The sequence below is a fragment of the Polistes dominula genome, unplaced genomic scaffold (assembly GCF_049000335.1).
Source record: "Polistes dominula isolate Pdom_NZ unplaced genomic scaffold, Pdom_raw_medaka contig_73, whole genome shotgun sequence".
Taxonomy (NCBI): domain Eukaryota; kingdom Metazoa; phylum Arthropoda; class Insecta; order Hymenoptera; family Vespidae; genus Polistes; species Polistes dominula.
This window is the reverse complement of record NW_028300951.1, coordinates 3705781-4177029: the sequence shown is the minus strand read 5'-3', so window position 1 is coordinate 4177029 and position 471249 is coordinate 3705781. Positions and strand designations below refer to the sequence as shown.

General features: G+C 33.8%; 7 protein-coding genes and 2 long non-coding RNA genes across 14 annotated transcripts; 3 read left to right on the top strand and 6 right to left on the bottom strand.

The window, feature by feature from the left end:
• Positions 1-97637: 97637 nt before the first annotated feature.
• Positions 97638-115934, bottom strand: side (motor axon guidance molcule sidestep). Of its 4 annotated transcripts, none has more exons than XM_015316058.2 (13): positions 113987-115934; positions 106507-106720; positions 106255-106387; positions 102648-102854; positions 102181-102291; positions 101876-102091; positions 100543-100839; positions 100333-100463; positions 100090-100249; positions 99699-100001; positions 98913-99368; positions 98605-98814; positions 97638-98324 (listed from the first exon to the last, which is right to left on the bottom strand). In XM_015316058.2, exons 3-13 carry the CDS (start codon positions 106310-106312, stop codon positions 98281-98283), a joined length of 2193 nt encoding a protein of 730 aa, XP_015171544.2. In that variant the 5' UTR covers positions 106313-106387; positions 106507-106720; positions 113987-115934; the 3' UTR covers positions 97638-98280. The 4 variants fall into 4 exon arrangements, with proteins under 4 accessions (XP_015171544.2, XP_089028011.1, XP_015171543.2 ...); XM_089171885.1 differs by having other exon boundaries at positions 102648-102859; positions 113987-115933; XM_015316057.2 differs by lacking the exon at positions 106507-106720 and having other exon boundaries at positions 102648-102859.
• A 13898-nt stretch (positions 115935-129832) lies between these two features.
• On the top strand, positions 129833-132674 carry Npc2b (Niemann-Pick type C-2b). The gene is made up of 3 exons (XM_015316055.2): positions 129833-130043; positions 131666-131973; positions 132315-132674. The coding sequence occupies exons 1-3, from the start codon at positions 129965-129967 to the stop codon at positions 132396-132398; spliced, it is 471 nt and encodes a 156-aa protein (XP_015171541.1). The 5' UTR covers positions 129833-129964; the 3' UTR covers positions 132399-132674.
• A 3498-nt stretch (positions 132675-136172) lies between these two features.
• Positions 136173-441091, top strand: LOC107063900 (kin of IRRE-like protein 1). 2 transcript variants are annotated; one of them, XM_015316052.2, is made up of 14 exons: positions 136173-138799; positions 248933-249062; positions 353125-353336; positions 379755-379865; positions 388059-388149; positions 388244-388356; positions 390466-390632; positions 396965-397109; positions 401064-401194; positions 415372-415531; positions 419426-419725; positions 423414-423734; positions 436002-436232; positions 436473-441091. In XM_015316052.2, exons 1-14 carry the CDS (start codon positions 138724-138726, stop codon positions 436838-436840), a joined length of 2556 nt encoding a protein of 851 aa, XP_015171538.1. In that variant the 5' UTR covers positions 136173-138723; the 3' UTR covers positions 436841-441091. The 2 variants fall into 2 exon arrangements, with proteins under 2 accessions (XP_015171538.1, XP_015171537.1); XM_015316051.2 differs by having other exon boundaries at positions 136177-138799; positions 436470-441091.
• Positions 151088-154457, top strand: LOC149032646 (uncharacterized). Its single transcript, XR_016176466.1, has 2 exons — positions 151088-151392; positions 154051-154457. It is a non-coding gene; the product is annotated as an uncharacterized LOC149032646 (long non-coding RNA).
• Positions 197469-201289, bottom strand: LOC107063902 (glucose dehydrogenase [FAD, quinone]). Its single transcript, XM_015316054.2, has 9 exons — positions 201131-201289; positions 200224-200437; positions 200010-200138; positions 199722-199918; positions 199497-199591; positions 198955-199219; positions 198154-198622; positions 197721-198091; positions 197469-197650 (listed from the first exon to the last, which is right to left on the bottom strand). Exons 1-9 carry the CDS (start codon positions 201131-201133, stop codon positions 197567-197569), a joined length of 1827 nt encoding a protein of 608 aa, XP_015171540.2. The 5' UTR covers positions 201134-201289; the 3' UTR covers positions 197469-197566.
• On the bottom strand, positions 201572-247038 carry LOC107063901 (glucose dehydrogenase [FAD, quinone]). 2 transcript variants are annotated; one of them, XM_089172262.1, is made up of 9 exons: positions 246905-247038; positions 212421-212629; positions 205345-205473; positions 204875-205071; positions 203903-204262; positions 203364-203829; positions 202864-203234; positions 202667-202761; positions 201572-202587 (listed from the first exon to the last, which is right to left on the bottom strand). In XM_089172262.1, the coding sequence occupies exons 2-9, from the start codon at positions 212626-212628 to the stop codon at positions 202506-202508; spliced, it is 1908 nt and encodes a 635-aa protein (XP_089028388.1). In that variant the 5' UTR covers position 212629; positions 246905-247038; the 3' UTR covers positions 201572-202505. The 2 variants fall into 2 exon arrangements, with proteins under 2 accessions (XP_089028388.1, XP_015171539.1); XM_015316053.2 differs by lacking the exon at positions 246905-247038 and adding an exon at positions 214036-214556.
• Positions 258116-259900, bottom strand: LOC149032645 (uncharacterized). The gene is made up of 2 exons (XM_089172264.1): positions 258736-259900; positions 258116-258378 (listed from the first exon to the last, which is right to left on the bottom strand). The coding sequence occupies exon 1, from the start codon at positions 259045-259047 to the stop codon at positions 258742-258744; it is 306 nt and encodes a 101-aa protein (XP_089028390.1). The 5' UTR covers positions 259048-259900; the 3' UTR covers positions 258116-258378; positions 258736-258741.
• Positions 430967-435993, bottom strand: LOC149032644 (uncharacterized). Its single transcript, XR_016176499.1, has 3 exons — positions 433469-435993; positions 432545-432739; positions 430967-432032 (listed from the first exon to the last, which is right to left on the bottom strand). It is a non-coding gene; the product is annotated as an uncharacterized LOC149032644 (long non-coding RNA).
• A 1474-nt stretch (positions 441092-442565) lies between the features above and the next one.
• Positions 442566-444375, bottom strand: LOC149032643 (uncharacterized). Its single transcript, XM_089172350.1, has 3 exons — positions 444181-444375; positions 442847-442999; positions 442566-442754 (listed from the first exon to the last, which is right to left on the bottom strand). The coding sequence occupies exons 1-3, from the start codon at positions 444373-444375 to the stop codon at positions 442566-442568; spliced, it is 537 nt and encodes a 178-aa protein (XP_089028476.1).
• Positions 444376-471249: the final 26874 nt, after the last annotated feature.

The window sequence follows — 471249 nt, the reverse complement described above, 5'->3', positions numbered from 1 at the left end:
ATCATACATAAGCTTATACCCGCTATCGCACCGAAACTTTTCTGTAACCCTTTCTACCCTTTTAACCCTTTGCACCAGTTTATCTATCCATCTATTTATTTTTCTTTGAAAAGCACACATGAACACCTATTTATTCTATATCAACAAATTTACTGGACTCGTTATACTATGACTCACCTGTTGTCGAATCTACTTCACTAAGTTTAATAAGGATACCTATCTACCTGTCTGCCCGGATTGTCCCGGTAGTCCTACCTGTTTCCTATCTATCTATCTAGCAAAGTACGACTTCCTCTAGTTTCGTTGTCCTCCTCCTCTTCCTTTAAGTTTATTCCTCGATCTCCTGAGTACGCGTCCTTCCGATCGTATCTACCAAGAAATATTCCGTCTACTTCGTAATTGCTAGGAAACTTAATCATAGATACGAGTTATACTGTAACTGAGTATCGAGTCAAGATTCTACTGCATGATGTTATGATCTCTTATTTCGGATTTCTATAATAGATTGTCGAAGGGTTTAAGTTTAATACTTAAGTTTAATATTTCAAATTAGATATCGTCATTCTAATTTACAAGTTACATTGTTCGAAACAAACACAAATGCGAAATTATATGTCAAAGGATATTACCTGAATTAGTAAAATGAACGTTATTTAATGTTTCAGGATCAAGTAGGACAAGTTACTGAAACTAATTACCGTGCGTCAGAGAAAGATTTTAAAGATTTTCAAAACGCACACAATTTCACATACACTTATACAGATTTAAACATAGTTTTCAAGGACAATAGAATAAAGTATGATGATTGGATAACTTTCATAACAAAAAAATCTATTGTCCTTTTTATTATATGCTTGTTTTATTTTGTATTTTTATGCGTGATTACGTTTTTTTCGATAAACTTTACTTTTAAGTGTCAACTATTACATTTCCTGTGGGAATGAGTGGATTGAAAAAAATGAAGAAAATCTTTTCCTTACTCGAAGATGACTCACTCGCACGTCTACTCTATGCAGTTATTTTCCTAAAACCTCTCGTTTCACTTATAACTATTTTTTTTTCTTTGCATATGTATATCTACTTATTTATGGTTTACATGGAATATGGATATTGATGTAAATATTTGCGTACACGTAAAAGTGTATTTGATGGCTTTATCGACATCCTTATTTATAAAACTTATTCGTAATGTACTATTTTTTTAAAATAAGGAAAACACGTATCGTAGATTTATCTGGGATATTTGCTTCATTTACTTGCAACGTGAAAAATTACTTTATTTATGAACAATAGAAGATTTCCATCGTAGAAAAGTTTCTTGATGATATTTACTATTTTCTTGTTTTCGTCCACGTCGTTTTACATTGAAATTCTCGAATCAAACTTCGAAATGGGCTACCATGGAAAAAGTTTTTCTTTTTAAAAGTAAAAGTTTATCCTCGCGGACGGACGTATGTTCGCGGCATTAACTTATACGACAACGTTGAGATCATTATGAATTGTATTAAATCCAACGAAAGAGTTTTAGTCACGAAGTAAAATATTTACGATGTTACTGTATCGTTCATTTAAGTTTTTCACCTTCCTTATCAAATTCAATTTGATAGATAATAAGCATGATGTTGTAAGATCGTAAGTTTTTCTTTGTTATTGAAGTTCGTATCTTTCCAGAATTATGAGGTAGTTTCGAACGAATAAAGAGGAACTTGAAATCGTTTTTAATAGAAAAAGAAATAAAGTAAGAACGAGAGAGAGAGAGAGAGAGAGAGAGAGAGAGGAGGAGGAGAAAGAAAAGTAGCATAGATTTTTCGAAGCATCGAGAATAAGTTCGAATAAGAACTGATTTTTCTAGGATGTTTTGAACATATACATATACCGAGAACAAGAATCTTCGAGCGATTATCATAATATACCAATTTGGGTGCTTTTTTTTGTATGCTTCATAGCTTTCAGAGAAAAATTCCTTCACAACCGATCACAAAGTAAAACATTGTAGAAGAACTTTTTCTTTGGTTCACCATTTCTAACAATAATAACTCCAAAAGTAACTCGACCGGTAACAATAAGTTATCTTTAAACGAAACGAATAGAATCGCGAGATCCATCCTTATGAGTTTTCTTACTGCAATAAGGGAAACTTCATGATTGGCAATCGAATGAGAATCGACGAGCGCGAAGACAAGGAAGAAATAAACTTCTTCGATGAGTTTCTCTGATTTTACGATATTATCTATTTGAAAGAGAGAGAAAGAGAGACGATCGAAGAAATCGAATCTTAAGTTGAATTTTCGATAAATCATCATAATGTACTTATTTCACTTTTTTCCGAAGGTTGTACATGAATCTTGTAAAATGAAATTGTTTCATTTTACCTCCTTTCTATCCACGTTTCTATTATCTCTTACACACAAATATGGAACTGGTAGTTTTCTTGTGTAAGAGTAATCATTATCATTATTACATTATAATTACTATTACTATTATTATTACTGTTACTTTTATTATAATTATTGTAATGTTTGTTATTATTATTATTATTATTATTATTATTATTATTATTATTAATATTATTATTATTATTTTATTATTTGTATATTTCTCATGAGTGTTTTTCATCTCTAATTTGAAGTGGTATTATTACGTCAAAATCAAAAATCCCTTTTACGTGTTGATTTACTTATTGTGGCTACTCTACTGTCATTAAGTTTAATCAGGACCAAATGACTTAATTTTTTGAGGAACTAAATTGATTTTTAGTTTCGCGTAAAATAACACCTGTGTTACAATTTAAAGCAGTAATTGATGATATTTGGGAAATGTGTATAACCAGGATAATCTATAGTATTACTCTCATATTCAAGGAAGAGAGAAGGGTTAAGATGATCCTCGAAGGAGTGACAGCCTTAAGACATCTATATGAAAGTTTATCTGTGAATCAACTTATTGAATTCTTGCACCTCCTTTCGTTTCAATCTCAAAAAGTTTTGGATCTAACTCAAACCGTTCTGGACGAATTAGATAAGAACACTTTTATTCTCATTCAGTATCATATGATAAGGGTGCTTTTTCATGGCGACAATTGAGTGCATTGCTAAGAGCGAGTATGTGAAATGTTGAATCCGCTGGTAGGATAATAGTGGTCGAACAGAATAAGTGGATTGCTTTTAGTCGTGAGTAATCTACGAGCTACATTACGATTAAATTAAATACATGATTGCAATTCGAATATATAGCAACAGGTTAGACTTATTAAGTTTCACAAATTTAGGATTTATTGGAAGGTTGTTGGGGTAAGGAAAAGTTTAGTGAATAAAAGTTTAATTATAATAAAAATATATTTACAAATTTTTAACAAGTATCAAAATCAGAGACGAGATCTTTGTACACCGAGAATATTGAACAATAAATTTAGAAGAAATTTACGAAGACGTGGTCTTACGCTTTGAAAAACATGTAGTACAAATTTGAATTTAAAACTTACTTCGAACTAATGTCCTCCAACTAGAACTAAAGTTTTGAGCGTTCAGGTTTCTTTTTTATTGATTCGATGAAAACCCTTACTACAGAAATTTGATGGTGGGACATAGTCACGTAAACCCACTTTGATTATTTTATACATTTGAAACTTATCTGTATCTCAGAAGTTCGAAATGTGCACATGGAGATAAAGACTGCTCAAATATTTACATCTAGATACGAATGCTCAAAGTGTATACATCAAGGAGTGGGAAGCTGTAATCTATACATCGAGATATAAAAGGTTCATTTCCCGGGTGGCCAGGACGGTGCAGGTTACTTTTTTTGTTTATAGTTTTAGGACATTCGTTGAGGTAAAAGAAATATCGATGCGATACATCTGGTGGAAAGTTCGTCAGAATGAAAAAGAAAAATATTTAATATATCGAAATTCTTAATAGTTTAATTACGTTACCGATGCAGATTTCATTTATATATCGTTCCACTAGTAATGCCAGTTTCGATTGTTTTCTTGAACTACTGAGATAAGTTTCACTTATATCTTATTTAACTACTTCATGATTTCTCATTTTTTTCTTATTTAACTACTTCATTATGTTTCATTTGTTTTTTATTTAATTACTGAATTATGTTTCGCTTGTAATTTATTTAACTACTGTAACAGGTTTTGTAACATACACACTCGTAACCGTGATATTTAATTGAACAAAAGAAGAACAGGCCGTCTTATACTTTAACAAACACACGCATATATCCAAGTATTCATCGTTCTGCATTATCTCGTATATCTACTTACACAGACACCGAATCGAACGAATTCGTTAATTTGCATATCGTTATAAAGATCGTTATAAAAAAGTGACGTTTGTAGACGAGGAAGATAAAACTTTTGAGAAAGTAGTACGCAATGGCGAAACTATTGCGTTCCGGTTAGCGGGGAGAATCGAAGCGGCGTATAATCGCGAAAGAAATTCAAAGGGTTTAATTTCAGTTGGTAGCAATGTTAAAGAAAGAGAAAGACAGAACGAAAAAGAAAGGGATAGATAGAGGGAATCGAATAATTTGCTAATCAGAGATTTAATTGGTACCATGGCAAGCACGAGTATCGCATACGAGTATCTTGTACGAGCTCGAGGACGCATACAATGCATAGAACAAGTCAGAGAGTGTAGTCGCGTACTCATGGCCGTTCTATCAAGTAAAAGGACGGGACCGTAATATGTTCGCGTAATATGTAACGCGACAGCGTTACAATTTTGTTGTTTGTAGCGTTCCAAAGTGATTGAACGTGATTCAATTATTGAAAAGCATCGTTAAAAGTAGTCTTTGGAGACTATTGCCAATATAATACCGATAGTGCAGGATATTGTCAATTATTGAATACTATGCTACGTTGAAATAATTAGATTTAATTGAAAAATAATTATCAAATAGGTTATTTTCCACGAGATTCGCGAATGATCACACCTGAATTTAATTTCCCAGTTCTCACAAGATAGATTCAATTGGGTGTACCGTAGGATAATGTTAATTTACTAGGCACTTACTTGAAAACAAAAAAGGAGTCAAAATTATATCCATTTTTTCTAGTTAGAGAAATAAATATATTCATAGAAGGAAGAGAAGTAAAGAAGAGAAAGAATGAGAACTTAGCGAAATGTTAAAGTATATAATTAAATCTATTCTACGAATTCTCCTCGTTTTTTATCTTTTGCTAAAGATTTTAATTTCGAAACAAGATTTCTTTTATTCACTTGCTTTCTCCCTGGATTTCACCTTTTATTCATATATACATATTATCTCATATTATATTTCATTATTTATAATGAATTCAATAAAGGTATCTGTACTCGAGAAGAATACGACAACTATGTCGTATTCTATCGACCGGAGTACCAGCAAGTAAAAAGCATTCCTATCGTTTAAATCGAATCATCAGCTGGATACTAACGAAGAAAGTAGATCATGTAAAAATGTAATCATTACGATAGCTAACTTGATTTTTTTGAAAAATGGAGTTAGGCCACTTTTAAAATAAACGGCTCATATATTAGCAAGTCAAGTAGCTATAGGTTTGATATTTCTATCGTGGACATGACGAGTGATAATAGCATAGATTTAATCTAGTATAGCTTACCTATACTTTGATTTCCTGAGTAAAATATTATATTATATTTTTCTTTGTTATTAAATACCGATTTTATGTTTGTTTATTATAACAACGTAGATGACATACGTCTATTAGCATGATATACAAGTTAATTTATTTTATTTATTTCAAATTTCTTTCTTCGTACAAACGTACGTATACAGAAAACTACACCTAGCATATAGAAATAATATTACATTGTAATAAAATGTAGACGGTAATATATTTCCTGTTTACGAGATGCTTATTTTGATAGAAATATTATTCCATTGGAAAAAGCAAAAATTATTCGTGACATTTTCAGACTCTTGTTCGATTCAGGTTCATATACATATGTTCATACATGCGTATACTTGTATTCCTATATACATGTACGTAGAAACATACGTACAGCACAGTTATCATTCTCGTAACAATATATAACCAATGAAAACGTAAATAGCATAGGTCTTGGTACGTTGTACTACCAGTTATACCTAAGGCATTTCTCATTGTCGTGGCCTCATACTCGAGCCATCGCATCGACTTGCCTTAGCGTTCTCATAGCTTCTTCATTCCCCTTCATTCCCTTACATTCCCTTTCCTTCCTTCCTTCCTTCTCCTTCAACGACGTCTTTCTCTTTCTCTTTAACCCCCTTTCCTTATATCTCACTTATTCTCTTTCTCTCTTGTAACTTATATGTAGAACTATCCTACTCTCTAGTACTCCTATTTCCTAGTATACGTACAAATCAATTTTCAAACTGTTCTCATGAATCAAACTTATCGGTCCTATTGCCATTCTCTTCTATTCCCTTGCAACCTTCCAACGCCATAAGCTAGAAGTATTTATCAAATGCGAGTATCATTTTTCTTTTGCTAATCATTTGCGAATTGTTTATCGTAACAATGGAGATGGGTCATATCTTGGGAATTAAAATGATTAGAGATTGATAAGATTTTAGAGAAAACTGAAATTGCAAGCAAGAATGAACAGATTAAATTTCGTTCAATTTTTTTTGGATCTTATTTCAATATTTTATTGTTAAAACAGTAATTTGATATTCGATTGCGTATTTGTCGACATATTAAAAAAAATTATCTTTCATATTTCGTTCTTTAAAATGATTAGACGTTTGCATACAATTTTTTAAATTATCAATAATCTGTGTTATTTTTTAAATATTTCATTTTAGCTTCTATTTTATTATGATAATACAACACATATCGATCTAAAATCGTTGTCATTTAGTAAGAAACGTTTGCGTTATATTTATTACCTTATCATTTCTTTTTCAGTCGGATTTCGTCATTGAAATTTAACGATCGCAATGCTCGTAGGAAAGAAGATTATTGTTTCCAATCTCGTGCGGTTGCGAAAGCCAAAAGTACGTACGTAAGTATTTTATTTTTAGATTTTTACAACCCGATCTCGATTTAAGGAAAAGCCGTTGGTTCCCAACGCTTCGCGATGATCATCGTAACATTTTAATGCGATTCTTTCTTCTCTAGCTCTATTTTCTGTGTTCTCCCTTAAAAAGTGGTTTGACTTCGAACTGAAATGTCAATGTGACGATGAAAGTGTATTATCAGGAACGCCGACAATAAATTAGACAGTATCGTTTTAATCGGTTGGTGCATTTGAAAAAGTAGGACACTGCGGTCAATGCTCCGCAATCGTTTTTGTTTCTTTCTTTCTATCTTTCATTTCTTCTATCCTGAATTTTTCTATCTTTTTTTCGTTCGAAATTCTAACGTCCAGACCTTCAATTACACAGTTGCAACGTTTATCCATGACACCTAGAACGACTCGAGTATACACGTTCGTCACTCAGAGACAGCACTGTGTCGTAAAAAAGTTCCGCAACTTGCGCAGTAAATTTTTCCTGCCATGTCCAGCTGGACTTATTAATCTAAAACATTGTATCCTTTAGCTTATTTAGTTTCTTCTCTCTTTCCTATATATCTTCCTTGTTCGCAATAACTCATCGATTTTGATTAATCAAAGCTGTTGCTATAATGGCTTTCTATTTTCGTTGATAATTATCATCTTTCATGCTTCCATACAGCAACAAATCTTCACTATACATAATACTTTCGAAGAGCTTATCAAAAATCGATAAATTTATGAAAGTTGAAAAAGTGTATTTTAAAGTTGGATTAAGGTAACCTACTTTGTTTTTGTACTATGCCTACATAATTTCTTGTCGTATAAATAATTCATTTTTTTAATAAATATTATGGGAAAAATATAGACAATTTGTAAATAAATTATTGAAATATAAACCTAGAAGTATTTATAAATAATATTACATTTACTTTATACTAACTTAGGTTAAATTTAATTTTGATCTCATTTAGTTGAAAACTATTCATCAAAATGATGCCGTAATGGAAAAAGGATTGTGAGAAACACGTTAGTATTGTGAAAATGATTCTGTACTCCCTGCAGATATAGTACATGCTTTTCGAGAGTGCAAATTGCTTAGCAAATGAGTAATCCTGCGGATAAAGGAAGTTTGAAAAGAGGAAAGGAAAATAGAGTTCCCTTCTCGTAAACATTCAGTCGACTTAGGTTTAATCAGGACGGATTTACCAAATGAGGTTGCGCCAAATCTTTTTCATTTCATTTTTTCTTTTTTCTACTTATTTTTCATTTTTTATTGTAATTTTTTGTTTTGTTTCTTTCATCCAAGAAGAAGAATGTTACATTCGTTTTTTGTTGTTGAAAATAGAGAAAGCGACAGAAATACTGTATCGCCTCGATTACTATCGGTAAAAACAAGTTTCTTGAACGAAGAAAACTTTCGAGAAAATCCAAGTTTCACAATTGCAACTTTCTCGCCGTCTCGCGTCCTTTCCAATGCCTACCCTCCATCTATCGGCTTTAATTAATAATTGCCAATGGAGCTACTTTACTAAAGTTCTTTATCGAACTTTCGAATAGTTTCGCCGATTTTCTATCTTTTACGTACTTTTAAATAAGTAACAGTCGTATATTCCCGTACAATCGTTGCCACGATCGGTTCGACTAAGTTCATGGGCAAGAATTAACTACGTTACGCCTCGATAGACCAATACTCCTTTTTCTTTTAACGACATATCAAATTTATTAATAAATTATTTTACAAGACAATAATTTTCGTTCAATTAATATTTCTATAGTAAATGTGTTCTTCGATATTAGTAAATTTATTAATGTAAAGTATTTTAAAGAAATCTTATTATTTCATTGTTTCTTTGACATGTTGAAAAACGAATGTTTATGCGGGATTTTTTTCCAATTTTATTATCTAAAATTTTGTACTGAAATATGTATAAAATAGGAAAAACATAAATTTAAGCCTCTCTCTCTTTCTCCGCCTCTTACGGTGTTAAAATTTTACAAAACGATTATTGATAGAAACTTAATGATGTTTGTAATGTTAAAAAATTTTTATATAATAAAAAAGGTAAAAACAATTTCTTCGAAGTAATCGTTTTCTCTTACGTGACGTTGTAATCTCTGCACTTTTGCGTTAAGTTGTAAGAAGAAGGATGTTGCAGAGGTCGACGAAAAACGTATAAGGAAGGAAAAAGAAAATAGGAGGATACTAAAGTGGAAAAGCGTAGAAAGTCATAAATCGTACACCTTGTTGCACGAACGTTGAGATAGGGTGTTCTTTTCGATACGAGGACCTTTCATCCTCCAGATTCTGAGAACTCAATCAGCGTTTCAACGCTTCGCGACATAAGTTATTATGCTTCTTGTTATCAATATTTTTTTTTATAAATTATTTTTACAAATATTAATGTGCAAGTTTTACTTTTACATACGATCACGTGATATTTCTTCCTATTTCCATTTAATTTCTACACGAGAAAATAATTTCAATTAACTGAATTTAATTTATTTTATCAATTTATTTTGGTTTTTGTAGATTATTGCGAAAATTAATTTACCGTACGAAAAAAAATTCGATTGTATGAGAAATAACATTTTTTTTCAAAATTTGTAAATTATTTTCATTAACACAACAGCATAGTAAATATCAAAGTGAGTTCAGTTCTCCATGATAATTTAAATTTTGAACAATTTTACAGAAGAGAAACCATATTGTTCAATATACAATTCGAATGATTTGAGTGTATTAAATAAATTAAATCTGTTATTCTGGTGTGAAGTAAATACGAGTGGTATTTCTGGTTATTTAATTAAATATCATTAGGTTTTTGCAAGGGAAATTGTAAAAATAATAATTTATTTTACTTCTTCCTCGTTAAATTCCTTCAATTCTAAAAATATATAAAAATGCATTAGAAATATGATAAAACGAGCTTGATGCGCCTTCAAATTTATTCTTTTACTTTGAAGGCCAAATTATTGGTGTTTAAAAAAGTTAGACACTCTTTGTCAGATATATATCCAGTATTTGTTTTTTAAAATATTATATAACATTTTTGTACAATAATAAAGTAAATATCTCGTACTTTATACATACTTTAAGTACAAATTTGTAATATAAATTACAAATAAGGATTTTTTTATAACAAATTATTATTAATGAAAAAAATTCATCGTAAAAGTGTAAACACTTTTGACATTTTCAAGAAGAAAGAAGCATATTTTTGACTTAACTTATAAGGTCTCTCTTTTTGTAAGTTTAAAATTTTTTAAATTTTAATTCTAGCTTCCTTATTGCTGGTCGATCCGAAACGTGACATTAAGGAGTGAAGTATCAAGCATAGTACAGGTAAACGTTGAGGGAAATCAATTAAAGTCAGGAGAATACAAACGTCTTTTGTCTAAGTTCACACAACTTATTCAATTATGGCTTTGAATGCGTTAAGCAACTTTTCTTTCTATACATCCTTATAGAATAGTACACTTTTTAAACAATAAATTCTTGTTTGTAAGTAAACAACAAATCGATATGTTAAAGATAAAATTTCGAAAAATTTCACCATAAAAATGTTTTCTAATTACTTTTCAGATTATTCGATAATAGAGAGAAAGAAAGAAAGAGAGAGAAGGAAAGAGAGGGAGAAAAAGATAGAACAGAAAAAAGAAAAGAAGGTAACTAACTGGTTTACTCGTTGAAGAAGAAAGGGGTAAAGTTGTGTTTTTGTCGCTCTTAATTAATAGTCTCTCGACCTTATCGAAGAGAGTAGGGGAAGCATTGTGCATGGCACACGTTCTATTCAATAAAGTCCCTTTGTATCCACATACATACATAGACACAAATATACATACATACAAACTTTTCCACCTTTTTTATAGGAAACTGTGTGTCGTACTGGATAAGCCATAGGTTATGAGCTTCCATAAGTTATTGCATTAGCCGAAGAAATAGCTTAATGAAAAGTAAGGGGGAAAAGAGAAGAATAGAGATGTGACTAGAGAAAATGAATTTAAAAAAGAATAGAAAGATTTATCTAATATTAAAATGAGAACACCCATTACCCAATAGCGGGACGTTATTGCATCAACATCGCGTTATTGTCGTCACTCGAATTTTAATTATCATTGATTTTTTAACTCATCTTTCCCTAACCTTTTCTCCTAATTACCACCCGTAGTGGTGGTGGCAATGGAGGTGGCGGCGGTGTTGGTGTTGACTAGTGACGACTGATGGGAATCCGGTGGTCTACTCTGACGAGTGCTTGCTTCGCTTGCTTTCTCCAATGCAACGAAGCGATAGCTATAAATCGATAACCATTCCAATAACGATCGACAACGTTCGGGTACGGTCGCACGACACGCATCGGCCTCAGTTTAAATGACAAGGGGGATTAATCGTTCCTCTCGCTTCCCCTACTACTACCTAGTTCTCCTTCCCAATACCTTTTTCCGATCATACCATTTTGAATTTCGTTTATTTTTTTCCCACTCTCTTTCTCTTTTTCTCTCTCTTGTTCCCCTACCACCTTCATGTATCCATCTACCTGTCCAATCATCCATCGTCCATCCATTTATTCGTCTATCCGCGTATCTATCCGTTTGATCGGCCGTCCATCCATTCATCCATTCGTTCGCGCATCCATTCGACCTATCTGCATCACTACTCGTTTATCCATCTTCTTGAGCGACATTCCGCTCCTACTATGATTTGTTGACCAACATCAAGACCCGAGTTCTTTACGACGTTAGAGAAATGAACAGGACGATCAGTTAAATGTACGAATGCAGTTGTTCGAGTCACGCAACAATTGTACCGATGTCATTTTCTCAAACGTATCGTTTACGTACTATTCGACATTAAAATCGTCTTCAGAAGATGTAATAAACACAAATTGATTTTCACGAAAATATCGGTTAAAAACTTTGACCGATTCTTGGCTCCAGTTCATGTCGTAGGATAACGATACGCTTTTATCGTTTTTTTTAATCGCGATCATGGTCACATCAATTTCTCTACATTAGTTGTGTGATAACAGTACTTCTCTTCTTTTTTTTTATTTTCTTTGTTTCTTTCTTGTTTTCTTTCTTTTTTTCCTTCCTTCCTTCCTTCTTTCGTTCATTCGATTTCTACGATTTACCACAATTCCCTACAATTCGAAATTCAGGTCACGCCGCTCGCGTTACAGGAGTTCCTAAGATATTTTCTCGATGTTGGAACGCGTGAATTTACCAATAAACCGGAATACCATTTCATATTTGTTTTAGGATTCTTAGCTTAACATTAAATATTGACTTTGTCTTCGACAATATACATTCTTATTTATATTATTTTTATTAACGAAGGTTTTAATTCGCACGATAAGGAAGATATTTCAAGTTAGAGTTCATTTATCTGCCATGTAATTAATTTGAGTTAGCGAAGGAATGTCTAATTAATCAGGTATCATAAAATTTCGTCTTTCGATGGATGATTTGTTTCAGATTTCAAATTCTTTGTCGAGAACGTCATGGCTTTACAAAATAATCTATCGAAAAATTTATAATTTTAATCCATCTTGCAAAAACGAATTAAAAATAAAATAGTAATTTTTTATAAAAATTGTTAAATAATTTTGTTGTACTTGATGTAAACTATTACTCGGTTTAATAAAGTCTTGTCAAAGTGAAATTCTATTTTTAAATAAAAAATATTTCAACTATTTTTCTCAGTATACATATAATACATGTATATAATGTATGTACGGATTTAAAAACATCTACTAGTAAAAATAAAGGAGGAGAGAGGGAGGGAGATTGAGAAAAAGATAATTTCGTGAAAAGTAAAATACGTGAAACTAACTATTCAGGAAGAAGAATTTTCTAAGAAGTACCATAAATCATAATACTTTTATCATGAACCCTCGCGACTATATTTGCACATTTAAATACTTTTCAATAAGATTTCTACATGAGTTTAAGTTTTTAAAGAAACAAGAAAGAAATAAAATAAAAAGTACAACAAGCTCTTCGCTCTCTTAGCATTCTTCACAGAATATATCTTCTTATCGATCAGTTATTGAAATAGTTTATTCTTTTTCAAGAACGTGTTTTATAAGTTGGCTTATAACTTGATAAAAGTGTTATAGTATAGTAAGAGTTGGTAATAACGCTGTATATTGCCCATAAATGAAGAATTGAAATACTGTAAAATATACAATTGTAGTAGTCATGGTGAGTTTTATTTATCTTTCTTATAGACTTAATTAAACAATATAAAGCTATCAGCAAGTTAGCGATTTGGTGGCTTCTCAGCTCGCAAGGCAAGGTGTTTCACGGTCGCGCAAGTGCCTCTTGAGAGCTCTCGATCCGAAGATGTGGCAGCAGGAGGAGAGGAGAAATTCCTGAGGGAACCGCGAACCTCCAGCAGGAAGTGTTGTGGTGTACCACCAGTCCGATCCTCCGAATATAGTTCACCGAGTAACGAGCTACTCTCAGCCTCCTGCGGGGGACAGTTCGGAGGTTCTTGCGGTTCTATCGCAAATGAAACTCTTGAAACAGTCCTATATTGCCTATGACTTTATTTTATTTTCTAATAGTTTTCGAGGTTTTAGCTTTCGATACATTGAATTACTTTTTTTCAAGGAAACATCTAGTATTTACGATTTGAGTCAATTGATTATATTTCACGTGTTAAGCTTAAGTTATTTTCTAACTTTCATTTAACTTTTTAATTAATTGCAATTATTTTCAAAAGAAGCTCAAAAAGCCTAATGTCAAATGCGTCTCGTTCCATGGGATGAGATTTAAATTATCTTTAAACTATAGACTTTACTTTATTTATATTAGCTCGGTTTGAACAAACTAGTATGCAAGCATTAATAATACATGAGTTTTGCAAGCGTCGACACTACATAGGTGTGTCACGGAAATAGCGAGTTAAATTTAGTCTACGTGACAATAAATTGAAGAATAAAGAAAAACTTACTCTTTATCCTTTGACTTTTTCTTTCTCGAGGCGGTAAAATGTTGCACCTATTAATCTTAGTTGATTTTATTTGCGAGAAACTTCAGTCATTTTCTCGATTCTATTATCTTGCGTGTTAGCGTAGTTTTTTGTACGTAAAACGATCAAATAATTTGTGACATGCAATAAGCAAACAAGCGATCAAAATATTGAAGCAAAATTTGTTAAATTTATTTTTTATGTATTGACAAATGTTATGACGACCCTTCTGATCGTCGTTGATAATTTTTTCAATGTGTCTCGTTTGTATTTTATTTTATGAGAATGTTTCTATATATACATATATGTAGAAGGAAACAAAGAAAAAAGACACATCTTTGCGAAGCACGTAGGATGGAATTGAATTGCAAATTACATTCGGGTTATGTTGGTGCTTTGTATAAAATGCATACCAGGCATGCTCACCTATTTTCTACTTTCTGTCACATGGGTGGTGCATTCCTTAAACCTTCGATGAAACGGGGTTATATGGTCCTCGAAAGAATCGATTTTCTGTTTTCGTTCGTTCGCTGTCAGGATAATCGGAATTGTCCCAAGAGTTGTCGAAAAGCCGGACAGTGTTATTCTCTTCTCTTGTTGCTTTTGAATGATTTATCATTGAACACATACACACGCAAACATGCAGTGACTATAGACATCGAGATTTGTCCACATTGTTTTTAATCAAAAGATTAATCCGGCGCTATTAAAAAAGTGAATCTTTTATAAGACGAACTTTCTGAGAAAAAGTGTTAAAATTATTTGGCTGTTTTATATACACTCGGAAAATACCGAGTAACTTTTAAGTATGGCCGTATCTCGAGCTTGCACGATATACCTACCTTCGTTATCCGGAACTACGAGATAGAACACGAATACTGACTCTCACCTTGTCTCTATATATGTACATATATAATATATATATATATATATATATATATATATCGAGCTTGTAGTAAAGTGACGGAGTATCAAGATGCATGTGTACATTGCTGATGCGTAGCAAAGAGCATGGTAAACTGACGTTATACCGAACTAATCTCTGATATGGCTTCGTGTATCATTCACGTCATGAAGCACCCTACCAAACCGGCCCATCACCCAGAATTTGTATTTAAAACGTGGACCAGACAGATCTCTTTTTATTTCTGTATGAATCAAAGATTCCTTAAGCTAATTATTTATATTTTATTTATTTAAAGTTTCTTAATTAATAGACTATTTCTGGTAAATCGCTTGTTAATCAGTTTATTTCCTACCTGTTATTATGGACCAAGATTATTTTTGCAATTGTTTAAGGATGAGAATATTTAAAAAAAATTATACAGCTGTTTATAAAATAAATGTTTAACGATGTATACCAAATGAAAGAGAATTTCTTCGCTTCATAAAAATAAATGATGGTATTTGCAAAATATTTACTAGATAGAAACATGTAAAATTAAATTTTACAGCAGTTAAAATAAATTATCCTCTTAGAAACGGATAGTGTCCGTTTGACCGATTTTCATGTACAAGAATTATTCGTTGATCTCGTGAAATATTTATAAAATTATTTCTCCAACAATAATATTAAAACTAAATTTTTAATATTACGTGATGTAAAAAAAATGGAGTTAAAAATGAAATAATATCAATAGGAGGAGTAAGGGAAGTATCAAGAGGAAAAAGAAATGTTTGAAATTACCAGTTCATGAGAGCGAAAAGTTTTCTCGTGCGAAGAGAATCTTTGATTTTTGTATTAATAAAGAACATTCTTTGATTATTACATTGTAATTATTAGAAGTTTATTAATTTTATAAATAATTTTATTATATAGATTTCCTTTTATGTTTCAATATATTTGTCTCTTTTATAATCTCCTTTTTGGCTTAGAGAGTTTCGATGAGTACAAAGAGCACGTATAACATTAACGCAAGCTGGCTCGAGCTGACGTAGTTAATCGAAGATAGACAAACGAAGAGAAAGCGAGAAAGCGTAGGTAAACCGTAGAGTAAACTTATCAAGATCTAACTTTGAATCCGTATTCGGTTCGTCGCACGGCCGAGTTCGAGTTCCAACTCCGACTCAAGATCAGGGCTAGAATGCGATGTGATTTAGGAGTAGTATTCTCTTTGTTTCTCTTTCTCTCTCTCTTTCTCATTCTTACTCTCTCTCCATTATCAAACCGCAAAGGCGACGTCTGCGTTCATAACGTTCGTGCTAAATTTCTTACCAACTATGAAAAGAGAATCCTTATTCGAGAGATAATAACTGAAGAAACATTTTCGTCACGCTGCTAACAATCGCAAAAATAAAAATTTAGATATAGGGTAGTATTGTTTTAAAGAAACAAATTCTCTTTAAACGGGGGTGTTTGCGTGTTTGCAATGTGAAATCGTGAAAACGAGGAGAAGGAAGCTTTTTTTTTGCGAATCACTTCGCAATCGAGTTGTTCTATTTCCGGAAACAGTGCTCCTTTACTTCCACCTTTTTCCTTTCCTCTCTTTCTTTTTCTCTTGTTCTTTAACGAGGTGTTAATTTTCTTCGCACGAGGGCCATTTCTGTTGTCGTTTTTAAGGATTCGAAAAGAGTTCTCGATTGTGTTTCGCTTGGTATGCTGGTTGCTTCGTTTCTCATCGTGTACAACATAGATCTCGATTGTAAGAAAGAAATTACAGGATAAAGGAAAAAAACTAAGAAAGAAACAAAGAGAGAAAGAGAGAGAGAGAGAGAGAGAGAGAAAGAAAGTGAGAAAGTGAGAAATAGTGTGAAGGAGTACAAGCAAACTCTTTCGATGTTTACGTTCCGAAGCTTATGATCGATGATCTTTTGTATATTATACCGAGAAACGGGGCTTTCTAGCAAAAGGGCGCTCTTTGATTTGGTTCTTCTGTTACCGACTTGCTGCGACGATAAGCATGACTAATTGATTTTGGATTACACGGCAAATATTGGTCTAATTCGACTGAGTGTACATTACTTTCAACTAACATTTTATTCCGAAATTCAATGACGTGTTGCTGACTTGATAATTAAAAAGTTTGAACATTGATCTTTTAGTATATTCGAGTAATTAATTCACTTTTTTCCAAATTATTATTAAAATTCTGTATTGTAGGGAAATAAATTGTTTTGTATCTGGCTAAGGATAAAAAATAATTGATTAAAACTCCCCTACAGTATTCTATATTATTTTGTTGTTGTTAATTTGTTTCTATAATAAATATTATTGTTTAGTACCAAATCTTTTGTAGACGATAAACTTTATATTTGTTATTTTTTATAACATTCAATTTCTGTGAAACAGATCCTGCGATAAGCCTATGAAATAAAATATCATGAAATACGATAGGCAACAGATATAAGATGTTGTTTACCTAAATATTAAGAAATTCCAAAGGGCCATAAATTCCCAAACTATCTCAATGATCAAAGAAACATATGGTGCGATGAAAACCCTTTATACAGTGTCGGGCCCTTTGAAGGTTTCTGATTCATATCTAAGTACGTACGATACCATAAAAAGAAATAACATTCCGATATTCTAGATCACGTTTCTTAATGCATTGTTTCCCTTTTCCAAAAATATAAGATTTTCCTTCGGGAGATCCTGGTAAGTGGACTCTCCTACTATTGGCCAATAAGTCCCATTTAGGTTCTTCCCTCTTCAAAGGGGTGTAACTAACTTATGTATAAAAACCCGTGAAATAATGTAAGAAGCGTTCTGTCCTTTAAGTACTTTTGCCTGTAATACACATTGTCTGTTATACATCATACATTTATACGGTCCACATTGAACAATTGTAACATAGTCGCCAAGACTCAAGTTAATAAATTATTGTTGACTAAAGAAGTGCCTTTAGTATACTACAAAACCACTCACATTGTATTAATTTACCGTCGTGAGACTTTCCGTACAAACTCGCGTATAATTGCAACTTAAAAGCTGTATGTTAGTTTTGAAACGGATTCGCGTCAGCATAACGCGTAGTGCGCGCGAACAATTATCATAAATATATATTTATATATTATTTAATTATTGTCTGTATTATAAAATGTAAAAAATATAAAGTTTATTCTAAATCGATTACCGTATAAGTAAGTGTGTATAAACTTTTCTCAGGTTTAGTGTTAATAAAATTCGTAGAATCTAAACTGATGTTATAAAATTAGATACGATCGAATGTCAATGAGAGGAATAAAATGTAGCATCGATATAATCGTAAGCAATACAAGCAAAGGGAAAAGTATGGGTAGTTTTATGTACGTGATGTAGATGGTAACAAATCTCACAAAAGAGGAGAAACGTGCGGCTGCCTTTATCTTCGACCATGCATTACGCAGTTTTAATGCTACGTAATTCTCTCCGGGCGCATAATTTCCCCGGCAGTGATTTAGAAGCGAACTTACTTCCGTTCTCACTCCTTCGACCAATAGTTTTTCTCTCCCTTTCTCTCTTTTTCTTTTTCTGTTTCTTTCTCTCTCTCTCTCTCTCTCTCTCTCTCTCTCTATTTCTCCAAGTTCTTTAATCCGCGAGTCCACACGCGTATTTTTTCCTATAAAAAGGGCACCGAATAAAAAGAACGTTACTGTCGGTTTTACCAAATTTAAACTCTAATTTTGTATTATTTGCTCCTTTTATATATCAGTTTTTACAACCGAGAAAGAAAAGGAATTTCTTTTGCAAATTGAATTGAGTTTATTTCTATTGACAAACAGGGATACGTGAATCGTGGTAAGATGATTTGAAAAGAAACGAAAGATCGATAGTATTTATTAATCTTTATTGCGTTATTGGAATTATTTTTTATTATCTTAAAAGGAGTGTATAGAAAGTGTGACACAAAACTCAAAATAAATATACTCGAAAGAGAATTGCATAACCTTTGTAGATGACTATTCGTAGCTAGTTCGTCGTACAACGTGAAACGGTTCGTTTTAGTGAATTCGTCCTTGTCGATATAGTAATTTTAGATTCTTCTTCATCTCCAAGTACAATTACTGAATATGGATGAAGTATAACGTATATTCGTTGGTAGACAATAATACGAAAGAAAAAGGGAAAAGGATGAAAGAAATAAAAAATGGAAAAGAGAGAAAGAGAACTTAAGATATTCGCTATCGAAGAATTTTATCTATACTTTTACAACCAGAGAGACAATTATTCTCGTGACGTATTTTCTTTCTTCTTAGACTTTCTACCTTTTCCTTTTTTAACATTTTATTTTCTTTATTTACTTTCTTTCTTTCTTTCTTTCTTTCTCTCTTTCTTTCTGTTTTTCCTTGTCTTCTTCGAGCTTTTCTTTGAGAAATACCTCGTGAACTATTCCTGAATCCTTCTTAATGTTTGACTGTGCAATTAAAAATGCTGAAAGGTTTCATCTTCACTCCGTCGTTGAGGGAAATCGTGCAACCTATTAAAATAGTCTTATTTCGTATTTATTCGTTTGGTAAACAATACTTATTATATATTTTCTTCGTTATTATTTTTCAAATCGATGTCTTAAATTTATTCAAATGGAATGAGATCTTTCTTTTATAATTTTGTCAGTGATCGAATATCGTATACGCGTCGACAATTTAAATAAATAGAAAACGTGAGGTAAGAGAATTTCTTGGAATTTGAGAATGTTAATAATTGTGATTTGTAATTAAAGGTAATTCGAAGATTAAGGGGATTGCAGTTGACTCTTGGATGTTTCTGTAACATTGTATTATACTAATGTCAAACGAGGGTACACAGTGGTGGAACATTCGCCGTGTCGAGAAAAAGCAAGAAGCCGGAAACTGTAATTGTAGCACGGACGGATTGTTTCGGTTGTTCGTAGCCGCAAGATACAATTACGGTAGAACTTACTCAAATTCAATTCGAATACCCGCCGGGGCGGTTCTTCCTCTTGTTCTCGCAGTGTAAAGTCTTAGTCACGTAGTAGCTCGATACCATATATCTATAGAACATAAGCTAAGACCCATGTGCGTATTTCTTAGTGCTAGTACCAAAATAGAATTTCGTTGAAGTCTTGGTTAACGATATACTGAATTTCCAATAACTTAATTTATTTAAACGAATTTATTCTAAATTTGACGTAAATAAGATAATATCGATAAGATTAGAAATCCCAAATTATTGACAAAGATTATATTAAATAAATGAGTATTTAAAAGAAAGGCCTATGTTGAATATTACAAACTTGTAATGAAATTAAACACATGCTCTTCGTCCACATATCCATTCAAATATCGTTTAGTATCGATTAGTATTATTTCGAAATATATTCTATAGCTTCTCATAAGTTTTAGTAATTTCTAATATAATTATTATTAAGAGGATAAAAACTTTAAGAGTTGGTTTTATACTTTTACCTTTGAAATTGAATTTCGATGAAGTTCGTTCGAAGCATCATTTCAATTCGCAAGAAAGGGGAAAGGAAGGTAGAAAAGGACTCGTGTACGACGAGGGCGTCCATGTCGAAACGTGAGAGAACCATCGTCGATACGTGTCGTCGTGTACCTATCGAGCGCTCCGAACCTACCAGTAAATCGCATTAGGTGCTTATAGACCGCGGCTGTAATCGACAGCTGCCGACGATGACGCAAAGCCTGTCTTTAACGCTTTCAAATTTATATCGTTCCATTTATACTTATTTTATACTTCTATTTCATCAGTATTTTCGATACTCGCTTGATCCTTCTATCAACTTTTTCAAATTTTACTTTTTTCTTATAGTATAACTATAAGTACATGAACAAGCATGTCATTTATTTTATTTTTATACTTAATTGAATTATATTTTTAAGATATCGAATTAGACAATTTTTGTTATTACAATAAATGAATTCTAATTACTTACTATAATTTACTCAGCGAATTTATAAATAAAAAAAAATATGATCTTTAATTTTAAATAAAAAAATATTATTTTTGCTTTGAAAATATTTTATTCCTTGTTCTATTAGGTCTATCAACTCTAAAAACCTTGGACATCCCGGTTAGACTTTTATGACAAGTTTCGTGGTTGAGATATTTCGCAAGAAACCTCGCATCGATATTGCAACGATTTCATTTTGACAGAAGACACATCGATTTCGGCGCTGTCAGCCGTTTACCCTCGTACACTTTATTTTCCATATATTTGGAATACCGATGTCGAAGATAGACACGTGACAAAAAAAAAAATAAAAGACGTATCGCGAGTAGTAGGCATGTAAAGTGTTTTGTGTTTCTTTTCGTTTTTTAACAACTGTTACAGTTAGATGGATGAGTTAGGTTGTTAAATTGTCACATTCGGAGTTTTCCTGGCACTAACGACAAAATTCTTCGGGGTAGTGCTGTTAATTAAGAGTATTTTGCTCTAATTAGTGTCGGCCGTCGGTGGGCGTTTTAGGTCGTTCTAACCGAGCCACCATCCTTGGTTTAACAGACCGCTCGGTTAATAAAGACATAGTCGTTATAAGCTACTACACGAGCGACGAAAGATTAGACTCGAACCACCGACAAACACGGTGCACAGGTGTGCCGTGCTACCACTTTACCACCACTCTCTTCTCGTTATGATCCTGATATTTAACGGCTAACCAACAATGATGTTTAACGACTCGTTCGTTAAAACGTTTCGTTTATGAGAATACGCGTGCTACCTAACTAAGACCATATCCTACGCCTTTCTACTTATCACGCGACACTTTATTTCCTGACAAAGTTGCATATAATATCGTTTCGAGTGGCTTTCATTAAACTGAAGTCAGGTTTTAATTAAGTCGACTAAAAACTAAGTGAAATGGTTTGCATTCGACTTTAGACACATTTTTCAACGCGTGAATTTCGTAACACGACTGATACCACTACACATCAGAGATAAACCCAAGAAAACTATGTATCCGAGAGAATCCACCGTAAATACGGCTGGTGAAACAATTAGCACTTTACATTATGTCTATGCATTTAGGAAATATTACAATACGTCTATCTGCGTATTTACTAAGTCTAAAATTTTTATAGATTTTCGTTTTCAAATTAAAAAGTAGGAAATTAAATTTAAATATTTTATTTTTATTTCAAGAAATCCACCAATAACGAATACGATTTTTTATAATTCGTCGACAGGTTGTTTTTTCTTTTTAGGAGTTGCGATATTTTATCATAAACAAAAAGGTAGAAATGTAAGCGATAATAATTTTCATTTTCGACTTCTTTTGTAAAGTGATATTTAAAAGATTCATCGTTTCGATAACGTACGAATAATTTTATATTTTAAATATCCCGGTAGAAAACGATTTAACGATGTAACTACGAGATAACGTTCAATACGTAATTTTAAGTGAAAAAACATTGTATACGCGTATCAGCAAGTAAAACATTTCAACGATGTATCAAAGAGAAATGTATTTCAGAAACGTTGTAATCGTTTTAATTGACGATACTGGATAAGCTTTTCGAAAGTTCACATATCAGCCATACGTTTACATTAATTCTTTTTATTTTTTTCTATTCCTTTTTTATCTTCTCTCTTTTTTTTTTTTGTAAGCTTGTAATTCAATTACTTTTGAAAGAACGTATCTAAATCAAATAAAAGAAAAGAAATATACAAATATGTATATATACATGTATACATATATCTGGTATTTCTTTCATGTTTACATCCTGGAATTTATAAACGTACGATAAAGCGACATAGATGGAATGAATTTCGCGTGCATTTTCATAATGGATAGTTGAATTGAAGATACGTAACTTGCTAAAGTAGTAACACGCGAACTAATGAGACTTATGTTTGAGAGGAAAGAAAGAATTACGATTAAATATTACATAATTTTTGTTTTTTTATCATTAACCCTTTGAGTTTGCAAAAAAAGAAGAAAGGAAATGAAGAAGAAAACCATCACTAACAATAACAGCAGTAACAAAAACAATATAAAAGGGATAGATTATAAGATTTATAAGAAGGAGAACGAGAAGGTAGAGAAGGCTAGAGAGAATTGAGTTGGGATTGAGAGTTAAAGCGATGATCGCGTGCCGCAAGTTGGTGAAAAGCAAGGAGTAAAAGCATGAATAGGAAGAGATAGTACATCGATTCTGTTGGTGCGGTGTTAGATAGAGAGAGGAGATAGTAATGATATTTGTAGTCCGATGCTCGCAGATTTGAATAATGGTCCCGCATAATGGATGTCGAGTACATATTGCCTTTGGTCGCGCGAACCTCGTCGTTCAGATAGAATAAAACGAATAAGGGTGGTTGGTCTGTTCGTAAGAGGTGCCGATGATTCGATTTAATCAGATCAATAATTTCGACGATCTACATAGTTCACTGCTTACGATTGGTCAAACTCGATCGATCTTCTAACCTTAATCAATTTCAATGAAGATTATATATTCACATATAAATGTTACGTTCAATGTAGAGAATCTGAGTATTGTATAGAATGCCTAAGCAATCTCTAGAATGTCCAGAGAGTGTTGCTCAATCTAGAACATATGTTGCAGTTGGCAATGTTTAGAACATGGGGCAGAGGTAAGAAACGTTTTTAAGCTTTCTTAAATGAAAAAAACCATGGAAATTAAAAAATTTATGTATAACGTTAGTAACATGGGTCGGTCAATCTTTAAAATATGCTTCAGTGAGGTGTGTTAAGAACATGGAGGAGTAGGAGGAGGGTGAAGTGATGTTAGGAGAAAGAACAGCTGAACTCTTAACAGAAACCGTACATCACGCTGATATTTATAATAACAGTTTAATAGAATATATTTGTAATTATTAATAATTAATTTTTTCTAATATCTCTTTCTGCTCTTACAACAAGGAAGTTTAGAAGATTATGTTCTTATAGTTAAGCAGTTGAGAAAGCGCGTGCACATGTGCATGCACAGTACGGAAAGTGAAGATCATTTCATAACCGTACGAACACAAACATTTCGTGATTTGTTTCACTTACAACAGCTTAAGATCATTTCAACCCCCCTTCCCCTCCCCTTTATACTTTAAACGCAGCTGATTGAAGCATATTTGGTAGTTTGATTGAAACTGACATTGTGTAAACATTTTGTAATTTCCACGATTTATTTCACTTATTATTCACAATTCGTTTTATTATTTCGCACATATTTCTTTCTCTCTCTCTTTAATGATTCATGACTGATGCAATTAAAGAGGTAATTATCCTTTCATTAATCGTATTATATTCTTGTAACCTAACGTTCGTGTATTTTAAGCGAATCGAATGCATAGGGAAAACCGAAGGTTTGTCTACTTGAACCCTTTACGATTTAATGACGGAACATCCGATGCATCGGCGAATTAACGTCGTCATCATTTTTACGGGGTCGTAGTCTATGCCTCATAAAATTTATCTTCCACGTCGAATGACGTATTTTCCCTTTCCTACTTTCCACGTTCTTTTCCTATCTTTTTCTATCTTTCGTTCCGTTCGTCTCACTGCCTCGATCGTTTACACCGAAATATCGTCTGTTCTTAGCCTTTTTGGGAAATCCAAGAATTCTTGTACGTTTTCCATCGTTACGGTGTGAACACTTTTATTAACTGTCTCAATGAGAATCCACGACTTACTTTCGACGTCCTACTCTTTCTTCTTTTTATTTTTTTTGTGTCTTCTTCTTCTTCATCTTCTTCTACCCTTTGACCTTCCTTGATTACAGAAAACAGCGAGGTGAAATCTTCGAAAATTGCTTCGATTCTCTTCTTTTTCTTCTTCGTGCGAATCTGCGCATCCTCCTAGTGTACGATCTCATCGAATCAACCTTTTTTTTGCTTTTTCTTTTACTTCTCCTTCTTTTATTCTATCTCTCTATCTCTCTCTCTCTCTCCCCCTTTTTCCGACTTTCGTTTGATCGAGTAGAGAAAAAGAGAGACGGATGCGATAGAGGATGAGAGTAAATGAGAATGGGACACGGACGAACTTTCGACACGCCAGTCACGTCGATCGGCGTTCGGTTTCGATGCTCGTTACCCGAGGAAAACTTCATCGCACTGCAGACTCTATAAAATTCAATATCGATAATCCGACTGACAAAGACAGATCGAGAATATATCAGTGTCGAATAGTTTCGAGTTCCGCCGTACTTTGAACGAGCTTCTATCCACGATTCGTTTCACTCAACATCCTCTGTTTATGCTTTCTATGCGTGCAAACTCATGCACACTCACACGCACGTGCGCGTGAGTATATATTTTGTTCTTTTCCTTCTTTTTTTTCATAAATTCACTTTCTCTTATTATTGGCAATTAAGCATCTATTGAGAATAATTTCAGTTTAAAAATAAGAAGCTTCCTCACATATTTTGTTTTCACCATTATTATTGGATAATTTCAATGAATACGTAACAGAATGTATAGTTTTTATTCTAATTTATGAATTAGTTACGGCCCTAATATTATCTTCTAATATTACCTTTTTACAATCTACCGTTTTCTAAATATTAAATAGGGGTATGAAAAAGCATTCTTCGAGAAAGCGGTTATCGAAGATAAAGTATTAAAGTATCAACGAGCCAAGTTTCTTTATCATGGAAGTACAGGCTCAAAAGAATACTCGCATGACGATAAACAAAAAATAAGAAACTAGAAAAAGAAAAGAAAAATGAAAAAGAGATTAAAAGGCATCAGCGGATATAGTTTCTTGGTGAGCGAATAAATCGTCTGGGCACATGGTTATCTATGGGGGATGGAAACAAAAAATAGAAGAAAGAAAAAATAAAAAAAAATGAGGGGAAAAAATAGGAAGTCGCGAGCTCATGAGGCAGTACATGAGCGATTTACTCGATTAGTTCGGGCTCGGCTTTTCCTACAAGCTGGATGTATTTTCTCACCCTGTTTCGCCGTCGTACCGCTTCTCTTTTCCTCTCTAGTACTCTCTTGCAGCTCGTTGACCCGTTCGCCTTCAACTATATCCCTTTGGTCCTTTTACGCCCCATTAGACTTACGAGCATCGATTCTCCACCCTACCCCTTTCATCCTAGGCTTGCGAACGAACGAACGAACGAACGAACGAACGAACGAACGAACGAACGAACGAACGAACGAACGAACGAACGAACGAACGCGCATGCCGTTTCTCTGATATTTTCGAGGTTATCCATCGTGCGATCATAAATCTCAACGGATGATAGCATGCGTTACCTGCTCGTTAAGGTAAAGTTTCACGGCTATTCGTTTATAAATTTGATGAAGGAAATAACATGATCCTCTTCCCCAATCTCTCAGTTACGTCATCCTACCGTAGAAAAGTAATAGCAACGGAGAGAAAAGAGATTGGAGATAAGCGCATCAGTTGAATGACAAAAGGGTGGCGCTTCTTTGAAGCAAGCTGGACCTTCCAGTAATCCGAGTCTTACTCGAAGAGTTCCGCTTAATTCCGTTCCGTTTCATTCAGAGATCCTTTTAATCCGATCTTTAGGATAGCGTTCCGAAGCTTATTCAGTTTTTGGAACACCTTTTTGTGTGAATCAACGGAACTAATGTTCGTTCATTCATCTGTTGCGTTAACTAATACGCCTTTGTTGTTTATATCTACAATAGTTTAAGGACCTAAGTAATAATTAATAATTAAAAGAAGTGATGCCTTTAGTCGCATTATTCAAGTAAATATTGATAAAAGGCTTAACAGGCTAACTAGCAGCGGATGCTCTTCTATTCATACATAATTAAGCGTAATCTAACAGGCTCAAAATCGTTTGAAGATCAAGGATGAAAGAGGATTGGTTTCAACGGGAATGCAATGTATTATGCTGTATATTAACTAACGAGGAACAATGTTCGAAGGATAAAATAGAAATGGACGTAAACGTCGTTGAACATTCTACGTAGGAGAATTTATTGCATGAGATTAGGTAATTTGTGATGTGCAAGTGGCATGCACGAGGGCACGACCACAGTGCAGACATTGATCAAGCTTGGTTACCTACGTGAACTATGTCACCCGCATTGGTTCATTTCCTTACGGATTTCGCTTTCGCTCTCGCTCTCACTCTCTCTCAAATATTACCATTGTTTGAATTTTTCGCATGGTTTTTCATTTGTAAATAAGATGCGGTTTGTTTTTTTATCAACTAACGTGATGCATTTTATCTGCATACATATAATGGTGTGATCGATATTTAAACAAAAATATTTGTTTTTTAGTAATATTCTATCTTCCGAATAAGAAAATTTATTAATAACAAAGTGAATCATTCCGTAGAAAGCTATTTAACGCCCAACTCTGATAGTTCAACAAGATAAAGTCCAATGAACCGAGATTAGATTTAGCTAGGGTCGGTATAGATAGTATATTCGGCGCCCTTGTTAAAGCCATCGCTTAAGAGAGACCGTTGATGCCTTTATGGGTTTTGAGTATGGGGAAATATGACGACAGACTTTTACTATCCAGTCACCCCCTTTTTCTTTACTTCTCCTCCTTCTTTGTCTCCTCGCAAACTCCCTTTTCGATATTGTTCCCGTAACGGTTTTTTTTTCAGGTCAGGGATTTTGGTAAGCAGATAATCCAATTTCGTGGCACGAAGTATTCTTGTTGACGTTCAATCGAAATACCATTAAACGAAGGACCAAATAAAGTAGAATCTCAGTAAATTTAACGTCACGTTCTTTTGGAATTTGACCTTATACGATGGACTTGGTCCAAAAATTCTACTGGCTTATCTATTGACTCTTGATATCGCCAATCGTAAAAAATGCACTAACAAGATTTTACACAAAAATGCGTGTTATCATGAAATGAAAATAGAAAATGGTAAAGTTATAAGATTAGAACTACGCATGATTTTCTCTTCTTCTCTTCTCTCTATCTCTCTCTGTTTCTCATTGTGATAATTAATGCAATTCTACATGTCCAGCCAGTTTTATTCCTCTTCTTCAGTTTGCTCTTTACATACACTTAAGAGAACTTCTATCGCAAATATTTTTCCTCGCAGACTCATCGTTTCTTTTCTTCCATTTACTTTCATAATTGAACACAATAAAAAGAACTTCAAATTAAAGATAATAGAGATTTTAATTCAATTATAGCAAAGTCTACGTTTATGTTTGATTTGTTCGATCGATATGTACATATATCTATCGTGAAACGTATAGAATATTAAATTTCAATTTGAAATTATAGCAAATAGATATTCGTAGATAGTGATTGGGAATAAAACATAGTTTCTTTTTTATTTATTTTTCGAGTAATTAAACTCGAGTTATAATATATACACACAATTCTGTTATATATTATATATTTCGTTTGTATTATATATAAATACTATATATAATACAAACGAAAGTAATAATTAATTTCTACTGTCCAATACGAGAAAATGTATGACTGTCGTGTGAGAGAAGTGGGATATCAAGATTTTGTAAGTTCATAGTCATTTAATTTAAAAACTCTCGACTCGACAAGATTTCGCTGCTTAAAGTGCAACGCCGCACAAAATTCGTGCATAATATGGCTCATAACGTTATTCGGTGCAGCGTTGGATGTCGTACAAGGAAAGAGCAACAAATTCAACAGTAACTTGAAACTACATTAAATTTTTGTAAAAAAGTATATAATGATAACAAAACGGAGAATTAGTGGATAGATTTCAAAAACATTCACTTCAACAATTATTTTTCTTTTCTTTCTTTTTGTATATAAGCAATTCTAATAATTTCTAAATAGTTGTCTGGTTCTATCCGCGAAAGTTTATCAATCGTTTTAACATTCCTTGGATAAAATATTATTGACGGGTTAGTCAATGTAGCACAAGAAAATGAAATTCTTTTCCGCACAGTCGATTGATTCGTTGACGAAGTCATGCCGTAATTAAAATGTTTCGTTGCGCCACTACGATTGTTGCTGCTTCAAAAGTCGATCGATCGGAACACGTCGGAAAGTTTCGCGGAAATGTCGACGACTTTGATTGGGGACTTTGACTATGCACTTTAAATAAAATTTTTGTTTTGAAACGGCGAATGACGGACGTTTTAAATATCAATATAAAAATTGATTTTATTATTTTTTTTTTAAGTTTAGCAAACTGTTTGGAACTTTTTAGTAATTATGAGAAACTTTTGATTAGATATCGAAGATAACAGTGGTACTTTATTGTAACAACGATGAGAATTTATTTATATAAAAACTTTTAATATGGAAAATGTAAATTTCTTTTTGTAGTTTTATTTTATGGTCATAACTAAAATTTATATATTTTTATTTATAAATTTTCGATATCATAGGTTTATTTATTTTTTAAAATTTCAACTTGCTTTGAAATGATTTAATTAATAAAAATAACTTTATAATTTATTGGATTACTAATCGTTCATTTTCTCCTGGATATGTTTTACCCGGTGACAGAATTTCGACGTAGGATTTCTCCTTGTATTTAGCAAAATTTGAAAGAGGATTTCAACAGACTGAACTATTTTATATACAGCGAAATGAATTTTGGGGAAAAAATGTAATTAAACAGGGTTATCTCGTTTATTTGAAAGAGCATTATATCAATTGCAGCATATGCATGGAACCGACGAAATTTTAAAAGGATTCAAACTAAATTTGAAATTCACATCCCTATTAATATAAATGGGATATATATATATATATATGTGGGACGAACGCCTCCATGCCAAACTTGATAAGCATTCGTGGAAGGGAACTGGTCGGTGGGCCCTGGATAGCTCAATTGGTTAAAGAGCAGTCGCCCGGAAAGCGAAAGATCCGTGGTTCGAGTCCCCCGGTCCAGTCAGTCCAGCGGTCCAGTTTTTTTTCACGAATCTTACATATATATATAAACCGATAAAGGTTTCCCAATCAAAAAGGCAAAAAAATATTCATACTAACCCACAATGAAATGCGAAGGAAAAATAAAGAAGCAAAATTATCCAGTCTAATTTTATAAAATAAACAATTATTATTATCTAGGTGTAACAATCATACTTGTTTAAGGTGCTATAATTAACAATAATAATTGATAAATAAAAATAAAAGAATATACAATTTATAATTTTTAAAAAAATAGAAAAAAGCAAAGATTATCTTCATAAAGAAAGCACATTTCTTATTGTATTTATTATCATAGGGTTTTCTAAAAGCTTAAAGTATTTTCTTCTTGAACCACAAAATAAGATGACGTCTAACTCCGTGAACGCAACTACTCTATAAAACTTTGCATGATATGGGCGACCACGTATTTTCCATATCTTTCATATGCGGTAATGTTCTAACAATGTGCTTTACTTTTTCTTTGTTACTTCTCCAACAAAAAAGGTAACGCGAGCGACTACGAATAGCTTGTTTTTTAATTTTATTTCTATCATCTTTTACGGAAAGTTAGAAAAGGAAAAATAAGATTCGAGAGTTTTTATAGTTTACGAGAATATAATTAAAAATAATAGAATTGCCATTAATCGTGATTATGCATTATTGAAATTTTTCAAAAAATTTGTTCATTCTCGTCGTTTATATATTTATTTAAATGTAATTATATTTATATTATATATAAATTTAATACGCGTGCGTATCGATGATTTCAAATAAAAATTAATAAATCTTTTCACACAAACATTTAATGAATTGATTGAACACGTTATATCTGTACGTTATCGAGTAAATCTAGAAATTAAATCCAATAACAGAATTTTTCCTTAAAAAAAAAAAAAAAAAAAAAAAAAACTTAGTTTAGCCGTTGGTGCAGAAACATAGTCATCAAAGTTTAAAACGTGCTTTCGTTTCTATCAGCGATTGGTAGAGGAGGTAAGAGAGGAACGATTTTTGGATTCCATGGTAGGAAAAGTGTTCGAAGAGGGTAACTTTGGGAAAGCTGAAGCGAGGTTGAGACGAGAAATCGAAAAAAAAGAAAAAAGTCTAAAGGAGAACGGAGAAAGAAGAAGGGAGAGAGGGAGAGAGAGAGTAAAGGAAACGTGGCATGGAAATGTGAACGTAGAGAGGGGAAGAGCATGGACCAACGGAAGAATCTCCGACTCGACTCTCGAATAATAAATATGTATGCCGCCGCAGAGCATTAGCGAGAAGTAACTCTTCCTCTTAAGAAATGCAAAAACTTACGGACTCGCGAACGCCCATCTAACCGGAAAAATATTGCTCCGCTGACGGGTTCTTCTTTCTGCTTTTCTCTCTTTTTAAAATTCTTTCTTTCTCTTTCTCCTCTCTCTCTCTCTCTCTCTCTCTCTCTCTTTCTATCGCTGCTTCATCTTTTTTCTTCTTCGAGAAAGAAGCAGACGTCGAAAGCCTTCCGAGAACGTTTGGAGTTTAATTCTTCGAAAAGGTCTCGCGTTCGACGTAAAATTCGATGGAAAGTTTGGGAAAAAAGGGGTATTGAACTTTTCCATGAAATTCAAGCCTTTTCTTGGTTGTTAAGAACGTAGCAAATTCCTAAACTTAATTTATACCTTTATTCCTTATTTTTCCTATAACGTTAAGGTTGGTAGGTAGATACTCTTAATGTTTGCTCGGTTATTCTCACAAAAGCGATCCTTCCAATAGAAATGAAAGAAAGGGTGTATTACCTCTTGTAAGCCGATTTATTCGAGTATCAAGTTTCTGTGAAAGAAATATTGGTATTATCTATGTGTAATTAACAGAATGAGATTCTTTTAAGCGTCTTATTGAAAAGAACTTTCATTGTTTCAGCAAGAAAATGTTTCCTTGTAAGAACAATATGAAAATTTAAGACAATGAAAAAACATAAACATATATTTGTTGCTATTCGATTTTATCGTTGCAATTAATTTTGAAATAGATAATTAAAGAATTGGTTTGGTTTCTTCGAAAATAAATGATTCATACAAAATACTTGAGAAAATATTTGGTTCATATGAGAAGAGATATTTCGATGAGTGTTGAAAGTTCGATAGGGATACGCGAGACATTTTTATAACATCCCATTAGAGCATTCCGCAGATTAGGGACATTAACGCTTTAAGAGTATAAGCCGTCTTAAGGAAAGTTTATATCATAACCGTGGTGAGAGTAGTGGTACGATAAGAGCAACGTTGAATAACCTCTCACGTAAGAGTAGCAATATATAAAGCGTTTATGAAACGTAAAGTCTAGTTTTCACGTGTGTTCAGTTATTTAGAAAATTACTGTTAAATGTTCTTAAATTTTATTATAGTCGTATCGTAGAGATGTCAGATGTTTCATAACTATTCTAATCATTTATTTATGTGAAAAGAATTGTAACAAATGTTCTTCATATCAATTATCTGTAAAAAGAATTTATATTAGTATATAATTATACTGCGATAAACTTTTTAGGATGAATGAATAATCAGAAAATTATATTTTGTTATTTGATATTTTTGTTGATGATTAAATTAATGATTTTAATAAAAGAAAGACGATATAGAATGGAATCACTGGTTTGATTTCGTATAGGAATACGTTTAGATTTGATATTGCGTGAAGTTTAATTAAAAAGTCACTTAGATTTTCGTAGAGAAAAGTTCAAGATATCGTACTACTCGCTGTTCATTCACGTTAGCAAGGAGAAGAAAAGAGATGGCCAATTCGTGGTGAGCTCTGCAGCACGTTTGTTCGTCCGTGCTAAGAACACGAGATTAGGAATCCGAGCTAGTTTTACGATCACTCGTAGATAAATCTTAGTGAAAGGGAACCAACCGGGAAGGAAGGAACTTCGACTTTGCTCATTTCTCCTCGATATCTTCCATTCTTCTCTGCCTTTTCGAATGTTTGTTTTCTTACATCTTACAGGCTAAGGATCCGAATTAGGTTCGCGTTAAACGTGTTCGCGAACAATTTGGATAAATGAAACGATCCTCCTCCTTGTCGTAACTTTGTCCGCTTTAACTAGGATAGTAAGTATAAGTTATAAAATAAATTTCCTCTTGTTTCCGCAAATGATCGAATTACGGCCTTGTTTTGAACGAAACTGAGAACTAAATATTGAAAGTGAAATTGTCAAGGTAATTTGAAAGGTATCTTTCTTTCAATCAGTGATGATATTCATGACTATCGGATAGTTTTGAAATAATATTTTTCAGATACACTATTATAATTATAAAAAAAGATATGTTGAAATAAAAATCAAAACAATACTATCACGGAACGCAAAATTAAAACAAGGAATCTTGTATAATCCTTGGTACTTAAAATAATATTTCATACCTGTTCTGACGCATATGTGTTCTTTTTTTTGCATTATTCCAGTTTTTACATTATCCGTATGAATAGTCCAATGAGTAGAATTTAATTTGCAGAAAGTTAGCTCGTGGTAATGCGCTGCCTCTATAAACTTTTACCCAGCTGTTGAATCTTTTCTCAGAAATCTTTTCCCTTAAAATTACCGGAACTTCGTTCATGAATATAATACCTACATTTCTTCAAATTTCATTCATTCTATTTTGTTTGTTTATTATTATCACTATTATTATTATTATTATTATTATTATTATTATTATTATTATTATTATTATTTCCTTATCTCAAGAATGATAATTGCTTTAAGTTTTCTTAACGTATATTTACATTTATGTTATCATAGATTTCAAAGAAAAAAAAATAAGAAAGTAAAAAAGTAAAAAACAAAAAGCTAGACAAGAGATAAACGCATTCGTGATAAGAATCGTTAAACGGAGAAAAAGAAAAACCGATCGATACTACGGATTCGCACGAAGTCGCTCTAGGGTAGGTAAAAGAATCAGTAAAGGTTGACCTTTGGTTGTTCGGTTGAACATAACCCATAATGCGCTTCACCGAAGCGTTATATGAGTGATGTTCTCTTTCGATTTTTCCCTAAGGCATACATATTTCACATCCTTTACAATACCATAGAATATAATTAAATATTTACGAAAAGGAAGAGAGGAGAATTCTCTTCCTCTTTCTTTCATTTATTAATTTTTTTTTAAATTCTAAAAAAAATATGATGAGAAAGGAGAAAATGTAAATAGGGCTGGGAATTAGAAGTGAGGAAAAGGAGAGGGGAAGGTATAGAAAGAGAAAGAGAAAGAGAAAGAAATAGATGCTGAGAGAGAAAGTAGAAATGTCGATGGTGACGAAAAGTTTGAGAAACAGACGCAGCCTGTTCGTGAGCTTGAGGCACATAGTGCAATCTCATGTCAGAGCGCCGCATTCATAAATTGATTAGAACTTGGGTGGAACCAAGACTAGCACGATCCAATTAGTCTTCAACCGATGCTCAAGGCTATCGGGCTTAAATACGGAGAGAAAGAGAGGAAGAGAGTTACGCAAAATCCGTTCAGATCGAGAATATTGGCTCGAAAGTTTTGCTTCTTCTGCGAGTATAAACGGCTGGGAATTAGAAAGAGAAGAAGTGTGGGTGAAAGGAAAAATAGAAGAAAATGAGAGAACATATCATTGCTAATTCATTTCGCTAGTTATCGTAGAAGCAAAAATCTTGGAGGCAAACGGAATATACGAACACCACCCACTTATACTAGTCTTTCATACATTTTTCATCGTTCTATTCGCTTGAAGTTTTCACCGAGTATATCTTTGATAGATATAAAATCAATAATGTCGGTTATTTTAACGATTATTATTTCATCAAATTGGAAGAAACATATATATTATGTAATGTACATATATTATTATAAATCAAATTGGTATTATAGACACATACATATGCAAACGTTTCTTCATTGATAGTTTATTCGTCTCGATATCTTTTGGCAAATTAAAATACTTACATATTCATATACTTTTAGAAGTATATATCTATGTGCATAACTTTGTCAAAGTTGAAAGTTTTCGATAGAGGTACAGCTATATACATACCTACGAGTTCGGAAATGAGACAATGCTATTAGTTTAAGGAAAACTATTTAAGACAAAGTTAGAAGCGTCGAAATAGAAGAGAATCGAGGACTTCTAGTGTAGGCCAAAGCCGAAATTGAATCGTGATATTGAACCAGAGAATGCTCGAACGATGAAGAGGAAGAACGTCTCGGAAGGAACTTGTAGGTATTCTCGTTTCCTCGAGAAGTCCGTCGGGAAATCTAGGATTTTCCGTTGTACGGGGCGTAACCCTCGTTCTTCCTATCTCCGTCATTCTCCTTGCTACTGTTGCCGCTCGTGTATCCATCTGTAGAATCAAGGCTAGTTTACTGACCGTGGTCCATTCCTATCCCCTTCTATTTCTTGTTACTATGTACCTTAGCTCGATACGCTTCCTGCTCTCTAATTACATGTTATACGAGTGTCCAACAGATTCTGATCAACACAAGGGAGAGACAGAGAGAAAGAGAATATCATGAGTTCCCTTGACGTCGATAATACGATCATAATTTTACTTAACGATCATTCACGACGTACCATCGGTCCTAGTTATGCCGATGCTTTTAATGCATTACTACGAATAACACATACTCCTACTCTTTCTGTACGAGCATACCCACTATGAACCCTTATCTTTAAATTCAATTGAATTACCTTCCACGACAATTATATTACATACGATGGAAATTCCATCCTGTAGAGATTTGAACGAAAATCCCGGTTTGGCAAACTCTTCGTTATAATTGTATAGCTTCCGTAGGTTAAATAATAAATACAATTTATAATTGGCTACGTGTGTTCTCGTAGTTATTTGATTTTTTTTTAGCTTAGTTACTGTATTATAATGATATTAAATTAGAAATTTTTAACAAGTACGGATGTTTTTTTAAAAAACTTTTCATTGCTATTGTAGCTTTCGGTATTTATATATGTATAATAAATAGAATTTATAAATGAGCTAATATACTTTCATATTTATTTGTATTCCTTGAACTTAAGTTCATTCCTCTAACGATTCTTTCTTTATGTTTTGGATCTGTCTGTTATACGCGAGGGAAACGAATGTCCAATGTACGCTTGGAAGATTCTCTGAGCAGGAAACACGAAGCAGACCCATTTCACCGGTTCAATCTCGCTAAGTAACAGGATTTAACTGAGGCGGAACATAACGTTCATCTTTTACTTCGATTTGCGCTTTCTTCTTCGTATCGGAGGAGAAGCTCCTGCCGGTTCATTCGTTCGTTCGTTCTTTGATCTCTCCTTGCTTCTCGACTACTTTTCCATATGTCTTTCAAATGCATTCCTATTCGTTAAAACACGATAAACCATTAAATTCGATTTTTTCCTAATTTAAAAATATTATTCTTTTAATCATAATAAAGAACATTACAAATTGGACTTAATTTAAAAAAAGCTGAAAGGATATTAAGTTTATCATTGTTGTATATTCTTCATCCACTTTTGTTATATATATTCCATTAAAGTTTATTTTAACTAAAAAAAGTGGATGACAAATTTATTATTTTTAATAGAAATGCGAAATATATATAATTTATTTTATTAGATATTTTTATGTATAGATATATTTATAAAGTTTCTTTTTAGATACATTTTATAGAGAAACATATATAGGGAGTACAAATAAATTCCATATCGGTAAAGAGAATACGTTAATGCGTGTAAATAGAAATACACGACACGATAACGAATACTAACGACTATGGGAAGGCATAAAACAAAGCCTGAAAGCGTTCGTTATAGTTAAAGTGATATTTATAATGTAATAAAACTATGAGCTGCGACGTTTCGCTCGTCAGTGGATCTACCATCAGCATCGAATGGACGATTTTTCGAGGATCAAAGGAGAAATTAATGCGAATAAAGAATCCATTTAGCGAACGCTATGCGTGTATGTATGTATGCATGTTTGCATGTATGTACCTATGTCTGATGTATATTTGTCGCGCATGTGTGCGTTACGCTTCTTCCCCCTCTTATTGGATTTCGCATTTACCATACTGGAACGATCGTTCCACCCAGTGAATAAAGCCGCAGTAGAAGAGACGATTAATTACGACTATCAATTAAAGGTCCGCCGCGGGACTTCCGCGAATGAACCACCAGTAGGAAGAAAAGCTCCGTGGGTAATTTCCCCCATGGGCATGCAATCAGCCTTTCGCGAACAAACTATAATCCGATCGTTTCCTTGATTACACGACACTCCTGCATCGTCCTACTTCGTTTCGCGTCTTTTCGTTGCATTTACAAGTACCTCTCTCTTTCTTTCTATCTTTTTCGAATATCTTTTTCTCTATTTCCCTCTTTTTCTTACTTTCATTTTATTCATCCTCTTTTCCATGAGCATGCAGCCGTATACTAAACCAATTACAAAATAAGCAATAAGGATGTCTTACAATTAGTCAAATTCGTAGGACCAAATTAGATAATTGAACGAGTATCGATTCGATAATTGTTTTAAACAATTGAAGAAATTTTGTAGAGTGAAAGATATTAAAAGCTCGTTCTTTTTCTTGATTAATCTTATATATAATAATGTATTATACTTCAAGTTAATTTAAATGTTTTAAGATACGCTTTGTAAGAGTTTTTTCCTTTGTCACGGGAAAAATAAAAAATTAATAAAATATTTTTATTCTATATTGACTATAAATAATATATAGAATAAATATGGACGTTATTTAGATTGAAATCGAGAACCTTTCCTTATTGTACATTTTGAAGAGTTTTTTAAAAATTTCTAAAGTATTTATGTGAGTATAAATTTTAGGATATAGCTGCGACGTATTGAAAATCCTGCTCTTCCATGACTTTTCCCCGAGTGGTCACTTAGGTAAACCGGATTTAAACTTTCTTCTTGCTTGAGCTAGAACTACCGATAGGACTTTTGGATATTACAACGGAAGTCGGTGTACTTGCATGGCCCCGAGCTCCAAATACCATAATGAACTTTAGCGTAGTTTTAAAGACTATTACGAACTACTACTTATAGGAAGATACGCCGCTGATAAGATTTTAACTTTCTCTACATCTTCCTTACCTCTCCTCCTCCTGCATATTTTTATCTTTCTCTTTTCATTTGTTTTCTTGTAACATAAAATATACGAACGTAAAATCATTTTGAAATATTTTACCCGTTTAAATATTTTTTTTATATTTTTTTTCTTTTATTAATATAATTAATGTCCTCGTTTATTTTCAAAGGCAAAGATTTTCTACAAAGTACGAACAAGGTAAACTAATATCTTCTATATTTAATATTTTTGTATTCCCATTTTTCTCTGTCTCTCTCTTTCTCTCTTTCCCTTCGAACAATTTTGTTTAATCGCTAAGCTGATTATAGGAATATTAATTATAATATTTATCTGCAGTAACGTTAATTCAAAATATTTTTCCAGCGAATAGATCTTTAATAAAGGAACGTGTTCATCGAGGGAACGGAAACGGCGCCACTTGCTTTTCTCTTAGTGAGAAAACTTTTTCACTTTGTCTCTACTGCTCGATAGAAAGCAGAATATTAACGTCTTGCTGTTTCGCGTAATATTCCTCGGTTCTATTCCAATCTTTTATTTCTTCTCACCCTTCCCCTTGTTTCTACTTGCTCTTTTTCCCCTCTTCGTTTTCATCGTTCTGTCCTTTACTTTTTTTTTCTTACTTTGAGAGAAAAAGAGAAAGAGAAACAAAGAGAATACCTTTTCTTTCAAGAACTTTGTTCGCTTCATTTAAAAGAGGCACATCCTATCGTCTCCTCTTGTCTTCGAATTGAAATCGATGATTTCTTCTGAATTTTGCGAACCGCGGAGACGATAATGCTCTTCTTTGTCTGACAAAGTTCATCCTCGAGAATTCTTCATTTAAACTCCGTCCACGACTCATCTATTCTTTTACTCTTCGCTTTCTATACATAAAGTAATTTCTACTGAAGTTGATTTCTTCTTGAGAAAGATCATTTTTCTCACCGAAAGATATTATTTTTTTTTTTTTTCATTTTATGATATGTACAACAAAAATTTGTATGATAAATTTTTCATCATAAGACTTACGTTTAAATATTGAAATTTATAAATTTATACAGATTTCCTTTTTGTAATTACAATAATTTCATTAAAATATCAAGTAATAGTAATGCGAGTCGGAGAAGGCCATGTTTCGATCGCAACTCATTTAATTTTTATTTCACATTGTTTATTTTATTTTGAGAAATTATTTTAAAAAAAGATCCATTTTTTAAGATTATTAAATAACTTTACATAGATATGCGATAGTTAATCCATACTTTATATTGTACTAACTATCAGAGGGATTTAACTAAAGCCACGAGAAAAGAGTTCGCGCTTGTTTCGATTGAACGATAAAATCGTCTGGTTTAATCTTGCGGAATGTGTAGCGGTTGGGTATGTAGGGGTAGGTGGTATGTGGGTAAGTGTAAGAGGAAGGAAGAAAAAGAATCGTTTCGAACTCTATCTTTGAATCGTGTTTGCACTTTTTTTTATCTTTTTCTTCGTCATAGATGAGAATGTAGAAAACCGAAATCGATGAGAAGGCATGAGAAAAGGTATATAAGAGTACATGCGAAAGATACAGTAGTAGTGGGTGTGAAAAGTAAGTCGATGTACGAAGTTGATCGAGCCTCGAAAAATTCTCGAAATAGTTTCATTTTGTGTTTCGAAATAATCGAGATTGGTACTCCTATCTAGGAATATTATAATATATTGCTTTATAAATACATATTGGATTAGGATAAAATTTATTTCGTACATTGAAGGCAAAAAGGAAAATGGTGTTCTTTATATTTATATTTTGTAACCAGTCTTTTCCAAACGGTTTCAAACTATTTCGTGATAGATGTTTAGTCCTCGTGTTCTTACCTTTTTGTAATCAAATTTCAAAACGTATCAAATTTATTCTTTATTTTTATTCATTTTCGAGACGCATTAATTTTTGATTAAATAAACAAATAGAATAAGTTTCTTGTTTTATTACTCTATGTCATCTATCAAACGTACGCAAGTATTGCTTCTTCAATAAATATTACAAAAGTTATGCGAATCCTAAATCATTTATCTGGAAAATACGAAGAAATTTTTTTCCCAACCTAATTTTATATATATATATATATATATATATGACAAGAGTAGGAAGGATAGAAACGCATGCCAATTCACTGCGTTAGAGAAACAGCTCTCGATTTTGGTTCCACAACGAAACTCGTTTCGTTGAGCTTTGAACGTTCTGCTTGGGGCTTTATCATCCAACCGGAAATAATTCCTATGCTAATCAGTCTTTGTTCGTGTATGAAGCAACGACTGCTTGGAGGAAAAGCTATGTAACTTCTCCTTGCTAAAGCTTAGACGGCACGAAAACGGCGCAGAAGGACGACGCCAAAAAAGAGATGTTACTTTTACGATTTATACGATCTAAGTCATTAATTCTAAAACGTTTACTAATTTTGCGATTAATTTTTTCTTCTATACATTATAGATAGGATTTATTCATATCTATTTTCAAATAATTATTATATTTTTGTGTTTGTTCATTTTCTTTCTTTCTATTTCTTTCATTTATTTTTTTTTTTCTATAAAAATCACTGATAAGTTTCGATACGGCAAACATTTCTTTTCTTATTTATTTAGTTTGCCATCATTGTTTAGTTTTCCTAAAGAAAACTTGTATAGTTGAACGCATCGATTATATTATAATAAGAAAAGGGAATTCCAAGAGAAGAGAGGAATTTCGTCAAAGAAAGTGGTGTAAACCGCGATAACATTAGAAAATCAAAATGAACAAAAGTAGTCAGTATGTTTGTGCTTCTCTTTTATAGATATTTTCAAATTTCCTCTTTCTCTGTTTTTCCTTTAAGGAATAAGATGATGCAGTGCGACGTTGGTAGCCGAAGCAGTAATGATGAAGAACTTGTGACGAGATCGAGATTCGCTTTCTCGAAAATACGTGACTCGCTCATTGATCGAGATCGGAATTCGCGACTAGAATATGAGAAAGCTTGGAGTTAGCGAGTCGCAGGTACTTGCTAATATATCAAACTTACGTTCTGACATGATGAGATATATACATATCTTGAGTAAGTTTTAAACTTTTATTTGAATCCTATTCGACGTTTCCAATGTGACCGAAGAAATGGTAAATCTTCAATTAACCTTTTGTTCAACGAATAATCTTTTATTTTCGTTAAATTTATCAGTCAAAAAAACTTACTTAAATATTAGTCAATGAATAAATATTCTCGTTTTATAAATCTTTTAATCATTAATAAATTAAACCTAAGACACAGTCGGCCGAATAGAAATTTTCGGTCCAACGAATTTAGTAAAAGGCCTCACCTCAGATTCAACGAACAAACACAGCGAGAATGCACGGTGATAGGATCGGTGGGATCGCGTTTAGAAAGGCTCGAAAATCCTGTTGCAGTTCTCCTAACTCGCTAGGAGTAACCTGCAAATTTAGATTATACTCTCGAAGACTTCCTCTGTGTTTCGAGGTCCCTTTCCTTCCATTCCTTTCTCTCTCTCTCTCTCTCTCTCTCTCTCTCTTTCGATATCATGTACTACCGGTCACCGAGTTCAGAGAACCGTTACAAACGCACCAAGCGAGAATAATCGAATCCATAAAGTCACCACCGTAACCTGCTTTATGGTTTGCCTTGATTTCCACCCTTCGATCTCCCTTCACCCCTCACACACCCTTACTCACCTTTGTTTTAATCATAGCGACGACAAGACAAAGACTTTTGATACCATAGAGAACTTGCTTTCCTTTCATGAACCCCCTTTCTACCATCTTTTCTGCTTTTTACCAATAAGGATGAACTTGATAAAGTCTTTTATTTATTATTTTGTTGTTTTGTTACTTCTTGTTTTAACTCCTCTATCTCGTTCTGTTTCATTATATTTTTTTATTATAGATTTACTTTTCTTTTAAGAAAACTACTTTCTACGATTGATAGAGGCGATTGTTTCGCGTTAATAAAAAGAACACAGATAAAAAGGAGAAAAAAAAAGAAAAAAACGACAGATATCGAGATCGTTAATAATATTAACTGGCAGGTTTCACGTTATCTCATAACGGAATAGTTTACTTTTTCAAACGTTTTACAAACTTGATATCCGAGTAAATCTCATGGATTTCCTCGTCACACATTCTTCTTTCTACTGTAGTTGAATCGAATTTATGTAGATATATCATACCTGAGAAAAAACAATTTGGGATTCTCGTGAACGATGTTTTTAAGAAATTTATAACAATCTCGTAAAAATCTATATCTCGATGGAAAATTTAGCTTGTCTCTACGTTTCTATAAAAGTAACGTAAAAATATTATTTCTAATTAATTTATTCTAGCAAAGAAGCTTTTCAAAAATATGAACCACCTGCTACGTGAGACGAAGATTTTTTCTTTGATAGTAGCGATAGAAAATACGTGAGTAAAGTTTAGCTTACGTTCGTCACCCTCTTCGATCTCGCAGCTTGTGCTTTACTTGTCATAAAATTTCTCACCAAGCAGAGGCTTCACTCTCGCCATTTCTTTGCACACCCGCATAGTCCTATGACCACAACCCCAACCACAATTCTCTTTTCTTTTCTCTTCGACATCACCTTCATTTCCGTCTCTTTTTCTCTCTCTCTTTCTTTCTATTTTGCATCGCACACATATACGCATAAAGCCACAGTTTGAAAATACTCGGCAAGTAGAAAAGAACGTCGTGATATTAAAGACCTGCCATAAATTATAAGACTTTGTATTTAAAATCTCTGTCTTTTTCTCTCTCTCCCGTTCCTACTTTTTTCTTTATATTTCTCTTATGTAGCTTCTGGCTTTTTCCTTACCTCTTTTCTTTCATTCAGAAATCAACTCTTTTCCTCGATTTCTATGAAGAATAACGTTGACCTAGCTCGACGCCTTAGTTGGATAAGAACGTGTTTATTATTGGTCTTGCACCGTCGAAAGCTGAAAATATTATGAGAAAAAGAAAACACACATGAAAAGATGTATATTTTTTAAGTGAAATTTTTTTTGGAAGGGTAGTGAAAATTTTCAAACGAGACGAAAACTAAAAGGTTTAGTGTTTAGTATACTCATGAGTTTCCTCGGATACTGATACGAGTAGAACATTTCCACGCTGATTCATTTCTCTGATAGTCGGTTTAGTTGAAACCGTCGACAGATTTAATTCTTGGAATCGTTGCATTAGTTCAATTTCCTGACGCGCTATTTCTAATTCCTTTTTCATTAAATCTCCTTCTCTACGGGCCATCTCCATTTCACGATGCATCCATTCATTTCTTTTTCATTTCTCTTTGGGGCATGTTTAATCGTCGAATTCTGCCCATCTTCGGTGATGCCTGATGCATTCTCTATTATTGGCTCAACGCATATTAGTTTTGAGATCGATTCATCCTTTGTGTCTGTAATAGACCGACTCATCTCTCGTAATTTCTTTTTCAATTTTGTCGCTGTAAACTCACTGTATTTATTTCAATTCATATCGACACATTTACTCTTCCAGCACTCACGAATAACACTTACGCACATGGATAATTTGCGGGTATCAAACAATATCCCGGCCGAAATCCTACTTTTGTGGGATCTAATTGTTTTATTTTAAATAAATGAACGTTCTTAAAAGGATTATTGAAGCTAATTTCTAAAGTCTATTAGCCGCAAAGTAGGTTGTCTTCTTGCTCATTTATAAAAGAATGAGAGTTAACATGTTAGTGTATATGTATGTGTATAAATTAATTATTTCATTGCGTTGTATGAGTATATAAGTGCATGAGAATATATTGTAGCATGAGAGAGATAAGAAACACGTGTATCTTGTTTTCCTAGGTCCTTTTTGTTGCCTATATATACGCATCATTCCATATATGAGAATGCGAATGCTTTTCGAACAAACGTATGAGTTTAAAAGCAAAATACTCGAACAGCAGGCCGCTTAATCGCAATGGTTCGTATTTCAAATCTAACTGAAAAAAGGATAAATATCTGCTTGACATTTTGGTACAAATATATCGATTTCGCGACAGGATATCGTGCATGCACACTCCAAAGTATCGAATTCTCTCTGATTCGAGTTGCTGCGAACCAAAAGGTTACCTTTCAAGATAGATATGCTGTCCATTATCATGCAAGCAAAGTTTGAAAAATATTTTAACTTGAAAAAGATAGAGAAAGAAAGCAAATACGTTTTAAAACAATATTTATTATATTCTTATTCCTTCCATTCTCTTTCGCATTATTTTTTTCTATTAACTAAGAATAATATATTTGTTCTTGTTGTTATTGAATAATAGATAAGTACTCGGATCAGTTTACAATTTAAAACTCACTCGATAACCCGTTTCGGATTATTCAAAGAGCATACAATACAGTGTGTCTTTTGCTAAATTATTGAAAAATGCGAATATTATTGTTATAAACATTTATCTATTTCATTGTATATTTTAATTATATATAATAATTGTTCAATATTAAAGATGTACCAAAATAATTTCATTATAATGTAATTTGCAATGAATAAGATATTGTTATCATAAAATAAATGGAATCATATTGTTTCAAAAGCTTGACTAAAATTATTAAACGTCACATAGGATCTTTTAATCTATGGCTCAAGTTGATTGTCTGTACTTGTATGTAGATTTAGATCTATAATGTTGGTACACACAAATAATGAGCGAATAACAGATCTTATGTTAGCTCGAATGGATAAAAGCTTTCTTCAGTCTGAAGAGTCGACATAATTTAACATTTCTCGTTTGCATCGGTACCGTTTCGTACCTTTGGGTTTTGTACAAAGATGTTACGAGAAACTTGAGAACAAAAGCAGCAAGTATGTAACAAACACGCAGTCGACACACACTAAAACGAACTCGCGGTAAATTTCTATCCACGAATCGAGCTACACAAATCCTCGGGAGGTACGAACTCGTACTTATACATTATGTAAGTCGACGGTATTATTTGTAAAACAAATAAGAAGCAAAAAGAATCCCTATCATGATCGTAAAAATCAAAAGATATTTTTGTTTATATTTTTAATCAAATTAAATACACCGAATGTTAATCAATGATTTCACATTTATTAAATTAATTCCATGCGACGGGTATCGGTGCATTTTCGTTTAATATATAGATAAATAAATAAAATAGGTAATATTTAAACAATAGGGTAAATTTCGTTGTTTGATATTGCGGAATTACAAATAATGTTGTGTTTCAAGTGTCGCCTTTCAATATCACCAATTTGTTAAAATAAATTCTATTCAGATTCTCAAAAATATTTGCCAGATTCACCGTGAAAGTTTGAAAACAATCAATTTATCCGATTTCATCGCAACTCGTCAAACAAAATACGAGATGAAACAATTTAATCGAACAAATGGACCAAACAAAATTTGTTGTGAATATTTAAGCAAAAGAAAAGAATGTTATATATAACGATTCGTTTAAATTAGAAATCACAAGTAAATATTATGTTGAAATTGTATCTGGTATTTTATCTTGTATCTCGTAGGATATTTTCGATATTTTACATAATTCGATGTTATCTCATCATTTCGTAACTTTGATATTTTCTCATTTTGGGTTCCTTCATTCGAGAAGAGGTATGCGAAATAAGGCGATTAACGATAAAAGGAGAGAATTGAGTTTTAGTTTAAAATTCACAAATGAGATTAAACGCGCATTCTCCAGGGATATGCATTCGAGATTATAGTGGATATGTAATGCAAAAGACCGACAATATATATATATATATATATATATATATATATATATATCCTGTTCTAGGATTTTCCAGTCAAAAGTCGTAGATTATCTTAAAAGGTTAGAAGTAAGAAATAACTTTCGATGTAAACGTAGATACTTTAGAGTTTTGTTACACAATATCGTTATTTATTGTTACAGTTTTGTGCATTATTATTATTGAAAATTGGAAAAACATTTCAACAAATAAAAATTGCGTCTGTATTTAATTATTATTTCATCAAGGAGAATAATTATTTGATCAATGAAAAGTTATTTGAATAAATGATTTTCGTCGGGTAAAATTTTGAAGATTATTTAAATAGCGAATTTGTACGAAAGGAGGAGGTGTGGGAAAGGGGGGGGGGTCGAGTTCCCATATAATTACATACATTCTATAGAATCTCGTTAACGGGAAGAGGAATGGAAACCGAACGAAGCGGAAGGTTGCTCGTTATGACCGCTTAAAGAGTGCACAATCCACTCACGTGAGACTCATTAATGATTGAGGAGGTACTAGAACGAAGTAATTCATTTTCCTCTGGCTGTGATAGGACGAGCAAGTCCTTTTATCCGTCGAGTGAAATTTAGTGTGTATTTCGAACGAAGGGCGCTTCGAACGAACCCTCTTCTCGAAGTACCTATGATAATGCTAAGAGTGAGATGGGATCTTGTATTAGTTTAGCATAAAGTCATTTCCCCTTCTCTGTGCAACTATTTTATGCATGCAAAATATGCAAATTATTTTTGGGGTCTATGAAGTCGAAAATTGTTTCTATTATTAGTACCTTTTTATAAGGTTTTATAATTAAATATACGTTAATGATATGCATGTACAAATGCGAATATAAGAAAACATTTCCATGTGGACTTTATGGAACGATGTAGAAACTTTTTGTGATTTTTTTTCCCCTAGGTTACTTTAGACCAATAAAAAATAGTAATCGAACTTAACACGTTATTTATTGGTACCCAGTTTATAGCTTTTACATCGCCAGCATTTATTGACAGGTATTCTAGAAAAAGGTTTTTCATTGAGTTCAATAATGTTCGTTTCTTTAACATTTTATTATTTTGCATATTATTTTCATAATAAATAAATATATACCAATTTTATTAATTTTACTTTCCAAACATTGTTATTGATAATCAATAACAATTTGTAAAAATATTTAAGTTTTTATTTGATTTTATGTAATATATTGCTGATAAGAAATGTGTTAATCTGCAGTTTGCGTGAGAGTGAAATTGAATGTCAGAGTAAAAAAAGGATAGAATCAAAAGATAAAGATGTTGGATGAAAAACAGAAAGAACAGGGTGTGGTAAGATCTGGTAAAAGAAAAATCGTCAAGAATAAGTCGAAAGAAATTATCGACTAAACAGAAAATGTTCTGAAATGTTTATATGTGAGCAGATTCCTTCAACATGGAGTTCTCTGGCGATTCGTTCGTTGCAATTTTTCTGTAGTTGCTTAAAAGTTTAAAAGATTAAGCTTCAAAGGAAATCTTAATAGGTATATGACGTAGAATATGAGAAAAGAACGAAGAGAGGATGAAATGGGATCAGCTTCGTGATATTTCATCTTTCATAATCAAGCCATTCTTTCGTTAAACCAAACAGTCTCGTGAAGCTTCCTCTAGCACAATATCATAAACGAGAACGATCGATGTGTTATACCTTCAAGAGTAAAGGATGGAACGAAAGGATTTGCTTATTTGATGTTATAGTCGTGAATGACTGGAAGCGTGCAAATGTCGATAAACGTGATTTCTAGCTACGATTGTACGGTATAATGGCTCTCTCTCTCTCTCATTTTCTCTTCCCCTCCTTCTCTCAGCAATCGATAGTACGATCTACAACAACGATCATTCGATAACGATATCTCTGGCCGGTAAATGTAAAGGCAACGTTCACCATAATAATAGATTAATTTCAAGTACTGTTAATCGATATAGCTATCGATTTCGAATACTCTCAAACGATTAGGCCAAGTTCACATTGGGCGCTTTAAACCTTATTAAAAATCATTAAAATTAAATAAATACATTATAAAAATCTTACAGTTATATTATTATAACTATATATATATATATATTATTAGAAATTATTTATAAATGCATTAGAAAAATTGAATTCAATTTTTATGCATTACAGCATTGCATCAACATAATTCATGATGAATAAAAAAATTCCTTAAGTCGTAAAAACTACGCTAATTGCTTCATTATACATGCTATCTTCATTTTTAGCAAATGGTTCCCTACATTCGCTCATTTGTCGGAAGCGACTAATATTCTGAGGAGAGAATTCCAATGGGATTGACCGCACTTCCGTAAAGTGTGCGTTGTCCCATAAGAGATTAAGGGAATGAAGATTTTTCTTCCACGGTGCTCTTCGCTCGATTTTGCTTTAACTTTTCTCATCAGGATGAACAACTTTTCAAGCTTCTCTTCAAAATTTTTACCTTAGCATATTTTCCCTTCGCTATTTTTATGCAACGTCTTTGAAAGTACCTAAATGGAATAAATGCTATTTTTTCAAAGAAAAATTTATTTTACTCTTACTTTATTTTTCAATTATTTTGGTATAATTAAAGTAAAATGAATGCTTATTTAAACAAAATTGTTATTACTGGAAAGGATATAAGCCCGTTTTTCATTCCTTATTAAGAAGAAAAAATCCTTACTTAAAAGCGAGTAAAATCTTTAAAAGAACATTTATTTTGACACCTCGTCGCATGATACATTTTCTACTTATTGTGATGTTTGTCTCTTTTTCTCTTCTTACTAAATATCGTGGCCGTTACAAAACCGCCTACCGCTCCGTTGTCTGACCGACCGTGTTTCATTTGTTTCAGATCACTCCCTATTCTAAAGAAGTTTTCACTTTAAAAAGAAAAGAAAATAAGTGAGTGAACTTAAACCTACATTCGTGTAATCCTCTCATATCTCATAGTTTGTCTTACTAAAATTGTATAAAATTGTTTTAGCCTTACTCCAACTTACCCTTATCTATCTATGGCAAAAATTATCTTCGAAATGTGTGAGCTTTACAAATAGAACATGTTTTAAAGATATGACGAATGGACTGAACATTCGTTCAGTTAGCTCGTAAAGACTATTATGAATGCATTAGTATTGGTAAACGCAAGTGGTATTCGAAGCAAACGTAAGACTGTACCATCGGTGCCAAAGTAATATACGTTTCCTCGGTCGGCATCTTTGCTTAACCGCGTCTAATCCACTCTAACTTAACCAAACTACCGGCTAAAGTCTATTTGGTCTATTTTCTTGGAAGCCGTTTCTGTTCGCAGTCAACCTAATCTCTTCGAAACTTCACCTCCCCCATCCGTCCTGCCAATTCACTCACACCAACTATTCCTTGCCCATTTACTTGCTTTTCATTTGCTCCAATTAGATGTCACGTGAGAACTATGATCAACCAGTAAAGCAACGTTTGTAACTATTTGATATTTCGTGACACGAGTAGGATATCCTTTTGTCCATTTATTATTGTATGGCGTTAGGAACTGGAAAATTCATTGCCACAAATACTAAATTTGGCTAATGTTCCCGTTACTGCGTAATATCTACTTGCCACCTTCATACCTCATTTCGTTAAAATCTATTCAAATATTATCTTTCTACTTACGTCTTGGTATACTCAATGATCTTTTCCTACTAGGTTTACCTTTTAGTATTTTACAGGTGGCTCGATCCTTATCCATACGAGCCACAAGAACCTGCCCAACTTAATCGACACGCTTTTATGATGTTAATAATATCCGGACTACTCTATAGTCGATGTCATTATGTCATTATCATATGAACGGCGCGATTTTCGCATGTCAGTAGCTGCGACTGTTTTTCCACTGACTACTGACCAAAACAGTACCAGGAAATTTGATACCATTCTTGGAGTTTAAAAAATAATAATGGCAAATAAAATAAACATATCAATTTTTTTATTTATGTTAAGTGTAATTTTTTAAGCTATTTTAATTTACTTAATTTATTTTGTGCATTTTTTCAATAATAATCGGCAATTTAAATATAAAGGAAAAAATACAAAATTTATAATGTAACACAAAATATGACAACTTTAACAGGATATTTTAATAATTTTAACCTAATAATAAAAGAGCAATCAAATAATAAAGCAATTGACTAAACGATATTGAAATAATTGCCAATATTTAGTTGCTATGTTACGTAGCACAATAAATTCCATGTTAAATTAATCGGTAAAACAGCAATAAAAGTGTTGTAATAAAAAAATACAGAGGGCGTATATTTACGCCTTTCGTATATATTGATAGATTTGCGAAAGCGTATATAAACGCCTTTAGCAGTCAAGGGGTTAAATTTTTTCTCGTCTCCTTTTTTTCTTTTGATTATTCGTTATGTAAAATCGTTACATTTTAATTAATTTTAAATAAAAATAACAAAGCACACTTTGAACCATGTTCGCGTATACCTTGTCAATATAGCGTACGTGTATTTTAAGTTTGTTCTTGTTGATTTGATCTGACGTTACTTTAGCAAGTAGAGTAGTCCTTGAGAGAAAATTCAATCGACATCTTGTTATGTTCTATTACCGAGTATTGCCTCTACAACCTCGAACGAGACTGTTTGAGCTTAAAGCGTAGAACTACTGACTTCGGCTTCACAGTTACGGGGTTGGTATGTTATATAGCAAGGTACTGTGGATGGACACGCCTGCGAGTGAGATGTAATTAAACATGTAGTCGGTGCTTAATTTAATCGAAGCAACCTACCCTCGACAAATGCCCCTTACTTGATCCGCTCGACTGACTACAATTTTGCGGCCACCGGCTCGCTTGCTCGTTCGCTCGCTCCTTTTGCATCTCTTCCTCTTTCTCTCTCTTTCTCTCTTTCTCGTCTTTGCATCTCTCTACTTCAAGGAAATATCTAAGCTTTTAATTAAATAACTAAAAGAGATATACTCGCTTTCTCGAAGAAAAAGAGGATAAAGAAAAAGAAATGTTAAAAAGAAATGGAAAAAAGTAGGTTCGTTTATGGTATCTCAACGAGAAATCGATTTGCACGACCCGAGGGAACAATTCCGTTTTCTAATCTTGCGGAAGGACGAGTAGTATCGGCATTTATTGTTAAAAGACGATACTTCTCGGCTTTGCTTTTATTTCCCCGTGGTACGGGATTCGTCAAACTGCTGAAAAAGATTCCTTCGTCTTCATTTTAAATGTTTTCTTTTATATCTATTTTTTTCTATAAAAAAAATATATTTTCAATAGAAATGCATTGAATTTATTTATTTAAAACAGATAAAATTGATTCGCTTTTAAAGAAAAAACTTGTCACCGATTACGTTGACATTGAAGGGCCATGTTATTTTGTTTATGAGAGAAAAAAAGGGTAATACGAAAGTTGCTTTGTAAGTGAAGAAGGATGGTTAAGGTTGCTCATAGCGCGTAGTTTCAAGAAAATAAGGCAACATCCACTCCGCTTTTTTGCATGTTATGAAGCACCCAGGAGATATATGTTGAGGACGAAAAGAGGGAAGAGAAAAAAGGGGGAACGAGTCATGATCGTTGGTGGATTAAGAGGGAAATTTTCCAGACTAAGAAGGAAGGAAGGAAGGAAGGAAGAAAGAAAAGAACAGAAGAGTTCGAGGCGCGCCTTCGTTTGCCATTTATCAAAAGTACCGTTGAGTTCTCCCTTTCTCTCTTTCTCTTTTTTCCTCATCCCCCTCCTATCTCCGTTTCTCGTAGTCGTCGTATCTGCCGTCCGTGCGAAAAAGTTTTCTCTGCCCTTCCGGGACGGCCTCCATCGTTTTCTTCGAGGACGAATACCCTGAAAGAAACGGATTACAAGGATAGGGCAAAGTCTCGAATCTCTCTTTCTCTTCCTCCTTTTCTTTCTCTCGATCAAATATAAAATCCTCTCTTTTTCTTTCCTTTAGCCTCCACCTGTCGCCTAGCCCAGCGCCCCCACCACCGGCACAACCACCACTTTCGACGTTCTTGTCGTCATCTTAAAGTTTCTCTGACTGTCGCTCGAAAAGTGCCGGATAAGAAGAAAAGCTTTGGAATTATGGTAATCCCATAGCTTGTCAAAGAGAACCGGAGACGAGCGCGAAGGATTCAAACGTCGCACGGTCTTGTACTTAAGTTTCTAGTCGGAGTCTGCTTTCCCGATACTTTTTCAAATTATTCCGGTTACATCAAAGTTCTATTCGTTCAAGCAGAGTTTTAAAGAGAACACCAGTAAAAAGAAGAAGGAAAAAGAGAAGAAGAAGAATAAAAAAATATATTTAAAAAAAAGAAAAAGATAATAACTATGAGGGGAAGGAGAAAAAGTAATCGCTTCGCTACCGATCAGCCTACTAACAACTAACACGACTTCTATAAAATATTTTCAACTTTCTATCCGTGACTTATTCAAAACTATTCGACGATCGTCCAGACGGATCTTTCAAGAAGATATAAACAGATAAAACGAAAAGGGGGAGTCATGCTTCGACAGTTTCGCGTGATAAAGAAGAGAAAATGAAGAGACGAGACAAGCCAAGACGAGACGAGACAAGATGAGATGAGACGAGACGAGATACGACCATAATACCAGTGTTCTATAGTGGGACGAAATCAATGCAAGCTCATTCGCGACGCAGTGCGAATCGAGCGAACTAGGTACTCTCTCCTTGCTAAAGTTTGGTGTCGGGAGATAGGTATAGCTAGCTATCTGTACTCCGACTTTGCTTCTCACCCTCCTTAACCGTTCACGGTTCTTGCGCTTCGAGGCCCTCTCACTCTACTAACTTGACTCGTACCCACGGCCGGTATAATTAATAAATGGAAATGGCCGGTCTCGAGGTAGAAACCGGTACGTGATACTGCTTACATAACCACTACCACCCATTGCCCCACTCATTTTCTATCATCCATGCTCCAGCGAGTGATCATTTCCAAAAGGATCGTCGGTTCACTAGGCACTCAACAAACATTGACAGACTCGATGCTTTTGTCCAGCGGAGAAAAAAGAAGAGAAAAGAAAAATTAAACCATAAGAGAAAGAGTGAGAAAGAGAAAGACTACGATATACGAAATAGGAACGGAGAAAATGAGAAAAACGTTTTGGCAGACTTCCCAAGTATCGCGAGTACGCGGCATAGCGATCTTTTTGTCGTCTTGGTTTAGATGTTCCTTCTATGGGAATCGAACGAACCGTACTTTTATTCTTTGTTATTTCTTCTCTATTTTTTTCTTTCATGTTTTTTTTTTCTTTTTTCTTCCTTTATTCCTCCACGAGAAAACTCATCGCTATCTTAAAACCATAGATATTTTAACGTTCAAATTTAGGCGCTCGTTCTCGTGGAAGTAGCACCAAATGAAGCGAATTTCTACGTGACAACGTTGAGCATTTTAAATTAAAAAATCTACTATCAAAGCTTAAAAACTTCTTTCTAAATATAAATTGAATTTTGACTCTTACTCTAAGGACCAACTTTGAAGTTGAGATATATATGAATTATATAAGAATTCTTATTTCGAATGTAAGTGCATTTATCGTATCTGTATGTCCTTGATATCTTCAACGTAAAAATATCCAAAATATAAAAAGTTGTTCACTCTAATAAAATGTCTCGTTAAGAAATGTACCTCTCTTATAATTGTTCCTTTTTCGATGTTTATAAAACTATATTTTAAATACACGTTAAGCTAGGAAAAGGCGACTGACTCTTTACTCCTCACCGATCATTCTCATTTGAACGAAACTCCTCATTTTCTTTAACTTTTCAAGAGATTTTATCGACTTTCTCGTGATGCTGCGCAGCAAAGCTTGAGCTAGAATATCGTGTTCGTTCGATGTCTTTCTCGATTCCTTTCTCAACGTTTGTTAAAGTCTCTACGAGAAAATTTACCATGTTCTCTATTTTAAGTATTTCGTTTTTTGTTTTTTTTTACTTTAACTTTTTAAAATTTCATATCAGCAAATTGACTTGATTTGAGATGCATTTTTTTTTTTAACTTTGCAAATATTATAACGATAATTCGGTGGAAAATTCATATATATGTATTTATAATAGTTCTTATAAAATTGGATGTTAGGGGTGAATTTCAGCGTATATCGAAAATGATACACGTGGTAGAGAACGTGGTAACGTAAATTATGTGGTGATCGAAAAACAGGTGATAGGCAATAGACAATTTTTTCTAGATAAATGGGTTCCCGAAGGTTTACAGTTGCATCTAGGCTAAAGGATTTGGATTTTCATCAAACTTATACTATTTTATATTATTATATTATATAGCATTATTAGAAGCACATTATTTTCTAATTAGATTATTATGTTGAATATATAAAAATAATGTTATAAATATTGAATTACAATTCAAATAAAATTTGTAAATTATCTTAAAGATCTAAATAATTATTAAACAAATTTAATAAAATAATTTTTATAAAATAAATTTTACAAATATTAAATATTACGAAATAAAAATTTAAATAATATCGCATGCGAAACGTCGCATAAAATTTTGATCAAAGATAATTATTCCACATAAAACTGAAAAGCTGACGAAATATTTCATCGAAGGAACCCCGAGAAAAGTACGAACCGTACGGTTTTCCAAGATGCATAAGGTACATCTGCGCAAGCTTTTCCAAGAATTCCCGAGAAACAGAATCTATATCTATCCACAGTGGAGAACATGATTTGCATTCTCGTAGTTGGGCGTCGTAGAGAGGAACGATCGGAGAAGAAAACTCGACACCGCTGAGTCACATTTTTTTTTCTTAACTTTTTATTCCTTCTTCTCTGATTTCTCTTCTCTTTCGCAACTTTCATCCATGTTTTGTAACTTACTAAGTGAAGAGGAGATATGGTCGAGCAAAAGAGAAAAGGTGCTGACTTAGTAGAAAACGCCTTATTTACAATGCGTGTCGGAACAACGTGACTACGCAAAAGAGCGAGTAAATACGTTGAAAAGTAATGCGACATTATAAAGTACATTCTGACGATGAATGATTTGTATCCGTCTAAAGATTTCAGAATAAGAGAAAATGCGTTTGCTCATTCGGTCGTTGTTTTGCTCCTTCGTAAGCTAATAAATATTGTCACCTGTTATAGTGGAACTCGTCGAAATATCCTGTAAGGAAAATTTTCCTTACCATAGTTTCATATACAGCAATGCACAGCTTTCGGTAAAACATACAGCGAAAAGCGACGCACGCTCATAAATTTAAAATATTTTAAAAAGAATATTTCGTACTTTCGTTTTATACATACAAACATTTTTTGCAATTAAACGATATCCAACGAAAAGAGAAAGAAAATTATATATTTTGAAGGAATACGCATTTGAATTAATCTATTTCGATATCTCGTATCAAATTAAATTCGATCTAAAGATATATAAAATATTATGAATAATTAACGAATGTATGAATATTGTATATTTATACTCAAATCATAGAAATCTCTTACAGAACTAATTTTAATAGTTATTTAAATTAGTTAGAAATAATGACAATTATTTCAAATTTTTGGTAATAACTTTGAAAAAGTTTATTAAAGTAAAATATCTGAAAAATTTAATATCTTAGCTAATTAATTTTACTTAAATAGTGATTGAAATTCTTCTTTTAATAATTAACAATTTTTACCACATTTCGTTTTATCACACTATACACACATATTTCAGTAGTGTTAGAAATCGGTAGAATGAACAGAAGGATAAACTGGATGTACTGGATAAGTAAGTATACTAGATCACTAGACGAAAAGAAGAAAGTAAATAGTCGGATGTTATCGAACATTATCGGACGATTGCAACGTTGAAAGCTTTTAGTTATTTCGACGATTACTGATACGGATTTGAAAAATCTATAGTTAAAGTCAAACGGTTTTTTCTGTCTTTGAAAATATTTCAAGTCTTGATAAGCTGTTTTATTTTCTTTATATATATTTCTCGTATTTTATTTTCCCTCCTTTTTTTACTTTTAGGCGAGTAATTGGAACATTACATAACAACTACCTCTCTCGTACCATTGGTAAAACTTGTAATAGGAAAGTACACACACATATCCATACACACTTACATACAAAGAGATACAGTAAGAGAGTAACGCGTAAATACGACGTATTTTCGTCAATAAAAGAAGATGAAACACAAATAAGAGAAGAAAAAAATCAGAGGAGTAAAAGGAGTAATAGAAAAAGTATAAGAAGAAGAAGAAGAAGAGAAAAAGAAAAATAAAGGAGGGAAAAGAAGAAGTGTAAAATCTCTCGTTACTCCGACTCCAATAAACGGTTCTCGAATGGATGTCTCGTTAAGAGAGAAAAGTCGTTACGTTTCGGCCGCTAAGAAGAGTAATTGCGACTGCGATTGTGCCATGAACATTATTTATGTCTTGACGATAAATCCGAGTAACATGGTACGTATCTTCTTCAAAGATACGTCCTTACGATACGAACTAGGAGAACACTGAAAACATTTCTTTTCACTTTAATACAACGCAAAGAGTTATACTTTCCAAATTTTTCGATAATTAGAAGTTTTATAAAGATTAATTTTTAAGTCAATTTTTTAGAAAAGTCTTAATCAAATATTTTTCACTGATAATAACTTTATTTAATAATAAATAATATTTTTATAATTTTACCTAAATACAATGAAATTAATTAATTATAATTTTAAAATTGTCATTGTACAAAGACACACCAAATAAGGTCTATAAAATTTATTATCAGGTTATTCTCATTTTAGATAGTTATATTTATTGTAATTATTTTCTATTTATAGAAGTAATAATTAAAATAAATTGTAAGATATTAATAATAAAATTAGAATTTTATAGAAAACAATTTTTTTTTATTGAAAAATTTAGAAATGATTTAGATTTTATGAGTGTTTTTGACGTGACGCGATGTAATAATTTGCAATTTTATAAAAAGTAAAAGTATTCTTTTGTGAAAAGCCCAACGAATTTGTTACCGTGACAAAATTGTCGCTTTACTGCTTTCCCATGCGTGATAATATCAAGAATTCAAGAGCAAGAGTAGGACGACGGCTGATATATGACGTGGGGTCTTACAATTTTGTAAGTGGTAATATAAACTCGTAGGAGTGTACCATCGATAAAATCGGACAGGTTCATAATAGAAATGGACTTAAGGGAGCATCTTGTCGTGAAACTCAAAGCATACGTTATTTTAAGGAATGAAATATAAACACATGCGTATTTTGATATTTCACAGGATATATTGGATGTCTTATTTTTAACAACATGACTAAAAATCTACGATCTTATTAATTGTAAAAGAAATATTTTTTAAAGGAATTTGAAATTTTTTTTGGAATTATACTCAATGTTTTAAATCTTAAAAAAGTTGTAGAAAATATCAATTCGAATTCAATAAACACGTTGAATTATATACGCAGAAAAATGTATAATACATTGTTTATGAGATCTTTAATAAGTGTAATAATTACTCCCATAAAAATATAAATAAATAAATTTTATTCCGGCAATGTCATGTTAAGCATAAATTTGCAATCCTACGATATTATTCAACAGTATAAATGATGTAGAAACTGAATGAAACAACACAGATAGAACTGCTAATAGCATTGATATAAAATGATAATATTCTTTTTTGTGTCTAATTATGTATTTAACCAATATTTTCATAATTATTGCAATTCTATTAAAAGCATCTTATCGTTCAAAATTCGGTTCCCAAACACATGTATACAAATTGAAATTATGAAACTTCAAATCGTGTATTAAAATATGCACCCGATTGTATATAATTATTCGATTTTGATAGATTGACCGTATGGTTTTATTTGAACAAATTTTACTTCATCTGTTTATTAGATATGTCGTTGTCTAACGTATCATATCTTATCAATGATGAACAAACGGATGCGTTAGATATGGGTTTTCTATGTTCTATAGGATTCTATCTGCGATTCCATTAATTGGAGCATACGCGCGTGCAATCACCTCGCGAGATCGAGATTTATTCGTCGAAACTCGATAATGGAGCGGAATTACAAGCCCTGGCTAGCTGTCACCTCGATTAATATGTACATCTAGACAGCGTAAACGGATTAAAGCTCATTGTTTGATACGATATCCTCCATGTTTACATGTTCTGACGTTCTCTGGAAAATTTGTAAAATAATTTATTATCAAAATTTTGTGATTATTAATTAAATTGCATAGAATTAAAATTTCATTTACAAGAAACAGTAAATAATTACTCATTGAATTTGGGAAGAACAAACTCATTTAACGGCATAACAAACCTGTTTATTGTATGAAATTGAGTTACCAGAAAAAATTAAGGTTAAAATAAACTTTTGTTCACATAAAATAAGTCAAATTGAAACACGACTTTCTCAAAAATAAAACCTTAAATAAAATGTAATATTTTCACTTTTTTGTGATTTATTTTTTTCATGTTACATCATCCCCTTTTCTGTTATATAATCTATTCAAATATGCTATAGATTAATCGGTACTGATAAGACATGTACCCGATGCAGCATTAACGGTCACCACTTTGAACATCTTCTGTAATGTAAGAAACTTTATTTTCTACTACATTTGACCTCGCATGACCTTGAATAATAGCTCGTTGAATTCGTCTCAACATTTGCCATCACATTCCAGTAAAAAAAAAAAATAATATTTATTTAAAAAAATGCAGATGACCTTGAAATCTCCTCTATGCCTCCACCCACGTGAAAAACGTTCAAGCCAAAAAATGCCCTTCATCATGCCGTGTAAGTTGCGTATATACAATTTTTCATATTGTTATAAACAACGACAATATTCTAACTGGAAGGAGATATTGCCCCACCCTGTATATGTACATTCAAGCAAAGAAATGTCATTCTAGTTTGGCTAATAGCACATTTTTAAATAACTCTACTTTATTTATAATTTATAAGCCAACAAAAATATACAAAAGCTTTCATTCAACTGATTATTAAGAAAATCCGTTTTCATTATATCATTTCATCGCATTGGGCTGCAATTATTAAAAATTTAACTCATACGCTTCGTGCATTTAATTACGACTTCGTTAATAGTTACTTGAAAGTCTTCTATTCAAATACGAGTGTCGCACAAACGCCGTGAGAGGTAGTTCATTATATTCATAGAAGAGAGTAGTTTCAAAAGGAAGCAAATTTACTTGAAATGTGCAAAAATAAAAAGATAATTAAAATAATCAAATAATTATTGAAAAAAAGAAAAAACAGTATGCAAGCAGGTTAGAGGAAGGACACATTTTCACGTGCTATCTCGAAATTTGAAGCTTCCGTTAGATAGGCAGAAAAAAGGAGAATGTCATTGAGCTCGTACGCGAGAAGTCTCTCGATAAGGGCATTCTGCCAAAGGTGATATCGATCTTCGAACGATCGGTCTCGTCAGGGGAAGGGACGAAGGTTGTAGGGTTGTACGGGGGTAGTAACGACGAATAGATTAGTGCCGAATTCCGGCGTGCAGCAATTTGTCAAGCCGCGGGACATTTTATCGCGTATGCACGCGCACACAAACGTAACGCTCGAACAAATTCGTTTCATGTATGTATACGTGTGCGTCTACCACACATACACACGCACACACACGTGCGCACGCGAGCGCTAACGTACACGTGCTTACCTACATTTCGACATACGATACCTACAACGCGTACGACCTTAGAAACTCGCGTTCCGCAAACGGCCAAATGCTCGAGTCGAGTCTATCTACCGTGCTTTGCTGTTATTGAATTTGAAATTTATGACTTTAATAGAGACTAACTTTAGGCGATCATAATTCAGAGCACGTTGCGTGTCCAGCAGGCGTAACTGGCAAGGAATTCTCCTCTTTCACCCTCCTAAACCGCCCACCTTATTCATCCCTATCTTACGATTTCTTCTTCTTTTTCTTTTTCTTCTTCTACTTCTACTTCTTCTTCTTCGTATTTCTTTTCTTTTTTTCATCTTTGATCGCTTACAATTCTCTCTTGTGCAATCGAGTCTGGTTGAAAAGTGGAATTCGACTGAGGATAAAAAAAATTCAGATGATTTAAGACTTTCCAGTCTATAAGAAACAGAAAGAAAAAATATATTATCAAATGTTCGCAAATATGTAATCATACAACTATACTTCGACCTTTCCATTCGAGACGTCAAATTTTGTTGAGAACAAATGTCATTCTCTTTTTTTCTTTTTCTATTTCTCTCTCTCTCTCTCTCTCTCTCTTTTAGCAACAAACAGCATAACGATCGAACAGAAGCAAGATAGAAAGAAAAGGAGTAGGAGGGAGGAAAAGGGGTGCTATTGAATGAAAAAAAAAGTAAAAAAAGGAAGATAACGGATAGACTCGAATGTGTACCGTTCTTCTAACGATTTCCCGTCAATCTTTCTTCCGTGAGCGTAAAATCGAACTCGCGCCATCATTCCGCGTCAAAAGTGGAACGTAAAATTGGAGAACGCGCTAGATAACGTGAGCCAATGGTAAAAGAAAGATAGAAAGAAAGGAAGAAAAAGAAAAAATGCCCAGTTGAGCGCAACCTATGATGAGTAATACACTCGTAAAACTTGGAAGCGTCCCGTCATACTTTTGAAAAGTGAGTCGTCATTCGTTTCTTTTCTTTTATTCTCTCTCTTTCTCTCTCACTTTTTCTTTGTTAAAAAACAGAGAAAGAAAGAAAAAATAGTAGTATCATCTCGGTCATCGTTAATGTCGTCGTTCTGTCGGTGATATCAGCGAGCATTGTAGCCAACAGTGGCACGCTTGTGGTGAAACAACGGCACAAGCGAAATTCGATTATCGTCTCGGGTATAATTTCGGGTACGCGCTGGTTACGTTCATTACTTCCGTCCTTGTGCCGTCGTTCCATTCGACGCGACGTAGCAATTTTGACGGGATCGCCATAGTCTGGTTGACTGTAACCACTCGGCACCCGTCCAGCCGATGTTACCTTCCATCAACGTATGGACGAGTTAGTTTGACGGATAATGGAATCGATTTATCGGTTATCGATGTAAAGTAAGAAGAAAATATGATATACATGAAAAAGAAGTGTTCTTAGTGAGTATTTTCCGTGTGTAAGTATATATTACATGTGTGCGTTTGAGATATGTTCAAATTTTTTGTCAAATATATTTACCTCGAATGAAATAGACGGGAAAATCTCTGATTTTTAGAACGATATACACGTTTTTATTGAATATTCTTTATGGAAGAAATAGGAAATAGAAAGAAAGAAAGGAAGATGGAACGAGAGAGAAAGAATGAAAAGAAAAAAAGATAATAAAAAAAAAAGAAAAATAAATTGAAGCGACAAATAGAAAGGACGCGATCTACGCTAGGGAATCGGAATGCAAGTCCGTCGCCTGGGTGAATCAATTCGATTACTTTTTCGATTTCGATCGATTTCCGTTGTTATTATCGTTCTTCCCTCTTTATGCATCTTCGCACTTTCTCTTTAACCTTCTATCTTACTTGCTATTATCCACTGGTCTAGCAAAATCGAAAATCCCGAAAGTCAATTGGTTGCTAGGTACCAGGTATATTCCCCTATGACAAGATCAAGGTTTTACTTTTTTTGCAACTTTTTTCTATCATTCCGCTTAGAATTTCGCGATTCGTTTAAGGTTCCAAGTTTCTTTTCCTGTTGCACGTTATTTCACAAAGCGTCCGAACGATTCAGAGCTTCGATTTGGATTTTTTAATAAAACGAATTCGTGGAAAAAACGAAAAAACAAGAAAGAAACACAAAAATGAATAAAAATATTAGAGATGAGATGGAGTTGGGTAGGGTGGGAGTGAAGTAGTGAGGGTAAAATTTTGTTCGTTACGCGACATAAAGTCGATTTACGGGAGAGAAGCCGTGAGTTCGTGCGAGTACGATCGAATAAATTTATCGGGCGGATTCGTGTCGCATGAAATTTCGAATACGACGCTATCCGGCCGATTGGATTTTCACGCAACGCGTCGGGTTAATGGCGTTACTCGGTCGTCCGCCTCGGTCGTTTTATCACGTGTGCTGAACGCGCGCATTCGCCTGGGTTGCCTTTCCCTTGCCCCTTCCCCTTGATCCCCCCTGATCCTTTCAAACCCCTTCTCCTGTTTTTCTTTGCCGTCTCGCGAACAAAAAACGAAAAAAAAGGAAATATAGAAGAGACCTATAGTCGGTGGTACACTCCATCGTCGAGTGGGAAAGTATTGATTTGAATTTTTCGAGTTGGACATATATACCTAACTATTTACCTATGTTGGATACACACACTTGACGTATGTATATAGATATGCATGCAAATATACATATATATATATATACATATATATTATACATGCATGCATATACATAATACGATAGGAACAAAGAGGGGAAGAAGAATATTATTTACGTGTCGATGCATTCGATGAATAGTACGGACACTCCAGGTATTCTCATGCTACGTCATTTCTAATACGTTTCAATTAAAACGGTGAATTTAATTTAACTGAAGAAGATCAAATATATTTGCGTCTGTTATAGTTTATGTTTTCTCATTGACGCTTTCGTATGTTCGAGGATGTGTACCGAACGTTTGCCATAGCGCATCAATTTTGACGAATGTATAATAATATATAATATAATAATGAACGTAGAACGAAAATAGAAAATATTAATTTTGAAAAATACGAAGGTAGAAAGAAACAGGAATGAAATTAAAAATCAAGAGCACAGAATAAAAAAATAAAATAATTAAGCATGAATAAAACTTTGATTTGATGGTTCTTCCTTTGATAAGTGACAAAGATGATAGAGGATATTTCGAGGAAGAACAAAGGCTAGGAAATCCTAGCAAGAGAGACAGAGAGAGAGAAAGGATGACGTTATTACGTAGCGCTGTGCCTGAATTACATCTACTAATTAATTTACGAAGGTAAGCCTGCTCGAGCACGGAGCAGTCGTTACCAAGCTGGACGATGGATCAGAACCATGTGGATATTGTGTCAACATCTGCGGTCGATGTTCCTCCCTTGTACCAAAAGTCTACATTTTGTATAACAGGATGCGGTAAAACGAACGGGAATAGAGATTTCCTATTAATTGTCTTCTCATCGATTTGAAACAAAATGTGAAATTGTATTAATTCAGAAGGAAATGTTGCGTGTTATTTATTTAATTCGATGCAATTTGTCTCGTTCGACGTTAATACAAATTTATTTGAAATTTCGTATTTCTGTTTTCGAGTAAGTTCTTTTCAAGGTAATATTTTCGTTGCTCATTTAATAAATATGAAATATTTATAAATGTAAAAAAAATTTACGTAAAAATCTTGGAAATTTTTCTCAATGGTGCACTGATTATTGTAACAAGAGGTTCGTAATTTGTATTTTAAAAAGTCGTAAATTATTTCATACTAGTTTATATGTAAGCTTGTTATGTATTAAAATAGAAAATGTCTGAACGAATAGCATATAGGTTTATTTAGGAGCTTCAATTCTTGAAATTCAGGATGATGCATTTTCATCTGAATTAAGATATTAAGATATTTAATGAGTTTAAGGTATGAGGAAAGGGATTAAGAGAAGAACTTACGAGTAATCCACGAACTGTAAAAGATGTAATTATGAAAATACCTCTAAATAAACGATAAAGCCTTTTACATCGTAAGATATTACTCTAATGCAAGCAAAAAATTTCGTATAACCAGATACGGTTTTTCTTCTCTCTATTACGAATGATGTTATAGACTATGTTCTCTTAATAATGTTTAACGAATTCCAAACTAACCAACAGTGCACAGAATACTCCGATTTATTAATATAATCGTAATTAACTCGTAAAACAAAGGAAAGTAAGTAATAAAAAAAAGAACGCTCAGATTACGGAAAAATCTTTTGCAAGTAAAAGGTTAAGCTTATTTATACATTTCAAAGGGGTTAGTTTTTATTTCAGACTTTTGCTCATGAACATTCACATGGTAAAATTTACATTTTACACTTACTAAATTTACATTTACATTTGCATATTATACGCTACGATGTTTGTTGAAAAGATCATTTTTTATTCAACTTTTGAGCACCGAGTTATGGTTGCACCTCCCATTTTCCTTCTTTCTAAGAACAATCGATTTATTCTAATACTTGATGAACTTACTTGATCGATGACAATCGCATTTGCGGTATAAAAACCATTGTCATAACTTCTCTTTTGTAAAAGCGCAGCAGACTATAGTAAATGATAAATTTTAATGCTTATATCGATGTGATATGATTAATAAATGTTACGTCAGTTGAGTTCGTTCGTTTATTCGTTTGTTGCTTTTTTGAGGCAGACTTCGTGTTTTATTTCTAGTTCACCTATGTTTCATCTCGAACAACATTTCGAATATGTCTTGTCAAACGTTATTCGTTTAAAAAACTAATCCAAAATGGTATTGTGAATAAATTTCATTCTTTCATTTCATCAATAAAACATTACTCTATTTCGTATGCTGTTTTGGGCATATTAATGTTGCTGTTTTGGTATCGATATCAAAATCGGTATATAATAGTTCTTTCTACTTTTAACAAGAATATTTATACTTATCGATGATATTTGAAAACATTTCACGAATTTTAATTATTAATGCAAAATAGCAAATACGTGATAACGATGATACGTTATCGATCGGGTTTGTTCGGTTTGATCGTCGTCGTTATCGACATCTGACGCGTTTAAAATCTAGAATTATATACATCGCTAGCATTATCCTATTAAAGCAATCTGTTTGATAGACCTACGCACGTGTACAGTTGGAAAATACAATAGTTAGTAAACCCAATGATTTTGCAAAATATTCAACGCTACAGGGTCTAGTTGGTTACGACGAAGGATCGCTTGTCAGTCAATGATCTCGTTATCGAATCACTGTTATCTCTAATGACTCTCGAGCTTAGCTTTTGGATTCGAGTTTTGGTATAAAGTTTTTTTTAATGATTTCACTGCACGATCAAAGAGAAATATCGAAAAACACATCTACGAGTGAGATTGAAATATAAATTGGAATTTTCGAAAAAGAAAAAAATGAAAGAAAGAAATTATTCGTAAAGGCTCGGAAAAATATAAGGTGTTTCCGTCGCCGAAGCATTGGAAAGAGCTAAACAAACAAGGGAAAACGAGGTAAAGATTTATAAGAATGTAGGACGAATTACTGAAATAAGAATCTATTGCGAGCGAGGATGGAAAATAAAATGTGATACAAGAAAAAATATTCACAGTTGTAGTAGTAGGTACCTTTTACTTGAAGTAGTACCTTTAGTTGGGAAAAGATTTGTGGACATGGATTTTATCGAAAGGAGGTAGGAACAGGGAGGGGGGAGGGTCGAGATAGATTACACGCAGAATGTAAGTCGGTCGAACGTTTTTCTCGAAGCAAGTTCTATTTTTTCTTCTTCTTTCTCTTTTTTTCTACTTCTTCGCAGGCGTTTCGCTGACGTCGTTGACATTTTCGTTAGGATGATATTTTTCTCTCGTAAACCAATCCATCGCGTCGTCTGGGCTTCGGAAACAAATTAGGGGAAAAGCTTGAAATTCATTTCATACTCGATGAATAATTTAACGCTGCTATGAATAAATTAACTTTCGGAGGGAAATGCATCGTTCGTTGCCCCTCGCTTTCGTTCGTTCGCTCATTGGAATCCTTATAACCGATTTATTTTTTGGTTTGTCTCGCGAATGTAGAAAACGAGGTTCGTAGAACGTAATCGTTAAAAGCTCGTGTTCGTATATAGGTATATCGTCGTCCAAGAGAAAATCTAATATCGCGTACGAAACGAGTGGCAATGTCGTTCGAACATTCAAAAGATATCCCGTGTCCCGTTCGTTCGTTCGTCTGATTGAAAACGATTTTCAGTAAAAGCCGAAATACTACAGTCTAACAAATTACGTCTCTTGATGTGATTGTTTCTATTTTCAAAAGAACATAAAAACACGTTTCGACTTTGTCGAACATCAGAGTCCAAAATGAATATCCAAGTAGTTCGAAATTGAACAGTCGATGCTACTTATGGTATCCTTTTCTTCGAAGTGACATTGGTCGAATTCCATAGGTGTAATATTGTTTCAAAAGGTTGTACCATTTGTTATCTCAAATAAACTTTTCCTTCATATATAGAAAGTTCTCATGAACATGAAAACCGACCCTTTGTAATTTTCGACCCCTCTGCAATACTAGTTCGTAAAAGGATTCTTGCCTTGTTTACGAATTCCGCTTGTCTTCCTTTGCATGTCTCTTGTCAATACCACATTTAATTTCGAATTTCCGATTATATTTTAATTAAAACATTACATCGAAAACAAATCATATCGTTTTATATGAATATTTAAATTAACATTTTTTGATAGTAGGAATACGTATCTTTTTTATTTATTTTTTAGTTAAATTAAAATTTAGAAAATGTTGTTATCCATTGTATTTGTGTAAGTTTAAATTAATTTAAGTTTTATTCATCTTTTACTAATCTCTTAATGTTTATTCTAGAAAAAATGAGAAAATAAGAAATAAAAGAATAAAAGTCGAAGGAAAGAAGAGAATTCATCGTCGGAAGATAAGTAAACGAAAGTGGTTTTCTTTTTCTCACGCAAATTCTACGTGTTTGTTGAATAAACTCGTCACTTTTCTATTTGAATTCTAAATTCAGGTAGACACAGTCCGCCTCTTTTTATTCAACCATTGATTGCTTCCACTATCAGTGTTCACAATGCCATAGTTAAAAAATCGATATTGAAAATTTCATTGTTGAATTTTCGACCACGTTATGGTGAATTTCTTTTTAGATAGTCCAATTTTTTTGGAAGAAAAACCAAGGATTGAGGAATAATTTAGTTACTCATGTCAGTCAAACCAATGAGATTGGAAATTAAAGTTTCAGATCTTTTCTACCACCTACAGGTTCGCGGTTTACATGTAACGAAGGAAACTCATTTTTCATTTTCATCAATATAGAAAAACGATATATTTTTACAAAAATTCAGAATATCCTGCACTTGCTTTTTACTCTTCTTGGCAAACTCTTTTTCATCTTTCTCCTCCCCCTTCTCCTCAGTCGACTTCTATCCGCATATCTATTATTTTTCCTTTCATTAAGAATTCAACTTATCAAACTTGTCTTGGGTTTATTCTCGAAGGATAGAATATTCTTTAGATGGTTGCGTGGTTTTTTAATATAAAGATTCTTTCCTTTCTTCTTTATTTAGAAATAAAGAAGCGAGAGTGCTCTATAAACCTTTCTCTCCATTAGTTATTGTCGCACTAAGGTATCCCAATATATATTTTCCTCTATCTAGTAAAATGATATTTTAGAACTACATTTAAATAATTTGGTCAAATTCTCTTTAGTCAAATATTTATAGAAAAAAAAGTGTTATGTTGTATATATAAACATCTGCATATATTGATGATTCATAAATTATTCTAAATTATTATAATTAACAACGAGGTAATACAGGTATTTTCATGTTTAATTAATCTACGATTTCGTTCATTATCAATAATATTATTCTTACTTGACTAACAACAAGCCTAAGAACTGCCTAAAACTTACTTACTTTGATTTGGGATATTTAGTTTCTTTTCTGACATTTTTATTTAAGATTAGTGTGATTTCCAGAGTCTCCTATCACGTATAGTCCTTTTCTTGTAAAATATTGTTATTATTATAGAATGAAATCACACTACAAACAGAATGATTCAAAGAGGCACGCGCGATTCGTAAAAAAGAAGTTTTTTCATGGAAGCATTCTTTCGTAAATGTGTTTACGAGAGTCGATTCAAGTGGGATAAGCTATTCTTACATCAGGCACGATGTTCTTGAAAATAACACAAAAGAGAGAAACTGTATTATTATTTTCACGTTATCTTTTTATTTGTTTTTCCTGAGATAACGAAATTTCAAACTTGAGTAAATATTTATCTTGTGAGATTAGAATATTAATTTAATCTTTTTTAAATATATTCCAAAAACACTTTGATGATTCAATTTATCCAATTTTTAAATAAAAATCAACATCAAATTTAAAACTTTAAGATGATGTGCATCAAACGACAAATTACATAGCATTTTAAATGACAAAATGTTAACATTTTAAAACCATAAAAAGGCAGAACAATAAATAAAATCTTAATCGTTGTTTCGATTGTATGAAATCTAAATTTTAGAACTTTTTTGCTCATCTAATAGTCAAGATATCACATGAGCTTTTCGTTTATTCTCGTTACGTATTAAAAATATAAGAACTATAATTTAAAATAACTTAAAAAAAAGGTATTTCAATATTTTCTTTTAAAAGTGAAAAGTATTATAAGTTAAACTCATCTTTGCAAAACCCAATGACGCAAGTATATACGTTAAATCGTTTTTATTTCCTCTGCGGGCAATAGTGTCTCATAACGCCTTGCCGTGCTTAACTTTAAATCTCGCGCACACAGAACCTTGGCTAAAGTCGTGAAAAGTGTATAGCCGTGCCGGATGAAAGATTACACGCCACTCTGCACCGTGCCGAGGGAAAAAGAATACGTTATGGAAAAGGTCGAGAAATTAAGTTCAACGATAATAATCTTCTTCTTAAGTCGAGCTTTTACGTGCTGTTTAATTTATCTTTTTAAATGTATTGATTCGAAAATTATGCACTGATAATTTAGCATACGTTTAAGAGTCGATTATTATTAGAACAATTTAACGTTTCGAATATAGAAAATATATACGAGTAAATATCACATCTTTGAAAGTTTGCGACGAGAAGAATATAATGTTTACGTGCTCAGAAAATATCATATTGATATCTTTCTCGCATACATGCACGCAAACACATGTATGTTCGTTATCAACAGTCGAAAACTCTGGTCGGGAAAGGTCGATTAGCCATTCTACCGAGCACGCTGCGAAATGGAATATTCTAGTCGGTCGAATAGAGGAAGTATAAACGAGGTTTGACGTAGTTTATCGTTCAACTGTTCACGAATTGTTAAACAGTGGAAGATGAGGAAAGATAGAGTAGATTTCGGTAAGTCTTTGTAATAGTTGACGTCTCTCCTACGTTTCATACTTCCCAAGAGTCCGCATTCTCCATTTGATAGAGTAGCAACAGCTTATCGATTCAATTTCTAGGGATCAACGCGTGGAAGCATTGATCCAAGGCACATGCTGCTGATCACGACTGGATTAAGGATGCTTTAAGTCTCGAGTACGCGTTTACTTACGATAGTTCGAATCGTGCTTGTTACTAATAATATATGATAGTTTGAATGTACATATATATATAAAACGATAATAATTTTGGAGAGAACAATTTTCCTTCCTATTTCTATAAAATAATTTTCGAATGCCTATTTTAAAATAAAAGAATTTTAAGATTTATCTTGATTTCGGAGAAAAAATCTAACGGTACGCGTTATGCTTACCAAAACAGTTCTTTTGATATTCGTGTTAAGAGAATTTGTAATAACGATCAATCAATTCGGTGACGACCGACAACATAGTCATCTGGACCGTTTGTAATCTACTGGCAGCCTGTAATTTGTCGATTGTCCTTCTCGGAGAATCGTGCCGTTCGTACTGATTTTTCGCACTTTTCGTTTTACATTGGCGCGCCTAGCACAACGTCCGAAAGTCGTTGCTCGTACGTTCGAAGTGTGTTTTATTTTTTTGTTTTCTTCTTTTTTTCTACTCTTTCTCTCTCTCTCTCTCTCTCTCTCTCTCTCTCTCTATCTCTCTTTTTTTACTTTTTCCTGGAAAACTCCGGACGATCCCCTGGCGTACAATAAATCACGAAATAGTTCGATTTTTTTGGCGAGACGTGAATTTCATCGACGCGGAAGCCCAACGCTCTTTCCCTATTTCTCTCTCTCTCTCTCTCTCTCTCTCTCTCCTCCTCCTCTCTTTGTGATATTTTACGATTGTGGTTGTAGTAACCTTAACAAGTGAACTGAATGCTACCATAAAATCTCGAAAAATACCGCGATTGCTTTACGTATGAACTCCTAGAAGGTCTCACGTTTGTTTTATCAATAAAAGATACTCTTGGACCACTCATTGTCAAAATTTTTGGTATGTTTGTGACAGGTGAATTATCGAAATCAGTTTGCCCTTCTAAAAGGACGCTCGGTCTTCATAGTAAGAGAACGAGTACTTTATTCGTTTCTTTTCTAAATGGAACGTCGCGTGAGCTCGCTCACGAGCGGGTGGGTATATAACTGCGACAAGAAAGCTTTCTCGTGGATAGATTCGCAGAAGGGAAAAACGTTTTCTCGTCGCCTTACGTGACGGGCAGGGAACGACAAAAAAGTCGATGCACAGGAGGATATTCGTGCCAAGTGTCTACAAGGAGACCGTACGGTAGATGCTTCCAAACGTGAAAGCGCATCGAAATACATTATCCCTCTCCTTTTCCCTATCCCCTTTTCACCGAATTTTTTCACACCTTTTGCCACTTTCAACAAAGCATAAACCAAGTTGTGCCGTGTAGGAAAAAAGAAATGCTTGTTTTATTCTTTCATCGAGAAGGAATCATATAAACAATGTTTATCAAAATTTCTAATCTTATTTGTTAAGGCGTCAAAAATCATTTATATTCATTAGTTCGAAGAAAAACATATAATCGTGATCGTGTCAGTTTGATTATATCGAAAGAGTGAAGTTTGTTGAAGTAAAAGTTACGGGAAGATGTGTCAGATTACATTAAGATGAGAACTTATTGTTAGTAACATATATAAAGCAGTGACGTTTCTTCATAATCTTTTGAGTGTATTGTACAACGAATAACAGGACGGATTAGCAAAGTGTTGATCACCTTTCAATAACGGATATACGAGGTAGAGTATTAGAAATCCAATAAGATGAAAACACTATTTTCTTTCTACTACGATGGAAGGTACTAATTCAGTAGATTAATTTGTCTTGATAATTGTCGAAAGAAGATATCTAATTATTTGGGTATCCAGATGTTTACTTAGTTGAAATAGGAATGAAATTTTGTCGAGTAGAAGCAAGAAAGATTTCATTGGTAGGACGCATAGATATTAGTTAAAAGGTCGAAGAAGAAAGCGCACATGTATGTATGCATACCCGGTTGTATGCTGCAATTATGTAAATAACGGTTGCAGAGTAATGCGGCTACTTTTGTTTCGGGTTCGTTAGGAAACCACGCTTCCGCCGACTCATCTATTTTGGTATCCATTGCTACGGCTTTATTTTACTCCTTCCTTTTCTCTTTCCTATCCTCTGTCCATGCACCGAACATTTCCCCTGCAACTTCGTCGTAGTCGTCTCTTTTGTTTCTACATCCATTAACCGAGCGACAGTGGTTGCGTCGTTGCTAATGTCGCTGCTAGTAGCAATGTTGCCATTGCTCTTCGTATTATTTCTCTTTTCCTATTATTTCTAGTCTCTTCGATAAAAAAGTATAATGCATATCCGTTGAGAAACATAAGGAACAAGATGATAAAGGAAATAACCAAGACAAAACATAGTAAACCTGTATGAGACAGGTGCTTTTGAGATAATCATTAGACAAATTCTTAATTATCTATAATAAATACATTGTCGTAATGCTGTCGACTAGATTGATGACGAAACGACAAATCGATCTCTGATTTAACATTCACTTTTCTATGCTCTTTTGTAGAACAAAGACTATAAACAAGCAAAACAAAGTAATTGAATTTTATTTGTACTGAAAAAGAAAAACATAAATAAGAAATATATATAAATTATTTCAAAATTGCGGAGAATGGAGGTGGAAAAGAATAAGAAGCATGTTATATTGTTGAGTAAAAGTACATGAAAATAGTAGATTGTAGAAGAATATTTTTCAACAATCCTAGTGTGTACCAATAAATCACAGATAGAACAGACATCAAATGGATGGTAGTATCTTGTGAGGAGCGTTAATTTCGAGAGATACATTTATCGAGTTCATCGCCTCGTTGCGAATTCACATAAGGAAGGAAGAGAAATTGAGGAAGAGGAAATGGAGAAGGATAGACGACATAGAATCGCTGTATGGATGTGAATGCGCACGCGCATCGACAGGAAGCACGAAATAGGTAGGACGCCATGGAACAAAGTGCTGCCTTCTCCGATCCAAGTCTATTAACTTAGAGGCTGTATAATAGGGTAGCCCTTGGGAGTAATGTACACAGAGACGTATGAACGTCCTACTAGTTCATGCTAGTATTACACGAGAGAATTGCATCCTGTTCGAATTTCATCTGTGTTACCTATATATGTATCTATGTATTCATACATATAGATATATCTCTATATTCTGTAAAATCAAATGCATTAATTAGTATATTTATTATTTTTTCTTTTTCTATACATTCATTTTTATATCTTCTTTATAATCCTTACACTTTTATCTTTAAGTATAAAATATCATCATATACGCACACTATTCGAGTTCTTTGGAATAAACTAATTATAAGAAAATAACATTAATAACGTTCCTTAATGATGATATTATTATGATATCTAAACAAAAGATGGTTTATCATATGTTTGTAGTATTTAGTATGTTCGCTGTCTGTGCATTTATCAGTGTTGATTCTTACTTAGAACATTCTCGAGGTATGCATGAATATCGAGAGTGTCTATGCAAGGAAATTTCCACATATAGAATAGCAACGGAGAAATAACGGGAAACAGAAAATGGAAAGCTTGGTAAAGTGGAAAGGTATATGTAATTATATAGGCATATATGTATATCGTGTATTATTAACGCAATTTTTTATATACCCGTATGTAAACGCTATTTATTTATAGGTATATACTTATTACTTTGTCTTACTTAGTATATTTATGTAAGTGGTATTATTTAGTTAAATATTTTATATAAAAAAATTAGCAAGATCATTTGCATTAAATTGCAATTAAATATATTAGCAAATATTTTACCTAAATATGTATGATAATTTGTAGCATTAATTATCCGTATTAGTTTTCCTTTAAATTATACAAATGATATCCGAATAGCGGAGTTAGATGAAAATTGTCTCGGATGGACCAACATGCCTACATCGTAATAAACGTGCCAATTGCTATAATATTGTATAATTGTATATTGTATAATATCATGTATTAAAGCAGAATATCTATTGAAAGGGGCGAAAAGCACGTGCAATCATGTATCGGGATTATCACACATTTCTGCTCTCCGATTGGTACAATATAACAAGTATTATTTCGTTAATATTCTTTTATCGTGATAAACATTAATACTAGAAAGTATATTTTATGAAGGAAGATAATAAAAATTTGTTTTTTATATTTTAAATTCATTTATTTATTAAAATACAATCATTATGGACTATAGAGAAAATTAAAACAAAAACAAATACATATATCTATGATACCATATTGCTGAGAAAAAAGAAAGAAATATACCATATATTTGTTGTATGGAAAAACGAATATCGATTTGCCTATAAATATTTGTTTGTTCACAAATCAGATTGCAAAAAGAAAATTAATAGTGTGAGTTCGTTTTATTATAAATAGAAAGTTCTGCTATCAACACAAAAGATGAATAGATGATAAAGCTTATCAGAGTTATTGTGATTATTTGTACATTATTAGAAAAAACAATAGGATATCATTCACATATTTTTGTTAACACGTAATAATCTTGTGTTCGATGATATCATGATCTTTTCTTAATAATATTATATTTTACAGATTACAGGAGGATAGTCAAGGGACATATTTGACTTTTACAAATAATTTATTACGAGAAAAAGCCGAAAAAATAATATTAGGAAAAAGAGTTAGAACTCGTATCGGTCTTAAAACGCATCGACCAACAGGAGGGGTTTATTTTCAAATAAATGTGCATCGTCGACGGCGTAGGTATCTCTAGCGTGGTTGTTGTCAGTAAAATACTGACGAATCGACCAATAAAGCAGAGAAATGTCAACGGACAATATTTACGATGAGAGGAAGAGGAAAAAACACTTTTATTGGCGCAGAAGCTGCGGATTCTACAAGCAATATTTTTTTCTAAATATTCTCTCGTTTCTAGAGTGAACGGAATTCATTGCCGTTTTCTTTACCTTTCGTCAGTATAATTGTACAATTGTTAATTTTCTTCGAATAACTTTACCTTCTTTTTCATACCTTAAACAAAACATCTTGATTCTTTTTATTTGTGAAATTATTATCTTTATATAGAAAAATAAGATTTAATTGAAACTGGATTTATATTTCAACGTTATTCAAACTATGAGTGCTAATTCCAAATTGACCCAAATCTTTGAATTTATTATAAGCAAAAGACTTGATAAGAGAGAAGCAAAAGCATTATTCTTCCATCTCCCCCTCCCTCTTATCTTATCATTCATATTTATTATTATCGTAGGAAGAATTGTTGAAATAAATAATATTTATATTCCTCCTCTAAATAATTTGTCCCCGAACATCAAAAAATTCTTTACACATTTTTCGCTTTGTTGATTACATTTTATTTTTATTTGTGAAAGAGAGAATTTAAGAGAACAAATAGTATGGTGTTTCTAATTCTGTCAATAGATTCTAATATTTAATTAGTTTCATGTTTTACAATGGAATGTAAAAAATTTCTCAGTAGGTGTATGGAATGACATCGTCGTTGGCTGAAATTATTAAGATTCCTGTTTGTATGAAATGAATATCGTTGATATTTCATTTATTTTTAAGCATGAGATTTACGTCAAATTATATTTAGCTGTTTGTATAACCAAAAGAATGAATGCTGTTTCGGTATTTTCAAACTTCAAAATTATTGATTAACTATTTTTTGATAATAAAAAATAAAGTTAGAATAAAAAGTAAAGGAAGATTTGAACAACGTATGATTTATTTTACTCTAGAAAAAAATGCATATTTGCTTTTTTATAACTCGTATTTTATAAGTGTTTGTAAAAAAAATATCAACGTGTTTAAAGAACATAAATCGTGGAGAAAAAAATATAGTTTCTGATAAATTATATAATGACACTTTAAGGAATAGATAAAACATAGGCTTTATTTGTCACTATTTTTCATCAGCAAGATTCAAAGTTCAAAATTCTGACTGTTTCGTTGAAATTTGCATAAGAATGTGAATGTGCGCATCATTATAAATAATTTATAATACGTACTTTATGTATATATATATATTTTGGCAGAGTTCGTAATCAGACAAGGGAGATAGAAAAATTTTATGGATTTCACTTGTGAACGTTGGATATATAGGAAATTAAAACTAATTGTGAGCCGCAAATCCGTTCTTTTATCATTAATGACAATAATTTTTGTTCGTTGGGTGTTAACGAAACTAGTTATAACTCTTTATCCATTTGCGTATTACAGATTTTGTGCTTTCACATTGCTCGTAGAGTACTTTATCGACATTTTGAAAATTCCTACTTTCTTTCTCTCATTGTCTATAAATTATAAGTGATAGTGTCTATAGATTATAAGTGATTTTCCCCTATAAGTTATAGTCTATAACATATATTGAAAAAAGGAGAAGACTTGTATGTAAAGTGTTAGTTATCAGAGAAAGCCATTAATAGAAATAATTTTATTCTATTAAAAAAAAGATTTTTTACAATCCAGATTACGTCACCACTCTCAACATAGTTTTACAAAATTTTTAAAATAAAATATATACTTAAGACCGATCAAAACGTAGAAACATACTGTTGTACAAAAAAGGAAAATGTTCAGGATTTGTATTTAATAATTAAAATATATTATTTCAAGTTTTAAAACTGTAAATAATGATTGCAATTAAAAATATCTAGCAGTTATAAATATCTAGAATTTAAAGAAAATGCATAATAAAATCTATCGAGTAAGTTTATTTTCTTTGGTCTATGTATGTAAAAGGAGAAGTCGCGAAAATCCATATAGTAGCTAAGCTGTAAAAGGAAGCTTCGTTCTGACCGGTACGGTATAAAAAAGTAAAGTCCGATGGATTCTCGTGAAAAATTTTACGATCGCAGTAAACATCGGAATTACGGCCTGGTCATCCGTAATGTTAGCCATCGTGGCAACGACCAAAGCATACCTATACATATACCTTCATATTCGAAGGAACATTACTTACCTCCAACTTTTTATCGGCACTTGACAGTTTTAGAAAAATTTCTATTAAGCGTTTCGTTTTTCGAATATTCTTGCGAATTGGTAGATGTGAGTGAATAGGTTGTAGGAAAACTGTAACACAAGGAACGTTAAAAGAAGAACCATCGTCTCGAATGATAGTCCAAAAGAGTATTTACGAAGATTCTCTCCTTTATGGCGGTTATAGGAAGCACTTTTCCATCACCCAGACTGGATTTTACTCTCGCGATTGCGAAAATATCGATCCGTTTTACTATTTCGCAATGAATACACATATGAGCGTTCGAGAAGAGAGAGGGAGAGAGAGGGAGAGAGAGAGAGAGAGAGAGAGAGTTGATGGCGTAGCTTATGTACATAAGTATCAAGAGGTATATGATGAAGGATGCTTTTGTTGCTCTGCGGGGAAGACGTAAAGGGTTGATGGTTTGATAGGAAGGTGGAGAAGGAGAAGGAGGAAGAGGCAAAGGGGAATTGAGGGATGGGTAAGCCAGACTAATAACGCGAGTCAAAGTCAATGCACGATACGTATCCATCCTACGCACGCGGATTACCGAGTCCTAACCCAGAGAATATTGGTCTCGTGGTTTGTTATTACTATACGCATTTCTCATTTTCTCCTACCATGATAATCGCTAACGTGATGATAACGTGACAAAGATAAACTATGAACGTAATATGTCGCCCAGTTTCAACCTCGTTATATGTTCCATTCGCTAAAGTTACTTTATTGAGAGCTTTTCCAAACTCGGTATTGGTGGTATTAATGCGTGACGTATTCAATATTCCTCCTATCATCGCTATCTACGACTCCGATTGATAACGAATTATTAATTTTATTATTACTTGATGCCAATTTTGATCATCCTAATAGATATTGTTTGAAAATCATTCATTTTGTTATTAATCACTTAATTATGTTACTGATAGATAACATATGCTAAAAGCGATATATTCGTATTTTCTGATGATACGTTCGTTGTTTCTGGGGCTTTATGTTAAGCTACAACCAAAGATATTTTAATTGGTTACTATGAAAATTATAAAGCGGTCATTGCTATTTCTAATCAAAACTGTAATATAGCACAATCGTATTGAGAAAATGTTTTATTATAATTACGTTTTTCAATATCATTTCATTAAATTTTTACTTCTTGAAGTATAATTGGAAATGGTTTTCAAATATTATTAATTGGAAAATTGCTATCTTTTATTATTACTTATTTTTAAACGTTTCGTTTCATTTCATTATATAATTATTATATATTTGTATTGGTTTGTTAAAAAAATGATAGATATTATTTAAATTTTATTTGATTTTGTGTCATCGAAAAAACAATTTTCCTGAAATATAGGATAGTATAACAATGTACCAGTATAACATATAGTGGATAATACCTAGCTTGAAATCCGATAATGGATAGTGTGATTTTCGACATTATTATTCGAGTGAACAACACTAAAAGCACAGAAAAGTATTAAAGAATTACGAAGATTACTACAAAAATTAGTTGTAAAAATTCGATCTAATCGATTTAGTCACATTTAATTTATAATAGAGTAGTGAAAAAGAATGAGAGAGAAATAGAAACATTTAAAATATCGTCCTACAATCAGTGAAAAATCTCAAACACTATTTTTGTAATAATACATAAAAGATTATTTGAACATTTGAGAAAAAACTTGTACGCAAAATATTCATAATTAAAATCATTAACTTATCTATTAACTATATTTCATTACATTAAGAATACAATTAAATATAAATAGGAAAGATATGAAGGTGCAATTTATAGAGCATCGTTATAATCGTCGGTACGTTCCTAAGAGTCCTCGTTGTATTTGTTTTCAGACACTCAACGGAACATTGAGACGCAATCGCAAACAATACCCGTTGCTAATTCCGTCTAGCTTGATCGTTACAACCTGGAAGAAGGATCGCGTGCGATTATCGCTTAAGCCCTTCATGCCTTCGTGAAAATTAATTTCCCTGTTAGAGGATGACGCGACCATGGCCGAAAGGGACCTCGGGACACGTCTGACGGATCCGTAAAGTGCAAAGCGATGTTACGGCTTGGTCGTCAGTGAAGCATCGCACAAATTATGCGCACATTTCTCTCGCTTGAGAATCGTTATACTGTTTCCGATTATTCATAAACCCAATAATTATTTATCTTTCATTTATTTTTTCTTTACTTCCATTTCATTTTCGTAATTAACGTTAATAGGATATACTACAGCAATATTTTCTTTTCTATTGCATCTCATTAAATATCGTAAGCACTTTAATTGTTTCGATTATCGATTTTATTGATTTTCACATAAGTAGGTACTCGCAGAAAAGCTTAATATTCATTTCGCGATATTTTATTCGTATGCTTTTAGTTTTAATAATAATTGCAGTGACGCATCCATGCACAAGAATTCGCAATCGTTTACTGATGTGTTTGTCGATATCGATAGGATCAGGTTATCGAAAGGTCGGATTTCGTATGTCGATTCTTGATCATTTTGTATGGTAATTCCATCGGTGGTTTGCTTCGTACCGCTGTGCTTCGTCCATTTTATTATTCAAGTCCTAGCTGCATCGATGCGTGTCGTCCCCGCTGGATACTCGTTTTAACTGTCACGTTTAATATCCCAATGACCGAACACGCTTATATTTATTGCTAACATATTCTCTTCTCTGATGCGAAAAATCGCCAATTATTGGATGATAGATTATAACGAACTATTTTTATACTCGTGACACACATACGTTATTTTAAGCATAGCACAGTCTTTGGGGTATAAAAATTAAATTCTCATTTCGTGAGTACAAATTTTGAATAATCCTATTTCTTGTAGTAAAAAATATCAATCAATTGAAAAAATGTAGAATAAATCTTCTTTTTTTGTTATTGATATAATAGCAATCACAAACCTTAGAAAAAATTTCACATTTTATGGCATCATATGTGATATCAAGTAATACGTATATAGTTTTTATTTCTTTATTTCTGTATTAATTTCCCTCCAAACTAGATTGAGATAACGTAAGTTTAATTATATCACCAAATTTGCATATGTGCCAAGAAGGCACAGCAGCCATGATTATAGAATCCATATAACAATATTGAGATCTTCAGGTAATTAACTTTCATCTTGAAATAATATAATTTTAATTATCAAATCATTTCACCTATTATTGATAAACTTATTTCCAATGTGATTAATCAAGTTTAAAAAAAAGGTGATCAAGTTTATAAGCTCTACACTTTACATACATCGAATGTATGTATTTGTATATTTAATTAGATTTTTGTTTGTATTAATTTATTAGTGTTTGTGTTAATTTCTTGTTTCAGTTAATGATACATAACTGGAGAATAGAGAATACTGGAGAATGTTTAGTGAATAGCATAACGTATCTCTAACCACATCGATGTAACCCCTTCCACCGCATCAAACTGTGCTCTCTTGTATCGAATTCTCAGCGGACGGTGTTTCATTCTCTCCATTTTCCTTGTCTGTCCTCGTCTCCGTACTGAAAATTATTTAGGATATTAAGGTCAATGGTACAAAATTTCGACTCTTTTTATCCTCTCATTAGCATAAAAAGTTCCATGCTCTTTTCTATTTTTAAAATATTTCTATGACTCTAATTGGGCTTACGAGTTTTTAAAGATCGAATTATCTAGGACATTAAGGTCAGTGGTAAAAAGTATCTACACTTTGTGTATCTTTTCATTAACATACAAATTACATACTCTGTTTTATTTTTAATTAATAAAATTTGTATGGCTCTAATTGGACTTACAAGGTTTAAAAGATTGAATTATCTAGGATATTAAGGTCAATGGTAAAAAATATCTACACTTTTTATCTTCTCCTTGGCATAAAAACTACGTGCTCTGTCCTATTTTTATAATTTATACAATTTGTAAGGTTCTAATTGGATTCGCGAAGATTTTCTAAATCAACTAAGGGATAGTAAAATTAATGTAGGATTATGAATAGAAAATAAATAAAAATTATCTTGCAATATAGCAGATAAAAATCTATTTTAGTCAAACGCGTTTTATCGAAAAATTGTGATGAAAAGTTACGAACGGACGAGCCAAAGTTCTTTTGGACATTTCAACATACTTTTTTCTTCCTTTCTGCGCTTTCTTTCCAAATAACTCGAATTTTTCTTTTATCTTCTTCGAGAAAAGCTGAAGAAAAGAAGGTAAGAACTATCTGTAATATTTTCTCTGACATCCGCTTATGTTCAAAAATAAAGCTGAAGAATCCTTTCTTATCTACGAGCGATCAGGCACACGCTTTATGATACTTCTCTATTATTTTCTTTTATTTCTATTTTTTTCTCCCCTGAAAAATAAGAATTCGTCTTTGCAAATATTGCAAATATTTATCCACCCTTAGATCAGCGTAAAAATACATTCACAATAAAAAATAATTGGCGAATTAGCTTGTATCTTGACGAATGAAATTTTTTACAAAATTTTCACGTCCCTGATACAATTTTTTTTTTTTTAATATGATTTTTTGAAAATGAAAAATCAATAAATCATCGATATTTTTCGTTAAATTACAGGCTAATAGGAAATGCAAGTTATGTCAATAACATTGAATGTCAATTTTATTAATCGACCTTGATCTAGTATCAATGAACAAGCTGTATTGTTATTTTCTCCAATAGTTAACGATATTGTCAGACGATGAAGTTTGCTCCGAGTTTGGAGAGAGCATGATATTATAGTTAATCTGTGATGAAGCTTACGTCTCATAGTATAGTTACTCGCAATTTCAACGTTTCTAGTTCATCCTGATCGGGCTTCGGGATCGGGTTCGTTATCTTATGTAAATTCTTGTCTGACAGTCGGTGATTCACCTATAATTTAAATAACTCTATTTAGATCGATCATTTTATTCCTTTTCTGTGTCTTTCTCTTCGTCATTCGTGTTTAATTTGTATGTGTGAATAAAATGAAATACTCGTCGAGAGAAACATTTTTTTTTTTTTAATAAGAACCTGGAAAAGAAAAAAACATGTTGACTTATCATTAATGATAAACATATTCAATTTAACGTTAAAAAGTTAAATACGACCTTTTTTATTTAAATTTAAGTAATTAAAATGAAGTAATTTATTCTTTTATTCAAAAGTAAACTTTGAAGATACGGTAAAGGTGAGTTTACATGGAGAAAAAAGGAGAAAAAAGAAATAGTACGTTTTAATCGTGTTCTCTTTATAAAAACACATTAAAGGTTACAACGGAAAAGAATTTACATTAAAATAAAAAATAAAGATTTTAAGAAACTTGAAAGAAAAAATAATATTTTTTCTCTTTTGGTAAAATAAAAATAAACGTGAATCAAGTATTTGTTCATAATATGGTACGTTTTTATTACAATCGTTTTATGTGTAGCAAACAAATAAGAAACTTACATATAACAATAACTCAGAAACGTAATATTGCAGTACGATGCATGAATAGAATTTTTACCCTAAGAAAACAAAAAACTTTTCTTCCCAAAAGGTATTTTAACGAACTTCTATATTTTTATCTGAAAGAAATAATTATTCCAAATAAAATGTACGATCGATCTTTAGTTGATATTTATTTCTTGATTAAATTAAATTTCAAATTACACACGTCTAGAAAGATAATTAATTTGCTTGCAAATGTAAACAATCTCAACTAGTACAACATATATAAAATATAATATCTTGCCGTGATTTACAAACTCTGATTGTAAGTTAAAATATTGACTTTATAAAATAAGATTGCGAATGTATAATTACAGAGTTATACGCTAGATATATGTTTATACATCAAAAACAAACGTAAAACAGATACTTAAAAATTATTCGATACTTTTGAGAAAACAAAAGTAATCGTATTGTTCGTTTTACGTTAGTTCGGAAGATCATAAATACATATTGACAATTAATCAAACTAATGGCTTTTTCTCCTGTTTGCTCGGTAAATTGTATCCAAAGTAGCGTTCGAAATGCATCGTAGCAGCAAAAGTCTGTGAAGCGTAGCTCCTGCTAACCAAATTGAGAATTGCACTCCACTTGATTAGTAAAGTAATAATTGACGATCGACGTACAATACGATGACATTGATCCGACTTTAATCGTTCCGGTATATCATCCTTTTTCTATGGTGCCATCAAATTGAATGGTGTTTCTCAAAACAAAACGAAAAATTCCTAAAAAGAAAAAATAATTTATATTCGTAATATTTAAGCACGTTAATCCTTTCACGTCAATAGAAATCGCCACTAATTAAACGGATTTTTGTGCCTTTAGTGCACATAGCGCACGTTAAGTGTTTTGCATTTTTTGAATTCCCAATTTGTCTTCGCATAACGAGTACACTTTACTAATGTTAAAATGTTTTACTTATCAAATGCATGCTGTCTATTTTACGTATCGTTACTATAAATGTCGTTAGGTTATTTAGTGCTAATATTTAGTTAAAGCCAAATATAACTGGCATTTAATTATGAAAGTGTTAAAAACGATATGGTAAATATTTTTTATTCTACCAAGTGTTTTAAAAACGGATGTACATATTTTATCTAAGAATAGTAGATTCGTCGTAAAATTTGTGATTTTGAAAAGACGTTAAGGCAAGCATGCTTTTTGTCTTTAAATTCACTAGAGACAAGGAAAGAAGTTCACAAAGAGAATAAGACTACTAAGACTACGTGGAATCTAATAAGAGGAGTATAATTTTTACGTGATTCTGGTTAGAAATCTATAAAAGTCAACAAACCGAAAGGGTCACGGAGAACAAAAGATATACTTGAAAGGAATAAAGTAGAAGAAAAGAGTAAAGTAAAAGAAAAAGCAAGAGATAAGAAAAGAAATAAAAAAAGAAGAGAGACGCTCATATAAAATGGTACTTATATTCGTCTCGAGATCTTACCGCATCTAAGGTTTTATCCGATGTGAATAAGTACTTCTTAATCCAATTTCTTAATTACATTCGTTAATGGGTGCACGTTCACGTCAATGAGCTTGTATTATCCGCATCCTTACGAGTAATATTATCTTCCATCGTCTTTTCCAATGATCTTATTTCGTTCGTAGACGTTAGGAAAGTTAAATTAGCACCTCTTCTTGGATGCTACGGCAATATCGATCTCACAAGTTCCACCCTCTTAAACCGATATCTTTCTACTTTGTATCGTCCTCATCTCTTTAACTCATTTTCATTCAGAAAGATATTTAAATCAAAAAATAAAATAATTTAACTTTTTTTCGTGAATGAAAAATACAAATATTTTTCATTTATTAAATTAGGATAAAACTATTATAAAAATAATTCGTGTAAAATATTTTAAACTGATATTTTCATATTATTACTTATTAGTTACTTGTTATACTTATTTACATAAAATCAGCAAGTGTTAGATATCTTTTACCACGTGTTAAAATATATTATACAAGATAGAAGAGGAAATTGATGAAGCGTATTATGAGTTTATACGACGAAATGATCAATTTTAGGTGATAACTATGTTATCGCGTGTTTTCGCCTCCTCTCCTATCATTCACCTATTTTCGATTAAGCGTCGTATGAAAAGCGAGTTGTAGGTAGCATATTTATAAATATTTATTTAAATAATCCGCAATTGGTGAAATTATTATCTATTTATTTGCAAGATTTTCAGAGGCAAATTATTAAAGAACAGTAATTTCATTTGCTATCTGATCTATCATCTCAAATCGATATTATAGTCATCGTTTTTCAAAGTGAACATATAATATGAGTAAAATTAAACGGAATTACTTATATCTTGTAAAGGTAAAAACACAACAATCTATAAAATCATTGTACCCAGCATTTTCTAATTCATATTTTATCGTTCTTCTATTTCACTCTCTTTTACGATAAATCGAGTGGTTTACATTACGAGATGTAAAAGCCATTTGGAAAAGCTTCTATCGGAAGCTTTCTCGTTAAGATTTCATTTCTTATGTCAGCGATTCTAAGAAAACACTATACTTTATTTATCATTGATTTATATACTATGATGTTTAAATAAATGTTCGACAAGCAAACGTTTAACTATTTGATTCTTTTTTATATCTCAAATAAATTTTAAAACATTAAACTTTACAAAGAAACAAAGAATTGAAGTATGCTCTTCAGAAACCTTCGAGTTCCAAGAGAGAAGGGAATGGAGCGGAGTCGATTTCGGTTTTTCGGAGTCATAGAAAATTTGGAGATCTCAAGTTTTTCTCTTGACCCGTGAAACTTTTCTCACAAGCGAAAAATGTTGAATTTGAATTTGAATATCTCCTCAAAACAATTATGAATCAAGCCGCTATCCGCGCGCTGGCGTTTCGTTTTACGATTTTCATCTTTGTCGAAATAGGTACTTGTTCTTCCGCTGACTTTAATTAGCTTCCTTTTGAACCGAAACCATTTCTACCTTACCGGTTAATTTAACTTTTCGTTAATTTGACTATCTTACTTTTTCTTCCATTTCGCGTCCCTTTTTATCCTCGTTACAACTTTGAAGTTACTCGTTAAATAAGACTTTGCGAGCAAGCATAACGTAAATCATACGAATCAAGTGACGCTATCTTTTCAGTTAGAAAAGTCTGAACACTATCGTTTTAAATTATTATCTCGCTTACTTGTTTACCATTTTCGGTATATACCTGAACCTCATTTCCGGTTTAAGTAATAAATAATGTACAGAAAAACAATTAGTAGTAAACATAATTATTTATATGCATTTTATAATATTAATATTTACTTCACAAATAAATGATACATAGTAAGTTAAAAAAAAAGCAACAAAATATATTACCAAAATTTTGTAGCATGCATCGTTATTGGTAAATATGGTTTGATAAGAACTATCTCAAAATTAGTTCAACATAGGGCGTGCTAATAATTAATAAAAAGTAAAAAAATTGATCGATTCTTATATTGATATGAAACGAGTATATTTGTTTTTTTTTTGTTTTCAAAAAAGGATGCAGTCGCGAACGAAAGATCTTATGTTGCGTTGAAAGTAGAAATATCGATTGAACGTAGGTTTTGAAGAAGAAGATTGCGAATAAAGGTAGAAAAAAGAAATGGAAAAGAAAGACAGAAAAGAGAGAGAGAGAGAGAGAAAGAGAGAAAGAAGGAATTCGACGTGAAAGCTTTCAGACTTGTTTTACACCTTTTTCCTCAAAATTTTTTATTCTTCATCCTTTTTAAGCTATATCTCATGGGCTCCTTCGTTTTCAGAGTTATCCTCCTATCTTGCTTCCAGTGTCCAGGCACATACCGTTTTTTGTTCCCTGACGCGTCTTAGATCTCAACTCAAAAAGTGGATGACGCCAAATTCGAAGGCTTACATTACAAAGTCAAACGACTCGTTGTTATAAACCATCCGTCCTATCTAAAGCTCCAATTGTATCGTCCGAGCCAATTTCAATGAATGAAAAAACCAACTGATCCCATTTATCTTACTGGAAGAAGAAAAGCTCTTATAAATTAAAAAAAGTAATATTTAAATCTTACAATTAGTGTGCACATCTCATCTATATATCTACATATACTGAAAAAAAGTATAAAAATTTAGATAAAACAATTTACATTAAATTATAAACACTTCACAATATCCTTTAAAATATATCAGCAAATTCATCTTATTCTAGAAAAATCTTTAGTTTGTCTGTAAGATAAAATTGATATTATAAAACATATGTATATTTGCATAGATATATATCTAAATTCAATCGTTGTTGGAATATTAAAGCTTTACTCATACGCAACCAGTGCATAGGTTGAGGAGGATTAAAGGTTTTCTCCTCTCCGAAGTTAACGCTCATAAATTACTAATGCAGTAATAGAATAAGCTAATAGAATGTCTGGGATCGTTTAAATAGATGCATCGAGATAATTGGATAGTACGAGCACGTTAGTTTCGATATCGTACCGATCGAATGTTATCAAACATTAATGCGTACATCAATTTATATCTGTTTTAAATCCATTTCAAATCTGCCTTAGTTAATCACATTATCTAACAAATTCTATCTTCATCAATGTTATTTAAAAATCAATACTATTTTTCTTTTCTTCATTTCCTTTTTTAAACTAACTATAATATTTTATCACGTAATATTATCAATTTAAAAACATATACATAAATACAATGAAATATCGAGAATAACAAAAAAATATAGCTAAGATACTATAATGAGGGTCGTGTGGGAGAAAAGAGGATTCAAGATGGAGATCGGTATAGAAGCGAAAACGATATACGATTTTCCGGCGATTTGATGGCTACTCACAGTTTGAGATATTCCAAGAGATAGAGACCAGAGAAAGAGCATTGTTGAATGGGTACCTATCCTTTATCTTAAACGTAGGTCTTCTCTATATTTGATATTCGAGCGATATCCTCGCGATTCAAGAACGTGATCGAAATCTTACGTGAATACGTGAATCTCCACGTGTGTTTGATGACAAACACGCGTAGATGTATGTGTGTATATATCTAGTTATATTCACGAATTCGTATAAGTTGTTACATTTACGCCTGTGTGAAGATAGATAAAGTATGTTTATGAAGTAAGTGTAAAAAAAAGTAAGAAAAACAAAGAGTGAAATGAAGCGTTGTAAGCGTTTCCTTTCAATTCGAAGGATAAACACTAATGTAAATGTTCTCGCCATCTATTTTGAGAGACTTCTTCGCGTTAGGAACTTGTACGTTTTGTTTTCATATTTCACGTGAAAGCTAACTCGACGTGAAATTGATTAAGAACCTATATATCTTCTTTTTATTCTTTCGAAAAGTCTTGTAAAAATCTGACATAGATGAGGATAGATAATGGCCTATAACGTCGAAAATGGTAGCTTATAAAAAGGTGGGGAAGACTAGAATTCAGCGACTAGAAATATTTCATTTGTGTCGATTGAAGCAAAACCGAAGTCCTATCCCACCAGCATCAGAAAAAAGTAAGTATCTTAATTTCATTCTTAATTATCTATATATCTCTTATAATATAATCCCAATAAAAATTTCATTCTTTTAATTACCCTCTTCTCCTCCAGTTCTTACATTTAAATATCATCACTTGCTAAGTCATCCACAATTCTTTAGGTTTTTCCCTGGCAAAAACTTAACTACTTGACAAAAAACAGACCACATCTTTTATTACGCCATAAGACGTAACATTAGTGCGCTTATAAATTTATTTTAATTTGCATATGTTGCGTGTATCAGTGTGTGTGTGTGTGTGTGTGTGTGTGTGTGTGTGTGTGTATTGAATAAAATTAAACGATGCACTAGTTTATTCGCTGACAAACAACTTATATCATGAATATATGCACATGTACGTTACGAATAGTTGTCTTCAGTAACAGAAGTAAAGTTTATTATCGATAAATCTACGTCAGCACACATTCATTATGACTAACGGACATAAGGTTCGTTCGTTCATTCGTTCTAGCTCTTTATGAAAAGTTCATTTCGCGTCGACGATAAATCAATTTTCGAAGTTAATGATACGTTATTTTGAAATACCTCACTTTTCTACGTTTTACTTTTATCCGATCGAACGCTTTAAGTTTATTTTCGACTCGTGAGACTCGTCGAACGCTTCGTTCCTTTTTGAAATTCATTTTTCAAACATCTAGCTTTGATATTTTTTTTCTTCCTTTTTTTCTCTTTTATTATATATCACAATCAAAGTTTGACGTTAATTGACTAATAGTTTTTTTAGAGCACACAAAAGAATAAAAAAAGATTTGCCATCTATAATTGAATTTATATTTTAGTATTTCTCAACGTTTCCATTTTTTCGATGCAATTCTTGAAATATTTTAAAATACATATTTTGTAGGAAATATGCAAGATTTCCTTTTACGTTCCTTAGCGTTTTACTTTGGCAAAGTATTTTTTTCACTTTTTACGACACTCGCGGTATGGTATAATTTTTTCACAAGGGCCACGTAGGATCATCGAACTTCTTTTACAGTCTGTGTAATATAGAGTTATCGCTTTTTTAGCATGTCTCACCGCAGATATGATTTCGTCTGGTGAATACCATCTACCTCATCGATGTAATCTTCAAAGTAAGATCCATCCGAGTGACGTTCTTGTTGGAAGATGAGTCGCGCATTTTTCCTGACAAGACGATAAGCAGAATTAGTTTTAGCTTATTCGCGAAACGTGATTTATCGTTCGCAATCTTTTTCAGGTGTATATGGAACGAGTGTTTTCTAAAGATTGATATTATTAATTGAAAAGGAAATTAATTGTAGTAAAATTCTGAATAAGTTTGATAGAGGATCTTATAAAAAATAAATTTTATTAACGGAGGAAAACTTAATGGTTTTTTTCATTCGTTCGTTCGCTCGTTCGTTTTTATGATAAAATTTTCATGCGCCAGATAAAATTTAATTTTTACTTTAAAATCATTTGCGGGTAAAGAATTAAGCTGGAACCAGTATGAACGTAGCTTCAAAGATACGAACACCTGTTGGTATGAGGGAACTCCAGATGTGCGGAATATCAATTAGTGGGCTAAAGATGATCTTGGGTTATGAATATTTCAAAGCTTCCCTTCTATAACTGTAGTTAAAGTGACGACGGTTCCGACATTTTTCCTATTTCATATCTTGCTCTTCCTTGACTTTTAGTTGCAACTTTGTATAGAGTGAGGTAGTTACTATTATCACTTAAATATCTTTCAAACTCTAGCCTTCTGATCAAGATTTATCTAACCAAAGTTGCACGCTAAGGAAAAGTTTTATTAATTTTTGATAATATCAATGGTACGATAAAACAGCTTAAAATAATATTAATGACCTGTGAACAAAATGTAAGAAAAGTCATTTAATGGTAAACAAAAAATAATTACGTTACCTATTAATTTTAAAAATAAATTTTTTTAATTTTTTCACCACGGCAATATTAATAAAGTAATAAAAAAAAGGAAAGGGGAAGGTTGTATCAGAGTCGAACGAGACAAAGACGACTTTTCTTTTTCCTCGAGCTTGCTCGACGATTCCAGGACGCATTTGTCATTGTTGCCGGTATCGTTTTTGTTCGCATTTAACGCGAGTCCTGCGTGCGGGCCGTTTTTCCTATGAATCAGAGACCCAAGGAAAACGTGTCTGTAGAAAAAGACGTAAAGCGAAGGATTAATGAAGGGGGAGAAGGTAAGGAAGTAATTTATCAAGGGCTACCGCGAAAAGAGAATGGGGAAAAAGGAGTGCAAGGAAGGGAAGGGGACTATGAGGAAGGAATGCCGTTGTTCTGTCAAATAAAAAACGAAAAGATTGGTCCACTCTGGTAGTCCGCTTGGTTGCACGACTTATTGATTTCGCTTGGAGTAGAGAAACGTCTTTTTTAGAAACTTTCCTTAACTACAAGCAATGAATTTAAAAAAAAAAAAAAAAAAGAACACAAATAATACATCATGTGAAATTATCCAGGAAACACTAAAATGTTGGCGGATGTTATCTTCAAATTTTCCGAATAATTTTCTGGTACCGAACATTCCCTCTCGTATTTTTATATTTCGTTCCTATAACTTTACCTTTCTTTCGCACTCCTGTTTCGCTAGAAATACCAAGCTTCGCGTGGACTCTTTTTCTTGAGAGAAAAAGTTCTCTTATTTTTACAATTTTCCTGGCCGAAAAAGAAACGGAAACGCTCTGCGGCGAGCCAAGAAATAAGAGCATCATGCTCGAGAGAGTCATGCATCTGTTTCCCACTTTGCATAATATTCCCAGGAGAGCCTTGAACAGTTTTCCTTTCCTCTTATATAACACCACTTCTATCTACCAACGCCATTGCTACCAACGCTACGTCCGTCTTTATTTTATTCTCCGTCTAACGGACTACACATCTCGACAGACGAAAGAATTCGAAGATATCTCGTTATTTCATGATATTGTTACGATTTTTCTTGTTCATACGTGTTTTCTCTTTTCTCTTTTCTTTCTCTTTCTTTCTTATTTTTTTTATTTCGCGGGCGCGTTATATTCCATTTTTCTTTCTAACTGGAAAATAGTTATACGCGAAAACTCATCGGAATTTAATTAATGATAGAGAATCTCTGGTAAATAAATGATGATTTCGATGATTTATTATTATTATTATTTTTTTTTTTATATTTACAATAAGATATCAAAGCGAGATCGTGAATAATTCATCATCTGTGAGTTTAAAATTAAAATTTTTTAATGTATCCTTCGTTTCGTAATAATTATCTTGTTACGCGAGATGAGACGAAAAAAACACATTTTACATAAATTACGATAGGTTCAGTGACATAACATACATTGCATTGGTTAATTAATCGATATAATTTTATTCAAATAAATATATTAAAAATAATTATATGTTTTATCTTATTATAATATGTAAGATAAATATGATAAAAGTCCAATTATTCGTAAATGATTACTGAATAATAAAAATAAAACAATAATTACTGACTGGCATTGTAATTATTTCCAATAATGAATTTTTTCATGATGACTATTACATCTCTCATTCGCTCGTATTTCAAAATCTTAATCGTAACGAATATAGTTGGTAAACTGCTTATGAATTATTTTCTGTTTCGCAACGAAATTAGATAATTATTTCTGATAAATATTATGATGTATATCTGATATTCATTTCGAATAACCCGTGAGTTTTTTATTATAGTATTTCCGTTGTTCAACATATGGAATAATAAAAATGTACTCGAGTTTCAGATCAAAAAATAATTTGATAACGAAATATCTTCCAGAGGTAGATACAATGCAACGTGCAAACTTCGATAAAGCTAGTTTTATCGATCGATGAGTTTTTGATAAGAAAATAAAGGAAAAAGCTGTTCGAACGAACACCCATCAACACGTCCAACAGAGATTATCAGGATCTTTCAAAATAAATATCTCAATTGTACCCTCGATCAGACGTACGTGTTATTCGATCAATATAAATTTATTTGCTCTGAATATGATAACAATATAACGCATAAGTATATATATATATATGTATATTTAGTTAAGAATAATTATTTATAAAATTATTTTATTTCAAACCGTAGAAAATTATTGGATTAAGAGATAAATATTATTTGTTAATATTATTTTATTGAAAATGATCAGTTTGATAATAACTTTATCATTGATTAATACAACAATATTATTTTCATGCGTTTAGTCTTGGAAATGTTTGACAAGCTTGTCAATAAAACTATTTCCAAACATATTCAACTTACCATTAGACATTGCCACTATTATGTCCGATACTTGTGTTAGAGTTAGATATTTGCAGCTTAAATATGTTGCGCGAATTCGAGAATAAGCACTAATTTGAAATGGTTTCGTATTCGACTTAATAAACAATGTATAACGATTTCGAATTTCTCAGAGAACATTCTACGTATACTACAGATATTCTTTCGAATAAAAATAAATGCTTACGTATCATTGTTTGCATGCCATTTATAATCTTATTTTGATTGTAACTTTTTATGCTTCCCAAGAAAAAACCAATTTCCATATAATTTTCGTTTGTGAGTGTGTATGTGTAGGTTAATAATAGTTCTATATATTATTGGTATTGTTTCTATTTCTTTTTTATATAATTTCATATTATGTCTTTGGTAAAATCAACATCTGTTTTAAAATAGTTTTTACATAACAAGGTACAATTCTTTTAAATGAGAAGAGCATGGTAATAAGTGTAATGCAACGTAAAAGCTCATTATTAAATACATTCATGTGAAGGAAATGTACAAACAAGAGAAACGTGGTAAACGCGTGATGCGAGCCTCTTAAAGTCGGTATAAGAAACTACGGGAACAACATCCGTCGGTTGTAGAAAAAGTCTATTACGATATGGCAGTCTGTAAGCGTTTTGCAACTTACACATTTGCGTGATGCTGCAACGTGTGCGCGGTGAACACAAATGTACGATTAATTAAATTGCATTTTGCCTACGGATTTCGCCTCGTTCCCGTGCGTGACTCGACTCGAGAACGTCGAGGAAGTTTCCGATGGCAAACAATTAGTCGCATCGACCTACCCTCTTCTACCAACCCCTACTCTGGTCTCCTCTCTTGTATCCCTCTCTCCCATCCACCCCTTTTTCCAGTCTCACTCCAACGACTCTCCGACAACGTTCCAACAACGCTCCAACAACCGTTTCGTGTAGTACCGCGTGCGCGACACTTCCGATTTCCGAAAATTGCACGTAAATTTGCAAGCAGGATGTACGGAAAATTTTTAATTGCATTCGAATTGCTTTCGCTTCTGACGCGTTGATTTTCATTTTGTTTTATATGCGAATGTATATATCAATATATGTATGTATATATGTATATCTGTATATACATATAATATATGTGTGTGTGTGTGTGCATGTCCGCGAAAAATATTTTCAACGAAAACAAATAGTTTGTCTTTTCTTCTTTGCCTACAACAACCCCTACCTTCCACCCTCATTTCCGCATTTTAAACTCAATGTCAACCGGTTGTTTTTTCTTTTTTCTATTTATTTTACTCGTTCGTGTTTTTTTCTCTCGTTTTTTTTTCTATTTTTCTTGTTTTTTTTTTTTTTATAGCTTCATGCTCCACTTTTATCAAAGACTATTGTGCGTTTCGTACGTTTCCTTTTCTTTTTCCCCTCCCACTCAGTATTTTTTCTTTTAGCATGGAAAATCCACGGTTTCGTTTGCTTTTATGAGCAACGTAGAAAGATTTTGTGAGATCGGCATTAAATCGTGAATTTTCGCGAAATTCAAGGTAAGGTTTCCCGTTTTGAAAAGTCGTGCATGCGTGAAACGCTTAACCAGTGAACGCGGAAAAAATCACGCGTGCGGATAGAAATGAGGTAGCTTGTACCGCGGTTAAATGCAAGGCTTGTCTCGAGCCGTCAGCGAGCTGTTCTAATTTTTTCTTCGTTCATTGTGATGAATCTCTCGGGTCACTTATTTTCATGTCTCTATGATACTCAACGATTTGCCACTTGAGAACAATCCCACGAGAACCAAAAAGAAAGAAAACCAACGAGAGAAACAAGAAATAGTAGAAAGAGAGAGAAAGAATCTATCCATAAAACAAACTGCGGTTTTTCCAAAGAAACAGATGCTTTTAACAGGCCGATGCAATGCGGCATAAAGAATTAGCTTTGCGTTTCTTGACTCACGTCTTTTCCTATTCTCATTGACGTTGACAAAAGTGGAATTTAAAAGCCACATCTTTTTTCTCAACTCTTCTTAACGTTTTCCGCTTAACCTCATCTTAAATACATTAACCTTACGATTTCCAATATTTCGATAAAATTTTCGACGTTATTTCTGAATGACATGACGTAAATATAGTTTAAAGATAGAGACTACTTCGGCCATAGTATCGCGTTTAATTCGCTGAGCTGTCTACAATTTTTGATGATAATGTATTTTCGTTTAATGTAAATTGCAACACGAACTCTGTGTGTGTGTGTGTCTGTGTGTTAAGAATAAAAGCAATCAAATTATACTATTAATATTATTATTTATGTTACTATCTAATATAGTAGACAAAAAATCTCTTATAATTATGATATTCAATTTAGAATTATTGCAATAATGAAGATTATTTTAGTTTTGTACAATCGTATTTCAATGGAAAGGATTTTAATGGAAAGGCTTTTAAGTTTACAAAACAAACACGAGCCAAAATAACGATTAACTCATTGTTATATATTTCGATCGTTATATCATAAACTATTAGAACTAACGTAACTTGATCCGATAACCATTTAAAATCTTGTAGTAGAAAAATGAGCAGTAATGGGTTAATATACCACGTTTAAAGGGTTAATGTCAAGATCTTTAAATTCATATTTGCCTCATTAAAAGTTTTCGAAATGATTGTTGAAAACTATTAATGATGGTTTTACTTAATTCCATCGCTACACTGGATTTCCGTTTTTTTTCGTCTATTTGCTACTTTCAGTTGGTAATCAAGTCATAAATCAAATAAAATTTATGCGGATGAAACTTCTCGGTGCTTCGACCGTGTAAATATTGCAAGTTGCAAAATGTTAATAAGTATCGTTTGAAAGCACTCTTTATGCTTGATTTTTTCCTCTTCTGACTTTCGAGAAAACTCATAGAGATATTTTAATTTTTAGATAAGCTTTTGCTTTGTTATTCTTATCCTTTCAAAAATAGATTAATAATACATTTTCCTGCTTCTTTTTTCTTTTTTGTTCTTCTTAAAGAATATCGTTTCTTCGCGTTAAACATCCAGCACATTTCAATGCGTTATCTGTTGAAATATTAAGCTTTTTATTGTGCCTTTTTATTCTTCTTTTTACGGGTTCGAGTCACTTTTCTAGGAACATCTTTTCACATCTATCAAATACTACCAAGTGATCTTTTTATCGACTCTCTAAGGTCAACAGTACACGATTTTTGTTTTTCTTTTTTCCGAACGAGTCACCCATTCCCAATGTAGCGAGACCTTTGATTTTATTAAATGTTTTATATTAATATGATACAACATAAATATAAAATACGACTCTTATAAATCTCACACTATCAATATCAACATGTGAGATCGTAAATCGTCAAGTTTATAAAAAAGAAATCTCAAATAGAAAGGGGGAGTATTTGTTACTCCGATTTAGTATTTGACCAAACGTCAAGATGTTGATAAGTAAATTCATCGATCCTTTAACAGAACTTATATTAAACGAATATTATATAGATATAGAAAATTTAGATTGGTGCGCACTTGCAACGTCAGACTCTCTTACCCGCACCTGCTGTCAGCCGATTTTCGTTTACTCAGTATACATTCATTCGTCGAGCCCATACACCGACAATTAGAGATATTTACACGGTAAGACCAGGGCTAAAGTTTGCTCGATTAGTCGCGGCTTAAAGGCGTAGATTTGGTAGAACGGGTAACCACGCCCGTGCCAGCCTCTCGGAGGACTTTACAGCTCTGCAAATCGAGCGGATAAAGGTGCCAGCTTAATTCCTATAGCTAGCTCCCTATCGGCTAGTAGTGAACGAAACACAACACGTTCTGCTTGACGGTTAGCGGATACGAGGGTCAAAATGTGTACAAGACTAAGAGGGAGGAATAGGGTGTACAAGGTTGAAGGTAGTCAGATTAGTGGGAGGGGGGGGGGGAGAAGGCTTAGCCATCGTTGCTCGTAAACGTTTTATGTCTAACATTCGGCGGCGACAAGGATGAGAAGGGACGCGTACTATCCTGTTTCGTTCGGTTCCTCGACCAGCAGCACCAACGACGCCAGCAACCTAGACCACGCGTTATAGCGGTACGCCCTGCACGGCCAGCAAATTTGTTTCCTAACGCCGACGCGGCTTAGTACATTGCTCCGCCTGCTTGCCGTCACTAATTATTTTCCGTAACAAGCATGAAATATTCCCGTGAGAGCACAGACGACGGTTTCGGGGAGATATTACATAAGCCGCATGCTCGCTCGACACCCACCTATCACCTCCCATCTCTGTCTCTCCTTCCTCCATTCTCTCTCTTTCTCTCTTCCTCTCTTTCTCTCTATCTATGTACCTATCTATCTATCTTTCTCTTTCTTGTTCTACGACGCTTAGCTTGCTTTCTTGTTTCCTTCCAACTAGCTTCGTCGTTCCTTCTTGGTGTCTACTCGCAACAGCCCTCTACCACCGTATCTTCCTATTCTGGCCAGGAGTCTCCAGTGTTTGTATGCGTAAGTGTACGAGAATGTGTTGCCACCGAGAGAGAGTGGAACTGAACGCTATAAAACACCTTACGGCACTGCCTCTGCAGGAAGGAAGGAAGCAGCAAAGATCCACCCGTAAACGTTACGATGGAATCCCCGTACCTAGCTACTCTTAAAACCGGAAGGATTGTCTCGTATGTCTTCCAAGTGTCCGTCGAATATGCAAGACCGCGTAAAATAGCGGATGCATAGTCGATTATGAAATTCGTTTTATCTTCTAGGAAATTCTTACCTCTTGTGTTTTTTCTTGTGGATTTTCAAAGACACGGTAAAAAGATCGGAAAAGAATATGATTCTATTAGCTTAACATATTCCATTACAAATTGATAAAAGTAAATTTTGTTTAGTAAATCCCTTCATTAGTATTTCTTGAAAACAATTACCGTCGCGAGTTCAATTTTTCCAAGAATGCACGATATCTTTCATAATAAAAGGCAAATTTGTCAGGCTCTCGTTGTTGTGAGCCGATTTTCTTATTTTGTATTATGCGGTAAGCAAAGTTAAAAATTGTATATGGTAGATATGATTATGTAGACAATATGATACGGTTTGAAAGAAGCACAATATCATTGGTGGTCGTTTAAAGTGAAGTGAACTATGGCGAACGACAATGCGCATGTGTGCATTGGATTACCGACTTTGTGATCTTTCCATTAAAATTTCGATTAAGGAACGAAACAGAAAGGTAGGATGGTGGTATATTTTGTCGCTAACGCTCCCGAGATTGGTGCTAGCTCTCTTTTTAGCAGATTCGCGGAAAAAGCCTTCGAGGATAAATACGATTACCATGCAAAGCACCGTGGAACGTGTGCAATCGGCTAGATGGCAAACACACTCACGTGCACGAAACGCACACGTTAAAGCATACGTGTCGTGACACTCTAGAGTATGTTCTATGACATTACGTATATGCTCCCCTTCTCTCTCTCTCTCTATCTCTCTCTCTCTCTTATAAAGAAGTCGCTTTGTCGAATATTTAGATCCTTTTAAAATTATTTCTAAGCTTCTAGAGTAAGTAAACAATCGTCCTTTCTCGCAGAAAAATCAACTTTCAATTTTTTTACCTTAATCAAATTATCTCTTCACCCTTTTTTCGAGTCACGATTTAGCTCCATGATGGGAATTAAGGCGAAAGAAATTATTATTCCGAGTTGTTCAGAGATAGAAAAAAAAAATTACTACCGCGTCAAGAAGAAGTTTGTTGATATCGTCGCAAAAATATTGTATCTCTTTCATCTCTCTTCACACATTGTTATCCTACAAATTAGCAATAAAATATTTAATTTAAAATAAATCGTTTTATCAATTTTATTAATTATCTTTAATTTTATTTAACTAGAAAATTTCATATTTATATATTCGAGGGATAGAGGTAATATTAATAAATTTAAAAAAAAAAATAACGGGGAATTTTATACGATAACAAATGCAAATTAATGAATTACACTTTTTTTTACTTCTATAATTATTTTTTTAAAAGGATGTTAAATGTATAAATTAATAATATAATCTCAACAATGTATTTTCTCATTGTCGGGAATCGAATTATTTTTCAGACACCGGATTTCAACGAATTTGGAAAGATTTTCCTAACGAAAAATTATTGCCAGACGCAAAACGCCATTAGCGAAAGTATTACCGGCGTCACTAATGGTATTCATTCTCCGATTCATAACCACGCGCGAGTGCTAATTTGTGGAAATGGAATATCTGTCCTGTTTTGTGATATGATTATTCTGACGTTGATGAGGTTTACGTTAATGGACTGTTGGACTGGTCTTCGTGGAAAATGTTCGGCGAATGACCATGAATGTAAAGCAGATTCGTTCACAAAATTATTGTAAAAAGTTTCGACAGAACGCAAGCAGATCGATGGTTGCCACAAATTTGAATAGACGCTTTTTGAAATTTGCACGATTATACTATTTTCTATATATATATGCGCTCAATCTGCATACATGTAGATTGATTGCGGCGTTTAAAATAATTGACGCGATCGAAAGTGCTCGAACGCAACTGGTCGAACGACTTTTATCGAGTACTTTCCACTAACTGATTTTTCCGTTCATAGACCGTAACTTGACTCAATTAAATCGATTATTCGTATGTGTTTATTCATATAGTACTTTTTGAAAGTAGTTGATCGTATTTATTAACGTGTCGGTTTGTTCATGCAGATTTAATTATTTCTTGGAAATAAAAACAACTGTTATAATTGATAGAGAAATTGTTGAATTTTTATTTGACATAATACTAGATGTGTAAATTTAATTGAAAAGAATAGAGTACTGTTATTACGATCTTCATAATGTACAATGTATTTTATTATTTAATTATTTACGCAAAAATATGTACATAGTTGTATATAGAAAATCAAGGTAAATTTTATCTACACGATACTTTTTTACTATTGCTACACTAATTGCACTTTCTTAACGATAAACTTATAATATACTTGCTTTGTTGAATGAGGTATAACGTTTTATAAGTTACTTACATCTAGAGTACGCTTACGACAAAAGAAGGAATTACGATTGGAATTACAATACGCATGTATCACGAAAGCCGTGGAAAAATAAATGTACATTGATCTTTGGCTAAGCGATTTATACTTTTGTTTTTTTTATATTAATTTATTATTAATTGTATTATCTTAATTATCACGCCTAATGTTAATATTATAATGTACAATTAGAATTAAAATATTGAAAATATTTATAGTGTTTATTAATAAATTTCACTTGTTGTCGACAGAAATATCCTGTACAATATTATAATTTTCTTTTTAGGAAAATAATACTATCTATGCTAATACTTATACTTCGCGACTTGATCAGAAATATTGAGAAAATTACTGTTATAGATTTCATTTTCTTAATTAAAATACTGGTGATACGATTATGCTTTCGCAAGGAAGTCACGTAGCTCGTTTCAAATTTTTACAATTAGACTTGCAAATCGACTTCTACTTGTTGCAAAATATCTGCATCTGTAAAAAAAAAAATAAATGTTTTTATTTACTTCGTTTAATTCATAATTTTCTTCGTAATAATCTCATAATTTTTTAATTAAATGTTTTAATCAATATATGTTTATAAAAGAAACTTTAGAAATTTACCAATTTCTCCAAATCATATAATATTTTGTCTTTTGTAGGCAGTATGCCGAAAGTTTGTCAAGCGTGTACCTGTTTGTTCTATTTGCATCTTATATTGCACAGTTATATACGATGGTTTAAAATATTAATCGAATAATAATTTATAAATTACCGTTTCGATTTTCTTCGACGTATAAGCTTCTTCTCTGCGAGTGTCTGCCATCGGTCGTATACCTAATTCTAGGTTCGATTCTTTGCGCGGATATATAAGTTGGCCTAGTGAAATCGTCAGGACTAGAAACAACGGGCCTATTGGATCTTCTTCTGCAAATCACCAATCCAATAACTACACCGATGGATACTAAAATCAACGCCGCTACACCTACATTTAAAAACAAGGTAAAAATATATTTAATTGTATTTTAATACAGAGATGCATTCTAAAAATCTATTGTTGAAATCTTTTCAGAGTTTTTCTACCTATAAAAGCGATTACGATGATCATGCTTTGTGAATCGACTTGAGGAATTGCTTTCTTTAAATCTTCGAGGAAAATACCAGTGCTTTCTAATTTTCCACCAATTGGTTCAGCAACTTGTACGTGTTTTAGAAGAGCGGGATCGCTTCTTCCACGTCCGTTGACTGCATATACGTAGAGAGTATAATCATAGCCTGGTTCGAGATCGTGAAGTCGAAAGATAGGATTTGGATTTATTTCTTGATATATAGGCGGTACTTCGCTCACTACACCTTGATCGCTCTGTGGCGTTTGAAGAGTTTGTGGAATGACCTGTACGATGCCAGAATTACCAAAGGAACTGCGAACTTCCAAGAGGAAGTGTTGTGGTGAACCACCGTCCGAACCAGGAATACAATTTACTTCTAAGGAAGTGCTTTCGTTGTGTAACGAACAGTCCATGGGTGTTTGTGGCGTTTCTACAACAACAAAAAATATCCTAATATAAAGCTTCATAAAAAAAATCGTTTTTTAAAATTAAAAATAATCTTGTATTTATCTATCATAACAAAATTAAATTAGGTCAAGAATTGTTGGTCATCTACTGACAATGAGTAATCTGTATTGAATAATATAAACATTAATAATTTTAATGTATTCAATTTTATGTTACAGATACTTGTATCCACCTTTAATGAAACAAGAAAGTAAGAATTTAGGTAGCAGGTAACAAAAATATTTTTGTAGGTATGTATATGCCTATCAGGTTAGTCATTTGATCAACTTTGTTGATGAATAATAGTACTTACTTGCCGGTATTACGTTGAACAAACATGGAAGCCTTTGCCTTCCTATACTGTTACTAGCCCAACAAGCGAGAGTACCGTAATCGGTATCCGCATTGGGAGTGTAATCCAGTAAACTAACGAGGCCATTATCTCGAACTCTTGAATTTGGTAGCGGTAGGACGTCGCTTCGCGTTCCATTGAAGCTCCAGGAAAATCGAATCAAGTCGTCTGGATCTGCTTCGATTTCGCATCTTATGGTCACCATTTCACGTTTAGCAGCCATTATTTCTCGCCTCTCATAACCCTCTCTACATCTTGGAGCATCTATTCGCATTATCGAATAGCTAGGTTTTTATCTTGGTTTTTTAACAATTATAAAATTATTTTTTCTGTTAATTATATAGCAACTTACACTTCATGTAAATAAGAATAGGTGGACTTCGTCCTTGTCCAACAAAGTTTCTAGCTTCGCAAGAATATTCACCAGAGTGGTCGAGAGTGAGAACACGCAGAGTGAGCGTATTTGAGGATATCAAAATACCGGCACTCACGTCGTGCTCTAATCGTACATCCTGAATTAAAAATTTTGTTCTTTATTATTATCTCTAATGATTTCGTTTCGAATCAAAATTTATTGCGGAAGAAAAATACTTACATTATGATACCAAATAACTTTTGTCGGTGGAGGATTGCTCTGAATATTGCAGATCAATTTCAGATCATCCCCTTCTCTTAATGTGTCTAGAATATATCCTGTTGCTAGGTGAGCCGTTAGAACTGGTGCGTCTATCAATTAATATTATAAGAAATAAAATTGAAAAATTTCTAGATAAATCGAATTTCAACATGATTTCTAATAACTCACAATGAACGTAAAGAATTTTCGTTTCTTCGAGAACACCGCCAGGAAATCGAGGATTTTCAGCTTTGCAAGTAAGTTCTTTTCCATCGTCATTTTTATTAAGAGTAAGAACGATCTTGCTGACGGTGGAATTACTTCTTTGAGTAATAGAAACGATAGGATCACCGATCACCTCGTCACCTAATCTCCATATAATTCTGGCAGCTGGAGAACTACCCCAAGTTTCACATTTCGCTCCAATCGGATGACCGGCGTACATCTCTTTGTCGCTTAGGGTAATTTTCACCACGGCAGGTTTAACTTAAAAGAAAAGAAACGAATGAATGAATAAAACAATTTAACGTACAATATCATTTAATTTAATTGTGAAAATAAATCTCGCATGATATTTCTTCAAAAGTAAATTTTACGTTTCATCGTAATTTATCGTTTTTTTTTTTTTTTTAAATTAAAAATTAATTCTTTGAAATCGGTAGTATGCTTCATCAAATAGAAAAGTATTTTTACAGGAAACGAAATTAACGATCGAAAAGAAGCGTTCGTCTGGTCGGCATTTGAGGCGTGTATTTTTATATTCGACGACAATTCTACGAAATGCAGCCGCCAAAGGAGTTAAGGAGAAGAACGCGCGAAACCGCCGGAATTCGCTTTGCTTCCGCTGCGGTTCGCTTGCCTCTCCTAAATTTAAACTTCTTTCTTCGTGGTCGCATAAAGCTTTTTCGCTGATATCATCGTAGAAGAGCTTCCACGTTTCTACTCGTCAGCAAGTTCAACTAAATTTTTCTTCTCAAGATATTCGCTTACGTCGGTGTAAATGTTCCTTTCACTTTCGATCGTAAAGATTGTCGAAAGTGTGTGATCCGATTATTTTGTTTTTTTATTATTATTTCTTTTCTTCCCTTTTTTACATTACTCAAAAATATATAACGTCAGAGATGCAATGAAACGAAAGCGAGATATTTCTTTTTTTACTACAAAGCAAAAAGTTGAAGATAGTTCCGTTCCGAGTGCCCTTTAGAACGTGCTTGAAATCAAAGGAGTGACCTTGGAGGGCGTCATAATTTGGTCTTTCTAATTTTAAATTGAGAAATCTGCATTAGAGGTTAGAAACGGCATTTACAATACGTTTAGCTTCGAAAACGTACCTTTGAATACAACCAAATTATAGAAACTTCTACGTAAACAAGATAACCGGTTAAAATCAAATGAAACCTTTCAATATTTTTCTATTTCACATAAATAACTTTACTCTCCAAATGGATAAAAAAAATATCTATTTTGATTCAATGGTTTGTTAATATCAAAAATGTACATATTATTTCAAATAACTACTTACGATAAATATCAAGAGGTACTTCTCGAATGATAGGTTTCGTCATAGGCGCAGATTGAGCTCTACACTCAAGTTTTGTGCCCCATAACGACCGAGTAATGTTGCCAATGAAGAGATGATTTATTGTGAATTTGCTCAAGGAATCATCTGTTGGAGTGTCGACTACACCGTCGAGTAGTTCACCGTCCTTCCACCACGTTACCGATGGTTTCGGTTTTCCTACAGTTGAAAAATCATTCGATATTCATTTGAGGAAGATACTTTACATATTTATGAAACGTAAGCATGAATGATAAATATAGTTTTACCTCCAGAAACTTGGCAGGTCAAAAGTAGACCATAACCCTCGAGAAAAGGGCCGCCTATCCCAGTTACCTCACGTCCCTGCGCATCGTATATTACTGGTCTCGTCGGTTCCTCTGAAAAATATACAAGGGGTCCGCTCTAATGATATTTCTTGGAATCATGGTTATAATAGTAAGATCGTTTAGCATAGAGTAGATTTTAATTGCTTCCTATTAACTTAAGCAGACACTGACCCGTGTGATCTAACACAATTTTACGGATCAGATTAAAATCTTTAATTAACTTTTATTTATTTGTCCTTTGAAAATGTCAATTATAGTTATCATCTACGTTTTAATTTCAAACTTTATTCTAGATTGTACGAATAATTATAAATATACTTATAGATATAGTCGCGTCAACTCTCTTTTATTATTTTTGTTAAACCATCAACAGTTTAAAACACGTAATATTATACAACTCTACTTACCGACGAGGGTGAGATTTGCTCTGAAATTTCTTGTTGGAGAGTCGACAAAGTCAACTCTACATCTGTATAAACCCTGATCCTTATATTTGACTTTGGTGATCTTCAATTTTGATCGTTGACCGTCGCCCACTTGAAAGTAAGTTCTCCTTCCAAGGTCGTCGCTGTCGGCCCAATGAAATGCGTCGCTTAAGTTACCGCTTCTTGCATCTAGGCTATGGAAAGTTTGTTATGAGAGAAATATCAAGTATCGTTATTATTTTTAGTTTTAGAAGTTTCATGATAAACTCAACTTTTAATATCTAATATCACTCGTTTAACTCTTAACACCTGTTGTATTTTTACTTCAAATCTAATAATCTTTAAGAAAGATTGGATTTAGAGTTACTTCCTATTCGTGCTAAAAATTATACGAATTGCAAGAAAATTGTGAAATTTTCCAGGAAATGATTTCATGGATACCATCCAAATTCGATAGAACTTATATACCAGAGTAAACAGTATTACCATAAGCCCGGTGAATCTTGGTGACTAACTCGCAAACTGGTATCTATTCTAGGACGGAAAAAGGATAGTTGGCAGGCTGAATGCTCAGATTTAGATTTGCCGCTTAGGACTAACGCGTTATGCAATCTAAGCAAGAAATCTTTATGGTGAAATGACAAGCTTCGAAAAAGACAGGAAAAGGTAGAAATATACAAATGAATCGAAACAAACATGGTGACATTCTTCAAATTCTTTTTCTTATTTTTCTTATTTTTGAAGTTATTATAAAAGATAAAAAATCATTTTCGTTAAAATATTGAAATTCATGGAACGTAGTAGATTTAAACGTCTTCACAAAGTTGTGGAATTGATACAAAGCGAACGGAAGTTCTTTCTAACCATACTATTAAATATAATTGTCGAGGAAAAAAAACAGAGAGCGTACGTTTCGACGCAGTTTGAAACGCCTATTCGTCGTTCCATCTTCTTCGTTTTTTCCCTTTTCTTTTTCTTCTTTCCCTTTTACTCATCTGCTATGCCTGTTTTTCATCGAGAAATTCTAGGTCTCATAGGCAAGCATCGAATGAATAAACAAAGCCATAAAGTCTATGCAAAAGAGAAATCTGTTTTCTATACTGTTTAAAACGTCACCTGTTCGTTACCCTTTAATAATCTTTTTATTTTATTTTTCTTTCTTTTTTCCTACGGTTCCTATGTTTATATGTGAGAAAAATTCAGTTAACTTTACTTTAAACCAATTATTAGAAATAGTGATATAATTTTTATCGTTTCTAGTTAGCTTAGAATAATTTTCTATATGCTAGTAAGCAATGAATATAAAAAATGTTAGGTTAAATAAAAGGGAGCTATGACATTTTTGAGTTAGGAAATGTATTTATGTATTTACATACGTATATTGACAGCTGATAAAAACACACCAGCCCATTTTATATATGTCAATATCAGAATCTCTCTTTTCACCAATTTAATCCTATTCAATAGTATGATTAAACATTTTAAATGTGTATCCATATATATTAAAAATTTTATATATTATTTATACAATGAAAAATGTAATATCTCTTGAAAAAAAAAAACAACATATATGAAAAATAACGAGCCACGAAGTAAAGTGGTTTTCCATTTACAAATAATTATTATATTTTTATTTCCATACATCTTTTATTACAAATAATTGTTAATTTTTAAATGAATTGAGAGCAGTGCTTTAGTAGTTTTGTAATTTATTTTTATGTACGAAAAGATGTGTGTACTTTTATCATTGTTTTTATACATTTCCTTCTAAATAAATAAGATAATTGAAAGTAAATGCAAAATGAAAGTTTTAATGAGATAAAATTAACTAGTAAACTATTATTAAGTGTTCTGCTATATATACACATATTTATAAAATACTTTAATATATAAGCTGTATACATATTTGTAAACTTTCTCTTGTAAAACGTTTCAGAGTGAATTTCATAAATAGTATAGTAAAAAACAATTTTTTTCTGACTGTATACGAGTATTTAATGATGCGCGAATGGCGACACGCATGCCTATAGTTTTTCAACAAGTTCTTTTTCTTTACGATCGAAGTTACTTCGTTTTCGTAAATAAACTCGTTGAACCTAACGTCACGTTTCCATAAACGCGTCAGACGAAAACGCATGTTCGATAAGTTTGCTCTATTTTTGTGATTGGTCAACGTTCACGAATTTCATCAACCCAATTTCCATCAACGCTTCCGATTAACCAAATTCTTTCAAAATATATCAATATATATCACTAATCTGACTTAATCCGTTTTTTTAATGACCGCTTGGCAAGTGGTTTAATTGTATCTTTTATGTGAATTTTTATTCATTAAATTGTTCTATTTTATTGATTACCTAAACATTTGATATATCCGATTTGACAATTTAATATTAAAATACTTTTGTGCAGTTTTTCTGTTTCTCTCGAAATAGAAAAACTAAGATACATATTTTGTCGGTCAACAGTAGTTATTTAAATTTTTAGCAAAAAATGCTACTTCTGTTTATTTTCCTATCAAATATCAAAAATAGTGATATTTATTTACCAACCGAATACTCTACTGTCAGATTTTTCGTATAAACAATTTTGTATAGAAACTTATTTAGATGAAAAATACTGAAAATTCTGATATTACTTATAGAACGAAAATCAATACGTGGTAGTAGTTTGTTTAGTTACAAGTTCAAGTCGTGTCAAATATTATGTTTTGTAATGATCTTAGAAATTTAGATAAAAGATAATATAGAGAGCCGTACGATTTGAGACCGCTTGTTTTAGATTGTGAGATATTTCGAGATGCAGCATCAGAACAATGGTATCTCCCAATAACGCTTGCTTGCGGTCAGTACCCGAGTATTATGAGCTTTGAAAAAAATCTTGTTGTGTGAATCATTTTCTAACTTCTACGAAATCAGGAAGACAATGCAGGAATCTTAAGTGATGCCAAAAAATGTCTTATTTCTCGTAATCACATATTAATAGTCAAGAAAGAAATATATCTTGACACTTTGATAAATGATATTCTCAGTAGACATATATGTGCAGTTAAAAATAATACCAATTTATATCAAATTAAAATAAAATATATCATTTTACTTTCTCTTCTAAAGGATTTACAGTCACATTTTTAAGAACATTTCTCACATCTATCCAATACCACTAAAGAGGCCTCGCCATTTTACCAAATCTAAAGTCAACAATATACAGATCTTTTTTACTTTTTTCCAAACGAGTTACATATCCATTTTATTAAGTCAATTATAGTGATTTGACAAAAAAGGGTAATCGTAAAGTGGCTAGGTCTTTGAATAATTAAAACAAAATGGTATTCATAAAAATGGACAAAATAATATCAGTTTCTAATCTGATAAACGTTAATATTTTTAGTGTGTACGATTATAGTAATAGTTTTTCAAATAATTGATAAATAATTATTTTATATGAAATTAAAACACGAAGATATTTATAAAAGTTGATAAATTATCATAATATCAGTTTCAAGTTCTGTAAACTGTAACATTTAGAATACCTTGCAATCGTAATAAATTTTTAATTAATAAAAATTAATTGTATGTTGTAAGATTACCTGTAAAGAGGTATGCCAGCACTATCTCTAAACCAGAGTACCATGTTAACAGAATCATTAGGAGTGGGAGGTGTTATGTCACATGGTAATTCAACGTCATCTCCCTCGTTGGCCCATATCAATTTGACAGGTGCTGTAAAGAAAAGAAAATAATATCAAAGTATTATTAAGAAAGATAAAAAGATAAGGTATGTATTGGAATAGAAGGTATAATACTAGAAAGGAATAAAGAGTCACTTGTCAATGGCATACCAGAGTGTACTTTAACACCAAGTTCTCACGCACGTGGTAGCGAACAACGTCAAGGATCATGGCGGTTTATCGTTTCTATTTCCTCCGCGTATCGTGCCTCATAACATCTTCGTGAATCTAAGTTTAAATCGCGCTCGTGCGAAACACGACGCGACTCAGAGAATCGTGTATTGAACCTAGATTCATCATTCTTCTTTCAAAAGCAACCTCCTACCTGAGAGAATTTACAAAGGTAACTTACTTGAATACAAATTTTCAATAAAGATTTTATGTTATTTCTTTGTAGACGCGTGTATGTAAATGATCTCGATTTTGTGAGTATAATTTTAATTTCGTTAAAAGTGTTATATAAATAGACGAAAGAAATAAAAAGAAAATTTACAGCTCTTAATATAATAAGATCATTGATCGTTGGATGATGAAAGAATACTATCTAAAGTGATGGAAAAGAATAAAAAGAAACAGCTTCATTAAAAAAGATCTTTACTCGAGGGAGTAAAATTTTCAATGAATTTGATTTCTCACGATGTAAAATATTCATCTGCATAAAATTTTCGGGCCTCCTTCGGATATAAAGGTAAGCACTTGATAAATATAGTGTTAGATAAAAAGAAGAAATAAAACTTGGCAAGCGTTTACTTCTATAAATTGAAGAGAAAGGATATATTTGCATAGATTTTGGCAAGAATTTATGCAACATCCCCCGTTCAACATTTAACCCGAACAAACATATTTCCTTTTTTTTCCTCTTACAACTGCGTCATAAAAAGCTGAAAAATTATATCAATTTATAAATTGTTTATTCTGGGGAAAAAATTACTCAATTTTCTATTCATTTACTTCGAGAATCGTAAAAATGCTTAGTCACATTCTACGTGATGCATAATCGAGGAAAGAGATAAACTTTAATTAAAGCCAACAAATCTTTTGTACGTATCATACAATTCATTAAAAATAAGTACAATTGGTAGTAATAAAAATAAGGTATAGAAAAAAAAAATAAAAACAACAGAAGAGGTGCACTTTAAGACAAATGTTGGAATAAACTTTTTAAGAGACAAGAAATGGGGAAAAGCGTGGAAAGATTAATTTATTGTAGAAAAACGTTTTGCGATGACAATAAAGAACATTCTCGAAGGATTCTCTCACGGTATACATAAAGGCGATTCGTGTAGGTACTTTTATTTTTCCTTCGCCGCGTCAGCGGTTCCGGCTTCGTTTCCTCCCTTTCCCTACATACAACTTCTTCGTCCTCTTTACTGAAACGCGCTGCTGACAGACAAAACGACCGAAACTAGTTTGTCGTCCCGACAGGACGTTTCGTCGCTTCGCGAAACCTTCCTGCTTCTTCTCTCCTCCTCATTCTCCTCCAATATCCACCCTCTTGTCCACCTATTTTCTCACAACAGAGACAGCGAATTCAGTTAGCTTATTACAAATTTATCTTCGGAGTGGATCGATTATTCGTCTTCCTTTTTTTTTGACGACAATTTCTTACAAAAACTTCAACTCGTTTGAAAGAAAAGGAAAAGGGGAAGAGAGCCAGGGGTTGCGCGTGCAAGACTTGACAATCAACAGGAACCTACATTTTCCGCTAATCAAGATTAACCAAGACCCAAGTGGGTGCTTTTCATCCTGTCCCTTTTTATCTTTCTCTTCTACTTTTACTTGTTTTATTTTTTATTTTTTTTATTTTATAACCCTCTTGACCCAGATAAAATCCCAGAGACATTCGGGTTCGTTTTCTTTACTTGTTTAAAATGTGCATAAAAGCAATGTTCGATATTAACAAGATTTTATATGCATATACTTTGAAAAAGATATCTTCGACAAAGTAAAATGTAGTTATGTAAATAATAGTTTTTCGAAGGATAACATAGCTATTTTTGTATCACGTTCGTTGTGAAACCATACTTCCGCTGACTCATCTATTTTCGTATGCGTTGTTTTAGTCTCTTTTTAACTCCTTTCTTTCTTTCATTCGTTCTTTCTTTCTTTCTTTCTATCCAGTTTGACATAGCGGTGTGCAAATCTACGTTAAATAAAATTACGCGTTTTAATTCTTTTGAAGTTTTTCTTTATTTAACTAAATATCTATCATGTAGATATCCGAGGAAGAACTAAGAAAAGAAAAGAGATGACCTGCTTTGATTAAACTTGACTTTTATATTTTTCTCTTCTTTGTGTTTTATGTTAAACTTATTATTTCTCGTTGTTTAACTTTCTCGAATCATTATTTTTTTTTAATGGTTTCATTTTCTTTATTTTCTCACTCTCCTTCTGTTTCTGAATATTTTAAAGAAAATAAATAATTAACTATTCTTAATATCGTATAGATATTCTATTATTTAAATTCTTGGAAAAGGGACAAGATTATTTGAGAATGGAATTTAAAGGATCTGTGATAGTTATTGGAACGTTTAAAATAGGTCTGTCCTTCGCAAGTATGTCTACCTGCTACATTCCTCTACCACTTCCCTTGTTTGATTCTAACTGCAAGCGACCAACACCTGTTGCCATTCCATCCGTAAGAAGTACAGTTTTCCGATAAGACTTCGAGTAGCACAGAAACGTCGCACATCGAATCGATGCTTCTTCTTATCCATTTAGAACCTGTAACTACATTTTCTTTTTTGACACGATCTTTATAGGTGTTCTAATAAAAAATTGTCAAAAGTCAAATGATTCGTCTGTAATAAAATATTTTATTTTAACATTAGATAATTTAGTGTCAGTAGCAATGGTATAAGAAATTTATCAATTAACAACGTTAATTGAATCGTTTCTTTTATTCGTTCTTGTGGATGTGCAAAGAAAACACTCACGACTGCAAATACACACTTGAAGTGGTGAGAAGAAAGATTTATCTTCTACACAACCGACAGGTGGTTACTTAGATTTACATTTCCTTATTTCAGAAGGTACACTATTTTACGATCATTTATCTTTTTTAGCTGGAAAATAATTTCGTTTACACAAACCACAAATTAATCTTTTCCGTTGATCATTTTTTCAGTTTCTTCCGATGCTCTTTCTCTCTTTCTTTCTCTCTCTTTTTCTTTCTTATTCTTACCCTCATCCTCTCCCTTATTATCCTCTCCTGCCCTTTTATCTTCTTTTTCTCTTGGGTGCGATCCAGGTTAACGTCGGTTTTCCCTTTTAACGAATCTACTTTTCGTGTCGTGCCGCAAGGGCTCATGTAAAAGAATAAGGGCGTTTACATGACCGTTTTGTATGTTAATCTAATCAATCATCTAATTCTTTACCCTCTATGGCTTCGCACATTCTATTATGTCACTCATCATTTCCACCACTTGTTTCACCTATCGAGATTAATATTTCGACAATCTGAACACGGTTATCTACGCATTTACATATTTACGCGATTCGATTTTCACTTGTTGCAGGGAAAATATTGAATATTTTGTCTTGTTGTTATGTGATAAATTAAAGGATGGGAAAGTAACGTTTTGATAATACTTCAGCTAATATTATTTAACGTTGAAGTATATTATCCTAGAATTTGGAAATGAGCACACGTAAAAAACTAATCGTTGAATAAATTACTAAAACAATCGATAATGTTGTAGGAACATGAAGTTAATTGAATAATAAATATAAAGATCTAATTAGTAAAGAATTCAATAATATTACGAAAAATGGCACAAGCTTATATATCTACGTTTGAAAATTATTCATCGATTAATAACGCAGTCGATAAAGATCTTTGTGAGCAGCTGCAAAGCAGATGGTGCGTTTTCATAAAGAGAGCCACGCGTTTTTCCTACAATTTATTATTTAAACCCAATCTAGATAATCAAATTTTTGTCGGAACAAGTCACAAATTAAATTGTATTTTTACGTATGAATGGACGAATTATTTTTGAGTTTTGTATTACGAGACTAAAATGCATTTTGATAAATAAACTCTTAAATCATTTTTTCTTCTATGAAATAACTAATTTTTTAATAGTTTATATAAATTTGGTTTAAATTAATGATCATCCTCTCTCTTTCTTCTTTTACCCTTTGAAGTAAGCATTTATATACTTGAGAAAGTTAGAGACTAAATTATTCGGTTATGAACCATTTTCATAACTATAGCTCAACATATCAACTTTCGGAATAATCATTTGAATGGAATTACGCTCGACTTGGTTTGATATAACCTTGGCTACGTTTGTAACGCTGGAATAGCATTCAATTACATGGGCAATCACTCGTGTTGATTTACTAACTTTATTACTTGGCGCATAAAATCAAACGAAAAGCATTTACAATTATATAATACTTATTTAAATTTATATGAAAAAAATAAAAAGATTAAAGAGAAAAGATATTTAAAATTTTAAGATAAATATTCGAGAAAAATTAAACGGGATAAAATTTCAAACGACAAGTAAATAATAAATATAACAAAGATTTCTCGTTCTCAAGCTTGTGTTTTGAACTATATACGTTTTCATTTACCAGAAAACCTTTTGCAATAAATCCCTTGCTACTTGACTTTTAACTGTTCAGCAAATACAATATCTATTTACCATATCTTCTTGGGTGGCATGCAATCGTGATCAATAAATCGTTCTGAATATTTTGATTACGGACAACGGCTAAATCGGATGGAATATTAATAGAATAGTCATTTCCATTTTTGCGATGAAAAATAAATTTCAAATATTATTGAAAATCATATTTAAATACGATCTTGAATAAACAAAAATTTACACATTTTTCAAATGTATTGATATACAAACGTATATCATTTCGTTATAGAATTTCCCAGATGGCGAACGATCTTTCTTTCTATATAACAGGGGCGACACTCGTCTTTTTTCTTACACCCGCTGAAAATAAATCGTGCAAATTCTTTCGCTTCGAACTTGAAGCCAGCTGAGTTCTCGAACTTGGTATGAAATCCAAGGGATTGGTGCCGAAAATAAACTACGAGTAGAAGATATTCATCGATTCGTCAGAGCTCCTTTGACATTTTATCTAAACGAAAGATCTTTCTAATATCCAAGGTTATTATGCAAAATGATATCAAAGAATTCGAGTAAAAAGGTCGAGTGTGCTATAATTAAAGGCGTTCCAATTACGTGTCTCGTTCAATTCTTCAAATTTATTACGTTCTTTTTTTTTATCTAATCCAAGATTATCTATTTGACGTATTTAACGAAATATAATACATTTCATTTTCCTTTTCCTTAAGTTTAACCGAGAAAATATTTTATTTGAAAATTATAAGATGGTAAATTTAAAGTAGTAGCGAATTCATAACATGGAATTCCAAGTTAACTTCTTTACGATCATGAAATGCTTAATATTTGAATTACTATTAAATTAATAACATCAAAGAGCAATTTAAATATTTAAATTACATCTCTTCTTTCCGTAACCTGTTTGCTAAAATAAGCAAATGACGAGTGGACGCGCTAAAAATTCCTAGCAGAATATTTTAATTTTTTCTTCTTTTTTTTTTTTCAAGAAATAGGATATCTTGCCGTCGGCACCAGAGATTAATAATGTAATTACAGTCTCGGTAAATGAGCAACGTCGCGAACCTTGCCAAATCAAATCATCATCCGTCCTGTCCTATCGCATAGAGTCAATTCTTTTTTTTTATGCATCTTTCGTTATACGAATCGAACAGAACGTTAAACACATGACTTTTTTTGATCAAAATAATTCTTTTTTTTTTTACCACTTACCGAAAGTTATCAAATATATTTTCGATTATAAAATTTAACAAAATTGTAAGCCAACGATTGGTGCTCTCAATTTGAACAATTATTACATCTTCTAACATTCGTTTTTCTTTGCATCATGTTATATTATTGCAATCTTGTTATGTATGCAGTGTACACATAACAAGATTGCAACTTGCTATGTATGTGTACGCGTACATGTAAAATTTACGAGTAAGTGAAAAAAACTGAGAACAACTGCTGAGTATGAAGAATGGAAAGCAGAGTATATAAAAACTCACGTACGATAAATCACAAGAAATTCAACGAGTAAAATGATAGTAGATGCAATGATAACAATTTGGACAACACTTTTCCATGATAGTTCCACAAACAAGGGTCCACAACATCTTTACTACTTACAAGGCTCATAATCATGATACAGTTGACAGCGCATAAATGCTGTAAAGATTAATTAAACATTTCCAACTATGAAAATAAAGCTTTCTCATCTAGGAAAAAATAAAACCAATTAATAATAATATAACTAAAAATGTATACTTTCTAGCAACCATATATACATGGATTTAAAAAAAGTATGAATGAACCTTTTAATCACTTTGTGCTCATTTCCATTCCAAAAATTATAAATTGTAAGCAGCAGGTAGAGATCGCTATGATTTTTTTTTTTTTAATGAAATGTGTCATAAATTTAAAAAATAATATGGACGCTGTTGCGTATGGAAATTGGTTTTTACGTCCATCAATTTGTCGCAAAAGATGGTTATCGTACCAGAAAAGCTGAGTGTGACATAAAAATCTACAAAAAGCTTGTGTGTGTGTGTGTGTATACTTCATAAACACAAAAAGCAATTAACCATATTTTCTTTTAATAAATGAAAGTTCATTTCATGGTCTTGAAATCAATGATTCACGAAATTATGTTTAGAAAGGAAATTTCCAAAATTTGGTCCGACGAGAACCTCTCAAATTTTAAAAATTAGTTTGCTTCTTTTTTCTTTTTAATTATGTGAGATAACATCTAGGTCAATATTTGATTCTCAACTATTTTCCATTATTTTTAAATGAAAAAATTTACATTTTAATCTTCGAAGTATGTTTTTTCAGAGAAAGGAAAAGTTTAACCTTATAAATGAAACAAATATCTCAACAATACAAAAATAGAAAGTAAAAATAAATTGTTTCTTTTTATTGGCTAAAATAAATATTTCGAACCTCTCCTTCCCCTAACCGGTTAAATTTATTTCGTTTTCATCAAGTATTAACATTTAAACGGGTTCGTTTAAAATTCACCGAGGAAAATATTTCCAATCGATCAGCGTTCTATTAGAGAAAAAGGAGAGAAGCTTATCTAAACATTATGTGTTCGGGTTCCCGCGGTAAGGAAAATAGTCGTAAAGGCAACGCTATTATTATCTTAAAAAGTGAAAGTAGAACGTTAGAAGAGAGTGAGAGAGAGGTCTATTCTTGTTGTAAGACGTAAGAGAAAACAAAGCTTCGGTTGAAAGTTTTCGAAGGCGAAAAAGTCAGTGGGTCGCGAATGCGAGCCCGTACGCGTGAGTTTATTTAAATCCTTCCGGTTTGCGCAGCGTAAAGTGGTAGAACGCTTGGTGCTAAGTTGGTAGTTTATTTAAAACTGATCGAGGGTCAGTGCTAAAGGCGACTCTCGTTGGTTCGTTAATCAATAAATCGATAGATATTAACTGTAGTATTATTGAACTAAATGGAAATGAATTAGGCTAAACCATATCAATAGAAATAAGAATAATTCTAACCTTTGCTTTGAAAGGGACTTTCTTCTTGTATAGGAGTTGCCTCGGAGGTTTGTGTTTTTAGCAATGTTAGAAATATCAGCAAACTCGTTGATAAGGTACCATGTCCGATCGAGGAGCGCATCTCGAATCAAGCTCAGGTGTTTTTGCCAATGTGTGAAACACCACCCCCACTACTGATTTTCCTCATTCGATTGATGAACATTCGAGCTACAAGCTCGAACGAATCAACGAGAAGGTTTTCTCTTGATAAATTCTGGACGTACTCGATTTTCCAACGAATACACCGCGGTCGACAAAATCGATCGCGAGCTTTCGCTCTTTTCGCAAGATCTTCCTTTCATTCTTGATAGTGCTCTTTTTTCTTTACGGTATCTTATTTAGTTTTTATTCTCATTTAATACAAGATCCAATACTTACGAATCCTATCATTCACGTTTTCGATTTAGCGAGAACGAAATTATTCGGATAAATAGATCTCGAGATTTTTCGTATTTCGAATGTACGACATTTTCAACGAGAGTTCGTTCCTGCTTTATTCTCTATTTGTTTGTTTTTTTGTTTCTTTTTCTTTTACGATCCTCGTAAGCCTTTTTTTCGTAAAGATGTTAGATACTGGCTCGTTCCCTCACACGTGCTCGTTATTACGCCGGACACGTCGCGGCCGACTCATGGAATCTTTTTGATTAACAAAACGAGCCGTCGCACTTTTTGTCCAACCAACGGACCTCTCTTCTTTGTCCCCTTCCTGCTCGTCCTCTCGCTTCAATTCCCGTTCGGCAACCCTTTCGTATCTCCCTCGCAACGGCCTGATATTTCCTTTAGCTTAGTCAATACTTTTTCGGTCCTTGTTGGAGACATCTAGACGCCGACTGTCCCTTTCTTTCTCCCTTTCTTCTCTCGAGAGTTTACTTTTTCTTTTATCCTTCTTTCTTCTTTATCTTATTTCTTTTATTTTATGTTTATTTTTTACTTTTTATTTTTTTTTATCTCTCTCTTTTTATTCCTCTTCTTTTCGGTGCTTTTCTTCCTCTTCTTCTTCTTCTTTTTCTTTTTCTTCCTCTTCTTTCACGTCCACCCTCTCTTGCAAGAATCTCAACTTTGATCCCGTATCTCCGAGACGAATAAACCTTTTATTCTTATTTGTTTCTCTTTCAACGCCTCTTCGCGTTATTCTTAGATAAAGTTATCGTTTTTTTCCTACCAAAGGATCGTTCAATTTAGATCTACGATCAGGTGGCTAAATCTTCAAGTAACCCTTACCCTCTTCTATTTACATTTCTCACAATTCTAGAAGAATTTTGCTGTTCTCGTATTCTCTCTCCCTTTCTCTCTCTCTCTTTCTCTCTTTTCAGTAGAACCGTGCATCGAACTCTGAAGATTCTCTCAATAGGATTTCCTTGAATATCTAGAATCGTTAAACGAGAGCTAGGTTGGTATATTGCTTAAGTCTTCTCACCGTTCTTGCCACTACCGAGAAAACATCGAAACGTCACTTATTTATATCTCCTACGGAGGGTTCACGATAAATCCTGGCCGTTTTGTCATTGGTCTAATGCTGGAAAAAGTTGGCAAACTCCGAAAGCCATGGGATGACACGACTAATCATTTCGAATTTCCGCCCTCGCGGATAAACGTCTGCTAGGAATTTTTAAATGTCCTTGATGCTTCGTTCTTCGTGCCAAAAAGAAAAGAAATGAAGTCTCGTGATCGTGAAAATTGTTATCGATATTCTTCAAATTGATTCAATTTCGATATTGGAATTCTTTGAAAAAAATGTAAAAAGTCCAAACGCGAATAAAATTCAATGTTATTTTCTTCTCTTTCTTTTTTTCTCTCCCTTTCTACTTTTGAGACAAGATTCTCCTTGTCGCAACGGCAACGACTGGCACGAAACTAAAAGCAAAAGCGAAGACACGCGTGTAGTCTCCCCCACTGCTTACCAAAGAACAGCCTCCGTAATCGCGTGTGTGCCTTGCACGCTCGTTCGCGCGCGCACACACGCACGCACATACCTCGTGGCATTCTCGACCAATCACAACAGACCGATAGGGATATTCCTACGTCGCGTGCTCCTGGACATTCCGAACTGTAAGTAGTTTTTTTTTATTCTTTTTTTCCCCACACATTTTATTATATTTTTTAATTTAATTAAAACGTGAACGTATTAATATAAAATATTTAAATAATTTCAAGTATCGTTGTTTAATTAAACAACGATAATAACATTTGATAGTTTAATAAGTTTGTGACAATCTATAAAAATATATTTTATGGATATTTTTAATATAACTCTATTTACGATACGAACTTTACGAGCAATCCCTTGTACCATCAGATTACACGGAACATTTATGACGATTTATAAATATTTATTTGTAGTATATTTTTAAATGTTATATCCATTAAAACCTAACAATAAATATTATCTATAAAGTCATATTAATAATCGGACAAAATTTTTCGAAAAATTCAATATAAAGATACGAAGTAATTTTATTAGAAATGTCAACATTGAAATTAAATTCGGTGCATTATCGTTAAAAATGAAATACGAATTTTTCTATAAAAATCGATTAATCTTGTTTTCCGATACGTTAGAAAATCTCTGCGCGTCTCTACACGTCATTCCAACGTTTAATATATCGCTACAGATGGTAAGAGCGTATACACACTCACGCGCATGCTCAACTGAGGAGGTTCGAAATACGCGCGTTCCGCTTCGCCGCGTGCCAAGGGACCTATCTTCGTTTCTCTCTCGCTTTTTCCTTCCCGCTTATTCTCTCCCTCTCTCTTTCTCTGTTTCTCTATCCCTCGTGTATGTTTCGGACGAAGGGAGAGACGAAAACGAGTGCGCCATGGTGGAATGAGCAATTGCGGGGTGAGTTTCTGGCATATCATGATACACCCGATTACGCGGATCCTGAATCGTACAGAAGAGAGAGTGAGAGAAAATACTGAAAGAAAGAGAGAAAGAGAGAGAGAGAGAGAGAGAAAGTTCGACACTCGTGTCCGAGGATGTAACCTTTTCTTCGTAAATGAAACTCAGGAATATGTCCGCATACAAAGAGACTTTATTTATCCTTTGATAATTGATAATTTTAATCGATCAGTGATAAGAATCGTCGAGTTAGTTATTACATATACTTGAACAGTTTTGTATTACTGTAAGTTTTGATAAAGAAATTCAATATTTGAAAAGGGTCTAGTGGAAAAGAATAATAAGCCAGAAGAAGGAAAAGAGTACGCATTAAAAGTTTGAGTACGACGTTAAATGGATAACATCATAGAGTTATGGTATAATGGAAAAAAAGGGTCAGTATTTGCTTAGTCCATTTACGTGGCGTTAAACAGTAAATTTCTTCATTGCTAGTGTATTCGGTCGAGTACTTTACGTTAGCGCAAGAACAGAAGACGAGCGTTAATTTACCCTTCGCGAACATTGGGTAAATAAGACGAAGAGGAAATATCGATTTCATGTCCCACTCAAAATGGAATTCTCTTTTGTGACTAAAGTAGAGAGGATATCGATTTTTTGTATTTTCCTAACAAAAAAGCTCCAATAGTATTTTTCTTTTTTATAACTAAAATAAATTTATCCGCTTCCAATAGAATTTACTAATACGATGTATATATACCTACATGCATATGTGTATGTATAAATGTTACACGCAATCCTTCTTCTATCTATTTCAGGTATCCTGGGGTTTTTATCAATGTTGTCTTTCGAACGGCAACGAAACTCGAATTTGTTTTTCATTACAAATTCACCGGCCATGTAAGCACACAGTTTATCCTTACGTTTAATCCGCTCGTTCCGACGATTTCTACGAAAAAACTTCACGCTTGTATTATTTCAGGATTGTTTTGAATTAGAACGAATCCTTCGTTTATTTAATCGTGCATATGCGTTTGCTTTCTCTTACCTTTCCGTATAACTTTGAAACGAGATACGGTTCATTTCTTTTTTACAAAGGCTCTTATCGAACTAACTGATCTCACGTTATTCTCCAATACGTTGTGATTGATCCTTTATCTCATATATTTCGAATTTCATATATGCATTATCGACGTGGATTTTCATAAAATGCTGACAGATTGTAAGGAAAATAAGTAGAATTTATTTCTTTCCACATATTGATCGTAGATTTTGAAAATAATTCCTAAAAGCCAACGGATACTGACAATACTTCGATATCGGCGCGTGCGAAACGCGTGACGTGATTTCTTTATCGTTCGAGTTCTATATAGAATTCTTCACGTGTTTAGAATCTCCTAGAAAAATCTTCGATATATGTATATATATATACATTTAGAAAGAACGACATTCGTTATCTTTAAGCGACATGAATGTATTCAACGAAAGGTTTTTCATTGTTATTCTCTATGTGTCTTTTTCTAGCTAGAGATATCAACGCAATTTTATTCCTTTTCCTATAAGCAGTCCCCATGGATTTTGTCAAAGCCGTATCGAGCTCGTGCGATCTTCGCTTTACCTGTGTGCTCGAGATATATTATATATTTTTCGTTTGTCTGCCCGTTGATGTACTTTAGTATTGAACTTCGACAACGTTCTGTTTAGTTTGAGAAAGATGAAACGAAAGAGAGAGAGAGAGAGAGAGAAAGGAAGAAAGATGGAGATCAATATCTTCCTTCCAGACCCTCGAATAAACTATGACCGAGTTTAGCCCTTCGAAGGATATAAATAATAGAATTAGAGATGATACCTAATTGTTACGAATAGTAACAAAATTTATGACTACCCGTAGGTGGTCTTTATATGGCTTATTCGATATCCCGCTTGGAAATTGTTCGTTTGTGTTGAATGTAGATATGCGAACATACGCCTGTATCAAAACGCAGAACAAGAGGAAGTTACTGTTGAACGTTTAAACGGAGTTAATATAGTTCCGACTGTTTTCGATGTTTCAGTTATTTCCCTGTTGTTGTTCTTTGTTAAACATAAACCGTACTATCAGGTACTAACGCATATCGTTGTCACAAAAAAGAAATTATTGGATCTACGTTCATTTTCTCGCGATCGTTTGTGAAGTAGTTTGTCCTATGTATGTATATGCGTTCATGCATGTGTTTTCATGTTAATTATTTGTTTTTCTTTTTGTTGTAACCATACTCGAAATGGGTAAAAAAAAACAGATTTTGAAAACTAATTTTTTATGAAAATACCAATTAATTCTCTGCTTGGAAAAAAAAATTGTCCATACTGATTCATGTGATTTCAATTCACATGGATATAATCGACTCTTTCGATTTTTGTAATAAAAATTTCATTTCGATAGGACACTTCCGTGATGTTAAAATTTCTGGATAGAGTTAAGAGTAGAAGACAAATTGTCGAGGATGCGGGTTAGGAAAATGACATTTCCGGTGCAAAGTGGCGTGCGTGGGGTCGTCAAAGTGTACACGTATTCGAAATCCTTCTCTCTCTCTCTCTCTCTCTCTCTCTCTTTCTCTGTCTCTCTCTATCTCTCTATTAAATCTAACGTTATCTCTTTGCCTAAGATTTAAAATAAATGATACGAATAGCGCATCTGGTGCAATTTATTACTGAACACTATTACATATTTCTATTCAGTAAAATACGCTCTTTCCAACGTAATGGATAAATATTAATTTATTTTCAGTACATTATGACACGTATAATTTATCTAAATCCAAGTGAAAAAATATATGTTATTCTTAAATCTATTATTAAATAAAAAATAAATAGGAAAATTATTTTAACAATAATTATTACCTTTTTAAAAGTATATGTAAAATGAGTATTACTCGTTTATTTACAAATTTTAATCGAAAATAATTTTCAATCCAATAATGAAACATACTTCTAAAAAATTGAATTTTTTTCTGAAAAGGATGCCTAAAGTATATTCGATTTTTATGATTTATTATTCCTTAAAGTTTCTTCACAATTCTCTAATATCGTATATGGAAAGTAAAAAGTGCAAGTTATTAGTGACTCATCATCAGAAAAGTACTATCTGAATTCTCGAAACTCGTGAAACGTGCTGCACGAAAGAACGATGACTAACGATGGGAAAAGAGGAGAACCGATTTAGAAAGAGAGAGAGAGAGAGCGGTGGAGAGGAAAAGAGAGAGAGAAAGAAATAAAGAAATAGAAGGAGGAAGAAAGGGGGATCGATATCGTGCACCGCATGGAGTAGTAAGAATTGTTACGAGGGTGCCAGCCTACCAATGATATTTTCGTGTACAGTTCCCTATGGCCAAAGGCTCTTCAATGTTTCTTTTACAATCTTTCGATACGAAAACACGATAAATCTGGAAAGATAAAAGTCGAGAGCACGAGCGATGCATCAACGTAACATTACTCTGCTTTCATGCCTTCAATCTTCGATATTTTTCCATCCTCTTTCCTTTCGATCGTCACACTAATAGCTTCGGTAATGCTATTCTCTATTTTGTATTTTTTATTTTTGTTCTTTTTTTTTACGTTTATTTTTAAAGTTGTAAAAGAAATGAGAGACGGATTACGTTTGTCTTAGTTACAAGAGTGGTTTTTTTTACTGCTTAACATAATATATATTCTTCGTATTGTAAAGATTTGTTTCTATTTGATGTCTTTTTATTTTTCTAAGAACGATTGTGTATGCGATCTTTGAAAATAAAATCTAGTAGAGTATCATAGTCGAAGGATGAGTCATGGCTCCCATAACATGACACAGGCGCTATTATGTTTATGGTGTTTTCGCGTGGGTAACATGATTCATAAGATTGCAGGCATTTCAGTCACCCTTCTTTTTGCCATGCTTGAAGTATAAACTATCAACCCCAGCGTGAAATGTCCATTACTATGAATCGACAAAAATCCCATTTACGAGTAACGTGGAGTAGTCATTTATTTAGGGATAATTATAAACAAAAGTATGATCGTTCGTTATATATACCACGAAAATTGATCATATCCGAAAGATTTCTATCAATGAATGAAACCTGATAAAAGTTGTCATATTTGACATGCTTTTTCGTAAAATCTTTCCATCTTTGTTCTGGAATGAAACTAGAACGTAAACGTCTCATCTTGACTTTAATGAACGGCAACACCTGTTGGGTGAATCGAGTTACGAGTGTTCGTGCAATGATAGTCACTGGGTTAAGGTTGCTTCTACGAATATCAAAAGGCTTTCTCGTATGACCGTAGGACGTGTTCGGATTCAAACGCTCTCGTTTCACGCGCAACTGCCACCTTCTTTTTGGTAAATCGAGCGTTCTGTAAAAGCCTTCTTTTGGTTGTTGATTTCGAGAATACTCGAAAACGTTAACGATTTGTTTCTCTCAAGAATAACGATCTAACATGAGTATACTAGATTCTCAAAGCCTGAGTTGTTGTTTTATTCTGATACCGTGATACATTTGAAAATGTTGCTGAATATACTCGAAAAAGTTTTTAAACGATACACGATCATAAGTTTGAAAATGATATCTAGGACATTTTGCCAGACGATTTTGTCGAACGACTTTGGACGAGTACTAATGCATCGATAAATCTCCTGGCAAGTTCAGGCGCCACAAACATACACACTATAAACTACACACATACACACATTTCCACACATACATGCGGGTATATTTTCCTCTTTCTTCCGGAGTTCTGCAGGAATCTTTGTGTGAGCGTATATACATTTGCTAACACATGTGTTACGATTCTGTCACAACGCTCCGGATGGTGTTGAAGATTTCTTCCTTCGCACTTTACGATTTGATTTTTGAGGTTCTACGCGTGCGGTATTTTTTATCTGAAACTTTATCTCTCATCAAAAAGAAACGCCGCTTCGAATGAAGAAACAAACGTCTAGTGTACTCTTATATTAACGATTAAGAAAGAGAAAACAATCATCTATTTGATCGAACTGAATTCCTCGAACAGGGTTATGTGAAAATAGGAACATTATATGATACAACACGCTTCATCTTCTTTTTTTCTCATATAATTATATAAATTAGAACGAATTCGTTTTAATGAATCGATTCAAGGATATAAAACGAAAATATAAGTTTCAGTATATTCGGCTAAGTATACCTTGTTCGAACTTTTTCTCTCCTATCTCATCCAAGTTTTCTTAAGTATTTTAGTGAAGGTCGCGTTATGTTCAAACTGAATGGAAGAATAAAGCAATGAAATAAAAAGAAAATAAAAAAAATAAATAAAAGAAGAAGAGATAGAGTATCTCAAAGTACGGAGGAGAAGAAAAAGGAGCTGATGGCGATGCGAAATACCGCGCTTTACGTTCTTGGCGCCAAGAATTCAGCATTCCTAAATTCTTCGAGTTTTCGAGGAGAACCGCTGTTCTTTTTGCGTTCCATTAAGAGAGAACCCATGCAACTATTTCGCTCTTCTTCTATCCTCTAAAGTCTGTAAATCCTTTTTCATTTTTAATTAGAAAAGAATTGAAGAGCCCCCGTTTCAGATCAAAGGGATAACGTTTCATTGCTATATACCAATTTTTACGATCATATTAAAATTCACATGTATAAAGTCTGTGAAATTAAATTCTAGAAAACGATTCACAATGAAACATGGTCGTCCTGTTCGAGACGATACAACCAAAGTTCATTTGGATGGAAGATACTTTAATTAATTAAAATGTCTAACTGAAAAGAATATGACCTTTTAGAGCAATTGAATATTATTAACTTAATGGAGAAAGAACTTTGCACATCGAATCATTTCTCAACAAAGCCATGAAACGTATTTGTTTGAAAGTCATGAGATATCATATTACAAAACTTTTAATAAATATTATTTCAAATAAAAAATATTTCTCTCTGTAACATATTTACATATATGTACGCATATGCATATAATAAATGTTGCTTTCTTTCTCAATCGATTACGCCATACTTGTCTTTGCATCATCCAAAACAAATTCGTTCGTTTGAAAAAAAACATATATCGAATAATCTCGCTTGTTTTTAAGAGTTCAACTCGAAAGAGATTTTTTTTTTAAATCCAACTGTCGGAAAATGATATTGTGAAAATATTTGTCATGAATATCGCTAGTATTTAATACGAACCAAACTCTTCGAGTTCCACTAGAAATCTGCATTTTTATTTCTCGATATTATCGTGGATTACTTTACGACTCTTTTTCGATACTTCTACGACTTGGTAAAAATACGGGATTGCAGATTTATATGCATATACATATTTTTTCCCCATGAAAATAATGCACGTTTTTCAAATGAATCCTTAATCTACGTAAAATCTTCCTTCGATTAAGAACACGAATTCTCCTATTGAATATTTTTAAGATTTTTTCTAATTACTCTAAAGCTCCTAAGTTTTTCTTCAAAGTCATGCAAAAAAAAAGGCTAATTAGAATGTCCATTATCATAATATCCTCTCATATCGCGGATGGAAAAAAAGGATTAAAGAAGGAAAAACCATTGGTTTAACAGTGTGAAAAGCTTTTGAAACGAGCGCGAGTTAAAGGAAAAAATTCGCGGGAATGAAAATGAAAGAAAGAAAAACGACCAAAGAAATAGAAAGAAAGAAATACGAGAATAAAAGAAAGATAAAGAGAAAGATAAAAACAAAAAGGGAAAGACAGAGAGAAAGGAGTAAAGGAATGTCGTGATTTTACATAGGGTCGGACAAGATATTCTCGACTAAGCGCAAAAATAGAGGCCAAAATAGAGGCAAGCACCTGTCCTGGTAGAAAAGGAAGATTTCTCTTCGCATCTCGCGCTCCGTCCTCCAGCTTATTTCTTTTCTTTTTTATTTTTACGCTTTCTCTTCGTTTCTCCAACTTTTTCCTTTTTTTTTCTGTCTTATCCATCTACGAGTCTCTTCGCAGTTGTTCCTTCTCACTTCCCTTATCCAATTCTTCCTCGTATACGCATGCGTAAACGAAATCTTTCCTTTTTTTACTCTTCTCTTCCAAACCTCTTTTCCTTATATTTTTTTCTTCTTCCTACTTCTCCGTTTTATTCCCTTCAAAGATTCTCTTCGTTCTCACGAATTCAGTCGTCCGTTTCTTCTTCTTCTTCTTCTTCTTCATTTTATTCTCTTTAATTTTCTTCTTTTTTTCTTTTCTACTTCGCCCTACCTAAGTTCCCGGTCCTTTCCAGCTCGGCAAGAGGCTATTTCTGTCCTCATAGAATCTGTCGTAGAATCGTCGTAAGACATAAAGTCGCTTAATGCATACTGGACATCAGAATCCGTACTCGGTGTTAAATTTTCTAAAGTGGGATCAAAACTTTATTTTAAGTTTACGAAGAAAAAGAAACAAAATTATACTATTTTGCACGTAGATTTAATCGATTGATTTAATCCTTCCAACATATTGAAAATGATTAGAGTTTATTATCTCTTAGAATGTTTTTTCTACTAGATCAAATTTAACATAAGCTTTTATCGTAATTTATCAAAGACAAATCGTTTTCTATTTCTGTTAATGTATGAATTTTTAAGATCATGATACTATAGCAAAGTTGTTGGAAATGTATTTTATTTATTTAAACAACTTTGATTTATGCGATTCACTTTACTTTGCCAGTTAATTAAACGCTCTCATGATACGATTAAAAAAGTGTACACGTAATTACGTTGTCATTGACTTCACAAATTTAAAGTACTTTTTTTTTTTTTAGTTACTTTGAATCATCGTCTTCTTATATTTGAATTTTTTTTTGGGTGACCCTAAAAAAGTTCAAAATCTTTTACAATATAAGTGTATGAACCTATTCTAATTTATAATAGAGAAAAAATAATTTTTGTTCAATAAATGAAAGAGAAAAAATGGAACATGTCACTTTGTAGATAAGAAAGTGATGATATAGTAAAGTTAAGTTCGATAGAAAGAATTTGAGACGTTTTAAGAAGATTTCTCTGGTGAGATCCCATGGGAACTCGACCTTCGTCGTCCTAGTTTCTCCCTTTTTCTCACTCATTCTATTCGTTTTTCTTCGACAACTTTCTGTTGGACGCTGACGAGTACAAGTCAAAATAGAATCACGTGGCGCGAACCTGACCTTCTTGTCATGGGAACTCGATCGGAGCAAAGTTCTCTTTCTCTCTCTCTCTCTCTCTCTCTCTCTCTCTCTCTCTCTCTCTCTCTCATACACACACTTTCTTTCTTTCTTCTGCCCTCATTTTCTATTTCTTTATCTCTTGAGAATAAGTAACTTAACGTTTATTCTTTTTCATATATACTGACTTTGGTCTTCAGAATCGAAGAAAGAAATATATAGTTAGAAATATCTTAAAGATGATTACTGTTATAAAATAATATTGATATACTTCAGGGTATTTAATTCATTTAGAATTTCATTAGAAATAGTCTAATATTTTTTCATATAGTTTAGAAAAAATTCCAAACTATTATTAACTAAAATGAGAGAATACTACTAATAATAACTCTGATCAAAAACAATATTGAAATACTATCGAATAATTAACGCACTATTAAATTTCATTAAAAATATTCTAAGCACTCGTTGAAAGTTTTATTTTGAAAATATTTATATTTTTGAAAAAGTCCTAAATAGGGATTGTGGCAGGTTGCATGAAAGAAAATTAATAAGAAACTATTTCTTTTATTATTTGCGTCATCTTATACATACAAAAATAGCTATTATTTCTGCTATTTTTCCATACAGTCCACTTGTAACCGCGAGTGATGTACATAAAATTACAAAATTCCCAAATGGGGGTCGTGACAACTAATGGGTTAATGATCTAACGCATTATAGTATCCGGCATGTTGACATGTGTTCATTTCTAATGAAACATTGAAAGATCTTTGAATGGTAATTCAAAGCATTTTTTTTCTAAGCAAGAAACAATCGATAGAAAAGGTACAAGCGTTAGCAATAAAAGAATCTAATTATACTTAACATTTGTTTTACTTTAGAAATAGAAAGGTGTGGATAAGAGAGAGAATATGCGAATAGAGAAATGACACATAACCGATGAAGAATGCATCCGTAGGAATTACACAGGGTTGCAGTGTTGGTAAAAGAGATCAGAATCCAAATATAAACGACTAAACGAATCGGTCTACCGCTAGTCTGGTTATTTATCCCTCTTTTCCAAGATTATCCCAAGAACTCAATGGCTGACCGTTGCAATCGTAGTTTATATTAAATAAAATCTATAACAAATTTGAATATATTGCAACGGTATTTTAATTTTGCTTCCTAATATTCTATTCGAAAAACTTTTTTCATTCGTACGATATGCGATATTTAACAAAAATAAATATATATAATCGAATTTTAAATTACTTTATCTAATCCTTGTATATTAGTAATCATAAAAAAAAAATATAAAAGATAAATAAATCCTTGAAGAAAGACGTCCATCGTTCATCGACCGTAATAAGAATCCAATCGTTGTTCGAAAGAGAACATTAGCTTATCCTCGTCACGTTGGTTTTCCTTCTTTGCGTTGGAGCTCTTATTGCTACGGTAAAGATACCCATGAAAGCTACTTACAAGGAGTGGCACACTACTCTTGGTGTGATTATGAGGAAGCTTATTTTTTCAGATTATTATTATAACATTTAAAATATATCCTTCGACGTGTATGTGTGTTGTAATTATTTTCATAGACATGTTATTTTTTCTTTTTTGCTTTTAACATACTGGGTTAATACAATGTTGTTTCTGTTAACGTTTAATTGAAACGTAGAACATTTTTGTTCTTCCTTTGAAATAAAGGAAGATTTATTCGTTGGAAACACTTGGTAGATGTTTGAAATGTCTGAAGAAACGTGTAGTATGTATTTACTGGTATCAGTACGATTCTGCTTCTATCCTCGATGAGAAATATCGGTGATATCTTGGAACTAAAGCAGTTTGCGCCAAGGTAGAAGCAGAATCCTCGCAATACCATTTACGTGAAAGAGGTAGCGTAGATCGAGCCAGTAAAGGTAAGGTTAGCTATAAATATAGTGGATTCGAAAATAGACGCCGGACAAGCGCACGTTGCAAACGGCGAATCGTTCGAAATACGAAGAAAATCCTATTACTTTCGAGAACGTCTAATGATCGGCACGTAAGCGGATAATAGTTTCTCCAAACAAGTAAACCTTTCTTAAATCTCACTTTTTTATGTTATACTCTATCACTAAACTTAACAAAATATAATAATTGTTTTCTTTTAATATATTTTCCTGATATTTTCAAATTTATTTATGTTTATAAGATATTACAAAAGTGGAATAGGGAAAACATTTGGGAAAACTGGAACAGGTATACCCTTAGATATGTTTATTCATTTCTCTATATGTTCAGAACCAACTCTCGGGTCCCGGAAGTTTTTGAGTCGAAATAAATAATAAAAAGAGTTAGACATACAGAAACATTTTTTACCAATAATAGTCTCTTTGCTTTGCATTTTTTCATTCACCTTGTAATCCGTCACTTCTAATCTACGTTTTACACCGAAGAGTGATGCTTTTAGTGATCGCAACGCGTTACATCTCAACTAAATAGGATTCTATTTTGTCGTCCTGACCATTTCCAATATTCCTTAGGGACGAAAGTAGAATTTAAAATGGATCTATTTTCAGTCACATTCCAAAACATCCCGTTTGAAATAACTGAAAAGAATAGTTATATGCATGCTGTCTACTTTTGAAAATGACACTCGCTCATTCGAACATCTTAATGATTTTTCGATGAACGAAGGACAGTGTGTCGAAATCTAAATTAGAAATTTCTATTTTAAAATTGTAAATGAGATATCAAATATTGAGAAATAAAAAATTATTAAAATTATGACTTTATTCATGATACAACATAATTAATATTTTGATTTCGATATAAAATATTGCGACTACATGTAAATTTGATGTTGCAATTCTTTAAACTTTGAAATTGTGTGATAAAACATAAAAGATCAAAAATGTGATTTAAGTATTATAGCATGGAAGTTGAATATTTATTAAAGAAGAACTATGATCTCTAGTATAAGAACAATAATTTTGTATTAAGTGATTAGCGAGGACTTATTACAGATCAAGCGTGACCTGTGTGCTGATAAATAGGATTACGAGTACCCGAAGTGAGAAACAAGAAGAAACTATTGGTCCTTGTGTATCCTTGATCTAATTTTTAAAATTCTACTTGAAATGCTATCGATAGTGTTTATTTATTTGAAGTACATACTTATATTTCCTCACTTGTAAATTTGTACCAAAAGAAATGTTATTTTCAAACTATGATATTATAATTATTTGAAAAAGTGGATATGTAAAAAGACTATTAAGTATTTATAATGATTTTTTCTCGACAAAGAGATTTGTGAAATAAATTTCTTTCTTTAAATTTGTCTGTTTCTATATCCTCATTTATTGTTTTAAAAGTAAATTTTAAAATAATAATATTGCACTAAATACATGTTTAGCGTCATCTTAGTGTTTATAAGAGAAAGCTTTTAACCTTAGCCGGTAAGTTATCTTACAAAATTTAACTTTGTAGAGATAAAGCTGTCGATAAAACAGATTACTACAAGAGCATCAAATAGTCATTTAATTTGGATTATATAATATAGATAAATTAAATACACGTTTACCAATTTGTATTTTTTATATAATAATTATATAAATCTAATAAAGTTTATTCAATTGTAAATAATTGATTTAAAATGTTTTAGATAGTAATTGTAAAATGCAATTGTATACTGGTAACACTCTTATAACATGGTAGATAGGTTCCTAAAAAACGCCATTTTGTGTGAAACCGTGTTATATGAGACCAATAGTTCATTATTCTTACATGTCATTATTTTAAGGAAATTTGATTTTTAAATATGTTAAATAAAAATGTAACAAAATACAAAGCGTTCTACAAAGGTTCTCGCAATTTATGAACCATGTTATAATAACGTAACTTATTATTAAACGCTTCACAAAAAACTCTTACGTCTAAGGCAATTATGGCATCTTTACGATCAATTAATAATTAAAATATACAATTGATAGTTCTTATCTGAATAAACATATTGATACTAATTAGTATTCTACTAGGAAAAATATAAAGAATGAAAATTGAAACAGATAATTGTAAATAAAAAATATGTATGTACAGTATTGAGATGTTATAAAAAAAGTACGTTATAATAGAGTACTATTGTATGTAGTAAGAAAATATAGTTATCGAAAGGTCTTCCTCATCGTCGCAAGGTCAAGGTCATCAATGTTTCATAGTATATGTTTTCTTCGAGATTTGTATCTCGTATGCGATGTCTTATTCAAACCAACGCCCAGAATATTAAATAACTATGTATTTCTTTTCCTATTGACAAAAATGAAATAAACATTCAAGAGACACTGTCAGGAAGTTGACCACCAAAGACGACGGAAGAAACGGCCAAACAAATTACTTCCTTCAATATTAATGACAGAAATAAAATGCAGAAAAGTAATTTGTTTTGTTTCTTGGTAAAAATAAAAATGAAAGTAATAATATTTTAAAATACGTATATCCATAAAAATAAATTTCGTTCAAGGCCAGTTATTTCATCATCGTATAATCATTTTAAAATTGTATAATATAAATTTCTCTTTTGTTAAATTTATTGACTCATTTATAATGTTTTTTTTTTTTTTTTTTTTTTGACTAACTTGGGACCAAATTACTAATATTTATAGAGTCAAAATCGTTGGACCTTTTTTTTTCGTTTAGAATATATTTATATCATGAATAAAAGAAAAGATAAAGAAAATAAATATGATCAAATGTGTGTGTGTGTGTATGTGTGTGTGTAAGTGGAGAGGGAAGCCCCCAGAAAGTACCTTTCCACCAACTGGCAATAAGTTGTTTCACCTTTCTTTATAATGGCCTTCGTAAAGCACAAGCTTCAGTATCACAGTGTGTAGAACCGGTATTCCGCTCAGTCAACAGCCAGACCTGGCCCTGATTAGATCCATCCTTACTAATCTTCTTTTCGTATACAAAGATAATTACCAAGAAGACTTTTAGCTTTCACTAAACATGCTGAGGGAAACCTTGTTCGTTTTCGCGGCTGTCGTCGTTATTCTGGTATCTGGAACGCAAGTTAATCATTGTGGCGGTACGTTAAAAAAAAAATTAATTTTTGTACTTTAACTGATATTTGCCAAGAATTTCTTTCGTAAAAAATATTCGTCGATATTGCTACGTCTCAGGTTGTTTTTTTTCCTATCTTTTACGCTCGATATTTTTCTCGTCGTAGGCAATTGTCATAAAACCCAAGAAAAGTTTATTACTATAAATAAAGGATCTGACGGCAAATATTTTCCAGACCCGCGTCTCACTATTGCCAATACACTCACAATTATTTAGGTCAATCTCTGGAAAAGGCTTCACAGCTTGACCAAAAACATAATAAAAATCACACTTTTTATCATGATACAAGACGTAACAATATTAACATGTATATTTAATTGATTTATTTTGAAAATTTTATTCTGTATGATATTCTTGTCGTTAAATATCATTGAAACATAAAATTATTTTATTTCAATAACATCAAATATGGTAATAACAATATTTATAATAGAATTATATCTCCACATAGATAATATACAAGCATAAATTCGTTCGGCCTTGTAGTCACAATATAACATATCGTGTTTCCGTTAAGATTGCAAAGATTATACCATTTTCGAAATTCTATATTTTCTCCTCTATCGTAGATATACATGTTTTCTTGATGCACTTATTGTTAGATGCAATATGAAATCATTACGATTATTTTTTTTTTTTTAAGTAGAAATTTAATTGTCGAGAATCTATTATTTTTGTTTCTTCGAAAAGAAAAAAATAACACAATATTTAGAATAAAATAAATTTATTTATATGGTGTTTAAAAATTTATTGTTAGAAAATCAAAAATTATTATTAGCTTCGATATGCATTAATAATTAATTATAGGTAAATGTTATAATATTGATATAAAATTGAAATTTTTATTTTGTCATCATTCAACTTTTAGATCAATAAAATTGCGTTTAGAATAAACAAAAAATTAAGATTAAAGACTGACGAGAAAAACATAATAAAAATCATTTTTTAATATAAAAAAATTTTATATCTGCTTTTTTATTATTCTTAATAGTCATAAAGTAATATTTATTTTTCTGTTTAAATATATTTCATTTTTTATAAAATATTCTTCGAAGTTAGTTGATGGAAATGTTTTCCTATGTAGTTTTTGCTCACATAATTGCAGTAATTTGAAGTATCCTTGAAATAACAAGTAGATCTAGAAAATGCAAGAATATCTGCTTCGTGCAGCGTGAATCAGAATTCTATTTTATCTTTTACTTATTAAAAATGCATGTATGCACATATTAATGAGAGTAATATTAAATTAATATACAATTCGTAAAATATATTAATACGGATACTGCTTTTATTTAATGTCAAAGAAATTATTTGGTAATAAAATTAATAAAAGATATGAATTTTAAATTTAAAAATTTTTAAGTCTCAAGGCAAGTATTTAAATACGTATATTTACTTTGATTCTGTGTTTACATGTGACTAATAGTTTCTTTTAATATTATCGATGAGTATTATAATTCTACGAAGTGTTTACTTCTCTATACAAATGAACTTTATAACTTACCAGATATTTACAACAGTTAAAAATACATTTTTATGTAAAATAAATATCTTTAAAATTATTCTGAAAATTTTTGTTATTTTTAGAAAATAAACCTTACGAGGATTCCAATCAGGTGAAAATATCTGGCTGTGAAACACCACCATGTATTTTGAAAAAGAAAAATCGAATTTCTATAGAAGAAACTTTCGTACCTGAAAAAGATGCTGAGCAATTGCTTACATCTGTTCATGCTACGTTACTTGGAATCGATTTGCCCTTCATAGGAGTAGATGGTATGAATGCATGCGATAATATTTATGATGCCAATAACAACAAAGTCAGTTGTCCCCTGAAGAAAGGTACTACGTATGTCTACAAAACTGAATTTCCTATTTTGAACATATATCCGAAGGTACGTACACTTGTTTTTGAACTGTTATAGTATACACACTAATGTTTTCAATTATCATAGTTTAAATATAGAAGTAAATGTTGGTCATCACACAGCAAAAGATAATTTTCGTCCAAATGGTCTAATTTTTTTGAGCATGAATAAAATATATATATATATTTTTTAATATTATTAAATTTATTCGATTGAGACTTAAATTATAAAAAGCACATTATAGTTTGGAATTTGCTTGATAATGCATTGATATGAAATTAAAAATAATTAATTAAGATCTTAGATACGAAATACTTATATTAATAATATAAATAATTTATTAAAAAATTATTTTTTTTTTGTTTCAGGTCGATTTAATTGTATACTACGCTTTACGAAATGGAAATGATATTGTCTCTTGCTTCACAGTACCAGCGAAAATTACTGGCTAAAATATCTGTGCCATCGATCATTTTTTATGTTTTTTTCATTTTGTTTACGAATTTTATAAGGTTTCCTGGTAGAAAATTTAAAATATAGAATATCGTTCGTTAATAAAAATCAATAGCATAAGTCGTTGAGAAGGATGAAGGTTAAGCGTTTCAAATTTTAATGATTCGCATTGTCTCTTGCCTGCGAGTATGTTCTAGCAATGTAATATGTATATACATAGATGTATAATGCATATAAAAAGTCACAAATAAACTTTTGCGTAGCGTTTCTGTAAAGTGTTGAAAATAATTTCTTTTTAATTAATACTATAAATAAATAAAATATTGAAGCGGATTATTTTTTAGATTTAAACGAAATAAATCAGATATTTATTCTTATAATACTATTCTTATTATTATGATTCTTTCTAGAATATAAAAAGTATCTTATTTACAGGACTATAATATTTATTTGATTTTATCGGCTAATCTACGGTTGGTAAAGAAGAATATTACAGTAGACTGTCGGCTACTGCTGCCTCAGTTGTATATTCGAAAAAACATGTTTAATAAAACGTACTCTGATGGTACATGATAAAAATTCAATAATTTTATATATATTTCAATCATTACTACATATAAAATATAAAAAAACAATACGTAAAAATTGTTCGATAACGTCATTAAATTAATTATATTACAAAAATTTAAATTACTATTTCTATATTTGTTCTATTTATTAAGTATAACCTAATTTGAAAATAAAGTTGAGATTTAGTAAAAAAATTTAATGAAAAATCGACAATAATAAAAATTCTTAACGCGTTTTTCGAAAAATTCTATTATAGAGTGAGTAGTAATAAAACGTAAGCGTAACAATTGTATCGCGAGAGCTTTTCAATCGAAAGACGACATGCGAGACGATTTCTATTTCTTACACGAAATGTTAACGTAACTAACGTTTCCTCGTAAAAATCCGATAAACGGTGTCGCGTGAAGGAGCGATCATTCGTCGTGCCGACTACTATCTCGTATCTCGATCGGTCAGCTCGAAAGATTAAAAGCACTGTGACTTTTAGTCGTCGTACCACGATCTCTGGCTATAACTCGAAAGTAGTAGCATGTTACCGATCGATAAGATGTGATCGAATGCAAAACGGCACTCGACTCCTAGCCTTTACAATGACTATAATAATTCTTTGAGCAACATGCTCGACTACCTACCACTTTTAAACTTGATCTTTTTTCCTAAGTACCTATTATTTTATTTTACTTTATACTTAAATAGGCAAATTATCAAAGTAACATAATTACGAAACTGATACGTTTATTATATGTACACACACACATACATACATATATATACTTTTTCAGTGATATTTGATCAATAATAATCAATAAAATTCTTTTATCTCATCTAATTAAATATAACTTCACTAGAGTATGATCTACACACATAAATACAGATATTTCTTATTCTTTAATGCACTTATACGTTTTAACATAAAATCACTGACTTTCGTTTGATTCATTTAATTTGTTACTATTGTCTTGTCAGCTTTTGGTATATTCCAATTTTCTTAATGCATCGATAGAAATCTATACGTATCTTTTATTTATACATTTGATATTTAAGCATAGACACTACAATTGTTTGCAAATTTGTGTGTTAGCATAGCTGTACACATTGTATTAGCACAAACTGATCCCAGTATAGAAGCGTAATTCGATTTAACCCGACTAAACGGCTCTCTGTGATCGAAGTCACACACGCGGATCAACCAGTATCTAGCATTTATCGGCTGTCCTTTTGAGAGTCCTTTAGAAGTTACGGCATTGCGAAAAGGGATAACGTTTAGCATTACGATAAGAAAATAAATCTTTCGATTAAATTATTTTTATTTAATAATTTTTTGTTTGCTTATTATCATTTATTATCAATGAATTTGTAAACTTAACAAAACGATTTATGACTATTTAAAAAAAAATTTTTGATCTTAACCATTGAATTAAAGATAAAAGAATAAAATTTAAGCGTAGATTTTTTTACTATTCTCAACTATTGGTGTGTTGCAATGGCATGAAAAGAAAAAAGTGAGTGAGAATACTCAACGTTAGTAGGTAATATATCTCTTGTACTAGATACAAGTAACGTACCTACTCGACGCACACACCGAAGTGAGTCATTCCCTTTGCGAAAAGATAGCTTTCAGAAAGCGACCGAGATATTCCTTTTAGAAGCTTTCAAGATGACCATGATCCGTGACACCAGTCAGAAAGCATTCACTTGCTCTTCTACCTTTTGCCTGGAGGTTTCTCACCCTATTTCGATTCTTTTCCTCCTTTCTCCTCCTCCAGAGTATCTACCTTCTACTAGACCGACCGGTATGCACCTATCCTGTCAGTTCGAATACATTTCAGAGAATTTGCGATGCTCGATAATGGTTGGCTAACGAACTAAAATAGTCTGAAATGTTTAAAATATGTTTCCAAATTATTTAGCATTTCTAAATTTATTTTTATATTTTCTTTTTAGCACAATTTGTTGAAGATTAAATGAAAAGATTCTTTTTCTCTCATCACTGTACGTAATGTGAAACAAAATGATTAATTAATTCATTTTATCATATCGAAACACGTGATCATTATTTTTAAGACAAAGGATCTTTTATTTAAAAAAAAAAAAAAAAGGAAATGATTTCGAAGAGTAAATTTTAGTTAACAAAAATTATAATAAGATTGTTAATTTAAATGAAATTGTTGGATATTCATTGATAGATTAAAAACAAATAAAAGTAAAATTAACGGATAGAATAAGAATCGCGTAGAATGATTTGCGTGAGTTTTGCATGCCTTCACTTTGGATTACTTTATCTTTATTTATTTTCGACTTTAAAATACCTTTTTTCTCGAGAATTGGTTAATGCACCGATAGTATAATCGGCCGATCGATTAATTCGGCTCCTTTTATTCCTACCTGCTATTTCATTTTCCTTTCTCTACTCTTTTTGCTCATCCGTTTTTTTTCCTTTCTATCTATAACGGGGCAGGCAGATGGTACCTACCTAAAAGTGGAATAGCATTAAACTTTACTTCTAAAGAGCTCGTTGAGCATAAAGAACGACTGCCGTGTGGCTCGTACCTGTCCTCCTAGATACGTTCCATCGCAGTCCGTTCATTCACCGTTTCATCCCCTTTCTACGTTAATTGCAGTTTCCGATCTAAGTTGCCAGCGACCGTGTTAATTAGTTAGTACGAACTTACGAAATAAGTTTATCGAGCATTCAATGTTTAAATAAAAATATTGTATTTAGACATTTGCAAATATGGCTTTAACATTAATTTGAAAAATAATATATTTTCAATGAAAAGTAGAGTAGTAATTTTGTTTAAATGTCAAACAATAATAATCGAAGTTAATTAACCTCTGTCTACTTGCTGAAGTTAACCAAAAGGATGGTATAGAAAAGTGGTCCATTTTTGTAGGACGGTAGTCAAGAAGAGAAGCTTATACAACTGGCTAGTAGTAGCATAAGCAGATAGGTAGCGGATAGGCAGGGGTAGTTGGTGCTCTTGTACGACGAAACAACCCCTTTCCTTTCCTTTCGAGCCGACTGTTCTCTGCAAACCACCTCTTCCTCCTCCGCCTCCACCCCAACCTTTTCTACCTACCACTATCTCCACCACCTCCACCACCACTACTGCTGCCACCACCACCACCACCACTACCAGCTTCACCACCACTAGCAGCACCACCACTAGCAGCATTGCTACCTCTTGTGGAAGCTTCGCAGGCTGCGCGTCCGTCGACGCGCCGTTTGTTCGTCTTTTCCGTCAGTGTACCGTCCGCCGTCGGTCGAGGATCTCGTGTTTTTGTGAGTTGCGTTTCTCTTTTGTTTCCATATCATTCCATATTAAAATAATTCCTGGTCAAAGTATAGTGTAAATAATCAAGTTTTAACGAAGAACGACAAGAAAAAAAAAAAATTGATATTAAATCGACGCTTCAATCGACATCTTCTCGTATAATCCATAATGATCGATCTTTCAACAACTTCGCACGTGTTATCTCGCCAAAGTTAACGCAACCCCTTCTATCTTTCTTTTCTTTTGAATTTTTGATCGATTAAAAGATAAAAAAAAATATAGAAGAGATACGTTGTGCTTGGGGTAGGAGGGAAAAGATAAAAGATATATAATAGAAAAAAAGAAAATGTTGACTTATTCAACGGATTTGGATTTGAAAGATGATATTAACAATGGAAGAAGATATCGCTGAAATGTTGTAAGAATATTGAGACTCAAGAATGGATTATCGGTATTTGGATTAGCAGAGGGGCTCGTCGGAGCTTGTAGAAGCTCGATTATACCGGAGGTGGTAATATAAAAAGGGGTAAAAAGGGTTTGAGGAAAATCGATCGATGAGGACACATCAGAGATACCAAAGTACGAGGGACGTATCTCCTACTACTATTTCTTTGGATACCAAAGGAGGCTCGAATTTCGCGGCTATCAAGCGCGAGTGTCGCTCACGAGGCTCTTCAACCCCTTCCTTGACTCCTTCCTCGTGCGTTCACCAGTAACTCACCCAGACACTCTCTCTGGCCTATCGCTTGTTTCTCGAGTGTCTGTATACGAACCAAAAATAGTCGCCGAAGACCTTTTCCTGTCCCCACGACAATTCTCTTCTATCCCTTGTGTGTCGTGTCTTGTGAATGTATTATCTATACGTACGTGCGTGTGTGCCGTCATTGTCGCTTTACTGTTCGTCTCTTTTTCCCTCCTTCCTCTCTCTTTCTCTTTCTCTCTCTTCCTATCGTACTCGAGCACTTTTATTCGGGACAACGATAAGCTCTGTGCATGGGCCGGGATGACCCGAATCGATGAAGATATTTTATATCGTCGTATTCTGTATTCCTCACGGTGTCGGGCCTAAAAGCGAAGATCGTATCGACCGGTCACCCTCTCTTTCTCTCTCTCTCTCTCTCTCTCTCTCTTTCTCTTTATCTATCTATCTTCTTTTCCATCTTACTCCTTCGTCTATACATTGATACACACGTGTATATATTCTATCAGATATTAATATGACTCATCAAGCTGGAATAGCATAAAATTGATCACAAGTAAGACGAGAATTTCATATAAACGTGACGATATATTTGAAACTTTCGTTTAACTGAATTCCTTCCTCAATCGAATAATATGAGAAAGTGACGAAATTGTCGAGAGGATACGTAAGAAACTCGTTGATGGTGATGATGACGACGACGACGATGATGATACTTCGAGTGAATTCAAAATGGATCTCGTTGATTTCTCTGCGATGCGTAATCGAATTTTTAAGGAGAGGAATACTTTAAGATCGTCGACAGCTATCAAGTAGTTAAAAGACATTATTTATTCGACAGAGAAGAGATCATAAAAGTAGAAAAAAAGTGATCAAGGAAAAAAGAGGAAAACGAAAGAAAAGAAAATAGGAAGGAAAGAAGAAATCTAGGAGATAAAAAAATATTGACGTTTTAGATCGCTTAAAAATTGGATATAAAGTGTGAAAGGAGAAAAGGGAAAGAGAGAAAACGTGCGCGAGCACTAGCGTATGCTTAAGGTCAAGGGTGTGGGAGCTTTAATTAGTATTTAATTAGAGACAAAAAACGGAGGTACGCGCGAATGTGTATGGGAGGAACGAAAGGATCATCAGCGACAGCCACAGCTGCCGCATCGTGCCCGTTAATACGTTGGTAAATTAACCAAAAAAAAGTCAAATACAAAAAGCTAAAGAAAAAAGAATAAAGAAGAAAGCAAAAGGAAAAAGATTAAAAAAAAAAGAAGGAAGAAGATATTGACGATACACTTTTTTTTAGAGATAAAACTCTTGACATAATCGCGTCGCAGTTTAGTGAACCGAAAAAAAGCTGGCAGTTTAGAGTAACTCGAATTCGCTTGCTTCGAATTCATTGGAAATTCTTTTCGACAAAGTAAGAAAGAAGTTGCTTGCGATGCGTAAACGAAGACGGTGACGTCATTGAAAACTTTTCATTCTCTTCTTTCCCTCCTACCAGTACTCTAGATTTCAGGAAGTAATGATCTTAGCGAGATCGGTAGATCTTTGCGCGAGCAAAGAAAGATCGGTAGAAACTGTTTGTCTTCAGGACGACGTGGTGCGCCATGCCGTTGCCATTTTACGGAAAAACGAGGAATCGAAACGACGAAAGCTGACATTGAAGTCGTTTAAGTGGATGTCTCTTTAGTTGGATTTACGAGGTTCCTCCTTGTGCTTTTTCTATCCGGGAAAAGCTTAAACGCGTTTGATTTTCGCGACGAGGATTACGAGGAATACAGAGAGAACATGTGGAGTATAGTGCTGTTCCTTGGACTAACCGAAGCTTTCTTCTACGTCTCCGGAAGCTTGGATGAGAAATTAGGTGAGTCCATATTTTTTTCATTTATCTTTCTCATCGTTCTTCATGATCGACAATATAAATAGATCAACCAACTTTCTACGTTTTTATCACGTTTACTTTGACTTAACTACACATTTTACAACTAACAAATATTGAACCATATTACTTTAATTTTTCGTACACTTCGAAATTCAAATACACTTGAGTTAGTTTTTACACGTGTATCCTTATGTACGATACATGTTTACAAACTTTTTATAGTACATTTTACTCGTCTGTTTTATTTGATTTTATATGCTTGTAAAAACCTACGCTAATTAGCTCGGAGAAAATATTATGGATATGTATACACGTACAGTAGGAAAGAGCTATTTTTTTTTCACAAATAAAAATGGAAATGTGTTAGATACAATTTTGCTTCCCGTATTTCCTTTTTACAAGATCCAAAAGCATTGAGATATATTTTTCTCGATTGAGAGACGAAGTGTTGTCGAAGACGCGAGAAAAAGATAGAGAAAGGAGAGTAAGCTAACTGTAATCGAATTTGACAGTATTTGAATTTTCTTCGACTTATACGAATATTGATTTTCTGCACATCCTTCTTCCATGCTTCTTTTTTGAAAAGCGTATGAAAGTTCTGTCGTCACCACGAGAATCGGTTAACGTCGTCATGCAAGACATTTTGAGTTCCCACCAATCTTACTCTCTCTCTCTCTCTCTCTCTCTCTCTCTCTCTTACACGCACACAGACATACCTACTCACTACCTCACATTTATCCTTTCGTTTTCTGTGATTTGAAAAAGACAGATTCGTTTGCCCGAAATACGTTTCCTCTGTAAATCCTACAGCTTGACTCGCCATACGTTCAGTACGAAATACAGGATGAGTCAATCTGTGACTTACCACGATCTCTTTTTAAATAAAAGAAGGCACGATTATTGCAAGCGACATTTATACGTTATAATCGTAGATATCGTTTATAAATTTAGTATCCTTTCCACTCGATATCTTTTGACATTTTTATATTATTGTCTTTATATCTTTTAGCCAATTGTTCTAGAAAGAATCGAAGCATTTGTTCGCGTCTTAAGAGACAAAGTATTTGATAATACCAATTCTCTAGGACTATCGTTTATGTTTATTCTTTTAAAATATAATTTAAGAGGTAAGAATCGTAAACTTTTTCTTACGATTAAACATCTGGTAGATCTTGTAAGAGTACTTGAACTTTATAGCAAAACAACTTCAAATTCACAAATATCTTTTACATTGTTAAACTATATTGTAATAACAGAATTGATGGTATAAAGCGATTGAAAATCGATCGGATGTTCAAATATAGGGTTAATAGGTCAACGAGTTGAATTTTGCTAGGAAAGCAATTGAAGGCCATTCGTGAGTTTTCATCTCTGTTAAATTTACCGACTTTCTGTATAATACACAATAAAGTATATTCGAAAATTCAATCACGAGTAGGTGAACCACTCGTCCAAGGAAACTTTCCAAATACGTCGTCTTTCGAGTCGTTAAAACTCGGTAGCGTGTTACATAGCAGCAACTGGTGAAAACTACTCATGACTCTTGAAGACGAAGAAAGGATGATCATCCTTGGAAGATGCACCTGCAACGGTCGACGTATTAAAAGGGAACAGAAGGGATAGTTGAGAGTGAAAGAGGGAGAGAGAGAGAGAGAGAGAGAGAGAGAGAAAGAGTAAGAGAGCGACGGTTGTCGCTTTGTAATAGCTGAATTTCGCGCACAGAGTTTCGAAAGTTAAAGGGGTGACTTGAGAAAGGGTAGAAGGACGATAGGTTGGGTAGGGATGGCCAGAAAGTCCTCAAGAGGGTCGAAAACCAGCATCGAAGTTAGGACACGTTCCTTCATCCAGCGCGCCTGTTCTTCTTCTGACCATGTTCCTTGTTGCGTAGAAACTACCTTGCACATTGCCACCAAGGTATTCTTCTCAACTTTCCTCTTGTCCCATCCGTCGATTAAACCATTTTATATCTTAACAGTTATATTTTTTTTAATTATTATCTTCCTTCTTTCTTTTCGCTTAAATTTTCTATAAAATAGATTTATTGATAAGACGATTAGTATGATCCTAAATTGAACTCATTTTACTCATTTATTCCATTAATTTTTAAAATTACTAATAAGGACATAACGCAAACGTTGATTTTTCTTTATCTGATATTTTCTTTCAAAAAAAAAAAAAAGTTATTTCTGAATGGTCAGTATTGTTTGTAATTTATGATCGATACACGACGAAATTCGAACTAGTTAATAACAAGAGAAAATATAATCGGAGAAATATACGCGAAATACGACCGGAAATATGACGGTCAGCAGTGCCGGTGGTTCGACGCGATAATGAATGTATCCTCGAAACTCGACGATTATCGACGTCCGTTATATGTTATTAGGGATTTTATTGAGATTCGCACCACTCGCAGTCAGCGTTACATGAATACTAATGTGACAAATAATCGAATTATTTGCTCTCTGTACCGCCACGAGTGTTTATGATTCGATGAGATTCGCTAAATCGTGGTGAAATGTTCATATGACCTGTCGGTCAGTGCAACAGCTACATGTATCGCTTTAATGAGAAAAGAGAAACAAATCCTTTCTACATATAACAAAAGAAAATATCGATATTTTTGAAAATCAGATTAAAAGTAATAATTATTATTAATACCATATGCATCTGTATTTTCCATAAATAAAGATTCTCATCGATTCTTTCTTCAAGGGCTATAAGAATTATTCATCAATTATTTCTATTAATAAACTAACTCAACTTATCCTATACTTAACTTATAGACTATCTATTCTTAGCTATGGTTTGTTGAATTTATACTCTTCTTGAAAAAAGATAGTTCGTTTTCTTTTCTACTCTTCTCTTTTTTTTCCCTTTTCGTCGCGTACTAATTTTTGATAGAACTGGGAATTCCCTTTCGAACGTAAAAAAGGAAAAAAAAGGAAGATAAAAGAAGAAAAATATGAAAAGCTTTTCTTGTACGTGCTAAAGAATAGAAAGGAAAAGATATCAAGGCACACGCGGGCGAGAAACCGCGAGAGGATCTTCAGAATCGTATCGAGCTCGTTGACTTTTCTTTCTCGGTGGAAGGTTTAACGAACCGATTCGCCTCAGTTTCCTTCCTGAAGACCGACTTCTTCTTCGAACCACCCGAGCACACCCTCGACTCACCTTACCTCACCTCACCTCACCTCATCTCACTCTACACCCTCCTTCCGTCTTTCGAGCCACTCTCCGACTTTTCATTCCACTTCCACTCATGCGCAATCTTTTCCTCGCGACCTCTCATTCACTCGAGACGACTGACTGCTTCTCATAGTGCGCCACCCTTATTTTAATGGGCAGACCATTCCTTAATTTTCTCCTAGAAGAACTACGTTAGTATATTTCATACCTTTTGCGATATTTTTCTAACTTCACGCTAGGCGAAAATAAAAAGGCTCTTCCTCAGTCCTCCTCAGTCCTCTTCCTCCTCCTCATAATTATATTCAATCACCAGCCCCACGTAATTCAAAAACATCGAAATTTAATCTTCCGAACGAATTCTTCAACTATCTTTAAAAATAGTAATAATTTATCGGTTTGTATGATTTCTATTATTTATTCTCTTTTTCTATCTTTTTTTTTTCTTCCTATATTTCTCTTTCTTTTTATTCATCATTTTTTCTCTATCTTTTTCCGTTCTGCTCGAGACACGTCGAATCCAATATTTTCCGATGTATCCCGACTTGGTGTCGTCTTGAATCTCCATCTCCTTCTCTTTTTCGTCAGATGTTACCTTCTTTTCTCTCTCTCTCTCTCTCTCTCTCTCTCTCTCTCTCTTCCTTCCTTTAGTTCTCACAGAATGCATCTCGGGGATTCGAGCTCGATCCTGTCGTGCCGACAGTTACAAACGAGACGTCCTATAACTGTCACCGACTAGGGAGTTCGAGGAGAAGATCCTAGTATAGGTGAGGGATAACGGGGTCTTCCACAACCTCTTGCTCTTCTTACTCTTCTTCCTACTTCGTTCACAAAATTGTTACTTCATGTTCAAATGATATTCTTAATTGTATTTCAATTATGCTTAGTAGTTTTTTTAACCGGGATTTATTTATAAAGGAATTTGTAACACCTTAAATGTTTTTTTTCCATTATTGAGCGTTTTTTTTTTCAATTATCAATACATTCCCATTGTCATAGTGTATTAAAATCTTTTTCTACGTTTTTCTTTAGTTTATACCCTTTTGTAGGAATAACTCAAAGCATAGGAAATAATAGTTAAAAGAAATACTTGGAGAGTTTGTTGTTTGATGTTGCACATTTATTTTATCGGCATCAAGGGACTGTAACCTCTCGCGATTTCATGACTTCCATTTCCGACTTCCAAATAATGTTGTAACAGTCGTAAGAAGAATCGATTAAATTCTTCAATTATCATTAAATTTTTAAATTACTTTTTTCTATCCGTGTTTTATTTTTAGTATTGTAAATGTGTTGTAATTGAATCTTGATAAACAATAAAATTGCCAAGATATTATTTTTAACTTCATATCGTCTGATTCTTTTTCGCGGATACTTTTTATACCGTATAATTAAGAATAATTAATTAAAGTCGAATCGATACAGAAATAAATCTATACTTAAATTTATATTAATACATACATTTTTTAAAAAGATATTTCTGTGTTTGACGTAAAAAAACAAAAGACTAAATGTTATAGATGCATTTACAGAGAAGGTTAATAAAAATTGATAATTTGTTTAAAAGTTATCTCATTTTATGTCGAACAATGTTTCGGGAATAAACGACCATTTAATATTTGAACAATTCTCGCCATACTTATATAAATATAATAAAGCTCGGAAAACGTGCAAAATTCCCGATAGTCATAATGTTTCTCGACAAATGTATTTGATTTAATTGTATATTCGTTTTAAACAATTAATTTGACTGATTTAAAAGGTGAACGAAATTAAAGTTGCATGCATACGATTGTCAATGATCGTATCAGTGAATTGAAATATTACCGATTTTATAAGAATGTCTTATCAGAAGTTGACCGATTTTGGATGAAATTTTATTGGAACAGCCAATTCTGGTTCTCCGATATTGCCTCGTTTCTCTTCAGAACTTCGACTTATTTTCTATCGTCGATTCTCACCACCGTGAAGGGAGAAGGAGGATGAGGGTAAAAAAGTATGGAAGGATATAAGGTAAGAGAAACAGGATACAAGAAGAAAAGGGCTTGGATAGCTAGTGAGATAGATAGGACAGTGCGAACCACCAACTCGATCTTCTTCACGCGACCTAGTGGAATCGGAGTTTACTCGAAGTTAAGAGCCCACTCCGTTTAGTCTCGTCCTCGTATTCGATTGTTCCCACCATTGGGTTGCGTCTTACAAGAGTTCTTTGACTTTCTCCAAATAAATGTGCACAAACCTATATCTAAGAAAAACTGTAGTATTTGCGACGAAGTTAAAAAGGACCAAAAAGTAAATTGCTTACTCATTTATTTTATACCATATCTTTTATTTTCCTTCATCGAATGAAAAACGAGAACTATTTTTTTTTTTTTTTTTTTTTCCTAAGGCAACGTTAGATGCGAAGAGAACAGAAACAGATGTAATAATTGGAGATTAAGAAAGATTAGATCTAAAAATTAACAAACATTTTCAAAATGTTCAAACGAACACGATAATACCTTATTTTGAAGTTATTCTTCCTGCCAGATATGGATACTCGGCCTAGATATATGCTGAACCGGGTAAAACAATTATTAGAAGTTCGCAAATTCATGTTGGTCGAGCCACGACCCTGGCTTTCGCGTATTTGGAGATTTCTCTCTTTAAGCAATTTCGAGCTCGAGTCGTCTAAAATACGCCTCGGTGTTTCTCGTAGCCCCATTCGCCCTCGTTTGTGCGAGTAGAAGGATGCCGAGGGAGAATGGAAAGTAATAGAGGGATCCATGGTTTGTTAAGGGTGGATTAATTTACTAACTTGCTCGAGTAATCTCCCTACTTTCCGTAAAAGTTATCGGCCGACTTAACAAATTTACCGTTAAGTGAGCAGGAATCCTTTTTTCTCTTTTCCTTTCTTCTTTCTTTCTCTCTCCCTCTCTCTCTCTCTCTTTCTTTCTTTATACCTCTTGTTTGAAGATTCGATCAAATTCCTTTAAAGAAAATGCTTAATTATACAAATTTGTTGTTTTTTGTATCGGGTTTAATTTTCTTGTATTTTATTATTTTATATAGGTTGTCTCATTGATATCACTGTTTTTTTTTTTAAATAATATTCTAGGGGAAATAACAAATACATTTTTTAAACAAGATCACATATATATTTAAATGTTGTTTAATATTTACTCACAATTAGAGGTTTACCTTGTACGGGACAGGAGAAAAGGTTTGAACAATCGAACGGCTTTCAATATGTTTGTGTGGGATCGCATTAAACTCCGGTAATCCATCGTTTTTTTTTTTGGATTGTGTCTCTTCTTCCTGTCTTTCAATCTTTTGTCTCCATCCATTACTTCGTGTTCTACCATCATTGTGAGAAAATCACCGAACGAACCTTTAGATTATATGTTTAGAAACATCTGCAGAATTTTCTCTGCTAATTTAGCTACTTTTGTTTTATTTTTATATTAAAAAGAAAATTAAGAATTTAGATGTGTAATTAGAAATTAGTAAGAAAGTAAAATCGAACGAATAAAAATTCAATATCATGGAATTTATTTATTATTTGTGTTTTATTTTTTTTCACATTTCTTTTCACACTAAATTATGCTACTTATTTGATTACGAAGAATTTGTTTCTATCGTAACTTCATCTTTATATAATATAATAATTAAATGTGAATGAATAATACTATTCAATGATATTACTTAATTTTAACGATTATATCAATGATACATATTCGTATTATCATTATCATTATCATTTTTGCTATTACAATTAATTACAATTACTAGTTTAGTATGTTTTATTAATAACTCAGTAAATACAATAATGCGCTTAATGCAATTTAATCAGATTAATGCATTGGTTTTGATGAAACATTTATTTAAGAGAAATTCGGTCAAATTGGTGAATAACAAATCAACAAATTTATATATATGTTTAGTACGAGATTACTTTTACCAATGTTTCGTATAAACGTAATTTCAGTAAATGATTTTTTTGTTTATAAAATCAATGCGTTTTTTATATTTTATAAAAAAGATCGAATAAAAATTTGAAGAATAACGTAATTTTTGTTTACGCAACGTGTATTTGCAGATTTATCTTGACATCTTATCGGAATAGATAAAAAGTGGTTTGTTAAGTATGTTACTTATATAAGGAAGGCTTAAAAAAATCATTGGAAACTATGACAATAGCGGTCGAAAAGTCGATAGGTCATGGTTTCCTAAGGGAAATTGGGTAAGACGAGAAACGCGAAAATGGCATCGGCCAATAGTGAAAGCTCGTCAGTCATGTGTAGCGTGAACGATATGTCAGTGTCAAATATGAGGATGCGAGACGGTAAGGAGATAAAAGAGGACCCAAGAAATTTCTTTTCCTATAGGTATGACAGGTCATAAAAATAATAACGTATCAATGTTGCCACGGTAGAACTGATTATGGGTCACAGTATTTTTGGCTTATCAAAGACCTTTGAATAATTAACTTTTTCACATCTGATTAAAGCTACTATCGTCATTTTTTAATTTTGCATATATATATAGGGAAATAAAATCAATTATTCTGTATCCGGCTAAGGATATCTAATTTCCCCGTGTTGCCGGCACCATTTAAGATATAGAAGATATTCTTTATTTCGACAAGTTACTATTTATTACAATCAGTAATAACCATTCACAATCTCTCACACTCACTCTGACCTCACAAATGTACAAAACCCGCGAATATCCGCAATCTTACCGCAACCCGCTACTCACTCGCTATTCACTTGCTAATCACGCTCGTATCATATCGCTTTGTCACTCGCTCTCATCGCTCGGGTCTCCCAACGCTCTCCCACACGTGATTACCCTCTCCTCATAAGTTTCTGCCCCTACCTTGTATCCCTGAGGAATAAACCATCTTCCGAACCGTTCTCGAATTTTCCTAACGTCCGGCTCGGTCTAATAAACAAAGCACTTATATCGTTTGAGAACCTTCTAGACTCACACAGACTTACACACACAACTTACTCAGCTTACAAAGAATAGACCAAGTATCGTCTTTCTTATACATATATATATATATATATATATATATATATATATATATATATATATATATATATATATATAACTACAATCGATTTCTGAATAATTTTGATTTTCCAGAAATATAGTGCTTCTTACCGATAACGAAATGATTAAAATTTCACGTGTGTGTGTGTTTGATTTTACTTACGCGAAGGAACGTAAAAAAACGATGAAGTGTCTTCGATGATTATTTAAAAGTCTCAAAAAGTCAGTTATTACGTGTGGCTCTAGTATCGTTAGGTGCTGGAAGGTCCACGAGTTATGAAACAGAAACTACGTGCAATTTGTAGCGCGTATTCGCGGTACCATGGAAAACGATCGTAAAGCACGAAATGATAACGACTTGGGTTATACGACAGAGCGATATGCAAGCCACTTATGTGGTCATTTTCAATGTTACCCCTCAACACTCTGACTATGGTTCCGCTGGTGCACCCCCTTCTAGTACTTAAATACCTATATTTATATATAAACGGTTGACTTCTTGCATATTGTTTAGATAAAAAAACGAATTTCCTTTAACATGATTCTATACAATCTTTCGAAAGTTATTTTGATATGATTTGAAATATATTTTAAACAAAATTCTATTCGGCGAAATGAAAATTGTCGTGGACATTTTTGTTTGATATATTTGAAGTTTCCTTTGTTTTAACAAAATTATATTCAACCGAAAGAGCGAGGAATGGCGTGAACTGTCACGCTTTTTTCATCATCACCCTTTTCCTCGCGTTATCTTATACGGTCCATTATCGAAACACGAAACGCAACGAAGAACGAGTGTTTCCAGGAATGATCTTTATCCAATGGACGAGCGGATTAAATGAGGATAGCGAGATTACACTAATTTGTGAGTTACGCATTATAGTCATGTCATATTCGATTTCGTTTAAGAAAACGAGACGATTTTGTGTTTTTATCTGTTGTTCTATATTAGCGCATGTTTCATAGCAATTAACACGTGTTTTTTTCTATTCTATGATTCTTCTTGATATCGATCTAACGAGCTTAACGGTAGCACCGTCGAAACGGTGAAGCTAGTGCTATCTGATTACATCTAGAAAGAGTCACGAACGGAAAGGAACACCTTCAAGTAACGTAAGATATCGCTTAAGGCAGCCACTTAATTAACTCACGTTAGAGAATTTAGTCACGTTGATATTCGAAGCGTCTGCTTTACCGTACCTTCGATTAGTATCGATAATTATCGCGTTATCTATCGTTTTACAAAAAACAATTAGACAATTCTTCAATTTCTTTTTATTTTTAATTTAGTTTTTCTAAGTTTATAACACCAATCGGTTGGTCATTCGTGATAATGATTCGGTCAAGCGAAAAACACGTTTTACCAACTAGCGTAGTCGAATAACTCTTGTTCGACGTTGAAATGCGGAGTTGTCTTCCAAAGAAACCATTTCAAAGTTTTAATCGCGCTTCATGGCTCGTTACTTATCGACCGTAGTAGTAGTAGTAGTAGCTTTGCTTTTCGAAGGAAACATACGGTCTCGTTGGCGTCTTTACAAACTAACTTCTTATCTGAACTCGTTTCCACCATTTCTTTCTTCCGTTTACGACGACGACGTCTACGATGACATCTTTGAACAAGAAGACTAAAGTAAAGGATAGAACTCGAAGATTTCTGACGAACGATCTCCTTGGATTTGATCAATTTATTTTCTATTTTTGCATTTAAAGAAAAATTTGTAGAATAACATTTCCTCGAAGACCTTTTAAAAACTATGAAAAATAATAAAATAGGAATAGGAAAAAGAAAGTACGTTTTTCCGTTCGAAAGATAGAAATGAGCTCAATTTTATAACCAAAAAAAAAAAAAAAAGAAAAAACTTTCTTCTCCAGAGGAATGTCGAATACGGCATTTTAAAGTAGAGACGCGTTTCTTCCAATTCCATTTCATCGCTTTCCGCATAATCTTTTCAGAACCGCAATCGTGTCTATCGTACTTTTCCATGAGGCACGTGTCTGCCTTCGCAGGATACGAATGACGCCGAGTGGAGAAACTGAATCACGTAGACAAGAAGAAGAAACGAAACTGCTTGAAGTAGTTGTAGATATAAAGAAAAAAAAATATAGGGAAAGTGATGGGAGTAAAACGAAAAAAAAGAGAGAGAGAGAGAGAGAGAAAGAAACATGTGTTCACAGCAATGATGATAGGGAAAAATAAAATCAACTTTTATACGGAAGAAGAATGAAATCTAAATGCTACTATTTTTCTATTTCTCATTAACCTCTCTTTAATTTAGCTTCTCCATTCTTTTTTTTTCTTCTTAATAAAGATCGCAAAAAAATATTTTTAATTGCAAAGCTGTCGTGTTGTCACATGTGCTTCTAATTATACATTCCCGTTTCAATGGTGATACGTAAGTTATCTTTTTTTTTATTGTGCGTCTTTAAATGATGTAATGTTTTTAACAGTAGCATTTAAACGTCCTATCGGCGCACTTTTACTACTTCTTAGAATTTCGAGGACAGAATGTCGTTTTTTGTTCAGCTCTATAAGCAAACGATTAGAGTCTAATACGTACCTACCTACTAACAGCATAACCGTTCGCTCGAATGACACTTTGCAGTCCGAAGTACCTTGCTTAAGCGAAGAAAAAGTTTCGATCGAAGTAAATGGAAGTAAGTCGTAGCGAGCAAAGCGGGTTTTGTTGTTAGAACCATTTAACGTTCCACCTTTAAGAAAGTTAATGCTGCCGAGTTTCTTCCGTAATTCTTATTTTATTTAACTATAGGCTTTTGAAAAACTAGGTCGTGGCTTGTATGGAATTTGAATTAGATGATACTTACGTTTTTTTGCGTATTATAGTATTATTTTATAATTATTTTAGTAAGGTAAATCAAAATTTTTTTATTTATACATTTTATTATTGTTACCCTTTAAATTAATTAACATTTGTGTGTAATAGTCGATAAACTCGCAATATAGAATGTTTCTTAAAACTATACTTATATGTACTGTTAATCTTTGGAGATTTTTTGATAACCTAACTAATTGAAGAGACTTTCTTTGCGTTCATTCAAGCAAATAAAGCGAACTTTTAAATGTACCGTTTTGAACGGAAAACTCGTTAATCATAGAAAGAAACCGAAACAAGAAACAAAACATTTGTCTGCTCGTTTACAAGATTGACTCTTCAAATGGGAAACGGAAATGAAAACCAATCGACTCGTCAAAGTTTCTTGTTACGTTCAATGACGTCACCGTTATATCGAACGAATCGAACTATGAAGAAGAATTTCATCACGTATATGTTACTCGTTAATGCACGATCACCGTACTGGTATAGCATGTGTTGTGTGCTTAACGTATATCAATTTATTCATATGTCCGTACGCATTTTCTATTTCCAGTAGCATGCATTGAAACAAGCTATTATACATATTAAAACGAGAACGTATTTAGAATTTGTAAAAATGATTTAACGTTAACATGTATGTCAAACGAAACGTACGTAGTTATACGAGAATGTGTTTACTCGGAATATACAGAATACATGAGTATACTAATAAATGGCAATTTGTATGAATAGTTTCTCATATAGGTAAATTGACACAACTAGGTAAAATGACACAACTATCGATTCTGACCATCGAGACAGATAGTTCGTAATTTTAATTAGTTTTTAATTACTTACTTCGTAAAGTGGAGCTTATTCGTGGTATTAAACGAATGAATGAGTAATAAATATTGTCGTGCGTATGGGTGACCATGAGCACAATAGGACTGTAATACAATTGAAATGTAATTTGATTTAATAATTCGCGTTTACTCCGTTACACGAGTTTCTCATATTTTCATTCGTGTGACCATAGTTGTAACTTATTGAACGATCAAACGCTTTCTATTTTATTAATATTTATTTCATTTCGTATGCAAAGCTTAGGAAATAATATCACGTTACGTATATAGTAAAACTACTTGTCTTTCTCAAGATCTCGAGGTATATCGAGATGATCAGATAAATAAACATAAATCTATGAGAGCGCATAGTTAAATCGTGTGTCTTGGAACGGTAATGGAACAACGCACGCACTTGGAACGCGCGCTAGTGGGTTGGCATATCCGTCTACATTACGCTGCATAATTCATGGGGTTGTCATAGGCGCGAGAGGTGGATAATGGTGCCGTACTGTCGTGGCTTCTATTGTCTCTGCTTGGACGCCATCAACTAACTTGAATCCGGTGGACGACGGCGATTCAAATCCGTGCCCTGTGAATCCTGTGAATTGTCCACTCAGGACCATAACCCTTCCTTCAGTGTTTGATATCTTTACACGTTTTGATTAACGTCAAAGCGACTAACATTTTCGAGGTGATGTTTCAAACGTTTTATCTTATTTTAAGTCTTTCAAATTATCTTTCGGGTTTATTGATTTGGTTTATAATAAAAAAAAAAAAAAAAAAAAAAATAGAATATACGTGGCCTCGATTCGCAATAAAGGCGAGACTCGTATTATCATGTGGAAAACAAATTTTAGGATGAAACAATCAAAATCATTAGTGAGTCGGGTATTTTAGTTTAAACAATGTAATATATTAGTAGAGTCCAAGAGAGTATTAGACAAACTTTAAATGATTGTTAATTAATCAAAGGAAATATATATTGGAGTTTAAAAACACGGAATATAAGTTCGACGTATCGTCCTCTTCAAAATTCAATAATTAACTGATGTATTGTCCTCTATGAAAGTCAATTAGTGCTTTTACATTACAATGTACATTTCCTTTAATTAATTTATAATTATTAAAGGTAGGTCGAACACGACTGTAATCCATTAATATTTAGGATTGTTTAAACTAAAATTGTATCTAATAATTTAGAAATGTATCTTCACACACATACAAAACTAACACTAAAACCTTCCATAATCTCGTTCAACTGTCGATCGACTGTGAATTCTATCTCGCTCTCTCTCTCTTTCTCTCTTTATACCTCTATGATCTTTTTGTCTCATGTCCTTTCATAAAATTTTATTGTTACTATCCTGTAATAAGTTTCATTTCAAAAATATTTTTCGTGTAACATGGTAAAATTTGTTATTTTATGTGTAAAACCGAATACACGTGTCTGGAATTATATTTGGAAAATAAGAAAAAAAAGGAAATTCAAATAAAATATAAAATAAATTCTTTCTCATGTTTTTTATCAAGTTATTTTACGATAAAATAAATATTTACATTTTGTAGATCTCATTCGGTATGTACATCATGCAAATATCATCAAAATCGGTCAATCATAAAATGAGTGACGTTTATTCAAAGATTTTAAGCATCCCAATGAAATGTTTATTTTAACGATATTACGATGATTCTAAAATCAATTTTATAATTGTTTAAATTACTACAATATTTAATTAATATAGGTATGCGTGTATATGTATATATATATTGTGGATTTCATAAGATTTATAAACTGCATATAATTAATTTTTTAATATATTTTTATCAAATATTTTTTGTTGTAATTTTGAAAATATGCAAAAATTTACGTTAAGGTTTATATAAAATTAACAGTTTATCGATAAATTCTTCCAGTTTTTACTCAGATATTGCCGAAGGCTCTAATTATTCTATTTGAATTATTAAGAATCATCCATTTATTTTAACTTGCGCATCGAACGTTTACATATTCCGAACATATTAATCTATCGTGTAATCTCTCACACATATTATTCTGATATACAAATATTTAATCATCGTTGAAAGCGCATCATTCGAATGAAATGTCAAGAAACTTTATCTTTAGGATATACACATAAAAAAAATTTATATATATAAATATAAATTGATTATAAAATACAATCTATTGTCGTGGTTATTATTTTTTATGCCTCGTCATTTAAGATTTGCGAATGAACCGGAAGAACGGCATTTCTCGATCGACATTGTTCACTGAATTTATACGAATGAGTATGATTTGAAACCTGCTATTATAAAATATTTCATATCGCTTGGAAAATAATATTGGTAAGCTAGTCTTCGTGGTAGGATCACTCGTTTTCCTATTATTCGACAGAATCTAACCTATCACGATAAGAAAGAACCATAAAGGATAATGGTATGCTTGAAAATATATCGTGTTATTGAATAAATCAATAATAATATCGTTATTTTAAACTAAAGACAAATTTCAATTGAAAATTTATTCGATTGAACGATTCAACGTATTTTATATATTTCAGTTATAATAAATTGAGTACTTGAAAATTTCTTCCACTCATTAGAACTTACTATATATTTCAAATAACTCCTCTACGTGGAAAATTTCAAATAATATTTATTACTTCCATATTTCATATACGGGGATTCGTTAGATTCATCTTCCTTATTTTCGAACTCGTGCTTTTTTCTCCTCTTAATTTTATTTTTGTATTTATTATCACAGAGTACTGATATATTCATATTAACATGTTTATAGTTTAAACAAGTAACATTTTTAAAATTTTTCTTCCGGTCTACTAATCTGATACGAGTAAAAATCGCTAAAAACTGTAGTGAAGAAAATTGAGTGTACGATCTCGTTAGATTGTATGTCGGCTAATTTGTTGTATTAATTGAAAAAAAATTGTGTTTAATTTCCAAAAATTAATAGACATTCATTTATAAAATGTTACAATGCGCGTAGATCTTCAAATAGTATTAAAACATTATATCTAAAAAGTGATCTTTAAAAAACGATTTTTTGTTCAACAAAATAAAAGTTTAAGAGTATTAGAAAAAAAGTAAAAATTTATGAAAAACGATAATCACAATTAAGCTCACAATTAGTGGGGCTGAAAGAAAATGTGTTCGTTATTTGAGGTGATGGAAAAAGAAGGAGGAAAAAGAAAAAAGGAAAAAAGAAAAGAAAAACTGTAAAGGGAAAAGAGAAAAAATGAGGAAAGGTTGGGAAGTGAAGTATAAAAGTATGCGGACAAAGAAAAGAAAATTTATAGAGATTAATGTCGCCACGTGTGTTTTATAATCGTAGATGCAGGTCAAGAGAAATAAGAGGAGTTTGACTGGAAACTCTTCTTCGAGGAAGATCGGTATAGGTGGTAGAGGGTCCATGATGATAAGTGCTTGTAAAGGGGTGCTCGGAGGGCGGAACCGGGCATTCTGCTTGACGCTTTAGCCTTGATAATTATTCACAGTCTCTTAGCCGAGAGCAGTCGGTCGAGGATCGCTAAGAGAGGTGAGAGGAAAGGACGGAGAATAGTAGGTACTCCTCATGTTAGCCCACCTGATGCCATCCACTTAACATCGCTAACTCGAGCCGTTTGGATTAAAGGGCTTGAACCATTTCCCTTTTCTTTCTTCTATTTCTAATTTTATTATTTGCCTTTTCTATGTTATCGGTTGTATTAAATATGTTGTATTAAAAGTTACTTGTATCCGATATACACTAACAAAATTATTATCCTTGTTAAACTACGTGAGATTATTTAATAATGGGGATCCATGAAATATTTCTAGATTAATTTGATTACTTTTTTGTGTGTTATTAGTTTAGTGAGATACTTGTGTTCATGAGTTTGCTTACGGAGTATATTAATGAAACTAACTACACAAAAGTAATTATTACGTATAAGCTTGATCTAATGACTTGCAATTATCCAACGAAGCTTCATGGAATATTTCTCTATAAATTTGATTATTTGTTTTTCATAAGTTATTCATATTGCGAGATACAAATGAACATACGAAATTGGTTAGGTACAAATTAATTTATTTGTTTTACGGATCATTCTTATCAAACGACGAGTAATTATCGTTCAACTAGGTTCTAGGAAATATTCTTGTACAAAGTATTCATCGTAAACGAATAATGCTCGTTAATGCATGAATAATTTGCAAATAGTTGACGGAAAGAGGATCAAAAGAATATTCAAAGAGGCGTCTTATTACGGATCATTTGTAAAAAAAGACGAAATAGGTGGCAGAAGAAAGGACAAGCAAGTATGTGAAGTTTTCCATAGATCTTCCTGTTTCGTTTTACAGAAGAGCTTTCTACGTACACGGTTACTGCTTACAATATAGATAACGTTCTGTTTGGTTGCCAAGATTTTCTTCTTTTTAGACGATCGCTCTTTTGAATCCTGAATCAGTTTTGCAAGACGTTGCTTTCCTACTTTTCTTTTTTCTCTCTTCCTTTTTCTGTTTCTTCTTATCGCTTTCTTTCGGGTATCTCCATACTCTTTTCCTACCATCCCTACCAACATTCTCGAAAAATACATATTTAATGTATCACATCTGTGTACAAGTATTCTTCTACGTGGCAAGGATACTGGTTCTTATTGTGGCTGAAAAACACAAGACAAAAGTTTCACTATGATTTCTGTAAACGATTTATTCTCGTCTTATGATCGTATCTAATATAATCTAATTTTTTCTTTATTCGATAATAGATATTAGAAAAAATGTGTATCATCAAAATATAATTTTATATTTGATTATTAGAGATAATCTTTTATTGATATTTGGAAGGACAATATTATTTCAGATATTACATAGCGGTAACAAAATGATATACGAGTAATATCGAGAGAGATAAATCGTAATGGTGATATTTATGCGACTATGCGTAAACGTATACGATCATTCATGCTAAAACAGAGTTAGATGTTGGTACACATGCATGTTGTATACTGCGTATATATGTACAAGTGTCGTCCAAGATAAATATATGCTTAGACAGAGAGAGTACACGTATATATACGGTCAAACCAAATATTATATTAGATAAGTTCTTCTATTCGCCAAACATTAAACATTTTTTCTTTCCTCTTTACCTCCCCACTCTCTCTTTCTCTCTCTCTCTCTCTCTCTCTCATACACACGACATTTACTTTTCTTTTTATATACATTCTCACGATAATAATATCTTGTAACCAAGAGGTACTTTTATTACCGAGAAAGCATAGACATAGGGAGAACGAGGACGATAACGGCGACGATCCAATAAACCAACGATCCGGATGAAACTTGGCTCGCAATGCTCCGGGGTGTTTTTCGAAGAGATTAATTTTTCAACTTTCTCGCGATTCTTCCTGTTGGTACGGCAACGACAATATTTGCCAAGAATATTTTTTGAACATTTTACTTCCGAGTATAATGCCTCCCATAATTATAATTATAAAACGTTTGTAAGAGTTACTATAATATGAATTTTCTTCGAGTTATTTTAAACTACTATAGATACACTATTAATCGTAATTATATTTTTTTCAATTCATGGTCATAATTTGTGACTTCACGAGTAGTTCAAATTAACTGACTTAAACAAGTAGATGACATTTCGATATTTTTGAAGATCTTTTTTAACTTTTGAGAATTATTATAATGAGTTTCAATATTTCTAATTATAATAGTTAAAATTAGATAACCATATTTTTATGATTTTCGAAAATGACGTTTTCCTTTACGATACACCTTTTTGTATCGAGAATATATTCTGCTTGAGTTAGAACGTTTTCTCATATTTTCTAAAAGCCTATTGCATGAAATGTGACTCGGGAATTTTTCACGAGAGACCTGCACGGCATAATATTCTCGAATTTTCTTACGCTGGATGTCGAATTTTGAGAAAATTCCTAACACGTTCGAAAATTTTCAATGAACGAGAATGGAATAAACGAAGGAAATAGATGAATTTTTTTTCTCTTTCATCTTTTCTCTTCAATTTGATTTTTCTCATATTTTCTCAATCTCTTCTTAGCTATTTTCCGATTTGTTCCTTTTTCAAGATATGAAAATGGAAGAAAGTAGACACAAATGAGAAGTGAACTATTTAATCTAATTTTGAGAATGTGCATAAAAAGTTGTAGAAAGGAATTTAGGAGAAATGATGAAAAGGTTTTTAAGAATAAATGATTCTTTCTTTGGTGTCACACAACAAAGGAAGTTTTTGCAGTTCTGATATTTTTAAGTTTCGTAACCTTTCTATTTATTTCGTTTTTCTTCATTTCAAGTTCTTCACTTTTTACACTATAGTGTCCTGTGATAAAGCGACAAGACGATTGAGAAGTCGATGGTAGAACGTCAAAATTCTATTCTGTCTTAGGATCTCGATCGCCTACTAAAATGTTCTTCTTCTAACAAGTAAAAGAAAACTTTGCTTTACTCTTTTGCTCTTCTTTAGCAGTTAACACATTTTGTTGTAGCGAGATCGTGTGCCCTATCTCGAAAAGGATTAGTCTCCTCACGTCATGAACGTGAGAGGGATGAAGAAAGGATCCTAATGTGTTCGAACAAGTCGAATTTACCCTTCTTTACTATTTCCTTCCAAGTACTTTCTTCCAAAATAACATTTATTTAGAAATCTTTCGAATTTTTGTTTAATCTGAATCGAGATACGAGCGAACATTATTTAAAAAAAGAAAAAGAAAGATTTAAACGTGTCTTTTCACATTTTTCTATCAACAAGAAAGATAAATTTTTCAACGAGTAGAAATTTCAAATTACTGAAGAACGTATTATTTAAGACATCCAGATACTAAGGAACGGTCTATCGTTTTATTATGTTAAAAAGAGACGCTATTTTTCTTATTCCCTGACGTGCAAAAGGGCCAAAGAAAGATTTCGCACGAAAGCGTGGTCGGAAGATCTTTCCTCGCGTGCGAACCAACTTACCCGCGCACTCACGTTTTCATTATCGCTTCTTTCCTACATATTTCAGCAGAGATCGTTTCTTGAAGATACAAGAGAAACATGCTAGAAAAGACACTTTCTAGGTTGGATTTTATTATCGCAAGAAAAGAAATTTCGATTTTAAGTTTTCAAGGTTTTCCAATTATATCCATCCGATCTTCAGATAGACAGACAAAAAGGAAATAAAATTTGATTTTCTAATTAAATTGTTATTAGTTTTTAAATGTAATTTAATTTTATTATTTTACATCGTTCTTTAAAATTTTTATTTTCCTTTATAAAATGAAATCACCGAATTATTATGTAACTGATACGTATACTAATAGTAGTAACCATTGTAATGAAATTAATTTATATATTCAGCGCACATACCAACATAGTTAGGTTTGCATTCAATGTCCATTTTCATAGAAAGAGGAATGTATAATAGTAATGTCAAACTAAGGCAAATAAGAAGACAGTGAACGATAAGGGTAGGAAGAGGACAATTATCCTTTAGGGGAATTTATGGAGGACGATAGGGAAAGTAGGAATGCTTAGAAGCAAGGGGCAAACTCGAGATAAGCGTTTATGATTACAAGACTTGACGGAACGATGAAAGAACGATTCTCCAAGATGACTGCGTTGAAAGTATTAGAAAATATTGAAATTAAATGAAAAATCCAACGAATGATTTTATAAGAAAAATATCAAGAATTTATTGAACGCATTAAGGAGTTCGGCATGAAATTAAGTGATATTTTTAAAAAAAGGAAACAAACTAGTAATGCGAACGAGCTTAATAAAGGCACTAACCTCATTCGAACATTTTTTTTGTTTCTTTACTTTTATTACTATCCACACCTCTATCTTATATGCAGAATGGCGATAGTAATTGTAACTTTTATTACTATTTTTATTAGAACTAGAAATAGTTTTTTGGATGGTAGCAGCAGTGCTGACGATGGCAGTGGTGGTGGTACTAACGATAGAGCAGTAGTAGTCGCGTTTAGTAGTAAGACGAATCCACCGTTAGAAACTTGTATTCACTGAGCGTTCATTAATTAAAAAGCCAAGAAACAGCGTCAGCTTAATAAATAATATACAACATCTAGCATTACATATAAATGTGCATATATATATATATATATATAAGCGAACTATGTATCCAAAGATATGCTTGTATACATATGTATATATATGTATGTATGTACATTACGTGTACTGCAACTAGACGTCCATCCCCTTTCTCCGCTTCTCTCCTTTGGCTGCTTGTTTCAACGGTTTTATTAAAGCACGTGGGCTGGTCCGAATTAAAAAGTAAACTACCTCCGAGCTTTTCCTCCCCGCTAGCTTCTCCCTTCGGTTGGACGCACACATGGAAAGCAACCCGTTATTTAACGGCAGACACGCGTGCAACGTAAACTCTTACCAGACGTCACCCACATCGCATGACTTTCAACCCCACCTATGCTTCCCTTCGTTCCGTTGTCTCACTACGCGTCACGTTCTAATTATCGTATCTTCTTTAGAAATTTCTGGACAAAATTTCTAAAGGCAATTATCTGGACTTTCTTCATTTACTCATCGATCCAATGCATTCTATCACGACTCGTATATTACTTTTTTATTTTTTTAGATATTTCCAGACACCTCGACGTATGGTTGAAACAATAGAAAATTTTATCTCCTCGTTATTGATTTTTTTCTTTCATTCTATCTTTCTTTTTTTTCTCTTTGTAAACTTTTGCAAGTAATGTTTTTACGATTGAAAAATGTTTAACGATAAGAATCGAACTATGTAGTGGGCCTTTCTACCGGAATGATTCTCATTCAAAGTTTTCACTGCAACCATTAATTTGAACGAAAGTCGTAATCGTAGGTACTAAACGGTTAAAACGCAAGTTTAAATTAGAGCTATTGTCTGTGTAATATGTGGTGAAATCGAATTTTCAAAGTTTATGTCATGAAACAGCCGAAAACACAGGGTTATAATTAATTAACGTATATTTTAGGTATCTTAACAAATTTAAATTTAATGAATTTCGATTTTGTAATGTAAGCAGCTGTCATATTAGTTTAAAAGACACTTTCGTTTCATTAATTTTCAATAGATTATTGATATTGTATTTTCTATGAATTAAACAGGGGGTTAATAACTGTAAAAGAATAATATTGAAGTATATATATATACAAAACATGTAGAGATTCACGTTAATACCTCAAAGAAGATAGAAACAAGATATACGAATAGTTATATTTTTCCTGTCTCTTTTGTTAAAAGTGTCATTTATATAAAACGCACTTATCGGTTCGTAAATTAATTGTCAAGCTTGATAATATTAACGTTTCTATGCTTAATAATAACGTATTGATGCATAAACGAAAATTCGCGGTGAAAATGCATCCTCGAAAATGGTATAGGTATCTACCTATTAAATGCGGTATTTTGTTAACAGCTTGCAAATGCATATTTATGAAGGCTCATACATTTTGTATTTTTCCTTTATAGATTGGACAGCATGATTTATCCTTTTCTACATGTTATTCTAGTGACTCTGATTGAAATTCGTTCGTTCGTTCGTTCGTTTCGCTACGTTGAGGATTATCAAATGTTTTTCAAATGGATATTTAGAAAAGTTTCAATCAATGTCGAATTTGAGATAATCTATCAGGAATAGTAAACGGGGTAGCAAGAACGATTAAGAAAAAAAGTGTTCACTGGATGGTTTATCTCCGCGATCCTTCGAATAAAACGGAGTGATGACAAACTATCGTATCGGGAGAACCATTTACACGTCGCAACAAGTCTCCAACAAGCGTGCAGCTTAACCCTTAGAGACGATTCAACTTCCAAAACGCTTTGAAATTCTCGGCGCGTTCAAGAAGATCGATGACCCGACCGTGTCAAGCTCGCTACCGCAGTGACGTACATCCTGTGTCCGGATTTGACAATAATTACGAATTTACCGTACAAATCAGTACACGTGTGCGAGAAAACCGATAATGAGTATTACAACAACGTCTCGTTACAATCCTCTACTTCGGGAACGTATATTTATTGATCGTTAACTAAGACTAAAGTCAATAAACTTTATGACTCACAATTAGAGTGGTATTAATGTGTAAGTTTAAAGACGATTCGCTAGCACGCGTTTTATCGTCGAGTGATAATAATTTGTTCATTAGAGAATATTTCTTGTTGAACATTCTGAAATATTTTATTTCAACGAACAGTAAAGTTTTATCGTCAAAAAAAAAAACATTGTTTCAAAATCGGTACGATGTTAAAAACGTATGTGTCAAAGTAGAACAGAAAGAGAAAAAGAGAAATTAATAAAAGAAGAAAGAGAAAATCTAGTTTGTTACGTTAAATAAAGGACGAGAACCGCGGTGACGCATTCAGTGCGTTTCGATTTGACAATAATTACGAATTTGCCGTACAAATCAGCGTATTTGATCGGGTCGATAATTTAGGTTACTGCGGGACGTAGTTGCATGTACACGTTGCTCTTGTCCATTCTCCCTCTTTCTCCCTTATCCACCCACTCATACCTTTCTCTTTCTCTCTCTCTCTCTCTCTCTCTCTAGAACTCGTGTTCGTTTTCAGTTCGAGAGCGATGCACAACGATCCCGAATGTGTTTCTACTAGCTACGGTAGTTGCTTTCACCCTCCCGAATAAAACGAACGACGTCGCGAAAGATGTGCGGATGGTACGATAGCGTAACTTGTACCAATGCGAAAGCAAGCCAATGTCTGTTCCAATTAACTTTACACCACTAATTTATGCGTCAACTTCTACCTATAGTTTCACATCTCTTCTTCTCTTTCTATCTCTCTATCTTTATCTCTTTCTATTTCCCTTACCTTCTCTTTTCAGAATTCGATGTATTAGTGTACTTTTACAAATTTTCAGACTAGCCAAACATCTCACTATCAGAAAGAGACTGCAACTTATTTTCAGAATACATCTCACGTCCACGCGTCACATCTTACAAGCAAAAGAACCGAAAACGAATTTCGACTTTGCTTGAAGCTAGCTTTTTTACTGTTATTCATATTCTAATTTAATGTTACTATATACATCCCTATTTACTACATCCTATGTTAAAGTATCTAATTTTAGTTTCTTTCATACTTTAACTAGTCAATTTAGTATTTTAATATAATAACTAGTTATTTCACGAATTAACACTAACATAAGTAAATGGAAAATACATACTTATATATATGATCAGTCTTGTTCGTTAGAAGCACAATTAATTGGCCTTCTACTTACTTAACAAACAAGCTTTGCAGGGACATGTAATGCGTATCTACGGCATGTACAGTTTACGTTTTCATCAATCTTCTCGTGGATCACAAGCCCTGTATCTAATCCGCGACGTAGATCAGGATTCAGCGATGAGATGCAGTTGTGCCATCTTTCTTTCCCTCTGTTTCTCTTATTTTTTGTTGTAACAGTGCAATTGATAGTAGAGGGAAACATGAAACGTGGTAAACAGAAGATAAGAGAAAGAAAGGGTAAAAGATGGACGGTGGCAAAATGTAAAGAGTAGGAAAGAGAAAAGGCAGACAACTACGAAAGGTAGAGAACGTTCGATACAACGACATTGGCTCGTTCACAGTGGTCAGACATTTCGGTACTTGTTTCCCTATTAATATGCATGTCCTCGTCCCTTAACCCCATCCCTTTGTTCCCCTTTGTTGGCCCTATATAGAGGCAGGCATGAAATCCGCACCGACTTCTCCCTCCTGGCTTTCCCCTACCATCCATTGGTTCTAGTCGTGCGGTAGAGCGCCGGTGTTTCCTGTCCGACCAAATAAATCCACGAGCACTGTGTGTCCGTTGTAGCGAACCCCGGGCGCCCTGTCCGCCCATACAAGGCCCGTTACTACTGCAATACCGGACGATTGATTGAAAGTTTGCCCAGTCCTTTTTACGCCACTGTACGTTCCCATCGTGTGTTCTATAGTCTTGCGCATAAACTGTCGAAAACACGTATTTCATCGCTACGTTTTTCAAGTATTAAGAGATTTTGTGTGAGTCTTTGATTTCTTGTTAATCAGTCTGCAAATCGTTTTCAATTGCAAATATTTTATTTTCAAATGATGAAATACTTTATTCTCATTTATTATCTGAAAGAATTTTTTTCCTCATTTTAGGAAAATATATTCTCGATATTATATGTGCGTACGTTTAATTAGCTCATTTTGCATTTAAAACTATGTAATATCGTTATGGAATGGAATTTGAAGCATTAATTTAAACGCTTTGGACTTGGACGCGTTATGCACTCATAATGTATTTTATCGTCGATTTACTTTCTAATAGCGTTATATCCAAAAATTGATTAACCGTAATTTGATGTACTTTTTAAAATTACATCTCGTGTCGTTATCTAGAAAAGAGTGTTTTGCTTAATGGGTAACTTTTATGTTTTGCATAATCTCTTTTTTTTAATTGTAATGACGAAACTCACATAAGTGCCTTCAGCTATACCATCGATTAATGGTATAAAAGCAACACAGCCTGGTGGTTTTGCTTTTCGTACATTGTACGCTTTTATTGCAGTTTTCAACGATTTATTTATTGTTTACCTAATACTTTCTATCCTATTCTACGTTGCTCTATGGATGGTGTGCTCGATCGATCGGTTCAAACGTAAAAGAAAAATATTCATGTCGAGTTTCGTTCGATACGAATAGAGTTTTCTATTTTATTACATAGAGGTTTTATTTTATTAAATGTTATTTAATGCGACATTTTAGCATTTATAAATATTAGCCACTATATTCGTTATTAAATTTTTTGAAATTAGATGTAATTTTATTTTCACATATTGATGGATTCGTAAAAAAAGAATAACCAATCTTTACAAACATTTCGGAAGAATAATATTTGAGGACAACATAATTTTCGGTATAACTCATCTACCACATTTGTTTTACAATCAAAATCGCTATCGCTTATGGGAATGTGTTTCTCATTATCAAATACCTACAAACTACTATCGATCGAATGTGTTAGAAGCTAGAATCACGTAGCCGTAACTCTTCCTTAACCTACCTCGCGATGTGAACTGGTCCTTATCGAGACCACTGTAACTCGATCTTCCTACGAATCAATATTAACAATGCAACGTGTTGAGCTTCTGATAGAACGATTAATATTCATTCTAGCAAAATCCTGGCCAAATACCATTTAACGCTTTGAAACGTTGACATTTATACGAACGCTCGAATAATTTAATAAATACAAATGAGATATGCAATTAGCTTATTTTTGTAACGACAGGTAAAATTTTGTAATAAATAATAAAATATCCTCGGCAAATGGATAATGTAAATTTTCGTGATTTTGCCAATAATAATTTTCATTTATGAGTTAATAGTTCATCCGTAAGTATTTGTTATTGATAAGATCCGTTTCGTATTATCAAAATCGTATTAACCGAAGAGCTAGTTTAAAGATCAAAATTGGATGTCAAACAGTTTCATATCCACGAGGACAATTTCACAATAACGCTCAGTCGATATTCGTTTAATATAGTCCACGGATTTATACAACAAAAACATGAAGCTTTAGGCTCGATTCATGAATATCTACTATCACTGATTTTGAAGTGCCCTCGACGATTTTTGATTTGCTATCTGCAAACGTTATATGCAACGCAATGGGACAGCGAAATGGTTACCAGTCATACTATATTTTTGATCATCAAAACCGACCAAACGATAAAAAACTCTTGGGAAAACACATGTTTCCTATTACATATGCTATAGTTTCCTTTTTCAATCTTGTGTCTAATTGCTCGTGAAGCATCCAATATTTTCATCATTACTATCTTCATCGATATTACATACATAAATTATTGTATAATAAGTAAAATTAAATTTATCCGTATGAAACAATATATGATAGTGATATTATAAAAACTAATATCGAGGTCGATGTATAAATCGAGGAATATAATACGGTATATTATAAATGAGTTTTGAGGCCAATAAAAACGTAAGTATAAACATATAGCAATTCACATGAATAGTGTCATATAGTATCGTGAATTTTATTAAAATATATTACATCTTTGATATTATTTGAATAAATTATAGGACAATCTTTTATCCTGTATATTATCATTTCCCCACTTTGAAAGATAGGAAAATATTATGGTTATTCATAAAATTAATCAAAGCAAAAAGCAAAGACATAGTCTGTATCTGACATATTATTCCTCCTAGAGCAATGTTGCATTTTCGTGTACCGCCTTAGGCTTAACTCTTATCGTCTCGTTGTATCTCGCTAATATCTTCCTCACGATTCTACTTTCCTACTTTACACATACGTGTGCTAGACTAAGTTTGTATATGTGAGTGCGTGTGCTTGCTCGCACTATATATGAGCTAACACAATCCTATCTCGCATTGTTTGCCCTTCCATTCGCTTGCAGAGAGTTTAATAAGCTATTCCTTCCTCCTTTCAAAACTCCGATCTATAACGGGCGTGTCCTCCTATTTGTCGTTATCTCGAAAGGCTCTTTATGACTTTCCAACGATTATTCGCTTCCTCGTGTTTCGAGTTATTTGTAATGGTGCTGCCATTCCAGTTGGATCGGTGATAAGCGCATAATGCAAGTTTCAAGTAGATACAATGAGATTTTCATAAAGTCTCAAAGTTAGATCTACTTGTACAACAACGTGCGTATTAAGCTTCCTACCAGTCATTCGAACAATATATGACATATATGAGATCGACAGGAGTATTGTTAGAACCATCACTATACCCACTCACTTACGTTAAACATCATTGTCACTACCTTTTTATTAGGAGATCCGAATCAAAATTCCGATACGATTACTATCATTTTCTGATGCTTTAATCAATGAAGTCATCCCATAGACAGATATTACAGACACGTAATGGTAAAATTATTATTTTAGTCGCATACCCACATTGCAAGGATATAAATAAAAACTACTAACGAATGATTAGCTTGTATCCACATAATATATCGACAGAAAAATCAATTGAAAGGGGCAGTAAAGTGCGCAAATATCAATATTGTATTGTATCCAGTGCATTCGATGAATTTACATTCGCAATCGGCGAATGACGTCGCATCGATCAACAGCAACATCGGTGGCGGTACGGTTCGTTGATAAACTCGTGTTAGAGTCGAATTTCGACTTGTTACGCTGATTTGGTGATTAAACATCGATAGTCAGCACCCGTGCTTCGTCTGTACATTATTACGCATATTAACGCAGGGTTTGCAGGAATTCACGATTGGTATTCAATAATTAGTCTTTACGCTTCGTTAATGCATAAATTAGTGGATCCTAGTGATACCTGTCCTGTGTACAGAACGCGTGTAAAACTTTTGTGTGTTCAGCAGGAAATAAATTTCGTTTTTCGATTTTAAAAAATATATTAAAATCTTCAATTTTAGATGTATAGTTATTTTTTGTAATATCACTCGTTTTATTCGAATATATTTTGTCGAATATTAAATATATGTGTATACTAAAAAACATTAACGTAAATACACGTGTTTTTTATATGTGTTTGATTAATTAAAATGAACTAGGAGGCAGAATTGCTTGTTTCCTTTTGATAACGTCAAAGTCAGTCATGAATAATTTTCAACGTATAGCAGTCATGCATCGAAACGTCATCCATGCATCCCATCCATTTACAGGTAAACGTATACGATGGTTTACGAAGATCCGTTTTGCAAGCAAGCTAGGCGAAAATAGTTCGTACCGTGATTGTGTTTGCCCAAAGCATCCGCGAACACGGTATACAGCTTTTACAACGTTATGTAATCCTTCGTTTGACGTTGACGGGATCGACATTCGAATGGAATTTTGATTTTATAAGGAAAGTTACCGCACATTAGGCAAATCTATGCGCATATTTCGCCTTTCTTCGCGAAAGATAACAGAGGTCGTATTTGCTTTCTTATATTCCCTTAAACGCATTTCATTCTATGTACTTGGCCTCACATTTCTCACCATTAAATCGATCCGATTTACTTCGATTTCGAATGTGAAAAATAATAATTCGGAAAATTACTTTATGTTAAAGATTAAAGTAGAATATAAAAATCAAATAATAATTTTTTTATGACAAAAATATGATAAAAATATATATATATTTGTTGTACATTACTACTTCAACGAGTGAGAATGATAACTAAAATTTTTCGTTGATAGGACATAAATAAGAACATTTATATATATACAATCTGTGTTAAGGACAAGCAATTGTCGCTGTTTATCAACGAATTCTAACACCTAGAAGTAACCTATAGCTCTTAACTAATTCATAACAGCTCAAACTCGGTTGTGACAACATATCGAAAAATACGAACGTTCAAATACGAACAACGTATATCATAAACGTTTCGTTCACTAAATATATTACTTTATACGATTTAAGCAAAAAAGTTAAGAAAACGTGAAAACCCTATAACGTAAGCAAATCGGTAAGAAGATGAAGTTGTATAAAGTGTTAAAGGATAATCTAGTGCACTTTAGTTTCACGATAGTTTGATAAAGTTTATCAAGATGAAAAGAAGTAAATAGGAAGCACGGAAGCGAATAGGCGGAGAGGAAAAGGAGAAGAAGAAGCAGCAACAGCAACAGCAGCAGTAGCAACGTTATGTATACGGGGGAAAAACATCCACAGTGGCTCACCGATGTTGTAACGATCTTTTTCTCTCTCTCTCTCTCTTTCTCTCTCTCTTTCTATCCCTATCTCTCTTATTCTCCGGGTAAGCCGATGTAGGATCGTTTGCCTCGATCACATGGTGCTACGCTTTTTTATTGCCCGAACGAGCAACGTCCCGCACGACACGCCCCCTAAGGTGGTAAAAGCACACAGTCAGCTCCCTTTATAGGGGGCGTCGTAAAGCGCGGAAAAGAGGATAGCATAGATAATTACCCTGACAATAACGACGTATGTAAACCTCCACTCGTCGTTTTCAAGCAAGAAAGATAAGCTCGCCTCGCGAAAAACCTCACGCTTTTTCTCTTTTTTTTCTTTCTTTTTTTTTTTCATTTTCTTCGTCCATTTATATCTCTTCCTTTCGTCATTTATAAGAAACAACGAATCGCTTTACTATGTTATTTCGTTTAACTATTAACACAATTACTAAAATAAAAAAATTTATTTTTCCAAATATCCAAAGACTGAAAGAATCAAACAGACAAAATCATTTCGAATAATAACTACCATATGGATTTTCTATTATACCAAAAATGGTTTGATATAATAAAAATAGATTTTTATAATCTCGTCTGCAAGTGTATATCTCACATCTTCTTCAAAGATAATGAAATGCATCGACCACTTGATATGACAAAACCAAAAGAAATGGTAGGTAATTTTAAAACATGAGCGTTGTCACAAAGAATAAAATGTAGCGTAAGGTCCATTCCCTTTTACATTTCATCCTTCGGATTTTACAAATGATATATTTCCGACAGTTATAAAATAAAATAATTTTGTACTCGTTGAAAACTCGTGAATTGCTTTATATATATTAGTTCAAATATATAATAATTTTACAAGCGCGGCTGAGCATACATGTATGCTATGTCAAAAGAAACGTCTCAGGAAGAGTACACGCTTGTGTTGCCAAGAACAATAGACATGAATCCATATTTCTGTTATTTGACTGTTACAAAATCTGTTAATCCCAAACTGAAAAAATATTTCGTTGCGATAAAAAATATCCTCGAAGTAAAATAATAACAAAAAATAAATAGTTACTTTGATTGTAGAAATAATTTTTAAATTTCATTGAACACAACGTAATTTTATTTAAACGAATTCTAATGAGTGTTTAGTTAAAGTAAATGTCGTTATTACGTAAAGAAATTGTAAAAAATTTTATTTTGATTTGAACATCTCATTTGCTAAAAATCTTCGATATCACATCCTATCTAGTACGTGAAATAAAAAAATTGACACGATAAAATATTTTCAAGGCTATTTTCCTCGTATGGCTTTCTTCGCTCGTAAACGGCTCTTTGGATACCCGACGTCGATCGTGTAAACGTACGTATAATAATAACAAGAAGGAAATACTCGGAATACATAGAGCTCGGGCAAGAACCCCTCCAGCAGTTTAACCCGATGATCCTGTTTTTTCTTCTTCGAAGTAACCGACCATTTGCCTCCCCAAGTGATGGGTCAATCGTAGAGAATCGTACGAATTCGTCAATAAAATTCTACGTTTTATAGATTTACCAGGAACGATAATTTAACAGGTTTGTTTTTACTTGTCATATTTGTTTAACACATTCGACTAATTGTGTAAATTCAATATATCATATGTATATCATGTGTGACGTATGGTAAATAGAAAAAGTATTTTATTCATAAATGATATCACATATATATATATATATATATATATATATATATATATATATATATATATATATATATATATATATATAATATAATTTATACAAAATAATACGTAATATTTATTCAATAAATTTCATATATTTTTAAATAGAAAATTTGGCATAGATTGTGATAGAAACATTTTCCATAAAAATTGAAAGTATAAAGTTTTAGACAAGATAGATTTCATAAGTATAATTGTATTGATCTAATAAAAAGGAAAAGAAAACAAAGAGGTAAAGAAGAGAATTTAAAAAAGTTAAAAAATTTGAGAACTCAGCATATTGTTGGAGAGAGACGATCGAGAGAGGAAGAACGAAGGGTAGGATTAGGAGGTGGTTCAAAGGTGGTTCTAGACCAATAGAACGTAAATTCTAACGTACATCGTTGGCTAGAACGATCGAATATTATCAAAGCTTCTCTCTCTCTCTCTCTGTATAAAGGAAGGCGTTTGCCCGTGCGATCCCCTTGCAATCTGGTAGTTTGACTGAAGTCTGCGCGCGTCATGTTTAAGCGACGATTTTGGCATCCTGCGAAGGTAGTTCGGTCTCTCTCTCTCACTTCTCCAGGATATCCTATATAGAAGTGCCACCCTTTTCACTATCCTCATACCCGTTCGTGCGGTGCTCACCGCGTGGCCTGTTATTGACAGATAGGACCGGCTCGAACGTCTCTGCTTTCGAATGGAGAACGATGTTGACACGATAGAGTATAAGTGCGCGCGCGCCTTCCACTATGAGTTGATTTTCGTTTTGATATATCGACCAACTGACTCGTACCTCAAGTACGATTGGAAACATCTAAGGTGCTTGTGAATAAAATTCCGAATGTCACTTTATTTCGATTTATGTTTTTGTCGTAAAGTATTTCTTCATTTTTGAACGTTCTTTTTCTATTTATACATCGATCATTCAAAATCCTTTACGTTTGCAGATTTGAAGGGGAATTTAATTAATATGCCTGTATAAAAAAGAAAGAAAGAAAAATTGGAAATAAAGATTCCCTTTCTTTTTTTTTAGAGAGAAATTTGTCTCCCAAATATATCGTCGGAAACACATATTCCTATAAATAAAGTTGTAGCTGATAGTGTCGTTGAGATCGTTCACACCTTGAGAACACTTTCATTCCTAACCATTTAAGCCATTTTCAGTCCAATCGAGAAAATCAAGCTGAGAATTAAAAGTATGTACGATAAAAAGTAATTTTCTTTAAATACCGAAGTAACATTACGATAACATCGAGTACGGGACTCGATAAAATTATCAAAAGGAACACAGTACGAAAGAAAAAGTATAAGAAGAAAGGACTTGAGGAGGAAAAGGGAGGACTAAGGGAGAAAAAAATAACGATGCTGTAGAACACGTCTCACCAGATCGCCATGAAATATATTTTACCGACTCAGCCCACAGTGTGATCGTTTTGCCAAAGGAAAGAATCAAACGAAATGTTTGACCAGTGAAATGGTAGGTAGGAGGTGAGGATGGAAAAGTAGACCACCCCTTGGAGAATTCACGACGATTCTTGGGTCAAATAGCACGTAGCGTGCATGGACGTGCACATGTTTCTCGGTCACTTCTGACGAAGAAACTCTTACGTAACAAACGTCCTACAAAAGTAAGATACGAAGATAAATAAAAAATACAAGATTAACAAGCTTTCACTAAGATATTATTTAAATATTCAGATAAGATAAACTATCTGCTATCTTTCTATTTCTTCTCTGAAGAAAATGCAATTTTTTAGAGTTAATCTTGCTTCGAACGAGTATGAGTTATCTTATTGATTATCGTAAACATAACAACAGATTTAACGAGGTATTTCTTTTAAAATAAATGTAACCTACTTTCCTGAAGGAAATATGGTGGTAACTGTAATTGAGTTACTGACAAGAAAATAAATCGAAGTTCTTCCTACGTTGGCTATAAGCGAACCCGAGTCGAATGCTACGAAATATACAATAGGTTCTAACCTCTTCTGTATCATTCTTCATGCTGACGCAGTATACTTGTATGGTTTCTCAAGAAGCTGATGATTTTAATGTTCGTTCTTATTTAACTCTTAATTACATTTGATTACAATTTATTCTACTAATTTCATCGCATCTATTTTTAAACGAAAAAAAGTTTTATACGAAGCATTTTCGCTAACAATAGTATGGAAGAATATTTGTGTTCTATATTTAGAAGTCCCGCATAGACAAGTTAAAATACAAGAAACGAAGACTTATTTTTCTTAAGAGAGTTTAAACGTCTAGAAGTTGTAAGACATATCGTTATTTATGATTTGAAAATGGTTCAGATGGTTGGTTAGTAGGCTTTTTGCGAAGGAAACGATAAGGACGCGTGAGAATGGAATCACAAAAGAGAACTTTATTAATGATAAGATCCTGATTAACGATCTCAGCTCCACTTGTCTACCCTAACTCGTCCTCGTCTTATTGCACTCGTAGCTCTTCCACTCTCGCATTACACCCGACCCAGTAGTACGTACTGGGTGATCCGGGTTGTATAGTGCCATTCCTACGATGATTAAGCTCTTAAATAGTGTTCCCTAATCTAATGAGAACTCCCTATTGTGGATGAAAGTGCTTGTGCGTATAATATGCGAATAAATATCTATTATTTTTGTTGAAGTTTAGGAAGGAACTGTTATCAAAGTGTTTAACTCATGTACACGGGTCAAACATTCTTTTTTTTTTTACGTAAAAGAAAAATCAAAATAGATATGACTTCTTTCATACGGAAATGAATAAAGTCGAATTCTTCGTTCTCCGCTTTTAATCGTAAAACGTCGAATACATTTCAAAATGCGAATGAAAAAAGAAAGAACACGGCTATAAATTCATGCTTTGGAAAAAAGATTTATGCGAAGTTAGGTAAATGTATGCATGCATAAATTAACGGGGAGTAAGGTATAGAGACGGAAATGTTTTTGATGGAGAAAAGAAAAATGAAAAGGAGAAAAAATGTAGAAAAGAAGAGGAGAAAGTAATAAATTGTTGACGAAGGAAAACGTAAGGTTGGAAAAATATCTTAACGTTTCTAAAAGAAATCGAAACTTTAATTATCGCAACGCCTTGGCATAACTGACTATTTATGTAAAAAGATTTTCTATGATAAGAACGTAGATGGGTTAAAAGTATCTTGGATGAAAGTGTCAAGCACGTTATCCGCTAAGATGACGCCATTATTTCACAGCCTGTACCTATTTTCAGTGATATAAAAGGCATTGTGCCTAACCAGCTCGACATTGTCCTTTTTTGGACGGATCCATGGACTCGCTAAAGGACACCCGGTATAATCTCGAGTCAGTTACAAAAAAGAACTTGGCAGTAACTAGGGTGCGAGCGACTCTGATTAAAGTTCTTTTTCGTTCGCGAGGAGTCTGTCTTCGTTCGAGGCATACGCTCCATTTTTCTACTCGTGTAAAAGAAACTAAGTGAATACGGAGAATGAGTACTACAGAGCTATTTCGTTGGAACATCCCTCCTACCATTCGTTCGTTAAAGCCGTGGACTTGTTAACGTGTTCTTAGCATTCTCTTTGTATATCCTACATTCGCACGTAATACGTGACACTTGTTGGACTGTTCGACCTTATTTCTCTAGTTCTCTCTTCTATTCGTAAAAGAAGCAACTTTCTACTTTGTCTTCGTATCTTTCTCTACGCGAACAAACATCCTCTATTCGATAAAAAAAATGGGACATTTGTTCGTCCCTTTATTTTCTCTATTCTCATGAATTTTCTCCGTTAAATGTACTTATTATATTTAAACAATAATAAATATTTTCAACCATCTTCTTACACTTCTATTAAATTTTTTTTTGAACAGGTCAATCATTTGTTAAACTCTTTAGCTCATTTTTATAATAATAATAATAATAATAATAATAATAATAATAATAATAATAATAATAATAATAATAATAATGTCTGTGATCCCAAGTGAAGTATTCGTAGGTGGCACCGACCATGTACACATTTGCCTTTTGCTCACGCGAAATATTCAAAGATGACTAACATTCGTCGTTTCACTTGCTAATATCGTAGTCGTTGTATATTCATCGTAGATACGAAAAGAGAAAATGGGAGAAGCTAGGAAAGATATGCAGTTACGTATATAGGTAGTTCATACCAACATACGAGACGTATTCCTTACGATTACTTTAAACAATCAACTAGAGATGAGAAAAGTATTTTCAAATATGATATGCAGTAAAATATACAAAACATAATACTGATTAATTAGAAAATATTCCAACAAAATCGTCGCTTGTCATCATACCTTCCCTTGTGTAAAATCACTACTTCCCCTTTTTTCCCTTTTATTTTTCGCAGACCTAAAAAGTTCTTACTGTTTTCTTTTTTCTGGCAAATAAGTTCGACTGTCTAGTACCGAGTCACAAAGCCCGAACGAGAAGAACAGACGGAGAAAGATCACAAGTAAAAAAAAAAAAAAAAAAAATAAAGATAAAATAAAAGGAAAAAAGAAAGAAAAAAAAATAGGAAACGAAAAGTGTTGCTGGCATGGTCGAAGCTAAGCCCAATTATTTTACACTAAAAGAGGAAAGAGAATAAGGGGGAAAAAGGAGTTCTCTTTAACCTCACTTTTGTCCTGGTTCTTGGAGTACACCATCACGTAGTATCCTGGTTATTTTCCCTGTCTCTGAGCCGTGGGCATCTCTCTTGTTCTCCCCATTACACTTTTCCTACCACCACCATCTCACCACTACCACCACCACCACCATCATCACTGCCATATCGTCATCCTCTACTATCAACTTAGACTTTAATTATATGAAAATTAAATCATGACTAAGCGTGTAATCATGTTACTCTCATAATATTTATTCATTCGTTTCTTTAAATTTTTTTCGCAATAACGATATTTACTTGTAAGATTTCTCTTCGTTACTTTCTACGACATCTGCTGTTTCCATCTTTTCATTTTTTCTCTTCGATTTCTTTTATTTTTGATTCTGTTTTAAGAAAATAAACTCGTTGAAATTACAACCGTATTTTTATGAATGAGAAGACACACCATTTTCGTGATTTTTGATAAGAACAAAAGATGAATAGGAAAACGAAGAGAATGTGGATGTAGTAAAAAAAAAAAAAAAAAAAAAAGAACAACGGTATAACAATTTAGTGTTGAATTATTCTTTTATCTAGTCTATTATTATCTTCCGGAATAATGTCAATCAAGATTTTGTTCATTACTTGATAATATTTCAATGGCGCCTTTATTCAAGAAAACGATAGGCGAAACCCTGTGTATCGGTAAAAATGTGAAACGATATGGAGAGAAAAAATGTTCATGGCTGAGGGGTAGTGAGAGAGAATGAGAGGAAAAGAGAGAGAGAGAGAGAGAGAAATTACCGACGGGCAATGACAGAGTTTCCTGCGGTTTTCTCCGCCCGTCCGGTTGCATTTACGGCTCAGTAACCTGGCAATAAATCCTTTCTCTCTCCCTATTCTCTCTTCTTCTCGCTTGGTTAGTATTCGCTCGCGCGCATTGCCGGATTCGTCGGAACGTAATTCTAATTCGATATAAATTCGTTCTACGCTTAAACGAGTCTATTTGTGCAAAATTTAATCCAATTGTTGATTTTTATGAACGCGTCATTAGATTCAAATAACTAATTTTAACATTTGGTTAATGAAATTGAAGAGAGAAAAATTTTGAAGATACTTATCGCTCTCTTTTAATTATATTACTTAAATATTGATCAGAAGCAATGACTAATGTTTGTTTTTTTTTTGTTTGTTAAAGAAATCAAATATTTGGATAATATATACATTTGTATATAGTAGATATTTATAAATTTTGTTTTCTTATATCTTTTTGTCGTATAATCACATAGATTACAGCAAATATTTTGAATATTTTTCTTCCGTAGTCTAATAAGTTTTAAAACATCATGTGTGTGTGATTATTTTATAAAAATATTTCTTTCTATTCTTTTCGGTCGGGTAGTTACATCGAGAAAAGGAAAAGTTAAAAAAAACTTGAATATGTGATTTCACCCACTCAAAATAAATTTCTGACTAAGCAAAAATTGTTTGTTTGTTTGTTTTTATACCAAACTCAACGTGCTCTACATACTCGCAAAGTTTAGTTAAAATCAAAATTTTCAGGATAGAAAGTTCCACTTGCGAATTTTAAAAGCTATTCAAAGAACTTGTAAAATCTTTTCTTTGGTATTTTTTTGTGTTGTTATATCTACCCATGTCTGCTGATGTCCACTGGCACACGAAACTACTTGAGAAATATTCTCTCAAAAATTTATTCGAGTGTCACATAAAATAATTCAGTCTCTAAACGATAATACTAAAATAAGGATATATGAACCTTTCCATGACATATTTTAAGAACACGTCTTTCATATAACACACTTTAACAAACATATCAAATCTTTATAATACATATTTCTTTCATAATAATCACATTCGTTCAATTAAAATTATTTTAGACTTTAATCTAATACGAATTCTATATAGTATCATAAATAAGAATTAAACGTGTTATAAAAATGTTTCTTCTAGAATGCTTGTATCTCAACATGTAGAAATGAATACGTAGCTTTTTAACCAAAAGCTACGTGTGAACCTACTGAAACCTTGTTATTCAAATCCCAGCGTCCCTCATTCGTTTCATATTTGTATAGCATGCAAGTTTCACACTTGTCACTAATCCTTAAAGACAGGAAGGATTTATGCAGGATCATTCCTTCCTACTCATTTCAAAGGAAAAAAACTACGCGTAGCATTTAATTTAATCATTTTAAAATAGTGTCTTTGGACAGATAAATGTGATGCTTCTCTCCCAAGTATACGAGATTTTCATTTTGAAATAAACTTAAATACGACGAGTAGTGTTTGCTCTTTGTTCATAATTTTCTAACAGAAATTTTACTCCCTCTTCGTATAGAATACGATGATAAAGCGTAAATGAGTTATTCCGCGATACTCCTTCCAAACGTAACGATTCGAATCAGTGTTTGTTGAATGCTCGATCATGCAAACACGTTATTTTATCCTGAATATTGAGTTTCTCTCGTCTTGATTCTGCCATTCTGTCTGGTACATATTAGCGCGATGTTCAACAGTTAATTCAGTAATATCGAAGTCTAATATTTGTCTTACGGCGAATATTATCGATTTGAAAATGTTACTAATTGATAGACGAGAGAAAGAGAGAAAGAGAGAGAGAGAGAGAGAGAAAGAAAAAAGAAAAAAAGAAAAGACGGACTGTTCAGTATCAAATATGTTTTGATATGAAATTTCCCTCTCTCTTCTTTTAATAGGCATACGTCATGAACGCATTTTCTTTCTCTGTTCTTTACATCACACATTCCTAATTCTCTATAATTCACATGGACTCTACTTATCCTAAACACACATTCTATCGCAGCGGGCACATTTTCTTTCTTTCAGTCATTGATATCCTAAATAAACATCCTTCCCGATATATTTTCTTCTTGCATCATTCGTTCCTTTGTCTGTTCACTTCTTTTCATAAACACGTATACGACTAGCTACCACTAAGCCCTTAAATATTTTATCACATACACACACACACACACACATATGTGCACTTGCACATTACTTACAGTGAGCGCGAACAAAGACTCTGCTACCTTTGAACTATTTAAGTTAACAAACGCAAAATTTGTTAACCTAAGAACGCTGAATCAATAGCATATTACTAGTCTATATCTATTTTGCTTAGAATCGTAAAGTTAGCGTGCGTGAGCACGATGTTTGAAACTATTCAAAGATCCTTAATCGGCTAGAATCAGAATACGATTGAAGATCGGTTCACTGACTTCTCATAAATACACACATATCTGGGATAAGTCCTCTTAGTTATATTCGTCCCTCATTTGGTCTTGTCTTTGATTCCTCATAGATAGACGTTCAACTACTACCATGGGTTTGTGTCATCGGAAATCCCATTCGAGAAGCATGTCGCCCTATTCCGACATAGCACAAGGTACTAGTTAATCATCGCCGAAGAAACTTCCTACCATCACCACACGTTTGGACTTTAGATTCATGCGTCGAACTTCCTTGCAGTAATAACGTTGCTTCGATTTATAATTGGTTATGTAGATAAATATTACATTTCCGATCCGTGTTAACGATCGGTAATGAATCCATATACTAAATTTTTTTAATTAAGACATCGAGGATTTTTCTTTTTCTAACGTCTGAAAAAGCATCAGTCTTGAAATAACGCGATGCGACTATGAAAGCTAGAAAGGCTGGTTAACACATTTTTCAACAGGCTCATCCATCATAATCAGGCACCTGTAGACTTGTGTCACGAGCGCAATCATACCACAATTCAGGGACGTTAACATTGGAGCGAATTTTGAAGCACGCTATAAATCCATCTCGTTTGGTTGTGCAATCAACTCCTCCAACGGTGCTAGTATTTTTCCAATCTCTTCCGATTCTCATTACCGTCTCGTTCTTCATTTGAACGAGATACTTAATCTCTATTTATAATTATTGTTAACCCATCGAATATAATATCTTGGTTAACTTTGAGAAATAAAATATTATGCGAGCGAAAATAAATGAAATGAAGATGGGGAGGAGGAGGAGTTAGTGGGAAAAATCGCAAACGTTCCCGTTCGTTCGTGATAATCAAGAAATTGCTAGACGTTTTCGTTCCGTTATGTATATAATTACCAGTTACGATCCGCGGTAATTGCGTCGCTTAATTTCCCAGACTAGCAGGACTAAACAAAATTTTTTTCTTTCTTCTATTTTTCTTTCGTTTTTCTTTCGACGCATTTAAATGCAGTGGCGCGCTGGCCTCCTTCGGTATTCGAGCGATTTTTTTCCTGTCCTTTTTTTTTTTTTTTTTTTTTTAACTTTACTACTCCGGTCGTACACGGCAAATAACGGACGCGCGTACTCAGACGTTCGTGTAACGCGTAGGTTTGCGGACCATTAACAAAGCTGTACGACGTCGAGTGGCCACTCGTTAAAACTCGTACGCGTCGGCTGTGCATCGGCACGCACCAGCGCGGTGTCGCGTGAGCGAACGTTCTCCATCCACCCTATACAAGTACCTATCCTCTTCTCAACTTTTAAACCCCCTTCACTCTCTCTTTTTTCTGAGACTTACGAAAGGCGAAAGATACCGCTCTCTCTGGGAAAACGTTTTGCTAATTGGCGATGCCGAATTTTACGCATGATAATCTCTTTTTAAGCTCCTTTAACGTTTTTATTTTTAATAAATTTCCCTAGGTAAATACGAAAAGTATCTCGCTCAGTTAGAATTAGAGAAAAAAAATATATATATATTTTCTGATTCTACCCCCTCGTATGTTATGATTAATAAGATCTCGCTAACCGACCACGCAAGTATACTCGTCTCTTTTTTATTCTCAATAATATCATTCAGGAAATAATAAATATAAATGCACTGAAAAAGAGAAAGAGAGAGAGAGAGATATCGCTGTATTGAGGTTAGACGTACCAAAGCAACGACCTTTCGTGTGAAAACTTGCTAGAAAGTGGTCTTAAGTTCTTCGTCACGGGATCGCTGGGCACGATCGATACGAAAGCGTGAATTATATGTTATCGAAAGAGAACACTTGGTATATGTGTGCGTATGGCTCCATATGGATACACAAGTATAGATACGCAAATGAGATTGTAGCGTTTGTTGCTAGAATTTATTCGAAATTGATCGAAAGCCGATATAACGATGATGACGGCGATAATAAAGGCAAGAGACAGTTTATAATCATTTTCAGTGCTTTTACGTACGATACATTCGCTCGTGTTCTATTTTCTTTTCATTTTTCTTGTTTTTTTTTTCTCTTCTTTCCTTTTTTTCTTCTTTTTTTCTTTACTACAGTTATTTAACGGAGACTATAGAGGACAAAAAATGGCCAATGGAGAGAAATGATTTCATTGATTTCCAATAACGTGTTAAAAAGAAGGAAAAAGGAAACGTTTACGTTCGCATTGTTCACACTTGCTCGGTGAATTAATCGGCGACGGGGGTTGCTTATTCGTGGAAAGATAGAAACGAGATATAAAATAACCGAGAGGATGAGAAAATCGATTGAAGAATAAGGAAAATAAGAAGAATAGATTTAAGAAAGTCATGAAAGGGAAGGATGAAAAACTGTCAAAGTAAAGTCAAATAAAGTGTTGTTTCTTGGTTTTATGTATAAAATGTGCCGATGAAATGAGACGGATGTTGTATATGTCTAAAAAATGATTGAAGAAAAAGAGAGAAAAAATACAAAACGAGAATGTATGCGGTAATCGGTCAAAGATAAATAGCGGTTTTCATAAAATTCAATTTGTATTGGTTTTTGCGGCTAAAACGAGAAAGAAAGATAAATGGATGAATAGAAGGATAGACAGACAGAAATAGAAAAAAATATGAGAAAGTAGTTTACCATACAATTTTATTTACAACAAAGGACAACATATTAACAGGATCGATAGTTAATCTTTCTCGATAACAACCTTATTTTTCCTACCAAGTCATTGCAAGGGTAAACAAAAGATGAGAAAAAAACAAGACAAGATAAGATGATTACTGTTATAATATTGAAGTTGCAATATTTAAATTTTTCATGATAAGGAAATTGTTTTGAAGAGAGAAGATAAAGAGACTAGGTTTTACACCTAACAAAAAAACTGTACGTAGACTGAATAAAGAAAAGATTGGGTTTTCACGAAGGTAATAGGAAGACTTTGAAAATATACGAAATGTGATACGAAAGAAGAATATATATATATACACATACATTCTAGAATGAAGTTTGCCCGATAGAGAAGAAGAAACGAATATAGCTTGTGTGTAGAAAGAGAGAAATAGAGAATGACTAGCTAGTAGAAGAATACTGAATAGTACGTGCAGCAAAACGAGCGGATTCAGTACACTGGGCGGGAATAAGGGCTAGTCAGGATAGTGATATACTTTAGTCGGACATGCAATTAGTAGTGCTAGCGTGACTATGACCTGGTAGTTGCCCCGTAGTACTTCGCCACGTAAAGGAGGACTTTCCGGACTATGATACTGTCTCGAATTCTTTAACAAACCTATAACTTCTCGATCTTATATTTTTCTTTGTTGTATTTTGAACCTTTTTACATATTTTCAAATATGATTAGGACATATAATTTGACCATGTTCACAAGTCGAGAATAATCTTCCCTTTAAATACAATTTACATTGGTTGCCGTGTCATTGCAGGATTTTCAGCTTATCAATAAACCTTTGGTTTCGGATGTTTGATTTTTGTTCAAATGCGCATATGGTGAATGTTTATCTTATAAACTAATATTGATATATTTTATTTAATAATCAATATAGGTAAATACGTAAGTTGAAATATTGCTTATAAAATCGAAATAAGGAAAATTCTCGTTGCAAACATCAGCGGTTAATTCACACGGTAACATTAATTATTTGACGGTTCTTTTTTTTTCTTTTTTTTTTTTTTTTGTCGAAAAGCGATCGATGGAACGAATAAGGTCGATGCTAGTAATTCATGCGGAGCACCGATAAAAGCGGCAGGAGCAGAGGCGCCTAATAGTATTCCGCTATAATTTATAATAGAATAGCCACGATGCACGGGCAGACGGTCAAACAAGCAAGAAATATGGGCGAGGCCATTAAAAGCTAACGATTAATTAAACACGAAATAAATATTTGGCCAACGAATTACGGCGTTATTAATCTCCGTTTTGTGCGTGCCGTCCCTTCGTGCATATAATCTGCGTATAACGTATCTACGCACCGTGGTACCACCGAGCTTTCCTATTCCTCGCATCGTGTTTATACTAACGCTTATGCGACCGTCGACGTCCATATTCGCACGTAGTTAGTAACGTCAACATACGCCCTACATACCATATTTCTTATGACTCTCGTTTTGCATCCCACCATTCACGAAACTTTTAGATTTTTATTTTTATCATTAATATGTAGAAAATGTCGTAGAAAATCTCCATTTTTTTTTCTCAAGATTTTTTATCGGTATATTTACGAGATCATTGTCACGTAGGATGAGTTTTGAAAATAACGTCCAATTAAAAATAATCTACGTTTTGTAAATCAATGTATTTAAGATTATTATTAGAAGCACAGATAGGCGAGAGAATTGTTCGAAAACTTGATACGTTGTTATAGTGTTCCACTCATCTGGAAGGAGATCAGTGCACATAACAACTCCGTAATCGATAATGACGTTATCAATGTAATATTATCCTTATTAATAATAGTTATTCGTAAAGTATATTAAAAATTATACAAAACTTGCATAAATCGTCGAATTTCTATTAAAACGAAAAAATACTTTTATTCATGTATAATATGCAAACTTCATGAAGATCCTATAAGAGTTTCTTTTTTAGTATCGAAAGATTTTTCATAATAATACAACCATTCATTCGTCTCTATATATAGACAGTTTTTTTTCTTTTAGTATAATATGAGGCAGTTTTTTAGCCGTAACTTCACGTGCTATTTTTTAAAGAGAAAAGTTTGTTTAGGGCAACTTTATATTAGAAAAAAAGGACAAAATTAACGAGGATAATTGGTTCTGCCCTACTGGCCGGATTTGCTTTTTTATTCGCCCTTTTATTCACTGTGTTGGGCACGCGAATACATTGCAATGCTGGAGCGAAGAATAGGAACACCTTGCTCTGGAGAAAAAACAACGTTAACTACTACGAGCAACAAAATGCTTTTCCTTCGAGTTTTAGTTGAACGAGCGAACAATACTCTTTCTTTGTTTTCCACGAAATAAAGAATAAGGTAGAAAAAGCGAACAATTAGCGTACGATACGTACTTAAGGTTTATATGAATTGTACGATTTATCAGTAAATTTTCATTTTTCCTAGTTTTACAATACTTAAAAGAATATTCTTTTTATGTAGATATATTTATATGCTATAGTGTAACTGTATAACGAGTCTTAACTTTTTCTCATTGATTATTGAAAAAGTATATTCGTTCGATAACTCGATGAGTTTACTATGGACATTAAAAGATTATTAGGAATAAAGGGAAAATATATATGTATATATTTCTAACTCTGCGTAAAACATAATACCATAGTCAGTTATACAACGCAGAACTGTAAAGTTCTCTGAGATATACCAACGCTGACACGTCATAGAAAGTTGCGAGTCACTCCATCATAATTACTCTCACTCGCGCACCCATAGGACACGTTAGTTTCCATTCAAAGCAACGCGATCGCTCATTAATACATCACATGTAATTAATCCTAGTCCGTACGAACCGATGTCTTCCCACCTCTTACATCTTCCTATATTTCATCAAATCTTATTCTTTGGGTAGAAAATCTTTCCGGAATGTTGATCTCAACTGTCTTAATAAATCTATCAACATAATTGATCAGTATTACGTCAATTTGAAGCGATTCATTTAATCAATATAATTCGTTTTAAATGAAAGATTTTCGTAGATTATCTAAAAAAAATGTAATGATTATATAATATTAATGATATTATTATTTAAAATTTATAATAAAGATAGTCTAACACATTAATTCGATAAATTCCTAATAACAATTTATTTTCTAATGATGTCTTTCCTATACCGTTTATTAATCAATTGTTCTCTAAAATATTCGTAATGCACGTTACAAATTATAATATGTACGTGTTTGATAGCAATAACAATTGTTCTGTTTCCTTTGTACATCTATTCTATTTAATATCAAGTATACACGTAACGTTAACGATATTAATTAAGTTGGTTCACTAATAATGAGTGACGTTCATATTGTATGCAGAAAAAGTACTTAAAGGATTGAATCATTTAATGAAAATTACAGAATATCAATTTATGAGGTAATTAAAAAACGATTGTCTCTTAATTATGTCAATTATGATTCAACGAAATATTATAATGCAATTTTACTGCAGTAAGGTAAAGAATATTTCGTGTTTGTTTTTTATAATTGGGTATTTTTTTTCTTGATTTTTACGAAATTTTAGTGTATGATTTTAATAAACAAAAATCATGAACATAATGAAACATGAAAATTCGTTGATTAATTAGAACTATTTCTGTAATGAATAACTCGAACTTACTATTTATGAAAAAAATCGCACGCATGATACGACAATTCTCGAGGAAAAAACCGAATATTTGATGAGACATATTGAGTCAAATCGATCTGGAATGATCAAAGACAATATTGTAGATGGAATCATATATCGAATTCTTCCAGACGGATTAATCCAAAAAGGAATGTTCCCAACGATCGTCGATGAATTTTGCAATTTTTCAATGCATTACGATTATTGTGCTTTGTCCAGCGAGCGTATTTTTCCGTTTCGTCCGGCACAGCATTTCACAAAAATAAAATTTTTACCGATGAAAAAAATAAAAATAAAAATACAAATAAAAAAGAGAAAAAAAAGCTCGCCCGCGACGAATTTTGTAGAATATTAAATATAACTGTGGACAACGTTAATGTGTGCTTATTGATTTTAATACACGTAGAGAGAACGCACCCGCGTTTTCGGCTAATATTTAATAATGTTAGAAATGAAATAACGTATCCTGTACAAAATTTCTATGGTTTAGAATGATATGGCAATAATTTCGTATGCAATCTTTTTCGATGACACTAAAAAATTTATTTTTTATGTTTGAGGTATATATACGTGACATAATATGGGTCGATGCACTTGTTTATATAGAAAAACTGTATTTTTATGAAAGAAGATTAAAATATAAGCTAGTATAAATAAATACGACTATAATTATTCCTTCTCTTCTAGTTTCCGTAAATAACAATACACCAACGCTTGTGTTTTCTCCAGTGACCTAAAGATTGAAATAGAGAATATATTCTTTGATGCTGAGCCATTTTAGTAGTACCTTGAATTATGAATAGACCATTATTATTTATACGTATTTGCAATAAAAACCTACGCTTGTTTCTATTTTAGTCAACTCTTTCTTATGCGTTTTGTTTATTCACGCTTTTTTTTGAATCAACATTATAAATACCGAGAACGTAGAATATAGAAATTTGTGCATAGGAAGAAAGACTATATTTATTTTAAGACATAAAAACCATAGCTCGTTACTGTTGAACGATGGGCAACACATAACACATACACAACGATGATGTTCGTATCAAGAACAGAGGAAAATATGAAGGAACCACCTTTGGTTACTAGAAAGGTAAGAGCGCTGTTAAAACGAAACGTCACGATGCAAGTTTTTCGTTTTTTTTCTCTCTCTCTCTCTTTCTCTTTCTTCAGTCGTTTCTCATACAACCGACACGGCTGTGATTTTTCTTTCATATTTCTTTTTCTTCGTAGTCGTCATCGCAACGACTTGCATCGCAACTTGTCTCGTTTCATAAAAACAAATTAGACATCAAAAACATTTGTTCATCTCGACGATTTAAATCAGAAAATAATTGTAACATCTATGATATACGTAACTACACTTATGATTCGAGAAAATCCATAAAACCTTTTACCTTAAGCACTTTATGTGTTATAAATATAAATTGAATCACGAGTAAAATAATCGATTCGGTAGATAAGAAGATAATATAATTTTCGAATGTTGTACGATGTCTTCTTTTGCGTTGAAAGAAAAGAAAAGGAAAAGAGAATCCAATAGCACGATCGGCCATGTAATACTGGTTATTAAGAATGATGACTGCGGCGTACCGAGGTAGAAACCGGCAACGCTATACATATTCATGAGGACAAGTGAATCAGCCGTATCTTACCGTCCATGGAAAGCTCTTCCTTCGTTCGTAAAACGATCCCGATTGAATTTTGATAAGCTAAGAACGCGTTTTGTACCGGTCATTATTAATCGAAATTTGAACGAAAAGCTTGGTAACATTAAGCTCGCACGATTCTTATTAAACAGTGCAACGATCAATCGCTATTTTCTTTTCCATTAAATTCCCTGTCCTATCGTTCGTATGCGAACAGGGAAGGGGCGGGTAGCAAGGTATGTGTAGACACTGGTGATAAAGGAATAATTCATTATTAAGGCAATTGTTTAGAACGTATTGTATCTTCCGATTGACGATAAAGGCCAATACAGACGTCTCAACAATCTCGGAAGTTGCGCATCGAAGCGTCGGAAATGGTGAACATCTTTCCACTCCATTAACTTGCCAATGATCGTAATTGGATCTACCGCGAGTCAGGAAGGAATCGATTATCCATACAGGCATAGGTCATTCCCCTTGTCTTACAACTCGATGGGAAACGATCAAAAGCAGCTGTTGCGACCTATCACGAAATAGTATTCGCTTAGAATTGACAATTTCATCCCTTTGTCTCTTACTAAACATCTTCGATCTCTAACTTATGATTACTGCGAAATTTCAAAGTTAACAGTTTTGATAACAGATCATTGTGGAAATATCAATTTATTGAAAATTGAACAACGTTTAAAATTGTTGAATAAAAAAATAATATAAAAAAAGATAAAAACAACTGGAGTGGTAACAGTATTTTTATTTTTAAATTTTATTGAAAAGTTTTAACGCCTGTTTTAACACGTCTCGATAGACCTGAATGCATCGTCAGTTGCGCAATGCCATCCGGATGCTTTGACGCTTTTCGATACGAAATGTGAGCAATGTAAACGCACTATGTAATACTCAAATATAACATAAAAATACAGTAAATAAATAACCTTATATTCCAAGTTTACCATGGTACCGAATTTTTTCTTCGGAATAAATTAATTCAATTTTGTTAATGTGTTCACCGTTTAATTCCCAAAACGAATCAGTTTAAAACAGTCTGATTAAAAGAAGTAGTTCGAAAATTAGGTCCCATCGTGTATGTGGCGTCGTCAAAACCGTATCACACAAATTTAGAATTCTTATATCATTTACCCTTTACTCCTTCTTCCTTTCTTTTTTTTCCTTCATTCTCATTCGCGAATCCTCGGTCGTTTCCATGACCGTGGGATTTACGCCACGACCTTTATTTATTCATGTTTTAATTACCTTCCCGTCCTTCCTCCACTATAACGGGCACGTGGGTACACTCCGAAACGAGAAACTTCAGGGTGGCTGGAGATTAATGGGCTTGGTTAACGTTCCGCTATGTACAGGAGGTGAGAAATTTGCGTTATAAAAAAGAGGAGAGAAAGGAAAAGAAAAGAAAGTGCGCGCGCGCCAGCAAACCAACGAATGAGAAAGAGAAAAAGAAAGAGAGAGAGCATGAGAAAGATAGAAACAGAAGAAGAAGTTAACGGTATTCGTCAAAAGGAGAAGTGTCATTGTTTTCATCAGAAATGCTACGTTTTTTTGCGCCTCACAGTATAGAACCGAAGATAGACGGACAAAAAACTTTTAACTTTGTTGCCAAACCGAACGATTCAACAGCGAAATACTTGACATGCTTTCTTGTACCATTCTATATAGTCTTTTATCGTTCGAAATAACTTCTTCGTAAATGTAGTGGTTGACGACGGTGTTCTATTATTCGAGACGCTCCCTGTCATTCCATCTTACCTTTCGAGATGACAACTACGACGACGAGGAAAAAAGATGAAAAGTTAAGAAAATGTATTTATCATCACCGTATCTTTAATCCATTCGACAAAAATTTTTAATAAATTTTCAAATATTTTAGATCTCATTTATTATCTATTTTTTTTATTTTTTTATAACAGAAGCGTTGTGGTTCTTATTATTCGAAAAGTCTAGGCTTGGCTCGCGGCTTTCTGATTCTCGTATTCGTGGGCAATGCAAAACAGCCTCGGAAGATAGGATCGAGATCCAGAGTGAGTAGGGCGTAAAGTGCAGGGAGCAAGGTGCAGGGAGCAGGGAACAGTAGGGTGCAGGGCAAAGAGGGTAAGGGCCGGCTGGCATTCATCTGAGCAGATAAGATCGCTTGTTAAACCCACCCTCGGTGCACGTTACGTAGCCTCTACGTATACGCGTTCTCTCACCTGGATGGAACCTTCGGAAGGGTGAAGAGCGAAGAAGGGAGATAGGCTCCGTTACTGGCAACATCCTACTGACACGAGATAGCTCGCTCGCTCGCTGGCTCATCCTCCCTCCTCCCTCCTCCTTTCTCCCTTCTCCCTCCTCCCTTCTCCCTCCTCCCTTTCACCCTTTCCCTTCCCTTCCTCCTTCCTCTTTCTCCCTCTTCCTCCTTCTCTTCTAGTAAACCCTCACCGACGTCGTTCCTCCTGCTTCGAATCTCATCCACCACTACCACCGACAGCACTACCGACAGCACGACTAACACCATCGACACCGATACCGCCGACACCACCAACTTCAACATCACCACGAAGCCCACCACCATCGGGCTCTACCACGAAGCCCACCAATCAGGCCAGCTGTTGCCAGATAACGCGGTTAACTGTCGCGTCTCAATTTCGATACTGATTCTCTCTCTCTCTCTCTTTCTTTCCCTTTCTCTTCTTCTCCTTCTCAATCCTTTCGTTCTGCGCAACCCTCGCGTTTTCGTGCCCAACCATCGATAAGTGCTCACATCCGCCTTTCGCCTACTTTTCAAACTCTACTTCTACTTTTGGATTCAACGAAAATTTAATGCTTTTGATAATAGGAGAGTGAAATTTTAAATCGACATACAAACATGAACAAAACTATATACTACTACATGAACAAACTAATATACTACCTCCTCTCCCCTCCTCACTCTCTCGTTTTCTCTCTTTTATTTTATATATTTACCATTTGTTAGATTAATAAATAAATAAAATTATTTAGAATGTCTACGAGTGTCTTGTATCACGTTGTTGGGTTTGAAAGTGTAATGTAAATATTTATGAAAACTTTATGGTAAAAGATCGAGTGAGTCTCTTGCGCATCATCATCGATGTGAAAGCATAGTGAACAAAAGTAAGGAAAGTAATAATAATAACTTTTCTTTATCGTGGGTATATAATACGCGTAAAAAAGATGCGGTAATGGTGCGGAGAAAAGTCACATAGCGTACAGAGCTAGTTTAAAACGTGGACCGGCTAATTAATTATCACTGAAAATATCCGAAGAAATGTAATTAATGTCGACAAAATTCTTTTGTTCGGTGTAACAGGATGATTTTTTTCGACACCGAATTATCGGTAAAATATCTCGTGAAAACGATGGAAGATGGCTTGTAATTTCTCACGTATTATCTCATACAATATGCATCTTCAAGTTCTTCTTCTTCTTCTTCTTACTCTTGTAGGTGTGAGCATTGGAGCCGTCGTAGAAAAATTCTTCGTGCGTAGAGAATGTCATGCATCATAATTCACCGTCTCGATAATGCTCTTCATAATACGATACGTCGGTGCGACGACGCCTTTATGCTAAACCGTTCTTTTATCATTTATAAACGTCGCGTTTCTACATCAAAATACATTTTATAACAATGGACGTTTTCCTCGCAAATCGATTGGTCAACGCGTTTCTATTTACCATAAGCCACGCGTTAATTATTTGCGGAATCACCCGCAGTGATTACACTCCCTGTATTTTATTCCAGATTTTCGAAATGGAAAGTACAAATACAGTTCATATCGAATTTCTCTCTACCGTTCCAATTCGCATTTTGATATTCGTCATATTACTTAGTGTAACATAAATCTCACAAATATTTTTAGTCTTGATATGAATAGAAGCTTTCGAATTGTGATTTTGTAATGAACCTTTGACGATTGATCCAGTGTTTCAAAAAGACAAAGCAGAAAGAATAGCTAAACATTTGTCTTGTAACATGACAGTAAAATATAATATAATAAATAGTAAAAAATAGGAAATAAAAGTATCCATCTTAAGGGTTTTTTCTCCTTTCGTAGTGTGTTCAGGTGACCTCTAGAAATAATCATTCTGCCTAACGGCGACGATTTATCGAACAATGACAAACGAAAGCGAAGGTTTGAGTTTCCCTTCTACCAGCGAACAATCGCAAAGAGCAAAAGAAACCCCTCTTATTCAGTAAGCCTGGGGATAAAATGTTGGTAAAATAAATAAAGCGTGGCTTCACTCCATCGAGCTACCCTCGTGCGGATCCACCCTGCAGAGAAGAAGAGGTCTCTGTGGGACTCGCGCCTAAAGCGACGCCGAAATTAAGCGAGCGGCAAAATTCTTGAAAGGGCCACCCTACTTTGCTAGAGAATGGAGATGTTAAAGGAAAAAAAGAGAATGACAAAGTCTTACTATTCCAAATCCCTCCGCCTCATAATTTTACGTCAAGCACTACGATCAAACCGGAAGTCTATCAAATTATAACATCCCCAATACCACTCTTGCTAACAATCTTATTCAAATGTAAATCATTAACAATTTTAATACCTCGATAATGATTTGCATTTTATTTGTAAAGATTTCGTGTTCATAGCATTCATCTTTTAAGTAAGTTATTGAGTACTTTCTTTATCGCAACCTAATAGCCTATTATCATTCGTAAACATTTTTGAACTTATGGTAGATATAAAATAACGATACACTTAAATGATATATGACGATTACTGTAAGTAATTAGGAGAATTACTAAAGTAATAATGTAATTTTTTGTAATTATATACGTTTAAAAAGTTTAATTTGGTAAGATGATCAATATATAATAGAAATGAAAAAAAAAGCCCAAGAAAATTAAATGTTCGTGTTAACGATCCTTATACGAACGATGGAATCTTACAATATTATTCAATATAATATTCTGATCGCATACACGAGTATGAATCGATAGTTTCCTGTTTCTCTGAAACGTGAAAAAAGCGAATACACGTCGACACACATGTGCGCCTACTTGAAAACGGAAACGGACACGACGCAAGAGTGAAAACGCTGAGTGCCACCCATCATACACCCACCAACGCATCACCATAGTGTCCGTAGACGGAAAGGGTCGAATGATCAATCCGACGGAACCACGATCCATAAATTCGTCGCTTGGCAAGGGCTGTTGTTTTTGCAATTTACGAAGCGAAACACATATTTGCGTATTTGTTTCAATCGATAAAGACTTATTTGCGTCATCCCTTAGATATTCAACACCAAAGTTTAAACGGAATCAAACCATTTAACTAATTGTCACTAGGTCGAATTATAAAATCTTTTCAATTAAATTTGAAATATTTTTCCACCTAATTTGAAATCGTGTCAATGTATTTATTCTAACTGTAGATATTTAAACACATTTTTCTATTATTAAGTTTTATTCGAAGAAAATATGCAAGGGGCGAATGATTGCTGCTTTTTGAATAAATAGAGAAATCTTTAATACAAGTACGACTCGTATTGGTCGCGAATATCCCCCCGACATGGATTCATAGGTCGAGCAGGCAGTTATTAAACGTAATTGGGCTAATTAAACGGAGGGGTACCTGAAAGAAGCGGTATCGTTTCCGAGCCACTAACTTTGAACGATCAGCGCCACTACAAACGACCCACTTTTCTTACCCTCCGATATATTTAAGTCAACTGTTCAGACGCCATGTTAACGTTTTTTTTATCCTCCCTTCTTGCTTTTTCATTCCTTTCGTCATAACCCCAAATTTTTAACGTACTTGTCTTATCATCCTGGCTATAGTTCTACATTAATTTCGATTTTTACTTTGTTCAAAGTTAAAAAGTGAAAAAGCAGGTATTTTCTTTTGATTATTCAACTCTATATAAGTCGATTTACATGGACCTAAGTAAAATTGTGAAATAAAAACATCATTTTTGCGCAATTATTAGAAAAAATTACGTTATTAATTGATACAAGAGCGAGCAATGTTAAGTACGCTTTGCTTATCTCATATAAAAATCAATTTTCACAATTTTACCTTACAGGATCGTATATTATTTTTACTTTTATATTTATATTTGTATTAAAAACAAAATACATCCAATTATTTGACAAAAACTTTGGTATGTTTTAAGATTTTTTTGGAAAGTGATCAAACAAGTCTATGACACGTTGAAATGAAAAATATAAATCTGTTTCAAAAGATTAAATCTCTATTATTTTTTTATACCGTCAAGAGCGTAAACATGACTTCTTTTGCGAGCTGTTTGATTACCATTGTAGAATTAGCAACAAACTCCAAACATTATATACCTACGAAATGTACCTACATCATGTAGCTAACTTTTCTTTCGCGTTCTCGTTTAATTAAACCGTAATAGTTAGTTCATATACTGTTAAAAGCCAAGATCGTTACAAATAATATTACGTGTATCTAACAAATCCATACGTGTTTTTTCTCTTTCAAAGTATTGAATTAGGACATAAAAAATGATTATTGTATTTTTTATTAATATTTATTCATGACAAATTAAATTTACTGCTGTTAGTTTGTTAATTTTTACAAAATATTTGAAATTAATATAAAAGAATAGAAGTTTCGATCAAACACTTTCCGTTAAATCAAATCCTTCTACTTTTTTTTACATATCATTTTATTTATGCTTTTTGTTTCTTTCTCTCTCTCTCTCTCTCTTTCTTTCTTTCTTTCTTTTTCTCGTTTTTTCTTGTTTATCGATCTAATTGCAATTTTTATCTGCGGCGAATGTAATTCCTCGCGTGGAAAACGTAATAACGTGCTTCTCTTCTTCCACGCGCAACCTCTCGTCCTTTCGATCTTTGCAATAATCCGACGCGATAAGGACTAATTGGAAAAAATGCAATAACGCTTAGTCAGCGACGAGAACTCAACACCCCTCGTTTTTCCTTTTCTCTCCCTCTCGATGCGTGTATCTTCGCATGATCGATCGATTCCTAGGTACTATCGTAAACTGATTCGAGAACAATTTTCTGCGTCGATATACGTTGAAGATGTAATCACTGTTGTCGATTACCCTATTTTGAAAAATCTCTCCTCTTTTGTTTTTCTCTTTTTTTTTCTTTTTTTTTTTTTGCTACAACAGCACTCGAAATCTCTACTCGTATTTTCCTCTTTATTAATTTCTAATAGGCTTTTTCTTTTCATTTTTAGCAGTTTGTTTCTTTATTCAAATTCGTTCTCTGCTAATCGAGCTTTTTTAAACTCGATAGAATAGGGTTTCGTTAAAAAAAAAAATAATAATACAAATCGTTGAGTCACTAATAACCCGAAGATTTTCCAATAATTGTACCAACAGATCAGAATTTCATAAATAATTAAGTTCTCTTAACATTTGAATGTACAATTTGAAAATATAATCAGGAATGATCGTTGAAACGAAAAGCTCGGGAGATTCTCTTTCCATTCGTTTAATAAAATTTAGAAAATAGCGTGCATAACTGTTATCACATTTTTCGCGTCAATGTTAGCGCACGTTTTTATACCCCAGAATTTTATATTTGTCGAAAGAAAAAAACAAATAGAAATGAAACGTGTATGCTCGACTGTGTCATATTTGTATTAAATTGTAAAGAAAAATGTGTTGCCAGACGATTTTGTTAGTAAAAATTTTATTAAAAAAATGGCGGTATAGCACGCTGTCGATCTTTTCCCAGACACGAATTGCTCTGTAGGAAAGCGTGCGTACAATAAAAAAAGGGTGCAAAAGGTCATGCACATGTATGGGATGAGAACGGTAACTACGGTATCTGGATCGAATCGGTCAACACGATCAATTCCAGTGCGTTCATTCGGGGGTGAAATAGGATCGTCTTTTAAACGTATCACAACCCCTACTCTATACTCACTCTACCTAATATAATACAACGATAAAATCATTACAATCCTACTATTTCGTTTAGCGTTTACTACCGTGTTTCCTCTCTCTGTGTCTCTCTTTCTTTTTCTCTTTTTTTTTATTTTCTTTTGTTCTGAAAATGTAACACGATCTACGATGCAATTTAGAATTTTTATACGCTCGTAAAAACATATTTACATTATTTTTTAACATTTTAAAATATTTTATCGTTCTTACGATATTTACAAATAATCCGTTATCATATTTATTAAAGTCTATAAATTTTCAAATTTAGTGTCTTATTTAAAAATAACTAAGTAAGTGATATGAATCCTTTTAAATATTTTATCATTTCATTTTCTATTTCGTTGAATGTAATTGTAACACAGCACGAATATACGTTCCAATAAAGCATTGCACTACTGCGAAATAGCTTTTTATATTCTTTTATTTTTACATTTCAATGAATCGTACATGCCAATATTTGCAATTGATAACGCTAGAAAACAGTGGAGAGAATAAGAATTATAGTTTGCACTAGTTTTGTTCGTTAGCGAAGATACAATTGATGGCAACAATACGTTCCTAAGTAAATGTTTTTTCGCTAAACAAAAGCAAACTATTTTATCGTATGAATATATTAGTTCAATTAATCTGAATATAGGGACAAAATAAAAATAGGATAAGTAAATCTTAAATAATACGAAAGCTTTTAAACAAATACATTTTGAAGTAGATGACAACGGTTCCGAGGACATTTAAATTCTGCAGGGAAGGAACATGTTTAAATGAAATTCTATGACGCTGATTTTCCTCTCATTCATTTCTCCTCATCCTTTAAACACAATTTGACTGTACTTGATGGAACTGTGAATTAATTCTAATTAAGGTAACATTTCCATTCAAAGGGGATTAAGAGACAGTTGCTAATGGAGGTATATAATATTTAAGGATACGTGAAATCTCTCTTCAAGATAATTGATCGTAGACCTTGAAAGGTTAATTTAAAAATGCTTCTTTAAGGATCTTCAGAATAATTAACGCATCTCGTCTGTTATAATTTTACATTATTTCAAAGGTCAATTTATCGATAAACTTTGAAAAATAAAAACTTTGACGAGTGTATTGTATAAATACGACACGCAAAACTGCATCTCCTTTCTTTGGAAGATGATAATTTGCGTTGATCCTCTGAGCTTTCGTTTCTTTCAAATAGCATAGGATAAAAGTTCGTAGAATCCACGCCAAGAAGAACGATCTCTCGAGTAAGTCAACGAGCAACTTTCTCGTTTTTTTTCTTCTGCCACCCGCACCTTGTACGTCGCGGCGCAACGCCAAAGATGTTGGCGGTGCTTCTGCTTGTAGAAAAAACAAAGAAAAAAAAAACAGGAAAAAAATGAGGAAGAAGAGAAAGAGATAGAAAGGAATAAAAAGAAAAAGAAGAAAAAAAAGATGTGAGAGGGAAAAGGATGAGTGCGCCAAGTTGGATAACGACGCGGATTTCAAGACCGGTGCCATTTCGAACACTCTACCCCTTTTCTTTCGACGCTTACGAAGATACACGTGCGCGCGCACATACATCTATAACCACATATACACACAAACACATACATTTTTGTGAACAGAAAGACCAAATCGTCCCAAAGAACGTCCTTGTACGCCTTGTAGGACATCTATTACGACTACCGTCGAGAACAACAACTTTCTCTCTGGCAGGATAAATAACGAGGCTACGACAAAATATTTTAGCCCCGTTACCGAGCTGAGTTACGTTTCCTTAAGCCTACCTAGCTTAGAGACGCCTCGCGATCCTCCCTTCTCCAAACGTTTACTTTCAGTTTCTCTTTCTCTCTACTCTTCTCTCTTTCTCTTTCTCTATGCCGTTTTGTCGCGGCTCAGTGGACCGACGACAGTGAGCTACCGTCACGGATTTGTCGTCTTGATCCCCGACACGTCAAATGTACATGAATTTGTTCGTACACTAAAAGACATAAAGGCGCTTCGAACTGTCACAATCTTCCTCATTCGTGTAATTTTGTTGAAAGATTTTAAACGTTGATTTCCAATTTTATCTTCATCTTCCTGCTATGCAACGTAATTGAATCTATCTAACTTTATATCACTTTTCTACAACCCCAATACGTAGGTTTATTTTAATAGAGTGTAATTATTTTAATTATAGTTTGGTAATAAAACTCCATTATTCGTCGATTATCTCTGGTCTATAATTACTTTGGTATTTTAATCAAAAGTTCAATTATACGTCGTACGTACTTAATTTGCGGCCGACTGATTATCTATGGGAAGTTTGATAATATTCAATCATATTTAAAAAGTCTGATTAATGAAAATTTCCTGTTGTAAATTAAATTTTTTTAAACGGCATTAATAATATCAAGTGAATCGGTACACAAGTTAAACATGTCTTTATTTTCAAAAGTAATAATAAATATGAAATCGTTAAGTAATTAAAAATATTAGAATCACCATAGTATGTAAAGATAAAACATATTCGAATAAAAACGTTTGATTTAATACATCTTATAAGTAACATTATAATAAATAAATGAATACCACTTATAAATGACAATTGATTAATCATTTGCTTTTCGTTTATCTTCTTTTCTTGGTCGTGAACATGAACAATTTTGATAAAAGTGTTGTGTTTCATAGAATATTTGATTAACAGCTTCGAAAGTTATAAATTGTAGCATCAAAGCGTGCCAACAGTAGAATGTAACGAGGCGGCAGAAATTTTGTTATAACGAGTGGGAAAAGCTCGTGCAATTTAATCGGATTCCGAGAAAGTGAGATAAAAAAAAAAGAAAAAGAGAAAGAGTAAAGAAAGGAAAGCAAGAGAAAGATAAAGTATTAGGATCGCGATTTTGGGGATTCTTACGGAGATAGTTCTCTTTTATTGGCTTTATCCAACTTCTGTAACTACTAAATCCTATTTCTATCAACCAGATACACATAAAAATCGTTTCCCCTTCTATCTCTTATTCAGCATCGTTTCAAATTTACATAAATCAAGAATTTCGAACGAGTCTTAGAAAAATGCAATAAAATCTTTATTACAGATGATATTTCACGTTAATATTGACACACTTGAAAATCTCAAATTATTTAAACGATATTTTCGCGTTAAAAAATAATTTAAAAAAGTTTACGTATTTTTATGATGAAAAAACTTTCATCTCGAGAATATTGCAAGCTAGATTTGGATAAAAATCACGAAGGAATGATAAAAAAACTAGTCATCATACAAGAAAGATTTAACGAATTACTCCGTCTGGTTGGTGTGAATAGTAGAGGTGGAGGCGTAAGAGTGTAGAGAAAGAAAGAAAGAGAAAGAGAAAGAGAAAGAGAGAGAAGAGAGGCCAGAGGAGGCATTTGAAGTAGTCGAGTCTCCGGGGCCAGCTGCGCCATCCCACCATGAATTCATTCGCACCCTCATGAAATTCAAAGCAGTCGTTACGCTCCTGGCTCGACTACGACGACGACGACGACGACGACTACGACTACGACGACAATGTTGGGGACGACGTCGAGGATGGCGACGAGAATGACGAGGAATGCGTATAGTATGGTGTATGGTTGCGAATGGATGCCTAGTCTACATCGTCACGATATTCGATGTTTTATTTATAATTTGTTTATCTCATCATCTGCTCGGACTTGTACAACTTGCGCGTATAACTCATATCGAGCATATTTTCTTCCTTCTTTCTTTCTCAACTAGAATTCAGTGATTCTATCCAAATTTTTCTCTTTATTCGATATATCGACTCATCAACACTAATAATTGTCCGAGTTTTTATTGATATAGTTTTTTTTTTCAATTTGTATAATAGTATTAATTATAAAGTTATAATTAATGATTAAAAATTTATCTAACAACATATCAGCAGATTACTCTTTAACTATTGTTGATCATTCTTAATGTGAAATAACATGAAAGCAGAAACACATTTTCTCTCAAATGAAGTACTTTTACTGTTCGCGTAATTAAAAAACTTTCACAATTTCATTATCGATTCTTTGGTTGAGATGTTTACTGTTTAAAGCATGATGATAAAAGGACTTAGTAAAATTATAGGAATTTGTGTATATATATATATATTTTTTTTGAAATATTTGTGACTAGTATTAACTATGAATTTGACTAAAAACGTTAGAATTTAAATAACAAATACTAATTGGAAAAATATTAACATAGATAAGTTCTTATCTGAAATAAATCAAAATAATTTTCAAACGATCTAAATATTCGTAGAAGAAACGTTATCTTGGCAGTAGTTACCCTGTATCTAACCTCAAAAGAGTCCGGATGTATGAGTAGCCGGAGAGGTCAGGCGAAGGGTCACGAAATCGCTCTCCCGTATAAGCTCGTGAGTTTAAGGAGGTCGAGTGGACCTCTCCATGCTTCCACCTTCTACGACCACCAACATAACTACTGTCTCCTTATATACCGAACCATTTTCCCAACCTCCTATCCCTTCTTCTCCTCATTCTCCACCCCATTTCCCGTTACTGCATTTTCCTTCCTTTCTATCTCAATAACTGATATGCGAAATAACATAAGTATAACCTTCGCAAAAGTGGATGTACATTCTTATCCATTTTATCATCCACTAAAAATCTTGTAGTAACAATGAAATACGCGAAAATATTGTATTAATAATTTATAATAAATAAAGCAAGTAAGCAGCTGTTTTTTATATTATGATTTTAATTAATTATTGAATTTATTTAGTCGTAATTTAATTTTTTACTATACATTATAATAGCCTTACATAATAAAGTAATTTTATTCCAAGTATTTTTTCTTGATGAAGTCTGCGCATCTTTCACCGATCATATTGATCGCAGCAACGGGATTACCAGAAACGACCTGTAATTTGTCAAAAATAATTATTTAGGAGTTAGAGGATGATATCTGACCTGTCAATTAAAATCCTTACTTGTGGCATAATTGATGCATCAGCTACTCTCAATCCTTCAATACCATGAACTTTTAATTTAGGGTCAACAACAGCCATTGGATCGCTTATTGGACCCATTTTACAACTTCCAGCTTGATGATTCTCTGGTCTCGTATTCCATTGTATTTCACACATCCAATAATCATCGCTGTCATATTCATATTTAGAACATGGTTCTGATATCTGTTTAATCAGTTTCAAATTTCGTTTCTGCATTACGGTTGTATTAGCAATAGCTTGAATTACTCGAATTCCAGCAACAATGATCGCCTTATCTTCAAAATGTTCTAATTCGTTACTACGAATATAGGGTAGACTTTCCGATTTGTTATTCCTTAACCTTATGTATCCTGAAATAATGGAGATAGAAAAGTAATATCCGAAAATAGAAAGTGAAAACATTCAAAATTACCTCTACTCCTAGATTGAATATTTACAGATGTCATTCTGACAGTTTGTTTGTTATTGGTCACTTGTAAATCGGCAATAGTTTGTTTGCTAGTACAGGTAGCTTGGTATCCAGCAAAGAATATTTGAATGTCAGGATCATCTTCAGTGGTAAAATTTGAAGCAATTATACCGGTTACTTGAGCCAAACCGGTTGATGATAACGGTCCGGTTTGATTGTACAAATATAAATCGGCAGAATCAACGTTCAATTCCTGTTCTACTGGTCCGTCTAAATTGAAATCTAGGCCATAAGAAACGTGATTATGTAGATTCTCTCCGACTCCTGGTAAATCATGAACCACCGGAACTTTGACAGACTTCAAGTGATCTTTTGGACCAATTCCAGAATCAAGTAAGATTTTCGGCGAGTTTATTGCTCCCGCTGATAATATTATTTCACGTCTTGCTTTAACTGTATAAATTCTTTTATTCTGAAAAGGAACAAATGTAATTATTATCATTATCGCAATAAATTATTTATACTTCCGTATCGTTTCTTTGTAAAGTATGACGTTTGTAAGCAGTAAAAGTTTTTATGAATTTTGCGATAAGAATATTTCTAAGAAGAAAAGGAAACTATTGTGCTATTTTGATAACGTTTTTTTAACATTTTTAAAGAAAAATTATTTCTGATTAATATTGTATTAGCAATAAATAAGAAAGTCATGAATATGAAATAAAGTAATAAATAAATATCTACATGACGCATTAGTTTCTGTTTTCACACCAAAAAGTAGTAGTGTAATAAATTCTTCTTTCTTACCAGAACATATTTCACGGCATAAGCTTTCTTATTCCTTGTAAGTACTGTAGTGACAGTTGCGTTCAAGAGAACATGGAGATTCTTTCTATTTCTGTATGGCCTGAGATATGCAGCAGCGGTACTTTGTCTCACACCATCCTTGCTCAAAGTTTGAGCCACTGTGAATCCTGTTATTTTGTCCCCTACCAAATCTTCGCTCACTCCGTATTTTGTTTCATTGGCTGCTTTGAGAATGTCCCAAGCGAATGGTGGTTGCCATGGGAATCTAATCAAATCATTTTTCATTTAATATACGAATTTATACGCATATTATTATTTCTATGTTGTTTTACATTCACGTTAAATGCTACTGTGATCACTGAAGACTGATATTTAACTTTGTCCGTGGCACTGTATGGATCTATGGTGAACGGCGTTTCTATATTGTTTTATATATAATGTTAATAATCATGACCTATACGATATAAAATATCAAACTGGTGTAGCATTCAACGTATTAATATAAAATGGAAATTTATTAATTAAAAAAAAATAATATAAACCTCTCTACCGTCATGATGCCACCGGTACCATGATATTTTGCACTAACTCTACCAATTTCTCGATTGTCCTCTGACATTAAGAAATACGGTAAAACCTGCAATCATTGCATTAAAGAAATTAAATCTTTACCTTTTCTAAATAAAATTTGATACGCGTCTTTAATGTCCAGCGGCACATTAGAAAATTTTTAAAAATCATTTAATGCTTTTATATGTAATTGTTACCTCGTTCCAGGACCAGCCAGTGGAACCCATTTTTACCCAACGCTCGTAATCCTTAGCATGTCCTCGATGATAGGCCATACCATGATGAGCAGTACAACCACCCATATTCTTACCTCTCGGCCAATTACAACTTCTATTATTGGCTAAGCAGGCGTATGGCTCATCCGACGTTTTATAATTCCAATCCATTGAAGTTCCTAGAAAACACAAAACACTTTGGTTTTTCCTCAAACGTTTTAATTTGGACAATTATATGTATTTAGGAAAATTCATAAAAATATATTTTACCGAGATAAGCTTGAAGATAACTTGGAATTTCTGCACCAGCTGGCTCATCGTCTCCAGCTTCTATCAAAAGTACCTTCCAGTCAGGATTTTCACTCAATCGTTCTGCTACTACTGGCCCAGCGGCTCCAGCTGGAATTGATTCATGCTTATATGTTAAGTTGATGTATTTAGAAATATACAATTAATCGATCTTTCAATATTTTTGCCACCTTACCTCCTACAACAATAAAATCATAATTTATATCAGGTTTTTTCACAGGCTTAACTCGTCCACAGGGATCGCCTATTTTAGGATGATAAGTTACTAAAGTGCTGAGCAACGGAAGAAATAATGCTAAATGATTGGTAACGCAGACGTCAGGCATCGTTAGTCCTCCCAAAAATGGTTGAGAGCAATTAGGGCTCTCCACCCCCAAATCACTCAATGCCTAAAATCGTAGAATCAACAGAATTATATATAGTTTCCGTGAATTTATACTGTTATTACCACGATAATCATTTTACCCTCATCTTAATTTAAAGATCAAATTTATTCGGAGAAAGAACTTTTGCAAGAAATCTTTGTCGTCCGTTGTCACGTAGACAGTGTTTCACGTTAGCTAACGAATATAAGCCAAAACTAATTATGTGCAATTTTGCAACGTCAATTTTAAATGGCGTTATTAAAATAATTACTTTCAATTATTTTTTCCCGATAATTGCATGTATACATTAAATATACAAATACCTTTACTGTTTTAAAAGATACGTCAAATCTCTTAAGGAAAACACTAAATAGTAAAATGGGAGTCACACGATGACAAAAATGTTTTAGTTTTTAGTTCATATTTTTTTTAAAGATATCGTATATTATAATTACAGTATGAAAGAAAGGTCAGTGATATAATAAACGATGGCAGCATAAGAAATTCGACAGCTACCAAAAATTAATTAGCGATATACACGCTGATCAGAGTGTCAAAAATATGTCATGCATCTAAAGTATTTAATAATTATATAAAAATTATGTATTATGTATAATTAAATATCATGTAAGAAAATAGCAGCGTGAAGGATTGAACAATGTTGAATATCAAGAGTCATAGGAATTAATAAGAAAATCGTAGTGAACAAAGACGTACCATTTTGAATTGGTTGATTTTTCCTGCCGGATTTATTTAAAAGACGTGTTGCAACGAACTCTTGACGACTACACAAGATTACTGCGTGTTCTTTACTTATATAGCTGTAATTTCAGCTGATATATTCACCGAAACGCTCGTATGTGATTACACGATGTTATATATTATACTGCGTATGTATTATCAGGACATACGAATAGAATAATCACTTTTGGTGCCGTTTCTCTGAAGCACCTAACACAAGGGACTTTCCGCGTTTTAAATCACTTACATATATGATATTTGCTAATGAATTCTGGTTGTTTTAAAATTCCATTGATCATAATTGGTGTCATATATTTCAATAAACACAAGAATTAGTTAAGTTTGCACACAAGTCATAAAATTTTGAAATGTAAATAATTAATGAAGCCTCAAAGGTTTCAATAACAAAAGCATTAATTATCAGGCAAAAAATCATTATATTGCAAGGATCGATGCATAATTCCAATATAGCATCATTACACTTTTATTTACATTCTTTTTCGATTATCTACACTTTAACACTCAACTTCCCGATAATCAATATTTTTTTTCCGTCTAATAATTTTTTTTTATTTTACATACTTATTTTTACATTATTATTTCCTTAGTTCCCGAAATCTTTGGTTCTGATAATGGCAATCGCCAAGAAATGTCAGACTTCCGCTACGTTGATATTAGTGTGTAAATTATCTTGTTAAATTCGCTTCTGATATTATATAGTGTAGACTAAGCAAATATAATCTGCTTAAGTGACAATTTAGTGGATGAGATTACACAAAGAATTAAAAAAAAAAAAATAAAGATAATTACGCTTCTTTGCAAATAAAAATTATAACGAACGTATATTTCGTCGTGTGTCTATTGGTTCTTTGAAAATAATTAATCAGTAAATAAATAGGAGCGGCTTTTTTTGAACGAATCATTAATCAAGATAATAAGTTTGAAGGCCCCGTTGTCGAAATATGTCATAAAACAACAAAAAATTAATTTTTCAACGAGTTCTTGTTGTGTTAGTAGTTGCATACGGATAGAACCAAACGCAAAAGAATTAGTTTTATAAATTTCTTGTCAGTTTTTTTAGAGATAAGAGACATCGTTGTGGTATCTTTTCGTTTGATTGTGTTAGTGTTTCATTTATACCGATTCACTGGGATATATATTAGGTAGTATCTACGTAGCCATAAGAAAGGAAGAAAGAAAAGAAGATGGTTTCACGGCAGTTCGCTGCGGGCATCCCGCTGGATCCGTTTCGTCTTTTTCGTCGCCTCGCATTGGCGCATCTACGTCACATAGCTTTGAGAAAGTCGATGTTTCATGGACTAGAAGTCGAGCCAGGAATGCGAGATTGCTACTACCAAATAGCCTGGTCCCAGTCGATGTATTTGATCCCCCATAGCAAGAATTCCAGTGAACTGTCGATCGTCGAATGAGAACTAGGAAACATTGTAAATTGCTGATGACTAATGGCCTTTCCATTGGAAGTTTTTCCTAAAGGTTGTAGCTTTCCCGTACCATTGTGTTGCGCCAGCACCCCAGTCGGATTTAATGAACGCTGCCGCTCTCTCTCCGATCATAACTGCTGGAGCACCAGTGTTACCGGAAGTGACCTTCAAATAATGTGATAATAATAATAAGTTAGATTCATTTTCGAAAAATAACCTAGAAATAATTGATACAATTTTAATTTCCTAATATGTGTAATTATTCACCTGTGGCATTATTGATGTATCGGCTACTCGTAGATTTTTGATACCATAAACTCTAAGTCGAGAATCCACTACAGCCATTGGATCGGTCGGTGGTCCCATCTTGCAAGATCCTGCTTGATGATTTTCAGGACCTGTATCCTGATGTATCGCACAATTCCAATACTCATTACTGAGAAATTTATGTTGAGAACACGCAGATAATGGTGTATTACTGAGACTCATATTATATTTTGCCATTGCAGACGTATTAGCGAAAGATAATGCGATTTGTATGCCTTCAACCAAAACAGCGGCATCGATCGGATCGCTTAAATAGTTTCCCCAAATAAGCGGCTTTTCAAATGGATTATTATTAGCTAATCGAAGAATTCCTGAAAATATATGAATACAATATGGTAAAAATGAAACGAGTCAATCGATTTAAAATTAATCACCATTTTTTCATGTTTACAATATAAATAATTATTTAATAAAATATCAAATTGAAGTATAAAGATTACCTCGACTACGTGGATGAATATTTGTCGGAGATATACTAATACTACGGCCTTGATTGTCCATAAGTGCTCCTATCTCACCAGTAATTGAGCAAGCGGCTTGATATCCACCAAAATAAAACTGAAGATCAGGTTCATCCGGAGCAGTATAACTCGATGATACAAATCCTGTAATTTGGGACATTCCGGTCGAAGACATTGGTCCTTTATGGAAAGCAACATATTCTAGGAGAGAGGCCCAATTTAAATCAAATACGTTTGGTTGATTAATAGTCCAAGAAAGAGTATACGACACGTGATTCTGTAAGTTGTGTCCGACTCCTGGTAAATCTTTAACGAGGGAGACATTGACGGCTTGTAAATGTTCTTTCGGACCAATTCCAGATAACAATAATAATTGAGGAGAATTTACTGCTCCTCCAGAGACAATAATTTCACGAGAAGCTCGTGCAATGCGGAATTCCCCATTCTGAAAGACAGATAAATTTTTATCGAAGTAATTATTTAAATAATAGCCATCGATAAAAACAATCAATTTTTACTTGAAAATATTGAACTCCGACAGCCTTGTAATTTTCAACGATGATTTTGGTGGCAGTAGCGTTTAGGGCAATGTGAAGATTACGTCGATTGCGCATAGGACGTAAAAAAGCTGAAGCGCTGCTTACTCTAACTCCATCCTTACTAGCCATCTGAGCTACCGTGAAACCCATGTATTCAGCTCCATTATGATCTTCCGTAATTGGATATCCTCTCTCTCTGGCTGCATTCAAAATATCGCGAGTAATTTCAGGTTTCCAGGGGAATCTTTCGATAGTCCATAGACCACCGGAAGAATGGTATTCATTACCAACTCGATCAATTTCCGTGTTATTTTCCGAGCACATGAAGTATGGCAACACCTGATGAAAATATGAGAAAGTGTATCATGAGTGAGTTAAGCATAAGAGGATCATTGTTACGTGGATTATTCTCACACGCTTCCCTTCAACGTTGTCGATTATGAAACGCTTCTTTATTTTAATTTTAAATACTCATAGTTCGCTCTACTTTAATGTTCTTTGTTGTTCTTTCTTTATGAACTTATAAAAATAGTTATGTAAAAAATATAAATAAGTCTCGGACAATTTAACGTTTATGCTTTCCGTTGATCTCAAGATTTTCTTGGTTCGTTTCTTTAATCCAAAATTCTTAGACGTACTTTCAAATATTACTTCAAGATTAAATTGTATTATATTTTTTATTTAAGATTTTATTGTATTGTTTCTTTATTTTTTATCGAAAAGTAAGCTACACAAAATGATATCCAATTATTGTTCGAAAAAAAACATGATTTCATTTCTCTCATATACTGAAAGAATCATTAAATAAATTAGTTATCTTTCCAATCTAATTAAAATAACATTAATTGTCTTAAATTACTTTTTAATTAATTAAATGTTATGCTTCCTCGTAAATCGATCAAAAATGTTTTACGGTTAACATAAATATTATTTGTTAATATGCATAGGTACCTCTTGCCAAGACCATCCACTATTTCCAAGGGCGGCCCAATTATCATAATCCTTGGGTTGTCCACGGGTATACATCATACCGTTATGCACCGAAGTTCCACCTAAATTTTTACCACGTGGCCAACTGCATGACCCACCACTTGATAAACAAGCGTTTTTCTCGTTTGAAGTTCTATATTGCCAATCAATTTCGCTACCTACCAATAGAAATAAATAATTATTAATTAATTTCAAATTAAAACAAACGAGCATATGCAAGTAATGTGAAGAAACTTGTCGACCAGACTCGCAGAAATATACATTCCCCTCAATTGATATGTTTCAATATTTACATATTGTGGTATTGTGGTTTACATATGGATTGTAATTTTTTCTGTTGTTATCAAAAGTACTTTATAAATATGCAGCCTTTCACTTCTAAATATCTAGTCACGTTACCGAGTTAATTAAGATTTCCTGGTGAAACTTACCGAGAAACATCGCTACCATACTGGGAACGTCAGCGCCTGGTGGCTCATCAGGACCTGCTTCGAGAAGTAAAACTTTCCACTCGGGTATGTCGCTCAATCTAGAAGCCACTACGGCACCAGCCGATCCACCTAATAGAAAAAATAATTAGAAATTCAGTCGATTTACTTCTTGAAAAGTATTTTTTAAGCCATTGCACTTTGCGAACAAAGAAACTAGTATTTTTGCTCTCACAAAGGCACATAAAATACAATATAGAACATTGTACCTAAATTCGCGTATATAACAATCATATTTGATTGATCAATAAATAATGTCAGAATGTTTAATAAAGTCCATTAATATTATTTACTTAAATATAAAGTATTAAAGACAAATATTATAAAACAAAATATAATGTATCGAATAATAAATATCTTTTCATTCTTTTATAAACGTTATGTATTTCTCGTCTATTGACGTATATTTATCAACATTGCGAATATTATCAGAATTGACGCGTTCATTCTTGCATACCTTCGCGGTAAAAGTTATACAATGATAATTTAATGCGCGCGCGTATAAACGTAATTAGCGATATCGAGTTGCTCGATTGCAAAAAAAATGTTAAGAGTGTATTGGAAAGTGAACCTTTAAGACCTTGACCATGATTAACTATCAACTATAGTAATACCGCAGCTACTATATCAAGTGCGTGGATATACATATCCAAACGTTATTTAATTCCTATGTACGTTTACTAGGCTTGTATTCCGAATTTTAAATAATTTAGAAACAATACACAGAACGGTTTATTCGGACAAAGATAAATTGAAATAACTAGTGACGAATACATCAAAGGAACCTCTATCCGAATATTCAGGTTCTATCTCACTTTGTCTATGTCTCTCTTCTCCTCCTTTCCCCTTAGTTTCCGACTAAGAGAAGATAATTATACGGACAGAAAGGAAAGGCCAAGCAGAGGTTCGTTTTCAGAGTGTTGAATCCTCTACGATTAACCGTGCGTCGCATGCTATCGCACCTTTGTGCGCACCTTCAAAACGAAATGTTAATTTACGCTCAGCAAACCAGTCGTTGAACTCCCCAGTTCCATCCAGAAATCGAAACGATTGTCTAATATTTTCGAGATTTGTAAATTAGCCTTTCTGGTTATCAGCGACGTCCTAGTTTCCATTGGACTAATGAACCGTTAGGAGCGTTACCAACGCATAATTTATACGAAAATGTGGACGTTATCGTAAGCAAATAAAGCACTCTCTCACCGACAAACCCATACATTTATCCTCTCTTAATAGAAGAATTAGTTATATTTCTTTTCCCTTGATTCTTTCTCTTCATAACATTACGAGCAAGAAAAGAAGGATTATCTACTCATGTCCACCTGTCCGCGGACACGTTTGCGTGCACATAGAAGTTGTATGTAGTAATTAGTCGTTCAACTGACCCTGATGTCTTTTCGAGGCCGACTGAGTACGGCACATATTGAGATATAAAAAGTGGGTAGAGAGTGAGAGGGAGAGAGAAAGAGAAAGGGAGAGCGAGTGAAAGACAGACAGGCCAACACAGACATAAATAGAAAGAGAGAAAAATAGAGAAAGAGATGTAGTAAGAACCTGAAAGGGAAACTTACACTAGTTACCGTCATTATACTTTTACGTTACTTTTAGTTTCTGTCGAACCGATCGAAGTCGGTGCTCGACTTCGTTTCGCTTTCGGACGTAATAGTGCGGAAAATGAAACGCGTCTCTATCGTTCCACCTACTTGCGATCGTTTTTTTCTCCATGTGTCTGATCTAAAGTGTCTTATGTTAGAAGACATAATCGATTGAAATAGGAGAGAAAGAAATAGATATATAATATTGGTCCAATTGGCCTTCGTTTATTATACGACAATAGAAAAATCACTCGAAAGAAGAGAATCGTTGTTATTGGCCTTGTTAGTTTCAACAACTTTCCCGCTTTCTCTTTCTTTAAGGGACTAAAAGGGAAATGTAGTTAATCATTACTTTTTTATCTTTATCATGCCAAATCAATCTATCTCTAATGTTTTTCTTATAAGGATTATGGGTTTTTCGCAATATCATTGAATCGGAATGAATTATACGAGGCTACTGGACGGTTATCGAAATGTGAACTAAATAGAAGTTAATTTTATTTAAATGTATTTAAATGTATTTAAATATATCAAAAAATGATATTTAAACAAACATTTGTATCGCCCATTGTTTAAATATTTTCAAATAATGTAATTCCTATTTAAAACAACTTTTAATTATTTTTTATCTATTTTATGTTCCTTCTTTGATTGTGAAACATATTATGCGCATTCTAAATATAGCAGTTTTCAATAATTAGAACCGAGTATTTATTATTGCAGATAAATAGTGCATAGTTTAACTTCGACGACAGGACAATTCGTTTAATTAGTCGTAGAATTCAGGAGTATTGAATAATGTATTTAGACAAAAAGTGTTGAATTGATACGAATGATATTTTAATCGTAGGAAAATTAGTTTTTCTTCTCCTTTTTCTTTTTATTTTTCTTCTTATTTCTTCACGCACGTGTACGTTCTTTTCAAATGAAAGATCGTAGATCGTGTACGTGAGATACGAACCGAAACGTCCGTCCATCGTTCCACGCTAGCAAATTCTTAATTCTTAAGGCGATAAGGCTGGACGCACGCTCTCGTTTTCTTTCTCTTGCTCGACATTTCTTCTTCCTCTGAAAACTCTCTATCTTTCTCTCTCTTTCTCTCTTTTTCTTTGGCACTGTTCACAATCGGTGTTTAATACGAATGTATGTGAAGCCAAGTCGAGGAAGCACAAGACCACTAGGTGAAAACGGTTCGTGCCGTGCCGGCAAAAACAGGAGACTTGCATAACCAAAGTACGAACCGAATGAGCTGATGGTTATGTACACTTGCTGTAAGCTACTACTCGACATTCTACTGCGTCGTCCGACATAAACGTTCCTGCGTGCACGCGAATACATGCATCCTCCGATTTTGTTCTTGTTTTTTTTTTCTTTTACCTTTACTATCTTTGATCTTCATGTCGATCACACTTGATGATTTTTCATCCAACTTGTTTTTACACACCTTTACGTGTTAATTATCGATCGATTGGAAATATATTTTTTTTTTTTCTTAAAATGGATTTTAAGGTTTTGTGTGAAGAATGTTTATACGAGAAAACGATTATTTCAATTCTTATGTCGACTATGTCCGATCAATATAATACATTGTTTGCAGTTGTGGTTGTTTATGTATGTATTCATATTAATGATTCCGATCCTTGGTCAAGGTTCTCCGCTTCTTGCGTGTCCTTGCAAGACTTGAGAAAATGCGAAAGGAAATTATAATATAACGGATCAAAGATACGTCGGAAAATAAGAATCATTACCTTTTCTAATAACCTGACACGTGATATTATGCGATCGAAACTGTCTATTGAATAATTTCGATATTAAGAAATAGCAAGTATATATTATTTTCCTATAACAGAAACACATATATTTATAATTCGTGGTAATGTATGTACATTTCTTCGTAGCATTTCTCATTAATTCACGAATCGAATGGAATATACGTAAAGTCTACAATGAAAAGTGAATATTTCACAAATATTTGACTATCTATGAAAACTCTATTGGTTATCAAGTACGGATTGAACGCATTAACGTTTATCTCTCTTTCTTTTCTTTCGTTTAATCCAAGTTAAAATGTAAATTGCAGAGAGTATGTAAAATTCGGTGGGTTGTTTAAATTATGTACTAGCAACAGCTATCTTCCTTCCTCTTTGACTTCCCACGCGATCGAACGGATCCACCAGTCGATATCCTAGTTTATGCAAAGTGTCCCTTCCAATCCCGTTTCCCTCAGCCAACCTTCTATGTTAGACCCAATGGCACGTCTACCAGCGCATCGTGCGCGTTTTGCTACCTTCGAGAATTTATATCTGTCGACCAGCAGTGCACGAGCCAATAATGGAACGTGGCATCGCGTCGCCCTATCATGGCACGCAGCTTATACAGGCCTGACCATTCTGTTCGATCGAACAGGGGCGATTCAGAGTACAGGAGGATTGGTAGAAAGGTGAGAAATGAGGAGAGAAGAGAAGAGAAGAGGGAGAGCGGAGGGATCCCGTTTTGATAACAAAGAGCCAGAAATTAACGACCTAATAATAATCCCGTTCTACTGAATAAATATCAGTATATATTAATATCGTGTCTAAACACAAATCGAGAGACAAAAAGAGAAAGAGAAGGAAATGGAATGAAAAGTGAAATACGAAATGGGAATTAAATAAAAAGAAAAATAAAGAAGGAAAGCTATTGTTAAGTTCCGGTTAATAAACACAATATTTCGACACTAGGCCATAATAATAATCGTGCTATCGCTAACTCTGATGCAGCTCCATTCGACATAATTCCGTTTGATTCTCTAAGCATGATAAAAATATACCGGAAGGGGGAAGATTAAATATGAAAGAGGAAGAGACATATTTTAGATTGGAAATATTGTTAAATCAACCAACACATATAACGTTGAGGACATTTATAGATGACTGGTAATCGTTCAGAAATATCTTTATCGAAGTCATTAATTCTATTCTTTGTTTATTACCTTCTCTTTTATTTTGCTTATTTCACTTTTTCTCGTATTTTACAAATTTTCTCGTATTTTATTCTTAAATATTAAACTTTTCCCGTAATTGTAAAAATTTGTAAAAGAACATTATCTGAAATTGTTTTTTAATAAGAACAAAATTATTATTAAATTATATTTAAATCAAAGAGATAAATGGATGAATAGTTTGGTATCATTCGTGGAAAGTACGATTAAATTCATTTGAGCGAAGAATCAAGAAATGCAAGAGGATTCTTCCTAAAACGTATTCAGTGACTATTATAAAAGGAAACTTAACATTGGTATGAGAGGAAAAAAAAATTGTAGTAGCTTCGCTAGTTTCTCGGACGATTGATCTTAATTGCTTATCAAATATATCGCGTCTTTTACTTTCTCCTCCAATTAGAACATATATCCGTAATCACTAATAAAGTATACGATTTCACGAAACCACTTTCGTATTTTGATTATTTTTCTTATATAGTTCGAGTTGATTACACCTACCGATTTGGCGAGTTTTACGAATACTGGTAATTCTAGAGAAAAGAAAAGTAAGACGATCTATGCGTTCGTAATTTAGAAACGATAACAATCTGACGGACGAACGATGGTGATAATTAAGGTCGGTCGATAACATCTTCCACAAGCTGCGTTCGTTCTTTGTCTTTGTCTCTCTCTCTCTCTTCCCCCCCCCCTCTCTCTCTTTATCTCTTTCTCTCCATTCGCCCCTTATTGCATTTTTTATTCATATTTGCAAGATGGTCTCACGATAGTTTAGATTAACATAGAACGTTAAACTTAAATCGCATATGTTCGTTCCCTACGTTATTGGATAATAAAAATCAAAATAGGAAGTGAAGAAAATTAAATATAATCATCAACTTAAAGAAGAAGCGACTGCTTGAATCCCATAGATTTTCTAGCATTGACTTATGTACTGGTTTTACATTACAATTGTAATTTTATTTTATTTTATATTTCTATATTTTTCGCTTCATCAGTAGCGCGATAATGACGATGAAGGTCGTATATAGATCGAATTAGTACCTGTATTTTGCGAAACTCTAATAATTTTCCATAAAATATGCTAATTTTAGTTATTTTTTTATGCAAAAAATGGGATTTGAAATCGTTTTAAAGTCGATTTAAAAGAGAGATCGTTTATATTTCGATAGACTGTTGATATAAACGTCCTTCATGCTACAAACCGTTGCAAATGAACATTTTGTCCTCTCGAAGTGTCGTAAAAATGATAGCAATTTAAAAGATTGGAACAACGTTCTATTTCGAGTGTACTGTTCACGGACACATTTTTTATTAGGTTACTTTTTTTCTTAACATTAGATTGCCGGAGTGAGTCTACTTTACTACTATACATTTAGAAAAACTTAAGTAATATTTTTAAAAACGTATGTTGGTTTTTAATAGAATTTTTAAAAGTATACAAATACTAAATCCTTTCGCTTCTCACTCATCAGTTACAAAAATCTTTATATTATATATTTATGTTGAAGAATGTGAGTCGAATTGGGTCATTTTTTAAAATTGGTCATTTTACACGTACTAAACATTATGATTATAAAGCTGAAAATACTTTCATGCCTCTGGCTATTATAAAAAATCGAAAATCGGTTGAATTATCAAGTTTATGTATCATGAAAAAAAAAAATAGAAGTAAGGGCGTCTTGTGATAAATGGTGATAACGGAATAAAGGTGATAGATGTAATAAAAAAAAAAAAACGTAGAAAATGTATTTTAAAAACAGAATATGCATATGAAAGTTGTTTTGCATAAAGTTTCTTTAAAATAAAATTTACATTTTTGAATAAGAACTTCAATTTTGATGTTGGAATCAAATTGACTCATTTTAGGCAAAATAGATATATCCAACATCCGGCAATCTAGGATTAAATATTGCTTGTACCTTTCGATCCTGCCTTGTATAAAATCATTTCAATTTTTTGCTTATTATGAAAAGTAACAATTAATCAATAATTCCTACATTATTTGAAAAAAAAAAATTAATGTTCTTTAATGATAAATTCAAGTTGTCAATTCTACCGCGTCAATTATAATTAATAATAAATTGTGTAAATTTATTCCTGTATAATATTTATTTGTTTTGTAACAGTAACATAATTGTATAACAGTAACAGTAAAATAACAGTAACATAATTTAATAAAAGAGAAAGAAAAACTTAAAAAGGAACACACAAACGTATTAGATTGTAACGGAAGTATATCGTTGATGAAAGACAAAAAAGGGAAAAAAACTCATACACAAGTAGGAACGGAATTATATTTCATCAATTCTACCATAAATATCGGCATAACTGGGTAAACGGCCTCAATCAAGAACTTTTTATCAACTTTAGTAAGAGGTAGAACGAAATACACTTCATCACAGTATTTTTTGTCTCTATATTTAATATACGTAACGCATACTCACCTCCGACAACAATAAAGTCGTAGAAATATTCAGGTGAATCAATTGGTCTGACCCTCTCGCAAAGAAACGAAATATCTTGTTTGGCACGTATGAATGTATCCACGAGCGTCATAAACATCAAAAATTGAGATCCCGGACAACTTTGGCCGAGAGTCGGCCCGAGGAATGGCTCCGAGCATTCTACTGTTATCGATAGGTTGTATGACATGCTACAAATAGAAAATCAAATAATGTATTACAACATATAAATAAGTGACAACATATAAGTATATTCTAATTTTTTTTTTTATTTTTATTTTATTTCCTATATCCTATTGATAGAAAAATGACTTTTATTTAAAATCATTACTATAGCGTTACCACCTGACAAAACAAGGATTGGACTTTAAACTTTACAATTTTGTTGCAAAAGAAGAAGAGCATCGACGTTCTATATAAAGAGGTAGTCATTTGCAGGGTATGTTCTAAATAAATCGACAGGTGGATATTTCGGTATTTGGGTTTCGTGCAATCTTTCGTTTTTTACTTCTTTCTAATGTCCATATCCGTGACTGACAATCCAAGTCATGGCCATATAAAATGCAACTCAACCAGAATAATGCGAAACCAAAGATTTTCTCATAAAACACGATCTTTTCACACTGCATCCGAATATCTTATCTTTTCATGAGCGAACTAACAAAATAATACCAAATTTTTAACTTATGATTATTACAAAAACATTGAAATAGTATATACAAATGAATGGCAATCCTAAACGTATAAGTTCTTTTATTTTATATAATCTACATTATTCCCATAGACAATCTTTCTCTTGCTATTATTATATTTCAACCTGGTTTATAGACAAAATATTATATGAATTATTCGTTAGATATAACAACACATCAAACTAAAATAACAATCGAAATGTGTTGCTTAAGTATCAAAAATAAGCAATAACATCCGAACGTTAATCAAATTACCGTATCACTAATTTAATTAAATTTAGATAAGATAAATTGCAGGATCATCTATCGGCTTAAAAAAAATTTAAAAAAAGGTGAAGTAATACGTATAAATTTAATATTGTATCAGATATAGAAAATTAAAACTCATTGAATCCAAATAAAATTGTACGACCTTATCAAACTGTATTATTATTCCATTTTTGCAGTTATCTGATAATATTATCTATCATACAAATCTATTATTTTATAAACAATTTAATTATATTCGAATACTATTTGATTAAAAGAGTACGCAGTATTTGTTAAAAATAAGTATTAACAGCAATCAAAACGTAATTTATAAGAAAACCAGGAAAAGATATATCGACAATCACGATGATAAATCGAAGTTTTTATGAGATAATTGAAAATTTGTTCTTTACTTAGAATAAGACAATGACATTGGAAAATCAATTAACAAAACAAAATAAATATGTACGTTGATAAGAATATAATTGAAAAATGAAATTGTTTTCTTTGATGATTTAATCATAAATTAAAATAAACTTAATAACAAAAATGTGTTTTTATTCTACGATAAGATTAAAATTCATTCCTTTGTAATATGACTTTCACTATTGATTTTCTATTCATACGAGAAATTAATTTAAATGAACGACACTTACACAGATCTTTAATCGGGAAATAATACCAAGGTGAAATGTCACACGATATTAAAGACAACTAACTCGTGACACTTGTTAATATCGCGTGGACTATAAATCGATTCAAGCTAAGAACGGTAAACGCACTAGACGTTAACTGTAGAACCTCTCACCACAGAACGCCACTTTATATTCGTCTCCCACTTCGTTGTTTAATACCCCGGCAAAGGCTTTAAATTAAATAATGACGATGGATCATAGCGATTAATCTTACATTAATATTCTATTATTTAATTTTATGCAAATTTAAAGAATTTTTTTCAAAGTTTTCGTTATTTTTATTTTATTTGTCCTTTAAAAATATTCTGTTTATGTAATTATAATAATTTACGCGGAAGCAAATGTTAGTTAATAGGCTCATTAACAAACTTATTATTGTTATATAGGATAATAAAGTCATTAGTATTATTTTAAGTAGATATTGTCGATGAAACAAACCCCTTGTTAAACGAAAACATTGTCTTAACATACAAACACATAGATATGAGAAATATTTTACTTAAACGAAAACGAAAATATTGAGTACAAATTTCGAATATTCGATTACAAAACAAATATTTCTTTCTGTTTATTTTTTTTTTTACAGCTCATAATCTATTTCAAGGACAACATTTTAAGTAGTCTAAAATGTTTTCATAAGTAGCAATTACCTCAAATATGTCGGCTTCTTACTATCATTTTTCACTTGTATCTCTCATTCGAATGCAATTACACGTAATTATAAGTAATGAATTTAGTGTCTACCTATATCTATGTATTTATGTTCATAGGTGTAGAACATAAATACATAGATATAGGTACATGTATGCGTGTTCGTACCTGTATTTGTGTGTGTTTCACGCATTGGACCACGTACGAACGAATCTCGTACATCCTTATAGGTACGTTAACGCGCATCCTTATATGCTTGCAATTTACGCGCATGGCGTTTCGCATATCAACGACGCATAACACGGTATAATTACGAAAATGGCTATTATCGAAAATTAGTATTGCTATTTCCAGTTAAACAAGGATGATTATTATTATTACATCACGGTTATCGTTAACGATCGTATCATTCTATTTCTTGTCCCTCTTTATTCCTCCTCTTGCACGCTTACTCGCGAGAATTTGACATGTTCCCTGTTAAATCGATATATCCGATAATTTCGATATAATTAAGATTCGACATTCTAGAGCAGCCTTGGTCGGCAACCTTTTGAGTCGGAAGAGTCAAAAATTACAATTTACAAAATTTCAAAGTTTTTAAAGAGCCACAAAATTTTTTCTTGCTAACCATAAATGGTACTCGCATAGATAAAGTTTTTTGATAAAAAAAACTAATCTATTTATTCATCGGTGCCTAATCCTCGTTAATCGATTCAGTACGATTTAAAAAAATTCTTTTTTTTTTTTGATAAAATAAATAATATTTGCGTATGGAACTAAAGAGCCGCATGTGGCTTGCGAGCCGCAGGTTGCCGACTCCTGTTCTAAAGTATTTCGCAGTGTTCAATCGAATGATAATCACTGTCGTATATGTGCGTTTCAAGATCGTTGTATTCACTCTCTCTTTCTTTCTTTTTTCTCTTTTTTCTTTTTCTCTTTCTCTTTCTCTTTCTCTTTCTCTCTCTCTCTCTCTCTCTCTCTCTCTCTCGTTGATCTGTATCATTTTCTCTTTCTTTTTTGTGCTTTTCTACTTTCTAATTCATATCTAATCCGGAAAATATTTTCTATCATGATTTATAATGTTTTAGTATGTAAATCAATGGACATCATCATAATAGATACACATTTGGAATATTCTATTATCTATTAAGCTATATTTTATTTACAATTATATTCTTTCTAAGCAGTATTTTACAGAGAAACATATCAGTAAATATAAATACTTGATAAGAAGATAAGATAAAAAAAATAACATTTATTATAGAAAAGAGAAATTTGATCGTATGAAATTGAAGTCACCCACACTATATTTGATTTCTTTATGCAACTATATGTAAATATAAGCGATGTTTCTACATATTTATTTAATGATACGTTATATTCAACAAATTATAACTGGTTTATCTCTAAAGTTATCCGTAATCTTTAACGAAACCACAATTTCTAATTTTCTATTTGCATGCAATTCGACGTATTAGATGAAATGCTTATATTTTTTTCGTGGGTTATACTACTTTTCTCGTTTTAATGTTTGAATTCACATCTTCAATATTTTGTTAGTCAGTGTTTTATAGAAAATATATGAAAGGACAGGTTCGAAAGTTGGTGAAGATAAAAGTGTCATTGCGTAACGTTCTCTTTATTCTTCTTTCTCTCTCTCTCTCTCTCTTTCTCTCTTGCGCTCTCTTTCTCTCTCTATTTCCCTTCCTCTCTTCTCTTTTTTCGTCTCTCTAACAATTTCGAAGAAACCTTGAAATTTTGTATCACACGTTCCTTGTGGCAAGTGAGCATTGTTCGAACCCACGTTGCGTATAGTCGTTGGAACAAAAATCATATTTCGCGGGAAACGTTGCAATGCTCGACAATGGAACTTCCGGCTTTTTTCCGGTTGTCAGGAGTGCCGTACCGTGCTGGCAAAGGTCTTCAATAAATTCTGGCTTATACGTCTGGCAACGAGAGAAACAGTAGCAGTGCTGCTACTACTACTGTATGCGCCTGCGTTAAGTCAAAATACATGAGGGTGTACGGTAAAAGAAAGAGAAAACGACTAATGTAAGAGAAAGGGAGAAACAAAGAAAAAGATGCGGAAGGTTTTTAAAAGAAGGGGAAAGCAATAAAAGAAGAAAAAGAAAAACTGAGTCACTTTCATTACTGTCACTGTTATAATCGTTGACTACGATATTATTCTTAATAGAATTTATTGTATTAAATAAAGTGCTGAGTAATGAGATGATGTAAAAGATTCATTAAAATATCATCTAAAAAACGTTTATTATTAGAAAAACATTACCTATATAATTAAATAATATTACTATTATTTAAAGTAAAATAATTTATGTAGACACGTTTGTATCGTAATGATACGTTTTTTAAAATTGTAAAAACTTTAAAATATATATTTAAAAATGTATTGAACGATCAAAACAAAATTTAACATCTTCCGTGTTTTGTTTTACGCATAATAGAAGCCTCATATTGTAGTAAATGTAAGATCAAAATTCAATTCTTACAAGAATACTATTTTATGAAATTATTCTCATTATTTTTAAGTTAATCTTTCTAATTTCCCATTATAATCGTAAAGTTCTTTTATCGAAAACGTCTACTGATAACAGCGTCACATGGCGAAAATGCAGAAACTTGAAAAAAGTTACTACTATCATCTCAATGTAGTAAGTAAAGTTTCTCTTTTAACGTGTAATACACTGAAGAAAAAGTTAAAGCATGCTGCCGAAAGATGCCAATTAAAGGATCAAAATAGCTTCGCCAGCTTCCTTTTTAATGTTCATCATAATTTTTATCGAATCGATAAAATCATTTCCGTGCAATACTCTATTCCAATTTTTAATTAACTGAACTATTGTTCGCATTTCCTTTGCATAATGAATACATTTTTATATATTTTATTTACGTGAGTCCTTTTGTTCGTTTAGTTATTAATGTAAAGAAATGAAGAAAAAAATGGACAAATAAATATTGAAAATTGAGAAGAAAACTAGAAAAGATGGAATAACAGAATTGGAATGAAAAAAAAGACGAAAAATTGGAATTAAAGAGATTTGATGACAGAAAACCGATGCATTTAAATAAGAAAACAGAATAATAAGATACCTGTCATACTTTATTACATTTTTCACAGAAAAAACTATAAGAAGATTTTTCATTTTTCAAATGGAATAACAGTACAGTATAGTTCACCGCTATATGGAATATACACACACAAAATATTACAAAATGAAAACTACAAAAAACGGCAATGATTTGTGATTAAAAAAAAATGGAAAACGGAACATACGACTATAATGACAACATTCGTAATAAGTTAATTCAACTATATAATTCAAGAAATATACCAAATTAATGCAAAAATTATAGTCCACGAAACATATTCGTGTTTTCAATACGAAATAAAATAGAACAATACAGAGATCAATTTCAAAATTAATTTCATACAATTACAAGTATAAAATACTATCGAAGAAGTAAGTGAAAATTATACTCAATTATTAACAATTGTCGTACTATTTGTTATTAATCGAATTTGCAAAGACTTTTTTCATTTAAAAAATGGAAATTATTTTACTATTGTATACTTCACAGATCAAAAATTCACATTAACAATGAGATGATGAAAATTAACATAAATGAAAAAAAAAACGATACGCGGATCACTTCGAAATCGATATTAATAGTATTACAACGCTTATATGATTTAAGCTTCTCAGTATTTCATGCAAGTTATCTTAACGTCATTTATTTTATAATACGTTGCTAATTAATAAAGTTTCCCATTCTCTATACTTATATTTCGTATTCAATAATTACAATCTAAATATATAAAACTTTATTGCTTTCATTTCATTTAATCATAAAAGGTAAATACGATAGGATTGGATTTTTTTCAACGTTTATATATACCAAAATTTATTTTTTCAACTCGAATTTAATATAAATATCTTCTAAATAAGAAGGAAAGCATTAAAGTATTAACCATATAAAAAAAGTTATATTTGGGAAGCGAAACGCTCGGTTAAAATATCGGATATTTGTGCAGCAATCATTTCTAAAGTGCTTCTTATCTCTTCCATCTTTTTCAACTAGCCCTTTTTAAGGACACAAAAGTAATAACGTTAACAAGATTACCGGGGCACCGTTTTAGTTATAGATATCTACAGATATCATCTTAAAAAGGTATAACTTTTTACATAAACAATTCTACTATTCGTTTACAAATATATTACATCTCATTTATTATTCGTTTTTTTAATTTATTTCGTAGCTTTCAAAAATCAGATATTAACGTTTGATCAAAATTACAATAAAAAAGAAGATAATAAGAAAAATTCTAATTGATTTACATAATTTTTGTCAGCATCCTGTTACTTGTATAAATCATTTTTCCACGAGATCATTTTTCATTAGTGATTCTTTTCTCTTGAAGATTTTCAATGATGATACCAAATCTTTAACGATGAGTAACACGTTTCTTCCAAAGGTATTTCCATCTTACGATATCGTGCTTATTCTTGTCAACCTTATCTGCTTAATCATGGAAAAACAAAGGATTCATCGATATTTTCTATGAAACAATACTCAACTTGTCTTTCAGCGGTCTTAGACGAATAATAATAATCATTAATATTAGCCTACGAATAATAATGGAAAAAACGCATCGAAATCGAAATAAATTACTCGTCCCGTGATTTAAAAATAGAGAGAAAAAATACGCGCTTTAATTACCTGCTTGACGCAAACTCATTAGATGTAATTTGCCGTGGTGAACATAGCAATTCAATCAACGAACTCTTCGACTTTATCGATAAAACTTTCTGTTCCCTGTCGTTCTTTTTTCTTAGAAAGTGTTGAAAAAACATACGTCAAATTGAAAACTGAAATTTTGAAGAAAATGAAAAAATAAATCCTTATAATGTAAAATCATTTGAATAAAAAAATAACCAACGATAAAAATGCTGACGATAGTGGAAAAAATTGTACGATAAAATCAATGAAAGTTCACTTAATGATTGAAGATATTCGAATAATCCTTCCTTCTTTCTTCTTCACTGTTTTTTGTGCATCATTATAACGATTATTCATTAACTTGATAGAAAAGATACTCGTACATCCGTTGTTTCGTGCCATCAGAATTACCTTCACCGTGAAATCTTACGATAATCTTGGATACGTTCGACAACACTTGGAAGATAAGCATCGACGTTTCGTGCATAGACGTCGGTTCTACATATTCCGGTTCGGTGATTACGCGATAGTTTTATGATCGTGACTAACGCTTAGACAAGCGGATAGGCATTTTGCATTATCGCGCTTCGAAGATTCGTCCAAGTTTGAAAGTCAACGAGCAAACATAAACGATGATACGCTCGGGATACGCATCGTATATTTTACTATCTTCTATGGTTTATTGAATCTTTCGTTCTTATTTTCTATCCTATCGTTCTTTCGAGAGATTATTTTCATTTCATTAGTGAAATTTTAACTTCAGAGAAACAGGATATTTCTATAAATGAAAAAGTTAGTACCTTTAAAGTAACAAAAATAAATTTTTTTTTCAAAATACTGAATAACGTATATTTTTAAATTCTTTTTAATTTTTTTTGTTAGAGAATGAATATTTTATTTCAAATTATCCTTTCATTAAAAACGTCGTTCTTATTTTTAAGGACAGCCTGACATATTCAGGACATTCTAAATATTCACGTATATTTATAAAAATGCACTGAAAAACGCAAACCGTTTTATCAATGTAGCCATGACACAACTCTGACACAACCGTGAAGAATTTTACCAAAATACGAAATAATTTTCTACCGAAAAGAATAAAAATAATATTTTATATGCAAAATTAAAGATAGTTAAGAATTAAAGTTCTTTATTTCCATAAATATTGTTTATTTCGGATATAAAATTGTTTATATCCTTCTATTCTTGAAATTTAAAGTAACTAAGGTAAAAAGGAACATCTATTACAGAGAGTTTAGATCAATGAGTAAGTTTTATCTTTGGTAAAGGAATACAAAATCAAGCGGGCAGCGAAAAGTCACAGTAATTACAATAGACGGACTTGCCTTTGTACCTCGATAATTATCAGTCTCGTAGTAAATAAAGGAGTAATTTTGTACTATACTTGTAATCTCATGTAAAGTTGTATTCATCGAACAGTATCTAAAACCTATACATTATTATTTTTATTATTATCTTTATTTATTCAACACTAGAATTATTCAAATGAATAGGCATCGAACAAAAAAGTATTATTTACATCATTTTTAAATCAAAAGTTTTTTTATTAAAAAAAAATTATAAAATGTAAATTTTCGAATTTTATTTTATTATTATTATTTGTTTAAATAATACTGTGAAATTTAATATTTAGAAGCTGATTTATAATACAGTTTATTACAATTTTGATTAGCGGTTTAAATGGAACAAGGTGATTAAGTTGATAGATCGTAATCTGTGAAACAAATGGACATTATTAATAAATAATGATATTAAAGCATCTATCAAATCTAAGAAATCGATGTTGTAATTTAAAAATAATAATTTCTTCTTAAACGTAATCCCGTTTGATTTTATCTCTTCTAGATGGAGAAATGGAGAAATAAAACAAATAACTAAGTAGAAAACATAACAAGTACTGAAATTGTTTAATCATAACTAAACGAAAGAAAGAACAAGCAAGATCACGTAATTGTATAGAAACGTGCGTGCAAGATCATTTTTATCCCATCTCGTTTGTTAGATTCTCGTTCTCGTGATTTAAGAGAAGAAAACTGAGTTACAGCACTTTTGATGCTAGAAAAGCAAACAGCTTAACAAAACGAACTTCTTTCTTCGTTTTCCTCTATTGAATTAATTACAAATATTAGAACTTGTACATCTCGGAGTGATCGTTTAAAATTATCAAATGAATAATGTTACATGAAATTCGATTTCTCAATAACGTAAACATTGTAAATTAAACATTTTATTGGTATGACTACTGAGTATAATTATTTATAGAGTAAATATAATACCAATCACCAATATCAAATCTAATATCAAATACCAATCACAAAATATCAAAGACTTTTAACGTTATAAATCGAAATTTGATATATCTTGTGATCCATCTGTTCCATTGAAAAGAATAAAAATAGAAATGAGGAAAAAAGAAAGAATAGCAAAGAAAAGTATGATTTAAATCTTAGAAGTTTTCTTAAAGATCGTAGAAAGTTTGAGCGGAAGATAAGAGGTTGATGTGGCACCGCGGAATGGGCAGGTTAGTTTATTAGTCCAGAACGTAAAGGCTCGATTTTCGAGATCTTAGCTAAAACGAAGATCGCGGCACGCTTTGGTCGTATTTTCTATGGTGCACCATCGCTTTTTTCAAAGCACGTTACTAGCATTAAACCAAGTTTGTCGTCGTCGTCGCCGTCTTCCTTCTCCTCTTCCTCCACCTGCTCCTCCTCTTTCTCCTCCTCTTCGTCAATATCATTCCATTCGAACGAAGCCACTAGAAATAGCTTCCCTTCCGACTTTTCATTTTCCTTTTATCGGACGCATAGCTCTCTATGCGGAGCATAGAACTAATGTCCGCTCGTTATGCGCGCTTTTACACTTCTTGGAAAAATGAAAATATCTTACGTTAGATTTTCAAACAATTTCGTTTTTTTGCTCTTACACTTCACTTAAACTATCGTTTTTAATCAACAAGTTTTCTCTCCTAAATACTGAAGACGCTAATTTTTATTACAAAGAAAAAACTAATGCAACTACAATTAATATATACATATAATTATACGTGAAACGAAAGATAATTCGAAAGCGTGACTAACGCGATTACTTAACGCAATGACGTGCAAACTATGGAACCTTACTTTAAAGTGAACGTGTTAAAATTAGGAACATTTTCACGAATTTTACATGTAATAATAATATGTGTTTTTTTGGTCTTTCCTTTTACTGATTTAAATCACCTCTCAACGAAAACCTTTTCACACCTATCCAATACTATCAAAGGAGTCGCATCATTTTATCATTTTTTTGGAGTCAACTTATTTTTTGATTTAACGTCATATTCTTCAATAAATTTTCCAATCAAAGTACGAAGATTTAATTAACGTTGCCACAAAATGGTGTAAAAAGGTGAATCGCGATTAATTGTGATATAATGCTCAGCATAAAGAATATAATACATGTTTCTTTGGTAGCAAATACTGTTTCTAGAATCACGTGCTAACAATTTACTGCGGAAATAATGTAGCCGTATCGTGTCATAAGTGAGAGCGAGCGCGAAAAACGAACATTGTGAAATATTATTGCCTGCCTTATAATCTACTCGATAAAAGATCATTAACGATTACGATACTAACTACTGAAAAAAGAACAAAAGTTGGACGCATGCATGTTTTCTTTTCGATGTAAAATAAAACAGTAAAAAATAAATATATCATTCAGCTTATCAAAATTCTGATTTAATTGAGATTTCTATCGTATCATTCTATTTCTGTTTCCATTGAAGACATATTTATACCAGATTCATGGTAATCATTGTCTCAATGAAACTTTATCTTACAAATATAGCTTTCCTAAATTCGTAACAATCCTACGCATTATTTACTATCGTTCATATACCAAATCGATATGTTATATATATATAGACAGAAGAGAGAGAGAGAGAGAGAGAGAGAGAGAGAGATCTTGCAAATGTTGCTTCTCTCTATTCCTAGCAATCGTTCGCATTATTTACTATCGTGCATGTATCAGTCCACTATGTTACATATATAGAGACCCGCATCGATCCGCTCTGATAGCCAATAACGAGAGAAACAATCGGTAGGGCGAAACGGTATATGCCAATTTGCTGCTGAAAGTTTGGCTGAGAGATAGAAGAAAAAACTGTTGGAATAAGGGAAAGAGAGAGATAGAAATAGAGATAGAGAGAGAGAGAGAAACAGCAGTTAGTTAGTTAACGTGTAGTGCTTACGTTGGAAGTTCGATCTTTCAATTCGTAAACCACGATATTCGAGAAAAGCTCTTTTCCTCTCTCTTACCCGCTCCTTCCCAATGTTTCTCGATGGTGGTAGAAAGGAGAAAGAGAAAGAGAAAGAGAGAGAGAGAGAGGAAAGACTATGAGAGATACACGAGACTACGACGACGACGACGACCGAAGGCTTTGCTTAAGCCGAGCTTAAATAAGCAAACTGTCGCGTAGCTAGGTACGAGTAACGTTTCTCCGCCCACTTCATCAACTCCGTCTCCGTTGAAAACTTTTTGGTGGCTATACTATCCTACGGACGACTGTCGAGGCATATTGAGTCGTAAGATGTATGGTAAATGGCCGACTACTTCTACCAAAACCAAAGTGGAAAGGAGAAATTAGAGAAAGAAAACAAGATCAAGAGAAATACGAAGTAGTCTCTTTTGCTTGTTTTATAGAAAAAATCTAACGAATAATGTTTGCTTTATTATTTTGATAATCGATAATCAAGCTTATTAATTCACAGATCATTTACGAAGGCAATTGTCGTTTTATAAACAACTTCCAAAATTACGTTAATTACAAAGACTCAAATCTTGATGTGACAAATTTTTTATAAATTCTAGTATACTATAACAAAAGAAACTAGTTAAAAGGATTCATAGTTGAGATACAAACGAACTCTCAATAAATAATTTGTTATACGTTCGGAATATAAATTGAGTATGTTACTACTCATCGCACCGCAGTTTGAAGCTAAATTCTAATAGAAATTCACTGATACAAACCCGATGGGAAAACTCATCCGAAGAGTAAGAAACTTGACTCGTTCATGAAAACAGAGAAATTTCATTTCACGTTAGCACTTTGTGTTAGATACTTCACACTCAATATCCAACATTCTTCACAATACACTCAATGTTGGAACACTTGAAATGTAATTTGTAAATATTGTTTAGAACTAGACTATTATAGTCTAGACTATAATAATTAAAGTTAAGTATCGACAATGTTAAAATTATCATAAGAATTCAGCTCTTTCCTGCAATTAATTTGATTATAGAGAGTTTGGTAAATGTACTACGAGAGCAAGGTACAATTTTCGAGCATATTCTACGTAGACGACGATCACGTTCATAAAGATTCATTGAACGATATAGCAATTACGTCTCAACAAATGACAACGATGACAATAACACTACAACTGCGACGACTAGAAGCCCATTCTTAGAGCTTGCGTACGAAACGAATATTCGATTACAGTTCCAAGTTTGTTTGCTATGTTTCCTTTTACCTTTTGTGGAACAACACGATAACTCGTTATCGTCAACTATCGAGCGTAATAACTTGAACATCAACTGTTTACTTTAACTTTAGGATTAAACAGGATGCATGGTAGAATAAATATTTTCGACGATTTCCATCTATCAAATTATATTATCAATTATTGTTCAAATATACTTTTTTAAATAAAATTTGAAAAACGTTTCATCGTAAAGGATTTTTTGTTTAAATACACGTATTCATCTTGGATTCGATACAAGTCTTGCACGATTATATTTGGACTATCATGCTACGTTGTTTAGGATATCCTACGTGAACAGGAAGATAGAAAAAAATGAGCAATAATCGAAAAAACAACTTAAGAACTCTTGGCAGAGAGAATCGATTCTAATAATTCTATCATGCCGGAGGGAGATCGAAGAAGAGCTTTCGGACGACATCGTTTGGCAATTGTGGTAGACGTGTTTCCGTGAAACCGGAAGCTCGGCCCCTGCGGTAAGATTTGTACGATACTATACGGTACAGTCTCGGGCTCTAAGTGTACTTCCTTGTATACCGTGGGGCTTCTCTGTGAACTTATGGCCATCTCGCTGTATATAATTTTTTTATTTATATACAGTTAGATTTTTTATTTTCTCCCCATTTTATCCACTCCTTTTGTTCACATTTTCATTGCATAGACCTAAATCACGAAAAATAAAGAATATTTTCAATATCTACCATTCTTTCTTCGTTGAAACGAGGTAAGCAAATATGTAAAAATCATATTTTATATAAAATCTGACTAGTCAAAGAGAGATTACGTAAAAATAACACAAGAATGTCGTTTTAAAAAGAGATTCCTCTTAAAGAAAAAATACAAAGAAGTTGGAAAGACGGATGACACAGAGATTAGATTGTAAAGGAATGCGAAGAGAGAGAGAGAGAGAGAGAGAGAGAGTCATATGTCGGCTATAGCTCGAGAGTGCTGTGGCATAACGTCGCGAAAAACTTTTTTTACATAAAAATATTATCTTTTTAATTCTTGTCAAATTTATCAACTTCGATGTGAAACTTGAGCATCCGTACTGTACCCGGAAACTTAGACGAACCTTTTCTTCTATTTTATTTTCAATCGAAATATTTAGATTTTAGTAAGTAAGTAAAAAATCGGTAACTCAAGGAATACGAAGATACAAGTAATTACAATAATTTAGTACTAATACAAATTTGATTTTTTTTTATGTGGTTGAAAATGTTCGGTCTGAACAGACTGATTGAAAAAAAAAATTAATAATATAAAAAGAAAATATATAACGCAATGAAAAGGGAGTTTTTAGTTTATTAATTTTTGTACAGTTCGAAGAAATACGAATACGATCGAAAGCAACTTTGTGATTGATGAAAAGTTAAAACGAAGCGAGGACCGTTCTTTTTTGGGACTTGAAATTTCTTAATGACGGAAGAAGAGAATTACGCGCTCCATATTCTCTAATGTGGGTTAACGAGCGTAGGAAACTGAGCTTTCGGTATCTTCAGTTTAGATCTGAAAAGTCTGGAAGTGGGGTTCGAGAGTAAAAGTTATGGTCTCCTAGGGATCTCTTTCGTGGATTTTCAGGATCAACGACGACGTGCCGTTCGTGGAACTCTTCTTGCCAAGCCGCTCTCTTCGGCATCGCTTAAAGCTCCTTCGAAAATCGTCTAGTTTGCCGAGAAAGAAATCCTCTACCTACGTTCTCAAGCAAGATCGATCCTCGATAATAGTTGTGCTGGCCGGTTCCTCCAAAGCATCTTAATTTATACGATAAAAGAATTTAAGTAAAAAGAAAAGATAAAACTACGGTAAAAAAAAAGAATTTTTTGAAGAAAAAATAAAGGAAAGAAAATTCCTTTCATCTTTAAAAATTTATTGCGATAACGTGAGTACTATTAGACTCTTCCAACTTGAAAAAGAAAAAAAAATCGATACTATAGAAGGAGAGTTTTTGCGGCTGATACAGCTACTCGATCTTCGGACGTAAAATAAATCATCCGCTGTCGTAAATTTATTCATATTCGATATTATAACATTGGAAATATGTAGGAACGTTTATAGGAAAAAATCCGAAATATAAAGTGAATTATTTAGAGAATATTTGCGTGAAATTTCTTTAAATTACTCAAAATCATTTTCCTAAATATTTTGAACAAATTTCCCAGTCAAATTGAAAAGGTGTATATGAACGAAGACTCTGAGAGAGGTTTCGAACGAATGGCGCTAAATTTACGATAACTCGGAACATGCAATTACCGTCCGAGTGGATTTCGACTCGATTCGTCCTCCATTCCCTTTCCTTTACCACCCCCTTTCCTTTCTATCCTTTCTCTCGTCGTGTCTGCTTGCCTACCTCACTTGACAGTAAAATGTACCAACCACTTCACTTGCCAAGCTCTTTGGTTGGAGGTTCGAATTGAAATTCGTGAACGCAACTTCTGTCTCTCTTTCCATGAACGATATCTCTTTCTCTCGCTTTCTCTTTCTCTCTCTCTTTCTCTTTATTTATCTATCCCTCTGTCTGTTCTCTTCTCAATGGCGATGACGCCAATTACACCTGACGTAATCAACTAGGTGGAAGTAATTGTTGATTTTGTATTCGTTTCTTAACTCGTTCCATTCATGAACGTGAAATAGAACATCTATATGGAATTTACGTTAAATCATATTTGTATGTGTAGGTATATAATACATACATAAATTACAATTAAAACAATCTATGAATTCAAATAGATTGACGTATTCTACGTATAAATATATACATTTACACATTTATATATAGTACATATTTTCCAGCTGTAGAGTGTTAATTACATCTAATACGATTATATTAAATTATTCTGAGTCAGTGATTTTTGAAATAATTCTTAAAGTTTACTCACGTTAGTACTATAGTTGCGAAAATTTCGATTGTTCTAAAGGAACAATTGTACGTTGGGACATGAATAAGTATACGAATAATAATTAGAGAGAAAAATTTATTTCAACTAATAATAATGTTTAGCAATGTGAACTAGCATTAAGTTTTTTAAAAGCATCGACGTCTATACTAATGCTAATTTCTGAGACATAAGGTTTGTGATCAACATGATTCCGTCTCCTGGAGGATCACAGAATAGCTACCAAATATAGCAAAATCCGAAAACGAAAGGAATTTCTACCTAGCTTGACCTCATTTGGATCTTTCTTTAAAGTAATATTTGTTCCGTCTGCCTGTCTGCCTGTCTATCCGTCTGTCTGTCTATGTTCACCTCTCTCTCTCTCTCTCTCTCTCTCCCTTTCTCTCTCTTCTTACCTCTCATTGTCCTGTATTTCTGACTCGTTATTAGGAGAACGCGATTTTCCACTCGAATCATATAATATTACCTTTCTACTACTCACTTCTTATTTCTTACACATCTTCATGAAAGAACACAAAAATGTCGATGACCGTGTAGCAAAAGACATTCTTTATCCTTAATTAGGTGCGAATACCTGTTTGGTAATACTCAAGCGCTTTTGAGGCTACCTAAGAAGCGAAAAAGACATATGAGAGTTTTAGATAAAATTACATTGCAGTTGTTGCATGATGGATTCTTCTTATAAATCACTCTAGTATGTTTGCGGATACAAGATACTAAAGTAATCCTTTTACCACGTCAAGAGAGTTGACATGATAATTAATTTGTCTAATGACGAATACAACTTTGTAAACGCGATCAATATTTTATTTATATTATAAACAATATGTACGATTTGTCATGAGTTGTGATCATTTTTTGTTAGTTTAAGAGTTAATATTCTAATGAATTTTGTTTTCTACTAAAAAGATCAACATTTTTTCGGACTGATCTAAAGACTTTTGATAAATTATTTCTAATATAATTGGATATATAAACATTAAGTAGTTTATTTGTGTAAGAAATAATGGAAATGAAGTTTAACTATGTACAAGCTCAATTAACGAAGTTTCCTATAAGAGAATCTCTACAACTCAAGCGACTAAATGTTTTACTGTCTCGAAAAGTCTCCTCCCAAGTATTTGACATAACCTTATCTGTGCGTTTCCATAATATACGTGATTTCCTAAGACTTTTGAAAAACCCTTTTAAAACACTTGGTCTACAGAAATTGTCATTGCTATCAAATTGTTTACGAATAAGGGATTATCATAAGTCTACCAAATTTTTAATTATTTCAATCTATTATTATTTCTCAATATGTTCACAAAATAATCATTCCCTTTTCAATTATTATATGAGTTTATTTCAAGTTTCTTATGTTTAATTTCGAAAAAACTTTAAATTTAAAATAACAATAAAACAATACTTATATGGAATCTAATTAGCTTGATCATAATTATAAATGAATTGGATCCTTATGCAATATAGATTTGTGCAACCATGATATATATCCCAATTGTTTTACAGCTTGATGGACTAGTTACATGTAATATAAAGTTACACGTCTGCATTAATAAGGGAAGAGAGAGATGAAATAAATTCAATCATCCATTCAGAACAATCGTTGTTAGTGCCACTACATGGATATATACACAGAACGTTCTCTCCTAGCAAATGACTAGCTTCGAATTACGATGATTGGATAGCATTCGAAGCTAAACTTAACCACAGTCGCGCGAGTACCTGATCCCGCCCATCTATAATCACGGCCGAGATATTCATGCGTTCTGTCGAATCCTCCACACTTCCGACTGCAAATCTCGTTTCGTCACGTTGATGACTATTCATCCATAATGGTTCTGTCTATAGGAGATAACACGTCAAGAGGACAAGCGATTGCGCTCGACTTACGCACAATGTATCCATTCTATAATATATTGTGTCTGATGTCGCACAGCTGTGATCTACAAAGGATAAGTCTTATATTATCGGCTTACCTCTACCTTCTCTATCTGTTTCTTTATATAACCTTTAAAGCATTATTTAAAAGCGTAACAGAAATATTTTTATTCAACACTCACTATCATTGTACAATGAATGTAGACATTTGCCGATGTAAGTCAGATAGAAGAATATTTAGCGAATATTTCGGACATACACCAAACGACCACGTGAATCTTTGTTTTTTCATTGTAATATATATACATACATACATACATACATACATACATACATACATACATACATACATATGTAGGAAAGAAACCTTGATGAAACAAACCCACTGCGAAGAGTAGTGAAAATGTTCTCTTATTTTTTTCTTACTTCTATACTTCATCGCATTTCTCAGAACCTAGTTCTAGGGCGTAAGAACATGCCGCTCGTGTATATTCAAGATTAAATGGTACGAAGAAAAGAGATTTCGAGCGAGCAAAGACTTTGCTCAACGCCATTTTCTTTCATAAGAAGGAGAAATAACGTTGGAGAAAATGCAGGACGTATCCCGCGAAGTAGTGCTCTGTTCTAAAGTCTTTTTCGCGTATGGAATAAGAGAAGGGAGAAAAGCACTGTATAAGAAGGGACAGGAGATGAGAAAGATAAGAGAAAGAAAAAGAAAGAGAGAGAGAGAGAGAGAGAGAAAGAGAAAGAGAAAGAGAAGAAAAAGAAAATGAAGAGGAATAAGGAGCAAAGAAAGAACCGAATTAGGTCGTTAGGCACAACGTACTAAGGGCACCAAGGAAAAAAGAGAGCGGAAGTCGAAGGGGGAACGAATGGATTCTGCCTTCGAAAAATGAGACTGCAAAAGCTTTTTTCGCGCTTTTGAATCTTGGACCTGATCAAAAGTCTTGCCGGCGGCAACTATGTTGGAAGGAGTCTCGTGCCGTGTTGCTCCCCTCATTCAATCTCGACCTTTCACCTCCTTCCATTTATTCATCCATCCATCTATCTATCTATCTATCTATCTATCTATCTATCTATCTATCTATCTATCTATCTATCTATCTATCTATCTATCTATCTATCTATCTTTCTATCCTTCCATCCATCTACCTATCCATCTATCCTTCCACCTATCCATCCATCCATCTATCCATCCATCCATCCATCCATCCACCCATACTTCTTTCTACCCTTCTTTTCTTCGCGTGGATTCTCTTCATCCAGCAAAGGCCTAAAAACTAGTCAAGCTCGCCATGTTAGGATAGATCTTATCTACTTTTAAGTTGCATTCGCAGTTGTCATCGAGACCCGCCACTAGGTATATCCGTTCAATTGTAATCATAGCATTCGTATTCGGTTCATTCAAGACAGAAACCTCTTCACTGCATCTTAGATTATCTCCACGACATTGTCGCAACTGTCCATTCACGCCTCTTCGTTTTTTTTTCTTCTTCTTTCGGCATTTATACAAAGAGAAAAAAACTTCTCATACCGGTCAAATGATCCTCGTTATCTAAATTTCAGATCCTAAAAGATGAATGGGAATATTTATCGAATGTAGAAAATCTTATCTCTTTTCTTCAGTCTCGTCTATCGACGAGACTTTTTGGAAAAGAAAGAATGAAATTGTCTGATTGACGAATCTTTTGGCAAAGCGATTTCGTGCGGAAGAATCTGAGACACGCTATGCGCACTTAGTCGAACGTAATTAGTTTGCTCTAGATGAGAGTGACCGGAAAGAAAGAGTTATTAACTCTAATATCTATCTTTTTCCTGACAAGTCGTCAACTTACCTCCTCCCTATGTCTTAATTAGCGACGTAAAGTAGACATTTCGGAGGCATTCGTACATTATCCAATTCGAGTAGATACTACATATCACATAGATAAGAAGAATAATGTAAACTCCTTTTTATACATCTCATTATAATACCTTTATTTCCGTATTAATAGAACAAAGAGCTAGATTGCGTAATTAAATACTGCCACGTGGTAGTTTAACTCGAAGCGTTGGAAACACCGTTTGAACTCAATTAGACTTTTCTAAATTGGAGAAACGTTGAGTTGTTATCTGAAATATACGAATATACGTAAATAAATATATATATATATATTTCCGTATGCGTATATTTTTATACATGCAAATACAGCGCGAATTTCGTTTCCATTCGCAATACGCGAATTCAGTTAAAAACCCGCACCAATGGTCGATGTTTCCACGCGAATTAACTCACTGTCGTACTACTTGCTTCCTCTACCTCCCTTTTCACATCACCCCAGGGATTCCTCGTTTCCATGATTCTAGCAAACAATTTTCCTTCTTCTTCTTCTTCTTCTACTTCTACTTCTACTACTTCTTCTTCTTCTTCTTCTTCTTTCTTCATATTTTGAGTTAGCCCCAAACTTTGAATCTGAGCTTTTGTACGTTGATAACAACGTACATACCTATGTACGTGCGATCTTGGTCTTTCTATTGAAAGTCCACAAGCAAGAACGGTTAACCGAGGATTCGTACTTGTTGAGCCGCTTAATAGGAGACCTTCGGGAAAGTTGGCCCAGCAATTTTTCACTCGGCTAAGTCCCCGAAACTCTACCCGATTCCAGATTGCACGACTTGTTGGAAGTTTGTCGCAGTGTTATATCTTCTCATCCCTTTTACTTCATTCCTTTTTAACATCCACTTTTTTTGCCAAGTAAAACTACGCACGATGTTTTCGAAATAGAACGAATATACTTTTGTCATATTCTAAAAGAAATCAAAATAAAAAAAAACAAATGCAAAACAAATTATTAATTTAAGTATTCTTCGAACAATGATGACTTATAAAAATGTGAAAAGAATGTCAAATCTTGCGAAAGTTGAAAAAATTTGGAAAAAACAAATGCACATATGTAGGGATGCGAGTGTTGGGAAGTGTAAAAGATCCTAGAGCGTGTTAGTCATGTGTATGAGTTCGTATGAAATAACTCGATCGGAAGTGGAAGAGGACCTCAAATTGTAAATTTGATTATATTCTGCATATTTTTCTTTATGTAACTATAATAAAGGATATCTTATTATCATATTAATAGTATCCTACATATATACTTACATTAGCTAAGGGTCGATGAATTGAAAATTTAATCATTATGTTTAAAGTACTAACTGAGATGGTAGCTCGTAAATTGCAAATGGTGCGATCTAGTTTCTCTTAGGAGAGATGGTTCTGTCCTACTTCCTCTCTATCCGATCTACTCAGTTCTTCTCGCAGGGTACACGAACGAATTAACTTAAAAGCGGATTCGTCTCGCGGCGAGTATACATCGAGTGTGCAATTACGGATACTCGTGCTCATAATTGAGTTAAGAGAGTCGTCCTCGGATTATCTGTGATGATTAGTCCGGCGAAGCGCTTGCGTTTCCGCGTTCTCGTGTAAAGGAAGAAGTGAGTAGATAGCAGTGCCAATGGTGGAACCCGTCGCCTTTCGAACTGCCACGCAAAAAGGGCACTTCTCTCTATATATATATATTTCTCTCTCTCTCTCTCTCTTTCTCTTGTACAAGGCATCTCGCGCGCGTGCGAACTCTCCCTGATAGCGACTAACAGCGCACGGAGCATGTTGAAAGCATTAGGAAGTTTCTTGCAAGCCTCGGCGGGAGAAATTAGAGGCAATCATTCTTGGCTTAACCGATGCACGATTCGAGCGGTTTTGCGCCACCCATGTACCTTCCTAACACCCTCTGAGATACTCAGGGAACTCGTTCACTCGCACTCACGTAATAACAGACAATCTACTTGGATAGGATATGGATAGATCCATTATCGATATCCTTTTCTGAAATGTAAGTTCAATAATAATCACAGGATACTCCTTGATAAACCTGTTTCATCTTATTGGCTTTTTTTTGCCATAAATTCGAATTAAGATATACAAACGCTTAAAACGATAACGAGATCTTACGTTTACTTAAAAACTATCAAGATCGATTCTATTTACTTTAGGTTTACTTTTTTCCTTTATTTTTCCTATTCTTATCGTCCATTTACCGATTGCTTAAAAGCTCATTAACCGGAGGTAACATCTCCGAAATAATTATCAACTGCAAACGACTGGCGTAGTTTAATTAAAAGTTTGGTTTCATCGGGTACTCGAAAAGTATATCGGGGTAGGGGAGAACAAAAGGCATCGTCATTGGCGGAGAAGAAGCATTACTGTAATGCGTGTTGCTTCGAAACGAACGCGGGAGATGCCGGAAACCGGACGAACCGGAAATAAAAGCCAGACGTTATATTACAGTTAGTCGCGAAGCGGGTCGGTCGGTCGGCCGACGTGTGTAACGAACAGGGCCGCTCAGTTACATCTGGAAACGTGGAAAGCGTAAAAGATCGCTTTCCTGTGCGAAAGTACTTTCCATTTAATCACATACTAAATTCCCTACCGTGCTACCAACCGTCCTTTAATTGGATTAACAAATGAAATAGAGTTGGCGATTCGCTTTGAATCTTTCCGCTTCGAAGGATGCTGTGTTCGCTACCCGCGATAAGCTTCTTCCCTTCGATTCAAATACATTCTTGTAACGTTTCCTCCTTTTCTTTTCTCTTTTACAAAAAATATACATGACGATTATACTAGCTACAAAGCTAGTCGAAATTATTAAAATAACACCCTTTTGGTTTTAAAACATTTTACATTAAAATATAAATTTATTCGTGAATTTATATAATTATTGTTTTATTTGAAATTTGTACTGAAACCGAAGGTATTTGTTAGGAAAATTCGTAAATTATTACGATCTAATTTGATTACTATTCTCATAATATCAGTTTTTTCAATAATTCAAAAATTCATTAAAAGACAGTATTCAATTCAGATAATTAAAATTTCTATAGAAATAATAATTATTAATTATTTAGCAAACTTGTTCTATTCTCTTTAAATATTTTAGTTGAATGAAATTTTGTCTATGTAGTTATTTGAAACGAAATAATATTTAATACTTATTGCGGATACTAAAATATGTACTTTATAAACTATTTGAACTTTTTGATGTTTTTAAAATTTTCTCTATTTTAAACTTAATTCTATGTTTAACGGATATAAATTATAAATTGGAGTTTAGTTTACTTTCTTGTAAGTTTGCTATCTTACCAAGATATGAGGTTCGATTTTTAACTCAAGATGTTTTCATTTTTCTTATAATTTTCCCTCCTCTACCCTTTCAACTTTTTTCGAAATTTTCAAATATTTGTTTAGTTAAATATTTGTAATATTTTTATTTAAAAAGTATTTACGCAATAAGTTAAGTAAAAATCCAATTCTTAAATGGACATAAAATTTCACAGTTCTTTGTAAGTATTCGTATATGTAATTATTTTAAAACAGGGGCGATTATCTTCATTGCGCTACAACGAATCTCTTCCTGAATGGTTATAAAAGGATCGACCAGTTTTTCAAGCGTTAGAAGCAAAAAGTTTTCAAAATAGCTGTTTTCCTCGTTGAAGTAGTTGCATACACTCGTTTTAATTAGTACATTCGCATAGTTACAAACGAATCACTCACACCTAACACATTCGTATGGATTAGTATCACACCGATATTATATTCTGTACCTTAGCGCAAAGAAGCAATCAACGCGTGCCTCGTTCGTGTAGTTAGTTTCATAGCTTCAGGCTAGCAAATCATCTATTCCTTCATCTCGAATTAAATTCAGGTCTCGATTGCATTGAACATAGATTAAAAGCAGAGCTATTTTAGGCTGTTTGATAAAATTAACGTATTCGTGTTGTTCATTTGAATAATTCTAAATCGATTGAAGAAGAGAATTTATTGAAAATGATTTGTTTGAGGTACGTGCTTTGAAATGATCCATGACGCACTCAAATATGCGTAACCTTATCATTTTCCGTTTTTATCGCATTGATCAAATTAACATATTCACGTTGTTCTCTGAATAATTCAAAATCGATTGGTAGGGGAGTTTTGTTGCAAATGATTTGTCTAAGGTAGGAAAGTACGTGCCCAGAAATAGCCCATCATATACGTAACCTTGTCATTTTCCATTCTTATCACATTCTACTTTATCCAAGCAATCTTAGAACTTGTCAAAAGCACATTGTATTATATAACCACGTACGAAGATAAAAAGGTACAGGCAAAGGGATGCGGTAGAGACTGACTTCGATCGTACGTACGCGCTCTTCTGCAACTAAATCAGTCGTGGAGAGAAGTCCCCCACGAGAGGGGTCGGAGAGATAGATGCATAGACGAAGAAAGGGAGAACGAAAAGGACGGAAAGTTTCTACGATGAAGGTAGAAAAGAGTGTTCGTGGGAAAGAGAAAGAACGAAAGATAGAAAAGGAAAAAGGTAAAAGGTGAGAGGGATTCGCAGTCAACGGCGTGATATATCGGTCGGTATAAACGCACCGGTATTAAGCTAGATAACAAATTATCGTGCAGCCACATCGGGGTGCGTTGCACACGCTCGTAAACTAACGATTCTGTGTGCATCCTAAACACGCTTATACGAATTGCGTCTCTCTTTCTCTCTCTCTCTCTCTCTCTCTCTCTCTTATTATCTGTATTTACGTGACTATATCTAATGGTAAGTAAGAAAATACAAAAAACTGTAATGACCCTAATTTGAAGAATACATTCCTAAGAAAGTGTAGGATCTATTACTGTATTTAATTAATTTATTTATTTTAATATTTAATGTTGTTTATATTAATATTTATTAAAAGGTTTATTAATATATAATTAAATAGAATAAAATCGTAAGTATCTTTTATCGTGCAAATAAATAATTAATACTCTCGTCGTATTTTAAGTTACTTTAAACATCGTAATTCTTAACAAAGATATCGTCGTAATTATCTATTTATTATTCATCGAATTTTGTTGTATTTCGTCGTAATCTTACATAGAAAACACACTCGTCGTAATTTCCAAATCAAGACTATGCAAATGATTTGCGGCCTATCCTTCCGTTGGCTATGTATACAAATCATCCTCTTCTATCGCCTTTCGCCATTTTCCAAAACATTTCGATCATTTTCGAACATAAAAAATCTAGATGATTCCTTTACTTCCGATAAAGAAATATTCGAGAGATTTGGTGCGATCACGCATTAGGCGAAAAACTCAAGTAGTGTCGTCTTACAAACAAAACACATGTGTTCCCATCTAGAGAATGGCTTTTTTATCCTACAATAAATTCTCACACACTCATACTCGTATCATCAAAAAGCTATAAATAAAGAATAACATTTCCTTAGCGGTACTCATAAGGGAATCTTCTATCGATGTTTCTAGAAATATAAGTTTCTTTTTGTTCATACGAGACAGAAGGCACCTCCTCTCTGTTCATTAAAAAAATTTTTTTTACCCTTACAAAAGTAACAAGAAAATACCTTCTTGTTATTTAAAGAATGCAAAAATCAGTATCAATTTTTAAACTCACAATAATTCGTTACGTGAAATAAAGAAAAAGTTCGATATAAGAAACATTTCGTAATAAAATAGAATAATTTTGGTTAATAGTGACTTGAAAACGATATGGTTTACCTGACTTGCTTTGCGAGATATAATGGTGCGTATGTGCTTTGCAGCGTCAATGTCGACAGACTACCAGTGATGGTATTAGTAGTATCAAGAGAATGCAGTAATATCTTGCGTTAGCTATTGAAAGCCTCCGAGCTATCGAATAATGTATACGTCGAGCAAACGAGATAGCTGCATATATGTGTATAATAAAGCCCGAAGGCCCCCAGAACTGGAATAAAATATCTGCTATTTCCTTAAATCATTCAACGATCTTACAAAAAATGAACGGTATTCTGAAAAGAAATGAGAAATATTCCGTTCTATATTTAATCTAACATCTGTTCTGTAATCTCAAGCGTTATACAGTGTATCTATGTTTGAAGTATCTATTACGTATATAGACAACCGTTAATAACAGGCTTTTGATGATATGCACGTATCGATTCATCGATCGACCAATAAAAGCTTCACTCGATCGTGAACATTTTTTCCGGGAAAGTACTTAAATCGATTATTTGTAAGAACAATTTTTCATTGAACATATTCGCAACTAATGAATACATAGAATGTAGATGCACCAATAATACACGCTCATATACATATCGGTTACAGATATTGGACATACAAGAGGAATATGAAAGATGTTCTCTTGTCAATGATAGATTTCTATCTACGAAACGAATAGTGACATTATCTTCAACGATTGAATTAATTATTCGAAAACGTTGGATATTATTAATTATTCACTATTGTAATTAATACAGTTTATATGGACATTTCTAACCCACGGGATCGAACTTTGCTATTTACAAGTGTACTGTGCAATAGCATCGAGGTGTACAATTTGCAATAGTATTTGAATACTATTCGTATACTTATATCTATAGATACAATTTTCCTTACACATGGTAATTTCAATGTTAGGACAGAAAATAATAATTGATACGATGAAGTTTCTTTACATCGCGCTATTACACGAGTTTAAACAATTAGTATAACAAATAAGTTGGAAACGTGACGAGTGTAAGAAGGTTTTTTTTTATGGATTATTGTGTACGAACCAACAATAAAATCATTATACGATATTTTTCGTAGACTTAAACTGTCGATCGGTCATTCGGTTTCAATTCACATTCTCTCTGCTTGTCTTGTTATAAAACAAAAGGCTCACTTCGCTGGTATCTCTCGAAATTTCGTTACGTACGCATATACAGAGAGCTCGATAGTAGTACGTGCAAATATGGTAAAAGCGAACTCCTCGTCAAAAAGTATCGCGATATCAAGCGGCAAGTCGAGTTAACGCAATTTGACTGTTATCACTCGACCATAATACTGGAATAAAACTTTTCAACGATTCAACTGCTCGATGAACTCGATTGACCTCGCGCGTTGATTGAATTTGATACTTTTTTGACTTATTTTTCACAAAAATCGGAAACTGTCGGGATAACTCGTGCCTCCATCACGCGTATTCTCAACTTTATTTTAACATTTCGTCGACTTTTTTTACACACATCCTCTCTTGATCCATGTTTTTCGCACTTTTGTATGTACCGTATGTTTTCTAAGCACGAATGTAGTTTGTTAACTGTTCAAATGAAAAGATGTTGAAATCAAATGGCTATCAATTATCTCGGTATAATTCGTACACTTTTTCCTCTTTAATGTTTTCATTTCTATAAGTATATATATATAAGCAAAAAACAATACTATTAAAATAAAACTGTATAGCAAATAATAACGAAATTCATTTTTCCGTAAAATAGTTTAAAAAGAATTAAAAATCAAACAAATGGTAAATCTACATGGAAAATGGATCCGAGTCAAAATGTATAACCTATTTGTCACGATTGAAAAGAATCAGTTATTTGTCACCGTGGTCAATAACAAAGCAAATAAAACATATTGTTAATCGTTCGTAGGGGTATAATCGCAGCAGACATCGTGTTATTCTATTAGGAAATGACATTGACTTGACGTAAACTCGATTTCTTCATTACTACAGATCAGAATGCCGCTTTTCTTACGCGAATTACTTTGACCGAAGTTTGCAAACATTATTTAAAGTTTTCCAACAGCACTTCTATTTCTGTTCATCCTTCGTCCTGTCTGAATGATGTTTCTCGCTTCTTCTTCTTCTTCTTCTTCTTCTTCTTCTTCTTCTTCTTCTTCTTCTTCTTCTTCTTCTTCTTCTTCTTCTTCTTTTGGTGCACTCTTTCATCTTCTTTACTCTCCGTGTCATTTCTTAATTCAGGATTAATTCAATTTCACGCTGTCGTTCGTGTTTATTTTGCATAGCATCGATCTCGCGACAAGTTCCACGCATACCTTAGTAAAAGGGAATAAGGAAGTACTATCTCTTCGTTCTTTCTCACCCTCCTCTTCTTATAAATTTCTTTTCTGCGATTCTTTCTTTTTACTCTTTGCCAAAAAACTTTTCTGAATTTCCATTTCCTTTCGTTGCACGATTAAGGGTAAAGAGATCGTTTGATTGCACCAAAGGTGTTATCAGACATTAATGGAATTAAGCTTTTTCTATTTACTTTTATTGCTAATACAAAAATTATATTTTCTTTTTCTTCTTCTTTATTTTTCAGAATTCTTTCTAAGTAATTAAAATAAAAAATAAAAATTATTAATAATAGATTACAGAAACGTGCAAAGAATTGTTAAGCAAAAATTGCGTAAGAAATCGTGTTCAAAAAGGAAGTACCTTTGATCTTAATCGGTCAAAGGGCAACGTCTTCGAAGAGAGGCCGACGTTAGTTGTCGAGCTTTAGGCTATTGTGAGTAGCATTGTTGCGCGAACTGTATTACAGGCGGAAGTGGCTGCGTCCTACCTTCCGTTGCTCGTAATTCAGTGTCACAACGCGTCCTGTTAACCAGTCTCTCTTGCTTCCCTTGTCTTCCCTTCTAGAGAAACGACCGTCTTGCATAACTCGCGACACCGTTGAGATAATGCTAGATATTTGTAAGTATACATTTTTACGAGATATCTACATATTCAGGTACGTATACGGGCTCGCAAGGTATTTACGAGTGCAAGTAAAAATCTATATTATAATATATATAAATATATATAAAATATAAATTTATCTATATATGTTGATTTAAAAGCAAAGAAAGCGTTTTAATTTTCCGGCAGGTTCATTTCTAGATTGAACTCATCTTCGATATTATAGAGATAGGGACGATCGACAAATCTATTTTTCGGCGTTCTCTTCTCTGTCCCAGTTTCGGCGTGATTTCTTTGCTCTTTTCTTCCTTTTCTTCCTTTTAGATTTTCTCTTGGTAATTTCTCATGCGAAAGTTTCCTATCAACGACATCGGCTGTCATCGAGCAGAACTCGAGAAGAAGGAACTTTTGATAGAAACCGAAGCTCAGACAACAATGAATGCCCAGAGGGATAAAGCTGTATTAATAATTCCAGTCCGACGTCGTTACGCTTTAAACGAACGAGTCGACGTTGTCCGTCATTGGGGACCATGCAAGGGGATGCTTCTACACTGTCTTACGCCTTCCAAAAGCGGAGACGTCGGAAGTGGGATAGCTAAACGATTCCTTCTCTTCTCTGGGGACTAACCTCTCAATTAGCCTGTTTCCCAACGAACTATGACTCCCCGGCGATAAAGACGGCCTCTGAACGCTATGTTATAAATACACACAAACCTACAATATTTTCTTCTACTATTTCAATTTCTTCCTTTTACTTTCAATATACCGATAAATAACTTATATTTTTGATCCTCTTCTATCCCTACCACCAAACTTTTCACATTTTTCTCTCTTCATTACCTTAGATAGTTTTACCGATCGGCAGTAAACAAGAATTTTGGTTTAGGTTTTAATCCATTTACTTACTCACTCGCTACTATATTTTTCTAACTATAAATATTAAAAATAATTGTTACAAATCAAAACGTATAAAATTCGATATGCTCGTATATTTACTTTGAGACGTTCTGATTCGAGAAATGGTAGAATCAAACTTATCGTGATTACTTCATAAACTTATAAAATTTGTAATATTCGCTTTGCGAGTTCTATCATCCTAGAGTCCCTGCGATGTTGGTTTTACCTTCTGTTTTTTCTTCCCGTTCAATCCCATCAACTTTTTCACTCTCGTTTCCTTTCCTTCCAAGCCAGAAACTGCTTGAACTTCCTTCGTTCCAGCCAGCTTCGTTGCCACGTAGTTTCTTATTAGATGCATTATGGATTCATTTTCTTAACCGCGAAATGTATATTTTCTCTTTACCTTCACCTCTTCCGATATCGTCTACTTTCCTTCTCTCTCTTTCTTTTTCTTCTTTATAATTAAACGATAAACCGAGTTTATGTTAATTATTCATTTCTAAAAGTTTAAATTACGCACACACATAATATAAAAGTTTATTATAATATCGATCGCTTAATTAAACTTTTTTTTTTTTTTTGATGAAAGTATATAACATATCTATGTACTAAATTCCCATTGATTTACTACTTCTTCTTTGATCGTCAATCGGATCAAATTTTATAGTTTAGCTTTTTCGAACTTTCCTAGTCATCAAGGATATCGAGCAAGGATCGTAAGATGGACCATCGACTCCTAAATAGGATCGTGGTATCGTTCGAAGCTCTATCGCAACAGTCATTCTATCTTTATTATTTTTCATTCCACGACTCTTTCGATCTCATCCTAAACAAGTATAGAAAAAACTTCAGTTAATCCACTTTTTCTTCGAATTTTACGACGCTATTCCTCTTTACCCTCCTCTTTCACCTTTTTCTACTACTCTTGAAACAGTTTCCATGAACGTACTCGTAAACGTCTTAATTAATTTTATATAGACCGGCTTTATGAAGTTTTGTAGGTTAAAAAACCGCCGTAGGATTTTTTTTATTTTCTTTATATTTCTACTCTTTTATTCTTTATGATAGACGATGAATATTCTTCTTTCAAAATTTTCGAATAATATTTATTCTGTCTTTCGTCTGTTTCAATATTACTTTCGACAATTTAGACTTGTACGATTTGTTGCTAACTCAACGAACGTAAGTAAAACGTATGTATTCTCCTTCAGGAACTTTCAAAGTAAACTGTTTTCTGTTTTGCGTTAGATCGTGTAGGTACAAACCAGAGTAACGAAATTGCACCTTTAACGAACTAACTCGAATTCGATTTTGAGAATTTTGAAATAGACATATTCTAAAATAGACAAGCTGACAAGTTTCTATTATAGCCACGTAGTAGATTTAGTATATTCATAGAAAAGAGAGAATAATCTTATAAAAAAGGAATATTTCATTCATCATATAACACATTTGAAGAGCTATTTAAATGCATTCGACTAACATTATTACGTTTCGATGTTAGTTTACAACTTCTTTCATATGTTTCCGTTGATTATTCTGTAAAAATAAATGACACGTAATGACACCGCATTGCGGAAAATGAAAGCTTTCAAATGATTCTTATTTTTGTTTTTATATTTTTACAGGACAAAAAGCAGTACGTCATTTCTACGAGCTTGGTTCCTCATTTCAATGCGGAAAATATAAACGTAGGAAGATGTCGTGGGCTGGAATCGTAAAAAGAAAAAACCGAGTATTGTAGAGCAAAAATCCTTATCGTGAAATAATTCAAAGGCGTAAAACGACGTCAGGGAAGCTCGACCCTCGTAAAGACGTTGAATTTTATGAAACGTCAGAGGGATTCGGCGAAAATATGTAAATACGCGATAAAGCGTCCGATTTGGTATTTTTCGACCCTCGCTCACTTTTTCATTTTCTCTCATCCTCTAAGAAAGTTCCGAACGTGGTTGACGCTACGGCTGGTTTCACTGAATCTACCACAAATTCAAAGACAAAGACCGTTTCTGGGTGAACTTTATGAACTGCCTGGCATTTCCTGCCATCATTGTTTACTTTATCTCTCTCACTTTTCTCTCTCTCTCTCTCTCTCTCTTCTTCCTCTTCTTTCTTTTTTCTTACAAGCTTGTCGTTTCTACAACGGTTCACGTGCTATATTTAAAAAAGTTGTACGCTCATTCTTTAGCTTGGTGTAATAACAGGACATAAGATCATAATGCAAAGGAAAGAAATTGAAACTTTATTATTCTCCGTGAGAAAGCTTTTCTTTTTAAAGACAAATGACACGTTTGTGTACTTTGTAAGAGAAAGCATTAGACGATAACGCCCGAAAAATGAAATTTTATCGAACGACGGAAGACACTTATACGCACCCTATACTAAAATAAAATGTATTTTCTTTTCTATCTGCTAAAAGAATAAAGAATTTGAAAAGACAAAATCATCAAAGATAATCTTTCCATGTTGTAAAGTCAACAACGATAAAATATATTTATGTTGAAAAAAGGAACGTTGATTTTCATCGGATAGAAGGATAATGGAAACTCGAAAGACAAAGGCAATACGATGAGATCACTTGTGTTCTCTCTCGTTGGTACCATCGTTGGTGTTTCCTATTTCACGTTGAGACGTCGAGGAAATTAAGGATCTGATTAACGTGGCCTCTAATTCGTGCTATTGCGAGGTGGTACCCCGTCACTTAACACGCAAGCAATGAAGGAAAGGGAAGAGGAGGAGGTAGGAGGTAGGGGCATGAAAGGGGTGTGGTACAATGGCGGTAGACAATAGCCAGCCTGATACGCTGGGTGCAAGCAAACGGTTTGCCAAGTTGAAGAGACTTGCACCGTAGAATCGCTCGAGAATGGCAGGGGCTGCTCGGGACACTTAAATACCCCTAAATAACGGACCTACTATCCCTTCACCTCTCTCCTTCTCTCATCTCCATTCACTCGCTTTCTCTTTCTCTCTCTCTCTCTCTCTCTCCCTTTCTCATTCTCTGTCTCTCTCTCTATCTCTCTCCATTCGCACTATACGCGAGTCCATCCGAGCGTACCGACTGTGACCGTAATAGTCCGCATCTACTGGTCTCTTGCTTCGAGTTAATTCGCACCAGGTACGATCGCGCCAACGTGTTTTAATCGTCGGATCGACTGCTTGATTAAAATGAAACTGTTTCGTTCGTCTCGTCATCGTGAAAAGGTTCGTTCTCTGTTATAGACTTGTAGAACGAATGAAAGTGGGGAAGAGAGTGAGAGAGAGACAATTTCGATTGCTACGTTCGATATTCGAAAATCTGAGTCAATGAATTCGCCAATACTGAAATCTCGGTCGTCACAAAAGTGAGTAGAACTTATTGAAAGAATTCCAATGGGAGTTGAAATAGACATTCATAAATATATATTTTATAAACACTTTTATAAAATAATTTTTCCTTTATATTTATTCGATTATACGAGATATGGTTTAGTATGTATCTGATACGTAATATCGACAAGTTAAATATACAATTTTATTGAAACTATTTTCATTTTTCCACACAGACAAAAAGAGAGTTGTTGGTTATATCTTTGAAAGATGATATCTAAAATCAAGTGAAATAAATTTGTCCTTTCGCATTTAACACGCATAAAAGATTAAATTTCGATCATATAACCGATTTATAATAAAAATAGATCGATGTTTTTCATTCCTTTTTTTTTCTTTTTTTTAGTTTACGCTTTTATTCCCAGAAGTATAATTTCAATCATTCACATATATCGATCGTTTACGTTTATCGTGCATTTATTTTTGTATTCGTTGAGACCGTTTAAATGGTAGTTACACAAGTATATACATAGATTCCCTTAATAGCGTTACCTAGTACAATTTAATGGTAGCGGAACTATAAATTATATCCGTCGTATATCCTCCCCCAATGCAATTTCTCCCGTTAGTCCTCCTTTCCTATAGCTCCGACGATAATCGGAACTACACGATAACGCACGCTAACGTAGTTATCGAATTGACTTCTGCAAGTACCAACGCTAGCTTAATTGCGTTGGCACTTGGGATGATCTAACGTAGAGCATCCATATTCATGCGTAACTGATTCAAGCATAATCATGATATCGATTACATGCTTACGATCAATCTGCACCTTTGTAGATACAAGATTTATGAAATGACAGTTGATGTATCTTATTCATTGGACACAAATGTATTCTATTTTGATAACGCGGACGTCAAAACTCCTCCCATCACATCGCGTGATGTTGTGTTATGTTATATTATGTTTTGCTATGTTATGTTATGTTATGTCGCCTTCCATAACCCACTATAGAAACAACTTTCGAATCAGTTTAGCTCGTACTCTGAGACTCTTGGGAAAAATTCGTATCGACTTTGACATTTATTTTCCTTTTCCTTTATTTTCTTTTCTTCTTCTTCTTTTTCATCTTCATCTTCGTTTTCGTCTTCTTTTTTCTCTTCCGCATTTTTTTTTCTTGTCACAACTTTTATCTCTACTTTTCAAATATGATAGCAAGAAAGCAAGATACACGTTTATCGTTCAAATTGTCGTATCATTTACTTGGCGTTATTCTTTCCACGCAATCGTTGTAATGATTTCTAGCACACTAATAAATATTGTTTGAAACTACTAAAGAAAACTAGTACTTGCAAAAGTCTTTGCTCGTCTCTCGTTCAGATTTACAATTACCGTGACGTTCTAATCATGCATCTCGAACACGTGATGTATGAATTATGGTTACACGCTTGTCGTGCATTTAATGCGATAAGACCAAGCGTTTCCATTGCGTCCGTCATCCGTCCTGTTCGATATCGATATCCGAATACAATTTCGAGAACTATCATTATCGATCTTCGTTACGGGTTTAACTGTAGAAACATTAGCTGAAGTCATTCCTAAAATTAATTGATGTTGTTTATTAAGAGTACTATTCAAGTACCGAGATGTTTACCTTTCGTTTATAATAAACGAAATCAATTTCTCCCGTTTTGATTTATTTTTAGTTCAAATCAACATACTTTGAAAATATGCAATTATTAAAAGTATATTTGATTATCGATATAAGCCACTCAATTAAAATTTCATTAGGGAATACGTTCGTTTGAAATCAAAGACAATATATTCTTATGACTTATGCAATGAGAAACCTTCGTTTGTTCATTGTTAATTACAATGTGCTATATGCGTAGCATAACTCTATCTTTCCCTTTCCCACTATCTCTCTTCTATCGTGAATGCTTTCAGGAACGTTATAAATATTTGAAAGCTCAACAAACAACTAGAGTGTAGATCATTTTCGATTATCGATTTTCGTTACAGCATTCTTGCGAAATTATGCCGGTAATTGGTTCCATTTTGCGATAAAGTTCGGTGATACATCGCGTAAATTGTCTCCATAGCTATGTACGTTGTTACGACATATTTATAGCATCGCTCGTACAACTTTGTTCTATCTCTCTCTCTTCTCTCTCTCTCTCTCTCTCTCTCTCGTTCTAAACTAATTACATCGAAATTAATTTTTTACTTGTTTGCGAATCCTTCAAAAAAGATTAATATCACATGCAATGCCAACAATAAAACGTAAATTGAAATATGTAAAAATAATCGGATTTTTTCAGAACCCTTTGACAAACACATTTTTATTCGCTTGACAATTATTATCGTTCTGATAAAAAATGAAAAGAAAAAACTTACCCCGTCGTTATAGTACAAGTGGTCTTTGTCGTATTAAAGTATGCCAGAAATGTGATCACACACGTCAGGATCAACAATAAATATAAAACGATATTTCTTTTGATTTCACTGTGAGATATATAGCTAGTTAACTGTAGAATCAAGTGATAAGAGTTGTTATGCCCAGAGACTCATTAAGCGTAAGATATTTTAGAATATAATAATAAAAACTTATGATTAGATATAGCAGTGTCTGAATGTGATAAGATTTCATTGATAAATAAAAAAGTTAAATATAAAAAATAATAATACAATCTGATGATATTTACTTGTTCATCAATCGCTTATCGTTAATACTCTACTTCGTCAATACATTAATAAAATACATATTTTATTATCCAAGAATTAGTTTCATTCATGGTAAATTCACTCATATTATGTTCGTCGTAGCGCGACGTTGACGATCTGCATCCGTGACGTAGCATTGTCGATAATTTGAAATTTTCATATGTTGGATCTTTGTCGAATGTTTTGGCAGGTAACTAACTATCCTCCTCTCCCTCGTTCACCTCTCGTTGCCCGCTGATTTCAATCGATAATGAATTCATTAAATGTGTTTCGGATGCAACACGAGGCTCGTTCACCATTAGCGCGCTGGACATTTCACCCAACGCCTCGGGTCTTTGAGGGTTAATTGCGGACATGTTGCGGAATTCCATTAATCGAAACGGCTTTCAAGGCTCCTCTGGTATTTAAACTACACGTTCGCATGCTATATTCGTGGCTAATATATGGCCCTATCGCGGCTTCCCTCTTGGCCAACGTATCTGTTGAATATAAATAAGTAAACTCATTGGAATACATATTTGTCCTAAGTCGGTTAAGTTGGTAAATTTTCGTCTTTGATAACCATCTTGAAGGGAAAATTGAAAGATGTTATTTTCAAAGTCAATAACGAAAAAGGATAAAAGGAGAAAAAACAATGTAAATGCAATGTTCTTTCGCTTTACGCCATGTTTGCCTATTACTCGGACATCTTTACCTACATTGTCGTTTTCTCGTTGGCCAGCGAAAGAAAGGAAGATCAGACTATGTAACAAATCGATTTCGATCAGATGAACACTGGCTCGTTCTTTTAAATCGATCGGTAAGAAAAAGTCTGAGGGACCCGGATGGACAACATTGCTTGGACGTTCGTATCTTTGCTACTTGTTTCGTCCATCCGCCAAGGAAGGAAAACGAAGGCAGTCGACCAAATCGAATGGAAACTCGTTTCTCGGGAATAGCCTACCGGAATTTACGAAGGAATTGGCCTCCTCGTACGATCTGACCCTCGAGGTTTCCACTTGCATCTTGACCATACCGAGCTTTACCTCTTCCACTTCTTTTCCCCTTCCCTTACTTCCTTTTATACAGACGCCTTCTTCACGATCAACGTCGCACTGCGTCCGTTACAACTTCCCAATGCTGCATGGTTTTACGGTAACATCCTTGCGTTCCAAATGGTTTCATGGTAATCCTCCCCCTACTCCTCTTCCTTCTCCTACTCCTCCTCTTCTACTCTTCTTTCGATTCTCTTGTGGAAATGAAATTTCATAAGCTGCTCCTCTTAATCCTATCGTAACCCGAGCGGTTTGCGTTTTACATATCCGCCGTGGCGATCCTCATTGAATTGCAGACGCATCGGAATGCCTGGATTTCTGAAATCGAAGGACGCACAGCAAGCGTCCGCAGGAAATCCGGGTTACTCTTGTGTAAGCTTCGCCGACTACCGAATTCAGGAAATTGACTCCCGAGCTTACGCTTCCTCCCTTTATCCCACTCCTCCTTTCATCCTTTCTCTCTCTCTTTTCATCCTTATTCTTCCTCACTATAAATGTCCTTACGTACGATCACCTCAACTAGTGCTATACATACATATATTGTTTAATCTTTTATATCTCAATCATATTAAAATATATCCCTATTCTTGACTTCTATTAAAAACTTCAATTGTTTGTTTCTAACTGTCGTTATGTTTCGCAAAAAAAAGTATTTTTATTTTTACAGTTCCATTGGTCAACATCAGTGTTGTTGAAGGAAAACGAGTGGAATTACCATGTGATATTACTCCTCCAGGAGAGGACACTCTACACATGGTTTTCTGGTTTAAAGATGAAGCAGGAGTGCCACTCTATACGTAAGTATTATAATTATACTACTATATCGAAGAAATAAACTAAATGAAATACTTGCGAATAAAATAATATTAGTTTTATGTCATATTTCCCTCATAATCTTCATTTATTATTTTGAAACTATAAATAGCTGCAATTGAATTATATCCATTTTCATTAATTCAGCATATTTTGTAACATAATTTTGGCGGCAGAAAAAAATGTAAAATATATATAATAGGATTAGTCGAGAAGCCGAAGTAAAAATTTTACTTTTCCAAGGTCGACAATTTCCAACGAACTCATTCGTAAAGCTTTCTTGGTCCGCATGGTGACTAGGAAAAATGTCGAGTGCTTTAGGAATCTACGGTTCTCCGACTAATATGCAATAAACTACCCTCTTCTCGTGTGCCTCGGCCAAGATTTTCTAAAGCGCGTTACATCACTACTGCACCATGATGCGGAGAGTATATGGTGCCACCGTGCCGTTATTAAACGTACGTCACCGTACTTCCCTACGTTGCCTTTAATGCTTTTCGCCCAAAATTCCTTTTCACATTCCAAAGAACATTACCGTTTACGGTATTGCATTTATAAAATGGTTTTCTATCACTCTTTGTTCCTTATTGTTTTTTAATTCCATTGTTTTTCTTTTAATAGTTCATGAAGCTCAATTAACATCCATTATGAAATGTAAGAAATATTTTATGCTTAAACAAATTTTTATTGGCTTAAAAATTATTTTTAAAGTTCAATCAACGTTTCATCGTCATCTTATAATAACAAAATAAATGATTAAACGCACTCATTATATTTTATTATCTTCTTATAAATTTTGGTACGGACAAATGCAATGATCTTATGATTAACTATTAATCTCCTGACTCTTTGGCGTTTTTTATGATCTCTCAACGTTGATGAAAAACTAATTCAAGAGAACTTATATGAAAAGGGAATAATTTCTTAATACATTCCAGCGTTCATGCGTATGCGTAAGAAGATTACTGATAAAAAGGATGGATTTTCTTTTTATCTCATCTTCGTAATCCTTTTTTTTTCTTTTTGTAAAAAAATTACTTATGGTTTTTCTTTCTGCTTGGTATTATAAATAAGTTAATGGAGAAAAAAATAAAAATATATCAAAGGAAATCCGGTACCAAAAAATCATATATCAAAGAAATCCGGTGATTATAGAATTTAATGGTCGTCTGTTCTTACTGTACCTGTACTATGTATTGAGTCATATTAAATGTAGAAACATAATCTTTCTTGATGATTCTTTTCTTTTACCTCCAACATACTTTTATTTCTTACATTAAAAGATTTTACATGAAAAACTATAAGTACCTTTGCATGAAAAAAAATATTATTGCTAGAAGGATTTTATTTCATCATGTAGTGTCTATAAATTGCTAAATTTTCATTTTTCCTCTATCTACGAGAGAAACATACTAGCGTTACAATTGGACATAACAAATTTTTCAAACGAATACGTATAACACGAGATACTTTTATTGATGATATTTCGCGGAAAAATTTGTTTGAATTTATGATATTTATCATTTTACGTTCTATCTATTACTTACGAGTTGAAAAATTGTATCAAAAATGAATTTTAAATCAAAAAATAAGAGAGAGCACATGAATGTAAATTTTTAGCAAAACACATTTATTAATTTTTGTTAATACTTTTCAAAGAACATATAAACGTTACAACAATAAAAATACGAGAATCGAGATTTTAATTAACAGTACTGTAAATTCTGTAAGTGATTAAAAATAAAAGAGTAAATCGAATACTCGAGAAAAAAAAGAAAGGGTTGATGTTAAATAACATTTGGTATAAGAGAACTCGTTTGTCGAGAAATAAAAAGAAAATAAGAAAACACGTAAAAAGAGGGGTTCAATAATTGTAATGAGAATTGCAATGGGGAACATTTAGTTAACGTGGCATGTAATTACAAAGTGTCGATAAATATCAATCGGTGATAAGTGAAGGAGAACATAGGGATCGGAAAGGAGGAGAAGGAGAAAGGAACTGAGTCTGACATTTCCGAAATTCCTGCTGGTATGTTCATCAGATAATTGATAACCACGATCCGATGTTCTCCGTTGTTTCCTTCTCGTCTTTTTAGACGGCGTCAGCATTAGTGTCGTTGTATATATGTCAGAGCTGCAACGTCAGAGAATCAAGAAGAGTATTGACCGCTCTTTCTCTCTTTCGATAATCGTTTCTCTAAAGAGAAGCAATTAATTAGTACTCTGGCTAATTATCTTGTTCGTTTGTCTATTTTAATTAAATGTGAACCAGGGTTTACGTATTTTCTCTATTTTTGAAATATAAATTACTCCTTTGTAGTTGAATAAAGCAATCATTAAAATATATTTAAAATAATTTTAGATATATGTAATTAAAGAAATTTTATATGCGTTAGATTGTACATCAAATTAATTATTGTAATAACTATATTTAACTTTAATAATTATAGAGATTATATATCGTTTAACTAACAAACGCATAAGTTTACTTACAACGATTCATTAAATATAAAATATTATTGTCTCTATAAATTCCCACCACCTTCCCGAACTAAATTTATTTCTCTAATTGTCAGAGCAAAATAAAGGATTAATTCTAGAGCCGTATGACCGAGTTGGGCACAGCTGTTTCTCGTAATCCATCCATCTATTACTTTCTACGATGCCTTGAACAAAAACATTAGCTCGAGAATTATGGATAATTATGGAATAAATTTCCTACGATTCGATAATACGTCAGGATTGAACGTTCTTCCATGCTTGAGACGTTTCCTCGGGTAGTAAGATAAAAACGAAAATTCTCCTTCAAATGGACGCAAAGATAATGGCGGTTGGAAATGGAGAAAAAAAGAAAGAAAGACGGAGAGAAAGAGAGAGAAACCGAAGGAAAAGTCCCGCGTTGTAAGTTCCATTGGGAAGGATAAATAACTCAGCTATGCTCTGAGAATGTAAAAAAGAGAAAAGATTGGTTGTCCTACTGTTTGAAAATAGAAGGAAAGTAGAAGGAAAAGGCTAAAAAGAAGATGAAGAAAGAAAGGACGAAAGAAAAGGAGATTGAGAGACGGCAAAATTTGTTCTTCGAAGAATTTCACTTGACGAGATGCGTTCCGAATTCAGCTGTAGCACACTTACCGCAAACCGACGTGAAACCGCAACTTCATGGAGCACGTCAGAAAGAACACCGCAACCGCTGAAGCAACACAAAGTCCTATTTGTTTTCAATGCTAGACGACTTTTTAACATTGCACCAAATAATTTGCTGTTATGGTTCCGCGTGCTCCTCTAAACTCCAAAATCATCTTTAAGATCTTTATTGCGTTATAGCTTTTTACGATTTACAGTCTTAGCGTGCATCAAATCAATTTAATATTAAGAAAGAGAGAGGAAGAAAGTGAGACGTTGAGAGAGAGACAACCAAGGAAACATGACACGTTCATAGAATCTACCGATGAAATACGTTTTAATCTGAAACAGCTGCATATTGTTGCTAAAATAGAAATGTTCTCCCGTTTTAACGATATCAACTGCTGCCGTGTTTCGAGATGCAACTAACTATAAATCGTTCTCGTTACGATCTCAGTACACGTACCTACATAGATATACGTGTATATATATATACAATGCATACGCGTGTGCCAGTGGCACGAAGCGAGCATGCCACGAAGTCTCTATCGATTCGATAACATCGATGAAACAGAAAGGGAGAGAGAGAGAGAGAGAGAGAGAAGGAAGAAAGAAAAAAGCCAAATGGAAAATATAAAACGATACTTTGGGAATTCTAAGTTAACGATAGTTTTAAATAAAACTTCTCTTACGTTCGGGTAAAAGATCTCGCATAGGAATTACTTCATGAATAGAAGAACGCATAGCGTTTGTATTTCACGCGTGTAACTTTAGAATACATACGTATATGCAAATAAAGGGATTGAGATCAATAAAAGTGGAAAATCGTAAGAAGACAAAACGATTACTGTCATAACTTATTCCCGAATATAAGGCAAATCTGCTTTACAGTTTATGCTGCAATTGCTAATCGATTTCGATTAAAACAAAAGCTCTAAAATATTTCTTATATTTAATAATTCGTATATGCTTAAACGTAATCAGTAGTGTGATCGAGGACCGAATTTCGAAGATTGAGCAAGCATTTAACCCTTTGTTTATCGGTCTCATCTTATTAAGGAAGTATTTCGATTCTCGTCGTGGACATATCAATGTTGCGTGCGTGCAGAGAAGCTCTAATTATAACATACCATGCGAGGAAGGCTCGGTATGCCAACTATGCTTCTATCATAGACCACGAGCGGCAACCTGTAAACCGATACGTTCACCACCATCCTAGCTATTTGCAAACGTTGTGCACTCTCATCGATGCTACTACACTTCTATATTCTCTATATATGTATATATGATATACATATTAATGTATTATGTATAAAGGCTATAGCTCTGTACGGTCATTAGATATGTACGCGGCTACTAACCTTTGTCGACGTTAACACCTTTGTTCATAACTCAAACGTATTTAATTGACAATTATTTTAACTTTTATCTCTGCTCAAATAATTTACCTCTGCTAGCTAATTAACAAATAAACAATTTAACAACAGATAGACAATTTAATTTTAAGCAGAAACTCAAAAATAGCCACGGAAATAATCAAATAATCGTATATGCTTCAACAAGAAGATATTCCTACCACTATTCCATTATTAAAAGATTGTTTCACTTTCCACCATTATGTGTTTTATTATAATAGTTAACTAATGTAGAAACTGTGAAAAAAGTTGGGTCGTTTGGGTAGAATTACAAATCTAGTTCTTTCATTTTCCGAAAAACTACTTTAAATTCTTAAGCAATTCAGGTTTCTGAACCAACCTATTCACAAATGTTTACTTAAACTTAAAGGAATGGAGATGTTTCGCTCTCCTTTCCCCTTAATGAGACCTGTCTTCTTTTATTTGCAAATGAAATAATAATTCGTTGTTTCAATGTTGTTGTTACAACAATGGTTGTAAAAATGTAAAAAAATGCGTTTTTTCAACGCATAAGCCTGTTAAACACAATTTAGTTCCTTATTTTTTATTGAAATATATCTGTTTTAATGTGGATATTATAGATTAATAATTAATCTCGCACAAAGAAACAATTATTATTAGTGACGAATAAACGTAATATCTTATTATTTATAACTGAACAATTTATTGAAAAGAATCGATATTCGCATGTTAAACGAATATGTTTGATACTCAATGAAAACATAAATCGATAATGGTAATGATATAATGCAAGATACGATCACTAATCACTTATAGTAGTTACAGTCGACAAAATGATATTTACCTGCTGGAGGGTATCGCTAGCCATGTAAAGGATATCGATAACACTCGCCTCAGGCAGGTAAATAAAGCTCCTCTGACTTGACGTAACACGCTCATGAGCTATGATTAATCCTGCTAAACTCATGTACTAGCATTGAGCTTATTCCTATATAGAAAAATGTAAAGCTCGTTATTTGTACTGGTAATGGTCCGTTTAAAGAAAATCATAAAACATAACACGCGGATCGGCTGCTATCGCGTAGAGGTAATATTTGATAAATGCTTCCTACGGTTCAGGAATCCTACAGCTCTTTCTCCAAGCAGATATTTCTCTTATTGCATTTACGATAAATCATTCCAGCGATTGGACATTACGTCCTTTCGAATTCATATTTTATGAGAATTTACGTATTCTATGTGAGCGATTTGATTGTCAAGGACGTCAAAAAAATAATTACTTTTCCCAAACAAAGTATTCGATTGATTTGCAGAAAATAATATGCAAAGAGTAATATAAACGAAATATATATAATTTCTATTGGAAAATAAATTTTACGTTTTTATTTTTATTTTTTTATTTTTTTTTTTTTTTAGGCATTATATCGAGTTAAAATATTTTTTCGTTCAAAAAGGAATAGAAAAATTATCGTCAAAAGTCGTCTAGATTCACAGAGTATCTCTGAGTATGTAGTACATACTACGTACGTAATAAGAGTCTTCGAACGTGATAGGTCGAAGTCTCGTACGAGTAGTTCCGTGCTGTTTCCAGTGAAACCAGGCCGTGGGGATCTTGGGGATTCGTCCCTGGATTACGGCGGGGTTGAAACTGGTCAGGGGTCGTGCCCCTCGCTCGTGTCCTCGAGGTCACAGGTCAGACACTATGGCTTCTCTCTTTCTTTTCCTATCTCTTTCTCGCGTATTCAGCAACTATTTTATTCTCCATTCGCGATTTATCCTTACCCTTTTTCCACCTACTGACACCTGCAAAATAAAGCAGAATAGGGGAGCGTGCACGAGTGAATTCGTTGAAAGGAAAACGAAAATGGACGAATTGAGACGTTATTTGTTACACCTGTGTCCCATAGGAAACCTTACGAACTTCCCTGTCCCAATATTCTTGATCAAAATATATAAACAATATTTAGATCGTCAAATAAATGTATTTATTTATCATACGTTGTCCATAGTCAGGATTGGACTTTGACCGGCACATGTGCATTGTAGTGTTTCCATTATGTTTACTAATAATCATATTGTACCCTACGGCAATTTAATATTAAAATAATAGCCTTGAAAATGTTGAATAGTTAATTAATAAAATTTTGAATTTATATAAAATGTTATAATTCACTATTGTTGATGCAAAAATTTGTAATTTTAGTGAATCTAGATTTTGATTAAATTAGACTAGACGATTACAGTGTTAAGATGATAATAAAGTTGATAATCATAATCGATGTTTCGTCGGCTAATATTGTTAGTCCACAAGAATATTAAAAGCAACATCGTTACGCGAGAACTATTTTGATATCGTCGACGTACCGAACCATTAATCATTCTCATTTTAGTAAAATTAATGCATGCACATCGTCGAGGGCATTAGAATCGTAAATGGCACTCGTTAATGGAGAAAAAAATAAGAAAAAAAGAAGGAGAAGAGAAAAGAAAAAAAAAGAAAGAAATAAAGAGTATGTAAAGCCGAAAAGATATGGCGAATAAGTATTCGCGAATGCATTTCGTGTAGGGCAACGTAGATATTCCACTCTCTCGTCTTTATTACAATCTTCATAAATCACAGTAACGTAACTTCGTTCTGTTCCATTTCTATCTTCCTCTGTTTCTCAAAGCTTATTGCTCGATATCGACTTTCTCTATCTTGCTTTCTCTCACCGTCTCTTATCCTCTCTCTTTCTCTTCCTCTCTCTCTCTCTCTCTCTCTCTCTCTCTCTCTCTTTCTGTCCCTTTAAGTATCCTTCGACGTTCGTAGTCATAGCTCCTTTGCTTTCGCATATACGATACCCTTTGCATTACACGGTAAATAAGCATTAACAACGAAGAGACTTCACCCTCTCACCATCGCTGGTATGTGCAACCATAATCAAGGAGGAACGATAACGAGGAAAGGAGGAGGGGTAACAACGCGTGCTTGAGCGTGTATAACAGGTGAGGGCGCACCGACGTATCTATCCCCCGGGTCAAACAATGTATGCGTTTGCGATCGTACGAGCGTTAGAGAGAGAGAGAGAGAGATCGTACAGTGTTCAGAAAAGGATGAGAGAGAGAGAGAAAGGGCAAAGAGGGTGGAGATAGGAGAGAAACGTAGCGAGGGCGCTTATTCATGGATGATAGCGTGCACAAACCGAACGAGGCTACGGCTCCGCGTGCAACCGCCCCTAACCGCCATCGCCAACACTATCATCCGCTCGAATAGATTATAGAATAATACCCGAGATTCGGATCACATAATGCCTACGATACCTTCGACCACTAGTGTGCCGAACTTTTCTCTACTTTGGGCACGAAAGCTTTCGAGGTTCCTTCGATTTGCTGGCTTGACCTCAGCCTTACGTCTTCGACTTTTAACCCGAGTTTGCGATTTTGCGATGGGTTACTTTCTAAAGAAAAGGAAAAATAAACTCTTTCGACGCTACTAACTTCTCTTCACAATCATTTCCTACACATCTTTACTTCGTGATCGCTTATCGCACATAGATAGTTAACTGGTGATTTAAGAAAAGATTTAAAAAAAAAGCTTATATTAAAGAAATTCCTAGGATTTTCTACATTGGAAATAAAAGAAAATTATATCGATTTAGAGTTTGCCAGAGTTTATTTTTCCATCCTATCGAAGACATTCGAATATTGCATTAAAGGTTTGTAGTATGTGTTACTCTCTGTAGTTTCACGATATAGCTAGTCATATATCCATAGGCTTTGGCTTAAAATTGCACAGATAGGTAGAAAGTGGTATGTACTATTGATACTAGGATATATTCATGGCTCAATATCGTAATTCGGGCCACAGGTTTGACTACTCAAGCACGAGGTAACCGCCTCGATGCGTTTCATGAACATTCAACACTATCCACTACGCAGCTCTTCCATTTCGCGAAAGGACCTTTGTTCGTTCGATCGCAATATTTGCTTCGACTACCGTCATCTCACTTTCTATCTCTCTCTCTCTCTCTCCTCTCTCTCTCTCTCTCTTTCTCTCTCTCTCTTTCTCTCTCATTCTCCTTTTCCCTCTTTACCTACCCTCTTGTTCGTAGTTGTGTTCCAACTACCTACATTGTACCCATCGTTCTACGCTTCGTTGTACATCCTACGCCATCGGATGTTTGCGTCTACTCAGGTCACGCGTGTATACATGTACGTTACCGTAAACGAAGTACCACGGAAGCTCTGTCTCTTCGGTTCCGTCGTCCATCGACTCCTTCTCAAACTCTATAAATAATTATGACAAGAATGCTCTTCTATACAAGGTAAATCTTGCCAAATGAGCATCCAACACGATTCATTCACTATCCACTTAACCCTTTTCCTTCTCCTTCTCCTCCTTCTTCTTCTCCTATTCCATTTGCACAAAGGATTCGTACCATGGGGAAAGTATATCGGTTTCTCTTCATCTTACCAGAAATTCTCGAAAACTAACCTGAATTACTTGGATTATCATTACACTTTCCGGAACTCTCTCATTTTAATGGCAATTACTATAAACATCTTCATTCGAAAACGTATTAAGGGGACCTTCTACTCTGAGCACCTAAAAAAAAGGCTATTTTCGCGAATTTTTTCCAAGAAAACTATAAAAGATATCGATCTAAAAGTTGTTGGGTTTGTTAAATTGAGTCTTAAACTATATAAATGAATTTTTATTTTTTCATTTTAATTAATTTTTTATTGCAAAAACAGTAGTATAAAAAAACACCTTAAAACTTTAGTGCTTTGGTAGCTCCATCAGAACTTGAGAATGGCTTACCTGAAACATAAAAGTAAAATGGTCTTATATTCTGTATGACTTCAGCTACAAAGTGACAGTTTTATATAAAAAAAATTTTATCAATAAATAAAAAAATGGTGGACAAATTACAAAAAAAACGTAAATTTGACCTTTTTTTTATTGTTTTTGACTAAAAATAAATAGTAAAAATTAAAATATAAGAAAAAACTCTCCGTCACTTTGTTACAGCTCATGTGTAGAATATGTGGATTAAATTTTATAAGAATCGGTTTATTGGTTCGTGAGATACGATGGAGCTAGTATTTCAAAACATAGTTTCGAGATAAACGCGTTTAAAGTTTTTTTTTTCTACTCAAAATCGTTAAAAATTCTTACCTAAACTTAATCTGCGATGCCTGGACCGTACAATAGACCTTCTTCTTGTTCATATTCTTCAATTTCTTCCAGTCTTGCCTTCTTCCACTTTGATCTGGTATCTTTTGAGCACTCAGAGCTTCGACGGTTCGCAGATTCGATACGTCGGTCGTCGCGTCTTTTAGCAAAGTCGATCGCTCCTGGCCCAAGTTTCATGCCCATCGTTTCCATTATCTTCATCACTGTTTGAAATCCTTCGTTAAAGATACATGCTGAAACTTTGCACGCAATTTCAACAACTTCTTGGCCGTTAAACAGGTGTTTAGGTGCCATGTTCCATACGCAGTTATTAAAGCTTTCATTATTATTCTGCGTATGTCCACCTAAACATCTTTCCAGCAGTTCTGTCTTAGTCAGATCCTCATAAATAGGCTTTAGCACTTTCTGTACATCTTTAGAAAGTGCCGGAGGATGCTTGTATTTTTGCTTCAGTGCCTTAGTTTTGAGGTACTTACACCAGTCGATGGAACACGTATGGTAATTATTATTCCCTGTTTTTTTTTTTGAATCGTGAGATATTATGATCCCTTTCTATTTGTAAGGAAAGATACAGTCTCCGTCGAAAGTGTACGAACAAGTTGAAATGAAAATAAATTAAAATGCAAACAAACTTTGAAAAGGGTTGAGAACATGGGAATCTGTTATTTTATAAAATTCAACTTCAATGATCAATTAAACATTTCTCATTTCTTTTTCTTTTTATGAAATAAAAATGTTTCCTTGTCGAAGATATTAGAATGAGAATTGAAATGAAAATAATAAGGGAAGTGTAAACACAACGCGGAAAAGGAAGAGGAAGAAGAAGAATATGAAGAAGAAGTTGGGGTAGGGGTTGGTAAAGGTTAAAAGTTGGGGTGGAGTTATTCTTTTATTTATTTATTTTTTTTGTTCAAGTCGAGGGATATTAATAATTCCCCTTACTAAGTTTGAAAACAGGACCTTGGATGGCCAATCGCCGGGCAAAGGATTATCGGCCCATTAATGGCATTTATTATAGGCCCATTAATAAAATTTATTATCGGCCCATTAATAAAATTTAATATCGGCCCATTAATAAAATTTATTATCAGCCCATTAATAAAATTTATTATCGGCCCATTACCGGCATTTATTATCGGCCCATTAATAAAATTTATTATCGGCCCATTAATAAAATTTAATATCGGCCCATTAATAAAATTTATTATCAGCCCATTAATAAAATTTATTATCGGCCCATTAATAAAATTTATTATCGGCCCATTACCGGCATTTATTATCGGCCCATTACCGGCATTAATTATCGGCCCATTACCGGCATTTATTATCGGCCCATTACCGGCATTTATTATCGGCCCATTACCGGCATTTATTATCGGCCCATTACCGGCATTTATTATCGGCCCATTACCGGCATTTATTATCGGCCCATTACCGGCATTTATTATCGGCCCATTACCGGCATTTATTATCGGCCCATTACCGGCATTTATTATCGGCCCATTACCGGCATTTATTATCGGCCCATTACCGGCATTTATTATCGGCCCATTAATAAAATTTAATATCGGCCCATTAATAAAATTTATTATCAGCCCATTAATAAAATTTATTATTGGCCCATTAATAAAATTTATTATCGGCCCATTACCGGCATTTATTATCGGCCCATTACCGGCATTTATTATCGGCCCATTAATAAAATTTAATATCGGCCCATTAATAAAATTTATTATCAGCCCATTAATAAAATTTATTATTGGCCCATTAATAAAATTTATTATCGGCCCATTACCGGCATTTATTATCGGCCCATTACCGGCATTTATTATCGGCCCATTACCGGCATTTATTATCGGCCCATTACCGGCATTTATTATCGGCCCATTAATAAAATTTAATATCGGCCCATTAATAAAATTTATTATCAGCCCATTAATAAAATTTATTATCGGCCCATTACCGGCATTTATTATCGGCCCATTACCGGCATTTATTATCGGCCCATTACCGGCATTTATTATCGGCCCATTACCGGCATTTATTATCGGCCCATTACCGGCATTTATTATCGGCCCATTACCGGCATTTATTATCGGCCCATTACCGGCATTTATTATCGGCCCATTACCGGCATTTATTATCGGCCCATTACCGGCATTTATTATCGGCCCATTACCGGCATTAATTATCGGCCCATTACCGGCATTTATTATCGGCCCATTACCGGCATTTATTATCGGCCCATTACCGGCATTAATTATCGGCCCATTACCGGCATTTATTATCGGCCCATTACCGGCATTTATTATCGGCCTATTACCGGCATTAATTATCGGCCCATTACCGGCATTAATTATCGGCCCATTACCGGCATTTATTATCGGCCCATTACCGGCATTTATTATCGGCCCATTACCGGCATTTATTATCGGCCCATTACCGGCATTTATTATCGGCCCATTACCGGCATTTATTATCGGCCCATTACCGGCATTTATTATCGGCCCATTACCGGTATTTATTATCGGCCCATTACCGGCATTTATTATCGGCCCATTACCGGCATTTATTATCGGCCCATTACCGGCATTAATTATCGGCCCATTACCGGCATTTATTATCGGCCCATTACCGGCATTTATTATCGGCCCATTACCGGCATTTATTATCGGCCCATTACCGGCATTTATTATCGGCCCATTACCGGCATTTATTATCGGCCCATTACCGGCATTTATTATCGGCCCATTACCGGCATTAATTATCGGCCCATTACCGGCATTTATTATCGGCCCATTACCGGCATTTATTATCGGCCCATTACCGGCATTTATTATCGGCCCATTACCGGCATTTATTATCGGCCCATTACCGGCATTTATTATCGGCCCATTACCGGCATTTATTATCGGCCCATTACCGGCATTTATTATCGGCCCATTACCGGCATTTATTATCGGCCCATTACCGGCATTTATTATCGGCCCATTACCGGCATTTATTATCGGCCCATTACCGGCATTTATTATCGGCCCATTACCGGCATTTATTATCGGCCCATTACCGGCATTTATTATCGGCCCATTACCGGCATTTATTATCGGCCCATTACCGGCATTAATTATCGGCCCATTACCGGCATTTATTATCGGCCCATTACTGGCATTTATTATCGGCCCATTACCGGCATTAATTATCGGCCCATTACCGGCATTTATTATCGGCCCATTACCGGCATTTATTATCGGCCCATTACCGGCATTTATTATCGGCCCATTACCGGCATTTATTATCGGCCCATTACCGGCATTTATTATCGGCCCATTACCGGCATTTATTATCGGCCCATTACCGGCATTAATTATCGGCCCATTACCGGCATTTATTATCGGCCCATTACCGGCATTTATTATCGGCCCATTACCGGCATTTATTATCGGCCCATTACCGGCATTTATTATCGGCCCATTACCGGCATTTATTATCAGCCCATTACCGGCATTAATTATCGGCCCATTACCGGCATTTATTATCGGCCCATTACCGGCATTTATTATCGGCCCATTACCGGCATTTATTATCGGCCTATTACCGGCATTAATTATCGGCCCATTACCGGCATTAATTATCGGCCCATTACCGGCATTTATTATCGGCCCATTACCGGCATTTATTATCGGCCCATTACCGGCATTTATTATCGGCCCATTACCGGCATTTATTATCGGCCCATTACCGGCATTTATTATCGGCCCATTACCGGCATTTATTATCGGCCCATTACCGGCATTAATTATCGGCCCATTACCGGCATTTATTATCGGCCCATTACCGGCATTTATTATCGGCCCATTACCGGCATTTATTATCGGCCCATTACCGGCATTTATTATCAGCCCATTACCGGCATTAATTATCGGCCCATTACCGGCATTTATTATCGGCCCATTACCGGCATTTATTATCGGCCCATTACCGGCATTAATTATCGGCCCATTACCGGCATTTATTATCGGCCCATTACTGGCATTTATTATCGGCCCATTACCGGCATTAATTATCGGCCCATTACCGGCATTTATTATCGGCCCATTACCGGCATTTATTATCGGCCCATTACCGGCATTTATTATCGGCCCATTACCGGCATTTATTATCGGCCCATTACCGGCATTTATTATCGGCCCATTACCGGCATTTATTATCGGCCCATTACCGGCATTTATTATCGGCCCATTACCGGCATTAATTATCGGCCCATTACCGGCATTTATTATCGGCCCATTACTGGCATTTATTATCGGCCCATTACCGGCATTTATTATCGGCCCATTACCGGCATTTATTATCAGCCTATTACCGGCATTAATTATCGGCCCATTACCGGCATTTATTATCGGCCCATTACCGGCATTTATTATCGGCCCATTAATGGCATTTATTATCGGCCCATTACCGGCATTTATTATCGGCCCATTACCGGCATTTATTATCGGCCCATTACCGGCATTAATTATCGGCCCATTACCGGCATTTATTATCGGCCCATTACTGGCATTTATTATCGGCCCATTACCGGCATTTATTATCGGCTCATTACCGGCATTTATTATCGGCCCATTACCGGCATTTATTATCGGCCAATTACCGGCATTTATTATCGGCCCATTACCGGCATTTATTATCGGCCCATTACCGGCATTTATTATCGGCCCATTACCGGCATTTATTATCGGCCCATTACTGGCATTTATTATCGGCTCATTACCGGCATTTATTATCGGCCCATTACCGGCATTTATTATCGGCCCATTACCGGCATTTATTATCGGCCCATTACCGGCATTTATTATCGGCCCATTAATGGTAGTTGATCATTGGCCGATTAATGGGCCCAGCAATGGGCCACGTTTTATTCAAATTATTAGCCCATTAACATCATCATAATTTAATAATCTATATATCATCATCTTCAGACAGTTATATATTTCTCTATGTCTGATCCCCCGAAAAATATACCTGACATTACGAAGGATTATACAGATTACAATAAAAAAAACTGCTTGAATAAACAATGAAAGAGAAAGGGATTGAACAAGATAAGAGTCGTCCGTGCGTGCCGAACGCTCAGGAAAGCGGTCCGAGGTAGTTACGTTCAGGCACCAAAAATGTAGTTAGAGACATCGGATCTTTTTGAAATTTTAACACAATATTTCTACATATATATACATTCGAAAAATGATAAAAAAAAAAAAAAATAAATTTTTTTAAATTGCAGAGTAGAAGGTCCCTTTAAGAAATGGAATTTATAAACATAGAGATTGGTTATTTTAATGCCATGGCGAATCAGCTCGTAAACATTTAACGCATCTAATTAATGTTCTATAATTCTTGTTCTTCTTTTACGTGAGTTTTTAAAAATATATATATTTTATTATTGATTAGTTGATAGACAAATTTGTGTAAAGATGAAGAAGCGTATCCGTAAAATCCGTCATACTAAACACCCTCGTCTTTTTCAACATTATTTTTTGGTGATTTTATTGTAACAGCGCAATCGCGTCAATAGTTGCGGATTGAGTGCGATAACATCAGGTGCTACAGTTGCAGTAATAATAACAGCTGCCGTGTATCGGATCAGATATCGAGTTTCGGCAGATGATGGCACGATAAAATGAAAAAAAAAAAAATTTCAAACGAAAATGTATGAAAATTCTAAAGCGAAACTCGACTGTAACTCGAGCGTAAAATTCGGGACACCAGCGGCCGAACGATCGATTATGTTACTTCAAATTTAAATTTTTCACGCGTACGAGCAGATATGTAAATATTTCACGATGCTGCTCTCTGATCGATGATGCAGTATCGGAACCTGGCAGAAGCTTGCTTATAACGGATGGTTACACTTCTCACGACGGTTTTTACCGTATCATGGAATACAGGTCATGATCGCAACGAAATGTTTGACGTAAAACGGTTTGATATCGGAAAAAGAAGATACGAATATAAAAATAGATGCTAAGACTTCTATTTACATTAGCAGCCTGCAATTTATAGACATGTATTATCGCTAGTATACAATTGTTCTATCATTTATAGCATTTCTTCTCTATTATCATCCTTGCGATATCGTTCAGGAACGCCCAAAGTGAATTCACAATAACCTTTACCTTACCAGTCAATATAAATAAGAAAATGGGAGGAAAAGGCATCTAAAGAAGGAGTTGTTTTATTGTGATCATATACGTAAGACCAATGAATTATAGTTTATTGTTCTTGATTCTAGGTATCTCCAGAGTATAACGAACGCTTTATTATCAGCTAATTTTCTTATACCCCGTTATCCCTATATCATTGAAACTATCGTACTAAAGTTCAGCTCTTATCGACGAAATTAATTCTCTGTAGAAAAATGACAAAAGACATCCATAAGTTCGAACAACAACCATGTGATATTTGTAAAATTTAAAGATCTTGCTCGACAGCTCAAAATGAAAACGAATGAGATTAAGAATTGCTAGATTAGTATTGTAGGGAATATACCCTATGTAATTTATAACGTGCTTACGGAACAGTGCTTTTCGTGTAGTCGGTCGCCATCGTTAAAGCCAATCCAAAGTTATGCCGTGGTACCAATGGCTGTAAAGGCAACCATGAATTCTATGAACGTTTCCGTCCGCGTAGTAATAACTGGGCGAACTGTCGCCTGGCGCAACTGGAATATTGGACTCGACAAAATAATCATGAATGATCAAGAATTGTTATAGGACTAACTATCATTATAAACGTAATACATATATTCGGAAAATTAAATTTAGCTTATCTTTGATCCATTATATTCTTTCTAACGATCGTTGAAAAGTACTTTATTATCGTACAAAAAAAAAAGATAGTTATCTACCAGCGGGCAAACTATTGCGAAAAATAGTAAAAGTATAGTTTCGTACCTTATTGACTTCAGCGTGGATTCATTAAAAGTGCGGTAAATGTCGTATTAAATCCTGCACGATGCTTGAAAAGAACTCTTTGCAAAAAGCTCTTGAAAGGTCATACTTTCGGTAGTTGAAGGCACAACGAGATTACGATGTAAGACCCTTTATCGTACGCTGTAACATCAACGTAACCCTTGTTACACGTAGCTCGCTCGTTAGAAATGGAAGGCGCGAGTCGTTAACTCTACGGTTGCCTACGTATCCGCCTACGTTACACATAAAATTTAGATTCCAAGTAAGACGTAACATCAAGGACATAAGCGTATATCGCCAAGATATATGAATAAATGACGTTTTTCATTAGGACCTTAGGTTACCCTCGACATTAGTCACGCGTGTAAAACAGCAAGGCGCAAGTGAAAAATAAATCCGTGAGACTTCGCGACCGAGGTTTACTACCGCTCGCCTCGTAAGTGTTGCGCTGAGTTGCGAGTATCTCGGACGTTCTTTATAACTTAGTCGCGGGATCCTTCATTATTTTTCTCTTTCTCTCTTGAATTAAGCCGTGTCTTTACTCAAGATTTATTTTCTCTTTAATTTTCGTACCAATCTTAACTCCTTCTTGTATTATTTTAGTCTTATGTATTCGATCGAAATAATGCGATTTTCTTTTATGCGTATGTTGAAAAGTATTATTAAACAATCTGTTATAAATTCGCAATCAATATTGTACATTAACGTACTACTGGAATGTGTCTTTTCTATTCAACGTATTCAACAATCAATTTAATGGTAAAAGAAAGAAAGTAGGCCGTCGGCCCAAACAGTTGGTCCGTTTTCTACCCACTCACCGACTTCATTCTTGGTGCTTTGATAATTATTAAGCATGCAAGTTTCATTGCACGAAGGTATCGCTGGGGCCGCAACTGATGGACAGGTGTAAAATTGGACTGCGGTAAATCTTAGGCTCCTGCCGGACCTACCTCCATCGCTGAAACGTGGATTAATTACGCAGGTTGACAGTAGTGCGGTCGTACGCTCTGTGTCCCTGGTTGACACTGCGACACGCGGAGATTGTCCTGATTGTGAATCTCTTACTCGTCCTTCCGTTACGTCAAATCGCATGGAAACGACGTATCGTACGTCACGAACAAACTCGTGTCGCGTTTGTGCAAGAGCGCGCGCGTGCGCTTACGCCTTCCATTCTTCCCTATGCACTTTCGTGCAAGCCAACGAACACGACTACTCGTGTGTGTTTATACATGAGTGTATTTGAATATGTGAGCGAACCCTTCCTGTGCATCGAACACCAAGAGAAATAATTTATTCGCGCGGCTTACTCCCGTTAATTAGCCACCCTCGTTCTCCATTGTGAATTTTAATATTACGCACGATTCAGCGTTTCAAATCCGCGTCTTCCCAAGGTTGCATTACGCTTATTCAAAGTGATTTACATTTTACATTTTACATTTACGCTTGGACATTTCTTTTTCCCCACAAAATGCGTATAGTACATATCATCGCTGGTACAAATATAATCTGTATTTTCAGTGATACTTCATGTAATATTAAATTATTAATAATACCCTACGATGATGATATATCAAAATTGTATAGTCAAGGTGATTATTGAAATTAATGACGAACGATCGATGATTCGTTTGTACGATGAAAATTCGAGTTTTCGATAGCATGCGGTAGCGAATAATAATTCTACCGCGCTCCTGGAGGACGTTTGAAATTTCGATATTAAACCGTTGACAGGTGGAAATACCATTACGAGAGGAAATCGTTTTTCCCTTTGCCTCTCGTACATCGTCGAAAGCACACTCCTAAAAAAGCTCGGGAAATGTGGCCTAACATGACAGATTGGGAAAAAAGTAGTCATGGCAGAATGTTCTGCTATGCTGCCGATTTCTATGACGAACTTTCATCTAGGATGCGTTAGTTAAAAAAAAAAAAAAAAATACGCAAAAAAAATATATCCTAATTCACTGACAATGCCGATACATTTAAAAAAAATACAAAGCCAAAATTAAATACCAAAAGTCCAGCAGTTTAATTAATACGTCTCCTCGCTCATCTCCATTTAAATTATGTTACTTAGGTATAGTTTAGTTTAAAAATGGTGCTCTTATATTACACGCTTGAACCACTCTGAACTGTCCTAGGGTGGTCCTACCATTCATTCCTTCTCCATCTTTCTTTCTCTATCTTTCTCTTTCTCTCTTCTTCTCTCATCTCGCTAACTTTTCTTTCGCTATTTTATCCTCGCGAACCAACACACAGTCTTCTTTTAATATAGAGGTACGAGGTGCAACGAACGCATTGTTTGCTTCGCAATAAGGGAAAACTTATTGCTGGCTAACTAATAACGAACGGTTCCCACGTGAGTATCCGTAGTCTTTATTTTCTCCAGAAAAGTGAACTTCAGTAATCTCTCTCTCTCTCTTTCTCTTTCTCTTTCTTTTCCTATGTCTTCTTTCTCTGTTATCTTCTAACCCTCTCGTTTCTCTTCCCTTTTCGACATGTCGACGATACAAGAGTTACAAACAGCGAAGCAACAGCCGTGGAAAAGTTTTATCGGAATCAGAGAAAGGGAGGAAGGTTTGAGGAAAGCGGTCGGAAGTACTACATGTCTGGCATTACGCATCGGATTGGATTCACTCGGAAATTTAAAGAGGAATACATAGTTTCTCTCACGGTCTGTAAACGATTACGATTCCAGGGAAAACTGCTTCCGTAGATACGGCTTCTACGATATCTACGGAGAAAGTAAGATACGGTGGAGGAAGGAAGCCGATCTAAACCTTCGACTCTCGTTTACTTTGCATGGAAGATAAGAGTTTCCGATTCGATCGATTTGATATGGAAATAAATAAAAACTTTCATTCCTATTGTTTTATCTTGTTACAAATTATACAGTTTTCTATGCATTCGAGACCAAAAGCAACATAGATTATAATTAAGGTATCATATGGTTTTAAATATATAAGAGAATCAAAAATGATCAATTCCCAGTAGATTACATGTTTATTCTTACTATTCGATATTTGTGAGTTCAGCAAATTTTGAAGTAGGTACCCAGTACGAAAAAGCCAAGTTTTAAGCCGATACAGCTAGTAATTGTGTTATCGATTCATACAGTATACGTTATTTCAACCGAATACGTGCTCGAGGAAAGCAATCCTGTAAAGCCACGAATCGACGGTTAACTTTTTATTTCCTGTCGATGAAAACCGTATTTTTATTTTTGATCGCCGGAATATTGCCGATACGATGAAACGAACGAAAACATGTTTAACGACGGTTCGTAAATCAGTAAAGCGTTAAAGTGCATGCTCGGCAAACGACGAAAAAGAAAAATCTTAAAATCTACTTTATATAAAATTTTATCATTGAGAATTACGAACTATGATGATTTTTAAGTAGAAACAGTTGTATTTGTACCTATATTATGTATATACAACAATAAAACAAATAGTATACGCATACATATGTTTACTTGTACAATATGTATCCTATATCCAAATGTAAAGCGTTCGAAAAGTTTCTTATAGCAAAGTAAATTTATAGTTGCTCGCTACTGGAAATTTTCGTGCTCGAACAAACTCAAACTGAGAGATCCTTTTGGTAGTTAATTCCGTTTCTAAACGCAGCTTCGTAATCTTTCGTTAGTCGCAAGGGTAAGAGTATTGACCCCTGGTGCTAATAACGTATGATTCCCACCGGAATCCTGATCTTTACTTTCGTAACTTGATATTTACGAAGCAACCCCAGTAAATTCGATACACGCTTTCCTTCAACACCGTCGTCGTTTCAAGAATGGCTTCTAATGCTGCGATACGAGCCGTCCTTTGTCAAAGAGCACTCAGCATCGACGCTTACTCGATTCCGATCGCCGTTCCGATCACCGCTTTCACTCGAACCTTTCTTCGGCCTTTACGACATTTACCTTCAATACTTTGATCGTTGCAAAGAAATTGCATTTAAGTCGTTCGACGAAGCGATCCCGCTTTTCTAAAGTCTTCTATTAAACATACATCTCCTGCCATTAGCCGATTTAATCGATTCTTCCCGTTGACTTCTTCTTCTTCTTCTTCTTCTACTTCTTCTTTTACTTCTTCTATCTCTTCCTTCTACCTTCTATCTGCTTTTCCTCAATCTTCGCAACCTCTTACGTTACTTTCGTTCGATTCAAAAAGCATTACCGTTTGATAACTTTACAAATTTCCTAAGCGTGTCTATTAAATGTCTGCTCAAAAATTCATAAAAGATATCGTTATACATTTTTCCGGTATATATACTTGCTAAAGTACTATTAATTACTCAAAGTATGTAGATATTTGGTAAATTTACGATTTAGTCGAAGATATATCGATAGTATTTGCTAGAAGAAATTGCTACGAGACAGAAGATGAAAGAAAAATGGTAGAAGTAGAAGAATATAAAAAGTATAGAAAGAATGGACAATTACGTATTCAGAGAATCGAATGAATCGCATTGGAGAGAAACCAAGAGAGAGAGTTATAGGTCCAGCAGCAGAATGTGCGATCCAGGTGCGAAGAGAAAGCCATTTCATTTCGGTTACATTTTCTATTGGTCTGTAGGACGAAAAAAGTCAGTTGAATGGAACACCAGCCAGAACGGAATGAGAAGAGGTAGAAAAAGGAGACTGGGTCGCAAAATAAACGGTTCTATGTGAACGAAATTAAATGAGCACGAGGAACGTTTCTATAACGCAGAAAGACTTGCTTCGGTGCGTGAGGAAGAAATATGGCTCTCGCGTGCCCACGATAAGCGTCTTGGAACAAATGAACAAGGAGAGAAGCGCTGAGTGCTTAATGCGCGAGACCTTTTCCTTCCAAGATTTTTCCTGAGTACGTGTATATGTCTTCTCGGGTTATAACTTCATTGAATTTAACAAGAGAACATTCAGATTTTTAAATGTATGATCACTTACAAAACACCTCAGAAATAAATGAAGACATTCTGTATCGTATGTATATCTATTAAATATTACCAGTTTCTTAAAAATAATTCTTTATAAAGCACTAAAATGATTCCACTATCGTTCTAATTCTCGCGGATTGATATAATATAAAAAATAGTAAATAAGAATCTTATTGCATATTACTATTTGTGTTTTTCTTTTTTGTTATTTAATAAAGTATAAATAGGATACTATATTAAATAAGCAAGATAACTAAACCAAGTAGCAGAGTCGTTTATTTCTCGTGTGTTAGTTTTTAGTTTTTTCTCTTGTAGTATAATATAACATAATATTATTTTCGCAACAGAAAACTTTAATTCAAATTTTCAGGAAAATTAAATATGAAATTGCACTTAGATATATACTTTTATCTAATAACAAATTTTAGACATTTGTTTTACAAAGCAATTATGAACAGACAGTATTATTTTGCTGTATTTAATATAATCGATACATCGTGAATAAGAAATAAACTGCTTTAGCGACGTTAAGTATTTACCTACTATAATCGTTTATTTCATAAAAAATAAGGTAGATTTTTCGTGTTTATAGAATATGCGATAATCGATAAAAAGAAATAAATCGAATTAGCCTCGTAATAAAAAACATATTGTAGTTGTCTATCCTGTTTTTTATTATCCTATTTATTCACTTATCACTGCCATAATAAAAAATTAATTGTACCTGTGATAGCCTAAACCATCGTTTCGAATGGTTAAAATTATTTTAGAGTCTTTTAGTCCTCGTTGATCCTGTTCACCTAGCACTGTCAGAGGGCACTGGGTTTAGTTCGATTCAAAAGCCACGTTACAATCTATCGTAGTCCCTTCTCTTTCGAAAGAATTTTCCCCTATAGAGTTTTATTACCGGATATCCCGAACACCGGTCACAGTGGCCAGAATCCAGAACAGGGATGCTCATTCTTCGATAAACTCTATCAGCTATCCTTTGTCCTTTTATTTGTCTTATTTTTCTTGCGTTAGCTCATTGGTTAGACCTCTTTGTTCTATAAACTGAATCTTCATGGTTTTCTACCTTGATGGTTTATATCAGGCGTCTGCAAAGTTTACGAAGCACTTCGTTCCTCGCGAGAGGAACGTCAAGAAGACGATTATTCGCGAAGATAAAATTTAACGGTTTCCTTCGAGCCGGTATTTTACATTTTATAACGGCCAACTTTTCGATAGCCCAAGAAGCAACTCTTCGTGAAACGTCGCGGCTTCTCTTTCTTTTTCTTTTCTTTTTATCATGACTTTATATCGTTTTCCTTTTACCCGCGATCTTTATCGAGTGTTACCTAGTTACTAACGTAACGAAAGATACTTTTTTCTTTAGCAGTAATAAATCGCGCGCGACTTTTTCATCTTCCGCTTTTCCTAGTATAATAAAAGAGAGAAGGTATTGCGCGACAGGTCTTTATAAATTTTTAAGAAAAATTTCTTGGTCTTGAGCACGATACCAATTTTTTGTTTTCAACAATACATAATTTTAATATAATATAATTTAATATAATACATATCATTTTATAATGTAACATAAATATATAATAAATAAGATTTCTCTCTTACTCTCTCTCTCTCTCTCTCTCTCTCTCTCTCTCTCTCCTCTTTCCTTATAATCCTGTTTTAATTCTTCGTAGTCGTTCAAAACGACTTTATGGGAGTCCTACGATCGAGAACCGTTTCTCACTCGGTTATCATTTTCTTTTTGATAGTTACGGGCATAAGCACACGTTATTGATCGACCTACTGATGCGGAATTGAATTAACTGTAAAATTTTTCCAACAATCCCCAAAAGAACCGAAGAATCGAGCGAGTATCTATCTATCTCCCTCTCTTGAGAGGGGGAAGGAAAAAAGAGAGAAAAGAGGAACATCTTTGAAAAGTGGAGAATGACCGATCGTACGGAAGGTATCGGTTATTATGCAATGCGCGCCGCAAAGAGCGTTTTCTTCGAGAAACGAGGCCGTGAAAAACGTTTTATCCTCGGTTTGTTGTAGTGAGAAATTGAGGGGAAAAGAAAAGGAATTCCTTTCGGTTCGCTAAACGCTATATTTATTCGAGCGGAGAAATAAAATTTCTCATTCTCTTTCTTCCTCTTTCACTCGTTAGAGTCCTCCGATCAGTGAGACCAATCTGAAGAACCAGCGCACACATAATCGCATTTATCTCCAAAGATTCATGTCTTTCACACTTCTTCATCTGCTATTGTTACTGCTGTAACTTCGTTAGTCCAATTAACGACGAGCCTCTCTATTTTTCTCTTTCTCCCTTTCTCACTCTTTCTCTCTCTTTCTCTCGCAGTCATTCAAACAAATTGGAATAAAAGTTTTGAAAGGACTATATATAAGGCCTTTAGGAAGTGTTTCCTTCACCCCTTTTCTACAGATGCTGCAACACGCCAACAACCGAAAAAGAACGCAAAGGAAAAAGAAATATTCTGGCTCGTCCTTGGAGATGTTTCAGCGTGTGTTATCTCGTTAGAACGAACCACTGGGCAGAATCTAAACGGATCGACCCCTCCGGTGAACATGTTTAGACGAACGTTGCTAGGAGAATGGGCTTGCGATGGCAGAAGTGGCAGCAGTACCAGCGACAAGAACGAAGTTCCATTCAAGTCGCGCATCGTCCCCTCAATCCTCATTCTCCTTAGTCGGCCCCGACGGCAGTCGGGCCAACCGACAGTCGTGAACCCTTTACAAGAGCGACCTCGAAGGTACTTTCTTTGATCATAACCTCATCGAGGTAGGCCTCTTTTCAAGCGTTTCACCCGGCCGCCTCGTAATAGGTACCCTCCGCGAAAAACCGACCCACGAAGAGAATAATCATCCGGAAATCGTTGTACCGCTTTCGAAGGGAAAACCTCGAGAGCGTCTTCGAGCTTTTTACCCTCTTTGCTTTTTTTCCTGTTACTTCTTTCCCTTCTCTTTTTCTTTTCCTTCTTCTTCTTCTTCTTCTTCTTCTTCTTCTTCTTCTTCTTCTTCTTCTTCTTCTTCTTCTTCTTTCATTTCTTTAGCTGCTTTATCCCATTTTTCTTTTACCGCTCTTTCCTTTCCTTTCTAGCGTTTTCTCCATTTCTTCTCTTTTTTCTCGACAATGTCCTTAAGATCGTCCTCAAGAGAAGTATTCTAGTTGCAAGAGGGTCGAAATTGCATGACGCTTTTCTCCTTTTTCTTCCTATCCCTCTCTACTATTTCTCGACCATTCGCTCTTTTTCGTTCGTTCATTCGTTCATTCGTTCGTTCATTCATTCGCAGAAACCAACGACGGGAAAGCTCAGCGTCAATAGAAATTATTTTTAAACAAGTAACGAGTATAATTTGCAAGATATAAGACGGGACAAACACTCTGATTTTCAACGCTACGAATTTTTATGGGAAATAAATGAAGAGAAAGAAAAAAAATTTTGCTCGGCTAGTGAGTCAAGAAAAAACGATAAAAAAAAAAAAAGAAGATCTTTCGTGGGTTTTCCGCTCAGTGCTTCTTGCTGTCGACGTCGACAACGAGAGTTAATTTAATTGAATCGAATTAAGGATGTTGTTCCTGCGAATACACAATTACGCGAGCAAAGTAAAAGAGAGAAAAATAGAATAAGAGAGAAAAGAGAGAGAGAGAGAAAATAGATAAAGAAAAACATAGAACGAATATACGCGAAATATTGAATTTCGTGTAATTTGCAGTTGCATTGTTTTGCGCGCGAACGTTTTCATCGCTACTTCTCACCCTCTTCCATCGTGTTGGCAAATTTGAACCATTTTGAAGCATACTTAAATATTTTCTTTTTCATGGTTATTTATTAAAGATCCTCCTTTACGTACCATTGTTTTCCTTGAATATAGTCGGCGTTTCAATTGTCATATATGTTCTAGAAAACAAATGTTAATGTAATTTGATGTTTCTACTTGGCAAGAAGATACCAGCTATGATTCTTTATATTCCTTATAAACGTTTCGCTCGGAGCTTATACGGAATTCAAAGTAGAGCGCGTGCGTGCGTAGAAATATGAACCAGTATCTCGTGTTTATAGGAAGTAGGTACCTCGAAGATGACGTGTTTCTTCCTTCCATCGAGACTCCCTTTGTTTCGCGAATAGACGAGACGCTACTTCGTGAACTTTCCGCAATATCCTTGGAAATATTTTCAAAACTTTATAGCGAACAAATAGATTCTCCTCGTCGAAACAACGAAGCGGGCGCGCGAACGCGTAACGCATAAATTTCCATGCGCGATGCTAAAAAACAAGACGGAAAAAACAAAACAAAAAAGAAAGGAGGCGAGAATATAAATAAAAAAAAAGGAGGAATTCGTACACTATCGGGAACAATAACAATGAAAAAACGAACAACAACAAAAACAAAGAGAAAGAGAGAGAGAGAAAGAGAAAGTAAAAAAGAAACTTCTTTTTTCTCGTAGTCTCGATACAAATCGAAAGGAAGAAAGATCGCGTCGGCGCTCGTTCGTGACTCAGCTAATCCTCAAAAGAGCGACGAACTCTAAACATACATCGAAGAGGTAGAGTTAGAGCGCATCGATCGTTGACCGATTTAAAAAGTCGTTTGTTCCGCGGCGTAAGCCTGTAATCCCATTAGTCGATCGAATAGGTCGACGCGGCGCTCAAACGAACACTGGGCCGTCGTCCGAAAGTACTCAGGTACCTGTACCTACTACGAGTATGTAAAAATGCGATCGGATCGGATCGGATCGGATCGAATCGGTCGGATTCGTCACTCTCAAAGCTTTCGATCTCCCAATGGTAAAATAGAAAAATTCAAATGCGAGAAAATGACCGAATTAACGAGAAAAGCTCAGAAAGATTTCGTTTTCGTACTTGTACGCGTCCTCGATTATCTTTTTTCGTCCCGTGGAATTTACTTCCGAATCGGGTATAGTAGTCGTTCGTTTTACTACGTACGATCCTAGAGTTGAAAAGCAGCCATCGTCGATAGATTTATGAGACTCGTATAGATTCCAATATAAAAGTATCATATAGATGCTGTCGAATGGCTTGTCGTCCGCTACTCTTCAGAAAAGACCTTTGCAGCTGCGCTTTCTGTAGAAAAAGGAACGGAAATGGCTGAAACGAGTGAAAAAGCGGACAATATGACGGACGAGCGTACGCGTTGATCGCGATCTAACCGTTCCCAACGCATCGTCCTTTTCCCGCGAACCTCAACTTCCCAACCCTTCGAAGTAGTAGGAAGGCGCGAACGAAAGAACAAAAAAAAAATAAAAAATAGAAAAAAAACGAGAGCAAAGTCGTGCGTTCGACGGTGACCAATAGCAGAGTTCTACGAGCCAGGAACTCCACCGATCTCCCATTCGTAACTGTCGTTCCTCAAACGACCATCCACTGATGCTTCAAATAATATATACCTATCCGTTCTTTGCAGCCCCCTCATTCTCATCCTCCTCACTCTCACCCTCATCCTCACCCTCATCTTCGATCTTTTTTCTTTCGCAAAGACGACTACGACCACGCTTCGACGATAATTCGACGTCGATTCAACTGAATGCTTCGGAACAACCGTCTACGAGACTTGCTCCATTAAACTCACTACGTTAGTCGGATGAAAGATAAAAATAATAGAAATTCGTTTATCGTAAACGAGCAGTTACCTTTATGACACCTATTTTTATATTATTATACTTTACGTCGTAACTCTATTGATTTATACAAAAAAAAAGGAGATTAGAAGATTAACAAAATGATATTTTGAAAAACTAATACACTTTTTTCTTTAAAAAAAAAGATCGTTGCTGAGAAATAAAAATGTACGTGTTACGATCGATGTTGAAAATCCGGGCATTATAGAGAATGTGTGAATAATGTTAACAATACTCTATCGAATAGGATATTGTAAAGACTGTCTAGTCAATCTTTAGAATACCCACAGAGGGTTTTCGTTAATGTAGAACATATGTTTGCTATGTTTAGAGTACGAAGGGTGGCGAAATAGATCGAAGTTATTTTAGGATTAGGATCAGCTAAACTCTTAATAAAAACCGAACACCACGCTGATCTTTATAGTAACAGAATAACGGAATATAACTATAATTAATAATAATTAAATTCATGTCTTTTTCTATATTACCTCCTTCTGCCCTTACAACTTGGAAGTTTGGAAGATTAAGTTTTTATAGTCAGACAGTTAAGAAAGCGCGTGCACGTTTGCGTTGCGCAGTATGGAAAGTAAAGATCACTTCATAACCATACGAACATACATCTTTCATGGCTTGTTTCACTTACAAAAGCTTAAGATCACTTTAGTCTTTCCTCCGTACTCTAAACTCAGGAACATAAACAACAACAGAAGCATATATACTATACTAATCCAAACTATTGTAGAGGTATTACAGAGATTGATGGAACAATGGACGAAAAACATGCTCGAAATATTCATTGCCCAATCTTAGTGGACATTTTGTGGTTTGCCCAGATTCTCAACATTGACTGTATCATATATACTAATTGTAAGATTTGATGTTAAAATCACGTTAAAAAGATACATTGAGAATTATCATAAATTAAAAAATTTTTTCGAAACTTTCTAGGAACTATCTTTAATCAATCAACATAATTAAATTAATCTTACGTAATGCATAATTATGAATTATTATGAAGTACTATGATTACTATGAGTAATAGAAAACTCTCAACGATCAAAAGAACGCTCGGTTCTTTTACAAAGAATTTTCAAGTATTTCAAGTTTGATTTATGACTTTGATGGATTGACACATTATGTACAACAAAACTCAACTTCTCTTTACCTGTCTCTCTCTCTCTCTCTCTCTCTCTCTCTCTCTCTCTCTCTTTTACGCTTTCTGACATTTTCTGAGTCTGACCTTCTTTGGGTCATTTCAACGGGTTTAATCGACAAATACACGTACAAGCGTAACAATATACACTTACATGAAACGCATACCTAGTTGGGCTCAGGCTTGTTCCCGAGGCGAGTTCGTGGCGTTTATGCAAATTTGAGCATGTGCTCGCGGGAAGTTCCTAATTCAATTCGGTTTTGCGTACACGCCGGGTACTTAACCGTCCTCTCTGCTTCGCGAAATTCGCCTCGTCGCATCCATCTCTAGGCTACCCCTATGCAATCGTGTTACGTCGACGTAGCATTTACCCATTTTCTATCCTTCTCTTTTCGGTACTCTTAGTTGTTTCTCGCTTACGACCAACCCTCTAACTTTCTCTTTTTACTTTACATTTACACTTTATCCCGGTAGAATGACAAAGATACGACGTACATACACGAACATACAATAGAATTACTTTATTCAAATGAATTACGTTCGTGTAATTCGTTCTGTTGCTACACCGTGTGAAATACAAGTATAATAAGTAAAAATGTTTAAATTTGAACGTAACACCAGTTGCTGGGAAGAAAATAAAGTAAGTTTTTAACATATTTTCGATTGATGATGGTTTCTAGAAAATAGATAACACACACACAAAATCTTCATGTAGCGACCTTTGTTAATCTAGCGTGTTAAAAGGGTGATTTAAAAATACTCATCGCGTTTACGGACGAATTATCAATATCCCTCGAATAAGGAGCATCAAGCTTCTATACAAGCTGTTTCTCTTAGCACGACCTAATGACATTTGAAAAGTTTATATTAAAACGTGTGCTGTCTGAACAAACCCAAGCTTTTGCTGCTTTTTTTTATGAATATTTATACAAATGTCTTTGTTTTGAAAGTATTCTTAAAGAAAATCTCTTAAAAGAAAGCCAGCTTAATGTACATAAATTTCAAAAAGAAATCATAAAATGGTTTGTGACGTTTAATCGATAATATCGTCTGGTACGAAAGTAACGTTCTTTTGACGCGACGAAGACTTATAAATATGTATGACTTATGCAGGATACATATCTTTAAGTAGAACTAGCTTTAAAGATCGAACCAAGAACGAGAGATAGAGAGAGAGAGAGAAATAGAAATAGAAAGAGAGTTATGACATGTATGATCGTGCGTTCTTCGTCTACTGAGTCGTTCGCGAAATTGTCTTTGTCGATCTTCTCAATTTTCATTGTAGAACTTCTCAACATGAATTTCGAATAGTGTGCCTACATTACTCCTCTATATTTCTCTCTTTCTCTCTCTTTCTCTCCCTTTTCTTTCCATCTCTTCACGTAATACGTCCCACTATGCTTACTCTCGAATTTTGGTCAGATTCCAAGAAAATCCTGATTATTCGTTAGAACACGAATACGTTGAAACGACGATTAAGCGAAATGTTAATTTACTAAATCCGTTGAAAGACAAAATGTTGAAAATTAGAATAAAGGAAGATAAATCGAAATGTTTCTTTGATAACAAGAAAAAAAGAGATTTAGGAAAATACATAATAAAATTACATAATTTTTGAGGTTGTTAAAAATAAAACAATACATTTTAATCTTTGTCTTGATAGTAGAAAGAAATTAATCCATCAAAGGGAATGATAAGGGAAAAGGAAAAAGGAGAAAAGTAGCCATGGATACTGGAAACGATCGAAGAAGTGCAGCAAGCGGGATCAAACCAATAAAAGTTTGAAATGCCGTATAGAATTGGCAAACGTTTTCCATTCGCACAATAATCTTCTTTTATTTTAATATCCATTTTCAATTTATCTTTTCTTACCTTTTTAATGTAATCTTTTCTAATTATAGAATCTTCCGTTATTTTATTATTAGAATCGTTATGACATCTTGATCATTTATTAATAATACGAATTGAATATTAAATTCGTAATGATTGATATTACCACTTACATTAGTGAAATTCTAATCGACTCGTACTATAACCGATTTTTACTTGAAATCAATGAAGGGAAGGAGATGGGGTGTGAGAGGAATAACGCAAAAGGGAGAAAAATTCTATTAAATACAAATGTCGTTAATTAATGGGAAGAACAGAAGTGTTGGAGGTAAATTGCATCGGCGCACGATCTCTACCGCTCGATTCGTCGTTTAATTACTTGATTAATTACCAGTCGACGCAGTCGTCAATTTACGATGGCTGAACGCTCGTAAAGGGTCTATCACTGTTTTTTCCTTTCTCCTCTTTTTCTCTGTCTATTTCTCTTTCTCTCTCTCTCTCTCTCTCTCCCTCTCCCTCTCTCTCTCTTTCTTTCTATCTATCTCTATCTGTCTGTCTCCCTCTGAGATTTTTTAGCTTTTTTTTCTCGATCGACGATCCGATGAATGGTCATCGAAATGGAACTCTCGACGCGCGTCCCAGATTGTTGGCGATCGTCGGTGCGAGCTCGGCTCGTTGGCAAGAGTCGCGTTCGTGGGGTGGTCACGCATTAGTAATTGCCAATTTCCACCGTTCCACCAAACCGACGTAAACTGCTGGCCGGCACTGCCGCCGGCGTCGGCACTACCGATGCTCTATGTGCTGCATCCAGGGAATAGGTAGGCCAGACATTATGGTCGAATGATACAAACACGCCAAGAGTTTCAGCCGAGGTAACATCGATGAATTCAATTTCTCCCTCATTATTCGAACGGGATGAAGAGCGATAATTCTATCGTTTCTACTGATAGTCCGTGTATATATGGTATGTGTGTGTGCGTGTGTGTAAGTAAGTGTGTGTATTTGTCGATTCGTCAGATGATCATTTCGTTTCTTTTCCATTTGTTTTTTCTTTTTGAAAAATCGCTTATCTCTTCTCTCCTTTCTCAAAACTAATCAAATTGATTTAATCTTGTTTTGAAGATGATAAAGCTAAAATGCTTTTTCACGTTTTTCTCGTATTTCATTTTGAACGTTGAAATGACGATCGTGGGGGAAACGTAACATGAAATATCATACAATTTGATCTTTACAAAGTCGATACTCGTATTCTTTATAGTGAACTTAACCGTTCATCCGTTCGTTCATTCGTTCGTTCGTTCGTTTTGTCATTTGATCATTTTGTTCGATAGATCGCTTCAATATCATTGATCTCTTGCAGGTATATTCCTCGAATCTCAATGACCGATCAACCACCATTTAACGTTTCTAGCCTGTCACAAAATATTATATACTTCCGTTAACGAGCGGTCATTTTCGCGGTTACGAAATAATGAATCGCATTATACTGAACGTACGTGAACACTTGATCGTCGTTTACAACGTTTCCCCACTGTTTACGTAGCGGCGGCTGTAATCTCGAATCCCGATCGACAAATGGATTCTCGTAATTCTCAAACCGATTTACAGCATTCCGATTAACTCGCACCAAACGCCTCTCACTCTCTCTCTCTCTCTCTCTCTCTCTCTATCTCTCTTTCTCTTCTGTAGGAACCTCAATTCCCATTGTTGTTTGATAGCATAGGAATCTTCATGAATCGCACTGCTTTGTTTTAAACGAGAATAAAAGTGAAAGAGGACTTTTCATTCATTCCTTCACTTCCCTCTTTCTTTCTTTCTCTCTCTCTCTCTCTCTCTCTCTCTCTTTCTCGTGATCTTTGAAATACCAATATATTTCCCCAAAGCTATTTAACTTTCCATCGTATAATTGTCGAATATTTCTACCCTCGTCACGCATCTAACACATATTATACCGAACATATTTTCTCATGTCATACATATCTATTATGAAACATTAATCGCTTACGTATTTGGCTTCACACGTATATTAAAATATCTTTTAAAATTCGGGCTATGATGGAAAAGTATTCTAAAGAAATTCTATAGGTAAGCGCGAAAAGAGTTTTTAAATTCCCAAATTACAATACGGTTAATTATTTGCTGAATTAATTGGCTTTTTAAAAAGCGTACAGACGAAAACAAATAATAAAACATAAAGTATTGAATAGAAAACGAACAAAAAAAAAAAAATAACAAAAAAGGAAGAAAAGAATCGCAGACGAATGGAATGCTAAGCAGAGCTCTTTCATTTATTAATCTGGCATCATCGTGTGGTTGGTATCGTTCCACCATTAGATATTGAACCGTCTTTACGTTGAAACACCCGTATCGAAGGCACATATGATTCGGAAATTCATCGACGAGACGAACGGATGGTAGAGGGAATTTTGAAGTAGCTTGGTTCGAGCGCACGCACACCAATTCTCATTCGTCGAGGATGGACGTGCCAACATCGGGGACGTTCCTCACACCAGAAAAGGCTTCTAAAGAGGGAAAAGAAGGTAGGAAGAAGAGAAGGAGGAGGAGAAGGAGGAGAAGGGAAATCGAGGGTTGGGTAGCTGGTGGCATTTGGCTCTGGTTCCTTTCTTGGCGTTTCGCGAACGTTGAGTGTGCCAGGAAGGCTTGGAGAGGAACGCATTGGCTGAAATCTCGCCGATATTGTAGCCCTGCGCCGACAGGAGAATGGTATAGCAACATTGGTGTGCACGCGAGAGCGTAGTATATCCTGGAAAATTATCGCGAATAGGCGTGGAATACTTTCGTTTCGACACAATGGAACCTGGTGTGTTACATTCATACAACTCGGCGGACTATCCCTCGTCTCGTTGGCTTGCCACTTTGCTAATTGCAAAAAACTAGTCCGGCCCGGTTTCGGTTAGGCATCCTTTTTCTATCTTCGAACGGACATTCCCAAAATATGGCACTCGTAATGCCGAATATCTGGAACGAAAAGTCGTTCAATACGATATTCCAGTCAGAACGCAGCAAACCGTTGAAATCGTTGATTTTGTTTCGACCAGACGCATTAAAAATGAAAGAATACTACCTCGTCCTATTCGAAGTAATGCTTTTCTTTTTCTTTTCTTTTTTTCAAAGAATACGTTATTTGCTTCTTCTTATTCTTTTCAAAGAAGTACGCTAAAAGTTCTGCGGTACACTTCTTTTCAAATAATTTCTTCAATCATGAATTCTCCTCCTAGTTTATTTTAATAAAAGAACAAAGAAATGATATAACGTTTCGTAGTTGATCCACAGATCGAACGTTATTCTAAAAGAAAACTTATGATGAGATATTTGAGATATAGATGTTACTTATATAATATATTTATTAACGTTAATAAGACGTTTCATTTATTTGGAAGTATAATTTCGATCTCATTCAAATACTCATACAGAGATTCATACGGAAGAATTTCGTAGGATTTGGCGAATATGAATAACCGACTAATGGCCATGTCGTTTGGATCGAGATGGAAGAAGACGAGTTTTGAAGGACGAAATGACGATATAGGATCGTACGGGAAGTATTTCGCAATGCTATGGCGGCTAACAAAGGAAAAACCCTTTTTCACTAATGAGCCACGAAACGCGGCAACGTCATAGAAATACTTTGAAAGGCGAGCTGCGCCGTCCGCTCTTTTGTTGTAATTCTCCTTCCCCTCAGCCACCATCGCCATCACATTGCCACCATCACCACTACCATTACATCTACTCTCTTACTATCTTCGTCTTTTATCTTCCTTTTTTTCTTTTTCTTTTTCTTTTTTCCTTTCTCCCTCATCTCATCCCTTCTTCTTCTTTTTCTTCTTCTTCTTCTTCTTCTTCTTCTTCTTTCTCCGCAGTCGCGTTTTTCTTTCGACCGTTACGACTTCATTGGAGACTCCACCATCCTTGCACTGTTCGCGGTAAAAGACTTCTTTGGGAATTATTTACCTTCGGAATGCGTAAAGGTTGTTTACTTTCGAGTTGGTGCGATGTCTCTTATCAAAGAGTCTGAAAGAAAAATAAAAAAGATAAAGAAAATAAATCTATGTCGAAGAAAAAACGTACAAAGAAGATAAATTCTTTTCGTTTTCATTTGTACATAAAAGCGTTATTCGATACGTATCGATGAATGATAAAATCTAGATAAAAAGAAAATATTACATTGATATAGTTTTTATCTAGACGAGATAGTACGTTTGCAACAGGAGTGATAAAAATGATATTTATTTGTTTGATAATTATGAATTTAATTATTCTTCTTATTATCATGCATAAAAACTTACTTAAATAATCTTTATTATATCCTCTATTTGGATGTCCAAAATTAAAAAATCGTTATTTATAATTCTAATTTGTGGTTGCTATATATCCATCCTTGTTCACAGTTCAATTATTGTATTAGAAATAGACTAGATAGAGGAAAATTAAGTCATACTGTTGTAAACAAAATATAAACATTCTAGAAAATAATGAATACAAAAATGTAAACCTAAGAAAAAATGTTTCTTATTGATAAATTATTGAAGATGAATATCGTATAAATTCAGTGTACGCTTTTTTCAAGTAATCTTCAAAATCGATGTTTTTGAAATTGATATCTCAAATAAATAAAATTTTAATCTTTTTCCTTTTACTTATTTTTATAGGTAGAATCATTTTTCAGTTTGGTTGTATTTTTTACATTCATATAGAAAAGAATTATTCAATACGTCCTGATAAATGATAAAATATCAAAAAATAAAAATATTATTTATGTATAATCGTCTCTTTTATTCGGAATAACGTAACCAAAGGAAGTTTAAGTATCGATACTTTTCGATTTTCTTTTTATTGCGTTAACTTTACTACCGGCAATTCAAGTTTGATAGTATTACTTAAATGAAAGCGAGTATTTTATTAAAGACAAAATGAGTGTATCGTAGGAACCGAAGGGTTCGTCTAAAGATTGACCCAGCACTTAGTGAAATTTATCGTAAAAAAGAGTCCCTCGAGTCCTCGCAGCTTTCAGGCTCTTTTCTGGAGTCTTTCCTTCGCATGAAAGCATTCGCTTTGGAAGATTCGTCAATTCTAATTCTCGAATAAAAAAGGATGAGACGTCTTGCACTTAAGAAAAAAATCGAAGTCCTCGTAGCTCAACCGATTTCTAACTTAAAAAGAATTTTACTTGGCAAACCTCGGTCTTTCTTTTTTCCCAAATATAATACGTAATGCATCTTTTTAATATTTTTCGATGAATTGTTTTATCATACTGTATCGTTCTATCATTTGTAAACATTAAAATGTAAATAATAATTGAGCGTGAAATTGTAAAAACAATTTTACCATTCACATCTGGATATTAAATTCGATGACATGTTCAATTGAATTGGCTAATTTGTTTGAAATTTGAAACAATAAATCTTTACATTTTCTGTAAACGTTTACTCTTGTTGTTAAAATTTTAATTTTATTTATTTTTATAAACATTTTATGTTTTTATTTTGTTTTGTGTTTATAGTGATTTATTTTTTTCTCAAACCATTTGAATGAAATATATAATCTCGAATAATAAAAGATAATTATCAGAGAAAGAAATAATATATATATATATAGAAGTTAAAAAGAGAAGTCTGTCTTGTGGGGCTGCATTTTGGGATGAAATCGATACGCTATGGCTCTGATCCAAATGTGCCAATGACCGAGATAGTTCCAAACCAAATCATTTTTTTCCCCTCTACTAATCTGATTTTGTTCTCTGATCATTTTTAATGAATACATTTATGCGATTAAATTTTTTGAAAAATTTACACTCGATAAATCTATCACTATATTCTTATCGCCATCATAAATAACATTTTTGTGCACCAAATTCGATTATCCTACTTTGAATTAAAAACATTCTTTCTCCTATAATCCTAAACTGTTTGCTTAATATGATATGATATATTTTTCTACGCGACGCTTTAATCTTTGCATAAAAGAAAAAAAGCAATGAAAGAGGGGAGGATAGAAAGAGAGAGAGAGAGAGAGAAAGAGACTGAATGAAACGAAAGGAGATAAAAAAGAACCGAGTAAACTTTCCAAATTGATTTCTTTCGAATGGTAGGAATGAAAAAAAATCCCATTCTTTCGAAACCATAGTGATCAGTGATTTGAAAGTAGCACATGAAAAAGAAAAAAAAGAAGGGGGAAAAAATGAAGAAAACGATAAATTCGATGATGCGAATCAGGTTCAACGATCCTGTAACAATTCTGAATCGACGATGAGGTTGCTGAATTTCGTGATTTCAGAGTGCACGTCCATGAGGCTACATCATGAATATGTAAAGCGATTGTACGGTGGCACGTTGGTGTACCCTCAGAATTCTCCCTACTCTCTTTGTCTTTCTCTCTCTTTCTCTTTCAACCCCTTCTCTTTTTCTTCTCTCTATTCACCTATATTTCTATCCCTCTCTTTATCTGTACCTTTACATGGTCCCTTTTCGTCTTTATACCTCCAACTTTCCATCATCTCTGAACGTTCTACATATATTATAATATATCGTCTTACGTAAATAAATTACTAAGATAAAGATAATAATAACGATCAACCTTGAGAAACTTTTTCTCCTCATCGCTGAATTTTCCTCCGATGAAAAGATACTTTTAAAATAATATACACCTTGACTTTAAAAATATGGTTTTTTTTTTTTTTTTAAATACTTCGTTAGAACGATTTTAATTTTATTTTTTTAAATGAATTAGTTTTTGTAAATTAGTTAAACTATAAAATTTTCTAATGAAAAGAAAGGAGGAAATATACTTATTTCCATTAGCCCCCAAAATAAAATTTGTAAACTTTTTCTAGTTAATCCTTAGTAACAATTCATTGAAAAATGGATTCCGAAAATTTAATCTTGCAATCTTTAATTTGTAGCTTTACATTCGAATTAAAGTTGGTACTTCCTCGAAATTCTCTTCAAAATGGTTATGTACGTGATTCAGAGTGAATGAATTTTTTTTTTGAGAATCTGTATTCGCTCATCATATGTTTATTAAAAAGGGTAGAAGAAATCTTCACATTGACTCGTATAATATAGTTTGTTCATTATGAATAAATTTTAAGATAACAATTTCTACTATTATCCTTTTCCTATGTTAAATTCTAACAGTGAAGAAAACACAGTAAAGAAAGATAGTAAGCAACAAATATTAATTTATTATAATTAAATGAAAAATTTTGTTTACGAACAATATTTTTCTTACATTAGAAAAGTTTTATTTGAAGTTGATTGGACGATTTCTCGAATAGGCCAATTTTACCTCGACAAGTAAAAAGGATGAAATGAAAATGTTTTTTCAAAGTGTTGCCCATTATATTCCAACGTTGTCTGCCGAAGAATAAACTACCTTTTCCCTTAGCACGAGGACTATATATAATACCCGGATCTCAGCACATTTGGTTCCTGGTGAAAGTTGTGACATAAATTTACCCTCTGCAGCTCGTAAGCTCAAAATCCAAACTTTTCCAGCTTCTTCCACGCTTGTTACTTTTCTTCTCAGTTTTACATTTCTCATTTTTTTCTTGCATTTTACTTCGGACCATTTAAAGACACATATTCTTCCAAAAATTTTTTTAGTTATTTTCATCATCTCTTGAATGCGAATTTTCGGTAACCAATTACTGTGCATTTCACTTATTATTTTTTCTCATTTTTTCATTGATTTATTCATTTCGAATGCATTAAAAGCGGATAATATTGTAACTAAATAGTAACGAAATAAATACCATATTATGAATAATACGTTGAATTCGTGATATCAAAAATACGATAAAATGAGAACGTATTATTATTAGATAATCCTCAATAAATGCTTTTCATACAGATGCATTTTGTATAATAATCATTAATTAATTGGGAAAAACATGTTAGAGGAAAAACAAAGAAACTTTTGAAAACATATATATTTTTATAAATATTCGAATGCTCTCTTATAAATACGTCATTTCCTCATCGATTTATACAGAATTTACCTAAAACTTAATTTATAGTCGGTTGCGGTTTATTAAAGTTATCTGTAATTTTGTCGAATCGGTGCCAAGTTAATACAATGTTCACACGGTTCTATAGTTTCAACGTACAGTTACTCTCGTTGCAAGTGTGCCCGTTCCTTAGATTCCATTATGAAAGATAATTCAAGTATACAATTGAAATCTAATTGTCGAGAAGAGTATCTTTATGCTAGCATATGTCGCGAAGAGTTCTCTACATTGACGTACACCTGACTTACTATGTATATTATGTTGCTGCGAAAGCCTAAAACATAACTTTATTAGTGCACTCACTGTTGCATTAGTTAGTCTTAATAAGGTACTATCAAAGGACCACTCAGGTCCTTTAACAAAGGATGAAAGCATATTCGTGAGTTGATAAACTACACATGTAGTTCTAAACTTGAGACTGACAATTTAGAGAAAAATTGATCAGTTTTATAAGACGAATAAGATCATTTCGTTACGATAAAAATCAGAAAATGATATTCTTACAAGAAATTTACTTGACATATGACCTTTTGACCTTCCTTCATTAATGTTACGTAGTTCGAAACGGAGCACTATGTCTCCTTTTGCCCGTTGAGCCAGAACCTATCAATTAACAACCGATGAAAGGGCTGTACGCTCGATCCCGTCATTTCGGTGAAGGCAACAATCAATTTTAGTTACTCGATTGATCCTCACAGTTATGTACATCCAAGTCTTTTATAATTGTTTATTACTTTCCATGCAAATGTATATTGTTACAAGTATTTAATAGGTTTCTGAATTCTGTAATTAATTGGTAAAGATAAATATCAAAAAAATGTTATTGATTTCTTATCCTTACTTTTCTTTACTTCAATCCGAGAACTATCTAAGTTTATAATATCAAGTTTCAAAGAAACAGATATTATAGGTCGATGCTTTAAATATTGTATATATATATATATATATATATATATATATATATATATATATTATTATTATTATTATTATTATTATCTTTCCTATTTATTATAAGGAATGGAAAGAACTTTATTTATCTTATCGTTATTACATTCTGTAACATTCCCATCCTTTTTTCCCTTTTCTCCTTCGTTCTTGTGTATATAAAACTACGGAAGAAGACGCAAGTTTCTATAAACGTCAAATTTAATTTCAATAGTTGATATTAGATAACAAGCGGAAGCGATCATGGAAAGGGAACTTACAAAGTTGTAATTAAATTTTAAAATTCGTAATTTCACCTGGAAGAATACTCGATTTCATAGAGTCTATAAATAAACAACTTCCATTCGTTTATTTTCGGGAATACCAATATTTTTTCAAGTTAATTTGGATTTTTATCGTAAAATTTTTCTGTTTTTATTTTAAATAAAAATTTAGAATTATGCATTTTGTTTTGAAATATAAATATAATTAAAAACTGTTCTTTCCATAAAAATGTAAATTACGATACCATTTTCGAGTATCGATCTTTGTTACGAATTTTTACTAATTTTTATGTATTGCATTACATTTAATATTTTACGAGAAGCATTTGTATTATTAAAGATAAAAGTTTCTATAACATTTTGAGAAGAAAGAATGCCCGAGTCTCCGGAATATTAATGTTTATCGTGATCTCAACACAAAGCAAAGGAAAGTAAGTTTTACGTTGTACGTAAAAGTCGGAAGCGTAAAATAAGAAGTAACTACCTACTGGTACTTAGATACCAAGGTAGCATCTTTTGAATATGCAACCGACGAAAACAGTTGACGTTTCATGTGTTTCTATTTTGAAAGTGCGCGTGGGTAAATAGGTGGTTGCGCGCGCGTGCGTGTGAGCACTCACTGTCTGTCTTTCTTGCTTTCGTGAAGATTTCAAGGTATTCGAAAAAATATGTGCTCGTAAAACGGACAGTTCATGAGTCGAGTTTATGTACTGAACATCCTACACAAGAGAGAACGTGTGTCGAGCATTAAAACTGTTCCTGTGTTTGTAGCCAACGTTAGCGTGAAATAGACCGGATGGACTGTCGAATAAAGAAGTACGCTTTGTCTGTAGCTCAGGTTGTTGTTGTTGTTGAAGTGTTTTTTTCGTAAACTACGCTACTTCCAAAAATGACTATTATTTTGAGAAAATAAAAAAATATATACATTTATTTGATGGATTAATCGTATAACCAGAAAAAGAAGACAGACAAAGAAGAATCGTCGGTGATGATGGATTAAGTGAATTTCATTAGAATTTTCATAGTAGAAAATTATTTAAATGTATGGAACGTCATCTTTCAGAATATCTTTTTAAACAGGTAATACTCAAATAGTTCATTTACATACAGGTAATTCTTAATTTAATAATATGTCAAAATTCGGTCAAGTCATTATAAACTATACATAGTTGAGAGTGTTTAAACTTTCATGATTCATTAAATCTCAAATAATAATCTTAAGTATCTACAAATAAGATGAAGTTTTGGCCATTCTATTTAATATTTTATTGAAAATTCTCCAATCTTTCGAATATAAAATTGATCTATAAATTTATCATCCCCTATTCAAGATATAATCATGAATTATCTCACAATTATTCATCTCTATTGAATAATAAAAATTGTCCATTGAGAAAAAAGATACTTTAATAATAAAATTTCTGTAAAAAAATCATAAAAACCCTTCACTATGCGAAATGATAATTAATTTTTTATTAAATCGTACTGACATCCGATTATTTATTCAATTTACATTATTATAATTTATTAATGATACCTTATCACTTGCATGTACAGTACAATACATATTAACAATGCAGACGATAATAATAATAATGGTACTACTCAAATTAATCTTTTTTTCCATCGCTAATTATCATACATTGAACATTTCATACGTTAAATCGTTATAAAAATTATTTATCTAGTATTGCTCACCCGATTCTCAAAAAAGAAATCGTTAGAAAAATAAATAAATAAAATATGAAATAAAATAAATAAGAATGAAAAAGTAATGGAGTTCATGGCAGAAGGGTTTCCACGATATCGTAGTTGGAAGATGTATTCCTATTTCCTGTATCGAAACAGCTTGAAATATTCATGAGCTCTGACCCGAGTATCGTTTACCGCTAGTCGGATTGCGAAATTTTAAACCGCTCCACGTTGGAGTCTCTGTTGCCTCCCTCCGGCTATTCTCGATAGTAGAGGTGGTCGTGGTGGAGACGGTGGCAGCAGCGGCTTTATCCTTCCTACCAACTAACCAACTCCCCTCAAACCCCCTACCACCCTTTTCCCTCTCCTCCGCGATGTCCTTCAACCCCGGCGGAATACCAACTTCCCATCAGTGACCAGAGGCACTCGGCACCATTCCAACGCGTGCGTAAGTGCACGTTACACCAGGAATCCGGTTTATGCGGTGCGTGTGTTGCAACATTGCACGCTGTCATGGCGAAGATCCTCCCCTTTCTCTCTTTCTATCTCTCTCTTTCTCTCTCTCTCTCTCTCTCTCTCTCTATCATTCTCTGCATATGGTAAACTAGCGTGTCCACACGAAGGAAACTGCCCTTCGACAGATTCCGTCCGCGGAGCGATATGTATTCAGCCTCATTTTGCATCTATCGAAAGCTCGAGGTCACGTAATTCCGAGATTTACTATTGAATTTCATTACAGACCGATATTCGATCGAATTTGCCACCTATGACGATCTTCGCTAGCTAGGTAATAGCATTTGAACGTATGTGAGAGAGGTAACATGTAAATTTGGTCTGGACGCTAATTCAAAGAGAAAAGAAAAAATAATTAATTATACTAATATCAATGTATTATAGCTGTATATATATGTAAATGAAAGAAAAATTTTTTTAAATAGTGGATTTAGTTAGACGTTAAATTTTATAATTGAAAAAAAAATAATAATAAATATTATTATTAGCGAATTTTTTGAAAACTCGCAAATAGTAAATCCCGTTAATGTTTTCATTCCTGCGTAAGATCCTTCTATTCACAATCATTGTACCCTATTTCGTTATGATAAGCAAAAATAATGGTAATAATAATAATAGTAATCATTGTTAAAAGTTGTATGAAATTAAAAAACTTTTCTTTGTAGAGATTTATATTTACTTAAGAGATTTACGTTTTACTATGCATGTAACTACGAGCTTTATTTCGTAAAAGGTCGTTAAACTCATAATTATTTGAAAAGAAATTCCTCTTTGTCTTCTCTCTCTCTCTCTCTCTCTCTCTCTCTCTCTCTCCTTTTCTCTCGTTCTTTTTCACCCTTTCTATTCCAAAGCCTGGCAACATTTTCATATACGTATATACATATATATGTAAATTTTCTCTATCCGTTAGGTAGCATCGTACGCGTATACTTCGTGAATCGTGGTAACGGTAATTTCGTTTAATGCAATATTTAACGAGTATCGACTTACTCCGTTCTGTCTTTACCCAATACCACTATTATCGTCCACAGCATGTCATTCAACGAACTCTATGTTCAACTTTGTCATATTCTATCTAATATGGCATGGACACGGTGAAATATTGTAGTTATAACAGAACATCTCTGCTTCATTCTATATTCATAAGACTATGACATATGAAAAAAGATAAAAAAAAAAAAGGAAGATTTGTTGTGATCGAAAATATCCAATCGATAAAGGAAGTTTCAATTTGGATAAGTGAATTTTTAAAATATGATTTCAATAAACGTATCATAAATTGAGACACGTCTTCTTATAATGCAAGGAAGATACTCGAAAGATTAGAAAACAAAGATGAAAAACGACGATCATGGAATCTACGTGTACGTGTATGTGTACGTGTACAAGTATGTGTAGAAAAAAAGGAAACGGATAAAAAGAAAGAAGAACGGTAGAACCGGAAGAAAAACGTGAAATAAAAAGGAAACAAAACGATGATGAACGAGCGCAAGGTAGGACAGTTCCAAGTCGCAAAAACGTGGAAGAAACGGATGGAAGAAACGAATGTCCGAAACGAGTGGCACGAGGCGAGCGTGATGTAAACCCGTCCACCTGAATAATTGAGACGAGGTTGTACGGTACATTAAATGTGAACGAATGTATATACATACATAGTATTTACCTATATATGTAGATACATAGTATCTACAACTCCGGTCCATGCATATTGTCTATCGACTTTCGTCTGGAAAATGACAGAAAGAGAAAAACGTGAAGTATATATGTATCTATGTACATATGCATGTTGAAAAGAAAGAAGAAGGAATATTTTTATTATACCAGGACAATGCTCTCTTTCCTGTCAGGTATATATAATGCAGTACATTTATAAATTTACTATGATTTTATATTTTTCATTCATGTATATTATAGATGCAAATTTCAGCAATATTTTGTGTATATTATTTAAAAATGATTACACATATTGGTTAACTGCCGATATCAAATGTAATTGCTTCATTAATAAGCAAATCAAACTAATTATTCATATGTTATAGTTTCTGCGGATCAAAATAATATGAAATAACATTTATTCATTTAATTAATAGATAATTATAGAAATATCTCAGGAAAGAAACCTTACTATTCTCTTCAATAATATCGAACAATATTATTTAAATAATTTAGAAATTGATGAGTATAAAAATAAGTATAATGAGTGTAAAATTATTGAATAAATCATAAGAATTATAAAACGTAAAAAATGAATAAACGAAAGAACGATAAATATTGACTGAAAATAAATTTACATTTTAGTTATACGTAATAATTTTGTGCACATAGTTTTGAAGTGAGTTGAGAAAAGAGATTTTCAAAATCCTGTTCAAAGGCTATTTTACGAAGTCGATAAATCACCCTCACTAAAACTTAGGCAAAGTTTGGCCAAGAGATTACAACGAACAAAATTCAAGACGCGTAACATATACCGCGGGAAAGTAACAGAAGTTAATTTTATAGTTAAGAAAATCTTGTATATGTACGTACACAACCACTTAACCCGTATTTTCAAAGTTCTATTATGTATCAAAAAATGTAGTTATATTATTAGTAATTTAACAATGAAACTATTCATATATATGAGTTAATATTCAGCAATTAATAATATATCAAAATGTTTTGCAATGAAATTATTATCACATGTATTAAATGATTGTCATATTAAATAAAAATAAATTTATATTAGTTTACTTTGATTTTTTAGCTTTCAGAAAACACAAATTAATATATGTTTAATAGCGAGACTATCTTCGTCGTAGTTGTTGTCATTATATGCAAAATAAAAAATCACCATAATACATAATGTACCTATAAGCGATCAATATTATTTTTTCCGCGAGTACTATATCATGGGAGGAAATTACAAGACCACTTCAATAAGTAATAAATAACGCCATGAATAAAGTGGCGGTAGGTGCGGGGAAGCGAGTGCGCCATCGTGTAATGCGAACTACTTCCCCTTTCTCTTTCTCTCTCTCTCTCTTTCTCTTTCGCCTTCTCGTACTCCTTCCACTTTTCGTATCGTCTAGCTTCTCTCGCTTATCCCACAACTTCCTTCTCCTACGCTGTATCTCTCTTTCGCTACTCCTTGTGTTCTCCCCTTGTATTGTTAGCACGATGATACATTGGATTCACCAACGTTCGCGGAGCAGTCCCATGAGATACTGAGTCGCGTGCATAAGAGTGCACGCACACATTCTCCAGGGACACACGAAAGCAGATATTATAGAAAGGAGAACAAAATATATGTGTATATATATATATGTGAGAAAGAGAGAGATAGAGAGAAAGAGAAAGAGGATAGAATGGAGAACCGTCCTTCTCGACAGAGTCTTTCACGCTCTTGAATTTTCCTCCAGAGGCAAAAGCTCAATCTTTGTCCTTCGTTCTCTCGCCTACTCTCTCTTCTATCCACCACCAGCTTGCCCCTTCATATCCTTTTCCTCGTTCTTCGGTACTCCTTTCACCTCCTCCTACTCTCCTCCTTTTCCACTTTCCCTGCCTTTATCTCTTCAACGTTTTCGTCGGCTTTCACCGTGAAGCTTCGGAGGTACGGAGTAGCTTAATAAAATTTCGACTGTGCTGGCGAGTAATCGAAGCGGAGCTAACGTAGCATGCAAATAACATTAGGGATTATGATCGTGAGCAAATTCGTTATAATATGGCGACGTGGTGAAGGAGGAAGAGCGCGTCGATTATCTTTCGCGATTTAATGCCTCGGTGCGCCTTCGCGAATTCCCACCGCTTTCGTCGGACTTTAACAAAAGAGGACGAGAAAAGAGAGCGGCAGAAAATCGAAGGTAGTTTATCGCGGAGTTTAAATTTTATCCCGATGATTTATCACGGAAATTCAGACGAGCTTCACTACTACTACTACTACTACTACTACTACTACTACTACTACTACTACTACTACTCTTATTACTACGAACCACGCCGAGATTCAACTTTGTACTTCCACATCGTTCTTGTTTTCCACGGCAAGCAAGTGAATATAACCAGCTAGCAAGAGGATACTAGCCGAGAATATCCGAAGACGGCTAGGTGCCGCTTTCGTGCCTCACAAAATCTCCTTCCTCTTTCTTTCCCTCTCACTCAACCCCTTACCTATCTCTCTCTCTTTCTTTCTCTTTCTAGGCAAGCTCCGTTCAGCATAACCTACCATGAGCTATTTTCCTCTTTCCTTTTCTCCACCTTCATCCTTTGAAAACTTTTCTACTCGTCGTTCTCGAAACTTTCAAATCACTGCCCCCGTCCCTGGAGCTCTTTAAAAATTCACCCTTCGCGGCCGAGAAGGATCGCGCTTCGTAAACCCGCGTGCTAGGAGAGAAATCGACGATGAAAAGAAAGAGATGGTAAAGAGAATCGTTGCGGAAGAAGCGAGATGGAGATCGAACGCCGAACTTGTAATTTGTAATTGAAATGGCGGAGAACCGCGGGGGTACCGCTTTAAGTAAAAGTCTCCTTGATATGAATAGACCCTGAGCTTAGTCTCAACTATGGAAGTAATTAATATTTTTCTCCGAAAAAATATTTAACGAGATGAAATATAATGGAACCTAGCGAAGAACGAATGAGATTGTACTCCTTGCGCCAAATCGGAACAAAACTTTTTCCCAAGAATATTATTGATTTAATTCCTTGTTCAATCTGTCAATAGTTATAGCGTTCGCTTCTATGTATACGTATGTACATAAAAAAAATTAATTGAAATGTATCCAAATATACGAGTTTATATCCATCTCTTTTCATTTTATTTATTTATTTATTTAATTATTATGCATACAAGTTGTTTATTTGTTATCGCAATCCTATACTGATTGTGATTAAACAATATGACCATTCTGTGGTTACGGTAATCTAGTAATGTTGTTTGTGTTTGTATAAATCTGTTAAATTCTAGATAGAGTTAATTTTCATAATTAACTTCATAAATGTTAATCACAATAATGGTATGAGTATTGTAGTTTTAGTAGAAATCTTTGAAAAATTGATCTATAATTTCTTGAAAATTATATTGCTATAAATCTTCTTAATAATTCCATGTAGATTTAGTTATAAGATTAAAAAACTGTTGATTTTAATGTTAAATAAGGAAAGTTACTTCTGCATTTGGAATGAAATCGGATCGCTACAAACGCTTATCCTATTAATTTAGCTGATATCCTGTAACATTCGATAGAAGGACGATTTTAGAAAGTTTTTTAAATAGATGATTTCGTTAATTCATATTTGAATAAAATAGCTCATACTACTTGTGAAAGTTTGAAATTTCCGCTAACGATAACATATCTAGATATTATCGACAAGAATGGTACATGATGTCGCTCAAGCACGAAATGAGTTTGGAAATAGTTTTTGGTCGATATAGAACGATAAAGATCGATTATCGATAAGCTCGGTAGGCTCTAACTTTAGAAAAAATGTCTATCCTTCTTCTCGCTCGTCCTTGTGCCTTCCTAGTTCCTCTCATTTGTCTTTCTACTCATTCGCTTTTTTTTCCTTATCTTTTACATTTTTCTTTCTCCTCCTTTATTTTTATATCTTTACAAAATACGCTGTTTTTCTCTACATTTTATATTTTTTTCCTTCTTTCTTTTTTTTGAATAATTTTCATTTATAAGAATATTATTTTGTAATTATTTATAATATATTTTTTCATATTCAACATTCGCGCACAATACATAATAATTATCCTTAAATATAAATTATAAAAACTTAATTTAGGGAAATGGGAAATATAAATCTAGAGATTATTTATATGTCAAATGAACTTCTAGTTTTACAAAAACTTTATAAGAATTGAAGTTTGAAGATCAATAAAAAATTATTTTCTAAATAAAGTACCTCCGTGCTTTTATTACCTTGTAGGAACTACGTACAATTAAATTCTCAATTCAATTTTATTCTTTTATTACAAGCAATAATATCATCACTTTTGTTTATTTGATATTCTACAAAGTTAAATAAAATAAAATTAGATCGATACATGTACGATTTTTAAAAGACACCGCTACCAATGTTTTTTATACATTATTTTTTTTAATTATGATCTTAAGAAAATTTTCCCTATTTAGTTCCTAAACGGTCGTTAAAAAAACTCCATGAATTTTTTCTGAATTTTGATCGATGATTTTTCCATATATTTATTTTGCTTTGAAGTTTTTCCGTATTTTACGAAATTTAAACTTTTACATTGATATCAAAAGTACTTCAACTAGATTTAAAAAGTCTAAAGCTATAAAATACGCTTTTAGAAAAAGCTCTGTATGTAATCGAAAAACAAATCATTCATTGAGTGCAACAAAAACATTATAAAAGGTTCATTCTATTTGTATTTTGCTTATTATCGGTGATAGAAAACAAATTTCTTATACCTTTTCTTACATTCTTTTTTATTGTTAAATGCAAATTTTATAAACTTTTATTTTTTTATATATCAGTAAATACGATAACAAAAAGTTTAATTTAAACCTAAACAAATTCACACACATTACTTTAAAATTGCATTATGATTATTTGTAATATGAAAGAAAATTATTAATACGATTTATAATAATAATGTTAATATTGAAAAGTGTTAGTAAAAATGACCGAATTTAGATAATGTAAGAAATTTATCGTAGAAAGTTGAATTAGAAGGAATCAGATGCGGAGACAGGTGCGACGGTGCGACAGTGCGACAGTGATAAAGCCTGCGTTTAGTCAAACGAAAGGTTCTGGGATGGTCAGTGAATTGCCAAAGAGTCAAAGTCTGGTTTAAAGGGGAAATCGATCGCGTTTCTATCCGACGAACCACTCGACGAACCACCACCCGACGAACCATCCGACGGACATCCCAATGGCGGATCTCACTGTCCTTTGGTTCGAACGTAATGACGCCTGAAGCGGAGTTTAATCGTGGATTAAGTAGGATGGCTATTTGAACCGATATTTCGATTCAACGAGAAAAAAGTACTCGATAAAGTAGATGAAATCGAAAAAAAGGTGTCATCATTGGCTCTCCATTATTTTATTTTTTTTTTTTAAAGAAAACTCACCGACATCATCCATTTTGGTCCTACAATGTCAAAAAAAAATTTATAAAATTTAATACGCAATTTGCCGAGTTGAAATTTTTATCTACTTTATTTTATATTACATTTTTTCAAACAAAAATGAAATTAAATCTAATTTTTTAATTTGTTTAATTAATAAAACGAAACTGAACATAGAATTTTTTTCTTTTTTTCTTTCAATGAAATATCTTATTACGGCTATTTTATATTCTTTAGGGTTGGTAATTAAAGTTTATTTAAAAAAATATTTTAATAGATAATAGCAAAATTAAAAATAAAATCAGTAATTGCAACGTATATTAAATTTATTGCTAGACACTTTGAGTAATTTAAACGTTACTTCACAGTGCTTTTTTCGACGTTCATATTTAACATTTATTCAAAAGTTCTCGTTTGTACCGACGATATATATATATACAGTTCTTAATTATTCGATTGTGCGTCACAGACGGCTTTACGGTCGAGAGTCATCTCGTTGGTTCTCAGTTTCAAGTTAGATATAACGTGTTTTACTGTATATAAAAATATCAAAACCAAATAAACGCAATTTTATTATTCAAAATGTAAACTCTTATATCGAAGGTGTCAAAAAAGTAGATTTTTAATTCTACCAAATTCTCTCCCTTTGTTTAGGATTGAATAATTTTTAATGATCTTATAAAAGATTCAAATAATTTTCAATCGATTTAATTTTCCATCAAGGAGGACATATTATTTTATTCAGAAATGTAACGATTTTATTATTGTTAAAGTGAAACGATAAAGGGTAAAAGATGATAAAAGAGAAAAGAAAAAGCTTATCTTTCATCGACAATCGCTTTTTCATTTTCATTCGAGAAGAAAAATCTGCCTAGCGTAAAATCGGCGTCCAAGTTATTTCATGGGAGAATGATCGTCTTCGTAATAATCCATTCCTTCGTCTGATACAACAAAAATCCATTATAAAATATCCATTGGTCCTTCTAAGAGAATTTAAGGAACTTCGGTTGTCCGTTTGGCCATTCGACATTTAAAAGAAAAAAATTTGATTTCAAAGAAACGAAGTTTCTTGTCACACTCAGAAATTCTCTTATGAATCTCTTTGTGGGCGTATTTTTATATTTTACTTTAGTAGAAAAACTAAATGTGAGATAGCGAAGAAATAGAATAAAAAGAATTCACAGGCTACCGCGTACATATTACTCTACTTTTCGTTGGTAAATTGATGGTGAACTCAAGAATATGATATGTTATATTATATCTTCCGGCATATTTCTTGTGGCTCGGGATTATTCTGTGTTACTTCAATGAAGTGTTCCGACTTTAAATATTAGATTTTTGTGTCGTCTACACGAGAATACGACCACGCGTACGAGATAAAATTGTACATCTGTAATGATGTGACAAAGAAAAAAGTCAAATAGAAATAAACTAAAAAAATAATAATTAAAATATATAATACACAGGCTCCTATATTTTACATCGTGATTTTATTAATCAATAAATTTGTGTTCGAAAATATCAACGCATTTCGTATTTTTTTACCCTTTCTTTCTTTCTTCCTTTCTTTCTTTCTCTATTTCTCTTTTTTCTCTCTCCCCCTCTCTCTCGAATTCTAAAGCAGTAATATTAAAACGCTTTAAAAAAGTTGGTCGCATCGGAGAATTTTATTTTCAAAGGAAAATGCAGGAAACGAAAGAATAGACCAACGAATGTCGAGTTGAAAAGAATCCTTAATTAGAGAAGTCTTAATTACAGAATCTTTGGCCTATTAAGTGACTATTTTTAATCAGCGGCGAGTTTGATATAAAATATGTAACAGACTTTTTCAATTTTGTTCAAATTTTATGTAAGTGTATGCGGTTTTAAATAATTTATGCATACATATATATATATATATATATATATATATATATATATATATATATTTTTTTATTATTTAATATTAATTATAGAGTCTTTTTGCAGACAATTACAAAATTAGATGCGATAGGAAAATGAGATAGGTATTTGAGATAATGTTGAACTTATTGTAATATCGTCAAATCAAATTTACAAATGCAAAACATTACTTATTATCGGATTTTTTAAAATTATTTAACTCGTCGTTGATAATATTATCAAGCAGAAGTAAAAAACATTTTAAACATTTACTCCCTTACTTTAAAGTGTAAAATTCATTCAAATAACTAGTCCAAAATATTTGAATAAATGACAAAGTAAATAGCTACTTTCCGTGTTCGTTTAACTTAAAATTATGCCTAATTATATAATACGGTGCACTAGGTAGATCAAATGTGGCAACATTTGCCATTCACCAAACCGTTTCCCCACTGTTTAAGTTTATTTGCTTCTCCCTCGTACACCTTGTTAAAAAAAATTTATTAATAATAGAAAGAACTGCAAGTTGTCAATTCTTCACCTTTTATATAAATTAACAACTCAAATTCTAAATTTTTTATTCCGTTTCACCAACAACTGTGTGCAAACCTATATATAAAAAAACTGACAATATTAGTATATTTATATTAGCAAATATCATAAGTATGCGAGGTGCCATTAGTAATTCTTATTCCGTGATACTTCAATACGCGTTCGTCACATACATGTATAAATCTGTCATAGGAAAGTCCGCGCGAATCTTCGCAAGACCGCGTGTATGCACACGTGCGAAACTAGCACGTACGCTCGCACGTGTTATTTACCGATCGAATCTCTCCGTATATAGTTCCTGAACTCGTAACAACGTTTGCATACATTTTCTTCCTCTACTTTCGCATAGCCGATCGAACGTACAACCGGATACAATGCATTTTCAATCTGAACAAGAAGAAAGGAATAAAGAAAGAAAGCTTTCTAAGCAACTATGAATAAGATGTCGATACGATTCAGCGTTTCTTTTAAATGAGTTCTAAAAACAACTTTTTGGTATGAGCAAAGAGTAGATTTGAAAAAAGAAGAAAATTCAAGCTCTGGTGCATTAGATTCTAATAAGAATCTTGACGTATACTACTGGCTGGTATTTTTTGTTGGCAGATGCAAACGTACCATAAATTTCCGTCATTATCTTTCATGTCCATCCCTTCGTCTCGACTCATCCAAGAACTTCTTCAATTTTACAAAATATCAACAAACGGTTGGACGGATGGACATACGAATGGTTGGCGTCAAACGTTTTTCATTCGTTCTCTCACTCTCCCTCTCTCGTTTTCACTCGTCTGTAAGGTTGATTTTCCCCCTTTTTCCCTACTGAAAGCTCTTCTCAAATCTTAACTGAAAAACACGGTAGATTCAAAGTCGAGGCGTTGTCATCACTGTTCTCGACGGCATAACGATCTTTCTCCCTTTTCTTCTTTTTTCTCTTCGCCGCTGTGTTCCCCTCTTCTTAAACCACCCCTCACTCCTTCTTTCTTTCTTTCTCTCTCTCACTCTCTCTCTCTCTCTCTCTCTTGTTCTATCCTCCTTGCACCTCTCACGTTCGCGGGCTTGTTCGTTCCTCTTAACTCTCGCCTTCCTTCAACCTCCTTCTTCTTATTTCTCATTCTGAAGATCGAGCCAAGTGCTCTGGCGTTTTGCGTGTCCCGGCAATTATCCCTTGCGCTCGTTAATCTCTACCACCCCCAACCCACTCTGTCACCCTCTTTCACTACCTAACCCCTTTATCTTTCTCTCTCTCTCTTTCTTTCTATTTCTTTCCTTCTTTTTCTTTCTTTCTTTGTCACTCCTCATCACCACTCTCATACGGCTTAAATGCACGCGCGTTTCTGTCAACCTCGTTGTCTCACGTAAGAGCACTCGACGATACTTTCCTCTCTGTCCTCTTCTTTGCCCACCCTCTTTTCCTTTCGTACACTTCGATCTGACAAAAGAAAGCGTTCAGAACTCGTAGATGGTTTTCTTCTCTAACCTATGACCCGTTCGCTTAAAGGAACATATTCTTCAAACCTTTATCTATCGCTGAAAACACGAACGAATGGTTGAACACTTGCGAATCTAAAATTATGTAGATTACATTATGATGCAAACGTTGATATAAAAGTGTAGAATCCTCTTTAAAATTCCATTCTTGTCTTTTGAAAAAAATTATCAGTTATCTGAAAAGATCAGAGACCAATATCTCCTCTCAAATACTGACATCCAATTTTTCTTAATATTTCCCTTCAACAAATTACAAATTATCCAAGCCCCTAAAGAAAAAAAGATTTAAAGACCCGACAAATTTAAGACGTTTTTTACCACACTTCTATAATTTTGGATCTTAAACGTCCATTGAAGTCGCACATGCCCTCGTCTCGAGCCCTCCTACGACCACGAGCTTTATTGTGGAGCTTTAAGGCTCGCGTGCTCTGTAATCTTGAACAGTAGAAGCTATATAATACAGCAATTGCCAGCTCGTTCAAACAGCCGCCTCTTGCTAAGGGCAAATCATTTTTCTGCTACTTTCGCGAAAAAAGAACTCCCAGGCACAGATTGAATCGCGACTTTTTGAGGTAAAAGCAGACGTTCTGATAGAGGACCTTACGTACTTGGAACGGAGATTACTACGACTTTAAACAGTTTATATCGTTATTGCAAACGCGAATTACGAAAGTCCCTCGTAAACCTTATACTTAAGAAAATAAGAATCGTAGGAAATGACCACATTATTCTTTTTATTATATTGGTAATACAATCATTCCTCCAAATAATTTATTTTCATTTCCACTCTCAAAATCCTATTACCATTATTAATAGTAAATCTTTTTATCACATTTATAGTTTTACTTCGGAAAGAAAAATGTTTTATCATAAAAACATATCTAAAGCTCTTTCCTTTTTCTATTTTACACGAAATAGCTGTTACGAAAAGATATAGAAACGCGATGATGGCACGATTATCAAACAATCTTTCAAGATAATGAAACCTTTGCAATCAATCTTATCAAGGAAAGGAAAAGGTCTGGATAGTTCATCCGTTATTTTTCGTTCCTTGGAGGCATCATCTTTCTGTTTCTCGTATCTAACGCCACACCCTTGATCTCTTTTCCTTTCCCTCAGCTTCTTGGCGTAGCACCGTCAACGCGATTTCATCGTGACAGCGATCGTTTCCGTCCTGCCTCTTCGAGATCCTGTTTTGCACACGTGGCACGTTTCCTCCGCCCACTGAACAACGTCACTTTATACATTTTTCGTATCGCTTCGGTTTCGTTTCTCTTTCTCTCTCTCTCTCTCTCTCTTTCTCTCTCTCCCTCTCTGTTTCTCTTTCTCTCTTTCTCTCTTTCTCTCTTTTTTCTTACTACCATACTGACCACGAAATCTCATGTCTCGTTTTAAATCCGCCCTCAGTGATATATCGTTTCAACCAATAATAGTCCACTGCTATTTTCAAAAAGAACAATCACGAAAGCTCCGGTCACGTACCGTTTTTCGAGAATCGAATTCCTTTTTAATTACATTTTCTCGGCCTTTTTACCCTGTTATCGTATATAAGTCATCTCGAGACAATTTTAATAACTTGTATAAGTTATCGAATAAACGATCAATATACGCACGAGTTCTCGCTCAAAAGGTTCGTTCAACGTGTCCCCATTTAATTAGAAATTAAGAGTTTTAATCAGGAAACTTAGTGAGCCGAGTTGGCTCATATTTTCGCGTTGGTTTTCGGCAACCTCCATTCCCGCAATATTATCACCACCGGCGCAGCAACAGTAGCAGTAGCAGCAGCAGCAACAACAGAGAACCCGTCTTGTACTGGCTAACATAGCCGCATCGTTCATCGCGAGCGACCTCATATCGTTTTAACTTGCCAACTAATTTTATGAAAATTCCCTTGGCTCTTCTCCTGTATCATCCGATCGTCACTGCACGTGCTCGAATACACCTCCTCCATATACTTTCCCCATCCCATTTTCTCTATACAACCTTATCGTATATTTTCACGATATTCGAAAAAGTTCGATTAAATCCTCCCGAGGTGTTTCGTTATTACCTACGTCGGCACCAGAAAAGAAAGATTACATTGCTACTATTCCTGTAAAAACTATTGGAAAATCTTTGATATACGAGGAAAACTGATTTGACCTTATGATCGAAGTGTACAGCTTATAATATGATACCTGCTATTACTACTACTACTACTACTATTACTACTACTACGATCGCTTTATTAAACTTACGTAACTTTTATGGATTTAAATTTTCTCTCCCTTTTCCCCTCTCAACCCTCAATATTTCTGAATATTTCTTATTCGCGAATATTTTCTTTTTCCTGTCTTTTTTTCTTTTTCTTTCTTTTTTCATGCGGAACTAATTATGAGAAAAAATAAAAAGGTGGTTGGAAAGTTGACTGTTTTAAACGCAAAAATAGTCGATAAAATTCGTATAGAAACTGTCGCGCGTCGTGCAGTACCTCGTACTACGTGTACTCCTTATAAAATGCGTTCGCTCGATATTTATTTACTCGAATACTTTCTTGCAGCTCATGAAATTTCAAACGCTACTTTTACTCCCCAACGTAACTTAATACTCTTGCGCACGGAATAAAGCAGTAAATTACGGCATTTGGGACATTTATGGGTCCGTTGTTCCAGCCGGTAACGGTCGGCCACCCTTAAAGTATTTCGTGACGTATATTACCTGCGTATTTGTATCTACTTACAACTAGTCAATCCAGAGCATCGCTCTGGAGAATACTTTCTCGTGATTTTACTTCTTACGCGACGCGTTTTAATTATATTTTTACTGATTACGCGAAATTACATTCGTGATTAATCTCAATGGACTGTGCGTGAAAAAAAAAATAAAAGACGATAAGAGAAAAAAAAGGAAATAAAAAAAAAAGTGATGTCTTCTCATTAAACCGTCAAATAAATTTCCACTTTTATTTGAAAGAGAGAAGCCACGCTTCGGTAACGTTTAAAAAAAAAAATAAATAAAGAAAAAAAAATTTAGCGTAAAGTGTGACAAGAATTTGCAAAGATTTAGAAGAAAATATTTATATAAATGGTTGTCACATAGCAACGTTCGTTCATTAAAATTTGCGAATCTGCGAAAGAAAGGAGCACGGAAAAAAAATCATTTTTAAACATTTACATACTTTTTGGATGCCGTGCATGAAACTAACACGAACGACTACCATTCAATAAGTACGACCACTTAATGTCTAACCGCCATGGAAGGGTATGTTAAATTGCAGGTGACTTTGGTATACTCTATAGTTCCGTACCTTTACCTCTGTCAAGCGAACTGTATATGCCAGCATTTTCGAATAAATCTTTATACCTTTTCCCTTTCTCTTTTTTTTTTAACACTCTTAGTTCAGTCGATATACATTAGTCGCCTTTTCTTCCGTGCTACACTCCGTTTGAACATATGAACGCTTACACACGTGAGAAGTTATCGAAGTACGTTGAATTACCTTCATAACATAAATCACAAACGTCTACTGTATCTTGATCGACTTATTATTAATAACTAGTTTAATGGATTACTTTTACATAATATTAATACTAACCTTTAAATCATCCTTATCCTTCGAAATCGTTAGAACAATAATGCTTCTCTATTTCATCGGGTTTAAACTTTCTTTCTAACACTTGTATTTCGTCTTTACACTGTTCCTCCCTTTTTTCCTTTCTCTTTTTCTTTTTTTCTCTCTTCGTTTTTTTTTCTCCCTTCACTATTTTTTTCTTCCGTTTTTCTTTCTCTCTATTGAGATCCACTGTGCACCTGAAAAAGCGCTTCGATGTTCCCGTGCAAGTTACTCACGAATACCGAGCAAAGAATGCATACGACAGATGGACGAACTTTGTTGCCAAGTTTGACAGTGTTACTCGACTAGGACAAGTGGTTCTTTCTTCGAGAAACTTACTCTAGATTGAAATATCATTTTTTATTTTCTTGTCTATAGGAACAACCTCAGGATGTCAATATTTGCATTAGGTCGAACGATAGAAATTGTAGAGAAAGCGAAATATCGATTTCTACGATTTTCACACACTTGATTTCCAAATCAATTAATTTTAAAGTAAATCACTGCACATATTTAAATCAATTGATACAAATCTCTCAAAATCACTAATAATCAATCACGTTATGATTTTCATAAATCTTCTCAGTAATAAAATTGTAATGAAATAAATATGCAGAATCGCAAGACACATTAACTAAAGACATTTTTATCTGGTGCATAGACAACTCGAACGTAATCAAAGCAGTCGTCAGAGTAAGGATAAGATAGAAGCTCTACTAAGGGTTGCTTGTTGGTTGAAGGGTGTCTTCCTTGAAGCAAGTATCATCGAAATGAAACACGATGACGCGTGTAAGCGCGAAAAGAAAGGGAGCGCTTTGCATTGCAGAAACCACGTTGCTAGACCTTTTTAATAATTCATCGAGCTACTACCTTCGTCCCATCGAGTACGCATGTTTCCACACATACAAGGACTACCTACCAACTATGTTCACACCGATGCGGAAACTCTCAGACTTGCTTTCCCTCTCACTTAGAAAATTTATGAGCCCTCTAAGTTCTTCGCATCGTTGCTTTTCCTGTTATCCATTTATTCTTATATTTGAAAATTTCCAAAAGCATTAAAAATTTTTATGTTTTTTTAACTTCCAACGCGTTTATTTTAATCGTATTTTTAAATTTTTTACTTTTTCTATTTTTATTCTAATGAAAAGAATAATCGTTGATAAAGATAAAACGTAAAATGGAAAATGAATGCAATACGTTGATAACAACTAAGCTCAAATATATTTGTATACCCAAATGACACTTACAGAACAAACCATAAAAGAGTTCCCTCTCAATCCGTTTTCCATTTCGGGTCCTCTTTTTATCCATTGAACGTTTCTAATTTTCGTCGTTTTACTTTCTCTTTCTATCTCTTATTTTTTGTATATCTTTGACGTTGAACCATCACCAGACATTGAGCTTCTACCATAGCTAATGAACTCTATTGAAACGAACCGTCGAACCGATAGTAATTAACGTTCTCTCTCTATCTCTATTTCTATCTGTTTCTTTCTCTCTCTTTCCATTTCTCTCTTTCTCTCTTTCTTTTTCTCTTTTACAACCATTTATCATTTATATATATATATATATCCTTTTTTCCTTATCAAACTCACATTTTATTTTTTTTTTGCAATTTCATAAAAATATTGTAATTAAATTTAGAAAAATAATGATAGCAAGAATTTGGATCGTGAGCATTTATCGCAACTCCTTCATTTAAATAATTCTTGAAAATAAATAATCAAGCGAAAGAAATATATTTAGCATCCACCGAGAACAAGATTCAATAAACATTCATAAACAAATAAAATATTCCTTTTTCTCGTAAATTAGTAACACTGTTTAAATATATTTAATCATCAATAACTAAATTATATTATATTTCAATAAGAAACATCCTAAATTTGTTCATTTATTATTAATAACATTTGAAATCAAATGTTCATTTATAATTAAATTGTTTAAAAAATAATAATGCACAAATGACAAAACAAGAATGATAGCGAATATTCACTAACCGAAGTTCACTTTTGATATATATAAAACATAACATATAACAGAATAATTGATACATGATACGATTCATTAACATACATTACTCAATACAATAATTACTTGATGAACACATATAAAAAGAGAGAGAGGAACAACTACGCATATCAAACATCAATCTCTAAGCTATCATTTTACAAAGAGCCAAGCCAATCAAGTATGAATCTAATACATAAAATTAACTACAACTGATATTCGGATGTACGGTCAAATTAAATTTTGCGATACAGATAGTGGGTGCTATTCCTGTCTTTTTGTCAGCCATACAACTTGTCCATCCTCTTTATTCTTGATCTGTTTCTCTTTGCAGTCTGACAAGACTATATTACGTTCGGTATTATAGTAGGTATATTACTACACCACATACACACATATATACTTGGTAGAACTCAGAGAAAATTATCATTAGTATCGCGCTCGCAGACGCGTCGTTAAACTATACACCGGCAAGTTCGCTTACCGTTTTGAAATTATTCTCCCACCCTCCCCCTTTTCTCACTCCTTCTCCTCCTTCATTTCCTCCTTCCACCACCCCTCACCATCCTCGTCTCACCTTTTATCTTGTCCGTCCGAATTTTATTGTACACGCGCTCTTCGTACAAGAAAACGACATTATATTATATACTATAATAGTATAGTGCGCATACATCTATCCCATTAAATCGTCCGAGTATAATATGAAATGTAATAGATCTTTAAGATTGTTTTTTTAATGCTGATAGCAAGAACCTCAGTAAATAACCACTTGTCCCTTTTTATCCTATAACTAATTGTATAACGTTAATTATATCGATCTAAAGCCAAAACTAAATGCATCAAACAAATTTATGCAGTTACGAATATGTGGAAAATATCAAAATACTGAAGCGGATATATCTGCTAATTTTTTTTATATCTTCTCTTTATTAATCTCAATATTCTAAAATGTAATTAAGAGTGATAATATTAATTGCTTAATTTTGTATATCTCGTACATTATTAAATTTAAAAGCAAATGTGTACCTAAATTTGCATCTATTGATTTTACTAAACTACACGAAATTTTTTTTAATTTACGTTTTTAATTAACTCTATATTATTAAGTAGTATTCAAGATTTGAACGAAATAATTGGTGGATAGATGATTGTAAGTAATAAAAATTGTAATTATCCAGGTATTTGTATATAAATGAGAATTCAAATGTTAAATTTTAAATATTATGAAGTTTTACACTTTATCGATAGTGCAAGTTATCATTGAGAACGAAACGTTTTATATAATTTAGATGTTAGCGGACATCATTTATTAGGCCGAAAATTGTCTCCAACGGCGTTTGAAAAATGTTGGAACTTATCAGTGTGCCGAGGTAGTCATAGAGCTCTCCACCACCTAGCGGTCTCATTTCTTTTCCTTGGATAGGTGAAGCGAATAGACTGAATTTGCCTCGACGCTCTCCCCGCACGTATATGAAGGGAGGTACATTTGCTCGCGTTAACCGAGAGATTAACAGATTCAACTAACCTCATCGTATCATCAACCTTCTGCTATCAGGGCTACGTCGTCCATATAAATTAAATTGTTGATTTACGATTGGAAAGGCTATATCCTACAACAAGGCCGCTCAGCGGGCGGATGACAGCTTCGAAAGCAAGGTTAAACACAATTAGACTCAATGAGCAGCCATGTTTTATGCCTAAGTGGATGAGAACGGACACCGTGAAACCGTTGGTCATTCTAATGACAGTGACGACTCTATTACATAGATTTCTTATTAAGTTGACAAGATATTATTGGGGACTTGTTGACGACGGAGGGCATCAAATATAGCCGCGTGGTTTATCGTAAAACGCAAGCATGTTACATTTAGGCAAGATACTTTTAAATAATACGGGTGATTAATTGAGACAGCAAATGTAACGGTCAGCAGATAGTAACTTCAAAGTAATACGCTTTTGAAAAACATCGAGGGATACTCGAATTCAAAAAACTCTTGTTAGTGAAAAATCGTAATCTTGCTTATACACACAGAATGAATAGAGAGCACAGGTGCGTTTGATAGGATGTATCGGTATAGAAGCGCTATTTATACGATTATAAGTGGTAATTAAATGGAGATGGAACTAACCGCGTTAATACGTTCAAAATCAATACCCAGTACAAGCCTCTACCTTCGAGATACATGATATACTATTTTATTAATTTTGAAGAATTATTATTATTAATACATTTTAAACGGTAAATCAAAACGATTACATGGTTAAAGGAAACTTAGAAAAAAAAGTTACGATTATATTTTATATGATATCGCTTTACTTTGTTTTCTCAAATCACTGCGGATTAAATCACAGTATTTAATAACATCATATAGATCGTTATATTAATTACATTTGTTTCCTGATTTTTAAATAAATGAGAGAAATATATTTCCCTACGTTTCTCGTCGCACTCTACAATCCAAATTTGCTAATTACTCGATTATATTGCCGTTCTAGTTTTAAAAAGTACGAAATCATTTACAAAAACCTCCAAATCAACAATAAATCATTAGACTTTTTAGCCTAAATTAATTTATTATAACATATAATTTTGTTAAAATTATATTAGCGATTAAAAGTTAGTTTAGATTTTTTCTTTTTTCTTTTAATTAGCTATGAAATTTGTTCGTGGATACATTTTTATATTTTTTATTCGTGATCGTAATTTTAATTTAGTCCTGACACGTATATAAACGAAAATACCTATACCTGGTCTAGTTGAGAAACATAGGATTGCGATTTTAATGTTAGACACCAAAACGAATACTATGTCGAGATACAAGCCGCAAACCGAGAAGGTTATAACCGCACATAATTCACATTCAAATCCAATTATTGTAACAGGCAGCCAGAGCCCTCGAGCTTTCCGCTTTGAAATAAGTTACAGCATCTTCCGATTCAAGGGAATAGGGCTTCCGTTAGGCTTTAATAGGTCATTTCCACGAATTCACATAGTGAATTCCAGTTTTCGAAAATTTCAACGAGCAATTCTCTGTAATATAGGTAGGTGCATGTAGCTAGGTACGTATGTAATATTATATATATGCTCATTTACTTGTAACATAGATAGTTGTATGTGAAACAGGCATTTGCCTATCTGTAATGAGATGACTAAAATATTAAAATATTTTAATTAGGCCACTAAAATATCATTTAGAATTAATGTTTCATAGAAAAGACTCATATCGATTAATACAAATTACTATTCTTCATAAAACAAGAAATATTAAACAAAAGGAAAATAAATATTCCACGTTTATGGAAAACGTTAAATATCTAAAAGAAAGTTCAAAATAAAAATGAAAAAATGTTTTCGGAACGATTTAATATTTTGCTCAAACGAGTCCACGTTTCTTCGTTTCTGACCGAGTAGTTGCTTCGAGCTTTTTGGAAGTTACTAGCAAGCTTGACATGCATGCACACGCATACAAATATACCAACGTGTAAAAAGACAGACCCGTTCATGTACAGCTGTGTATAAACGACGGAACGTCTACGGCAGCCAAAGCCGCGAGCGTTTTAATTTACTCTTCCGCAAGGCCATGTTCCTACTAACATTAGCTTTTCTTTTTACTTGTTTTTTTTTTTTTTTTTTTTTAAACCGTGCATATCCGTACGTTTCTGCGTATGCCTTTTCATTGGAGCGAATGTGCAAGACTATTATTGTTGGAAGCACTAAAGAAAATTAAGTAGTTATTTTACCTTTATGATGGTAGCAGCGAACATCATTTTCTTTTTTTCGTCTGAAAAATTAATAATAAATTAATTAAAAAAACAAACTTTATGATAAAAAGAAATAGTAGATACAACGAAAAAACGGTAGACCTAATTTAAAAAAAAAAAGTGTATCAAAACAAACGTATGGAATGTATTTTGATTTACACCATGTCACCAGATAAAACCCGATACAACGTAGCGTATCTTGTGGTAAGTGAGCTACTTGATAAGCTATCGGCTTTTCTGCTAAGCTCTTAAGCTTCGTGTTTCTATAGCGTGTTCTATAGATCGAATAATTAAAATAACTAAATAATTATACGCGATGGAATCAATTATGGAGATAATTGTTACTTAGCTTATTATACTGCATACGCATACAATCATGCGGATAGATAAATTATACATCGAGTTAAAACTTATGACCCATGATGATGACGACAACGACAGCAACGATAATGATGATGATGATGATAACGATGACGATGATGGTGATGATGATGATGATGATGATGATGATGATGATGATGATGATAACGATAACGAAGATGTATTATCAATCGTTCGATGATTGATACAAAATGAAAAATAAATCAATAAGATTATTTTGAAATAAGAAAATAAAAATATTTTATTTTCAATATTGAAAGACGTTCTAGTTCGTCCTCGCTCGGCATGGCATTAGATGATAACGTTTTATCGACGTAGTCGAGTAATTAACGAGTATCCGTTCCGTGGTTCGGACTTTTTAGATGGTTATTTCGTGCGGTCTATCTACATCTTAGAACGTTACAACCTTTACGACCATGGTATCGTTAGCAATCCCGCAAATCAAAGTCCTGACAGGTAGCATCGTCTAAGAAAATAAACTTAATCTTGTTAAACGAAAGAAAAAGTTCACCCCAGAGAAATCTCCTATCTTTGACTCTTAAAACAAATCAAGAAGTAACTTTATAAAAGACAAATAAAATAATATAGAGTAATATGAAGATATAAATAATTAAACGTATATCTAATATGTACAGGGTGATCTGTAACTGGTGGTACAAGCGAAAAGGAGATGATTCTACATAAAAAAAAATAAATTGAAAATATAGAATAAATATTTTTCGTTTAAGGCTTTCTTTTCGGAAATACCCTACGAACTTATCGGAAATACTCTACGAACTTATCGGAAATACTCTACGAACTTTTCGGAAATACCCTACGAACTTTTCAGAATTAACCTATATATATATATATATATATATATATATATATATATATACAGACAAGAACAAATACTTAAATATTAAGGTTTAATATAATAATAAAGAGATAGAAATCGAAAAGAAAAGAAATTAACAATAGTTAGGAATCTTAAACTCTAAGTACACTCGTATTACACTCGTTCACTCACAAATAGTCGCACCGAATCAAGAAGGCGAAGGCTGCCTTTTTCACCTTTACAAAACAATAACATCAGACGATATTGTTATATACGCTGGTTTTTCTTTCCTTACACACACACACTCATATTCATATCGCTACATATACTTTCAACGTTCATCAATTGTTTCACGCATACCATACACTCGCACTCTTCATCTTTCTTCCACCCTTGCATATGCATATAGGTTATTCTTATATGAAAAGTTCGTAGGTCTGTTATAACGAGACATGATCAAGTGCACGCGTCCTTTACGAAAATTCAAAGTTGATTTTCTCGAAAACAAAGCCTCAAACGAAAAATTTTTATGATATATTTTCGATTTATTTTTTCATGTAGAATCACCCCCTTTTCGTTTGTAGCACCAGTTATAGATCACCCTGTATATATATCCCAAATATCCTAGAGAGTGTTCGCGAATAATAATATTTTTTTTAATTAGATTGAAATTATATATATAATGTATGTCAGTAACCTCATTAAGCGTCGAAGAACGGTTAATGAAGGGACAAATGCAAATTAGCGTATAAGATACTCAAAATACATCGTTGGATTCATTTCTTATAAGCTATAAAAATATTTAAAATAATTTAAATATGGGAATGCAATAGAACCTTTCACATTATTCTTTCCACTGGCTTAACTCGCATACTTATTCACGTACACAGAGTATACTGATGCCAAGCTTACACTATTTTTATTGTTTTAAAGCAATTATGAATTATTCCGAAAAATAATTTCTGACCCTATTAAAATCTTCTTTTTGCCACAAATACTATTTCTATATTTTAAAAAGGTTAAATTTCACGACGACGATCTCGTAATAATACCAAATATGGATAGTTATTAACACAATCGCGACTTTTGACGTGAATTAACGTCTTTTCAAGTTCTATTCCTAGTTGCCGCTGGCGTGGATTCACGTCATTTATTATTTTATTATATTTATTAAATTTATATTTAATTATTTCAATATAATATTTAAATATTTATATTTTATTATATTATTATATTTTATCATTTAAATATAAATTTAAATAATTCATTATTTTTGCCGTTTCTCAGTATTAAAAAAGGAAAAAATATGCCGGTCGCGAATGTGGTAATCGGATCCTTTAAATTAAGATATAAATATCGTGTTTGAGAGAAATAATTATAATTCAGTTATAAAATAAATAGATAAATCAAAAGTTACACTTAAATACGTAACGAGTAATTATATGAGTGTATATTACAGTTAATGAGAAAACCAAGGAATCTATAGATCCCATTTTACCGACAATTTAATAAGATCGTCGACACAAACAGGAAGCTTTCTTTTTCTTTTGATCTTAATCGATCCTCAGAAAGTTGTCCTCTCTCATTCGATACATTAATCTTTCCTATGTCAATGTCTGGTTTAAAACTTTGGAGCAACTAACGAGATCCTCTTGCTTTCCACACAATACCTAAACGCATTTCATAATAACGAACGTTGCAAGCTGTGAACGGTTGCTGATAAATTCGTTATTAACCGATTAACCATAACAATGAACAACATCTGAGTAAAATTAAAACAATAATGCATCAACAATGATACCTATGAACAATCTATAAATAATAACAAATTGCAAAAATTAATCTGAGATAAAAATAAAATAAAATATAAGTAAAAGTTATAAATAATGTAGTTGTATTCTAGTTAGGCATACGAATGTCAAATAAAACATTTAAAAATTAGGAAGATAATTCGTGTCGAGCGAAAAGAGAAAGAAACAAAAAAGAAAAAAATAAATAAAGAAAGAAAAAGATAGTTAGACGATAATATATTCAACGGGTACGCTGATTAAAGCGACTTTAAGTTTTTAAAATCGCTATAAGTAACGTTAGATAACGACGCGTGAAGTTCCTAATGATATTCTAGAACAACGACTGAGAAAGCGAATAAAAGAGTGAGGAGTGAAAAGTAGCGGTAAGAAGTAAAAAGAAGAAGGAGGAAAGGAAAGGAGAAGAGGAGAAAAGAACTTGAACTTTTTGCAAATGGACCAAGTTCTCACGAATTGCCTGAGATCGTTTTAACAAATAATACGGAAGCGTACTTCCAAGTTTCGTTGGAGCGGGTATTAAAGGAGATAACGTTTGGTGTCGAACGTTCTCTCTAAGCATCTAAAAACTGTTGACCCTTTTTTTTCGCTTTCTTCCTCATTCCCTTTCTTTCTTTTCTTTCTTTATACTCTTTTTCTATTAAAAAGTAAAAAGTGTATCCTCTTACAAAAAGGATTATCAAGCACGAAACTATTTACCGATTTAAACATCCTATAAATTTTCCCTTCTAGTTCAACGGAGATTTTACTTAAGGGCCGTGCGCCCTCTGCTACCTCGAAATTTATTGCTTTATTTAAAACCCTGCACGGCCGAGTACCCTGGGCCAGAAGGAACGCGTGCAGTTTTGCACCTTTCCAACTATTTACTGTCTTCCTGCACGCCAAGGCCTACTAAAGAATTAACCACATCTTTACGTCGCCATTATTATTTCGATCAAAGTTGGATTCTTTTCGATACAAGAAGGGAAAAGTTATGATTATCGATATAACGAACCTATTAAGATCGATGATAATACGATAAAAATAATAGATTTTTAGAAGAGTACTCATGTAAATTCATCCTTTCATTAAAGATTCAAATTCTCCAAACTGATTTAGCCCGTGCGATAATTTCATAAATATTTACGAGCTTTTCGACGTTGAATCGAATCAGAACGACTAGTTTTATTGTGCCAAATATCGAACATTCTATTACTTCAACGTAGAATTGAAAATCCATACGAAGTTCTGTATAATTACATTACAGATCGAGATAATAACGTCGTAAACAAAAGTCCGACGATTTCAAAGATTAATTATACAAATTTATCCTCCATTACCGCTTTGATCCTTTAAACTGTATAAACGTTACATATAGACTAGTTGTGATATCTCTATAATTAACAACTCATACGTATACACATATAATATTATAATATATAGACAATACAAGAAACACTAATATACTCATGCTCTTTTAGCCTGTTGAAGAACGAAACTTTGTAGGGCAATTAACGCCATTTACGTTGGAGATGGTTCCAAATTGGTGGTACATTGTCGTAATTGCGGGAACGTTAATTACCTATGTGGAAACGAGCGTGAATAGAAAATCGAATAATACCTTTGCTAGTTAACCGTTGTTCGTGGCAACACCGAATTTAGAATCTTTACGAGTTCTCTTAGGCGACAGTAAAAATTCTCGTCTTCCTCGTTGTCGTCTTCTAGTCCATCCATACCCATCCAACGAATAGGTACGAATGAAAGGAGAGATGGTGTCATAAAACCGGGCCCGAGGCATTGGATTTGGGCCTCGTGCCAATCCTTGCGCCAATCCTTGCGCCAATCCTCTCTCACATCCTACGAGAATTGCTTTTTAACGGTTTCGTACTACGATTGAAAAAGAGATTGGTCTAGTCTTCTTCTTGCTTCGCATATGCGAATCATATTGAAATAGATGGTAGTCGTCATTTCGAAAAAACACCGTCGAATATTAAAACGCGTCGTTTGCAACGATTTTACCAATTTCGACTAACATGTACGTGATATTGAAAAAATGAACCTATTATCTCGATTCTGAACTATCATTTATTGTATCTATGTAACCGAGAGCACAATTTTCGATTTGGTAATAAAAAATAATAGTAAAAAAATTTTTTTTAATATTTAAAAAAGTGACGCAAAATCTAAAATCCGAGAATTCGCTTGTTTTATATTCATTGATAACATTAAACATTTGACACCGCAGGCGTTGTTCTTGGTTATGGAAAAAATAAAAAAAAATAAAAAAAATTCTGTTTGTCAGCTTAAAACACAACAAATCATAAAAAGGCACGCACTACAAACGTACTGATGAATTTTCAGTTAAACCGTGATCTCAACATACTATAAACGGTAGCAATGGTTAATCGCAGAAGCGTCAGTTTCTCGTACAAGCTTTCGTTTTCTCTCCCTCTCTCTCGCTCTCTCTCTCTCTCTTTCTCTCTTTTTGGTGCACCAGAAAAAGATAGAAAGCCTTGTATTTTAGGAAAGTCTGTAAAAAGACAGAGAATGGATTCTTCTTTGATTGTCTCGCCTCGTTCGATTTTTTTTACAACCCTCGCTTAACGATCCCTCCTATCAAGTATGGATAAAGACCAACTTTATCGATAACGACAGCTTTTCGCTTGGGTAGTTCGTTATTTCATCACATCGTCTTTAGCTTTCGAACACCTAACCTTTCCTTTCCTCTTATCGTATTAGAAAAAAAAGAAAAGAAAGCCGGATATAGTGATATTAAAGGAAGAGTTCTTATGATAATAAAAATTCAGCCGAGTAGACAACCTTTCTTCGAACAAAGTATTAGGAATTAAAGAAACATTTTACTAACTTGCTGAAATTTATGAAGATAGTTTTACGAAATGAGAGATTGAAAATTCTATGAAACTTAGAGTACAAATTAAATTTCTTAATTCGTTTTCTTATCCAAAATTGTTCATAGATTATTGCTGGTATAAATAGAAAAATCACTTCGTATTTTGTCCAACTTATACATTTTTTCAATTAACGATGTAACTGTTCAAACGAAGAAAAAAATAAAAAGAGACATAGATAGCAAGAGAGGGGGAGAGAGAGAGAGAGAAAAAGAAAGAAGACGTATACAACATTGCAAATTCAAAAGAAAACGTATCATCCTTCTTAACGGACGACCAATCAAAAGAACATTCGTTGGAGGCTTATGTTAGTAATATAGTATCGAGTAGGCAACTCTCTATCTTCCAACTGAACTTGTTTTGCTTTACTTTTCTTCGTTCCATCTGTTTGACATAACCATCTCTTTTTCTTGGATTTATTCACACATGGGAAAACTCTTTGAGTGACCACGTGCGCGTCTTTACGTTTTCGTCTCTTTGAAGGAAAAACACATCTTTTATAAAAGCTTCTTTTTCGTAAGAGGTAATGAGAGGAAGAACAGGATAGAGAGGATAAAAAGCGCGGAAGAGTGAAAGAAGGATCGAAGGTAAAGCTGTGCCAGCATAGAAGGTAAATGTCACGCGAACGTAATTTATTTACGTGGCTCGAAGAGGTGATGGATATGTCGGTAGCGCGCAAGAGAAAGACAGACAGAAAGAGAGAGAGAGAGAGAAGAAAAGAAAGGAAATGTGGCCATGATAACTCGAATCAATCGATATCGCTTGACTTGAAGTTACAATGGCATCATTTCGTTGTTTTACCTCTTCTCCTAGATATTACCGAGAATTATCGCCTTTGAAATTTCATTTTTTTCGAGCTGAAACAATAAACGGTTCAAATTTATATCGATTCATCGGTTTATACTACATTAGCTACTACTAATGGATATGTACATACTAAATATATTATTTTATCGTCTCAATGATTATTTATTTTCGTTCAAATCCCAAGGAAAGATGTATATATATATACACAATATATATTTTCCACATGAGTCATTGAAGAGAAGCACGTAGCGTGTACGAGCGCACGTGTCACTCTTATTGTTAGCATCTAGCTCTCTTCTCTTCCTCGCTCGTGGTTTTCCAGAAAGGGAAAAAAAAGGGAGACATAATAAAACCTTTTATGTGATCCCGTATCCTTCGTGCAAAAGACACTGAAGGCAAACCCCAGTTCTAGTTTTTGTCCTTGGCTTATGCTATATCTCTCCTTAGCTTCTTACTCGCGTGACTCCTCCTCAGACATAATAAAGCTAACCCCCCAGCCGCTCCTTACCTTACTTTCTCTTCTTCTTCGACATTACTGTTACTATTACCTTCCTTCCAGTGCATCATACTTTTTCTTTTTATATCTTTCTTCTTTCTTCTTCCATTCAACGATATTCGTTTCCCCAAATGACAAGGAAGATGATGATCATCAATGAGCAACACTTCTTTGCTGCAAATTTGAACAAATTACTGATTAAATCTTGAAAACCTAAATTCCTTTGCAACATGATAGTGAAAATAGAAACTATTCGTTTAACTAATTTTCTGTTATTTTTGTGACACTTGTACTCAATGACGGTCTTTTTTGTTATATTACATATCTAGATAATTATGTTAAGTAAAACTTATGTTTCTGACAACTAGAAAAGATGTACTACTTGATAAAATAGTCAATGGTAGGATTCCACGTGGATCAGAATGTGTCGGATCAGCTTGTTGTTGAACTTACAATTAGTCATTGTGCAACGAAAACTTATAACCTTCGGCTACGCTTGTATTGTAAAGGAAAATATAAAGGAAAGAACTAAATACTAGTCTTATCGTCTACATATTTTATTAATACTTTGTTCTGACCAAAAGATTCTTCAATGAAAATTCCTCTGATCATTACTTATATGCTATGAAGTGGAGAATGAAGGATTAGATTAAGGTGTAAAATAAAACACGTGGTTGAGCCAAACAAAGAAACAATGCCTTTTTTATTGGCTCGTCAGGGAAAAGCCTTGCGGCATAAAAACCCTGGATGTTGTTTAATTATAAAAATGAGAGTCCACCACGTGGTATTACCACGCGGGAAAATACCGTCGATATAAAATGTATATAATGGAAAGATCTCACCTCTCGTTCGCTTCGCTTACTAACTTAACTTAACTCCTTTGATTTCGATATGTATTCACAGGCTTTCTATAATGGACTGGAAGAATGTCCTTTTGTACTGGCCCCGCAGGGTGTACGGACTGGTTGTAAGAAGTGGGGAGGCGAGAGGTGGGGGTGACTAGAGGGGCGCTTCGGTAGTTACTAGTAGTTGATCGATGCTCACCATGAGTATCGATCGAGACCTTTAATCGATGGAGGTGGATGCGCGCGAATTTTGAATACTGCTAATTACCGTATGATCCTTTTGGATCGTACATACTTACATTACAAAATTTATGTTTTCAATGTTTAAAGTTAATCAAGATTCACAATTATTAATACATGTATACGTATAAAAGCATTTATTTATCTTTCCTTTCTCCGTTTTACATGCAATGATAGAAAGAGTTGAAGAAACGGACAGATCGTCGACCGATTAAAAAATGAAAGAAGATATGGGATTCACAGAAAGTAGAAAAAAGTGCAAAAGACACTTTTCAGAGTGGCATACTAGAAAGATCACGGATAAGCTTTACTTTCGAAAAAGCCTCGTACCCGGAAATGACATGGCGAAAGAACTCATGAGAAATCTGGACTCTCGCTAGTCGGGCTTGATTACGCGTTGTTCTAAAAGACCGCATTCGAAACAGATTGCTCTCGACTTTTGCGCGTTCTCCTTTGCAATATCGAAAAACATAAAAAGCCTTGGGATTGAAAAATGCTTAAAAAATATTCAGTAAAATATAAAATAATTATTACGGAATCGATATCATTGCGATGATATGTGGATATAAATATTGTAATATCCTAAAATTAGAACAAAAAACTAAAACAATTAAATTAAAGCAAATAGTTTAAATTACATTATAATAATAACTCACGCAAAACGTAAAGCAAACGTAAAAGTAAAATCGTCTCCCCAGTAAGATATAGATACGAAGTTTGGAACATACAAAGTTTAATGATGTTAAATAGAGAGATAAAAAAAAAAGGAAGATAGAAAGAAGTTTCGTGACGAATGTCAAATGCAAATTCCATCTCGTTGGTTTTGAAAACGAAAAATATCCTAGAAAGTCTCGGGAATGATAAAAATAAAAAACAAAAAAAAGATAAACAAGGGAGAAAGAAGAAACATGGACATTTTGTGAAAAAAGATAAAAACGTGTGACTCGTGTAAAGCTTGGCACTTGCTGCAACATAGCCAATAATCGTCTTCCCGGCAGTGATCATAACGATTATAGCACAAGACTGCTTGTTGAACGAGCTCAACATTATTATAAAAGAGCCAAGATGTAACTATGGCAAACGGAAAGCCCGACTTTCTGCGGAAACAAACGATGCCCACGTTTCGCGGCATAGGTACTTGCTGGAAATCGTTCTAGATATAGCAGCAACCGTTAGCGCTATTATGTCACCGAGTGGGAGAGAAAAATAAGCTGGAAGAGAATATGTGAACTTGCTAAGTTATTCGCGAAACGTTTTAAAATTTCTACTAAAGTTTCGTAGAACATGTTTTTTTTTTTTTAAGTGAAAACTTCTTTAGAATAGAGAGTGATCTGAAAAAAATGAAACACGAAAGGTCAGGAAACGGAGCTATAAAACGGCTACTATACTAAAAAATGAGAGAAAAAGAGACAAACATATAGAATTGAGCCTGCGAGAGAATGAGACGAAATATAGCTATACAGTTTTTCCTATTCTCGGTCTCCTCTTTATGCTCTGCTTCGTAGTTATCGCTCCTGGTTGTAGATGTGTGTGTTTGTGTGCATCTCCATACTACGAAGAGTGGACACATATTATTTCGATACTCAAACTGTTTGTAGGTAGGAGCGATAGAAGGGTAAAAGAATAAACAATGATAAGAACGTAGGTATGTGACAAAAAAATAAGGTACTAACGAACCGACGGACGAAATACAGAAAGAAGGTGCGTGGTCTGCTTTTTTTTTACCAAACGTATCATTTCTTTTCTATTTAAAAAATAAATATTTCTATTTTTTTTTATTAAAAAATGAATATTAAATTCTTCATTTCAAAAATATTATAATTAATAATTAGGAAATATATAGAAAATAATAATTTTCGGAAAAGACCTCACTACATTTCGGAAAAAACCTCACTACTTATCGGAAATACCCTACGGACTTATCGGAAATATCCTACGAACTTATCGGAAATACCCTACGGACTTATCGGAAAGACCCTACGGATTTATCGGAAAGACCCTACGGACTTATCGGAAATACCCTACGGACTTATCGGAAAGACCCTACGGACTTATCGGAAAGACCCTACGGACTTATCGGAAATACCCTACGGACTTATCAGGCGCTACCCTACGGACTTATCGGAAATACCCTACGGACTTATCGGAAAGACCCTACGGACTTATCGGAAAGACCCTACGGACTTATCGGAAATACCCTACGGACTTATCAGGCGCTACCCTACGGACTTATCGGAAATACCCTACGGACTTTTCGGAAATACCCTACGGACTTTTCGGAAAAAACTTCACTTCTTTTCGGAAAAAACCTGAGGACTTCATTAATTAGTTTTTAATCAATATATATCTCTCTTTTTCCTTTTTATTCATTCTAGTCAAGCATAATCTTATTAAATCACTTTTGTAACATTATTTTTTATTTTCTATTTACATGATTTGCAATTTAATGTTGTGAATTTTTATTTAAGTTTTTGTTGACCGAATATTGACGCCAATTTCGTGAAAATCTGCAGAAAGAAAATATTAGGGAAGTTTTAAAGAGTTCGACGGAATGATTTTTTGCATTTCTTGCATGCAGAGATGTGTTTAGTTACTATACATTTTTTAGTTACCAGAAACAACTTGTCTCATTTCTTTGAATTGAGAACTTGCCTACTGTGTAATATGTTATGTATTATATGTTAATAAAACGCAAAATAATTTTTGAAAGTGGTAACAATATTATAATAATAATATTATAAAAAAACAACCCTACAATTATCCTACACCTGATATTCTGCATTCGTCTCATTCTCTCGAAACTTAGTTTTTCGAAGGTTTCACTTCTAACACGTGTGATCTGCCCACATGAATATTTTTTTTGCCTAACTCTTTTTCTTATCCCGATTTATCACAATCTATGAAATTCTAATGAGCTTGTTATTATATCTTATTTTTATTTCGTGACATAATTAATTTTATTATGATTTAATAAAATAATAAACTTTAAACGAATTATTTATAATTAATTCAATACAGTAAATTGAATAAAGTTTAAATTACCGGTAGGACCCGTCTTATATTTAGCTGACATGTCTATACCATGATTTATGACTGTTAATGTAGCCTTTTGTTATAATGGAGTTGCAGATGGTTAGATACAATAGAAAGTACAGAAAAGTGATTAGGTATTCTAATCTAAGAAAGATAATAGATGCTTTGTCAATACTAAAACCGAAATGTAATGTTTGATTAGAACAAGGGTAATACCACTTGTCTCAATGGTAACTTCATTATCTAATTAAAATCGTAGACATTCGTGAATTCAATTACAATAGAAACATTGCAATGAGTAATCCCAACAATAGAAAATAGTGCTTATAAGATGTCAGTAAGTTTAATGATCGTCGTTATGTAAATAACATTTCGATTAGTTTTGTTCAATTATCGATCGTTCTAGATCGAAAGGAAATTTTAGGATGTTCAAATAAAATGTTGCGACTTGTCCAAGAGACATCATCGATGTGGCTTACTTCCTTATTTCCAAGCACTTTCTACACAAGAGTTTGGATTAGAAATTGTGAGTATAACGCTATTTGCTGCAGTGGAAAGGTCGAAGTACCGTAAAGCAGCATAACGTTCTCCGGTAGTACTCAACGAAGAAAGGAGAAGTACATTCTGGAAGAAACGAATGACTTTCGGACGTTCACGAGGACTCTCCAATTTCCTACCATTCACGTACCAACGAGAACTTCGGTCAAAGATCTTCAACCGCTAGAGAATGAGATCCATCCTCTACCGTCCACCGTCTTTACATTGCTCTTTTTTTATATCTACATATACTTTCATTCTTCATCAGCTTGTTACAAAAAAAGTTAAGTGACATTTTTTGAAAATGTTCAGATGAGAAAAATAAACGCGCGCGTTAAAGTTTTTTTTTTTTTAATAATACTATTGAAAGATAAAAAATAATAAAAAAGCTAGAATGAAATATTATACTTTTAAATAAATTTAGAATCTTTTAAAACTTTCATTTTTATTAAAAGTTACAGCAAAAGAATCAAAATTACGACTGCATTTACTTACACCATACAAAATTTAATGATCCTTTAGAGCAAAACGAAAATAATTAGCATTTTGTATTTAACAAATCGAACTATTTAAATCGATCAATAATTGAATTAAATTAAAAATTGTTTAAATAAAATTAGAATGTAGAGTTAAAATATATGTTAATACATCTTATGTTGTCATACTTTGGAAAAATATAAAACGATGTTTATGAAAGATCAGTGTGTCGTACTTTGATAGAACAAATTGTTATTATCGTGAATGTTTCGTTAGATCCGGATACATATCTTTTTCATCCTTGGTGAGACATCATCGATGAATCAGCAAAGTGGCGAATAATAGATATATAAATCGGTGCTGCCAAGCTGAATAATTTGTCGGTATCTAACGTACACAAACACTCACTTTTCAGACCGTCTACTTTCAACATAGGAAAGACGCTTTCAAACGTATAGTGACGCGTATCATCCTACAGTCTCGTCTTTCACGTGCCATCCATGAGTTTTATCTTGCACCTTCCCTTTGATCGTTCACCTCAGAATACCACGATCCATTCCTCCTCCTGGTTTGATTATTCTTCAATCCTCTTATATGTGAAACCGCTGGTGTCTTTTTACTTTTTACTTGTCTTTTCTTTTTCTTTTTTCCTTTTCTTTCTATTTCTTTACCTCTGTCTCTATCTTTATCTCTTTTTCTGTAACTCGCGCGCATGCACCTGAATCAACTCTACTCGCAACGTTGACTCAGACATCGAGTGTTACTATTGAAAATATTGACACGAAACAAGTGACGCGCAAACCAATTTTACCCGTTCTTTATTCTCTTCCTACATTTTTCCTTCTTCTTTTCTCAGCAAGAAAAGTAACAATACTTCGTCGAACTGTAATACGAAATATATCAGTTACAAGTGAGGACCATTGGAAACGGTCATCTGTAAGAGTAGTTTGTCAAGAAAACTGTACATTTCCTATTTAACGTTACTGCAGTACGTCTTTACTACTTATCCTAATTATCCTCGAGCAATGTGAAATGTAATGTTTAAAATAGTCGTTCATTACGAGAAAATTCGATTATTTATTTTAACGTCTTTTTGAGAGAATGTATTATATAATTATATAAATTGAATGAATATTAATAAAACACTTTTGTGATACACATTTAACTTTGTTTCTCAAATGCATATTTGACATTATTCGGAGACAGCAGTCGAGTATAAATATTCGTTAATACGATCAATATTTGTTTTTCCTACATCTATCAGCCTTCAGTAATTGATTGAAAAAAAGTTAAAAGACAAATAATGTTTGAAAAGCTATAAATCAATGAGTCCAAATATTTCAAAATTAAAAAGTTCATTGTGTTGCGTTTTTAAAAATGTTCCCATAAAAGAGTTTTTAATCCCTGCTATAAAATGTCTTTCATATAAATTCATATTAAATATCAGATAATACCGTATCAATTTTATAATTTAATTAATCCTACAATTAAAAGATAATTAATTAAATTTAACAATTTGTTTGTTTGACAATGAGTTTAAAAGAATGAAGCTATAACGAGAAAGGCTTACACAGTCAATTTTAATCCCAAAAGATTAAGACGAACTATGTATGACTTTCGATTTGAAATCAGTTTAAAAGGAAAATCGATTTAAAGTCCACGAAAGATAGCAAGAAAGAAGGGGAAACGTTTCTTCAAGCGGTCGTTCGAACGCACCTAAGCGAAAAACCTTTTTCCAAAGGTTCGCCCGTATCGTACCATTAACTTTACTAAGCGTCGCTAAACTAACCGTAGCGGCACCAGTTTTTCTTTCTATACTCGATCCTCTCTAGTAAACTTTTTCCGAATGGAAAGCCGTTCAGACGTCGCGAGGTACTCCTTCACTCACACATACAAGATACGAACGGTAGGTAATACATGCGCGTACACAGATTAAAGACCGGCGAGCACGTTCATAGAAGTCGAATTCACATTCGTTTTGGCGTTCAAACGCGTTAAACCATCTACCTTGGTCTCCTCTCTCCCCACCCTTATCTTCCTTCACCCGCTTTCTCGATCTATGTACCACGACAAACTAAAAAAGAGAGAAAGAGAGAAAGAGAAAAGTTGCTGAGCCTCGTCGGTGAGTATTCAGAAGGAGCAACGTTGAGCTCGAGGAAAACGCTTTACGATAGAATTTAGTTATGTAAAGGACTGCACAAATTTTGCCTTCCGTTAAATCACCGAGAAATGATGAGGAAAAGGAGGAGGAGAAGGAGGAGGAGAAAAAGGACGATGAAGACGACAATGGTAACGACCAGAATAACTTGCTATTCGCGCGACCACTCGTTTTTGACAACCTTTCTCTGAATAACTTTCGAACGGTTTACCATTCTATTCCTTCTATGCTCTCGAGACTTAACGACGGACGAACCCCTTGATTTATGACATTTGTTCACAGTTATTAAACTTCATGATGCGGCAACCCGGCCGACAGTACATACAAATGAAAAAGAGAGAAAGAAAGAAAGAAAATATCGCAGTTCGTGTCAGTGATGTAATCGTAATTGATTTTTATACGAATTTAATAGCTACACAGTTTTCCTATTTTACTATCCCTTTTTGTAGACCAAACCGAGTAATGATTTTTACGATAGACGATTTATCATTTAACAAGTTATTATTCTATCAAAGGTAGCATTGTTAAAATATCCTGCGTTCCTATGTTCGATTACTCAGGTACAGCGTACAATGCTTGTTTCAAAAAAAAAAAAAAGAGATGTTACCTCTATCGTCTCTTCGTACGTATGTTTCATTGTCAACAAAGCAAAACGACGGCTACAATCGATACAACAAATGTTATTTTCACAGCCAAGAATACTTTCTTTCCGGGATTTGTCGTGAACTTTATTGCGATCGATGGTCGGAAGGTAGATGTGTCTTTCTCTTCCGCAATCAGAAATAATAAGTAAACATTTATTCATATTTTAAATCCATTGACGACGATTCTTTTGAAAAAAAAAAAAAACAGCAGTTTGCTGTATCAATTTTACAGTTGCATTAAAATATTGTATTTAATAAATAAGTTTTCTATTTATACACACAAGCAACAATTAAAAATATTTATCATTATTTATTTTATTTTGTCAGAATATAGCTATAGTTAAATTAAATTAGTTATCCGATTAAAATTTGAAACACTTATGTAGAGAAGGTACCAAAAGTTTTTAGATAATGTTAAAAACAATTACTATCCAGGTAATTTATTTTTAAATTGTAACACTACAAAATCAAAAATTACTTTTGATTCATTTCGTACTATATCAGTAAATTCCAAGGTAACTAACTTAGTCGTAAAAAATTATTTACGAATCTCTACGTTAACAAGATGTATTCAATTACGAAAAATTAACGTGCAAATTACTTGTTAACATAGAGGATGATAGAAATAATTGATCAATCCATAAAGAGCATTATTGCGCATATTTCATTTATTTAGGTGAACATTTAATGCTCACAATGTAGAAATATCTTTCTCAAAAGAATAAAGGAGACCAACGCCAAAGAGATATCTAGGTTCGTAACGGGAGAGTTGGTTGGGGTAAACGAGGAAACTGTTAACTGTTGCGTGGTATTACTTTACATCCCACAGGAATGCCTTCGAATCGGAGAAAGCATGCATTCGTTTTCCTCTCTCCATCCCTTATCTACTAGTGAAAGTACGTACACATATAGGAAGTCGAAGCTGCAATTTATGCGAATTCGCAGTACGGAATATCGCTGATTCCTGTCGGGATTGCGCGACAACTCGAGTAAGGATGAGGTGAAGGTGGATGTGGAGATGAGAAAGAGGAAGTTAGAACACCCTCTCTTTCTCCATCGTCCGTTAATGAAATTCTACAGAGATGGTTATTGGCTGAATCGAGTTGAGATCAAGTAAGCGCGGATGCCTATGCTCGGCGACGACGTTTACACGTACTCATAATTTAGGCCCAGCACGCTAAACTACCCGCTTTAGAGCTGAAATTAATTGATCCAGCTAGCTCCCTAACGATTATCGAGAAAATAGCTGACGTTGGAAGAACGTTTCCACGTTACTACTATCCTCTCTTCCTTCTTCCCTTTCTTCCTCCTCCCTCTCCTACTCATTTCCCTATTCCTTCTCATTATCGTCATCCTTTATCCGTTACTCTTGCTTTGAAGATTCGTTACTTTCCTAGAACGAGTGTGATGCGCTTTACCATACCGTGATTTCAAATAATGCGTTTATCAATGAAATTACTTCGTCGTGTAAATTTTCGAATAAAAATTTAATATCGATTAAATTGTTTGAACTTTTCAAGAAGTCTTGAAAATGTATTGAAGCTCAATTTAAACGACGTAAAACTTCAATAACAAAAATACTAATTTCAAATTATTCTTATATAAAAGAAAAACATTTCTCTCTTTCTCTCCCATTCTTTATCTCTAAAGCAATATGTAGATTACCCTTCGGTCTATATTTATCTCGATGAACTAAAAGAATTTCAGTCTGTTTTAAAGAATTCTCGTCCCTTTTCTTAGGTTAATCTTAAAGCAAACTCGTATCTCTCTCGATCCTTCTTACATTATGAAAAATATTCACTGATAAAAAGAATATATACAAAATAACAATGCGAGACCAGTTGAAAAACAAAAACAAAAATGAATACGAAAGAGAAAAAGAGAGAAAGAAAGAAAAAGGAAGGAAGGAAGGAAAGGAAAAGGATGAGAAGAACAAAATGTAATTCTAACGGGCTTTAAGAGACTCGTGTTTAAGCCTCGTCGGCCGGGAAGGAATGAACAAAGCGGAAGAAGACAGAAAGTGAGAAAAAAGAATAAAAATTAAAAAGAAAAAGAGATATATATATAAAGAAAAAGAAAGAAAGAGATAGAAAAGGAAACGGGGGAAAAAAGGAGATTCAGAAAAGCAGAGGAAAGAACATAGTACGAGAAACGCACCCTCGTTACGAGTTGGGAGATGGAAGAGTAAGAGAGTAAGAGAGACTGAGAGAAGGATAGAGATAGAAAGAAAGCATGAGTCGGACGTACTTCTTCGCGTTTCAAAGTAATTTCGTTAAACGCTCGTAGAAACGCTCATGGGAAGAACGTTGTTTAAATGTACACTCTGGACCACTGGTTCTAAAGTATAGAGAGAAATAGATTGTCTACGAAGAAGAGGAGGACGTTTTTGAAAATCGCGCATGCACCTGCTGTAACTACCACGTCGCGTGATATTTTCTATTTTTCTTTCCCTGTTTCTATTTTTTGTTTTTATTTCCCTGCGTTTATTTCTCTCGGTCTCTCTCTCTTTTTCTATTATTACTTTACCTACGATCAAAATAGAATAAAATACCGACAGCATTGAACCATTGTCAACTATCAAAAGGTTTAGTGTATAGGTAAAACTTTCAAGATCGTTTCAGTCATAAGAAGATTGCGAATGGAAAAAAGTACGCATATTGATTTAAAGGTTTTATATCAAATAACATTCGTCTTTCTTCGTATTTATGTTTCTTTTTTACATTAATCCTCGTTTACTTATCTCTCTTTTTATCTACCTACTTATCTTCGATTTCTCTTTTTTCAAGTCCCTCGAAAATATGGAGAAAAAAAGAAAAAGAGGGAAAATAAATTGTATAAGAACTTATTAAGTGGAAAAAATTGATATTACGTTCTGATTACGCATAGAAGTGAACGTGTTATATGATCGCTTATTTGAGCAGTGAGATCGGTTAAGAAGAGGTAAAATCATATGCTGTTACAAGCGCAAAGTTCGAAAGCAACGAGCCGTAAACCAAGAATGTTTGACCAAAATGATCGAAAACGTTAAGCCAAAACGTGGAAAGGGTTTGGAGCTTAGGTGTCGCTTCGTTTCGTAGTTTCGCGAAAATGCAGAGGAAAGCGTGTTTGAGGCCTGTGCCAATAAATTCGAGGCTGCCCGCACGAAAGGACCGTCCTGCGGCGTCGATATTATTAGTTTACAGAGAACAGTGACTAAACTATAGACGGCCACTAAAATAGAGAAGGATAGTCGATAGGATAGAGCAGGGATGGCTCGGTTAGCCGGTAGTTGCGGTGCAACCTCGACCAGCCTCGCACCTTGCTTGTTTATGCCTCATTAGCCGCAGTAGTTACGTCAGTACCCTTAACTACCCTACGAACTGAACGCCACCGCTTCGTTCCCCTTTACCAACGCACAACGCTTCTCTTCTATCTGGCTCTTCTACGTTTCTCTTATACACCTCTACTTCCATAGCTTCTATTGCCTGTATTCTCTATTTATATATGTATATTCGTAGCTATTATCGATACCGATCATTAACGAGTATTTAAATCAGCTAATCTATAGGGATATATCTCAAAGGGAATGCCTATGCAAAAGCAATTTATCTCCTCGTATATTGCTCGAGATTCTTTAGGTCAATGTAAACAATGTTAGTCGTGGATGCTCCACGGAACGCATTCTATATTTGTAATAAAATGAAATGTTCTTGTGACGATAAGAACTTTATACCAAAATCTTTCTCATCAATAACAATAGGTATCCGAAAAGCCACTTTCGAAAATGATAAGAAGGAAGATATTAGTTCAGTGAAAACAACGAAAACTCCAATACGAGCTCGAAGGCATATCAAAAGCGTAATGGTCATACGAGTAGTACCCGAGTGTATACAAATGTCGTCCAAACCGGTTTTCTCTCTGTAAGAGAGACTGTTAATGGGAGCCGACAACTATCTACTACTGAGTGAACCATAACGAAGCTGTAACTGGTTAGAGAGTCCGACAGACTTTTCGACAATGGCACTACTGCAAGCAAAGAACTTTCCCATCATTTGTTTGTGTACGCTTTTGGTACATTATTAGCGCGATAGTGCTATGTTCGTATAATACTTGTTTCATTTTGAAATTTACTTTTTTTCCTTATATTATAGCATTAATTGTCCAATTTCTCTCTACTAACACAAATTATATTACTTGTCAACGGTTATTACAAATTTGAACAATTTTTTCCTCATCCCTTTTACATACAATCGATTTTAATTCTATCGAAATAAAACGAGTTTAACAAACGCTAGTACAATACTTGCGCTTGTAAATCATTTGCTAATAAAGCTAATGTGACTGTGTAAAAAGCCCATAAAATCTCGAAAAAAGGAAAAAAGGAGAAAGAAGGAGAGAAAGAGAAGAACTGAAATAACATGGAAGGTCCGACACGTTCCAAAGAATTCCACAGCGAGTAACACCTTCTAGCTTTTTTCTTTCTTGCTTTATTCAGTGACACCTCTACCATCTACCATGGTTGGGATACTACTTTCCTCTCTCGTTTCAGGGTGATGCAACGGACGAAGGACTCGGTACATCGGGCTTAGAGCTTTCGGTAGCAAAGCTTTCGCGTAAAACGAGAGACGCTTTACGGTCGTTCCGTACTAATGGAGTTTCAGCTTGATGTTGAAGAGGAAAGATGAGAGAAGAAGAGAAAGAAAAAGTGAGAAAGAAAAGCCAGACTAAAAAGTTCAAGTTGCATTCTTTCAATAACGATACCATGACATTCAATAGAAAAAAAATATTCATGTAATTCATTATTTCCTTTTGTCTTTTTTTCCTCTTTCAAAAATTCATCTTCAATCTGAAAAGAATAAATATTTAAATTGTCGCATAAAATGTTTTAGGATAAAAAAAAATTTGGCAACTCAAAGAAGAAAGCCGAATGAAAAAAATTTTGTTAAAATAATAAGATTAGGATATATTGCGATCAAAAAATATTTATCTTGCTTTTGCTCAGAAGAATGAACAAATTTTACCGACATAAATGATTATCGTTTGCAATCATTAATATAAAATTTTTCATAACAAATTCCTCAGAATATTAAACAGAGCATTTTTTGTTCAAATATAATTCGATTCAGTCGAACGAATCCTCATCTCTCAGTTTTTCATTCAGGATTGTCCTGACGCTTCAGTATACGAAATAAGGTTCGCGTGTTAAATCGTACTTCGTCATTTTAGAAGATATCATTCGTAGTGACGAAGTTTCGTTCTTCCGTGAAGGAGAAGCCGCTAGGTAGTGAAAAGTTTTGGCGAAATCACGTCCAAGTTGTGAAGGTGCGGCGGCTGGTACGCTTGGAATTCCAAACTTCCTTTCTCCTCCACTGTATTCGCTTATGTGGAAATTGGGACTAGGAAAATGTTCTAAACACGATAACTATCGCTCGATACGCACTTAACTTTCGCGCATCATTTTCTCCCGTTCGCATTGCTTCTTCCACCCGATTTGAAACAAATCATACTTAAATAGCTACCTTGTAGAAAGGTACTTCTTACAAGTTACTACTTGAAATCTTCCTTAAAGTAATTCAGCCGTTCAAGAAGAAGCGTGCTGAATCTTCGCGAAATCTTCACTTCCCCTCTTCTTTCTTCAAAATCTTTCCGATTAACTATCTTACATTAAAATCGAATTCGAAATCTCGAAGAAAGAGTTTCTTTTTGTAACTAGATCGTAAAGGATTACTTATTTTTTTCTACTACGGAAAATCTTTCATGATATCGGAGAAAACTTTAAGAGTCGTAAAATAACGATTACGATAAGCTCAAGTTTTATAAAATCGTTAACAAAGTAATTTGTGCTTAAATGTATCCCAATAAACAATACTGTAAATGAGATTAATAAAATCACAATAATTTAATTTAAATCGATTTAAAATGATCAAATTCTTAATACATTTAAATAATTTCAAGATCAAGTATACATTCTTATCATACTGACCGAAGACGTCGTCTTCTTGGTTGTCTTCCTATACTGCGAAAGATTAAAACGTAGTATGAGATAGAAAATACTTCACTTATCACGCGTAAAGCAACGTCAGACTTTTGTCGAGCGTATTTATCGCGGATGAATTCAAATCATGACATTTCTAGGGGAAAGGAAGAAAAATAGTAGTGCGCATTAAGAGAGAGAAATAATGAGTGCGCAAGGGAGGACCGATGAGCACAGAGGATATTTTGTAATTAAACAGGAATAGAGTCCGCGAACCGTTGATTCATCGTTTCGTATTATGGCGGAAATGTTTCGCAATTAAACGAGGTTGCGTCACTGCGAAAACGAGATGCCAAAAGAATTCAACGAAAAAAGCGAAAACGCTAGCTCGTTTCTCCCATCTCTCGGCGTCAATCCTCTGGGATCTCGTTACTCGACGACTCATGATTATTAATATCGTCGATTGATAATGAATTCGTCACGGAGACGAAAAAAAATGTTCGTAATCAAGTGTCACTTCGATTTCTTTTTGAACAAATTTTGTTCGAAACATTTTTACTTTTTTTGTTATTTTTTATTTTTTGTACTTTTTTCGGCAAAGTATAAAATTTCAAATAAAACATTGACGAAAATAATCTTTCCAGAGAAAAATGATTTATTTTTGTTGAAATGGACAAAAAAAAAGGAAATGCAAGACGATTACGCGTAAACACGTCGAGCAGGATAATCGATTTGACACGATTTTTATCGAAGAGAAGCATAAATATTTTGATACACACGGTCAATCTCTTTTCTTTTCTCTTTCTCCTTTTTTCTTTTTCTTTCTCACTCTGTGTCGACATACATTTCGAAGAAAACGAACGTGCATATACTCTCCCTTGTAGCAGACTTTGAAATCTACGTACGAGAGATCGTATGCATGTTTAAAAAGGTCGGTATCTCGGGTTTCTACGAGGTAGCTGTAACGCGTAGCATTGCAGTGGAGCCGCTTCACTGGATATGCAAGCAAAATGGAAAAAGAAAAAAGAAAAAAAAATGAAAGATACAACAGACGAAGAGGGGAAAAGAAAAAGTGAGAGAGGGGATTGCTGGGGAGAAAAACGGCAGGAAAGGGTACGGAAAGCGTGGATTAGTAGGGGTAAAAGCACAGAGAGCTAAAGCCCCGCGAGAACTCGTATAATGTTCTTTCTTGGAAACTTTTTTCCATAGTACGATATGCCAGGTAGGAAAGGAAAAATTCAGCGTGAGCCTGCGAAAATCTAGTAAAAAAGAAAAAAAACAAATTAGGCGTCATTTAAGAAAACGCTCGAGAAAACGTCGTAAAATAATACAAAAGGCTAAATAAGGATTGTTTCGTGAAAATTTGCCGTACTGTTAGAAAAAAATTACCTTTAATTCGACGAAAAATAAGGGAAAATATAACAAAAAAAAAGAGAAAAAGATTCTTGTTTTTTTCGAATGATAACTTTTAACGAATAACTTTTTCTCCTATATCATTCGTGTTCGTTCGATTTTCCATGTCTTTTCAATTTCGAAAAACAAAATAAAAAAATATTCGCAGGATGAATACACACGTGTTACATATTGTTTTCCAGCTACTCTACGAGCTGCAACGAATTTTAAAAGGAACTCTTCGATATTGCTCGATATTGTCAGAGAGAAAGAAAGTTTTACTATCTATCAATTTCTCTGTTATATATCAAACAGCTTGTCTTCGAAAGATTTTTGTCGGAAAGTTTTTCCTAAGCGTGCCAAGGATCTCATTAGGATTCGTTGAAAAATATACTATGGAGTATACCGGTTAGTACTCCGTTTTTTTTTTTTTTTGACTAATTTTTTTTACCTGAAAAAAAAACAGCGAAAGGAAAAGAATGATACAAATTTAAAGAATCACGTATCACAGCTATATTAAAAGGAAAGGAAGAAAATTCTACATTAATCCCGTTTCGTCCACTCATGAATACTTTAAATGAGTGACAACGATGAAAGTTCGTAAATAGTACGTCGTCTATTATTTCGCTCGTATATCACTGTGCTTGGATGTGGACCGGGAAACGATGAGGGGTGTCGACGTCCGTAACGCTTAAAGAGGACGTCTCTTTTAGAGCTTGTTCCAACGTTGAACGGGTAGGACGTGTCCATTGAAGCGTGCCGTTACTAGAATGCTCTTCGCGCACGTAATAATCCTCTTTTCGCGAAAAGTACCTACCGGGAATTGTAGCGTTTGCATTTGGTATGAGCTCAAAAAAGCAACGTGATAGTGAGAGTAAGAGAGAAAAAGAGAGAAACAAAAAGAAAGAAAGAACGAGAATGAGAAATAGAAAGAGAGAGAGAGAGGAAGATGTGCGAAATGGCTCGTTAGGACGGACAAAGTAGCCAGTAGTTAATCCACAGTTACGTCGGACGACGGCTTGTACGGGTGAAAGTCGAGCTTGAAAGCAACAATATGTTGATATGTATGTATATATGTTTATACATATATATAGGTAGTTCAGACTTATTCCTCCTGTATTTCCTGACGCGCATACATTATCCCGCTTCTTCGCGCGACGGTTGCTGTCGTTTACAACTGTATTTCAAACTGCAAGCGTAAATCGACGCCGAGTGGTCGCACGCCGTCCCCACGGAAATACGGTATAGTGAAGTTGATCTTCCTAGCCGAGATACGCCCCTCCTCCTATAACCAAACTATATATGCATACATACATATAACTCATATATATATATATATATATATATATAAGTGTGGATGTTTATATATATATTATATACCTACACATGTACATATCTACATCATTCCATCTCTCAGTTCAAAACGATTCCGAATGTACAGTGGCAACGTATTCCGAGATTAATTTTAACAATGTACAGCAACAATAATCATTCTCGGAATTTTCAATAATATCTCATAAAATATGTTCTTTTTTTCGAGTTTCGCGTTAAGCGTTTTTATACATTTTTTGCACATACATGTATATTACGTAATTTTATATATGTATTCAAAAATTTCGTTTAATTGACAAAGTTCAATTTAAAATACCCCTGGAAATCGCTCGTACCAATCTCGCTCGTCCTTGCATACCGGATATACATATTTCGTATCTACGTTTCAAAGTTTCGACGATTTCGCGCTTCGTTAGCTTTCTGCTTCTATTACCTACCTTAATTGCGGTAAACGTCCATCGCGATTATCGCACCGTGCTAAATGCAAGGACGAGCCCAACTATCATGTTCCTGACTTTCTTACCATTTTAATCTTACACGCGATACTAAATGACTAATTTACGACTCTTCTTTTATTCTTTTTTTCTTTTTCTTACCTCTACTATTGTTAACGACGTTATTTGATCGCGTCAAGTTCGTTATATAATATTACATAATATAAATTTCTTGACATCACAAATACTCAAATAAAAAATATACTCTACTAATTGTGAGTATAAATATATAGATTCTCAGAATACCTGTATTTTTGTTTAATTCCAACGATTTATTTTTAGTAACCCGTAACAAAATTTGTTTTGCATGAGAGTTTATGAATGAACCAAATCGATTATAGATTTATCGATTATTGTGTCTGTTACGTTGTTTATTGTTGCATAAAGCATATCCTAATATTTTTTAAAGTATTATTGTTTTACTTGTACTATATATGCATAGAAGTATCAATAGGCAACTGTATAGCAAACGAACTGAGTATTTGGCTTTTCCTAGTGTTTTGAATTTCACACCCAAAGCCAAATATATGTTCTGTTTAAACAAAACAACTGCAATGATACGACTGTTTTCATGTCTCTTGGTATACGCTGGTAGAGGTTTGCTTGGCTCAGTTTCGACGTAAACAACTCAGAGAATCTCTCAGCTATATTTCTCTCTGTATGTTCCCTCAATTGAAATGCCGGACCATGCGCGTGGTTTAATTTATTTCTTACTTACAATTAGTTCTAGTCTAATTCACACTTGAAATACTCTAAGAAATAATCACCGGATGTCCTGTTAATTATCGTATTCGTAATATAATGTTTCGACGAGTTCTCCAGTGTCATTTTTTTTTTATAAACATATTAAAACTTTGCAAAACAAAAGATATAAATTTATACGAACAATAGTTTGCACGAACGACAATCGCAAAGATGTCGAGGATGGTAGATATGGGCCAAAGTCAAATAAACTTGATTAGAGAAACAGTCTAAAGCTGTAAAGAAATATTGAACGTTCAGCTACTCAACCGGTCTCCATACTTTTAACAGTATATATAAGAAAGAACTCGTTTTCCCCTAGCTAGCTTTAACATTTTCCATAGCCGCGAATACCATCTCGTAACATAGGTGTAAATGCTTGAAATTTCTCTTCAAGTTTGCTAATGTTCCACCTCCTACCATCGTTATTTTTTTACACGACGATACAAGACCGTTCTTATGCTTTTCTCGCATACGTATATATACATATAGTAAAAGACGTAATATATATATATCTTTTCTTCACAGACAAAAGTTTAACTTTGCAAACGAAATGGAAAAATTGCAAAAGCTTACCTAGTGAATGTTTGTTTGATGTCAAGAGCCTCCCACCGTGTACTCTCTATATAGCACAGTATAACACGAAACGGAAATAAGAAAGTCACGATTCTATTTGTCGTGTATTTCTTACCTTATGATATTCATTCTTGTAATAAAATCTCATAATAATTGAAAAGAAAACAAAAGAAATAAAGTCAAAAACAAAATAACGAAAAAATAATAATCCCTTCGTCGAATCGTTCGTTCGTCTAATTTTATTCGTTTTGAATGATTTAATATCGTCGAAATGACAAAAATATCTTAACTTTCACTCTTCTTCGAGGATGACTTTCAAATCTCGAAGATGGGAACTAAGATTATACCCTGCGTGATTACTGCAATGCGGTTCGTTCCTTTCGTTAGCTGCTTCTATTCAGTATCCGTTGCCTTAATCCATCCTTGTGGTAAAACCAAACCGCGAAACCGTAAATTCCAGTGAAATTCCGACTATTCAAAATCTAGTTTTTATTTTGGTCTCGCGGTTATTTCAAATGTACGCTCCTCTGGTGTTTTAAACAAGATCGTTAAGCAAAAAATAAAAAAACAACAACAAAATTATTTAATTTTGTCTAGATAAAATTTTCTACAAATACGTATAAATGTGGGCTTACGTTTTGTTTTTAATTCAATAATATATCGCAGCAAAATTCACATAATGAAAAATCATAAAGTATAGAAATAAAAATTACCGTATAATAATACCTTTATTTTGCTTCTTTTTAAATAGAACAATATTGAAAGTTGAAATGTCAATTAAAGGTTTATAAATTAGATCCTTCGAATCGGCCGCCTATTAAAGTTTTTTTTTCTTTTGTAAATATTCGTTGTAATTTGAAAATACGGTAAGATGAAGATCCTTTTATCCTATCAAAATTTGCACTATTTTCTTCGCGTTCTTTCATACTATAATCAAAGATATTAGTTTTTCCTAAACTTTTCACTCGGCTTACTTACAATAATCTCCTTATCTTTGTTCGCTCGTGTGAGCTTTTCGTGTCATACACGTATATCTTAACGATGAAATTTGACCGCAAATAAGAAAAAACATTTGCTCGCTTCTTCGTAGGAAAAGTTGCAAGTTTCGATGTAGCTAACTCCGCAGAGGTTCAACTTCGCTTATAAGTTCAACAACATTTACATTAAACTTCGTTTGCACCTAACAGAAAACGTGGCATTTTCTTTGAGATCTTATCACTGCCTTACAATTTTGTTCCATTATACTTATGTACATACGTTTAATTAAGCTATACGTTCTTTTTTACTTTAAGAGTATATTTTTTTCAGCTCAATTTTTTGTGTTAAAATACATTTTTACACAAAATTTACATTCTTTTCACGATGTATATGTTTTACATGTTATCTACTTATCTAAGAGATGAATGTAATTTTAATTTATCGAACATCGAGAAAATTCAGTTTGAGAAAGAATTATTCAGATAAACGGGCCATTAGATTTTGTTAAGTTTCACAATGCAATTTACTCATTCACTCGTAACAGCTACGAAACAGAAATCGTGGCTTTTAACTGCATTTTACGGGCACTTTATGAGTTAGTTTCGTGATCACATACGCGTTTGTTTGTAAATGTACTAACATATTACACTTAGCAAGCAAGTTCGCTCGATGAGAAAAATTGAAAAAAATTGAAATATACTTGGGCGTAGATGAACGAAGTTCTAAACGATAGCTATGTCATTAAACCTAAAAAAATCTGACAAGATTGAAAACCGAGTCTAAATGCTTTGTATTAAAAGATATTAAAGAATAGTGAAATAAGATGAAATTTAATTGTCAGATGTTTCACGTTGATTGATCGTCATACTTCATGAAAAAGAAAATAAATTATTTTCTCCTTTTTTAATTTGTACTAGATTTTTGTGTTGAAATTCAAACAGGAAACAAACTTGAAGGAACAAATATAAAACCAAAGATGCGTCTCTTAATCAATTCCAGTAATATTCCAAATTCTTTAATTATCAAAGACCAATAGAGTTCTATGAGGATTGGAAGAAATCAAAGGAAAAACTGGAAAGGGTATGAATCGGGCGGATTAGTTTATTGCTAAAAGCGTCCTTTCTTATGATAGAAAGGAACACGAGAGTGATGCCTCGACGCTGGCTTTTCTTCGTTCCATTCTTAAAGAACGAGACGTCGCACGTGCAAGAAACGTTTCATCAACGAACGTAGAAGAATAAGAAAGGATTCCTTCAGATGAATATTTTTTTAAGAAAAAACGAAATGAGAGATAGGGAACAAACCTTATGATAGAGGCCAGAGAAGTAGACGTACGACGGCTCGTCGGTTGATGAACGCGGAAAACGGATTTGAGCTTTTACTCTTTTATCAGAAAAAGAAGAAAAGGGAAAGGTTGAAAAAGAAAAGAAAAGAAAAGAAAAGAAAAGAAAAGAAAAGGGAAGGAAAAAAAGGAAGGAAAGAAAGCTCGGTGGTAGCTCGTACAATCGATCGTACAATCGGAAGACTGTATGTCCGTGTTCTTGGAAACGTGCTCGCTAGATCGAACATTTATTGTCCACCCTCGAGTTCGCTTTGCCGCGTAATTCGTTCGGACCAAACCTCCACTTTCGTCTTTTATCGACCGATCGATCGAGTCGGTCTGATTGCGACACCATCTTTGTCGTACGTGATGTCACGCGAACGAATCTTTGACGGGCCGTACCTTCCGAAAGCACAAAATTCTCCAAATCAACTAACCGCTCTCGATGTTCGCGCGAACAAAGCTAACCTCACTTGTTTATTGGACCGAAGTAATTGCTCGAAATAAAGAGTAGAAGGAAAAAAGGAGAGAGAATCTCTATTTTGTAGATTCCTCTACCATAAACTCAAAACTAACGATCTGAGCGATCAAGTATTTTGACTTGTACCAATAGAAATACAGGGAATTCTTAGATTCTTTTCTATTACGATGATTAAAGCAATTTTTTTGATGCCATAAGCATAAATAAGTTATAAAAGTTTCTTTCATTACTTTATATAAAGTATGTAACTATCTATTAAGCAATAACTCTGAATGATAAAAGAAAATCCTATCAAATAAATCATTAAAAATCCTCGAGCGTCAGAACTTATGAATTATTTTTTATCGACACATATAGCGCACATTTATCTATATATTATCTTTTATCATTTTCACGAGAAAAGAATAAGTTTATTTCTCGTCAATAAGCTTGATGACATTCTAGTGTCACAGGATTACAATTTTAACGATATCTCTCTGTTTCCTGTTGATCGATTTCGCATTATTTACTTAATTTTATATTAGTCTCTGCTATTGTTGAAATCAATCTTGTGAAAAATCAATCGGACGGAATAGACAGTCCGAGAAATACGAAGAAAGTAAAGTATACATGTAACACGGTTTACGATCTATTCGAACGGACGGTTCTACGTCCACTTCAAAGATGAAACATCTTACAAAAAGAACACGAAAGTACATAAAATATATATACATATAAAGTTGTATTTCTCTTATGTATTCAAACGCAAATTGTCAAAACCAATTTGGAAATTTAAAAATTGGAAATTTATTTATTTAAGCGCACATCTACGCGATGATAAATAAACCAATCGCATTCTCTTACTGTATAAAAGATTTCTGTTCAAGACCATGAGACTCGATAGTAGATTGTTTCGAATTTTAATAGAATCCAGAGAAAAATGTAAAGGAATAGAAGAAGAAAGAGAAAATGTTGGTCCTTTTTAGCTATGAACGAAATAGCTGGCCATCGTCCAGCCTATAGGGTAGGTGAATTCTGTAAGAGCGGACGTGCCTCGTCGTAATTCAAGCGGATAAGAGGAAAGGTGCTCCATCCTGCGGACTCTCGTTCGCTCTTCTCTAAAGTCCACAAGAAGCCCAAGAGTACACAGAGGATGCGAATGAGAAAGCCGTGTAAAAAGGATCCGAAGGATTAAGATGACAGAAGCCGCGATGGAGTATCGCTTGAAGGTAGACGTGATTCGTGACCGAGTGTCTCGCTTCGAAGAGTATGCTCCTTCAAAAGGGCAAATTCCAAAGCAACTACTTAACCCCTTCAGGATTGATCTTTATAAAAGTAAACTGTATACCGGACGTGACGTATTTCGCGCGAACCCACTTTTCTACGACCTTCCATAACTTTCCTTCTTATTTTCATCTTCCTTTCATCCTTTCGCCTTCGCTGTCAACGAAGTCAAACGTTTCTAATAAAAACTTAAAATCCAATTATCGTCCTTACTAAGAAAAGAAAAGGAACGATCTGTGTTTATCGACTTATACATTATTACGTGTTTTCTTTATAAAAGCTACCCTTTTCGTTACTCTGTGTAAATCCATTTAGGGATAACTTTGGAAAAAATACAAGGCAAACTTTTTCGGTCAGTTCATTTCTATCATATTCAACGAGTTAGATAGGAATATATTGAAAGAGAGTGAGAGTAAGAGAGACAGAGAAAAAAATAGAGTGATAGAGCCGCGTCAACTAAATTTGGATTGCCGCGCCGACGAGAACAAATCCAAAATGGATTTCACTGACTGGCAATCGATAAGCTAACCAAGAGGATTGACAAGAGCCGCCAGCGTTATTAAAGGGGAGAGGAGAATGGAAGGTGGGGGGATTGCTGTTGGCAATTATAACGTTGTACGGGATCCACTGGTAAATAATGGGCTCGATCGGTATTCGACCAGAACATCAATCACCTCCGATCACCCAAGCCAACTGACTTTAACCTAAATCGGTTACTCGAAAAGAGACGATCGGTCGAATAAGAATCTCAATAAGGGATTTGGCTATAAAAATGTATAAGATATACGTTTATGTCAGATTCGATATATATCTGAAAATAAAAAGAAAATATAAAATTAGAGAAAAAAAAAAGATTAAGATAAAAATTTGATTCCATGATGAATACGAAAGATACAGAGACAGTGAACCTGCATTGGATATAACAAAATAAATAAATAAAGCAAAGATTAAGACAGATATGTAATATGTTTGCGAGGAAGTACATTGACAATGAGTGAGAGAAAGAAGGATTGACACTAACAAACAAGAAATATTTCATCGGCGTAATGGGCACAAGGTGAAACTGATTAATCAGAGTCAAGTCGATTGTTCACTGTGAATGCTAGCATTCTCGGTAAACCCATCGCACTGACCACACAGCACGAGATACGATAAGGTCGCGTCTGGCGACTGAGAACGTTCAGATTGAACTCGCAACCGCAGCTGATTGTGACTTATCATTCGCATCGGCTTCAATGGACAAGCCAGAATCGAATCGCTGGTTTGACCAACTTCTATCTACTCTGCTCGATTTGTTGCGGTACTCTACAGGCGAGGAAGTTGAGACCTCTATCGAACGTCGAACGAATGAAGATATTTGACGAAACGTTATCGTCCTTGTTTCAGACTACTTCGGAAAGATAGGAAAACAGAAAACAACTTTGATATGTCCAATGAATTTATCCTATTGACTAATAAGTCAATTATTTTAATTTCATTAAAGCATGTCTATATTTCTTGTAACATAATAAGAAATAATCAAAAGTATATTTTACTTTCTTTAATTTTTATTATTTTACAAAAAGTAATATCGATCGTGTTTTACTGTAAATTTGCTCGAAGGCGATTAAAAGTAAGAAATTATTTATTTTGTTTATTTCCAGGAAAAATAATTTCAAATATTTGATCATATTTTATATCAAAATACAAGTTCATTTCAAACAAATTAATCAAATTTGTTATAAATGGTGTAACAGTTTGATCGGAATTTTAGATTAGAATTAAGGAATGAGGGATCTGTCCATTTAATTATCTTAATAAATTTCTTTAAAGTCTCATTTGGGAATAATGATTAAATCGACTATGGTAAGATAAAATGAAAAAAAGACAACATCGATTTAAAATTAAAACTTTATAAAAAAAAACTGAAAGAACCTAATTTTCTCGAGAAACTATCCAAATGAAAGGCTTTATTAAAAGCTCAGTTTAATCTAACAACCAATTGACTCAGAAATCTCTTGATTATTATTGATTTTTATGAATCCGTTAGTACTTTTCTCTGCAGACTTCTATTGAACTTTCATTTTATCTTTTCTTGATTCTTGACATTTTATATACTAAAAGAATATTCGATGGAAAGTGTATAGCTAGAATCGAATTTATATCTTTCATCGATTTCCAATCATTTCATTCCTATTTCGATTTCAACGCAGTTATAATAAATTTTAAACTAAATAAAATATATTTTGTAAGGAATATTTTCTGAGAATCTTCAGTTTAATTGTAAATAGTTGAAGAAAATAAATAAGCAATAAATATAAGAAAAACTAGGATTACTTACAAACGGTATTCCAGTTGAAATAATAAATTTGATAAAAAGAACAGAAATTTGATTAGAAGAAAAGAGAGATATCTTTAATTAAGAAGCTCATTAACAAAGCTTCTTTCGACATAGAACTATGAGACTACTTCTCCATGTATATATGTATATGTGTATGTGCGCGATTGTGTGTGTATATCATAATAAATTATAATTATCCAATTACCAAGGTAAAGTCACCAAGAAAAACTCGGTAGGAATATTGTATATACACTAGTTATCTTTAAAGCAGATTACGGATTCTCATTACTCGCTGCTACTACCAGGAGTTTCGTTCTACTTGTTCCTCTTTTTATCGCAAAATTGGATCAAATCTTCGGCCTCTTTTCTCTCCTTTTCCTTTTACTTTTACTAACCTTCTCTTTCTTTCTTCCCTTCCTTCCTTCTTTCCTTCCTTCCTTCCTTCCTTCGCTCATTCCTTTACCTACTCTTCTTCCTTCAGTTCCTTTTTCTACAGTCTGGATTTGTCTTCTCGCTCAGTGCTGTACAGATTCGGTGGAAGAATGCGTTGGGGTATACGAGTGCCATTTTTACATTTGCATATAAATAAGAGAGGATTGCGCGTAGATCGAGCGGATGTATGTGAGCTTTGTACGCTTATATACCCTAGTACCTATATACATACGTATACGTACTGGCAGATTTCTTCGTATATACGTTAATAGGACATAAAGGTATTCGGGTGCTTTTCGATGGAGGAGTATATACTCCGGGAACGACGTCTCTGTTATCACGTGGCGGAACGTACACGAACGGAAACTCCGGTCTAGCCCCTTTAATCGAGCCCGTTACGAACTCGTGGATTTTCGTTACGTCTAGTTCTCCACGCTTTTCTCCTACCTTTATCTTCAACCGATGTTTAGTAATGGTCGCTCTCTATTGAACTTGCAAGAACATCAGTTATTTTTTAAAGCAATATTTAATACATGCGTTTAATTTATGACAAAAGATTTTCAATCGTGACATCATTTCCAATTGTACAATCATTTCATTCTTCTTCAACATTGACAAAAGTGTAGTTGGTACTTTTTTACTACTAATTTAAGAAAAAACCACATCCTTTATTATATTATTTTTTTCTTAATATAGATAATAAAGATTTAACAAAAAAAAAGTAATTTACAAATGGATGTTTTAATCAACGTTAAATCGTTCATTAAATTCTTACGATAGAATTGGAAGGAAATGAAAATGAAAACTAGGAAATTCCAGTAACACAGCTGTGAAATTTCGTTAGATAGGAGGTGGTGTCGCGCGAGAGAACGAAGTACGCACAGTGCGAAGGTGTAACTGGAGTGGATTGAAGGAACGCAATTTAAGTGAATTGGGCTGTGTAACCCTCTTCTACCCGCATGTAAATAGATTTTAATATACTAACACATCGTACTAGTATACTAACACGGTCTATGCGAAGTGTAATTTGGAGCGTTTAACCTCGAGAGAGGTTTGAGACGTTGAAAGGGTTGCAGTTAAATGAAAGGACATGGCTGTACGCTGCCGTACGTGTTGGCTCGTCTACGGTGTCAGATTTAACAACTTTTCATGACAATGTAAAGCAGGCCAATTACCCGTGTTAATTAGAGATCTTTGCTTTTGTCAAGACAACGGTATGCGCTCAAGTTAATGGTTTGAGAGAAAATTGCACGTATTATATTTGCCGACACAAAAATTCATTCTCACTCGTCTACTCGACTTTAATATTCGTCCTTCCAATGATATAGATTCATTTAAAAGTAATACACTTTATCGTCGATGAAACACACGATTATTGGTTTAATATTTTTTTATAAAAAAAAAATTATTCTAAAATTCGAACGAACGATGAGTTTAAAAATGTTTGTATTTTTTCAATTGAATTATTTCTTTTCAGTTGAACAAAACGTTCTGAATTTTTTAAAAGAAGGTAAGCAATTAATATGCTGTATAAAATATGTAAAGAATTTTCAAAATGTTTTTTTTGTTTTTGAAACAACAACGAAAAATATATCAAAAAACATTATTTAAATTTATTATGAAGCGTGTTTACAAAAAAAGTTATATACATGCATTTTATATATTTGGTAGTATTATATAAATCCTATAAATATTATTTAAATCGAAAAATCCCTAAAGCGAGTCTTATTTATCCGAAGATCTTGAAAATTACATTTAAACATTGATTGTTACAATATTATAGAAATATTATAAGAATTATATCTATATATTAAATCTTCAAAGTAAATCGTAACTTTTTATATTGTTATCGTATACGTATTATTCAATTTGAAAAAATATCAGAATATATATATTAGCCATAGTGTATGTGTATAGGTAAATATATCGAATATACCGAATAGGACGACGATAAAAAGGTGGGCTTATTTGTAAAAGCACTGGCAGTGCGAATCATGGTAGATGTTAAACGTATTCCAAGGGAAATTACGATAAATAATCGTTGAAAATTTTCATGAGAATAGGAGGGTGGTAGCGCAAGGTAACACGAGACGCCACCCTAACGCAACACAATGCCGTCTGGTTCTATTTGCATAACAATGTTTAGCCGTGAAAACAAAGCTCCGTGACGGACCGAGAGACCGGCGTTGCAGTGTGCCCTTGAGCAAAAAGTGATGTATTAATACCAACTGAATTTTCGGTAGTGTCGTCGGACTTAATTTTGGCACAGCACGCTGTTAATTGTTCAAGAACTTAACGGCAAAGCTACCTAGCCGTTTGTTAGTACAATCTTCAAGATCAATACAGTTGGTAGCTTTGGAAAGACAAATAGAAACGAAAAGCGAGGTTTCCTATTTGTATAAGGAAGGAAGCGCCTTTACCAAATTAAATAGCTTTTCGATCGAACGAAACCCTGATCGGAACATTATATTATTATTTTCTTTAACAATAAGTATAAAAGAGGGTAATACTTTCTAAGAACAATAGTTGAGCAAAAGTATTTGTTTATAGCATACTTGACTAAATATTTATAATGTTCTTCCTTAAAAGAAATATAAAAAGGAGGTATAACTATCAAATCCAAAAATGAAACAAGAAATAACGAAAAATCGATATGAAGTCAAATGGATTAAGGACAAGTACCGAGACTTAACCTTCTTTGAAAGAATTTTTAGAAAAAAGAAACGTTCGAGTTAAAATAAAGAAACTAAAGTCTGTCTAAAATAGTTGAAAAAATAACGAAATAAGTTGAATCATGCATAACAATTAGAGTATAATATTTAGCGTATTCTTGGTATCGAAACAAAAGGACATGCAAAAGGAAGGAAATAATAGCGTGCGTTAAAGCGTATGGATCGATCGCGAAGGTGCACGAAAGCTCGGAAAATCGGCCAATCTCGAGCTATAATTTGCCGAATATGTATCACCGTGCGGCTAGGCGCGGTGTTGCGATTACTTTGGAAAAGCAGCAGTTTGGTCTCGGTGAAATATCTCGAGCGAGCACGGATCGAACATAACCGTAATACGTAAGGGGACATTGGTTGTAACGGGAAGAGAACATTATGTTCGTATCTGGTTGGTCTACCACCTTCCCACAGAACTCAATAATTTCGGCAACGGCCGAACGGTAGGTCGAAAAAGGTCCGGTAGTTCGATGCCGCGAGAAAGGGGGTCGAACACGTAGCACGAAAGTGCGTGATGCACTCTCGTGGCGTGCTCGCGGGCAGTAACCCTAAATATTAACACGTGCCCTATGCGGCGAATTGCACTGCATTACCATCGCCAACGTGGTCGGCCATTACCGTGGAAATATTGAATTTCGTTATCGACCTAAAATTATCAGGCTGACCCGACGCTCTAAGGACAAGCATTACCGGACTATAAAGCCCGGGGAACTCTTCAAAGGGTCGTTCAACGTGTGCGTCGAGGTTCGTGCTATTGTAAGAGCGGAGGAATATAACGTTGTGTTTTCGAACGATGTCTCGCTGGGAGCTTAAGGGAGCAAGACAAAAGCCGCGCGTCTACCTGCACAGTTCTAAAGGTGAACGGCAAATATTATAAGTGCACGATATGTGTGTCCAACGTCAAAATTTCCTAACTGTTCTCGTCTAAGCTAAACAACAGGACACAAAATATCCTATAAACTCGAGCACCGACCTTAAAGTCGGTTATTGTAGAAAGATCTAACGAATCAACGACGAAAACTGCTTTTTCTCTTCGATTCACTTTTAATGGAAAACTTTGATCCTTCCACTTTTGAAACAGAAAAGATAAATCGGTAAACAATTATTCGTTGAAATTTTCCTATAATATTATGCATCGTTGACTTTATTCGTTAAGCTTTTATCGATCTCATAGTCAAAAGAAGATAGAAAGAACGATCTTATACTCCCGACCTCGTACTTTCCCGTTTCCTTTCTGCCATTGAATCCACTTTGTCCCCGAACTTCCAACTTCCTTCACTCAAAGAAAAGATTCCGATTGAATTTAGCAGCTTTTTTCTCTTGGAAACGTGCACGCATCCTGAAGGTTTTTTGTTTCATGGAAAATCACGTTTGCTCGCACTTTACCTTGCCGGTCTATCGTATATTAAAGAAACTATGAGAATTCTCCTAAAAAAGAGAAACATAGAATCGGAAAGCAAAAAAAAAAGCGGCAGCAGGTTCGCTAATCGACATAGTCAGACGATCATGATATGTCACGATACAACAACGTTTTTTCGTAAAATTTCACATCGTTAATATAAATTTCATAGCATTGCTTATAAAGGCATATCGCGTATTCGCTACTACGAGCAAGCTTAAAACAGAGATTCTCTTGATCGAGCCATGCACGTTAAAAAAGAAGAGAATAAAACGAAAAGAAATATAGAGGAAGTGAAAGAGAGAGAGAGAGAGGTAAAGAGAGAGAGGAAGGGAGGGAAGTAGTAGAAGAAGGAGGAGGATTTTGTTAAACCACCGAGGATATTAAGCTCGCTCCTTTTAAAAATCTCTTCTCCGGAATTCTCTGTACAAAACAATGGAATATATACCTCGTACGAGGTCGAGTTGTGGGAAAAATAATTCAACCTACGTACGAAACATGCAACTACCGGCGCGTGTTCTTCCCCCTGAAACTAAAAGAGAAAAGCAAATTTTTACGAAATATTCCGGAAACCGCATGGACGATGTTATCTTTGTGAGAGCATTACTTGTCGATGTGTAACGAGGAAAGAAAATCAACACGAAGAAAAAAGCTCTATGTTCTGTCTTCTCTTTCAAAATGAAAGAAAACAGAGAGAATTCCGATAAAATCGCGTGGGAAGATATCTATCAATCGATTCCATGAGGTTTCAGGACGCAGAGGGCAATCGTTATTTTGGTTAACGGAACCATATAACCATTTACGCGACAGTATTTTCGTTGTGACGATGAGATGGAGAGAGAGAGAGAGAGAGAGAGAGAGAGAGAGAGAGAGAGAAGAAAAAAGAACGACGGTGATCCAAACGAGGAGAAAAGAGCAGCAGTAGTAACGGTGAGCACGCAACATCCGTGGTACGTCACGATAGAGTCAACTGCAACTACTACGTATCTCACTCCCGATATGTCTGACTATATGTCGTTATTTCTACTAAAATCCGTTTGTTTCCAAACGGACGCACGACCTATACAACACGAAGGGGACAAAATGCCGCAAATATCTGGCGAAAACCGACACCCCTATTTTCAGTGAAACTCATTGTCACTAGCAGAACATGAGCTGAAAGAAAAACTGTATTCTAATTCGCACAGAAATTATATTCTCTCTTTTTTTCTCTCCATTAAAAAGAAACACACGTAACAAGATTTATTTTTCCCTCTCTTTCTCTTTCTTGACTATCGTTTATTAAATAATGAGTTTTTTTATTATGTTTATTTAATTCAGTCTGACTTTGATGAAACGGGAGCAGACGGAAGGAAACGACTTTGTTTGTTAAAATTAATACGAAGCTCCTATATTATATATGTAATATTTGTCTTCGACAAGGTAAAAGAATTTTCTTTTCTCTACTGCAACTTTAATCTCGGACAGGACGTAAAGTTGTCACATGAAAGATTTGATACCTCCTATCGTAATTCTTCACCTTGGCGAACGTTAATCTTTCAATTTTTATACTATTCACTCGGCTCATTTTCTTCAGACTATTTTTCTTTTCTGAATTCTCTTGGTAAGTTCGTTCTTTCGTTCATTCATTCGTTCGTACGTTGGTTCCTTCGTAAAACATATATTACATCTATTCACGTTTTAAATCCTTCAAACACTCGATGTCGTATACATTTGTAATTGTAGCTACGATAGAACGTATAACATAGCGAGAAATACGAATCTACAAGCTATAACTCGAACTCTTTATCTCGCGACGTTATTGCGGACGAATATTTTCCATTCGAGACTCTTCGCTGGCGTGAGAGAGTCACTCCATTAATCTTTCGTAATGGTTTCGATCGTCCTTCCGTAGCGAGCGTCCGTGTGTATATTTGTTGGTATGCGTGTGAGATATACACTTATACACATATGTATATGTGTATAATGCGTTCGCGAATGTTCGTTCGAAATTCACTTTGCTTTATTTAATCTCTTTCGTGCGTATCGTACTCTACTTTTGCTGCTCTATCGATTCAAAATACCGAGTAAATACGTAGGATCCTTTGATACGACCAAGTTTACTATCTTTCTTAAACACAAGTGAAGAAAATAAAACTCGTATAAGTAAAAAGAAAAAGTTTACAAAATAGCTCAGTGACCAAGCCTTTTTCTTAGTGACTAAATTATTATGGTTAGTGCGAAAAGCATAGCAACAGATATTATATGAAACCGAAGCAACGAAAAGAGAGCACGCTATCGTATATTTTCTCTTTTTAATATATTGAAGTATTTAAATTTATCACGAGTAAAAATACGTGACAAATTTCGAACGAAAGACGCCTTACGAGGAAATATTTATTGATACGTAATTAAAATGTTAATAGTATTTGTGTCACAGTTATTTTATTATAATTTAACGTTTAAATGATATATTTAACGGTACCATTGACGAGATAGAAAATAGGATGCTTACATATGTAAATTTTATGTATCATCGTCAGGAATATTATTGAATTATTTATATTCAACGCTTTAAAGAATCTAAAATAGAACGAGTGTAAACTAATCGTTTTTTATACTATTCAACTGCGATAGGAAAAAATTGTCGATATACCTATTCATTGGAAGGAAAACGTGAGAAATTTTCTTCAACAATAGAAATAATATATCGCGAAAGAGAGAAAAAAAGAGAGAGAGAGCCACGACTTATAGTGTTGTTATTTGCATTCCCGGAGATCACGTGTATTTTCGTGAAAGAAGAAAAATATGGAGAGAGGAGAGAAGAGAAGGAAAAGAGGGAAAAGGAAGAAGAGGAGGTAGAGGTTGTGGAATAACGTGGTAAAGAGGATGACGGGAGCGAGAATCGGGCAAAATATTGGAAAGCGGGCTGCACGCTGAGATAAAACGTTTCATAAAACAGACATCGATTCCATATTACCTAGCACCACATCGACGTGGATTTAAAGCTACGTCGTGAGATCCCCTGGGTACCCACCCGCCTGAATAGAAGAGCAACAGAGATGACGCCAAGCGAAAGACGATCCTGGAATATGCATTTCGTTATTGCATCCAGTCGCATTCTATCCATCATTACTTTTTCTACCCGAACGCATTCCACTAATCAAAGTATTTTTATCGAATACTTTCAAAACGACGATCTGATTAAAATCATCTTCAAATGTAATAAATAATATTATATCCGTGACCAGGAGAATATATCTTTAAAAGATCAAAAAAAGATATCAAGAGCCAAAATTATTTTTAAATATCTCAGTAAATATTATCAAGTTTATTTTACATGGCGCTAAGAATATCGTCATTTTGTAAGATAATAATTCAGGTTTACGAATTTGACCGTGGCGTTTCATAAAGCTCTGCAGAATTTCAGTTACATTTATGCTATATTAGAATTAATCACACGCACGTTATGTTGATGAACGTTATTTTACAGGTTCGAATAAAAACGTTTCATGAAATTATTAATATGCTATCTATTTATCTTGTTTGACAAAAATTTAACTTTACACCACTTTTCCTTAATTTTCCACAAGACAAATATAATTAACATTCATTTAGTTTAAAATATTCCAAATTGTAACATAATGAATGCTCGCTAATCATAATAATTCAAACGTTTGAATAATATATCCAGAGAAATTATATGATGAAAAAAATATCTTATCAAAAAAATTTCAATATCAAATCGAAATTTATTCACTTATATAAATAATAGGAACCTAACGATTTGAAATTTACGATGGATTTCTTTTTTTCTCTTTTGATTTTTTGTAAAGTCGATCGGACGGAAACGAGAGGAGTATTCATGAAATATATTGAATAAAAGGCGAACGATTTAATCACATTATTCTCTTACACGTACACAAGATTCTGTACTCCATAGTTTTCAATGTGATACAGCTTTATCTATACCAATATGATAATTATTCTATCGTTGTGAAATATTTCTATTTCCTGTTAAGTATTGGTAATATCCATATACCTTCTCAATTCTACCTAATTAATCACCATATACAAATAGATTTCTATTTTTTATTTTCTTTCTTGAATTTTTTTTTTCAATTTCAATTTTATTTTCGTAAACCAATTCCCTATTCGAGTTCAAATTTCATTGGGCGGAAACTTTTCGGTACGCGTCAAGCTTCCTCCATATATATATGTACATATATAGAGTCCCACGAATTTTTGGAATTCTTTAAAAAAGTAGAATACCGTGACTGTAAAAGCGAATATGACAGATTTAAAGAGAGGAAACTGATCGATAAAATCAATCCAAAAAGAAATACAAGATTTGTAACATTTTTTCCTTTCGATATTTGAAAATATAAAAACTGATATTTCACACACACACATCATTCCTCATATATTTTTATATTGTACACCATTTAATATAATACATATGTGAGAGTGAGAGAAAGACGAAGAGTGCGAGTGTATGGTGTGCGTGAAAACAATTGATGAATGTGAAAGATGTCTAAGAGTATGCAGCGATATCGGTATAAGTGTGAGTGCACGCAGCGATATCGGTATAAGTGTGGGTGCGTGCAGCGATATGGATATGAGTGTGAGTGCATGCAGCGGTATGAATATGAGTGTGGCTAGTAAGAAAGAAAAGCGAGCGTGCACCCCGAAGTCTCTCGAATATTCCCGAACCGGAAATCGGGAAAAGGTCTTTTGTTTAATCGGTCGGGAATAGTCTGGAGATTTCGAGAATGATTGACGGAAGTGATTGGGACCATTGGTGGGGTGAATAAGTATATAAGCGCGGCGAAGAATGCGATCTTCGCCTTCTTGATTCGGTGCGACTATTTGTGAGTGAAAGAGTGTAATACGAGTGTACTTAAGATTTCTAACTATTGTTACTTACTTTCCTTTTTCTTTTCTATCTCTTTATTATTATATTAAACCTTAATAATTAAATATTTGTTATATTATAATAAATATTTCTATTTTAAATTTAAATAAATCTTACACATATATCACACATAATTCTTTGTTTATTAAGAATTATAACAAATTGTAAATTTTGCTCACTTGTGGTTCTTTCCTCTTTTGTTCATTTAGATATCCCGGATACAAGTGTGTATGTATGTTATGTTGTTAGCCTGACGTGCGTGCTAAAAAGAAAAGAAAATGTATAAAATCAATTCAGCAAACTTTTCGAATAAATTCCTGTAAATATAACAAAAATAGATAAATACTGAATTATTATTTCAATTTCGAAAATTTCAATAGACAAAGATATTTCGAAATTTCTGCATTTATAATATCAATTATGTAATTGATCAATTGATCAATATGTAAATTCAACATTATACCAATTTAATTACTGAAATTAACAAAACACATTTATGATTATTTACATTATCATTAATCTTATACGTTTGTTAGATTTGATTAGATTTGAATTAGAAATATACCACCATATCAATCCTGAAATAAACGAAATAAATTATATTCTATTATATTCTTATATATTTCCAGAATTGACGCTCAAGAAAAGTCAGTGACAAAAGCGCAACATTCCTCGGATTCGGGAGTATTTGGACCACGAGCTTATTTTCGAATTTCCTTTCCCGAACCTGGAGGTCTTGTAATCGAAGACATCAAAAGGCACGATGCGGCAACTTATAGGTGTAGAGTCGATTTTCGAAAAGGGCAGACGCGAAGTTTCCGTTACAACCTCACCGTCATCGGTAAGATTACTACAATTTTTCTCTCTAAATTTTTAACTTGAGTTTTTTTAAAGTGGAACTTCTTAAGCATTTGTAACGACCAAATTATATGAAACAATATGAAAAGAGAAAGAAAAAGGGAGAGAGAGAGAGAATGAGAAAGTAAGATAGGCCTTACAGTTGATCGATAGTTAAACGAGATTATGGAAGATTCTAGTGTTAGTTGTGTTGTGTGTACGTGTGTATGCATAAGATAAGTTTTTACTTTATTATATACGATTTTAGTACAATTTCAAATATTAATAAAGTACAATAGAATATTCGAAATATCGTAAATAATTTGTAATTAATCGAAGAAAATGTATATTGTAGTTTAAAAGCACGGAGTATAAATATGACGTATGATTCTCTTTAAAATCCACTATTAAACTGGCTCATTGTCCTCTATAAAAGTTAGATAAAATTCTTTTATTGATTTTTGTTTACATGACTTTTAGAAGAATAAATTCTATTTATTAGGAATATTATTTTCACATTATACACACGTAACTTTCGGAAAGTCATATAAATAACAATCAATAAAAAAATTTTCATCGACTTCCTTAGAGGGCAATGAAACAGTTTACTGCTGGATTTTGAAGAAGACGGTACATCGAACTTGTATTCTGTGCTTTTAGACTCCAATAAACATTTCCTTCGATTAATTAACAATCATTTGAAGTATATCTAATACTCTAATGTACACTACTAATGTATTGGATTGTATAAATTAAAATACATTTTTTTAAACATTACTGTTCAATGATCACTTGGAGTTGATATTTTTCATATAATAAAATATCAGCTTAAAATTATTTAATGTTCTAAATATATTAATAGATACAGTGAAGTACAAAAATATTCGTACGGTAAATATATAAATAGAAAAAGATCTGTATTTTCTACATTATTAATTGTAATACAATTTATGCGTTTGCATGTTACGTACTAATATTACTTAGTAAGTAATATAAATAAACAATAGTTAATTATAATATTATATAACTTACAAAAATTGAGTATTCGTCGAATGATAAAATTTCACCGAGACATAAGTATTCGTACTTCGTTAATAATTCATATAAATGTAATTGTTAGTATTTCGTAGGATTCCTTTTTTTGCGAACAATTGTACCTAATCTATTTGACATGAATAATATTAAGCTTTTAAAAGTATGCAGTGTTATATTTCTCCACTTTTCTTTTTAAATTTTTATTACCTAAATGTTCTTTTGATGTTAGAATATTTTGTACTCCACTTTTTTCGAATTCCCATCATGCATGTTCAATGAGATTTATATTAGGTAATTTTTTCCATTTATATATTTTTCTGCAAAATCCAGTCATTTTTTTGTTAATTTCATTAATGAATAGTTTACGTAGTACGACTTTACTTTTATATTCTGCTTTGTGCAATATACTTCGAATTGTTTTAGGATGTACTTTATTATGCTATTAAGTTCTCGAATCTCTGATAAAATTTCAAATGCACTGGTATCTGTTTCTTTTTTCTTAATCATCTTTACAATTTTTCGTTCCTCTCTTAAAGTCAATTTTTTAAGTATATAACTTATTTTTAAATGACATAAGACGCCTTCTTTTTTAAATTTATTTATTATACTTTGTATTGTCAAACGACTTCTTTTTAATATTGTAGCTTTGTTTTGCATAAGATTTATCCTCCATAAATAAATTTATAATAATTTTTCACTCTTTTAATATTGTTTACTTGCACTTTCTTCCTATATTTCAAATTATTAACAATAACATGTTATATAACATCAAAAGAACATTTAAAGGAAATTTAAAAAGAAAAGTGGGGAAATATAACACCGGATATTACTAAAAGCTTAGTATTATCTATGCGAAACAAATTAGATGTGGTTATTTGTCATATGTGTATTCAATTTTTGTAAGTTATAAAATAATATAATTAACTATTGTTTATTCATATTACTTACTGCTAATGCTAGTACGTAACATGCAAACGTATATATTGTATTACAATTAATAATGTAGAAAATGCAGATCTTTTTCTATTTATATTCTTATCGTACGAATACTTTTGTCCTCCACTGTATGTTATTTTTAATTAAATGTACTTTGCATTTTTCTTACTTTAATGGGTATTAAATAAGTTCTGATACTCTTTATAACATTTAAATAACAGTATAAACAAAGGATGACTAATTGTTAGAAATAAAAAAGCGAGTACTCCCATGTTTTTATAGTAATACCAACATATATAATTTTAAGAAGCAGACGTTTTCTGTACATTATTTTCGTATTTTCATAATTCACTGGTTATAAATAAAGCTTTCAAGTAAAACTCATTAAATATGTATATAATTAAGGTATACTAATGTATTTATTTGGAAATTTTCTTCAGTCGAAAGACACTAAATTAATAATTTTCAAGCAAAAATCTGCAATAGTAAGCTTAAAGGTGTATGATTTTAAGAAACACTCACTTATATTCATATATATGAATTAATCGAATATATTCCACGTAATAACACGATTTTCACTTCTATTGTGCGTAGTTTTTTATTTAAAGAAGTTACAGTTAGTTCGATTCAGGAAACAATAATATGGAAGGTACTTTTAAGTACATAAAAAATGTTCAACAAAGGAACAAGACTCTTACTCCTGAACATGCATATGGAATGCGTGTTTTCATGTAAAATCACAACACGTATCATGATACTTATTTATCATAGACGTATTCTCGTATGAAACCGTAGAGTATGTTTCCTTTACTCGTATGATCTTACTATCAACCATGTACTGCCACTACTACTTTGTACTTCCGACGATGGCGAAAAGTGCACTTCTCGTGCAAAAAGAGGGGAATAGGTGAGTCTGATCAAACAAATGGTAACTGTTGAAAAATGCATGAGCCAATCGGAGACGTGCAACCTCGACTGACTTTCTATCCTCCTCTTTCTCTTTAACTCTATCACTCTTCACACTTTCTTCTCCTGTGCGTCAGCATATACTCGTGTCATGACGCGCACGTACGCGTATCGCCGCTTTTCCTAACCCTTCTTTGTACTTAATCTCCAGTGAGAATCGCTTTTCGCATGTAATCCTCCTACCACATTTACCCTGGTACATACTCGAGTTACGCTGAACTAAGTATTGTATAAGACTAATGCGATTGTTCGCATTACGAGCAGGAAACATAATGCTTTTTAAATGCGTTCAGGTATGATTAACATGGAAAACTTCGTTATCGTGGATATAATCGTAGAATATCATTTTGCGTGTCTTTACAAATTCAAAATGTGTATATATATATTATCTTAAATCTCTCAAGCATGGTGCGTTCATCCGCAACTCTATTTCTTAGATGCACCTGGCCGCGAATGACACAAAAACCATTCATGATGATTTTAACTACGACATTATGTGGGAATAGAGTTTAAAATTAATAAATCATGATTTTGTTATACATTTTTATGTAAAATCGAATTAAATGAGAAAAAAGTAAGAAATGAAAAACGTATAATATTTTCCAAAATCATGATATCCATAGATGTAACTGTAGTTACATAGCGTTTAAATTGATACTTTTCACTAAAGCCACTATAGTGGCGTACAGTGCTTAAAAGGTTAAAAATGGATTAAGTTTAAATTTCATACTTTTACTGATCGCCTCTCGAAAATTTATATTATTTCTTGTTAATCTAATTTTGTCCTATGTTAAATTTTAACTGGTCGTTATAGTTATTTCATGTGAAAGCCAATTATTTTATGAATTAATGAATTTCACGCTTTAACGATAAAATATATATTTTTCATCATATATACACGTTTGTGTGTGTCACATTATATTACGTTTTATATAGTCGACTGAATATATAGCGGATTCAGAAATAACTCTTCAATCCAAATATTCTTTCTTTTCCGATGGTTCTACTTGAAGAGTTATATCATGGTGGTGGTAGTCGATCATAAAGTCCACGACATATGGAGGTGTAACTTTCATGGAAGGTCTTCAAAGCAGTCGGTAACAGTAGGTTCAAATCTCGGGAAGCGTATAGCTTGCGGCAGGAATATAACTTGGAAAATCGTGCTCTCTCGATCCTTCGATACCAAAATCCATCTACCGCGCCAATTCTCCACACTTTCCTTCACCTTTAACCCATTCGTATGAGGTTAGAAAGTGTGCGCATATGACGAGAGAGGGCAAGCGAGTGAAAGCAAAGAAGAGCAAGAGAAATAGGAATGACGGGAGTAAACTCGACGGAATGGAAAGAAGAAGCAAGGCCATAGAAAGAGAGAGAGAAAGAGAGAAAAAAAGAGAGAGAAAGTGAAAAGAGGCAAGGTTGAAAACGGCGCAAGTGTCGCAGTGCAGATTTCAAGAAGATCCTTCGGGCTAACGTGGAATTTCTTTTCCTCTCTTCCTTACCCGCCTCTTTTTCTCCTTAAAACCCTTTCTGTATCTTTCTTTCTCTCGACACTATGTGCACGCACCCTTCAAACTCTTAACTCGAATCTATCTCTTTCCCTCAATCTTTCTCTTTCCGTTTTCTCCTTTGTCCGTTTCATGACTTTTGTGTGCATCTGCGTGTGTGTATATGTATACTATTGCAACTCAGAGAAATACGACAACGACAACGACGACGACGACGACGACGAATACGTTGACGAAGAAAGCAGCCGCCCTTGTGCAGGACGACCGAGTCAAACGTACTTGAGGTATTCCAAAAAAAGAAACGAATGAAATTGGCTGCCGTGGATCGCTAGGAACCCCCGACGGAGATCGAGGTATTTTCATCAGAGAAGATTGGTTCCCGTGAGTTCCTAGATTGCGTCCCTCCAAGCTCCTGTGGACTTTACCAGACTAACCGCCGTCCTTCTGCAAACGATGCACTGCCAGAGACTTCTCTCTTCCTCTTTCCCTTTCTCCTTCACTATTACCTCCCTCCCACTACTTTCTTTACTCGCTTTTGCTATTCGCTCTTTCCTTTTTCTGCCATATTACGTTCAATTTCTGCGAACCATGCTCTTTCCTTTTCATTCTCTATTTCTTTTTCTTTTCGAATAAGATTGACTTTATTCTTCTTGACCGATCGGAACTTGATAAAACACAATCAAAATCTAAAATCCGTAACGTACTTATCATTCATTCTTTGCAAAATATGATAATGAATCTAAAAAGATAAAATTTCGTTTATTTTATAAATTATAATAATAAACGAAATATATCAATCCTATAACAGATCATTCGTTGCTACATTCACTTGAAATTAATTAGACTGCGATAATGAAAAAATGTATGATAATACTCAATTCATGTGAAAAATAATATTTATTAAAGAAAAATTCGTGATTGTCATAGACATCACGACTAACGTGGAAAATTAGTTTTCCAATCATCGCGTGAATTTTGGTCATCTCATTGACATGCGTATTACTTAACTAGTAATTACTTAGGGGTTAAAGAGAAAAGGAAACGAAGAAAAAAGAATAAAAGAGTAAAAATAAATATCAGAACGATGCAATTACGACAATGGCGATGGCGATTAATTATTATATGTAATACATGTAAAATTGTAATACACGTGCATTAAAAAGTAATTGCTTACAGAGTACATTAATATCCAGAACTGGAGTTGAGGTATTATTACATTATCGCATTACATATTGTATCATATCTAACAATGTCGCAATATTATCATATCGCATATGCACGCAATGCCATTACCCTTCTCATCTGACGCTCACGAACGCACACTTATCTCTTTTATTTAGATTTTCAGATGTAACATTAAACCGAAATTTTGGAATACGTAATAGCGTATTATGCAAGAGAGATTAAAGTTTAATAATACCTATCTCTTCAAAGAATACTACGTTCTCTTGTTTATTTATTATTATTATTTTTTATTTTTGTGTCCGGTCTTAATTACTACCTTTTTTGTAAAATTAAATTCTTTTTCTTCTTTCCTGACGTAGAAAGTGACGTAACGTGACAGTTTTTCCGTTTTACAACAAAGAAACATATACAAGAGCGTAATTTGAAATTGTCTGTTAAATTCTTGCATATCTCTCTGCAAATAGATAAGGTCAGGAAAAAGTTCGTACACTAGGAGAGTTTCCTACAAGCGAGCATGATTCTCCATGCATTAACAATTCCGAAGCGTATCGGAACGACGTATAAAACGTGCCTAACGATGGAGAAAGAGCGAAAGAGAAATTTTCTACTCTCCGACGCTTAGCCATTATACAGTATACAAACTATAGCATACATGTGGGGGATAGTACGCGAGCTTTACTCTGAGAGATTCAAAGGGGAAAATAAAGCTGGGCCGCTACGAACGCGACAACTAGCTTGGATATTTTCAAGAAGGCTTTAACGCGTACGTTTTTGTCTACCGAAAGAACAGCCGCATGTGACAACGGTGGAAACCACACTACGACGAGAAAACCGGAATCTGTCGCACGACATTACCTCACGCTCGACAATTCTCTTTCTCTCTCTCTTTCTTTTCTCTCTGTTCTCTCTTTCGTCTACTTCACTCTACTATATTTTTTATATCTCTCTCTCCCTTTCTCTCTTTTTCTTGTCCGTTTTATGTATTGTCCCGCCGTGACGAAGTCGGCAAGGAGTCGTAAACTGATAAAAGAAGAAGACGAAAACGTCAGGTTGTAAAAGTATAAAAGAAAGCATTTTTGAAATGTTTTAATTTATTAATTTGATAAAATATCGAATGATAACACAAAATTGATGTTTTCGTTTTGAGGAAATTGGAGTACAGATTAAAATTTCGATAATTATCGTAAATTCAAATTATTTGATGATATGGCATTGAAAAATAAATTAATATTTATATGAAATTACAAACAGTTGGAATTGAAAGAGAGAAAGAGAGAGAGAGAGAGAGACGTGGAGAAAAAGGATAAAATGCAACAACCGTACAGAATAAACTTTGATGTTAAATATTCTTTTAATTAACCTTTTCCTTTATTTTGCAACTTTGTATATTAACCCTTATTTTTTTGTGTTTTTTTCTTCTTGTTTGCTTTTGCCATTTCCTGGACAGAGTCCCCGATTTTTTCCCTGTGTTACTTTTCTTGCAAATAGATATGCACATTACACAGTATCGTATCGTATCTCAACGTTCTACCACGCATTTCCCTTAATAAAATCTGAATAACTATGTACTTGTTTCGTACCTTTGTGAAAAGTGATATTTTTTTCATGTTGACATAGTCGATTTTTTTTTGGAAAGTGTTATGGTAGAATTTTCTTGTCTGGTTATTTTCTACATCATCGCAAATGTGAACAAGCAGTAGGTTTCTACCTTTGAGAAGACGAAAACAAGGTCGCATTAAAATAATCTTATTTTATTTTTCTCTTCTTCGTATCTATATCTACTTCGTATATTCTATATATATATTTTTTTTTACAAACGGATAAAAATATGGTGAAAGAGAAAATATAATAAAAAGATAATATTATCTTTAAAAAAATGTCTGAGAGTAAAACAAGTGACTATTTGAGAAGTCTATCGGATAACGAATTATTCTTGCAAATATTTAAATTTCCTTATATAGAAACTGATTAGTTCTCCTGGCATTCGAACTAAGTTATTCACATCGAATTGCATGTCTTTCCATTATTTCCATCGTCTCTTTCGTTCTTTTTTAAATTAATGATTGGTGTACAGACAATACAGCCATCAGCAATTACAGCATCAATCGATACTCAACATACGACAGTTTCTTCTTCTTCTTATAGCTTATGACCTTTTAATCGAAATCTTCATATCTGTGCTATACATCTTTATTCGATATCATATATTTCCAAATTGCAAAATAGTATTATAATAAATAAGATATTTCTAAAAATCTATCTACTTCTTGCAATGACATAACTGATAGTGTCTTCCATTTTTCGATGATTGTCGTCTTGTTTGAAAAAAAAAAAATGAAAAATTCTTTTCAAATTTTGTCTCTGCTATCACACGTACGGTAATTTTAATTTCAATGAAATTTTTTCAAATATCATCTCATATTAGTCGATAGCCGAGATTCAAGAGAATCTTCCTTAAAAAAGGTAAAACTTTTTGAAAGTGTAAAGAGAATGCGAAATTGACCGTAAGAACAAACAGGCCGAAGCTTGAAAAGGGAATAACGATGGAGGAAAAAAAGGGACGACCGAAGGTAAAGAAGGTAAAAAAGGTGGAGTAGGAGGGTTGACAAACCGGGCCCGAGATCAGAAAAACGGTTCACGAAATCGCATGAATTTATGGCCAACATAAATCCGAACTGCTGGCTCGCGCGTACCCATGATTTTCGGAAGTCTTTGCGAGTATGCCCACCAGATTCTCACCACTCTGCACGATGGAATCTAGGAGAAAAAGTGTGCCTGCTAGGAAGCCAATCGTAACTACGGACTACGATCTCGCGCGGATTTAGAAGCCGGAGCACGTTCGCTGAAAATCTCGGCCAGATTATATCGCGACCGACGATTACCTTGATAATCCAACTTTAGATACCTCCTCCTCCTTATCCTGCTGCTCCACCCTCCCCACTTTGAATGTATTTAAACAACCTATAATGCGACGATTGCTGTCAGCGTTAAATCGAATGTATCGAAGAGGAAGAAGAAAGAAGGAAATAAAGATGAGCAGAAACGAGAACCGCAGTATCGAATTTTTCACCGTACCCATAAATTTCTTTTAACGACAGTTCGAACGACATTTTCTCTTCTTCGAATCTCTCTCTTTCTCTATCTCTCTCTTTCTTCTTTTCTCTTTCTCTAGTACAAGGATAAGAAATATCGTAACCGAATAAAAAAGAATAGGTAAGCCGTTTGCAATTCACACCGGCTTTCGATACAAAAAAAACAGCATTTTCCCCTATTTGCTTACGACTAGATCGAAAATACTAGCGTTCGCGATATGTACGTCTCGTTGCCAGGCACTGGCACGTTGGTTTTGGTTTACCGAAATATACGTGCAGTTGTAGAAGCGATCTAGTAACCCGAGCTATCTTATACGGAAGGAACAACCGTTGTCAACTGCGGTGTGATAAACTATCTAGAGTCCTAACTAAACACATGCGAGTAAATTATTCCAAGATTCCAAGAGTGGAAGATCTTGAAGAACTTTCCTCGATTTCCTCCAACTTCTCTCTTCCGAACATTATAAGAAAAGAGAGTACGGTTAGATCGCGATTCGATTAGACTCGGTCCAGTTTGAAGGTACGACGATGAGAGAGAAACAGAAAGAAGAATGGGTAACCAAAAACGAGCGGTAATCGCGTTAGTTCGCAGCTCCGATAAGAAACCCGTGAGACTCCGCGAGAGAATTACCACCTGTTTGGTCCGAAGTAAAGCGTACAAACTCCATTTGGCGTGGCCTCTAACGGTAACCGTACGATCGTTACGCTCTCGAATACGATCGTAATTAGTGGGGATATCGAAGGAAGGAAAAGCGTGTGGTTAAATAAATGTCCGACGAATTAACGAACGGCATCGTTCGATGCACCATCGGATGCCGTGCTCGGCCATAACGGCCAAGAATTAACGGGCTTATCGACTAGAAAGAAATACGAATTTCGAAAACGTCGCGTCGTGAGTCGTAATTTGCAGAAGGATGAAATCGAGCAGCAATCGTATGAGTTCAATCGAGTATATTAGAGTGCCGCATCAACGAACCAAACAGCTTGCATTAAGAACGAAAATGATCGATTTTTCTATCGATCGATCGATCGATTGATTATTCAATCGACCATTTCATTTCCAGAACCGCCACTCACTATATGTACTTCATATTTTCGTTATTACGAAATTTCTACCTTTCTCAATTCTCCTTAATATAACGTTTGCTTTCGCACCGTTTATCTATCACTAAAATTGTTTATTAAATTTTCAATATTTCACCTTAGGGAAAACTTCAGCGTTTTATTCGCTCGACCTCTCCAGTTTATTGAAGAAGCTTATTTATATCGCAAAATATTCAAGAAATTGTAATTCGCGGGAACGAAGTATAAATTAATAAGAAAAATCATTATTTAGATGAGAACTTGAGATAGAGAAAATTGGTAGAACTTTTCACATAGCATTTATTTGATTATTTAAACGTAAGAAAATGTTATCGATCTTAGTTCCTTTGTTATTTGTTATGTGAAAGCATATATCTTTCCAGAAAGATTTACAATAATACGTTCAATTCGCGATATTTAAAATATCTAGTTCGTTTAGAAGAACAATACGAAAAGATGTTTCTTTTTTTTTTATCAAAAAGACTGCTTTTGTATCTTTTGGTTAGTACGGATTTTCCAAAAGGTTTTCCAACAAAAGATCGGAAGAAAATTCAACGATCTTCTAGACGGCGATATAAAATTCGTCCCATGTTCTTCTAGTGGATATATGCCGAACCATAATGTTTCGTAAATATTGGCATAGAAATCGGCTCTTCTATCTTCTACATGTAACCATTTCTCCTCGAGGCCACATTCCACAACCGCTAACAGCATCACCATCATTGACATCGCCACCGCCATCGTCACAACTGGCATCACCACCGGTGCACACCTACCAAAGATATCTTCTTATTCGTCGATCTGTCTGCAGACACATAAATTGATTCGATACATCAAACGAACGTGGAGCGAGTACATAACTCAATAAGTATACCAAATTTTCCTCCTCGTTCTATTACAGGCGAATATTTCACTAAAAATATCGTCGGCGAGACATCCGAAAATCTCTCTTCTTCTTCTTCTTCTTCTTCTTCTTCTTCTTCTACTCCTCGTTTCTATCCACCACCCTCACTTACCCCCACTTCTATTACCTATTTTTTATTTCGTTTCTTTTTTTCTATGAAATATTTGTACCACGTACCTTCTAGTCAGTAACTTCTAAGGATGGATTTCATCGTACGTTACGATGAGTTCTTACTTCTCCCTTTTACGTTTTCTCTTTATTAATGCCTCTTTTATCTTCGTTAATTCTCATTTATTTCTAATTTTAACCTACGATTCTATAATAATAACTTTAATAGAACATTTTTTATCTACCTACGATCATATTCTTTAAAGAAGAAACGTGCGAAAAAGTAATAATTTAACTTAGCAATTAACCGACTAGAATCGTTATTACGAGTAACACGAGGGTGCATTTCCTTTCTTCCAAGAGTTTAGATTAGACACGAGTTCTCGCGGTAGCTTCTTAAGTGGCGGACATTACGATCGGCTGCTTCGCACTAGTTCGAATCCACACCTACGTAAGCAACGATATATCTTCGATTTCGCTAATACGTCTGACCTAACAAGTTTCTTACTAGGAAAACTACCTCACCATTCTTCCTATCGTTCTCCCACCACCACTTTTTAACTTCGTAACACTTATCCGCCGGTTTGACCTTACAGTGGCTCTCGCTAGCTATTATCAAACTTATTAAAGCAGAATTAATGTTTGATTTAAAAATGAGAAATAATCTGTATCTGTTAGCTTATGAAACAACGAAAGAAATGATTGATAATTTTGCGAATTTGAAGTTAGTTCGATGAGTATAAAATCGTTATTTGTATAATTTACCGAATGAGAATCACTGACGAAGGAGAGTTACATGAAGGTTTCCAGAGATTCAGAGGACCGGCCAGCAGATTTTAATATTTGCAGCCATATCTCAGTAGAAAGAACTTTCGCGTGGAAAAATGGAGAGCTGACTCTCACTTAAAATCACTTTATACGAATCGCGGCTACTTTTTCGCCAGTCTCCTAAAACCTTCCTCTTTGAAACCCCCCATTTTCTCAACTCTCTTCTCTTCTTTCATGGCCAATCTTCGCCTCATCTCTTTCTCGACCCATAACCTATATCCCATGGAAAACTCGCGAAAATCCATTTCACTGCTCCGCTGTCGTCGACTTCTGGAAACGTTCGCATTATTCTTACGAACCCTCGGTTTTCTTTCTCTCTTTCTCTCCTCTTTACATTATCCGAAGACATATAGCGTTGGATAACATTTTTCGAGAAAAATGTCCGTTGCTCCTTATCCCACCAAAGATCCGGATGAATACTAGCCTTCACGCTTGACCGTAACCTAGGACTAAAAAAATATTTCATTCTTATTTTAGAATCACCAAAGACAAAAGTAGTGATTCTTTTTATTTCCTTAACTAGCAATACAAAATGAAATTGTATTTTAATTTTGTATTTGTGAAAGAATAATTTTTCAATTCGATTCTATATCGAAAATATCGTCAGAAGAAAAAACTAAGAACACTTAAAAACCGATGATAATGGAACGCATAAGAATCGTTTAGAAATTTCTCTTAAAGTTCTTAACAGGTAAGTAAAACCAATAAAGACTCACACCAGACAGTTTTACTCCCAGCATTCGTATCCTCATGGAGCTGTAAACGAGGCACTAAGGAGTCCAAGGACAGTCATTCGGTCGGTAAGAATTAGACCACTTAGGCTTAAATACCTCGACGACTGCTCATTGGCTTTATCGTAACTTTTAAGCTTGCTCGTTCATGGAGAACTTCTAATTCCCCAGAAAAAGAGAATAAAAAGAACAAAAAATATCTTGTATAGTACTCTCATTCACACTTATTTACAATTATCGATAAGATCTTTTTAATGAAAAATCAATTTTATCGATTATTGCTTAAGCTTCCTATAGTTGCAACTATTTTTACGAAAGTAAAAGAAACTAAATCGTGAATAAAAAAGGAGGACAAATTAATGAGAAGGATTAGTTGACCTAGTTCAATGAAAAAAAAAAAAGAGGAAAAAAAATCTATAAGAACATCTAAGGATCAAAATGATGGAAAGAAGGGGAAGGGAAAGATACGACGAAGTAGAACGTAAGGAGACAGATCGAAAATTAGCTAGGATCATTGGTATTACCTATGTTTCCGTATACCTTACAATTTCCGAGGTCGTTATAATTAAAACGTCCATCCATTTGACTTATTGACTTACCAACATCGTGGCAAATTGAGATATCTCGTAAAAGGAAAAAAAGAATATATGGATTGTTCGTTCATACGATTAATTCCGATCGTCCGATTAATAATTCATTCTCCTTTATAATTGTCTGCTAACCGAGAAAGAGACGAATGTTATTGGCATAAGAATGATAATAATAATAAATAAATTATCTATTTCACATTACTCCGATTAAAAATAAATGATAATCGTCAATTTTTTATTTTACAATTCATAAGTTTATCAAAAATTATCCGTCTTAATAATTGTATTTTTTAATCAAATTAATCAATTTTCTAATCTTATTGATTAAGATATTATATTATTAAATTCTCTTGATAGTTAAACGATTAAAAACAAACTGCGAGTTTCAGTAATAGAAAAAAAGGATACAAGAGACAAACGTATTTTAATTTATACACGTACCTATTTACAGCTAATATTGAAATAATTTTTATGAATTAAAATCTAAAAGAGTAAATAATAGAATTGAAAAACCAAAACGTATAATATCTCGAAAATTTTTCTACAACAGAATTTCTCGACCAACATCCTTTCAGGGTCAATAAAAATCAGAACGAATAATGCGAGGATTTTATTTTGAAAATCGATCAGAACGAGTTAGATGGACCAAATAATGAAATAAAAAAGAAAAAAAGAGAAAAGAATAAAAAGAGAAAATAAGAAAAAAGGAGAACCAAGCAATTGAATAGAAAAAGAAGAAGAAGAATCGGATTCTCGATATAGAAAATATTCGATTAATCATATTTTTGAAAGCGTTAAAAGAATATAGAGGTACATGTTCATAAATTTAAGAAGATTCTGTAGCAAATTTCACTGTGTGCTACCTTTTCTATAACACCCCTCCCACTCTCAACATCATTGCCCGTTGTCTGTCCTCAAACTACAACTCGCATACCTGACTAGTGACCGTAAAAATTTAACAAGGGTAAGTCCGTCTCCGGAGAAAGGAAGGATAGGTGGAAAGGAAAAAGAAAATTTATAAAGAGGAAAGAATAATCAAATGCAAAGGTTAGAAATGCATGACTCGAGGAGCCAAAGAAAGTAAGAGGAAATAGAAGAAGAAAAAAAGGGAAGGTATAAGATTAAGGGAAAATTAAAACGAAATAAAAATTATACGATAATTTTGAAAAATTTCAAATGAAAAATGATAAGTGCAATGAATTGATACCGAAAAATCCTCTGTAATCCAATATTTATTCCCCTACCTGTGTATACCAGTATATAAAAACTTTTTATATACTGGTATATACAACAACTTTTTATCCTTGATAAAAACGTTTGAATATTTGTTAACAAAACGCACGTCATGCATGTTTACGTGTATTATTAATTTTATAAAATTATTAACAATATTATTTCTGAATAAAACTTTTATAGGAAAAAAATTAAAGAAATTATTTACAATTCGGATGATCGTACAAAAAAAAAACAAATTTAATTTCCTTTGTCGAAATATAATGCTCGATATTATTTGTTTAAAATGCAATGAAACAAAAATGAATGATAAATATGAAAGTTCAGAATAATAGAAGAGAGAGCACGTATACAATAATTAAAATTCTAAATGATATGCTTTTTAAAATTTTAATTATGATAAAATTATTTATACTATACATCGAGCAATGACGAGATCGAAATTTCTATTATAGTTTTAGGAATTTTACCGTACTACAGAAATTTCAAATGAACCGAGAGCAATGTAAAAATAAAAAAAAATAGCGACGATGTTTTCCCTCCCGTTCTACCATCATTTCCTTCTCCTTCTTTTCTATCTCCTTCGCAAACGGTTACTTCCATACAAGCACAAAAATACGTACATTCTCGAAAAACTTAGAAACGTCCCCGGCATACGAAGTGGCATTCGGCAAACATCGCGCGGCTTTTCAACTGGTGCACGAGCGTACACGCGAGACCAAGAGCTTCAGGCTTACGGAAAGCTTATTCAAATCGTTCGAAGAAAGAAAGAGAGAGGAGAAGTAGTAAGAGAAGGGTTAAAACGAAGAGAAGGCGGAACGGTCGAGGTCGAGCTCACTTCTTCTTTCTCTTTTCTGTCTCGTCTACTTGTTCATCTCTTTTAAGAGATCAGCTACTATGCACGCCAACCGAGGGTAGAAAAAAAAGAAAGAGAGAGGGAGAGAGAAAGAGAGAGACGATTATCTCGGGCTTGAAAATAATCGTAAACGTCTCACTCGTTCGTTGAAGAATCCTTTGAATATTTTTTGAGTACGCATACAAGTAAATTCAACTTAGGCGTGTTAGTTTGGAAGCTTTTTAAGAATGTCTAAAATTTTCAGTTACAAATAAAATTGGCTAAAAAAATATAACGTTCCAAATAAGACAAGAAAATTGCATACAGATAAAGAAAATATATATATATATTTCTTATTTACGATCATTTTCGTAGATGTTCCTGTTACGATTCTTGGACCTGCACCATTCGTATATCTAGTACGAGAGCTCTTAGTAGCCTTAAGGGCGCGAGGTCACCGTATGAATAAATAAATAAATGAATAAATAAACGAAACGTCCTGACTTTTCTCGTAATTCTTTTCTTTTTGCTCGAAAATTTCTTCTTTCCTTTTTCTACTTTTCACGAGGCTCGAACCGAGACTACTCCGAAGCCTACACTCTTTACGAGTTCGAACCAAAAAATCTTTACAAAAACCCGAGATATCGCTCATACTCGATATATCTCTTTTTCGCTCGAACGATCATTTCGATTTTATTCGTGCAACTCTTTTCCTTCCATCGATTCATCGTTCTCCAATTCCTTGGCTTTCCTTCTAGAAAATTCAATGCGTTCAAATCTTACCGCATTTCACGTGATTTCTTTTAGAAAGTATCTCAAGAAAGACTTTATTCTCGATTCTTGTAGTGGTATCTCTCTTCTTCATATACGTTACAATATAAATATAAAATATGAGAGTATGAACGAATGTACGAGGAAATTATAAAGTACTCGCGTTGAAATGATTAAAGTCGTGATTGTATAAATGAAGAATAGGTTATAAGTTATTACGAATACCTAAATGGACGATGCCAGAAATAAGAGAAATGATTTATTTTTAAATTTAAAATACCTAAAAATGCAAATCACCATATTTTGGCATAAAACGTTTGTACCGATTGTATAAATTAAAAAATATTAAAAAGTTTTATAGAAATTAAATATCAAGAAACATCATATAATTATTTTTATTATGCTATTCTATCTCCATAAATAGTTAATAATTATTATAGTTTTTCCAATTTTATTTATTCTCTCTTAAAATTCTACAAATATATTTGCATAATATATCTTCTTTTCCTCTTTATATCACCGTTTTTATTCTATTTTCCGCATTTTCTTTTTGCTCGCAGCAGCGTCTTCGAAATTTGACGCGAAATGCGATACCAACTGACGATCGAATATTTTAAAATCCGTGCCGCGGTCCCCAACGATCGAGTGCCATACTCGTTGCTCTGCCGTTGGCTCGTTTGAATTTTAGAACGATAGTGGAAACTCATGTACCTCGTACGAATCGTGAATTTAACTTTCCACCGTGAAGGCGGCCAAACCAAGTAGAACTAAAGGAAGGTTGAGCTTCGAATTAATTCACAAACTCGTGACATTTCTTCTGGCATTCACTCGCTTGCTTGTATATCGTTTCACTTTGCTTTGACATAACCTTTCATAGCTGGTATTATAATATCAAATAGAACATTTAAGATTCGATTCGAAAGAGAAAACCTACTAAAATAGTTTCGAGGATGTTCGCTGAAATCTTAAATAAATGAAATTTTCATAAGTGACGTACCGACTTAGTACGAACTTCCTAAATTCATCTCCAAAGTCCCAAAGTCGGAAAACAGAAATAGAGCTAAGCATCCACTTTGTTCATCCGCCGAGAAAATCATGCTTAAGAAAGTACGCTATATCAATTAATATTATAAAATAGAAAATAAAAGACCTAAAAATTACGGTTACTTAACAACGTGATAACAAATACAATAGAAGATAGTTAAAGTGTTGTTGCGCTCAATCTGTTCCTGCTTTTTCTTCTTCTTCTACTTTTACGTCATAAATAATAAAAGATCTCGCGAGAAAACTACTTCGTCGTGACGTTTGCTTTCGCAAAAATATATGCTGGATTCATATAAAAACTTTTGTACTTCACTTATTCTTGCCATAGTGAGAAAAAGGAAAAGAAAAAGAAAAAGAAAAAGAGAGAGAGAAGGAGAGATGCACTCTCGAAACATCTGGGATGAGAACGTCTCGTCACTTTTGTAGCCCGTATTTTACAAAAATGGAAACACCTGCGTCCGCTTTGACGTACACGTGGTTTAGACGACATGTACTACGAGGTGTCGCTCGTCTTCCGGTTTTATCGAGGAATACGACGATCGTGTTAGCTCCGTCGACGTCAACGACGATACCGGAAAGAAGGGTGCGAGAACGACCAACGATGAACTCAACGACTGGCCATTGACAAGATACATGAAGAATGGCTACGACGAATGTTCCAAATAAAATTTGACATTTTTATTGACATCCAGGGATGAGGCATCGATGATCCCAATATCTCGTGATCCACGTTCATAAATTTCTTTTTTCTCTTTCTCTTTACGTTACTTACTTGTAAATAAATGAAAGACGAATAATTTTTCATAAATAAAAATTTTATTGGTAGTACAAAACGCACAAATGATTAACATTAAGTTGATAAATCTACTCTTTATTCATTAAATTTTAACAACTCATCTACTTGTTTCACTTAATTATTACAATTACACGACTGTTATTCTCAAACGATTCCATTGACCCTTTTTCGTTTAATCAATTTATTTAATTCCTTTGAAGTTCAATTATTAGTGTAAAATATTCATGATGAATGAATTTCGTTAACGAAATGCAACTTAGTTAATATTGAAAGGTTAAAATATAAAAAAAAAATCGATAATCATTTTTCTTCCTTCGTTATACTCGAAAAACTTCGATTGAACCATTTCATGAAACGTCAACAACACTTCAGCTGATATTTGATTTTTTTACGTTAAAGATTACCAAAGTACTCGTTTTGATTTGTGTACGCGAAGATTTCTGACATTTATTAAATATATTACATCGTAGATATATTTCGTTTACTAACGACAATAAATTAAACTGAAAAGTATAAGTTTTTTGTTATGAGCATCAAAGAATAATCGCGTTTCTATAATATTATCTCTGCTAGATTACAAATCATGATCATTTTAATAAATCATTGATCGTTCGATATTCTGCTGTCAGCATAATCCAAAAATAAGCGGGAAATAATGGGAAAACAGATATGTAGTTATAGAGACATAAAACTCACGGACGTTGTAACTACATTCATACAAATATATGCTTGTATATATAGATATGTGTTTATATAAAAGATTTAATAAAGCATCGAACGCTCGTTCCATAGTGTTTTTAACGCACCATTAACAAACATTAAAAGCTTTAATGCGAATTTTGGATGAGAATATTTTCGATCGATTTGACTAATATAACAAAATTTAAGATTAAATTTGCAAAGAGTAAAAATATTTCTTGAAAGTAGTAATAGTAGAAGTAGTAGTAGTACGTAGAATAGTAGTCGTAGTAGTAATAGTAGTAGTAGCAGCAGTAGCAGCAATAGAAGAAGGAAAAAGTACGTGGATCTCGTGGCTTTATTTGAAAAGCGATTCTATCTTGTAAAAGAAAGGTCGTGGAAGAAAGAAAAGTAGCTTGATACGTATACCGTCGTCTGAAGATAAATAATTCCTAGAGAAAATGTGGCAATATTCTTGAAATCCAGAATGGAATAATAAGGAAATTTTTTCACGATATGTAATTTCACATTTACCAATGCCTTCCGTAGTCTCTCAGAAAATTCAAATTTTCAAAGAGTATGACAAAACAAAAGAGAACGAGAGAGACCGATGAACGGCATCATCGATTTTTTTCTTTTTGCATGCGTATCTGTCTCACTCACAAATGTTCTTTCAGCAAATCAATTTTTATCCTATTTGATATGACATTCTGATGCAACCACAGCTGGGGTTGTAAATATGCCTGTGAAACGATCTATCCGTTATATTTCTCTCTCCCTCTTTCCCTTCTGCTACCCACTTCTGTACGCTAGTATACGCGTATATGTTGTATAAAAAAAAAATCTCTAATAAAATCTGCAGTTGATTGTGCATCCAATCTCGATTGAATAATGCATACGCGGCGCGTAATTTATTTCGGCAAACCGTACCGTATGATCTACAACAAATTCTGTTAATCGATCAAATCGGGGACAATTTGAAGCAATTTTAGAAAAATTCATCTTACTTTTTGAATATATTGATTAAAGTTTTTATTATTCAAGGAACTAAATAGATTGTATTCCCAAATAATATTAGACGACTTTGAATCTGAGATTCACGTTACGAGTCAAAAGAATAATTGAGAAGTAATCCTTATTAATATCTTAACTTACCATTAATTATTCCTCTTGGTCGTTAATACAAAATATGATTGACTTTTCATCTATTTTTCGAATTCAGCTAAGAATTCATGGTTCATTCGCGGCAAAAACAACGTTTATTTTTTCTGAGTAGCAAGAGAGAGAGAGAGAGAGAGAGAGAAAGTGGTGGGAAAGTGAAGAAGGATGTAGAAGAGAGAGAAAAAAAAGGGAGAATGAGAGAGTGAGAGATAAAACCCGACAAAGTTTCAATCAATAGCAAAAATCAATAGAGCTGGCTCAAAAGGTTCACGTTTTGGAGGGATACAGAATTTACTCCAATTTCTATTTCAAACGGTCTTAAAGCTAGTTCGTCCAACTACAGATATTCTCACCACTTACGGTAATGTTTCTGCTCGTCTGACAGTGCTTGGCTATTACTATTGGGGAACCATTCCCTTGAAATTTAACGCGTTTCCACTTGTCTGACTTAATAGTGGCTCTTGCCAGCGACGGTGAGGCGCGTTTCTCTCTGTAGAAATTACCAATTGACACGAAAGCTTTCACTATGGTCAAGGCATTGATAACTAAAGCTACCTCAACGTTGTACTATTGCTCCAGCAACACACCTGATCGCATATGCTAATAATTCGACAATAAGTCTAATCTTTGTATTACAAAGTATGATTTATGTTAGACAATCGGTGTGTTCGGTAATGATTTGTTAAATTAAAATACTTTAATTTCTTATCAGTTCCTATAACGATCTAAAAGTAAATATTAATTTTAAAAAGATTAAAATAATAAAACTTCATTCAATATTTAAAACAAATTCCATTTCTCACTCTGTCATTTGGAATTTAGGAAATGTTGAATAAATGAATATTAAAAAAATTAAATTTAGGAATTAATCTTCGAAGTTATCCATTTTTATTGTATACATAAAAAACGAGCCTGACAATTTGACATTAACTCGATTAAACTTATGGTTATAATATTCTCGTAATATAGCTACGCTCTTCGTTATTTCAATATATTTAGCCAATCGATCGTATAAAGAGAAAGAGAAAGAGTGAAAGAGAAGTACAGAGAGTAGTAATGGTAGTAGTAGTAATAGTAGTTGTAGTAGTAGGTGTAGGAGGAGGAGTATGAGTATGAGTATGAGTATGAGTAGGAGAAGCTCCTACAAATGTACTCTCGTATGCCAAGAGAGGGAGCTGGGGAGAATAGCTATTCTCCATTCGCGGCCCTGAAATTATCAGCGCGATCTGTACGAGGCCCATTGATTACAACTAGTAATTGCCATTACAAGCTTCCTACACAGTCTGACCCCATCTTTATCCCTCTACGCTTTGTCCCTTCTCAATACTCTTTCCACGTCATTCTCTTCCAGTCTGCTTTAACGCGAGCGAACTTCTCTCTTCTGTATCGCGTTCACAACTCAACCACTTTTTCGAATTCTTTCAACCAGAGAATTCAAGGCATGACAAAAGCTTCATGCGTCCGATCGACGAGCTATGCGCGCTGCAATACTCTCAACGATAAAACGATAGAACGCTTCATGTGGATATCATCGAACATCACTATACTCCCTTCTACCCAAATTTCACTGTGTAAGTATTCCTGACCTTTTTGACCTGTAGAAAGAGAGAGGGGCAGACTAAAAGAGAGAATGAAAGAGAGAAATAGAGAGAGAGAGAGAATCAAATCGAACTAGCAGGAAAACTCGAAGTTCAGGACAGTCATACTCGTCGACCAGCTCTAAACTCTTTTTCTATCGATCAGAGTACTCGAAGAAATAAAACGCTTAGGAAGTAAAGCTAGCAAATACTCCAACGAAACTAGCATTGCTCTATCCAAAGGTAATTTTTCGTTTAAGAAAATTCGAAAAAGAGCCGATTTTGTGATCGTATTTCGATCTTCATCGATCCTTCTTTCTCACTTTCTACTTTCTTTGTCCCCGGTCTAACATAGGAATGGAAATAGTATTAATATCTATATGCGTATATATGCATCTATATACGTATGATCGATAAAGGAAGTGTTCGAGCATATTTCTAAAGATTATGGTCTCTCTTTCTATCTCTCTCTCTCTCTCTCTCTCTCTCTCTCTCTCACTCCCTTTTTTCTTCCTCTCTCTGCATTTGCCTAAAGCGATTTGAAAAAAAAAATTCGGTACGAGCCTACACGCGAATACATTTTGACAAGAGACGACAGAATAATTCCCAATACGGCTTCCCGTGATTTTTCTTCCCTTCATGGTTCCAACGTCACAAACCCCTAACTCTCTCGTCCCCTTTTCGAGCCATCCTCTCCCAACATTGTTTCTATTGGATCCATATCAATTTTTATGAAGGTATCGAGCGATATCGGTCGACGTACGCGGAAAATCCGTATACCCACGCAACGCAACGGTGAATACATTTCTTTCTCTTTTTTGATATACATGCATCGGACGTATATATGCTTTCTTTTTGCTAGCAGAAACCGTTATCTCGCCGAACACTAAAGAATAAGTAGAGAAAGAAAGAGATGATGGAAATAGGAGGACCGAACGACGTTGCGAACTTTCATGACAAAGGATTGTATTCGTCGATGGATTTTCCTTCGATATGACATACCTATACGCATATCGATTGACCTCCTACATAATTCTCTTTAACTCAGCAATCCAATGAAAGATAAGAAAGAAAAAACACATTCAACTTCTCCATAAAACTTCTTCTACGTAAAGTCAAACAATTTGAAACTTCTTCTCTAAGAAAGATGAAATTTTGTTAAAAGTTTGCTATCGATTTTGAATCGATATCGATGGTAAGAAAAAAACGTATCGATTATATTTTATTTTATATATATTTTAAAATATTTTTTACCATAAATTTTATTTAGCAATTTAATTAAATTATCTCAGTTCATAAAATGTAATAATCCGATCTAATTTATTCTGAAGTATATCGAAATTTCTTGAAAATTTAAAATACGCTTGTAAATTATTTAGTATTCAAATTATTCAAAAAGAAAGCACCAAAGAACAGAAGAAAGTTTTTTTTTTATCCGAGACAAATATCTAAGAATCACGTTCAAGGCACTTCCAGTCAGATCGGAATCCACTTAGCGATTTCATGAATGACTTCAAGGAGTAATTCGCTTTTATTCTCTTTCCGAGCGATATCCGTCGATACGTCGAGTAACTACAACTTGCAAAAGTCACTCGCTTTACTTGAAATGCTCTTAGATTTTATTCCGTTGAATTACAAACGAAAGCACCAAGAATGCTGCGTGAGATTTGCATTTTCGATAAGTTCTATGAACGCGACAAGGAGATTACATCGGTAAAATACAACAAAAAACTGAGCTTTTATTACATCATCGGATTCTTCAATATCTCGAGATAAACAAGAGACACTTTTTCCTATTTTATTCAACGATCATATATATTGATTCTATATATCAAAAATTCTCAATATGCAGCGAGAAGAATGAGAAAAACGTCTAGAATTCATATTTTTTTTAATATTCTGAAATTAAATACTATTGAGCGTCATTGTTCGTTCTTTTCAGATTGTTCGGTCCGTTCACCCATTCCCTTTAAATTCCGACCTGAACGCTATACGATATTTAACATTGACGTCTTCGTCATCGTCATCATATCTGCGAAGCGTGATTATTCAAAAGAGAGAAAAAAAGAAAAATAAAGGAAGGAAAAAAAATGGCATTAAAAATAATTAAGAGATATCGAGTGAAAAATAATAAAAAAAAAAAAAATAATCAATACGAAAAAGCAAGAGCACAAGAAGGAACGTTTTATTTTTTCAACGATGTGCCCGATTATAAAATGAAAAGCTACCATAAATTGTTGTGAATTGTTTACAAGTACCTATCTACCTGCCTGCCTACCTACCTATTTACCTATTTGAATACCAATGAATGTGAGTGAGTATTATGAAAAAGAGAATGAACTTAAAAAAAATCTTATCGCGTTCACACTCGACGAGTCGTTGAAAAAAAGGCATAGGTACATATTACGCACGGGGATAAAATAGAGAAGATGTCTGGTGTATAGAATAGAAAGCATAATAATGGAGGAAAAGCAAACGAGAATAAGAGAGAAAATAGATAAGGGGATAGAGAGGGAGTTAGACAGATGGATGAGGAAACGAAAGGGGTAGGAATATCGGTCCGTTACGATGGATGTTCGAAATTGAATTTGCCGAAACGTGGAGCGCTTGATTAAGTGCTTTCGTCGGAAATACCGCGAATCATACTCTGGTAACGACATCATCCTCCATTCAGCGTCGATTTTCGATCATTTCGAGAGTTTTCGGAAATCCTGCTCGTTTGTAGGTATATCGAACTTCGACGTTGGCAATACGTGAACGAGCACCGACTACCATCTACGAACATTACCGTTTTAGCTGCACTTGTTGGATCCGCTTAATCCTTTATGGTCCAAATTTTTGTTATAAATAAAAAAACATTTTTAGAAGTGAAAATCCACAATTACAAACATATATATGCATATGAAAAACAAAATTTTTTGGTTTTAACAATCTTACTACAATAAATTCACTGTGTTACTTTCAGGTCATAATGGCTCATAAGGTTTCCACTTCTGCGTACAAAAACTTAAACGTGAAAGTCTACGAAATAGTTTGAACCTGGCGTTAAACATTAATGTACATTGCATTTTGAACATTTTATTTTCAGAATTCCTTTACACCCGGGAATTTTGTAGCATTCTTGTTGTCCGAACAAATTGGCCAATGTGCTACTTCATCTTGTTTGTTTTTATATTTTTATATAATTGTTCTACATGGGTAAAAACAGGACGTTCTCTGTTCTTATAGATTCCTTTATACTCCTCACATAAACAAAATGCAATGTCAGTTTTAAATTTCATTAAATTATATTGATTCCTGGAGCTTACAGAAAGCGATAAATTTTGTCAACAGATGCACGACCGATGTAAACTAAATAAATATCATCTATTTTTTCCGTGAAAATCTATCCTTTTGGTATCTTTATATCTCTTCCACAATAAAACTGATAAACATGGTCAAGAATTGTTCGCTGACAAATTCCTCAACTTGTTTTACCATAAAAGAAAAGTAACAAAGTGATATTTGAAATACAAACAAATAAGTTTTTATTGATATTTAAACTCAGAACTATTATATACTTAATTTTTTATTTAGTAAACACAGACAGAAGCACAAATAACATCAATTGGAAAAAATGGTTTCGCTTGCTTCTACTGCAGACAGCTTGCATAACATTTATTTTGTTATTTCAGGTTGATACTACTAGCAATCGCCATGAAAATTGGTATCAGTTGTCTCAGAGATAGTATTCAGATCAGGTAAATTAACATGTTACCTGAAAGTAACACTGATCCATAAAGGATTAATCAAATTTTTTGTCTATTTCTTATATTAACTTTTTCTTTTTGGTTATATTTGAACATTTGTTCTTTCATCGATTTTACGATCGTTCAAAAATAAATTCTCAAAAATAGAGAACTCGTTCCGAGTTAAATCCCCGAAGGTCTACGAACGATATCACGGATCGATAGATATTATTTCCCAGCGGCTTGCTGAACCGGACGACGTTACAGTGATTATCGACGATAAAACGCAGTATGTGAACTATACCACTTTCATTCCTCTTCCTTCCTTCCTTCCTTCCTTCCTTCCTTACTTTCTTTCTTTCTTTTACTATTTTTTTATCTACTCGTTTTGCTCAGTAACAACTTTTTCTGGGATTCCAACACTTGTAAATGAGATTCGAACGTATCAACTAAACTTTACTCTACAAAATGGCAATGTTCAGTAATTTTTTTGAAACCAATTATCATCGTTATTTCATCCAACATAAAAGTAAATACTGCACACGTAACAAATGGGCACCTTTTTTCTATTTCTTGAACAATCAAACTGTTTGTATTTATATAATATAGTGCAACAAATATATGAAGAAGAGAACCTTCATTTCTAATAAAATATAAATTATTTATAAGAAAAATTTGCTAAATATTTGAATAGCTGTTTAGTGGTTCAAAGCAATCTCCCAGAAAACAAAAGATCTGGGTTTAAATTTTGGATCCGATTATTTAAAAAGCTAACTATTTTCGGGTATAAATATTATATACTTACATAAGTTATTCGCATATTTTTAACAACGATTTGTACGTTCCACGAGCCATTCGCAACGAAACTTTGTCTTTTACGAACAGAAACGGGGAAATATTTTCGTCAGGATTATCCAACAGCTTGTTATATATGTTCGCGCGGAAGTTTCTGTATGGCAGAAACGATTTCAAGTGCATAACACATTAAAAAACGTAGAGAGAAAGAAAGAGAAAGAAAAAGGTAAAGTCAGAGAATCGCAGAGGAGGAAGAGGAACCAGAGGAAAGTGGATATACCGCGCTATAACTTCGTTGATAAAGCATCCTATACGTTCGACGTATGCAACTAACTTCCAAAATAACGAAAAAGCAAGAGAAATATCTCGGCCGGCTTATCCGACTTCGTTCCGATTTCGCGAGAGCGGATATTTCGAAAAAAAATATCGCTACGTTTAATCCGGAAACGATCGTACCTTTATCTGACCGATACTAGCTACACGAAGCACAGTAAATTGGAATTGGCTCGAAGAAAACACCGAAATACTTATCTCGATTTGCTTTGATTTTCGCGCTAACAGAAAAATCAGAAATTGCTAGGGCTCGTATATATATATATATATATATATATATGTATGTATGTGTGTATGGATGCGATGAATGCTTCAGGTCATGCATATTGATATTTAAATTTCTTTTCCCACATCGAATAAAAGCTTATGGTACTCGTAAAAAAATAGAAATGGTTATCGTCGAGTTTCAATAATTTTGTTTGACCCAACGCGCGAACGTTTATTAACAAATTTTCTCAACTAATCTGCAAGGATTCTAATCGTAAATCTTGTTGATTTATTTTTACAGTTCCACCAGAACAGCCAACCATTTTGGATCGTTGGGGTCGTATTTTGAACGGGACGGCGGGGCCGTACGAAGAGGGTGACACTCCCTATCTCACCTGTCGCGTAACAGGCGGTAAGAAAAGAAATATGATAAAATATGCTCGTTTCTTACTTATTCCTTTATTTTTTCCTTTATTTTACCACGAAATCGAAAAAAAGTGATAAACGTTGTAAAAAGTGATTCGGGACCACGATAAGACTTTAAGAAAGGAAAAAAGAAGGAGTGAAGTCAGTGGTGTCGTCGGTTATTAGATCAGCCAACTTTTTATCGGTGAACAGAACTAAGTGAAAAGTTTCACGTTCGGTCGGACATTAGCGAAGGTAAATGACTTTCGGTAGCGAAGGGGTTGGAAGATCAAACGACTTCTTCTAGTTTCGAGGAGAGCCTCGATAGAAGCTCCGAGGGTGGAGTTAAGAATAAGAGTAAGATGGAACGTCGAAGTACCGGCCACTACTGTTTACTTTGGCAACTGGATCTAAATTTCTGTTTATAACTGCAGCAACTTCTACGACCGTCTTAAAAGATTATTTCCTCCTCCTCAGCGTCCTTCTTCTCTCCTCTTCTTTCTTTACTTCTCACTCTCTCTCCCACTGCCTATCTGTCTGTCTTTTTCTTAGTCTTCCACCACTCGAATATCGACCTCCATCTTCCCTACCTTCCAGAAGGACGTCGACGGCACTCAACGAGAAAGCCCTTCTTCCCCTCTTGCCCCGTCTGCGAAGACGAGACGCAACTCCTTTTCTTTTTGCTTTTTCTTTCTCTTCTTCCTTCCTCATCTCCTTTTCATCCTTTTTTCTCTACTACTTGCTGATTAAACGAGTTTCCGCCATTTTTGGAAAAGGATATCGCGACAGCAAAATGTCGTTAAGCTTTTAGGCACGGATTGCTGCCATCAAAATGAGGCAAATTCGAAACTCCGTGAAATGCGATTACAGTATCCCGCGGCGTGACGTAATTGTCGCGTGATATCCGTAACCGTGTTTTCGACTCGAAAGCACCTGCAAGTATCTTTGATCTTTCCGAGCGATTAACTTTCTACAACGATGTATACGGTTCGCGTTTCGAATCGAACGGAGCCATTCGTTTGCAAATTAATTCTTTCGATCATTTCTTTTCTTTTTCCTTGTTTTTTCTATTCTTTTCTCTAATTTCCTCTTATTTCGATCAAATCTGTTGCCGTCGCAAATAAACTCGAACGATTGCCCTTTTCGTTTAGTCGGCTTCGATTATCGAAACGTCAATAATTCCGATAAACACTCCAACTTACTTTTGATAACTTTCTCCATAACACGCCCATCCCCTACTCTCACGTATTTTCTGAAAAGTAAAATTAATCGAATATCGGTATATAGACGTCGCCCGTTTTTATTTATTTTTATTTTTTATTCTCCTTCTTCTTTAACTCCACCCCTCCAATCAGAAAACGAATTTGAACGTCGATGGAAAAGTTCTCGTTATACGCCTACGGATCTGTATAAACGGATAACGGATTAAATAATAATGTTTCCCGAGAAAATTACGATATTATAGTTTAGGGAAATTTTGACCGAAGGTAGAAAAGCAAGCTCTTATAGATCGTTCGTCTAATCGATGAATATCGAGGCCCAGGAATATTGCCGTATGCAGATTCGATGGGAATTGGATCGGCAGTGTACGCATCGATCATATACGTTGCGTCGTATAAATTGAATATCGAGAAGATCGGCTTATCCTTAACAATGCCATTTCGAATACCGCTCAAACAGCTTCCACTCTCATTAGATCGCATATCGATCTTTATAGCTTTTTATCCAAATCTATGATCATTTCTATATGAAATATTTCGTCTTATAGTCTCGAGACATCGTATCTAGTAGAAACTTAAACGGCTTTTACACGTCGTCAATACGATGATAGAAAAAAAAGATGCGAAATGAAAAAGCATTTTATGCGAAAATAATCGACTCGTTCAATACGCTCTGAAAGCTTACTCCGAACAATTCGATTTGTCATAGTACGCGAATCGACAAATCAAAGTTAATTGATGGTTTCATACCTATTCATAAAGATAATTAATTATTTCCCTTTCAATAATTATTTTGGTAGTCCGATCGGTTTCTCATTGCGGTATGTAATTGATATATTCAACTCGGTATTTTCTTATATCATTGTGTATAATATATGAAAATTAATCAATTCATAATTTTCTCTCTCTCTCTCTTTTTCTTTCTCTCTCAATAACGATCTTTCCTCCTAAACCTTTTCGTTCTTCATTTTAATTTTTTAAAATAAAAGGACACGCTATGCGTTCTCACGTTGACCGCATTCCTTTTCTTTATTTTCCCGCTTGCTTTTACATAATTTGCAATTCAATTCGTGACCGCAGTGCGAAACGCGTTACTCGATGATGCAAGAATTACGTGAAAATATTATATACTTCCTGATTAAACGGTAATATTTAATACAATTTGTATTTATCATCTCCAAAAATATTGAAAATAAAAATTATTATAACGTAATGTAAATAAAAAACAATAAGCAGAACGACAAAATTTTATAAATTTTATCGATAAGTATTTCAATAAAAATACCTTATTTATTCTTCGTGCTCACTTTTTACATTAATGATTTATCGTGTTCATTCATTCATTTAACTCTGACGATAAAAAAAAGCAAATTAATGGCTACATAAGAGACCAGAAATAGATATTGAATACATTCCCCCAATCCCCCACTTCTTATGGCCATGCGTTCAATAATTATCGCTTCGGTTTTTCCGTTAAAAAAAAAATATTCCAATCTCTTGCATCTACCACCAGATATAAATACCTATATATGCATCCCTCCCCAAATAATCTAATTTTTATACTCTGATGAAATTTCGCGGTAGTAAAGGAGAATCGGAAAGCGGTATGATGCGGAAGTCGTGGTTTACCTAGTAATTTAGTTGCTTACTTTCAAGCGTACGACGACTACGACGACTACGACGACGATAAGTTCGATGACGAAGAGGGTGAGAAGGACGATAATAATGTCTTTAATAAAAGGGGTCTACGCGTGCTTCTGCAATTTTTAATCCTTTTTATGAAACCACTCGAACGAACAATCGATTAATTAAATAAATGGAAAAAAATGGAGGAGAAAATTATAAAGATTGGCGCCGATTATTATATTAATCGATTTGAAATAAAGAAGAAAAACAAAATGAAGTTTACTTACCGAACGTAGGAATATTTAAAGAGAATGAAAAGGATTAAAATAAAATACATATATAGAGGATTCTCCTGACAAGAGGAAGAATTCATCTTCGAATCTCTCTCTCTCTCTCTCTCTCTCTCTCTCTCTCTCAGAATCTTTATTCATTCTTTCTCTTTCTTGGTTGCTTCATTATACGTGACTTAGAGTTAAACCTAATTCGGTGCTCGATTTCCGCTTTGTCTATAATTTATAGCATCGGTGGTGAAGAAATTTTACGACTCGTTCCGCGAATGAAATTTATTGCCAATTACTTAACTTCGTGCTCGGAAAGAATCGAAAGGCCTGTTCTCGAGAATGTATACGCGCGTAAAAAAAAGTCTCCTCCATCCCTATGCTCATCATTCCCTTTAACCTTGTTCCTTCTTCTCTTAAAGGACAACAAGAAAATAGACTTCCTTGTTTATTTTTACTATTAAGATCACAATAGATCATCTTTTTAAATTAAAGAATATAATATTTTCACTTTTACGTTAAATCCAATCATACGCGTCCCTCTGAGACTAAATAAACAGTAGGTGAAAGGGACTAAAAAAATGCGAATAAATAGTTGTCCTATTCTTGTTCCTTATTGATTTTACAACAAAAGGAAAAAAGGAGAGAGAAAAAGAGAGAACAGCGTTATTTCGCTCCAGATATTTCGTTTTAATTTATATTATAGCATTTATTCGCGATACCATTTTGTGACCTGCTTTTATTAATTTCTTTTTCTATTTTTTCCATTATTATTATTATTATTATTCTTATTATTATTATGTATTACTTAAACGTACATCTTCGATTAAGATGGCAATATTTTATCGAAAATCACAATAGAATATTACTGTGTATTTCCTCTTTTTTGCTTTCTTCGGATCACTAGTTACATTCTGGAAAATCCCCCGAGCGAGTAAATCAGAACCGAATCGCGAATGTCGTGTTTCCGGCAAACCAACTCACCGTGTATTCTACATCGAGCCAGTTTATTCCGATAATTATCCTCGCTTGCAGAGCGAATGAGCCTCTCTTTTCTCCCTCTCTTCACCTTCGATCGACTTCCATTTCTGTTTCTCTCTCTCTCTCTCTCTCTCTCTCTTTCTCCCCCTCTTTCCTTCCCTCTCTCTTTCCCTCACTAGCTCACTCGAATATCCAACAAGCCGAAACACTTCGCCTATTTCCCTCAGGATTACATGTAACGTCACAAGCTCGGAAGTCGGACAAAGTGCTGCGAGTATTTATTTTTTAATCCATGTATCAACGCAATCCGAAAAAGTTCGAAAATAAATATTAAAAAGCAAAATTTAAATCGTGTCATTCTCACTCTCTCTCTCTCTCTCTTTTTTCTGTCTTTTTCTATTTCTCTTGCTCTCTTGGTTATTTTTAGACTGTCTCTTTACCTCGTTAAAAATGAAAATTTGGCCACAATGACTCCAATAGTAAAATGAATTCAAAGTTTACTTAAATAGTATTAATTTTTAAGACACATTACGATGGTTAAATAAATAATAGTTTGCCAATGAAAGGAAACAAAAATATCGTTTAAAAAAAAATATCGTTTTAAAATAATTATGAAATATTGTATAATGCAGCATATTTAATGTAAATAAATCAATGACAATCTATTAGCTTAGGAATTTAAAAAATAAAAATTCGTAAAAAAGACATTTGGAATACTTTATTCTGTAATTAAAAATTATTATTAACAGGATAGCAGGAGAATTCACAGGAAAACTAATGAATCTGATAAATAGTTAAAAATATGATTTATGTAATTATAAAGAAAAGTGATCGTTATGAGAAATAAATAATCCTGAATACGTTAAATGTAATTTAAAAAAAAAAACACGTTAATTTATAGATAATTACATATTTTTTCAATAATCACAATTTCTCTATCTTCCTGTTTCGTTATATTCGACTGTACTTTGAAATCATCAATTTTTTAACTTCATGCTTATTATCAACATAAAGCTTTTGGTTGAAATACATAACGAGAAGAAAGCACACATAATTTAACTTACAACGACGAATGAGCGATCGATTATCCCACGACAAACGTTCCTCGAATATGTAGTGACATTTACGTTCACGCCTATCCCTCCGTACAAATCGTCGACATTTAAAGCGTGTTAATTCGATAAACAAAACCGATGAATTATCAAAGTCGCAATTAATCGTAATAACCAATTATTAATTGTAGCTTGTTAGAGCCAGCCAATCAAAATATGAAATAAATGAGAAAGATCAAGTTTAAGCGTTGTAACCAGGTTCGTACAGTTAACAACCGTATAATTTATTTAATGTTCATTCACCCTTACAACGAATAACGATAATTGAAAATGAAATAAAATATTATACGTAATATTTCGACATTCCAATTTTACAAACTAATTAAAAAATATATAAAAGAAAAACCTTAAACTTTTCAGTCGAGAAAAATAACAAATTTGATTAATAAAGTAATATCTGGAATATTTTAACTTTACGACAAGTTCATTCGTCATTTTTGTTGAACATGATTGACATAATATTCATTTGTTTAATATTAAATTTAACGACACGGAGATTGATCGTGTATACTCTATGAATGTGGACAGAATTACAGAATAATTATTAATTATTAGGACACGGAATATTGTTAGGAAATAGGATATCTGTCAGTCTAAAATGAGATACAAAGGCATTAAACGCTAATTACAATGCCATACCATACCAAGTATCTTGAACAAGTTGTCAGATGCTGATATCTTGAGTAATGAAGGGTATCATTAATAGCTCTTGTCTATCAATGGATAGTTGATAACGATAATCCATACTTACTGTGTAACATGTATACGTTGATGGTCTATAGCAGATCTGTTTTGAAGTAGCTAGGTTTCATCTCACAATTAAATACGATCGAATATAGGTCTCTTTATGAGATAGAACGTAGTCATTGAGTAAGCAACGTAAATGTTTTAGAAGCGGTAAGTGGAAGGGAGAGAGAAGGTAGGACAATTTAGAGAATCGAACGAGAAGGGAACTAAATCTGGATACGTTGAAAGGACTAAGAAAAGGGGCAAAGAGGGAAGGTAAAAGGAAGGGTGAAGCGATTAGGAATCCAGTAAAGAGAGAATAGGAGAGGAGAGAAGGAGAGAGGGGAGGATATCCAACGTGAGGGCCCTGATCCCCGAAGCCACCGGTGGTGGGTATTTGCCTTAAGCAGAGTTCGAACCAACGGTAAACTTGTTAGATGTGGGTGGCCGCCTGCCGAGCGACGCCTTAATCCTGCAAGATATCGTCCGGTATCCGCGGATTAAAATCCACACTTTAGTGCCACGCCTCGGAGATAGCGTAGATGTCGTCGTTCCAACAGCTCTACTACCATCGCTCAATGAAGAAGAGAGTTTGACTATAGTTCAATGCTTAAAGTCAAAGCTACAAACGCTCAGAAAGTTCATTTTATCTTTCACTTGGTCTCTTTATTTTCTTATTATTAGTATGAATTCGTATGAATGTTAAATAATAGTTAGGTACTTACAACAAAATTATTCTCTTGAAGAAAAACAGATAAAATTGATAAGACAAAACTTATAGGAAACAAATAAAAAAATCCAGTATATGCTTTGTAATGTAACTGTTTTGGATGATGTAAAAAATTATGTAGTACGTGAAAAGAAAATTAATAGGATCGAATTAGCGTCGAAACATCGTTCCCCAAAGTATCGTAGATTCACAAAGGAATAAGAGGAAAGTAAAAGAAAGTGGTCGAGAGAAGGAAGATTGGAAAGAACGAGACGGTTAAAACGCAATCAGGATGGGCGAGTATCGTGAATAACAATGATACCAAGCTAATCTAAGAGGCGTTACGCTATATGTACGGCGCACTTTCTACGAAGATCAGCTTGCAATTTTAAGTGTTATTGCAAGCATCCATTTCCTATATCTTGAACCTGATTAAATTGCGATTCCAGCAGCCAAGAAAGCTACATGAATAATAATGAAAGCAACAACATCGAGAGATATCCACCACTGAGACATCCCTTTTTTTAAACACGAATAGAAAAAATTTAAAGCAAATCATTTGCGTTTTATTCTTTCGTACAATTTTCCTTGATTATTTTATTTATATATATTAAAATTGTGTTTCATCAACGTCCGTATTTTCGAACGAAAACATACTTACCATCAATTTACTGTAATTAATATATATAAATAAATGTGAATAAATGAGTAGACATAGATATGTCAGTACGTCGGTTTTTAATTAATCTTTCAATGAATGTACAATATTATCGGGCGCTTCGTGATACGAGAGTTTACAACTTTCACCTATCAAGTACAATATTTTTTGCTTGCAGTATCACGCGCTGCCCTGCTGTGTTCTAGAATATCGGCTAATTTAAAAGTTGCCACGAACTCATCGGCCGTTTAGTTACTTCGACGATAGCTCCTGTTCGGTGTATACGTTATCTCTATTCCATTCTCTGTTTTCCTAGTTTCTGCTCTCGTACTCTCTTATTTTACCTTTTTTTTTACTCCCAAAACAACTTTTCTAAAAAAGAAATTACATTTTTTCCTTTCTCGTGTCATTAAACTATTTGTTGTTTATCGTTTCTTCGGTTTTCAACATTACTAAGGTATTAAAACTATTTAAATCCTTCTTTCTCATTATAATATTGAAAAACATGTACTTTTAGCAGATTGAAAAGTATTAAACAGTCATTATGAACATTCAATCTTCTAATTTCAAATCCTTGTTAATTTCCGTCAAATTTTGTTTGAAATCAAAACAAAGTTTATAATAATGCCTCATTTAGGAGAGAAAGAGAGAGAAAGAGCTTAAAAATTGTGAAGGAAATGCGAAATTATATTGAAATGTATGTCTGATAAATTGGCATTTGTTTAACTTATTGATTATAAAAGTCACGACCGAAATAAAAATCTTCTTTTTACTAATATTTATTTATTCAACTATTTAATTATGCTCGATTCAACGCTGATTAATTTATAATTTTTTTAAAGTGTCCATTAAATAAAATATGAAATGAATATTTTTGATGATAATTGCAGGTAAACCAGAACCTATGGTTAGATGGCGTATCAATGGAATTATTAAGGACGAAGAATACGAGAACAACGCCGGAGACGTCATCGAGAATAGGTAATTATTTAAATGAAAATATTGATTTGTAACTAAATCAAAATACAAAATTTATCTGAATAATGTACAGATAGACAATTCGTTTTTATTTCAGGCTTACGTTACAGCCGATTACTCGATCGGAGCTTGGCGCTAATTTTACTTGTGAAGCGCACAACACGGATTTAGTAGAATCTAAGTTTACTACAATCACATTGGACCTAAATCGTAAGTAAAATTGATGTCTTTCTAAAAAATTCAACCTATAAAGAACAATCTAATAAAAAATAAATAAGAACATGTTCAATAAAGGAATTAAATGATATACGGTTTTTCCTAAAATAAGCCTTATAAAATAAGACGAATATATACATAAAAGAAAATACAATAGAAGAAGAAGAAATAAAATAAGAAAAAAGTGAAAAAAGAATGAAAAAAAAGGTAGGAATTCTTATCGACCAACTAACAAATCAGAGGCCTATCTCTTGTCCCGCATTAAACGATAAAATCTACGAGACAGGAAAAGTGGGCCAACATCCTTTACTTCTTCGTCGCTGAGAATCGTCTTTAAGGGAAGATAAAGGAAGATAACACGAGAAATGTATTAAATTCACCCTCGAGACCCACCCAACGATTCATTCGTCTCTTTCGAAGGAGAGTTGCGAGCCTTGGAAACAGCGGTGCTTTCTCCTTGGGACTTTTTAGAATCCTTCCTTTAGTTTTAACAGAGAAAAAGGGAAAGAAATATAGAAAGAAAAAAAAAGGATAAAAAGAAACCGATTTTTTCTTAATAAGACAAAAACAGTTTCTAAGAATCATTTCCATTCTGTAGTTTCCCTTCTTGTTATAAACAAAAGAGAAAAAAAAAAGAAATATGCAATCCTACTTAATTATTTTCTAGGTACGATATCATGCTGATCCTTAATACTCATACTTTCTTTTACGCGTTTCTTCATAACCTTTTTACTTATTGTTGGAAGAAGCGTGTTTGTTGCGAATAAGAAACAAGTATACCAGGAACGTGTTATTTTATTCTCAAAACAAAATTTACTGGAAGAGGTATTGTGCAAGCATTTTTTCTCCCCAATCTCTCTCTTTCTCTCTCTCTCTGTCAATTAATAATGCTTTTCTTGTTTTTCTCAGTAAAAGAGCTGAATAAACGACACACCCGAATGATTCACATTAAATCATGGGCGTTGTGAAAGTTACGATATTTTTCGAAACAGATCCGGTGAAATTGAAGACCCGTTATCGATAGTAGGAGAGAGCGAGAAAGAAAGGGAGTAGATCCCATCATAGTGGTGGATCCGAAAAAAAAATGAAAGAAAAAAAAACGAAATCAGAACGAAAGCGAGAAAGAGAGAAAAAAAGGGCAAAGAGAAAAGAGGTATAGAGATTGATCGACGCCTCCCCTTTGATTTTCGCGACCTCGACCAAGTGGCCATGTATCCACCGCGTATTCATTTCATGCCATTGGACGAACAAAAAGCGAGAGAGGAAATTTAAAAAAGAGCAAAGAGCAGAGAGAGGAAGAAAGAACGACAGAGACTAAAATATCGAGCACAAGCGAGACAGACCGATCGTGAAAACGAAATTTGCAAAATTGTAGATAGCAATATCTCTATCTCTCTCTCTCTTTCTTGCTCTCCATCTCTCACTTTTATGTTTTTTTTTTTAATTCAAAAATGTTCAATCAACGTTTGAAAAATTGAATTTAAAATCATTATAATCAGGCAACATTGACTAATAAAAATAATAATAAATTATTCTTAACGTACGATTCTATTTATATAATGGTACTGTCAAAATCATTCAACGACAACACAACAAATGAACACTTCGCAGGTAGCTTTTCAAGTGGTCATCTCTGAAATAACACCATCCTGCTAGGTAGTAGTATATGCAAGGACGAAAGTACCATCGATGCAACTCAAACGGATGAAAATGACAAACGATCGACTGTCGAGCGGAGTTCAATGTTTCGCAACGAGTTTTCGCATTCATATCGAACTCACGTAGAATGCGCTCGTTTATTCACCTTAATTATCGCGTCTGATTAGCATCGATCACAGATGCAATTGCCGAGCACCGCTTGGAAGAAAAATAAATAAATAAATAAAGGAAAAAGTGAAAAAAGTAAAAAATGATAGGCAGATCGAGTTAAAATAAATGGCGGTGGACAATATTAATTAAAAATTTTTTGGTAATGACAAACAAAATATTTCCTTGTAAAATAATCTAATGGAAATGGAAAACGTTGATATGAATTTGAACGTATAAAATTGACAATAATTATCCTTTAATAATGCATATGATCCTTTTTAAAAATATTTTCAGTGAAACCTTTGACTGTGGCCATACGAAGACCCAAAACAAATGAAGACGGAAACAACTCTTTGCTAGCAGGAAAACGCTATGAGGTTGAATGCGTGACCACTGGTTCAAGGCCACCAGCAGTAATTACATGGTACAAAGGCCGAAGAAGACAATTGAAGCATACCACGGTAAGAATGAAAAGTAGAAATAATATAAACCGAGATTAGAAATTTCGACTTATTGGAGAAAAATAGAGAAAGAAGATGGACAGAGACAAAACGGAATACTTTTTTACGTTTTTTCGGGCAAGACGTCGCATCGTATATCTTTTGTCTGCGATTGCAAAAGTAACTTTTTGCACGTTTTCCTTCTTCCTATTTCAATCTCCATTTTTCTCTTTATTATCATTATCGATTTCTTTCTTTTCAACACAGAACAAAACTACCCTGTCGCATAACTAATTACTTGCAGAATTAAATAACATCGCATATAACGATAACAGTTTATTAAACAATTTAAAAGAATTGGTTAAATATCGGTTTTCGATACGTCGACGCAGTAGGTAGCTAAACGCTATCCTTCACACAATTTTTCAATTTATATTCGAATATTAATACGTATTTCCAGAAGTATATCGAAAGATTGGCGTATATTTACAATCTAAAGAACAAAAAAAAAAAATCCGTTGTTTATTTTTTTTTGAGTCAAGAAACAATTAAAATTGGCGAGAGGGTAAAGAAAAGAAGGTGATTTCCGAAGGATGGATGGAATAACAACCTTGCATCCATATTCATCGCGTGAAAGGTGGATCGTTAGTACATCTCTTCTTCGCGTTTTAAATAGAAAAAGAAATGAAAAACAAAGAGAGAAAGAGTGCAGAAGTGAAAGAAAAAGAAAAATAAATCGAAAGGATAAAAAAAGAGTATCGAGAAGCGACACCTCTATAAGTACCTACCATCTGCCATGAAGTATCTTCGGTTACGGCGCGATCCACATTACGAGACAGGTTGTCCAGTAACGAGGCCATCGATCCTTAACGAGGACCTCCCATGACCGAGGTTACGCCTTTAGGTGCCGAAGAGATCTCTAGATATAGTGGCAAGATCGTGGCTGCTTCGATTTTCCAGTGGCACTCCTAAGAATTACGAAGGAAAGGACTTGCCGAGAGAAAGAGAAAGGAGAAAGGGTGGAGGGAAAAGGGAGGAGGGAAAAGGAGGGAGGTACCACTCGGCACTAAGAGTAAAAGGTACCGAGAGAAGGATGAGTAGAAAGGTCGAAGCGCCCGAGGAAACCGATAACTACAACCCCCCGATCACGGATCTTTCCCCTGGGAGAAATCTTCCAAGAGAAACAGAGTCAAAAGGGATGAGAGAAAGAGAGAGAGAGAGAGAGAGAGAGAGAGAGAAACGCAGTTAGAGAGAGATGAACGCAAAGCGTAGGGTGAACATGTGCGCGCGCACACCTTCCTGCACTCTTGAACTAGACAGTCAGATAAAGAGAAATAGATAGAGAAAGAGAAAGAGAGAGAGGGAGAGAGACAAAGGTAGGACTTGTGAGAGAGATAGCACTCTTTTTGAACCGATTCGATTCTCCAGCTTCGAGTCGCATTCGATTGTGAAAGGGAATCGAAAGGAACGGCTAGCTTTGAGCTTTCGCGGTGCAACGATTGAATTAAGCGGGCCGCACCTGTCGGATCCAGATGTTTTCATTGGTAGTATGCTAATTGCCAATTAAGCTATGCCGTTTCAACCAATCTCATTCTCTTTACACACGCTCACTTTCTGTGCATCCTTAACGAGACTAAACGGGATTTTATACGAACATTTAACAATAACTATAAACGTATGAAAAAGGTTTCTTTTAATTTGTTTAATTTAAAAACATGTCATTTCGTATGATAAAACGTATTTATAAGTTGTCACAGGAAAATAGGAAAAATTAATTTACTTTAATTATAAATTAATACTTTTTATTATTTTCATTTATTAAGCTTAATTTCAATTTTGAAAATTTTAAAGATTATAATTGAATTTTTTTCATCGCATAAAAAAAATAACAATCAAAAAAGTTTTACCTTTATCATTCGTTCGTTAATCCATCGAAAAATAATTCACAATTAATAATAAATTTAAAATGAAATAAAATTAAAGTATTCGTCCAACTTGCCTATCCTTTTAAAATGTCCGGCAGGATAATGCTAGGGCGAACGTGGCCGCAAAATCGAGCTTTTATCCTGTGGGAATATCCAATGTTACCTCATAATATATGTATCGCAAAGAGCACATTAGCGTTGACTTCCCAAAGGGCTAGCTTGGTAATAGCGGTGAAAGGAAAGCCCACAAATCTTTCCTACGTGTCTGTCAAATGTTTTAAAGAATATTCTATAGCGTTTAAAAAATTGTAAGTACTCATAAACGTATAAAAAATAAAATGTAATTGTAATTCAATTGTATTTACAATTAGAAAATGAAAAAACGAAATTGTCGTAAAATATATTCATTGTTACGTGATTATAAGTTTTACTTAATCACGTTCATTAGAAATTCACAATCGTCGTTGACCCTGATCTAATTGTAAGTATTCCACGCTTGTATCGTTCTAGTTAGATTCTAACGATCCCAAGGGGTTGGCACATTTATCGATAATCCAAAATTACAAACGCAACTTCCGAACACCGTTGAGCATATATGTCGAAACTGTCCTCGTTGTTAGCGTTCGTATCGTACTGACGAACGACCCTAATTAATTTCGTGTAGTTCATTAACAATTTTCACGATTGAACGAGTAACGTCGACCAAAGTATCGACCAATCCTACAATATCGAGAAACATTTATGTCATTTACTGTGAACTCGACCGTCCACCATGTATTTTTTATATAATGAAACTAGAAACTAGTTAGTAATAATTGCAAACGATCGATCTTCGCTTAAAGTTATCAACAACGTTATTTCCAATGGCAATTAAATGGACTAATGAAAATTAAAATGAAAAATGTTAACAACCTACTAGAAACGAGGACAAGGGAAAAGAGCTCGATGTTCGATATGTAAAATGCAAATAGCGAGATAAGCGATCGGCGCGAGACATTAACGAACTCTTAACCACTTAGAAGGAGTATAAACTTAAGGACTCAGCGAGAACGTCGTCGTCGAAGAAGAAGAACACAGACGGCTTGGAACGTTACCGAGTCAGCGTTTAATTCGGCCCGTTAATTTCAAAGTACGAACAATTAACGAAGAATCTCGGGCGTTTCGTTCGTGACAGGCAGCACGAGCGACTGATAAGGGCCTCCGTGTATTTTCAACCACAGTCTCGTTTTTAGGAATGACGTCGAAGGTGCCGACGTGCCTATTTAAAATTCTCCTTGGCGTTTCTCCTAAGTACCAGATAATAAAATATAAGCCCAGAGTAGGATCTCCGAGCACGGCAAGAGAAGGGAGGGTCTCTAAAGAGTGGCTGAAGGGTTCGAAGAGAAAGGGTGCGGTCGACTCGACCGTTGTAGAATTGGTCGCGTCTCGGGGAAGAAGGCCTTGGATAGGAGGCGAGGAGAGATATTAACATAAGCAGATCCTGTAACCGACGGATCACGTATACCACTTCTACCGTATTACCATCCTGATTATCCTATAGCCATCCACCTCTGCATCTTCCGTCCTTCCCCCTTCGCTCCTTGTTCTACAATTCTCCCTCACCTGCGGGAGGACACGCACGAAGTTCACGGAGAATGGAGACGCGCGCACAAGACAGAGTCACTAAGAGGGAGTTAGGTGGAGAGAGTGAGAGAGAGAGAGAGAGAGAAAGGAGAATTTCGAAGAGCGAAGCGAGCTAAATCCGAGGATATAGTAGACAAAGCCGTATTCCTGACTTGAGATAACGAGGATACCATATAGCTTTCGTAGAAAATATGATTTTCGGAAATCCACGGAAACGCGTGCCTCCCTTCTAAGCCATCCTTTAATAATCAACGTTGCTTTATGTAGTCGAGACACTTGCTTCCGTTCCTCTCGTCAACAGTACAATACGACAAAAGAAGAAGAAGAAGAAGAAGAAAGCAAGCTGAACAATAATAGCAATGATTCAATATCTATGTTATATTATTTTTTGTCATTAGATAGGTCGACGAAAACAATTTGATTTCTTTCGTAGAAAAGGATAAAAGATAGGGAGCTAGTACAATTTTCGTGCAGATGTTGCACATAACGGTTGCTTACGAGCTGACTCTCGACCTTAATATAACCAAAATTAACCATAGTGGACGCGGCCGTATATTTTTGTTTTTTCATTCGTGGCAACCTTCTTTTACCATCTTGTGCCATTGAATTAGTTTTTTTTTCTTCTTCTCTTTTTTTCTTACATCCTTATCCTTTCGTTATCTACTCTTACGTCTACAAGTTGTTACGGCTTTCGAAATGCGTTCCGGATGACTCCCGAAATTGTTATTTTTCTTAAATTACGTTCGCTTCGTCGTTGAGGTAATGCCAGAGAGTAGTTCGAGCGGCAAGTACAGAAAGTGGAGATCGAGAAAAAGAAAGAAAGTAGAAGCGGGAGAAAAAGAAAGAAAGAGAAAAAAACGAGTAAAAAGATGCTTTTGTAAAACGAAACCCTCGTAAAACTCGAGTAGGTTAATGCGAAGTGGAGGGTGATACAAGGAAAGAAGGGAAACCAAGTGCAGTAGGAACGAGGCAACGGGTTGAGCGCAATCGGACTTTGAATACGAAATTAAAAATGTCGAGTACAGGCAAAACCGTCGAGTTAAGGACGAAGATCTCGACTTTCGGCGTCACTTTTAACTCCTGACCCGTCTATCTTTCTATCTTTTTATTTCTGTTTTCTTCTTTACTCTTCTTGATTACAGAAACATAGTAAAAAACTAATAGCGGTTCGCTGATATCTCGAGTATATTACGAACGGTTAAAAAATTTTCAAAATTACAAACGAACAGAGTTTTTTAGTATTTCTAATTAAACATTAGTTCCGGTAACCTTGTCATAAAGGAGTCTTCAGTAGATTTACCAACTCGACTTTTCTATGATTCACTTTACAAATAGTCGTTTGTATTTTAATGAAAATTCTCCTTACTATTAAAGTCACATCAAATTCGCGATGAACTTTGTAAGAAAGTATATTTACTGGGAAAGAAAGAAAGTATCTCAAAGAATTTCTGATATTGTCTTGAACTGACTCAAGAAATGCCTTTCATCTTCTCTCTTTGACAAAATCATTCATTGATCGTCGAACGATTCTCTGCAATTTCATAGATATTCGATAGAGACTTCTGACTTCTAGTTGCAGCTGTTAATAGTGAGCTTTAGCTTCTGTACTAGGTAAGAAACACTCTTGGAAGAGAACAGAGTCCGACATCCTGAGCGAATTCCTTAACAAGATATTCCAGTTGGTAACTGGGACTTCTGCTTGAGCGAAAACGCACACACATCTTCCGTTAACGCGTATCGTGTACTCAGCCTGTCGCCTGCTACTCCTTGGTTTCTCTTGTAGCACCTCCGTTCTCCTTACTTCTCTTTACTCTCTCACTCTCTCACTTTCTCTTTCTCTCCTCGTCCCTTACATTCAACAACGAGACCAGCGTGTTCAAATTTGGTGTACACATTTGCACGACGACAAACGTTCCACGAATAGATAGATATCAAGAGATAGAGACTAAATTTATTGAATCTCTTCGTGCACGGATCTATATATCGACTATTTACATGCTTGTTACGAATTGTACAATTAATTTTGTTTGTTCTCACCTAACAATAAGATCTGTTTAACTATTTCCTTAAATATACTTACTCTAAGGAATTCATTTTTCGATTTATTTATTTCTTTTATAATATATATATATGTATCTTATCGATAATACAAGTTACATAATACAATTACATTAATCAGTAGCTAAATGTGTGTATGTAAAAACATTGATAAATGAGTGTTAAGTTAAAGGTAATAGAGGGAAATAGGGCGAATGCAATTTTCTAGTAAAATGAGTCCATCGAAGTAGAAAAAAATTTTAATGGAAACTCCAAATCCTTACATAAGGTTCATATTCTGTTTAATGGTGCGTTAGCCGCATAAGAGGTTTTATGTATCGTAACGTGAAAAAGCATTTTATGTCTGATAAGCTTTTGTGCTATAAGAAAATACAGTGTAAAAACAGCAGGCACTTTTTAAGATTATTTAACAGTTTCTACATATAAAAAAGTAATATCGCTTACAATTATCTCTGATTACAAGAGATCTCATATAAAAGTTGCTCATAATCGAATGGCTAAATCCAATTTAAACGTAATAAATTCATTATTGAAGAAAATGGTCAATTATAAAAATTGTTCTAACGTTTAGATCATCAAAAATTGTTCCTTCAAGTTTAGAAAATTTAAAAACAATGTTTAATTGCATCAATTTATAAAATTGTTTTGTTTAAACAAATTTAAAACTTGATATCTATGATATTAAATCAAACATATTAGTGACCGCATAATAGTCAATTTCTTTTACTGTATTTTTATGTTTTATAGGAAGAAAGGTCCGAAAATTGTACTGTTAGCATGGTGGAATTTGAACCTGGTGTCGAAGATCACGGAAAATCAATAACCTGCAGGGCAGAAAATCCAAATGTGACCGGTCTCTTTCTTGAAAAGTCATGGAAGATCGACGTTGTGTGTAAGTATATGATGTTGAAATAAAAGTTAAGATCAAAAATAGAAAACAGAAACATAAAGTAAATTTGTCTGTTTAATTTTATACAACAAATACGACGTCAATTGCAATACATAAACAGATAATGTTAATTACGAAGTTCATTATGCATTCAATTTAAAGGAATATTTGATTACTCGTCTGGAAATGATATCAATTTCGATATGGAATACTATTCGAAATTTTCAATTTAGATCATATGAAAGTAGACGAAACATCGTAAAAATGCAATTTTCGGTATCGTTTATCTTTCGACGACACGTTTTACCTTGAAAGATATTATTGGTTCACGCGGACGTCGTAAAGGAGAAAAAAAATCTAAGAGAGAAACGAATGAGAAAAACAAAGAGATAGGAAAGAGAGAAAATAAAAAAAGGAAACGAATAGAAACGGGTATCAGCCGTTTTCTCATCGGCAATCTCATCCTCATTCTCAACGCGTCACCGAACCGACCGATTTTACGAGCCTCTTTATTTCATGCGTCGGCGTAGTGCGAGCGCGCGTGCGACGGCGCTACTTTTATTGCACCAATAAAAGGATCTGCGCGAGATTTCTCGCGAGTTACAGCAGAAATTTAAGTGAAGAGAACCAACAGCAGTAGCAGCAGCACCCTTCTTCTACTTTTCCAGTCTTATATCGCGTTTCCTTAACGCGAGAACCTACTCTATTCCCTAGCGATCTCTCGGTGAAACGTCGTAAAAAGAAACGAGAAAGAAAAGGGAGGTGAAAGCAAAAAAGAACAAGAATGGAGAGAAGATCTTTCACAAGGGTGACTCGTAAAGTGAAAGGAACCTGTCTATGAATTCGGACGTTCTGATTGATCTACGAGCGACAACTCCATTTCTTCCGGTTTCGATTCCTCCTTTTCCTCCTCCTCGTCCTCCTTCAACCTCTCCCCTTCGTCTTATACTCATGCTACTTCGTAATCCTCGCCGAAGATCCCTTTATGACGTTTCGATTCCAGCTTGATTTTAGAGGCTTGTTACGTAGGAATGGCAATCGGTAACCGATTCGATCGCAAGTTCTCTCGACAGAACCGCCTGACGACTTACTTTTACGAGTTTTACGATTATAACTTTAAATCGATCGCTCGTACCTTAGATACCGAATAAATCGACACGTTTATTTCAAATTTTTCCTTCAATTTTGTTTCTTTCGCCTGATTAATTTCGCTATATCTACTCTATTTCACGATTGTGAACGAATCTGACACGGGAACAAAAATATGAAAAAAAAGAAAAAAAAAACAGGCTTTTACTCCCAAACCAAACCTCCCGTCCTCCTTTTTTCACTTTCATCTTTGAACGAGGTAGAGTCTCATACCCGGATATCCGCTTATTTCAAATCGAAAATGTTGACGAACCTATAGATGAATACATCCTACAATAAAGAAAGGGAGACTGTGGATGAGTACTAGTACAGTCTGTCGCCGCGTTCTCTTTGATCTACCGGCGACAACTTCATTTTTTTCTATCCCGTTTTGGAAGCTCAACTATATGCATATTTCCTCCTCTACCTCCTCTATTCTAGCTCCTCTTTCTCTCCCCCTTCATGAGGCCTCTCTAGCGTAATCTTTCGCTTTGGATTCCATGTCGATCTCTCGATCACTTATTAAACACGAATGACAGCTCATTGGTCTATCGTACCGTTCGAATTGGCAAAGGCTTGGCGACAGAAAAACAGAGAGACAGAGAGAGAGAGAAAACGAACATCGGGTCCTTTTTTATTTTTTTTTTTCCTATTTTTTACGAGAACCTTTTTATTTATCATAGCAACGCGCTATATATTTACCTAGTGTGTACATATATACATAGGTCCGTTCGCGATGCATACATACGTACCGGGTGGCAGCCGTCCCACGTATATCCTCGTTGGACGCACGTCGATCCCGCCCCTACTTCTACATAGAGGCCAAATTTATCACGCGACTACGTTCATCCGACCTCGTAAACTTTACGTTCCGACTTGTCGAGAGTTATGGCGAGCCTAGCGATGAATATTGAAATGAAGACAGACGTCGGAGAGGTGCAAGGATATGAAAAGAATAATGGCCGTATTCTCCTTCGTGTCAACGATGTCGACAAAAATTTCTATCGATCTTCGAATATTCCAATACCTCCTACCCATATTTCCTCTCTATCGAATATAATTGTTAAATTAATATTTTATCTTGGAAAATGTATTTATAGCTCGATTTTTCTTTTCTACTTTTTCTTTTTCTTTTTCTTTTTCTTTTTATTTTTTTTAATTTTCCTTTTGTGTTCTCGTTGCGCTCGGTTATACTCTACTTGCATTTTTTTGTCAGTTATACCAACGAAAGGAGAAAAGAAAGAGAACAAAAGACATTGAGGCTCGTGATCTGCCAACGAAAAAAAAGATATCTACAGAAAGAGGAGAAGAAAAAAATGACGTTACGTCACGTTTTCAATTACGTTCGCTTTCCTAAAGCATCCTTCAAATTATACTCGCACGAGAGGTCATCATTCGGCTTTTCTTCACCGATGTCGTTATACCTGTTGTAGCCGTGGTCTTCTTTTTTCTCGTTGTCGTCGTAGTCGTAGTTGCTCAATGCGCAAAGAACGTAACGAAAGAATGTATTGTGAGTCTGAGCAAAAATCTTGATGGAAGAAGGAAAAGTTTAAAACTAGTAACGTAGCTAGAAAATTTACCAAAAAAAAAAACAGAGAAAGAGAGAGAGAGAGAGAAGGTTCAGTGTGTTCGTCAAGCGTCATAGAACGGAGAAGAAGAAAGGAAAGAAAAAGAAGAAAAAAGAGGGAAAGATGGAAAAGATAGCTGAGGTGATCAAGCTAATTAATACTATCTAAATGGAGTAAATGTACCTGTAGAAAAGATAAGCAATGATGTAGAAAGAAAGAAAAGAAAAGAAAAAAAGAAATTCATCGAGATACATGATAAGAACTTAGAAAAGGGACCAGAAAAAGTAATTGTAAAACAGACACTGAATAAGACACAATATCATTAAAGTAATGAACGACTCCAAATAGGAGATAGGAAGAGTAAGTAAAGGAAAGAATGGAGAGTCTATTTTTCTTCGAGTATTCGTAAGAAAGTTTCGAATAAATGACCGGACTCGACAAAAAAAAAAAAAAAGAACAAATCTTCCTATCATTTTCAGATTATTCTTTACTTAATCATCTTAAATGTACTATAGATAAAATAGTAAATTGTAATGCTTGGATATTAATCTGGATAAACAATTAATACATTATTCAAATGAAAAGATAATATTATCTTACAATGCATTAAATCCATTTTATCTCGTTATTTTTTCCTTCTAACTATTAATATAATAATAAAATAAGAGAATAAGAATACTATACTATTTCGCAGAAAATAAATGGAACATTGTGAGAATGAAAAAAAACGAGGATATTTCTTATCGAAAGAAAAAATAGACAAGTCGCACCCGTTCTGCAGGACGAAGAGGACGGACGTGCCCCTTAAGCTGATATCAGGTTGATGAAATTCTACGAGGGCGGAGTCCGCCCAGACGATAAAACGTATCTAAGCCCTTTCATCCTATTCCCTCGCTATGAGGAAAAATAGTAGAAGACGAGCTGGAGGAACACTCCATTTCCTACGTGTCCCATAACAGAAGTTCGAGAGTGTTGCCTGTCATGGCTAGTCATACGACTGCTACTAATTTTCTTCCAACCATATCCTCTATCTCTTTCGCTTTCATTCTTCCAAATGAACAACCATTTATCCTGTTTTATTCATTTCTTGAGTATACAAATATATAATATATATTATATAATAATATATACATAGTATTTCTTTTTACGAAAAATTTTACAACGAAGCTATTTTTTCTTGTGATACAAACAATCAAAATATTTTATTAACTAACTAGATTTTGATGAAAAATGATTAAATATATTTTTATTATTTTCACAGATCCACCAATTGTCTCATTAAATCTCGGATCAACCCTTAGTCCGGAGGACATCAAGGAAGGTGACGACGTCTACTTCGAGTGTCATATTAGAGCCAATCCACCTTGGTCAAAGTTAACATGGATACACGACGTAAGAGAGACATTTATGACAAATTATTTCACTTTCTCATTATTATATTCATTTATAATTACAGAATTTGCAACGTTTTTTATTTGGAATATTTACAATTTTACAATTAAATTCATCTCCTTTTATTCGATAAAACAATTTTGAATGATTATATAGGTATCAATACTATTTTTATTAAATGTTACTCACATATATTACAATCGTATTGCATTGCTGTTACGGAAATATGAGAAAAAGATGAATACGACATAACAAATATGAAGCAACATGTCCGGAATATTGGAAACATAGATAAATTTCAGTTTCCCTTCTTTAAAAAACAATCGTTTCCATTAATCTCGTCAAGTTTTACAAGAAACATAAAATACGAACGATCCAAATCGGATAATCTTCTGACAACGAATCGGTCTAATTTATCTTCAAAAAAACATTTATTATAGGGTTTCATTGATCCATGTACACGTCTCACAAAATAAAATATCGCATTCTTTGCGTCGCGTCGCGAGCCAGATTTTAACGTCCAATCGATAAAGATAAGTATACACTTTCCTCAATCTATTTCTCATCCAAATCTACGAACCTTTCGAAACTTAATTCCTAGTTATTTATTTTTACGTGAAACAAGTATAAATTCTTGTGCAATAATAAATTGTAAATATATTATAAAAATATTTTTTTTATGAATATACACAAGAAATGAGACTTTTCTATTCCAAAATATATTTATTAATAACATAGATTAGCACGTGAATCTTATAAAAAGTCAATTGATGAGCTGGATTCTATAAAAAAAAAAAAAATTAAATATAATAAATATTAAAGTATTTGAATATCTAATAACGATGCATTTAATGATCTACATCAAATTATTTAAAATATTAAATTTATACCACCTTAATTCTTCTTTATTATAATTGATTAACTCTTCTGATAATCGTAGCTAATTTTAAATGACTTAATCTCTTAAGTACTTCAATGCAATTCCTTTGTCACTTTAGGAAAAAAAAAGAGAATGAGACTCTTCTGGGATTTGTAAGAAGAATCTTATTTTAAAGTTTTATCTTTATTTATAATTATTATACAAATCGTAGAATATTCTCACTAATAATTAGCAGCAAACGTATTTAATAAGATCGCATTCTTATAACATCGCTGTTAATAATCAGAGGAAATTTCTCATAAAACGTAAAAAATAAATGCAATTCTTAGTTACCAAGAACAATATAAGAGAATTATTGATAATAAAATAGAGAATTACAATAAAATAAATGTTCTTTTCCTCTTTCTTTCTTTCTCGGATCTTTTTTAAATTTTTATTTCTTCTGCTATAGTATACTGAAACAAGGTACGTAACGCTAAACGTTAATTTCGATCATAGTATTGCATCGTAAGACATAAGTTTTATGTTGAGATTCGATTTCCTGAGATTCTTGATATTTAAATGTATGTACCATAAAATTTCATGACTGTACTGTTTGATAACTTTCTCTAGTACTTCAGATATTACATCTATGCTAGTGCACGAGTGTGTGTATGTATTTACAAGAATAAACGTAAATCGCGAAACTGCAAATTTCGTATCCTTAGAACCCTTACGAGATCTTCGTGAGAGAAGTGAAGGAATATATAAATAAAGATATATCTTTATATACGAAAATGAGATGATTCAAGTAACTACAAATAACAGACATTAGCATAAAGTAAACGTACCGTCGAGAAGTTCGATGCGCCAGTCGAATTACGCGAATAACGAAAGAAAAACTCTTAACCGTTTTTCTCCCCGAGAATGAAAGAGAAAGAAAGAAAGAAAGAAAGAGTGAGACAGTTACTTAACTTAAACCCTTTAAAATGATAACGATAAATCGAGAGCAGCATAATCGTCTCGATTCTCATGGTTACGAGGTCCGTTTGGAAGGTCTCGTTTTAACTCGGAGTGCATTATCGTTCCTCTACTTCTTCGTAGCGCTGGAAGTCGTGTACTACCTTACTTTCTTCCTTCCTTCCTTCCTTCCTTCCTTCTATTCTTCTCTTTTCTCTTTTCCTCCTTTCCATACGCTACGCGACGCTTTCGTTGGATATGCGTCGTAGCTTGCGAAGGATGCAGAAAACGGGCTAACGGTGAGCGGGTAGCAGCTGCTACTGCGTAAGAGATTTCCGTCGAAATTGCATCTTAAAAATATGATCCGACTTCATTCTGTAGGAGCACCCGGCTGCCATAATCCCGTTGCTTTTCTTCCTCTTCCTCTTTTTATCCCTCATTCTCTCTCTCTCTCTCTCTTTCTCTCTCATTTTTTCTCTATCTATCTATATATCTCTATCTCTTGCTCTTATCATCTATATTGCATTCGAGCCACCCCCTCCGGATGTGAATCTCTTGCTTTTCCTTCCCTCTCTGTCTCTCACTTCGTCATCGGACGCCTAGTTCTCTACCACGAAGGATTTTACCTCAAACTTCTTCGAGCTCGATTTATGCTTAAACCGTAAAACCAGTTCGTAAAATTGATGCGAGTAAACCAATGCGATCAACGTGAAAGGAAACGGTCCACGAATCAAACACATCGTATCTACTCGAAACGAATTTCCTCCTTCGTCTTCCGGTTTTTGACTCCTTCTTTTAACCTTTTTCTTATATCCGATATACGAGAGATCATCACTCTAGAATAATCACAACGAAAGCTGATGCTTTTCAGTTGAAGAAAAAAAAACAGATAAATAAGCAAATTTAAAAAATTTTTTAACCAATAATAGTATTTTTGAAACGTTAATTTTGAAACCATCGTTATTCGTACAAAAAGATATGTATTATTTGAAAAATGATATGTTCTTCATAACGCATCGGTTTTATTGGAAAACGATATCAGCCCCGTCTATAGACTATCAAATTTACACCAGTTTAGAATAATGAGTATATACGCAACATTGACCCTTTGTCACGCGAATATAATTACTTTAACGTTAAAAAGCGTGGACCAATAAGGGAGAGAAAGCAAGCTTCCCTCTGTATTTGTATTCCAGCAATGTATACATAACGCGCGGTATAAAAAAGACAAATTGCAGTTGATTCCGATTGAAAGTATGATACCTACGAGAGTTAGTACATACAAATACGAAAATGAATTTTACCTACGGTAGAGAAAATTGATTCGTTATCAAATTATTACTATACCAATGGCAATTTCGCGAATACCCTCGGTAACTAACAATTCTCCAAAATTAATTTAGGACCTATAATGTTACGAAGCTAGCTATAATTTTCACTTCGATCAATATACAAACAAGCAATAGAGAGGAAAAGAGAATGAGAACGAGAGAAAAAGAGATCGGGTGAACAACAGCCAACCAAATATTTCCATTACTTTGATGATAAAAGCAATACGATTGATCATCCTCGATCCTTCTCATTATTATATCCAATCGCTATTCAAATAAATACCATGTTTTGTTTAAAGGGACATTAGAAAAGACATTTTTTTTCATTCATTTTTCACATTCATTTTTTTTTATCCGATAATGAAGGACAATCGAAAAATACACGATATTCGAACTTTTTATAAATTTTTCTCTTTCTACATGAGTTGATGATTAAATTATTCTTTAAAATTATCTATTTTATAGATATGATATATGCATAAGAAATAACATTCTTTTTAAACATCAATAATCAACTCAAGATAAATTCTCACAAATGCGTAGGAAGAGAACACTCCCTTAAACTTTTCTCTTTCAACCGTACGATCGTTTTATCCATTTTCTCGGTCCAACGAATTTTCCATTACTTTTTCCAAGTATAACGAGTTAAATGACGTCATCCTAAGGAACGTTTCTCTCTTTAACGGTGGGTATATTTCGAAGCCCGACACGAATCATTATAAAAACGTCGTCGACTATTCCTAGCGATAATAGCCCTTTGAAGCTTCGATCGTAAAGGACGGGAGGAGGAGGGGTAAAAGAGAACGAGGACGAACGGTCGAATAGACAAGGAAGGACGTGGGGAAGGGAAAGTTTTGGATGAAAGAAGAAGAAAAAAAGTAGAAAAAAAGGAAAGGGAAGAAAGAGAAAGAGTGATAGAAGAAACGAAGTTGTGAAATAAAATGGTATCTAGAAGAAGAACGGAGTTGGTTCGGAAAAAGAGATGCGGAAAAATAGCTATGGAAGGACAAAAAGAAAGATACGTTCGTTGGGTGCTATAATGGAGTGCAGTGATTAAGCTGGCCCTAGTCAGGGCATCGATGAGGACAATAGAAAAGTCTCGTAGCCGGGTGAAGCATCGACGAGCCAATCGGAGAAGCAGTTCAAAGGAAGGGCGCGTTAGCTGAAAGGATTCTCTTTACTCTTCATCTTTCTTTCGCAAAGTAGATTGAACGGCAAGACTTTACTGGCAAGCCGGAAGGATTCTATTAATGTCGTCGTCGTTGTCGTCGTTGTCGTCGCGTGTCCAAACGCGAGGGCAAACGAGGGATCTCATTCATTTTTTCTCTACTTCTACTTCTACTTCTTTCTTTTTTTTTTTTTTTTTTTACTTTCGACCATTTTATCTTTCTCGCCTGACGAGTTAGTTCCTCTAACACTTCTCCCTCCGCCCTCTCTCGACGGTCACCATCCACTTCGCCGTGCTTGTCATGCAATCGTGCGACGAATTTATTTCGAGAAATTATACGAACACACCTTTCAGTCTTTCGCCCGTAATCCGAAACGTAGAACGAATGACCTCTCAAGGGAATTATAAAGGACGAAATATTTTTCTATAACGGCGCTTCTCAAAGTCTCGTCGTCGTCGTCGTCGTCGTCGTCGTCGTCGTTGTCCTTGTACTCGTACTCATCCTCGCGAGAAAGTTTATCGTAGTTTTTCTCACTGAAAAATAAATCCCAAGCACGTCATAGCGTGGAAAAAACTTTTTTTTCAAGAGTTAACTCCTTTTCTCCACCTCATTCAACCCTAACCCACCTCAACCCAACCCACTACGCTGTCTCCGTTCCACTCTCTCTGACGCCCCCGCAGTAACTGTTGCTCCGTAAATTAGCTGCTAAATAATAAGCACAATTTGTAACAATGCGACTCAAGTATCTTTGGCAAAAGGAAGATAATCTTTTAAAACGACCGATCGAAATCTCTTTCATTCAGGTTCGTCATCATCTTACACTCGGATTACCTCCTTACCAAAGCTGATCTCTTCATCGTGATTCTTTCAACGGAAGCTTGTTCTAATTTATTTTCTTTTCTAAGAACGGAAGAAGAAAAGAGAAAAGAAAGAAAAATTCATTGTTAAAAGAATCATGAAGCCAGTGTTGCGCTCCTTCGTTTTCACGATATTACAGTCAATACGTTTTCTCTCGTATAGATATTTCTGATGTTTCTTCGTATAAAGGAAGTATCGTTTGCTATTTCCTCTCATTGTTTTCCATTCTTACCTTACCAGACGTTTTGTGTTACATTTAAAGGTTTTCACACGGACTACGAGTTTACGATCGTTTTGTCAGTTCACAACTCTTTTAACAAATATTATTTATCTTAAAGGAAACAGAAATAAAAAAAGAAAAATTTGTTATGATACTACAATAGAATTTCATACGAGTCTTATATACTCTTTCTAACTCTATTATCTTGTATCTCATTTTTGTTTTATTTTTCAATAATATAAACATGTTCAAAATAAAATTTACGAATAGTATATACTCATATGAACCATACCATGAATCCGTACTATAGTCTTAGCAAATCTCCATATACGATTCTCTCCATTTGTTTTTTCGAACTCGACGAAGCTTATTGGTTTTGTAAATCGATTGGTTGATACAGGCCGCGTACCAATGGTAATGGGTTTCGTACAATGAATCGGCCGAGTGCATTTCCTTCTCACGCGAAATTCAATCCGACAAGTTTGGCTCTTAATGCGAAATGGAGTTTAAGACGCGAGCTTGGAATAGAAGGGGTGAGTAGTATAGCGCCGCCGGATTCGACAGGCCGTACATCAATCAATTTCACTCCCGACTCGATCAGGCCGCCATCCTGGAATTCCGGATACGGTTAAGGCGGCTTCCTCGAGGCAAGTCACGAATAACGCTTCGTTTTCCTCAGATTCCGATCTCGAATTTTCGTTAAAAGATTAGACGATTTTACTTGAACGAAAATATTGATTTGCCTTTTATGGTCACTATTCATATTCAAACAATTTTTATGATTTTCGTTTCAATCATAAAATCTTACTTTTATAATGTGTGTATCGTAGGTTGATCGATCATGTAATTGTAAAATCTTAGAAACATTAAACAAAATGATACGCGTAACTGTCTATTAAAAAATGAATTTTATTATTAAACGAATTTAAAAGGACACACTTAATGTTAAATGATTTGCATTTGATATAATGAAGACTTATTTTACTTTAATATGAATCCTTGAAGGATCTTTTTTCTCTCTTTCTCGAAGAAAACCGTCAGAAACGATAAATTTTGCGTTAGTAGCCGAGTGGTGAAGCACGTTTGCGACACGTCCGGTGTAAAGTGAGAAAACGAGAGAGCAGCGAAAAAAGGCAGAAACAAAAGAAAGTGAACGTTGAGAAGAAGAGGAAAAGAGCCAGGAGAAAGAGAAAGAGAAAGAGAAAGAGAAAGAGAAAGAGAAAGAGAAAAGGAAAAAGAGAGATTGAGAAAGAGAGTTAAAAGAGAACAGGTCGGAGAACATAGCGAACTAGAGAACAACCTACTCGAGCAGCATGCTATCTACCTCGGCTCTTTAAAGCTAGGCGCTTTCGAGTTCTTCTCTTGTGAGTCTCGAGTACGCCACGATGCCCGTCACATTCACATACGCGTGAATGTATGCAGTGGCATATATGCGCTCGCGCGAATACATACCACCAGTATACACATATGGACGTTTTATGCCATCTACAGTCACACGCTCGACACGATTCGTTTAACAGCACAGCATATGTGGCTTGCGAACCTCCGAGATACGAGTTTCATGAGAAGAAGAATAGCGAAAAGTATGAGATTACGAATGTAGAGCGTTCAAAATGAATGCGCAAGGAAGAGAGAGAAAGTGAGAGAGAGAGAGAGAGAGAGAGAGAGAGTTAGAAGAAAAACAAGATAAAAAGATGGAGAAGAAGGAGACATGAGATTTTAAATTAGATAAATTCTATCACGTGTTACGCTAAATCATTACGCATTTTCATAATTTAATTATTTTTACAAACGTGACACGATCTTGATAAAAAAAACATCGTCGATGTTAACTAACAATTATTTTTTATCCATTTAAACGAAACAAAACGGTACTCAAATAGAAAGTTTTTAGTAAATATACAATTTGAAGTTTGAAGAGAAAATTTGTTATCTTTTATTCAATAACGACGAGATTACATTATCTTTTCTAGTTAAATTCGTAAATGTACTGAATATAGATATTCATAACGTCATACATTTGTATCGTTTCCGCACGATATGCTCTTAATCAGTGTGATACAGTTTTACATTCAATATCTGTTAAATTTTAAAACGTCACACGCGCGCGCGGGTGTTTTGTGCTTAACAATTTTGTTCTCGTTTTGTTTTGTTTTTAATTTCATTGTATTTTTTTTCTTCCTTAAATCGATTCGTTGAAAGAAAATTGGTATTTCGCATAGTCGATGTAATAAGAACAGAGCATCGTCTTTCTGGGTCATCAAAGATTATCGAGCGAGAAATGAAGTAGGCTAGTCAAGAGCCACCGGACTATGGTGGAAGTCAATGACCGTTTTTCGTGGGAGAAGGAGCGGAATAAAAAGATTTCTGGTACCTTTGAAGAAAGTAAAATCGCTGAAAGAAGGAAGAAATAAAGAAAAGAGAAAGGAAAGAAGGAAGGAAGGAAAGGAGGAAGGAAGGAAGGAAGGAAGGAAGGAAGGAAGGAAGGAAAAAAAGAAACCGTAGCCGCGACTTGTTGGCAATTTTTCAAGGAATCACTGTGCCGTCTGACCAGATTGAACGCCCTCGGCTCTTTTCTTTCCTTCTCTTTACCTTTCTTCCCCATTTCTACCACCGTCCCTTTTTTCCTCTCATCTGGCTACCGGAAAGGACCAACCCAGAAGAAGGTCCTTCGACCATGTCGAATTCTCAAGAAAGAATGTTAGCATCCGAGCGTGTTCTTGACTTGAAGGCATCTCTCGTGGTGCCAATGCCAGTAGGAGATCTTCCATGATCGAAAATAGAAAGAAAGAAAGAACAAAATTCGGTGGATCTACGGAACTGGACTAAAGATCGCCTCAGTGCGTCTAAAGACGAAATTGACTGGGCAAGGTATTCGTACGTTTTAACCTCATCGAAACGAGAACGTGCCGAATTTGAAAGATTCCATAATATTGGTCGATCGACTTCATCGATGCAATTTCCTTTATATGATTATATCAAGTAATGATCAAAAATATCTCGCCATTATAAACAAATCCTTTTTCTTTCTGAATGTGAATAACGAAACATTGTTCTTTATCTTATTTTTTAGAATTCAAGATAAAATATCTTACGAAATGATTTTCAATTCGTTAGCAGATTAAAAAGTAATATAACCTTTTTGGAAACGACTAACCTGGACGAAGAGAATGGTTAACATCTAGTTTATACCATGGTAATGTTCGAGACAATGCAGGGACTATCGTAGAATGGTCGCTCTATACAGCCCGTGTATCGTGTATAATTCCACCCTTATTCCAAATCCAGAATATTTTCAAAATGGTTAGGGAACTGTGGTAATCGGGCTCGGTTCCAAGCTCCTTTCTTTTCCCAAGGCTTTGCGTCACACATACCAGATCGTTCTACTTGTTCGCAATTGCCTCGTCAACTTCAAAAGCAAACATTTACGAGCGCCTTGCGTTTCATACGCAAACGAATTCGATTCGAGACGTGACCCGCATACATCGTTCGAAACTTCTTTCGGAGTCCTTTTACATTTACCATCTACGACGTTTTTTTATCCAGATGAAAAGCTAAAGAAGGAGAGAAAGAGAAAACAATCGACTAGGTACGAAGTCATCACGGATAAAGGACGATACGAGAATATGAGAGGAGACGAGAAGAGTAGTGAAGAGACGAGTGAAGAGGAGAAGAGTAAAGGGGAGTAGGGAGGAGAGATAAACAAAGTTAGCCAACGATTTTGATCGCTTTACTCGAGTGATACGATTAGAAGCCGCTCGGCGATAGATCCAACGAGAGGATAATAGAGAGAGAGAGAGGGAGTGAAGGGCGTTGCCGTGTATCCGCACTTCGTGAATGGATACGACCGAGAAGTTAGTGGATCCCCATTTACGACGCAAACCTCATGAAACCTAATTATAGAAGATGAAGCTCTCGTCGTTCCTCTATCCCTGAAACCGAACGATCAAAGGGATTCGTCTTGCTTTCGGCAAAATTGAATAAGGAAATTAAATTAATAACATTAAGTTAGTCTCTCTCTCACATTTCAATCTTAAACAACTAACAATTAGCACTACGATCACGAAACATTCCTGAATCGCTTTTCGTTAACTTTATATGCAAACGAGTGGAAGTAAAATTCGGTTCGTTGGAATGTAACTACGTCCAAAGGGCAGAACGAAAGTCACAAAAAGAAATGATAAAATAAGAAACGGATCAAATGGAAGAAGAAAAAGGGAAGAGAAGGGAAATGAAGGAAGAATCGAGTGAATAGGGAAGAGAGAAATTTTGAACGTTGGATGTGTATAGTAGGTTTTTCGGAGAATGACTTACTTAGTCGCAAGAAAAGATAAACGAAAGTTGAGAGCTAACTACACAAAGCTCGCTACTGCTACTTTTCCTTCTACTTTGTCGTAACGACAAAGAAAAACTTAGACAGGGATAGGGAAAACTGAGAGAAAAAGAGAGAGAGAGAGACTTGGAAGGGAGGAGATCTTAGGAGTCTGACTAACTGGATAGAAAAGGGCCAGCTGGAACGAAAGAAAACTTCAAACTTTTGCCTCTCATGATGAAGAAGAAGAAGAAGAAGGTAGAAAGTGCGAAGGAACCGTTAAGTTCCCTTCTCTGACGAAAACTCAGGATTCTTCAACGTGGAAAAATGGTTAGCCGTTCCTAAATGCTGGATACTCTTCTTTTGTACGACAACATTGTTCCAGTTAGAAGAAGGCGAGCAACGAAAATCGATGCTACTATGGCGTGTAGATAAAAGTCTAGCGGGAAAGAGAATCAAAAAGAACGATATCACCATCGTCGATATTGGCTTATAGTTCCTAATAACGAAAAAGAAGGAAGGGAAAAAGGAAAGAAGAAAAAAGAATGGAAAACAACAACGACTCCGGATGCTCTTTCGGTCACAAAAAAATATAATAAATAAGAGTAAGTACACGGCCGCGTTAAATTTTGCCATCTTTCCTAACGAGGTATAATGCTTAGCGGTTCCTTACTTCCTAGTTTCATCCCTTTTGCTCCCAGGTTCGGAGTAAATCGAAGATAAACCCCAGGATTTAACCAAGGCTTAACCTATGCTAAGCGTGCTAACTCTCCTTACCTAGCTGGACCACATGAAACTACGCTTGCATAGATTACAATGTACTTTAATTGAGTTAGCATGTTAATGGCTGAAAACATCTATCCGGTTACTTTCATCATCGTCAAATATATATATATATAGTATGCATAGCTTCTTTTATCTCTCATCTTATTTATATTAGTATTTTTTCTCCCTTAAATTATCGCGATAAATAATTCCACACCCCTTAAACATAGCAACATCATTTTCATTATCGATTTTGGTCAGACCGTACCTTCCGTACTCCTAGTCCAGACAAATAATGACTCGTACTATGGGGCTTTATAGTCAGATCAAATAATTAATATAAGTTAATCGAGGAGCGACCGTTAACAAATCGTTTCTTATACATCAGTCTACACCCCTACTATTATTTCACTGCACGAATCAAGCTTCCGTTTCTTCTCCCCTTCTCTCGCGATCATTTAATCACGCGCAAGTAATTAAGTACTTTCCCATTAAGAAATTCTCTAAGCAGAAATTCGAGGAGGAATATCTAACATATATACACAGTACGAATTAAAAAATAAAATTATATAACAATCGAATGAATTGTCTCTATTTTTTTTTCCTCACAATTTCTCAACAAAATGAAGAAATAAAAAAGACGAAGACAAAGAAGAAAAACGAACGAGATAAAATAAGAAAAAAAGGAAAAATAATCGAAAGGAAGTAGTGGGAAGAGAAAAAAAATTCGGAGAACTCTCTGCAGTTTCTCTCAACATTCAAATAGCCTCGTTTCAAATCGATTTCGAATTATCTTCGGAGACCGGATTCCAATGGGACAGAAGAAAAGAGGGTATGCTGGTGTAATGGAGGATACGACTGTAAGGTAAAGAGATATAAGGAAGAAAAAAAAAAAGAAATGGGGGAAGAGGACTCGATGAAAAACAAAACAACAAAAGCTAACCTCTTACCGGAGCGTACTGAGAAAACGACTTACAACGAAAGACAAAGAAGGAACTTCCGAATAACGATCTACATCCTATCCCATACGTATATCTAACTAACAATGTTCAATATGTCTGTACTTATAACTCGAGGATATTTATTGTGTTTATTGTGCAGCGTTAGTTAACGAAACAACCTTGACTATATTTTTAGCAGTATTATCTATTATTTTTCGTAATTCTAGCATCGCGAGAATGATTTACGATAATTGCACGAAATAAGGATCACCTCACCGATGACCATGGACTGATTTTTATCTGTAGATTTAAAGAGATATTCAGAATGTTGACCTTGCGAACATTATCGAATCGGGTTAGATGACATAATCTATTCTGAATGATTATTTGATTGATACCTTTCATTATTCCGTTTAAAAATATGTTCACATTTTTGATGGCAAATTAACAAGTACGAGAAGATAGACATTGACATAATCGCAATAAGCCATAATGAAATCTTCATTTGCCATTTCTCCGTTTAGCTTAATTAAACACCATGCAGTGTTTAATAACATATATGAGGCAGTACGAATCGACTTCACATATGTATTTGACCGATACGATCTAGTTATTCAAACACAGGTTACTCTTCATGTATTTTCGACGAAGTCAATATTGACACTAAGTTTGAAATATCTATTCTGTTAATGTTTGAAAGAAGCAATGCAAAACACGATAATACAAAACTATCCTATCTAACAGGAAAAAACTGAGAATATATGAACAAACGATGTATATCGTCTATATGTTATTTCAATGTGTAATATTTCCATCAAATTCCCTACATTCATTCGATTTGATGTTTAAAGCGAATAGTGTATAGATAACGGTTAATGAAATCCGTGTTTCTACCCATGACCTCAATTCTTTTTGTCTAGATCTAACAAAGCAAATCAACTATTTTGAATATTGGTTATTCACGGTCCTTCAAAATTGAGAGCTCGTTATTTACGCCGTTAATTTATCCTTCAATCAATTTTAAAGACGGAATATCTATAATTGCGTAACCAACAAAAATACTTTAATTAATGTAAATAAAAAATATCGAAAGAAATGATTTGCCAGCATTGTTTACCATATTTCATCTAATACGCTTCATTCACTCTCGAATTTAAATTAATAAAAACAATAGTTATTTATTTTGGAATATTCTGAAAAAAAATAGTATAAAGATAATACAATAGACGATTTATTAAAATATATCGTGAGTATTTAAATACTATGATACATTTTTGAAACAACGTGAATATTGTTTGTCTGAAATATTCTTACTACAATTGTGGTTGTGAGTATTAACAGTCGAGAAAGAGTACTTTAGTACTTCTTTGTTCTCTTGTCGTATACTTACTCAGAAGTTGGAAAATATTTAATTAGTTGGGAATAAGTACAACGACGATTAAATATCATTTTTTTTTTTTTGTATAGAAATAAAGAATCACCACTGTGAAACATATTTAAAAGAAAACAATCTTCTTATACTATTATACAATTTTTCATATTTCCGAGTGTTTCCATGTTATCGATATTAGACCATTGGTAAAATTACATGAGAAATAAATGACGACAATTGAAAGGTATTTTCTAGATTATAATTATTGCTGCCCTCGAATAGAGTCGTTTTCAAATAATAGTCATCTGGCAATATCCATTGAAGTACCTTTGCGCATAAGCTCGCAGTAAAGACAAGAACACTGGTATCTTTTATCATGAAAGTTATCGAGCCACATATTTCGGTGGAAATGTCCACTTCCCGGGTAATGTGCTCGCAATAAAAGGGGAAGCAATATTCTTTCTACGTCGACCATCTGACAGTAGGGAAGGATATATAATACATTATTATACGTTACGCATAGATATAACTCGAATAATAAATTGCAACGCTTAATATCTTCTTTACGAACTATCGCTCGCAGGTTATAACGGGCTTTCGTCGATTATAACAGATGCCTTCGAAGGAACATTTTTAATACAGACAAGCATGACTTTACGACGTTTATATGACGTTTCATGAAAAATGAACTTTCTTTTTTAAATAAAAAAAAATTTTAAGCCATTTTTGTTAAGCTATTCATTGATTTTGAGGAATTCAATTTGTTTTATCTTCGATTTATTCGTCATTACAATAAGTCTCGTTTTTTTTCTTTAATCCAGTTTCCTTTTCTCAAATAAGAAATCCTTGTAAGAAATTTATAAATGTTTTCATACGTTGGTACGTAGGAACGTAGAAGAACAAGCGCATTATTATGCAACAAGAAAATTTCGTACAACGTCGTATCCTCGAGATGACGCATTTAGTAACACGCTTTTCTCTTTATCTTGCATACCGAGATACCGACTCGGCAGTAAACGAAAGAGCAATAAATTGTCTTAGAGAAAAAAAAATTCTACTTGCAACAAGGATAACTCTGGTATCTTATAGGTACAAGCGGTTATCTCTAATTTATCACAAAATTAGAAAGTAACGAGCGATGAAATCGCGATTTCAAGCTCTGCAACCTTAAAGCAAAGAATGTACAAAATGGAAAAGCACAGAGAGAGAAACAGCAATGGAAGTAGAAATAAAGAGAAAGAGAAAGAAAGCTTTTATTTCTTTCTCTTTTGTCAGAGATGGGTGAACGTTATCGTCCTCGAAAACGATGTCAGAACATAATGCTCTTCCTGTACGACCAATTGTTATAATAATATAATACATCCAAGTTATGTTGTCTTGCTTGTTATAGAACCAGATCCTGGCGCACAATACATCAGCAAGAATCATTTGGTCGAATCAAAGCCTCGTCCTGCAGAGCGTCACAAGGAGCAGCGCAGGCCATTATATTTGCGCAGCAACAAATGCCCTTAATGAAACAAGAAGCGAGCCGTTACATTTTCGCGTTAAATGTGAGTTATTTATTTTAATTTAAATCGAAAATCTCAAACTCTTTTATCAGGAGTAAATCACTCGAGGAACATAAATCCAAAGCTTGTTGAACACGAATCACAGTTTTATATACGATTCCACTATTTACATTTCATTGATATTACCACTGAAGAGATCGTACTTTTCGATACATGTATTTCAACTCATATACGTAGAGACGAGGGATCGCGAAACCTTAAGGATTTCAACGGACTTGAATATTTCACGAGTGCTTAGCATCGAATACATTTTTAATACCCAATTCCCAGGTTATGGCGTAACGTCGACGGGGTCAACTACCGACCTCTAATAACTTGGAAGAAAAATACAGATTCTTTTTACCAAGAAAGAACTTTTTTTTTTATTATCGAGTTCATTACTAACAAAGTAACTAAGATATATAGTACTAGTAGAAGAATATTTTTCAACTTTTTTATCAAGAACTTCATTACATTCCAAATATTTCTCCTTTATACTTTTTGATCCAAATCTCGATCATTAATATCTACTTAACAATGAATTTCTAATGAGACCGTAAAAATCGATAAAGCGAGCACCGATAAACAACAATCTTACGAGGATCTCTAAATTCAAAGATTGCATCGTTTCTAAATTTTACTTTTCTACTGTAATAACGACACCCAGCATTTACGCCGCCAGCGGCCACATTATAAATGAGATCTTGCACCCTTGGGATTAATATGATGGATAAATTATGGTCGCATACCGAAGAAATCTGTCATCGAGCGTTAATAAATTTTGTCGCTAGTTATAAATTCTCCTTGCTCCATCCGCAATGCTTCCGATGATTTATTAGGACGAGTACTCTGTAGGTATACCTGAAAATATATGTACAGTAAAGATCACCAAACATTTTCTAGATAAAAGAAGAACTTCGTCGTAAAATATACATGTAAAATCTTACGTGCGAAATGAATTGTTTGAGTTGGTTACGTTGTTTATGCTGTCATTAATAATTTGAGAAAACGAATTTAATGATACGAGTGAAAGTGAAACGATATCTCTGTACGCTTTCGTTATTTTAATTGTTTGCTAAATTGGTATTCATTAATTAGTTGCTGCTTGTAAATATGCAATTAACGTCCGTGTCGATATATCGTATCGATTAAATGTTAACCAATCTATTTATGACGTTAATTATTACACAATTTTATATTCCTGATTTCAAATTAATGATACCTGGAAATTGTGTGCTAAAATTAACACAATTCGAGTGACATTAATGGGCGTCAGTCGGTGCATTTAATACGATTTATAATAAAAAAGAAGAGTTATTAAAAGGTATAGCTTAAATACTTAGATGAATATTGGGTGAGTATATGAGACCAGTACTTAAATACGTATTCGTGGAAGGATTAGATAATAGACCCTAGATAGCTTAATGGAAAATAAAAGATCAATGGTTCGAGTCCCCGGTCCAGTTAGTCCAGCGGCTGAATTTTTCTACAAATCTTACAATATTATGACATAAATTTAAATGCATACATTAAATACAAATTTATAATTCGTCTATTTTTATTATTTTCCCCTTCCGTTGACAAGCTACAAATATTAACTTATTTTATTAGATTAATCACGAAAATACTTGTATTACTTCTTATGTTTGGTAACAGAGACTTTAGAACTAGGAAGAAAAACACGTCGCAAATTCAATCGAATTGTTTCGTAGATCTCTTTGCATTTACAAGAGAAAACATTCTCGTATTTTAGAAATTTTCTTCGATGTAACAAGTACTAAGAATGACGCGCACGAGTTCCACGTCGTCGAGTGTTGGATATTTACGCGCTTTGTCGAGATTCGATTGCTCTTTCGGCGTCAGGAGAGAATGGTGTCTGTAAAAAAAATTGCTCACGAAGATTGGCCTAGGTCGTAACCGACGTTATCCCCATCTCAGTGCGAACAGACAAGGTTCTTTGCTTTCGAGGCACGATCACGTCTTTCTCTTCTTCCCCCTCTTACTTTCCTTCTACGTCTAGGGTTCTTGTTTTTTCTCTTTATTTGTTTTTGTTCTTTTGTAAAATAGTGAGCGAAAGGGAGAAAGAATAATAAAGAAAGAACAAGAAGGAAACAGACAGACAGAGAAATAGATAGATAGATAAATAGATAGATGGATAGAGATAGAGAAAGATAAAAAAAAAAGAGAGAGAGAAAGGGAGAATTGGAAAAGAAGATAAAGGCAGTTGAGATAAAGGCAAACGAATCGTTACAAATATATATCACTAGAAAAGATGCGACGTTCGAGAGAAAAGAGAAAAAGAAAAAAGAAAGATAGAAAGGCCTTTTTGCATAACTCGTGTCGAAGAAACGATTCGGCTAGTTGTACGCTCGTAAAAGTCGTCTTGTGACAAAATGCCAAAGCGTGCCTCGAAAGCGACACGCGTTATCGTTATCAACTGCTTGTCTTCTTACCTTCTTTCTTCGAAGGTCAATCCTTGAGAAAGTTTTTTGCTCGAAATTACAATAATACAGAAAAACGAACAATCGATTACAACGATGACGAGAATAACGACACGATTTGAATATCGTTTTTCAAGAAAATTCTAATAATGGTTTGCCAGACAAAATTGTGCTATTCACTTAACAGTGCTTTTCATAGTAAGCTGTAGGGTTGATATCATACAGTTTAACTGTAACATTATGCCTTCTAATCGTGTATACTGCAATAGAGAGAAACCAATTCGTTTTAACGGCTTACGAGACGCACGAAATTAATGTCGGTTTACAAAAGTAAAAAAGAGAGAGAGAGAGAATAAAGGTGGGTTAAAATACGCGAGAGAAACTAACTCGGTAGGTACGCAATGGAGGATATAATATAATAAGAATGAAAATGTCTGCTCCGCAAGTTATTTACGATTAACAGAGAAAATTCATCAGTCGTGAGCGAATTCTCTCTGCATTTCATTTACTTTCCATGATCTTACCTCTGAAACAAGACTAATTCTTGTCAAGAGTTTAAACGTAAAATTTTGGAAGTATGGTAGAGTAGGTAATATCAAGAGGACAAGTTGATTAAGTAAGTTTGAGGGATGTCGATGTGCAGAGAGCAAGGAGGATTCTCCGAGGCTCTCCCTCCTTTTCGACGCTCGTCAGAACGTTCACGGAGATTATGGCCCATAATTAATGTCCTCATCGTTTAATGAAGACCAGACTCTTTCTCGTTTCGCCAAAGAACCGACCCGCAGTAAAAATTTATCTTTCCGCCCGACAATGGTAATTTCCTGCCAAGTCTAACAAAGCCGAATGTTGGCGAAGGGAAAGTCCTCCGCTCTAGCACGGATGATACTCGTCGATAAAGTTTATCGAGAAACTCGATTAACGCGAGATTCGTTCGACTCGATTAACTTTTCAAAATGGATGTAGGTATACATACTTATTTTATAACATTAATTTAACGTTTAAATATAATGTTTAATTGCGTAGCGTCATTTCGCTTAGCATCGCATTGAGAATCGATTGTAAATTGCAAACCTATGCCGATTAAAGGAGCGATTCCCTTCCAACCTACCTACCATCTGTGTTTCTCTCCAGGGAAGTTCATTACGTGATTGGAATCAAAGCGAATGGATCTTAATTGATTGAAACCCAACGTTCCGACGATCCGTCGTTAACCTGTTACTTCCTGACAATGATCATGGTATTGCGAGTTCCGCCACGTTACTGTTCTCTCCATACGAACGGTTAACCAACGTATGTTAACCAAGCTATTGACTTTGATCGTTGTCCCTCCTTCGGATCTAAGGCTTCAATTGATTCATCTTGGAAACCAATTCCCTCAATATTCATAGAACTTAAGATGAAAATCCGGATACGAGTGAGAATTAATTTGTAAATATTGTTTTCTTTTGATTTTCAGTCGCACCAGTTTGTAAGGACGACAGAATCATTGTGGTTGGAGCATCGAGAGGCGAATCTTTGGACATTGCTTGCAAGGTCGAAGCCGATCCACCAGCTCATAATTTTCGCTGGAAATTCAACAATAGCGGTGAAACCTTGGAGGTCTCATCTACAAAGTTCTCGATGGAGAAGTCGAGTGGCGTTAGCGTGTTAAATTACACGCCAACTACCGAGCTGGATTACGGAACGCTCTCCTGCTGGGCGGACAATCTCGTCGGTACCCAAGCGAGACCGTGTCTCTTCCAGTTGGTAGCTGCTGGTAAGTATTTAACAGACAAGCATCGAACACATGGACCCTGCAAATCGTAAATTCCTTACTACCAAAGCGAGGGGAAACGTCCACGGCAGAACTCCATTTTACATTGTCCTTCCTCCTTTCCTCCTACTCCATTTTGCTAATTCCTCTCGTTCGATCCGTGTCGTCAAAGGATTTATAGTTCCAAAGCACGTACACCCTTTAATCGTAAACGTGTTTCACCGAATTTCCGAATCCCTTCTTTTCAGGTGAAAAATTCTAGGTAATATTCGTCTCTTACGTTTTTTATATTCTCATCTAAGAAAATGAGATACGATATAAATAAGTAAACTGAATTTGAACAAAAATATTTAAGAAATTTAAACTTCTTCGTTTTTACATAAAATCTATTTGTTTATTTTTCAACGTGAGTGATTTATTAAAATATAAAGAGAAATAATAAATAGCATTTACGTTGAGATATACATACACATCCTTAAAAGTCCTCAAGAAATGTATTTTACGAAAGTGATTGGCAGACTAAATAAGTAAAAAATGTCTTCAAATGAAATCAATATTTAATGAATTAATACATACGTAAAAGTGTTCAATTAAAGTTATAGGCATTATCCCAATATATGAGTTATCCCAAAACAATTATTTAATTCTGCATAAAATCTATATCTGGATAGTAAAGGTATAAAATATAAATTATATAAATTAAAACGAACTTTTGATCATTTGTTTGAAATTAATTTGGCCAGTTGAAAATGTTCGTTGGTTTGTTCTTCGAACATAACCTATTAATAACATACCGAAAGTGTTGTAAACACTGTTACCACGAGACTGCAGGGTTTTGATTAAATATATTAAATATAGGAAATCTGTATTAGATCGTGGTTTAGACCGATTCTCGATCTTACGTAGGTATATCTGTACATAGGTAAGTACCTATACCTATATAGCTCCAAGGAAATCATCCTAAAAGCATTTTACAAAGTAGAAAAGTTTCACGTACTTGATAAGAGGACTCAACGTTTCTGTACTCCATCGGTGCTGAATCAATTCCATACAGAAAATTGAATTTCGTTTCAAGTTATTTGATTGCTTTACGTGAGCGTACCCAGAGTCATTACAAAGTGGAATTACTTCGAAACAGTACTCGACATTTTATTTTCCCATGAGCAAATATATAACCGTTCTTTAGAAAATCTTATAATACTTCTACCGCGAATAAAGAAGATTTTTTAAGTATATATAACATATTCAAATATAGAGATTATTTGACATTTAATTTCATCAAAAGTTGCAGGAAATAAAGAATGTTCGAAATTCGTTTAATTTGTATAAATTGATAAATTAATAATATAAAGATATTTACCATATTTCCAGTAATAGGAATAAATATATATTTAAAACAATAAAAGAGGACATATATATCCTGACAATTATTAAACTTTCTCATTTTACCATCCATACCGAAAATATTTGAAGGTATGTATGGCGATGTAAATAGTTATCCAACATTATAGAGTTACGGATGCGAAAGTTTAACGCTTGTAAATTATTCGGAGATCGTCCCAGTTAATTCCTCTTTCACTACGAGTAATTCCTCCTATTTGAGAATATCAAGAGAAATCGCATCCACCACTAGCGTTTTATTTCTTCATTTTTCCATTTTACGTGTTAATTGAAACGATTCTAGCAAAAGTACGATAATCATGAGTATTTTCAAACAACTGCACAAATAATCTCGTTCCTCCTAACGTGATGCTGTAACATTGTTATTCATTAAAAAAGAAAAGGAAAAAGAAATAAAAAAAAATAAATGGAAAAAAAAAAACAATCAAACGATACAATGAAATATATTGAAACTTTTCGCGTTCTTAATGTAAAGGATTTATTCCATGCATAGAGTATAGTAGGGATCATTGCAAGTGCAACAGAATCAACCTATCATCACACGTCATAGTGACGTTAATCCTCACCACCGGACTTTCCACTAGAATTTCGTCGTTTTTCCAAGCGCGATCAACACTGACGTTGACGCGACGATCACTCGACGAACTATTGACATTGACGAATATGCTTCCATGTGGGTGAAATTGTGGGCTCGAAAATAAAACAGGCAACCACTTTTTTCTCACCTTTTTACCTCTCTCCTCTTATTCTGTTGTCCCATGTATCGGAAAATTCATCGTTCCCATTTCATTCGTCCTAGTTTCCAGATATCTTCGAGAACCTTTTTTCCTTTGCATTTGCTATTATACTTACTTTTGAAACGAAATTATTTTCAGCCTACCATTATTGGTATCGGTTAGCAATTTCTTCTTTTTATTCGAATATCCCTAGTGTCGTCTTTTCTCGAGGATTTCTTTTCTCACGAGAGAAAGAAAGAAAGAAAAAAAGAAACGAGAAGGGTGAAAAAAGGTAAGGTAATAAAATGCGAAGAGACGGCAACCCGGCAAGAAAACGTGCTGACCTGTAAATTACTCCAAAGAATTCCCTATTATTTATTACATGCTACATCGAAATAAATTTTGCGCAAACCACGTTCTCGAAAAGGAAACGTTATCGAGAATATCGTATGCGCAACAAAAAAGAAAAAAAGAGAAAAATAGTAAAAAAAAAAAAAATGATATTTGTAACACCATACAATGTTATATAAATACACGCTCAAAGCGGATATTAAAACGGAAATAATAAACTCTGCGATTCGCAATATTTCTACTTGGTGAATCGAACTAGGTGTATCCTACCTTCAATTCGCTTTTTCAAACATGTACTCGATTTGATATTAAAGCTTTTCCTTTAGATATGTACGTATATGTATGCATATATATGTATATAAATATATATAGTAAAGAAATATTTGTGTATGCGATATTTTGATAGTACATACAAATTTTATGCTTAACGCCTTTATCGTTATTATACGTGAAAATTGTTTGGTGGCGATGGAAATAGATGTGACAGTACCGAACGGGTTAAATTTCAGCGTCAACGTCCGCTTAAAATCAAAATAAATGAAAACTGTCTAAAGAGTAAATATAAAAACAGGAATACCCCATATCTATAAAATATAACCAGGACATTATTATTACGTAATATAAAAAACAAGAATTATTTTACAAGTAGTTAAATCTGTAAGAATTTCTTTCCTTTGAAAAAAGAAAATAAAAATAAAAATAAAAATACATATATATATATATATAAATATATATAATGTGCTGAGGATTGCATCAATTATCGTCAAAATCAGGACACATTTATCGTAATAAATTTCATTCGGTATGATAAATGCGCTTTGATGAAAATCATAACTCAAGATTACAAACGTTTCCTATACGAAGAGGGATAAAGTAATATCGTATTTCGTGAAATTAAAAATGTTCAGTAAATGGAGCTAAAAATATGTAATGAATATGAGTAATAAAAAATTTATAAAAGTACGTTTTATTTTTTCTTCTTTATCGACAGACATAATAAAAGATAGATCTTTAAACATTACGAGGTATAAAAAAATTATAAATTCTTTTCAACGTACATTATTATTTAATATTTTGTATTACTTTTGGATTACAAATCTTTTTCCACCTAATATTAGTGAACTTATTAATATTCCTATATTAATAAACTTATCAGAATTTTCTACAGTCTAAACCAATTTACGCATATGTGGAATTTAAACCGTATGAATATTCTTTTCTAGGAAAACCATTTTCTGTTCGAAATTGCACATTGGCCAATCAGACGTATACGAGCGTGGAAGTGAATTGCGTGGCCGGATACGATGGTGGACTGACGCAGAAATTTGTGTTAGAGGTCTATCATGGCGATATTGACTTCCTGTCGACCATCCAGCCTCTCTATAACGTTACCAATATCAAGGAGCCATCCTTCGCGCTTTCGGGTCTGAAAGCGTCGGTTGAGGCTGGCGTTCACGTAGCGATTTATGCTGTAAATGCCAAAGGGCGAAGCCAACCTGCAATTCTCAGTGAAGTTACGTATAGAGATGCTGAAAAACGGACTGGTAAGTGAACTTTTTATATTCTGTTATCTCCTTTTTTATATGTTTGTTTTCGGTCTAATTTGTATTATATCATATCTAGTACTTATAGGTATTTTGGATAATGTTTTTTTCCCCTAAGAAATCCGTGAATTATCTTCACTATATGACGCATACTACATATCACGTATTCCATTCTTTTGGTAACCTATGTCAAATGACAAGGGACAAAAGTAAAACCGAGCTTGGTATTACTTCGTACGCTTCCAAGACAATTTATCACGTCGAAAACAGATCGCAAATACGTTTAACGTTGCCCTATGAAAGTGAACAATGCGAGGATGACGTAGCTTAGAAGAGTCTGTGAAATGGTGCTTTATCTAAGATCGTATGAAAAACAAGCGGCTGGATATAATGTACGTAAGCCGCCGTACGACAGAATGAATAATTTCCTATCACGTGCCACGTTCAACCAGCTGAGTTAGCACGACTGCAGGCAAGCAAGCAGGCAGACCGGTCGACCAACCAACCGGAACGAGAGAAACGTAGCCCGCAGTTGTCCGTAAGTTGCCCACAGCAAACCCTAAAAGGTATACCCTTAAATACGGGAAAAGTATCGACTGTGGTAACATTGCCCTCTTCGATCGCGTTCCTGACTGCTCAAGATCTTAGCAAGATTAGTAAGAAACAGTCGACGACTTTCCTCGATCGACAACGTATTACCGTATTCCAAGGATTCCCTCGGGATCACACACGGTTGGTGTCTCTTTTGGGAAAGGAATGGGCTTGCTCGTGTGGGTGGTGTCAACGGTTGGGAGTAAGTAAGACGGATAACGCACCCTCACGAGACAACATTACCAAACTATCAACGCACTACATCCGTTTCCTTCTCTCTCTCTCTTTCTATCTATTTCCCATATAAATATATATTGCACTATTTATACAGATAACTATGATATTACTATAATATATTTATAAGATAATTATGATCCAATCGACATTTTCGAACCATTTTTAGAATAAGTCAAAAATCAATCACTTTTACTACTTCAGGTAGATCGAAAAAAAATGACGTTGATAATAGAAGCGTCAATAAGGAAGAACTGCAAATTTTAGTAGATTTCGTTTCGATTTATATCATTGTGTCATTTAGGTGAAGTTATTATTAACCGTTTTTCTTGTTCCAATACGTACCATGAATATTTTCTAACGCTAATGCAGCGAACCGGCGTCGAATTAAGGAAAGCAATTACAGATAATGGTTCTAGCAGTGCCCAACTCCGTAACCGAGGGAAAGCTAGAAAAGAAAAGAAAAGAAGAAAGAAAGAATGAAAGAACGAGTTGGAGGAAAAATAGAAGGGTGTAAAGAGGAGATAGAAAAGAAAGAAAGAGAAAGAGAAAGAGAAAAAGAGAAAGAGAAAAAGGAGCCATCTAGAAGAGATACGAATGTACCGGATGGTCATTAAGCGGCTCTAGCTACTCTCTTTCTTCCTCTTTCATTCTCTTTCTCTTTCTAACACTAGCACTATCATGACCCCACTCTGGTGCCCTATTCCCCTCTTTCTTTCGTCTTTTTAGACATTAAGCCGTTTCGCGTGCGGTAATTTTCCCGGGGTCATTTTTGCCGCTCTTCTTGCTTCGCCGTTAACTTCACTTAACTCTGTTTACCCTCGTCGTCATTTTTCTTTCCCATCCCTTCCCTTTCGACTTTCTCCTTTCTTCCCTCCAGAGCCAACCGTCCAGCCTCTCGTCAGGACGTTCACGTTGAAAGCTGCTGCCGAGCGTTGCGTCGAAAGCAGAGACTCGCCTTACAACTACGACGCCTTCGTCCTCCTCTCGACAAAACAGAGAGGACTTTTTTTATCGCACACCTTCGCCAACTTATTTCGTCGTTCTACACGAGGGACGTTCCTTTTTTGACGGTCCACGCCAGAGAGATATAATTAGCGGAACTTCTCTTACTTTTTCTTTTTTTCATCATCATCATCTTCTTCTTCTTCTTCTTCTTCTGCTTCTTTCCTTCCACACCCCCATTTCCTCGTTCTTTTTCTTTTTCTTTGATCGCAAAAAAATGTCGCACCGTGTAACATTTCTTCCTTTTTCTCCGACTACATCAGTGCAACCGGACGAAGAATTAAATGAGAAAGCAATTAGCCCTTTTGAAAGGATGAATAATGAAAGTTTAAAAAGATCATAGACACTTGAAAGACAAATTTACATATATTTAGAATATATTTAACATTATAGGAAATGAGATAACAAGACAATAAAAGAAACTATTTTATTCGCCGATATGTAATTGAACCACAAATCTTCGTCCAGTTCTGTTTTTTTGATTGAAATTTTGTAATATGGTTCAACAACGAACATCTCAATGGTGAATCGATCATTTTTATGATTTTCTTCGGTATCATTATTTCTCACATTCCATTACTTTTCCATTAACAACTAACGACCGTTCTCGCGGTTATAACCGAGATATACCGAGCTTTCCAAATCGTCGAACGGAACGTTTTACGTCAAAGACAAAGTCACGGAACACTTTTCAACTGTATTCATCATCCCCGTGATATGTTATGTTCGTGTTATTATTCTCTTCGTTTAGGTTAGTGTGTATATACGTAAGTATGTCGAAGTGTATGCGTAAACGAGAGAAAAAGAGAGAGAAGGAGAATGAAAATGAGAGAGAAATGGATAAAGGAAGAGTCAAAGTAGCTACGTACATATACCGAGCGGTTAGCGGCCGTTATCAAAGTGGCAGCGGCATACGATATTAACCAACAAGCGCGCCCTGTTAAAACTATTTATAACTTTTGGACTCGTGCCAACCGCGCTCACGTCGGTTTCGCGTTGCACTTGCCTTCGGAAGTCACGTTTCACCCTCGAGTTATCGTACCCACTGTAAATTATATAACAAAAACATGATGGTCATACTGCTAAAGCATAGCTTTATTATTAGAAAGAACACGACATACGCTACTCGCCAATTTGATACTGACCATTCTACTTATAGTGACAACAAAAAGTATCTAATCTATTTCTTTCTCTTCCTCTATTTCTCACTTTCTCATCCCTTACGTCAATTTAATTACGAGGAAAATAAACAAAATTTATACATGCAACAACAGTTTAGAGATTTACAGGAGATTAAAAGAAACCCTTGAACAGTCAATCGCGATAAATTTTACACAATTTAAACTGCACAATACGAAAGCCAAATGGACATCGTTTGAATACTTTGCTTTGTAAATATTGAAAAAATTTGTAAACGTTAAAATGCATTCAAAAATAATGTGTATTAAAGTATCAATATTTTCTTTAATCTTTCACTACCTCGGAATTATCAATGTTCGTTCAAACAAAATTGTTTTCATTTTTTCCTAATGTAAATGGACTACCGGAAACATGAGTTCTCTGCACATTTATAAATCGTGCTATACGTGCATATCCATTTCCGCAAAGTGATATTGCAATTGTGAAGAAAACTAGGAAACGCCCTAGAAATTCCTCAAACTGTTGCCCACCAACAACGTTAGCCACTAACACCACCCAACAGTACTATTCGTAACAACATAATGCCACAGGAAGTATCATAACAACCCATTCTCGAGTTTCTAAGCTTGTTTCTAAATATAGTTTGGAATTAAGCGAAACGCCAAGCTGAGATTATGTGGTAAAAATAAAAGAAAAAAAAAAGCAAGTGAAAAGTATAGATTTCCGTACTTGGTTTTTATCAACTAAAATCTTAACATTCCTAAAAACCTTGGTACAAATTTTTTCCTTTCTTAGTCCACGCCTCTACATTGCTTAATGTGATACCGTTGCGGTAAGATTTCCGCGTCCCCAAACCCACCAGCATAGGAGAAATGGTCCTTCGTTTAAATAATGCTTCCATTGCTCCCTAAGCTCCCTCTCTCTCTCTCTCTCTCTCTCTCTCTCTCTCAATCTTTCCCCCTTTCTCTTCCTCTACCTCTTCTCATTCTGTCGCTACCCCACCTTTATTCGCTCCGATCGTTCTAATGGCGCTATTAGCACTTAACGAAAGGGTGATAGTAATCTCCTTTGACCCCTTCCAAAGACATCCTGTCTCTTAAAGATTATTATTATAATATTGTTCCCCATCATGTTATATATATGTATATATATTTTTATATATACGTAATATACATAAGAATGTATATCCAGTGTGGAATGTTAAGCTCCTTTTATTCGGAATTAGCTAAATGAACAGTACTATTCGATCAAATAACACAGAAATATATATATATAGAGAGAGAGAGAGAGAGATCTTCTATCTATCGAACAATGTTCTCTCATGATAGTATGTCCACGATATAGGATCCAGTTTGATTTAACAAAAGAGAAGGCTAAGACTATAGTAGTGATAGCTTGCTCGATACGAATTTGCTCAATTTCGCTAACCGGATCTAACACCTCGTGCGCCTGCGAATAGGAAAATTCAATTTGCGATAATTATACTGAAGACAATCAACGAAGTGCACAGTGTAATGTCGCAGAAATTAGCTTAAGCGTTGAATCGCGGATATGAAGTCTTAAATTACCACGATAATAATCGGTTAATTAATGAAATCGCAAGATCGCCTGGTCCATTGCCGGATAATAGCGATTTAGACGAAATATGATTTCGAAAATGGTAGTACAGTACTTGAACGTTTATTCCCAAAAGATAATCTTTTCTTCGAATATCAAAAAAAAAAAAAAATTTCCTTAAAATTAACAAACTGTTATATGATATGACAAGTCTTATCTTATATAAACGTCTTATTTTATCCAAAAGTTGGGAACCATTAAGCCGTTCCTAATCTTTCCTGCTAACTATCGGACTTGAAGTCAGAAACAGAAACAGAGAAACGGTTTTGATTTGACGTCTGATGCTAGAATTTCTTGAGAGTTTCCGGATTAAGTGTCGCGACTAAGGCTGGAGAACGTCAAACGCAGCAGCATTTCCGTGTTAAACTAATACAAGAGTGTATCTATATCATAGCTTTTCTTACGTATTATACTCACTATACTCTCTAATTATCGCACTCTGAAACTCATTTACGCGTTATCAAAACGTATCACATCCGTTAATGAAAAGACCGAATTTTTTACGAGTTACACATTACGCATGAAAAAATCGATAAGATACATCAATTGTAAAAAGATAAAAGGTTGTAAATTATAGCGAAATTATTAGGGCAAATTAATTTCTAAAGTATCATCGTAAATCGCAAATTCAATCGTATCTAATCCAAAGTGGAACAAAGGTATCCTGATCGATCTACAAACTGGCATAAATACCTGCCGGCAACGCATCAAGCTCGTGATCCGTCCACTTCGATAAGAACAAGAATAGTTATGAGAGTGGGAATTAAATGGAATAATTTTGGAGACGAAACCATGCCTCGCGGCTATTCGAATTAAAGCGAAATCAGAGAAGTTAGTCGAAAGTCGGTGAAGGAAGGAAGGGACGATAACGGAGAAGAGAAAGAGGAGAATGAGGAAAAGGAGAACGAAGAGATAACGTCGCATCGGATATAGGGCTCTATCCGCACCAACGCTACGCTCGTTGCTACAATAATAGAGATTAGGATGGCTGGCCCTAAGCCTTTCGAGCCTCCGTTGATCGGCCAATCCCTTTGAGATAAGCAATTATTGTAAACGAAATGTTCGAATTCTCTAACCAATTCCTAATCTTTCATCTCCTTCTTCCATCTCTTTTACTCAAAATAATGTATTATTTCCTTAATTAAATACCCAGCTCAACAGAACTCATACAAACCATTAAGCTTTCTTGCTTACGTAATTATATCTACAATTATCCTACAATGAAGTAGATTAATCTCATTTTCATATTCCATAATTTTTAATTATTGTTTTTCTTTTTTAGTTTTTATTTGAAGCATCTTAAATTATGTTGAATGGACTTGGGCTCCTTCAAATTTTATAATGAATCTGGTTATTAATTTTGAAAATGGTCTAACTCCATTCTTGAGAAGAAAACATATTATTCACTTAATAATTTCCACTATTTTAATAGGAACTATAAATTTAACACCCTTAGATACACTTAAGCAGTATAACTCGTTAGTATCCTGTACGTATATTTTTAATTGCATTGAAACGCAAACCCTTCAATATCTCGATTCGAATATAAATGAAGTTAAGCCACTTTTAAAATAAATGGCTCATATATAAGCATAAGTATGTGTCGATGCGAAGGCATCATAGTTCCTTAAGCACATGCGTATAGGTATATGCAATATTCAATGGGAGCGAGAGAGGAAGAGAGAAAGAGAGAGAGAGAGAGAGATCATTTGGAGAGCCGATCAATAATGGGCTCTCGAAACCGGTCTAGCTGATTGCTATTAAGAGGATACCAAACCGCTCTCGACGTCATTGCTTGACATCCTCAATTAACTTCGAGTATCCACGCAAATATCTTTTAATGAGAGATTATGCAAATCCATAATGATGTTTATTGTAAATAATGAATTTTTTCCTATGATCTTAGCAGTTTTATCATTATTTCAAAATTTCCAAAAAAAAGGTCAGATAGGTGGGAAAAATAAATAAGTGAATTCGCACTGCCGGTTTCATTAATTGAAAATAGAGGCTAACTCTAAGTTAGTTTGCCAGCTAAGAGACCATGAGGGGAAGGAAGATTGTGTACCAGCGATTTGGGGTTGACCTAAGGTTAAAATTAATCCAGGTGAGCCGAAGTTGGATTTGAGCTTCGGCTAAGCCTGGATTCTTGGTGACTTAACCGACCGCATGACCCTGAATAGCGTCTTACGTTTAACCCCAGAACCGAAACGTCACCGTTGCCGGACTTAAAGGAAAGCTTTTTTACCTTTTTCTTCTCTTCGAGTTACGTAGGTACTTACCTATCGTTCTTGATCCTTCTTTTACAAACTTTTTCACTTTTTCTATGAGCGAAGAGACCTAAACGATTTTATCTAATCGTAAGCAATTATACGCCTAGGACATAAATCCTTCCAGATTCCTATAGGGACGTAGAATCTAAAATAATCCTTCTCTTAGATCGGAAAATAAGTTCTTGCGATAATATCAAACTTCGTTTACGGTCGTGATCAGGTTTTTCTTCTAATTCTCCTCTTCTTTGACGATTCAAAAAAAGATGGTTCACTCCTATCATTGTTTTTTTTTTTATTGTAAATTAGAATTGCGCAATACGTCGATCGTGAAGCAATTTTTAATCGAACATAGCCAACAAGAGACATTTTCTAATACATTTAATATTGAAAAAAACTCCTTTAAAAAATAAAATTATAATATTGCAAAATTGATTTAATCTTACAATCCAGAAAACTCAAAGAAGATTAGTAAAAATACGTCAATAAAAAAAAAACATCCCAATATCACCAAATGTAGCGAGTATGTCTACTCTTGTTTTAAATTTACATATTTATGTGAGTCGATTTTTTCATATTTAAAATTCATCAAAACTAAATAACATTCCCTATTTACTGATTTCCATACTAAAAATTCATTATCTTTGTCTGGATATACACCAAATTATAAACGCTTGGTTGGAGATAAGTAGATGCAAACTTCCCGCTGATTATACTTATTATAAAAAAAAAAGAATTTAATTTGTGTTTTTTTGGTGGCTTTTTAATAATTGAATATTAATAAAATATCATGTTGGTTTAATATTCTCTCCCCCATTGTCACATATTTGTACACAAAACACATGTTTAAATGTGTTATATGGCAAATTTTTAGTAGTTAAATCGTGACACACTTTCAGAACAAAAAATTGATATATAGAATAAAGTTGGTCACTCGTATTTTGGATCACCTACTAGCTCGAATCCACTCTCTTCGAAATGTGGAAAAAAAAGTTTAACGACTTTCTACCCCATAGCTTTTTCATGATTCGAAAGAGCTCTTGTTGGACTATTCGTTCGTCCTAAAGGAATTTTTCTCAAATACTCGCACCGGAAGCGGACACAGAGCCTGCTCTGACCCTACGGCAAGCTCGATTAGTGATCTAAACTTCGATGAACTTGGGATTCGAGACTCCACTGGGATATGCGATCTCTTCTCTTTCCCTCTTCTCTCTTCTTCTCTCTTCTCTTTCCTCGAGGATTCTCTTAGTCCTTTCTCGAAGGATCGCCAGTAAGATCCGGTTTATCTTTACTACCCTGCTCGGCAGACGTTTCTTCGTGTGGAACTCGATTAAACTTCCATTGCAACTTTTACGAGACACTGTTGGAAGCTTAGGAGAGTAAACGATGGTGAGTCCTACCTGTTATCCGCCATGAAAGCCCTTTTCGAGAATGCGCCGAACTACTGGAATATAATAATCAAATGAAAAATTATTTTAACTCGTTTAAACTTAACAGTTAATTAAAAAAAAAATTACTGAAGTATTCTCGAGACTATAAAATATGCATAAGTCAACTATGTTAAATATGAGAAAGATAATTCTTATTGCATGAATTTCTTTTATCTGCATTCTTTTGTTCATTTTCATACGTTTGTAATTATATTTCTAACTAAAATTATACATAAAATTCTGATTAAATTCATTTCAAGTCTAAATGAGTTCATCCAATTGTTATTTGGCCCCTTTAAAAGAAATAAATAATGAGGAATACTTATTGTTACTTTAACCATCGACATACATTGCACGTATCATTTTGAATAAAAATGAAACTGCCTCAGAAACGGTGCATATTTCTTCTTACACGAGAACGGTAACGATGGTTGAAGCACTTGATAAGAAGAAAAGATCGAGAATAGAAGGAAAAGATAGAGAGAATGTCATTCATGTAAATCTTTCGAGCTTGTCTACGACTCACTTCGAAATCTCATTTATCTCCGTTTCGTAAAGTTCTCCGTTGGGGAAGGTGCACGCGTCGGTTGTATAGCACTCTCCTTGGATGCCACGAGAGTCGATGAATTTCCGTCGCTTATATGCACTTGCACGTCTCCTCAACGTGCCTCTTGCGCTTCTTTGAATCCCTAGAATCTTCATTTACGGTCCGGTTTATACCCTACGACAAAATGGCTACAAATATATTTGGTATAACATGACACGTGACGTTGAATGGGTTGTGCATTATGCATCACCCCTTTTTCAACTGATTAAACTCATCTTTTACAAATGTTAACTCTCTTCTTCTTTTTCTTTCCATTCTATTCTTACATCTCTTACATTTTGTGAAGCACACGTTTACATTTAACGAGTTCGTACCCTTGTTTTTTTAAATTACTTAGAAATCTAACAGGAAAGTACTGTTACTGTACCTACCACATAGTTTTATAGTTTTGTTTTATCAAAAGAGTACAATTGTTAACATTTTGTTAGGAAAAAATTCATGCAAGTTAATAACATCAAACAATCAAGTAAACATTACCCAAATTTTGTCCATATCCATTTTGTCCTTGCAAACTTACTAATTGTATTACGAACAAATTCGATTAAAGCATACATATCTCCGACCACAGGCGTGCACTTCTCTTTTGATAAACCGCCATGTACTCTCTATGTATGTATACAGTACCTACCGGTCGATGTTTGTAAATATTTACAGAGAAATCGTTATAACGTTGAACGATTACTTTTGTTCCCTGCGCGTCGCGTTAACGAATGATTCATTAAGTGCAATTTTACAGGGGTATCGGATATTATCGCGCATTGTTAATCTTTCGACGTGATAAAATATTAGTTCAGCTTTTGACCATCGGTTCGAAAATTGCAACGAGAAAAAGAAATTACGTACCTCGAAATATCTGATCCATTATTTTGTTAGAATTTTTTGTCTTTTTTTAAATTTTCATTTTACTCGAACATCATCTCTCCCCATTTATCGATTCATTATCGGAATAATGTTAGATAGCCACTCATCAACGATAAGCTACATAAAGTAGCAAAAAAAAAAGCGAACAACCTGTAAAATAACGATCAGTTAAGAGACTCTACATTAATGCACTTCCCAACAAGTAACGTTGTAAGATAAAACCATAAAAACACTTAAAGCTCCAAAGAGAAGGAGTAAAAGGCTAATGCATCCTAAGCAATATTATTATTTTTTATTTTTTTACACCAAATGATACTACGAAAAAAGGGTTGTTAATGAAGCTATCAAAGCTCTGTACAAATATATTTTGTTTTTAATCCGATATGAAGAAAACCTTAAAAGGAAATAGACAAAATTAATATTTGAAATGTAAGTAATGAAAACGATACATCCGTTTTTAGAAAAAGAGAACGTATTAGAAGAATGGATGACAATAAAAAGCTCGCACGTATAAAGTCAGATACTAAAAAGCTGGACGGTTTAGCTTTGCTTGAAAAAGAAAATAAGAAGGAAGTGAGTGACGTTACTTTTTGAAAATGGAGTCAAAAGGGAAGAGAGAGAAAAAAAAGAAAAAAATAGAGGGAGGGATAGAGAGAAAAGTGGAAGAAGGGAAAAGGGATAGTTTAATACACCACGCAACATTGTATCCACTTTCACGGTGATTCTACTCTGGTCTTTCGTATACATCACGTAGAAAGAGAAAAAGAGAGAGAGAGAAAGAGAGAGCTCAGTGAGCGCAGCTGGGCTGCTCGTACTGAAAGAAAACAGTTTTGTTAATTATCCGACAAAAGCAGCAGGCCCAGTCCCACGCTTGGTACGCGCTATCAAATGGAACGTCACGTGTATGCTAACACACGCGCGCAGGCACAAGCGCGAACGTTGAAACGGTTAGAGAGCGAATCGTGCACGGAAAACAAACTGTGGAAAGATCTCTCTCTTTCTCTTTCTTTCTCTTTTCCTTTCTTTTTATCATCGCTCGCTCTCTTTCTCACTCACTCTCGACCTTGTTCTACGGGGTGATTCTTGGACGTTTGTCTCTCTTCCTACGTAAATGGCTAGAGATATAAATTAATCTTTCTCATTAAAGTTTCACGATTGGTGCTGCGCAAGAAAAAGAAAGAAAAAGAAAGAGAGAGAGAGAGAGAGTGAGAGAGTGAGAGATAGAAAGAAAGAATAAATGTAACGCATCAGAATAGCAAACGTTTAACCAACTTTCGTATTTTCGTTACAAAGAGTTATATATCTCGGAGAATCGCAATTTTCTTTCTTCTTTACTGCCAATCGCAAATAAACTTGCTAGAGGAGGCAGAACGTGAATACAAAAAGGTTTATTTTAACTATATCTATACGTACCTAAATAATGGAATTTATTTCATAACGAATTATCTCGCGTGAATAAATTTTCTTGAAATATATAATTTAATAAATTTTTCTTTAAAATGAAAAAGAAATAAAATGCCTATCTTAGCATTTAAACAATTTTCGCAAATATCAAATATAACTTCGAGTAAAATGCAAACATAATAATCAATTTAACTTTTCTCAAGGATAAAATACTCAACGTTAATTTTGCTTTTACTTATTTTCATTCATATCTATTTTACTTTATCTCTCTTCAAATTTAGTCGCAAATTTAAAAACAACCCGGTATATGCTCATGTACTATCTCTTGGTTAGTTCGTACGCGAGCGGGCGCGGACGTATTCACACAGATGTAAATTGTTCAAAAAACAAATGAACATTGTGAAAACCACAGAAAAAAATAAACGTAGTTTTAATCCTTACGCCGAAGAATAAAACGGGTTTTCTCTTCTCGCTCTGGCCAAGCTGTTTAGTCCAACACGCACGTATGCTTAACTCTTATTTCTCTCTCTTCCCTCGTCATCGTCATCATCATCGTCGTCGTCGTCGTCGTCGTCGTCGTCGTTTCGGAGTTGCATGAAAGAGGAGAAAAAAATGAAGCACGGTAAATAACCACGGAAGGGCGGTAAACAGTCGTTTTCTTTTCCACGGTGACAGAGCGTAGTTAATCCTCGAGCTCGTTGTAACGTTCTTGTTTCGCGTCGAAAGCTCGACCGAGCATTACTTCGAGTACAAGCTCGCAGTATACGTTCGAGGTATATGGTCGAGCAGAATACTTACGAATCTATTATTTTTTTCTCCTACGTGCTCCTATGATAAATAATTTTTGAAAGAATCACGAATATCCCTGATAGCAACATAGTTTAAAAATAATCTTACATGATAATACATTATATCTACTTAAATATGTATGAACACGTTAGAAACAAAAAATATTATGTTTATCGTATAATAACAATTTACAAAACACTTTGAAAATAATTTATAATCGATAAATTAATAATCGAAAGTGTTTCCAAAAAATATTTGTATAATAGATAATTATGAAATTCAGATTAAAAATATAGAAATATCTTCCGTTTATTTGCTTCAGGACAAGACGCGGGAATCGTTCTGTCGCCAGTAATTGGAGTGATTGTTGGCGCTTTGGTTACCATCAGTGTAATCATTTCAGCGGTCGTCGTACGAGTGCGAAGGGAATACATCTCGAAACCGCGACACGAAAAGCCGGCCGAACTTAGTGAACTACCAGCACAACAATATCCAATGCAGAATCTCCAACAGACCGTAGAGACCGATCCTGACGTTATACCAAATAAGTTTGGTAGGTTGTTCGATAGATCAGCCATTCTAGAAATGCATTTCTCTGTCATCGAGGGAAGAATAAATGTGTAAATTTGAAATCGCTTTTCAAGATTTTAACTGATGATAAAAATGAATAAAATAAATAAAAGATAACTATGTAGTACGATCATCCGATATGAGACATGAAAAGCGATTTAACTGGTGATTCGTGTGTTAAACGGTTGTATAAAAAAAAGTATCGTGTTTACTGTTTCAGAAGGTATTCCCATTGAAGTCAGTCCACCGAGTTATCCAGCTGGGTATCCCCCGGGACAATGGGTAACACCCGGACCTACCCCAAGTATAGACGAGCTTTGTCACAAATTTAGCGGTAGACCAACGGAACTAAGGTTACCCTCGAGAAGTACGATACCGGTGTTACAGAATATGCCAATTACGGGAGTTGGAGTGATTGTTGGTACCGGTCAAGGTGGCGTTGTAGTTGGTGGTGGGGGTATTACCGGTATCAACACGCAAGGTATCGTCGTAGGTGGAGGTCAAGGAGTAGTAGTGGCTGGCGAATGTCTCGACGGTGAAGCGATCAAACGTCGACTCATGGCCAATAGGCTTCCTGAGAGCTGTGTCTAGGCCAAAAGACAACGGGGAATGTCGCGAAAAGAGCCAACAATGAAATTAGAAAGAAAGAAAAAAAGAGAGAAAGGGAGAATAAGAGAGAAAGTGAAAGAACAAAAAATACTATTTGTTCGTATATCGCTAAAACAACTGCGATGGAAAAGAAAAAGATACGATCCGCCCCTATTGTTTTCAAAATACCTTCTCTCTATAGCCAAAGATATCTCTTACAGAAAAGAAGAAAGACATTGAATGGAAAGGGAGTCGCAAGCTTGCTAAAACTTTCTTCCAGAGTTTCTGCGAACGTCCTCCTCTTACTATCTTCAAAAAGACGCTGAGAACTTCCTTCCTTCCTTCTGTTTTCTCTCCTCGATGTAACTTTTCTCCGTTTCTATCTTTCCGCTTCTCTTTATCTTTTACCTCCTACTCTTTGTCTAGTTCTCATTCTCTTCCTTTCTTCTTTCAACTACCAACTTTGTGAACCGATGATCTTCAATATAGCAACGTTTTTAATATCTATCCGAAGATAAGTAATTACACTTAACAAATATTCTTACGTTCAATAATAATTATTTTGATTTAAGGAAAGATCATGACAAATATTTCCATACGTTATTTTTCTTATTGCTGAAAAAAAAGCGTTCACATATAATCTTTTTCTTTTATTATTATTATTATTATTATTATTATTATTATTATTATTATTATTATTATTATTATTATTATCAACCCATCCTACCTTGGAAGGCAAAAGACGTAAATGTAACTATGTGTAAGCCTACCAATCACGTCGTCGAGGCCTGAAAGTATCAGACCACGAAATGCGAGGAAAGATAAAAGGCTCTCGAACGACCCCTTTTCTGGTGGCTCGAATGAAGATGGATGAAGGAAGCGCGTTAAGATATACGTTGGAAAGGAGAATGAGAAAGCGAAGGAAGAAAAGAAAACGAAATGAATCGAGAGATAGGGTAAAAAAAAGAAAAGAGAAGAAAAAATAAAAAGTAAAGAGAAAAAGGGAAAGGGACGAAACGAAGAATATCCTGATGCTATTCTGACGCATGCTTTTAAAAGCACGAAGAAGGCAATTTTAAAGTTAACTGATCAATTTGCGATATCAAAAGAAATTCTACTTTTTATATAGTTTCTATATATAAACCTCAATTCTTATCAGCCTTGCTCGAATTTTTTACGTTCTAAATTAATATTTATGAAAAGTTGATTATTATTAAAAAATATTTTTATTATTATTATTATTATTGTTGATTAAATTATTGTTTACCTTTCTAGTTTTTTACTTTGAGGTTTCTCGTTGCATGCAACAAAGCAAAATATGGAAAAAAGAAACAAATTATCGTACGATCGAATATTTCGTGTCCTTTATGATAATAAATTAAATTCCTTTTCTCAGCTAATTGAAACGATTGTTTAATTAAAAGTGAAAAAATAAAATTATATTAAAAATAGCATCGATCGATACGACGAGAAGAAATTTAACAAAAATTGCATTAGAGACGAAGAAGAAGGAAAATAATTTGAAATGCGCGATGAAACATATCTTCCACGGTGAAAAAAGAAGGAGGGGGTGGGAAACAGGTCGCGCGCAGCATCGTTAGAAATTTGTTTGGAAAGCTAAATCTCTCATATCCCTTGAAAAAAAAAAAAAGAAAAAAAAAGGAAAAGAAAAATAGATAACCAGAAAAATGCAGTGAAACAAATGGTGTTAGAACGCTCTATCCGACAATAAAGTATGTACCCGAGGGAGATAGAAAGTTTACGAGTAAGATTGGTGTAACGTACTCTTCCCAAAGCATCGAAAATTATTTCCAGTAAGCTCGACGGATTGGACACGAGAAGTTGGTCTTCGTATTTTTATCAATGTAAAAAGTAAATGTTTCTAATGTAAGTGTGAAAATACCATCGACTTTAAAAAGAAAAGAAATTCAACTGCATAACTCAATAGCCAAAAAAAGAAAGACGATAACTCATATATCATATTATACCATAGATCGATAATTAAAAAACAAATAAAATAAGAAAACACAAGACATTTACCGGAACACAAGTAAATGCGTACAGACGAAATAATGTTACTTATTAATATTAAAAAAAAAAAAAAAAAAAGGAAAAAAAACAATTTCGTTACTATTGTCGAGTGACCTTTACACGTAAAGCGCAGGGTATGTACACGCATTTCGATCACATGCTACTAACTATGATAGGTGTATACCTAACTAAACTCTAGATGCGCGTGCGTTTTTTCTACTACTGTAATGTTTTGTATTGCGATCAATGATAATATTCATTCATTCCAAAAAAAAATACACACACACATATACACATACATATACGAATATACATGCGTATCCCTATCTCATAAAATGCAATTCGAATATTGTGATTTGTTATTTTGAAAATAATCTACTTGCATACGCATGACAATTGGATAAAATTTAAGGATAATCTGATTATTCCTCGTGTACATATAAAATAAATTAAACATAGGTAGGGCGATCATTAAAACCAATCTAATTTAATCATCATCGTTTGGTTTCATCGAAACCATTGATGATTAATTCGTGCATTTTGCATCCTGTAATTGTTTCATTGTTTGACTTAATTTTACTGATAAAAAAAAATAAAACACAAAAATCAATATGAAAATATAGATTTAACATGTATATTTGCATAAATGAAGAACAGAAATAAAATTGAAAAAAAAAATAAGATATAGGAAAAAGAATAAGAAGTAGTAGTAGAAGAAGAAGAAGAAGAAGAAGAAGAAGAAGAAGAAGAAGAAGACGGTTCGAAGGGCATTTATCCTCGTGTGAAAAATTCAATTTATAAGGTCACAAACATCGGGCTTCCACGTGATATTTTGCGACGGAACCTTGGAACGATCGGACGAAGGCTTGGCAGGCAGCAAGTGGATGAAAATGTGACGAAATATAATCCTAGGCGAACGAAGTGACATGAATTTAATCTGTCTAAGACTCTCGCTCAAAGTGATTATAAATCTTAATGTATAAAAATAATTTCTCAAAAGATTGAAAGAGAGTGAGAGAGAAAGTAGAGAAAGAGATAAAAGAGAGAGAGAGAGAGAGAGAGAGAAAATGATATAGAAAGAAATAGAGAATAAAATCGATCAATTTCTCGTGTGAACGATAACAACGAGAATAAATGATAAATAAATGCGTTCGAACGGAATTTCGAGTGTCTGTTTCTATGTATAAAAAAAGAAAAGTAAAAAAAATCGTATGATCGTTACTCGTTAGCTGATGTTGTGTCGCTGTATATATTACCGTTAAATCGATTTACATACTGTAAATTTAAGTTCGAAAGTGATGAAGTGTCGAACGTCGTTGTACCTCCATAAGCATCGGCTATAATTTAAGCAAGTTCTTAACAAATAAGTAGTTGGCCAATAATTTCCTAAAGACAGAGAGAGAGAGAGAATTATAAACAACGTATATATTTACTATACGTACGACTATCCACCTTGCGACTGTAAAGTTTGGCGATACCAAAACTACGAATCACTTTTCCATTAGGTAAATTTTGGCCTCGTTCAAGGCATACTCTACGGTCACAAAATTAATTTAATTTCGGAGTGGACAATAAAACTCGGATGATATTAGTCGAACAAAAACAAAAATTATCAACGTCTTTTAAACGATTATCCGATTCATATCATTATAAAGAAACATTTGACTATACATATCTGACTCTCGTCGATCGGCGCCCATGCATATGAAAAAAAAAAAAAAAGATTTTATTCAGTCAGAATCTACGAGGAGATTTATTATAAATAATTAAAGTACCCTTTGCTACACAACATGAGGACAATTTTCGCAAACAATATTGGGGGATTTCATATATTCCTAGAATTATCACTGCGATACTAAAATATAGAGGTTCTAAAATACTTGCAATTTTAAGGCTATAAAACTCTTTCACCGTGGCGTCAACCTTTTTCCTGGTCTAAAAATGCTTTCCAAATGAGATCAAATCCAAAAAGAAAAAACAGCGAAAAAATCGTTGAATAATTGAAAATAATAGGGAATAGTAATTGTACATAATTCAATACTTGTGAGAAGAAAATAAGAAAAAGAATAAAATATCAAGTCCATGTAAATCGACGAACAGAACCATGTTTTATGTTCACTGTATAAGTGAATTCATATCGAAACTCCATCATATCGTCAACTAACTCGTATGTATATATATTACATAAAATTTCGATCTGAATAAACTGTTTAACTGTCCAAACTGCCTAAAAGTGTTTACAGTTTCAATAACTCAAAATATCATCTTCCTAATATCCTCTTTTCTTTATTGTTTACTTCCAAATGACTTTTTTTCATTAGGAAAAAAAATAAAGATAAATTAAATTAGACTTTTTTTTCTACTTTTTTTTATTAATAAATTCGTATTAAATATATTTCAGATAATACTATTTTTTATACGATCTGGATTCTTACAGATAAAACAGATAGTCGTAAGAATGGTCGTAGTAAAATATTGATCATAAAATTCTATGATCTATAATGAAGTTATATTATCCCGAGAAAACAACAACGTACATCGTTAAAGCTCCTAAACTATCGATTAATGACCTGTCGTAGAAAAAAACACCTGAATATTCGATCGTAATTAAACTAAGATTGGATCGCATTTATAATTTCAGTATTAAAGGTTTTGCATTTTTTGAAATATCAATACAAAGTTTTCATCAAATTTGTAATTATAATCTGTGGGAACAGAAACAGTTGAACGTTTCCGATCATAATTAAAATATAAGCGACTGATAAAGAAAACAATGATCTTTTGTAAAAGCAAATATCCCGAATTTGTAAAGAAAACATTAAAATCTTTTTTCTCGACGCGAAGAAAAAAAGCCCCCTCTCCCAAAAAAAAAAAAAAATAAAAGAAAGGGGGGAAAAAAAGATAAATTTTTACAGTTATAGAAACGTGTATCATAAAAATCGCTTGATATGCAAGCTCTGTGTAAAATCCCTTGTGTGCCCTTCAGGTATACCGGAAAAAATGAAAGAATCATGCGCAGAATTTTAATCCTGGCTTATACTCTGCATACTCTCGCGAGCGTGTATCTTTCTCTATATGCGAATGAAAGAAACATCTCAGGAACGTCCCCGGCGTATACTAACCAAAGGTCTTAAAAAATCTGTAGAACAGGCGACATAAGCTAACAGTCCTTCTTTTTTCTTTTTACCATTGCTGTAGAATAATCGTAAAAGGTATTCTTAAAATATTATACAATATTAAGATTTTCTTTGATCTAAAAGCACTACAAATAAATATTAATGTCCGTTTAATTAATACAAATATATTTGTGCAATAATAAAAGTACACACTTATCTGCACACATCACGACAGAAAGTCAATTTACTTCAAATTCCTTACGTTTATTTTACGATATGATTTCCTCGGGTATTACGAGAAAAAAATTGAACATCGAAAAATTGACGTTGAAATTCATTTCACTGACAAAACACAAACATAAATATTATAAAATATCAAATTCACAATACAAGAAAATATTAAAACATTTATCAAATAGTTTGATCTATGATTTTCAATTCTCAAATTTTATAATATTATATGAGTTATGGCATTTAATCGATCTATCAATCATTCTTCGAAGATCTACAAAAAAAAGATTAAATAAGAATAGACTCTATAATTTTAATTAAAGTATTAAGTATACAAGTACTTTTCTTTATTATCCTTTATCAGTATAATCATTCTCGGTCGTTTCTTCTTTCGTCTTTTCTTGCCTACAGAGAATACTCGAAAGCTTTCGATGAGCTTTTTGTGGTATTTCAACGAGTATATTCATGATCCTAAAAACTGCATGATTATATTTTTGAATCAATGAATACCTTGCGTTCTCTAATCGTGGTATATTGATCTAAAACAAAAAAAGAAAACAAAAAAAATGTAATTATTCATGAGAATGGTAAAATAATGCGAAGAAAGCAGAAGAATGCTACGTGTATTTACTTTGTCAATATCTGGGAAAAATGGCAAGGTACCATCCGTATACATCCAGTAAAAAAGAGTGCTTACGATAGCACTTTTCAATATAAAACCTACTATTTGGAAAAATATTTGATTTTTCGTCTTGGGCTTTGGTTTCGATGGACACACGCATATCTAACATTATAATAAAAATGTTAAAATATAATTATATTTGTAAGGGAACTCCGAATGTAGAAAATTCGGATATTGTTGAGCACAAGGGAGATGATCGTTCAAACGTTCTCGTGAGACTTGATAAATTGAAGGATAATCTATTGAATAGTTTGACAGATAATAAGCCTGGCGATATGTTAACTACCATTTGTGAAGTCACGTAGGAACATGTCTCTAATGAGTATAGGTTTACAGACCGTTCTCTTCCATTAGAGAGCAATCGACGTCACTATACCACGACACCATCCGTCGAACTAATTCGAAGTAAACGCTACTAGCTATCGACTAACTAATTCTGTACAAGCATTGGGACAACATCAACCATTTGTCCAGCTTGTCAGGAGTTGAGTGTTTCAAGGTAAGTTAGTGTCATCGTATAAGTGGACATGTCTCATAACTTATCCACTTTACAAAAAGGGATTTAAAATACTTGCAAATTGTCTTACAAAGAGAAAACAATCTACACTAAATCCTTAAACAATTAATTTGCTGAAATATCAACTAGTCCAATAATTGTTAACTCTTATTTTGGTTAATATTATAAAATAAATAAATAAATTTGTTTATCGAAACCTACAATTTTATTTTCATATGAATTCAACGACTTTAAAAGTGAATTCGTTCAAAACGTACTGAAACCTTTAGAAATAAAATTACATATTTCTAAGGCACCGACGATTCGTATCGACCCACGTGCAATCTGCTTTTCTACTCTTTCTAATATTAACGCTTACTTTCGTAGTCAAGAGTTCGATTAAAAGCTGAGAATTTACGTAAACCACTAAAACTTGAGCATTTACCCTTCGGCTTCAGTTTAAATCGTTAGACGTATTGAACACGTTAAGTAAAGACCTACTTTCCACTTCAACAGTTTGTATATGTTCATGATGTGTTTGAAACGTGGTCAAACTTTTCGATTACAAACGACAAATTTAACGATTGAATGCACTTTGTAAACGTAACATGTACAAATATAAGTCACATAAACAGGTTAGGTTAAAGGTTTCCTTTGACTTGGATTATAAAGCAGACCACACTAAGAAATGATCAGAATCAATAATAAACTTAGGTATATTTATCTTTGTTATTATTTCTTTAACAAAGATTCGATTCGATATCGGTTCGTAGCTTATTTTTTTTACCTTTGGTGGACATATTCTTTCCATATCCTTTCTCGTACAAATTTTAATGTGAACTGGCTTCGGGGCCCAATAAGAAGAACTTCCATGTTCAAAATAGGGACACGATTCCACTAGTTCAGCACTGACAAGTTTCTGTACATGCTTTGGCCTGTTTAGAACTGATAGGCTGATGGCCCGCACTATTCTCTTCTTCATTTTCTTTTTCTATCATAAAGCCCGGTGAAATCTTTTTTCAAGATCCTTAGCTTTCTTTTAAAATATTTTTGCAGGATGAATAATGGCTATCGGTACGAAATGAAAATTGGTAGATCAAAAGCTTTCCTCGATAGAACTTTCAACGTACGTTCATTGATACGAAAAGAGTTTCATAAAAAGTAGCGTATCTTAAATTAATAAAATAATATTACTGTACTGAAAAGTCGTTTGCAGTATTTTTCAAAGGTTAACATTTGATGGATATTAAACTTTCTTACGATAGATATTGAAATTACATCGAATATTTATTTACTCGTTCATATATTTAAAAGAAAATAGAAGACTAACTCTTCTATCCTAATATATCTCTCATATCAAATGAAAATAATACTACGGAATTTTGACAAGCATTGCGAAACCAGAAATTTTTACATTTTACACAGTTCGCTCGAAATAGTCTTTCGATATTCAGCTATTCTTTTGTTCGATAAGAAGTGGAGATTCTCTTCTTTATGCGGCCTTCATACCCTGTGATTTATAACTCCGTCTCTTTTGCAAACAGATCGAGTTTCTCAGTATGCAGACTGAGGGCCACAAAGAATTCTTACCAAACTATCTTACCTACAGTCAAATAAATCAAAAAGAATTGATGCATTTTAGACGTCGATATAACGTTCACCATTATTCCCCTAGCTAACAATTTTATTACGTGTATATTAAAGTATTATTGATAGCTGATAAATTATTATTATTATTATTACGATATATTCTCTCCATAAGTATATTTCATAAAAGATAAATATGAATATCTTAAAAGAGAGATAATATAAATAAGTCAAATTTAATAAGAAATTGATAAGAAAATTTGAATAAAATATCTCACTAAGATACGTCGTGCTCAATCTAATCATAGAAATACACCTTCCAACCAACTTATTCGACGAACGATATTTGTATATTTGCTTGGCTCATATCATGGATTTTCTTATTACAAAAATTATTATTATTATATATATATTCCATTTCTTTTCTCGATTTAGAACTTCAATCTGGATATAATGAAAGAAGCGATAGTATATAGGCAAAACTACGCGCGCATATACAGCACGATGATAAGGAAAAAGGCAAAAAGAGTAATATACGACGAGTACTCCAACGAGTTTCTTTTACGAATCTTTTCCTATGTTCCTTTTTTTTTCAATCCAAGAAAATTCTTAACAAGAATAAAGAAAGAAATACAACCGAAGATAGAAAATACGAGTAATAGGGAAAATAATATACAAGCATAGATATGGATGTGTGTATTTAGGTATAATATGCTCGACACGACAGTAAAGTTAATATTCCGAGACCCTTATAAAAGATTACGAGGACCTTAAAAGTATAAACATTTTGTATGAAAAAAAAAAAAATGTCGAATACATCGGACTGGCAATTTGTTCGTGGATATAAATCGTCGATATCAGCTACCTAGTCGCAAGTTGGAGAGCCATCCGAGCGACATAGATCACTTTTTATCGCGAGATGCCACTGGTCCGATGTGTATGCTTATTAATAGACATCCCAGCACCCTTAGATCCCCAACGTAAAAATATGGCCGCGGGTTCGGCCAGAAAACGAGGAATTTTTCCAGAGGGTAGAAGAACGCCGCGAGAAGGGTGGAAAGTACGAGTACTGTGCTACAGCGAAAGAAGAAACGGGAGAAGAGAATGGAAACGAGAGGTCGACCGAGATACGATAGGCATATATATATACACACACACACACACACACACACTTACGACTAAACGCATACGCGTGTCGCTTTATGAATAAATATATGTATGCGTCTGTATGTGTATTCGAGAAACACATTTACTAACGACACTGTTACCCCTGGCAACGCTGCTCCACTCGTCATTATTTCGAATTATATCTCTTCCTGGAATGAGTAGAAAAACGTTAAATTAATTAAATCTTTTTCATCAAAATTTGAGCATAGTACGCGTAGACTGATATTAAACAGGCATTTTGTAAGCAAAAGATCGATCTGTTTTCAAAATAATACTTGAACGGTCAGAAGATGAGAAAAAAGAAATGTTAAAACTACTATTCATCTTTCAAGTCGAAAAACCGATCGATCAATTGAGTCAACAAACTGCGCCCCGAACGTATGCCCTATTAATTTTATCTGCAAAATTTTTGTCTTATTTATAACGATATAAAAAGAAAAACAAAAATATAATTGAAATTTAATAGACGATAGCTAAGGATACTATATGCTTAACGATATTAAGCATCTATTCACGTTGAATAAAATTCGTTCTTAAGAAAAGAGGGGATAATAAGCTCTTTTCATATCTCAATAACGACTCAACGAATCATTTTATTCGTTTCTTTTAACAAAATAAAAGAAACTTTAGAATTTGTCCAATTTGTCAGATTCGGAAGACTCCGTGTTCCGTATTTCTTTTTGTTTTTTTATTCTTCTTTTCTTTTTCTCTTTCTTCTTGCTTTCTTTTTCCTGTTTTTTTATTTTTTAATTTTTTTTGTACATTTTTTTTTTTTTTACGAAACGCACTGAAAACCTGTGGAAAATTTGTTCGTAAAATGCATACTCGTCGAAGTGGAAATTTCGAGGATGAAAAGAGGTGCCGCATCGCCACGACGAGTGGCGCAACAAAAAAAAGACGATAGAGAAGGAAAACGAACGACTCCTAAAGGAAAGTTTGAGGGTGTTGGAAAGAAGCAGCAGCTCTGTGAAGTATGGAGGGGCAGGAGAGTAGATGAGGAGAAAGAAGAAAATAGGAACGCACGAAAGTAGGATAGAGAAGACTTAGAAAAGGGGAAAAGAGGAAAGAGGAAGAAGATAGTAAGAGCTATAGTAAAAGGAGAAAGAGAAAGAAAGAAAGAGAGAGCTATAAAGAAATGGAAGGATATTAAGAAAAGGAAGATGTAAGGCGCATAAAACTCGACTCGCAGCTAAAGAAGCGGTAATTACCCCTGGAAAAAAGCGCACATCAACGGCAATCAGGCTATAATTCGTGAAATAATTAATTTATAATTAGGAAAAGCCTTGGATCACGTGACACTGCGGCATAATCTTCAAGAAAAATTTTTCTTTTTTATCTCTCACTCTCTCTCTCTCTCTTTCTTCTTCCTTTTTTTTTCATAAACGTAGTATTGTTCGATTTTTTACATTTTTTATTTAAAAATAATAAAAAAAAAAAATTGAGAAGAATTATCAGTAATTTATTCTCGATGTTTCGAAATCGTATCAAATTATTGGAACACATTTGAAAGCTAAAAAAGAAAAAAGAAAATGAAAATCAATATTTTACTTGAATTTGAACGAAAAAACAAAATAACAAATTAATGTGTAAATTTGATCGGAACATTTTTTTTTTAACCGATTACGTATTATTCGTATTTACACATCTAATCGGCAGAAATCAAAAGAAGAAGAAAAAAACCGTATGTGAAAATGGCGATCGCAGACGATAAAAACAGATTCACGAGGTACTTTGTTATAACGATAGACATTAAGAAAACCACCATGAGATCGTAGACCTAACTAAGGATATTTTCTAGAAGAAAAAAGTAAGAAAAGAAAAATAAAAATCGAGAAACTTAAGAAATAAGGTAAAAAAGTAAGGACAAGAAGCAAAAAGGGGTCGCAAGAAACTAATTTTCACGATATTAGTCTTATGAAATTGGTTATTGATGTTCCGTTCGTCGGCCGATAATAGCGAAAGGAAGCGAATCCTTCCGGAATATCGTAAGTCAGGGAAGGCCGTGAATCCTCGCCACCCTTACAATATATAAGTACCTTACACCAAGCCGTCTTTTTTAAAAGAATGATTTCCTTTTAACGGGCTTTAAATCGACTTTTCTCTTCGAAAGAAAACAAAAAAAGAAAAAAAAGGAAAAAAAGATAGAAAGATCCTCAGTGGTCCTGCGATTAACAAATATTTCATGATAACACATTTGTTTAAGATTTCCTCAATCTTTTCTTTATCTTTTTCTTCCTCATTTTTATCCTTGTTTTACAATAGATAACTTCTCGTAAATGTTGCTTCTACCTATTTTACGAAATCACGGCGTAAATTATTGATGGACGCGTAAACGGCAACAAAAATCAGCAATATTACTTTTACATTATTTTCTTTTGTTCCGAACAAATGATCGGTTGAATTTCTGGCGTATTTCCAAGAATCCCTAAACCTCCTCGTTCCCTTCCTCCTAATCGTCTTTAGCACACTGCCCAAGAATTTTCCCTGAATTCCAGAAAATTTTGCGGGCCCGTAGAAAAATATTTACTTGCAAGCAACGTAAAGCCGATATATCTCAATAAAATACGATATTACGAGGTGGTGGCGGTGAGAAAGAGGCGCATGACGACCACATAAATCGATTTCCTATGCGATCATATCAGTCGTTGAACGTCCAAGAGCTCTCCTACCGCCGCCCTCTTCTTTCCAATCTCCGACTTTACCTCTTTTCCTCTTCCTTTTCTCCTCTCTCTCTCTCACTCTCACCCTTTTCTTCCGTCTTTCAACGATCCTATTAAGAAGACGGAGGTCTAATAATTTTTAATCACCACTCGACTCATCAAACCTTCGCCGTCCTCGTTTTTAATATCGATCATAAAACGATACTACTACTCCGTTTCCTGTGTAATATACTTAACATCCATCCAACGAAAGAAAGAAAAGAATATAATATAAGATAAGTAAATAAAATCTCTCCCCTTTTTTGTTCGCATTATTTTTGATAAGTTTCTAATCTGAAGTGGATTGACTGATTTGACAGTACAAGATATATGTGTTTAAGTTAGAACGAATTCGATTGATCGTACTTCCAGATTATAGAAGAGCTGAGAGTAAGTGAGGCCGAAGAGAGCTCTTCTGGCCTCGGTTTGGATATATATGATTCGCGATGGTGTCGTAAATTGAGATTAGTCCGGGATTTCGGTGGTGCACCGTACCACGAGTAGATTTCCAGAGAGAAAGAGAGAGAGAGAGAAAGAGAAAACGGCCAATCCAAACTTCCCACCGAGATTCAGAATCTTCGTACACTCTTGCAAAGGAGTATTGCGAGCTAGCGACTCTAACCAACTCGAATTATCGACTCAAGCAAACGTTTAACACGGCCACTCGAATACCAAATCCATCTTTCTTTCTCCTTCTTCTTCCGTCTCGTTTCTTAGCCACATTCCATGTCCTCGAATCGACCGATACCACTCACTAGGGATCGATTAGAATACCCTTGAGGAATTTTCTCAATATATAAACTTCCAACCTACGAAAATGCTCTGTTATTTGAGTTTCCCATTTTCGCTGTAGGCCGACTGTTTTCTTAGTCATCCTTCTCAATCTTATTTCCTGATCGGAACATCTTCAATAAACCAAATCCTGAGCCTAACCTAAATTCATAGCCTTGAGGAAATCTCTGCTCGACTGATTGATGTTTAGAAAAAATCTATACACGAAACAATATATTATTAACCAATTATTTTATTGTATGTACGGCAAATGTGAACTTTGATACACGTGATTTATAGTTTTTTCCTTGTAATATTTCTACGAATAATAACATTTATAAATAATGAATGAATAAATTTAACATTTGTTTGACTATTTTTATTCGTTATTAGTAACAATAATATTTATCGTATAATACTATTTAACATTTAATTTCTAATTTTCTTTGTAAGCCTTGATTAGACGAAAATTTGTGCGATTTGTCCGTGTCGTGTCTATTTAAACAATTTCTGTCTTACGACTAAAAATAGATAGCTCAAGGGAATATTTTAATTGTTAGATGAAAGTGCTTCGAATCCCATTTTAATCCGGCTTTAACTATATCCGAGTGGCACGTTTGATTAAGAATATCCTCGGTGGAGAGCAAATGTGTTTATTTCGTTTGGTCGTGCATGTTGAAAGCTCGAACACGCAAAGGTGGATTATCTATTGTAGAAAATTATTTAAACGAACGAATGGTAATATATGTATGATTTCAAATCGGGATGGAACACAAGTTATAATAGTGTACCAAAGTAAGAGCTTTGCTCAACACGATTTTGATTTTAAAATGAAATAGTCCTTCGAAAAGAGTCTAATAAAAGTCCTACTTGTTCTCAGATCTTATCTTTGAACGGAAAACTCTTTGTTGTCGTAATCGCATACTATTTAACTCGTTATTTTCGATTATATTATCTTACAAAAAATCTTCATTTCATCTCAAAATTATAGCAAGTGCACAAATGGAACAGTTTCGTATAATAATGATCAACTATTTGAAAAATTATAAAAGAAGAGAAAATTAAATTGTGAGAATATTACAATAAAAAAGCTAAAACATGAAATTTCGTATAAACAGACGACAAAATATTGTCAATTTATCATGTTGGTAAATAGCACATAGCAATTCTCTTTCCTTTCATATATTTTTTATTTATTACTTTCCTTTTTAGAAACTTTCATCAACTAGTTAGTAACCTTTTTTGACAGCAATAGTATACCAATAGTAATAGTGATTCAACCTTGCAAAAGATTCAAAAACGAAAATAGCACAGAGGAAATAATGACAATCACGAAATGAAAAAAGGAACGTAGATTTCACAGCAATTCACAACGAGTTGTTAATCAAAAATGCGTATAATATACGTGACATCCCCTTTACACGGAATTTTCCTACTAAATTTGTGGAAAACGAACTCTCTCGTTATTTTTTTCTCTTTCTTATTCTTTTATTCTACCTTTCTCTATTTCTCTCTCTTTCTGCCCTTTGAAAAAGGAATATGTGAGAAAGGTAGAAGCAAAGATAGAAAGGATTCCGGAAAGAAGGTGTGAAAAATACTTTACTCGTACAAAAGACACAATTAGATTCAGTAGGTAGAAGGAAGTCTCTTACGTCGTTGGGACATACATAATGTATTTTCCGATAGGTACGTGTTCCTGTAAATAAAATACATGTGGGCGAACTCGCGCAACTTGGTGCCCTCGAAAAAGAAAAAAGAAAATATTTACGTAAGGTACCTTCGTAGTAAATATCCCAACTTGTAAGGTAAACGAGTATTGTACATTTCAGTAAAGTACATTGGTTACAATTGAAAAAATGAAGTACACAAGTAAAATCGAAATATACAAAATTAACTATATAATTGATCTAAATTAGATGTATCGAGCGTTCTTATGAAAAATGATAAATGCTTATTACAAGAGACGTGTAATTCTTAAATAAATATTTGTATCATATGTAATTTTTTTTTTTTAGACATGACTATTACCAAGTTTATCATGCAACATTAATAAAACTTTCATGGATACGTTTTCCTTTCTACTATGATTCGTGTTTCAAACACGTTGTAATGTACGGATAAACGCGGTTTCATGTGGTAGCACACGCGAGAAAAGATGTAGGAGACAGGAAAGGTGAAACATTTACGTGAGGGACTGTGTAAAAGCAGGACGAAACTCGCAGCTCGTCTAACGACATTCAAGGGACCAGCAAATTCACATTGCTCTAACGAAACTCGTGCACTTTGCGAGTTACAGTTCTGACGACTAGGAGAAACGAAATTTAAAAGTTCTAATGAACTGCAGCGGCTCGCATAATCGTTCATATAGGTTACAAATATGTCATCTTTTATTTGTATTCCCTTTTCTTCTTTTATATTCATTTAAAAAGATAGAGAAATAATGTAAAAGAAAAAATTAAAAATACGCTCGTGCGAATTGTGGAACCAAACGAGGATACTCGTACACTCATACACAAATTATAGATTAAGAAAATTGATACAATGTTAAAAGATAGTGTATCTATGTGTATCAAAAGTACTTCTTCACGTTCGATGGAAAAAAATGACCGATTAATAAGTTAACACGATAGTATTCTCTAGAAACGTTGTAAGAAAATTCCTTTCCTTTGTACTTTTTCTTTCTAACATATTCTTATATACGAATAAGAAAGAAAAAGAGAGAACAAGATAGTAAAATAACGAATAGAAAACTTTAGCAAGATATGAAACACTTGGAGCATTAACCTAATATTTGCTTCAATCAAATATTGTCGCACCTGTGCGATACTCAAGCGTCTCGCTGAAAAGTCGTTCAAAATTTGAGCACCGTGAAGATTCGCTAGACATCTGCTTGAACTAAACGACGTCGCACATATGTGAGATTTATCTTTACCAAGTACTGGAATGTACTCAAGCACGTAAACCGTGCTCACAGCATTTAAGCGTACTAACGTTCCTAATTTTACGCATCTGTCGTTTCACTAGTTCATCCTACTATTAAACAAAATAACAAAAATAATAAACTTTAACGGAACAAAAAGATATCATTATTTTTCTCTCTCTCTCTCTCTCTCTCTCTCTTTCCCTTCTTCTTATTTTTCAAATTATCTTCTAATAAAAAATGTTACTATCAGACTATTTGACAATTCAACGATTATGTACATTTGCGAATAGAACAGATTAAACAATTAGTATGGAGAATAATTAACGTCTCTATTTAAACTGCATGCTTTATCGTAAAAACTTTTTAATTGGATTCCACTGAATTTAACCATATCCGATGTATTGATATCTGAAGTGTTGATATCCTGTAATCATATACACACACATATACCTACATACAACCCATAAAAGTCAACGCCTCAAAGTGTTCGCACTGATGTCAAGAAAAATTGTCTTCCAACATGAATACTCATATATTATACATACATATGTACGAGATGTACATCTATACACATATTTTATATATACTTACATGTTATATTAAAAATATCCTACTGATTCGAATTTCCGGTGATATGAACATCGTATGAACATTCATCGTAATGTAACACAAGGAAAAAAAAGAAAATTGGAAAAAAGGAAATTGAAAAGGCTTTAGTTCAAGGATTGTATGTATAAAAAATAAAAAAGCAGTCAAATATGGAAATAATGATATCGATATGATATATGTAGGCAGATAGGTAAGAGGGTACACGTATAAGGAAGGTACACGTGTATATATATATATATGGATGTATACGTAGACCATAAGAGGTAAAGTAACGGTTAAAGAAAAAGATATTCATTTCACGCGTGCCCGACTGTAAATGCGAAGATATAGCTCAAGCTATATATCATCCCTTTGGAAGGACTTTAAATCAGGATAGCAGCTGAATAACCTACAGGACCTGTTTCTCCCTCGAGAGAAGAGGGTACAGGACTATTGCGGAATTCAAAACGTACTCGCGGATCTCGAACCTTTGATATAAGTATTTACGTATTGACTTGGAGTTCCCCTTCCTTATAAGATTATCCCCATTCATTCTTTTCAAGGATCGCGATAAATACTCGATATAGCTTCCTATCAGCCATATATATATTTTTCCAAATCAGATTTCCGATTCGATGACGTATATTTGATATATGATACAGCATCAAATTACTATCATATTCCTTTATATATCCAGATAAATGTTTGACAAGATAATCTTCCAGTATAATATATATATATAATGATAAATAATATCTATAAAATGAAAAAATGATTCTTTAATAATTAACAAACTACCAAAGTCAATTTTTTATCGAACAAATTGCATTAATTACAAGCAATAGATCCAATTAAAAGTAGTACTATCATGTTAAAGCGCTGCTACTAAGGGATAGAGGTAAAGAGAAAAAAAGAGAAAGAGAGAAAAAAAAGATGAAGGGAGAGAAAGAGAGAGAGAGAGAGCGAGAGAGAGAGAGGAAAAAAGGAGCCATTCTCCAACGTTTCGTACACCACGATTCTGCATGGATTGGAGGGTCGAATGGGGCTGAGGACCGAGAATTGTGGAGAAGGGAGAAAAGGGGGAAAGGGAAGAACGGTGCGACGGTCCGGGGTTGAACCAGGGGTAGGACGCAAGGGCTTAAAAATATGATTTTAATACCACTGCTCCGGGGGTCGCCGTATATCACGCTTTTGTCCGCCTACTATTGTCTCTACGCTGGACTCACACCCTTTCGAAACTGCCCCGGTCCTCGGACCCCCGTCCCCTCCCTTCCCTTTTCCACGTCCAATCCCATCCCCTCCGACGAGCCGACGAATCCCCCACCCACCATCGTACTTCGTCTCTCTCGCCCTTCATCCGATAGAACTATCTCGACGATGCACCAAAACCAAATCTTTCTAATTGAAAATTTTTGCACGTCCTTTCTGTTTCTCTACTATTTTTTCTTTATTTTTTTTTCTTTTTCTTTCTATCTTTATCTTTTTTTTTATTTTTTTTTTTTTTTATTTAACGAAAGTCACGATTCCGAACAGTGCCTACAATTATTGTAATTTCTCGACTGATACCAAATGCCCTTTGCTTCTAATTCGTTTCAAAACCTATTTCTCGTCGACGCGTTAAATTTAATTGAATCTCGAGATTTTCTAGATATTGGAAATGAATAACATTTTAATTCCGTACAATCTCTCGGTTTTCTTTTTATCTACGAAATTGAAGTTTTTTTTTTTCTTTAAGATTCATTTTATTGCATTCGCATGCGTTGAATTTGTTAATCGTTTAAAATATTTATCTTTTATTGCGTTACCTTTTAGCTGAAAATAAATCGAGTTAAATTATGGATTTTAACGCGTATTTAAAGTAAATTATGTTCTTTTTTTCCGACAATATCCTGAAAAAGAAAGTGATTTGTTACAGTACTGTAAACATTCGTAAATTCGCTCGTGAGCCGTATTCTTTGTTGTCTCACATATTTATGTGACATAGAAAAAAAAAAAAAGAAAAAAAAATACGAAAAAGACTCTTCAATTTGTCTAATTGAAATGTAACTTTCGACAATGTCAATTTACAGAATTTACCTACTTCATTTTATCAATAACAGAAAAACCGAGTTATTTTTTCTATGATATTAATCCTTTTATCATATACCAACAATTTTTTTTTTTTTTGGAAATATACATTTTATGACAAATTTGTTGAATATTTAAAGATAATCCTACAAGAAAAAAAAAAGAAGAAAAAAAGAAACGCACGTTTTATCTTTCAGCATGTTGAAATAACCATGTCAAAATACATTAAAAATATGAGTTTCGATGGCTCTGTTTTTATGTAATACAGGAGATCAAGACGGAGGTAGTAAATTCAAATTAAACATGAATGACCGATTTTGAAAGAAAAATTATAATGCGAGTATACTGCATTGTGAAATCCACTGTGATAACAATCGTTTCTCGTAACATTAAAGTACCTTCCTATGTACATATATGTCCTACATACTATACGCGAATATAAATCAAGAGGTGTTGCGCAAAAATATTCGAAATTGCAAAGAATTTTATACAAGAATTTTCTTCCACTTTTAATCACGTGATTTTTTTATTCCCCTACGAATTAAATGCAAACGAATATCGTATAAAAATAAATAAAACGATCGATTTGTTCGCACAAACAAAAATCCTTAAAATTAAACTAAATGAATAAAGTGAAGTGGAGTGACATGATAGTCAAAATAAATCGTAAAAAGGCATATGTGGATGTATAAATGATATTATTGTAAGATATTATATGTAATAATTGAATAACAATCAAGCGTATCTGACATCTTTGACGGCAAAGCACTGTATTATTAGATTAATATATATATGAAACAGTCGGATTTAAACAATAAATATAATCTCCAAGATCTCTCATAGACCTGTAATTCGCTCAATACAGGGAGCTTTGTGCAGAAACTTGGTGCACATAGTCGAGCACGTGCGCCTATACGAACCGATAGAGAGATATTCGTACTGTTATATATACATTCAACACTGCCAGCACCTCCGTCGATATATCATTGTGCCGTTTATTCACTGTCGACGGTCGCAACTCGAATTCGCGGACGATTGGTTGCACCGCGTGCGTGTGAAGCAAAACTTAAAAGTGAGGACACGCTTGAATGCTTCTTCCAATGATTCTGCAAGACCCTCTTTTGTCCCTCTTCATTACAAATTTTTCTCTCTATCTCGTTTTTCTCTATCTATCTTATATTTTCTATATTCTATCTTTGATTCTTCTCTTGATTTCTGTAATTAAAAGACTATACATCGAACTTCAAAATCCAACCGCATTGAAATCTCTTTTGAATTATGAAAAATGTTGTTCTATTAATAACGATATACATAATAAGAACACAAACTCTTAAATAAAATTAAGCGATATCAAAGAAACAGCTCGTTAATCTCCAAGTCTCCCGTTAAAACTGCCGTAATATTATACCTGCAAATCTCTCTATTCCCTTCGAATAACGCAAAAACGAGCAAAGGTAATCTTCCTTTTATAAAGCATCGGCACATCGCATTTATATTATATCGTTCGGGATATTAACCAAACGCTAGGATCGTTTTACATAAGAGAAACGAGCAACGAGATTCCCGGTATGCTTATATGTCGTTTCACCAAGATGAGGAATACAAAGGGCCGCTGTCCTCAAAGGGTCTCATTTCATTCGTGTTTAGCTCCTTCTTTTAAGAATTTCCTTTTCGCTGATCCTAAGGTCGAAATGAAAGAGGAAACTTTACCTTCTTGAGGAGAAGCAAGTGTGGTTAAATGAAAATGAAAGCAGCAACACGATAAAAATTGACAGATATTAAAAACCATCTTGGTTTTTATCGAATTTGTTTTATCCTATGACATTTTATCTTCCTTGTCTTTGTTGAAATATTACATCTTTCTTTTCTAGATATAAATAAATATGGAAACAAATATATTAAATATAATATTTTTATGATATATGAAAAAAATATAAAGAAAGTCTCATATATTAACAATTGTTAAATATCGTTGCTGTAAAGTATTAAGAAAAGAAACAAATATTGATGAGGTACGATTGAAACGAACGATACGTAGGCTTTAACATTTATCGGCTCGTCAGTCGTCATAAAATAGGAAAGAGCGTTGCTTTTGCACCACAACTGTACAAGGGTTAATTCATTGACGTGCGTATACACGATGAATTATGATTTTCATCGGTGATCGTAATATCTCCGATACGCCCCATTGCCTTTCCGTTAGAATCGAAGTTTGTGTGAAAGCTACGAGTATTGTAATAGAAAATATATAAAGTTACAGTGATATTGAACGAACGAGTATAACGTATTTCACCGATTTCATTTTCCTATATCGATATTTTGTAAAGCCATCCGGTTTATTGAAATACCATATTAAATACATTTAAACTTTGATATTGATGACTCGACCAATAATTCTTCCTACTCTACGGTTAAAAATAAATGTAAATATTACATGGAATCCTACCGCATGTTAACATTGAAAAATATTAATCAAAGATTTAATGTCAAGTCTTTGAAAACACCTTTTTTTATGATATTATACGCATATATAAGAGTAAATAAAACGTGTTAAGTCATATATTATTATGGTCAGCTAACGTAAAGAACCTAAAAACTCATTTCCACAAATACCAAGTCCCAAATTTAGTGGAGAAAAATTATAAGGTCTCGTGGGAGACTTTGTTAAAGTCATTCGATCGACAACGCGTGCTCTTAGCTTGAGCACTTGACGTACTAATAGAAGCTACACAATTAAAAGATACGTCAATAAAAGGGCTAACGAAACTCATAGATACTACGCGTGCTTACCTCAATACTATTAATTCTTTCAGTAATCCATACGCCTTAAAAACCCACCTTGTCGAACGCCTCTTACCTCGTAGCATTCGAAGGGAATGGGACTAGCAATTAGATTTAGATAATTATCCGACCGTCGAAAAACTTTATGATTTCTTAAAAGCGAAATTATGCTTCGTAGCGCTGCTTCACCAGATCTTTCATCGTCCACTAAAACCGAACATAGCGCGAAACGCAAACACCCCGATGCAAGAACACCATCACCGAGAAAACGACAGAACACATACAAGTCACGTAAGCTTCTTACTGATATACCGGCTAAATGCATCCTTTGCAAGAAACTTAATCACGCATTATATCGTTGCCCCCAATACAACCGCATAACGAAATCCGACAGGTGGGAGATGATTAAAATTCATAAGCTGTGTCAAAATTGTTTATGAAAACATCATGGACTATGTAGGTCCTCGCGTTGTTAGATATGCAATAAATTACATTATACGTCGTTACACCGAACTGATAATAAAAACGTCCCTTCGGATTCCTGGACCACGATATCTCCAAAGAAGGAGTCAACCGCGTCAATATCTCAACAGATCCCAAATTGGTATTATTAGCCCTAATTGCTCATGAGTGTTATGTGCCAAATTAGAAAGGGAGAACAAAACCTTTATACAGTGCCGTGCATTATTAGACACTTGCTAAGGGGTGCATTTCATAACAGAAAAGTCTCAACAAAATTAAGCTTATCGATTAGACCATATTCAATGCGACCAATGATAAGAACATATTTTAAGCGATGAATCAAGCGAAATATAGGTATTTCTTATACTTTTACGTTTCTTTCTTAATTCGTTGCGGACTATCACCGCTCATATACGTTCTGCATAAACCATCAATTTAGCCGGATAACTCATATATGCGTTTGGCGAAAATAATTGGTTGGACTGAAAGGCTCATATATGTATTCTGCCTAAGTACGTCGATATTAGCGTGTAAACAGAAATGAGAGCTGGCAATTTCAAATGACTATAGCGACAACGGCTCAACCTCGCAGAACGTTTGACTTCAAACCATCCAATTTGCAAAGGGTTAAAGGATTCTTCGTATACCACGATGAGTTTGCAAATGTTCAAAATATTATTAACACCAAAGCCTTCACTTTCAAAATATGGCTGTTTGCTAATTGCACCCTATAATCGAATGCTATATGTTCATATGAAATATAACAACAATAAAACCCAATCACATGTGTGACTTTTACTAATACAAAATTGTTTCTCATTATAGTCATTTTTAATGCCATTACAACACGATAAAAATTTGAATAACTCTGTTTCTTAATTTTATTTTGTTAAGTAGAAAATAAGATCTATTAAAATTAATCCAATCGAAGTAAACCAGCAGAAACCTTCTAATTTTAGCGTCATTGAAATTTTAACGGGCAATCTCACAACACAAATATACTTTAAAAGCTTAAAACTCGCATAATTTATTAATAGACATGTATATATATATATATAAGTACGAAGTAATAATTTTCGGTCCGATATTGATAAAAATGAGAATAATAAAACAAAATCGTAATGCAAATAAATAAATAAAAACTAAACATCTATCCTATTAAAATTGTTTTTCTTTATTTCTATTAATTAATCACGTTATCGGTTTTATTAATTTAATTGGTTCTCGCATTATTATCGTACATTTTTAGCACGTCAACCTTATTTTATCATTAATATAATAATGTCTCGTTATCTTGTATAATAACTTTGGATAATTTAGAATAAAAAATAAAAAAATAAAAAGATTGAAACACATCATTCGTAAAGTGATTTGAATTATGTAATTATAGTCTTCCGAGAAATCGTACGAATAGATCATTAAACATAAAGAGCCGATAAATGTTCCTGAAACTCGAAATTGCCGTTAAATTACCGCACGGTAAAGTTGCGATAACGAAGGACTTCGAAACGACAATAGTCCGATTAATCGCATCCATAGGGAGCAGCCATTGGAATTGTCGAGAACTAATTAACATGCACAAAATTGTCTTCCGATCCCTAAATAATATTAAAAAAAAAAAAAAATATAAATATATTTAAATCCACGTCAGATTCCACGTCATTTTTGACCTCGAAAAAAATTTATCTTACACTAAAACAACTAGTTTTATGAAATAACTAGATAGAATATAAATTCACGAAAGGTGAGTCGATAAAATATGAGATTAGATTTTGATCCGTCTTTAAAGTTCATTTTCCTTTCTATAACAATGTTTGTAACTAAATATTGGACACGTATCTCACTTTTCGATCGCTTCGTTGCTTCTTCCAGCTTACCTCACTCGTGTATGAAGGTATATGGGGTGGGTGCCTATACCTCGCTCATATAAGGAAACCATAGGGGAGGCATCAATGACCTAGTGTTTGTTTATTACATCTTAACCTCTACCCTCTGCATTTCTCTCGTTGCAAACTTAACTCAAAAGATACGCGGATTCCTTCAATTTAAAGTTATCCGATGGTAGGATAAGGATAGGTGGATATTGATGTCTTCGTGGGCATCTGGTAAAAGAATAGGTAGAGCGTGTGTGTTAGCTGGCCCGGCAGGGTGTGTATAACAACAATGTAAAGAATGAGAATGCTCTAATAATCAGTATTTCAAAAGTATCGGAATAATTAAGATGCTCATTTTAAATATACATTAAGCATCTGCGATCGTTTTAGATAGATCGTTTTAGATAGATCGTTTTAGATAATTTAGACTTTAAAAATCAATGTTCTATTAATGGTACAATTCTATTAGATCTAATTTATGGATCAAATTGATATTATTTAATTGAAGTATGTAATTCTGTCTCCTTTCATATTTAAACTGGCCGATATAGTTATTTCAAGATTTAACTATTTATTTGACGAATTAAAGAATTTCACAAAGAAACGTCAACATAAATATATGAAGACAAGTCCAATCTAGTTATTGATCTTGAGAAAGTAAATACCCAATTTCAATTGAAACATAATTTTTTATTTTTCCTATGAAATTCAAGACAAAAATCTAAACTTGATTTCATAGATAAGGCAGATGTTTCGTATTACTTTTCACTCGATACTTTTCGAAAGTCGATAAAATGGATGATATAACGAAAAAGATATACACGTACATGTGTGTATATATATATATATATACATAATATATATGACACTATAGATATATACCGATCGATCGTAAACGATCGTTCTCACTTTAGTAAGGTACATTGCGCCTTATAATAGAAATTTGATAATGCCAGTTTGGGTGGAGCAACGTCACCTTAGAGAAACGTATTACCTTAGCACGAACTTTAAACAGCCATCGTGTCGATAAAAAAGCAACCATCCGTGAGGCAATCTTAGGACGGCGTAAGAATATATCCGATCTCTAACCACCACTACCCATCAATATTATCATTCGCCGCTGATCGTGCTTAATCATCGGTACCTTCGAATAACTCCATAATTCACTGACATTCGCGGCCAGTCTGATATTCTGAGCCAAGAATTTGGAGAAGAAAATTATTACAAGACTATCTTTCTCTTTCTTTTTCTCTCTCTCTCTCTCTCTCTCTCTCTCAATCATCAAAGAAATTGCCAAGTTGTTCATCCTCGTAACCTGATAGAACTAACGACGTTAACAAAGAAAACTTTTCTTTATATAGATGATATTCTTCGTTGGTTCTTCCTTTCTGACACATAGTGATAATATTCGTTGAAGTTTTTCTAAGAACATAGATACTCAATTTTATGAGAAGATTTTAACAAGCTTCGACAATTTTCAGTTCATCCTTCTCAAAGATAATTCTCAAACAAATTTCTATATAATAATTTGTTCGATAAAATATTCTCTATTATTAATGTCTCAACCATCGAATTTCATGGCATAAAAATTAATAATATATAAAATAAGAAAAAGAGAAACCTATAAAATTATTGTAAAAGTATTTCATTCGATTAAATTTCTGTGGTTCAATATTTGCAAAATGTTAATATATCAAAGATATCATAAAATTTTTCGTTAATTTTTAAAACGGGTTGGTAGGTAAGAAAAAAGAAAATAATATCGATTTCTTTTTAAAATAAAATAATAATTTTTTACCGTCATCATTGCATGGTAACAGAGAAAAAAAGAGAAAGAAAAAAAAACAGGAAAGAGAAAAAAGAGGAGAAAGTAGAGATGGCTCGCACTCACCGATACTGCATTTAATTTTCCCTGGAAACGTCACGTTCACGTTCCGCAGGGAAGATCGTATCTGTAAGTTGCGCAATAAAATTATTCGGACAAAACGCTTGCGGTACTTCTACCGAGAGAATGGCATCGCGCCTGTTGTTCGGATTTTCCATTAAATTTTCTCCAAAATTAGTTCGTATACGTCGAGCGGTTACCTGCGAGCGGTCAGAGATTCGACTTGTACGAAACATTAGCGTTTCCTCGTTCCTGTGAAATACCACTGAATATTTTCAAGTAACGAGAGTAAGCTCGCTAAGAACGCTAAAATCGTTTTCCTAGAATTCTCTCGGCATGCCGTACCTACTTAGGTATAAGTATACTTAGACATATCTATAGTAGTAGAAAGCCATTTGCCGTTTTTCCGCATTACAATAATTTCCAAAACCTAGTTAACGAGTTCTAATATTTTAGAAATATACTCTATTTCTAAGAGAACGAAAGACTTTACAAAAACATACTTACAATTAGATATTTTCAAGAAAATACAAAATTCTAATTTGACATAAGCGAAAGAAGTTATATTTTTAATTTTAAATCATTAATTTTCTATAAATCTAATATTCTTTAAAAATAATCATTTATACGAATTACGTGTAATGTGCTTCGTTAACGTAGCATAGAAAACCACAGGAACCGTAAGAGGAAGCTCAATACTTTTTTATTTTCCTTGTTTCCAATCGGTTATAATTCACCGTCCAATCGGTCCTTCGGAAGTAATCAGGAAGAAAAAGAAAGAAAGAGAAAGAGAGAGAAGTGAAGAAAGAAAGAACGATAGGTGTAAGCCAACTCAGGCCTTCCATGTGCCCGATGATAGGCATTGCACATTTAGACAGACGAAGAGAGAAGGAGAGAGAGAGAGAGAGAGAGAGAGAGAGAGAGAGTCACAGAGCTGACTCTAAAGGGAGGCTTTGCCAGTGGCGGGAACTATAATTCTGCGTTATCGGCGAGTTCACGGGCCAACGACTCTCTTCCTCGAAGGGGTGAGCTCCCAACAGGCTGGTCACCCTTCCCAGGCATCTAGGTACCTATATGTTTCACAGCTCGAATCGATTCTCTCTCTCCGCGAATCGTGTAGGATCTTCAATCGAATAGAACGTACCTATATATATGTATCTAATATATAATATATATATATATATACGTGATCCAAACTCGATCGATCGCTCGATCGAGCATGCCTTGCGACACGTGAAATCGCGAAGACGCGATCACCCGTGTCTCTTCGTTCGTTCTCACTAATATGCTCGTAAATTCCAGGTCCTGCGATATTGCGTAGCTCCGCGGAGCGAAACGATCATCGTGAACTTACCGTATTCAACGATCCGTATATTCCGTCTTTAACTAGTGACTAGGGAAAAAAAAATGACGAGAGAAATTGTCCTCTTAAAGGTCTCTCGCCCAAGTTCCGAATCAATTTAACGGACTCGGCTAAACAGAAAGATCCGTTAGGGGTGGTAGTACCTAACGCGGAATGTGCTTTTGGGTTTGGAATGATTTAAGGGTTGTTATCAGTAGCCAGGACTCTAGACTCGGAATGTCGACGTCAGCTAGATCATTGATATCAATTCGATTTCTCATTCTCCTATCCTATTCTCTAACTCTGATCCACCCTTGAGTTCATCGAACGCGTCCAAGTTAACGATGATGATACACATCGACAGTAGGAGCGAAAATCTTCCCTCCCAAACCAGGCGTTCCACATTAACCAACCGAGGTACGTTACGTTACTACGAACGAAGTAGTTAACCGAACGAGCTCGGCTTTCCACCTCTGACCTCTGACGCTGACCTCCGAAGCTCAACGGATCGGTACGTTATGCGTTTAGCGGGGCCAATGTATCGTCTATCTGCTAAAGTTCACGCACGGTTGCGTCAAAGGGCAATGGTGAGTGATGGATTAGTGATTAAGATGATCCGTTTTCCGTAAACGTCGCGCTAGGGTTACTCATCTTCCTCAATCTATATGATGGTTCATCCAATTCCGATCGATCTTCCTCTTTTTCCTCATCTGCACAGGAACATGCATTCAAATGAATTAAAATGAATAACAATGATGACGACCACTCGCAACATAGATCGTAGAATCCTCAACTACTAGGTTCAAACTCGAATAGTCCCGTATCTGTTCGTAATTACAAGAGAGAATTGCCGAAGATCGCGCGTATATCCTCCTTTCCACTAGTATCTAAAGTTTCGTACCAAGAATATCGAGAAATCACGAGCTTTCCTCAAAGGTTCGTATATGGATTCCACCGCGTTCCAGCATGCAAATGAGACACGAAGTGTTTGAAATAGTTCGAGGTTACTAATGTCGGAGATAGAAGCTAAAGGAGGTGCCGAAGGATTCTCGTTTCTCGTCTGTTACACAGGCTACCATTTCTACTTTCTCCATCTTCGAACCCTACTTTACTTTCCTATCTCTTGCCACTTACATCGAACCCTCTATCTTTCTTACTTTCTATCTTATTTTTTTTTTCCTTAAAGTAACTTTTCTTTTTATCCTTCTTGCTCTTTCGTTGATTATCAATTACGAGTACTCCGCTCTGCAAATGGATCTTCATCAAATATATATATATATATATATATGTATATACATTTGTAAAAAAGAAAAAATAGTAAAGGAAGAGAGAGAGAGAGAGAAAAAAGAGAAAAATAGATACGACCTCGTTTCACCAATAGTTATGACTCGTTTAAATATAAAGTAATGGCCAAATGGATTCGAATACTGATAGAGTTAAAATAAAAGAGAAAAAGACATTGTAATTCATCGTAGTCTATTTTAAAGATAGAAAAAATCTAACGACGCGAAGATAAGTTCTCTCGGAAAATCAAATCGATGGATGATGAATATTATCGGAATATCAAAAAACGATATGAAATTAGATGAAAAATCGAAGACTATTATTCCTTCGGATGGAAAAGAGCTTAGAATAGAAGAATTTTGGATTCAAATTTACAGTAGATAAGATAGATTAATAAGAAAACATACTAACGCATAAGAAAACATAGGTACTGCAACGAACGGTACAGATTTACGACGATTCCCGAACAAACGTGCGACTATTAATGAACGACAAAAGGCACACACATACACACACACACACACACTATCTCTCTCTCTCTTTCTTTCTTTTTTCTCTGTCTTTCCCTCATTTCTAGCACGCAGGGAGAAAGAAAACGTGGAATGTAATTTATAATGTCGGACGCGAAGAGCACGATCGTTAATGTTAGCGAGGTGGTCCAACGAGAGTTGGCTGACATGGCGAAAGCCAATGAAAAAAAGGAGAGAAAGAGAAAAGGAGAAAGAGAGAGAAAGAGATAGGTAGTTCTCATATTATAACGAACGAGATCGTAAAAATTCTCTTTTTCTTCATACGGCAATCATTAACGCGAGACTCGTACGAAGAGCATGCGCGAATCGTGGATTCTGCTTTAACGAGGAATAATCATAAATATGGATGACGATGATATTTATTACTTTGTAGGATTATCGTTTTTTTCTATTATCGACCTTCGTATTTCATCGCTTGCCCGTTAAGGAGATCAAATAATCAGTATACTAACTCTTCTCTTTCTCTTTTCTTTCTCATAGGTTTATACTGTTAGTTATCAATGATATTTGACAATATCTAATTTATAGTTATGTATTTATGTAGAATATTATTAAAATATGATAATAAAATATCCTTTATTACAGTTACATAAAGAAACATATACAAAAAGTAATCAAATTTACAATCTTATTTTTATAGACTCTTTCCTCCGAACACTCTCCCTATTTTAACTCTTCTCTCTCTTTCTATCATTCTGACAATCTCACATTGCCTTTGCCTTTTCTGTTTTCACACTCTTCATGCATTCCCATAAACAAATAAATCTCGCAAGCATGCACGCACACACCTAACTACTCTAGAACCTTCTAATCCCCTTTTCATTTGTCAATCGCCTGATCTCGCACTCACATACACGAGCGATACCTAACTAGCGCTATAACTTTTCATATATATCTCTGTTCACTTGCAATCACCTTATTTCATATGTACTCACACACATGACTATTGGGCTTAGAAACTTTCCATATATCTCACACATTCTCATTCTTACATTTATCTGAAATTTCAAATATAATTTTATTTTAATCCCCATCTTTTTCTGTGTCACTCGTTTAGAACAAAAACAAGTAAAATAAAGGAAAGAGGATATATAAATATTACAAAAAGAGAAAAGAAAAGAACTTTACATATAAGAAGCACGAAATAGCTTGATCTTATCGCTTGACATTGTCACGAACGCAACCGTACTAACTAGTGCTCGTGATACGTGCTCCAAGTTAATTTTCATTACCGGTGATAGTGAGTAAGAGAAGAAAACGAGAGGAGGAAAAGAGGAGGAGGAGAAGAAAGGGAGAAGGGATATGGGAGAGAGAGCCTGTCTTACAAGGTAAGGAGTCTGAAGAACCAAAGGTCGGTTCGAAGTAAGGAAAATTACTATAATCAACATCGAGATGAAGTAACAATTACCTACACATCACGCTTAGACTCTTTAAGAGTCAAAGAGAATTTTCCCTTCTTTCCTCCACTCTCTTCATTCCGGTTATATTCCTCTCTTTCTATACCCTTTCCCTAAGAGAACCACCCTCTTAAAGAATGGGGGTCAGAGAGAATGAGAACAGGCAAGCTAGTGAACGTGATACAGAGAGACAGAGAAAGATAGATAAAGATAGAAATAAAGAGAAAGCAGGAAGAAAGGAGTGGATAGGAAGACTCGAAACTCTGAAACGACGACGACGACGACGACGACGACGACGAACCGGTCGAAGACTGGAGGGTGGTGCAATTTCATCGGCACTTTTGGTGGTAAGGGGTCGCAAAGTTCGAGACTGCTTCCAATTAACCAAGCACAGCTTCGCTCTCATCGAGAGTTCGAAGGGAAAGGGACCATTCGAACGACGACGGGGTTACGACGAAGGAGAAAGAGAGAAAGAGAAAGAGAGAGAGAGAGAGAGAGAAAGAGACGAAAATTGTTTTGTAACCCAAGAGCGTCGTTAACGGTGAACACATCAATTTCTCGCTTAAATAATGACATCGAGGAAGATTAATTCGTTCAATGCATCCAGAAACTCCGCCATTTATAATCCTTCTCGCGATTCTAGTGACATTCCTCCTCGAACGTAACTTCGAGTTCCCTAGGTCGATTTTCAGGAAAACCTCTCCTCGATGAGACGAATTCGTGTCCGTTTGGATAAAAGTCTCGCGTTCGCTGGGCCGTTCAACTATATACCGTCGTCTATCGAACGTTTTATTCCAAAAGAGAACGGAACCGAAAGGGAAAAGTTTTGCATTAGCTCGAAATGAGAATTTGTTGGAAGGAAATAAGAGGTAAGGGAATCGAGAATGGAGACAGAGAGAGAGAGAGAGAGAGAGAGAGAGACAGAGAAAAAGGGAGTTACCGAAGGGTGGTAAAACGATGAAAAAGGAAAAGCAAAGATCGCGAATTGGATCTGAGAGACGAGCGGAAAAGATTGAAAATTAATATCGGATATCCGTAAGAAATATTTCAAACTACCAGTATCTATGTACTGTATTAATACTGTATAAATACTAGCCATAGTAGTAGCTAAGATATATCGTAATAAAGATCTCTAAGATTTTAACGAATCTCACGTCGGCTCGCAAAGATCGTAGGATATGCCGTGGCAGTCGATGAGGCACGTTACCCTTAACCCAACGATGGGGCAAAACCAACGACGTGACCGACTCGGTACGTGACGTTTCGGTCTCATGAAGAATTTTAATTTCATCCGTCGTCGTTGAAAGAGATGCGAAAAAAGGGAAGCGAATCTAGCTTTACCAAAGTGGGTGGGGGGTGGGAAGTAGAAGATAGAGGATAGAGGAGAAAGAGTGAGGGAGAGGGGAAAGTTTAAACCAAGTCTCAACTGTGCCCGTTCTTCTCGACGTGACGAGAATGGATTTTCCTTGGCATGCCGTTCCTATAGCTGGGAAAAGATGATTACGTCCTCCTTGAAATGTCCGACAATCTGTCCTTTCCTTGCTAACTTTAATATACTCCGATATACATATACAAAAGTAGGTATATTTTAGTAACCCTTTTTAGCGTCGACTTAGAACGTTCTACTTGCGCGAACAAATACTAACTAATTATTTGATGTAAAGTCTAATGATAATTGCAAAATTCAAAAAAAAAAAAAAAAAGAAACATATTAAGAAATAAAGAAAGAATTAATTGTATTTATAATTTTGATTGAAAATTTCTAAAGATATTTAGCGGAAATATCGATTATCTTTTATGAACAACATTTACAAATTAAAAAATCATTATTTGATCATAGTTTGATATAGAAAACATAATAAAAAGCGTATATGTAAGCGTATTTTCAATCATTTGTAACATATCATGTCTCTTTTCTCATTTCTCTTCTAACTCATGAGTTCCTTGCTTGGAAACTTTTTAGCAAGCGTCTGGTTTCATTGAGAAAGAGCAAGAAACAAGAAGACCAACGCCCGAAGCTAACGATCTAAGTTTTTGTTAGAAAATAAAAGGAAATAAAAAAAAATAAAGTAAGCGTCTTTATTCTTAGAGAGTGGATTAACCCTACGTTGTTTCTCATAGGGAAACGAATCACCAGCTTCTTTCTTTCTTTCTTTCTTTCTTTCTCTCTCTTTCTCTCTCCCTCTATCTCCTTGCTTCTCACGTCGAAAGCAGCAGAGAATACTCGCAGTTCCTGACCGTTCATCAGGATTACTTCGGCTTCGAAGTAGCACCGACAGTGGCAGGAAGCTCACGGAAATCATTTAACGGTTGAAGGTGGTAGAGAAAACTGGAAAAGGATGAAGAAGAACACCGGTAATTATTTTAGTGGTACAAAGGGAGGAAAGGAAGAAAGTAAAAGGGAAGAAAGGGTGAAAGGATGTAGAAAAGGGTTGTGCTGGGACTCTTTCTTCTCAGTTTTGCCTCTTCCAACGCCACACCCTTTCCACCGACATTGTTCCATGCTAATTCTTACTAATTGGTTGCATTACTCTCGTTTCATTCACTTCTTCTTCTTCTTTCTCCTCTTTCGCAAGATATTCCTTTCAACTCGTTTCTCTCGTTAACCAGCATCTCTCTCTCTCTCTCTCTCTCTCTCTCTCTTGCTCTCCCTCTTGCTCCTCTTTTCAACCAATCCCTTTAGCATTCCTTTATTCGCGATTTTGCCAATTTTACTTTCCTTCTCTCATCCGTGCATAAGAGTATGCTTCGATATTAAGGAATTTTTTTACCTTCCTTCGTAGAACTCGCGATCAATTTTCCCTCGCTCTTTACTTATACACTTAATTTATTTCTTTGCTCGTATCAACGTCATATCGTCTAGTTTTAGTGTTACAAAATTATAGATTTATCTTCTAAAGAAAATTGCTTTAGCACCGTTCACGTTATATGCTATAGCTTTGAAATCCTTTTTATCTTATACTCATCCATTTCCCTTTTATATACGAGAGTCATATTCAAGGAACGTTTCTAATTTTATTACCGTTTTACGATTCAGTCGGACAATAACGTCTTTTCAAATTTTAATACCCAAGACTGTCCTAGATATTAAATAATTCCCCTTTATTTTGAATATTGATAAAAGTAAAACAATGATTCGTAAACAAATTAGAGAGAAATTGATTTCTTAGTTCTCATGATTTTTACTAACAATAAACTCAAAATGACAGATATATGTAGAAGATTTAAGGATAATTTGTACCCTCGATGGAGAAATGGGAAATGCCGGTTAAATCATTTTATAGCCAAGCAGAGCCGGTGAAATTCTAACTGTTTGAAACAAATGTGTTCTGCTTTGTCAGAGGCTTCGCAAGTAAAGCTCGTCCTTTATCGTCGATCCCAACTACAGTCATTTCGTAAACGTAGTTGCGTTAACGATCGATGTAGATAGGTTATACCGAAAATTCCGATCGCTCAAATAGCTCTGTTCGTTAGCTCTTCGAAGGAACGTGTGGATCATAGAAAATTGCGAAGAACCTGACGTTGGCATTCGATCGTCCCAGCTTTTACTTCTCGCCGTTCATCTATGAAATTTCATCGCAGGGAAGGTAGACGACATCAACGAACAAATCTCCTGATCTATATCGAAGTTATGCATCCCTTATAGGATCAATGTTTGCGCATTGCTTTCAAGATTGTATTACCCTAAATGAAAAATGTTAACAAGATTTTCACCTAGGTATATACCTATCTACATGTATACCCTTTTATGTATGTATATTCGTAGAAAATTTCTCGCGCGCTCTGATAACTCGATTTTCTCTCCAACCATGGCTTCGAGAAAGACCTTTACCCAAAATTCAGATTGGAGCTCATTAAGAGCAAGGATAGTCTAAGTTCCCTGTCTCCGTGTCCGTCCTACCGTGAAAATTACATCTCGAGACCGTCGCCACAGAGAAAGAGTCGACCAATGTGAAAAGTTCATTCTTATTTAAATAGCTTTAGCCGTGTGCGATGTTCCGTTAGAGAAATACACACTTTGCAAACACTTAACTATTATATTTTCCATTTTCAAAATACGTATACACAAAATTCCAAGTAAGTAACAGACCTTTTCTTTTCCACTTCATGAAACTTCTTTTTTATAACATATAATATTTCGTAATACAATGAACGTAGGAAATAATGAAAAGATAAGAAATATCGATCTGACCTTGGACGAAGTAAGGAAAAGGAAAATACATTCACAAAATGTAGATAAGTAAGTACACTAACGATACGTATGCACGAACAAATTTATATGGAACGATACTAGCGTTAAAGCATGCCATAACAAAAGGGTTAAAAAAATAAGTGTAATTACTACAAAGGCATATTCATTTTTTCTTATAGATATCCTGTTTCTCATAATTTATGTAGCAATTTGAAAATTTCAACGGGTAATATATACATATATAAAAATATTACGTATGCAGTAAATTAGTATATAGCGGTCCAAGTGCATCTGCCAAAATTCGCAA

Coding starts and splice junctions, on each gene's coding strand:
- side (XM_015316057.2), bottom strand. CDS start 114,107: ATGCGCTCCTCGATCGGACATGGTACCTTATCAACGAGTTTGCTGATA. Junction 100,250..100,332: donor AAGTTATTTGGTATCATAAT/GTAAGTATTTTT, acceptor TTTTTAATTCAG/GATGTACGATTAGAGCACGA. Junction 98,325..98,604: donor CGTCGAAGAAAATCGAAACG/GTAATTTATAAA, acceptor TTTTTTTTACAG/ATGCAGATATTTTGCAACAA.
- LOC149032645 (XM_089172264.1), bottom strand. CDS start 259,047: ATGGCACCTAAACACCTGTTTAACGGCCAAGAAGTTGTTGAAATTGCG.
- LOC107063900 (XM_015316051.2), top strand. CDS start 138,724: ATGTGGAGTATAGTGCTGTTCCTTGGACTAACCGAAGCTTTCTTCTAC. Junction 388,150..388,243: donor GGAGACGTCATCGAGAATAG/GTAATTATTTAA, acceptor TTTTTATTTCAG/GCTTACGTTACAGCCGATTA. Junction 397,110..401,063: donor ATGGAAGATCGACGTTGTGT/GTAAGTATATGA, acceptor TTATTTTCACAG/ATCCACCAATTGTCTCATTA.
- Npc2b (XM_015316055.2), top strand. CDS start 129,965: ATGCTGAGGGAAACCTTGTTCGTTTTCGCGGCTGTCGTCGTTATTCTG. Junction 130,044..131,665: donor GCAAGTTAATCATTGTGGCG/GTACGTTAAAAA, acceptor TGTTATTTTTAG/AAAATAAACCTTACGAGGAT. Junction 131,974..132,314: donor TTTTGAACATATATCCGAAG/GTACGTACACTT, acceptor TTTTTGTTTCAG/GTCGATTTAATTGTATACTA.
- LOC107063901 (XM_089172262.1), bottom strand. CDS start 212,628: ATGTCATACAACCTATCGATAACAGTAGAATGCTCGGAGCCATTCCTC. Junction 204,263..204,874: donor GTGGATGGTCTTGGCAAGAG/GTACCTATGCAT, acceptor TATTTTCATCAG/GTGTTGCCATACTTCATGTG. Junction 203,830..203,902: donor TCGGAGTTCAATATTTTCAA/GTAAAAATTGAT, acceptor TCTGTCTTTCAG/AATGGGGAATTCCGCATTGC.
- LOC149032643 (XM_089172350.1), bottom strand. CDS start 444,375: ATGAAGAAGAGAATAGTGCGGGCCATCAGCCTATCAGTTCTAAACAGG. Junction 443,000..444,180: donor AAAGAATATGTCCACCAAAG/GTAAAAAAAATA, acceptor TTATAATGTTAG/ATATGCGTGTGTCCATCGAA. Junction 442,755..442,846: donor TTTTCCCAGATATTGACAAA/GTAAATACACGT, acceptor TTTTTGTTTTAG/ATCAATATACCACGATTAGA.
- LOC107063902 (XM_015316054.2), bottom strand. Junction 200,139..200,223: donor TGATTTTATTGTTGTAGGAG/GTAAGGTGGCAA, acceptor AATCAATTCCAG/CTGGAGCCGCTGGGCCAGTA. Junction 199,919..200,009: donor TTATCTTCAAGCTTATCTCG/GTAAAATATATT, acceptor TGTGTTTTCTAG/GAACTTCAATGGATTGGAAT.